This window comes from Necator americanus, chromosome I, assembly GCF_031761385.1.
Source record: "Necator americanus strain Aroian chromosome I, whole genome shotgun sequence".
Lineage (NCBI taxonomy): Eukaryota > Metazoa > Nematoda > Chromadorea > Rhabditida > Ancylostomatidae > Necator > Necator americanus.
Window position 1 is genome coordinate 33,252,171 of NC_087371.1, and position 427,130 is coordinate 33,679,300.

Genomic DNA, 427,130 nt, shown 5'->3' on the forward strand with positions numbered 1-427,130 from the left:
AAGCATATTCAATGTTCTTACATTGGGCCGCGTGGCGCAATGGATAACGCGTCTGCCTACGGAGCAGAAGATTGCAGGTTCGAATCCTGCCGTGGTCGAGAACTTTTCGCTCCTCGCCTTTTTCGTCTGCCAATCACCGCTGGTGTGCCATGACATGTACTAGTTAAGCAAGCATATTCAATGTTCTTACATTGGGCCGCGTGGCGCAATGGATAACGCGTCTGCCTACGGAGCAGAAGATTGCAGGTTCGAATCCTGCCGTGGTCGAGAACTTTTCGCTCCACGCCTTTTGGTCTGCCAATCTCCGCTGGTGTGCCATGACATGTACTAGTTAAGCAAGCATATTCAATGTTCTTACATTGGGCCGCGTGGCGCAATGGATAACGCGTCTGCCTACGGAGCAGAAGATTGCAGGTTCGAATCCTGCCGTGGTCGAGAACTTTTCGCTCCTCGCCTTTTCGTCTGCTAATCACCGTTGGAGTGCCATGACTTTATAAGTAAAAGCATATCCATCCTCACATTAGGCCGCGTGGCGCAATGGATAACGCGTCTGCCTACGGAGCAGAAGATTGCAGGTTCGAATCCTGCCGTGGTCGAGAACTTTTCGCTCCACGCCTTTTGGTCTGCTAATCACCGTTGGAGTGCCACGATATCCATCCACAGTAGGCCGCGTGGCGCAATGGATAACGCGTCTGCCTACGGAGCAGAAGATTGCAGGTTCGAATCCTGCCGTGGTCGAGAACTTTTCGCTCCACGCCTTTTGGTCTGCTAATCACCGTTGGAGTGCCACGATATCCATCCACAGTAGGCCGCGTGGCGCAATGGATAACGAGTCTGCCTACGGAGCAGAAGATTGCAGGTTCGAATCCTGCCGTGGTCGAGAACTTTTCGCTCCACGCCTTTTGGTCTGCCAATCACCGCTGGTGTGCCACGAAATCCAAAATTCCACAGTAGGCCGCGTGGCGCAATGGATAACGCGTCTGCCTACGGAGCAGAAGATTGCAGGTTCGAATCCTGCCGTGGTCGAGAACTTTCGCTCCACGCCTTTTGGTCTGCTAATCACCGTTGGAGTGCCACGATATCCATCCACAGTAGGCCGCGTGGCGCAATGGATAACGCGTCTGCCTACGGAGCAGAAGATTGCAGGTTCGAATCCTGCCGTGGTCGAGAACTTTTCGCTCCACGCCTTTTGGTCTGCTAATCACCGTTGGAGTGCCACGATATCCATCCACAGTAGGCCGCGTGGCGCAATGGATAACGCGTCTGCCTACGGAGCAGAAGATTGCAGGTTCGAATCCTGCCGTGGTCGAGAACTTTTCGCTCCTCGCCTTTTCGTCTGCTAATCACCGTTGGAGTGCCACGATATCCATCCACAGCAGGCCGCGTGGCGCAATGGATAACGCGTCTGCCTACGGAGCAGAAGATTGCAGGTTCGAATCCTGCCGTGGTCGAGAACTTTTCGCTCCTCGCCTTTTCGTCTGCCAATCTCCGCTGGTGTGCCATGATGTCCATCCACAGTAGGCCGCGTGGCGCAATGGATAACGCGTCTGCCTACGGAGCAGAAGATTGCAGGTTCGAATCCTGCCGTGGTCGAGAACTTTTCGCTCCTCGCCTTTTCGTCTGCCAATCTCCGCTGGTGTGCCATGATGTCCATCCACAGTAGGCCGCGTGGCGCAATGGATAACGCGTCTGCCTACGGAGCAGAAGATTGCAGGTTCGAATCCTGCCGTGGTCGAGAACTTTTCGCTCCTCGCCTTTTGGTCTGCTAATCACCGTTGGAGTGCCACGATATCCATCCACAGTAGGCCGCGTGGCGCAATGGATAACGCGTCTGCCTACGGAGCAGAAGATTGCAGGTTCGAATCCTGCCGTGGTCGAGAACTTTTCGCTCCACGCCTTTTGGTCTGCCAATCTCCGCTGGTGTGCCATGACATGTACTAGTTAAGCAAGCATATTCAATGTTCTTACATTGGGCCGCGTGGCGCAATGGATAACGCGTCTGCCTACGGAGCAGAAGATTGCAGGTTCGAATCCTGCCGTGGTCGAGAACTTTTCGCTCCACGCCTTTTGGTCTGCCAATCACCGCTGGTGTGCCATGACATGTACTAGTTAAGCAAGCATATTCAATGTTCTTACATTGGGCCGCGTGGCGCAATGGATAACGCGTCTGCCTACGGAGCAGAAGATTGCAGGTTCGAATCCTGCCGTGGTCGAGAACTTTTCGCTCCACGCCTTTTGGTCTGCTAATCACCGTTGGAGTGCCACGATATCCGGCAGGCCGCGTGGCGCAATGGATAACGCGTCTGCCTACGGAGCAGAAGATTGCAGGTTCGAATCCTGCCGTGGTCGAGAACTTTTCGCTCCTCGCCTTTTCGTCTGCCAATCTCCGCTGGTGTGCCACGATATGCTAGAACATCCACAGTCAATGGCCGCGTGGCGCAATGGATAACGCGTCTGCCTACGGAGCAGAAGATTGCAGGTTCGAATCCTGCCGTGGTCGAGAACTTTTCGCTCCACGCCTTTTGGTCTGCTAATCACCGTTGGAGTGCCACGATATCCATCCACAGTAGCCGCGTGGCGCAATGGATAACGCGTCTGCCTACGGAGCAGAAGATTGCAGGTTCGAATCCTGCCGTGGTCGAGAACTTTTCGCTCCTCGCCTTTTCGTCTGCCAATCACCGCTGGTGTGCCATGACATTATATAAAAATATCCAATGTCCTTACATTGTAGGCCGCGTGGCGCAATGGATAACGCGTCTGCCTACGGAGCAGAAGATTGCAGGTTCGAATCCTGCCGTGGTCGAGAACTTTTCGCTCCACGCCTTTTGGTCTGCTAATCACCGTTGGAGTGCCACGATATCCATCCACAGTAGGCCGCGTGGCGCAATGGATAACGCGTCTGCCTACGGAGCAGAAGATTGCAGGTTCGAATCCTGCCGTGGTCGAGAACTTTTCGCTCCACGCCTTTTGGTCTGCTAATCACCGTTGGAGTGCCACGATATCCATCCACAGTAGGCCGCGTGGCGCAATGGATAACGCGTCTGCCTACGGAGCAGAAGATTGCAGGTTCGAATCCTGCCGTGGTCGAGAACTTTTCGCTCCACGCCTTTTCGTCTGCTAATCACCGTTGGTGTGCCACGATAGTCCATCCACAGTAGGCCGCGTGGCGCAATGGATAACGCGTCTGCCTACGGAGCAGAAGATTGCAGGTTCGAATCCTGCCGTGGTCGAGAACTTTTCGCTCCACGCCTTTTCGTCTGCTAATCACCGTTGGAGTGCCACGATATCCATCCACAGTAGGCCGCGTGGCGCAATGGATAACGCGTCTGCCTACGGAGCAGAAGATTGCAGGTTCGAATCCTGCCGTGGTCGAGAACTTTTCGCTCCACGCCTTTTGGTCTGCTAATCACCGCTGGTGTGCCACGATATCCATCCACAGTAGGCCGCGTGGCGCAATGGATAACGCGTCTGCCTACGGAGCAGAAGATTGCAGGTTCGAATCCTGCCGTGGTCGAGAACTTTTCGCTCCTCGCCTTTTCGTCTGCTAATCACCGTTGGTGTGCCACGATATCCATCCACAGTAGGCCGCGTGGCGCAATGGATAACGCGTCTGCCTACGGAGCAGAAGATTGCAGGTTCGAATCCTGCCGTGGTCGAGAACTTTTCGCTCCTCGCCTTTTCGTCTGCCAATCTCCGCTGGTGTGCCATGACATGTCCAAGTATCCACAGTAGGCCGCGTGGCGCAATGGATAACGCGTCTGCCTACGGAGCAGAAGATTGCAGGTTCGAATCCTGCCGTGGTCGAGAACTTTTCGCTCCTCGCCTTTTCGTCTGCCAATCTCCGCTGGTGTGCCATGATGTCCATCCACAGTAGGCCGCGTGGCGCAATGGATAACGCGTCTGCCTACGGAGCAGAAGATTGCAGGTTCGAATCCTGCCGTGGTCGAGAACTTTTCGCTCCACGCCTTTTGGTCTGCTAATCACCGTTGGAGTGCCACGATATCCATCCACAGTAGGCCGCGTGGCGCAATGGATAACGCGTCTGCCTACGGAGCAGAAGATTGCAGGTTCGAATCCTGCCGTGGTCGAGAACTTTTCGCTCCACGCCTTTTGGTCTGCCAATCTCCGCTGGTGTGCCATGACATGTACTAGTTAAGCAAGCATATTCAATGTTCTTACATTGGGCCGCGTGGCGCAATGGATAACGCGTCTGCCTACGGAGCAGAAGATTGCAGGTTCGAATCCTGCCGTGGTCGAGAACTTTTCGCTCCTCGCCTTTTCGTCTGCCAATCACCGCTGGTGTGCCATGACATGTACTAGTTAAGCAAGCATATTCAATGTTCTTACATTGGGCCGCGTGGCGCAATGGATAACGCGTCTGCCTACGGAGCAGAAGATTGCAGGTTCGAATCCTGCCGTGGTCGAGAACTTTTCGCTCCACGCCTTTTGGTCTGCCAATCTCCGCTGGTGTGCCATGACATGTACTAGTTAAGCAAGCATATTCAATGTTCTTACATTGGGCCGCGTGGCGCAATGGATAACGCGTCTGCCTACGGAGCAGAAGATTGCAGGTTCGAATCCTGCCGTGGTCGAGAACTTTTCGCTCCTCGCCTTTTCGTCTGCTAATCACCGTTGGAGTGCCACGATATCCATCCACAGCAGGCCGCGTGGCGCAATGGATAACGAGTCTGCCTACGGAGCAGAAGATTGCAGGTTCGAATCCTGCCGTGGTCGAGAACTTTTCGCTCCACGCCTTTTGGTCTGCCAATCTCCGCTGGTGTGCCATGACATGTACTAGCTAAGCAAGCATCAATGTTCTTTGGGGCGTGGCCAATGGATAACGCGTCTGCCTACGGAGCATAAGATTAGGTTCGAATCCTGCCGTGGTCGAGAACTTTTCGCTCCCGCCTTTTGGTCTGCTAATCACCGTTGGAGTGCCACGATATCCATCCACAGTAGCCGTGGCGCAATGGATAACGCGTCTGCCTACGGAGCAGAAGATTGCAGGTTCGAATCCTGCCGTGGTCGAGAACTTTTCGCTCCACGCCTTTTGGTCTGCTAATCACCGTTGGAGTGCCACGATATCCATCCACAGTAGGCCGCGTGGCGCAATGGATAACGCGTCTGCCTACGGAGCAGAAGATTGCAGGTTCGAATCCTGCCGTGGTCGAGAACTTTTCGCTCCACGCCTTTTCGTCTGCTAATCACCGTTGGAGTGCCACGGATATCCATCCACAGTAGGCCGCGTGGCGCAATGGATAACGCGTCTGCCTACGGAGCAGAAGATTGCAGGTTCGAATCCTGCCGTGGTCGAGAACTTTTCGCTCCACGCCTTTTGGTCTGCTAATCACCGTTGGAGTGCCACGATATCCATCCACAGTAGGCCGCGTGGCGCAATGGATAACGCGTCTGCCTACGGAGCAGAAGATTGCAGGTTCGAATCCTGCCGTGGTCGAGAACTTTTCGCTCCTCGCCTTTTGGTCTGCTAATCACCGTTGGAGTGCCACGATATCCATCCACAGTAGGCCGCGTGGCGCAATGGATAACGCGTCTGCCTACGGAGCAGAAGATTGCAGGTTCGAATCCTGCCGTGGTCGAGAACTTTTCGCTCCTCGCCTTTTCGTCTGCCAATCTCCGCTGGTGTGCCATGATATCCATCCACAGTAGGCCGCGTGGCGCAATGGATAACGCGTCTGCCTACGGAGCAGAAGATTGCAGGTTCGAATCCTGCCGTGGTCGAGAACTTTTCGCTCCACGCCTTTTGGTCTGCTAATCACCGTTGGAGTGCCACGATATCCATCCACAGTAGGCCGCGTGGCGCAATGGATAACGCGTCTGCCTACGGAGCAGAAGATTGCAGGTTCGAATCCTGCCGTGGTCGAGAACTTTTCGCTCCACGCCTTTTGGTCTGCTAATCACCGTTGGAGTGCCACGATATCCATCCACAGTAGGCCGCGTGGCGCAATGGATAACGCGTCTGCCTACGGAGCAGAAGATTGCAGGTTCGAATCCTGCCGTGGTCGAGAACTTTTCGCTCCACGCCTTTTGGTCTGCTAATCACCGTTGGAGTGCCACGAAATCCATCCACAGTAGGCCGCGTGGCGCAATGGATAACGCGTCTGCCTACGGAGCAGAAGATTGCAGGTTCGAATCCTGCCGTGGTCGAGAACTTTTCGCTCCACGCCTTTTGGTCTGCTAATCACCGTTGGAGTGCCACGATATCCATCCACAGTAGGCCGCGTGGCGCAATGGATAACGCGTCTGCCTACGGAGCAGAAGATTGCAGGTTCGAATCCTGCCGTGGTCGAGAACTTTTCGCTCCACGCCTTTTGGTCTGCTAATCACCGTTGGAGTGCCACGATATCCATCCACAGTAGGCCGCGTGGCGCAATGGATAACGCGTCTGCCTACGGAGCAGAAGATTGCAGGTTCGAATCCTGCCGTGGTCGAGAACTTTTCGCTCCTCGCCTTTTCGTCTGCTAATCTCCGCTGGTGTGCCACGATATCCATCCACAGTAGGCCGCGTGGCGCAATGGATAACGCGTCTGCCTACGGAGCAGAAGATTGCAGGTTCGAATCCTGCCGTGGTCGAGAACTTTTCGCTCCTCGCCTTTTCGTCTGCCAATCTCCGCTGGTGTGCCATGATGTCCATCCACAGTAGGCCGCGTGGCGCAATGGATAACGCGTCTGCCTACGGAGCAGAAGATTGCAGGTTCGAATCCTGCCGTGGTCGAGAACTTTTCGCTCCTCGCCTTTTCGTCTGCTAATCACCGTTGGTGTGCCACGATATCCATCCACAGTAGGCCGCGTGGCGCAATGGATAACGCGTCTGCCTACGGAGCAGAAGATTGCAGGTTCGAATCCTGCCGTGGTCGAGAACTTTTCGCTCCACGCCTTTTGGTCTGCCAATCACCGTTGGTGTGCCACGATATCCATGCACAGTTCACATTGGGCCGCGTGGCGCAATGGATAACGCGTCTGCCTACGGAGCAGAAGATTGCAGGTTCGAATCCTGCCGTGGTCGAGAACTTTTCGCTCCACGCCTTTTCGTCTGCCAATCACCGCTGGTGTGCCATGACATGTACTAGTTAAGCAAGCATATTCAATGTTCTTACATTGGGCCGCGTGGCGCAATGGATAACGCGTCTGCCTACGGAGCAGAAGATTGCAGGTTCGAATCCTGCCGTGGTCGAGAACTTTTCGCTCCACGCCTTTTCGTCTGCCAATCTCCGCTGGTGTGCCATGACATGTACTAGTTAAAGAAACAATTTTCAATTTTCTTACTTTGGGCCGCGTGGCGCAATGGATAACGCGTCTGCCTACGGAGCAGAAGATTGCAGGTTCGAATCCTGCCGTGGTCGAGAACTTTTCGCTCCTCGCCTTTTCGTCTGCTAATCACCGTTGGAGTGCCACGATATCCATCCACAGCAGGCCGCGTGGCGCAATGGATAACGAGTCTGCCTACGGAGCAGAAGATTGCAGGTTCGAATCCTGCCGTGGTCGAGAACTTTTCGCTCCACGCCTTTTGGTCTGCCAATCTCCGCTGGTGTGCCATGACATGTACTAGTTAAGCAAGCATATTCAATGTTCTTACATTGGGCCGCGTGGCGCAATGGATAACGCGTCTGCCTACGGAGCAGAAGATTGCAGGTTCGAATCCTGCCGTGGTCGAGAACTTTTCGCTCCACGCCTTTTTCGTCTGCCAATCACCGCTGGTGTGCCATCATGTACTAGTTAAGCAAGCATATTCAATTTTTTCCAATGATAACCTTTTTTCTTACGAGGCAAAAATTTTGGGTTTGAATTCTGGCGTGGTTGGGAACTTTTCGCTCCCCGCCTTTTGGTCTGCTAATCACCGTTGGAGTGCCACGATATCCATCCACAGTAGGCCGCGTGGCGCAATGGATAACGCGTCTGCCTACGGAGCAGAAGATTGCAGGTTCGAATCCTGCCGTGGTCGAGAACTTTTCGCTCCACGCCTTTTGGTCTGCTAATCACCGTTGGAGTGCCACGATATCCATCCACAGTAGGCCGCGTGGCGCAATGGATAACGCGTCTGCCTACGGAGCAGAAGATTGCAGGTTCGAATCCTGCCGTGGTCGAGAACTTTTCGCTCCACGCCTTTTGGTCTGCTAATCACCGTTGGAGTGCCACGATATCCATCCACAGTAGGCCGCGTGGCGCAATGGATAACGCGTCTGCCTACGGAGCAGAAGATTGCAGGTTCGAATCCTGCCGTGGTCGAGAACTTTTCGCTCCTCGCCTTTTCGTCTGCCAATCTCCGCTGGTGTGCCATGATGTCCATCCACAGTAGGCCGCGTGGCGCAATGGATAACGCGTCTGCCTACGGAGCAGAAGATTGCAGGTTCGAATCCTGCCGTGGTCGAGAACTTTTCGCTCCTCGCCTTTTCGTCTGCTAATCACCGTTGGAGTGCCACGATATCCATCCACAGCAGGCCGCGTGGCGCAATGGATAACGCGTCTGCCTACGGAGCAGAAGATTGCAGGTTCGAATCCTGCCGTGGTCGAGAACTTTTCGCTCCACGCCTTTTTGGTCTGCCAATCTCCGCTGGTGTGCCATGACATGTACTAGTTAAGCAAGCATATTCAATGTTCTTACATTGGGCCGCGTGGCGCAATGGATAACGCGTCTGCCTACGGAGCAGAAGATTGCAGGTTCGAATCCTGCCGTGGTCGAGAACTTTTCGCTCCTCGCCTTTTCGTCTGCCAATCACCGCTGGTGTGCCATGACATGTACTAGTTAAGCAAGCATATCCAATGTTCTTACATTGGGCCGCGTGGCGCAATGGATAACGCGTCTGCCTACGGAGCAGAAGATTGCAGGTTCGAATCCTGCCGTGGTCGAGAACTTTTCGCTCCACGCCTTTTGGTCTGCCAATCTCCGCTGGTGTGCCATGACATGTACTAGTTAAGCAAGCATATTCAATGTTCTTACATTGGGCCGCGTGGCGCAATGGATAACGCGTCTGCCTACGGAGCAGAAGATTGCAGGTTCGAATCCTGCCGTGGTCGAGAACTTTTCGCTCCACGCCTTTTGGTCTGCTAATCACCGTTGGAGTGCCACGATATCCATCCACAGTAGGCCGCGTGGCGCAATGGATAACGCGTCTGCCTACGGAGCAGAAGATTGCAGGTTCGAATCCTGCCGTGGTCGAGAACTTTTCGCTCCACGCCTTTTGGTCTGCTAATCACCGTTGGAGTGCCACGATATGTACTAACATCCATATTCAATGTTTTAGGGCCGCGTGGCGCAATGGATAACGCGTCTGCCTACGGAGCAGAAGATTGCAGGTTCGAATCCTGCCGTGGTCGAGAACTTTTCGCTCCTCGCCTTTTGGTCTGCTAATCACCGCTGGTGTGCCACGATAAAAGCATATCCAATTCCTTACAGTAGGCCGCGTGGCGCAATGGATAACGCGTCTGCCTACGGAGCAGAAGATTGCAGGTTCGAATCCTGCCGTGGTCGAGAACTTTTCGCTCCACGCCTTTTGGTCTGCTAATCACCGTTGGAGTGCCACGAAAATATCCAATGTCCTTACAGTAGGCCGCGTGGCGCAATGGATAACGCGTCTGCCTACGGAGCAGAAGATTGCAGGTTCGAATCCTGCCGTGGTCGAGAACTTTTCGCTCCACGCCTTTTCGTCTGCTAATCACCGTTGGAGTGCCACGATATCCATCCACAGTAGGCCGCGTGGCGCAATGGATAACGCGTCTGCCTACGGAGCAGAAGATTGCAGGTTCGAATCCTGCCGTGGTCGAGAACTTTTCGCTCCACGCCTTTTGGTCTGCTAATCACCGTTGGAGTGCCACGATATCCATCCACAGTAGGCCGCGTGGCGCAATGGATAACGCGTCTGCCTACGGAGCAGAAGATTGCAGGTTCGAATCCTGCCGTGGTCGAGAACTTTTCGCTCCTCGCCTTTTGCCTGCCAATCACCGTTGGTGTGCCACGATATCCATCCACAGTAGGCCGCGTGGCGCAATGGATAACGCGTCTGCCTACGGAGCAGAAGATTGCAGGTTCGAATCCTGCCGTGGTCGAGAACTTTTCGCTCCACGCCTTTTGGTCTGCCAATCACCGCTGGTGTTTGCCATGATATCCATCCACAGTAGGCCGCGTGGCGCAATGGATAACGCGTCTGCCTACGGAGCAGAAGATTGCAGGTTCGAATCCTGCCGTGGTCGAGAACTTTTCGCTCCTCGCCTTTTCGTCTGCTAATCACCGTTGGTGTGCCATGATATCCATCCACAGTAGGCCGCGTGGCGCAATGGATAACGCGTCTGCCTACGGAGCAGAAGATTGCAGGTTCGAATCCTGCCGTGGTCGAGAACTTTTCGCTCCTCGCCTTTTCGTCTGCCAATCTCCGCTGGTGTGCCATGACATGTACTAGTTAAGCAAGCATATTCATGTCTTACATTGGGCCGCGTGGCGCAATGGATAACGCGTCTGCCTACGGAGCAGAAGATTGCAGGTTCGAATCCTGCCGTGGTCGAGAACTTTTCGCTCCTCGCCTTTTCGTCTGCCAATCACCGTTGGTGTGCCACGATATCCATCCACAGTAGGCCGCGTGGCGCAATGGATAACGCGTCTGCCTACGGAGCAGAAGATTGCAGGTTCGAATCCTGCCGTGGTCGAGAACTTTTCGCTCCACGCCTTTTCGTCTGCCAATCACCGCTGGTGTGCCATGATATCCATCCACAGTAGGCCGCGTGGCGCAATGGATAACGCGTCTGCCTACGGAGCAGAAGATTGCAGGTTCGAATCCTGCCGTGGTCGAGAACTTTTCGCTCCTCGCCTTTTCGTCTGCCAATCTCCGCTGGTGTGCCATGATGTCCATCCACAGTAGGCCGCGTGGCGCAATGGATAACGCGTCTGCCTACGGAGCAGAAGATTGCAGGTTCGAATCCTGCCGTGGTCGAGAACTTTTCGCTCCACGCCTTTTGGTCTGCTAATCACCGTTGGAGTGCCACGATATCCATCCACAGTAGGCCGCGTGGCGCAATGGATAACGCGTCTGCCTACGGAGCAGAAGATTGCAGGTTCGAATCCTGCCGTGGTCGAGAACTTTTCGCTCCACGCCTTTTGGTCTGCTAATCACCGTTGGAGTGCCACGATATCCATCCACAGTAGGCCGCGTGGCGCAATGGATAACGCGTCTGCCTACGGAGCAGAAGATTGCAGGTTCGAATCCTGCCGTGGTCGAGAACTTTTCGCTCCACGCCTTTTGGTCTGCTAATCACCGTTGGAGTGCCACGATATCCATCCACAGTAGGCCGCGTGGCGCAATGGATAACGCGTCTGCCTACGGAGCAGAAGATTGCAGGTTCGAATCCTGCCGTGGTCGAGAACTTTTCGCTCCACGCCTTTTGGTCTGCTAATCACCGTTGGAGTGCCACGATATCCATCCACAGTAGGCCGCGTGGCGCAATGGATAACGCGTCTGCCTACGGAGCAGAAGATTGCAGGTTCGAATCCTGCCGTGGTCGAGAACTTTTCGCTCCTCGCCTTTTCGTCTGCTAATCACCGTTGGAGTGCCACGATATCCATCCACAGTAGGCCGCGTGGCGCAATGGATAACGCGTCTGCCTACGGAGCAGAAGATTGCAGGTTCGAATCCTGCCGTGGTCGAGAACTTTTCGCTCCTCGCCTTTTCGTCTGCCAATCTGGGTGCCCATATCCATCCACACCAAAAACGTCGCCTACGGAGCAGATCAGTCGAATCCCCGTGGTCGAGAACTTGCTCCTCGCCTTTTCGTCTGCCAATCTCCGCTGGTGTGCCATGATGTCCATCCACAGTAGGCCGCGTGGCGCAATGGATAACGCGTCTGCCTACGGAGCAGAAGATTGCAGGTTCGAATCCTGCCGTGGTCGAGAACTTTTCGCTCCTCGCCTTTTCGTCTGCCAATCTCCGCTGGTGTGCCATGATGTCCATCCACAGTAGGCCGCGTGGCGCAATGGATAACGCGTCTGCCTACGGAGCAGAAGATTGCAGGTTCGAATCCTGCCGTGGTCGAGAACTTTTCGCTCCACGCCTTTTGGTCTGCTAATCACCGTTGGAGTGCCACGATATCCATCCACAGTAGGCCGCGTGGCGCAATGGATAACGCGTCTGCCTACGGAGCAGAAGATTGCAGGTTCGAATCCTGCCGTGGTCGAGAACTTTTCGCTCCTCGCCTTTTCGTCTGCTAATCACCGTTGGAGTGCCACGATATCCATCCACAGCAGGCCGCGTGGCGCAATGGATAACGCGTCTGCCTACGGAGCAGAAGATTGCAGGTTCGAATCCTGCCGTGGTCGAGAACTTTTCGCTCCTCGCCTTTTCGTCTGCCAATCTCCGCTGGTGTGCCATGATGTCCATCCACAGTAGGCCGCGTGGCGCAATGGATAACGCGTCTGCCTACGGAGCAGAAGATTGCAGGTTCGAATCCTGCCGTGGTCGAGAACTTTTCGCTCCTCGCCTTTTCGTCTGCCAATCTCCGCTGGTGTGCCATGATGTCCATCCACAGTAGGCCGCGTGGCGCAATGGATAACGCGTCTGCCTATGGAGCAGAAGATTGCAGGTTCGAATCCTGCCGTGGTCGAGAACTTTTCGCTCCTCGCCTTTTCGTCTGCCAATCACCGCTGGTGTGCCATGACATGTACTAGTTAAGCAAGCATATTCAATGTTCTTACATTGGGCCGCGTGGCGCAATGGATAACGCGTCTGCCTACGGAGCAGAAGATTGCAGGTTCGAATCCTGCCGTGGTCGAGAACTTTTCGCTCCACGCCTTTTGGTCTGCTAATCACCGTTGGAGTGCCACGATATCCATCCACAGTAGGCCGCGTGGCGCAATGGATAACGCGTCTGCCTACGGAGCAGAAGATTGCAGGTTCGAATCCTGCCGTGGTCGAGAACTTTTCGCTCCACGCCTTTTGGTCTGCTAATCACCGTTGGAGTGCCACGATATCCATCCACAGTAGGCCGCGTGGCGCAATGGATATCGCGTCTGCCTACGGAGCAGAAGATTGCAGGTTCGAATCCTGCCGTGGTCGAGAACTTTTCGCTCCACGCCTTTTGGTCTGCCAATCTCCGCTGGTGTGCCATGACATGTACTAGTTAAGCAAGCATATTCAATGTTCTTACATTGGGCCGCGTGGCGCAATGGATAACGCGTCTGCCTACGGAGCAGAAGATTGCAGGTTCGAATCCTGCCGTGGTCGAGAACTTTTCGCTCCACGCCTTTTGGTCTGCTAATCACCGTTGGAGTGCCACGATATCCATCCACAGTAGGCCGCGTGGCGCAATGGATAACGCGTCTGCCTACGGAGCAGAAGATTGCAGGTTCGAATCCTGCCGTGGTCGAGAACTTTTCGCTCCACGCCTTTTGGTCTGCCAATCTCCGCTGGTGTGCCATGACATGTACTAGTTAAGCAAGCATATTCAATGTTCTTACATTGGGCCGCGTGGCGCAATGGATAACGCGTCTGCCTACGGAGCAGAAGATTGCAGGTTCGAATCCTGCCGTGGTCGAGAACTTTTCGCTCCACGCCTTTTGGTCTGCTAATCACCGTTGGAGTGCCACGATATCCATCCACAGTAGGCCGCGTGGCGCAATGGATAACGCGTCTGCCTACGGAGCAGAAGATTGCAGGTTCGAATCCTGCCGTGGTCGAGAACTTTTCGCTCCTCGCCTTTTCGTCTGCCAATCTCCGCTGGTGTGCCATGATGTCCATCCACAGTAGGCCGCGTGGCGCAATGGATAACGCGTCTGCCTACGGAGCAGAAGATTGCAGGTTCGAATCCTGCCGTGGTCGAGAACTTTTCGCTCCTCGCCTTTTCGTCTGCCAATCTCCGCTGGTGTGCCATGATGTCCATCCACAGTAGGCCGCGTGGCGCAATGGATAACGCGTCTGCCTACGGAGCAGAAGATTGCAGGTTCGAATCCTGCCGTGGTCGAGAACTTTTCGCTCCATGCCTTTTGGTCTGCTAATCACCGTTGGAGTGCCACGATATCCATCCACAGTAGGCCGCGTGGCGCAATGGATAACGCGTCTGCCTACGGAGCAGAAGATTGCAGGTTCGAATCCTGCCGTGGTCGAGAACTTTTCGCTCCACGCCTTTTGGTCTGCCAATCTCCGCTGGTGTGCCATGACATGTACTAGTTAAGCAAGCATATTCAATGTTCTTACATTGGGCCGCGTGGCGCAATGGATAACGCGTCTGCCTACGGAGCAGAAGATTGCAGGTTCGAATCCTGCCGTGGTCGAGAACTTTTCGCTCCATGCCTTTTGGTCTGCTAATCACCGTTGGAGTGCCACGATATCCATCCACAGTAGGCCGCGTGGCGCAATGGATAACGCGTCTGCCTACGGAGCAGAAGATTGCAGGTTCGAATCCTGCCGTGGTCGAGAACTTTTCGCTCCTCGCCTTTTCGTCTGCCAATCTCCGCTGGTGTGCCATGATGTCCATCCACAGTAGGCCGCGTGGCGCAATGGATAACGCGTCTGCCTACGGAGCAGAAGATTGCAGGTTCGAATCCTGCCGTGGTCGAGAACTTTTCGCTCCTCGCCTTTTCGTCTGCCAATCTCCGCTGGTGTGCCATGATGTCCATCCACAGTAGGCCGCGTGGCGCAATGGATAACGCGTCTGCCTATGGAGCAGAAGATTGCAGGTTCGAATCCTGCCGTGGTCGAGAACTTTTCGCTCCTCGCCTTTTCGTCTGCCAATCACCGCTGGTGTGCCATGACATGTACTAGTTAAGCAAGCATATTCAATGTTCTTACATTGGGCCGCGTGGCGCAATGGATAACGCGTCTGCCTACGGAGCAGAAGATTGCAGGTTCGAATCCTGCCGTGGTCGAGAACTTTTCGCTCCACGCCTTTTCGTCTGCCAATCACCGCTGGTGTGCCATGACATGTACTAGTTAAGCAAGCATATTCAATGTTCTTACATTGGGCCGCGTGGCGCAATGGATAACGCGTCTGCCTACGGAGCAGAAGATTGCAGGTTCGAATCCTGCCGTGGTCGAGAACTTTTCGCTCCACGCCTTTTGGTCTGCTAATCACCGTTGGAGTGCCACGATATCCATCCACAGTAGGCCGCGTGGCGCAATGGATAACGCGTCTGCCTACGGAGCAGAAGATTGCAGGTTCGAATCCTGCCGTGGTCGAGAACTTTTCGCTCCACGCCTTTTGGTCTGCTAATCACCGTTGGAGTGCCACGATATCCATCCACAGTAGGCCGCGTGGCGCAATGGATATCGCGTCTGCCTACGGAGCAGAAGATTGCAGGTTCGAATCCTGCCGTGGTCGAGAACTTTTCGCTCCACGCCTTTTGGTCTGCCAATCTCCGCTGGTGTGCCATGACATGTACTAGTTAAGCAAGCATATTCAATGTTCTTACATTGGGCCGCGTGGCGCAATGGATAACGCGTCTGCCTACGGAGCAGAAGATTGCAGGTTCGAATCCTGCCGTGGTCGAGAACTTTTCGCTCCATGCCTTTTGGTCTGCTAATCACCGTTGGAGTGCCACGATATCCATCCACAGTAGGCCGCGTGGCGCAATGGATAACGCGTCTGCCTACGGAGCAGAAGATTGCAGGTTCGAATCCTGCCGTGGTCGAGAACTTTTCGCTCCACGCCTTTTGGTCTGCCAATCTCCGCTGGTGTGCCATGACATGTACTAGTTAAGCAAGCATATTCAATGTTCTTACATTGGGCCGCGTGGCGCAATGGATAACGCGTCTGCCTACGGAGCAGAAGATTGCAGGTTCGAATCCTGCCGTGGTCGAGAACTTTTCGCTCCATGCCTTTTGGTCTGCTAATCACCGTTGGAGTGCCACGATATCCATCCACAGCAGGCCGCGTGGCGCAATGGATAACGCGTCTGCCTACGGAGCAGAAGATTGCAGGTTCGAATCCTGCCGTGGTCGAGAACTTTTCGCTCCATGCCTTTTGGTCTGCTAATCACCGTTGGAGTGCCACGATATCCATCCACAGCAGGCCGCGTGGCGCAATGGATAACGCGTCTGCCTACGGAGCAGAATATTGCAGGTTCGAATCCTGCCGTGGTCGAGAACTTTTCGCTCCTCGCCTTTTCGTCTGCCAATCTCCGCTGGTGTGCCATGATATCCATCCACAGCAGGCCGCGTGGCGCAATGGATAACGAGTCTGCCTACGGAGCAGAAGATTGCAGGTTCGAATCCTGCCGTGGTCGAGAACTTTTCGCTCCTCGCCTTTTCGTCTGCCAATCACCGCTGGTGTGCCATGACATGTACTAGTTAAGCAAGCATATTCAATGTTCTTACATTGGGCCGCGTGGCGCAATGGATAACGCGTCTGCCTACGGAGCAGAAGATTGCAGGTTCGAATCCTGCCGTGGTCGAGAACTTTTCGCTCCTCGCCTTTTCGTCTGTTAATCACCGCTGGTGCTCCATGACATGTACTAGTTAAGCAAGCATATTCAATGTTCTTACATTGGGCCGCGTGACGCAATGGATAAGGCGTCTGCCTACGGAGCAGAAGATTGCAGGTTCGAATCCTGCCGTGGTCGAGAACTCTTCGCTCCACGCCTTTTGGTCTGCTAATCACCCTTGGAGTGCCACGATATTCGGTAGGCCGCGTGGCGCAATGGATAACGCTTCTGCCTACGGAGCAGAAGATTGCAGGTTCGAATCCTGCCGTGGTCGTGAGCTCTTCGCTCCACGCCTTTTGGTCTGTTAATCACCGTTGTTGTGGCATGATATGTGCTAGTTAAAGAAGCATATTCAATGTTCTTGCATAAGAGGTAGGTAGCTTTCACGTGGTGAGTTCCAAGGACCTGTTATTATTTACTTCTTAAATATCACTGCTCTATTTATTGTTAGCCACGCATATATCTGGACTCTGCGAAGCAGGAGGGAAATCAGCGTTCAATGTTTCTGGAGGCTTAATTGGATGAGTGGATGAGTGAATACCTAGAGATTGGAATATTAGTGTCAAAAAACCATCACACTCCGTCAGGAAGGCCCCGAGTAGCTCGTTCAGATTACTTGGCAAAGTTTTCAAAAAAAAATACGATGGTTTTTTGACACTAATACTTCACTCTCTAGGTATTCACTCATCCATTCTCTCCGTTCATGCAAATTTTGGTTGAGGTTCAAGGTTCCATGCTACATGAGCGGTCGAAGATCGGAGGCGCTGACATCTGTCAAGGAGTGTGTAATGAACATGGGACGAGTACATCGTCGTCGTCAACGAAAACCGTTGATGGAGATCTGCAAGCAACTGATTTTCAGCTAAAGCACGTCAGGAAGGCCACGAGTAACCCGTTCAGATTTCTTGGCAAAGTCTTCAAAAGAAAATATGATGGTTTTTTGACACTAGTACTCCACTCTCTAGATATAACTACTGTGCTACATTCTTACAAAATCGGGAGAAATGAAACTATTGCTCAAGCTGTATTACTGGGGAAAGCATATTTTTCAACATGAGGAGCTAACCAGCGCGTAGCCCTCGAACCTGCAGTCTTTCTCTCAGAGTCATTATACACCGCTTAACCTTTCCAAACTACTTTCCTTTCTGTTTGGATTTGTTAGATGAAATGTATTGTTTTATCAGAATTCATTGACAAAAATACACTATTAAGGGTAGGCATCATTTTATTTCTTCCAATGACGTGACCAGCTGTGAAGCAGTCGCAACGGCCTCTCGGCAGTGTACTAGCGATTTTGTTCTCATGTTCCTATCCGTTAACGTCAATATAGTTATGTTACAAGTGTTAAATATCCTTCTTTTCCTGCAGTTGCCACCTTCTGCCGAAGCCAAATATGTGTTTGGTAGGAAAAGGATCTTTCTTGCATAAAATATTCAGTGTTAGAATATTCGTTTTACAGAATGCACTGTTTCCGGTTCCGTAGTCGAAGTGAGAAAAGAACCGTTATCTACGTTTCTTGAAAAATGTAAGAATGCTACGCATCTCAAACTTATTGAGCCTGATATCTTTACTCCTGGTACATTGACGGAGAATCAGGTATAGTAGCCTCTACATCTATCTTTGCAGTACAAGTCCTCTTTGATAAAGGTTCCCTGAGATAAAAAATTGACGTAACGAATAGAGACTTGATGGGTGCTTTCTTCGCTCGCTTTCAAAGGTCTGTAAAAATCTGAAGCAGGGCCATTTTCTATAGATTTCTGCCTAGAAGTTAAAATTGCCTCCTTTCTAGCAATACTTCATTCGTTCTCCTCACAACTATATGAAATGGAAGATTCTATTAGTTTCCCATCGTAGGTTTCTTCCTAAAGGTGTCAGTATTACATTAAGCAAGCATTGAAACATGATTTTACATCAATATTCCTTCGATACCGCTACAATTCTTGATTTTCTGGAGTAGACAAAGTTCTAGTCTTACAATCTATCTTACAGTCTTTCTTCACAGCAGTAAACATGGGATTATGGGCAAACGCGAAGTAACGTGAAGGTCATTAGCATCCTGATTATGATAAGGGTCCTGCTTCAGATCAGATAAACTGCTAGCTACTATCCTTGCAGCTGCATATATGCTTGTACTCAATTTTTGGAGAAGGGATCTGGTGAACATAAGTGTAGCAAAAGTGATATAAAGTGTAAATAGATCACATGTATTAGGATCAAAACAACATGAAGCTCAGTGCAGTTGCATAAGCGGCTGCGCTCGAAGCGGTGCGGCTGAGCGTAGCGATTAAGGCAGTTACACAGGATAAGGACCGATGTTGGCAGCGCTTAGCGCGTTGCAATTCACGACGATCCCATGCTACGAATGCAGTTGTAACGGCCATAAAAAGTTCATAATTTCTCATCCATTTTCTGACAAAACCACTTTGAATTGCGCGGTGTGTTGACGGACCAATAACCTTCCAGCTTATGTCGCTCTCGCACCAATCTTGTACGGTGGAATCCCTCTTTGTGGTTTCTGGCGTCGACGCGATGGGACCTCACTCCGGCACTGGCGCATCAATTTAACGCCTCTGGAGCCGTCTCATTGGTTTCATCAATTCATTTCGGTTTCTGGTGCTGGCTTGGCAGTTCGACGTGGTGGAACACTTTGCACTTCATTTCACGGCTTTTAACGTTGCTGGACTCGTCTCACTTTTTTCTGAAATTTCGTTTTACAAATATACGTATACATTTACATATATTTATATATAACATATTTATAAGAACGGGTGTGGTGCAGTCGGTTGGAGGTTCGTTGTAGCAACATGGTCGAAGGTTCGAAACCGCCCTAATGCAAAGCAAGATTTTCGTCCCTCCGGGGTCAATAAATTGGTACCAGACTTGTCTGGGAGGATAAAAAAACTGACTTGATCATCGCTGACTCTCGAAAATCATTGTGAAGGCCAACACGCGTTTCAAAACCTTAACGATTACGAATTGCAGTAAAAAGCGTTGGCGCATCCTAAGTGAATTGACTCGCCAGTGGCTTTTATATATTTATATATACATACGTGACAGAAAGAACGGGCGGCAGACAGCAACCCCACAAGATGACTGCCGTTTTCATTCCGATCCTTTAGTCCAAATCTTCCGATCTTGTATTCGTCTTCTGTTACCTTTCCTAGTTTTGCATAGAAGTTTCCGACAACGGATTTGTAGAAGGACATCACTTCCTCCAGCTCCTTGTAGAAGACGTCAAATTCGGATTCATCAGCTGCTGATGTTGGTGATTAGCAGCTGATGATAATTATAGGTTTTTGAGACGAAGAGTGGCCGGACGAGGTGGGAGGATCTCGTGCAAATCAACAAGATGGACAATAGATGGGTGCACAAAAAAACTAACACCGTCCATATTTGACGACCTTTCTTTTCGAACCATCCCTCCACGAATGACGAGCGCACCATCTTCCACCTGTCGTATGTCGCTCATCTGCTCTTGTAGAGCAAGTGAGGTCATCGTCAGTGGAGATTGAAATTGCCCACAGCTCGTGCGGAAATCGACCACATACCAACCGAACAAAGTGTCTACTTCACGTCGCAGCATTACCATTCTTTTGAGGTGGTTCTGATCACTATCTCCTTCATACAAAAATACGACTTAGCCACGTGATGGAAAAGAACATTTGCTTTCGGCAGCGATGGAAAGAAGTTGTATACGACGATTGCATGTTTGAGGTCTCCTTGTACGAAGATAATTAGCACAGCGAGGAGGCCCCAAGCGTACACTGCTCAGAAGACTGCGAGTCTGAGCTGTCTCAAAGCCGCATGCGACATACTTGAATGGAATTTATTATGGGAAGGAAAAGGACTTCGTGGGTGGATCCGAATGCATCGCACATCGAGCGGTTAGCAGCAAACATTGGCTGCAGAAAGGCGTTGCAGAAGAATCTTTTGGAATACAGATAAAGGAAGATTTCATGAACAGAAAGAAGGGCAAGTTTAAATAAGTGCCACAGGGACCTCCGCAAGTATAATGTTGCTACAACAGCCTTGTTAAGCGAATACGAGATTCGCGCCTGTTTTCGTCGTGAGATAGAAATTATTACGGAGAGGTTCTACTCGAGTCTTTTCCGTTTGTCATTTGCTGTGACAAGCCCAATCATTTCCACTATTGAAAAGCCACCACGGATTCTCCTTCCCGAAGAACGAGTTGCCATCAAGAGCATGAAACCTGGCACAGCCCCGGACCTGATTTTATATCAGCAGACTTTCTTCGGGCTGGTGGCCATCCGCTTCTTGCAATTCTAGTGGCGCTCATGACGTCTTATCTTCAGAATGAGAGGATCCCAGAGAGTGAAAATATGGCAAACCGCGCTTATCAGTAAGAAAAGTGACCAGATGACTTTCGAAACTACCGTCCGATATGCTTGCTGAGTGTGTTATACAAAGTATTCACTAAGATCATCCTCACGCGCATATCTAGATTCTCGATAAAGCCCACCCTCAAACACAAGCTGGATTCCGTCAAGGGTTCAACTGTTTGGACCATATCGAGACCGTGTCCAGGGCATAGAGGTTTCCCGGGAGTACCGCCTCTCCATTGTTCTAAACTTCGCCAACTATGAGAAAGCCTTCGACAGCGTAGAAACGAATGCAATACTGGCGCTTGTCGATCAAGGTGTGGACGAGTCGTATGTGAGGACATTATCCAATTGCTACGATCAATGCACCATTAGGATACAGTTTTTTCCATCGCCCCCTCACAATACCCATCGAAAAGAGAGTACGATAAGGCGATAGTATGTCGCCGAAGCTGTTTACGACTGCATTGCAACGGATAATGAAATCACTTTCTTAGGAAGAAAGAGGCATACTTGTTCGAAGATTCTTGTCCAACCATCGTTTCGCCGACGACATCCTTCTCTAGTCGAGAAGTACTATGAAGCAGAAACGATGGTCACAGAATTGAACAAAGCAGGGAGAGAACAGGACTGCGAATAAACAGAAAGAAGACACAGTTCATGAAGAACGCTTACTGCGAGGGCGGAGGAGTACAACCTGAAGGCTCCCACTTCGTGGAAACTTCGTCATACATATACCTCGGGCGTTCTTTGAATATGGAAAACGACTTGAAGGAAGAATTGAGTAGAAGAATGAGAGCAGTGTGGGCGGCATTCGCACTCGTCAGGAAAGATACCGACCAACTGACGGACCAAGATCTCATGCCCATCTCTTCGACTCGACAGTTCTTCCTGCGCTCTGTTACGCAGCGGAGACGTGGACACACACCGTAGCCACGTCCTGGAAACTCACTACCCATATAGCCCTTGAGAGATGTCTTCCGAAGTTCAACCGGAGCACCCAACACCTAGCTCCGACTTAAGAGCAATGTCCCGTCTTCGCGGCCTAGCTGAATATATATATATATATATGTATATATATATATATATATATATCGAAAGCAAACCATAGATGGGCAGGCCACATTATGAGAAAAATAAACGTTAAATACACTACAAGAACGTTAGACTAGATCCCACGAGATGCTAAACGTTCTCGAGGGAGACCGCCGACGAGATAAGGGTGATGTGTTCGCTGCACGGATGCACCAGCAAAGAGCTGAGCTGGATACAGCCCAAGGGTCTCGTCAACGTCATTCACGAAACTTGAAAACTTGGATGGCAATGACGAGAAACAAGTGGAAAAGATGCTGGGGCTCTCACGTTCAGCGAAGACGGACCGTCTAATCATCTATGAAAGTAAGTAAATATATGGTATGATGTTAATTGAGTGTACAAAAAGATTTAGAAAGGACATGATCAAACAATGTAGGCAATTGTTTGTAGGTAATCGCTAAATGTGTGCAAATATACACAATTCTTTACACTTCGAGAACACTGTAAGATGTTCACCACCTGGTTTTTACCATTGGTTACGCCATTTTTCGAATCTATGGAAAGATTTCGTACTGCTGTATAGTAGGGTCAAATACTACCCGTTTTGAGACGAAAATAACTAATTTTGAAGAAAATATCAAATGATAGAAACGAAATGACGCAGAGAATGCACAACAAACTGCTATCGAATGATTCCACATTATTTTTTTTTACCAAAGGACATGGTTTCTACACCAACACAACCGGAAACAGTCCGGTACACCTGTTAGTGTTATTAGAGTATAAGAAAGAAACTTATACGAATGTTGTTTCCTCAACATTAAGACAAACAAGATTTTTCAGGTGAACACTATTTTTCAAATCAGTCACATAGATATGTGTATTAAAATTTCACATGCCCCTTATACAGAGCTCATATTCCTTATGAAGAGTTTAACTGGAAAATGTAAAGGTTCTTCCTTTATTATATTGTGGATTGCCAATTAATGAGGAATTAAACACGAAAAATTCAATGAAATTCAGGGCCATTTTTGGACATTACAATGAATAATCTACTGAAGAAAATTGAAGGCGATACATTCATAAGTGGACTTAGGAATCAACCTGATTCTATACGAATACGTGGGAATCGAAGGCTATCAGCCACAGTTCTGAAAAAATTCAAAGGCTTCCGTGATGTGCAACACGAAGGCGGTGGGTGTCCTGTTCTAGCCTTTCCTCTTAAAGGCAGCATACCATGAAATTGACGATGTTGACATCTCTCCACGAAAAAAACAACGATAGAAACGTAGATCACGCGTATGGGTGCAATTACGCTAATTTCTCCCAAATGTCCTGAGAAACGCCGAAAGAGATGGCTTTTCCCTATGACGCATCTAACAACGTGTCAATAAGCGGAAGTAAGCCATAACCGTATCTTGCCGTTGTGAGACCCTAGACCGTTGATTTTGCGGGATGCTGCTTATGAGAGAGTACCAAGCAGTCTATTATAGATGTGTACTCAGAAGCATAGTTTTTAGAATGTGCGATGCCACTTCAAATAGGTCGAAAAATTAATTTTCGTAATTGCACATATCTCTACGGACCCCTCGTGGTTGGTATTGATGTTGAAAAAGTGGAAATACAGGCAGTGCATGACCACTTTGTATACACGGGATGCGTACAAATCATCGATACCCTGCTCACCGACTTGGCAATACTCGAACGCTTTCGGAATTTCACTCCTATAAAGGATTGCGAACAATGTGAACAAACTAACAGTAAGCTTTTCAGCAATTAGAGAGAGTTAACGGAGTATTTTCTTCCAGATATTACGCGCAACCTGCAACTCTGTGTAGAGAACCCTTCAGAAATCCGAGCCACTTTTCCAGGAGTTCGTATTTACCAAAACTATGAACCATGCAAAGGTATTTCACCAAAAAGTCCATTTGAACTGACGTGCAATACGCTCAATCAAGTAAAAACCGGAATTCTCTCACTCTTAAAAAAACGAAGAACAGAAGTTCCATTTTTTCGGTGATGTTGCCTTGAGGAGACGTTGATAGCACTTTCAAATACCTTCCTCCTTCGTTAGACATCACTAGAAAGCAACCAAGAACTAACCGTCTGTTCATCAACAAACAATCTTCAATTTTTTTTTTCTGAGAAGATTAGAAAGGACAGCCGAAATGTTGAAAAAATTCTCCACTCCAACTTGAGGCCTTTAACATCGAGTGCTCACATTTATGAGTTTACCATAAGGACAGGTAGAATAGCAAAACCACCAACGATTGTTGATTATTATTTTCACTTAGAGACACCACATCACAAAGTTTAGGCCATCCCCATCCCCACCCCACAAGCGCACCGTCATCGTTCTCCTAACCGTGAGAAGTTGCATCGTTGGGAAAACGAGATCAAACAAGATTGTTTCACACGTCTTTTTTGGACCACTCTAGGGAACTGAGTGAAAGTCACTTCCACACATCTGAACTCCTTTTTCCTTCTTCAACAAATTATGTTCAGTTCAATTTAATTACTTTATTTCTATTTCTATGATTATCTAATTTCACTACTCTCAAATTACAGACGGCTCTACATCTTAGCTAAGTCTAATGTGATTTATAGAATTATTAACTACATCAACATAGTTTTCTAAATACAGTTCAATCCCTCATGTTTTTGAAGCGATTTTTTCTTTGAAAAAAAAAATGCTCAATAATTTCTAGCCGACCAATGTCGAGGTGGTGCTGTAACAGAAGAATACTTGGAGGAAACAGCTAATTGCACGACAAGGATAGGTGACGTGGTTCTGGCGCAATGGAAAAGTGTGTATTTGCAAGCAGTAGTGCAGCATATTCATCAGAAAAACACAGAACTGAAAAAGTGTACTAGTTACAAATGTAGTTATAATATAACTTTCCAGAGAAGCCGCATAATATAGACGTCCTTTATAAAACAAGAGAAGTTCGGGGTCGTCTGGTCATCTATGGGAACAAAGGACTTGGCGATTTTGACTATTTCAAAAACTTGGAGATAGTTGGTACCCCAAACGTTGAAGGTAGGTTTATTCATGCTGGGAAACCGTAAAAGGAAATTCATGGAAATAAATCTGTTTTTCGGAGTGGAGATAGAATTAGAAGGGAATCATAGAGCGAATTTGTAGCGTATAACTCGAATTTGAGAAGGATACCTGACAAATTGGGAGAGCCTGTGTTAGGTTCCTTCTGCATTATAAACCGCAAATTTTCTTGGTAAAACTTCTCAGCAAAAAGTTTGAAAAAAATTACAATACTTATGTGATGTGGTTCAAGTAAGTGGAAGTGCGTTGTTGACTAATTGGTGTAGTGTGTGGATTAATAAGACAAACAGAGGTGTTCCCCTTCGACCGAAAACTGACAAGATAAGCATGAAAGACGAAGAGCTTCCTTCACAAAGTATATCCAGGATGCTAGCAGGGAAACGATCCCGGTTCTAATCCTGCGGAAGAAGTTTGCCTTGGCACCTGCGGAGGCAAGACCCACGTACAATTCCGTATGCAACCCTCGTAGCTCTGGTGATTTAAACCAAGAAAAACGTCTGAGAAGGAAGCTACGCCGTCAGTTGCAACTAGATCGCGAATATGAATGGACATCGAGAGTGAAGGAGTTTGATAAGGCATGGGAGGATAAGAATCAGAAGAAAGCCTATACCTTATTAAAACTAAAGTACAAAGTGTCTTGCGTTAAAGAACCCGCTCGGAATGCGTCACCACGTTCACTTCAATTCAGAATCGCTTGAAGTTTACGAACGCGTAACTAGACTGTACAATGACTTGCGGGGGCTAATACATGTAAAAAGTCAGTGTTTTTATCCCCCCCCCCCAGGCTAGTCTTGTAGGAAATTTATTAACCCCGTAGGGAAGAAAAAGTTGGTTGGCACTAAGCACTTGCTTTGGAAGGGGTAGCTTCTTGTGCTCATTTGAGTTACATTAGTTGAACTGCGAACGTTGGACGATGACGTAGGTTGCATTGTTGGGGAGACGGGATCATACAAGGCGGTGTTTAATAGGCTTTTTTTCTGGATTACTAAAAAGAGAAGGGGTGTAGTTCAGCATAATCATGCTTATGCTGGTGAGCTACACCTCTACACTTATTCATTCGTAGGAGGTCCCAAAATCATCAATTTCGTGATATGCTACCTTTAACATTTTTGCACCACTTCCTTCTTAACATGGAATTAACAAAAAAAAATCGACGCTTATTTTCATGCACTTCTCTTGACATCGTGATTTATTTGATATCGTTCAGGAAATGCGCCGGCAATGGCTATAACCGGCAATGAAGATCTAACATCACTAAAAATGCCAAAACTCACAGACGTGACACAACACGAAACCGTTGTACGAATCAAAATTGACGACAACAAAAAACTAAATTTGTCTAGGAGAGAAGTGAACAGGTTTATGGCTGCAGCAGGAGGACCAACATATACAGATATTCATCATGGAGAAGAGAAGAGCACGAGTGAGTATGGTCGAAAAGTAGGTCATGTCATTCCAGAACGGCTCAACTCGAATATATCACTTCAGAGCTTCCTCCAAGTACTTCAAATAGCTCCAAGAAGCTTCAACCTATAGTTTTCTTTATTCTCCCTGGTGTAATTCTGCTGCTCATCGTCATAATCGTGATTGCATTAATCATTGTGAAGAAGAGATCTCATTCTGCACTTCCACCGCCACCCTTTCGACTCTCAAATAAATCCAAGACTATACTTGGTGAAATGTGTAAGGCAAGTCGTGGTTGACAATATCCCATGTGCTTTGATTGACTCGCGCAACAGTAAACAACAGTTTTTATAGGAAATTCTAACAAAAAATCCTATGGTGTGGCGTATACAGGATCGGCAATTGATATGGAGATACTCGAAGGATGATCCCAAGCGTTAGTTTACTTACTCGCCCAATAAATTTTCTGCAACTGTAGTAACTTAATTTATACCTCTATAATTTCTTTCCTTTCACATATGTATTACAAAAAATGTCGTTTGCAGGCGAAGTTGTATCTGGATTGGCAAATAAACACTCAAATTTCCTCCAAAATCACAGCGCAGTGCTCGTTCCTGTATGTTTTATATCTATATAATTCAAATTTTCATAAATTTAAATGTATCGCATGCCGATATTAAGGAATCATAAGGCCCAGAAGCGCTTCACCTTTCTTTCTATCGTAGGATACCCATTCTCTTCCTGTCGTAGGGCAGCTTCTATGACATCTGTACCAGTGACTCCACACCACGGCGCTGGACCTGCTGTTCAGGAGCAAATTCCGTCCATGCGTAAGGTAGCTAGTGGAGGTGGCACCCAGAATGCTCAACTTGCCTGCCATTACTCACTCACGGGGTATCTCTCACGTAAGGGAATCTCTTTGTCCTGTCCAGCGGTCAGAAATGATTCAAAGTCAAATTTTGTCACTGGCAACATATATTATGCGCCGGCGACCCCGGCGGCGATGTATTCAAATCTAGAAAATGATTTTCTACAATAATTTCTTTGGGGGTTGTTGAACAAATCTACAGGGATCTACAGATGTCTATTTCAGCGACTTTTCTCTCTAAATTGATCCCCGGGGGCTTCTTCTTCTGGGGATTTCCCCATAAGGAAGTTGATTACGAACATAAATCATTATAAAGTTAATTTTACAATGTCATTTCTTCTTGTTTTAAGTGCTTGTTTTTTGGCACAGTGAATCTTTACTCTGTTTCTTGGTTCAAACAAAGTACAAAATCAGGCCAAGATTCAAGCAAACGTTTGCGCAATCTTTCGATGCACTTTTGAGCCGCCTGAACTCCTTTCCTCCAGGGAAATGACTTAAAATTGTGACATTCCAGAACGCTCGGATCCTAGCAGCGAACGCGAGAATGTTGTATAGTCGCATCCAGTGTATGAGTTCCAATTCTCTTGTGATTATGATTAGCAAAACTAATGACGTATCAGATATAGTCCCTTATCTACCTAGCGAAGTCGGGAAATCGTACGATTTCCAAGGTGAGTTCAAGTTTCAAAGGCAACATATTGCGAAATCAGCTATCTCAGAAGTTAGAATCTCTCTACGAAGAGATACGCCTAAAGATATAGATCACGAGTATCACAAGCGTCCAAATCCTCTTAGCCGTTCTGAAAAACGGCGTTGGATACAATCCTAGCGATCGAATGTTGCTACGAAACTTCTAGTAACGTGCCGCATCTGGCGATGCAGATATACGCACTGCATCTGCCACTAAGCAGATAATCCGTGGGCCACTGACTTTCTGGTCCGCCCGCAGAAGCTGTACGCTGACTTGAAGATGTGGCATGGTACTAGGTGTCTCGTAGGAAAGTTCGACTGCCGAGGTATTTAGATAGATAGATATTTAGAACCCATAAAAAACAATATGAAAATTATGAACGTTATACTAATGAAGAAACGGAGAGGCTATTTAACAGAAAATCAATTTTTTTTTAATTTTTGAAGATGATATGTATTTCAATTTCAGATATGGAGTCCACAATCAGATTCACATTATTGAAAAATAGTGGCGTAGGAGAACGAACAATTGATTACCTGTACAGTGTAGAAAGTCTACAAAAAGGAACTAAATGTGATAAGAAAAATATTCGTGTACTTCTTTATGTATGGTGAGTTTTGAAAAAAAACCTAACCACAGAAACAAATCCTTGACTATTACAGCATTAGTGTTTCGAAGAGCTGCTTGTTGAAACAAATTTCTGCCCTTCTCTAAAATCAAAGAATTTTAGTCAAACTTGACCGCATTTCACTTTCATAACCTTCTAAAAAAAGATGTTGATCGCGGGGCCAGATATGTTAGGATATGTAGAACGGGTGTGAGATGTAAAGATGTGTTATGGCCTAACGCGGCCTATCCGCATCTTCGCCGAGGTAAGTCGACCTTGAACATATTAGCCCTATTCAGTCGTCCGCTAGAGCTCGCACAGAGCCTATCCATCCGTCGCTGTTCCGTTATCTACGAAACTTTACTTCCGATGATCTCCTTATAATGTGACCAAGAAAGTGAAGACGGTTTTCGGCTACTACTTTAAAGGGCGAGGTAACATGTGGATGTTTTTCTCGCGGTATCGGTATAAAGTATCCAAACATCCGTCTAAACAGCTTGCTTCCCATGCGGTCGAGCTTTTCCACGAACGTTCATGACGCTGGCCGAGTCTCTGATCCGTACATCAGGGGATAGGGGGAATTGTGGATGGGAGATTTGCAGCTTGACGTTATTAGCAATAAGAGTCGACCCCAACGAATTCGTTAAGGAATTGAATAAGAAGATAGCCTTAGTGCATCTTTGCTGAATATCTCTCTCATAGCTTAAAAGCATGCAGGCTAAAAAATTGAACTCGTCTACAAACTCAATTGATTATACGATCGCCCTGATTCCTCCTGAGGTTCTCGCTGAGACCCACATCTGCCTCCATCTATCCGGAGTCCAGAGGGCGGAGTCGTAAGCTATAGGCTGCAGCTAAGTTCGATATCACGTCGACGACATTTCAATTTCGCGCTGCTTTAAGCGACTATTACTACTTCCCCGGCGTACTCGAGGTCGACCAAGGGACGTTCAAATGATGCAAGAACCACATCAACAAGACATTGCTCAACTGTTCTTCGAATGATGTCACCGATGGCAAAGTTGAACAAGAAATGTTCCGCGACAGCCCGTTGCCTCACTCCAGCTTCCACTTCAAACGATGAAGTGGATCCAACTGATGTTTGAACGGCAACAATTGTCCTCCTTTCCATGTCCTTTCAATGTCAATTAAGCGAAGGAACTTCCCTGGAATACCATCAGGGCGAAGCATGTTGAAAATACGGCATCGGTGGTAGAATCGAAAGTGGGTTTGAAGTAGGAAAGTTAGAGGTATCACTCCACGAATCTGAGATGGTAGGGAATTCAGGTGGAGTATTCGTATATCTCTTGCTAATTGGCATATAAAAGGACCCAGAAGATGCGGCATGTGCACACGGCTGGCACGCTCCAATCAAATTCTTTGTAGAAAATAGCGCGCCGGAACGCTCGAAGCCGTAGGCAATCAGCTACAGACACACTTTTTAAGCACTTACGTTCCTTATTGTACAGAGTTTATGTCCTGTGCAATCACGCTGTTGTACAACTTCTTGTCGGCTCTCCATGATGACGAACCAAAATTCCTTTACGATGTTATTGTAGTCGTTCCTTGTTCTGATGTGACGGGACATCCTCTGATGCGCGGTTCCTGCACTGCAGCAAGCGGCTAATGGATATATCTTGGAAGCCTTAACAAGGCAGTTTGTTGGGGTTCAGCCGACAGTGTTCGGCAGTTCAGCGTGACAAAACGGATATTTGTTGCCAAAGGTTTAATATTTCCCTCAGGCATTCGACCTCTGATCGTATGGGCTCTGGGGTGGTGTTGGACGATAGCACCACTTCGCAATGTTTTGGGAAAGTTGCGTCGAGTTGAAAACAGCGCAAATTACATAGCTCGTACGGTCCCAAGGTGTATTTTCAGATCCATTGTTGCTTTTAGTAAAAGAAGTGCCACCACATGAAGACAACAATCAGACTTGTATACGCGGCCCATCTCCCAATTTCGAACCTAAAATCTTGGCTGAACGGGAGAAAATCTCCGTAGGACGAAAGTTATCGTTGTCGTCTATGAATATTTTGATTCAAAATGTTTCTCCTACTTTCCAACTACATTTGCTAACAACACACGTGTTATAAGAGTTGAATAGGAAAAGATTTCAGGGGTACGTTACGACTACGCAATGATTTTGAGGAACTGTTGCGAGTGCTACGGTTATTCGCGAAGAAAAGACCAGTGAGCAACAATCATTGACATAGTTTATTTATGTATCTTCTGATTACTATTACGTTTAGCATGATCTCACATTTAAGGTATGCGTAAGCGAACGAAGGAAAGAATTGTTCTCATTATTACACCTTATATACACCTATGTATACGAATTACAACAATCTATAAATGTCGTCGAAGCTTTCCAGCTGCATACAGGTTCACTGTCTATTCAAAATCGACTAGATATACTCAAATAGCGTGAAATACAACGACCATAGCCAGCGGCACTTATGTTTATCCGGGCAACCGCGACGCTTCCGCCGCAATTCACATAACCACAGCGCGTCACGATCGCTACGCAAAATAATTCCTAATTTCGCCATACGCCTATACATTACAGATAATTGCAACGGAGCTCCACTTGATAGTAGCGAAATGCTTTGTGCTATGTCATTCATATTAGAATGGGCTCGTCGATCGTCCTCAGTTCCCGCGGAGTTGACGCAGGTAGATGAACTAATTCGCAGGAGTAGTTGAGAAAAATTATTTGCTTATTTGAACTCGAAGTCATTCCCTTACTTGAGTTGATGTTGTCACGACATGAGGTTTCGTTTCACGATCGAATATTAGGAATTCCAAATCTAACGCTCATACTGCAGAAAAAGTAATCAAAAAATAAAAACAACTTAAAATCGAAGGAAAACGTGCGAAAGCTGTCTATGAATGCTCTACGTAGTATTTCTGATTTATACAGCAAGATTTTTAAATTTTTTTCATTAGTTTTCGAATTTAAGATGTGGTTTGAACTCGCCTTCAAGCTTTTATTCTCCAAAAGGTTTCTTATTCGAACACCTTTAATTACTTTTACCAGTGCAACAAATCAGGTGGTCACTCCGGAACGGATCAGAAACAAACAATAAGAGATGATATGAATAAAAGGAAAGATGAAAATCGATTTCAAACTGTTATAAAAACAAAATTTTCAGAAGCATGCCAATTGGTGTGATCTATACGATCAAATGTCGACCTTTTCAAGAGAACATTCTAACATGCAAGTTACTATACACCTTTATAAATAGCTATATCCTGAAAGTATTCTTTTTTCTCAAGAGTAGAAAGTCATAGTACAAAATAAATGCTGTCAATTGATACTCACTACATTTTTCGATTTTTAAGAATTAACATACTACCTGCTCATATCGATACAAAACGCCAGAAAGAACTACAAGATGAAATAGAACACGCTGGGCCGAGGATTGGAGCAGCTTTTAGTGAACGATCAGAAGTTCCCATTAAAGATAACTTTAGACGGCTTACAAAACAAGAATTAAAACAAAGAAAAGAAACAAATAATCAGAAGGGGGGAAAGAAAAAATCTATTATGGTACGACACTATTAATGAAGGGTTTTTTCTTCAAAAAAGCAACTTTTCTTTAAAAAAAATTTTTTTTTTGAAGGAAGAAGAGTCAGGAACAAATCTGGGGCTGGATACTACTGGTGCTACAGCAACGCAGCGGTGCCGAGCTGCAGGTGATGATCCACAACGAAAAGAAGAAGAAAAGCGTGTTTCAGAGGTGGAAGTTTTCCAAATTCTTGAACTGTCTTCCACATATGTAAATACGGGCAGTGAGGAGAGGAGGAAAAGGAAAGTTACCAGACAGCGTAGAGCTGCGGCGCGGTCCCACGCGCGTGAGCCGCATAGCCGAAATAATTACGTAGTATTAGTTTTATTATAATAATGGCAATAGTGATAACAATATTTCTGGATAGATTTGCAAATGTTTTACATACTCTCCTTTCAAAATCACCTTAAAAGCACCATGTCACGAAATTGACGACGATACGATCTGTGCGGAAAATTACAGAGTTCGCATAGAAGATTACGACTATAAATGTGGGCACACTTAATTAACCTTAACTTCCTGAAAAACAACGTGAGAACCGATTTAATTCCTACGAGGCGCATTATAACACGCCATGTTCATAAACAGGCAGTCCAAAATCCCCTGAGGTCCCTTCAATAACCTATCCAAGTAAAATTAATGAATAGGCTGCTTGGGGACCGAAGCGTGTACAAGAATGGCCCGTTCTAACGTGTCTCGTAGGAAATAAACGGTTCCCACGGTGTTTTTCAAGACAAGTACTGGAAATTGAGCAGGGCCCTGCTCATATCCACAATATACATAGATCCCGAAGATTTGGATTTATGTTTGCCCACAGAAACCCCAATATCGTCAAATTCGCGAAATCTTGGCTTTAAAACTTATCAGTAATCGATAATCAATAATGATAACTGGATAATCAACAATGATAATGGTAAACTTTTTGCAATGGATACCTCTCAGAGCGAATTTATCTGTGAAAAAGCTAATAGTTTCGCAAAATATTTACCATTCGAAAAAATGAAATGAAACGTTCATCATTTCTCGGAAACCAATTTTTTTAAAAAAATAAAATTGAGAATATGAAAGAATGAATGCTTACTGCATTTCAGGTTTCAAAAAACGCAGCTCAAACTGCTGGTAAGAATCCTAAATCCGAAACGAAACCAAACGTCGTCGTTCCGAATACGCCGAAGACGAAATAGACGAAGAATTCCCTGTTTCGCAATATTGATCTTTGCAATTTAGTAATCAGAATATGTGAACAATGTTTAGCAAATAATCTTTAAACAAAATGATGATAAGTCCGCGTAGATTGTCACGAGGAAGTCTGTTTCCTTGGACCGGAGTCCATGATCTAAATGATCATAAATGTTTCTCTAGAGATTCTTGTTACAATTAGAAGCCGTCTAACTAAACACTTATTCATTACATAGAGTACCACGGACATATCCGTCTTTTAAGACAACATTTGTTCATACTACACATCATATCTGGCTGGGAACACATTAAAAGCATCGGGTGATTCCGTAGGTCAAATGCTTGTTCTATTGACGAGAAAGATAGGATCACGAAGAAAAGACCCTGAGCTGACACACGGAAATATGGCACTCATCGATTGATCGGCTAGATCCTTATTTGGTAACATTTTCGAAAAAAAAATTACTTTTCTCGTCTCAACCATGGTTTCATCTAATCCGGCTTCCTGTAAAAAAGTGGAGATTCTCATTGAAATGTTTTTCTTATGAAAAATTCACCGTCAGATTAATGTAATGTTGATGAGGCGCTAGTTACCTCCAAGTTTCCAAGCCCGGAAAACATCAAAAGTTGGAGATAAGCGGGTAGCGTTAAGAAGCTTAACACGTTCTTTTGATAAGTGTCATTTCCGAAAGTGTCGTCTGATGAATGTGATGCTGGAAATTTCCTTATTTTTCTTTATTGTTCCCCTAATCAACTGCCAAAAATATACGTATCCTACGATAGTGCGGAATAGGACTACATTGGAAGTGGCGACATATCCATTTCAGGTAACTACCTAGTTGTTTATGACTTAATTCTCAAAATGTTTTTATGTATCCCTCAATAACAGGGCGAGGGCGCCGGACAATTAGCACAAATGACAACTAGCAGACTTCTAAGAAATATTCGCAGAAGAAAATCAGATCAGAAGCCTATTTGCACTCGTTAGGGCATGACTCATTGAGTGTGAAAACACTTTGTGCGATGATTTCACGTGCATACTTTGTTGTAGTTTCCATAGACAGCAACAAGTTCTGGTCAATGTTCTCCAATGGTATGTATGCCACGAATTTATTCAAAAAATGCTTTAATTTCCCCTTAGAACTTATGGCCGATATTCTTGATTTTAAAGGACTCCAAGGTCATCTCTCGCCAGTAACTGGACATATGGAGTACGGGTGAAAACGACATGAAGCAAGGTGCTTAGTTGCGTAGGTGGCGGCGTTAGAAGCGATGCGAAGGAACGTAGCGGTTAGAATCAAGGTGGGACCATAGCGAACTTCAGCGAAGAATAGTGCTAGCAAAGGTTCTAGCACGATCCTAACCGTTACGCTCAACCGCAACGCTTCGAGCGCAGTCGCTTACGGAACTGCACCGTGCTTCATGTCGTTCTGACCCTACTACACTTCCAACTTTTCATTTTCTCTCGATTTTTTCTTTGTATTGACTGATACAAAATACTTTCAGTATATTTGCGTTCAATGTTCAAGGTTAAAACAACTATATGTAGCGATAGAATATTTCAACGTGATGTACTGTAGTACTACGTGTGTAGTAGTTATAAATAAAGGATTTCGTGCTCCACGGTTAAACAGAAGTCTGGTGCAAAATTAGCGAAGGCATCAACAACAATTTTTGCAGTGAGCCAACGTTAAAATAGCACAACATCCCCTAAGAAATTTTCAAAAGTATGAAAGATTGTAGATTATTCGATCTACTATATTTATTTTCATGGTTTTTTAAACTCAACTGATCTACGAAAATAGCTTTGGAGCTAGCTTTGGACTTGATAGGTATAGTAATGTAACGTGATGTAGAAAAAAAAAGAATTTGAAACATTAGTTTTCGGAAATGTTCTTATAGGTTAATAAAAGTTAAAAGTATAAGAAAAAATTATGCAAAAATATTTATTTCAATAACACGAAGGGAACCGTAACCAATCACTTTCTTTCCAGTCAGGAACCACTTTCGCAACAATACTGCAAACTACTTGGACGACACCAACTACATCATGTGAGGTTCCTGCGTACAACTTTTTCCCACGGGATTCAGATGAGGATAAATGGACTGGCACATGTTTATGTAGGTTATTGATCGTACTGATTTGTTGATGTACAATAACGTTACCAGGTGTTCTTGTACTTTTTTCAGTAGATACGGCACCCACGTCGAATTGCAAATATTGGAGAGTTTCTGTGCTTTTACTGCTTGATAATAACTGGCTTTCGACGCTGTATCTTCAGCAAATTCAATCTTTTATAAGGGGGGTGAGTGGTTCGCTATCGACTTATAGTTGGATTTTTGGAGTGACATTCTAGAAACTGCTAAACTGGTCAGGAAAAGTAAATTAGTTACCTGAATAATCAAAAGTGATTACAACTAAATGAACGACCGAATCACTGAGTATTCATTCACAACTCCGTCATTCGGTCATTCATTTAATTGCATTGATTTGAAGGCAGCGTATCACGAAATTGACGTGGTATAGAAATCCCTGGGAGCCCGTATAGTTCGAAATGTATAATAGATCACGAAACCCAAGGTGACTCTCCTAATCGACGTGAAAAACGACGTGGGAACGTCATTAGTTTCTACGAGGTACGTTAGAACACGTCCCTTTGTACAAGCTCCACGAGCTCCGGTCTCCTCAATAGCCTATTCGGTTCTACCTAAATAGTCTGGTGAGAAGACCTCACCGATCCTCGACCGCTCGCTCGTGGTCGCGGCGCGTATGAAAGGATGGTGCGTTCAAATATACCTCATAGAAAAGAACCCCGTTTTTCACGCCGTTTTTTGTTTTTTCAAACGACGATTAGGAGAATTTGAGCGAAGCCAAGCTGGTTCCAATAATCTATCCGAACTTTACGGATTCCCTGACGTTTCCGTACTACGTCAATTTCGTGAAAAGCTGCTTTTAGAAAGAAAAATTTACTGCATGGACGGCTTGAAATTTATCTGGATTCCATTTCCGCTGCATTGCTCTTTTCAACTTCATTAATAGTTCCTTAAAGTTAGTGAATACAAAACCCTCTCAGAGAACAGTAAGTAAACGGCCCGAAACGGGGAATTTAGACTTCTCAAACATGTTTTTATAGTTTTATTTCAGAATTTCAAATCTGTCCTCTTCTTTTTCGTATATAGATATTCTAACCATAAGTTCTGCAGAGGATAAAGTCAGCAATCGGAATAATCCGGAGCAAACTGAAAATCGAAATGTAGATGCGTCATAAAAACTCTCACAGTTCCTGATCTTCCGGGGGGGGGAGGGGGTTCATATTGTATCAAGAATTTCCTGAAAAAAATAATTGGAAGGATTTTCCACCTACACCTACATAAAATTACCGCTAAAATCCAAGAAATTAAATCAAACTGATTAAAATTAAACTGACTGAAACGTTCACTCTGCATTCATGTTGTGGCGTCACTTACTGTGGAAAGAAAAATCGACCTTGTCCAAACTCCAAACTTTTTTCGGCGTTTCAAAAAAAAGTGGTCAGAAGCTACAAAATGCTTTACTAGCAACAAGACAATATAGTTCTTTATTATAGCAAAGTTTCCACGTTTCATATCTAGTCTTGAAGGAAAATGAATTTCTTTTAAAAAAAAAACTCGAATTATCCGCTTATCTTCACGCCTGTTGCTTATAGGAACAGAGTTTCCGAGGAAAATGTTAAGCATTTTCAAGCCGTTAAATATCACTATTCACATAGATATTTGCAGCGAGTAGCAGAAAAAAAGATTCCTCCCGAGATCGATTTTTTTTTCAATGGTCAGAGAAAATGTCCGGCAGGAAATTCCAGTGTGTCAATCATTTTATGGGATTTTCTGACATTAAACACAACAATCTTATGCGAATTTCTCTTTTATTAATTCTATCAACATAGTTTCAAAGCTCTAATACAAAAAAAAAAACCGAAAAAACCCATTCGCTAGTCTTTTAGTACGTTTTTCCACCGACGTAACTTTTGAAAAGGGCGTAGGATTTTTTAACCAATATTGATTTTCTTCTGGTCTGGGAAATCCAGTTCAGAAATTTCTAACCAGTTTTCAAAGTAGCACTATGACAAAAAAGAACCCAAAAGAACCCAAAATATTATGTGCTCCTGTTCTGATTTATAATAGGTGACCGAGATGCAAAACGCAATTTTTCGGAAGGGCGGGGCAATTTTAACCGATATTGATTTTTTTCTGGTCTAAGAATCAAAATTCACCCAAAGACGCTTACGCCGGCAAAGATACCATTTGTACGTCAAGATAAAATTTCTGATAACTCCATAATGCAACGTCATACTACAACGTTAAGCTGTATGGGAATCAATATGTGGTTTATCGATTGATCGCTCATGGTTTTTATGAATGAGATCTGTATTTGGTCAGACAATCACAAGAATAGTAATTCACTTGAAATCTGAAAGTCAACAAACACTCTCAATCACAGGTGGTACAGAACTGCGATTCTCGAAGCACTTTGCAAATATTCGATCCAGGGAGGATTTTAATGAAAGAAACCTGTGAATCAGAAAAGGTACGATAAAACGTCCTTTTATTGATTAGTCCAATATATAATATTTTACGTGTACATATTAGAGCGTTTAATTTTAAGATGGGCACTGTTCAGCAGAAAAGCTTAATAAATGGTATTTCTACTGGTGACACGTACAGAACAAATGGTTTATCAGCTGGTGATCAACTGGACAAGCTGTTGGATCAGTTGGTAGGCGAAATACATCCAGTAGCTCTAAAGTTTCCTATGTCAAAACCGTGAAAAATAAAATGTCAAGAACGTACAAGAACGCACGCACTCAAGACAATATCATAAAGGCTTTTTCGATAATTAAATTCGAAAAATTTTATCCTGAAATTACAATAATTCATTTTTCTCATCTATCCGTTTTTATCCCTTAGAACTACAATTCAGCTATTTCTTTTTAACACCAATTAATCTTATCATTTGTTTTATTCCTTGATTTCTTGAGACCACACCCTTTTATTGATCTTCGCCTCCTTAGAGGAAAATGTTTCCTACAACCAGTAATAATCATAGAATGCTGATTATGTGGGTGTAGAATATACTTTACTTTAAAAATATGTATAATGGAGAGGAGAACGTACGAAAAGTCACCGAAGCAAGAATCAAAATGTTTCGTTTCGAATATGTTGACAAAATTTTCATCTTTTCATTTTTTTTCGTATTTTTTGTGTCGCTTGCAATCGCCCACGCTTGCTATAAACAGGTGGAATGCCGTCAATATCTGACGTCATTCATAGTACATCCATAAATTTCCTTGCAATATATAATGAAAAATTTTTCAGAAAATAATAATCACTTTAAAAGGATTTTTAAAATTATTAGATCAATAGATTAGAGCTTCTGTAAGGCGGGTCAGTGGTTTTTCACGTTCTACTCCTTTAGATTTCCTTCTGTCTTTTTTCTTTCCGTACGGTCCCGTCCTTCAAAATATAATTTTTTCAGAAAGGATACGAAGAGAGAAAGATAAATTTGCATAGTAAAAATAACCTTTCATGACGCTGAGTTGAACAAATCAGTAAAAGACCTAAAATTATAATTGGAGAGGAAAACTCCAAAATGACTATCAGAAAAATAATGTTGAGATAGGACAACATGTTTTATTTAACACTTAAATGTTAAATAAAATTAAGCCTGTAGATTAATTTTGATTGTTTCAGCATTCTTGTGTTTTGGATAAACCATTAGCGGACGATGAAGCCGGTGTGGCGTTCATTTTCACGGATTTCACCTGTACGGAACTGTGTCGCAGTGAAAATTTGCGCTCTGATGCACAAATCATAACAAATGCTCTCATAAAACAGGGTTTCGTTATGAAATATATGCTTCTCAGTGATGATAAAACCGAATCTGGTAAGTATGGGAATTTCTTAGCGCTATATTACCTAAAAGAAGAAAAAAATCTTTTTTGAATAACAAAAACTTCACTGTGTTAATAAGCAGTATATCATCGGTATCTTACGTAGAAGGTCGCTGCTTGGCTTAGAGGTGATCGCTTAATACTTGCTGACGACTACGGCGGATACGGTACAAGCATAACATATGTAGGTAGATTGTGATAGATTTTATTAAAGGCATCACCTTTAATAAAATCTATCACAATCTACCTACATATGGTATGTTGAGGGGTGCGATTCCGTCCATTTCTTCCTAATTGCCGTAAAAAACGGCCCGGAAGATGCGGCGCCTCACAGGGCTGGTGCGCTCCAATCGAACTCGTTGTAGAAAATAGTGCGGTGGAACGCTCAAAGCCGCATCTTCCAGGCCATTTCCCACGGCAATTAGGAAGAAATGGACCGAATCACCCTTCTCCCCATAATATACAACCCCGTACACGAATACTCCACCGGGAATCCGTACCACTCCAGATTCGTGGGGTGATGCCTTTAAACAGTTGTCCTAGTCCCAGCATCCAATCTTTTTTTTGCGGAGAAAAATTTGAAAATTCGGCCTCCTCGTATTAGGAGAAAGAATAACTAAAACAGTTAGTGCTAGTGTGGGGAACACATTCAATTCGAAAATTTTCAAATCCTACCCCTTTACTTTCCTCTCACTCTATTGGAACCCCCTTATTCCTGGTACAGATGGTATGTGTGACATAACTCTCAAAACTCCTGATCTCGACACGTTTATCTGGATCTTTACGAGATCTTCGGACCTGGATGCTCCTCTCGGACGAGTTTGCCTCGTCAGTAGCGGACATCGCTCACAATATGTAGGTAATATACTACATTCTCACGGATTACTATGAATGCACCGATGTGAAGAATACTTGTGGGAAACCCCCAAAAAAATAAGATTACTGTTTCCAACACAGCAAGGTTTTTATTATTATTCTTCCCCTAACCCCTGCTCTCAAATCTTGCAGGCTGTGCTAATAATCTCTTCTATGCTTGTCATAATATGGTCTCAACGTCCTGCGATGTTAGCGTTTACGGTAATCAAACCGTACAGTTAATCGACATTATGGAAGCGTCAACGACATGTTCGGTTGCTTCGACGAGTTCACCTAATGATAACCTCAGTGCAGTCGGTAAACGTTCATATAACTCTATTAACATTTCCGAACACAACTAGAAGTTTCTAGAAATGATCATCACCATTGGTGTGCCATGTTTCTGTCTTACGATAATTTGCTCCGTGTGTGCAGTGTTCTGCTATAAGAAATCGAAGCACAGCACTCGACAATGGCGAACATTTTGGCAGACACAGTCTGGTTTCCGTAATTCTGAGATGTAACTTATTTTATTTCAAAATTGCCTAACTATAGTCGGGTCAAAACGACATGAATCACGAGTGTAGTTGTGGCGCGTTTACGTACGCGCTCGGGACGGCTCGGTGGAGGAACCAATTGGGACCGAGGTGAGACCGTCGCAAACTACAGCGATGGATGGGGCCAGGAAGGGATGCACCACGCTCATAGCCGCTACGGTCCACCAAAGTGCTTCGAGAGAAGCCGTGTACGCAATTGCGTACATGTTTCATGTCGTTTTAACCCCACTATGGCTGAAGGGCTGAAACAACCGCTCATAACTTGACTTTAGGGTAACCAACCATCCTCAACAATCGCAACTAACGCAATTACCTCATCCAGCGAGTTTGGTGATGGCTAACCACTACATGGACATCAAAGCATTGGCTGAGGCTAACAAGTGTGCATTAGATTTATCTAAACTTATCAGATTTATATGAGTCGGCGTGGGAGTGCCTTCATCTCGGCTGGGATTGGCCCACTGTTACACCAATCGTTCAAAAGACTTTTGAATTCTTCACAAGTTACAGAAAGGACCCGTGGGAAGTCTCACAACAAAATCTGTACATCCACGAAAATGAGATCCTAGGAAACGGTGCATTCGCCGTGGTATTGAAGGGGACATTAAAAGGTTAGTGTACGGTACGTTTTACTACGGTACTGTAGGTGTGGCCTCTTTTGCATACACCTACTATTCGTTCAGGTAAAATTCCATTATTGATGGTCAACCCACGGTTGAATATATGTGCCGAACATATGCAAGATGATGGGCCATGCGATGTACAGTAACTCATTAACTTGGCGTATATGGATGTCATCCATAGTCTATTAACCGTTAAAGATCTTTGCAGACGGCTGTGAAACGGTTGCCATCACATGCAAACGATCAAAATCGGATGGAATTTTTCCAGGAAATAAGTTTTATGAAAAATCTTGGCTATCACACACATATTATAAGGTGAGTGGAGGTGGGCGAAGCGTGTCATCCAGTCACAGACAAGCCATTGTTTTAAAGTCCTCCAAACAGAAACGCGTAGTAAAATCAATTATTCCCTCTGAACAATCGTTCAAATTTTTAGCATGTTGGGTTGTGTGTCCTGCCCACAAAATCCAATGATACTCGTGGAATACTGTGAATATGGCGATCTGTTACATTTCCTACGGAATAATCGTAATCACGTTATTATGGTGAGGAGAGGCTAGTTCTCCAACTTTCTTCATTTGGCACGAATTTCCCAGTATTTTTGCGCAAGTACAGTTTCTCTTGTGAGAAAATTCGTAGCCACAACTGTGGAAGGGTCACCGCATATCTATTGTCACTATGTAATCGAGAAAAGGAGTTCGAGTGGATGTGAAGAAAAATTGACGTTGAAAATTTAGTGCAAAGATGATGTATGCCCAACGGATGCCGACATTTGTCTAAGGATCAAGGACTTAGTTTCGATTGCATGGCAAGTCAGTGATGGAATGGTGTGTTTATTACTGACATTAGAAATATTTTTTTTCTGATAAAGAAGGAAAAATGCAGAATTCATAAGTGTATTATTGCGTTTTTGACAAAACAAGCACGAGTCTTGAGGTGAATTTAAACGTCCAAACCCACGCGACTTTGTGTATTTGCAGAAAATAGTTTCATAGAATACCGTCAATCAATAATACTGATCGATCAACTTTTCAGACGTACTTATCATCGAAAAACTTCATTCATCGCGACGTGGCCGCACGCAATGTACTTCTCACAAAACAGTTAGTGGCTAAGGTTAGAATTTCCACAAAATGAGACGTCTCATTATTGACCGATTGCTGTTTGAATGCCGAATTTTGAGGTTAGCGACTTTGGGCTCGGGCGCTACGCAGATTCTGCCCTATACACAGCCAGAGGCGGTCGTCTACCGTTTAAATCCATGGCCGTGGAAGCACTGAAATTCTATGAGTTCTCCGAGAAAACCGATGTGTGAGTTTCGGATGTAGCTCTGACACGATTGCAGAAATGGAGTCATATAGAAAAATATTCAGATGGGCATTTGGAATACTATTGTTCGAGATATTTTCGCTTGGCGACGTACCGTATCCTACAGTCCAACCAACGGACATGATTTCTTACATCGAACAAGGAAATCGTCCACCGCAACCGGAGAAGTGTCCAAATGAGATGTTAGATATCATAATAGTTCGTTAATTAGTTCAAATTGACTAAGTAAAGATTCTAGATTTGGCCTTATGGAACGCTGTTGGAAAGCAATTCCTGATGATCGACCCATTTTTGCAGAAGTAGGTTCCTCCAACGAAGTAAACAGCTTCCATAATCTCACTGGCTTTCCTTTTTTAAGATTCGAGGGGAACTGACAATCCTACTTAATATCGACGATGAAAGTTATGGATATTTGAGCTTAGACTCACGTCAACTACGGAATATGTTTAATCGGCAGGTGCAGTGAAATTCACTAATTTTTGCAGTAGCTGCGCCGCAGATGCGAAAAAAAAAACCTTCTCCTGCCAATTTTGTTTGAAGTGCCATCGGTGTAACCTTCCCACGACGACTCACTGGCAACGTTAAAGGGCGAGTTTACTTCTTTGCAGATCAGTGAGCTTCATTCCAACCCTATTAAGGACGACAATTCCAAAGAGTTACGAGGAAAGCAAACGACGCAGACCAATGAAAAGAACACATTGGTCGGCAGTGGTAGGTGAGTTGTCTAGATGTCTAATCTGAATGATTCATTTACCTATTGTATACCCGTAGAGCGCACCACAACATAGAAACAAAATCTGATTCAACCGGGATAACACTGTAAGAAATGATAATCTATTAGTGCACATGTTATATTCATCGTTGAGATGTCGAATGCACATAAATATGATCAAAATATTGGAAATTTATGCTTTTCAGGAGCAACTTTCTCACTGTTTCGCCTAGTCAAGATCAGAACATTGGTCCAAACACCGGGGCAATCGTCTCAACGAATTCAAAAACAGCTGGCGTTACCGAATTTGATGATTCTACCACTAAATATCAAGCACAGAAGAATTCCGCAAAGCCAACCTCATTTGCAGCAAAAGAATCAATGACAAATCTACGGGCACAGTCCAGCTCCAACGATGATATAATGTATAAATCAGGAATGAGGAAAAATACCGGTGATGTTTCAATTCTCCTGGAAAATATCGTGAATTTCTCTCTACAAATGCCAGAAGATAAACGGACAGATTGTATACAATCTATGGAACAATGGATGAATAACAGGTTATCCAACGGCTGTTAAGCAAAATGGCTGCTAAGCTATATAAAGTTTGGGGAAGTTTTTGATGCTGCCAGAGAACATTAATAAGTTATTGATAAAAATATTTAAACAAATGCTGTTTGTTACTGTAACAGAGATATAGGCAAAAGCATAACTCCAGGAGCTAAAACACGTTGTGTTTCACTGTTTTCAGAAATTCTCTTAGGTTACATGTCAAAACAGCGGCAACCAAACCACGCCCATAACCCGCTAGAGTTTATTTCCTTCCAAGGGCAGTACAGAAATATAAGTGAATACGGTATGCTTGTTTGGATATAGTTGGCCTGTTTTAGAACAAATATTTGTTCTGAATGTTGTAAGGCTTTCTTTTTCGGAATAATAATGTAATCAAATACTTTGAAATCTTTAACAAAAATACAGCGGAAATCCTTACCTCCACGGACGATTCCTCGTGTATTTTCTTGAGCACCCTCCAGCAAAAAAAAAAAGCGACTTAATACGGTATCATAAATCTGTACGTTAGTCGGTAAGAAGTTAGGTTCGGTAACTGCACGGTTGGTGATTCGGGAAAGCACTAAGGTCTTCCACCGGTCCGGGTCGATAGACTGGAACCAGATAATAGAAACACTGACTTGATACGGCTCGCACTTTTAGATTACTATAGGGCTGCACACACGTTTCTTAATCTCAAACGATGCTGAATTGAAATGGAACGCGGAGGCACATCCCTGCAGGGATTGGTCAACGCCACCCACTTTACCCATCACTTTGTCAGAGAACTGTAGTGAGATGTAACATTAATAAATCTTCATTACTGTACAAAGCACAAAAATTGCACAAAATGATTATTCAAATAACTTATCAACTCCAATCTGACAACAAAAATCTTCCTTCAACTAACAAACTACAAAATTCCGCCTCCTGGTGGCCCAGGTAGCCTTCGGGGATAGGCAGGTTCTACAGTCACAGCTGGATGTGCCCTCCCTTGTTCTACAATAGTCGCTGGGGGACGTCTGCGGGGGAAGGCTGGTTCCACTGATACAGCAGGTAACGGTCCTGGCGTTTGAGTGATTGGTCCACGGATCTAAATTGTCAAGAACAAATAAAAACACCTGAGGGAAGTACTCACGCAAACCTTACCGTTTGAGGAATAACGTTTTGATGTTGTGGACCTGTTGGCATTGTTCCGAATTGCTGCTGAGGAGTCTCCGTAGTAGTCTGTCAAAATTTTGAAGTTCAAATCGGATGAAATTTTAAAGATGGAAAAACAAAATTCTGCATCTGTACTTTACTTTTGAAACGGAACGTACCGGAATTCGTTGTTGTGGCGGGGCCGAGGATGGAGGCTGTCGAAAAAGTCCCCGTCCAGCATGACGCTGACTGTATTTCAACATTCTTAACTTCGCAATGGAAGCATGCGTTGGTCGCACTATACCAGGTGCACGCAATGGCAGCTGCGGTAGCCGAGGGTAACGTTTCGCAGAATTTGTGACCTGTGATCGTACTCTTCCAAGCACCCAACCTCATTTGGCAGATGGGGACACACCTGAGACAATTTTCTTGTTCCTACTTCTATGCACCCAGGCTGCTGGACTCCACTAGGTCTTGTCCCTTGAGCTCGACGCTTCTCATTGGCTAATTTTATTCTCCTAGAGTTGTTTTCGTTGTCAGACAAAATACTACTTTTGATCATATAAAAAACAATGGAATGAGAACATACTTGAACACAGCCTCTCCAAATCCAGGAAACGCTTTCTGGAAATCGGCTAATTCATTCAGACCCTGCGTTTTGCGACGTCGCACAAATCTTGTGAGCATTTTCTGGAAAAAAAAAATGAAAATTTGCTGCCAATTTTTACAATTGCAAATAGCTTTTTTTTCATTAAATAAACCTGGTACCGCCAAGTGACTTCCTCAAGACACAAGGTACAGCTTGAGATGCCACATTTATTAAGATGAACTCAGTTATGAATGTAATCATTGGTTAGATTATTAGAAAACATTTAATGTTGTGATGGTATCATTTAAAAGTTAGAGATGAAAGCAGTGTGCAAGAAATCGGGTAGAGGAACCTATGAACTGCTCAAAAACATCAACTTCAAGCATACCAAGCTAGCGAAGATGATGCACAAAAGAGAAACCGAACCATATCCTCACCTATGCCCCTATACTTCGCTTTTTTCGTCCCTACAGCAAGTTTATCCTATTTCAACACAGCTCAAACGCCCACCTCAATTAGATGCGTGACCTTTTCTGCATCTCCTGCCCGCATGGGATTTGCTTCTTTTAAGGAAGCGATTCGTCGCTGAAGGAGATCTAGTCGAGGAAAAACAACTGACGCAACAGTCTATAAAATTCGTTGCAAAGCTTTCATTAATGTCAACGTTCATCTTTCTCTAACCCTTCAACTGACCTCACAACCCAACTCCCCCAATGCATACAATGCACCATAAAGAGAAGCAAGACTCGCTCGAGAGTCAGTGAAAATCTGACAAAGTAGTGTCGTGATACGAGCACGCACATCCGCCAAATATGTTCTCCTTCAAGTCGAATCAAATCAGTATTATTACAAATGTAAATAAATACTGGTTGAACCCACTTGCAAATCATTGCCAATATCAAAGCGGCAAATTCTCGGACACGAAAATGTCGCTTATCGTCTGGATCTGCACTTATTTCACTACAAACTACACACGAGCACACAGCAGGAATAATATCATGAAGCTAAAAGGGCTTGTTTGGTCCTTATCTGATGACAGCTATAATTTTTCTACTTACACATTTGTCCAAATTGACCTGTACGTTATCGATTAGCGTTTTTAATAACCTCAGTATATTCCGTAACACTGGAAGGTTCCTTTGTACGATGTTACATCGAACACCTGAATAGTAAAGAGATTTATTAATGAATTAGATGTGCACCTGGGTTACCTTCGAATATAATCAGAGCAAATCGCGGCACTAAGGACTGCAGTCCTGGATCGGAGCCCAGAAGGTGAAGGATCTCCTAGAAGAACCAAGCGATAAACTCATAAAGTTCAAAAGAAGTACTGAAAATCCCTTCGAGTTAAAACAATTTGGGCGCAAAAAGCAGCATGATTGACCGGAAAATATATTTGGGAACACCCAGATGAAGAAATAAAAGTAATAAAATTAATATACAGCTGCTTAACACCCTAGAAAAACGTCGTGTGTAAAGTATCATAAATGGCTGCTGGGTGTTAAATCGACAGGAAGAAAACAGCACATACTCGTCTCTTTTCCGGGGAGGGCCCCATAACTGTTTCCACACACTTTCGGAAGAAGACTTGTTGGTCCTGAACAAAAACTTCTCCTCATTATCATATTTAATAAGTGTAATCAGTTCTAACCAATGCAAGCACATGGCTGGTAACTGGACGAGAACTGGATTGTTCCGACTTGTGAATAGCTCTTTGTGCACGAGCTGCATCCTCCTAAAGAGAAAAATTCAGGTTCTTAGATCACAGAGCACGGCGAAACTGGAATAGAGAAGATATTTACAAAACACAAAGCTGGGTAATGGAAAATCCCATAAAGATGGAGGTGGAAGACCTACTATGAACTACAAGTGTTGAGAAAGCGTAACGATGAGCATGAAACGTACCAATATACCGTAAACGCATTGCAAAAACTCAGTACAAAGCCTGTAAAGAGCAAAAAGAAAAAAACTAGCCATAATCGAATCATTTGGCCCAGGAGGATAACTGCTGGTTTCTTGGGTAGAAGCAGAATCAGCAGCAATAACAGGATTCTCAGGCACCCTTGGTTGTTCGCCATCAATAACTAGCCAATGCTCTGAAAACAAGAAGAGATTTGTGTTGTTTCCCAAATATTTCCGAAACTGAAAATATCTTGACGAAAACTCACTTCTTATTCGTCTCTTGAAAGGCATTCTACGAGGCGGCACGTTCATAATCGATCGGAGATCGACCACGAATCGATTGTTAGGATATAAAGACTTGTTCAGCATATCCGAAAGGCGAAATTGCGTATTTGACGGAGCATGCGAAGAAGTGAATGGGAACTAAAAACGAGGACAAACTTCTTTGATATGTGATTGTAAGCAAGCCAGACGATGTTAATAATTCTGGACAGCAATAGAAACACTAAGTAGACGGTGGTGTTACAATGAAATGATGCGATTGAAGAAGGTATAATATAACTATACTAGTTCACTGGGTCTATTTTGTAGGCTGTTAGTTAAAAAAAAGATTGAGTCACTGGCGTATCAATCCACTCAGGATGCGCCAACGCGTTTTACCAGAATTTGTAATTGTTGAGGTTTTGGAACGCCTACACAATGAGTTGCAGAGGTCAGTCGATTATCAAGCCAGTATTTTTACCCTCCCAAACAAGTCTGGTACCAATTTACCGATCCCAGAGGGATGAAAGGCTTGGTTTGCACTATCGCGGTTTCGAACCATCGAGCGTGTGGCTACAACGGGCCTCTAATCTACTACGCAACACTTGCCCCAAGTTTTAAATCGTTAAAGAAAAGAAAATATTTCAAATTCAAATCAAATTCAAATTGGTGATTTACTCACTGAAACCATCGGTTAGGCCTTCAACAAAACACTAAGGAAAATTTGGTTGTTTTCAAGAAAGGGAAAATGAATAAACGGATAGAAAAGAGGAAAAACGAACGAACGAATAGAAAAGAGGAAAAGTGTGCTTTCTCGAATTTCTTAAACTTCTTTAACTAGACAAAAATTGTTCCGAAACATCCAAATCAGTCACAGTAATTTTTTCGTAAAAAAAAAGCACTTTGATAACTTTGGCCGTATTTAAAATCCTTACGACAGACTTCACAAAGTAGATAAGTAAACCACGTCGCCGTCAGTCTCAGTAAAGGAAATAAAAGAGGCAAGACAACCCATGCTCTTTTTTTAAAAAAAAGACAGGAATAGATCGAAACATTCGAAAACTACTGGAAAAAAAGACGAACTAAAAAAAAAGATGCTAAAGCTAACGAATAAATACTTACGATTGTGTTCAGTACATTAACGCTGTTTTCTATATCACGGGACTCCACTTTCGTTCTTCTCCCGTGGCCAGCAATATGTGTGGCCGTCATTACCACATCTCGAACAACTTCCAACGCATGGGACATTATATTGTCTATAGCTAAAGAACGCTTATTTTTGACCCATAAAACCATTAAAACTGTGTCCACACCAAAAACTGAGGAAATCTTGTTAGGGAAAACGAAAACGCAGAACAAAAAGAGGATTCAAGGTTGAAATTCAAGATTGAACCATCCCTTCGCACACCAAGCTAATACTAGTAGATAACGACCATACACACAGTCGAAAGTGAAGCTACGATGGCGGTCGACAACTATTCGAGAGCAATAAGAATAGCAAGAAAAAAAAGGAGAAAAGCAACATTACAATACCATGCTGGTGAGGTTTATGGTACGAGACACGGTTCAGTGTTAATTTCCTATCTTAGCTATGGATAGACAAGCATTCATAAGTCCAATAAATTCAATACGGTTATTCACAAACCTTGCTCTGTGACACCATCACGCCGAATACCCATTCGCATGGCAATAGAACGAGCATATGTGCGATTCCAAGCAGTATGATCCGCTCCCGTAGTGAATTTAGCTTCAATTTTCTAGCAGATATCAATGATTGGTTGTGTAAATAACATAGGACCTTACATGGACGAAGCAACGAAACTTTCGATTCCTCGGCTCCTTGTTGCTTTTTCTCCGGACTAGCCATTTACGATGGATCCGACCAATGAAACTTACTACTCTGTAAAAAAATAATAAGAATACTTCTTTTTTCAAGGATTTACAGCATATATACATATCTCACCAATGATATAAAAGAAGCAAAGAACTAAGGAATGGAACATCACACTCAGATAACAGTTTATGCTCAGTTTTTCTATATTACAACTAGCCAGAATGGAAATGTCCTACACCTTTCAAAATCGAAATTAGAGGCGTGAATCGTCACATATTTAAAAAGTTTCACACTCTACACTCGACATACCGTCTAGCGCGATTGCGCTGAGATCTCGAATATTCGAGCGATTTTTCGAAACGAAACATTCAAGTGTCCGGGCTGTTAGATTTTCCAAGTACTCGAGTATTCGGCATACACGTATCACCAATGCGCTTCAGTATTTCGACAGTACTGCGTAGAAGGCTCTGTTTTTTGCTTAATATTCGAAATTTCAAATACGTCTAGTTAGAAAATGTTTTATGCGCTGTACCTAATCCCTGTTCTGGAAGAAGAGTCTGCTTTTTCTCTGTCAGGATGTCACTATCGGAAACCCGTCATTTCTAAAATACTGCACCAAAAGAGGGCAAATCTACGCTTCCTGGTACGGATTGTCTGGGCTGCGTATACTTCAACAAATGGGTATTATCAATTTTTAAAGAAAAATGCTGAAATACATGCGAGCTACGCAGTAACATGATTCTATGACACAACCGCTTCAGTGGTTTTTTTTTCCTACTAGGAGCAACAAAATCGAAAGTAGCTAATGATCTAAATACAAGCACTTTAGATAACCGTTCAACGGTTCTCGTCTTCCGAAAAGCTTCTAGAAGAACTTCCAGAAAGTGCTCCCACGCTCGGGGAAAACAGCAACTCCATTTTCTGAACTTGTCGCAGTTTTGACAGCGGACTCAAACAATGATTGTTCAGATCTAGGGATCAGGGTGATCACGAATAACTTCCTCAAGTGGTCTCAGTTGTTTTGCGCGTTCATTCGAGGGTCATCTCTGCAAATGCACAGAATTTTTGTCATCAGCGAGTTTTTGAGTGGTCTTTTTTCAGTCATTTCCTTCGAAGCCGTGGACAACTGTTGCTCTCGTGTGATGTGTTTTAGAGATCTCATAGCTCCTCATCGCCTTTCCTGATATGTTTTTTTTTGGCGGAACTTTTTTTTATGGGAGATCTTTGGACTTTATACTTACTGTGGAGCACAGGGCCAAATTTGGCACTGGAAAACAATAAAGCGTTTGATTTCCTATCGAGACGTTGAAGGAAGGTGTGGTACATAGATGCAAAAGGGGTTAAATGTAGTTTGGGGAGGGGAGCACTTAGTAGCGCCCTTATTTCTTGAAGTAACTAATTAAGTCGGTCGGGGCCCTAAGACCTAAGCATTAGTCTTAGAGGATCTATGACATGCAAGTTAAAGTTATTAAGTAAAGAAAGTAAGTTAGAGCGTCGATAAAATGGGCGCCACTGAATGCCTCCACCCCATTTTCCTTTTGCAAAAGTAGATTTAGTAACGTTGAAGGTGGTTAGCACTTTTTCATTTATTATTTGAATCTTTTCTTAACATTTTAGTTATTAATTAACAGGCCAGTTTTATTGTGACCAGAAAGTTTCGAAGTCGTCATTACCTTATTTTCGTGGCAATTCCTTTGATTAGATCGAGAGTTATTATTCCAGAATGCCGAACGTAAACGTTAAATGGGGCAAAGAGAAGTATGAAGTTTCACTTGATTTCAATGAGACACCTCTTGTTTTCAAATCACAGCTCTTCGCTTTAACTGGTGTACCTCCAGATCGTCAAAAAGTGGTGGTAAAGGTATGACTTTCAGTATTTCAAATGTATAGAACCATTTTTTCCTCATTTCTTTCCTGCTCTACGTTCTGTTGTTGTTATTTTTAATCTTTTTCTTGCTGATCTCCTGTAACATCTACGGTCATACAAAAATTGATTCTTCTTGGAGATTATTTTCCACCTTTTGGATGAGGTGCTATTCTTCTACCGTTCACTTTTCCGGACCATACTTTATTTTGTACTGGGAAGGTTTCTACCGAAATTCCTCAACATTTTGTTCTGATTTCCAGTAAGATTGCTTAATCGCTATACTTTTTTGCCCGATTATTTTCGCTTAGGGGAGAACACTTGGAGATGAATCCTGGACGGGGATAACAGTTTCTGAAGGAGCTATGATAATGATGATGGGAAGGTATGCAAAGATTTGGATTCCACCTAAGCATTTCACATTATTCCTGAATGAAATCAATCGTCAATGATTCGTCATTGTTTTCAGTGCTGATGCCGTTCCTGCACCTCCTAAGCCGGAAGACGAGAAGAAAGAGACCGTGCAGAGCGACGAAAAAGTGATAAAACTACCTAGCGGTTTGAAAAATCTAGGAAATACTTGTTATATGAATTCGGTGTTGCAAAGCTTTAAGGTGAACTTTTCATTGTAGAGTCGTTATTGTGAATGACTTTCTCGTGATATTATTCTTCTCCTACGTGTCATCTTTCCTTGTAGACGATCCCGGAAATCAGGGATGGTCTTCAGCGATTAAACCAATCCAACCAGGAGTCTGATGCAAATAAAAAGATGGCCATGGCTGTGAAAAGTGTTTATGAGATGCTTGATAATCCACGTCGAACTCCTGACGAGCCACTGGTGCCTTTTTTCATGTTGCAGGTCAGCATTTTGAAAATTACTGCTGCTATTGCTCGACGGCCATCAGAAAATCCAGACTGTATATTTGTTACTGCCAATTTCTACCTTTTAGTTCCGAACCTCATGTTCAGGCTCTTCACAACATACTTCCTCAGTTCAGCTCAAGGGATGAACACGGTCATTTGGAACAACAAGATGCGAATGAGTGCTTCTCTGAGATTCAACGAATGATGTTAAGCGCCCTGTCTGCTAACAAAGGTTCTTTCCTACAACTTTGCTCCTCTTCTCCTTTTCATTGGCTTCATTGTTCATGTGTTCTCTTCTTTGGTGATATCTCTGATCTAATTAACAAGAATCTCGAAAAAAAAAATCTTTTTTTTTTCTAGAGCTTGTCGGGAAAGATATCCGGGAGTTCTTCCGTGGAAAATACCAGGTTATACAGAAATGTTTGGAATCTGACGAGGAGCCTGTACAGAAGACCACTGAGGAATTTTATCAGGTTCGGTGAGGATATCAATGTTCTGTAGATCTTCGAAAGAGACGTTAGATAAAAATTGATACGTTCGCAGAAAATCAAAAAGAATTGAGAGTGTATAAAATTGCACCAGATATAATTCAAGTTATAAGTCAGGTTGTAAATAGCTTCTATTTTCTGCTCTTTTTTGCGTAACTGTGATTTATTTTTTATTTTATTTTATTATTTATTGTTATTCATTTTTTTTAATTATAGCTTTCCTGCTTCCTGTCAGCAGAAGTTAGATATATCCAAAGTGGAATCAAAGAAAAACTCTCGGGAGAAATTGAGAAGATGAGTACGGCATTAGGTCGGAACGCAAAGTGGGAACGTAATGTTAGTTGTGATTCATCTTTGGTATTTTCTTCTTCTGTTTTCTTAAATGATGCAGTTGATTACTTGATGTCTATTTCATCTCCCTAGGTGCTCATTGATCGACTACCTGCATATGTCTCGGTGCAAATGGTTCGATTTTTCTACAAAGAGTCCAGTCAGGTACTTTTTTTCAACCTTCTTTCCTAATGTAAGTAATGAATGTAATAATGTAATCAGGTGAATGCCAAAATCTTGAAAGACGTCAAGTTTCCGATGATTTTGGACTTGTGTGATATTTGCACACCTGCACTGCAAGAACGATTACGTCCCGCTCGAGACGCCGTCAAGGTGACTCTGGTGCACTCCGTAATTGATTAAAGTTCATCTCGTTGTTAATTTTCCAGAAAGAGGAAGATGCAAAGATTGAACGCATGAGGAAACAGAAGATGGAAGGTACTGATTCTAAGGTGAGGGATTAGGATTTCTGTGTTTTATTTTAATCTTTTTATTGCTGATAAAAATCTCAACTTCAAGTAGTTGGGATGCGATTGAGTTTTTTTTTTTCTCATTCTTCAATTCGATTTTGGTTAGTTTGCATTTTGTTATTGTCAATATCACGCAAAACGCACGTTATATGATATTATCATGCAGTACTAGCAAATTGTGCTTTATAATTCCACACTCTGCAGTCACCCAGTCCATTCAGACTCTTCTATTTGCATTGTTGCTATCAGATCTGATGTTATTCCTGGACTAATTTCTTTTTTTAGTTACACTATATTCTCTTCTTCCCCTTCTTTGTTTGCAATTTATTATTTACCTTCTATTCTTCCACTGAAGATCTGAAAATATTCAGATCCTATTTACTTTGCATTTACATTTGAGTGCTCCTTTATTCAGGCTGTTGAAGACGACGGTAAACCATTACCTTTTTCGTTTCCTGATGATGAGGGTAGCAACAATTCTGGGTTTTATGAACTGAAGGTATGTTGCACGCTACATTTTCGATAGTTTTCGCTTTCTATAGTTAGAATCTTCTTGTCCATAAAGGCAACGGTTTTTTTTTTCTTAATAAATAACGATTTTATTTAAGAAGAACCGTATTACTCATCACGTTATTCAAGTACGGTGTTGTTTTAGGCTGTGATAACCCACAAAGGACGATCGTCAAACTCTGGTCATTACGTTGCATGGGTGCGTTTAGGTGAAGATAAATGGGCAATGTGTGATGATGAACATGTTAGTCCAGTCACATCTGAGCAGGTACTCATTTTCTCAATCTGTCCAATCCTATCCATTTCTCCACTCTTTGAGACTTCTTTTGTTGATTACTTTGTATATCACGGAAATCTCTTTTAAATTTTTCCTGTTATTGAGACTTCTGTGCAGCTAGAACTGCTGTAGACTAGTAATGACGGATCAAAATGATGCGGTTCAAGTACGACACAGATGATCCTGATCTTTGCTGGCCAATAAAGTTTATAAAATGTGCGTACGCCTCACTATACGAAAATGTATGTTGAAAATAGTTCATTTTCATTAATGTCATTTAAATGTCATTAAATATCCTACCATTCTTTTGCAATGTCATTGAATATCCTACTTTCGACAATCTTTTGGTGTATTTTCCATAATCTACAAAAAATACCTTCTAGGATCAGTAGATCTTACGCACACAAAAGTAAGATGAGTATCCTGAAGAAGTCATAGCGCTTTCTTAGGACTGTTATACGTGGAAAACAAGTCTTCTCCTATAGTTACGTTGTTTCCAGGTGCTCAAATTATCTGGAGGCGGAGACTGGCACTGTGCCTACGTTCTACTTTATGGCCCGCGAATTGTTAAAGAATATCCAGCATTAAAAGATGAAAAGGAGAATATAGAAGAGCAGACTAAAGGTATTGAAACCATGCAAACAAATTAACGAATTCACAACTAATTTCATCTGCCTTTCATAATCGACTTGTAATTCTTTTCACCTTAATATGTCACCAGTTACGTGTCAATTTATGTTCTCAAATGTCTGGTTGACTTGTTTTTCATTGAATTCTGGTGTTCCGGTATATGATGATGGTGATGTTTTGAGAACTTAACAATAAATAAATTACTTATTTAAAACTAGACGAAGTGTAATTGCACGATTTATTATTATTTTTAAATAGGAATTCATAGGTATAATGATGTGCACAACAGCATATTCCCTACAATTGTTGGTTGTCATCAAAAATGAAATAACAAATATTTGTAAGGCGGTTAAGCGAAGATGTAAGACCGGTGATGTAAACGGTATGAAAAGGGACGGATGTGCTAGCTTGGAATAGTTTGATCCCATGAAAAGGGTGAGATAAGGATGACAACTTTATTTCGATCAAATAATTTTTACCTAGAATGCAATATAGAGGGACATGTCACAAAGTGATGATGTTTCTAGAACTTCTTGATTGTAATGTGGCGGATAAGCTAGTGTGCAGATGGTGAAGTTGAACATTACGGGTGAATATTACGCAGCTGGTATGCCTACGGTAAGCTCGCCTAATACAGACACGCAACAAATGACAAGGTGATACTAGGTGGACGCATACTGGTACACCGGAGTAATATAAGTGACAATGTTTCCTATTCTAATTTTTGAAAAGAAAAAAATCGAGAGTACGTGTTGTTTGTATCGTTTATGTGGCATGTGCAAATTTCACATAATTGCAGCACAAAACAAAAGAAATATTCGATATTAAATATGTACTAAGCAATACTAAGTGTAAAATATTTGAGTAGGTAATTTTTGCCCATTCTCCTTGGACAAATCAAAGAAGCTCATGTCAAAATGCTTCTGCCAGAGTCGTTGACAAATAAATCCATTTAGAAATTTCGCTTGTACAACACTTCAAAAACGAAAATCTGACTCACGAAACTATGATTTAATATGAATTCTGAACGGTTCACGGACTATTTATTTCCTTACTTTGTGAGACGCTTTCCTTGCCCGCACTTTCCGCGTTTCTCTCAATCGGACTCTCCTCGACAGCGATACGAGACGCATAGGATGGCCTAATTGTCTTTCCTTATCTTCCTGTTCAGGACAAGGGCAATACCCGCCATCAGGCCCTGGCGATGCAGCATCTCCTGGAACACCTTGAATTCCATCTTCACCAGGGATTCCAGGTCGTCCAGGTCGACCTACCAAGCCAATTCCACCGTGCAAACCGGGCAATCCCTGTGATCCGACACTTCCTGGACTTCCTTCTGGACCACGAGGACCAGCGGGTCCAATAGGACCCATTTTACCACGGAGTCGTTTTCCTGGAGCACCGGAAGATCCATACGAACCCGGTGAGCCAGGTATTCCCGGTGGTCCTGGGTCTCCCATCGTGCCAGGTTGCCCGAGTGGCCCCCGTATGCCCCTAGCCCCCACTGGACCCTGTAAACCGCGTTGACCTGGTGATCCAGCGGCGCCTGCTGGACCAGGTGGTCCTTGTGGTCCGTGTGGACACTTGGCGCAACCATTATTGATTCTTGTTTGGTAACTGCTGTAGTTGCCTTTGTTACCATCCTTTCCCGGTTGCCCATCCTTACCATCGTAACCGGGAAGTCCTGGTAACCCCTGAGGTCCTGCTGGACCTGGAGGACAGTTGTTTGGGGCAGTGGTGCAAGAGCACCACAAGTTTGGCAGAAAGATCTGTCGTCTGTTTCGATATTGACGTGGTGCTGTGAACTCCATTTGCTTCCATGCAGTGTTGGCCGCTTCCTGAAAGAATTTGAGCGTTGGATCAGTCCCAAATCTCGAGTTTTCTCCAACATAGAGTATAGTACTATGCAAACAGCCGGCATAAAACGTGCAGTAATTGGACCACGCGACGTGCGCACTTGGTGGAGATATGCACTGAACTTTCCTTACAATATGCGGAAAACAACAAAACACAAAACAACATTTTTTCCCTTCACGTTTCAAAGTTTTTCATCCACGAGTAAAGTCACAATATTAGTAAAGTCCTTTCACATTAGTTCTATTGTTTGTTTTGCTTCAACGATACCTCCATATCTTAATTTGTAAGGATTTACTCTATAAATGCGATAGGGAGCTGGAGCCTCGCCAGGAGAAGGTGGTCTGGCTCATGGTGTGCAGCGCAAGTGACGAAGATCCCTTCGCCGAGCATCCAAAAGTGATGGTTGGTCGCAGCGCTGGCTCAGACTACCGCATGTATGATTTGATTTCTCTCTAATTTTTTTCTGTGTAATTGCACATGATAAACTCTTTTGTATCATAATATGAAGGGAATTTCTACTCGCTGGTTGAAAAGCTTCTCCTAATTATAGCGCATCTCAAAGACTTCACTTTGCAGGGATTGGATTTTTGCATCATTTTCTGCTTAATTCTGCACAATTAGCCTTCTTCTAGGACTGATTCTGGGATTTCATTATGATTTTGATTACAACAAAAAGCTAATCACTCACAATTACACACGAAAATGGCACAGAAATTGAATATATATATATATATATATATCTTAGAGGCATCCTAGTAACAAAACAGACGATAAAACTAACAGAAAAGTTTTCTTATTGGTTTGCTTGAGCTGTAGCAAGATTGGAACCTTATTTACAGCTAACGTTCCAGCGTTAAAGCCTGGAAATCAAAGCCATAAGTGATTTATAATCTCAAGCGCCTCATCACCCCACAGAAAGCATCGAAACAATAAGCATACTTAACGAACAACACAGCGGGTACTGCTTACCCCATTTGTTGGATCTGGTAGGTAACGCAACAGACCACCACGTACCACAACTGTGGGTCACAAGGGTTTCTTATAGGGCCCGGACGGGCCGCATCGTAGATCAAAACCCGCATAGGCCTTGATACGGGATTGTTTGTTTGTGATCGCAATGCACTCATCCTTCCTGTTCATTTTTGAACTTTTGGCGTTTATCCAAAATGCCTCCGGTGTTCTACGTGCTATGATCTCGGACTCGAAGGATTGTATCTTCTATCTCTATTTCGGAGTTTTGAGTTTTATTCTACGGTGTGCTCGGTGCGAGGTGGAGAGTTCAGATTTTGCGGGTCCATCTAGATGCTCCTTTACTGGAATACACAGTGGGCGTCACGTCTCCGGACTGTAATCGTCACCACACGTCCTAAACGTGGTACGATGAATCAGTCCTGATACCATGCAATCACTCTCTTTGTTATCTGGACGAACCATGCAGCTGGCACTTGGGCAGATTATGCGCAACTTCGCACCAGTTGACACTTCAGATTCGCTGGTGCTATTTCCACAACACTCACGTCATTCTGTAGATCCGCTAGCTCCGTACCACTCAGCTCATGTCAGATATGTAAAGTAGACGGAACATCCCCCATGACGTTGGGTCTTTGAGATCTCTGAGTTCTTTGAATTTGTCTATCGGTTGTGTGTTTCCTGTAGGGTGATAAGGCGCTTGAGAGGATAAATCACTGATGGGTTCGATTCTTCAGGCTCTGACGAAGGCGATGACGCCAAAACGTTAGCTCTTAATAAAGAAAGATCAATAGCAATCTTGGCTACAACTTAAACGAACTAATAAGAAAAGCTACGTCTTAGTAAAGGTCATTTTAAGACTACGCAAGCCTACTCACGCAATATTATGAAAAAAAAAAACAGTGAAAGACTGCAAAAAACAAAAAAAAGGAAGTGTGGTGTTTTCTTCTCACTGTAGGAAGAGCTAAGCGCACGTCTTCACCAAGAAGGTGTCACGTCGTATCACAATACGTTTTACATGAACTGTATGCACATGAAAAAATGTGTAAAGTGATTGAGATCCCACCCTGAATTCATTAAGATCGTGTGTAATGATGCTGTAGAAGGTATTAATGTCATGAATAATATAGGTAATACTGGCAGCGCAAATTATTGTGATTACTCCTGCAACGACGGTAACCCAACAAGCGAACAAAGCACTCATTCTAATCTGAAATAATGAGAATTTCCTCAACAATTACAAAGAGACTATTGATTCAGATGAAAATATAAATGGAAAAGAGTATTTCAACGGCTGAATCTACTGAGATTGTGTTCTTAGAGTTTCAGGAAGATTGTTGGCGAGACGATCAGATAAATTTTGATTTAGTTTGCTGTTTATGTCAAGTCTATTGTTTTTTGGAACGCTAACACGAAGAGCAGGGGAATTGTTCTGCCGCAGTCCGCAATTGCAGAAGTGCTATTTATTGACTTGAAAATTGGATTTCTGCAATTGCGGACCACGGCGAAATTAAGAAACATAGCATAGCCAAGTCAAAGCGATCTGAAATCTTGTGCAGTTGCAACGGTAGAGAGGCGGGGGATGTTGCCGGACTGCAGAGATGAGAGAGCAGGCAAAAGTTCCACCCTGATCGCAATTGCTGGTTGTACCCTGCCGCTTCGAGCGCAGAATCTCACGTAATCGCACCACGTTTCATGTCGTTTTTACACGACTATAAATGCGTATGCGCGGACGTGACGCGCACAAAACGAAGGGATAGAGTCTCCGAACGAATCATAAAACCAATGCTTATGAAAGCGAGCTAAAGGAGTGAAGACAATATCTTCTATTCAGACCAGGTTATGAGAGCTATCTTGATTAATATCATACCGACTAACTTTTCCCCCGGCCTTATAGATTGTTACGATATTTGCCGCCAATCAAATGCATTTTAAACGGCAAGCTGGTGTCATCGCCTGAAGCGGTTGCCCGCATATTCGCCAAGGCGCGTCGTCCTTGAACACAGCTCTGCCCAACCTTCCCGATCTACAACAATAGGTCGCACAGAATCCATACATTCGTCACTGCTCCATATCCTGCTGGGCATGATGTCTCACGTGAACGGCCCATTGAAACCGAGTCCCCCGGTACTTGAGGTCGACAATGTCCGGGAGTTCAGCATGACGAAACGGAAAGTTGTTACCAATGATTCCAAGCTTTCTCTAGGTATTTGACCTACTCGGATTGGGCTTTGGCGGTGTGTTGGGTGACAGCATCTTTTAGCAATATTTGGGTAATTTTCGCCAGAAAAAAAACTGTGAAAGTTATACAGATCGTATACTCACACGTACCACAGAACTTCTCAGCTTTTTAAAATCTCAATTATGTGGTACGGGAATTTTGAAGAAAAAAAGGGACTTGAGAACTTTACCATATCAGCAGAAACAGCTAAACTCATTTTTTATTAGTTGAAGAAGGAAAAAAGAAGAAAAGTGAAGAAGAAATCGTTTTAATATAAATTCAGTAAATAAATATACTTGGGATGTGGGTGGATGAAACTCCTTTTCCGTACATTGCGCTCACATTTTATATAGATGGGCGGAGATTAGGCAGGGAACTTTTTATTTCTAAAGCATATTCAGATGATAACTCTGCTGGGCGGGTTGTAGCTGGCGATTACACTTCACCTATGAAGGTGAGTAAATTTAGCCTTATACGTCGTTTTGTTTGTCTCCGTTCACCACTATCCGAACTGGTTAGTCGTGATCAGCGATTTTATATCCTGAGACATCGTTGTTGTACATAACGATGCCAACAAGATGGGATTTCTTAAGGCAGCCGTCTGTCGCGGAAACGTTAACGATTTATTAAATTGGATTTATGAAAATTGATGTAAACAGGATTTGAGGAGAAGAGCTGGATGTGCTTGTAGCTCACAAACTTTTCGTAGTTCGCTTGATTTTTAAAAGAGGAGAACAGGGGGGCACCTGAGGTAAGTCTCATCTTGATCCATTGTCGATCCAGGACAGGGAATAATTAATCAGTATTTTCAACAGTCAATTAAATTTAATCTCTGATGGTGAATGGAAATTCTCTTTGGAAACATCTTGAATGAAAGTAAACTGTTTTGGAAAAAAAGCTATGTTAGTCAATTATTTGGCTCACACATCAATAAAAAAATGTTTCTACCAAGACCAAAAAGCCTTTCTAAGAATATGTACCATGAAGTGTATATTTCTGGTACACCATTGGTGCATGCAAATAAATAAATAGGTTAACAATATATGACCAGTCTGTGATTGGAATTGTGGATCAATTGGAGTAAGGTAATTTGAAAGAGAACTTCCGGAAGAAGCGTAGCAGGGTTTTCGAGGTAATGAATAAGAGATAAAAACGAGAGATAAAAACTAGAAACAAAAAGATGCAGTTAGACCGGAGATAAAATAATTTTTTTCGTTTTGATTCCTCTATTAATTTCATTACTGTTTCTAATAAGTGACACAGAAGAAGAAAAAAGAGAAACAAAATTAACTTCCACGGAGGTTGACGGAGAAGAACCGGAGAAGGATTTTAGAACGAAAAGCAGAACGTCAGCACAGTCGGAGCATTGTGACCGAAAAATCGGAACATAAGAATGCGGTAAATCTATATTTTATTGTTTTTGAGCCTTCGAAAAGGCCTAATTGGAGCAACCATCTGGAGATTCTGTGAATGTAGTGAAATAGAGAAATTATAAAAATATATGAAATAAAATATAATGCGTAAAATAAACAAATAAAATATAAAATAATAATAATATGAAGTAAGTAATAATAAATAAATTGTATTAGTTATAATTGAATAATAATAATAATATAAAATAATAATGATACAAATAAATATAAAATATTAATAAAACCATGATCTCATTGTAAGTAAGAGAAAAGTGGACAGCGATCATTCCCGCTACACTAGTAGCTAAATCACAGCCGAATTCCATTGGAACCGGAGCCATTGTGGACATGCAGCTACAGGGACTGTAGTGTTAAGGTAACAGATCATTGCTTTTACTCCTTTGAGGATTGTCTGCATTGCGAGAATTGATCCTCGTCGCTTGTAGAACTGTAGAGATTGACTTAAATTTAGAAAAATGCAAGCCAAGAATAGTCTCTAAAAATAGAGAAGTTCAAAAAGAAAGTTCGAAACTATTGATACCGCAACCAGGAACTGAATGAACAGTGGAATCAGTGGATTCTAAAAGAACAAAGATATCCATAAATGAGGATCAGATTTTTATGAGGCTATTCACAACCAATGCGTACATCAATCATTTTACGAGTGAAGATATCCTTCTCATTTTTTTTTGCTAAGGGATTTTTTTTTATTTTATGACATAGCAAATGATATCAATTAAAGCTTATGATGCAGCCTAATGCTTCTCGTCAGTTCCATTTCAGATCGTCATAACTCGTCCTGTTCTTATGTGGATCATTACGATGTGGACGATCCATTTGATGTTTTGTTCATTTCCAAGCAATGCTGCAGAACAGTTTTTCATCTAACAAACTTTTGGAAAAGTTTGAAACTATGTGAAAATGCTCTTTCGTCACAGATACATATAGATTTGAAGCACTTTTTCAAATGAAAGCACCGCCGAAAAATGTTGACGCAGCTTCTACGGGTTGAGCTAATGCAAGAAATTGACAGTAATTCGACGAAATATTTGCGAAAACTTCCGCAGTTCTCGTATCACAGCTATGTTAGTCAATACAATACATAGATTCAGAGCTGTTACATCGGACCACACAAAATTTTATTCGAAATTGCTGAACACTAAAAGATAAACGAGAAAGAAACTGAATTCAGAAGCTATGTAGCAACATATGTATTTATAATTTCATTGTTCCTGCCACCATTTGACTTTCAATTTCACAATGATTTTTTCCACGAAGAAAACGGAAATAGCCTAAATGTTTCACTGCTACACATTTCAGAAACGTTTTCTATCAATAATAAATATTTAACTTTAAAATAAAAAAAATAAGCTTACCACCATTCTCACCCCAATCCACATTATAAGAATTAGCCAGTAGCCAATAATCTGTACCATTCTCTGTACCCCAACCAATCACTTTTGCTACATGTAGAGCTACTGCTCCACCGGCTTTGTGCTGAAAATAATCTTTTTAAAATTAGTACAGTATCTTGCTTTTCATCGATTAAAAAATTCTTATAATCCAGATAGAAGAGAAAAAACCTTATAAATTCCTTTTTTGTAGTGAATAAAATCCTCATGAACAGTGAATTGGGCAACAACTGGACCTTTCTTCAGGATCTCGTATCTGATAAGCTTCTCGTTCTTTGGTAAAAAATACGATGTGTCACCTAAATTTTACGATTGTAAGAGATAGAATCTGCCGGCGAAATCATAGCCGAAAATCTGTGCATCACAACATATGTAAGTTTTTTTTCTTAGATCCTAAAAGAAAATGGCAGCGAGCTGTGCGCACAGCGTCCGAACTCGTTCCGGTCAGCTTTTACAGCATCTAGAAGAATCAGTTCTAGAAGAATTGCCATAATTACCCAGATTTTCCATGAAATGGCAAAGTTATAGTCGAAGGAGGGACCAAGATGCACAGAGGGATTTGCTGCCGAAGTTTTGTCACCGGGTTTCATGTAAGCTGATGAAGCAATGGAATGGCACAAGAAAAAATTATGACAGATCCTAACTATTTTCTGTTCGCGTTTACACTCCCAAAAAAAGAGTTACAGTTAATGATCTTTCAATATTTTCAAAAAATAAAGCGATGATCGTAAATAAATACATCTTTTTTTCAGAATCAAAGAGGCGGGCGTAGCGCAATCTGTGAGAAGTTCCGCTTCACCTGAAGAATGATCGATCGAAAGTTCGATTCCGCCTCAGTGTCAACCGAGCCTTTCACTCTCCGAGGTCGATAAAGTGGTACCAGACTTGTCTGGGAGGATAAAAGCACTGGCTTGATAAATCGGCTGCACCGCGCAAGTCATTGTATAGGCCGGACACAAACCTCAAACGATTCTGAAGTGAACGCGGTGGCGCATCCTAAGCGGGTAGAACAACGCCAGGTGCTAAATCCTTCTATCCCTTTATTTTGTCGAATTCTTAGTCGCAGTCGTTTTAATCCGACCTTACTTCTCCTGTCACCATCTACCACGTACAACCATGTGCACGCAGTGTTTGTCGAGCACGCAATGCGTAGGCGGATGTGTTTCTTTTCGAATCGAAACGAAGGCGAAACGACAAAACGAATGCTGTGCGAATGAGCTTACACGTGGCACGTGCACAAATACATGGGCTGAGGCAAAGTGAGACGTAAAGTGAGAGTGTCCAGCAGATGACGGATGCGAATGAGTTACAGCGGACGCGTCGCGGTCTCGCGACTGGACATAAGTGTGGATGTTGCATCCTTATTTACATATGTCTCCTCCCAATAATAGCAAATTTTGCTTTCAATGTATGACATACATAAGAACTTTGAATGCTATCTTACCGTAAATTTTATCTTTCTCGTAGGGAACCAGATACTTAAGCTGACACATCTTTCGACATTTTGGAACGTTAAAAGTATAGTTTCCTTCGACACATGGTCCATAGTAGGTTTGATTTTGATGCTGACCACATGGATAAAACGGATACGGTTTGCACACATTCTTAAATAAATGTATGATTTAAAAAGCCGATTACTTAGGATAAATAAATCCAACAATTTCTGACCTTCTCCCTATATCGTCCGCCAGTGCATGCACCTACTCGTTCTACGTAGCGGAACGCTTGTATCGGAGAACCTCCAACGCATCTACATGCAGAGGAAAAATTAAAGAGGGAAGTGAATTTTTTAATGATATCCGCTTGACTTACCCGACTCCGCATCGAATTCCACAACAAGCAAAAATATCTGCATCGGATACCAGTATCTTAAAAAAAACTAGGAGATTTGTTAATGTTAGTTCTTACGGGGTTACTGTATATGGTGAACCTTTCTAGTGCCATTCGATTGTATGCAAATTCGATCTGACATCACTTCCGCTGATGCTACTGCCCAATCTGATCCTTAAGGAAAATCGTTGACAGATTTTCCATAGAAGAGGTTCACAGGAGCTTTTTTTTTTGAAATAATTTCTAGAGGAGAGGATTTAAACCATGTGTATTCTCTTCTAACTAATGGATGGAATTGCTAGCAAAAACGATTTTTATATGACACACCACAGTCAGATTGGTCACGGATGTAGCCTATTGAAGTGCATTCTGGCCATTTTTCCCGAGCATCAAAACTGAAATTCGGGAATGGAAAGTTTCTAATACATGTGAAACATCTGAAGCACGCCTAAAAATTTTTTACGTGGGTACCAAAAGATTATTTCATTTGCTAAAACTGTGCTAAAAAAATCGCATCAATATTTTTAAAACTACCTGTCAGGAAGCTCCTCATCAAAATCCTCAATTTTCAATATTTCTTCTTTTTTTGGTTTGGCCATATACTTTAAATTCATTAAACGATGTTTTAGAGTTCTTTCAGAATTTGGCGTATATTCTGCCTGAAAATGTTAAAATTTCATTAGAATCCTTTACTTTTTTCTCAAGAAACAAATAAAATTCGGTTGAAGAATATCTTCTGTGTACTTATCGAAGGCTTGAGTTACCTTGAAAAATGTTTGGTGTTCATTGACATAATCCACAAGAACTTGACCTGTAAGCCGTTGGGCAAAATCCGGTATTTGTTCGTCCAGAAGTTCCTCTTAAATTCCAGATTGAAAAAGATCAGGGAAGAAGTAGTAGCAAATTTTGAATTTCCTTGATATCCATGTTATTAGACAATAAGCAGAATTTTTAATCGAATCTTCATCAAATTTTAAATTTTTGAACTTCTGATTCACAGTTAGGTAAATCGCCTGCTGAAACATAGCTTATTTAATATATTTTAATATTTAATATATTTTAATATTAATAATACGGCAAAATATATCTAAAAATATATTTTGCCCGCATTTACTCTGTTGAACTTTACTATGATGTCTCGGAAGCTTCTACGGAAATGGTTTTTTTTTGAGTTTTTTTCTATAAATGTTTGGCAAACAACTATGAAATCCGATTTTGGATTTGCCGCGATTTATCACCTCATTTTTGCTTATTTTTGGCATAAAATGAGCCTTTTTCAAGAAGTTCTTCCTCTTTTGCGATACTGATCTCTTTGATTTGACCTAAATCTCCTATATTCATATTATTGTTTTCATTATACATCCACGTTTTTTTTATTTATAATTATTGTATAGGGAAGTTTGAAGAGCAATGAAGCGTTTACGCCTCAAATATGTATTTTCCTGAGACGATATCAGGATGTGAATTGGCACCACTTGCTAGAAAGGTTTTTTTTGCGGTATTTCTAGAAAAATTCTCCCTCAACCGTCATCAGCCGTTTTCCCTGCAATCAACTCTATAACATCACTACAAACAAAACCACTAATGGTTTCGGATTGACCCATCATGTCAAAGTGCTTATCTTTATGGCTAAGAAATAAGGAAGAACCTACCGATTGTTTGCTGTTTCTCAGCAAATGCGAAGACTACTAACACGGCAAAAATTAACATCTGAAGAGTTCCAAGTGGTGTAGAACTAAAAAAAAACTCGAAGAAATGATTGCTTCAATTTTCTGAAAAGTTAGCAACGGATCCTTTTATTTGCTAATGAATCCCATGTAAGAAGAAAGATTTTTCTGAAAATTATTGTAGTGAAAGAATCACAGCTAACAGACAAATACATAGTCAAGGCTTATTTTACTACCACTGTAGCCCGGAGCAACATTTTTAGTTAAAATTCAGCGGGTTTTTAAGATTTTTTTTTAGCTGCTTTTAATCAATAAATTAATTTATTTCCTTAAAACACGGTTTCAAGAAGTTAGAAGACCGGCAGGAAAAATCGAAAATTGATATTGCAAACAGGATTCTGAAAAAAAATTAAAATCTGAGAAAAAAAAACAAAAATAGTAGATAGAGTTGAACGATTATATCGTTCAGTTCTATCTACATACTCTTTTTATTTCCATAAATAAATTCATAAATTTCTTAGTGAGCCTTTCAACTCTTATCAGTATTTAACTTGCTTATTGTTGATGTGTTTATTTAAATTATTCATTTATTAACTAGCAGTATTTCTCTATTGAGACAGCAGTAGGAGATTTTCCACAAGTAAATGAAATTATTGTGAAAAGCAGCAAATAGAAATTAATATGTAGTTGTTCCTACCCAAATAGATGAAAGAGTAAATCAAAAAATCGGTCATTTTAATAGGAAACATTTGCGGGTTCTCAGCAATTGTGGAGACTTTAAAAAAGGGAAATGAAAATTTGAAAAGAAAACTGAATGGATCTGAAAGAAGTGTAGAAGTAGAAGAGAAAAAGTGTTACAGAAGTGATAGCCTTGATTTTCGGAGTAGTTCACAAGAATTTCAGGCTTTTACACATTTGTACGGCCTAATAAAGACGAAATTTCAGGATAGGGCGAGTAAAAGGCACAGAAATAGGAATGTTCGAAAATGTAAAAAAAAAATATTGCGGTGAGTTACAGAACAATTGTTCGTATTATGTCCTAGTACTATCGCACTATCGCAAAACTGTCATCATCTCGTGTACGCATATCAGTGAAACGTCCTGTACAAAATGGGGCATTCCATTGTCAAAAAGGAACGAACGATATAGTCGGAAAACCACATAAGTGGTAATAAACAAGTAAAATAAGCAAGAAGGGAGCGTTGAAGAGTATAACAAAGGAACAGTACCAGGACTTCTACAAAAATTCATAGTTTATAATCTTTTCTTCACGGAATTATTTCTGTAATTCTTTTCTGGTTCGATATCTAGATTTTACATTAAAAAATTTTGTCCGTTCGCTTTAGTTTAATGTAATATTTTATCGTCGAAATAAGAGAAAAATGATTAAATAAGCATCATTGTCCTTAGACGTAAAATAGATGCATCTCCTACAGTCATTTATATATTCGATAGTATTCCTTAATTTCAATTTTACTCAAATTCTAATGGAAGTGTTAGAAGGGTAGATCACAATTACCTGTTAATTTATTTCGTTGCCCTCCGGTCACTGGATCCGGTCACTGGACAGACGTTTCAAGGTGTCATCTCTCCTTATTTATTTAACAAACTTTATGATCTTGCTTCTCTTTGTTCCCCTTCGTTTTTCTTCAGTTTTATTCTCCTTGTCAATTGTTACGAACTGTTGACCTAGTTTAGCATTTTCTTCTGATAGCTGAGTACAGCAATGTATTGTCTTCTCTCTAGTAAGATATGTAAGCCTCCTGGTATTGTCGTGTAAATCACTCCATAAGTGGAAACACAGGAAAGGTAGTACTTGACCACTAGGGTAACCCAATAAAACGAAACTGCGGTGGAAAAAAGGATATAATGTTCTTAACGACTTAAAGAATTAAAGATCTGGTAACTCCAGTGGGCGAGAGTAGATAAGGAAATGGGTTCATCGAAGGATGTTCAAAAAACGGCCCGGAAGATGCGGCACGTGCAAAAGGCTGGCGCGCTCCAATCGAACTCGCTGTAGAAAATAAACCTGTCAGTCACTACGATAATTACTGACGATAATGAGTTTGAATAAAAAAGATTATTTAAGAAAGGCAGCATTTAAACCGCTATCATGAAAATTTCCGTAGGCAAGACAATTGTTAGGAACCGACCGAGGCTATGGTTAGAGTCCTCCGCAACGCACTAGAAGGAATCTTGCGTGTAGTAAGGAATTTGTAATGAATTTTCCCTTTATTTTCTTCTAAACTATTCTGCTCAGTTCCCTCAGAAACACATCTGTCTCATTTGTAACGTAACCATACAAATGCATTTAATTGAATGTAATTCGGACATCTACTCGAAATCGTCTACAACACCTCCCTTCCACAAAGGGAACACCTCCATACGGCCGCTTCGAGCGTCAGTGAACCGATACAGGTGATAGCAACGTACAAGGTCGGACAGTTGCCGGAACTGAAATCAATAATCGATTTCCAATCGAGGTATATTCGTGGTGGGAGCCTTACTGATTGCAATTTGTTGCTGCCAATTTCTACGTGCCACCATTGTGAACCATTGTCTTCATCTAATCGTCGTACAGGGAAATGAAACACCTAAAGATTTTGAAGGGAGAGTGATAGTGTTCGCAACCTGCAAAAGTTCCACAACCTCAGATAATGACTTGCTTGCGGGTGTACACGTCATAGTCGGGTCAAAACGACATGAAACACGGACATTTGCACAAGCGGCTGCGCTCAAAGCGGAGCGGTGGAGCGTAGCGGTTGGGATCGTGTAAGGATCCATGCTACCGCCACACACCTCTGCTGTTCGTCGTGGTCCCACCTCGATTCCAACCGCTGTCTCCACCGCACCGCTTCCGAATGCGGCCGCTTGCGCAACAGTCCGTGTTTCATGTCGTTTTGACCCAACTATAACGTGTTCTTGCTTGTTTGGGAGATAACAGGTAGAACGTTACAGGTGCACATCAGGCTTCCACTCCAGTCTCCAACCATTGGATAACTAGTAGGAACGTGTTGGAACATGTAAGCCTCATCATAACTCCACGGCTTACACGTTCTAACATGTTCCTACTTGTTTGAGAAATAACAGGTAGGAGCGTTATAAGTATACGTCAGGCTTCCACTCACGTTTCAATCATTGGATGCCTGATGACTTCCCGGCAAACTCACATGTTCCAACATGTTCTTACTTGTTATCCAATGGTGGAGGCCGGAGTGAAAGCCTGATGTACACCTGTAACGTACTTACCTGTTATCTTCCAAACAAGTAAGAACATGTTAGAACACGCAAGCCTGCAACCAGTCATCATATCTGGTCTCGGAATTTTCGTAAGATGCGCTTGTAATTTCAGGTTTTTCCAAACTGTAAGAAAAACTACATTCCTTCCATACATACTTACCTCATTTTTCGTACTTCTGTGGACGAGATAGAGAGGAATTGATGGACGTACTTCTTTGCAAGACTCATTCTTGTAGTAGAGCGCAAAATCGTCCGGTTTCACGGCAGCAGCGGCCTGGAGAAGTGTAGTGTTTCTGGATAAAAGGATGAAGGAGGAAGTCTCTGGCGCTAATCAATCCGCTCGGTATGCGCCACCACGTTCACTTCAATTCGGAATCGTTAGAGGTTTGCGAAGGTGTAGATGGCCTATACAGTGACTTGTAGAGGCTAGCGGCTTAGTGAGCACTAGAGCGGATTCGAACCTCCGATCGATCGTGCAGAAAACCTTTTTCCGAACGCGCTACTCTCCGTACTTCCTATACGGTTCGTAGATTATGGAGAAGAGGGTGATTACGTCCATTTCTTCCTAATTGCCGTAAAAAAACGGCCCGGAAGATGCGGCGTGTGCACAAAGCTGGCGCGCTCCAACCGAACTCGTTGTAGAAAGTAGCGCGCCGGAACGCCCGAAGCCGTATCTTCCGAGCCGTTTTTTTTACTGCAATTAGGAAGGAATGGACGGAATCACCCTTCTCCATAATCTATATATACAAATACTCCACCTGAAATCCGTACCACCTCAGATTCGTGGGGTGATGCCTTTAAAGGCAGCATACCACGAATCTGATGTGGAATTCAGCGGGAAACCGCGGAAAAAGCTGGAGATGGCGTTGTAGCTTACAGGATCTGGAACGTTTCGAAAATCTCCGCCTTCTCGCAGTTGAAAAAGGCGTGGAACACCCCCTATGTGCTCGTGAGAGCACCGGAAAGTGTAAAAAGATGCGCGCTCTGAAGTACTTCTGAACTGAAGAAGTAGGAATTAAAACTGTTCCCACGCCTTGTTTTGCGACAATTAGCGAAAGGCGAGCGGAACCACCCTGGATCCCGCAATCTAGAACCCCTAGAAAAAAATATAAAAAAAATCTAGAACTAGGTTTTCCCGCGGTTCCTCTCATAAAGTCAGATTCGGCGTATGCTGCATTTGAACGATACTCACCTCTTCACTTGTTCGAACACCTATGAAATGTTCTTCGATACGTGCATCAGGATTTAAATTGGACTGTAAAGAAGTGAAAGTCGATCGATCTTAGAGGCAAAAAAAAAACGAAATGCAGCGTACCTCAGAATCGACCCTTGGAAGTGGAGGGAGTACTGATGAAACACTACTGTCGCGGACGTATACGGGGTCACTGATTTCGGAATCCTGGAATGAACATTTTTCAGGAATGAGCAGATGATTTGAGAGCATTCTTAAAAATTAAATGGCCAAATTCGTCGGAGAAACAACCACAGGAAGACCAACGGAATGATAATGCACAATAACAAAGCTCTAATATGATTATAGTACAGAGCGTTGCTATTAAAATCGGGAAGTTCTATAAACATTACAAATTACATTCTCTGCTTTAACAAAGAGTTATGTACGGCGTTACAAGTTACTTATAAATTGCCATTCGACTCGATTTGATGTCGTTAGTGCCATCGCGTTCTTCTTTTGTTCTTTTTTACTGTCGTGGAACTTGAGAGCAGGAGGCAGTAGGATTAAGAAATGAGAATGATTGAATGGGAAGCGGATATCGACGATTGCAACCAAAACCAATTGTGGTAGTCATTTAAAGGCATCACCCCACGAAACTGGGATGGTGCGGATTTCAGGTGGAGAGTTCTTATACGGGTTCGTAGATTATGGAGAGGAGGGTGATTTCGTCCATTTCTTCCTAGTTGCCGTAAAAAATGGCCCGGAAGATGCGGCGTGCGCATACGGCTGGCGCGCTCCAATCGAACTCGTTGTAGAAAATGGCGCGCCGGAACGCTCGAAGTCGTACCTTCCGGACCGTTTTTTACGGAAATTAGAAAGAAATAGACGGAATCACACTTCTCTCCATAATCTACGACTCCGTATAGGCATAACACACCTGAAACCCGCACCATCCCAGATTCATGGGGTGATGAATTTAAGACCGTTTTCGTCTAACATTCTACAAGACGACTGCTGCAGCTAAGATCTTTTCCATGAAATTAATCACTCAAAAATAAATACAAAAAACTCACTGGAAATGACCATTGGGTTGGCTCACTGGGATAATGGCGATGACCAGCAAGGACAGATTCCTATAAGTATGTAATTTCGGGCTAATTTCAATTCACTCACTTATGCCACTGTGCCATCATCACAACATTTCCCAACTACCCATTAAAAAAAAACTCACATAATCAGTAGAACCGCTCAAACTTTCTATTAAACTACTGCCATTTGTGCAACTTTCTGAGCTGAACGAAGAAGGATTGAGTTATGTCGTCCATTCTTTTCGTATACGTATCAATTGCCGACTTACCTTCTATACGCAGTTCCCTCATAAAAGTTTTCTTTTGCCGCAAGCATTTTGCTACCTGCCTGTGTTCACTACGAGAATATGAATAAACCTCACTACATCTGTTTTCATCTAAATTGTTTACATATGCTACAGTATCGTTATCGCCGTGTACTGTAGCAGTTCGAAAATTTTGGCGATCTCGAAAATTTGAAAAAGAAGAAATCTACTTCCTCATTTTTCTTATTACAACGAGATCATTTTCTCGGGAACAGTTCCAAGCGGAGATAAACGTGAAACTTATGCCTTTTTTTCGCTTATCGCAACTTGCAGCCAACTCAGGATGATAGTATCTTATCAGCACATTGTTACATCCACTTTCTCCCAAAATTACGCTCTCATCTCCATATTTACGAGTTTCAACTGTTTTACGATCTTCACACAATTAAGGAAGTCAGAACACAAACAAGTTCTTCCAGATTTTGAGGATCTCGCCTCCAGTTTTGCACTTTTTCTAAAACGTCAAATGGGACAGAGACACAACCATTATCAAAAATTTATTGAATTTGAATTTTTTATACTTTATTTTATGTTTTAATTTAGTTTTATTAAATTAATTGAGCGCTCACATGTATTCAAAAATTTATATGTAGAACTACTGGTTTTGTGTCAATTCTGGTTGAAAGTAAAATATTTTAGTTCATACTTTATTCTCGGAAAGTTTTTTTTTCTCCGATACAATGGCTAACAATGTATTGTCTTGTTAGCACGTTATAGCATGTGCTCAAGGTGCGACTTGGACGTAACTCCGCTTTTGTCGTCGGGGCGCTATACGTATTCAGAGACATTTATTATATTACTTGGGCTTACTGAGAAATATGCGCTAACTTAGAGCATCGCACGGGACTTCTAAAATCTAACTTTGTAGAGCTCTGATTTGTTCCATTCTTTTTTGGTAATTCGACTTTCATCTTTTAAACATTGATACGGAGAAAGCGCTTTTTCGTTAGTCCAGAAAATTCTCTTGATTCCAGATAATCTCGGCCAAGTTCCTAGTTTTCTGTGATTGTGCATGGTTAACTTCGACAGATTTTGGGATTTTACTTTAGTTTCGGCCATAGAAAACGCTAATAATCCACAGCCACACCAAAAAAAAAGAAGTAAAATAAATGGAAAAAAAGACAACAAAGGTAAATCAGAAATTAAATCTACAAGATAAGGTTTTAGAGGCATTCTAGGAGCAAATAAACGATAAAACCAATGAAAAAGATATTTTTGATACTATCTAAGCCTAATCATGCGTTAGTTTACGAAAAAAAATGATAAAAGACTACAAAAGCAGAACGAAATGTGGTCCGGGGAGCTTTACGCGTACTGTAGATTGGGTTCTGCCTTCACAAAGGAGACTTACCATCTTTGAGAACCTTCTGGCAAATCATGGCAGGAGTATAGCGTGATCTTTTGTGTCCGTAGTTCCTCCATCTAAGAGCCAAATTTCCAATTTTATTACTGGATAATTTATGCAGAAAGTTGAGAATGAGAAGTTTGCAGTGCGCTTATGAACATATTCTGCACAAATTCATTTGAAAAAAATGTATGGAGCCATGTCGTCAATATCTTATATATTATACTTATACTTATTTACTTTGTTTATTGCTTATATACTTTGTTTTGGTACCTAAACAATTGGATTTGATAATTTTATTCACGAGAATAATGTGATAGTTATGAATTAAAGATGAAACGCGTCGCCATCGTTGGTGCCGGGCCAAGCGGTTTGCCATCAGCAAGGTGAGCGTTAGTTTACAATTGTACAAATATGTACAAAAAGAAAAAAGAATGAATTTTAAATGAAATAATGCTCACAGACATGCGTTGCTGTACGGTTTTGAACCTGTCGTTTTTGAAATGACCGACAAAGTAGGTGGTTTATGGAACTACAAGCCACAAGATAGCGAAGGTGAGGAAAACATGGATTGATGATCGGTTCAGAAGCCGAGACACCAACCTTATTGATGGTTTCATGCACTTCAGAAGCATCCGTGATGAAATCCACCGTAATCAATTCGTCTAAAGAGATGAGCGCATACAGCGATTTTCCACCTAAGCCTCATTTTGCCAACTACATGCACAATCAGAAACTTCTCGAGGTTTGCTTCTTTTTGTACATAGTTATAAAAGTCTGAGGTTAGCCGTCATCTTCCACTTATGGAAATAATAAACTTCTGGAATGCCGGATGAAGTGTAGTTAATCACAATACCACTATTGCGCTACCAACTACTCACTACTGATATTCTATTACTCCTTTTTCTTTTCTTTTCTTCGAACAACGCACCTTTTAGGGATAAATTCCCCTCTTCACGCTCATTTCTCAGCCTTTACTTCAAAGGATATACGAACACCTTCTGGGCTCTAGTTGCTTAGGGATTATTACAAACACAAAAGCGTATGCTTTATTTTTCCCTGAAATCAATCAATATGTTACGTCTCATTGCAAATGCTCGGACATCGAGATGCAAGCGAGATATTCTTCTTTTATTTTTTCTCAATTTCAGTATTTCCAAGACTATGCGGAACACTATAAACTCTCCAAACATGTCAAATTCAACCACAAAGTCACTAGTATCAAAAAAGCTCCAGAATACGTTACTAGAGGAAAATGGCTACTGGAATACAACGACAGGTCGTATATAATTTTCCGGATTGTTGAACTAAAACTAGAATCGCAAGGTGATCCTGTAATATTCTAGCACCGGTGCAAATCAGACTGATACTTTCGATGCAGTATTACTTTGCATTGGACACCATAAAGTTCCACATTGGCCAGAAAAATGGCCAGGCCAGGACAATTTCAAGGGAAGGATTCTGCATTCACATGACTACAAGGAACCAAATGGTTGGTGCCTATTTATCATTTAACCGATAGGTGCAATGTTCTGGATAAAATTCCAGGATACGAGGATAAACGAGTAGTCGCTGTTGGTATTGGGAACTCTGGAGCTGATATTGCTGTGGAACTGAGCCGAGTAGCCGAACAGGTATGTAGATTCTCGTCAGATATCCCTAGAGGACCATGTACTACCTCAGTAGAGGAGTCAGCAGATGTTTTCGTCCAGGTCTATCTATCTACACGACGAGGAGCATGGGTAGTGAATCGTATACATACACGTGGTTTACCGTTGGACATTTGCATGGTAAGTTGAGTATATGTGCGAACGCCTCTATGCTCGAATATACTGCCATCCTTCTGTCGTAATAAGCATGGAGTTCTGATATGATTTTTTGGGAGGAATTGCTAATTTCTCATACTTTTCCTTCTAAAGGCAACATACCATGAATCTGACTTGGTGAAGGAGTCCGCGTGGAAAACTACAAATGGGGTTATAAGTTGCGGAATCCGGGGTGGATCCGCTCATCTCTCCCTGATCGTCGCAAAAGACGACGTGGGAACCACTTTGGTCACTACGAGGTACATTAGAACGCTCCTGTGTGCACACGTTCGGTCCCCTCAGCAGCTTATGTATTGATTGTACTTGAATAGGGTGGTGAGAAGACATCACTCATCTTCGACCGATCGCACTTGGATGCGCACAAGGTCCCACTGTTGCAACTAAAGTTAAGCTTAAAAACGTTGTCTTCCACACCGTTTCTTACGACGACCAGCGAGATATGAGCGGAACCACCCTTTATATCGCAATCTACAACTGTAACTGTGGATTCTCCTGCGGATTTCTTCGACATGTTAGATTCGTGGTGTGCTGCCTTTAATAAATCCCCGTGATTATGTACAGTATAGTCGGCTGCATGGCTGCATTGCATGGAGCGGGTGTAGTGTAGCGGTTAAAGGTTCCGCTTCCTGCACGATCGATAGGAGCTGGTGCCAGCAAGGGTTTCAGCACCTTCCTAGCTGCAAAAGAAAGAAGCGCCTCGAAAGAAGGCCCAATTGCGTACGTGCTTCATGCCGTTTTGAGAATACTATAACCTTAGGAGACGGAAAAAGGCAATTCGAAGAAAAACACTGCATCACAAATCCAAAAATAGAATTACAAATAGATAAAGAAGATGGGGCGGGTGTAGTGCAGCGGTTAGAGGTTCCGCTTCCTGCACGATCGATCGGAGGTTCGAACCCGCCTTAGTGCTCACCAAGCCTTTCATCCCTCCGGGGTCGATAAATTGGTACCAGACTTGTCTGGGAGGATAAAAACACTGACTTGACACATCGGCTAGCCGCAAGTCATTGTATAGGCCAGATACACGTTCGTAAACCTCAAACGATTCTGAATTGAAGTGAACGTGGGGGCGCATCCCAAGCGAATTGATTAACGCCAGAAACTTTACTTTTATCCTTCATAGTCGGCTGCGCTCGAACCGCTGCGGTAGAGTGGTTGGAAACGAGGTGGAAGCTATCTTCACTCGGACTGCAACAGTAAGTGGAGTTGATGAGGATCCGACCTCGATTCCAACAGCTCCGTCCACCTCACCGCCCCGAGCGCACGCGCTAACGTGTCTGCACTGAGCTTCGGGTCGTTTTGGCCCGACTATTTATAACCCCTCAATAGTTGTAGCCAATAACTCATTATGGAAATCCCTGTAGATCTACTAGCTTAATTTTGTTTATTGTTTATTTGCAGGCTAGACGTTTCATTCACAGCATTGTGTTCTCCATTCCACAATCGATTCGTGAATGGTACGCCCAAAGAATGATCAACAACCGTTTTGACCATGTCGCTTACGGTCTTCAACCAAAACACAATGTGTTTGGGTTGGTTCATTAGTACCATTAAAGTGTTTGGAAATTATAGAATAAATTCATCATCCTAGAGCTCATGCAACGCAAAATGATGAACTGCCGTATCGTATCGCTAGCGGAACTATTGCGGTGAAACCGAACATCGATCGATTTACTGAGAAGGATGTCCACTTTACGGATGGGTCCAAAGCGGAAGATATCGATTATGTAAAATTTGTGTCCTGTTTTCCTCCTTTTTTTCAGCAATTAACGTTTTTTCGTAGGTTGTTTTGTCGACGGGATACGACATCACATTCCCAATGGTCGAGGATGGGCAGCTCATCAAAGTAGGTGTAAATAGGAGTGAGAATCATTATCATTTAGTAAAGCCTATTTGGAAGAAATACTAGAACCGAAGGTTCTCTTCGATCCAGTTCATGTCTTTACAAAATTCAATTTGAATCTTGTGCTAGTACTAACCGCTTGGACTCTCAAATTTCAGAGATTGATTACTCTGTTGTTTTCTCCATTTCCACACTTCTTGCGTTTTTATGATGGCTTATTTGTTAATGACGTTTCGAAACGCTGTCAGTTCATTAAGTTTCGGTAACTAATTATTTTCCTAGGTCAACAAAAATCAAGTGGAGCTCTACAAATACATGTTCCCTCTTGACCAACCTCACAACACTTTCGCTGTCATAGGACTGATACAGGTTCACGTTTACTCAGGATAGTTATTTTTCTGTTTGATGTTAGGTGCACGAATAGAAATCGTGACCAAATAAGCAAGAAGTAGAATTTTTGTTTCACTTCTACTTAGACTTCTACTTCTATTATAGGAACTCTTCATACGCCCGAGAAAAGGCGATGTTTTGACAGCAATCACGTAAATTTCTCCTATTTTCCCACTCGTCTTTTCAGCCTCTTGGCTCGATTATGCCGGTAGCAGAAATGCAAGCACGTGTCTTCTTTTCTGTGCTCTCTGGTGAATCAGTACTACCCAGTCCATCCGAAATGAGGAAAGATGTTGTCAACAAACGAGATAAAATGAGAAAACAATACGTAGACAGTCGTAGGCATACGTTACAGGTAAGGACAGTGCGAGAGAAGGTGCTGTGCAATTCTTGTACAATTTTTCAGATCTAAAAAAGAATAAGCCAAGCGTTCTTATCAGATGCTCTGATAAGAACCCTCGGCACATCTTTTTGGAACGCCATTGAGCGTAATAATAAATAAATAAATAAGAACTATTCATTTGCTGTTGAAGTGGATGGCAACTTGCATATATTTAAGGTTGACTACATACCATTTATGGATGAGTTGGCTGGGATTATTGGGTGTCAACCACGATTCTTTCCTTTATTCTTCCAAGATACTTCGCTTGCAATAGCTACAGTTTTTGGTCCTTGTGCTCCCTACGTTTACAGAATCACTGGACCGCATCACTGGGAAGGTATGTTCAACTAAATTTTGAAAACTATGTCCTCATAGCCGGCTGCCCATGGCTGGATGATTTGCAGTTACTCATCCCAACTAATTTGTTTAAATGTAATGCCTGGGCTAAGACTTACATCCAGACGTTAGACGTGTTTTGCGTAATTCGCATCATTTTCCAACCTAATCTAGTGCGATCGAACCTTAGGATTTTATAGAGTTATTTCCTGGATAGGGGGTTTCCTGGATATTCTTGGATAAAAAAAGCACTTGTTCATATACAAATCCATCACATGTTCTTCTCGAATTCCTACCATTAAAACAGATTTTTGTTCGGATGAAACATACCGTCTCTTCTTCAGGTGCTCGCGATGCCATTCTTAATTTGCCTGAACGTGTGAAATGCGGTGAGTGCCCATCGTATCAAATGCAACCATGGAAAGAGCGTGGGATCTCATGGCCGCTTATTATTCTTGGCATGCTCGTAATGATTTTGCCGAGGATATTTTCGTTATGATTTTTGAATTGGAGAATAAATGATTTAATAAATGTTTTATTCACATTTTATTCATTTATATTACTTATGCTATCTGCTGCTTATGCTGTATTGGTTATGTACCTGTTGCGATAAGCAACAGTCCGGCTCATAATTTTGTTTAAACTACCGCTTTGTATGCAAAGCGTCAGGTTTTAGCCGTTTTTACCGTCTTGATTCTCGATCTAACTACACTGATACATCGTGGACATCCTTGCAGAGCCTTGCTAAAACTGACACTTATCACTACGATGGACGTGGTAGGACTTTGTTCTATTCTAAAGCTTGACGCTGAGGTCTGAGCAGGATTTGTAGAATAACTCTATGGATCACTCTTGCACAGTGATTGTATTGTTGAAACACTTTCCTCGGTTATAAGGTAAGAACAAGTGAATTTCTCTCTCTTAAATTCACCGCGTAGACGCGAAAGTGAGAACAGCGGGTAACAATTAAAGGCATCACTCGACGAATCTGGAGTGGCACGGATTTCTGGTGGAGTATTCGTATACGGGATCGTAGATTATTGGGAAAAGGGTGATTCCGTCCATTTCTTCCTAAGTGCCGTATGAAACGGTCAGGAAGATACGGCTTGGAGCTCCGGCGCACTATTTTCCACAAGGAGTTCGATTGGAGCGCACCAGCCTTGTGCACGCGCGCATCTTCCAGGCCGTTTTTACGGCAATTAGGAAGAAGTGGACGGAATCACACAACGGAAACGGTTGCGAGCGAGGTATGACCATTGCTAGCTCTGACTGTCACATTAATGTTGCGGACACTGAGGAATTTTTGCTTGTTGCATTCAGGCTTAGATGAATTGAAGGATTCCCCTCGATCGTATGTGCTAGATCTCCGGACATGTAAGAGGGCGTGTAGAAGAAAGGCAGGAAAAGCAGGACAATAATAATTCAGCTACATCAGAAATAATCTCTATCAATGCAGCTGTTCGTTCGTCGTTTTGAATCTGACAGTAGAGACATGAACAGAAAGTGGGATGTGTTTTACACTACTTCGGTGACGTACTCTTTAAAAGGGAGTAAATTCTAATCACAAGTTCTTAATGATAAAAGAAACAATTATGTGCGTGAAAGGTCCTAAGCAGTATCAGCAGCGCTTAGGCTTCAGGCTGGAATCACCACTTGATTGTTCTTTTTTCTTTATTTCTCATGCGTTTCGTAGTGGCTAAACAAGAACAAAGGAAAGAAAGAATGGAAATCAATACGAACATAAAGAAATCAACAAAACGAGACCAACAAGTAACCAAAAAGCAACACAGTGCAGTCTCTTTCGTGCATATTGTGAACCAAGTGGTTTATTTTAGACTTTGAGGTGCACCAAGCTGGCAAGGCTCAGTAGTATTGTGCACAGATATAGTATGGTCAAAAAGATGAAGAATGGTGCAGTTGCGTAAGTTGTTGCGCTGGAAGCGGTGCGGTGGAGCGTAGCGGTTAGAATCTACAGTGACCTTTGCTGATACCATTTCTCGTTGTATTTCGTGATGGTCCCACCTCGACTCTAACCGCTCTCTCCACCGCGTCGCTTCGAGCGCACCCGTTTACGCAAATGCACATTGCTTCATGTCATTTTGACTTTACTATGCATGGAAGTGGCACAGTCAGTTCAAAAAAAAAGGCCAGCTATGAAAGATTATTTTGTTGGCAATTGTAGGATCACAATCTAGAGAGGAATATCCTCATAATAAAATGGTTGAATTAACCTGTTGAAAAGTCTCGAGATAGTGTAAAATCGGCCCTGTGTAATCAGAGTAAGTGATAAAGATGAGAAAAACAAGATCTTTGTTCCTTCACCAAGCCAGTTTAATGGTATGCCGCCTTTAAGATTATCAAAAAAATAAATAAATAAACAGATGCAACAGTTGGGTAATCCCAGCAAAGTCCTTCTTCAATAGTCTTCTATCATTTTTTGGGGGGTGGGCGTCGAAAAGTATGGATAGCCAGGAACAAAATAATCAGATGGACCAATTTTGAAAGACTGAAGCAATTTTGATTTCGACCAACGTCCAGGAACTCATTCTCAAGCTTACACATTTGAAAATGGCGCCAGAGCGGGAACATAGTATTGAACAGTGGTTCTGCGCGCGCTCTCATGAGTGCAAGGGATCACTACTTTTGCAGTTGTTCCTCCTGAAATCTCCAGGTATTTCCAGTTCTCCCGGGAATTCTTTTCTTTAGTTGTCTTGTTGAACTGTGCATGTTTCACTCTCTTTCCACGAAGTATTGGTGAAGAAGAGTTGTTGTTGTTTGTTTGTTGTCTTGTTTGTAATCGATCTCTTTAGTTTCGTTAATCTCTTTGGCTCTTTTGCTTATCCTCGAAGATCCACATATCTGTGAATATTTCCAATGATTTCTTCCCCCTCAGAATGGCAGAAGAAAATTGCGATGAACAGCAGTATTTGAATCAAATCCGCCAAATTATGAGTAATGGAAAACCTCGCACTGATCGGACCGGGACAGGGACTCTCTCTATTTTTGGAATGCAGTCGCGTTATAGTCTTCGAAATGGTAAGTTCAGGATTCGCTACTAATCTTCTTTTTTTTTGCAAGTGCCTCCTATGATAAAACGATCATCTAATGTTAGACGAGCTACCGTCGAGCGCATATAGTCATGTCATAATAGTCATATGATTGGAAAACACTTCCAAAATGATTGTGTCAGGTTTTGAATTTATTATTTTTAAATTTTCAAGTTTAGAGATAGATCGAACATGTTAATGGGATGTCAGCTGCTTGATTCACACCTTTCTTAATACACATTTCATCAGCAAAACTAGTTTTTCTTCTGTTCTTCTTCCTTTTTAATGTGATCTTGGGCGTGTTTTTAAAGCTATGCTATATTTTCGTTTGTTCTTATCAATCTCAGTTACTTTTATCGAGTAAAAACTCTCAAATACAATTAAAAGATGCGCTTTCTTTTTTCCAGCTTAAGGATGTAAGCGTTCACTGTATCTAAAGCTAAAGGATTTGGTTCAAGTTATTGCTGTAGCTGATATTCGCATCCTTTCGCGTCAGTTGTGACTAAAACTTTTAAGATTTAAAAAGAAACATTTTATTAATGCGTAGATGACGAATAGTCAAATTGCAGCCTTTTGATTTTAGGTGTTGTCCCGCTACTCACTACGAAAAGAGTGTATTGGAAGGGGATCGTTGAAGAGTTGTTATGGTTCATAAAGGCTGATACAGATAGCAATCATCTTTCAGCGAAAAATGTCAAGGTAAGATATCCATTTTTCAAATATCACGGCTCTTACAGTAGTTCTAGTTTTGCAGTGTCAGATATAAACTCAATTATGTTCTCGTATTTCTTTAAAATGGAGTCCGTAGCCTTTAATTAGTGCTGCGTGAGTGTTGCTGGAGAAACCATTTGCCTATGCGTCTTTTTGTATGGAAATCAAAGATGTTTTGTTTCAGATTTGGGATGCAAATGGCTCTCGAGAGTTCCTTGACTCGCTTGGGTTCACAGATAGAGCGCAAGGTGACCTCGGCCCTGTATACGGTTTTCAGGTTAGTCATTGATTATGCCAATTATTGTTTCTTTTCTGATGAAATTTAACGGATTCCAGTGGCGTCATTTTGGAGCCGAATACAAAGGCGCAAACGCAAACTATGAAGGTCAAGGTGTCGATCAACTAGCTGATGTCATCCACCAAATCCGCACAAATCCAGATAGCCGCCGGATTATTCTTAGTGCATGGAACCCCAGTGGTGAGTACCAGCCCTTTTATCTTTTCCCAAGATTTTGCTGCTAACTAAAAATTACAGATTTGAAACTAATGGCTCTTCCACCATGTCATACTCTGTGCCAGTTTTTCGTCCAGGATGGTGAACTGAGTTGCCAGCTTTATCAACGAAGCGGCGATATGGTACTGCATGCATTAAATTGGCGTTTCCTTTGCATTCCTTTTTTGATTAGGCGCTTTTCAAACCAAGCTATAGTCTCTCATACAGTAGGGTCAAAACGACACGAACCACGGTGCAATTGCACAAGCGGCTGCGCAGGAAGCAGGGCGGTGGAGCGTAGCGGTTAGCATCGAGTAGGAACCTTCTCTAGCATCATTCATCGCTGCAGTTTGCGATAATCCCACTACGATTCCAAACACCGTCTAAACTGCCTCGCTGCGAGCACAACAACTTACTCTACTGAACCTTATGTGTTCATATTTAAATCTACATAAACGCCTCAGGCTAACATGGAACTAAGGATACAATTATATTCCTACCTCGAAGGAATAACACTCGTATATATACTGAAATTGTTTAGATTTCCAAAACGTTTTCTAGAGTGAAGATTGAATAACTATAGTTGTTAAAATCATTATGATGACTCTCCTCTATAATTTCAATGGAGCCTTTTTTTAGAAGTTGGTCTCATTATTACTCGTTGCAGGGACTGGGTGTGCCTTTCAACATTGCTAGTTACGGCCTGTTCACCCATATGATTGCTCATGTTTGTGGCCTAAAGGTTAGTTTAAAATATGTATTTGAAATATCGTGATGTGAAATTTTTATTGTCTGATGGGATGTTTTTACTTCCTTATCGACAGTTCAGCAAGTAGTTTTCTCGTGTAACAGTCATTTTATTGTATTGTTATTGTAGTAGCCCATTTGAAATGTACTGTTGATTCAGGCTGGAGATCTTGTCCATACTCTTGGTGATGCTCATATTTATGTCAATCACGTGGATGCGCTCAAAATACAGGTGTTCAGCATTGAAAGTTATTTAAGGAATTCACCTGGCTTTATCAGTTTGAACAATGTGTTTGTTTCACAGCTTTTTTTAAAGCATTTTTTTCAGTTGGATCGCACTCCTACTGCTTTTCCTACTATAGAGTTTGGCGAAGGAATTCATACGATTGACGACTTCACTGCTGAAAAGATCATATTGAAAAACTACAGTCCACAACCCACTATCAAGATGGAAATGGCTGTCTGACTTTCGTGTTCTATTCTTCTGTTCTTTTTTGTATAGTTTCCTTTACATCCATCTACACTTTATTTTTCATTCCTTTAACTATTGTACGGGTATCATTATGGGTTGAAAATGGATCGGGAGTCTCTCGGATACTAATACCAACTTGTGCTGATTCCTTTAGTGCGGATTGTTCTTGAATGTTGCTATTTTGATATAGCGTAATGAGATGGTTGGTCAGAATCAGATAACTCGTTCATATGTTGTTAGATGTCATCATTTTCCCTTTTACTCTCCTCTTTCTTAGAGAGGGGAAAAGGTGCTGAATTACAGAGATTCAGTCAAGTTAATATATTCATGTTTCACTCGGCTCGTTAGATGATCTTTGTCTACTGCCTTCTTCACGTTGTTTAGCGAAATCGGAGAGATATAGTATTGTTTTATTCCTTCTTTAGATAGTAGAACAATTCTATAAGTAATTGTTGAAATGATCTTAGACAGTTAATTGTGAAGTATGAGTGGGAATAGATATAAAACTCTCATACATTCGGTCGTACTCGTGGTAATTTATCGAATGACAGGTGGCCAGTGCTGGGTTTTAAAAACTATTGTGTCGTCAGCTTGTGCGTTGATGGAATTGATTAGGAATTAACCCGTATGGGAGATGTGCTGACGTTCCAGTTTCTCCAGCAGTATAGTAGAGTCAAAACGACATAAAGCACGGTGAAATCGCGTAAGCGATTGCGCTGGAAGCGGCACGGTGGAGCGCAGCGGTTGACATCCAGTGAAGACCCTGCTTTATTGCTGTGGTTCGTGATGGTTCCACCTCGATTCCCACCGTGCCGTTTCTGCGCGATTGCACCGTGCTTCATATCGTTTTGACCTGACTATACAAAAGTGATCGCAATTGAATAAGTGATAGTAAGTGTTTGAAAGTAACAAACATGACAAAGTAACAGACAAAAGATGCGATAAAATTGTAAGAGACCGCCTGATGTCCTTTTCTTGTACTACCGATAGCTAGTGAAAATGGATGTGTGCAAAGAGGGTACCGGCGGAATTTCGAGCCTGGTCCGGTCATTCCTCATCAGAACGATTAGCGAGAGTGTGTACGTACATATTTCCTTGTAACTGAGCACTTCCTTGCGTCTCTGTGACTAGAAGAACATCTAAGACGGTTGTCTGCGCCTTCATGAACGACTGGAGCGTGACCTCGTCGATGTATGTTCGCGTATCCGCCGGCATATCTACTGAGGACGTTATGTCTCGGAGACATTTGCGGAGAATCCACCGGCACTCTCTTTACCGTTCTCCACTAAGGACAGAGTTCTTATGGGAGTTTATTGAGTGTATCTTGTTCGATTGGGGCAGAATAGAGGACAGTGTGTTCGGAAGAGAGGCGCACGTAGTGTTGTCGAGGAGTCGTGGTCAGCAAGGGAAGTATGTGAGTAAAAAAGGGCGGCAACATTAGAATATTGTTTGTTGCACAAGTAAAACAAGGACTGACAGTTCATCCTAGCGATATGTTCGTAAGTGATCATGCTGAATACCTTGATGAAATCGAGCGGTCTTCTACTGGTTGTGTGGCTTGGATTGACAACTAATACAGTAAGGAATTCATATTAGAATAACTTTTTATGCATGCTTTGGTTTTCCCCAACTATCCGGAAAAAAAAGGTTGCTGTTGACGTTGCCCGAGCGATTCTGCATCCACGAACATTCGAGGATTCACTATGTATTTATGTGGTGGCTATATTTGTTGGTGGATGGATCACCTTGTTAACCTTCGTTTTTTCTTATTGGTTGGTGAGTTCAGTAATGAATTCTTTTTATTTACAGAGGACCTCATTTTTTTTGTATCAGTTGCAAAGCAGTGGTTCATAAGTTGCTACAAGATTGCATTAATTCAAAATTTTGCTGGAATTTTCAGTACTTCCGAGCTCCAGTTCCACAGTATACGTATCAACTCGTAACAGGAGGATGCGTTCCGGTAACGCCTGATATTTACGTGGGTGTTTTTCATCGCTCCAATCATAGGCAAAAGCATGTAGCCGTATCGTAAACCCTTGGACTATTTTTGCATTTTTTTTTATGTTTCTAGTATATTTCAAGTATTCGCTGGAATTTCTGGCCTTTCGCAATGAACTTCATGAACACCCCAATAATGTGCTCGTCCCTGAAGAATCTCGCAAACCTTGACTTGCTACCTGATTCCTGTTGCACTTCACATTGATTGAAACGTTTTCAGTCTGGATCGGAAGGTGTGGATCGTGCAGGTGTAGACGTCTCACCACGCGATCATCGCGGCGGCGGCGAATCAGTTGAAGTTCATCCAAACTGTGAGCCGTTCGTGTACGCTGAACAAGCAACGCAGCAAGTGTCTTTGGGGGAGACGCCCACGCAGGAAGATTATGAGATGTAGCCTCGTATTTATTTCTGTCACATTCCTGACTAATGAGTATTCCGAAAAAAAGTGTTTCTTCACACTTGTCTAGTTCTTCCATACACACGCATAATAAACAATAGACTCATCATATGGTATGAGCTTGAAGACAGAGACTGTCATCAATTATTGTGTGGACCAGGATGTACAACATGAGGATGAAATTAGATATAGTCGGATCAAAACGACATGAAACACGGTGCGGTTACGTAAGCGGCCGGGCTCGAAACGCTGTGGTGGAACGTAGCAGTTAGGATCAAGGAGGGACACATGCTAGCAATGCTCGTGGCTGCAGTTCACGATGGTCGCACGTCAATTCCACCCGCCATCTCCACTGCGTCGCTTCCAGCGCAGCTGCTTACGCGAATACACCGTGTTTATGTCATTTTGAACCTTATATATCTCATCCATGACAAAAAGTTGACTTCAAGCAAGTAACTCCTGTGCTAACTACTCACTACGGAATCCTAAGCAGAATTTTTGGTGCAGTGATCACTTGTCACGCTCGAAAATCTCTCATATTCACCATCATATGCAAACTGGTAGATGAAAAATTAGAAATTTATTTGAATTCAAGGAGAATTGGCCGTCTTCTGACCGTATTCCTGTCTTCATCTTCAGCACCACTTTGTGCAGTAGACACAATCTGTTGAGGCAATTCATCTCCGGACCTATGGTTCTGCCATATTTGTAATTTTTAAAGACATTTCACCACGAAATTGACCTTGTTGAGATCACTCGTTTTTTTTTTTTGAGATGAGATCACAATCTGACTGGGTCATGGATCTCACAAGAGATTTGTAGCTCAGAAGTAGGAGCTTATACAGAAATCCAACGTGTGGAACGGCTTTATCGTAACGGACACTTCTACGAAGCACCTGAAAACTTCTAACGTCTGCTAGAGTGGAGACACGCATCGCATCTGAGGGTAAGCGGACAACCACTCAGCAGGCGACGAAGTCTCTCCCGTTCGAGAGTGGGAGCGGCGCGTATCTTGCTCTCGCAGACGTGAGATGTTCTCAGGTGCCTCGTAGGGGCATCCGGTGCTATAAGACTATTTTCCAGGCCATTTTCCTGTATAATAAGAGGTAGTTGAGCATGGTCTCGCTCATACCCGTAATCTACTCTCCTGAACCTATCCATAAAAAGATTTCAGCACCCTCAGTTTCGTGCTACGCTGCTTTTAAGACATTGACCAACAGTTACCTCATAAAAGCTCTTTTTCTCTTGTTTTACCTTCGCTTGAAAAAAATGAATCCAACTTTGCAATACACAAAATTTACGATATTTATTTAGGTTAATTATATAACTAAATAAAATATACTTAAGATTAAAAAAATCCGTAAAAAAATTCAATAACTTCAAATTCAACACTATGCCTCTTCGTTGAAAAAGGCGATATAATGCGGAAATAGCGAAATTTATACCTTATTCACGCTTAAAATGTCATAGAAATGAAAAAGAGAAAGGAATACAGGGACATAGATAACTGAAAAGATAGGAAAGAAAAGAAAGAACATCAAAAGTAGACTTTTCTTTTGATTTTAGTTCGATATAACTAGTGAAATTTAATAAGTTAATGCATTATTTATAAATAGTCGAATCATACTAAAAATATCATAGGCGACATCTCGCGATCGATATAACGATTCTTCTTCTTCTTTTTTCGGACTTCCTTGCAACTGCTGACTTCATAGTCCCTCTGATTCACGCCAATTCCTCTCCATGGGGCGCGTTTTATGTGCGCGAAGTTGATCGCCGCCAGTGCTCACAGTAAACCTTTAATTATTACTACATATTACAACAGTAGCACTATTTTTGAAAGAATTTGGAACAAAGGGTTACCTTGATACCACAGGCATAAATGCCGTTCTTCGAACGACCATGGGTGAGTTGACGACAGCGGCGCGGAATTCCCTAAATATCGATCGGTCAACATTCATCGGTCCCTGAGTGAAAGCGAAGTGTTTAGATAAAACTATTGCTATTGTTCGGATCAAAACCGCCTGAAGCTCGGCGAATTTGCGTATGTGGCACGGTGAAGCTGGAGGTTGTTATCGAATTGGGACCCTTGTCAGTTCCAACCATCTCCGCCGTCCCAGTCACTCGCAATCGCCCGCTCAGCAGTGCCACTTGGAGTGTCCACCGAGCCCCGATATCGTTTTGATCAGATCACGGATCATCCATTTTTTTGTGATGGTTTGTACTGTAGTACTTGGCGCTCACCTGTTTGTTACTCTTACTGGTGTCGCATACAATGGCTCATCGGCCTGTTCGAACATACTTTTCGGACGAATTTTCTTCTCAACACGTGGACTTCGTGATGGCGCGCAATGGCGACGATCTTGTGGTGGACTACGATCCACAAAAATCCGGCTCGCACGGAACAGCATGTCAGCATTCTGAAAGTGAACCACTGGCCAACACCAGTAGACAGAGAGGAGCCTGTTGAACTGTTTCCTGACCTCAACTTTGACAGGTTTTGTGATATCGGGCCGCTGAACTGTTCTTAGCAGACGCGTGGATTGTGGCGAAACGTTCACCGCCAATCGAATTGGCGCCAACGGTGAACGAGGAGGCTGAAAAAGAAGAGAATAAATTCCCCCCGTGGAATTTAGAATTTCTCCCGATCTCTCTTCCTTACCTGCCCAGCCATACCCATTTTTCGATGTACTGGTGGAGGTGTGATTTGCATGAAGGAGGCGGTATCGATCATCGAGTCACGACAAGGACTTGAATGTGCATGTGTAAATTATTTTCGATGTACGTTAGTATTAAAACTATGCACCTCTTCTCCTGTGTACACTCAAACATACTACGAGGTCGTTGTTGTTGCTGTTTACGCCATGCACGTGCTACTCTGTCGGATCGGAGGCTGGTGGTGGAAGCGATAGTGGTGGCCTAAGAAGTGTAAGTGGTCAGGTGGGGAACCGCTGTACCTACTTCGTATGGGTGATCCACGAATTTCTATTCGTGTGAGGACCCAAATCGTGCAATAACTTACCACTATCGGTATCGTTGGTGTCTGCAGAGGTATTTCGTTTATCGGTTGAGGCGGTGCCTCCTTTTGTTCGATTGATAATTTCCGGTATGTAGAGTAGGGCATAGTTCGGGGACTGAAATTTCTCCAACTCATATTAGGCGTTTCCGGTAAATTTAAAAACTTTTCTTTTGATTTTAAAGGATGGTCGAGGACATTGGAACTGTTTGTTATTCTGCTAAAATGTTATTTCTATGCTTCAATGTACTCTACCCACTATAACCCGTAAATTCACAACTTCTCTCTCTTTTTTTTGCGTAAACATATTTTCAAAACATAAGCAGGGGGGTTCGATGTCAAGCAAAAGACAAGTCCTGAAAAAATGTGAGAGGCGGATCGTTTTGTAAAATTAGATCTGTCCCAGCATTTTGTTCCCCTTTTTCGCATTATTTGCAAGTTTCCCAGTGGCTGCCAGAGATATACGAGCAATAACGGATCAAAAATTAAACAATTAGTCCAGTATTTGTTTTTTTTTCTGAGGATGGAAAAATAGGATGTAAGGCGGAGACCGGATCAGCCATCCTCCCCATCGTTTTTTTCTCAACATGTGGTCATCAAGGCTGAAATTTTCCCATTGAGATACACCTATTTTACGGGGAGCTGCCGGACTAGTCTATTGAGGCATTACTTTTTTTCTTCTTGCTTTTTCTCTATGCGCTCTTGAGACTCTTTTTTTACACCTACCTCGCTTCGTTACTATAAACGCTACTGCATCCGGAATCACAGCTGACCGATGAACGATGACTGATGGAAGGTGACGAACATCGAGTTGATGGAATAGTCTGAAAAATCACATGGTAGGAGTAAGCACGATGATATGAACAAAGCAATCTGTGGAAGGATTTAATCTTCGGCTATTAGCGATAATAGTATTTTTTTCGACCGTCCCCCGTACCTAGGTGCATAATCCTGGATTTGGAATGCAAATGGCGATTTGCATCTTGATCAGATAGGAAAGTGCATATCGTCATAAATTAGGCGGCAGTAGGACGATGCAGTGAAATCGGGATCTCTTCGGGCCGCTTCTCCCATAATATTCACGAATGTGGAAAAATAGCGGGCCTAATTGATAGGGTGTAGAGAAACAGAGCAGATGAGGGAAAGGTGAAAATATGTCGAAAATGTTGGTGGAAACCGGCTTGCGCACAGCTAGCATTCAGGATTTCGTGAGCGAAATTTTAGGTGAAGAGGAAGGTAATGGATAGATAATGACGATAGATAATGACTTGTGCGCTCTCAGAAAAATGCGAACAACCAAGATTTTTCTTTTGGTATTGTTCCTTAGTTCCCAGGCTACAAAAAGATGAGTGGAAGAATTAAGAGCGAAGTATTTGACGTTGATCAATCTCTTTGGGATGCTCGTATACATCTAACTACACTATGCAGCTCAGAATCCTAGTCTGAGGTTTACTAAGGCTCATCCAGCTATACAATGCCTGCTGGGACCACCCGATTCATTAAGTTCGTGTTTTTTTCCTCTCAGACAATCGTGGCACCATGTTATTACAACCCCGGAATGAGATAAAATACTTTGTTGGCTCTAGGGCACAATTTTCAAAAAAAAAAATCAACCCTGGATTCGTAGCCAAGCCTCTTACCGACTGAGTCACACCAAACACATATGTAGAAGATTGTACGCTCTAGTATGGCATATATCCTTATTTTATGAGGACAAACAAATCATTTCTTCGGACATGTCACGTCATGCAGACTAAGAGCTCAGAATCCTTGATAGGTCTCGAATTTCTGGATTTATCGGCAGAATTTTGCGCTTTCACCAAGATCTATTCGAACTTAAAGCTTTTCTCTAACGATCTCTTCAAGTCGCGGTTCATGACGGTCTCCTTAAGTAGCTTTTCATCTAATTTCTTCTCCTTCTGGATTCTATAAAGAAACAATAAATCCTCATTGTAAGCTTTCCTAATTCAGCCTATCGAAGATTTCACATATTCTATCTTATCGTGCCTGACATAACTCACCTACAAAAATGAGGACTTAAAATATTCGTTTTATGTTTCTGTTTCTTTCGATTCACTATAAAGAAAAAAAGAATAGATTTTTTTCCTTTCATAATATTTTAGTGTGAATTTCTGAAGCAGCTAACTAAATTAATATGAGAAATATTCACATATTAATGTGATCAAGTACTGCCAGGATTCTAAGATGCAAAATCGAAAAATCTTGAGGGTTGATGGATCGTTTCGTAGGCTGTAACCTACTATACTACGGAATTATTTAAATTTTCCAAAATCACTGAGTATAGTGGAGTAGCCTCTGAACATAGTCTGAATGTAATATATCGTAAATCAGGAGCGAGGTAGAATCAAACTCGCCCAGCTCATTTATTAAAATTGTTCATCTATGGACGACATGAGTTCCGAAAAGAAAAGAGCTCTGCGCCACAGTGATTCAGTCAGTCGTCTTTTAAAAGTGGCTGGTGTTTGAGATCCAAGTCATTAGTTTTTTTTTTGTTTTTTTTTAGGATGGAAAATACATTTTTCTTGTTCACGACTTCATTGAGATGTCAGGGATTTGTCCTTGGTGAGTCATTCTGAAGGGAACCTCATGAAACGACATCGTTAAATGCATCGTTAAATAGCGCGGAAAGTCATAAGTTAGCTACGTAACGATGCTTTACCGAAGTCAAGGATAACGATGAACCGAACGCGATACCTGTCCCAATGAGCTCACTCCGCTGTCAACACTTTGTAATGAGGACCGATCCGTTATGGCAGTAGTTCTTTTGATTCTCGCTTGAACATCAGCACATCCGGGAATTGTCGGCAAACGTCCGCGCATTTCCTGAACACGTTACGTTGCCATGCCGATCGTAATATGATGGATAAACTCTCACCTGCATTAGTTTCATGTGCTTCGATCGCAAAGCGTCCAACTGCATCATCCCCTGACGACATGCTTCTATCCGGGCACGAATCTTCACGTCGCCGTCAACGGTCAGCTTGTCACCAATTGCGTCGTCGATGGCAACGATAACGCCACGATGCTGTTGATCATCGATGTCATGGCGGAAGTCCAGCGACATGTCTGTGTAATCGCGAGGTGGCGGTTCCGGAGGCGGCGGACTAGCGCCATCCGGCGCCGCACTCGCCACACTCATATGAAAAACTGAAAGGACGCATTGAGTGAATGGAAGGACGCAGCGAATTTATAGAATAAGTGGACGAGAAGAAGCAAGGGTGTAAAGAGGAAATCTCGCGAAAATTATAATGGAAGTGAGTACAATGATCCTAAAAAAGTGAAGAAAAGAATTGACATATTTTAGAATAAGAATGAGGATGAAAAAAGGAGAAGGATATTGTTGGGCATGGAACAACAGAAAAAATATCAATTGAACGTCCTTATCCCGCCTAGTGAGAGTTCGAAAGTGTGAAAACGGAATTACTACGGGCAGTTTTGAACCCATGACTGTGTAGACGCTGTAAGAACTTTTTTTTTAAACTTTCATCACTGTTGTACTTCCACCTCAACTTTTCAATAACATGCAAATACTTATGTTTAATTCTTAATTTTACACCTTCCCTAATTAATACACTTCAACTTTTGAAAAGTATGAGTAAAAAGTTAGAGTTACAGTGAAAATTACAAAATTATGTATGAGCATCTTTATGAATTTCACTCAAACGGGGAATAAGTATTGTTAGATTGCTTTTGAGTGAGGTTTTTTTTTGGAAATATGCCAAATAATAATTGTAATAGTAAGAGGTTCACAGTTGACCTTAAAAGGATCAAGTCACTGAAATTTATGAATAGCATATTTTCAAAAATATGACTATTTTTGTAGTTGGTAGCTGAACAGCTGGTTCTCCCGAAATTCTTATAACCACTAGCGGGTTCAAGGCCGCAAAAATATACAACCAGAATTAAACGTGTAAAGGAGCAATCTCACAAAAATTCCAATGGAAATGAATAGGATGAGCACAAAAGAATGAAGAAAAGAACTGAGATTTGTTAGAACAATAAAAATGAGAAGAGGAAAATAAGATATTGCTGGGAAAGAAGTAGCTGCACAGGCATTTATTCAATGTCATATATTTTTATATATGTGTATTAATTGAAAATCACTTCTTCCACAGATTTGCTACTAACCCTATATGAGACATGAGAACTCGATGGTCTCAGTTCTTGCATTAGAGCGAGGAATTATTAGTCTGGAAGGATTAAGAGTTTGGAATTGTGTTGAATATCCGCCCAAACGGAAGGCGTTTAGCAATCAAGCAGTACTAATTTTATATGAATAGTAATATTATATGATAAAATAGCGAAAAAAAAACACTTTGCGTGAACTAAAATCATGCACTACATCGTTCCTTAAACAAGCACACACTCATAATAAGATGCAGCGCTCAAGTGCTGTGAACTTAGTGCAAATAGTGGACAGCTGATCGTTGAATAGAAACGATTCCAGCGATTGTTGAAGGCGTAGAGGAGGAGCTAATGATCGGGACTCTTGAGCGAAAAAGGACGATAGAAAAACTGATTCATATTCAATATTGTACTTTTTGAATAGTGGATGTCCGTAAAAGATGCTTGTCACTACTTGAGAACTAGTCGACGTTGTTCGTGAAGTTTCGAATGGTCAGCGCTAAATCTCTGAAGTGGAACGGCACCGCCGCCGGCGAACAAATGAACGAACTCAAGTGCATTTTTCGAATTCACTGAAAGATGAGCTCGTAGTTGCTGGTGTTGTTGTTGTCCAACACTAACCGGCTCGACATGATTTGTTCATGAAGGCAGTTTCTATGTTTTTTTTTTCCATGAAGAGCTCTTAGGAAGCCGAGTGGCCATGTCGACACACTGGTCACAACACACAGAAAAGAATAGTACTTGCTATTAAAAGGTGGCTATGTACTTCACATATTTATAGTAAGTAGTCAACAAAGTAGTGTTAGCAAAGAAAAGCATCAAGAAGAATAAAAATGAGAAAAAAACGGAAAGAAAAGTGAAAAAAAGAATGAAGACTACTAAAAAATTTATTAAAATTCAAAAAAATTCGAAATTTACCAAAAAGTGCTTTCTTTCTGTTTTTGAAAATGAAAACAGTCAAAAATAGAAATAGTTTTCTTCTTAGTGTATTTGTGAAAAATAGCCAAGAACTTTGTTATCGTATTTTAGCTCACTCACCACATTGTTTTCAGTTTTTTTATTTCCCTAAATTAGTCTTCAATGAAGTCATTTACGGAATTTGTTATCTACTAGAATTTTTGTATTAAAAGTAAGTGAAAAATCGGAATGAGATCGATTTTCTCACACGGGAATCTTACATGCATAAAATTTCGCTTGTGCTCGCTTACACAACCTTAGTTACTATGAATCGCTCGCTTTTGAGGCTCGTTGATGTCAAAGCGGAGTAAGAGGATTATCTGTAGTTTGTAAGTTGCTAATATAGGAAGTAACAGTGGAAATAAATGGAATTTTTCATTTAAGCTTAGCAAAATTAGTGTTGGTTTCTGTGAAGTTTTTCAATTTGACAATTTGCAGTGATAAAATATTCTTTCACCTACTACAGAAAATCTACCGACAAAAGCGGAAATGGGCGGGGCATGAATTGTATACCAACAATTTTCCGATTTAGAAAATATTGATCTGAAACTGTTGCTGTTCCAAATTATTATAGTACTAAAAAATATTATGTTAGTACAATTGAATCACACCTCTAAGTTGTTTCTATAGTTTAAAATTAGGTCAGAACATTCCCTCGAACATTCTATGGAATTTTCCAGAAACCAGAGCTTAGAGGTTAAGCATAGTGTCTGTGAGAGGTGCAATTATTAACGAGGAGTTGACATTAAGACGAGAATTCGAATAAGACATGCAGTAAACCAGCCAGAGATGTGCGATTTGACCCAATTCTCACAATCGTTCCTAATGGACGAGTTCTACGAAAGTAAATGATTATGCCTAAATGAGTGGAAACATTATCTGGGTCAAATACGAGCGAAAAAAATATCCATAATTGGTCGCAATATTCGAAAATCGCGTCGGATTTCCTGAAAAAGAAGGTTGATGGACGTTGGTTGCATTTCCAAACGCCGGAGCTTTACAGGATTTTATTCATCATGGAGTGTTCTATGCGGTTGTAGAAAATTCTAGAGGATTACAGATTACTTGTTAGTTGAGAATCCCAGTAATGGGCCGAGATAACGTGCATGATATATTTATTTTTTTTATAATTAATTAGTCTGACGAATACGGCCCGGTCCATCTTGCCTGACCCACTACAAATGGACTATGTGATCTAAGAATTTATTCATTAAAAATAGTTCTTTTCCCTTCGTGACCTTATTGGTTTATTGATTTGTTAACGTTATTATTTTCTCAGATTTGTTGTACCATGACGAGTAAAATAGTCGTGGACGCCGATAGTCCTTCCGCCCCAATAAAGTCCCTCCTCTTTCTAAATGTCTTCAGAGCTGGTTATTTATAAAGTAGGAACAGCTACTAGGAAAAAAAAACATCCTCAACAATGGAATACGGATCACGAGATGATTTAATATTGAGAAAGACCTCAAAAATAAACCAATATGATCTACTCAATGACAATTTGAAGTACTGATGAGGAAAATTTAACAAGAGATACCTTAGATCCATATACTTTATGAATTAACGGGAAAACAGCAACGATACCAGTACGATAACGATTGGAGAGAAAGAATGGCTGAAGGATGAAAAGATACATTTTACGGTGTTGCTCAATCCTTCTTAGACAAGTGTGCTACCGAATTTGGTAGAAGAAAAAGGCATAGCTTCGAAAAATTTGCAAGCACCTAGAAAAAAGTAGCAGGAGTTCTTTTCCTTGTATTCATTGAAATGAACTCTGCGTTTCCATCAAAGAATTTAATGGTAATATTAGCACACATATATTCTCATAATTTTAGCAAAAATATAAATTACGAGAATCAAATTTGATTTTTTTTAGTTTAACTTCCAAGTCCGTAATTGCACAATAACTGCAAGAAAAACCTCTTGACCAACGGGTATCACAGAGAGTATGAACGCGCGCGCGCTTAGTTCATCTGTTTATGTTGGACATCTCTCTCTCTATGTCTGGACCCGAAAAAACACGATTTATCGTGTTTGACGTGCACGTTAATCAGCTCAGCTATTTTTATGTCGAGACGAATGCACAAACAATTCCGAATTACCGTAATCCGTATACGTGCTGTGCTGAACGTCTCCGCGGATGTTCATCTCTTGGATCGGATATGGAGCGCAAAAATGGAACTAAGACAACTCAGATATTCCTTCATTATTCGAAATAAATTGATTTACACGTAAATACAGTATGTTAAAACGCAACCAACAAAAGATTACAATCTACGCACGTAGTGAATGATTTCGATTCAATGCACAACAATTCACTACTACGCTTATCTACGTGAACGAGCACAATGAAAAAGAGGAAGGTTAAAAGAGTATTGCGGGGGAAAAAAAGAGACAAGCTTTTTTTTTTGTTTAGCTGCGCTATGCGAATGCTGAGTGACCGAAGACACACCGAGGCCGTCGAGGTCGTCAGTGGTAGACGGTCGCGAGTTGTTTGTATAGACGGTCAGCTGCAACTGCCGTGAAAGCACCGCTACTTACGCTTCACTAAAGTAAATAACCGACTACTATTACATAGAACAATTTGGACAAATTTTATGGAATTCGGAACATTTAGGTATTATTCTGTGAACAATGTCCTGCGTTTCCATTAGTGATGCTTTTTGCTCACCAATTCCAGACAAAAAACGTAGGAAGGGCATCCGAAATTATCCGAAGACATCTTGTTGTCCGGAATTCTGTAGTTTCTGTTTCTCTTCCAGTGATTGGTCCTGTAACGCAGGGCTGAATGAATATATACGCGAGCTGCTAGGTAGGAAAACTTAGTGGACATCAAAAATCCAACTGAGGAATTTTGGAAAACTCAAAAATATAATCAGGTCAATATGACCTGAAGCCTGTTACAACTGCTCAAGCAGTCGAGCTTGAGGTGGGACCCTCATTAGTTTCATTCGTTCCGCAGAGATGAAAAAAGATCCCACCCTTATAGCACCACTTCCATCGCAACCGCTTACGTGATAGCACCTTCAGGCCGTCTTGACCCGACTGTCACCGACAGGAGCACAACAACTAATCCATGGGTTACTGAGCCAACTTGTCCGCGTTGTTTTGGTCAACACAGGGAAGATTAAATTCAGTTTGGATCCTTCGGCTGAAAAATCCATGTGAACCTGATCAGCAGAACCGAATTAGATAAAGTTTCTCGCTGTTCATTATGATTTTTCGGAAAATTCATTTGAACCTCTACAGTATATTCCTTCTGTAAAGGCGAGGAGAATCGCAAAAAGATGCTACGTCTGAAATCTCAAGGACAACACGTACAGATTATTGGGATCACATGAACAGATGGAAACTGTCAATTATTGAGAGCACCTGTTATGGCTACTGACTTGTTATTAATCGTCTAACCTTACGGAATTGTGAAAAGACTCGGCCGAAGGAACACAGATGAAACATGGAAAATCGGAGCAGATAATTCATAAGCGAGCACAATTCCCAGTTCAATTCTTAGGAGAAACCCCTGCCCAAACTCTGTTTATTCGTTTATTTGTGGTGTTAATCACAACATGTCCACTCGTTCTGTGTCTTCGTAGGCGGTGCGTACGTGCACAGTCACATACAAACTCGTACACACCGAGTTTTTTCATCGCTAGTGAGAATTTTTCTCAGATTCTATGACCAGCTTCAACAATAGTAAAGTTATGTTTATACTCTATGAAGTGATCTACACTGGTGTCTTTACAACAAAATAAGTTCTCAAATGAAATGTGGACTTAATCGCATTACTGAGTTCAAATGCAGGATTTCAGCACACATTCACTCACGTACTGTAGCTACACAAAGTCGTGCTATATTGTGAAACCAATCTTATACTCATCATTAATATAGTCGCCGACAAATGCGTTCAGCCAGGCGTACGCGACGCATCTGGCGCAACTCACCTTCTTCCCCTGCTAACTGCACACTCTGACTCCCCTCTGCTCTGTTCAACAGGGCGCTTTCACTAGAATACTTTCAGTGATGGCAACAATAAGTTCAGCATATGCAGAAAGCGATAAAATCCGAAGCGACGCTACAGTATTCCATTGTTGTCCATAGAATTGACAATACAGTATAGAAATCTCTGATGTATCAATCCACTTGGGATACGCTAACGCATCTTTACTGCAATTATGAATAGTTAAGGTTTTAGAACGCGTATTGCCCTATACAATTTTTTACTTGCTGGGGACAGCCGATGTGTTAATTCGGTGTTTTTATTCTCCACATAGGTCTGGTAGCAATTTATCGACCCCGGAGGGATGAAGCGCTTGGTTGGCGCTGAGAGGATTCGAACTATCGATCGTGTAATAAAAACCGGACCTCTTACCGAATGCGCTACACCTATACAATATAGTTGGACAAAAATGTTGCTATAGTCCAACGCGATGCTGTATCAATGACGATCATTTCGAAGAACTTCTGACAAAGTTTACGCCAATTTTTTGATGAGGTTCAGAGATTGTAGGGGTATATGAACGCTTAGGAAAACATTGTACTGTACTACTAGTGATGTTACCATAGAATAAGTCCAACAGGGCGTAAATGAGTAACATGAGAACGACCCTAAGAGGCGACTGTGACCATCAACGATGAACGATTTCTAAGAAACTCATTGAAAACTTGGAAAAACTACTTTTCACGAGGTTTTAACTTATAAGAGCAGATAAAAAGCGGTCAACAGGAAAAATGCATTGATATTCATATATAAATAGAGCGAAAAAATGCTAAAGACACTAATTTTTTTTGTTGAGAAAAAAAAAGAGGCTAGCAGTCCGTCTCTTGCTCCTGTGACTTTTATTCTCATGTTATTTTATCGAGGAAAAAAACACTAGAAAATTCGTCTATCAACAGCTATGATAGTAAATAGACAGCAAGGAATGCGACAGTAATAATCTTCATAGTGAAGTGACCGGCCGAATATGGCGCCGATGGCTCGGCGTTTTCTCAGCTGTGCGGCTAGTGTGTCGACGAAATAGTATTGTAATAGACGAGGCATTGGACATGAGAACAACGAGAGAGTATTTGGAAAATGAAATCACTGGACATGACAGCGGGAATCCGCCTTGATCGTATCTCTAGATCGAGATGTGAAATTCCTAAAATCAAGAGTGAGCGATGATGATTTCGACGGAAATCGCGAGACATACACGTACTTGCATATTCCAAGGGATTCATCCATATTTTCAGTAGCAGCGCAAACTGATGAACAGCTTTTTTTTGCGCTTTTTTCCCTTTTTATTCGGATACTAATCGCTAGAATCGCTTCCACCCTCTTCCATCAAAATAAAGTATCATGTGCCCCTTAGAGTAATGGGTATGGATTTATTGGGCTGAAACGCTCATGCTACAAAAGAATCACTGAGTGTTTAGTAGCATTTTGTTATTAAGGTATTGTAAGAACGATAATACGTATTTAGTTCTACCCTAAATAATTAATTTCTCATAAAATTAATTACTTTCTTGGGGCCGGTGTAGCGCAGTCTGTTAGAGGTTCCACTGTCTACACGATCGATCGGAGGTTCGAATCCGCCCTAGTGCTCACCAAGCCTTTCATCCCTCCGGGGTCCATAAATTGGTAGCAGACTTGTCTGGGAGGATAAAAACACTGACTTGACACATCGGCTAGCCCTCGTAAGTCACCTTATAGGTCAGTTACACGATCGTAAACCTCAAACGATTCTGAATTGATGTGAACGTGGTGGCGCATCCCAAGCGGATTGATTAACTCCAGACACTTTATCCTTTAATTAATTTCTCTAGTTGAGGCCCAATTTAAGAAAAATGCTACTTCATAGGTTCAGAACAAGGACCACAGAAGGAGCCATGGAGACCGAAGAAAGCATCGCATGCAAATATCCAGCATAACCGAAGAAAAATATTCTCTTCGTTTCAGTAGTTCCGTGTAAGAAGAAAGAACGGCTCCACAGCGGTGAAGGAAAAAAGTGCACCACCGTGAAATTAATGGAGTGGAGTCATTCTCTTAATGGGCCGAAGAAAGCTGCGTTTGCGGAAAAGGCAATGAACTCATCCAGTGTAAAATGGAGAGCAGAACAAAAGTGAATACCATTCTCGTGAATGGCTTCGCCGACCTCTCGTGGTGACGATTCATAATCCATAGCAGTTTAGCGACTGAATCATGGGAGAAGACTGCAAATTATCTTAAAAGTTTGAAAATTTATTCGTATATCTGAGAGTTGTGGTCAGCATATGTTGGTCACATAGATATGTAAAATCCTTACAAGAAAGCTGTTAACGGAATCCTTGAGCAAAAAAAGTAAGCAAATGTTTCTTTGTTGTATTCAGTAACTCTTCACTGCTCAGGTAAAGTGTACTTGGGACTAGAGCGCTAATTTCTGGGAGTAAATAACTAGGTTAGTCGGAGCCCTGAAACTTAAACAGTAGTCTTAGGGAGTTTATGGCATGTAGGCTAAGGTTACTAAGAGAAGAAGGATCATAGAGCCTCCAGAAAAAACAGAAATATGAGCGGGATTGAGTAACCCCTCAACTGTACATTTTCCCCTACACTGTTTTTTCCCTGTACCACTCTTTTTGCAGGTGTTTATTTGTGTTATTTTTTCTTTGTGTACTCCTTTCTTACACACATGGATAACTATGTAAAAAAAACAAACATATAAATAAATGAACAAATAAATAAATATCGCTAAGTTTCCGATCGTCCGCAACCTACTAATATCCACTATCAGCACTTCCCGGTACAAAAGTAGCTAGAAGGGATCAGTTCGATTTGTTCAAATGTTTCGAGTTTCGAGGAGCCCGAGTCTCTTTCCGGAGTTGTTTCACATGCTGAGATCGAATATGGCATCCAGTCCGCACAGAAATCCAACTGTTAAATGGTTTTCAAAGAAAAAACGCGAAAACAAAATGAAAAATAGCGAAAACTGCTTCTCACAGTCAATCTAAACTTTTTCAGAAGGAAAACTCTCACGAGTTCACATCACGGATGCCAGACATGTTGTAAAACTTAAATCTCGACAGGAGTTTTCGTAAAAAGAAAGAATTCCACATCTTCGACGTTTTGTGGAAGTGATGACACTAGAACCTCTTGTAGGAGTTGTAGTACTTGATTTCAGTCAAGTTTCAAGCAAAAAGTGTAATATAGTCGAGAAAAGGGACCCTTGCTAGCGCTATTCATCGCCACAGTACGACGGTCCTATCCTGGATCAGCCTTGGTCCTTACTGCTACGCTCTACTGCAACGCTTCAAGCGCAGTCGCTTACACAACGCAGCACCGAGCTTCAGGTCCCCTTGACCCGACTATACATAAAATCGATCATTGTTCGAGACCACCCAAAGAAGGAAGAAACCCGAAGAATCTTCTAACGGTTCCATGTCTTCCTCACCTTGCTTGGTTCCTTTTTTATCATTCGCTGTAGCCATGTTGGAGATTGTTGGCCCTATCCTAGGTGAGATGCTTTCGTTTAGGTTTAATTGCACATTTATATGGTAGGGGTGTATGGAGAATGAACAGTGTAGCGACCTACGCGATGATACAGTTTAACTACTCATATTTGTGCTACGGATGATCTTCGAGTGCCCGTGGGAATTTGCCTTGGGCGGGCGAATCGACAAATAAGCTGCTTGTACTATAAAAAATGGTAATTTCACAGGACAGATAAGGAATGTGTGATGCGATGCTCCATTTCTCTTATTTTCTTGTCACGTTCACGAAAGTTTGAACTTCTGTGCTCTATTCTTCAATTGTCGATAACCGGGAAACCTACCGTAGACATGCGCATAGCGTCGCAAGGCAGCATAGGACGAAAATGAAAATGTTAGAATTTCTCCATGAAAAATAAATTAGGAATTCAGAGGACGAGTGTTAGCGTGATCATACTCAATTCTTCTTCCTAATAAAAAAACGGTGTGGAAAGCGGCTTTAGCGATCGAATTCTCCTACGAGGCATCTAGAAACAAATCATATCTATTAGCGGGCGGGAAACAGCGTCAACGGTCGGTTGCGTGGTCGTACTTGCGTATATGCTGGCGGCCGCACATGTGGCACGCTACTAGGTGCCTCGTAGAGAAATTCGGCCGCTATGGCTGTTTTCCACACCATTTATCAAGATCATATGACTGATGTGTAGTTGGTAGGGACAGGGAAGGGGCATTCAACGGCGCTCTTAATTCCTAAGGCTCTATCATCGTTTTTTCTCTTAGTAACTTTACCCTATATGTCACAGATTCTCTAAGACTAATGCTTGGATTTAGGGTGCCGACTGACTTAGATATTCACATCTAGAAATAGGAGCCGGATAATACTGAAGATTTAAAGGCATCACCCCACGAATCTGGGGTGGTGCGGGTTTCAGGTGGGTAATGCTTATACGGAGTAGTAGATTATAAGGAGGAGAGTCATTCCGTCCATTACTCTCTATCTGCCGTAAAAAAACGGCCCGGAAGATGCGGCTTCGAGGGTTCCGGGGCGCTATTTTCCACAACGAGTTCGATTGGGGCGCGCAAGCCATGTGCACGCGCCTCCTCTTCTGGGGCGTTTTTTACGGCAATTAGGAAGAAATGGACCAAATCACTCTCCTTCCAATGATCTATGACCGTATAGGCATAATCCATCTGAAAACCCCAGATTCGTGCGGAGATGCTTCTGGGGGTGATCTCGGAGATCCTAACATCATGAACTTCATGCTATGCTGTCGTTAACATATGAAAAGTTCGACTTTCAATCAACTCTGGCATAGTAAAATGTCGTGTTTATTAAAAGGGATAGTAAGATGTTGGATTGATGAATTAAAAGAAGGCATGGAGATTATCTGTTTAGTTATGGAGAGGTTTGATCGTTTAATTTGTGACTCGAATCGCTCTTTTCAGGCTTTGAAGAGGGCGATTTCGCCGAAACGTTAGCCAATAAACTTATTTAACAGCCTCGTGTACAGTTCATTAAAGATCAATGTCATTAACATCGTAGCATTCCCAATGCTATCAATCTGCCCTATTGATATCCACACAAGTGGCAGCAAAAATGGTAGCGGAGTTTTGGCAGTGTATTTCGAGGTGTCTGTGTATCACTTCTCACATAATCGCACTATTTTTTTCCCCGATCAATTGTCGATGCTGAAATTTTACCGACGACCAGCCAGTTTTTGTTGATCCTTTCAACTATTTATTAACTGAATCTTTCTTTCCCATTGACGGTAGAACTGATCGTTGTTCGCTTCGAAATCAACCATTTACGGAGAAAGAGAGACTGGGATCGCTGCACTGAACGTTTGAAGTGACACTTGGGTCACTGCATCATAGGGGTCTTTTAGATCTTTGTAGATCGCAGCTTGGCATTCGGCACAATTGTTCGGACAATGAAACTCAAACAGAAGAAAATTTCCAAGAAAGTAGTTCAAACGTTCTCTTGTCTTGAAAACTCGGTATATTCTGTCCATAATTTGTAATAGTGTGCCTGCCAGCCACACCACATCTGGTGGAACATTACTTAAGACTATTTTCAATGTGGATGGGTTCTGTTCTCGCTACCTTGAACGATTATCGAAACACTGACCCAGGGTAGTTTGGCACTTGACGGGATAAACATAGCATTGCTCCAATCACCCCCTATTTAGGCCTCTGAAGAGGGCGAAAAAGCCGAAACGACAGGCAAATAAAGAGCTCCATCTAAAAACCTCGCAGGCACACTATTACAAAGTATTCCCAAGAAAGAACTTACCTCAAATCAAATCTCTGAGTTCTCTTCTGGAAAATAGCTATGAGTTAAGAAGAATTAACAATGTAAGATTGAGGTAATTCTTCAAAGAATTCATTAACACCAATTCAAGCACTGTAGATCAACAAAGATTGCAAACCACGAGCACATTGTGATAATAATGATATCTGGCCTGTTGTCGCCGTATTTTGCTGCGACATACCGCGCTCTAATTTCATCTTGAACGCTCCTATCGCATTTTTGAACGTGTTTGGATGAGGAGGTTTGTTCTCCGTGTTTGTTGGACTTCTATCCTTCTACTGGATATTATCCACAAAGAGACAGTGAGTGAAATTTCTCCTAGTTTGCTCCCAGTTTTATTTCTTAGTATGTGACACTCATTAGTTCACTAGAATCGTTCCCATTTTCCATATTTTGGTTTCATTGGAATGTTTTAGCTCGGTTCGTTGAAGTTTCAAAGATCGTTACTGTGTGGGCACATTATGTCTGTAAATAACTTCATTTAGATTTGAAGTGTTTTCCAATCCTGGATAATGGCATCCATAGATGTCAGCGAAATTCTTCGTGCTTCAACGACATCGTTGGAGGTGAACATCTTAAACTACACTTTCATTGCTTCTATTTTCTATATCCTTCTTTTTGATTTGTTTCTTATTCCCTACTCTTTACTTATTTATCCTTATTTTCTGAAGTATTATACGTCTACTAAAGAAAAAAGCTCTGTGTTCGGTAATATTCCCTGTAGCCTTTCTTGTAGCCATCGCCAAAACGTTCACGTCCATCTGATCCTGAACCACAACAGCGTCCCAATGTAAACACAGCCACTGCTAATCCAGAGGACATCCTCGCCGCTTTGGAACAAGATTCCTCTCAAGCAGTACCAGTAGATGAAACACACATTAAGAAACTTACTTCTCAGGTATGGTTGGTTTTATAGTCTCACTTTTCTTACCACATAGTGATTTTTTAATCTTCGCCCCTTCGATTTATCAAAGAAGTTTCTCTTTCGTTTAAAAAGTGGAATTAAGAACAGAACTTAAGAGAGGCATGGGCGAGCTTTGCTAGGGCTTTTTTCTTTTGCTGGAAAAACCATCATAGTGGCCAGCGAATAGTTTCTATAAGTCTTTTTGATGAGGGACCATCACTCAATTCTTGAGAGGTAAAGTAGCTTGGTAGAGCTTCTTAGAAATCGCATTTTTTGAGTTCTCCTTTCTGTATTTTATATAGTGATAATCTACTTAGGTCTATGTGGTTTATTAGTATTGCTTTTTTGATTTTTCTCATCTTAGTTGGAAAAGAAAGCCCTAAAAAACCGGGAAATGCGCACGAAGCACTCTGACGACCCCAAAAAGTTTATGGATTCGGAGATCGAGTTGGACACAGCGGTCCAGGTAACGTTCGATTATAATTTACCGTCCTTCTTACCTAGATGACAGGAAAGGTTTTTCTTTCCTTAGGAAATGCACGTACTTGCCACTCAACCAGATTTGTATGGTTGTTTTGTGGAAGCTGGCGGACCTTCGCTTATGCTCTCGCTATTGGCTCATGAGAATTCGGACATTCTCGGTGCCACTGTTAATTTGCTTCAAGTTTGTTCTCTGTTGTCGAATTTCTCTGCTTAGATGCGAAGGATGTTAATGAATGATGTGAATGCCCATTCAGGAACTGACTGATGTTGACATCTTGAATGAAGGAGAAGAAGGTGCTGCTCAACTTATTGAGAGCTTAGCTTCTGGAAGAATCGTGGAGTCATTCTTGACAGCTTTTGAAAAGTTGGATGAGAAGGTGAAAGATGATGCAGATGCTATCCATAATGCACTGAGCGTCGTTGAAAATGTAAGTGTATTCTTGTTTCTTTTGATGTGACTAAAGACTTACAGAAACTATTCGCTGGCCAATATGATGGTTTTTCCAGCAAAAGAAAAAAGCCCTAGCAAAGCTCGCCCATGCCTCTCCACTTCTGTTCTTAATTCCACCTTTTAAACGAAAGAGTTCAGGATGTTAGGGAATAAAGAATATTCTAAATATGTAAGAAATGCCAAGGTTCTCGGTGTGGTATAGGCCAAAAAGAGGGATTGAGTCAGTCTTTGGCCAAATCTACTCTGTTTATTTCATCCATTCTACTACTTAACAATACTGCCGACGTTTTTCTCACTTTGAATGAGGTATCATTATGTAATTCGGCGAGATTCAATTTTTTCATTTTCTAGATGATCGACTTCCGACCGGAAACCGCGGAAGACTGCGTAAGCCAGAATTTGTTCTTGTGGCTTCTGCGGAGGGCTTGTCAAAAGGTTGGTGGTAATTGTTAAATGTTTTTTGCTAATATGCTGGGAAAAAATTGGTTTTTAACACTTAACTCTGAAGAAATCCTCTGATAGGACTTCTTCTAAAAGACATTGTCGTGGTAGTATCGGCTTTTGAACTATGACCCTTCATCTATCACTAAGACCAGTCCACATAATTGTGCAAAAGTCAAATAGCTCTTTTAATTACAGTAGTTTAGGGTCAGTTTGATGCTAACAAGATGTACGCCAGTGAGTTGGTGGCGCTTTTGTTGCAAATGTCTGAATCAGCTAAACGGAAGCTGACAGAGAAGGTTGACGGCATCGATATGTTGCTCAGGGTGAGTTAATGGTTACTTTGATCACGGATTATTACATTCTTACTTTTGAAGAATAAAGAAAGGTATGGTGGATTTGGTGATTGTAGGCATTAGCTGCATACAAAAGACATGATCCTGAAAGCATGGATGAACGAGAACACATGGAGAACCTTTTCGATGCTTTATGCGCAGCTCTTATGCTGCCTGCCAATCGAGGAAAGTTTCTGGATGGCGAGGGATTGCAACTGATGAATCTGATGCTCAGAGAGAGGAAGCAGTCGAGGGAGAGCGCTCTGAAGGTACATTTACATGCACTCGCCCTTGTACATTTACATGTACTTGCCAACATGCTTTGCTAGTCGTTTTTTGAACTCTGTCGTTACTTAGTCGTTGTTCAAGGTACTTGATCACGCTACGACTGGTCCCGAAGGGAAGGATAATTGCAACAAATTTGTGGAAATTTTAGTTTAGTGTGATAGCAGTTTTTCATTATTGTTTCGGACTTCTTTTTTCTCATTATAAGACTTTTATTTTATTAGTCAAAACGTTTTGCTTTTAGGCCTTAGAACTCTATTCCCACTGTATATGCGCACTCCATCTAAGGTGAAGAGAAAAGACACCACGCCGGATGAACACGAAGAACATGTTTGTGCGGTGAGTACTACATTTCGGAAAAAAACCAGAAAAGAGTATTTTTGTCTTTCATTTCTCTACTGTGGGTATTGTAAACCTCATTTCTAAAATTTCTTTTACATTGCTTTGTTCCGCCTTCGTTTTCAATATTGACGACCGAAGGTGTGTGTCTTTCCAACAATTTATTCTTCAACAAACCTCAGTTAGAACGCAACTATGGAAGCTAAGAACGTTAAAGCTGGACGATAAGCATGATAATTTGACGTAATAGTTCTAACGAGGTACAAATGTCCTCTAGAAAACTTGAAGTGAACAATTCTGTGGGTTGCCATACCAGTCTTTCCTGAAGTTAGCTAAATGCTGTTGTGTTTGGTGAATTGAGAGGAAAATTCCTTCTAACCCCACTCTATGCGCATTTCAGATCCTTGCTTCTTTGTTTCGTTCCTGTGGTGATGAAGCTCGACAGCGTATGATGAGCAAATTTGTTGAACACGAACATGAAAAAATTGATCGAGCCATAGAATTATTTATAAAATATAGGTATGTTGATGCGGATAGCTTAGGTTGTCGGGCAGTACAATAATAGATTCTTTGTTTTTAGAGAGAAATTGGCCAAATTCGAGGCAAAACGAGCTCGCAGAGAAGACAGTTCAGTAGACGAAGATGTGGATAGGTACGTTAGGGTTCATTTTCTTTGAGCACTTCTTCTGTACTGGTTTTTGCTGGAATATCGGGAAAAGGAAATGGCAGAGAAATCTTTCTATATTCTGGCACTGTATTTCATTTAGTTGTGATCTCGTTAAGTTATTTTTTTTAACAGGGATTATCTTGATCGCCTGGATGCTGGCTTGTATACTCTGCAGAATCTTTCACTAATTTTGGCGGATGTGTGCGCTCATACCAGTTCAGCTCGACATCGCGCGTCTAAATTGTTTTCAATGAAAATGAAACAGGAGAAGGTCTCAAAAGTACTATTGCCAGTAGGTTTTTACTCTAATTTTAATTTTATCTATCATTTTATCTGTCAGTTATTATTAAGATACACCCCTTTATTTCAGCTCCTAACTGAGTATCAAGCCAACGTTGGCGACGGAGGTGATGAGGAGAGGAGAAGAATAGATCTGTTAATAGCAAGATTGACGAAGTCTGACAGAGAAAAAGACAAGGAATAAGTGTGACTTATTACAGTTCCGCTTAGTCTTTGATCTACTTACTTTACTTTTGCTAAGCTATATATATATATTATGGTTCGTAAAGCTACGGTTGTCATTTTCATTTTTCCTTTTTGACACTTTTTCATGTATGTTTGTGTCAGATGTTTGTTAAGGAATCTCTTTCTTGTTCTTTGCACAGTGCATACTTTTCTTGTATCGAATTCATGTTGGTGTTGTTGCGGATTTTAGAAGTGTTATTGCTAAAGTTTGTATTTATACGTTTTCACTGGTCAATATTCTATGTGCTGGCGCTTATAGACGCGGAGGTATTTTCGAACGAAAGAGAGAGGAAAAAACAGGGTTGAAAATGCTACTTGTGTTAGCGGATCTTTCGAGAGAGTGCAAAGAAGGAATAGGAGCTATGTTCTTTGAATGATTAAACCATTCATAACGGCTGCTGAAGACTTGTTTTTCTAATCAGATCGCTGACAGATGGCTGATAACAGTTTTTACATTCTACGTTTGATGTATGCGTTTAGTCCTTCAGACTAAAGTATATATGATATTCCTAAGAATCGAACAAATTATGAAAAAGTCGAAATAATGGTTCGTGCCCTCAGATGTAGGGAGAACGATTGACAGCTACATTATGCCTAATTTGTACAGGATTTATATTTTTTCAGAGGTTTCAGTGTTTCTGCTGTGTTCTTCTAGTAGATGGAGCAAGACGAAGAAAGGTGAACTTCACAAACCGCTCTTTTTTCCCAAGTTCGATCGATAGCATTATGATATTTGATGAAGACTGGGAGTATCATTGATGCGTACTGCTCGATATGTCGGCTTAAAGACGTTTTCGTAGTTTTTTTTTTCGCAAAATAAACTCAACTCTAAACGTTTGGTTGGCCGCGCAAATCGTGACTGACATTCGCAATTGGACGAGATCACAGAACGACGTTGGTGATACGCTCTTGGTCCACGTTGCCGCTTCCCTTTTCGGTATCCTACTTGAGGCGAGCGCAGCTTTAGTTTTCGAGTACGAATCCTGTGCTACTGACTCTTATGAACCTTCCCGCCCAGCTATTAGCTTTCATAATTACGGAGTCATGAGTGCGCTGTTCTTAGCTGTTGTTTTTACTTTATTTCAAATTATTTTTCGTTGAAGCCCAAAGCTAAACTGAACCCTTGCCTCTCACTTCATTGTCTTTTTTCTATGTTTACATTTAGTTCTGTATAGTCTTTTTCATATAGTTCCTCAAACTTTGCATTGCATGATGATCAGAGCTGTAAAATGGCAGCAGTTCTTTTTTGCTCGAATCTTTTGAATATCACACACTTTCCCAATTTCTCCAAATCTCATCGTCAAATGTGTTGATTGTGGTACAGTAGTTGACAGACGTCTTCTACGAATTTTAATAACTTCATGACTACTCTCTCTTCCTTTTTTCTTTATCCAATGCACAAATGTATGAGATGTTGTGGTTACTGGTGCATTTAGTACCTTTGAGATTGTCATGAAGAATCAAAACTAAGATTGCGGTTAATATACAAGTGAACGGTGAAATTGTTGGTAACATTGCGAAGGAAGTAAGGCAGAGTATGGTTATCATTATTGGCTCGTTCAAAATTCTCCGTCCCACTTTCAGTAATTTTCATGTGTGGCTTGTGTTAATTCATCCTAATCGCATGACATTTAAGAGAAATGAAATAAAAAAGCGCGGAATTGTCAGTAAAGTCAGAATAGAGGTGTTTGAATGAGAATCTTAAAATTGCCTTCTTGCCAATCTCTCACAGCGCACTGCAGAAAATGGATTAATGAATTATGAAAATAATAATCATTCAGTAGTACTTTTAACACACAACCTGCGGATGAGAACAGTTTCGATCCATCATCTAGCTGCAGCTCAACGTCTTCGTCAAATGCACAGGCACCATACGCCAAATTACAACCTCTACAGTATCTGGTGCCAACAATAGGTGAGCATTCTTGGGGAAACGGTAAGTAATTTTAGGGATATTTTCATATTTGTTTATGTTGTAGTAAGGGCTCTTTCTACAAGTTTATTTGTAACTTTAACGTGCTGTAGAAAATTTTGTTATCGAGAACGAAGGCTGACTAACCAAATCCACACCTTGCCAGCTACTTCAGTCATTGTAGATGCAAATCCATACTTTCTCCTGTGTCATTCTTGACAGATTTATTATTGTCCCAACTTTACAGTTCACATACGTGAACATGAATTTCATGAACAACTGGAGTTTGAGCCCTGTTTCATATTTCTTTTCTATGTTTCCAGAAATGTCCATGCTTTTATCTTGGACTATCTTTTATAATGGGGCACTCAACAAGCTCAATTTCCAGAATTGCGCAATGACACCTTCATTTGCGGACGAGGCATGCCCGGAGAAGTAGACTTTGACTTTAGCACTTTACGAGAGAAACACCGAATATACAATATTATCAGCAAGCAACATTTTCGTTTGAATAGGGTTAGTGTACTTTAAAGAAGCGTTGGTAAGGTAGATGTTTGATAGTGTATCATGAAGAAGTGGTAATGACAAGGTAAACTTAGAGATGTGGAATCGGGAAATTGACGATGTCGAGAACAGATAGACGTGTAATTCACGAGTATGAGCGTGATTTCGCTCTTCTCCTCTTACTAATTCGGAAAAAGGTGTGTCAAATATGCTCCTTTGATCTCTTTTCCCCAGCTACGGAACTTACTACGCGGTAAAACGCGGACAATTCCAATGTTATCCAACGTCAGAGATCCAGGTAGTACTCAAATGAACAACAGAAATTACCAACTTGCAGAATTGCCGACGCGCTGCGGATCGCTCGCATTGTGCGTGATTGCGCGCATACTCATTCTAATACTGTGAGATCCCAACATCGTCAATTTCGTGATAAGCTACTTTTAATTCATTCGCTTCATTTGGAGAAGTATACTTTTGCTCATTATCATTCTAGACCCACAGATATTCCCTGATTTGGCTTTTTGAAACCGTAACGATATATTGTCGGTTTAGGTTGACGGATCCACAGTCTTAACTGATCTTTCATTCAATGGCACATTCGTAAACGAGAAGCTGGTAGGGAAATCCTTTACGCGACCGCTGGAGAATGGAGATGTAATAAGCTGTGGGCGATCTGATATTCACAGTAAGTTTCATACAACGATAAACAGAATTTTGTGCATTTGCTGAGTATGGACTGGATTGGGTGTGGATTTAGCATATAAAAATTATAACAATTTCCCTTTTAGTGTTTTTGTATGAGGAACGTGGACGAGAGATCTATCCCGCTGCGTTGTCCGAAAGGTACATTATGACTGACACCTCGCTAGGTAAAGGAGGCTATGGAGTGGTTAGTGTTTCTAAAGCGGAAAAGTATGACATGTGACTTATGGGTTTTCCCTCCTAGGTTCTCCTGGCAAAACTGCGACAGAATTGTCAGGTACAGGTGGCAGTGAAAATCCTCGATACTACGCAACTGTCTCGTCGGTTTAGCCGTGCTCTCTCTAAGGCAAAAGACGTGGAAAAGGAGGTGGCTATAATGCTGCAAATTAACCATGTGAGCTTATATGTCGTTTATTCTAACCTTCTTTTCATTGGAGGTGTTGTGGCTTGATTTGTTGTACATTCTTTAATTTTTGTTGTTAATTGCCGTTACTAAATACTTTTCATTAATAATTCACATTGAATCCCTATTGATATACACCATCCTTGTACTCGTTTGATGGGCGATGTTTTTTCTGAACTCGTACCTTTTTGTAGCCTAACTGCGTAAAGTTCATGGATTGGATTGAAACTGAGCATAAGGCGTACATTGTTATGGAGATGGTCGGCGGAGGTGAGCTCTTCGACAGGATTGTAGATCCAAAATGGAATGGAATGGTACGTTTCCACCTGCTTGTTTCTAATGTTAGAACGGTATTATAGTGGCCACTCTTTTCATAACGTCTTGAAGGCTGGAAACGCTTGCAGTGAAGTTTTTTGAAGCACCTCATTTGCACCATACATTAATTACTCTAATCTTTACCTGTAGTAGTACTAGCAGTACTCACCCAAGCGCATTTCACACAATTTTGTGATGCTAGAATAAATAAATGAAAAGTTACTCAATTTCGGTGTCATAAAGTTCGAACGCGAAAACCAATTTGTGCCGTGAGGGGGAATTTTTATGAGCTAAAAGGAAATGGAACCGATAAACACCTAAATAACATTATAAGCTCTGCGAATTCGACCGGGAACATAAATGAAGCAATAAAGAAAATGAAAGGAAATAATGAACCTAGTACTGGTATATATAGTGTAGTACTATATGTGATCCCAACTCATCATTCGCCTTGTGCAGTGTTTTGAGTGAGCCGTTGATCCGTCATCCTGCGGCTAGATTTGTTGCTAATACAGCGAAACGATTTAGTTTTGGAGAAGTAACGAGATCCTACTAAATTTCTTTTCTTTTCGTTTTGCTCGAATTGGCTGTTCTGATCCAAATTCTACATTATCTAGAAAGGAGTTTACGATCAGATTGGTATCTTTCCTCTTTGTTTGTCCAGCCAACTCTTAGACACTTCGTTCATACACGGTTTTTGTAATTTTACTTACTTGATTTCCTTTACATCGTTGTAGTTTCCAGGGTTTCGGCGAAGATCTATGCAAATTTTATGGCTGCCAGCTGCTAAGCGCGTTGGAGGTATGTTTCTTTCATTCACCTGAGTCAAACCTACTACAGAAGGATAAATGACAGAGCAATGGCGTTAATCAGTTGCTTGGAATGCATCAACGCGTTCAGCGTTAGCTCAGAATCGTTTGGGATTTATAAACGCGTGTGCTCCCAAGCGGCCAATGCAATGACTTGCCAATGGGGGGGGGGGGGGGGGGGGGGGGGGGGGCAGCCAATGTATCAAGTCGGTATTCTCATCCCCCAGACAGCTGTGGTACTATTTTGTCGTCTTCGGAAGGAAGCACGTATGCAATTGCGTACGTGCCTTCTCTCGAGGCGCTTCGGTGGAGCGCAGCGGTAGTAGCATGGTGAAACCCTTAATGGGACCGCTAATCGCTGCAGTTTGCGACGGTCCCACCTCGGTTCCAACTGCTGCCTCCACCGCGCTGTTTCATGCGCGTAGGAAATGCACCGCAACTACACTCGTGATCCATATCGTTTTGTACTTATGTAAAATTAGAAAAAAAAATTTCAAGCTATGTAATCATTGAGTTCAGGACTATGTAATACTGCACGACGGTTCGCTGCTTTGCTTTTGTTGATGCTTTATATATACTTAACATATGCGTTATATATTGTACGCATACATATCTAGCGTGGTCATTTAACAGAACTTCGAATAGGTTTTGTTGAGGATTATAGTTTTTGTTGACAGATGTATAGTTGGGTCAAAACGACGTGAATCAAGAGTGTAGTTGTGGTACATTTGCGTACGCGCTCCAAACGGCGCGTTGGAGGCAGCAGTTGGAACCGAGGAGCGACCGTCGTGCGAGCTCCAGCGATGGCTGGTGCCAGCAAGGGTTTCAGCTCCTTCCTAGCTGCGAAGGAAAGAAGCGCCTCGAAAGAAGGCGCAATTGCTTACGTGCTTCATGCCGTTTTGAGAATACTATAACCTTAGGAAACGGAAAAAGGCAATTCGAAGAAAAACACTGCATCACAAATCCAAAAATAGAATTACAAATAGATAAAGAAGATGGGGCGGGTGTAGTGCAGCGGTTAGAGGTTTCGCTTCCTGCACGATCGATCGGAGGTTCGAACCCACCCTAGTGCTCACCAAGCCTTTCATCCCTCCGGGGTCGATAAATTGGTACCAGACTTGTCTGGGAGGATAAAAACACTGACTTTACACATCGGCTAGCCCTCGCATGTCATTGTTTAGGCCAGTTACACGATCGCGAACCTCAAGCAATTCTGAATTGAAATGGACGTGGTGGCGCATTCCGAGCAGATTGATTAACGCCATACACTTTATCCTTTATCCTTTAAAGAAGATGGAGGTATCAGCTAAAAAGCAAATGTTTGAGAAGTAATAAGGAACTAAAGGGCCAGAACCAGATAAGTCATGAGTTTTTACTTTATTTACTGGATATCTGCGCACTTTCTCGATGCTTCTTTCTAAGCTCCTATTCTCCAGCATAAGGGATAAGCTGATTCAGACCTCTTCATGCTTTTTTTTTTGCAGCACCTTCATGGACTTGGTATAACACATCGGGACATCAAGCCGGAAAACATTTTATGTATGACCAAGGATGACTATACTGTCGTGAAAGTGAGGTTTGCATGTCGTATAACTTTAACTACACTTTAGTTTCATTTCTTTCTCAATAAGTGTTACATGCGGATTGTTTTATTCCTTAATATTTCCTTTGTTTATTCCTTGATATTATCGAGCTATGTGCACGTTGCACTTTTCAGCTGGCTGATTTTGGGCTTGCTAAAGAAGGCGGTGGATCTACGATGAAATCCTTTTGTGGGACCCCGGCCTACATGGCGCCAGAATTGATTGATAATGAGAAGTTAGCGTACACTCCGAGAGTAGACATGTGAGTTTTTTCATCTCGAATTTAGTTCCATAGTAGCGTTTGGATGAGTGAGAAGCATATGTGCGATAGTCGAAGCCGGTGCTCCGACACCCTTCACTCTTGGACGATTGGCGAAAGGATACCCTTCTGGACGGTTGGCAAAAAGACCCTCCTCACTTTTGGACGGTTGGAGAAGGGAATCACATCACTTCAGCTGCACCCCATGTGTAAGATCCCCTTCACCTGAAGAGAGTCCGGCTCCTCCCTATCGCACCTATTTTGAGAAGAACCCCAACTGATTTATTGATTTGAACAAGATCGAGTATTCAGGTGGAGCTTGGGTGTAGTGCTGTTTACTGGGATATGCGGCTACCCTCCGTTCAGTGATGACTATCCAGACATGGATTTACATTCGCAGATTAGAAAAGGTGCTCAGAAATTTTGATTTTATTGTTTTTTTTTGAAGGTTTCTCACATTAGGTTTTAGCTTTTCTGAGATTCCTGATATTCAGGTCGCCTCATATTCCATAACCAGTGGAAATACGTAACTCTTGAAACTCAAGACGTAATAAAAAGGATGTTGAAAGTTGATGTAAGTCCTACTTATGAAATGAGTTTATTGCGGTAGATTCTTCTCATGATCTTGGATTATTGACTTAGCCCTACTTCATTGACTAAGCTAACATTCTGAACATAATCTCATGGTTTTGCTAAACATTCAACCTCTTTTGAGGTGGATATGCTTCCGAAAGTTTGAAATAGCGTTTAGCTTGTTTTCTGAGACTAGTAGTGCTTGATTAATACATACATGTACATAAAATTTCAAGCACTAAATAAAAGTTGCTGAACCTGTAGCTGTGTTGAGAGAGAACTTGCACTCTTTCAGCGAAAGGTAGTAGTGTCTAATAGGATATCTAGAGAAATGAACCAATAAGCAACTTTGGAGAAATCAATACTAAGCTTTGGATATTATTTAGCTGCGTATTCTCTCTTTCTCTTTCTTTCCCTCTTTCTTCTCTCTTCTTCCCTTGCGGGTATTTCTATACTCATGAAAAAAGGAAATATTGAGTTTAAGCTATATAGTATAGCAGTTTATGGTCATCCCAACTGTTTTGTGGCATCACTAAAGGCTTTTACTACTTGTCACCATGATCGAACACACATCAGCTGAGAAGGCAATAGAAGAGCGGAAAAAATCCGCGTATCTTGCGCAAGGATGATCGGATATGAAGTGTTGATGTGTTGCTAACGGAAGTTCCATTTAATTTGAAAAGCGGACGCTACAAACGTAACTTTTCTGGAGCTAGAGAAATGCTACGGCGCATCTTCTACAGTACAGACACATAATCCTGTATAAATTTGAGCGAATACATTTCAGCCTACTTTGCGACTTTCTGCATGTGATGCTCTGAAGAAGTCATGGTTACACAATTCTGTAGAGGTGTCTAAAGCCAAGGTGTTAGTGGAGAAATACCTCCAAACTAAGGTATATTTTTTCATTTTTTTTTTCGTTTTAATTTTCCTTTTTTCTGGTAGTTAACTGAGCTATTTTTTTATTGATATGCGAACGAACTATTTTTGGAAATTCTTATTTCAAATCACATGATTTGTCAGAAATTGAGCGAATTTTGAGTATTTAGTGATCCACTAGTCAGATGCGATAAAGTTTTGGCTAAAAAAAATAAGACCAGTATTTTGACAATATTTCACTGTGGTCACGTTCATCTTCAGCTTATGATAGGTGATCACATGAAATCGCTTCAGAGAGAAGGTTCTTCATGCTCTAGAAAACCAACATAGTCTTCAATGAAATATTCTCCTCATCCACTCCCGACGTGCCTACAACTTTTCATCAATCAAAGAAAATTCTGAAATTTAAAACTACAGTAACTATCGCCTTGAGATTTGGTGTATTACTCTTTTCATATACCATAATTTCTGAAATGAGAGCTGATTTGCTATCTGTGGCAACTCACTATTTTTGATTCATTCTAGCTATTTTTGTTGAAGGTACTGTGCACATCTAAACCTACGCCCACGCAACAAGCATATAGTTTGTAGATGAGTGGTTGTTTTTTTTACTTAACGAATACTTTCAGAGAGCTTTGGAATGCGTTCCCATTCTTGGACAATGAGAAGTCATCTTGTTTTCTTGTTGTTTTCTTGGTTATTCAGAGCCGGAAATGGTGCTAGACGTGCTAGACCACATTTGTCCTTGTTATAATCATAAGACGCTCGCTCATTAAATGAGCCTTTTTGTTTTTCTAGTGTTTTTCGAATTTCTTCTTTCTATTGTTCCTGGGATTTTCCCTTTGATCCGGGTTTTTATCTGCCCATTCTAACCACTTTATCAGTGATCTCTTTAAAATCAATACTAGAATTCATCTCTGACATGATTTCTACCTCGGTGAATCCAATTCTATATTGTTATCTTCAAAGTAAGCTGATTTCTCATCAGGTTGGTATTTCATACCAAGTTAATCTTTAGCTAGTTAGCGAGCTTCCGTGGTTGTGGACTTGTGAGAATTCTGAAGTAAGATTTACGAAAGATAAGTTGTAGTCCAACATTCAAGGAAGAAATTATTCCAGAATACAGTATAATTTCATTATTATACTTACTATACGTTATATGAGCACTTTTGCAAACGTTTCTGTCCTGTATACTACAGTGTGGGACGCGCAACCACGGGACCACCAGAAAACTTCACCTGCTGTATGTACACTCTGAACATGAAGTTGTCAATATGCCTGCTCTTATTCTTTTTTTATTCAAACCTACGGTAACGAAAATGTCACTTTCAGAGTATCACTTTAATAATTTGCATTATTAGTAAATTTTCTTCTCAAAGATATTCCATAAGAAACAGACATACCAGACATGTTTTTTGTTACTTGTAATTGCGTTAAATGCATTATTTTTCATCTCTTTACATCTCTGTATCGGTAAACATTAGTTTTCATAGTAGGTGCACTTTACGTTTTGCTACAGTATTGTATTCAAAGCTAAACACGAAGGGTATCATCAAATACAATCCGAATCCTGACTAAAGTTGCAATGGAGTCTATAGGTCGTGTGGCATTTCTGGTTTTTTGGTCCACTGGTTACCAGCGGTGCAGGATTGCAGATTCGTCTTATTGAAAGGTAAGATCTTTTTAAATTGATATGATTTCTTAACTTCGCAGTTTGCAATGAAGTCGACGTCTTTTTTCTGGTTATCTGAGATGTATGCAGCACAAGTAGCAGTCAGCATAGTGTAGATCGTTCGTTCGTCAGATTCAAGAGGCAGTAGTGAAACATACAGTTACTTTTGAGTGAAAAGTGTCATATCCGTTGAACATCTCTTTGCCAAGAACTGAAACCTATACAAACAAATAATACAATAATAATACAAACATGATGGAACACATACTCGACACCGAATGTGTATAGTCGGGTCAAAACGACGTAGAGCAGGGTGCACTTGCGTAAGCTGTTGCGCTCGAAGCGAGGCGGTGGAGAAAGCAAATGGAATTGAGGTGGAAACATCGCGAACTGCAGCAATGAACGGTGGTAGCAGTGTTCCTTACTCGATCCTTAGCGCTATGCTTCACAGCATCGCCTCGTGCGCAATCGCGTGCGCAACTACACTGTGCTTCATGGCGTTTTGGCCCGACTACATAGCTGGGAGGCCGCCATGGGTCTGCGCAATGAATGTCCTTTTTCTGCTTAGTAAATCATCCTAGTTCTCACTACGCTACTCCAATCCAAAGCGTGTCGCGCCAACCTGGTCTAGTACAAGCTGCACTGGCTACACCTGTGACACTACACAAGAATAGAGCTCGGTCAAAACGATCTGAAGTTGCGTAGGCGGCGGGATGAAGACAACGATTGTGATCGGAATGGGAGCCGGGCCAGTTTCGCTCATTTCTGCAGTTCGAGTCGTTCGTAACCACGCAGCTTCAAACGCACCTGCTTGCGTAGCTGCACTGAGCTTCGAGTTGTTTTGACCCGATTATATTAATGTGTATGGTGCAAATGTAGAAAACGAATTATTCTTATTGTTGATTCGTGAGCTATTGTTTTTTTTTCTAAAGCTTCTATTTGCACTTATTGTTATTCGTTTTTATTTGCTTAAAATAACATTATAATTAGGATCATGTATAAAAATACTCTGCGATATCCTAAATAAATGTATTTTTACCCACCTTTGTCCTTTATTTGGTGTAGAATGCGTACTTTCGTAATGTACTGTTGGTGATGAATTGAAATTTGCTAACGATTGTATTCATCATTGTGTTTGCTCCGGCTAAGCAACGAAAATGTAGCGATATTTTGAGATTCAGGAGCAAACATTGCCTAATACATCGGAGTAAGCTCGGCTCTTATGGCCGTTTGAATCGTTTTTCTGTATTGTCGCTAGCTTTATAGTGGTTCCAGAATGGTGGCAGGTAAAAGAGGACGACCAAGAAAGATTGTGGTGGCTGAAGGTGATCCGGCCAAAGAGCCGCAACCTGCAATTATTGTGAAGACTGAGCCACGTGATGGACTAGGTGGGTGGACTTAATATATGCTTTTCAGTGTGACTTACTGTCTAATCTAAGGTCCGAGTAGCAGCCAAGCACAGCCTGCTACGTATGTTCCCGCTCCCGGAGAAATTGTTTCTGGATACGACGAGGAGCCGGAGGAGGTTTGCTACTGCCTTTAGAAATTTTTTTTTCCTTTTTTTTTCTCTTGTGGAATCATTCAACACTTTTTATAAGAGTTAAGATCATTAAGATGATGAAATAAACGGTTTTAAGCTTAGGCACCAGGGTGCTAAGGAAGTAATTGATCGCTCAGCTCTCAATCCTTCCATTCCTGCGCGCTTCGAAGGGCTCATTGACATAATATTGCGTATAGAAATTTGTTTCCACCGCTAATATGATTAGTGAGGTATAAATACGCATTTATGTTGGAATTGTACAATGAGATCTAAAAACCTTGATTCATTTTGGCGCATCGTTTGCGCAGTTAAAGGATTAGATTTCCGAATGTTCACTGTTTACTACGAATCTTTGTCGTAAGGGTCCAAGTTCGAAAGTAGAGTTAAAGCGAGCGTCCCGTCGATTGGTTAGCTGCAGATTTATAGAAAAAAAGAGGCCCCATTCGTCCTCCTCTCTTCCCTTCTTTTCCTTCTCATTTCTCTCGTTTCCTTTCGCTCTCTATCTCTATCCCCATCTCCTCTTACGACACTTTTACGCAAACCCATTCGCTTAAGACAAACTTTTCATGTTAGAAAAATCTCATAGTACGCTTGACCCTGGTTTCAGATTACTTTAGATTCTATATTTTCATCAGTTTTTTGGAACTTCTAAGTTATTAGTTATTCGTTTTCAAGGTTAATTTCTTAGGTGCTTTCTTATATTTTAAAGGAAACTTTTTGTGACTGCCGCTGAGTTTCAAAGATGTATAGATAAAGTGAGGTGTTGTTTCCGTGAAACAGCTGCCGAAGCACCTTTTTGATGCTTTTTTTTAAATACAATACTTCACCTTTTTATTTGTGCGTGATCTGACATACGTCTGCGGTGATCATATATTTTTGTAGATCCTAGTACTGTTCTTTGTGTGTTTATTGGATGGAATACAGAATATTTGAAGAATTACACATTTATGTTTAGGAAGATGGAAGTAGCGAAATTATTGTTGATGTGGTGGATGAGGGCACAACGGTTTATCAAACAGCCCGAGAAATATTTGAGCCGAGTCCAATTGAAAGGGTGGGTGGGTTTTTCATGACTTTTATGTCTTAGTTCATTTCACCTTTTTTCCCCGTCCAGCTCTCTCGCTTGTTTTGAGATTTTTTGAATTAACAATTGTTTAATCAGTGAGTAGGGGCGGGTGTGGCGCAGTCGGTTAGAGGTCCGTTGTAGCCACACGGTCGAGGGTTCGATTTCACTCCAGTGCTCACCAAGCCCTTCATCCCTCCGGGGTCGATAAATTGGCACAAGACTTGTCTGAGAGGATAAAAACACTGACTTGATCATCGGCTGGCCCCCGCAAGTCATTGCATAGGCCAACACGCGTTCCAAAACCTCAACGATTACGAATCCCAGTAAAACGCGTTGGCGCATCCCAAGTGGATTGATACGCCAGTGACTTTATCCTTCATCCTTAATCAGTGAGTTATTGTAATGTGGTTCTAGAGGCTACGTGAGAACCGCATTTTCAATGAGGGAGATTGGTCTAGCGCAGAATTGAAGTCGCTATACGATGGAATTACGACGTGAGATTGTTATGCTCTTCCACAAATTTAGTAAATAATCGATGAAAGTATAAATGTCTTCCCTTCTAAGATACGGGACCACTGAGGAGGCTCTGGAGGTGATACAGGAAAATTTCTGCCCCACAAGAAATTTAGATCAAGTCATGTAAGTGGATTATTGCCACTGGCTTCTTTGATGCTCCTGAGATTGTGGATTTTAGGGCCAAGGTGGAGGAGATACGCGCGTTAAATGCCGAGCACAAAGAGGATCGCTTGGCGATGCAGGTTGAACAGTGGGTAAATACTGGTTATCGAGATGTCACCGCTGTGCCTCAATACGTAATTCTTCCTGTGAGTTTGATATTAGCCGAAATAAGTAATTTAAAGGCAGCGAGGGCATCATGAAATTTACGATGTTCGGATCTATCATGGATAATATGGAATTCAAGGTTACGAGCAAAAGCATTTCCGCGCTCAATTCTCTCTTTACGACTGGCGTTCGCGGTGCCTTAAAGGATCGTTGAAGTTTTCCGCGGCGTTTTTGAGAACAATTAGGGGAAATTTAGCGTAAACGTGCCCATGCTCATAATCTACACCTCAAACCCTCCACTTTGTGATATGGCTGCCGCTAATGTTTAGTTTGATGTTGTCAAAATTTTCAAGGAAGTCAGCAATTGGGAAGCAGCTATACAGCGTGTGAATCGACAAATACGGTCGCACAGTGACTATCCGGTGCGTGCAGCTATTGAGGTGAGCTCTCTACTGCAAGAATCGCACTCAACTGCGTAATTACTCTGCTTGTACTTCGCTGTCGGCTGCGGTATTCTCTGTTTCTGTCTTATTTTGCAGCGACATATTCTCCCCGTTTTGTTCCGAGAATGGATATAACTTAGTCTTACTTGTTAGTTAGTTCTGGAAAATATAAGTTTGCTTTTTTTTAACCAACATAGTTTATAGGTGTGACGCCTTATCATGTACGATTGGCTACAGGAATTTCAAGAAAAACATGTTATGCATTTAAAAATACGTGTAGTATCCGCGACAAAGTACATCGAATTTGAGGGGACTGATTTGGAGCTTTTTAATTTTGACCGACCACCGTCTGAAGGAAACCTAAATTAATTCAATCTAGAGTGGTTTTATTTTTTTTTTAATTGCATCGGTCGCTTACTTTATTGCCAAGGTGATCCACATAATAAACGGCATCTCTTTTACGTGAATAAGTTCCAACAGCCTTCGGCGAATTTGGGTCCATCACATCACTGAAGTAAATCAGGCAGTCTGTATGTTTTGGCGTATACTAAGAGGTCTTTCTCGTTACTTTGGTGTTACTTTTCACAGTTGAAAGGGATCTTGAGTATAAAAAGGTACCCACTATTTTGCGAGCACAATGATACTGTCTTCGAATCCAACGATGTTGCAAGTCTTGTCGTCAAGTGCCGCTGACAACGGTTTTCTTTCGAAACTAGAAAATATATCAAATACGAAATAAATTTTGCTACTATGTTTTTCTTTAAAGTTTGATATTCACTAACTAGTCGAAGTCCGCATGTAGCAAGAAAAAATTGTGTTGGCATTTTTGTATGGTTGTGTGGTAACTAGCAAAAGTCGCACATGGATTATCTTCATTAAATTCGCCAAAGACTATTTCCTTTCCATGAACGCTGAAGAAAAATTCTAGCAGTGATTTTGTAGTATTTCAGTGGCACAACTTAAGCAATAAATTGTATTGACGGTAGATGTGAAAAAAGATTTTCTTGTAGTTTTTGTACAGGAAATTGATTTTGATTTTGAGCGGGCCGATTGCAAAAATAGATCCGTTTACTATTAACACCTATTAAGGGTGAACCCGTCATCACCAGTGTTTGTTGTCACCACCAACAACGGGAAAGTACAGCGGCAACCTAAAATGTGAAAACAGTATTGGTGCTAAAAGGGAAGGTGGTAATTTTTTTTTGGTCCGAGCTATATGAAGCAGAATGGAATCAGAAGCGTCCCATTATCGCATTGTTTACCATTTGAGGCGAAGATCACTATTTTAGTACCAGAATTAGTGGGATGCAGTGGTAGTTCTTGTCGTAATTGAGAATATTCTCCTCACGCTTGGAATTATTTTCGACAGAAAAGCGCTGCTTTCGTTACACAAAAACTAATACATACTATCCTCAAGGTAAACTTATGTCTTCTACGTCAAACACCTTAAGATTAATATAGGACCGAGTGTTGTGAAGATCTTTCTGAGAATGGATTTAGTTATTTCCATAGCAACCAAAACCATGGCGAATGACATTATTTTACTGAGACAAGTGATTCGACGCGTTCATTACTGAAAGTGCTAAAATCCAAGGGAAGTGTGTTGAAGGCGAACTCTTTCTAATAAATATCCTCATTTTTTACTTGATTCTTCTAGATATTAAGTAATTTTGCATAAAATATATAGCTGAAGAATTAGATTTAATTCCGCTTTCTACTACACAACCCTGAGGGCGTGTGTAGTGTAGCGGTTAGAGGTTCTGCTTCCTGCACGATCGATTGGTGGTTCGAATCCGCCCTAGTGCTCACAAAGCCTTTCATCCCTCCGGGGTCGATAAAATGGTACCAGGCCTGTCTGGGAGGATAAAAACACTGACTTGACACATCGGCTAGCCACGGCAAGTCATTGTACGGGCCAGTTACACGTTCGTAAAACCTCAAGCGATTCTGAATTGAACGTGAGGGCGCATCCGAAGCGGATTAATTAACGCCAGAAACTTCATCCTTTATCCTTTATTACACAACCCGTACATTAGCACTTATGGTGACGTCTCTACCGCCTTCTTACGCTTTACATGATCGCAACCATTCACATACTGGCTCAATACGCTTAACAATGATGACAAAGATTTGGAGCTACCAAACCATGTTTAAAATCTATCTATTCAAAATCTTAACTCTTCAGAATGAGATTAAACTTCAGATTAAATTCACTAACTATATTGCTATTGGCTTATATTTGATGTCACTGCCGACGTTGTCTACGTCAATGTAGTATCGATGACCCTCGCGATATTTGGCAGGAGTAATTCTCTGGAATTGACTTCAATTCTTTTAATTTTGTTCTGACGACAATTTCTGTAAACTTACCGGAAATTTACTATAATCTGGTGGGTCTACTGCACAGTTTGCTAGGTGCAACAGCAGTAAAAAGAAGACTTTCATACAACGAGGTTCAATTAAATGAACTTTACCGTGGATTCGATTTTGTTTGAGGAATGATAAACATGATACACGAACTCTCAGTATCTTGATAGAGCTTCCGTAGAACAAACAAACAGGCAGTCAAGCATGAAGGTATTCTTTTTACTGCTCTTGCACCTAGTAAACTATGCAGTAGACCCACCAGATTATAGTAAATTTCCGGTAGCTTAACAGAAGTTGTCGTCGGAATAATATTGTAGTCAAAGAAGAAATTACTAAATAGCGAACGCCTCCAAAAATTTCAAATTAAAAATGTTAGGAACACCAATACTCTATCGCACATTAATAGACACATCGTGACCTTATTTTTTTTTTACAGATACGTCGTTAAATGGGAAAATTTACGAAAGCGGTGCTTTGATTTTGAGAAGGTAAACCTATAAAATGAATCGAATGTCTTGAAGAGAGCTGTATACGTGGAACAATTGTGTAGGATTGAGGGAGGACCTTTACTAGCACCACTCATGTTGCAATTCGCAAAGGTCCCACCTCGATTCTAGCCGTGTTCTCCTCCACACGGCATCGAGCTTCCGCTTAAGCAACTACACCGGGCTTCATGCCGTTTTGACCCTAGTGTAGATAGAAGGAACTACCACCTCCGTGCAGTTTAATTCTTTAGATGGGACTCATTCGATTAAAAAAATTCCAGATTTGATTATCTCTAGACCAAAATTTGGAATCGTCTAATTAAAGCTTCTCATGTTTCCGTTGTCCATTTTCATTTTTGTTAAAGGCGTCACCCCACGAATCTGAAGTGGTACGGATTTCAGGTAGAGTATTCGCATACGGGATCGTAGATTATAGAGAGAAGGGTGATTCCATCCATTTCTTCCTAATTGCCGTAAAAAAACGGCCCGGAAGATACAGCTTCAGGCGTTCTGGCGCACTTTCCATAAGGAGTTCGATTGGAGCGCGCCAGCCATGTGCACACGCCGCATCTTCCGGACCTTTTTTTAACGGCAATTAGGAAGAAATGGACGGAATCACCCCTCTCCATAATCTACTATCCCGTATAAGAATACTCCACCTGAAATCCGTACCAGATTCGTGGGGTGATGCCTTTAACGACATTACTTTTACATTTCTGCTATTATCTAAGTTCATTTGCTCACTATTTTATCCCTAACATTGATTGTGACTCATATTTGTTTGTTTTCAATGGCAATTGTCTGTACATTGAAAGCTGTGCATTCATTTCCTTGTATTTGATCCAAATATATTTTGTAACACAATAGGTATGAATTTATTTTATCTGACGGTTGTCACCTTTCTCTTTAAAGTTCTGGAAACTATGTTCTATTTGCAATATTAACGACAAAATATCTGATCCGCCTCTGAATAGTCTACTGGGATTCATCCAGTTTCATTGAAAATAATTTTCAATTAGAATAGATGAAACCAAACTATGTTTTAACCATGCATTTATGAGTTTTATTCATTTTCAAAAACAAAACATAATCGGTGATGATTTTTTTCTGTCCGAGTGGTCGCAACGCACGCACTTTACTTTCTTGTGTCATATTCCATTATTCCCTCTATCATGACTCAATCGAATGTACATCGCAGTCGTCTGAGTATAGACAGTCATCGTGGTTATGCCAATATGTTGTTATTCTGTCTCCTGATCTTAGAATGTGAACTGGTATTACTACAGCAAAATGGTATTAGCAAACTTATTTTAGGCAGCACTAGAAACTCAGCCTAAAGATGCTGAGAGTCCGACGCTATACAAGGTAAGTTATCTTTTTCTCTTCTCCTTTATTTTCTTTTCCTCTCTGAATACACGATTTTGATTTTATTTAATTGCTTTATTTACTGTCACTCACAATAGGACTATAGAACTGTAGGTGACAGACTATCGTACGGGTCGTGGTTACGGTAAGGAACAGCCGGTGAGTTGGCAGCGTCTGGGTACGTTCTTCGCTGCAGTTGTTCGGCATGCACGACCATTGCCGCCGCTGAATCCACTCGGTACGTATTTTTTTTAAATAGTGGCTGAATCTCAGTGTGGGACCTACGATCAGTACTTCTATTACTTTTTTTCTTCTAAATTAAGAGTGTGCAATTGCATTAAAAGTCGTTGATGATGTCGAAGAGGAAGTTGTTCGAACACTTACCGATGAGCATAAGGCAGTTATACGTGGTTGGCTGGCGAACATACAAATGCGTCATCTACGCGATTTTGCACCAGATACACCATATTCAACTACTAATGCGGTTGCGGTAGGCGGCTCCGACTGTTAATGTCTATTTATATGTGAAACTCGTAGCTAATCCTTCAAATTTTACTGTTATGAATATCATAACAGAAAGAGACTTAATTAATTATTTTTTGATTGCTATTTTTGCTTAGGTTCTACTTGATCCACTTCGTACACGCTTGTGGAATATTCCTCGAGATGCATCCGCACTTCCAGAAGTCATAGACGAGGAGCAGTTATCTCAGGAAACAAATTGACTCCATTGAGTAAACGACCAAGTATTTATCTTGATCTTCATCCCTGTTTTTTTTTTTAAATCCCTGTGAGATTTTCGAAAGAAATTACTAGTTTCATGTTTGCCATTTTGAAGATATCTTTCTGCAGAAATTATCTCCTTCAGGTTATGATGTTAAACTACTCAATTTATGGTGTATAAATACTTTTAAGTGACGAACGAACTTGTTTATTCTGTTCTTGTATTATTATGGGCTGAGGAGGCCGCGCTAAATCTACTCGTGAAAAGATCTCTGAATGAAATCTGGTGTTTGCTGATTCTTATCCCTTCATGGATCCGTTTATGTTCTATCTGTGTTTTCTTTCGAGGTTTACAATGTTTTAAAAGATTCTTACCCCTTTCTCACCCCCACGGGTCTGTTTGTGTTCTATCCGTGTTTTCTTTGAAGATGGAAAATCTTTCAAAAAAATCTATCATCAAGTGTAGGAGCAGTCCCGAACATTCTCATTAGATTGTCTCCTCTGCTGCGTTTTATCCACCATGTGTTGAGATGATCCACGGAGAATGGTAATGCTAGCCTTTTTATTGGATATGCTAGATGTGGTTACCGCATAGAGTGTAGAAATGATCAACTTTGCATAGAACAGTTTATTCACTTGTGAAAAAGAAGCTAAGATAGCTCGCACAAGAAAAAGACTAGACTCGTTTCTTTCTTGGGATGAAATGTCCGGAGCTGTGTATCTCCTGCGTTACGCTGATCCTCTCTCCGATTGATTTGAAACGCACCAAGTAGCATTATTTTTTCTCTGTTTCTTGTAAGAGTTGAGTTTTAGTGATTTCTCCCGCTTGACACCAATGTTATCGTATTGTATCAATGTCGGTGTAAATGCGAGGCGGGTGTAGCGCAGTCGAAAAGAAGTCCCGACGTGCCTGCGCGATCGATCGGAGGTTCGAATCAGGCTTTGTGCCCAGCAAGCCCTTTATCCCCTCGGGGTCAATAATTTGGTACCAGACGATTGTCTGGGTGGATAAAAACACTGACTTGGCACATCGGCTAGCCCCCTAAAGTCAAAGTGTGCTAGGCTAGACACGCGTTCGTTAACCTCTGATGATTCTGAATTGAAGTGAGCGCGTGGGCGGATCCCATTCGGATTGATTAGCACCAGATACTTCACCCTTTTGTACTTTCAAGTGTGGTTCAGGTGTAGTCCTATTACGTTCGTGGTTGCAGTACTGCGATCAAGCAGATTGATATCGAATCCAATGTGGTCATTATGACTTCATTCCTGACATTTCTTGGAATTTCCTCTACCTGAGTCCCCAAATTTTTAACCGTGGAAAGGCTTTCACGCATATTAAAGCTAAAATGGTGGAAGGAAAAGAGAAAAAACATTCAACTAAAATAAGTAGGAATTTTTCACTGAAAAATTAGGTGAAAAGAATCTGACAATGGAGTGGTGATTCTTTTGCACCAGCTAAGAAGCGAGACATGTCCGGTTTCTGATCTTTGACTTTGAATCCGCAACCGCGTAACATGAAGGCCACTTTTGCAATTTAGTTTTCGAGTTTATTGGACAACAATACTGAAATGTACGAGTGACTATGTTTTTGAAAGTTTTTGTATTCGTTTTTTTCTCGAAGAGTCAATTTTTTCTACTTTTCGAAATGTTCGAGTTTTTGAATGGCGATCTTTCGAACTATTAGGTTGTGTCATAAATTCCGTTCTATTTCTGATACAAGGGTTTCTCATGGGTGGAGGCGAACAGTTGATTGTGATGTATTGAACTTCTCTTCCTTGAGGAATTTCCACTCGCTTGGATAACTTAACTAGCATGTGAAACTTTTCTAGCCAATTAGCCGACATCATTCCAAATATTATTTTACTCTTGACAGTCACTTTAATATTCTCATATTTTTTTTATTTTATTGCTTCCGAACTGCTTTATTGGAACCACAATTGAGGAATTAAATGAACATCCGAGAATTAATACACATTTTTGAATGTTCCAACACAGAATACTTCGAATTTAGAACCGCTCATTTCCTTTTTTTTAATCTTTCTCTTCAGTGTAGGATATTTTTCCTGAAATTACTGATATTTTTAGATAGTTAAGCTCTCCAATTCTACCTATTTTTCTATGTAAAGTCTTACTTTCTCTTTTTTAACAGTATTGATGAAATATGCCGTATCTCTTGTAACTGAATATGTGCCAATCATTTTTTCCGACGATGGATTGAGAACGTCGCTGTAATTAATTTCTTTTCTTTTTTAGATTTATAGTCGGATTTTTTCTTCAAATAATAAAAAAATAAGGACGAAGAAGAAGTTTGAGAACGATGAGGATGCTACAAAAACGAATAGCTTTACTCACTATTTAATTAAGATTGGCGTATTGTTACCCATTTTGAATAATTCACAACTACGCTTTTCAATCACATCCTCGAAAGGTTTCCTTTCAAAGCTGAACAGTTGTCATATCGTATTGTATCTAGCTTAAAATAATATGTCAAAAATTATGGTTACAGACTAGGAAAAGGAGGAATGCAACAAGTAGTATTCGTATTTGCATTTCTGAATGTCGCCGACGATATGAGCAAATGTCGCACAGTCACTGTTCTCCTTAAATTCGGCGAATAAAGGTTCACGTCCTTGAAGACTGAAATAAATAACGAACTAACTATGCGACAACAGTTATCTCTGAACAACAGCAGAAAAATTCCATTATTTTTTATCGTTAAGAGGTTAGTGGGGTTTGGAAGTAAAATAAGCTTTGAGGGATTCACAAAAAAATTGTCGTAAATAGCATTAGATTGCATCGGACCATTCTGTAACTATACTCATGTTAAAGCGCCATAATTTCTCCCTAAAAATTGCCATATATCATTTCGCTGAAGTGTAAGTAACATACTTTTTTGTGTCCTTGTTCATGTCAACCTTTGTGACAACAAAACACAATTTGTAGGAATCGGTCTTTTTTTTGCTTCAATTCAATTCGATTTTTAGATCGGCTCAAAGAAGGGGAATTTTTTCAACGCTGAATTCGTATGCTGGGTGAAAGATGGAGAAGAGCCATAGCTAACGTTGGCAAATACTTTGAATAAAATATGTTGTACCAATTACTCTGAAGCAATAGTCCACAAGTCACCGATAGAAAATGTCATATTCGTGGAAAGGATCTGATGAAGCAGATGAAGCGTCTACTTTCTTATTTACTCCTTTTTAGCGCCGAAACTGAAGGGAAAAACCTGCTGCTTTAAAACTTTAAAGATCAGATTGCCGATGAACAAAAAGATTGTTCTTACTATTATTATTATTTTTATTTACGGGGCGGATGTAGTGTAGTGGTTAGAGGTCCGGCTTCGTGCACGTTTGATCGGAGGTTCGATTCCGCCCTAGTGCTCACCAAGCCTTTCATTCCTCCGGAGTCGATAAATTTGTACCATAGTTGTCTGTGAGGGTAAAAACCCTGACTTGACCCGTAGGGTAGCCCCCGCAGGTCATTGTATAGGGCAGCTACACGTTCTTGAACTTCGAACGATTCAGAATTGAAGTGAACGGGAGCGCATCCCAAGCGGATTGATTAAGGCGAGACACTTTATCTTTTATCCGTCATTTTCATTTACTGTTGTTGCCAGCAAAGGCAAATAGTCAACAATTCCACCAGCCCTATCGCATAGTTCGACCGTGTGATGCGAACCGAGAAGAAGATACAGTAGTGATAGTGATACTTGTGCTTATTTACTCTTATTACTTGTACCATATCAGATTTTTGATAATAATTCAAAAACCTAACTCATTTCTTTTTAAAAATGTGTGGAGGTTGGTGTTGTTATGCGTGCGCCTCTGGCAACCCTTTGGTGTCCATCGTTGAAGAGTAGAATTTTAAAGGATTTGATCCGGAATTCTGGTTAATGGAAGCGATATTATTACCGCAGGTTAGGGCGGAGAATCGGCAAAAAATGTTTTAAATCATGGCTTAGTCATTAAATACACTTTTCTCGCTTGTGCACGCTCTCCTACAGTATACACTACAGTATTAATCGCTTCATTTGGATAACGAATCTCTTCGTTGACTCATCAACTCTTTACACGAGACTTTTGCTTGGAAGACTTTGCTTGGTACTGCAGACTTTCGCTTTCATGGCTGCTTTAAGCTGATCATTTCGTTCTGCGAACTTTTTGAGGTCTATTTAGGATTTGTTCTAGTGAAATTTTCCTTAATCCTTGCCAATTTCTATCTCTGTAGAAGTAAAATCACTAGAGAGGCAGAGAGAGGCATAGACAGAGATGGGCAGCCATTTGACGGATAAACTAACTGTACAGCGATCGGTTTAAATATTGGTTTACTGCCGATATTGTCCACTTCGAAATAATATCGATGTCCATGGCGTAAATAAGCGGGAATCGTTCTCTAAAAATCTCATAAATCGATATACATCTTTTTTCTTCGTCATAATTTGATTAAATAATTACCAACCATAGCCAAAAGTTTTGACTTTGGAATTCGGTGCACTTGTTTAGATATATTAGGGAAAAGCAGAAGCAGAACTAACACCAAGTGCTGCATCTCAGATGAATGAACCTATCCAGAAAACGGTTACTTAAATACGATACTAAAAATGACATCATTATCTCACATATGCTTTCTATGCTCATTTTTGTTCTTCCATTTGTAGACGCGCAGTCGGTGGTGCAGTGTTCCCCCTAGAAGTCAAGCATTCTACCCAGTTTCTCGATTTTTTTTGGAAAATGTCAAGTCCTGGAAAAACCATTGAAGGAAATACAATGATACACGTATGTAGATAGTGTACAAATCCGTTGCGCTACGTTACGTTTTTCTGTATCGGATACGGTTACAGTCGTAAATTGATGCTATTAGTTTAACCAAGTTCTACTATAATCATCTTCCTAAAAAATTGAATTCAAATTGTTATTATTTTATTATCAAATTCTCATCATTTTGCATTTAATTATAATTATTTTATTTAAATTTTAAATTTAAATAAATTTCAAAATTTTCGAAATCTCATTCGTAAGCGTAACTTATCGAATTTGATGTGTACAGAAGTCCAAGTCTTTAAAATTCTCACCTAATCTCCCACTGTATATTGTGTGAACTTCATGAATAATAAGAAAATTATAATAATAATAGTAATAATAATAATAATATTTACTTTTTGAGATGATCTGCGCCTGTGATCAACACTCCATTGGTAATCGATCAATTTCCGCCCTTCATACCCGAATCTGACCTTGGTATCAATGCGTTCTTTTTTAATGTTCTGGTTATATATTTTTTTCTTTCTCCAGTAAATATAAGCGTACTCTTCGAACAGTACAAGTTGCTCTAACACTCCTAACAATGATATTTCTGGAGAGTGATTTATAAGCCTCTTGCCGCGTTTGTGTCTCGTTCTGAGTTTTTTGAAACAGTTTTTTTCTTTTGAAATAATTGGTCTCTTTAATTGAGTCTTTTTGGCAGAGATTTTATTTTTTTTTTAGATTTTTTCGTATCATGTAGCTGTTAGAATTCACTTTACAATTAAAAATCTGATTTTTTTACTTTTTTCTTTGAACCCTCTAAATAAGTGTGAAAACATTTTTTTGGGCGTCGAATTTCTTCTAAACATGTTCTGACTAAGAGAAGTGTGTTTTCCTTTTTCTTTTTTTGGTACATTGTTGTCGCATGTGGATAAATAAGCAAATAAATGAATAAATTAATTAATTAATAAAGATACAAATAAATAAACGCTTTCAAAACACCTGACAACATAGACTGCTTTGCGAAAACTCACTTAACTGGTTTGCTACTGGTTGTGTTTATATCATTTTGCTATTTTTTCCTTTTTTCACATGTGGTTACTTTTGTTTTTATATTTTTTTTTTATTTGGAAGTGAGTTTGGTATGTAGGAAGATCCGCTACGACTGCCCGATCAATCGTTCAATCGCTTTGAGCCAACGAGGCCTTTCATCCCTCCAAGATCGATAACTTGGTAACAGTCTTGTGAGGGACGGTTAAATCTCTGATGTGGTATGTCGGGTAACTTTCACAGGTCTGATAAGGACAGTGTAGGCGTCTATGAACCCCAGAAGATTGTGAACTGATGTCGGATCCACTGGTACATCCAAAAAGACTGATCAGCGTCAACCACGCTGTCCTTTTCCCTTTATTGTTTATTTGTTTATTTTTGCCCCTTAATCATTTCTTCCTAAAAATCACTCAATACTAACTACAGTTAGGCAGTGCTAAGGGTTCTTCCAGGATCTAGACGTGCTGGATACATAGTTTCAGTTATTAGGTTGATTGCATGAGTAATGACTTTTTTTTAAATTGAACTTTAGCACAGAAAAAAGAGTTCGGCGGTTTGTAACACGTTGTTTGAAAGAGCATTTCCTTTTCTACAAGACTGAGTTATTGATGTTTTTTTTTTTATCCTGATCCAATCAATTTTTTTGTTCATTTTCAGATCAATACAATAGATCTGATCCTCATTACTCTTCAGTATTTGTGGTAAGGACTTGGTAATATGCGGTCCTTTTAGTGTACGAACAATTTCTACAGGTTGAGGAGGTAGTAGAGAGGATAAAGTGCTCATGGGAGGGGAAAGCGCTGAAGCACGTTAACGTTGCTCGTGAGGATCGGTAGCAAAAAAAAATATAAAAGCTGAATTTGTTTGCGGTTTAACTAACGGTATTTGCGGTTTATTTAAAGCTATTTGCGTATTTTCATCATTTCAAGTTTAATTTGCTTTAATTCGTCAACCGCCTGATGCATTGTTTACATACATATGTTGTGAAGAAATTCACAATCCACAATAAATACCAGTACAAATTTTGGCAATAAAAGCAAATCAATAATAATCCACAATCGTAACCATTTCATCTTCCATTCCATTCAAGAATAGGAATGTTCGCCCGTGTTTTAGTGTAACATTGAGTTCGGATTTTTATGTACACGTCGTAATTTTGTCTTCACTCCTTAACTCATTAGCGACAGTGCGCTTTTTTACGTAGATCGTGCCAATCGACTTTATAGTATATTACATTTTATTTTATAGTGCAGTGTAGTGTAGCGGTTAGGGGTTCCGTCTCCTGTACGATCGATCAGAGGTACGAATAAGTTTGTCATCTCTCCGGGGTCGATAAATTGGTACCAGACGTGTCTAGGAGTAAAAAAACACTGACTTGACACATCGGCTAGCCTCCACAAGTCAGTGTGTGGGCCAGTTGCACGTTCTTGAACTTCAAACGACTCTGAATTGAAGTGAACGTGGTGGAGGGTCCTAAGCGGATTGATTAACGCCAGAAAATTTAACTCAAGTTTTATACGAGCTATATTCGAGAAAAGAAATAATAATAAACAGTCATAAACCCATTAAGTACTAAAAACGTTAAAAAAAATTAGGAAACCATGAAAAACAATCGCTAAAAAGTGTGCAAGTGTCTCCGGTGTACCGCACTGTCCTACGTGATCAAAAAAAAAAAGAAAGAAAGAAAAAAAAGCGCAGCTTACGCTGTCCTCAAGCGGTAAAATCGACTCCAAAATTAGTTTGATTATAGTTTCCAAGACACGATTAATGCTATTACGACTTTTTTGTACGAGGTGAACCTTCCACACATGCATGGTTCCAGCTTGTGGATCTTCTTTCCTTCTCCTTCTTAAGAAATTGGAATAGCAGTTGAAGATCTTTTCGTTTCCGTAGGTGTAGATCGAGGAACTAGTTATATCTTAAGGGTGTAACTATGGTGGTAACGATTAATTATGCATCGAATCGTTTATTTCCATATACAAACAAAGCAGAAGAACAACAGGTTACACAGGAAAGAGGCGGAACCCGTTTTGGTTTGTTACAGCGTAATATCCGCGGTCACATATTCTTCCCCTAAATGTGTACCCTATCCAACGAAGAATTTTTTTCTTAGCAGGTAAAGTTCGACGACGTTACATCGATTTAACACCTAGAGATTGTACTACAGGACAAAAGGTGTCATGAGAACGGGTCTAGGATGCGAAACGGCTGTGCCGGAGCGATTTCGTCGCACCATAACAGACTGATGATGGTATATGTTGCTAGAAATCAGTATTCTTCCCAGAAAACATATATTTTTCCACAGAAGAAGTATATAGAGGAGTGTTCTAAGTTCAACGGGTGTTCACATAAGCGCAACAAAAAAATTTGAGCTATTGATGATAGTAACCAAATACAGACCTACTGAAAAACAGGAACCCATCAAAAAATTCCCTACATTTGAAACTCATGATTATGTATGTGGACAGAAAGAAACAAAAACGGTTTTGTGGTCGCTTGGACCAAATAAAAACAAAAACAAATTCGGTTATTCACATCGTTTCATGACCATTTTGAATAGTTTTGACCAATATGGATTTTGAAAGTTGAGCTACGTTCACAGTACGTTTCAAATCCTTCTTGGAGCGGAGCTGGTGTGAAGAAAAAATAAGAAATTTCAAGAATAGTGCAGTATGTATGTAGATGTGAAGCCGGCACAGACATAATTTGCATGGAATTAGGACTTTGAAGAGATTAAGCCTATTTACCTATTCAAACGGTCAGAAAAGAAGTAAGGGAGAGGTTCCGCGTATGTGAACGTTTTCATCTTACCTTGTTCTTAAGGAAATCCCTATTTTTTCAGTTTGTTAACACGTGACTACGTGCTGAAGTACATCACAAATACAGAAAAATCTCTTGAACACGCCTTCGTTTCTACACAGAAAATTCCAGAAACAAGTTGGTCTTACGAAATTTTTCCTTCCAACCAGCTTTCATTTCATTACAGCTTCAAAATCGTAGAATAAGTGTTCTGAACTCAAAATGGTAACTGGAAGCTGTAGTGAACATAGAATGCTGCGCAATTGCTCCACCATATATGAAACACAGCTGCTTACTCGACCCCGTGTATCCGCTCGGCTTGCAACACAACCGTCCCTTTGTTGAAGCTATTAAGATCATCCGCAATTGTTCGTCAACGAGGAACCGGTTCTTGCTTGATTCCCTTGACGGCTTAGAAAATCGTAGGAGAACAGCATAGTTATCAGTGGAGAGATTTTTCAAGCGTTACACGCTGCGCTACAAGGAGCCTCTTTATAGGAGCGTTTACGTAATCCCTAAACAACGTTGAAGAAACTAGCTCTACGTTAGTCCTGAGAAATTGGACGTATCTAAGCTCAGCTGTTTCGTCATTGGAAAATTCGAAATGAAATGAAAAAGCGAGAGAGAGAGAGAGACAATATCAATGAACGAAATAGCTGTGATTTCCGTAGAAAACATACGGTAGATGCTACTAGCTGCTGTACTACAAGCACAATGGCACATTCTTAAAATAACCCCTAACACAATGATGAGATCTAGTGTACAAGCCGGACAGCTGCAGCGGCCGCAGCAGCAGCGACGGCAGCGCGCCGTCTCGGTTCATTTATAGTTTCTTCGATCACTTGATCGAGAATCACCTGCAATCACATATGTTACTAATTTGATACGATGTTTAAGACAGGAGAAGTAGATTCTTCTTTGAATAGATGGATTTTACCTTTATACCCATCCATGTTTCTTTGCCAATTGGAATGAGCCAATGCGGTTTGATTTGGAATGCAAACCAAGCTGAAAAGGTTTTTTTTTTCCAGATGAACGAATGTATCAGAATTCAAAACGAACAGAACATTTCTATTTCAGTTTCTATTATTATGTTATTACTTTATCTTACTATTTCTATCGCAAGATCCAGAGGTCGGAAGCAGGAAATAGTTGGAGTGAGAAAAAATCCAAAATGCTAAAAATCTCTTCGAGAAAATTTATGTGGAAGTGGTAGTGGACTGATACAAAGGAACGTGAAAAGGTAGGAGAGTCAGCCAGAAGAAATGGACGTGAAACGGACAGAGTCTAAGCCTCAAAGAGTCAGATCCATCGCGAGAGTAATTTCTTTTCGCGTGGACTCTCTTAGGATATTATTCGGTAGCATAGACGGGTCAAAACGATATGAAACCCGATGCAGCAGCATGTAAAATCTTTACAAGAAAGCTGTTAACGGAATCCTTGAGCAAAAAAAGTAAGTACAGGTTTCTTTGTTGTATTCAGCAACTCTTCACTGCTCAGGTAATGTGTATTTGGGACTAGAGCGCTAATTTCTGGAAGTAAATAAGTAGCTTAGTCGGAGCATTGAAACCTAAAGGCATCACCCCACGAATCTGAGGTGGTACAGATTTCAGGTGGAGTACTCGTGTACGGGATAGTAGATTATGGAAAGGGGTGTGACTCCGTCCATTTCTTCCTAATTGCCGTAAAAAATGGCCCGGAAGATGCGGTGCGTGCACAAGGCTGGCGCGCTCCAATCGAACCTCTTGTAGAAAATAGTGCGCCGGAACGCCCGAAGCCGTATCTTCCGGCAATTAGGAAGAAATGGACGGAATCACCTCCCTCTCCATAGTCTCCCATCTTGTATACGAATACTCCACCTGAAATCTGCACCACCTCATATTCGTGGAGTGATGCCTTCAATTTTGTTTTGACCCGACTCACCCAACGTATTTCTCATATAAATTTTTAAATTTTTGCAGGATAATTAATGAAAACATCTTGAGTTAAAAGTGAGGTTCGCATATAGACAATTTGGATGGTGTAAATATTTCGCTGGAATTTCAAATTTGTTTTCTAAAATTAAACCAACAATTTCTTAGCAGCTATTCTTAGAGTATTTGCTGTCGGCGTGAAAGGTGTTGTATTGAGATGACTTTATTGCCGCTGAATGGGGTACTGTGACTCCTATCCGCAGAGCACCACAAGTGCCTGGGAACTTCTTATCTTGTTTTTCACAGTTTTCATTCCTTTTTGTATAATAAAGGAAAAATGAGATTATTCAGTTTTCACAAAATCCTTTCCCAGCTTCCAATTCTATCTGGATCGTTTATTTTGCTATTAGGGTGCCGCCAAGATTTTAGTTTGGAAGGATTGAATTGGTATATCTCTATTGGCATTTTCTGGTGTATTTGAGGATGAATAGTAGTCGTGGTCCCTTTTTTTGTAGTCATAGGCATAGCAAAATCCCAAAATTCGTCGTAGAAGGCCGCCTTCTAAGCACAACTACCCGGAAATTGTGGCAGAAATCCAGTTAGTAGTCTTTGGAGGAATACCCCGGCATTAGAAATTAGAACGAAAGGATTTTCTTCGTATTTTGACTATGATGCCAATCATACATTATTACACAAGAAAGTGGGAGGAGAATCAGATCCGTATGCTTTTAGATGTTAGAGGCACTTCAAGAGCAAATCAAACGGAAAAAGCAATAGAAAAGGACCATGCTGAGACTTCTCGATTCTATTCATGCACTCTTATGAGAGAAGAATGAAGAGACATGAAAAACAAGCCGAAACGGGCTGTGTAGAACTTGTCGCGGCGCTCCTTGGAGAGAGGTCAGCGCACGTTTTCACCGAGGATTACGCGATTTAAATCATGAACAGAGAAAAAAAAAAGATACAACATGATAGTTATACATGGAATGTGCTTGGAAAAAAGGCGAACGCATTGCATGCATTGGGAATGAGTGAGCAGAAAAGAAGTCATCGTCTCGTTTCGCTTGTTTCGCGAAAATTTCATTCACAAACCCCTGAAGAGAGAGAGAGAGAGAGAGAGAGAGAGAAAAAAAAAAGAAAACTTACTGGACATATCTGGTGGAAGTTCCAATACGTACACATATTTTGTTGGCGTATTCTTTTTTATCCAATCGGTTGCACCACCGGTTGCCGTTCCTGTAAAATTGTTGCGGGAAACATCTTTCGAACAGAGAAGAAAAAAAAAAGATGACCTTGATAGGCTGTATTACCACTTCTTGACCCGTTATCCTTCGAAAGTGTAATTTGACGGAAAGAAACTGTTCTGTCTTCTCACCTACCTAACATATCCGCTGCGGTTCCGATACGGTACTTGGTTTCTCGATAAGAGTACACCTTATCAGCGGCTTTTGCTGCAAGACGTTCCTAAATGTCCATTCGTTGCTGTTCATCCGAGATAGATAACGAAATTTTAGCATTGTGAGTGTATCCACAAAAGTAGGAAGACTTACAAGTTCTCTAAAATCTTCCGGATAAGTACGTTTATGATGATTATAGGGGAGAATCCATAGTTGTCCATGAGTATGCATAGAAACCAACGCATGCAATCGTCCGTAGATCTCACGTGACAGTACAAAGTCACGTACTGCTCTGAAAATTTTCCGTTTAGCAGATGATTGGAAGGTTGGAAAGACGTAAATTCTCAAATCAAACACAGATGTCGGCGAAGATTTGCGAAAAAAGAAATTTGAATAAGTTCATAGCTGGACGTTGCTGGACGTTATTGGCATTAAAAAAATGTTTACGAAGCCTTGAAAAAGAAAAAAAGCACTGTTTCGTCTCATGTGCTCAGAAATCTCGGGGGAATTCCCTTCAGCCGAGAGATTTTGGTTTTCCGATTGATTTGCGCTTTGAACCGCATCGTCCCCAGCTGATATAAAACAGGGATTTGACCTGAACTCTGTTCCCTAATCTTCTTATGATAATTATAATTATTATTCATGTTTTATATTATTAATATTTAATGTTCAATGTTATCAATATTATAATAATTATTATTATATTAATAATATTAATCAGAGACAGAAGAACCGTATCGTGTTTGCGTTCTATGTGTTTTCAAGAGTATCGAATGGTTTTTTGTGGGATACTTGTGGATATATTCCGCATAACAAAAACTGGATCAAGGTGAAGATGTTCGTGATGCTGAGGATGCAGGCAAGGAATGGCGACTAATTTTTTGTTATATACGACAATATTCTATGCCGCAATGTTTATGAAAACGAAAGAAAAAAGTGCTTATTTGATGCATAATGTTTCTTTGATGAATTTATTATCACCGTGTGTTGTTCAATCTCTTCATACATTTTGTTTTTTGTATTTTGTAGCGCACCGTAATACTAATACATGCTATAGTTCTGTCAAGGTTCCGCCCGAATTTGATTTATTCTCATCCTCTCCCTTTTTTCTCATCCTTCTCTCATGGCCTAAGTTCTTAAAATTCTCCATCTTGTTTAAATAAGAAAAATACACCTACGTTCGATGAGAAAAGTTATTTTAAAGTTATTTATCGAAATAAAATACGTTCTCTGTATAAACGTAAGTATAATTGGAATGTAATTGTAATTTTTAGATTTAATTGTAATGTAATTTCGGGTCTAAGTACAGAATTTCAAGAATAACTCAGGAAGCCACTATAACAATTCAGATTAGCAGTATGCTGTATTAAACAACTTTAATATCATCCAAGGAGTACTGTATTCTACAATGTCATTACAGTAACTGTGCAGAGTGGATTCACGACACAAGATTGATAGGAATTTCGCCACCTCAGATAACTTAGTAATAATTCGAGACCAACCTCGGAAAAAATGTTTTTAGAGAATTTAGAAAATTGCCATTCACGTATACGCGGCAGTCGAACAACAACAATTTTTGGCAGGCGAAAAAAAGCAGAGAAAAAGGAAAAATGGCCATATGATCCTTGATCTACGAGTTATACGAGCCTTGTGAGCAGAGTTTAAGCGAAAAAATTTTCTTTTCAGATCCTAAAGCTCTTAACAGGTAGCATTGAGCAGAAGTAGCCCCGAGAAAATGTTTAGGAATGTTCTCGATCAAAAAGTTAGGCTAATTATTTTTCGTTGGCAAGACATTCAGGTTTTCGGCCGCTGACGAATCCGGTTTCTTGACTTTTATGGAAGTTTCCAAAAAAAAAAGACCTGTGAACTGTCACAAGGTTCAGCAGAGAAGATTCTTTGTCATCAATAAATAGACCATTCCCATACTTGCAAATGGAAAGAGAAAACAGGTATCCTTCAACGTTTGTAATCGAATCTAGGAGAACAGTGATAATTTGCAACTTTTCGGCGCTTTTTTCGATAAATTCGACAAAAATACGCGTCGAATAGCGAGCGCTTTCAAGCGGTAATCATTCAGTGAGAAGCTCTGATGATGTCTTGATCCTGTTGAGAGAACAATAAGGAAAAACAAAAGAAGCACAAACGTTGAACGATAAATTTTCATGTCATTTGTAGAATTACAGTAGGAATATTGCAAAATAGGCAAATATTTGCTGAGATAGAGCATTACCATACCTCGATTCCGGTTCGCTAAACGGAAAAGGTCCTTGAAATTCGTCTGAACATGGATTATTGAAAGGATAGTTTAGTTGAGAAAATCTGAAAAATTGTTGATTTCATTTTTTTTTCTTTTCACTGCAGAATTTCACTGCATATATTCAATGGGGATTTCTTATCTGTTACAGATAATGACTTACCCTAAATCATAGTTCCTATTCAAATCCACTCCTTCACAACAGATATTCTTCACTAAAGCTGTCCAACCAGAACAATTCGTTGGCGCACGATTTTTACGCCATTGACGAATCTGTAAGCGGTTAAAGTTAATTCTTTGAAGAGGAAGAAAAAAAAAAACAATCTTATCCGCATACACCTAAATCCCTCAATTGTGCTATTGTTATGGCGTTACTCGATTGAAGTCGGCGTTTTTTTTTGTTTTACGATACGCGTCGTACGTCGTTCCGCTTTTCTGCCATGCCATATATAATGAGAGCGAGTTCTCGAGGTTTGTTTTTCCCCCCGCCACAGATACTTCGAAATACGCCACCGACAGTATCGAGATAATCTGTGAGAAAACAGCACACAAAAAGATTTCTCCTTGTTTTGTTGTTGTTCTGTTTGACCAACGGTCATGGTCAAAACTGTAAACTGGAACCGTCGTAGTTGAGTCAACAAACAAACACACGTAGAGGAACGTATGAATGCAACCAACACCGACTCTCATAGAATTAGATAAAATCAAAAGGGAATAGAACAATACGAATACGCCACCTTTATTTATTTATTTACTTGTTTTTATTTTCATTGATATTTTCCATATTTTCCGTGCACGAAATTAATCCTCAACTAATCTAATGATTAAATATTTGTATAAGAAAAAAGTAATTGTTGAGTTTTATTGGTAAAAATCAATCAAAAATGACCCATCGCTGCACTCTAATGATCAGATCAGCTAGAAAATCAATGATAGGTCAACGATCACGAACGGCGGTAGTTGTGTAATTGCACAATACTTATCAACACTGCAAAATAACACAAAATCTAGTAAACGGGGATCGTCTCGAAGATTCCCTACACAAATGTAACGCGGAGAACCCGTTTTAAGCACGAATTGAAGATTAATTTCCTAACTACGCTTTGTTAAGAGATGAAAAGAAAAATGAACGGATGATTCTCAACAACTTACCACAGATTTCTTTGAGGTACGTGAAAATATGAAACCATCTGGATTAAGCACAGGAAAAATGTAAATATCCAATAAGTCGAGATATGAGGTGACCTTTTCATCAACGCCATAGTTATGAACAAGCTGAAATCATCTAAATTTCTTATGATTGTGGTGTAAAGCCTAAACTCTATATGTGTTCTCTTAAATAAGGTGTAAATAGGGAAATGGTCACTACACAATGGAATATTTAAGTAACATAAGCGATAAAGTATTGTATAGCCGTCATCGAGGGGGAGAGGGCTAAAATACTCCACTTCCCAATCACAACATGGTCCAAAACGCAAAAATATACCAGAAAGCTAAAAAGATGAAGTAAAAAAAAGATAATTAGTTCTAAATGAATGGTTATGAGGCATAAAAACAATGATAGCTTCCTTTTAATTTTGGTAGGTTTTTCCTCTTAACTTTACACGGAAACAGGCAGTTATTTTGGCGTAATTTACTGCTCGGTTCTGAACTTGAAATGTAATGAAATCAAAGAAGAAAATTTTTCATAGCATGTATAAAACTAATTGCTAGGGAAACAACGCTAGATAGACGTGGTGCAATGTTTTTTTTCAAGCAGAGTTAGGTTAAAGGCATCACCCCATGAATCTGAGGTGGTGCAGATTTCAGGTGGAGTATTCGTATACAGGATGGGAGACTACGGAGAGGGGGGTGATTCCGTCCATTTCTTCCTGATTGCCGTAAAAAACGGCCCGGAAGATACGGCTTCATTCGTTTTGGCGCACCATTTTGTACAAGAGGTTCGATTGGAGCGCGCCAGTCTTGTGCGGCGCCGCATTTTCCGGGCCGTTTTTTACGGCGATTAGCAGGAAATGGACGTAATCACCTCCCTCTCCGTAGTCTCCCATCCCGTATACGAATACTCCACCTGAAATCTGCACCACCTCAGATTCGTGGGGTGATGCCTTTAAGAAAATCGATTTTCTGGGATCTATCGAGAGAACGATTGCGCGGGAGGGAAAACCGAAGAAAAAAAATGGGGTTTACTTTCATTAACTCGAAAATAAAGCAGAAAGCGCGAGTTTCTGAGATGATACATCCGCGGGGAAGAAAGTTGGCCGGGGCACGAATATGTACCTACCTAGCTATGCATGTAATAATTTTAAAGGATTTCGCTACACAACCTCATCTTTGATTGCACGAGCCATAGCTAATCGATAAATCAGCGATTTACCACACTTAACAGGATAGAGAGAGATTAGAGATCTTCGAATTAAGGAAAAGAAACAGCAACAGGAAACAAGAAAAATTAGGAACTGGTAGGAATATTTCAAAAAAAAACTGTAAAATATGTATCTAAAGTCAAGGCGCAGCACATACCTCTTCGATAAAATAGACTGCAACGTGAAATGCTGGCCATTCACGTGCATGATTACCACCATCAAGCCATACGGCTGGTTTCGTGTAATTTGTACGATGACCAATCTGAAATGTTGCCGATTTAAAGGATTATTGTCACCGTTCTCCGGAGTCTAGCCGAGCCAAATTTATGGGTGAAAGAGAGAAGAAAAATTATTATTTCCTCGGCAAGAAATCTATATGTTTTTCCTGTCAAAAAAAATCTTTCCTTGATTGATCAAAAGAAGAGCTGCTATCGGAAAAAATCCACCAAAACAATCGATTTAGGTGAATGCAAGATCTGTGTAACTCGGAAAAAAAAGTGCGCTTTTGCGGCCACAAAGCACGACGCACTAGGGTTGATTTCACGATTGATCCGCTTGATCAGTGATCATCGCTGTGAGATCAGGAAAAATGATTAATTAGATGAAGAGTAATTAGGGGAGGCGAAGAGAAAAAGTGTAAACTATGTACACCTTCGGAACATATTGTTAGCAAGGTCGCATCACGAAAATGCGCATCGACATGAACCAGTTTTTGCAAGTTTAATCAGAAGGATCCGTCTGCCTTTTAAGCTTTACAACCTTTTCGATACATTTTTTGTTGTTTGGGGAAAGAAACATTACACAAACGATAGATACCGACACATAACGAAGAAAAAAATATCTGGACAACTCCATAAGTAAAAGTTCGGATGTTGGAAGAAGAAAATTCACACGAAACTTCCTCATTTCATATCTTGAGCAAAGTGAAGAACTATGCACTGATTTGCGACGATTCCCGCCTACAATCATTTTACACCAATCACAATCGAGTTGTATTTAGGTCCCATCGTGAACAGCGAACACTGACGAAACCAGGGAATATTGCCTATGAATGTGCATATCAGGCGCATTATATGCACCGGAGGGATCAGTGCACCCGACGAAACAACTCTTTACACTCGCTGAATTCATGGGGCGAAACCTTGTGATGTAGATACGATTAATGCGTAAGGTCGTGATCTACCGGTAAAATTTGAGCGGGAATCCATTTCTCACGGGTTTCAATTCGCCAATCTTAATTGTGTGAAATTTTCCCTCATTGGATAAACCAATACAGCGGATGCTGCTGATGCTTTTTCCTGGAATCTTGGATTCGGAACCACTATCGTCAATTTTTTCTGATAGTTGCAGTGTGAATGACTTTTAGGCAGTGATTCTCATTGGCCGAGACGTGTTCTTGATCGATAGAGTTTCGACAAGGTTCTAGAATGACTCTAATTTCCTTCCAAAATTGAACAAATCTCTTAGCGCTGGCAGATTTTCTGCGGATTTCTCCGTCTTCGTTGACGAAACATAACGTCGAGAGGTTTCCCGTAACTTTTCGCATTGTCTTTAAGATTGAACTTCTAGTATACATTTCAAGTTTTTGTATAATAGTAATTAAAACTGGACACTACGATTTGTTACGAAGCACTTCGACTGGACATACTTTTTGCATTAGGAGCGCACATAAGGATGAAAGCAATAGTTCGCGGTTAGGAACAAATAGAACATTGAAATGTGTAATCTATTTTATAAAGCATAAAGGTTAAAGTCTCTGGCGTTAACCAATCCGCTAGGGATGCGCCACCACGTTCACATCAATTCAGAATCGTTTGAAGTTCGCGAGCGTGTAACTGGCCTATCCAATGACTTGCGAGGGCTAGCCGACGGGTCAGGTCAGTGTTTTATCCTCCCAGACAAGTCTGGTACCAATTTGTCGAAACCGGAGGGATGAAAGGCTTGGTGAGCACTGGTGCGGATTCGATCTCTGGTCCTCTGGTCGATCGTACAGGCAGGGGAATCTCTAACCGACTGTACTACACCCGCCCATGTTGGAGATAATGACAGAGAAAATGAGCCGGTCAATGTAAAATCTTCGCCCACAGATCCGGCGTGGTTCAGTCCTCTATTACTAGGTCTGAACCACACCGGATCGCATTGATTTGGTCGAATAAATCATCCTGATTTGCCGCCCAGGGCCTACTTCTTGATGATAGCGTAACACTCGAAAAAAATCCAAACTACAAATCGCACAAAGCACGAGAATGCTGCGAATCAGTCCTATCCAGAAGCACTTTTAACAATTTCAAGTTTTAACAGAAACAGTAGCTGTTTGAAATAGAGTAATATTTTCACCACAGTTAGGATACGAGTCGACATAGCTTGATGCTTGCGAGTATAAACACCTACGAGGTGTCGCTAGCGATAATAATGCAGGTAACTAGTTTACTTCGTTTGTTTTAGGAGAAGTTTCATTTAAGAGGACTACAACATAGTTTATTATTCCCTCATGATTCTATAGTATAGTCAAAAATAAACAAATAAATAAGTGAGCTACAACAAGAAAGGGAAATACCACTGCTTTCAATAGTTGGCTTCATTCTCTTCGCCCAAATTATGACACGTTTAAGAGACCGCCAATCATGCTGACGGCTACGATGGATTTACCTCGGCAAAGTACGCGGCAGCTTTCACGGATCATTAATGAGAAAAAGAAAAGAAAACTCGGAAGACGAATAGGAATTTGGTGGAAAAAGTTGAGCTAGAGCATGGCTAGAAGAGATCACCAGCAGTGTAAGGAAGAGAATTGTAAAAAAAAGCTTGAATGAATGCACGAATTTAAACGAGCAAGGAAATTTCAGAATATCCAGCGTTCACATACTCGTAATAGCAAGGGCAATCGATCGATCAACAGTCAATCTTTGACTCAACTCACTTTAAGATCAACAAAACATTTCTAGTGATGTGAAGATGATCATTGACGGAAACTTCAGCTGAATTCAATTTCCTCACCCTGCGTAAGTCATACAGAAGCATTCAGCTAGACAAAAACCCGATTACCTTCAAGCCCAACAGGGGACGGTGCTCGCGACTGAAACCGATCAGACGTAAGCTTGTGAGATCCGGATTCATTCTGGCCACACCTCGAATATAGTTCTCGAATTCTGGGAAGTCATTATAACGTGTGAGATCAAAAAAAGGTGTTTTTCCAGCGGACGTCAGCGGGAACCTGCAATATAATTCAATCATTGCGGACGAGGATCATTATTCCCCTCCGAATATCAGGAATCGACAGCAAACGAGAAACCTACGCGACAACAAGTACAGCTAGCAGTCGTCGCATGTCGAGTGATCCATTCGAAGCGTTGGCCTTCGTGGGCGTGCGGCAATGGGCGTGGCGTTCACACGGCGATCATCGAGAACCGTCGACACGACGACGTGTTTTATGTGCCGTTAATCGCACTTAACACATTAGGATCATCGGGATTTTTTTTGGTATTAAGGAGTGGGGCGGGTGTGGTGTAGCGGTTAGATGTTCCGTTTCCTGCACGATCGACAGGAGGTTCGAATCCGCCCTAGTGCTCACCAAGCTGTTCGTCCCTCCGGGGTCGATAAATTGGTACCGGACTAGTCTGGGAAGATAAAAACACTGACGTGACACATCGGCTAGCCCCCGCAAATTATTTTATGGGTCCGTTATCGGTTCGTAAACCTCAAATGATTCTGAATTGAAGTGAACATGGTGGCGCATCCTGAACGGAATGATTAACGCCAGAAACTTTATCGTTTACCCTTTATTAAGAAGGAGTATTGGTATGTTTTTAACGCTAGATCTAACACTATATTTAATATAGTCGTGCACCTAAACAAAAAGAAAAAAAAAGAAGGCACCGAAAAGTCGTACAAAGTCCTAAAAAAACACACAGAAGTGTCGTGGTTCTCTGCAATAACTTGTGCTTTGAACTTTGACGGGATTCGACTTTGAGAAATTGACTTGACCTTTGAGAAAAAAGAAACAAATTTTGTTCTGTCTGCTTCAGATTTTATTTTGAACACGAAGACTAAACTGATAAACACATGGTTTATGACAATAACAGAGAATCTGCATTTTTCCCTTGCTCACCGATAGAAATCATAGCCTCCTCACAACGTGGTTCGTGTAGAAACAATTTTTGCAAGGTTTTTTTCTTGACTTTTATGGCTGTGGACTGAGCAATGGAATGGTTTTGACCCAAATGTGCGAATATCACTTTAGCCGATCTTTGGTGAAATTTCCGCGTGGACATTTAAAAGAAAATATGTTATGTGTTATGCTATGTTTTGCAATAGCACTCAATCATTGCAACAGATATTCGGAGTCACAAGCGCCACACTCTGAACTTTTTCTTTTTCTGGAGCTAGCGTATGTTTTTTCAATGGCAAAGCACAAATCCAAGAGCATGGATCATTGTTGTTCACGTGAAGAGTAGCAAACAATTTCAGAGCACATATGTTAAAGTAGGGCGGGTGTGGCGGAGTCGGTTAGAGGTCCGCTGTAGCCACACGGTCGAGGGGTCGAAACCGCCCTAGTGCAAACCAAGCCCCTCCTCCCTCCGGGGTCGATAAGTTGGTACCAGATTTGTCTGAGAGGATAAAAACACTGACTTGATCATCGGCTTATCCCCACAAGTCATTGTATAGGCCAACACGCGTTTCTCAACTCAACTTCGTTCCTCAAAAATACCTGAACGATTACGAATACTAGTAAAGCGCGTTGTTGGATCCTATGTGGATTGATACACCACTGACTTTGACTTTTATGTATGTAAAATTACGAGAGTAGGGTTTCTGACGTAGCCGATCAGCACTTCGTTCTATCCCGTCTTATGAGCAATGCTAAAGCTGAGAAGACTTTAACTTAGTGATTTTTTTTATTTTTCTCAGTTCATATGCCGCTAGGTGCCTAAGCTCTCTTGATTGGATGAGACCTTACACTTCCTTACAATGTCTCTTACTTCAGGTGTCCAACAAGAAAGAAGGTGAGTAACTGGAGAATTTCTCACATTAGAATAAGGACGATAAACCCTCTGAGTTTCCTTTTCAAAATTTTGCTTAGAAAATCAAGTGAAACAAATTCCAAGACGAATTCTTTTTTCCTTGGTCATTGTGAATACTCAAAATGCCATATTTTTATTACTTATTTGTGTACTTATTTCTTTTTTGTTTTATCTTAAGTGCTAAGTTAATATTTATTTAAAAATTTAGTGAAGATTGCATGGACTTAGAGTCACAGTAATTCACAAAATTGCTTTAATTTTATTTACTTTAAGCATATACAGTCTTCAAGGAAAATACTTCTAAAACATTACGGATAACAATAACTGCTATTAGCCGCACTACCGTTACTTGATTATAAATTTCATTTATATAACAGTTTCCACATTGATTATGTCAAATATGAAACAATTATCTAATTGTAATAGTTCTCTGTACTTGTTCTTATACAAATCTAAGGGAGGTGAAGAAAAATAGTAGAAGATGGTTCTCCAAGAAGATGTTCATGTTCCAGTTCAATGATTCCTTTGTAACGTAAACTCGAGTGGTTTATTTGAATTTTACAAAAAAACTTGTCCACTTTAGACATGTACCTCTCCCCTCCTTTGCGATGGGCACTTAGCGTTTTTGAACGATTTGAAGTGGTTTTTTTTTCGATATGAAGAAGACTTGTTTTTATGCTAGGTATTGGGGTTGGAGGCTATCTATGTGTGCAGAATTTATTATAATATTTATTATATTATATTTATTATATTATATTTATTTAAGTTTATTGTCATGCAATCTCGACAACACCACAAAACAACTTTGTGAGAAAAAAAAGAAAAATCAAAGCAAAAGCTCGAGAAGAAGAAAAGTGCTAAACTTTTGTCCAACAATGTATTTATATGAACCATGGAACCACTTTGTGATTTGTCTACCACAAAAGTGTTGGATATGAACTGTGTTTTATTTTCAGCTACGCTTCAGATTCCCGATGAATTCGGAAGAGTCGGGCTTCTTTCCACCCTTACATTCTATTAGTTCTCTATGCTTGTTCTCATACAAATGTTCTTACAGGAAACGTTCCTCTGCTGTGCTTTGCAATCCAGTAGCAGTCACCTCCACGCCACGATAAAGCTAAAACCGTTGCGGTAAACTGTTGCCAACTTTGTTTCGAATTATTGATGCCACTTTTCTTCTTTTAGATGGTATGCTTTTCGAACTGCTGTTAAAATGAGCTGTTTAATTGTGTTTAGTAGTGGAAATTTCGTCACCAACAATACCTCGACCAGTGAAAATAGAAGAGGATAATACAGGTATCTATCAGAGAAGGAAGAGCTTTCTCAAGCAGGTGACCATTCTTCACCTTGTATAAGTAAATGAAAACATTGAGAATAGTTTATACAAACTGAGTTGTGGGAATTTTTGTGGCTGATATTCTACCTTGGTCCCCTCCAAAGAGGAGCAGCAGGCATCAGTGGGTAGGACCCGAGGCCAACTGCCCGGATCTGGAGGGGCCTGCGCTGGGCTAGCCACTACATGGCGATCTAACTCCTCCGTACCCTGGTGGGTCCATGGTCCTATCTTCCTGCCCCGATTCACCCTCGAGGGTCTCGGAGCTGCCTATTGATCCCACCCCCAACCTTGATCTCCTGTGGATATCTTGCGTGATTATATATGCGGTTTTATCCTTATAACGACAATACATGGCGAAACATAAATACACGACATTGACGACATTGACTATTCTTTTCGAATGCAGTAATCAACGGGGTAACACATAATTCAGTGCGTGGCCTATGCCATTTGGTGAACCTACATTCCTTGATGGTAATAACCTTCCATAGATACTGATGGAGTTTGTGATGAAAACTTGATTAACATATTTTTTTTCAGTTCAACGCTATTCATTATGTCTCTTTCTCCTATCCGTTAGATATTTGAACGAATTTTCCAGAAATCACCTTGCAGGTAGGATGTAATAAACAAGGAAATAGTGGAGAACTTCTTAGATCTGTACAGATATTTGTTTTTTGAATACTCGAAACAGGGCTCCAACTACCATTTCTACCATTGTACTCCTATAATATTTTGGGAAGATCTTTATCTCTCTACCTCTATCTCTTAAGCTTTCTAATTGTACCAATAGAGCCATGGCGAGCAAAAATGAAACCATTGCGCTCTCCCCTCCTCGTCGAAAACCCATTCGGACGAATCGCAGGCTAGGCGGGGCGGTTGCGCATCGCAACAGAAGCCGTCGTAAGAAACAGCGTTCCGCGGTAGTCCGTTTACACTGATACGAGGAGAGATGAACGGAATCAACCGGAACCTCTTTCCCACAATCTAAGACACTAGGCATTACCCGCCTGAAACCCGTACTACCCCAGATTCGTGTACTGATGCCTTTAATTTCGCGCACTTCATCACATGATTTTCTCCCTGGATGCCAGCAGTTGTACATACAAACCTACCTGATAAGCTGGTAGTTAGCTTATTGCTTCTTGGCTTCGCCGAGTGTATGTATGGAATCTTACTTCGAAGTAGATCTGGTTGAAACTTCTAGATATTTCTGCCCTAGCAGCACTACTCTTTTGTATGAACTTATCTTAGACTTCATAAAAGGTTCTAAACTTCTCGTGAACTTGTTAAGAAATTGTGTTCCCTGCTTTTCACAGGATTTCTGTTTTGGTAATTTTTGAACAGTGTTTTCAAGGCTGTAGGAAAGCATCTGTCACTTAAGATGTTTTTGCACATTGCTTGTTTTACGATAGATAACATCTTTTTGCTTCAGTGGAATGCGACGTATTGATATATCAGTCGCTTCTGACGTACCACACCCATCAAAATATCGGTCGTTCTTACAGCACCACATTTCATGACATGAGTCAAGTATTATCGTAGTGAATAACCGGTTATTTTTTGAAGTTCCCAAAAGAATAAGCTTCTGAAATAGAGTTTGCGGGATGCAAGGATGTCATGAGTCAGTCTTGGCTCAGCAGAAACAGAAAGTCCATCCCCTGAATCCACCCGCTTCTCTGGGCAATCACAATCACGCTCGATACATAAGGGTATCCATCTGTGTTTGTATCCTTCTCTGTCTGCATCGGAAGAAGTTTCTGGAAGGTCTTATCACAAAGGATAAAAGTGGGGTACCCAATGATTCCAATTCATATCGTACCGCATGACCTCGAGGAGAGGACCCGCCCACACAAATGAAATCGAAAAAATCGAGCGTCCTCCTCTGCTACTTCTGAGATTAAAGGGGAGTGCTGTACTACGAGTTGCTCTTGTAAGGAGCCACGGTCACCGCTATCATTTACGTCGCTCAGCTGCAAAAGGTTGAGACGAGCTTTGGTTCATTTCCTTCACGATGAAGCAAGACAGGTATAGTTAGTTAGTGTAGTTAGACCCATCAAAAAATCGAAGCGCTAAGCTGGGACACATTACTCTATTCTTCTATTCTGACATACCCCTTCTGATTACCACTTATTTCGCCCTCCTAGGGCTTTTCTGGCTGTGAAAACTTTCACTACATTCAATGGCACTGATCGAACAATCGCCAACTTCCTCTACAGGCACCCTCTCCGTTTATGAGAGGAGGGCATCGCTGACCTACACATTAGGTGGAAAACTGACCTGATTAACAATGGCGATTATATGGTTGATTAATTTCTACTGTATGCCGTTCAAAAAGATTGAAAAAATCACAATACTGACATGACTTTCTTATCAGACTAATATAATACGACAGTGGTAACGGAAATATGGTAGGAGCATTACTTTCTAAAAGGAGTTAAAGAGGGATTTTTTTTTCTTACTAGCACATCCAGGATCTTACTCGCGAATTGTTCCAGCCATCTCCGCTTATCCGCTTCCGAGCGATGAAAAGGCTATTCGACGGGAAATAATGAAGAATTGGCCTGTGCAAGCGGCATATTTCACATACAAGGACTCCAGACTTTATGATGGCGGAATTTATGTTGTGAGATGTTCATCGTCGTCAATTTTTTCTTCATAAAAAGTAGTTCAAATAGTCCAATGAAGATCGGCTATACAATCATTAAGCGAACAAAACGTGAGAAAATTAGTTGCTGTCTAGCTGTGAAAGAGAAAATTCTCTATAGGAAGTTGTGAAAAGCTAATTTTGGAAAAGAGCGGCTGTACGATAGCCTCGTCTTCGTGTAGGCTGGGATTTGTTTATTTTCTTGAAATATTTAAGCAAAAAGCTGGAAAAAGAACTGGTGGACACGCAGTGAAAATCATTGGATGGGGAAAGGAGAAAGGAGTAAAGTACTGGCTCATAGCTAATTCGTGGAACGTCCTGTGAGGAGAAGAAGGTCAGTTTTTTTCTGCTGAAACATTGGATGATGATTCATCTATTGAAAGCATTTGAAATAGCTAATGAGGACTTTTCACTCTCTATGTTTGTGCTCCTAATCCGTGAGTTATTGTTTGCTTCTCAGGTTACTTCCGTATGATTCGAGGCATCAACAAATGCAGTTTGGAGGAGATGGTCTATGCGGGCATGATGAAAGTGGGCTGAAAAACGACGTTCAAAAAACGAACACATTGAGAGCAATCGGTCCTTTAAAATCAATAAATCAACTGGCATCTTCTAAGCTATCCAACTATCATTCCATTCCATTCCGGTACGACAAGGCAAAACTATATCGCCGAGGATTTTCACAACTGCATTGCAATAGATAACGAAATCACTTTTGTGGGAAGGCATACGTGTTGATGGAAGGTTTCTTTGCAATCTTCGTTCTGCGTACGACATCGATCTCCTTTCGAGCCGTACCAACGAAGCAGATACGATTCTCAAAGAAATGAACGAAGCAGGAAAGAGAATATTACTGCGGATAAACATAAAGAAAACAAATAATGAAGAACGCCTATTGCGAGGATGGAGGAATACAACTTAAAGGCTCCCAAATCGTCTCAACTTTGTCATACGTATATCTCGGGTGTTCCAATCAAACTTGATTTTATATCTATGTTCCTCTCAAACTTCCACGAGAATAAAAGCACTGACCTGACCCATCGGCCAGTCCTTCCAAGTCATTTTGTATGCCTGTTACACGTTCGAAAACCTCAAACAATTCTGAATTGAAGTGAACGTGGGGGTGCATCCTATGCGGAATGACTAACACCAGAAACCTTGTCCTTTTTACTCTTTTATAATTTCAGGTATTTCCACAACAATGTATACTTGCTGCCGACGATAGTAGTACAGAGAACAACCGTTTTCTTTAACCCGCAAAGTTAATTTTTGTACCTTTTGTAGGTAGGCGTAATAACTGCTTTCTCTTCCTCTCTCTCCTCAGATCAAAGTAATCATCTCAAGGGAAAAAAATTTCCTTATCTGTTTAGCATAAAGACCAACTTTTCTATCGAAAAAATTTTCCTGAAATTTGTGACCTCGGCTGATTGACTGCAGATCTACTAACGATGGCGAATGCTATCTTTTGTTTAAAAAAACACAGATGTCAATTGATGAAACGTTGATAACAAGTGAGAGCAGACGTACTTCTCCAATTGCTTCAGCTTGTCCTTTCAGCCAGCTGAACGTAGGAATCCTTTCAAACTTTAGTCTATAACTAGATTTCAAACTATTCGATTTGGTTTTAGTGTGCGCTCTTATTTGATCCCGTCATTCGCTCAGCTTTTCAAAGGCATTGAACAAAAACACAACGAATAAAAGCAAAATAAGATATTGGATGTCAATTATCTAGATTATTAATAAAACACTTCTATTGGAAAATATGCGTAATTAAGAAGTTTTGGTGACTATAGTACTCTCTTTCTGAGATTTTTCGAGACATCCGGCGACTTCAGAATTCTGAACCTCGACTTTCACGTTTTTACTTCAGCTCAATTCCATGCAGACGCGAACCGAGAGAGGAAATGTGAGAAACCAGGGATTCTCTGCAAATGTCAGGTTTCTATTCTGATGTCAGAGACTGAGCTAACGTACCTTTCGAAAGCGGCACTGTTTTCCGTCTTTTCCAACAATTTGCAATAGCGGCAGAGTACGGGGAACAGTCGTTTTTTCATCTAAGACGTTCGTTTTTCTACGTTCGCACGTACGTGACACTACTCCCTCAGTCTCGTCTATTGAAACTAACGTGATAACATCCAAAGAAAATAACTCTTTTTTTATTTTTCTAACATAATATCTTGTCTTATTCTTACTTCTCATATTTGAAATAAATGGAATATTTGTGGAATTTCTGACTCCGACTGATTAAAAACAATACTGCAGATCCATAAACGTGACGACTGTTATCTTTTGTCTGAAAAAAGTGTACGTCAAATGATGAAACATTGATAAGAAATAAAGGCATTCGTTAAATACCTTCCTTGTATGCTTAAGATTATGCACAGTTGCGCCAAAGCGAGTAGAAACCTCTTTAATTCTCTCCAATCAAGTTCCACTCTAATCATCAGCGCATGTGAATTCGTCTTCTCATCATCTTTGGAGCTAAATGAGAATCAGTAACCATCTACTTAATTCTATTTTGAATCCTTAAATTACTTTAAAATTTGTTGATGCAGGATATTAATAACTATGCTTATAACCCTCGCCCTATTCGCTTTCACAGTGGCTCTCGCTAATGAAGGAGAAAATGGTCAGTGTTTCGGCCTTCTTTACTCAATGCATACACGACGCAAGCATTAATGCTGAAGAGGTGGAATTAAACGAAATACTGGATTACAGTGGATCCGGCAACGTTGACAGGTCATGCTCTCGCTGATTATCTCAGAAAGCACCAAACATTTTTCAAGGTACGGATATCGAACTACTTTTGTACAGATTAATTTCTAGCGATTTTGACGTTCCAGTTATTGAATGAGGGCAGTTTCCTGGCGCTTTAGGTGAAAGAATCGCCAGAAGCCGACTTGCGTATGAAGTTTGTAATGGATTCAAGGTTTATGACTATTCCCAGTGATAAAGACCGGAAAGAAGTTGAACTGGATGAAGAGCCACCTGAGAGGTAATTTCTTTTGTGAGCATAAAAACTCGGATCGTACATCAAAACACTCTTTCTTAGCATGTTTTCGAAGCCCTCAACAAAAATTTGGGATTGTGGTGCTGGATCAGGAAGCGCAGCACACTCACACAACGTATTAGAAAGAACAAATTGGGGACAGCTGTATGTGAAAAAGAACACATAAAAATGGATGACAAGAGCAATCACCTGCGATCGAGCCAGAGAGTTTGATCCATACCACTGAGCAGCAGCAATGGTTATGCTTGTTCGAAGCTCAGAGATAAAGGATAAAGGATAAAGTCACTGGCGTATCAATCCACTTGGGATGCGCCAACGCGTTTTACTGGAATTCGTAATCGATGAGGTTTTGGAACGCGTGTTGGCCTATACAATGACTTGCGGGGGCCAGCCGATGATCAAGTCAGTGTTTTTATCCTCTCAGACAAGTCTGGTACCAATTTATCGACCCCGAAGGGATGAAATACTTGGTTTGCACTAGGGCGGTTTCGAACCCTCGACCGTGTGGCTACAACGGACCTCTAACCGACTGCACCACACCCGCCCGTGCTCAGAGATAACAGAATAAAAATCCCGGCAGATACCGTGTACGTGCATCCCATCCTATGTGAGCATTTTGATTCAGATTTGACGCAAGAGACAAATGGCCAGATTGCGTATCAATTGGCACCATCCGGGACCAGTCATTTTGCGGTATTCTTATTATTTCGCAAAACTTTGGGCCATGTACATTCGAAAGTAGTCCCATTTAGGTTCCTGCTGGGCTGTTTCAGCCGCCGAAGTAATGAGTGATCGTCTATGTATACAGTCTGGTGGCAGAATAAAGGTTATTCCATGTTGCATTCTTTTTCTCAGGAATTATTGAGAAATCCTTAAATTAAGTATATTTTAGCTAGAGCTTTCCGACACAGATATTCTCGCGTGCTGCGGATTCCAGTGTGGATCTGGGTAAGATGAGACAATGATTAATGACTAAAAACTTTATTAATGACTAAAAAGACTTGAAAAATCTCCTTTTCTTAAGAACTGCTCGAGTACGTGGTGTGTTTAGTTCGTGGAAAATAAATTGGGTTATGTTTGCTGTCAATTCTTAGGTGTGAAGGAGGTTACCCTCTTCAAGCGTGGCGTTACGTTATGGAGAAAGGAGTTTGCACTGGAGGGAGATATAGACAGAAGGTGATGGTTCTGAACATTTTTTTGTTCACTATTCTATTGTCTTATGAGGATCAAATGCTCTAAATAGTTGATTTTCGACCAGAACATGCTGAATCGGATAGAGGAAATGTCGCAAAAAAAACAAGGGGTATAGGCCATTTCAACGCAGGTTGCTTTGTGTGAAATGTTGTTTGGAGGTCACCGAGTTCAGCGAGTAGATCAGAGAACGTGGCGGAAATCAAATGTTACTTTCTTATACTTTTAGAGAGTGACTATTGCATTCTACGTCTTATGCATTAAGGGTGTTTGTAAGCCATACTCTTTCCATCCATGTGGGTTCAAACCTGGTCAGACATATTACGGCGATTGCCCAAGAAAGACCTGGGAAACACCAAAATGTGATAAGTTTTGTAGACGCGGATATGTGACGCCTTATGAGAAGGACAAATATTACGGTAAGCTTAGACTTATTATGAAAATAAAATACAAAATATTAGGCTGATAATAATATTTTCGAAAGGTTTTTTTTTGAAGAGTCCAGATGTTTTGGTTCTTCATCGATACCTAAGATGTTTCATGCGATGATTGCGATAGAACATTCTCAACATCAACAACACAAGTTTCTCTGCTAGACGTATATTTAGGCAGGTACTTCCTCAGCCCTGAGAACGATGTCAATTTCACAAAAGCAGCTTCGACTTATAATCTTCAATAAACGGCCCACATCAGTGGAGACGACCGCAGCAGGAAAGAGATCTGGGTGAAGTCAATTAACAAACATCGGCGCCTTCAGACACTAAAAGCGGTTATTAAAACGTGTTTATTCGGTGAATACCTCTTACCTTTACCTCGATACATCCGAGTATCCATCTGTGTTTGTCTCCTTCTCTACCTGCATCGAAGGAAGTTTCTGGAAGGCCTGATCACAAGGGATAAAAGTGAGGTACCCACCGAGCGTCCGCAGGTTAAAGGGAAGTGCTGTACTACGAGTTGCTCTTGCAAGGAGCCACGGTCACCGCTGTCATTTACGTACTCTATTCCTCTATTCTGACATACCCCTTCTGATTACCACTTATTTCGCCCTCTTAGGTTTTTCTGGTTGTGAAAACTTTCACCACGTTCAATGGCTCTGATCGGACAATCGCCAACTTCTTCGACATACAGCCTCTCCGTTTATGAGAGAAGGGGATCGCTGATCTACACATTAGGTGGAGAACTGACCTGACTAACAATGGCGATTATATGGTTGATTAATTTCTACTGTATGCCGTTCAAAAAAATTCAAACATAATCGCAATACTGACAAGACTTTCTTATCAGTCTAATATAATACGACAGTTGTAAGGGAAATGTGGTAGGAGCAGTCCACATCCAGGACTTTACTCGCACATTGTTTCAGCCATCTCGGCATATGTGCTTCCGAACGATGAAAAGGTTATTCGAAGGGAAATAATGAAGAATGGGCCTGTGCAAGCAGCATATTTCACATACGAAGACTTCAAACTTTATGATGGTGGAATTTATGTTGTGAGATCTTCATCGTCGTCAATTTTTTTTCATGAAAAGTAGTTCAAATAGTACAATGATGACCAGGTATAAAATCACTGAACGATTATAACCTGAAAAATTTGTTGTTGTTTAGCTGTAAAAGAGAGAATAGGAAGCTGCGAAAAGCTAATTTTGGAAAAGAGCGGCTGTACGGTAGTCTCATCTTCGTATAAGCTAGCATATGTTTACTTTCTCGAAATATTTAAGCAAAAAGCCGGAAAAAGAACTGGTGGACACGCAGTGAAAATCATTGGATGGGGAGAGGAGAAAGGAGTAAAGTACTGGCTCATAGCTAATTCGTGGAACGTCCTGTGGGGAGAAGAAGGTCAGTTTTTTTTCTGCTGAAACACTGGATCATGATTCATCTGTTAAAACCATTTGCAGTAACTAGCCAGTGAGGACTACCGTTTTTTTTTATTTTCTATTTTTGCACTCTTAATCTCTAAGTTATTGTTTGCTTCTCAGGTTACTTCCGTATGATTCGAGGCACCAACAACTGCAGTTTGGAGGAGATGATCTATGCGGGCATGATGAAAGTGGACTGAAAAACGACGTTCAAAAAACGAACACATTGAGAGCAATCGATCATTTAAAATCAATAAATCAATTGGCATCTGCTATGCTATCCGACTATCGTTCCATTCCTACCTCACGAAATTGAAAAACTGAGAGTCGAGAAGAATATCCAAACAGAGACAACTATGCTGAACCGTGATGTGTTGGCGGAAGGCATTCCTCACTCGTTAACCGTCAACGAAGTTCCGAAAATCACAAAGAACAACATAAGACATCAAAGTTATAATTTTAGCTGGAAAAAACAGAAATTCTTGTTGAACTGAAAGTCAAGAGATGAGGGCAGCACCGAAGAAGTTTCTTGCAGATTTTATGAAACTTACTTACTTAGATACTTAGATGGCCCGTCTTCACTGAAGGTGTGGGTCGCAGCATCTTCCACTCGTTTCTCTCCCTCGCCATTGTCATCGAAAATGTTCTCAAGTTTCGTGAGCGAACTTGACAAGGATCCTTGAGACGTATCCAGTTGAGCTCTCAGTTAGTCCATCCGTGTAGCGAACACATCACCCTGTCTCATCCTCTGGGTCGCGAAGACGGGATATTGATCTTAAGTCGGAGCTGCGAAGCACGGATATGTAGATCTTGTATGCACCGGCCAAACCTCAGAAGACATCTCTCAAGGGCTCTGTGGGTATTGAATAGTTTTCTGGACGTAGTAGCGGTGTCTCCGCTACGTAGAACGGTGCTAGAAGAACTGTCGAGTCAGGCAGATGGGCACGGAGATCTTGGTCCGTCAGTTGGTCCCTGGCTTCCCCATGCGTGCGAATGCTGCCCACGCTGCTCTCGTCATTCTATTCGGTTCTTCCTTCAGCTTGTTTTCCATATTCATGGAACGTCCGAGATATACGTACGACAAAGTTTCCACGATTTGGGAGCCTTCAAGTTGTATTCCTTCATCGCCGCAATAGGCGTTCTTCATGGTCTCTGTTTCCTTTCTGTTTATTCGCAGTCCTATTCTCTTTCCTGCTTCGTCCAGTTCCTTGACCATCGTATCTGCTTCATTGGTACTGCTCGAAACGAGAGCGATGTCGTCAGCAAAACGAAGGTTGGAAAGGAATCTTCCATCAACACGTATGTCCTTTCTTCCCACAAAAGTGATTTCGTTATCCATTGCAGTACAGTCGTGAACATCTTCGACGATATAGTATCGCCTTTGTAGTATATAGTTATAGTATCGCACCCCCTTTCCAATGGATATGGTGAGGGGGCGGTAGAAAAGTTGTGTCGTGGTGGTGCATTGATCATAGCAATTGGCTGATGTCCTCATATACGACGCGTCCACACCTTGATCGATCAGCGCTGACAGTACTGCATTCGTTTCTATGCTGTTGAAGGCTTTCTCACGGTCGACGAAGGTTAGAAAAAAGGGCAGGCGGCATTTATGGCAAATCTCTATGATCCTCAACACGGTCTGGATGTGGTCAAAGTAGCCGAAACCCTGACGGAATTCAGCTTGCTCTTGAGACTGGGCTTCATTCAGCATCCTAAATATGCGTCCTAGTTAGAATTGCAGCTCAAAAATTGTTTTTATAAAATCTGCACCTGCAAGAAAACCGTTTTTTGTGGGATGTTCTTGTCTTTTAATTTTGAAGCTCAAAAGAATTGTCTGTTTTTTGCAGTTGAAATTACAAATTACGAGGCGGACGTGGTGCAGTCGGTTAGAGGTCCGTTGTGACTACACGGACGATGGTTCAAAACCGCCCTAGTGTGGTCGACAAATTGGCACCAGACCTGTCTGGAGGATAAAAGCACTGACGTGATTATCGGCTGCCCCCTGCAAATCATTGTATAGACTAAAACGCGTTCCAAAATTCCAACGATTAGGTATTGCAGTAAAAACGTGTTGGCGCATCCCGAGTGAAGTGATATGCTAGTGACTTTATCTTTTAACCTTTAAAATTACAAATTCATTGCGGTACATTATCAATTGTGATTTTTGTAATTTCGCAGATACCTAGGTCTGTTAACAAATGAACTGTTCCTTTCAACACATCACTGAAGGGAACGGTTCCCGTCCTACGAAATATTTCGATTTTCCCCTAATATTCTCAGCTGGGGTCAGTCTTGACATTGTAAGAATGAAATCTTTTCATGTGATTTTACCACAAACTTATTTTTGCGAGTACAATGGTAGAAGTGGTAGTTGGAGCCCTGTTTCGAGTATTCGAAAAACGCATATCTGTACAGATTTACGAATTTCTCCACTGTTTCCTTGTTTATTGCATTCTAACAGCAAGGCGATCTCTGGAAAATTCGTTTAAATATCAAGCGGATAGGAGGAAGAGAAGTAATGAATAGCGTTGAATTGAAAAAAAAAATTGTGTTAATCAAGTTTTCATCACGAACTCCATCAGCATCCATGGAAGGTTATTATCATCAATGAATGTAAGCCCAGCAAATAGCACAGGTCACACACTTAACTATGTGTTACCCCGCTGATTACTCCGTTCGAAAAGAATATAATAACTACAGAGAAGAATGTAATTGCAGAGCAATAATCTTCAAGATAGTTTTTTTTTTTTATCTTGGAAAGAAAAATTCCTATAATGAATGAGGACTTTGCCTACTTATGCAGCTGGTGATCTCTTACATTTGATTAACTTAGTGTCTTCGGTCATTTCCACAATACTGTATACTTACTGCCGACGATAGTAGTGTAGGCAATAACTGTTTTTTTTTTAAACGCAAATTTCAATTTTCTACGTTTGTAGGTAGGCGTAATAACTGCTTTCTCTTCCTTTCTCTTCAGATCAAACTAATCATCTCAAAGGAAAAAATATTTTCCTTATCTGTTTACCATAAAGACCAACTTTTCTATCGAAAAAATTTTCCTGAAATTTGTGACCTCGGCTGATTGACTGCAGATCTACTAACGATGGCGAATGCTATCGTTGGTTTTCAAAAAAACATAGACGTCAATTGATGAAACGTTGATAACAAGTGAGAGCAGACGTATTTCTCAAATTGCTTCAGCTTCTCCTTTCAGCCAGATGAACGTAGGAATTCTTTCAAACTTTGGTCCATAACTAGATTTCAAACTCTTCGATTGGTTTTTGTGTGCGCTATTATTTGAACCAGTCATTCGCCCAGCTTTTCAGAAGAACAAAAACACAACGAATAAAAGCAAAATAAGACATTGGATGTCGATTATCTAGATAATAAAACCACGTTCAATGGCACTGATCGGACAATCGCCAACTTCTTCGACATACAGCCTCTCCGTTTATGAGAGAAGGGGATCGCTGATCTACACATTAGGTGGAGGACTGACCTGACTAACAATGGCGATTATATGGTTGATTAATTTCTACTGTATGCCGTTCAAAAAAATTCAAACATAATCGCAATACTGACAAGACTTTCTTATCAGTCTAATATAATACGACAGTTGTAAGGGAAATGTGGTAGGAGCAGTCCACATCCAGGACTTTACTCGCACATTGTTTCAGCCATCTCGGCATATGTGCTTCCGAACGATGAAAAGGCTATTCGAAGGGAAATAATGAAGAATGGGCCTGTGCAAGCAGCATATTTCACATACGAAGACTTCAAACTTTATGATGGTGGAATTTATGTTGTGAGATCTTCATCGTCGTCAATTTTTTTCATGAAAAGCACTTCAAATAGTCCAATGAAGATCAGGTATAAAATCACTGAACGATTCTAACTTGAAAAATTAGTTGCTGTTCAGCTGTAAAAGAGAGAAATCTCAATAGGAAGTTACGAAAAGCTATACTTGGAAAAGAGCGGCTGTACGGTAGTCTCGTCTTCGTATAGGCTAGTATATGTTTATTTTCTTGAAATATCTAAGCAAAAAGCCGGAAGTGGAACTGGTGGACACGCAGTGAAAATCATTGGATGGGGAGAGGATAAAGGAGTGAAGTACTGGCTCAATGCTAATTCGTGGAACGTCAACTGGGCAGCGCAAGGTCAGTTCTTCTTTTCTTTGCTGAAACATTCAATCATTATTTTCCCATAAAAACTCATATGGAGTAGCTAACGGATGAAGGCCACCAATTCTTCTGTTCTCGCTCCCTATCCCCAAATTATTGGTCGTTCTTCAGGTTACTTCCGTATGATTCGGGGCATCAACAATTGCAGTTTGGAGGAGATGGTCTATGCTGGCATGATGAAAGTTGACTGAAATGACGTTACAAACTGAGTGCAGCTGCTTCTTCAAAATCAATGAACACATTTTTTTCTCATTTTCTAAACTATCTAACTATATGGCCTGTTTGCCTGATCCCATCCACCCTCTAATTGAAAAATTGAGCGTCAAATAGAGGAAACTAATGATAAGTACCTTGAAGTTTAGAACTTGTTGTCCCCTTCATTATCCTTTATGACTTTTTTCTATTCACCAAGTTGTGACAGTCATCAATAGCCGTCTTGTGTGGAGTGACGTATGTCAACTGATTTGTTTATCACAATACTATTATCTCCCTCTCCCTGAATATAAGTGATGAGAATTTCAAAAACGCCATTTATCGTTCTTCCATTTGTCCATAAACAGGACTGTGCAGATTTTTCCTGCTTAAGAATATCCAACATTCTGTTATTCAAAGTAAGCATAGGCTAGAAAGTTGTATTGTATTTCAAGAAGCTCAACTCATGCAGTGTCTGATAGCATGATTTTGGGATGGCATTTTCCCAGCTTGTTTACTAATGTGCTTTTCAGTTACGTCTTCTGAATAAAGAAAAGATATCAAATTCTAGTGTTCATGACGCTGATAATTTTTTCATTACTTGTCTTAACAGCAGCAGCTAAAGAACAGAAGTCTGTGGGTCCACGTAAGTTTCTTTCTCTTTTTTTCGTTTCAAAAGGATAAAATTAAAATTGTCCATGAGAAATGTATCACGCAGTGCTTGTGCTGGAGCTACGTTTCGTTGTTGAAGTATGTTAAGTACAACATTACATCCAGTATTCCACAACGACGGCTTGTATTTCTAAAGCGAAGGAAAATCTAGGAACAGGAACTATTTGTGGGGAAATGCTACTTGCCTACATTGAATGACTCAAAATTTTCTACATAAGAGACATCATCTACAAAATTTCTGCTCTCGATTCTTCTGTGATTTCCATGAAGTCTTGTAATCACATCTCCACTGGTTCACAGACAATGTACTTGTTCAAGCACATGGTGGGTGATTACTTTTCTGAGCCTCTTCAGAGGCAAAGAAAACGCGAAATTTTTCACCACAGGGGAGATCACAAACATCAGCTGCAAATCATTGACAATTACTTGGTTGATACTACGAGATGTTTGAGGAAGCAAACCTTACAACTTTAAATTTTACTTAAGAAGAACTGAAGAGCTTAAACTTTTCTTTTTTCTCTTCCTTTTTTGACCAAAATATGTCAGTTTTTGGAGTCTTTGCATTAAGAAACAACTAATTTTGGTGAATCGTTATCAATTGCACGAAAGCAATTTCCTATTGTAGAGGCCGATGTCTGAAAAAAAAAAACTCCCTGAACCGATGCTAAGACTGCTAAAAAAAATGCCGAAAGAATTTCAGGTCGGAATAGTTTTGTACTCTTTCCATTTCCAAATTCTTTGGTGTTATTTGAAATGATAACAAGATTAAGTTTACCAAAAGTCACAAACGCTACACAGCGAGGATTTCTGCGATGGTAGTCTCATTTTATAAAGGAAAAACAGCTTTTTAAATTAGCAAGCGAACAAACATAGTGCTAATATAGAATCAAAGTACAGGAGTCTCCAAGTCCTCTCTTCTTGAGACCTCATCAGGAATTTGGAAATGAATAACAAGAATTTATGTGTTCTTGTTATGTCAACGAGGTTTTGCTGGAACGTTATTATTGGCCTAACTTCGTCCCCATCAAAATCTGGGAGCGGTTCGAGGTCTTTGAGGCTATGCATATTTCATCAAACTTCTCCTCCCTCCTTGCCAAGTCTCGATGTTGTTCGAAGTACACCCAAAAGAAAAACAAACTGACCAGTCTCACCGACTAGCGTGACTGGCGTACCAGCGTGTTCTTACTGGCTGTCATCTAAGGCGAATTGGATCTATGCATTATGTAGTATCTTTATGTACTGGTGTTTCGATAGTTTTAAGGAGATGCATATGGGACAATCTCATAGTCCACAAAGTGTTACGGAGAGCAAAAAGTCTGTCGTAATTGATAAGGACTCATTTGTGTTATTCATGGATGGATTCCTGATGAATATTCGGAATACTTTAAAGGCCCTTTTGGCGGATACTTCTTTATCGTGACCTAATATCGTACACTTTATTTCAAACACATTTCCATAATGTTTCTCATTTTTGTGCCGCTCTATTGGTTTCATCTTGTTTCCACCCCTTTCACCACAGAAATGCTCTTTGATTCCCAGCCTCAGCATCCTTCCAGTTTCTCCCATATAATTGGCGTTGCATGTCAGGGATCCTATCCAATAGATTACTCCGATATTCGTACATACTCCAGCTTTACCGAATGGACAAACAACGCAAAACTCACACCAAATTGCCTATCGCAGAGTCTATTGCAAGTCAAGTCAAGTGCAAGTGTCGCTTGATGCTGTTGTTCGGGATGTCCGCTAATACAACATCATCTTGCAACTGTGCTCGCAAAAAAACCCGATTTATAGCAGCAGTTAAGGAGTCAGAGAAGAAAGGGATGAACAAGGGAATTCTTATTTCTCGTGGAGTCCTCGCTGTTTCATTTGTAGTTAGAGATTGGGGGTGACGATTTGTGTAATTGTGGAGCACGATGACACCATTAGGACGCCACAAGAAAGGGAAGCATCATGGAAATGAGTTTTGAAATAGAGTTCGGTATTATAAAGAATTACACAAAAAATATCTGCCAAGAAGGCATCTGAAGTATTGTGGATTTCCGTCAGGAATCCACCCATAAATAACAGAACTGAGTGCTCATCAATTACTAATGAGTAGATCCGCTCGTAACACTTTTTGAGCTAAAAAATTGTCCCACATCCTGTTCCTTAACCCTACCTAAAATCCAGCATTTATTCGAAGCATGTGATATCGGGAAGGTCGTGATCGTCGGAGAGATACTAGACTGCCCGTTTACGAGTCTCCCTTCGATTGTCAGTGATAACGAAGTTGGCTTGAAAGCTTCCGTAGACAGACACTAGAGGTCCACTACTCCTCTGAAGCCTCGGAGATCTTCTGCAGGTGCAGCTAATAGGCCTCCGAGCTGCATCCAGGTTAAACGAAAGAAAATAGCGATGTCGGGACTGGTATCTAACTGGGGATGAGGGTGATAGATGTAAATACGGATTCCAAATACTTCTGGACATTTACTGAGCGGTCGATGGTGCACTTGTACCAGGCATGCGATGATGAGTGCCTTGAAAGAACGGTCTTGATGCAGCCTTTTAAATCCAGATCTGGTAAAAAAGCATGGCTGTTTTCTAGGCAGTGTTCTAAGGTTTGACTGTTGACAAATTGGACACGGCCGAGGTGGGCGCAGGGATCTAGTGAAGTAAAATCTAGTAAAAGTTGGCAGCAGCTCTTCTTGTTCTTCTTTTTCGTTACGATGTGTCTCCATGATCGTCGGCTCTAAGTATCGTCCGCTCTCCTGATCGCTAGTTGTTGTGTCTTGGGGATAGTTGTTCTATCCACGATGTGGAGTGGTGATGGAAGACAGTTGATTAACTGATTTACATTCTACAACGACATCCTTATACAGCTCCAGCAATATATAGAACCCGGCCACATGATTTACAATAATCACATCAATAACCTGTATTGATAACAATCACACACCATCACTAAATGTGCTTATCTCAAATGTTTGTGCCTTTTTTTTCTTATGTCATTGCAAATCCATAAGGATTGTGTTACAATTGCAATTACAAGGTAACACTGATCATGCACGACTGTACTAAAAAGAAAAAGGCCCAATCCCAGGCAGCAAACAAACAATAAAGCCTACAAGAAAGCGTTATCCTAGAACTGCACAACAGTAATAATGCGAAAAAATGTTACAAAACGATTGTAAAAAGGGAAAAAAGGCACTGAATAGCTTGTGGTCATCACTGCCTACCGATTAGTCTCCTCGACCAAACCGAACAAGCAAACGCTGCCACCGAACCAGCAAACGCCGTTACAACCGCCGACACAACACATTCAGACTGTTTCGACTGTTCGTGTAGTAGTTTACACCTTACCGTGTAAGAAAACAACGCGCAACTACAAACATTTAAGCGAGGAAACAACACAATAGTATCGTAGGATCAGAACTGGTTTGCAATGGTATCACCTCGACTCCAACCGCTACCGAAACTGCAGTTTCGTAAGGCGCGCCGCTTCGAGCGCAGCGGATTACGCAAGCGCACCATGCTTCGTGTAGTTTTGACCTTACTATATATGCAGAGAACCAAAGCTCCTGTTCTGACACCGGAAACACGTCTGAGTATCTTTGGCAGATTCTCTCAACTTAACTCACTCTCTCTCCCTCGTAGTGCTTAACTAGAAACAGTGACTTAATGTACAACATCATTATCTAATTATATTTTTTTTAGAAAAGGCTGGAAAGCTCAGAGGTTCAGCCCTCTTCGAATATCTAAAGAAGCATCAAACAATGTTCCAGGTGGGTGAGACTCAAAATTACCTCTCTCAAACCCAAACCCCTTTTTTGGGACAAACATCGTTTGAAGCAACAGCTCATGCAGGAAATTTTTTTTTTCAAAACTCAGGTAGAAGACAACCCAAAAACAAAAGAACGTATGAAGTACTTGATGGATCCGAAATACTTGGTGCCTGCCGACAAGAGAAGTGGAGTAGGCGCCGAACTCGATGAAAGCAGAACAAACATCGAACTCGATGAAGAACCTCCGGATAGGTAATTTTCTGTACAATTTTTTTGTACAACTTTGTTATTTTTTTTTAGCATGTGAGTTGTTGTGAGCATGAAGGTTCAGTTTTTTCGAAATGTACTCAAATTCCCGAAACGATGTATTCGTGATAAAATGCCATTGCAGCACAAAAATTTGTTCACTAAGAACAGGCTGTACGAGCCTCGGATAGTTAATTCAATCCAATTCAAGGGATTTCCTTTTTTTCTCAATATACATCATTGTTTTCTTTCAATAATGCGAGGTCAACAACTGGCATTCCTGAAGCAGTGTGGTGTCATTTCTTTGTATTATGCATTTTACTTTTCACAATAATAATAATAATAATAATAATAATAATAATAATAATAATAATAAGAAGAAGAAGAATAATAAGAATAAGAATATCAGTAACAATAATAGTAACAATAATAGTTATGATATTAATGATACTAATAATAATTCAATAATGCTCCTTTCTGCATAGCTGCCACGAACCTATCGTACGAACCCGAAATTGTAGCTCGCAGAGTTTTGAAGGCGTTTTGGATAAACGCTAAAAGTCCAAAAATGAATAGAAAGGAAGAATACATTGCCGTGACCAACGAGCTGGCTCTGTATCAAGACTTTCGCTGGTTTTGATCTGCGGAGTCATATACGAGTCGCATCCTAATTAGTATTAGCGGGTTAGCGGGGTGATTTTATCACGCGGATTTCCGCTAATATCACGGCAATACGGCTACCTGGGTAACCATAACGTTTTGGACTCTTTTGGTTTCGATTTTGGATGTAGCATCTTAGGGGATGATGACTTGTTCTGGATGAGGCATCGGAGAGGGTATATCACAAATGATCTGACTTTCCAGGCTCTGACGAAGGCGACGACGCCGAAACGTTGGCCGTAATAAAGTTTGTTGACAATCTTGGCTGTGGCTAAGTTGGACTACCGACAAGTAATAATTCAATACTTCAATAATTCTTGACAGCAAAATTTGTGAAGAAGATTACTCGAAAGTACAGCGCAACGATGCGCGGAAAACCCTTTGTCTCCACTGTGAAAGTCCTTGGAATTACTCAATGATGCACACTGCACTGCTGTCCACATGTTTTTTAATAGCAATTTCTACCACAAACACGATTTGTTTGTCAGTGACTTGAGATTTAGTAACTGCATTTCCATTTCCGTCAAATTACTAAATATATATGCTTATCTACATTTATAATATATAAGCTATATCAATCTATATTCATTTAAAATTAATCTCCCGAATTATCCAATTGCACGTATGCATGTGTAGCGTTATGTTCGAGGAACATAATGCTAGCACAAAAAAAAAATTAGTCTAAAACTCAATTCGAAGTTGATGTTTCGAGATTTTCAAAACCTAGTGGAAATGCGGCTAAACTATTGATTTAGGTTTGATGCAAGACAAAAATGGCCTGAATGCTTTACTATTGGATACATCCGAGATCAGTCAAATTGTGGTACGACTTCTGTTAATTCTACTTTTACTCAACAAAGCTTTTATTTGTCAGCTATACGAAAAAAAAAACCAAAACGAAGGTTACACAAGTCCTGAAGTAAAGTTATGCTTGATTTACTTTGATAATTATCGTTAATATTCCGAAGCTCTGGAAGTCTGAGGACGTGGGATTTTCCTTTTTACTGTGAGATCGATCAGTACTCATACAACGGCGAACGGCATAATTGGAGTCGCGTCAAAACGGTCCGACGTTTGACGTAGTCGTTGACTGCGCTGGAACCGCTGAATTCAGCGATTGGGATCGAGATGGTACCCGTAGTACTCTCCTCTGCCGTAGCAAGTGGAGATAGCAACGGTTTCACCCAGACCTGGCTCCACTGCGCAGTTACGATCGCAGCCGACAACGCAACTATATCAGGGTTTAGGGTTTTTTTTTGGCCTTACTATAGTTCTGCTAGAGGGTAGTGCCGGTTCAATTCCAGAGCTACTACTTCTCTTGAAGAGTCTTTCTGGCCCACTCTATCGAGGAAGTCCCATGTGGGACTCGTCGGTCTAAAGCTTAAAAATAACTCCGCTCTGTCAGAGAGATTGTGTACTAGTCACCCGTCTACATATCCGTTTTATTTGAACAATGAATACATGTGAAACTGGTCATTCACTTCAGAACACTGATATACTCGTATACTTATCTACACCGTTAAAGGTAACCTATCACGATTTTGAGGAAATGCGGAACTCACAGAGAAAGCATGGAGCTCAGGTGGTACAGATTCGAGCGTAGAGCTCGGAGCTCAGCGAGGTCACGCTTATCTTTCCTTGATTGTCCTGAAAAAAGGAAGGGGCGTGAAAGACGGTAAGGGAAATAAGAAGGAGGAGGTGTGTTTTAACATAACTCATTGGAACTGAAGCTGTTCCCATGTCATTGTTTATAACGATTAGGGAAAGAGGAATGGAATTACGCTAGGCTCCGCAACGTACTCCGCCCCTTCCCTGTGGTTCCCGCACCACGTCAAAATCGTGATATGCTGACTTTAACCGGAATATCTAAACGCATGTATATTGTGATCCATGGCGCGTATATACTGCATATAATAAAGTATTGGAGGAGAGAACCCAGCTACACTTTTTGTCCTAAGATATTATTAATTATCTCTTTTGAAAAAAATACTACAATGCTCATTTAACTTTATATTGTAATGTTTCAAATAGCTAAGACTGATCGACAAAGTCAAGTCAGTGCAGTGAAGGATTCGAAAAATCTATTGCCAACCAAAAACAGCTATCTTCACTTTAATCGTCCCAACAACGTCGATTTTGATCTTGAAGACCATACGTGTTCTGAACGATCCTTGATTTCTCATAAGGATCAGCTTCAGTAACTAGTCGTAGCGAATCCAACTATACGTCGAAAAACATGAGAGCACAATTCTGTAGCAAACCGTACCAATGTGAATAAATATACGCACCAAAATAAATCTTTGTTATCCTCTGGAGAATTTCATGATCTGAGGATCAATGATTTTCGCGCCATTGCAAAGTTGCTGTTGTTTCATTATCAGTGAATGTGCTACGATGCTATACTTACCTACTATCCATGATTTCGCTCTGTGTTCGAACAATAAACAATCATTCAACGTGAGGATCCTAACAGCAAGCCCCATCAGCAGATAAACAAGACATTCTCATCAAAGCTGCAATGTTCCGTTTACCGTTGAAGGGAAAAAAGAGATATTCAAGGGTTTACGTAAGGTAGAGGTATGTCTTTGGTTCTTCTTTATATATGCCAAATTTTATACCAGTTTATGGTTATTTTTATTTGTTAACTGCACTATAAACAAGAATCTCGGTCTTCAGGTTCATGTTGGGCAGTCTCAGCCGCAGAAACAATGAGCGATCGATTGTGTATACAATCAAAAGGCAGAGTAAAGGTGAATATGTGTAGGTTGGATCGTTTGTGAACATTTAAAAATGAAATTCTTCATTCTATATTTCCAGCGTCATCTTTCCGATACAGATCTTCTTTCGTGTTGTACATCGTGTGGGACGGGGTGAGATTTTGATTTTTTTTTTAAATTACTCTTCTTGTTTTATGTTTTGCTGTTTTGCTGATTTCTATCGATATCAATAATCTTTTGGGTCCTCCTTCGTCTCTTTCCCCAATCCCAATTTTTACTTCAACTGTGAAACTAGTACTAAGACGGTAAAGAAGATACTAAATATCTAGACCCGTACAAAACCTAATTTTATGGGCATAAGCCCATCATTGGAGGCAAATAAATAATTTTCAAAGAGAGCAACCAGGAATCCATGAGGATTACTAAGGATTTGAACAAGATAAGAGATGTAGAAGGCGAGCATGAACTGATCTTACCTAAAAATCCTACTTAATTCCTAATCCTAGCTTAATTTGATTGAGGTCATACGACAAATTAACCTGGTGTTTGCGTTTAAAAGCATTATGACACCACAGCTTACCCTTTTGATACTTTACGTGCATCTTTCTCCTTATTTTATACTTTTTTAGTTTTCTTATACTAGTTAAACCTAAAATAAAGAACTAACGAAGATCTCAGAAAATGTTGTTTTTATGGTGCTGCTTTTAAAAAAAGCGTTACGCTAATTAGGGAGAATTTGAGCAATGTTGGAAAGAAGAATATAAGTAGAAATTCCACATATTTGATTTTACAGACCCTTTCCATATAGTCTGCTCAATTTAGTTAGGATTTAGTTTTGAGAAAATCTACGACATATCTTTATTCTTGTTCAATCTAACGAGAAGTGCCGTTTTGAATTTTTCCAGTTGTGAAGGAGGCTTTCCGCTTGAAGCGTGGAGATATGTAATCATCAACGGGATCTGCACTGGAGGACGATATAGACAGAAGGTAAGAAAAACACCACGTGGTGGTGAATTCTCCAAAATTAATATTGAAAAACAAATTGGCCTAAGTGATTCGCTTCTTATTTTTTCAAAATCAATAGGCAGCAAGTATCAAATTTCCTCATCAAATCCTTCTCCTGCTCTTCTCCAGGAGAGCGCACCGCACACTTTTTTTTTTGAAAGGTTGAGGAGTGCGATTTGCTTTCATTCTTATAAGCCTATTTCTATCATAGATATCTTCTTTCAAAAATTTTATTCCATACTGAATCTTCCTGTTGGTGATTTAAACATAATTGTGACGCCACTTCCAATTAGAAAATAATTTTTCGTCTTTTTTTTTAAGAATGAATGATAGAGGAGGTGATGTCCCTGACTTCGCTACTTCAGGGAAATTCAAAGTCAGTCGGAAGGAGTAGGGTTAAGATGTATAGTGTGTGAAAACGTGCATTCTAGAATTCTCCTATACCCCAAACACTCTCTAAAGGGGAGAGCAAATCGAAATCTAACGCGTCATGTCTTTGTAGTATATCAACCACCCTGTTGGTGCATCGCTTTGACTCCTCCTTGAAAGAGGAGCAGGTCTGCAGAATTTCGCCCCGTTTTACCAGTCGTCAGAGATCACTAGTGAATTCGACTATTCGAGTCTTCGATTTCCTCACAATGTCCAAGTCTTGCGAATATTCGATTTCACGAATTTTTCATAATTCTCAAATTAGTGAAGTACAGTTGCTTCTAAATTCTCCACTTCTTTTTTAATGTTCGAATAAACATTCAAATGTTATTCGACTAGGCAAAAAGCGTCTCGTGGAAGTGCAGTGACTTTTAGTATTTTATGTGCAATGACCTCAAAAGTTGTTTATTGAAAGCCGCCGACCTTTTGAAAAGAATTTTACAATTTCTTTTTCCCATGAAAAATAGCATCGAACGTGTGTGGAATCCTCACTCGGAAGACGTTAGAAAGAAGGATAAAATGTAGCGTTGGTTGTCCGCTTAGGATGCGCCAATGCATTCGACCTCGATTCGGAATCGCTTGTCTGGTCTGTACAATGAGTTGCAAGCGTGAAAGATGTAATAAGTGAATGAAGTGGAAGTCCTTCTTCTTCTAGTCAGGATCTGTACCAATTTAATGAGCCCGGCGGTGTGAAAGTCTTGGTTATCTGGGACGGTTTCGAACCATCGACTGTGAAGCCGAGCGGAACACCCTTCCACTGCTGTTTCCCCGCCTCCGGCCCACTGAAGCCTTTCACCATTTTGAAACATAGAAATTTATAATAAAAATATTGGGAAAACTTTTCTTTTTCAATGTTCCGACTCGATGAAAATGAGTTTCTTTTTTCTCTTCTTTCCAGTGGTACTGAATCGATAAGCCTAGACCGATGACCAATGTTTCATTTATTTATTCTTATACATTTACGGTACCACGGAACTGCTACCAAGATACGGATTATTGTTAGTTAATGATAGGTTGGCGTTTATTATTAAACCATTAATTTTCAGGGTGTTTGCAAACCTTACACTTTCCATCCATGTGATTACCATGAGAATCAAACGTATTATGGCGACTGTCCTGAACATATTTGGCAAACACCAAAATGCGAGAAGAGCTGTCAACGCGGATACCCTGTTCCTTTCAAGAAGGATAAGTACTATGGTAAAGCTTTCTTGTTGTAAAGTAAAGTTTATGCTTTCTTTACATAAAATAATATGAGTACAAATTTCACTTCGTATCTATCATAATCTCGAAGGACATACGGTAAGAAACTGCGGAAGAGCTGTTTAGAGTGACGAAGAGGTGATCTTGAACCATTCTATATCTGTATTTTTCTAAAAATTTTGAGGTAGGAAAAAAGAAATTAATGCTGAAAAACAACCAAATTCGAGAACAGTCGATTTGTCGAGTTTTCTATAAAAATTTTGTTCTAGAATTGTCTGAAAAAGCCTGCTTCATTAGCATGAGACAATTTTGAAGAAAAGCTAAGAAAATCCTTAAAATCATACATAAATTTTCTTAATGTTTACACTTATAAGAAGCAGCACTAACAAATCCTCTAGAACAACTTGCTTTTATTTTCTTAGCTGAACTCAAATATAAAACGATAGAAGGATAGATATACTGACGATAGAAGGAACCGTTTAGGATGATAGTGTGAAAATGAAGTAAAAATTACTTAGCCACAAGCTATGACTATAGCGTACGAAAGTTTCAAGATTATGGTGTAATATGAATTATTGATATGTTCATGCTTTCATCACAGTCATATTTCTATCATTTTTCTTCTGCATCTACATTGCTCTATGATATCTATGTTATCCACTACGTTTTTTTCAGATCAGCTTAATTTTAGATCTAAGTTTTAATCACGACCTCCGCACATTTTGAACCTTCCTGAATGGGATATGCTTAAGATGGAAAACAGGAGGTTTGGGACGGGTAATAAGGTCTGAGAACGTTTTTCGAGGGAGATTATCAAAAATGTTATTTTGTGTCCAAGGTGGTGGACTTTTTTGAACGATCTGATTGATAGGTGTAGCGCAGAGTAGTAGGAGAAAGGCAGGACCGAGCTCAATTCTCAATGTATCCGTGCTACAATTGCATTACTCTTTCACTCTTCATTGGCGAATTCTAGCCCTGCAGTAGATCATGTGTTTTACGATCGATAAAAGATAAAAGATAAAGGATAAAGTGTCCGGCATTGATCAGACCGCTTAGGATGCACCACCGCGCTGGTTTCGATTCACGATCGAAATTTTTGTTTTACAATCGATATTAATTGTAAGTCATTTTTATTTCCAGGACTCTCCGTATATGACGTTCCAAGTGATGAAAAATCCATTCGAAGGGAGATTATGAAATTCGGACCAGTTCAAGCCAGTTACTTTGTTTTTGAGGATTTCCAGTACTACAAAAATGGAATATATGAGGCAAGGAAAATTCATTGTTAGATGCGGGGCTTTCTGCTTGTCAGCGCACGTTTGACGAGAGAGTGTACGGACAAAAAAGGATGCTGACGACGGAAAGAAAGCGAGACTGTGCGGGCTAATGAGTGAACATCAATCTAATAGTTTAGAACTCAACAAAAAAGAGTGAGCCAGAATAAAAATTACAGAAAGCTCCTGTGGACCATAAGCTAGTCAGATTTCGAAATTATTGATTGTTGTCAAATATATGTTATATTATTAATTATTATTACTAATATGTATTATATTAAAGGCATCACCCCACAAATCTGTGGTGGTATGGATTTCCGAGGGCTAAAGACTACAGGAGGTCATAGATTGCAGGAGCAGGTGGGACAACGCTCATTTCTTCGTAATTGCCATAAGAAACGGCCCGGAAGATGCGGCGCGCGTGCAAGGGTGGCGCGCTCCAATAGAACTTCAAGCGTTCCGAGGAGTTGTTTTCTACGACGAGTTCTACTGGAGCGCACCACCCTTGTTTACACTCCTCGTCTTTCGGGCCGTTTTCTACGGAAATTAGGAAGAAATGAGCATTATCTCACCTGTTTCTACAATCTACGACCCCGTATAGTCTTTAGCCATCGGAAATCGATACCATACATGACTCCGTGGGGTGATGCCATTAATTGTTTATTGTGCAGGCATTCTCTCGTTGTACTAGTGCAGACATCCTTCTAGAGGAAAAAATAATTTTATAGCTCGAAAAAAAGCTAAATCAAACGGTATTTATATAAATCGTACAGCCTGAATGAGTAGGATTGGTTGTAAGGATCGATCTGCCTATTATTGATTAGCTGCCATATCTTTTCATTCAAGATTGCTCACGGCAGACTGTGGTTCTGTTTTGAGTGGTTAAAATTCCTTCTTTTTTCATAAGGGAAATTTTCATGAACTTTATGCCATTGCAGCATACGGAGGGGGACTTTGTTGGAGGTCACTCTATAAAGATTATAGGATGGGGTGTGGAGAACGGCACAAACTACTGGCTAATTGCTAACTCCTGGAATACTGACTGGGGAGAGAACGGTAAATTAAATTTCTGCAAGCAAAAATTAACGCACCCAATCACTAGATTTATTTCGTGACTGCTTTCAGGCTATTTCCGCATGGTTCGGGGTAAAAACGATTGTCTGTTGGAGTCAATGGTTTATGCAGGATTGATGATGGTTTAGGCGAAAGTTTAGAACGATACAGTTTTCTTGCTCAAGCGTGTAAAGAATAATATACTAATGCGGATCAATAAATAATTTCTATGTCGTATTTGTTGTATTTTTTCAGTATCAACGTCAACCACACCGTCTTGGTATTTTTCATTGTTCTTTACAACGATATCTTGATCTTATCTGATCTCATATTTAATCCACTACACACACGCCATCGCCGTATTTCACCAAAAACTGTCTCCTTCACGCAAATTCTGTCAGAGAGTCCAGCCTATGCAGTAACCTTACGCGGTCAAACAATGTAATAGATCAACATTTTATTACCGCAAAAGAAAAGTCTGGTACCAATCTATCGACCCGCAAGGACCAAAAATTTGCTTCGCTACAACGATGTTTTGAAAAATCGACCAGATCTGCAATCACAGAATAGTCACTCACGGAATAAATCAAAAGCTGCCGCAGAGTGCAAAGCAGCGCGGGCGCGCTGTTGGGCGGCCCTGCGGTTTTGATGGTTATTGAGCGAATTGCTGTCAATAGTCAATAACCACCATAACCACAGAGCCACTGCGCGCCCGGTCGTCCATGAAATCTGCGAGCAGCCTAAGCTACTCACATCTAATGTCCACATTAAAGTTGTAGTGTGCCTCAACCATCCTAAAATCGAAAACATAGTTAGTAACAAGTTATGTCCAAACGATACCGAATATAAGCAACCCAGAGAAATGCCATCATGGGAACCGTCGTGGTCACAATAAAGTATAAAAGGAAAAAGTGTCTGACGTTAATCAATCCGCTTGTGAAGCTCCACCATGTTCACTTCGATACAGAATCGCATGAGGTTCACGATCGCATAAATGGAGTATGCAATGACTTGCGGGAGCAAGCCGATGTGTGAAGTCAGTGTTTTTGTCCTCCCAGACAAGTCTGGAAATAATTTATAGACCACGAAGGGATGAAAGGCATAGAGAGCACAAGGGTGGACTCGAACCCTATGTCAATAATGGGGGCAGAGGAACCTCTAACCGCTACACAACACCCGCCCCGTGATCCGAAGTGGGAAAATAAGATTAAGATAAGAAGTCATATGGATCACCCTGGCGTCACATCATATGGCGGCTGTGTAGGAGAGGTCCCGGTATTTTTGATTGCATTTACCCGTCGGTTCACAATCGTGGATATTCTGCCCTGGAGTACTTGATCAAGTCGATTCCCGCCACGAGGACCACGGTGGCCCGAGTACGCCGGAGCCCGGGGGTGGTAGGAACCACCACGTTGGCTGTGCAGGTGAGGTCTTGGTATTTCTGGTTGGACTTACGCGGCGATCCACAGTTATGGACGTGCTGCCCTCCTTGATCACCTTGATCACCTTGACTCCCGTTGATCTTCGAACTGGTCGAGCGGGCGCCAGTAATTCTTCCATTTGTCCCGATCGCGTGCCAGAGTAGCCCAGTGGTTCCTCCTTTCGCGTGGGACACGAAGAGCATCATATTTTTCTTTCAAGGACTTCGTGAAGAAATCTGACCATCGGGTCGGCGGTCTTCCTGTAGTGCGCTTAATATCGCGGGGAACCCAGTCACTCACGGCTCTGGTCCAACGGTTGTCATTAAAGCGCATCACGTGTCCGGCCCACCTTATTTTACTTTCCTTGGCAAACGCGGCGGCGTCTCTAATCTTCGATCGCTGACGTAGGAGAGAACTTCGAATCCCGTCCCTCACTTGCGTGAAACGGGATACTCCTAGCATCACTCTCTCAATTGCGCGTTCAATGACGCTCACCGCGTTTTCTTCCTGCTTGCGAAATGCCCAGGTTTCCGAAGCATAGGTCAAAGCAGGAAGTACGGTGGTGTTGAAGAGGTGAGCACGGAGCCGGGTGTTCCTGGTCTTCTTCACTACATCCTCGATGCTCTTGTACGCTCCCCAAGCCGCTCGTCTCCTCCTGCCCAGCTCGGGGGTCAGGTCGTTCATCATATTCAGTTCCCGACCCAGATAAACGTAGCTGGTGCACTCGGATATGTTCGTTCCGTTGAGCGTGAATGGGGCATCCGAGACCCATCCGTTCCGCATGAACATCGTCTTCTGTAGATTCAGCTGAAGACCGATGCATCCACATGTTTCGTCGAATTCGGTCAGCATTCGTTCCGCTTGGCTGATGCTAGGTGTTACCAGTACGATGTCATCAGCAAAGCGCAAATGGTGTTGCTGCCGACCATCAACCTTCACTCCCATGTCGTCCCATTCCAACTTTCGCATTGCGTTCTCGAGGGTGGCTGTGAATATTTTGGGTGAAATTGTATCACCCTGTCGGACCCCCCTCTTCACGTCAATGATGATGTTCTTGTAGAATGGCGAAATTCCGGTCGTGAAGTTACTGTACAACTCTCGAAGTACCTTTATATATTGAGTAGGGACGCCTTGGTTGTCCAAGGCTTCCACGACCGCTTCCGTCTCAACCGAGTCGAAAGCCTTCTTTAAGTCGATGAAGGTGAGACAGAGCGGCATCTTGTACTCTCGTGATATCTCGATGAGTTTCGAAACAGTGTGAATGTGGTCAATCGTGCTGAATCCTTTTCGAAACCCTGCTTGCTCGCATGGCTGTCCTTCATCCAAGACTTTTTCAATCCTATTAAGGATTACTCTTGTAAAGAGCTTGTAGATGACGGACGACGATGTAGACGCTCTATCTGCCCAATTAACTAACCCCTAAGTTTACTGTTGGGCCTTATAGCCGTCGTTGGAAGAGATAACCGCACGTTAGGATCACGTGGCTATCCTGCCACTGCTGGGTATCTGTTGTGAGATGACCTGTTATTGAAAAATGGGAGAGAATCCATATTTCCATTAGAACTTTCAAATTATGTTACTATATTACATTGGTGTCGAAGGAGTGTTTGAGCTGAAGTTTGAATATTCTCGAAGTCTAGAACTGAGGCGATGGGATTCTCTCGCCTTTATTTGAAAATGCTGATTTTACAGAAAATTTTGTTGCCATTAATTTCTGATTAATTATTATTAGTTGATCAGTGAAGGTGAGAGAAAAGAACACAAAAAAGTCTGAAGCTCTGCTTTAGCCGTGATGTAATGTAATAAAGGGCGTGGTATATAATAAAGGGATTGCTCTGTCACGTGTGTTTGTTGTGGTGTGTGTGTGTCTCGGAATTCCAAAAAGAGGGGGTCGACAGGTCCACCAGCGTCATATTGGTGCGCCGACTCCAGAGAGCTATAGAATGGTTTGCGACGGGTCCACCGACATCGAATTGGTGCGAAATAACTCCATGTGAATGTAGCAGAAGGTGAATGAGACGTTGCAACCGTTTAATAGCCCTGCCCACTGCGCGCGTTGCTTTTCACCTCTATGACCTCTCTGTGCGTCCGTTTCGCTGCACGTTTGCCTCAGCTTGGGCACTTTCCTTCTTCAGAAATTGAAACACGAGTGAAATCGGCTCTTAAACAGCAGCCAGCTGTTTACATAATCTGGCGAGAAACGTTATCTTTATCAGTACGGTGATATCGTTCATGTCATTTTATGTTAAACATCACTCTGTGATAGCTGTTGAGGAAAACAGGAAGAAAATCTACAATTCGAGTAATATTTTCAAATTGTGTCTATATTATACTGGTATCGGAGGTGTGTTTGAAGCCTTGAAAAAATGAAACATTTGAAGTTTGATTGATCTCCAAATGTTTTATTGATGATGTCTGATTTAGAAAGAAAACTATGAAATCTTGATTTTATACAAAAGAGAAGAAAGTGTTGTTAGAAAGACACCAATCTAATTCCACGGAAAATGCCTCTACTTTTAATTTTCATTGATCGGTGAAGGCGGGCCAAGCGGACAAAGTCTGAAGTCCGGCTAATGATAGTCGTTAATTGCACCGCTCGTCTCCTTACACCGTCGTAATCGCTACAGTAGCCTGATTGCTCCTCTTGTGCTACGTCTTTCTGAACGCTCCGCCCACGCCACCGTCCCCACCCATTTCACATCTCTTGAGCGTTCCCATCACTTGACATCTGCATTTTTTTCCGGACAAAAATAACAGTCCCCATTGTTGATGAATCCACCTGGTTTTGAAAAAACAACCATTTTATCTAATATTCTAAACTTTTTAACTTTTTTGCAGGTTTATCAGCCGGAGTCAGCGTTGTTTTTTTGCGCTGGAAATGTAGCGAATAGTCATGTTTTATCTATTGAAATGTCATCAGATGATTTTTGATGAGAAAGAATAGGCGTGCACTTGTTACGTACGTGCAAAGGTAGGAAAATGAACATCTTGGCTGAGGAAACGACACTTTCCTGTACTAATTTCGTCAGCAGTAAGTATGCAGTATCACAGATTGTGCAAGAAGAAAGAAAACGGTACCAAAAAAAACTAACTAACTTCGCTAACTCAGCCTAACATTATGAGACATATCATATCAGAAATTCATTGAAAATATGTGAGAAGTCTCTGGATCCACTCTTTTTTTTTGATTCCGGCAGATATATTTTGTCTTTGTACAAATTTGAGGCCCATATTGTTGTCGTGACAGTTGAGTTTCGAAGTCATGAGCAGTCGCCTGGATGTCTCGAAGAATCTTCGGATGTTTAAAGTTAATCGTCAGAACTCTTTAATGCGTGTATTTTCTACTACGAATATTTCTGCATTCCGGTCATATATATTCAATATTTTATTTTACTCATAAACAAGCGTAATTTCTACATTTTCGTTCAACATCTTCAAAAAAGCTGAGCCAACCACATTCGTATTACAATAACAGCGTGTTTAAAAACCAAATATTTTAACTTCTCGATAGTCAAATTTAAGCAACAGCCAAGATTGTCTACAAACTTTATTAAATGGTAACGTTTCGGCGTTGTCGCGAGAGCCTGGAAAGTAAAAACATTTGCAATATATCCTCTCAAATGCCTCATCTAGAACAAGTCATCATCCGCTAAGATATTACACCCGGAAACAAAACCAAAAAAGCCCAAATCGTTGTGCCTACCTCAGCAGCCGCGTTGTCGTAATATTCGCGTGGTGCAATCGCTCCGCTAGTACTAATTAGGGCGCGACCCGCATATGACCCCGTAGATCAAATCCCGCAAAGGTCTCGATACAGAGCCAGCTCGTTGGTCACGGCTATGCATTCTTCCTTTCTTTTTATTTTTTGGACTTTTAGCGTTTATCCAAAACGCCACCAAAGTTCTGCGAGCTACATTTTCGGGTTCGTACGATAGGATCGTGGCAGCTATGCAGAAAGGAGCATTTTCATGACAATGTCTGCGGTGAGCTCCGAGGGGAGTTGCTTCAGCTCTTTTGGTTTCGATTTTGGATGTACCATCATAGGAATGATTATTTGTTCTATATGAGGCAATTGAGAGGATATATTACAAACGTTCTTACTTTCCAGGCTCAGACGAAGGCAACGCCGAAACGTTAGCCGTAACAAAGTTTGTTAACGATTTTGGCTGTTGCTTAAATTTGACCATCGGAAAGTTGCAACCTCTACGCCAAGATTCAAGGAAGGTCGAACTTTCGCACTTCCAAATATTTTGATCAAATTAAAATTACTCCAATCACATTTCTGCACTTTTTCTATCTTTCAAAAGCAGAAACGACTCGTTGATCCGACATCTGATCTGATCTGATCCGAACATCAAACTCCTTGTTTAATTCGTTTTTTTTTCTTTTTTCGTGTCCTTATATATTTTGAATGTACACACATAATAAATTAGAATGTTTCGAATCACGTCAGCTATGAATGAGCCGATCTGACTACCAGAAACATTTCTCGCACTTATGACAGAGTTTATTCGCGGTGGAAACAGAATTAGCAGGACAAAAAAACCATTCCCCACGGTTTCGTGTTTTTTCTATACCATCATAATTCCGGCAGTGATCATATCTTCGATTTCGCAGTTGTTCTCACCGCGGACCATTCGGAAGAATCCTAAAAATAGCAGGCTAAAACCGCAACATCAAACTTATTAATCGGAGAAAAGCCACTTATGAAACTCAAGAACATTCACAAAATTGTGCGTAATACTATTTTCCTTCAGTTACACAATTATCTACGTTTTGAATGTTTCAATTTAGTTCATTTCCTACTCACCGGATTCTCCCCAGTCCTTGCTCCAAGAATTCGCAATCAGCCAATAATCTGTTCCATTATCTTTTCCCCAACCGATAATCTTGACTGCATGACCACCGGTTTGTATACCTTCTTTGTGCTGAAAGACATACAGAATGTTATTTTCAAGGAGAATTAGTCAATAGAATATGGAATCTTTGTAGGAAATAATTAGCAGGTAGCTATGCATTAATCAGAAATGTTAGAACATGCAGAAGATTCCATTTTGATATTTTGTTTCGTTATTAAGTTATTTTGCGTTATTAATCACTATTGGCTTAACTGCAAGTAGATAGGTTCGAAGAGAGTAGACAAAGAGTGATTCTTATAACCTTGTAGATTCCTCTCTTGTATAGTTTGAAATCTTCATAGACATCGAAAGCAGCTTGAACTGGCCCATTTTTCATGATATCCAAGCGAATTTCCTTCTCGTTGTTCGGCAGCCAATATGATTTTTTAGCTGAATTAGTGACATTTTAATGGAGAAAAAAAATTGCAAAGCTATTACTTTGGTAACATATAGAGACTCCTATGACTCCTATTCAGTAAATGATTATATAAAGAATATAACATAACATATGTCATATTCTTTATATAATCATTTACTGAATAGGAACATAACATATGTCATATTCTTTATATAATCATTTACTGAATAGGAGTCATAGGAGTCTCTCTTTTTGTCCGGCATAGTCGACGCCAAGTTTTTCAACCGGGCGAACGGGACGGGTCCCAACAATCATTCTACGCTTCACAAAAACCTCCTCTCTTTTCGAAGTGCAGCAATCAAATTCGCATCGCGGCCGTCCGAATGAAAAATGTTGGCGCCGACTCTATTTTCTTTTCTCTTCTCACTTCACTGTAGCAGAAATTGGGATGTGCGTTAGAGGTCCCCTCGAGTTCGAGTTCAACACAATAAGTGCGGCTGCGTAGAAGTTTTTACAAAGGAGAATCAGCCTATGTATGATGTGATGCGAATTGAAGATTCCTACTTAATCTTGCTCTTTAGAATTTAATTTATTATCTTAACGGTTTTCCTACCGTAAAATTTGTCCTTTTTGTACGGTTTGATATATCCACGTTGACAGAACTTTTCGCATCTCGGTGTTGGCCAACTTCCTTTCGGACATACACCATAATATACTTGATTTTTATGATTACCACATGGATGAAACGAATAGGGTTTACATACACCCTTAAAACACATTACAAAATTCCTATTTCCTTCAAGGTTTCCGAATCCATTCGATCTACACATCTTCTCACCTTAGCTCTATAATCTCCACCCGTGCACACACCATATTTCCCAACCCATTTCCATGCTTGGAATGGCCATCCTCCGGAACACCTGTAAAATACAAAATTAAATTTTGTAGATTTGGGTCAAAGTTGTTCACGCTGAATTTGTGAAAATAGTCATACCCGGCGCCACAAAATTCTCCACAGCATGCTAGAATATCCGTATCGGACACGTGAAGCTAAACAAAAGTGTTAATTGTATTTATGCGAATCACACCCTCTCAGTATGGTTTTCACTCCGTTCGTCTCCATATTACGAGTTTAAATCCTGGTCATCCGATAGAGTTTCACCTTCTCTATCAAAGACCAAATGCAATGCACGCCACGCAGACCGCGTTGCAGGCGGGCGCGACGACATTAGTGCGGCGACGCAGTAGGTGAAAACTATGATAAGAAGTATGAAAACGCTAAGTAAGTGCCTCTCAAAGGATACACAGTTTTGAAAATGATAATATAGTTGCTGAAAACCTTTATTTTTCCGTTAGATTGAACACAAAGTCGATCTGATATGACTGATGCAGCCGAGACAGCCCAGCATGATCCTGGAACTATGACTTGTCTGTCCGCACTAGTGAAAACTGTTGGAAAAAAAAACTACCGCAACGTGACTGATCACGAACGTGGCCAATTATTTCTCTACAGTAGGGCCAAGCATCACGAGCATCGAATCTGAATTTCTCAGTTATTTGTGGTGATTTTCGTTATTACCCTCATAGCACATTATAAGTTTAGAATCAGAACCAATGTATTTAAATCCTTAAACTTTTTCGGATTCTCGTACATTTGTTTTTCATGACACTACCATGTTATTTAAAAGATATACTGTGACATTTTCTTAATATAACTGAATTTTGTTGGAAAATGTTAGTTTGCAATCATTCCGAGTTCGTGTCCGAGTTAAAACTACCAACATTACATAATGTTTACACTATAAAACACTATAAAATAAGAATATAAAAATGTATAATACGGGTGACGGTTATGGCAATGCTGTAAATTCTTCATTCAAAATTTCGTCATCTGATCACATTTCGACAATATTTCACCAGATTTTGCACGGGGGAGATCTCTTTTAATCCGCAGAGGGAAATTCAGCCCCAGGTCGCAGTGTGCCTGCATCGTGTTCTGAGATAAAATTTCAATTAGTGTTCCCGAAGAGCAATGGAGTTTCATTACACCTTCATATATAAGACTATATTATGTCACTCCCAAGTCCTGTTTGCGCAGTAGGGAATTTTCGGACATTGTCCAGGTAAAATCTAAGAGAAAAAATATTTTAATTTTTTTTCACATTCCAAACTCAGAGGGAGCTGCACGAATAAAATTCACAATATCCTATCGTTTCCAACGGCACAGCCTCTGGCCATATATTTTATAAAATTTAAACTATCTTTCAAAAAATTCTATGGAAATAACTTCTCCGGAGGTTCTTTATCGAGTTGTATTTTGGTTCGATCCTCTTCCTTGGGTTTAACCATGAAATGTTTCGGCAACAAATATTTCATGCGAACATTGACCTCTTCTGATTCTTCTACCTGAACGTTGCCTTTAAATTTTCGTGATTTTTTCAGAAATTAAAGAATCTTGAGGTTTTTATATTAGAAGTACCCACTTCGAACAACGATTGATGTGTTCGCACGTATTCAGCAAGTGCATGACCAGTCAGTGCTTTGGATTCCTCTCTAACCGCATCTTCTGCGAGAAATTAGGGTTCAAATGAAGTGTGTTTAGTGAGCTGGTAAAAAATTGAACTTACCGACGATTTTTTCATCAGCTGCTAAAATAGCAACGAATAGGGTTAGGAAGAGAAGCATCTGCAATAGAGAGATCTTTTCTCCTTAAGGTATAACTCGAGAAAGTAACTGAGACCTTTCAGAAACGTATGAGTTGTGTTTATTATCATTTCACAATAAATCAATCAGTTTCACCATAAAAATTACCTGTAGATCAAAAAAGTGCTTTGGTAAAAGATTCTTAACTTTCCCTGGACAACAGCAAATCACTCGTAGCAAAACAATAAGATGGATGTGAGCCTAGAATGTGAAGTTCCTACTTGCAGATAACAAAACAAGAACCATAGTTATTTCACTTTAAGACGCTTATTTCCAATGACATATTCGCCCTTATCATGAGCTAATGAAATTGTCATAGAGGCATCCAGTAGATAACGTAAGACACATTGTTGGAGGAAAAAAAAACATAAGGGGGAAATGCGATTGATTGCAGGAAATTGTGGCTTTTAGCTAGTTACAAGAAATAAGAATAATCCTTTGAATAGAATATAATCTGTTTTCGAGTGTATCCGTCTTCCGTGACTCTATCTTCAATGATGGAATGTTTTTCGAAATCGTTCGTTGAAATTCAGTAAATTCCTATTAGACTGCTGGATCGGCCAACAACTAAAAGCTTCTAATTTCTAGTGTCTATTTTTGTTAACTAGATTGAAACAGACGGTCATTAACAAAACTCTGGTGTCGCATAGCTATAATTCAGTTGCACGAAATTGCTATAATTTTTTTTAGTCTTGGTTAAGTTATCGACAAGTCCGGCTTATTCAGAAAAATTGAAGAGAACACCTGCTTGGGCTTGTTGGTCTTTTTTTTCAAGAAAATTTTATGGAAACTTCATTAGTAGAATAGGTAAGTCTAGCTCAGCACAGTATTCAGCAAATATTCGACTGTCCTTAAATCTTCGAGGTACGTAGCTTTATCTGATTTGCTTCAGCTGTTGTAGCCAGGATTGCTATTGATCCTTATCATCTCTTTATTAACAACTAACGTCTTAATGTTATTGCTTTTAGGCGTCGGATCCTTTTAAAGTCATTCTCTTAGCGGCTGCTCCCCTCAGACTCCTCAACCCTAGAGATTACGGTATTCAGAACTGCTTGCATATTCACTGAGCATATCAGTTTGTGGCTTATCCAAACTCTTACACAGCAGTGAGGAGTCAGACGTTAGAACAAATTATTTTGCTTTTTCTTTACAAAAAAAGGAGATACATTTAGTGAACATTGGTTTTTGTTTTAATCCAAATCTCTCAAGTCCGCCGATCTGCATGTGACTGATCCTGAAGAGCACTGTTGATAACCTAATGCCGTATTATGGCAAATTGCTGATTATAAAGACACCCTGACGCTTACTGAGTGCACTTAAAGGATAAAAGGATAAAGTCACTGGCGTATCAATCCACATGGGATGCGCGAACGCGTTTTTTTACTGGAATTCCTAATCGTTGAGGTTTTGGAACGCGTGTTGGCCTTTACAATGATTTGCGGGTGCCAGCTGATGATCAAGTCAATGTGTTTTATCCTCCCAGACAAGTCTGGTACCAATTTATCGACCTCGGGGGGATGAAAGGCTTGGTGAGCACTAGGGCGGATTCGAACCTCCGATCGAGTGCACTTATAACTGCAAAATAGGTAAAAAAAAAAAACTCTAGAGCACTTCTAGATTATTTTTCAGTTTTCCTGATCATAATGGGGTGACAACGACATTGCAAAGCTGATTGATTCAGAGAGAACCACAGAATCCAAACCGACATATAATTAAAATCGTTAACTTTCTTGACTTAATCGGCGGGCGATGTCATCGTCTGACGCGATTACCGGCATCTTCGCCGAAGTGTGCTGTCCTTGAACGCAGCTCTGCCCAACCTTCTCGATCTTCTGCGAGAGCTTGCACAGAATCAATCCATTCGTCGTTATTCCATATTCTACGAAACCTTACGTCTTGCCTGAACTGCCTATCCACGCCAAGTGTCCTCAAGTCCTCTTTCACCAACTTAGTCCAGAACTTCCGTTTTCGGGCAGGAGGCTTCTTCCAGCTCGAACCCGACAGACTCCTCAGAACTCGTTGAACAAGGCGATCTGCAGGTCTCCTCAATATATGACCAAAGAAGCGAAAACGATTTACTTCAGCCACTTTTATGGTGGTGCAAGATGTTGGTATCTTCCACGTGTCATCCGCCGGTATATCACATCAATTTCTGCGTAAAAGGGTCCTAGGCCAAAAGTAGCCAAATGGCCGTCTAAGCAGCTTTCGTTCCTTGCATTCAAGCCCCTCCGTAACCGTTGATAGTGCTGCCCAAGTCTCCGATCCGTACATCATAATGGGGCGAATTGCGGATAGGTAGACTCGCAGCTTGACTTCGTTGGTGATGGGGGCCGACCACAGGCATTTCGTTAAGGAGTTGAATGCAGAAATGACCTTGGCGCATCTTTGCTGAATATCTTTCTCGTAGTTGCCGTTGTTCTTCAGCGCACAGAACAGGTAACAGAACTCATCGACGAGTTCTATCGGTTGTTCACTTTGATTCCCGTTCGAAGTCTCGAAGAGATACACACCTGCTTGCGTTTATCAGGGCGTAGACGTAGTCCATAGGATGCAGCCAGCTTCGATGCAAGGTTGACGACATGTTGAAGTTTCGTACTGCTTTCCGCGAATATAACAACATCGTCAGCGTACTCGAGATCGGTCAAGGGGGGTCCTGTCGGTGCTATGACGGTGTCGGCAGGACACTGCTGTTCTTCACATAATGTCTATAGGGAAATTGGACAGGAAGGGTCCTGGCACTGCACCTTGTCCTGGCACTGCCCCCTCCAGTTACCACTTCAAACGGTGTTGTACATCCGGCTGGTGTTCGAGCTGCAGCAGTTGTTCGCTGACTCATGTCATCAAGCAAGCGAACGAACCTTCTTGAGAAGAGGGCCTCGATGAAAAGAGTCGAACGCGGCTTCAAAGTCCAAAAACGTAATTGCATTGGTTTCGAATACAGCTGCCAGATTTCGATCACTCTCCTGACCATGAACACCTGGTCAATCGTAGATCGGTCAGGGCGAAAGCCAGCTTGCTCTTCGCGCATTGTTTCTTCGCGATGTTTAATGAGTCGGTCCAGGATGATGCGCTCCAGTACCTTGTACATAACACACAGCAAAGAGATTCCTCGATAATTCCTAGTATCCATCTCGTACAGCAACGTTCTACTACGAAATCCTAGAGGCATCTTCTGTAATTCAGAGCGTTCAGTTTCAAAAATTTCTAATCTCCTTGAAACCATCACGATTTTTTTTGTTAGAAATTCTTGCTAACAAAAAAAATCTATCTATCTAATCTATCTATCTTTATTGATTTATTTTTTTCTATTTTTTTCATTTCTCTAGTGTTCTTTTCGTTTCCTGGCATTGATTTTTTCTTTTGGCCAGAATTCATCGGGCTGTGTGTCGATGTCTGCGGAAAATAAACAATTGTTCTTTTTTGTTAGTTTCGCACACCCTAATTGACCCGCAATGATTTATGTGAAGAAATTGAAAATATATGTAGAGCATCAGAGAATCATTCGTAATATTCTGCTGTTTCCGAAAAAAAAAGAACGGTAGTACTGTTTTGAGTATGTTCTGGATTTTGAATAGAGCAGGCACGAACTTTCAATTCAAAAATGGCGGCTGATGCTTGTTTTCTTCCTGTTTTTTTTTTCTTTTTTCTTTGTTACAAACCAATTCTCCGTGATTGAAGGTTTTCAAAAACGAGCTGATTTTTGTTTTGGTTCCCTGAAAATCAGGTCTATTACCCCTCAAAAATTTGGTGTTAAAGCTTTTGTCTTCACTCACGACTCCCATTTTAAAGGATAAATGGTAAAGTGTCTGGTGTTAGTCATTCCGCTTGGGATGCACCGACGCGTTCGCTTCAATGCAGAATCGTTTGAGGTTTACGAACACGTAAATAGCCTACACAATGACTTCTAGGGGCTAGCCGATGTATTATATTCATGTTTGTTTTATTTATATTGTTATATGTTTATTTATCATGGATCAAAAACATCAACCGATGTTTTTATCCTCCCAGGCAAGTCAGGTGCCAATTTATCGACCTCGAGGAGCTGAAAAGCTTGGTTGGCAATAGGGCGGTTTCGAATCACCGATCGATCGTGCTGTGGCTGCTGAACCTCTTACCGCCTGAGCTACGCATACAGATCAACATTTCTATAGTGATATTAAAACTTCTGTTATAAATGTCTCTTCTCGTGTATACATAAGTAATGAAAGATCTTTCATATAATTATAATCCTCTGAATTTATAAATGTAATATATTTTTTATTTTGGGGATGTATTTATGACCTCTTACGGACTGTGCTACACCCGCCTCGTACCAGAATATGCGAAAATGTTATTGTCATGCGTAGTTTTGCACTTTTTTGTACTAACTTCTGGGATAGATTTTTTTCTGACGTTCTCTCTATAACTAGAATTTAGGGTACAGCCCTCTGGAACACCCTGTGGCGAATTCTTCTCAGCCTCTGGTAGTAAAGATTAAAATGTTTCTACAGCAAATTCTGGACGTTGACGAGAAGAACCAACTGGTTTCCGTAAATGCTTGGCTCAGCTATGTACGTTCATCTTTCGTATACATTCCTGATTCATTTTTGAAATTTTTATTCTTTTTTCGATTCCTTTCGTTTCGTTGAATTTCGATTAATTTCTTTACAATCTTTAGGAATTTTTTCATTCGAATCATTCCTCCAACTTGCATTCTAATCAAAAAGTTCTTTAGACATGGCAAGATTACAATCTTATTTGGGACCCAACCAAATACGAAGGAATCCAAGATATTCGATTTCCTGGCTCAGCTGATCACATTTGGAGGCCAGACATTCTGCTTTACAACAGGTAGCGAGGCCCATGTGCTGATAGAGCTGCCCAGATTATGGAATTATAAGAAATTTCAGTGCTGCAGAGGATTTTGACTCGACTTTTTAAAGTAACCTATTGGTTTATTCGACCGGCGATGTTAATTGGATACCGCCCGGTGTCCTGAAGTTTGTCTGCAAATTGGATGTGACATGGTTCGATAGCTGTACCTTGGTGTAACGTTGTTAAAATTGAGATCCGCGTTACGTTTTCAGATTTCCCTTCGATGATCAAATTTGTTATTTAAAATTTGGATCGTGGACATTTCACGGATATGCGCTTGACCTGCAGATAGACACAGATAACACAAACTCAAGTTAGTACGTCATGAATTTTTCTCTCAATTTTTAGTGCTATTAACTCAAAATTTGGTTCTTCCCAGTTACACCTTAGCTAAATGAATCCATCGCTGCGTGCTATCGTGTTTCCAAGTAATATACGTGTCTACGTATGATAAGGTCAAAACGACATTAAGGGCCTCACTACACGAATCTGGATTGGTGTGGATTTTCGATGGCCAAAGACTATATGGGGTCGTAAACTGCAGAAACGGATGGGATCCCTCTCATTTCTTCCTAATCGCCGTAAAAAAACGGCTTGGAAAATGCGGAAACAAACTTCCAGCGCTGCGGGATGCTGTTTTCTACGAAAAGTTCTGTTGTTCATTTACTTGAGGAAATAAGAATGAGAGAATAAATCAGGATTTCGGGAGAATGAAAAAGGGAGTCCAGGTCTGAGAGCAGGGTGGAACTGATGCTATCCGTTGGAATTTGTTTCTTGAATCCACGTTTATCTTTGCACCACTTGCTGAATGGATCAAATTGTTATTCGATAACACTTATGTCGCTGTTTCCTCACAGTCCTGAGTGAAGCGATAATTGGCGTTGCAATTTTACCGCTTTACTAAGGAAATTTAGTAGAGGCGAACTATGTAGTAAATCAATATATTATAATACTTCAACATAGGGATCTTTGTCTGTATACTGTTTTTCATGTTCAATTTTTCAATTTTAGTGTAGTATCGATGCAGCCAAGCGGGACAGCAGGGCAGCTCAGAAAATGTCGATTAATTTATTGATTTTAAGGAATCAATTGCATTCAGTGTGCATCGTCCTTTTCAGTCTATTTTCATCATGCCCCCGTAGACCATTTCCTCAATACTGCAGTTGTTGATACCTCGAATCATACGGAAGTAACCTGAACAGCAAACATCAATCTGACGATTGATTGAAAACAGAAAAAATGGTGGTCTTCATTTTCTACCTACTTGAAATGGATTTTGTGAACGAATTATGGTCAAATTTTTTCCATTAAGAAAAAGAAAATTGACCTTTCTCTCCCCAGACGAAGTTCCACGAATTAGCGATCAGCCAGTACTTTACTCCTTTCTCCTCTCCCCACCCAATGATTTTCACTGCGTGTGCACCCGTTTCTTGGCCAGCTGTTTGCTAGAATAAATATTTTACAGAAGTAAAGAAATGCTATTTTGTTGTTAAATGATGAATTAACGACGAATTCCGTCAAGTCCGACTCATTTAACGATCCGATAGCTAACCCTTATTTTCTGCGTACCAATGTAAATATAAATACCAATATAATATAAATGACGAGCCAAGAACAATATCATTAACATTAAAAGCATCACCCCACAATATGAGGTGGTGCAGATTTCAGGTGGATTATTCGTATACGGGATGGGAGACTATGGACAGGGGGTGATTCCGTCCATTTCTTCCTAATTGCCGTAAAAAACGGCTAGTTGCCGTAAAAAAAAATACGGCTTCAGGCGTTCTGGCGCACTATTTTCTACAAGGAGTTCGACTGGAGCGCGCTAGCCTTGCGCGGCGCCGCATATTCCGGGCCGTTTTTTACGGCAATTAAGAAGTAATGGACGGAATCAAACCCCTCTCCATAGTCTCCCATCCCGTATACGAATACTCCACCTGAAATCCGTACCACCTCAGATTCGTGGGGTGATGCCTTTAAATAAACAGTGTCGTGGAGAATTTTGACTTTTTGAGTTACTATTACTTTTAAAGAATATTTTTTCGGTGACGATGAAAATCTCACAACATAAATTCCACCATCATAAAATCCGAAGTCCTCGTATGTGTAAAAGACTGCTTGCACAGGCCCGTACTTCATGATTTCCTTTCGAATAGTCTTCTCATCATTTGCAACGACATATGCAGAGGTGGCTGGAATAATTTCTGAGTGAGCTCCTAGACGTGGTAGTTAGAAAAAAGATCAATCCATTCTAAATATTCCCACCTCTTTGTTAGAAGCAAAAACTCTCATCTCATTTCGCTTACCACTGTGATATTATATTTTATCATAATAGGTCACAACCTACCGTAATATTTGTCCTCTTCGTATGGTTTAACATATCCGCGATTGCAAAAATCCGTACATTTTGGTGTTGCCCAAAGTCGACCTGGGCAATCGCCATAATATGTCTGGTTAGGTTTGAAGCCACATGGATGGAAAGGGTATGGCTTACAAACACCCTTAACACATATGATGTTAAATTAACTATTTTAAGTCCTTATTCTCTCGTAGTGGTGGTTCACATTTCAAGGAGAGCAAAGAGTTTGTGAGCCCTCTCGCTTGGTGCTGCCACACATTCGCGCAGGACATTCGCTGATGGAATCGCCCGTTCTTGTGGTTAGGTTGGTCACCCATTCTGACTAACTCTGACAGCCAATGTTCTATTTCTGCGTTCTGAGCATAGCAAAAGGGTCTCGTGTAAAGATTTCTTATTCTAATAAGAGGATGACCTATGAACTCGCCGCTGAGATGTGCAGGATTGGCCAACTTCGGTGTTAAAGTTTCGCAGAAATTCTAGTAGGTTCTGTTCTTTCCAGCTTTCATTTATGCTACACTTATGGGTGTGCTCAAATAAATAATCTTCATATGTGAATAAAACTTGCCAAACATCACCTTTTGTCTGTATTTCCCTCCAGTGCAAACTCCGTGCGTCACCATAAAGTTCCACGATTCAAAAGACCAACCTCCGTTACATCTAAGAATTTGCACCACTAGCAGACATCGTTTTTTATTTTATTTATCGTTATTTATTTACGATTAAATACAGCTCGTGGTGTCATTAGAAGCAGTGGAAATTTTTTTGATGTTTTTTAATAGACGGAATTGTCTCATCTTACCCAAGTCCACACAGGGGCCTTGGGCAACATGCAAGAATATCGGTCTCGGAAATTTCTACCTAAAATGTGCTCACGTTAAGCATTTCACAGTAATTTCTGAGAAAAGAGAACTAGTATGAGAGAAGAACCTTTATTCTGCCACCAGACTGTATACATAGACGATCACTCATTGCTTCGGCGGCAGAAACAGCCCAGCAGGAACCTAAATGGGACTACTTTCGACTGTGCATGGCGCTAAGTCTTGCGAAATAATAAGAATAGCCTCTGACCACAACTTGACTGGTCCCGGATGGTACCAATTGAGAAGCATTCTGGCCATTCATCTCTTGCGTCAAATCTGAATCAAAATGCTCACATAGGATGGGATGCACGTACACGGTATCTGCCAAAATTTTTATCCTGTTATATTTGAGCTTCGAGCAAGACATTGCCATTGCTGTTTGTATAGATCAAAATCCCTGGCTCGATCGCCATCGATTCGTTGAGAGTTGTGGCATAGAAAGATCCGGGATTTTTTTATGCTTATGAAGGAAATCCCTCCACAACGGTTTACCGGTTTACCGCCTCACAGTGGCGTGGAGGTGACTCTGGTCGTCGAACTGCGATGCACAGCGGAGGTTCGTCCTCCGGCAGGGTCTCCCAAGCTGAGAAAGAGTTCGACACATCCGACATTCCGACTTCTCGGAATCGGTAGCCAAACTAAGAGTAAACCACTGCTATGATTCATCACCGTCTTGACAAAATGTCGCAAAGTGGCTCCCTGATCCATATAGGTTTTTGCCACTCCAGCATATTCACTGCCTCAATACCCTGCACACTGGGCCCTGCCATCTCAGACGTCGGACGGTATGGCGACAGGTGAGAGACGATCAAATCTCAAGTTGCTCAGAACGTCATTGATTCTGGACCAAGGCGACACACGCACGACTCGTCATGGAGACTGTCTCAGACTGTGTACTTACAACGCGAGAAGAGTGTCCACAGACGCTGACCTGCATGCCCTTCTCAGAGCTGCAGAGCGTATCAAATTTCACGTGATTGCTCCGCAGAAGACCAAGTGCAGCAGGGGCGACGTACGACAGATGAATGGCGGTACACTCGTCATTCGTGGAGAGAAGGTTCCGTCGCGTAATGTAGGCGATGTTGGTTTTGTTATGCACCTATCTGTCGTCCATCTTGTCAATACTCACAAGATCTTGTCACCTGGTCTGGCCACTTTTCGCCTCCGCCCTCTGCGCCAAAAATCCATCAGTATCATCAACTGCTATTCACCAACATCAGCAGCTGATGATTCCGAATTGGACGCGTTTTACCATGAGCTAGAGGAAGTAATTCGCAAAGAAAAGTCCTTCCACGAATTTGTTGTCGGAGACTTCAACGCAAAACTAGGAAAGGTCACAGAAGAGGAACACAGGATCGGAAGATTTGGAATAGGGGATCTGAATGAAAATGGCAATCGTCTCGCCGGGCTGTTGTCTGCTGGCTTCTTTCATGGGAACTCTCTTTTCATGAAAAAAGATCATCGTCGGTGGACATGGGAATCACCCAATGGCGCGACTCTTGCCGAGATTGACCACATACTCACCAACCGGAGGTGGTGTCTACTTGATGTCTCAGTAGTACCATCTTTTTTTAGTGGTTCTGATCACCAACTCCTTCGTGCGAAAATACGACTTAGCCACACGATAGAAAAGAACATCTGCTATCAGCAACGAAGGAGAGAAAAAGTCGTTTACTACTGCGTACTCGAGGACTGCTTGTCCCAAGGTGACTGGCACATCGAGGAGGACCCAACCGTAGACTACGAGATGCTGCTCAGAGGATTACGAGCCTGTGCTGAACGTGCCTCGAAGTTGCGCACGACAAACTTGGATCGAATTTCGAGGACCACCAAGAAATTGTTGGAAAGAAGAAGGGCTTTGAGGCTTGATCCGAATGCATCGCACATTGAGCGGTTAGTAGCAAACACCAGCTGCCGAAAAGCGTTGCAGGAGGATCTTTTGAAATACAGGCAGAAGAAGATTCTGGAAGCAGTACAAAGAACAAAGAAGAACGAGCCTAAAGAAGTGCCACAGGGATCTCCGCGAATATAATATTCCGTTAGCAGCCTTGCTGAACGAAGACGGGACTCGCACGTCTTCTCGTCATGAGATGGAAATCATTACGGAGAGGTTCTACTCGAACCTTTTCCGTTCATCAACTCCTGTGTCAAATCCGATCATCCCCAATGGTGAAGCTCCACCACGGATTCTCCCTTTCGAAGTACGAGTCGCTATCAAGAGCATGAAACCTGGCACAGCTCCCGTACCTGATTTCATATCAGCAGATTTTCTTCGGGCTGGGGGTCATCCACTGCATGTAATCTTAGCAGCACACATGGCATCCTTCCTTCAGAAAGAAAGGATCCTAGACCAAGAACTGGAAGAACTCGCGTACCGTTCTTATTCATAAGAAAGGTGACTGAGAGGACCTTTGGAACTACCGTCCGATATGCTTGCTGAGCGTGTTATTCAAAGTACTTGCCAAGATCATACTCACGCGCATATCTAGGACGCTCGATGAAACCCAGCCTCAAGAACAAGCCGAATTCCGTCAGGTGTTCAGCTGCTTGGATCACACTCAGTCCGTGTCGAGGGTCATAGAGGTTTTCCGGGAATGCCGCCTGCACCTTGTTGTAACCTTCGTCGACTATGAGAAAGCCTTCGACAGCGTAGAAACGAATGCAATACTGTCAACGCTGGTTGATCGAGGTGTGGACGCTTCATGAGGACATTCGCCAATGGCTACGATCGATGTACCACGAAGATACAGCTTTTCCGCCGCTCCCTCACCATACTCATTGAAAGGGGGTACGACAAGGCGATAATATATCGCCGAAGCTGTCCACGGCTGCATTGCAATCACAATTCATGAAGAACGCCTACTGCGAGGGCGGAGGAGTACAAGTGGAAGCTCCCAAATCGTGGAAACTTCATCGTACGTATACCTCGGACGTTCTATGAACATGGAAAACGACTTGAAGGAAGAACTGAAAAGAAGAATGAGAGCAACATGGGCAGCATTCGCAGCCGGCAGGGAAGCTACGGATCAACTGACGGAGCAGGATCTTTGTGTCCACCTTTTCAAGTCGACAGTTCTTCCAGCGCTCTGTTACGCAGCGGAGACGTGGGCAAACAACGCTGCCACGTCTAGGAAGCTAATTACTACCCATAGAGCCCTTGACGGATGCCTTTTGAAGTTTAACCGACGCACACAACACCTAGCTAGTCTTCGCACACCGCCAACGAGATGGCGTGACGTGTTCGCCAACCGGATGGACCAGCTGAGAGCTCAGCTGGATACGGCTCAAGGATCTCGTCAACGTCACTAACAAAACTTGAGAACATCTTAAATGACAATGGCCAGGGAACGAAACGAGAGGAAGAGATGCTGGCGGCCGCACGACCAGTGAAGACGGGCCACCTAAGTATCTAAGTAAGTTATGAAAAAAAAATCACTTCTCAGGTGGTTCTTCATCAACCTTAACCTCTTTCCGGTATTTGCTATCGGGAACAGTCGCAAATTTCTTATCCATCAGAAACTTCATACGCATTGCGGTCTCTGGCGATTCTTTGACCTAGAATGCTAGATTACTGCGTATAACCCAATAATTGGAACGTTAGCACATCTTTATGAATGAATCTATGCAAAACGAGCCTCATATCGCTACCTTGAAGAATGTTTGGTGCTTTCTGAGATAATCAGCGAGAGCATGACCTGTCAGCTTTGATGAATCCACTGTAATTCTATATTACGTTCAATTCCACAGCATCAACGTTAAAGGCAGCGTATCACGAAATGCGTAGTGCTTTAACTAAACGCAATCAGGCGTTCCAATGTACGTATTGGAAACGTACGAGCTATATAACCCGCACTGTTATATGGAAAAAAAGTCCCATACATTGCAAAAAGGTGCTGTCGTCCAGCACATCGCCAAAGCTCATAACCTGAAAGGTCAACTGCCTGAAGGGAGCATGGAATCTTTAGAACAACCATTCGTTTCGTCTGCCGAACACTAGCGAATGAACTCCAAGAAGCCGTCCTGTCTAGGCTTCTGCGATATGTCTGTGTGCCTTTTGCTGCACTGCAGGAAACACGCATGAGAGATCGCCCCGTCGTCATCATCGAAAATCACACCATATACTGCGGCGATGCTGATGAGAACAAGGTAGATGGCTGCGCGATAGTTGTGCGGAACGATTACAAGAACCTGGTGGAAGAATTCGGTTCAACATCGTCTAGATGCGCCTTTCTACGACTGCGGGATCGCAGAGGACGTAAACTCTGGATCTTAAGTGCTCACGCGCCCACGGAAACCGCTGAGGACAACAGTAAGGACGCCTTCTATGATGAACTCAGAGCGTTGATGTCTAAAATGCCAAGCCAGCAGATGATCATTGTCGGAATCGGCGCAAATGCGAAGATGGGACTCAAACGACAATCTGATGTGCTAAGAAAATAGTATCATCGAGCGGAGCGCACGTCGGACAAAGGTGACCGTTTGGTCGACTTGCGCGGACAGACGGGCCTCATCATCTCTTCCACGTTTAAGAGGAATCATCGACGCCATCAGCTCACGTGGCAGGGGTCAACCCTTTTAACGCCTGAAGAGCAGCACAAGCGGAAGATGAGGACTCTTAAGCTTCAGCCCGACTACGTTCTAACGAGGAGCATTCTTCAATCAGATATCCGAAAATCTAGAGCTGTTTGGGACGTCGCGTTCGACTCTGACTACCGTCCAGTTCTTCTTTGCTTCAAGATGTGATTCCACAAGAGAAACCGCGGAAATCCTCCCCAACCGAAAATCGACATGGCAGGTCTGAAAGACGAAGAATGCAGAACAAAATTCCGCCAACGTGTCTATTCATGTTGGAGTACCGACCAGGAAGAAATTTATCGATGCGGATTCTTTCACAACGTGCATCCAGGACGCTGCAAGGGAAATGCTCCCGGTTCTATTGCCACGGAAGAAGTTTGCCCTTGCATCTGCGGAAACAAAATCCACGTACAATCCTGTATGTGTCGCGCGCAGCGCTGGTAACTTCAACCAGAAAGAGCGTTTTAGAAGGAAGCTGCGTCGTCAACTGCAACAAGACGCGATAACGAGTGGACGTCAAGAGCGATGGAGTTTGAGAAGGCGTGGGAGGACAGAAACCCTCGGAAAGCCTATGCTTTACTAAAACAGTAAAGCGGCAAAATGAAAAGGCCATTTCTGCATTCAACTCCTTTACGAAATGCCTCTGTTTAACCCCCATCGCCAGCGAAGTCAAACTGCGAGTCTCCACAATTCGCCCCTTCATGATGTACGGATCGGAGTCTTGGGCAGCGCCATCTACGGTGATGGAGAGGCTTAATTGCACGAAAGTGGCTACAGAAAGTCGTCTTCACTTCTTTGGTCAAATAATAAGGAGACCGGCAGATCGTCTTGTTCAAAGAGTTCTGAGGAGTTTGTTGGGTTCGAGCTGGAAGAAGCCAATTGGCCAAAAACGGAAGTTCTGGACTGAGGTGGTGAAAGAGGACTTAAAGGCACTCGGCGTGGATATGCAGTTCAGTTTTGCAGAATATGGAAGGGATTGATTCTGTGCAAGCTCTCACAGAAGATCGAGAAGGTTGGGCAGAGCTGTGTTCAAGGACGGCACACCTCGGCGAAGATGCGGGTAATCGCGTCAGGCGATGACATCAGCCCGCCGATTAGGTCAAGTAAGTCACGTAGTGCGAAAACCTCAAGGAAAATACTGGGAAAATAGAATAGAGTTCATGTTGTATATTACGGATATGAGTGTGATCCCGGTAAATTTCCCTTAATCGTTGTACAAATATGGCGTGAGAACCGTCTTAATTCCTACAAGGTACACTAGAGCACATCCCCTTTGTATACGCCTCGGTCTTCCCTCAACAACCTTTTCATTGGTTTTACTTGAACAGTCTGCCACCTTGATTGAACCCTGCTGATCTTCGATTGTGCTGGCTTGTAGACACGGCGCGTTCCAACTTACCTCGTAGCCCTTTCTTAGGCGGATTGGCGGGAATTGAGTGGGTCCCGTGTTAGTATTCGTAATCTGTACCCTGAAGTTTATGTTTTCCGTAAGGTTTCAACACAACGTCAATTTTGGGATACGCTGACTTTAATGCTTGCTTCATGTATGCGTCAAATGAACAATGCCGAAACACTGACCATTTTCTCCTCCGTTAGCGAGAACCACTGCAAAAGCGAACAGAGTGAGGGCTATCAGCATCGTGAATTATATTTCTGCATCAGCGAATATTACAGCACTACTATCTTACAATTCACAAAAGACCTAAGTGGTTTGCGTTCAGTCCTAAGGACGATAAGTAGACAATTCCACATGTATTGGTCATTAGAGTGATAATTGAAGAGCAAAGATTTCAGAGATTTTATCTCGGTTTGGCAGGCACCAATATGCATAAACTAGAGCATACAAGGGAAGTAAATGCCGGAATTTGTTATCAAGCTCTCATTCTCATTTGACATATGCATTTTTTCCGGACAAAAGATAACAGTCGCCATTGCTGATGAATTCACGTGATTTAAAAAAAAGAATAGCCATTTTATCTAATCTAATATTCTGAACTTCTTAACTTTATTGCAGGTTTATAAGCCCGAATCAGCGTTGCTTCTTTTTTGCACTGGAAATGTAGCGAATAGTCATGTTTTATCTATTGAGATGTCATCAGATGATTTTTGATGAGAGAGAAAGGGCGTGCACTTTTTGCGTGCGTGCAGAAGTAGAAAAATGAAGATCTCAGCTGAGAAACATTAGGAGACATACTCATTTTTTGTTTCCACCACACATATTTTGTCTTTGTACAAATTTGAGGCCCATATTGTTGTCGTGACAGTTGAGTTTCGAAGTCATGAGCAGTCGCCTGGATGTCTCGAAGAATCATCGGATGTTCAAAGTTGGTCGTCAGAACTCTTCAGTGCGTGTATTCTCTACTACGAATGTTTCTGTATTCTGGTCATATATATTCAATATTTTATATTATTCATAAACAAGTGTAATTTCTACATTTTCGTTCAACATATTCAAAAAAGCAGAGCCAACAACATACGTATTATAATACAATAATAGCGTGTTTAAAAACCAAATATTTTAACTTATCGATAGTCAAATTTAAGCAACAGCCAAGATTGTCTGCAAACTTTATTAACTAGTAACGTTTCGGCGTTGTCGCGAGGGCCTGGAAAGTAAAAACATTTGCAATATATCCTCTCAAATGCCTCATCTAGAAGAAGTCATCATCCGCTAAGATATTACAACCGGAAACAAAACCAAAAGAGCCCAAATCGTTGTGCCTACCTCAGCAGCCGCGTTGTCGTAATATTCGCGTGGTGCAATCGCTCCGCTAGTACTAATTAGGGCGCCACCCGCATATCACCCCGTAGATCAAATCCTGCAAAGGTCTCGATACAGAGCCAGCTCGTTGGTCACGGCTATACATTCTTCCTTTCTATTCATTTTTGGACTTTTAGCGTTTATCCAAAACGCCACCAAAGTTCTGCGAGCTACAATTTCGGGTTCGTACGATAGGATTGTGGCAGCTATGCTGAAAGGAGCATTTTCATGACATTGTCTGCGGTGAGCTCCGAGGGGAGTTGCTGCAGCTCTTTGTTTCATCCCATTTAGGCGTTCTTTAATGTGAACACAAAAGGATTGCCCTGTTTCGCCGATGTATTGGTCCCCACATCTTTTGCACGAAATTAGATAGACTACGTCAAAGACCATGCAGTCGCTTTCCTTCCCGACTGGAAGCTCGAAACAATTGTCCAGCTCGTCCTGAGTGAGGTACTTTTTCACCACACATATTTTGTTTTTATTCAAATTTAAGCCCCATAATGTTATCGTGACAGTTGAGTTTCGGAGTTATGAGCAGTGGCCTGTATGTCTTGAAGAATCTGCGGATGTTCAAAGTTAATCGTCAGAACTCTTTAGTGCGTGTATTTTCTACTACGAATGTTTCTGTATTCCGGTCATATATATTCAATATTTTATTTTACTCATAAACAAGCGTAATTTCTACATTTTCGTTCAACATCTTTGAGAAACCCGAGCGAACTGCGAACTATTGCAATAACATCTTGTATAAAAAACAAATATTTTAACCAGATTTAAATTGTCCTTGTATTTTTCAAATATGCACACAAAATAAATTTGAATGTTTCGGATCATGTCCGCTGTGAATGATGAGCAGATTAGATTACTAGAAACATTCCTCACACTTATCGCAGAGTTTATTCGCGGTGGAAACAGAATTAGCAGGAGAAAGACCATTCCCCCGGTTTCGTGTTTCTTCTATACTATCATGATTCCGGCAGTGATCATATCCTCGATTTCGCAGTCGTTCTCACCGCGGACCATTCGGAAGAATCCTAAAAATAGCAGGCTAAAACCGCAACATCAAACTTATCAATTGGCGAAAAGCCAATTATGAAACTCAAGAACATTCACAAAATTGTGCGTAATACTATTTTTCTTCAGTTACACAATGATCTATGTTATGAATGTTTCAATTTAGTTCATTTCCTACTCACCGGATTCTCCCCAGTCTTTGCTCCAAGAATTCGCAATCAGCCAATAATCTGTTCCATTCTCTTTTCCCCAACCGATAATCTTGACTGCATGACCACCGGTTTGAATACCTTCTTTGTGCTGAAAGACGTTCAAAATGTTATTTTCAAGAAGGACTATTCGATAGACTATGGAATCTCTATAGGAAATATAATAGTCTCTGTAGAGACAGTTTACGATGGATTAATGAGAAATTTTAGAACATGCAGAAGATTCTATTTTGTTATTTTGTTTTTTTTATTAAGTTATTTTGCGTTATTAATCAATATTGGCCTAACTGCAAGCAGATAGGTTCGAAGAGAGTACGCAAAGAGTGATTCTTATGACCTTATAGATTCCTCTCTTGTAAAGTTTGAAGTCCTCGTAGACATCGAAAGCAGCTTGAACTGGGCCATTTTTCATTATATCCAAGCGAATTTCCTTCTCGTCGTTCGGGAGCCAATATGATTTTTTAGCTGAATTAGTGACATTTTAATGGAAAAGAAAATGCAAAGCTATTGCTTTGGTAGTGATACGCCTTATACAATCACTTACTAAATATTTTGTCCGGCATAGTCGACGCCAAGTTTTTCAACCGAGTGAACGTAACGCGTCCGAACAATCATTCTACGCTTCCCAAAAACCTCCTCTCTTTTCGATGTGCAGCAATAAAATCCGCATCGCGGCCGTCCGAATGAAAAATGTTGGCGCCGACCCGACTCTATTTTCTTTTCTCTTCTCACTTCACAGTAACAGAAACTGGGATGTGCGGTACGAGTTCCCTGTTCAATACAGTAAGTGCGGCTGCGTAGAAGTTTTTACGAAGGAGAATCAAGCCGCGTATGACGTGATGTGAATTGAAGATTACTTACTCTTACGTTTTAGAATATATTTTTCCATATTTACTATCTTAACGGCTTTCCTACCGTAAAATTTGTCCTTTTTGTACGGTTTGGTGTAACCACGTCGACAGAACTGTTCGCATCTTGGTGTTGGCCAACTTCCTTTCGGACATTCACCATAATATACTTGATTTTTATGATTACCACATGGATGAAACGAATAGGGTTTACATACACCCTTAAAACACATTACAAAATTCCTATTTCCTTCAAGGTTTCCGAATCCATTCGATCTACACATCTTCTCACCTTAGCTCTATAATCTCCACCCGTGCACACACCATATTTCCCAACCCATTTCCATGCTTGGAATGGCCATCCTCCGGAACACCTGTAAAATACAAAATTAAATTTTGTAGATTTGGGTCAAAGTTGTTCATGCTGAATTTGTGAAAATAGTCATACCCGGCGCCACAAAATTCTCCACAGCATGCTAGAATATCCGTATCGGACACGTGAAGCTAAACAAAAGTGTTAATTGTATTTATGCGAATCACACCCTCTCAGTATGGTTTTCACTCCGTTCGTCTCCATATTACGAGTTTAAATCTTTGTCAACCGACACAGTTTGACTTTCTCTATCAACGACCAGAAGCAAACGTCAGGGGGACCGCGTTGCAGGCGCGCGCGACGACATTAGTTCGGCGACGCAGTAGGCAAAAACTATGATAAGAAGTATGAAAACGTTACGTAAGTGCCTCTCATAGGATACATGCTTTTGAAAATGGTAATATAGTTTTTACTTGATTTCCCTGAGCTGTAGCCAAGATTGGCATTGATCTTCTTAGCAATTGGCAACAGTGGCATCGAGTAGCCAGGAGAAGACATGGTCTGCAAATCTGGCTCATAAAGTGGCTATATCGAATGGGTACCCAACTGGAGATGGTACTACCCGATAAGCACGACATTCCTCTCGAAGATCCAACGTAGTGGATGGCCCAGAAAAGATCCCTTTCTGTCTTCCTTATATATCTGATAATCTGAGCAGAGCAGTACAGAGCTGTCTGCAAAGAACGGCTTAGGGAATGACGTGAGGGTTGTGCAAATACCTCCAGCGAACCTCAAGGATCAGCTGGTACGTAATTGTGCATATGATGGACTTTGCACAACTCCCAGCTGCGTGGTTTGCCGGTGTGGAAGAGAGGATGATTGCATGTTATCAGGAGTAGTATGTCGTATCACGTGCAGGTTGTGCGGTGACGATTATTTGGGGGAAACAGGACGTCCACTGTGTTTTAAGGTAAAAGAGTACTTAGATGCACTCGCATAATCTAAAATCTTCACCCCACTCGGAGCACACCGTAGAATATCTCATCCAAACTCCGAAGTAGAGATAAAATTAGTATACGATCCTAAGAGTCTGAGATCACAACACGCAGAACACTAGAGGCATTTTGGATCGCCACCGAAAATGAACAAGGAGGATGAGTGCGTTGCTATCACGATCGAGCTATATCCATATCAAGACCTATTCGTGTTTTGATCTACGGGGCGGGCCGTGAGGTCACTATATAAAACCCTTGTGACCCATAGTTGTGGTACGTGGTGGTCTGTTGCGTCACCAAGTCTAGCTAATGAGGTAAGCACTAGCCAATGTGTAGCTGTTTGAGGTTGCCTACCGTTTGGATGCTTTCTGTAGGGTGAAGAGTCACTAATGGCTTTGATTTCCTCCAGGCTCTGACGAAGGCGATAACGTCGAAACGTTAGATGTTGTTTAATAAAGAAGATCAACATCAATCTTGGCTACAGCTCAAGAAAATCATTTGAAAACTACCTTTGAACATGCCAAGATTCAAAGACAGTCGAACATGGGCAATACTCAGAGAGGTAATGTAGTTGTTGAAAACCTTTATTTTTCCGTTAGACTGAACACAAAGTCGATCTGACATGGTTGATGCAGCAGAGACAGCCCAGCAGGATCCTGGAACTGTTATTTGTCTGTCCGCACTACTGAAAACTGTTGGAAAAAAACCTACCGCAACGTGACTGATCACGAACGTGGCCAATTATTTCTCTACAGTAGGGCCAGGCATCACGAGCATCGAATCTGAATTTCTCAGTTATTTGTGGTGATTTTCACCATTACCCTCATACAACATTATAAGTTTAGATTCAAAACCAATGTATTTATATCCTTAAACTTTTTGTGATTCTCGTTCTCGTTTTTCATGATTTTAACTGAATTTTGTTGGAAAATGTTAGTTTGCAATCATTCCGAGTTCGTGTACTAACATTACCAACCTTACATAATCTTTACACCATAAAATGTATAATACGGGTGACGGTTATGACAATGCTGTAAAATTTTCATTCAAAATTTCGTCATCTGATCACATTTCGACAACATTTCATCTGATTTTGCACAGGGAGATCTCTTTTAATTCGCAGAGAAAAATTCAGCCCCAGGTCGCAGTGTGCTACGTGTATCGTGTTCTGAGATAAAATTTCAATTACGAAGAACAATGAAGGTCCATTACATCTTTATATATAAGGCTATATACAAAGATAGTAAGTAAGAGGTAGTTAATTAAGTCAAGGCTATATAATTTCACTTCTAAGTTGAATCGCAAGTCCTGTTTGCGCAGTAGGGAATTTTCGGACATTGTCCAGATGAAATTTAAGAGAAAAAATATTTCAATTTTTTCAACACTCCAAACTCAGAGGGAGCTGCACGAATAAAATTCACAATATCCTATCGTTTCCAACGGCACAGCCTCTGGCCATATATTTTGTAAAACTTAAACTATCTCCCAAAAAATTCTATGGAAATAACTTCTCCGGAGGTTCTTTATCGAGTTGTATTTTGGTTCGATCCTCTTCCTTGGGTTTAACCATGAAATGTTTCGGCAACAAATATTTCATGCGATCATTGACCTCTTCTGATTCTTCTACCTGAACGTTGCCATTACATTTTCGTGATTTTTTCAGAAATTAAAGAATCTTGAGGTTTTTATATTAGAAGTACACACTTCGAACAACGATTGATGTGTTCGCATGTATTCAGCAAGTGCATGACCAGTCAGTGCTTTGGATTCCTCTTTAACCGCATCTTCTGTAAGAAATTAGGGTTCAAATGAAGTGTGTTTAGTGAGCTGGGAAAAAATTGAACTTACCGACGATTTTTTCATCAGCTGCTAAAATAGCAACGAATAGGGTTAGGAAGAGAAGCATCTGCAATAGAGAGATCTTTTTTTCCTTGAGGTATAACTCGAGAAAGTAACTGAGACCTTTCAGTAACGTATGAGTTGTGTTTATTATCATTTCACAATAAATCAGTTTCACCACAAAAATTACCTGTGGATCAAAGAAGTGCTTTGGTGAAAGAGTCTTAATTTTCCACTGGATTACAGCAGATCACTCGTAGCAAAACAATAAGAACAATGGATGTGAGAACGTAAAATTCCTACTTGCAGATAACAAAACAAGAACCATAGTTATTTCACATTAAGACGCTTATTTCTAATGACATATTCGCCCTTATCATGAGCTAATGAAATTGTCATAGAGGCATCCAGTAGATAACGTAAGACACATTGCTGGAGGAAAAAAACGTATGGGGAAAATGTGATTGGTAGCAGAAAATTGTGACTTTTAGCAAAAGCTAGTTACAAGAAATAAGAATAATCCTTTGAATAGAATATAATCTGTTTTCGAGTGTATCCGTCCTCCGTGACTCTATCTTCAATGATGGAATATTTTTCGAAATCGTTAGTTGAAATTCAGTAAATTCCTATAAGGCTGCTGGATCGGCCAACAACTAAAAGCTTCTAATTTCTAGTGTCTATTTTTGTTAACTAGATTGAATCAGACGGTCGTTAACAAAACTCTGGTGTCGCATAGCTATAATTCAGTTGCACGAAATTGCTATAATTTTTTTTAGTCTTGGTTTAGTTATCGACAAGTCCGGCTTATTCAGAAAAACTGAACTGCAACTGCTTGGGTTTGTTGGTCTTTTTTTTTCAAGAAAGTTTTATGGAAACTTCATTAGTAGAAAAGTTTTAATGTTATTGCTTTTAGGCGTCGGACCTTTTTAAAGTCATTCCTTTAGCGGCTGATCCCCTCAAACCCCTCAACCCTACATTATATTCAGAACGGTATTCAGAACTGCTTGCATATTCACTGAGCATATCAGTTTGTGGTTTACTCTTACACAGCAGTGATGAGTCAGACGGTAGAACAAATCATTTTGCTCCTCCTTTACAAAAAGGACAAACGATAAAGGATAATGTGCCTAACGTTAATCAATCCGCTTGGGATGCGCCACCGCGTTCACTTCAATTCAGAATCGTTTGAGGTTTACGAACGTGTAACTGGCCTATGCAGTGAGTTGAGAGCGCTAGCCGATGTGTCAGAGTCAATGCTTTTATCCTCCCAGTCAAGTCTGGTGCCAATTTATCGAGCCCGGAGGGATGAAATGTTTGGTGAGCACTAGGAAGGATTCGAACTTCCGATCGATTGTGCAGAAGATAGCGGAACCTCTAACCGCTACACTACATCCGCCCTTACAAAAAAGGACATAAAATTGGTGAACATTTTTGTTTCATTTCAAATCTCACAAGTCAGCCGATCTGCAAGTGACTGATCCTAAACAGCATTGTTAATAAGCCAAAGCCATATTGTGGTAAATTGCGGTTTATAAAGACACACTGACGCTTACTGAGTGCACTTATAACTGGAAAAAACTGAAGAGCACCTCTAGATTAGTTTTCAAATTTCGTGATCATAATGGGGTGACAACGACATTGCAAAGCTGATTGATTTAGAGAGAACCGCAGAATCCAAACCGACATATAGTATTATTTTCATTTTCATTGTTTTCAAATCTGACCTAAAATAAGTTCGTAGTTGAAATTTGAAGCTCCTATATAACTTCCGAGTAACATCCTGGTTAATAGATAATTACCGTCAAACTGCCATCGCCCAGCTTTATTTCATTCCCTTCTTTGGTTCTGCAATACTATCAAAATTATTGAGATTCACTGTCTATTGTGTCTTCTTTTTCTCATTAAAGTTGTGGTCTTTTTTCTCTTAAACATTTTATGATTGTGTAGCCCTTATTTGTATTCATTCTTAAATTTGGTTCTTTTTTTCAGTGACCATGTGACCCTTCACGAAGGCAGTTGTTTCGTGTCTGTTCATAATGAGCGGTTATCAGCAACTAAAACTGTCATATGAGGTTACTGAACAAAGAGTTACGTATTGATCCGGCAGATTTGATGAAATTTTAATACTTTCGTAAAAACTTCGTAACTTCAACACTAAGAACATTTATGCAACTCTTAAACTAATGTTTTGATAGTTAAATAAGCATGATATCAATTTATGTTGTGTGTGGTATGATTCTGAGTGCTCGGATTCTGATAAAACGCAAAAAGCAATACTTTCATGCCTATTTGAAGGCATCACCCCACAAATCTGGAGTGGTACGGGTTTCAGATGGGTTATGTCTATTCGGGCTCGTAGATTGTGGGAAGAGGGTGATTCCGTCAATTTCTCCCTAATTGCCGTTAAAAAAAAACGGCGTGGAAGATGTGGCTTCGAGCATTTCGGTACCCTATTTCCTACAACGAGTTCTATTGGAGCGCGCCAACCTTCTGCACAAGCCGCGCCTTCCGGGCCGATTTTTTTTGCGGTAATTAGGAAGAAATGGACGCAATCACCTTCTCCCTCACAATCTGCGACCTTGCAGGCATCGCCTGTACTCCCGTTGTTCATCGAATTGCCCGAGCGGGCACCAATAATAATTCCATTCTCCCGATCGCGCTTAACTGTTGCTCAGTGGCATCTCTTCTCGCGAAGAACTCGAAGAGCGTCGTACTTTTCTTTGAAGAACTTCGTGAAGAGCTTCGGCGGTCTTCCTGCGATACGTTTGATGTCGCGTGGTATCCGTCGCCCACGGCTCTGGTCCAACGGTTGTCGTTGAAACGCATCACGTGTCCGGCCCAAATAGTTTTGCTTTCCTTGGCATATGCGGCACCATCTCTGATCTTCGATCGGTGACGTAGGAATGAACTTCGAATCCCTTCCTTCGCGGGCGTAAAGCGGGTTACTCCTAGCATCATCGTTTCAACTCCGCGTTCTATGACGCTGATCGCATTTTCCTCCTGCTTGAGAAATGCCCAGGTCTCCGAAGCATAGGTCAAAGCAGGAAGTACGGTGGTGTTGAAGAGGCGAGCACGGAGCCAGGTGTTCGTGGTCTTCTTTACTGCATTCTCGATGCTCTTGTACGCTCCCCAAGCCGCTCGTCTCCTCCTGCCCAGCTCGGGGATTAGGTTGTTCATCATGTTCAATTCCCGACACAGATGAAAGTAGCTGGTGCATTCGGATAATTTCGTTCCGTTGAGAGTAAATGGGACATCCGACACCCATTTGTTGTGCATGAGCATCGTCTTTCGCAGATTCAGCTGAAGAGCGATTTTTTTACACGTTTCATCAAATTCGGCCAGCATCCGTTCCGCCTGATTGATGCTTAATTTTATTAGAAAGATGTCATCAGCGAAACGAAGTTGTTGTAAATGCCGGCCGTCAACTTTGACTCCCATGTCATTCCATTTCAATCCTCGCATCGCGCTCTCGAGAGTGGCACATAATATTTTGGGTGAAATTGTATCACCCTGGCTAACCCCTCTCTTCACTTCGATTATGACATTATTGTAGAACGGGGAAATTTTGGTCGAAAAGTTGCTACACAACTAACGAAGTACCTCTGTGTGTGGCTTCCATGACCGCTTCCGTCTCAACTGAGTCGAAGACTCTCTTCAAGTCGATGAAAGTGAGACACAGCGGCATCTTGTACTCTCGCGATACTTCTATTAGTTTTGAAAGCGTGTATGCGTGGTCAATCGTACTGAACCCTTTTTGAAACCCTGCTTGCTCGCATGGCTGTTCTTCATCTAATGTTCTTTCTATCCTGTTTAGGATTACTCTTGTGAAGAGCTTGTAGATGACAGAAAGTAAGCAGATTGGATGATAGTTGCCGATGTCTTGTGGGTTTCCCTTCTTATAGAACAGCACGGCCTTGCTGGTTTTCTATTGCTTAGAAACCTTGCATTCTGACAGATTACGAGTGAAGAGCCTCGCCAGTGTGTTGATGAGCGCTGGCGGTAGGTACTTCGGATGTTCAGGCTTGATTCTGTGGAGACCTGGTGAAGTACGATCCTTCACCGACTTGATGGCGTGTCAAACTTCGGAAGGGAGGACCTTTGGAATGACATGTCCATCTTCCCTTAGATGGTGAGAGGCGTTGAAGAGATCCGAGTAGAATCCATGATCCGAGTAGAATCCGTGACTGACCTTTTTCATGCTCCTTCTCGATGCTGTAGTTGTTCTATCTGGGGTCCGGAGAGCATTGTTGTTGTTTTACGATTGGCGAAGTTCCGACGGGCATAATGAATGCTCTGTCCCGCCTCTGCAGCTTCAGCCAACACTTCTGCTCTTCTCTTTCTGAGGTCTTCCTTTATCGCCTCTCTGCAAAGAATTGCGAGGTCGGACATGAGTTCTCGGTTGCCTGCAGCTCCACGCAGACGTATCAGCTCTAGAGTTTTCGGAGACAGGCGTCTCTTGGTGGATTTGAAACTCTTCGCCTTTCTCGTACAGATGATGTTAAGATGTTCTACAAGCCGTTCATATTCGTCGTCGATGTTGTCCATGACGGTACCTTCCCAAAAGCCGACAAGCGAAGCGAAGAGCTCCCAGTCGAGGATAGTTCTAGGAGTTTGTTCAGTGAACTTTGCGGCTTTTTCTCCTCTCCGTGTGAAAGAAAATCTTCCTCGATGAAGGCGATGGTCCGATCCCGTATAAAACTTTGGTACACCAGCGACATCCGTCAGGCAAAACCTTTTACTGACGATGATGTAGTTAATTTCATTACGACACCCTCCATCGGGTGACTCCCATGCCCAGCGTATGGCCGCGTCCGATGCATGCGTTCGGGCGTTATAAGTAAAGGTCGTCATCCTAGTCCTTTTCCGTTTCGGTAGCCTACACGACTCCTGCAATTCCGCCTTTCCTAACGCTACCGTACCAGGCTTTCCTCCAGAATCAGGAGAATCTTTTCTATTACTGTGTTTTGCATAAAAATTCAAAACGGGCAAGTTGCAAGTTTCTAGTCCCATGAGTTTTGGAAAAGCGTTGCGCTCTCCCGGAGTAGACATATGGAGCTTTTTTGTTGGAGGCGACTCCAAACTGCCTCCCTTGAACCTCACAGTCACTTGATTGCAGGCTTTTGACCGGACCGACATGCGGGATACGGTAGTATTATGAGCCGATCCTGGCACAGCAGAAACAAGGAGTCCATCTCCTGAATCCTGGGCAGGTGCAAGGTCGCTTTTGGTCCGCGATTGGTCCCCTATCCGCCACCCAGGAATGCGCCACGTAGCCTCGCCACTGATCGGCTGTGATCCTTCTAGTAAGGGAAATCAGTGTATCGCACGCATAACTCAATTGAAACCCGTACTATCCCAGATCTTGAGATGATGAATTAAGAGAATCCTCAATTGAGTTCACTCGTCCGTTGATATAGTTGCATATTTTCAGCTTATTCAAGAATTAGATTTATGCAAATCTTTTTATTTCGTTTATAGGAAATAGGATAAGCGAACATTTCGTCAAGAGAATTTTACACATCCATCATTCCTGCATTGACCATCTCTTCCAGTTTGCAATTATTTTTTCCTCGAACCATACGGAAAAACCCTAAATTACACAAAAGATACTTCTTGAAAGATAGTTATAAAAGAAAAGAAGATTTTTTTTATGGGAAGAAAGTAGTGAAAGGAATCAAAAATACAACTAGAAGAGTGGAAAAACAAAGTAGAAGCAAGATGCATCACAAGGAGACTACGTAACTTTCTTCCGATTACTCAAGGATTTTTTGAAAAATCTTTTTGGTTGTTGCTTGTTTACTGATGCATCTCATTTCACGAATCAGCAGCCCGATATGTTCAATAGAATTTTTCTTCTGCAACCTTTGAAGAAAGCATTTTTGTTTCTTTTTTTTGTGAAACTTGTTGGAATCTTAAAGCACCCATTACCCTCACGCGCATGCTTTATCAACTGAGGTTTTCGTCCTGATTAATTTATTTGGAAAAATCTGTGAATACAAGATTCTTCGCTTACAAAATCTATGTCAAATAAATCCTTTACTTACCATTCTCACCCCAGTCTTTGCTCCAGGAGTTGGCAATGAGCCAGTAGGCTGTACCATTATCTACTCCCCATCCGATGATTTTAACGGAATGTCCGCCACTTCTTTCTCCAGCTTTGTGCTAAAAATATTTATCGCCCACAAAACGAAAGACATAGAAAGATTAGATCCAGACAAGAGAGTTCACTTGAGATTTGTGAATCAATTGCATTCTTCTAGAGTCACATCTCAAATTACATTTGATCTTCGGATAGAACGCGTGAAAAAAACGAAAAAATAAAAACGGAAAAAGACTAAAAAATCTTACGGAGCGAAATCGAAGAGGGGCTTAGTGTTCTATAAGAAACTTAAAAATACTGGTAAAAACAGAAGAACAAACATTCTCTAAGAGGCAAAGATTTGCAAAACTTTTCTGACACCCTGTTGGACGCTTTATGTGGTGCCTGAGCACAGATTAGGTCGCCCTTCTTTAGGGTCCCGCTCTTACTTGCAGTCGTGCTTCCCACACGGGGTGAAGTGCTGTTGTTTCGACTACAATCGATCCGTGCGGCTTGTGGACAATAAAGAAGGGTAAGATCGACGCTACTATGTGTACCTTCATGAGGTGCGGAGCCTCAATTGACATCATATGGAACCGCATGGCGTGACGAAGAAAACGATTACTCTTGTTACTGTATTATGCTTTGGCTGTCTTGTATATAATGGTACTATGTTATGCGTATACCGGTCTGGATGTCCGATTTAAGCTGGAATACAGACTTTTTTGTGGTGTTCTCTTTCCTCGCCTTCACTGGTCTATTAATCAAAATTAATCAAAAATTAATGGTAGTGACATTTTCTGTAAAATCAGAATTTTTTTTCTAGCAACTTTTTCTTCTTTCTTTTTTACTATAAATAATGGAGAAAGATTTCATAGTTTTCTTTTTTAACGCAACAGTTCTACATTTTGAAAATATTCAAACTAACTTTATTTATGGTGGGGAAAATAGAATAACACAATCCACATAAAACAAAAACACGAAATTCGTTTCTAAATAACTAGATGAGAGTTTAATTAGCTACGGCAAATGGAGAGACTCATTTCAAGAGATTTACTTTGGTATCGTTGTAAATTTCTTCTGGTATAATTTTCGCTGACTATCTCATTATTTTCTCGTTTTTTATTACCTTTTCTTCCTTTTACCGTACGTTTTTGTTATTCCACATTCGCAAGTGCCACCACTGCTCTTCTTCTGGTCACGGTACAATTCATCCGCCCATGCATTTATTCACGCGCGTGATATAGGGAAGATAAAACGACATAAAGCCCGATGCATTTGCTTAACTGACTGCGCTCGAAGCGGCGCGGTGGAGATAGCGGTTGGAATCGAGGTGGGACCATCGCGAACTGCAGCAATAAACGATAGTAGCAGGGGGCCTCACTCGATCCTAACCGCTGCGCTCCACCGCATCGCTTCAAGCGCAACCACGTACGCAATTGCCTTCATTTCGTTCTGACCATGACAGCTTTCAAACCCCCTAACTTGGACCTCTGAGAACATGACCTCATAAAAACAGCTGTGAGTTAGTGTCGTACCTCGTAAATTCCTCCATCGTATAGTTTGAAGTCCTTGTAGGTTTCATAAGATCCTTGAACTGGCCCATTTGTCATTATTTCTTTCCTAATAAGTTTTTCGTCATTCGGAAGCATGTAGGCATCCTTTGCTGGAATATTTTAAAAAATAACCGTGATTTTTGATAAGTAGGGGAAAAGTGACGAACTGTTTTCTAATGTGCATCGTTCCTACCGTAAACCTTATCCTTTTGATACTGTTTAACGTAACCACGTTGACAGGAGTGTCTACACTGCGGTGTTTCATAAGATATTTTTGGACATGGACCGTAGAACTTCTGATCTTTATGAACACCACACGGGTGGAAAGCATAAGGTTTGCAAACACCCTAAATACATTATTGTATGGATAGGTGGCTAAAATAAAGGAGAAAGGATAAAGTTTCTGACATTAATCAGATCGTTTGAGATGCGCCCCCACGGGGTGCGTATCGTTAGGTACCCGCACCCTCCGCGACAACCTATCCTTCGGGGAAACGACTGGCAGCGGGATTCATTAATTGCGCTGCGTTTGTCTTGTGCCCCGCCCTTCGCATCGTCCATCTTCTGCCCTCATGATCTAATGAGATGCGAAACATGCCTCGTAGGAGCACGCTATCTCTGGTTTTGCTTCTGTGTGGAGTAGCGATCATCTTACGTATAGAAATCCATCGAACGATTGCACACGAAATACCAGAAATAGAAAATAATAGTGTTTTATTTGTGTAAAACAAACAAATCGAAACTTCTACGAACTATTGCAGTACCTTACGTGCATTAAACACATACAAATACACATACAGAAGATATAGATATATATTTGTATTTATACAGATATATCTATATATCTATATCTGTATGAATATGAATATGAATATGAATATGTATGAATATAAATATATGTATACCTACATCTTCCATATAGTTTTTTTTTTTCGATAAGCTTTATCTTCTGGGTTTCATTTATGTTTTCTGATGTTGTTTTATCTTTGTTCAAATTCTCTACGTTTTTGCTTCATTTTTAGTACTTTCGTTTTCTATGTTTTTTTTTTGTACTTTCTACGTTACTACGTTATTGCCTTTTTGTTCTTCGAACCTTGCTAGAAGTCAACTCTATCATGTTATTGCAATACAAACTCTGCACATGGCCTCAGTGACGTGGTGATAGATGGGCGTAGCTTAGTGATCACAACCAGTCTAAAATATGTTTGCTCTGGACTTCTACCGGCAGCCACTTCTGCAGGCACTTATTCGGCTGCTGCGGGTACCTAACGACCGCCCCCACGTTCACTTCAATTCAGAATCGTCTTAGGTTTACGAACGTGTAACGGTGGCTAGCGGATGTGTAAAGTCAGTGTTTTTATCCTCCCAGACACGTCTGTTACCAATTTATCGACTCTGGAAGAATGAAAGCTTTGGTGAGCACCAGGGCGGATTCGAACCTTTAATCGACCGTGCAGGAAGCGGAACCTCTATCCGCTACACTAAACCTGTGGCTAAAATAGTATAAAACAATATAAAACAACTTTACCTTGCTTCCATAATGCCCTCCAGTGCAAATTCCATTTCTCATTATATATTTCCATGCTCTCATCGCGTAGCCACCACGACATCTGGCAGCATGAGAAATATTGGTTTCATTTATGTTTCAGTGTAATATAGGTGTAGAGATGGTTAAACAAAACGGTATATGAACATAACCGTCGAGAAAAAAAATTGAGAACACAACCTACAGTTGGATCGCTTCGAAAGAAGAGAAAGGACGCGGATGCGCGCCTTTTTCATAACTCGCCTCAATTTCTTCTTTATTATAAGATCTATGCATGAATAGATTCGTGAGTGCGAGTTCTACCGATTGAATGTAATTAAAACTTTCAAGACCTATCAAGGAAACACTTTTTGAAAAAATTACCTGCGGGTGCACATTAACAAGGCTGATTCTGAGATAATTGCGCCCCCAAGGATATGTGATTCTGGAGGTGAACATATTTTTCGGAAGGTGAAATGATGGTAACATATTCGTAATCTACATAATATTGCGAGCAATTTGATACCTCTCACAGCTATAATTCCATGACAATAGAGATTTTCTAAAATTGACTAAAGCGACATGTTTCAACTCTAGGAGCGACCAACATTACCAGCTTAAAAATTATTTTCTCACAAAATCTGCAGGGAACTATTTGTTGTAGAATGACCTTGTCTTTTGATTTTCCAGCTCAACAGAATTTCGTGTTTCTTGGAGCTAAAGTTATAATTCCAGAATTTTGCATTTCTTACTTTGATTTCTGTCAATTCGTAAATCGCCAACAAATTAAGTTTGCTATCTGCCGGCACAATACAATAGAGCAGTCTTTGTCCTGTGATTGGTTCCGATTTTTTCTATGATGTGTCTCAGCTGCGGTCAGTTTTGAACCTGCCAAGCCTGCAAATGTACAGAACTTTTCATGGCTTTTACAGAAAGCTTATTTTTTCGATTTATTGAAAGCTTCTTCAAATATCGAGTGGATATGTTTAATCAGAAGAAAGAGATCTATTGGATGACGTTGATTTTGAAAAATTCTGTAATTTTCAAATTTTCATAACAAGCTACTTCAGCCTCTATGGAAAGTTATTGTCATCTAGGCACACCGACCAACCAGACACCAGATACCTTAGGGCACACGTCGAGCTACGGCTGTTTTACCGCATTGATTACTACATTTGAAAACAATGGAATAACTACGGAGAAGAGTGTTCTTTTAACAAAACGAGATTTTTCGAGATAGTATGCTTTATTCTTGGAAATTGTAGAAAACTCTTTGCAAACGCTTGAAATTGAAGATTCTGCTAATGGAACTGGGGTTCTGTCTTATTAAGCTCCCGATCCGTAACTGAATTTTGAATCCTCACTTTGATAGTTCTATTCAGATTTATGCTTCAGTGATTCTTCATTTTTCTTCGTCATTCGTTTTCTCCATTCCAGTCATCGTAGAAAGATTTGTTTAAACATAATTATTTCTTTGACTTTACATCAATTTCGAAGAGCGAAGAATGCAGGTAAAACCAAAAAAAAATAAAGTGAATAAGAAAGGAAGAAAACGGACAACTCTGAAGAATATCGCTCTGCAGGTGTAAGATTCTTCTCTGTACTTATTCTATTCTTTTCAAATGTAAATGCAATTCAATCAAAGCGGTAACACAGCCGTAGCTCCATGTCTGTCCTAAGGTATCTCCTAGGTCGGTGGGCCTAGATGACAATAACTTTCCATAGAGACTGAAGTAGTTTGTGATGAAAATTGAAAAGATACAGACTTTTTTGAAATCAACGTCATCTAGTAGATCCCTCCTGATTAAAAATATCCACTCGATATTTGGGAAAACTTCCAATAAATCGCAAAAAATAAGCCTTCTGTAAAAAGCATGAGAAGTTCTATATCTTTGCAAGTTCAAAACTGACCGCAGCTGAGACATATTATAGAAAAAATCGGAACAAATCACAGGACAAAAACTGCTTTCTACTGTGTTGTGCCGGCAGATGGCAAATCTAATTTGTTGGCGATTTACGAACTGCCAGAAATCAGAGTAAGAAATGCAAAATACTGAAATTAGCTGCAAAAAATACAAAATCCTGTTGAGCTGGAAAATTCAAAGACAAGGTCTTTCTACAACAAATAGTTTCCTGCAGATTTTGTGAGAAGATAATTTTTAAGTTGGTAATGTTGGTCGCTCCTGGAGTTGAAACATGTCGCTTTAGTCAATTTTAGAAAATCTCCATTGTCGTGGAATTATAGCTGTAAAAGCTATCGAATTGCTCGCAGTATTATGTAGATTACGAATATGTTACCATCATTTCACTTTCCGAAAAATATGTTCACCTCCGGAATCATAAATCCTTGCGGCGCAATTATCTCGGAATCAGCCTTGTTAATATGTACCTCCAGGTAATTTTTTTTCAAAAATTGTTTCCTTGATAGGTCTTAAAAGTTTTAATTACATTCAATCAGTAGAGCTTGCGCTCACGAATCTGTTGATGTATAGATCTTATAACGAAGATCGAATCCGCGTCTTTTTCGTCTTCTTTCGAAGAACTACTGATCCTACTGTACTGAAAGGAGCTGTAAAATTCTTACCCATAACCGCAAAATTTCCCACAACACGAGAGAATTTCAGTGTCGGAGAGATGTACCTAAGGTAAAGAAACTTTTCTGGCAGTATTTTTTGAAATTGGATTATTAACTACTTTTGTCTTCGAGGTAATATTGAAATATTCAACACCAAAACGACGATGAGAACGCCAGATGAAAGTGGATTTTCGTAACAAGCTGAATTGTCCCACGCTTTAAGCTCTTTGCACATTAGTTCCATTAGTGAAATTTTACAATACGAACTAGCTAACATCTAGGGAAGTATAGAAGTTTAGGAAGCTAGATTTTGAAATTATATATGTATGTATATGTATAGCATGGTCAAAAGGACGTGAAGCACGGTATAGTTGCGTAAGCTGCTGCGCTCGAAGCGACGGGGTGGAGATAGCGGTTGGAATCGAGATGGGCCTATCGTGAACTATAGCGAGGAATGATTTTAGCATGGATCCTCGATAGATTATAACCGCCACACACTACTGTACCTCTTCGAACGCAACCACTTACGCATCTTCTCGGCGCTTCATGTCGTTTTGACCCTACTATGTGTACAATAAACATTAAAGTATGTGTAAACACACATTACACGCAGAGTTCCGTAAAGATCAATTAGATCAGATATTCTTTCCCAGTGAAAATCCCTCATTTCTTGACCCTGACCTTTCTCTTAACAATACTGCTCAGATGGCCGGGTAATATTTGAATTCTATGAGAAATGTTCTCGAAAGTTCTCGAAAACCTTAATTCTTCCTCCTGATTGTACGCACGCTCTGTCTGTCATTACTTCTGCAGCAGAAACCGCCCAACAAGAACCTGGAAATATGGCTTAGACTAGTAAAATCTAGTTAAAAAAATCTTTAACCACACTCATAAAATACAAAGGCTAGAAACTATTCAGCCTCAAAAATTTTGATTCTCTCACCGCATTTCGTCTGGTCGCGTATATCGCCTATTAGATGCGCACATTGAGGCCATTTATCACGAGCATCAAACCTTAAATATTATGAAAAAATCTTAATCTAGTGCTATGATATCTTCATAAACGTCCCCTCTAGAAAAAGTCCTTTAGAAATCATTTGTTTTTTCTTGGACAACTTTTTACGGATATGTAAGAAATAGTCCCAGCAAACACCTTTCGCATACCTGTCGGGAATCTCTTCATTCTCATCAAGCTTTATCGCTTTCCGATACATTCCATCGGGTATCTTCAGATATTCCTCATCCATCACTTCATGATCTTTATCCTCAGAATCTTTCACCTAAAGAAGGAAAGTAGTAGGAGTCTTTAAAAAATAGACATAGATCAAAACAGGAATGGTACATACTTGGAATAACGTCTGATGTCTGCGCAAATATTCGACAAGATCCTTGCCGCTGAGTTTTTCTGCTTCCTCGATTGGAAGTTCAGCTGCAATCGGTGCGGATAAGGGTGAGTAGTTGGGTTGTATGGACACCACTAACTGACTTACCACTAAGGTCTAATTTAGCTGAAGATGTAACAATTAAGGCAAGAATTAGCAGCATTGTAAATGAATGAAGGTGTTGCCCGTATATTTTCAAAGGAGAAAACCCAACACAGCTTTTTTCTTCAGGGTTTCTTAACCTAAAAATTGGTACTCCAGAGTTTTGTTGAAGCTTTCTTTTGCTGTCTGAGGATCAAGAATAAGCAAGATAAAGTGGAATTTTTCCCAGCTGTGAGTATGCAGGATACTATCCAGGGCAGAACAATGTAGAAGCCGCAAAGCACATTGTTGAATGTCTTGTGACCTCAAAAGGAACGCTAAAAAAAATTAATAGATAAGGCTATCGCAATAACGATCGCCGACGGTTTAAGTACCATCAAAAATTGTAGGCCTATGTATATGCATTGTGAATCAGTAGTGATTAAGGGTCAGTAAGATATTAAAAAGAATTACATTTGAAAGTTCAACTCTTTTATTTACTTTTCCGAAATGTTCACCTACCCTTTTGTGGATTTTTTTTCTACAAAACACTTATTTGGGAAACGATTCTGATGATTTTAATGACGATCGGTTCTATTTTTCATCACCACAGGAATTCATTTCTTGAAAATGAATATTTTGAAAATTACCTAATCATCAAATACTGTTAGCTTCAGTAGTTGTTAGAAACAACTACATCGCAACGTTGTTTCCTGTTTTAACGTTTTTCCTCGCATTGCTGATATACCGCGAAAAATCTTCGTATCAGGCTCCTCACTACTGTCGCATAGTTGCCTCGTGCTTTTCACAACGAAGAACTGTAACATAAGGAACGTGAGTTCGAAAAATGCGTTTTTTTTTCCTCTTCGTCGTCGACACAGTCCTTCGTGCGTTCCTTGACAGAAAAATTGGTCATGCATTAAATTTTGTCTGGAATTGGGATATGTGAATTTGAGTGACCCATTAGATTCTGTGCACATTGTTAGATCTGACAGATCGTAAATAATTTATTGATAGGAGGACCTAAAGAAAGATTTCACGTGGTTTTTCAGAGAAGAAGCTCTGCTTTACAAAACAACCATATCGTTGTTTCCTCTCACTTTTTGGTCTTTTTGGAATTCAGATGGAACAAAGTTAAAATTTTTCTACTTTTCCTCGATTTTTCCAATCTAATTTTTGAGAGAACCAGACCGTCCGGAAAAGAGAAATTTTGTATGTTAAAGTTTTCTTAGTCCCTCTATCCGGATATATGAGTGATTTTTTCGAAAAAGTGTCGCGTTTTTCTAAGATGGGAAAACTTGCTAAAATTTTTTACAATTCTTGCTCGCTCCTTGAGAAGTGTGTGATTCTGAATGAAATTCATTAATTCGGAGTAACTTAGTGCCAATCATATCATCTTCCAGTATTTTGTAGCTGAGACTTCCTCCGTCAGATACTATATTGAACGATTTTTGAGGCTTCTACTTTTCTCAAATGTTTCATGGGAAAATGATAAGAACAATTACACCATTTCCATCTAAATTTTTAAAGAAAAACAAGGAGATTGTAAAAATAATGGTATGATTGTTTTGTAAGGAAACCCTTTTCTCTGAAAAATCACCTTGAACATTTTTCTTGGTATTCTTATCAAAAAGCTATTGGCGATCTTCCATACCTAACAATGAGCACAGATTCTGAGCTTCCTTGGTCTAGATTCCTATTAAGTGCACCTCTTTCTTTTCTTTTAAAAGTTGCTTCACGTCTCTACCTCTTTTGTAGTCGGGGTTTCAAACCTACGTCACCCATTGTCATATTGTCGAAACAAAATGTTAATTTTTTTCTGTCTTTTTCGTCATTCTTCTGTAACTCGACCTATGCACCTGACCGTTCTCTTTTTTCGTAATATTGTGTCCTTTGATCAGTATTTGGAGGTAATGGACTTCAGAATAAAAATAGAGTAGGATAAAAGCAAAAGTATTTTAATACCAATATTTTAACAACAATTCAGCAAATTTGCTCCTTCTACTACTTGGTATTTCTTCGCTTCTGTCAGCTGCCCATTTTCACATTTTCTCATTTGTTCCTCGGCTAGTTTTCGATTTTACTTTTTTGGAACAGACGAAATTTTCTATATAATGAATTGGCAGCAAGAGAGAGCTGTCGCAGCAACGTTGAGAAAGAAGAATGGGGAGGTGGTTTGATTTTGAGGGGGTGGTGTCCAATCACCACGTATGACCTTGCTTCTACGTCTCAGTGTACGTTTTCTGAAGTTATAGACTGGCATGCAATCAAACACGTAGTCATGTTTTCTGATGAATATCTCTTATCTTCGTCTTTTTCCACTGATTACCAAAATAGAACAGAACGTTGCCTGTTAGCAAATAAAAAGGATAAAGTCACTGGCGTATCAATCCACTCGGGATGCGCCAACACGTTTTACTGGAATTCATAATCGTTGAGGTTTTGGAACGCGTATTGGCCTTTACAATGACTTGCGGGGGCCAGCCGATGATCAAGTCAGTGTTTTTTTATGTGTTAGCAAATACAAAGTGGGAAATCGTTACTGATGGTGAAAGGAAATTTATACCTCTGCAGTGTTGTGTTTATCTATTTTAAAATGGCAGTCGCAATTAACATTTTAGAAAAACCTTTTTCATAGTTGTCTGAGACTTGGTTACACGTCAGCTACATATCAAATGCTGCGTAATTATCGTTTAAAAAGACTAACTTTTCTATCTAATGAGAGATAGAATTCCTGGATAGACTTGGAAAACTTTTTCTTCAAATACGATCTTTTAAAGAAAAATTACAGCTCAAACTTGTATAGGAAAGTAGCTGTATTTAGTGCCCCCTATAGCATCATCAAAAATCCTACTATGTCTAATCTCGTTGCTTCCCATTCAGGTTTTGAACGGTGGAGTAAGGAAAACTGAATACTGCAGGTTTCAGCCAAATATCATCCACAATAAAAATTACTACTTATATCAATTGTTATTATAAATATTTTATTGAAACAAAACATAAGATGACTGCAGAAAAGATCAAAAAGAAGAGACAATGTAATGACAATGTAATAACTTCTGCTGACAGACAACAAGAGCTTGAATTCCTCGTCGATGTTATCCGTTGCAGAATCTTCCCAAAAGCCAGCTAGCATAGCGAAGAGATCCCAATTAATGCTAGTTCTGGGAATTCGCTCTCTGAACTTGGCGGTTTTCTCTTCTCTCCTTGTGAAGAAAAATCTTCCTCGGAGGAGGCAGTGGTCCTATCTCGTGAAGAACATTGGCACAACAGCGATATCCATCAGGCAGAACCTTTCGCTGACAACGATGTTGTCTATTTCGTTACGGTACCCTCCACTGAGTGACTCCCACGTCCCACGTAGAGAGGAGGGCTTCCGGAATTGCGAGTTCCATGGTTGGATGGTCTCAGTCATCATGATGAGCTCGAAAAGCCTCTCCCCCTGTTAATTCCTTATTAGGCCGTGAGTCTTGATGTGAAGTTCCTCAGGTGTTCTTCTCGGGCTAATTTTGGGGTTGAAATCACCAATTATGACCTTGCAGAAGGCATGGTCTTCTTGGTAGATCTTCTCCAAGTCCATCTAGAAAGCTTCGACTTTTTCTTTTTTTGTAGTTTGTTGTTGTATGTAGCAACGAAGATAGTCTAAGCTAATGTCGGACCACATGTTCTCATAAGACGCCAGCAGGCGTGCGATTCGGGTCGTAAGTTGTTCGAAAAGGTCGATGTTCTTTGACATACTCGTGTTGACGAGGACTTCAACTCAACCAACTACTTTAATGTTGCATTTTTCTAAGAACAGTTCTTCTCCACTTTCATATACGGCGTTGAGAGGGTGGCGTCGTCTCGTCTCGGTCAGTCCGATGACATCGTACTTAATCTTCTTGGTTTGCATCATCAGATCTTCGGTGGTCGCTTCCGATGCAAGCGTACGTGCGTTTTGGGTACAGATCGTCATCTTAGTCCTTTTCCGTTTTGGTAACATAGATGACTCCTGCAACGCCGTCTTTCTTGACTCTACCTTATCAGGCTTTCCCCAAAAATCAGGAGACCCTTTTCTATTACTATGACCTGCGTAAAATTTTAAAACCCATGAGCAGATTGCAAGTCTCCAGTCCTATGAGTTTTTGGAAGAACGTTGCGTTCTCCCGGAGTGGACATGTGGAGCTTTTTTGTTGTTTTGACTCCAAACTGCCTCCCTTGCACCTCCCAGTCACTGGATTGTAGGCTTTTGGCCGGAACGACATGCGGGATACGGTAGCATTATGAGCCGATCCTGGCACTGCAGAAACAGGGAGTCCATCCCCTGAATCCAACCGCATCTCTGGGCAAGCGCAAGGTCGAATTTGGTTCGCGATTAGCCCCCTATCCGCCACCCGGGAACGCGCCACGTAGCTTCGCGACTGACCAGCTGTGATCCTTCTAGTAAGGGAGATACTTGGATAGAAATAGATATTAAGACAAATTAATAAATGATTGGCACGAACTAATCAAGCTGATAGAAGTGCAAAAGCTTGATTTAGCATGAATGTTTGCCTAGGAATTCATTTCTACTGCTTTAGAAGGAGCACAGAAGCAAGATTGTTAATGGTACTTTTTTCGGTTAACTTTTCAGCCTAGTCACTCTGTTCAAACCAAGAAAGTCAAAGATACATGCAACCTAACTTCCTAAGCAAGCAAACGAATATTAAAAACTTCATCGATGAACCGAATCATATCCAACAAACGGGCAATCTCGAATTTATAATAGTGATGCTGAACATCAGAGGAGCACTCTTCGGAGAGAAATTTGGAATCTCAGTCGGCTTGCCTTTGTAGAGCAACGGCAGCAGTGCTAGAAGAACGGACGGGCAGTATTCAGCTAAGGTCTTCAGGATGCTCAATCGTTTGAAATGATGGGTAAAGGAGTAGAAAAGAAGCAGAATTGGTTCACAGACTCACACGACACCATTGCTACTGAGATCGTTTACTTTCTTCGTCATCACACTGGATCAAAATAGAAAACAACAATGTTGTCGACCAAGGTTGCATCCCTCTCATTTTCACTCTTCCACCCCACCAATAAGGGCGGATGAATTCCGAGTTTAATTGGAAAAAAGTTCATTGATAAGGCAGCTACCCAGACTGGTTCATTCCACTATTGTCTCTGCTAGATAATAATCTTTTTGCACGTCAGAGAATTTCTTTGATAAAACCACAATTAAACAATCTCAGCGCTGTAAACACGTGCAAAACTACTCGTTCATTTCTCTTCACTTTCCCTCCAAAACCTAACATTCAAGAGAAGCGTAAGTGCTAGTTTTATCACACCATTTTTTTAAATGTATTGTATGTATATGTTGCGAATTTTTCCTGAATCATTTGCATATAGCATTCTCTGAATTCAATTTACCACGGAAAAAAGTTCACAGTATGTGAGAAGATATCGAAAGTCCTTATTATTCCGAATGTTCCTCTTGAGATTCGCTATTTCTAGGCGATATCCTTTCAAAAAAATCAATGCCAAAAATCGAAAAAAGATGATTTATTTTGAATGTGAAACACACATAGAACATTTAGATGATAACCATCATTACCCTATTGCTTATCGCTTCTACAGTGAAGTCACTAACAGTAGGTAAGACATTCTTTTCATAAAAACTTTCAAAAAATTGTCGACTTTTGGAAAATCGGTGAACATTAAGAGGAGTACTTGGCCCGACCAGTGCCGGAATATGCCACAAAACTGACAGGACAAGCCTACGTTGACTACGTTAATCAGCATCAATCATTCTACAAGGTATGGATGGAGTTCAAAGCTTTTCTTATGTGAAACATGATAGTACGGATGACTTCTGTGAAGTATTTGTGATTCGTATTTTTCTTTAAAAAAAACACATTTAAAGGTTACTAAAGACTTACTGCAGGCTGAATATTCCCCGCTGGTTGAACAGTATGCCAAAGCTGTGATGAGATCTGAGTTTATGACGATGCCGAACCAAAATTATGTGGTGAAGGACGTAGATCTAAACATCAATCTTCCAGAAACGTAAATGCAATGAAAACTAAAAATTTTGCGCAGACGTGCGATAGAATTGGGAGAATTATTGCATCCTTCGAATTTCAGTTTCGACGCAAGGGAAAAATGGCCAAACTGCACATCAATAAGGACAATTCGCGATCAGTCCAATTGTGGTACGTTGATAAATCATGTTGAGCAGGCAGAGATACTAATGATCTGAGTGACCACACGGCAACTCCTCGCGCAGGAAACATGCTAGTGAGAGGGAAAGAACTCGACTTGCAGTGGACGCGACGCTGTCGCACGTGTCAAAATAAGTACACACGTCAGTACGAACGAGTATGAAAGCAAAATTTCCACAGCTATTTCGTCGCTAGTTTTATCTCTCAAACATTAGCATTTTACTAAAGGACTTTTCTTAAATATTCTTACGATTGGCGTTTAGATACGTGTGCGATCTCAATCTTCAATTTAACGTGATTGTTAGATTCCTTACTCCATACTTGTCGTTGGAGTAGATGATATGTATGTGAAGTTATCTGCGTAAATCGAAACCTGTAACCTCTTCCTCCTTACGCGATCTGATGATCAGAAATGGATTCTGCTTAATTGACTTTTCTTAAATATTGGTGGGATTGGCGTTTAGATACGTGTCCAATCTCAATCTCAAGTTCGACTCAGGAATGGATTCTTCTTAATAGTGCCCCCCCCCCCCCCGTTTCAGACTGTTTTTCTGTTTTTAAACTCTATAATGTGAACTAATCACCTCAGCTCCACATGCCTGAGTAGTATTGAATATTTAAACACAGTTCGCGAGTTTTTTCAGGATCATGTTGGGCAGTCTCAGCGGCGTCGGTAATGTCAGATCGTTTATGCATACAGTCGAACGGCACAATACAGGTTCCTAATATTTCAGACGTATTTCTGCAGATTTTCAGGACGTTCAGCAGAACAGTTATTTATAATCCATATTTTAAGTCATGGGCTTCTGATACGGATATTCTATCATGTTGCTGGAATTGTGGAATGGGGTAATAAAAACATTGGACTAAAACTCCATCCTATATGAACAATTTTTTATGTAGATGCGATGGAGGTAGACCGTTTGCGGCGTTCTTTTTCGCGATAGACAATGGTGTATGCACTGGAGGACCTTTCAGAGAGCCAGTACGTTTATAAGTTCACGAAATTATCGAGCTGAACGAACATAGACTAAATGTGACCTTACGACAATTTTTTTTTCTAAAGAACGTGTGCAAACCATACGCTTTCTATCCATGCGGTCGCCACCAAAACCAGAAATACTTCGGACCTTGTCCAAAAGAGCTTTGGCCCACTCCAAAATGTCGGAAAATGTGTCAACTAAAATATAATGTGGCCTACAAAGACGATAAAATTTACGGTGAGTTAAAGAAGCTGTAGCAGAACTAGAAGCGTGTTCGAGTGACACATAGGTTGTCAACTGCACAAATAAATGTAAATCTATTACTGTCTACGTAGATCAACAACTGCACATTCTGGCTTCTGTTGTTTGGAGAAGGATGAACAAGAATAAGCTCTAATCTCAGAACATAGGAGAGGTTTCTTTATGTTTGTTTATGTTTAGGTTTCTTTAAGGTGAAAGGTTTACTTAATTTACTCACATGCACCACTATTTCACCAAACTGGACATTCTCCTGAACAAGATATGGTGTATCGACGAATAGTTGGGTAACGTCATGACTTACATGAATGACTTAAACGCCAAGAGCATGTTGATGTGTCTTAATGGGAATTATCCGCATATTCTCCGAAGTGAGACGTCTTTGAACACATGTGAGCCCCGCTCGACTCTTCAGTGAAACTCGCATAGGATCCCTCCATCTTTCTCTATTTCATAATCTAGGAATCATTGAGCCTCACATGAACTTCCTGCCTCTGCCAAGTTCCTTCAGGAAGATCTTCCTCCAAAACTTCGTTTAAACTTTCTTCTACGTCTAGATGGCCCTTTAAAGTTTAGCTCTGGCGGCATCCTCAAGAGTATCGAGACACAACGACCTGATGTTCTCCTCAATATCTGACCGTAGTAGCAAAGACGGGTTTTTGTGATCACTTTAGAAACTTGACAAGATGTTGGTGTTTTCCTGGCGCTATCCGCCGATACAACACTTCTAAATACAGTTCTTCATTACGTGACATCACCGGCCAAACGTAGCCAAACATCAGACTAAGCATACTCTATCCCCTCCCCTTAGGGAATAAGAGATCCGTAGTCTCGTAGCTTACTTCGTTGGGAAGGAGAGTCAAAAATAGGATTTTCGTTGAAGCGTCGAATGCAGAACTGGACTCAGCGCATCTTTACTGAATACCTCTCTCGCAACTGCCGTCATTTTTTAACATGCAGCCCACATAAAAGAATTCTTCCGCAAGTTCAGTTGATTCTTCGTTCAGCTTGATTCCTGTTGGAGGTCCTTCATCCTTTGATAGTTCCTGCTATGTAGCAAGTGGCGTCTGCAGATATGGTAGCAGTTTGGAGGGAGCGGGTTGTCTTACTCGAACTAAACGCCAACGCAATAGTGAATCGCAGTTCAGCATCATGAAATGGATTTTTCATATCAAAAACTTAATTTCAAAAACAAAGTCGTACTTTTCAATCACCGAAGACTGTGTTTCGTATGCTTCCGATCCTTACATCTTGATGGAACGAATTGCAGATAGGTGGACTCGCATCATAATTTCGTTGGCGATGGTGCTCGACCACCGCTTCATCAATGAGTTAAATGCTGAAATAGCTTAGGCGAATCTTTGCTGAATACAGCCCAAATAACAGAACTCCTCCAAAAGTTGAATTGGTTGTACGTTCGCCTTAATTCCTCACGGAGATCTCTCGTCCTCTGACGTACGGAGCCGGTTGTCAGAGTTTACCTGACAGCATCTTGCAGTTCAGCGTATGAAAGGATGTTTGTTGCCAAAAACTTCGTGTTCATCTCAGGAGTTTGACATATGAGAGTGTAGTCTCTGTACTGGAGAACAGCACTTTTTTTTTGCAATGCTTGCGGAACATGAGCCGTATAACAGTGTAAACTATGTAGCTCACACACGCCTCCAGAGCGTATACTCAGACGCATGACTTTAGTTGGAGCGGGGCCACCACTAGCAGGCAAGAAGCACCCTTAAATGCGCGGTAGTTCATAAGACGTTTATATAAGACGTTTATATATATATATATATATATATATAATGTGTATATATAAGCGCTCTCCAAAGCACAGATCTGAATTTTCTCTTCGAGTTACCAATTCTAGGGAATGATGCATACAGTCTCCCTAACAATGAGACACGAATCATGCAAGAAATCTTCACAAATGGACCTGTTGTGGGAATATTCAGCGTGTTTGCTGACTTCGCAATTTATAAGAATGGAGTATATGTGGTTTGTATTTGTAACAAAACAAAATTTATAAGAAAACATTTTTGTTACCTCCTGTTCAAATCCTAGAAAGCTATAGGAAATCTGTATGAAATGCAGATTTGTTTTTGTTATTCCTTCCTACCCGTCATTTTAAAACTTAGTAAAATGCTACAGTGCTATAAAATTCAAAATAGATCGAACAGTCATAATTTTAGAGTAATGGAATTCAGCCGAATGGGGCTCATGCAGTCAAAATTATTGGTTGGGGTGTGCAGGATGGACTAAAATATTGGTTGATTGCTAATTCCTGGAACAATGACTGGGGAGACGAAGGTATGTGCAACTGTCCCCTTTCCAATGGTTAACATTCTGTAACTAAAACTCAATTTAAAAAACAAACCCCGAATTTAGGCTATGTCCGGTTCCTTCGTGGAGATAACCACTGTGGAATTGAATCAAGGGTGGTGACAGGAACTATGAAAGTGTAAAACAATAATTAGTCTTTTCCTAACGATTTCAAATAAAATCTTTGCCACTAATCAACTGTTCACGTATCTCAATCATTCACAATGGTTCCTCTAGCAAACGTGATTACATTTAGTATAGGCAGAGTCACTGAAAACAGATAGAAATCAGATTTCTAATCCATGGCCCATATGTGTAACCATAAGTAGCGAACTTGAAAACACTGACACCGAATTTGTGGCCATAAATCATACTACATGATCTGATGCCTATCTTTAAAGGCATCACCCCACGAATCTGAGGTGGTGCAGATTTCAGGTGGAGTATTCGTATACGGGATGGGAGACTACGAAGAGGGAGGTGATTCCGTCCATTTCTTCCTAATTGCCGTAAAAAACGGCCCGGAAGATGCGGCACCGCACAAGGCTGGCGCGCTCCAGTCGAACTCCCTGTAGAAAATGGTGCGCCAGAACGCCTGAAGCCGTAGCCTTCCTGCCCGTTTTTTATGGGAATTAGGAAGAGGTGGACGGAATCACTCCCCTCTCCATAATGTACTATGCCGTATACAAATACTCCACCTGAAATCCGTACCACCCCAGATTCGTGGTATGCTGCCTTTAACACTGCACTCTTTTTCTTGCCTGTTAATTTCCCCTCAATGTGAAAGTCTTGCGATTCAAAGTAGGTGTTATTTGTACTATAAATCTCGACATTATCTCATTGCAGTTCTCTTATTTCTACATAACAGTTTCCTATTCTCACTTGTGCATAGAATGATGAGTGTTCGATAAGTATGATGGAATATCATGCAAAATCTCACCTAAAATTCCCTTACTATTAAAATTTCGTAAGTATTATTACTCACAACTCTATTTCAGTACTTTATTCTTCCGGAAACCACAGGAAATAACCGGTCTTTTTTTCAGTACGATAATACTTTAACTATCTCCTAAAATGTGGTGCTGTAAAAACGACCAATACATTCATGGCTCTGGCACGTTAACGACAACTGCTATATTGTTGACACTTCGCATTCCATTAAAAGAGAAGGATGTTATCTATCACAAAACAAATAATGTGCAAAAACATCTCAAATGACAGAAGTCTTCCTACAGCCTTGTAAAAAAAAACTGCTCAAAAATTACCAAAACAGAAATCCTGTGAGAGCCATGGAACACAATTTCTATGTACGTGAGATATGTAGAACCATTTATGATGTCTGAGATATGTTGAGCTTAGTTGAGTGGTAATAGCGGGAGAATCACAGAGCATGTTAGAAAATCTTCAAATGAATTTAACCTTGTTCAAAAAAAAGTGTATTACTCTTCTAAAACAATGCTAAAGCAATGAACTCATAGAACTTTGAACTTTGAATTTGAACAGATATGCAGCCTTGGCGAGGAATCCAAGCAAGCTGCATAGACTTCGCAAAATTCTTTCTGACAACTTATAACGGAACTGTTACAGTTTTCCCACTAAAAAAATAAATGGTTACTCTCTATCTGATCTTCAAAAGTCGTCTCCATTATGTTTTATATCAAACTGCTTGCCGTCCATTTATCCAAGCTTCAAAAATCGATAAACAATATAAGTATAGCCCTTTTACTGACGGATCAGCGAACTACAAGACGTCAGCGTTCACAATCGGCTTCTGTTTGCTATTTTATTTCTGGAACAATTTCTGCAACTCCTGAGCAATAGATGGTTTCAAGTTCAAATTCAACAGTTCGGATGTTTTTGAAGTTCAATCCAGTAGGATCACACTAATCATACTGGTGATGTTGTGAGGTTTATTTACTCAAGCAATGCAGTAGTATATATCAGAGGACAGAACGACTTTCTTGCTGCTGTGGTTATCGCCCATTTTTAGCACCCTGCTGGATCAAAATCACCCGGTTATACGTTCCTAAACCTCAATCAATCCTGAATTAAAGAGGACATAGTAGCGCAATGCAGGCGGACTGATAAAGGCCAGTCACCTTATCCTTTATGCTCAGTAGTGGTGCCGATCATTTAAAGGCATCACCCCACGAATCTGAGGTGGTGCAGATTTCAGGTGGAGTATTCGTATGCGGGATGGGAGACTATGGAGAGGAGGGTGATTCCGTCCATTTCTTCCTAATTGGCGTAAAAGACGGCCCGGAAGATGCGGCGCCGCACAAGGCTGGCGCGCTCCAGTCGAACTCCTTGCAGAAAATAGTGCGCCAGTACGCCTGAAGCCGTATCTTCCGGGCCGTTTTTTACGGCAATTAGGAAGAAATGAACGGAATCACCCCCTTCTCCGTAGTCTCCCATCCCGTATACGAATACTCCACCTAAAATCCGTACCACCTCAGATTCGTGGGGTGATGCCTTTAAGGAGCCGTCTGCGGAGAGAAATTTGGAATTCCAGTCGTCTCGCGCATGGAGAGCAACCGCAGCAACGCTAGCTGAACGGAGACAACGGATAGCCATTCAAAACGCGAAATCATTCGAAATAATGAGTAGAATGGTAGAAATAGAATCAATTTTTGTGTGAAGACTGACATGCCACGTAAATCCACCTGGTAAATGATGACAAAAAGGGACAAGGAATCCAAACAAGACAGCAAGTCATTCCTGGTACAATCGAAGTTGCAGCTGTATATATTAGAGGAAAGAACGACTTCCTTGCTGCTCCGGTGATTATTGCCCATCTTTGGCGCCCTGCTGGATCAAAATCGATAAACATCAGTGTTATCAACCGACGCTGCGTCCCCTCAGATATCCATTTGTCCACCTCACCAGTGAGGGAGAATAAACACCGACGACTTTGGCGGGAAAAAAGTCATCGATGAGGTGCCTATCCAGATTCGATCATTCTGTTATTATCTTTGCTAGATAATAATCTGTTTGCACATCAGAGAATTTTCTTGATAAAACCACCACAAATGAAAAATCAGTGCGCTATAAAACAAGTGGAAACCTATTCGTTCATTTTTCTTCACAACCCCTTCAGAACCCAACATTAAAGAGAAGTGTAAGTGCTAGCCTTACATACCTTTCTTTACGAGTACGTTCAGAATTTTTCCTGAATCTTTTGCATGTAGTCCTCACTCAATTCAATTTGCTACTTAAAAAAGTTCACAATTTGTGACAAAAAATCGTTAATTCTTTATTATTTTGCTTCTGCTTCTAGAGCTCCGCTATTTCTGGACGATATCCTTTTAACTATAATCAATACCTAAAATAGAAAAAAAGAAGATATAATTTGAATGTGAACCATACACAAAATATTTAGATGTTGACGTTCGTTGTGCTGTTAGTTGTCGCTGGTGCAGTGAAGTCACTAACAGTGGGTAAGACGTTCTTATCGCGTAAATTTCAAAAAATCGTCCACTTTTGAATAATCGGTGAACATTAAGAGGAGTATCTCGCCAAAGCAGTGCCGGAATATGCCACAAAACTGACAGGACAGGCCTACGTTGACTACATTAATCAGCATCAATCCTTCTACAGGGTATGGATGAAGTACCAAATCTTCTGTTGTGTAAAGCATAGGAGATCATCTGTATTCTTCCTAAAAAATTCAAAATTTAAAAAAGTTTTGCAGGCTGAATATTCACCACTGGCTGAACAGTATGCCAAAACTGTGATGAGTTCCGAGTTTGTGACGAAACCGAACCAAAATTATGTGGTGAAGGACGTAGATTTAAACATCGAACTCCCAGAAACGTAAATGCGATGAAAACTAAAAATTTTGCGCAGACGTGCGATAGAATTAGGAGAATTATTGCATCCTTCGAATTTCAGCTTCGACGCAAGGGAGAAATGGCCAAACTGCAGATCAATAAGGACAATTCGCGATCAGTCCAATTGTGGTACGTTGATAAATCATGTTGACCAGGCAGAGATACTAATGATCTGAGTGACCACACGGCAACTCCTCGCACAGAACGCATGCTAGCGGGAGGGATGCGTCGCGGTCGAACGTCTCAAAATAAGTACACACGTTAGCACGCACGAATATGAAAGCAAACCTTTTGTTTTGTTTTCTTTTTGTGTTTTGTGCTTTTTTTTTCGCAGCAATTTTGTCGCTAGTTTTGTCTTTCAGTTATCAGCATTAAATTAAGGGATTTTTCTTAAGTATTGTTAGGATCGGTATATAAAAATTCCGAGATCTCAATCTCGAATTTCGCATGATCGTTAGATTCCTCACCTTATGCTTGTCGGCGATATTTATGTGAAGTCATCTACGTACATGGAAATCTGCTCGGGTCTTGAACCCACCATGATGATTTTTCCGGATTTTTAGAGACGTTGTCACCACTGAATGCCATTTCTTACACGCAATTCCTCCTTACTCGATCTACTCAAATTTAAAATGGATACCTAGGCAGTAAATATTAAAACACAGTTCGCGAATTTTTTCAGGATCATGTTGGGCAGTATCATCGGCGTCGGTAATGTCAGATCGTTTATGCATACAGTCGAACGGCACAATACAGGTTCCTAATATTTCAGACGTATTTCTGCAGATTTTCAGGACGTTCAGCAGAACTGTTATTTATAATCCAAATTTTAGTCATGGGTTTCTGCAACGGATATTCTATCATGTTGCAAGAACTGTGGACGGGGGTAATAAACACTTTGAACTGAATTTTTATTCCATATGAAAACTTTTTTCTATCTAGATGTTATGGAGGTAGTGCGTTTTCGGCGTTCGTTTTCGCGCAAACGGAAGGTGTATGCACTGGAGGACCCTACAGAGAGCCAGTAGGTTTGTAGCAATCTCTTTACAAACCTATCAATCTCAACGAACACGAAACGACTGAACCCTGTGACCTCACAACGATTTTTTTTCAAAGAACGTGTGCAAACCATACGCCTTCTATCCATGTGGTCAGCACCGAAACCAGAACAATTTCGGACCTTGTCCAGAGGGGAAATGGCCCACTCCAAAATGTCGGAGAATGTGTCAACTGAAGTATAATGTGATCTACGAAGACGATAAAATTTACGGTGAGTTGAAGAAGCTATCCGGACACTAGAAACGTGTTCGAGTAACAAATAAGTCGTCAACCAAACAAAAAAAAAAGGTAAAAAGAAAATATAAAGCTATCTCCGCCTACGTAGATCAACAAAACCTTCCTAACCACCATATTCGTCCCGATTTCTGTTATTTGGAAAATGATGAAAAGGAAAGAGCTCAAATCTCAGAACACAGGAGAGGATTCTTTATAACGATGAAAGACATACCTCATGCTTTACTGACAGTATTCATTTTTTTCTTTAATTTACTTGAATGCACCAAACTCGTGACATTCTTCAAAACAGCATGTGGTATGTTGATGAATATTTCGGAAAATCCATGATTTAGTTGATCGACTTAGACGCCGGACGGATGTTGTTGTGGCTGAACTCGGCTTATCCGCAACGTCACCGAGGTGCCTCGCCATCAAATATATTTGAGCCCAACCTGTTTGATCCTGCGGCAAAACTCGCATAGGATCTCTCCATATGTTGGTGACCCTCTTCTGCGAAGCGTTACGTCTCACTTGAACCAGCTTACTGATACCATGTTTCCCACAAATATATTTGATATTTGAGAAAACGTGGCATCAGCAGGCTGTTCCTTCCTTCACCACTACGTCCAGAACTTTCCAGAACGTCTAGGTGGCGTTTTCCAGTTTAGGTCCGGGAGCATCCTCAAAAATACTTGACGCGGCGATTGGTTCAAGTGCTCTTCAAGTGAAACGACTCATTATAATGTGATCATAGATGCAAAGACGGTTTTCTGCGACTACTTTAGAGGGCTAAGCAAGATCTTGATGTTTTCCTCAAGTTATCTGCTGTAGCACCATATTCACTTCTAAATAAAGTTTTTCATTATGGGATCCCACCGGCCAAACGTAGCCAAGCACCAGTTCAAGCATATTCCGTCCCCCCCCCTCATTTTTTAGGAAGTCAAAGTTCTCCACCACCATCGACGGTGCTGCATATCGTTCCGATCCTTACATCTTGATGGAGCGAATTGCAGATAGGTAGACTCGAAGCTTACTTCGTTGGCAAGGAGGTCAAAAATAGGATTTTCGTTGAAGTGTTGAATGCAGAACTGGACTCAGCGCATCTTTCCTGCATACCTCTTTCGAAGCTGTCCTCATTTTTCAATATGCAGCCCACATAAAAGAACTCCTCCACAAGTTCAGTTGGTTGTTCGTTCACCTTGATTCCTGTCGGAGGTTCCTCGTCCTCCGATATTTCCTGCAATGCAGCAAACGGTGCGTGCAGATATCGCAGCTGTCTGGACAGAGCGGGTTGTCCTACTCGAACTAAACCCCAACCCAATAACGACTCGCAGTTCAGCGTTATGAAATGAATATTTCTTTTTCAAAGACTCAATTTCTCCCCAGGATTTTGAACTATGAGAGTATAGGCTCTGCACTAGAGGACAGCACTTTTTTTTGCAATGCTTGGGGGACATGGGCCGTATAACAGTGTAAGTAATGTACCTCGCACGCTACTAAGGCCTATAGTCAGACTCATCATAGCGTTTAGTTCGAGCAGAGCCACCACCTAGAGATAACAACCACATTTAATTACGTGGCTGCAAGGAAAGTAAATAAATAAATAAATATGTGACAATATCACAAATATATCAATTCTAGGGAAGGCTACTTACCACATACCTAACACTGAGACACAAATCATGCAAGAAATTTTCACAAATGGACCTGTAGTGGGATCATTCAGCGTGTATGGTGACTTCGAGCACTACAAGGAAGGAGTATATGTGGTTTGGTCTTTAACATAACATAAAGTTGTAAGAAAACTTTTTTAATTGGTCTAAAATTTAAAATAAAACTAAAATACTATATAACTTCAAATGCAACTTCGATCGAGCCTTCATAATTTCAGAGCAATGGAGTTCAGCCGAAAGGCATTCATTCGGTCAAAATTATTGGTTGGGGAGTGCATAATGGTCTAAAATATTGGTTGATTGCTAATTCTTGGAACATTGACTGGGGAGACGAAGGTATGTGCTGCGGTTTGTTAAAATTCAGCAATTAAAACTCGTAAATTAGTAAAATTTAGGATATGTGCGTTTCCTTCGTGGAGTTAACCACTGTGGAATCGAAACATCAGTCGTGACAGGACTTATGAGAGTGCGAAACAATAACTAGTCTTTTCCCCTCAATTTCAAATAAAGTCTTCGCCACCTTGTAATTGTTCACGTATCTCTTTGCGGTCGCAATGCCCTAGTGGATAAAGGATAAAGGATAAGGTTTCTGGCATTAATCAATCCGCTTGGGATGCGCCCGCACGTTCACTTCAATTCAGAATCGTTTGAGGTTTACGAACGTGTAACTGGCCCATACAATCACTTGCGGTGGCTAGACGATTTGTCAAGTCAGTGTTTTTATCCTCCCAGACAAGTCTGGTACCAATTTATCGACCCCGATGGGATGAAAGGCTTGGTGAGCACTGGGGCGGATTCGAACTTCCGATCGATCGTGCAGGCAACGGAACCTCTAACCGCTACACTGCACCTGGTGCAGTTTTCTATTCTCCATTTTCCATAAAATGATGAGTGTTCGATAAGTGAGATGGTATATCATGCAAAATCTCTGCAAGAATTTCCTCCGTATTAAAATTTCGGAACTATTATTATTTACAGCTCTGTTTCAAAAGCTTATTATTCAGGGAATTTCAAAAAAATAGCCCGCCTTTCCAAACAGTTGTCACTAATATTTCACTCATCTCATGAAATGTGGTGCTGTAAATAAGACAAATATTGTGTGTTCCCTTAGAAACAACTGATATGTCGATATGTCGCATTCCATTGAAGGAAAAGGATGTTATCTATCATAAAACAAACAACGTTCAAAAACATCTCAGCTGTCAGATGTCTTCCTAAAGCTATAGCTTACAGAAAAACATTGTTCAAAACTGACTAAAGGACAAATTGTGTAGAAGCCACGGAGCACAAATTTTCAAGTGTGCACGAAATGTCCAGAACCCTATAAGGACTAAAAACCGAAAAAAAACGAAAACCCAACGAGTTAGTAACAGTATTGATAGGTTTTTTTTCTTCTTATAGCTTTTCCTTCTCTTTTCGTGTAATTATAATAACAAATAATTCAAATTAATGCATAATTGCACAATTCAAATTATCTCCCAGACCTAGAAATGGGAAAATCCGTTCAGATATTGGACGGGTTTCGTAAATTTTAGGTTGTGGATGACATGTTATATTATAGACGGATACAATTTTACAAACACAAATTTTCTTCAAATTTATTATAATTCTGTCGGGAGGTCTCTTCTGTTTAAATAGTTTGATTTTGATATCTTCACAGTACCTTCCGCGTTATTGTGTATGAACACAGATTCCGCTACAAACACGACTATGAAGAAGTCTTATTCATGTGAATTAAAGGAAAAAAAGTAGAGATTCAATTCTTGGAAGCTTAAATCGCAGAAGACTCTCTTGGCAGTGAAACAAACGAAATAAAAATAACAAAAACGAAGTTCTTCTCAGGACTAACCGTGCACAATTAAGCGAGGATTTAGACAAAGAAACCACCAAGAAGAAACAAGGAGAAAAAGCAGCTCCGAACACTTTTGTGCACGCCACTCACGCCACAATGATTAACTATACGGATCGGAACTACACGTGTGACACTTCGTTCTTCCTTCATTGCCTTTATTGCCGCACGTATCCACGTATCGCATTAGGCTCATAAGCAAGAAAAATTTTGTTGCAAACAGTCAAGCAAGTATGGTGTGAGGACTTCTCGTATGTCGGTTTTATTCATATTTCACGTAATCATCAGTTATATGCCCAGCATACTGTAGAGCAGAAGACAGTTAAGCTATCAAATTGGGCAGATAAGGGGAAAGAACGGAATTCCTTCCTGGATTGTAGACAGCTCTCAAAACAATGAGTTGAGTGGTAATGGTGGTATAGTTAGAGAGCCGTGAAATCTTTAAAAGATAGTCGCCTTTCTTAACAAAAAGGTATTATGCTTCTACAGACCTCGTAGAACTGATGTCTGTGGTGTGAATACTATAGACTGGACACATAAGGCAGAGACGAAAGAAATTACTGAGACACTTTTCCAACTAAAGCACGTAATCTTTTCAATGCATTGTTACAGTAGCATTGTCACAGGTACTGTGGTTCTCAGTATGCGGAGGATTTATGCTCTGTTTTCCGTTGTCCTCTTCAGTTCCCTGGGAACCAACTGAGAACTCACTTTCATTGTGAAACCGTACCATGTTTCTACCTGCAGGGTCTGTCTTGTACAAATTTTCTTCCACAGATGCTTCATGTCCACCATTCACAAGATAAACTTTTGAGGGATATATTAAAGGATAAATAATAAACTTTTAAAGTTTTCGGCGTTAATCAATCCGCTTGGGTTGCGTCCCCACGTTCACTTCAATTTAGAATCGTTTTGAGGTTTATGAACGTGTAACTGGCCCATACAATCACTTGCGGTGGCTAGGCGATGTGTCAAGTCAGTGTTTTTATCCTCCCAGACAAGTCTGGTACCAATTTATCGACCCCGGAGGGATAAAAGGCTTGGTGGGCACTAGGGCGGACTCGAACCTCCAATTAATCGTGCAGGAAGCGGAACCTCTAACCGCTACACTGCACCAGCCCTGGGGATGTGTTATACACGAAAAAGGTGGTGCCCCTTCCACTGATATATCAGCGAACGACTATACCTCAGAGTTTAATCAGCTTCTGTTCGCTAATTTATTTCTGAGTCCAGCACACTTGTGGAAGAGATGGTTCTAAGTAATTTAACAGTTCAGAAGGTTCTAGAATTCAATTCACTAGGATCACACTAAGCACATTTGTCATATTATGAGGGCATGTGCAGTGAAACGGTTAGAGGTTCCGCTTCCTACATGATCGATCGGAGGTTTGAATCCGCCCTAATGCTCACCAAGCATTTCATCCCGATAAAAAACTGACTTGGCACATCGGCTAGCCACCTCAAGTCATTGTTTGGGCCAGTTAAACGTTCGTAAACCTCAAAACGATTCTGAACTGAAGTGAACGTGGTGGCGGGCCCCAAGCGAATTGATTAACGCCAGACACTTCATCCTTTATTCACTTTAACTTCCCAAACAAGCTTTTAAAACCTTCATCGATCAACCGAATCAGATCCAACAAACGGACAATCTCGAAATCATAATAGTGATGTCGAATACCTACGGATCCTTCTGCGGAGAGAAATTTGGAATGTCAGTAGGCTTGCATATGGAAAACAACGAACAACGCTGACAGAACCGACTCGACGAGCAGTATTCAGTTAGGCATTCAGTATTCAGGATGCCTAATCGTTTGAAATAATGAGTAAGGTAGTAGAAAAGAAATAGAATCGGCTCTGCGTGAAAACTGACACAAATATCCACTCTTCCACTCCACCGGCAGAAGGGATCAACTTCGACGTTAGATGAAAAAATTCATCGATGAGGTGCCTACCCAGATTCGATCATTCCGTTATTATCTTTGCTAGATAATAATCTGTTTGCATATCAGGGAATTTATTTGATAAAACCATAAATAAAAAACCAGTGCGTTAAGCCAAACGTTTAAAACTACTCGTTCATTCCTCTTCACGACCTCCTCGAAACTCAACACTTACGAGAATTATAAATGCTGGCTTTACCATAGTTTCCTTGTGAATATGTTCGGAAATTTTTTTTAGAATCTTCTGTATGTAGCCTTCTCTCAATTCAATTTACTACAGGAAAAAGTTCACAATATGTGACAAAATATCATTAAGTCCTCATTATTTCACATTCGCTTCTTGAGTTCCGCTATATCTGGATGATAACTTTTCACAAAAATCAATACCAAAAATTGAAAAAAGAAAATATGGTTTGAATCTGAACCATATAAAAAACATTTAGATGTTGACGTTCGTTGTGCTGTTACTTGTCGCTGGTGCAGTGAAGTCACTAACAGTGAGTAAGACGTTCTTTTCGCGTAAATTTCAAAAAATCGTCCACTTTTGAAAAATCGATGGACATTAAGAGGAGTACTTGGCCCAACCAGTGCCCAACCAATTACACGTGTGACACTTCGTTCTTCAGAGACTTATTTAATCGCTGCACGTATCTAAGTCAGCACTGGGCTCAGAAGTAAGAGAAATCTTGCAGTAAACAATTAAGTATGGTGTGAACACTTCTCATAAATCGTTTTTATTCATATTTCACGAAATCATCAGTTATATGCCCAGCATACTGTAGAGCAGAAGACAGTTAAGCTGTCAAATTGGTCGGGTAAGGTGAAAAAGAAACGGATTTTCGTATTGGATAGTTTTTAGCTCACAAAGTAATGAATTAAGTGGAAATAGTCGGAGAGGATGTTGCGAAATCTTTTAAAGGTTTTTGCCATTTTCAAAAAAAAGACTATCACTCTTCTAGAACCCTCGTAGAACTGATGAGTGCAGTGTGGATACGGTAGACTGGACATTGCAAAAATAGGACAGTTTGAAGCGGACCTCGAATACAATGAGTTTTGCACTCAATGCGAGCCAATCTCTACCTCAAACTAATTTCATTTCTTACCGAGCCTACAGAGTAGATGCGTCTCTGTTTTGAAAAATAAGGCAGAATGAAGCTATACACATGTGAAAATATATGAAGATACAGTTGTACATATACACATATGGCGGGGACGAAAGAAGTTACTGAGGGACTTTTCCAACTAAAGCACGTAATCTTTTCAACACAATAGCATTGTCACAGGTGCAGTGGTCTTCAGTATACGGAGGATGAATGCGAGCGGCTCCAAAAATCAACAACGAGTTGTCGTCGCACTCCTTTACGTCGACGTGATTGGTTCTCAGCCAAGACAGAAGACGTTCGCGACTAAATCCCAGTTTTTCTTCCAACAAATTATGCATTCATCTATTCTACCAGCTCTAATATTTTCAATACGATATAATAAAGGGTTTCGATCAAACCTAAATGAGTACTATAAATCTCTAACTAATGACTGAGCCTGAAATGGATTCGAATTAGACTGTTGAGGTATTGTCAAACCTTTGTTTGAGCTCGTCGACATCAAAATCGTCTACTTTCCTCATCCCAAACATGTGGGCCATCATGTCCGAGAGCTCAACACTGTGCTGCTGACAGTACGGCGATGATTCTTCCAACAATTGAACAGATGTGTACCCTTCGCGCGGAATCCAAGAAAGCTGCCAGGGCTCTGCAAAATCCTTTCTGACAAATTAAAACAGAAATTTTAAAGTTTTCTCACTAAAAAATAAATGACTACTCTCTATCTGAACTCGAACATTCGTCTCCACTATCTTTTATATCAAACTTTTTGCCGTCTGTTTATTGGCTTCAAAAAGCGATAAACAGTTTATGTAGTGGGACGCTTTTGACACAGTTACAAGGTTGACTAGAAAAGAAGATCTGCAGGAGTCCTCAAGTTTCTGATTGCATTGAAGCACTAAGAAAATTGTTCCTGTCAACAGTTCAGTCCTTCAATTCGTGAACCTCTGACGACGACGATTTATTGGTACTATCATTTGGGATACTTGAACATCAAGTGTCGAAAATCCAAAATAGAAAGCATGAGGAACAATGAGACTTCAATTATGTTTGTATATTAGATTTATTGGCAAAACTGTAGCGTCATGTAGTTTATACGTTCATTTTTCCTCCCCAGTTCCTCGAAAATCAACTGAGAACTCACTTTCATTATGAAACTGCAGTACCACTATGCTTCCAGTTACAGGGTCTACCGTGTACAAATTGCCTTCCACAGATCGTTCACGTCCACCATTCACAAGCTGAACTTTTACGGGATGTGCTATCCATGAAAAAGGTGGTGCCCCTTCCATTGATCGATCAACGAACGAAAAGACGTCAGCTTTTATAATCAGCCTCTGCTTGCTATTTTATTTCCGAGTCGAGTACGCCTGAGCAATGGATGGTTCCAAGAAATTCAACAGTTTAGATTTTGAAATTCAATTGAAAGAGAAGCATAAAATGGAGAAAGCATTAATCCACAAAACACATTGATCATATCATGAGGTTTATTTACAGACACAATGCCCAACCAATATCGAAAAGATTAACAACGTTTCGGCAAGATTATGTACAGAAAGAAAAAATCCAAAAATAAGTGAATGACTCCGAGTTATTTGAACTTATTTACTTGATAACGGGTGTGCTTTAACATGCGCTCCAATAAAAAAAATTAGTGAGCCATACGATTCTCTTGTTGGATTTGTTGGATTAGCGCCAAGTCTTCCGGTGATGGCTCATAGATACGACCAAGAATGACCTGAGATCAATGGTTTCGAAATGGAAATGCATTCTGTCCAGAATTACAGTGCTTAATGTATGCAACAGTACCAATCGAAAAAAATGCATCTTTAGCATGTCTCACCTTATCTTTGAACAACTTGGCCAACAGCAGATAGTTGGCAAACATTAACAGAACTAAGGTGACAATATGTTGCCAGTCAGTTGTCAATACGAGCATCCAAAACTGGGCCACTATTAGAGCCCCTTCGAATATGCACATTCCATTGATAAGGGTGCACGGTCGTCCGCAAAACATCTGGAATCCCTCTAATTTCATTAAAACTACAGAAAACAGAGACTTGTGCAAGAATATGGTTGGTGTTCACAGTTAATGTAGTGTAAAAGGAATTTACGAGTAGCATATAAAAGAGCGACACATACATAGAATTTGTCATGTTCCGGACATCCAGGTTCTGCTGCTACTGTCTTCAACGACGGCGATCCGCGTGCCCTAAAACAGCGTCCGTCGGGCATTTGGACTGCCTCTCCTTCAGTATAGAGGCACTGCGCAACCCAAGGTGAAGGTGCCCAACTAAAACACCAAAAAAGTAAAAATAGATCCAAATGAGGTCCTTTCACCAGTTTTAAATCATTTCTATAGCGGCAATGCGCTTTAACTTCAAAAAAAAGGAACGAGAACACTTCACTTAAGGTTTTAGTTCTGTTTCGTTCTGTATGTGTGCAGGTATGTACTCTTATGTACGTTAGATAACTCACTTCGCCTGGCCAGTTTGACCAACCTTAGGTCCTTCGATTTGATCCCATGTTCCCAGGTGAACAGCACTTCTGAAATGATGATGTGCCATCATTTATTTTTAAAAAAAAGGACAATATACGTATCAAAAAAACTTCCAGAAACAATAATACAAAGTCCAGTCGTATTGAATACATCTATTCACGACTCAACGGTCCCACTCAACTTTTACCCTTGCTCCAGCAAGGGTCCGCAAAAATTGGTCACTGGGTCTTATGAAAGGCCCTGTAGTAATATCAAGGTTTCAACTACGGTGCCCCCTCTCCAGTGCAGCCTGGACAGCGCGCCGTACAATGTGTTGGATTCGACTGGGGTTGTCTCTCTCCATAGAGCGCACTGGAAGTGAGAGCGTGTGGCTTTCTCAGCCAGTCTTTCGATGCTAGCACCACTATCTATTCTGCCAACGTTGCCTACTTCAAATTCTACTTCTCAAAACTTCAAAGACTGTGCACCTTATTTCTCTCGCAAAGTCAAAAGCAAATGCATATACAGCATGATCTAAAACTCCACGAATCCTTGAACTGCTACTTAAATCTTACTGGTCTCCCTTTGACAGGCTACTTTACAAGCAGTTTTAACTTTTATTTAGACCACAAATTTTTAGTTCTGTCGCAAATGAGCCCTTTATCATACTTGTTTTGCTCGAAATCGTCTCAACTTCCATAAAGATTACCTGTGCAGTAAATCCAAGTAATTCAATGGCATCAGGTAGGTGATGTACAAAGAGAATGCTGTAAACGCAACAACAATGCATAATTCCGATTCCCAGGCTTCATCCACAAGTACTTTTTGGGGTACTCCCAAAGACGTTTTGTACTGGAATGAGTATTGGCCGAAGTAAATAAGTTTAACATCCACAAAAACATATTTCTTAGTTTTTAAATATTTCATGGTTTTAAGATTCGTATTTTTCTCCTTCTGGGAATTTCTTCAAAAAAAAAGACAGATGAATAAAACAAATAAGCACGATGTTTTACTTTAGTTCACGCCGAAGTTTCGAAAGGAAATCTTTCTCATGAAAAGTTAATTTATTTATTTATTATTTTAGGGATTATTAACGAAAAATCAAATACCAGACAAATATAGTGTACAAAAAGGCCTTGAAACAAACCGGAACAAAGACGCAAGGAAGGAAAATAGATAAAAACGCTGTCGACACTCCAGCGAAAAGACTACGTTTCAGCCTCAAATACATATCCTCAAGCAACAACGATACTTCCTCACGAATTTGCACTGAAACATAAAGAATTCACTGTGGTATACGATGAACAGAAGAAAGTTTTAAAGGTAGAAGAGAGAGAGAAATTGCATGGGAAGTACAATATATGAGAACTGGAAGTAGTTGAGTCAGTAAAGTCAGTCTGCTGTGTTATTCATTCCATATAGAGAAAAAAAAAACACACTGTCCTTCTAAATGACATGAACGGTTCAGAAGATCAAGACAAGATTGAGGATGCACTCAGGAAAAAAATTCGAAACGGACAACATGTCGAAGAAAAGGATAGCAAATTTCATATTCACAGAACTTGAAAAGTTGCATATACGGAACGAAATGCATGTATATTTTGCATCTCAATAAACTTACTTTCGAACCATAAAAAATTAAGCCATTAATGGTCGCAAAAACATAAAGATACCTGGATTTGAACTACACATATGAAGCACAGAATCAAGGTCAAGCTGTGCTGGCGGCGGCTCAATAGACCGGTCAACAAGCTGGAATTTGGCACTTTAAACATATAACTGAATTAGTTCGAATGTTCACAAAACGAAGTTATGATTACCTAATTTGTTGATTGTTTAAATTTAAGTGTGTTATCATAAATACCTGTGCAATGTCGATTTCATTATTCCACCATTCAGTGAACGCCTTCCTGAACCTTCTCCATTTTCCCACTAACTCACTGTAGAAAACCACAACGTACAGAATCACTCTAAAGATATACCACTACAACAACTACCTCTCGATTCAATAAATGAATGAACTCACGGATGGAAAAAATACATCACCGAATTGAACGGAAAGTCATGACAAATTCTAGAAAAGCTGAAAAGGAAACCTGTGGTGAGTCAATCTGTGCAAAATTTGCAAGGAAAACAGAAACGGAAAAGTTCACCTAAACAAAAAACTAGTAATAATGAGCGTCATTAGAGGCGTCTTTACAATAGCATATTCTATCACAGTAAGAGTCGACTGAACGAAAGTGGATTTGTCAATAGCAATCGTTGCAACAAGCTCAGTAATCTAGAAAGACAAATTGCTATTTTCTGTATACGATGGATACAAATGACAAATGACAAATGTATCATATTAAAAGCACCGCTATCGAACGTACAGGTGCAACTCTGACATAAATCGTAAAAAAACTTTGATGGCAAGGCTGTTTCTTTAAAGGCTGCATACCACGAACCGCTTTAGTTCCTACGATGTACGTTAGAACGCTCATCTATGCACACATTCCAGTCCCCTCAGCAGCCCATTTGGGTTTTACTAATCAAGATCTTAAATTAATCCTAGAGCTCTTGTACTTATATGCGGTCGTGCACAAGGGTGGCACGGTGCAACTGAAATCGTCCTGAAAAATCACGTCTTCGATCGCGTTTCTTACGATCCCTCACCGCGACGATAAAGAACGGACGAGCGGAACAACCCCGGATCCCGCAATCTGCAACCCCATCTCTAGTTTTTTTTTTCCGCGGACAACCTCACCGCGTCAGATTCGTGGTATGTTACCTTTAAGCAACAGTTTCCAGTATTGTGATAGCCAAGCGTGACCAAATCCTCTGCATATCTTCACTTATAAACGATCTGAAGATCTCGCAAACAATCCAGGACAGTATATATTTCTGAGGCAATAGTGATGGGAAACCAAGGCTCCCTAAGACTTCAACTGGAACAAGAATATTAAATGTCAGTGCAGCACTTACGGTCTTCCAAAAGCACTTCGTAACGCGCCAGCCAAGCAAAAGACCCACACAAGACAAGAAATATGGATTGATCAAGTGGAACTTCTGAAAGTGCTTCGTAACAGATAGAAGGTCCGTAAAATGAAAATAGAGTACAACAGATATGCCACTTAATACGTAAATGGATGTCTCATTGCGAACTAATCCCACTTAGAGAACGAACAAATGAGAATTTAATAACTAACCATAGAATAGTGCCAGTATGATTTCGGCAACCACCACAGTGTCTTGTAGATGTTGAGGTATTGTAGAAATAACGCCAAAACCGAATAGAGAAACAATGTGCACTCGAAAAATAGTTCACCCTGAGTGAATTGCATGTCTGGCCAGATAGGATGCACAGATACTGTAACGCCAGTTATTGAGGCCGAGCTTTCGTCGGCCGTCGATGAACTGCTGCAAAATAGTGTTATTTCTACTAGATTAACGAATTATGTGATAACAGAAATGTGTAATAGTCGTTAAAGAGTTCGTTCAAGAATGTATAGTAGGGTCAAAACAACAAAATGCGCTGTGCAATTGCGTACGCGGTTGCGCTGTGTGGCGGAGCGTAGCGGTTAGAATCTAGGGAGACTCTCACTCACACCGTTCTTCGCAGTAATCCGCGATGGTCCCTTCGCAATCGATCGTGATGCTTCATGTTGTTTTGAAACTACATTTAGAAGATCTATTGCGAAACCCAGTTACGTGGCAAATCCATATTTTCATATTTTCAGAAGAAAAGTTGCACTTCATGTTTCTTTTAAATTTAATCAATTAAAAAATCAATCTAGTTGTGAAACAAATCTAAAGAATACGAACGTGTGCAATAAAGAGAAAGTTATTCTCCATTATAAACGACATTTCCATTATAAGGTCATGAAACATAAGTGTTCCATATCGTAGAAAGAGCACGTACAATAGAGAAAGTTTGGAGTTTGTCAAGTTCTGTATTATAATATGAATCAGTTGAATCGACCAAAACGATAGCAATGACCACCACTCAGAAAACAGCGCGTTGGACACACTACACATTTCCACCAAACATCTTTAGACTGTAGTATGTGGTTGTTACTCTCAGTAACGTGTAAAGATCATATCACATTTGTCAAGATCAATACCTTCACAAGTATTCCGCCTACTATTTACTATTTGACCATGTTCTATACCTATACTATTTGACCTACAGATTTAGCAGCCGATTCTAATGTTCCATAATGTTTGTTTCCCTCCAACAATATTTGCTGGTAAGATATATTCAAAGGGCGGGTGTTGTGTAGCGGCTAGAGGTTCCGCTTCCTGCATGATCGATCGGAGGTTCGAATCCGCATTAGTGCTCACCGAGCCTTCCATCCCTCCGGAGTCGATAAATAGGTGTCAGTTTTGTCTGGGAGGATAAAAACACTGACTTGACACATAGGCTAGCCACCGCAAGTCATTGTATAGGCCAATTACACGTTCGTAAACCCCAAACGATTCTGAGTTGAAGTGAACGTGGCGGCGGATCCCAAGCGGATTGATTAACGCCAGAAACTTTATCCTCTAAAATATTCTCAAGGCAATAAGATTTAATTACTTACCCAGCCGCAGGCTGCGGACCAACAAGTTGCACAGGTGGACTAGGGTTCACATGTTTTCTTTGTCGAGGTGGTGGCATAATACGAACCCTTAACGAAGGATGAGCGGGACCGGTTTTCTAACAAGCAAATTTCCAGTTTTCCAGTTCTTTTATTCCATTTAGGTTTGTCAACTGCATGACCAAGCTTTTCCAAATTTTACACTTTATTATTTAGCACACATTACAGTAATCCATCACATGCGGATAGAACCAGTGTTTTCTTTACTGCACGAGAACAAAACAATAACAGTTTTATTCAAACAATAAATCAACATTTCACTGTGGAGGTGGAGCACCCCTTCCAAAACCAGCGCGGTAGGGCATAGCCGATCCTGGTCCAGCTTCAGTGACTTTCTCGGCAATTCTATAAGCTTCGCGATCTCCTTCTTTACCGGGAGCTGAAAATTGCTGCGATTTTGCACACATGAGTGACACCGTGGAGAATATTTACATAAATACATGAATTCTCATACATGATGTAATAATTCCATCGATATTTTGCTCAAGTTACCTGATTCATCGAAAAGAAATATCCAGTAGGTGGAAGGTTTTTATTGTTTTTATTGTTACGAATGAAATAATGGGGAGCAGTTGCAGAAGGTCAAACAAAATGTTCTACGGAGACCGAAAATGAGTTCACTACTAACACTATTGCAATGCCAGGTAGCGAATTATTCGTCAGGACCTTAAGACGTACTTAAACAGTGCAATATTACTTTATGATTTTCATAGACGCATTAAACGAATCATCGTTATGGTCTCAGGTTTGCGAGATGAAGCTTCGCAACTCACTTTAAACGCAAGCAGGTAACATAAAACCACGAAACTAATGTTTGGGTGTGTGCCCAAATAAAGAGATCTGGGATGTAGATTAGGAGTATGAGGGTAACATCGCTCAATTTCCCTTAGTCGTTCTGAAAAACAGCGTGTTAAATGTCCTTTGTTTCTACGAGGTACGTGGAGACGCGCCGCATCAAACGAGTAGTCGAAAGTCAGTGAGGTCTCCTCGGCGGTCTATTCAAAGAAAACCAATGAATAGACGGCCGAGAGAACCGGGGCGTGTACAAAAAAGAGCGCTCTAACGTGCCTCGTAGGAACTAAGGAAGATCCCTACGTATTTCACAGGGCGATTAGAGTGAATTGAGCTCATACCCATAATCTACTATTGATGAATTGTTAAGAATTTTAATAACTTTGAAATGTCTATAAGTGTAGAAAGCTGTAGTTATTGACTTAATCTACAGAAAAAACAATTAACGGCAATTCCCCAGAAATCACTGAATAATTAGTCTGCCAATGATAAATAAATGAGGAGAAGCCTGAACTTCAAAAGTAAACCCAAAATTCATTTATTTAAAAAACAACTACCTTGGAATTATGCAGGCGCGAACCTACGACGAAAAACTTTTCTCGTTTATTAGAGATTTCACACAGATGTATTGAACTGAGCTCAAAATTTGTTTCTTGCAGATCTCCATTAGATATATACAAAGAGAAGGTCACGAAGACAGAAAACACATAGATAAACAGAACCTCTGCTAAAGTGAACAAAATTACAACATTGCTAAGTACGGTACTGTCGTGAGAATAAAGTACTCTGTGATTTCATGACTTCAAGCTTGTGAAAAGTGTTGAGTTCGATATTCATGTAGCATGCGCTGTATGTAATGCGCAAATCTTTGTGTCGAAATGAATTAACATTACAACATTACCAAAAATGCTTCACACAATGATGTGAATAAAACGTGTCCAGGGCGTCAACTGCATCCAAATCTTTACCTCACCCCAGTCTTAAAACTTTTAACCGAAACAATTTCGATCAAATGAAGACCATATGAAGCAAATTCAATTTGGGAAAAGGGGAAATAAAAGAAGATGATCCTACCAATTACTTGGATCACCTATAATGATTACTATCTTCCCTTGTTTCATCAATGGTAACGAAACCCTCTGAAAGAGTAGAGAACCTAACCTCGCCTCTTTTTATTAGAATTTTTTTTTGTAGTAAAGTAAAAGTAGTTTCGAAGCAAGCGACATCACAATATGTTCAGTAGTTCGAGTAACATTCATTCATTCATTTCATCAGCGAAGAAACTGCCCACTTGAGTGTTCTTTCTCGTCATCACATACGAATTTCGAGGCTTTCGACATAGGCTTTCGACATATTTCTACGTCGTAATCCAATCCAGTCCTGTCGAAAAATCTCGAGTTTTCCTATCCCAATCTACCCATAAACAGTTGTATTGCACAGTGATCACATTTATAAAAGATCCTCTCGTATCTCTTGTAAAGTTAATAAAAGTCACGAGAAAACGAAGACTTTGGTAAAGGACCAAAGCGCAAATAATTTTGAATCTCACTCATTCTAGAGAGTTTGCACAAATAAATGAACGAGTGCGCTTTGCTTTGTTTCCAGGTGGAACTCGAAATGACACTGTTTTGAACTCCAACAAACCAACACAGAAAGACAATTTTTGCAGATTAAAATAATAATGATGAAGAAACGGGAAATGAAAGCAATAGAGAAACAATGTAAAGCATGATCTCTAGGATCACTTACCTGGACGGGGAATGCGTTCGATTGCAGCAGCGCGAACCTCTCTTGGTTTACTCTTCACTGTAGAAGGAACGATCTCAGCAGGTAGGTTCAGAACCTCCCTCAAATGAGCAATACCCTCATCGGTCAAGTACCAGTAGTAGTGTCGCCAAGCGAATTGCTCTTTGACAAGTTCACGAGAAGCAAGACTCTGAACATAACAAAAAACACTCAGGTCAGTTCTCTAGAATAAGAAAAAACAATAAAGTACAACTTTAAAAAAGTGACTGATGTGTTAGAAGCTACATGAAACGGGAATGCTTGTCAAAATATAGTAAAGAAAGCAGATACTTACTTTCAATGCCTTGATCACCTCAAGATTGGTAACACCAGGAATATTAGGGTGCTGTTTAAGGTTGAAATCCTTCTTAGCGACTGCGACTCCCTCGTTGAAGAGGTATTCGTATATTGCCTTTCTGTTCTTGCTAGGAATCAGCATCCTGACCGCAAGTTCTAGGAAAAAAACAGTTATTTCAAATTCGAATGTAGGAAGCAGAATAGATAAGAAAATAGCCAACAACAGATCATTTGAGAGAGTTGTTTGGAGAGCATCCAATGACCACATCATGAAGAAAAACGACACGACTTCAAAAACAAAATTTAGGATGGAACCTATGGAATTGGAAAGTCGCAAAATCCCGACAGAAATGGAGCTACCGTATTCAATCAAACTGCGTGGAACTCCTCACCGAAGACACATGAGTTTTCAAATCCTAAGTCAAAAACGACACTTTTAGGCATTTCCTGTTCAGAAGACGATTACTTTGTTAGACATTACAACTAAACGATGAGTCGCGAACACTATCCACTCGACCACGAATAGTGCTTAGATTCCTCAGGGTTCCTTCAGGTATTTGGAAATAATCTCACTGTTTCGTTATCAACTTGAATTTAGTGTATCTTGCCTTTGCTTAACTTAGTTTCTGAGTAAGGAGAATACACATATACACATTTATGAGCTGGGTTTTAGGAAGAAATCCATCAGGGCTTGGGTTTTTCACGGGTCCTGCACAGAAAGTCCCCATCAGACTGCGTAGCAGCCCCTAATTGTGCGGGAGCAAATATATCTATTTTTGTCTCTTCCTCCTAAAAATTTTGACCATCTGGATTTTAGTTTGTGTAAGTAATCTTTCAAATAACTTATGTAGTGAAGTTTGCGTATGAAGTCCGTTGTGGTTGTTTTCTCTTCCTAACGGGTGGATGGGTTCTAACCTCCCGCGACCCTTGCAGCTTCACGGCCGTTGGATGTTGAGCTTTTCCCTTACTTCTTCGCTAGATTCTCGCTTATTTACTATCATGTTAATTTCTACCGCAGTTTTATTGGGTATACCAATTACAGTGATATCGAACAGGGGCGCTACCAACCATGAAGTTGGAGACCTGCATCTACTCTGGATACAAAATCTACCCTGGACACGGAAAACGTGTTGTCCGTCCCGATGGAAAGGTACATCATTCTAACAATTGGTTTACTTTTTGTTCTTCGTTTTTTTTTCTATATTTTTGGGGATCCTGCTTTCCCTTTTATACACCATGAAATGTTGTGCCTCTACTTCGATTTTTGTTGTCTATCATTCATGAACACTTCGTACTTTTGGGAGCATTTATTTCTTAGGTCCTAATAATAAGTAGAATTAGAAAACTAGTGGGATAGATGGGAAGCGTTATGTGTAGGATGTTATACGGTCATTTGACGCAAAATATTCATTCAAAGCAGAAAAGTATATTGCGAGTCGTACGCGTGCGTAGTCGTTGTCGTTCGAAACCTGCTTAAAGGCATCACTCCACGAATCTGAGGTGGTACAGATTTCAGGTGGAGTATTCTTATACGGGATAGTAGATTATGGAGAGGGAGGTGATTCCATCCATCTCTGCCCAATTGCCATAAAAAACGGTCCGGAAGATGCGGCGCGTGCACAAGGTTGGCGCGCTCCATTCGAACTCCTTGTAGAAAATAGCGCGCCGGATCGCTCGAAGCCGTATCCGTAGCCGCAGCCCACCCTTCTCTCCATAATCTACGATCCTGTATACGAATACTCCGCCTGAAATCCGTATTACCTCGGATTCGTGGGGTGATGCCTTTAAAGCAACCAAGCCTTTCACTCCTCAGGGGTCGATAAATCGATACAACTTTCTGGGAGAATATGAACACTGTCTTGATTTATTGGCATGTCCCGCGAGTGATTGTATAGGGAACGAGCGTCTATAAATCTCCAACGGTTCCGAATAGAAGTCGAACGTGTTGGCGCATCATCGGTGGATTGGTTACCGTCAGACACTTTCTTTACAGGGTGAAAGATGAATGCGACCACGATATTGTTATAGTCACCCCAAAAAACCGTTTTGTTTATCAGCTTTTTCGCAAGAACTACTCAACTTTTTGCATTGCAAGTCTCTGAGAGGACTAGAAATTCAAGGCTAGTAGAATACCTAATTGTTGAAAATTTCTGGGTACTCTTTCCAATTAAATGTCGCAGAATACTTGTGGTTGTAACAAAGATCAGATTCATATTCCAAATATTATGCAATATGACCTATTTTCGCTTTTCTCATGCAAATTCGCGTGTTACTCTTTTGACTTTTGTTATAAATTTGTGCACAGCGATCCTAATGATAATGATAATGCTGAACTTTTCTATGTATGTTTCTCTGTTTTAATAGTGACACTATTCTGTTCCTCTCATAAATACCACCATAAGGGCGTTTATATCAACCTCTTTATGCTGTTCCGTGCATATGCCTTTTCAAAAACATGAAAATGGAACACCAGCAGTGCATTTTTCACCTAGAAGCAAGTTTTCTAATGTGAAGATACTCTAGATATAGGCTACGTCAATAGATACCATTTGACTCCTGTTTCCTTGTAAGCTTTTTCCTCTATTTGCAGCTTTCGGAATTTAAATAGAGTGTATTGTCAGTTTTGCATCGAAAATTGGAAATCAGTAGCCCTAAAGCATTTGAGATATATTCCTATACTGCTGAAGCATGTACTTTTCAATGCAGATGCGATAGGTAGGAGCCGGACCCTCCTCGAGTGAAGCGGGCCTAGCTCATGAGGTGCAGCTCAAGTAATGAGGATCCGTTAGCCAACCGTCCAAAAGTGAAAGAGTCCCTTCGAAAACCGTGCAAAAGTGAAGAAGGTCGGAGCACAGGCTCTTGCTATTTATGCTCTTCAATAGCTGCCCATGCAATGTCATTCTACTCTCCAGAAATCGTGGGCTGCGTCTCTTTATTGCTGGGAATTTTGAAGTGTTTTTCTAATTTATATTTACGTTGTAAATTGGGGTTTCCAACATCTTTGCAGTTGGCGAATAATTGGGTTCGATATATATTCGGATATAGCCCCTTTTTAAATTCAGTTTTTACTTTGATTTTTCGTCATACATACTCTTATTGATTTCATCAATTCACATAAGGATAAGGATAAAGTGTCTGGCGTTAATAGAAACACTTTATCCTTTATCCTTATCCTTTTGTGAATTGAATTGTGAACGTTAGCCCCACGTTCACTTCAATTCAGAATCATTTGAGGTTTACGAATGTGTAACTGGCGTGTACAACTTGCGGTGGCTAGCCGATGTTTCAAGTCAGTGTTTTTATCCTCCCAGACAAGTCGGGTACCAATTTATCGACCCCGAAGGGATTAAAGGCTTGGTGAGCATTGCGCGGATTCGAATCTCCGATCGATCCTGCAGGAAGCGGAACCTCTAACCGCTACACTACACCCACCAGTTCACATAAAATTGTAACAATTCCTGAAAAATTCCTAGCTGTACTAATGCTTCGAATATCCGAATATCGTCAATTTCATGATATGATACCATTAGAACGCCCTAGGCGAACTGAAATTTTTCATCACTTAGGATCTATGAATTGAGCCTAAAAAAATGTCTGCTCAAACGAATGTGAATTGAAGTCGAATGCACATTTTGAGCACTGTTAATCAGTACCATACACTTTATCCTTCTTCATCGAATGTTTGGAGAACAGACTTTCTAGATAATCTACGTTTTGTGTTTACAGGTCCAAATTTTCCTCTCTGCAAAAACTTTTCGGTCCACCAAGCTAAAGCGCAGTCCCAGGGATATTCGCTGGACCGTTCTCTATCGTATAAAGCACAAGAAGGTTATGTTTTCTTAGTGTTTCATTTGAAAAAGTAGTTGCTTTTAGTTGCATTTTTCTCTTTGTGTCAGCGAAGGACTCGCTCAGTTGCGTCCACCACCTCTCATTGATGGCATATGCTGCAGCTGTGCTAATTCAACTGTTTTTGTAGGGATCTCATGGACAAGAGCATATCCAAAAGAAGAAGGTTAAGAAAGTTGCCACAACTCTTAACCGTGCAGTAGCAGGAATGTCTCTTGAAGCAATTCTCGCCAAACGTAACCAGACTTCCGATTTCCGACGCCAACAACGTGAGCAGGCAGCTAAAGCCGCCAAGGAAGCCAACAAGGCAGCCAGAGCAGCCAAGGCCGCTTTGAATAAGGTCAGCGGAATTTGAAGGTTCTAGAGAAATTTATTATAAAAGTTTGCCAGATTTACTTCCTAATTCATAATTTCACTTCCTATTTGTATTTGCGCATTATTAGAGCTCGATTCGCTACGATAGCGCATTGAGTGTCGAAAATGCGCTACATTATCTGGCTTGCTTATTCCCATATTGCGCTGCAGTTCAGACTTGTGAGTTTTTCACATTTTGAACTGCTATGAGCTTGTGGTCGAAGTAATCCCACAGAAAATTGATACTTCTGTTTGTTTATGTTTGTTTCTTTGAACTAATAATCAGCCACTATCAACCTTTGAACTAAAAATCAACCACCACTAAAAATCACTAATGTTAAGGAGAAGAAGCCCGTCCCACAGAAGATGAAGCCACCAAAGCCAGTGAAGGCCGCCGCTCCCCGAGTCGGAGGAAAGCGTTAAATTTGGATGACATGAATTGTTTGTTGTTGCAAATAAATCTTGTTATCGTTTTAGGGTATCGGGATGTGTAGGGGGTTTATCCTGTCATGGTTATTGTTGTGTAGGAAGGCGTTTCATATTGTTTATGTTATATGAAGCTAATCTATGCTTCAATATCGAACTGCAATGAGGACAGAGATATCATACTACGACCATATATAGTGCAGAATACATCCTGGATGACTAGCTAATGTTTTTTTTTATTCGGAATCCCACCCAATGAGGTTTTCTTAATTCTTTGAATTGTCTGTGTATGTTCTAAACTCTAGATGCTGATTTTACTTAAAGTATTTTGCTTGCAAAGTGTTATAATGCTTCTTTCTTGAACGAGTAGCTCATTTATTCTGTTGTTTTGGTATGTGAAATACGGAAGGTATGTGCCAGAGTTAACCAGAGGATGAGACGAAGTGCTGTTTTCACCTAGGATGAACAGAGGAAACATTACGTTCCTCATATAGTAAGACGATCTGGCTGCTTCTTTTGTGTGAACAAAACGTTCTCAAGCAACTAAACGGAATTCAATTTGATTGGACGCTCTTCGAAAGATTTGCAATGTGCGCTCATGATCGATGCGTGTGCTCACTCTCCCCGTTGAATCTCCATCTCCATTCGCATTGTAGATTTTGTGCTGATTTCAAAAAAGATTTCCTAGACTAGTTTTTCGTTCAGTTTATCAACTGCTATATTTGTTTTACTCTGCTATTGCTACTGCTTTTTTCTCCTAGAAATCTGCACAATAATTCACAACACATGTACAAATATATATATATATATATATATATATATATATATATAGCATCCGCATACACGAATATTCAGTTGCGAGTTTTACGTGCCTTTCAATCAGATTTCATACTTCCTTCTTCATTGATTTTTTTTAATTAAAAGATAAGAAGTAAAAAAATGATAATTGAGGACGCGACAGAGCCGTCTCAGTGATGCACACTAGAATTGTAAATTCCGAATAATTTGCGGCTTGAGTGAGGGGACTTAATTTCGTCACGTAACTTTGCGCATAGTGGGGTCAACAAAATGAAGTGAAGCACGGTGCAGTTGCGTAAGCGCGTTCGTTAGAAGCGGAGCGATGAAGAGCGGTTAGGATTGTGATATAATCCTCGCTAACACCACCCATCGTTGCAGTTCGCGATGGTCCCATCGTCGACCGCTGTTTTCCACCGCTCTGCTTCGAGCGCAACCGCTTACGGAACAACCGCAAATCGAAGTCTGGGCATTATGCTATTTAAAAGCGTTAGACTGTTTGATCCTAGACTATCATTCTTCCCTAGGATTATTTCATTCTTCCCTCATTTATTTCCTCATCTGTGCACGAAGTATTTTGCATCATCATCCCTTTCTTAAAATTGCTTGAATCCAGGATAATGGAAGGCAAGTCAATCCTAAGTGGTCTACTTCTGGGATGGTTCTTTGTTGTGTGGTGCTGTACCTGTCTGATTGATGTGAGCGTACCGATCACTTCGGTTCCGTCGTATCGACTAAGGGATTCAATACAATCATCAATATTCTACTGCCCCTTCACGCTCGACGTGGAGAGTCACTGGCGGAACGGTCCGAAGGAAGAAGTCATAAGTGCGTCTCCTGAGACATTTTGTATGCTATTTTTTTCGTACGTTTTATTTTTACAGTTAAAGGAGGGCCAGGGACGATGTTTCTGTTTCGTGAAAAGATAGTTGCTGTGTTCGAGAATGCAAAGTTTGATTTGCTGAATTTCTAGATGAGCCGCCTGAAGAAATAGTAATCTTTCCAGAGAGACAGGTGCTGTCATACAGTGGTTTCTTGGACAAGTCCGGTTGGATCACTTGTTCTTCGATGTTTTATCGTTTGAATATGTTTGGGTTTGTTTTCTTTCTGAATCTATTATTGAAGGAAACCAGGAAAGTTTTACTTTAGCTTACCCTGCTTTGTGTTTCCGTCGTGAGTGTGCTTGTCCAGATACTTGTATTAGAACCGTTCATGAAAGTGAAACACGCACCTGCGGGTTACGTGCAAGAAATGGAGCGTAGAGAAACAGAGTATGCCAATAGTATGATGAGGTTAGTTGCTGATTGTGATCATTCTTTTAAGAAAAAAACAAGATGATGTAAAAATGGCACTGGTTAATTTCTGCTTCTATTTTCTCAATTTTCTATTTTTCTATTTTTACTTCTACTTCTCTATTTTTCATTTTGGATCGAATGGTTGCACCAAATTATTTTGGTTTGAGGGGAAAACGGCCAATGAGACTGTTCAGACTCTTCATCCTTCTTATCGTTAAAGGGTAAAGGGTAAAATCTCTAGCGTTAATAAATCCGCTAGGGATGCGCCTCCACGTTCACTTCTATTCAAAATCGTTTGAGGTTCACGAGCATGTAACTGGCCTATACACGACAATGAATTGCGGGGCTAGACGATGTGTCAAGTCAGTGCTTTTATCCCCCAGACAAGTCTTCTACCAATTTATGGACCCAGGAAGGATGAAAGGCTTGGTGAGCTCTAGGGCAGATCCAAACTTCCGATCGATTGTGCAAGCAGTGGAACCTCTAACCGACTGTGGTACACCCGCCCATATCGTTACGGAAGAAAAAGCGGATTTCTCTGTTGACTACGAAGGACTTTGCCTACCAAATGTCTTTACCTAAATATTAAGTTTTGTTGAAGACAGCGTATCACGAATTGACGTAGTACGAAAACCTTAGGGAAAATGTGGAGTTCGGGTTGTAGATTACGGAAATGAACGTGACTCCGCTCAAGTTCCACTAATCGTCGTAAAAAATGATGGAGAAGATGGGGTCCTTTCCTACGAAATCACTTGCAAATCGCTACCCTTGTGCACGCGCTGTGTCCAGGAGCGAGCGGTCGAAGATCAATTAGTTCTCTTCACCAGTGCATTCAATAAAACCAATGGGCTACTAATGAGACTGGAAAATTAATGAGGAGGCGTTATAACGCGTGCCTCGTACGAAATAAGGCGGTTCCCCAATAAGGCGTTTCACGACGATTAGTGAAGTTGAGCGGAGCCACATTCACGTTTTCGTGATCGAAAACCTAGTCTCTACGTTTTCTTGGGTTTCCATACAATGGTAGCTGTCGCTGTCTTTAAATACATCCAAATGTGAAATTACACAATTTACAAGAGTTTTTTTTTTCGTCGAATCCCAGTCCACTCATTTTCACGTGTATTGTAGGTGTCCTCTAAGGTAGTTGCCTGACGTGGGTTAGCAATAAAACGTTGCTCATTTTGATTCTCTGTCATACTTTTTCGACAAAACTCCTGATATAGCAAAATAGTAGTGTTGGATATTGAAACGTTGAGCTGTGATGTTCAAAGCATCGCAGTTTTGGCTTACTTGACTTAATTGGCGGGCGACTGCCCGCATCCTGGCCAAGGTATGTCGTCTATCGCAGTCATAATAATCAATCGCATCTATGATAATGTTTTGTTTGTTTTTTAGAGAAGCATTCAAACTAAATCTAACTCTTTATGCAGAACTTAGTGAATTGCTTTCTTTATACTACGGGGGTAAGCCACATGTGCAAAAAATTTTGTAAGCAGTTATAAGGAATGATTAAATGAGTTAGCTTAGTACATCCTAAGACGGGCGATTCAACGCTCTTCTCCTCTTGTTACCAAGCAATACAACAACATTATCATAGATACGATTGTCGGAGTCGGTGCTCCGACCCTCTTCACTTTTGGACGGTCGGCGAAGGAATCCTCATAACGTGAGCTGCAGCCCACGAGTTAGACCCTTTCACCTGAGGAGGGTCCGGCTCCTCCCTATCGCACCTATGAACATCATTGCATTCAACTCTTTACAAAACATTTGTTTTAGAATGAAGTGAACATTTTCAGAGTTTACATTAGTTTCATTTATATTTTGTGGGTCATGCCTGGCGATGGGAAACAACCGCATCGAATACGACCCCACCCACTTTTCTTCTTGTTCTATTCCGGGAATTGTCGCAGCGACGTAGGAGGAGGAATACTTCCTACGTAGGTATTCCTCCTCCTACGTCGCTACGGCAGTTCTCGGTTGCCGCCAATTCAATAGATTGGAAATTTCGTGTGTTTCGAAAAACCAAAATCGAAAATTAGCCCAGAAACAAATGGCGAAAGAGAAAATCGGTAGGTGACAGAAGCGAAGAAACGCCAAGTAGTAGGAAGGAGCAACTGAAATGTTTTTGAAATATTGGTATTGGAACATTTAACTTTTTTCTTCTTTTTAATTTAAAATCGATGAAATGTCTTTTCTCTTGTCACGAACGAAGTTATTCGCTATCTTCCAGACAATAATGTGTACATATTCTGAATTTTTGGCCATTATATTCCATAAAATCCACTTTTAAACTGATATAAACTATTTATAATCAAATTTTCTATCTTTTAGGAGTTGTTTTAAGTTTCTATCTCTTTTGCAAAAATTTGGTTCTGTGGGGTGTTGAACATGAATGGTCCCAATGTCACGATGTCAACACGTTATACATCTTCAAAACAAAGTGTTGATTGTTCCATGTTACTGTCGTACGCCTTAAACCTAATATAATACTTTGTAGTGCATGGAATTACCTAATATTATTAAATATGATATTTTATAATGTATGTAATTATCTTATTCCACGTAATATTTTGTCCTCTCTGTACGACCCCCGATGGAAAAAATATCACACGCTTGACTCTGACCGAGGAATCAGTTTGGGTCCGAAATCCCTAGTTTTGTATCTGAATGGTGCTGTTGGTCTGATTTCAGACGCTGAAAGTGCTCCATCAGCAAATTATCTTCTCCACCTTTCTCATTGTATTGGTTTTGTACCAGCTGATGGCGGTAATCATAAACTAACGGACTAACTTGTTTTTAACGCTCCCAGTTTTCACTTTTCATAACCAAATTCCGGTTGACCGTTTAGATAACTATGTTTACAAACATAGAGGATCCCGCTATCTACCAAAATTAATGCAGTCACGTGGGTGCTCCTTATCTGAACTTAATCTATTCTGTCACATGGAAAATTCCACTATCTTTTCGGTTCTTGTGGTTTATACAGCGAAGCAAATAATTCCATGGCCTCCGCACGCGGTTTAACAATGGGAATACGAGACATTTTTCTGACGATGGTAGTTTCACAAGGTTATTTTATAGTTCCCGCAAATTTCTTTATTGGCACGACTCTGCCGAGGAGCGTCGATCCGAAAGTGCAACTACCTTTTTTGGGTATAATGACTGTAGCGAGATATCATTTATTTAGCTGGATTGACATGTTGATTAGACTTACGAAGTTATCTCCGCTTAAGATGGTAATACACGATAATAAACCTAAGTGCACAGGTACTCTGTGATACTAAAAACTGACACCTCAAAATGGTGTGTCAATCTTCGATATCATGTATGAATTGTAAATTTTTTTTCCTCATGGTTAAAAGATTTTATCATTATTCTTTTAAGATGAGGTTTCTGAAGTATATCAATATGCTGTTTTTCCTCTAGTAGCAAGGATTGGAACACACGTAAAATGGAATGCTTTCTCAGGATAAGATCAACTGTTCCTCAGGCACAAGCGCGCTGTTGTTTGGTAGAGCTGCTTCTCTTAGAGATAAATCAACATGTATCATTCGAATTGTGGAAAGTAAACTAATTGGACTGCAACTGCACTAAGGTACCAATGCGCGAAAAAATATCGACTTCGAGTATAAGAAGGAGAAAAGGGGAAATACTAAGAGCAAATGATGTTTCTTTTTTTGACAAAAAATCATATGTGAATCATAATCATATGTGACATTCACCGGATTGAGGAGTGTGTGATTGTGAGCGTCTTTTTCAAGGTGAAAAATATGCAATATGAATGGAAGTGTTTTCAAAGTATTATACATCACTCGATAGAGAATATATTACTCTACAACATAGAGGTACTCACGTTGTGTTTTTGCTTCTTCTTTTTTTTTCTCTTTGTTTCTGTTTTTTCTTTGCATGTAGTAAATATAGAGGGTGAAACAGAGCTTCGCTACCTGTGTTTTGCATCTAACTGAGATAATAAGACTGGTGAAGGTGTTTTTATGAGATCTGAGCGGTGCATAGAGGTAATCGAATGAGGGATTAAAGTTCTACAAAGAGCAAAAAAATTCAGAAAAAGAAAAAAAGGTGAAGAAATTTTGAGGATTTTATGAATAAATATATTTTAAAAAAATTGTATAAAAAGATAAGTAAAAAAAAAAGTAAGGTAGAAGTAAAGTGAAAATAAATGAATATATATGCTTATTTTGTATAGAAGTTTTACAAATTATTTTAAGAACTTTAAACTAAATTTTAAAAAAATATTGTTCTATTCGTGCTTTGTTTACTTGAAAAGTTTAAACAAATCCATGGAAATAATCGGAAAAGCCAAAAAGGTTCGTCGAAAAGCTGTTGAGTGATAGATGGAAGTTGTTGGAAGCGATGGGAAGAATAACAACATATAGCGCATCGTTGATTAGTTTGTAGTACCTCTTTTTTTTGTTATAAAAGGGAGGGGAAAAACGAATCTCCTTGTAACTCACCATAATTGGTCGACCGTTGTTTGACCCGTCTTTTTTTTTTCAAAATTCTATTTTCAAGGTACGAATAAAAAAGAAGGGCGGAATTTTTAAAGTGTTGCTCTTTCTCTCTACACAGTATCAATATCAGCTTCAGCGGTCTTATCGTCTTAAATAAATGCACAAACAAAACAAAACAAAAAAATGGTGTCGAAAATACTTCTCCCTGGCTGATACACCATTTTAGTAACTTTAAAAAAATGAGAGTCGACAAGATTAAAATACAAAACACGACTTTTCTATCGCATTTTTCACATTGTAAAAATACGACTTATTTCTCAATCTTATACTTTGCTTTCTTGCCATCTCATAGCCACGCATGTGCACGATATTGCTGTAAACAAGCTTATTGATTGTATGCAATATTCTAATATTCAATATTATCAAACATTATTAACTTAACTATTATTATCAACATATCTTATTTAACAAAACAGCGACAACCTTTTAATCCAGTTAATTATTTCCCACGTGTCATTTTCCATAATTATTTCCCTCGTGTCACTTTCCATATCTCTATCTTGTTACGGAAACGGAAGTATAGCTCCGCTCAACTTCCCCTAAAGGCATCACCCCACGAATCTGAGGTGGTATGAATTTCAGGTGGCCAATGCCTATGCGGGATCGTAGATTACGGGAAAGAGATTCCGTCCATTTCTAGCCAATTGCCGTAAAAAACGCCCAGGAAGATGCGGCTTCGAGCGTTTCAAGGCGCCTTTCGATTTTCTACAACGAGTTCGATTGGAGCGCGCCAGTTTTGTGCCCTGACCGCATCTTTTGGGCCGTTTTTTACGGCAAATTCTACGACCTCGTATAGGCATTGCCCACCTGAAATCCGTACCACCCCAGATTCGTGGAGTGATGCCTTTAATCGTCGTAGAAAACAGCATGAGACCAGCATTTGATTCTACGAGGTGCAGGATAACACATCCCCTTACACACGTTCCGGGCTTCACAGGAGCCTATTCATTGGTTTCATTCGAATAATTAATTTAGTTTGCATTTCGAGCCTCGTCGATGAATCTACTTTTTCCCTTAAACTAATTCCATATAGGAGCACCTCTGAAGTACTGATGTACGATGCCGAACCCCCCACACATGCCATCCGTCTATAGTAGCACTCCCCTGTTGTGATTTTCTTGTAGTTTTAAAAAGGTTCCACATCCATTCATTCAACGTTCATTATTTTTGGATGTTGGGAGGTGCATCAAACATTGGGATATATGTGTACGGTTTCTGATTATTTTAAGAAATTTGTGGTTATGTTTATTTATTATATGGGCAGACCATCCGTGACTTATGTTTTTATTATTCATCCTACTTTCGATTTATTTATTGAGTAATCAATCTCTGGGTATCACCAATACCAATACCTAACTCTCAGTTCGACTGTGCAGCAGACGAGGGTCTCATTTCGCACTTTGCGCAAAGTTTTCCACAACTGCAGCTGCATTGGTCATGGGTTGGAATGGTGTCGATTTCATGCATCAAGTGATTTTGTACTTCAGGGTGGATGAGATTCAACAAGGTTCCTTCCTTGTTGAATCTCATCCAAAATTATGACGGTGAATCCCGGGTCCCTTTTATGAGACGCTCTATTCTACAGTCCTTTGATGATTAAAGCTTGCGCGTCGGGGTTCCGGGAGCACAGGAGCCGCGGAGCGTGGGGTAATCGTTTTTGTTTTATTACCGTTTCGGAATACTGATATCAATTTAATGGGTGTTATATGCTCTCAAAAGACGTTATTCTCTAGACTTTGACCCGTACAGTCATCGCTGGAATTTGCGTAATGCGCTGAGGACATTGACCTGTGTAAAGATTGCATCAATCGCTGAAGTGAAACCGAATAAATTCAGCTTTTTTTTCTCTTTTTTGTTGGGATTTCCGCACAGTTTTAAGAGTGATTTAGCAACCATTTTTTTTTTCGTATGGGTCAAAAAAAATCCGAATCTTAGTTGTCAGATAAACAGAAGGTTTGCTTTAACGGATCAAGTAGCTCGAGACGATTTTCTCATCTGTAATTAAATTTTCAAGCAGCTTGTATTTGATAGTTTCTTGTTATAGAGGCTGGAATTATTAGCTTGATTTACATTCATTTCTGCCCAAGAAGTCTTTTTTCCAAAATTTTGATTTTTCTAAGATGGAGATGGTGACACATTGCATCGCTAGAATTCATGAAGGCTTCCTGAAAATCTAAAATCCTCTCAACTTCCTCGAGGATAGATAATGTATATTCTTATTTAGTAGTTATTTAGTAATAATTTCATTTCCCATGTTAAAAAGTAAGATTTTGATGGGGAACCTACCAGAAGAGACATCGTCGTTATTTCTTGCACAATGTATTCCCGCTTTAGGTTGAATGTCAATAAAATGGATTTGAAGAGTATAAACACAAACAAAAGAAAACGGTTTACTCAGTACACATTGTCGTCACTATGAGTAATAAAATTTCGAAAGGTGAAGAGCCGTGTTATAAGTCGAGTCCCAAAAAGAAAATCGGCCTGATAGGTATTTATAGAGTTTAAACGCATCACTCCACGAATCTGAGGAAGTACGGATTTCAGGTAGAGTATTCGGATACGAGATGGGAGACTCTGGAGAGGGGGAGGGGGTGATTCCGTCCATTTCTTCCTGATTGCCGTAAAAAACGGCCCCGAAGATGCGGCGCCGCACAAGGCTGGCGCGCTCCAGTTGAACTCCTTGCAGAAAATAGTGCGCCAGTACGCCTGAAGCCGTATCTTCCGGGCCGTTTTTTACGGCAATTAGGAAGAAATGAACGGAATCACCCCCCTCTCCGTAGTCTCCCATCCCGTATACGAATACTCCACCTAAAATCCGTACCACCTCAGATTCGTGGGGTGATGCCTTTAAATGCCCTTTTAATGCCTTGGTCAATGGTACTACCCGAACGAACTGGACTAGAGAGGTTTTAACTTGGTCAATGCGATATTTTTCATATCTCTTTATTAGGAAAAGGAGTCACATGGACTTTAGATACTTTGATGGGAATATGTAATAGAGGTAGAGAAAATAATAATAGAAAATAATAATAAATATAATGTATGCATAACGTTTGAAGAAACTAATAGACATAATATTAGCACAGTAATAATTCATATAGATGATAGCAGACATAATGGATGTATAATACTTGAGAGAAATAGGATGGCTTTATCATAGAGTTCGTAGTTTATAAACGTAGGTAGAACCCAGTTGTTATCGACTCTTGAAGCGTGGTTTCTGGAATATGTAGGTCTCAACGATATTATTCACCGTAAAGTTGTTTACTTAGTCCTTATATGAAGAGGCCTCAACATCACCGCTTCTTTTTTCTTAGTCTCGTTCCTGTCGTAGTACAACTTTCTCCTGAAGATTTCTACATTTTCATTGGATCTGGCTAATTTCGGCAGCACAACATTTTACAATATCCTGAATCAATCTTCTACAATCATTGGTATAGGTTCTATTCTGAATTTGAATCTGCTATCAGCGCTTCGTAAACATTCTTGATTCTATGAATAGAATTGTTTTTCGATAGATTATCTCAAACGCCCTGTTTTGCCCGGCTCTATTGTTCTTGGAAAGAAAGTAAAATGGCTCCAGAATTGAAAGATTTGGTGTCACTCGATTGCAAAATTATCTCTGATAGGCGAATGGTTGAAAAATGTAGATGCTGTTGAAAACTAGAATGGAAATTGGTTGTATAGTTCCTTTACTCGGTACTATTGACTGATAACTTTTTAATTTCTTGTGCTTGATGTTATGAGTTGGATAGTTTTGCTGGCTAATTTTTACTTCATACGGGGAGTTTTGCTTGATTCTGTCCCATATTTTAGGAAATTTGTTGTCGAAAAACTTTTGATGCTTGCTTATGTCGTTGTCAGGAATACAGAAAAAGAAAACAACCCAGTGAGGTACGTGAGTTACGAGAATCATTCACTGCATGTCTATAATGTACTGCTTATAGTTCTCCACCGCTCAGCAAATCAAAAAGACCCGGACTTTTTGACTGGTCACTACGGGTCACGGACGCTTCTGTGTTTGCGATATGGTTCATAATCGTTTGGTCGGTGACGTCAGTCACAACAATGGCGAACCAGCGGTTTGAAACGGTGAGCTATCATAATCTGTGTTTCTTTGAGAGCAACGAGCTAATAAGTGAACATCTTATAATATAACAAATTATTTTGCTATGTTATGACACGTGTTTGAAAAACCAGTTTTTTTTTGTCACATTATCTCGGAAAATGTCCAGTTAATTTTATCTCAGAAGTGTTTGGATGCTTTCAATCGATTAAGTGTTGGTGATAGATAGAGTCAACTTAGCTTACTGGTTAAGGGCATCACCTCACAAATCTGGGGTGGTGCGGGTTTCAGGTGGGTTATGCCTATACGAGGTCGTAGATTATGGAGAGGAGGGTGATTCCGTCCATTTTTCCTAATTGCCGTAAAAAAAACGGCCCGAAGAAGACGACGCGTGCACAAGACTGGCGCGAACTCGTAGAAAATAGCGCCCCGGAACGCTCGAAGCCGGATCCTCCAACCTCAATAGAGATATCCTAAGAGGGAATTAAGGTTCAGAGTGGTGAAAGAAATTAGGAAGACTATTGTACAATATGCGGCATAAGGCAAGATTTCCTAGATGTTTTTCCCTTACCCTGAAACTGACGTATTTCTTGTTTTACTACTTTTCATTGTGTTCCCCTTCGGTAGTCTTTAAAAAAAAATATTTTTGATTGAGAAATATACCGTTTTTTAATTTTGCAGCGGATTACCTACTGGGGTGGCATGAATTTTAGTTTTACATTAGGCGGAAAATCTCATAAAAAGTTTTTTTTGCATCTTAGATAAGTTAGGTATTTTGAGTGGATGTGATGGAAAATTTGTTATTTCGTTGTTTTTCTTTCGGCAAAGGCTCGGAACGTTTTTCAACATTTCTATACCTAACGGGTCTATATATTGTGAAGTCGTCAACGCCCTTCCCTACTGCACATTAGAAGTGTTGGGCTATTCATGTGCATGGGTCATCAAATACTGTTCATCTCTATTGTTTTGAATTATTGTCGATTCTATTCCGCTCTTGGAAAGTTTCAAAAACAATTTTTGAAATTTATGCTCATTAAATTGATTTTCCTTTTCATTATGAACACTTTTTGGTACTATAAACGACCAACAATCGGTAAAATGTTGTGAAAAACTCTAAAAATGAGTTTTAAAACTATTTTTTGCTGTTTTTTCTTGTTTTTTTTCGTGATTGAGAAAAATATTGGAAAGAATGATGAAATAATTTTTGATTAGGATAAGAGAGGAAAAGCAAAGCCAGAAAGAGCCAAAAAAAAAATCAAATCCACATCAAATTTGTCGGAAAATTAACTATTAATCAAATTACTAAGTCAGTAGTAGATTCAGATCAGTCAGTGTACTGTTCTTGAAGGTAGCAGAGAAAGCTCGTTAATGTGATTTCTTCTCAAAAAAAAAATGAAGACTGCAAATAAAAGATGGGGAGAACTTGCATTAAAGTAAAAGTTCCTGTTTTATAGAAGAGTAGAATCGTTGACTGTGGAATAAATTTAAAAGCATCACCCCACGAATCTGAGGTGGTGCAGATTTCAGGCGGAGTATTCGTATACGGGATGGGAGACTACGGAGAGGGGGATGATTCCGTCCATTTCTCCCTAATTGCCGTAAAAAACGGGTAAACGAAGATGCGGCTTCATTCGTTTTGGCGCACCATTTTGTACAAGAGGTTCGATTGGAGCGCGCCAGTCTTGCGCGGCGCCGCATCTTCCGGGCCGTTTTTTACGGCAATTAGAAAGAAATGGACGGAATCACCTCCCTCTTCGTAGTCTCCCATCCCGTATACGAATACTCCATCTGAAATCTGCACCACCTCGGATTCGTGGGGTGATGCCTTTAAGTTTTATTTTCACTGGTAGAATATAATAATGACAGTAATTTTCTCGAAGGTTACTGTCATCAGCGGTTTATCTACTTTTTTTAGAGGAAATTTTGTTAGTTAGTGTTGTTTGCTTCAGAAAGATAAGAATGTCAGGAATGTCCCAGATCACGTGAAAATCATGCGAGATTCTCCTCGTTGTGAATAATGAGTTCGTTATCTGTGGGTTTTTATTTGGCAATGATTTCGTCCTTTGCTTGTTTGACCCTAGCTGTTTATTACATTGAATTACCTCTTGTCATCTTGTTGTATTCGTTGAGAGTTTTATCAGTTAACCAATTGCCCATTGCTTTCACATCTGCGGAGAACTTTCAGACCTGCACACGATGCGTTTTCTGAAATCTGAAAATCCACAATTCCACGTGAAGAACAAAAAAAAAAATAGACAAAGCCGTAGGTCATTCGACCCGTTGCATATTATCATAGGTTGAGAGCGAACTCCAAAATTAATCCTGCCGAATTTGTGATAGTAATTCTGTTGACAAAAGATGTGAACAATTTCCCTTCTGCGAGAATGCTGAACGGAAATGCTGATAACAGTGATACGTCTGTTCAACGTCAATGATCGTTTTTTCTTGGAATTAGAAGTTTTTCGTGGAATTAGAATTTTTTTTCTTGGAAATAGAGTGGAAGCACTTGTAGACAGCATTCTTCCTGCTTGTTCTAGTTACCTTTGATGAATCCATCCTCATCCTACCGTGGACATATATGAGCAGGAAGGATACGGTATGTTTTTGATCCTCGTGTGTCACCAATCGTTTAGCCAAAAATATTTCCAAGAAAAATTTCTGGAACATCTAGAAGAAGAAAGTTGAACAATCATCCGTATTGTTTTTACTTTTCAAAGATTCTTAATGATTAAAAAGTTCATTTTTTGATATCAGTACCATTTTAAACTTTTCCTGCTCCAGCAAAATCCAATGTTTCAAAAGTTGGAGTTGAATGAAATACTTCTAAATGCAATTACGGAAGTGTTTGAAAAATCCACGCCAGAAGAACAATGATGTTCTTCTGTGCAAACGAGCGGGCGAGCCTGCGAGCTATGCAATTCTAATTAAGTTAAGTTAAAGTCTTAAAGTTAAGTTAAAGTCTTAAAGTAAAGTTAAAGTGTCTGTCTTCTATTTCTTACTGCTTAACTTGATAAGTTCGCGTCCTTATAAGCTTTGATCTTATCCTTTTCATTAGACTTTTTAGTTAGTTTTTTACTTGACTGAGCAAAAGAAGTACTAGTAAAAGTAAAGTGCAAGGAATTACTGAAATAGTACTTCAATGAGTATTATTCCAATGGTACATTGTCAGTTTTCTGAAGAATTGTGCTCAAACACTTCGTCTACTATTAATTAGTTCATAAATATTCCTCTGAATTGGTCGGATTTAATTTGTTTGCGAACACGGAAACTGGTGAGTAGCAACTTGCGGAGCAAAAGGTAGAATAACATTAAATGATGATTATGTTCGCTGTATGGTGACGGATTTCTTTTGTCTTGTTGAGACAAAAGAAAATTTTAAAAAAATCCTACTGAGAAAATTACTTCTGACATTTTTTACTAGATTGATTTGTTCTGGATTCTGTTTTGATTAAGGTAAAAATTGTTTTGGATAGAAATGGAAAAATCCTCAATCTACAATCCTCAATCTGATAACGTAAATGTAGAAACGTATGCTGTGGATTTTCTATGTTTCTCAAGTAATCTGCTTGCTAAAATAACTAATAACCCCTCTTCTTTCTATCAGGTGAATTTCTAAAAATCACAGCTTCATGTTGAGACCGTAGCTGATACGATCATAATCTCTTACGCAAAGTTTGAAACTAGCGGCAGAATGTGGTTTGTGACGATAACCCAAAGTTGTGCATTGTTTTACTGTGCTTTGTAGCGTACACTGAAAACTGCTATGATGTTTGTGCCTCGAGCGAAGGCTCCTGTGACTTAGAGTGGAATTTTAGTAAGACGACGAAATTTGATTGATTAATGGATTAGAATACATCTTAAAGGCATCAGCCCACGAATCTTGGGTGGTACGGGCTTTCAAGCGTGTAATACCTATACAGGGTTGTAGATTGTGGGGAGGAGAGTGATTTCGTTAATCTCTCCCTGTATCGGTGTAAACGAATGTGACGACTGCAGAACGCTTTTTCTTACGACGTCCTCTCTTGCAGCGCGCCACCCTCCCGCCTGTGATTCGTCCGAATGGACAGCGAATCGCAGGCAGGGCAGAGCGCAAACGTTGCGTATTGCAACAGAAGCCATCGTAAGAACAGCGTTCCGGTCGCCCGTTTACATTGATGCAGGAAGAGATGAACGGAATCACCCTCTTCCCCACAACTTACGACCCCGTTTAAGCATTACTCGCCTGAAACCCGTACCACCCCAGATTCGTGGAGTGGTCCTTTAAGGTGCCTCATAACCAAAGCTAGATATTTGAAGAAATAAGACTGAGTGTAACTTATACAAAGATGATCTAGTTTTAATAAATTTTCCTCCTCTTCCGGTACACTTTCTTCTGCCCACATTTATGTATGTATGATCGCAGTGAAATTTGCACGGAAATCAATTGATATCAGTAGGAAGTTCCTCAAGTGAATGTTCCCTCTTATATGTCTTAGAAGTTGACATTTTCGAAGAGTAGAGCCGCGAAGAGAGAACAACGAATTCACAACTTTACAGTTTCTGATATTTTTCAATGTATATGAAAAAAGCTAAAGGTTTATTTTCATCCCTACTCCTCATCCTCACTTTTTGGCACGCGACAACTGAAAAAAAAATCGTAAATAAATTTAGTACACCGAACAAAAGACATTATTTACCGTCCAATCCTTAATATGATGATTTCTACGTTATATACTTGTTCTCTTATTCACAGCAAAACCAAAATAAAGTGATTCTTTGATCTTTTCGCCTTAATTACTTCCCCATTTGGCTACAAATAATGGGATTTGCGTCATCACCACGGAAACTTTTTCGTATCACTAACGCTGCTGTCGTAGGGTGCTGGCGTTTATGCTTTAATGAATAGATAAACGACCGTATCCGGTGCAAAGACGGACAGTTTTTTTTAGCGATTGCTGATCTTTGAAAACAAGATGGTAGTTGTAACTATCATTACGATTATTTGTTTCTCTGGATGCATTTCTTTTTTGAACTATTTTCCAGCTAAGTGGTAAGAACGAAGAGTTGCTGAGAGAGAAGAGTAATTGTCTATTGCGGTGAACTGTCCCACTAACGACTTTTTTCGGTTTTATGAGGTGATAACCAGTAAAATTTGGGCGTTGCCTATGTTTGGACTAGGATTTAATGGTTGAAAGCTATGATTAAATGATTTAACGCTTTGGTCGTAGCCAGACTAATAAGTCAGAAGTTTGCCAAGAGTTTTTTTTCAATTTTAGTTCGAGACATATGAAATTTTGCTAACGTTGAGTTCTCCTCTGCCTGTTATGGAATTTTGATTATTTTCGTTCCACTGATCGGCTGTAATCTGAGTTTATATGTAGAAAACCGTCAGTAATTTTTATGGAATCTTTTTGTCAACGTTACTTGCATCTATGTTTCTATCAGAAAGCCCTGACCATACAGAAACAGACTAGGCTCTAGTGAAATTCTAGAAATGCAGTAGCTTCTTGTGCGTCTGCAAAGAGCGCCGTTTATGTTACTTTCATTCCATAGAGTCAGGTATTTCTCCGTTCAGGAGTTAAATTTCTGTCTATGCAAGGAAAATTCTTATTATTGTAATATTTATGAAAAAAATATAATGATTCCTCTTTAGGATTGGAATCTTTATCCCCTGGTAGTTCTAAGTTTTCTTCTTCTCCTATGCTTGTTTTTTTTTTCTTCGAGAATTCACAAATACGATGAGGGAGTGTTAAATTCGGAGTTGAAGGCAGCATTCTACGAAATTGAGAGTGTTAGAATCTCTTCAAAATTAGATAGCTTTGTGGTGTAGTTCACAGCATTGTAAACCGCCTTTTTAAGTCATATCCACCTACGAGGCACCTAGCAACGTGCCGCGTATGCGAAAGGGCCGTTTCTTACGTTTTCCATGGTAGTTAGGGTATTTGAGCGTGATCGCGACCACAGTCGTGGATTACATCTTTATTCCTATTTATTCTTGGAAAGATTCCTACACACATTCACTTTGGTGATCTGCTGGTTTTAAGTGAAATTTGGGTAAATTATGTATTTTCGTTGTGCGCATCGTTCATATAACCCATTAGAAGTGTTCTTCTGTGCTGAACGCAGTCATTTTTTAGCAGATAGATCTGTAACGTGCCATATCTTGTTTTATTTCGAGCAAAAACTCCAGTATCACTAATTCCTCCTACGAGGCACCTAGCAACGCGCCGCGTCTACCAGCTGCAGCGAAAGAGGTAGATAAAGCGAACGTGTTGATCACCATTTAAACAGCTATCAAATAACTTGCAGAATTACAATTTTCACAAATTCCTTCAGATAATCGGTGTTGACATAGAAAAACATGATTCCGACGAAGACTCTGATGAGGAGGAGACTGCGAAGAAGAAGAAGAGGAAAGAGAGGAATGTGGAAAAGACTTCCTCGAAAAAGTCGGATACGGATCCGAACCATTCCCAGATGCTGATGCGACGTCTACTTCTCTTGCTTAGTGCTTGTATGTTCACCTCCACAGCTCTAATATCATTTGGTGTCACCACATTTAAACTGATGCATCCAATCTATTCGTCTATGATCTGTATAGAGGTGAGCTTCTTCTTCTTAGGCGAGGCATAGCAGATACTGTAGTGATGTAGCTATTTATTCTTTCAGGGTATGATTGTACTCGTACGGAGTATCTATGTGGGTTATCGGATTGCCTGGTGGCAGATGGTACCGCAGGCAAAAACTCGGCAAAGTGAAGCCTTCCAAAGGCGAATATATATGTCGAAAAGGATTACTGATGTGATTCTACACTCGCTTACCAGCGTTATGTACACTTTGTACTTGGTGAGTTTTGGATGGTGGGATTTTCTCCTTTTAAAGGATTTCCCATTGAGATTTTCATAATTTCTGTGGATCTTCCCATTTTCCGCTGATCAGACAGCGAATTCGCTATAATATACTGTTTGACAACCTAACACTATGGGCAGTCATTTTTTCTTACTAAACTGTGAACACGTTGCATTACAGTATGATTCATTTCAAAAAAGCGAGAATGGAAATCTTAAATAAGAGATGACCATAGTTGTTAGTGTTTCAATAGATCAATGAACGTGGGCCTATGAACCAAAGGAAGAGTTCAACTTCTGAATGTTATTAACGTTGATATAAAAAAAGAGTGTGCAAGCATTTGGGATTTTCTGTGAGAAAGGTATGATTACAATCCACAGTTTCGCAAATATTCTTTGATCTTAAGTGTTTTTAATCTTTAGAGTTTGGAATTTTTCATAAAATATCAATTAATTTGCAAACAGTGTCTGCTTCCGAGATCGTTAACTTTTTTTTTCAAAAGAAGAACATGTTATCGCTATTCTTGCCCTTTAAAATCCAATATTATAGAAATAAACAAGTTCAAAAGAATTTGTATTGATTTGTCTTCTGATGTTCTATCTTTGTTTTGCATGATATGAAAGCACGTACAGCTGTAGAAAGAATCTGTTGTTGTGGTGTTTGACACCATTTCGGTTGTCTAGTCACCATTATAAACTAATAACGGATTAAAATTAAGACTGAAGCACAGTATTGATTGAACATCAGTGATCAATTCGTATGTTTTGAACAACGAGGTTACACCGTAATTACGTAGTAATGAGTTTTTAATTTTATTTTTTTCAATCGGTTAGCCTGTTTGAACTATAGATATCTATTTAGCTTGATATTTTCGCTCTTCAAATTTGCCCCCGCAAGCGAAAAATTCTGCAAACGCAGAATATTAGCATTATTATTATTTTTCATCTGTGCTTCGTGAGAAGTCCCCTGTGACATAATTTAGTGAGACCGATCTGTCAGGCTGACAGTTATCAATGATAGAAATAACGTAGGCTTACCCTTTTTCTTCGAAAGTTCTCTTCCTCTCGAAAAGGAAGAAATTAGAAGTTATATTTTGTTTTTTTTTTTCTTACAAGATTTTATTCTCTACAGTGCAGTTATTCATTGATGTATAGATTACGGGAGTGATAATAAATGGGAAACTGATCCCGCTGGCGTTCGTCGCTCGTCTATCGCACAATCTTCATCGTACCCTATACAACATATTCGACCATCTTAATGGACTAGAGACGTCGAAATTTCTGGATTAGAGACGTAAGAGTACTGTAAGCTGTTCTTTGTGTCTTCTGTCACCTAGTGGAAACTTATGCTAACCATTGATATGTGGCTTACCTCTGTTCTTTCCTCACACTTATTAAATTAATATTGCATATTAATTTTATGTGATACTATAGGTGCTCAATTATGATTACTTTCACATTCCGATCTCATTTTCAATTTTATACGTTAGAATTCTGATTTTCGTATTCGTGGTTTATGTATAACGAACAAAGAAATTGTAATAAGTTTATTACTAAGTAAAGATGAAACGACACAATATTATGCTCATTGAAAGATCATCAAAAGGATATTTGATGACGTGATTAATCAAAAAAAAGTGGAACACACTAACAAAAAGTCACAAAACACATCCACCAAATATTGGCTACTGGCAGTTTATGAGGGGAAAAAAATGAGGTACTGCCTTGTGAGTACCCACACTCACAACGCTGAAAAATTCTAGTAAAAACCCGCAATTGACATTTAATTAATGAAACAAAAGTTCACTCAATAAAACAATAGACACCTAATTCTGTCACAATATTGCCTGCTATGGTTGACACAAATACACATTCGGATGGTTTAAACATCAGTATGGCCTTGCTCTCAATCTCTGACAAGAAGTATCCGTGTCTGTAATTTTCTAACAGGCACAACAGACGATGAGGATCGACGACGTTTATCGTTGTCTACGAGGTAGAGCTTGCGCCGATTGCAGCTGCGAGAATATCATCGAGAATGTATCGTCGTGCTGGACGACGATGACGTCGATGCTTCAGAATCGGTGACGCCTCACGGACTGTGGCAGCTGGTTGAAGCCACATTGGTATGCGAATTTGACGTGATGTGCCAGGTAGAAGGAATCGATGTGAACGTCGTGGTGCTGCCATAATAAGACTTCTTTTTACGGTTGTCGTGCAACAGCGAGTACATTTGGAAACATCAGTGTAGGTGGCGCATTTAGCACCACAACCACAGTCAGCGAACGAGAACAGCGGCATGGCGAGCATGAGGCAGAGAGCGAGGATACGCATCTGAAATGAAAACATGATTGAGAGTGTGGTTTAGAATACATTTGGAGATTTATCGTTGAGAGAAGATACCATTCTAATGCATTAACGACTTAGAAGCAATTTTCCGAAATGAACAAATCAGGGGATAATTTGGGAATTTTAAGATTTCTTAAATATCAAGATATGTAAAATAAAGTCAGGTGTTTTCGTATTTTAAATTGCATTGCACCAGCTTATAGTACAGTAATTGACCAAAGTGGACTGAAATACGAAAACTCTTGACTTTATTTTGCATATCTTGACATTTACGAAATTTTAAACTTCCCAGATTATCCCCTGGAAGGAAGCCGAAGATTAATAAACAGAAAAACGTACATTCTCAATTACTTTACCAAATGTTCAAGGGAAAGAAGATTTTTAGTAAGGAGCGTATCAGATGAGCAGTGCTAGGAACAGACAAGGGAATACAACAACAATTTTCGTTTATCAGTAGGACATATTATTAGTTCGTTCTATTGCTGCATTTCTAAGACTATTGCAAGAGTACGACAGACAAGAAATGGAAATAATAGTCTGTTTTTACAACAAACACGTGAAAAGCTTTCGCAGTAAAGGTGCCGACAGCTGTGTTTGAACAAAACTACAGAAGAAAGATGTTCTTATGTGCTCTGGGGTGGTTGGATGTGATTGTTTGTTAATAAATGATTAGGGGGATAGAATTTTTAGCTTAGAGGAAACATAGCTTGGGATATCGGTTCAATGTAATCATGTAGAAGATTCAATCGAAAGCAAAAACAATATTTATTGCACAGAAAACAAGAAGAATGCAGAAAATCACAAAAACTTCTACTAGAAGAGCTTCTGTGATTTTTTTTTTTTTTTGAGGCGGTGATATAGGCGTTCTCACTTAACTTCGCTCCACCTACAACATCCACTTATCAGAAGTGAGAGTATTTAGATGGAAGAGATTGTTCAAGGAGCTTAACTACGGTATTACTTCCCTAAGTAAGCGGCTAGCACACGTTAACACGTTCTGCGCCTTAATACCACCCTAAAAATCCGTTATTTTGATCTGCAAAATTTCATAAACCGCCTTTTGTGAAAGACATTCAGAAGCGAATGTGGACGAGATTGTATCAGTATAACAAGTTCTAGTGATTGTTATGGTCAAATAGGTTGCTTTCGGATTTCTGATTAGAGACGTGTGGTCGGTACGGTGGATAAAAATAATTTTTGTCGCCTTATAATCATCAAAATGTAGCTGTTGTGCAGGAACGACCATTTGAACAGAACAAATCTGACTTCTTTTTTACGTTCCTAAGTTCTCTTATGCTTGAAATGAGGAGTTTGGTTACGGTATTCTGCACGTAGCAAACAATAAAAGTACGATTACAGTATTAATTAGTTGCTCGTTCACCGGAAGAAGTGTAACACTTCCATTAATTTATTTAAGAGAATAAAAAGAACTTTCGCAGATGTGAGAGAGCAACAAGGCAATATAATACACAGGTCAGGTCAACAAAGAAAAAAAAAACTAGGCGACTTTTTACGATTTTTTTTCTCTTCGATGGACTAATCCTAATTAATTCTAGAGGTCGTTTGGCCAAATCACTAGAAGCGGACCTGTCAACTGCAACCACATTTATTTATTCTATAAATAAATGTAAATAACGTCACAAAAACCACTTTATACAAACTGTTTGAAAGCTGTGAAATGTTTTAATCCTATTATTATTAGTTGTTTCTTACATTGTATTGTATTGATGTATTGCATCAAAAATCTTAATTATCGTAGTAAAATTGAACAAAAAACGTAGTGTAAATCTAAAAAACGCAACAAATGTTTACAGATTAGGAACCAATGTGTCCGTGATCACGTGAACAAACGATAAATTCTGTTTCTTGGAATTCATCGGTCCTTTCTTCGATAAATAATAGTTTTCTTTGCGGATTAAATTTAGTGTATTATGGTTGTATAGTTTTATGTACAGATGTAGTTTTGAATGCAGAGTATACTGTCTAATCTATTTCGATGATAACAATTAATCGCTACCGTACCTAGTGCACGGATAATAGGTAATGTCCTTTAAAAAAATCATTCTTTTTTTTTTATTTTCTTCTTCGATTTTATTAATGATGCAAAGCCATTTAACATTTGAAGTTTAACTGTGAAAAAAAAAGAGAAACTGGAGAAAGAGAGGTGAATCAGTCAACAAGAAGAAAGATGCGGTTACAAAATTAACGTAGAAGGCTAGATATGTATTTTCGATAGGGTTAACTCAGGCACGTAGTTATTTTCCGCTTATACCCATCTGAGGTAAGCTTATTTTATCACCGAAACATGGAATGGGAAAGAAGACGTTTCCTTTTTTCTTTCCCTGAAAATTTTTGAAATTCCATGAAATTCCCTTAGAAATGATAATAAAATCCATATAGTCACCTGCAGCCTTAAATCCTGAAGTGAGTTAGAAGTTGTGGCTCACTCAGATCAGCGAAGATTAGCGAATTAATCCCTTTCCTATATTTTCTTTTGTATGATTTGGTGCTTAGGCGTTAAAATGGGCGGAGCTAGTATTCGTTTATTTAAAGGTCTTTTTTCTTTAAAAAAAAAGTAGGTTACACGGATTACTACGATACAGTATACATTTTTTTAGAAAAATAGAATAAAATAAATAAGATCTAGTGACGTGAAATGAAATTTCTTCAATGTCGTTGAAATTCGCTGATGTATACGCAGGTCAGATCAACTAAGAGTACAATTTTATAGCACTCGTCAGGATTCATGATACATTCACGTGAGATATGCACGTGTACAGCTACTATGCTCACGTGAACAGAGAAGTGTTCTACACTTGTCCAACTAGCTAAAAACTGATCACTTTATCTCATTCACCAAAGGATTCCCTTGCTATGTCGTTACTTTTAGGAGATTTGTGCTGGGTAAAAGAGTCTCACTCCAGATAAGAAGTTTTTTTTTTCCAAACATACTACTGCAGATAAGCTTTGACATATAAATTTCTTTAAATGAATATTCATTAAAAGGGCAAGTATAGCGCAGTGTTTGCAGAGGTTTCAACCGTGACTACACAACGGTGAACGGATCGAATTCGCCTGAAGCCATCAAATCGTTTCATAGTCTCAAGGTAGCTGAACTGGTAATTGGACTTTTTTGAATAGATAATTCATATATTGGAACGACTTCAATAAAAATAAAATTTAAAAAAAATAAAATTAAATAAAATAAAAATTTATCCATCGATTATTCAAGTAATTCAAAAGTGATCAAGTAATTCCATAGTCCTATGCTCACACTAAACTCGATTACGTTTCAAAGTTGAAGCCAATCGCTCGTTGACGAATTCTTAAAAGATTAAACAATACCAAACACTTTATCTTTCATCTCCTATGCTTTCTGGAATCATTTCTGGAATGAGATGAAACAAATACGTTATTATCAGCGTCAGCATCTAACGCTTTGAGGTTAGCTAGCTACATATATGCGTAAAGGTTAGGAATGTTGTTGTCTTGAATCAAAGAATCAGTCGACTAACAAAGTGTGATGACTCTTTGTACTCTCCTAAGTACAACACTTTTTAAGATTCCTAAGCGGCTGAAATATGCTAGGAATGGAAGCTTAGTGACTCATAACTCTGTGCAAAAAATATTCCTTTAAAGGCGATAAGGTTTTAGGGGAGATCAGTTAAAATTGCTTCTTGAATGATTTCATATGATCCGCATGAGAACGTTTTTATGAGCTATATTATCTGTGATGTCTTATTTCATAAGAAAATACTAAGAAAAAAAAATCGACGACAAAAAGGTTTCTTGAGCGTCAAGAGGTTTTACCTGCCGCTAGAAGCTGGCGATTTCTATATATGATATTCTGGAAATGCTTACATAGCTGTTAATTTCTGAAGTAGAGGTTCGAATGAATACTGCGAATGATCTCGAATGATGAATAGTCGAATGAATGAATTCCGATGATTGCTTTTTTTTTTGTTATTTGCGCGACAAAAGTACTTGTATTGTAGATGACGATGCAAATGTTCTGCTCTTTCCTCGAAAATGTACTTGTGATCCTCTGTCAAATCTAACTCGAAATAAGTTATTTACATTTGATCACTAAAGAATACCTTGTAGTTTTTAATGGGGAAGATATTGTGGGTGTTTTTCATGACGGAGTCACCATAGATTTCCCACTGTTAAATTTGCAGCTATTTCTAGAAACATTTCCTTTTTTTTTTGCATTTTTTGCATTTTTTGCAGCATCATATTTGAATAGTGGGAGTTACATGATGTGTTAGTGATTGCATCCTTGTAAATAATACAAATAAGCCGCTGTAAATCATGTTGAATCCGCTTAGATTGTTGCTTAAACAACAGAAATAAGAGAAAGATGTTTACACGAAGAGCAAAAAAAAAAAACAGAGGATTTGCCGATTTATAGCGGAAAAAAAAATTCCTCATGATTAGTCTGAGCACTTCTACTTCCATAGACTCGTCCATAACAGTATTTAGCTGGATGTTTTGTTGAAAGATGGGATTGTAAATAGGTTATTTTCTATCATTTAGTATTTAACCTCAAATAAGAGATGGTGACTACACACTATGTATTACTGTAGTTCTCCTGGACTCACTTTATAGGTAAATTTTTTAAGTGATGGTGTAAAAACATGGAATATTCGTGTCATAGCTTGGCGATCACTTGTGAAGTACTGGTTGAAAAAGATTTTGCTGCAGCAAGACACTGTTATTCGCAGAATTCTGAGTTTTACAAAGGTTACAGATTAACTTCGGATCGGTACGGGAATATTGAGGGAAATCTTTACTTTAGAGCGCTGCTTGGAAGTAGCAGGGTTAGAAATTTCTGGATTTCAACCTCTCAAAAATGAGCGCGTAAACAGAAGTTATAGAAACTCTCGAAGAAGAAAAATTTCTTTTGCAAAAGATTAAAACAAAGTGGATATTCAATAACTAAAAATGATAACATATTTGAAGTAGAAGCAGTGTCGAGGAAATTTCGGAAGGAGTAGGAGAACTGCAAAACTGTTTTCGACAACAGTCTTGCACAAACCGATAGAACCGCTTGCGAAATGCTCCATGAAATTATCAGCACGCCGCGAGAAGGGGCGGAACAAAAAGGAAAATTATGACGGCGGCGGAAAGCTGCTTACAGCAGCCAGTATGTATATCCGTTGCTGCTGTTGAGTGCTATCTATGGAAAAGTGGAGATATTTCTAGTTGAAAGGAATGTTTAGAGAAATTTCAAAATCCCTGAAGCAATGGGTGGACTCACGGGGGCACTTCTCAGGGTATCATAATGAAAACAACGTAATTCATTCATTCATTCATTCATTCATATATACACCAATGGTGCACCAAAGAAAAGAAGAAGAGAAGAAAACATATTTGATTGAGTTGGAATGTTTTGCAGAGAATCGAGAAATAATTCATTATAGTGGAACTTGGTGCTGTCGTTTTTTTTGTAGCCGAAAAAAATTTCTTCCTCTCTCACATCCACAAAGATCTCTAGGACGAAAATTTTCCCAAAAAAACACAACTGTATCTTTATCTTGACGCTAGCAGCAAGTGTCAAATGGTTCGGCTAAGTTCCTAAGTAAGCTTACTATTTTTTGGAGGGAGTCGGTCAATGGTCTGGTTACTAAGTAAGGTTACTTTTTTTTTGAGGGGGGGGGGGGGGTGAGGGGGTGTTGATTTTCAAAAATCCCCATTTCTTAAGCATCTATTGGGATCCGTTTAATCGCTGCTACGTATGTACGTAACGTAAAAGCATTCAGTAACTTTATCTTGCTCAACTATAGGAAGAACCGGTAATAATAGTCGCGTTGACAAAGGTTTTCCTCTATTAATGCGATAAGAGAGTGCGTCAATGCCAAACATCAGTTATAACGGTAGAAGCTGAGTCTAACTACGATACTGTAACTGCTGGAGAACTAATATTTCAACTTCGTTTTTTTAAATTTTGAATATGTAGTTTCGGCCTTGAATTCTATAGAGAGCCATTTCAAATCCAAGGTAGCTACAGTAGTTTGCAGAGCCTTCTATGTACTTCGCTAATGATTCAGGTAGTAAAGAGATTTCTGTTCGTTTCAGTTCCGAGTTGAAACAAATCTAGAACGTTTAGCATGAAAAAATATGAATCCGCCGTAATTTTAGGCATTAGCTAAGGATCCAAACTTCAGTTAAACATTGTTCCATACGCATGGATTTCACAGGCGAGACAGCATCATCCACAAACTCGAGCTAACCATCAGGAATCAGAAAACTCTATGAAATTTTTAGGAACACAACATTTTTGTTTGTTTCATTACCACAGCTGTTATTTTACATGTCTGCAAGCTTGAGCACTGGGTTGAACTAGGTCAACATATTCGACGACTAGATTCGAATGTTCGAATGTCTGCTATTCGAGATTACTATTTTGGTAAAACTCATAATTTCGTACTTCGCTACTTCATTATTCAGACTAACCAACTCCTTTGTTTGCCGAATGTCATTGATGCAACCGTTTGAAGTTGAATATGGGACCCTACATCCTTCATTGTTACACTCAATGCAACCCTACATCCTAATAAGTTTAAAAATGCAAAAAATAAGTAAGCTTTACTTTCCTCCACATTTCAAAATGAGATCGAGTTCAATCTGTGTAAATAAATTTGTCTATTTCCTTCTTTAGATAACCAGGACTTTATAAATCCTGGGTCCTGGTTATCTAAACAAGGAAAGAAAGCTAAAATTAACCAAATACTTATTCTCAATCGGCACAAGGGAAGCTTGTCCGGATTCTGACAATTTTGTGCTAAATCCGAATTGAAGCTTAAGAACGATGACGTAGCGTACAGTATGATGTTCATGGTCGGCTTAGGTCTGTCAGATATATCTTAACTTATCTGAGCTTATCTCTTCGGAAATGGAACAGTTTTGATGGTTAATACAAAGATCAGGAAGGTATTATTTTGTGATCCCTACGATTCTTATTAAGTATGAGAGGGTCTCGAAAACGTTTTTTTTTTTTTTTTGAGGATCCGGACTGTAGGTTATAAGGAAACGAACCGACTAAAACAGCTCTATAACGTAACTCGTTTTGCAACAAATCTAGAAAATTATCGGGGAATTCGCCCAAAGGGTTCGGAGAACGAAAAATGTATAAGGTACACTCATGTTTGCTCTAATTTCATTACTTTTATAGGTCGATCAATTACTTTAAAGGCATAACTCCACGAATCTGAGGTGGTACGGATTTCAGGTGGAGTATTCGTATACGGGATGGGAGACTATGGAGAAGGGGGGGGGGGGTGATTCCGTCCATTTCTTCCTAATTGCCGTAAAAAACGGCCCGAAAGACACGGCTTCAGGCGTTTTGGCGCGCCATTTTCTACAGGGAGTTCGACTGGAGCGCACCAGCCTTGTGCGGCGCCGCATCTTCCGGACCGTTTTTTTTTTGCGGCAATTACGAAGAAATGGACGGAATCACCCCCTTCTCCTTAGTCTCCCATCCCGTATACGAATACTCCACCTGAAATCCGTACCACCTTAGATTCGTGGAGTTATGCCTTTAAAGTTTGCTCAACATTTGATACGGTTTAGCGACTTCTTTAACGAGGAATCCTGCCTAGTTTTCTCTAGAAAAAATTATTTCTAGTTTTTAAAATGTATCACAATTGATCCTCCTGTGAGTTTAATTCGATTGGAGTTCAATTCTTTTCAGCAAGCACTACGGAACCTCTCTCTTCACGTTTACGATACAGTTCAACGAAATTCAAAAGATTCGGTCTAAAGACGCTACTCTATACAATATATAATCTAATGTGGAACGATACAAACCTAACCGACAAGGCTTACACAAGGCTTACACATCCATGCAAAGGTGAAATGATTTACAAGAGTGGATCTGGGCTAAGGTAACTCAGAGTTTGGATAGAAAGACATGTATGTATGTCTTCCATAGAACACTCCTGTCACAATCAGTTTTTTTTTTTCTTACCATTTTTTAGGAAGTTTCCTGACTACCATGGTTTAGGGTAAGGGTAGTCATAAACCAAGTGATCGGCCCTAACTTTGAAACCTTAAGCTTCCTTCTTCCCTAAGCAAATATCTAGGTGTTTTTTTTGTTTTGTTGGTCATTGTTCATCCGAAAGAAGCCACGGGATTCACATGTCAGTTACTCACGTGTGATCCATGCTGTTTGCTCCCAAGGTTGCACTTGAAGCATGATGAGGTCTACATGATAATGATAAAGGATAAAGTTTCTAGCGTTAGTCAATCCGCTTGGGATGCGCCCCACGTTCACTTCAATTCAGAATCGTTTGAGGTTTACGAACGTGTAAATGGCCCATACAATGACTTGCGGGGACTGGCCGATGTTTCAGGTCAGTGTTTTTATCCTCCCAGACAAGTCTGGTACCAATTTATCGGCCTCGGAGGGATGAAATGCTTGGTGAGCTCTAGGACGGATTCGAACCTCCGGTCGATCGTGCAGGAAGCGAAACCTCTAACCGCTACACTACACCTGCCGTAACTGATGAAGGAGTGGAGTCTTCTTTTTTAAACTCATGATGTTTCATCGCTGAAACCACATTTCTATTTTTTCTGAGCGTTCAAGATCCATAATTTGGAGAAAAGAGCTATTTGGTGTAACGTTACGGTTGAGCAACACCGTGCGCTGTAAAAAAGGGAGTATACCTAGGAAAAACATAATCCAGAATAATCCTGTCCAGAAGAAAAACGATCCCATGCAGGGCAGGTGTCGCTTTGATCGGTGCGTAACAGAAGTAAACAGCAGCCCCTTGACGACGTATGCATTCTAATGTAGACGTGAAACAAGAAGTTCACGAAATACTTCCCCTTACCGGAATTCTTCTACGAATAGATATAAATATACAAATATTTTTTCCCGCCTGCAACTTTTCTGAAATTTCTTCATCATAATCCTGATAGATTTAACAACTACGGCGGAGTTTTTTATCCAGACAAATCTTTTTCCTGAGAATATGGAGACGACGAGATTAATTGCTCCAAGAATTGTACAGTTTAGTATATCATTGCGCAAGGGATTAGAATAAGAAGAATAAGAACTAGCACAAAAATGGTTAAGAAGGCAAAACTCAGCAAGATTAAAAAGATTTCTTGGATTGTTTCGCTGAGCGCCTCTCTATTCTCTTCCTCATCTTCTTACGAATTTTCTGGATGTACGAAATATAGAGAAGCAACTATTTCCATCTGCTCCAAGTAACCAATTCTTCGCCTTTTTGACAGCTTTTTAGCTGTGATAAAGGAAAGAAATGGCAATAAGCTGTAAGGGATTATAAAGAATTTTTTCTCATACATTAAAAAGCCTCACTAAAGGATAAGGATGGAAAAGCTAGTTCTTCATCGGATCTTAACAAAAATTGTTTACTGGTTCACTGGAAAATATCCACTGAAATACGGATTAAGCTACATCACGTTCTTAAGCATAATCAGAATAAGGCGACTAGGAAACTGTACATGCTGATCTTGACAGCATGAAAAAAGCAAAGAAAAGAGGATACCGTGTCTGGAACCTACATTACATTTTTCGTATGATGTTCAGACAATTCGCACTCGGGGATAAATATGTTTGACCAGGCAGACGCGACGCGTCTGCCACGGGAAAGCTCATTCTCTGCTCAACACACCCTCTCTGCTCTTTCTGTCTTTGTGTGTGTGTGTGTGTGTGTGTGTGTGTGTGTGTGTGTGTGTGTGTGTGTGTGTGTGTGTGTGTGTGTGTGTGTGTGTGTGTGTGTGTGTGTGTGTGTGTGTGTGTGTGTGTGTGTGTGTGTGTGTGTGTGTGTGTGTGTGTGTGTGTGTGTGTGTGTGTGTGTGTGTGTGTGTGTGTGTGTGTGTGTGTGTGTGTGATCGAGTGACTTTTGATTGGAAAGTACATTGCGCCCACTTCGTATCACACGAGCGTCAATTATTTTTTCATCTTCTAAACCTCTACTATATTTTTTAGTATATTTTTAGGAATGGTGTAGCATAGTCGGCAGCAGAGTTCCGCTCTAACAGTAAGTTCGATGGTACGAAACCGACTTAGTGCTCACCAAGCCTTTCATCCCATCGAGGTCGATAAATTGTTGCCAGACATGTCTGGGAGGATAAAAACACTCGGGACATCGGCTAGCCCCCGCACGTCATTGTATAGGCTTCACAGGCGTTCGTTCAAATCTCAAACTATTCCGAGTTGAAGTGACGTATCCCAAGCGGATTGATTAACGCCAGACACTTTATCCTTTTTATTTTGAACGAAATCTGATTGTAGAGAGGAGAGAGCAATGGATATTAGTTCCTGAATTGATGAGGACTCTCATGCAGCGAAGCAACGCCAACAATTTAGCTCTGCGCATAGGTGCGATAGGGAGGAGCCGGGCTCTCCTCAGAGGCAGGAGGTCTGGCTCATGGGGTGCAGCTCAAGTGATGAGGATCCCTTCTCGAACCATCTAAAAGTGAAGAAGATCATTTCAGTAACCGTCCAAAAGTAAAGTAGGTCGAAACAGCGGTTCCGACTATCATATAATCATATAATCATATATGACTCTGCTTTATTACGTTCTAAGTTTTTTCAAGACATCAAATTTGAACAAAATAGGCAGGCAAACAGTTTAGACTTTTCAAAAACTTTTCACGTTTTCAAGAGGAGATCGTATGCATTACAGTTGAGGTAATTATAACGTGAACTGCTAATTCCTCAAAGCAACAGTAACAGCAGAGTCTATACATTGATCGCGACGACGTTGCGACAATTTGCATACATATAACGTCATAAGCGCTACAGTAGTCAAATGACCATGACGGATATTTACGGCATAAACGCTTAAGAGGTTAAAATTGAAAAGAAGACATTCAATTAGCATAATAGACGGGATGTGAAAACATCATACAGGAAGCTATCGTAATCCAGTCATCCTTAAGCCGGAAATGTGAACTTATACATGCGATCTATGAATAATTCGCATAATATGTTCTATATGCATTGATTAAAACTCGGAAAAAGGTGTTTACCAATACTTGTGTAGGAGTACGGCGACGAGAATTTAGTCCTCCTATTTTACGGCAAAAAAAAACACTGAATTCTATTCAGTTATAGGTGATGATGTGATATTAAAGGCTAAACAGTTCTAGTGTTGTCCAAAAGTCCACTTATTTTACGCTGTACGATCCGCCTCCCTTCCTCTTCCTCCTCATCCTCCTCCTTCTCCGCCTCCTCCTCCTTCTCCTCCTCCCCGCTTGAAAATATGACATGTCTCCTCCCCGCTTCAAAAATATGACATGTATTAATCATCTCAGCTCATCCAGAATAATTCGGGAGTCATACAGCCTGCAGTTGTAAATCTGAAGCACGTGCAAATCCAATCCCTAACACGAAGTATTTAAAGACATCACCCCACGAATCTGAGGTGGTACGGATTTCAGGTGGAGTATTCATATACGGGAGCATAGATTATGGAGAGGGGAGTGATTCCGTCTATTTCTTCCTAATTGCCGTAAAAAACGGGCCGAAAGATGCGGCACGTGCACAAGGCTGGCGCGCTCCAATCGAACTCGTTGTAAAAGATAGCACGTCAGAACGCCCGAAGCCGTATCGTCCGGGCAGTTTTTTTACGGCGATTAGGAAGAAATGGACGGAATCACCCCCTCTCCATAATCTACGATCCCGTATACGAATACTCCACCTGAAATCCGTACCACCTCAGCAGATTCATGGGGTGATGCCTTTAATCTTTCACTTTTTCACTATCGTTACATTACTGTCAGCAATAATGTTCACACAAGTTGACCTACGTGTAAGAAGAACTGATTTCTTCTTTAATGGAAGAAAGTGGACGTGAAAAACTTTCAATTTCTCTATCATATACTTCCAAATCATTCCTGCAGAAGTTAAGCTGAAAATCTTAGTATGACGGAAGCAGAATTTTCTTCTGATCATTCTGTTTTTTCCCCCAGAAGAACAACGATTCTCCGTGATTTCTTTTAATCTGATCTATGACGTTAACATGATCCGAGCACAGATACCTAATAAGAATAAGCTAATACCTTATTAAAATAGTATACGTATTTAAATCCCCGACAGACCGCAATGTTCAGTTCCTTGTCAAGCAAACAACTATACGCACCCATTTATACCTTATACCAATGATTTTCCACAGAGAACAGTTTTTGCAGAAAAAAACCGTTGTTTTTCCTGTGATTTGTGAACTTTTTCTCAATAAACACCCGCTTAAGTAAATGCAATTGATCACGATTTCAATTCGTGTACCTTTTGCACCGTTATTCCCGAAGAGTACGGTATTTGACAATCATCTAAGTTTTTCATTAAAACAGTTGAAGCCAATTGCTGCTGATCTAAGCGATTTGAATTCGGCCGGGATCAAAGATGAAGTGAAGATGGTTAAGTGGGATTTAAAGACATAAATCTACGCAAATATTAATCTCATGTCATTGTAAGAAGATCAGCCTAAGGAGCTTTTGGTTATAAGGGACCAGTTCGAGCTGCCGGAAAACTCGACAGCTCGCACTGGTAATACTTTTTTTCAAATACAAAATCATAATAGAAAGCAATGGTGCTTAAAAAATACTTGAATACCAAGCCATAGAAGAGTCTTTCCATGGATTACCTTAGAATTCTACAAATTACCTTGGGGAGTACGAAAGTTCCTAAGCATAAGTAAAAATTGTGATCAACGTAAGTAAAAAAAAGCACATAAATTCCAACGTTTCGATCGTCTATTTACCATAAATAGGTAATAATAATAATAATAACAATAATAATAATAATAATAATAATAATAATAATAATAATAATAATAATAATAATAATAATAATAATAATAATAATAATAATAATCCATACCACAATCATACCATAAATACCATTTATTTACCATAATTTACCATATCATACTTCCCGAAATATCGATATTTGCAATCAAATATCCTCAAATTTTTGTCGCATTCTGCGAAATGGTGTAGGTTTGCGCGTGTACTATTTTTTTTTAGCAGAACCAAAATTGTTAATGATCTTTATTCTCGCTAACGTTTCGCCTTCTTCAGAGCCTGGAAAAATCAAGGAAAAGTGTAATTTACTCCCTCAAACACCTCGTTATCCCACAGGATATGACTTAGCAAACAGATTATTCAAAGGCAACGTCAGAAAAACAGATCACCATAGCGCTCACCTTGATAGCCAAAAAATCGTGATGTTAGCGGACCACCACTTGTTAGAGTTAGAAATTACTACAATTACTACGCAGACCCTTTAGGTGATAATATACTTAGAAAATTATATTTGTGAAAATTATGTGAAGAAAACAAAAAAAAAGTGTCAGAGAGAACTAAAAAAAAAATGCAAAGGAAGAGGAAAAATAAGACATAAGATAACTGCTCGGCGCTTTTTTTGCACAACCCCTACGTATCTGGGTGTGGGCGTGGTTACAGTGCACAGAACTCCTACACGTATTTGACTGGACCCAATCGGTGAGCTGATACTAGTTTCTAACGCAATTCTTTGCATTACTCCAACGTATGGGGTTTGGTTCAGCGCAGTCGGTGCGAGGTTCGGCTGCGGGTTCACGGCCGATGGGCCGAAACCTTCCTAGAGCCACGAATCCCTCTGGAGTCGGGAAACTTCTACCAGTCTTGTCTGCAACGATAGAGGAAAAACACACCGAAGTGACACATCGGTTGGCCTCTGCAAGCCATCGCGTAAGCTGGACATGCGTTCATAAACCTCAAAGGATTCTGAATTGAAGTCGAATCGCGTAAGTCCATTCCCGAGGGAATTGATCAGCGCTGTGCACTCTATCCTTTATCCGCACGGTGTCCTGTCTCGGAATACGCCAAAGCTTTCGAGCCCGTTTGGATTCTGGAGGTATTATGAGCAGCTTATACCATGACTTATGAGGAGCAGCCCATATATCAGGACTGTATTGTCATTCTTCTCGGACAAGTACGATTTTATGGACATCGGAGAGAATGAATGCGAGCGTAACGCAGTGGTAAGAAATCACCACGTCGTACCTGCGCGATCATCTGGGCTCGACATCGTCCAGGACCATCCAAAATTTTCATCTTTTCAAGGTCAATGAGGTCGATGAGGCAGGCTTTGTTCATGGATGAGGGAATTTGAGTTGAAACTTGAGTCCCGGTTGATCCACCAAGTCGTTGTGTAGACCGCTCTTGCGTCAGCGAAACGTCCACGACTCCAAACTGAAGTTGAAAGGTATTCGCTCATCGCAAAAGGTTTGGTTAGAGCGAATCAATCAATCAATTGATTAGCTAATCTTTCTCCGTCATGCGAAGAATTTAGAACTACGGTCAGCCTCGACAGCACAGATGGGTGTGGACGCTATAACTATAAACGGGTCAATGCGACATGAACCACGGTGTATTTGCGTACGCACTCGAAACCGCACATTAGAGGCAGCAGTTCGAACCGAGATGGGACCATTGCAAACTGCAGCGATAGGAGGTGCCAGAAAGGGTTCCAGTGCGCTCCTAACCGCTACGCTCCACCGCGCCGCCTCAAGAGAAGCCGCGTACGCAATTGCACCGCGTTTCATGTCGTTTTAACCATACTATACAATGTTCACAACAACGAAGCAGAATCCCTTTCTCAGGACACTCACAGGCGTTGAATACAAACTGTAACTGATAGTGATCGATTGAGAAGTTTGCCTTCTTCGGTTATTCGGCGGCAAAAATTCCCTGCAACAACGCCAAAATTCGAGAATGTTTACTTTTCTCGGGTCATAACGGGTCATATCTACTGTCAGGTGAATGTGATCTGTACAGCTCATTACGTCTTAACTGGTAGTTCAGGACCGGGAAACGATAACACACCGCATAAGAAAACGTCCTAAGCGTAAGATTAAGGTAAGCGCGTGTAGAAGATAAGCGAAACAAAGATAACTGCACTGAAAGGGCGTTGCCATAAGATTATGTGGGAAGTTTAAAGTTTTATGTTCTTCTCCTAGAGTTCGCCGACTCATATCACGATCAAATAATTGAAATGGAATGTTATTACGTAATAAGCACACACCCATGCAACACCTCACCTCATGACAACTCGTCCAAAGAGCCAAAAAGTCAAAGAATCATGTGCATGATGATTGTTGAACTCTCGTAGAATTTGTGCGCGCTAACCAACGTCCATGTGGTGACGCCAATTCTCTACAGAATTCAGCACATCATCCTTTTTTGAGTGGGAGGACGGCTAATGCTCCATGGTTCGGATGGTTCTTGTTTACTCATGAATAGGAGATGGGGAATTTTTATGTCAACTTCCGGAGAAGATAATCACCTTTCTACTGCCCCCGCCAAACAACACGCAGATAACAACGATTGTAAACTTTTGCAGGAATTTGATGTAATCTGTGAGTTAGGTTTGGTGGTCGCGGAAGAAGCTGGGGGGATCAGTAAGAAGAACATTACAACTGCAAACTATTTGACAGAATTGACTAGGTAAAGGATAAAGGGTAAAGTGTCTGGCGTTAATCAGTACGCTTGGGATGCGCTCCCACGTTCACTTCAATTCAGGATCGTTTGAGGTTTAAGATGTGTAACTGGCTTACACTGTGACGTGAGGGGGCTAGCCGATGTGTCAAGTCAGTTGTAGGTAATCAAACTCAAGCAATTTTTGTCTGTCCTTCATAACCGACTACTTGAGTAAAGCTATACGGGCTAGTCTGGTGAAATGCGGTCCCGAGGACCAAGTGAGAATTGTGGAAATACCTCTAACAAATCTCAAAAAGCAACTAGTTCGAAATAGAATGTACAATCACTTTTGTCTTACTCCAGACTGTGTAATATCCCCATTCGGAAAGGAAGGGGACTGCATGTTCTCTGGTGTAGTCTATGTAATTTCGTGCAAAACATGTGGGGACCAATACATCGGCGAAACAGGGTGACCCCTTTGTGTTCGCATGAAAGAACATCTAAATGGGATGAAACAATCGAATGTAGCAACTCCTCTCGGAGCTCACCGCAGACAATGTCATCAAAATGTTCCTTTCTGCATAGCTGTCACGATCCTATCGTACGAACCTGAAATTATAGCTCGCAGAAGTTTAGAAGTGTTTTGGATAAATGCAAGAGGTGCAAAAATGAATAGAAAGGAAGAGTGCTTAGCCGTGACCAACGAGTTGGCTCTGTATCAGAATCTTTGCGGGTTTGATCTACAGGGTCATATGCGGGTCGCATCCTAATTAGTATTAGCGGAGCGACTGCACCACGCGGATATCCGCTAACATCACGGCAACTGAGGTAGGCACAACGAATTAGCCTCTTTTGGTTTTTGTTTCCGGGTGGTGTATCCTAAGGGACGATGACTTGTTCTGATACAAACGTTAGCCGTAATAAAGTTTGTTAACAATCTTGGCTGCTGCTTAAATTTGACTATCGACAAGTTGCAATCTCTATGCCAAGATTTAAGAAAGGTCGAACTTTCGAACTTCTATCAAGTCAGTGTTTTTATCCTCCCAGGCAAGTCTTGTACGAATTTTCATCCATCCACTCTAGTGCTTGGTGAGCACTAGAGTGGATTCGAACCTCCGATAGATCGTGCAGGAAACGGAACCTCTAACCGCTACACTACACACGCCCCATATAACTAACTAACTAAATTAATTATTAATTAATTATTTTGTTTATTTAACAGAACAGGTTTTGATTAATTATTTCTCGGCTCATTATGCACTGCAAATCCAAGAATAACCATCATATAGCTAGTCTAGGCCAAGTTCATAGCTAGACATATGTAGTGAGACATGACGGAACTTCAGATATTCATAAATAGTTCGATGGGGTCACTATGGTACCGAAATACTAGTGCATCGATGAAGACCACGATCTCTGAAAAATATCTCGAAATGCAGAAAAAATGAATTTCCGTTGAGTTGTTAGCGTAAACTTACCGGAAATCCGAATCGGCTGATATCCGTATATTTTACTGAGGGAGCTTTGTCGAATATCCGGAACGAATTATCATTTAGTCTATCACGTTTGCGATGCTTACCAACAACTGATTCAATGTTTATCTCAGCTCTTAAACATATTTCTGGGAAATTTTCAAATGTTGGATGAAAATTAGTGCAGCTAAATTATTATTAATTTACCTTAAGCACATACTTTGAAGAGTAGAGGCGAAACAACTCGAGTGATCTTACTCCTCTTTATTATTTTCTAATTTCATTTCAAATAATCTCCAGAAAATTTTGAGTTTGATTTCTAACAGCTATCCTAAGATTAAAAGCTTAACGTGCCACATTTTGGCCGCCATTTTTTCAGACATTTTTAGACATTTGGCCATTTTTTTTAGAAAAGTCTCTCTTTGGAAACGAAAATGCGAAGAAACTTCTATTTTTATCGCTCGTAAGAACTATTTTACAGGAGAATTACGTTAGAATGGAACTAATAACAGGTCGAAATCTTCATTTTCAATTCAGTTAACCATCGCGGACTATTATGTCATGTTTCAGTTTTTTTTATACATTATTTCAAAAATCACTGTAAAAAGTGGTTAATTTATTGCTGTGGCATGATCCATCCATATAGCTAATTCGAAATTTCTTGTTCCATCACAAATCCCTCACAAACGGCTGCAGCGGAGCCGTCTGGCTTCACGTCATCATTCATGGATTCACATTGGTGGTGGTCACAATTAAATAAACATTTTGCTAGCGTCTACACTTAAACGCATCAGTTGATCCTTGAGGACTTTGGTAAAAATTCAGCGATGAGCTAACATTCCAAGCTGTTTTGGAGAGTCAAGGTGGTTTCATAAAACATTATTGGATCTTTTTTTACGTCATTCCTAAAAAAGTTAAATTTAGACGTAACGTTATTGGATTACTGCAGCTTTTCGTGACGTGATATCCATATAAGCACATCTCGCCCATCCTGAAATTTGATATGTAGACGAAAAATGGATCGCTCGCGTCATTGAGAATGTGTAGGCGAGAAGTGGTTCGCGGCATTTCATTGTTTGTCTTGAAAGCTCAATCTGATAATGCCTGTCGGTGACATTTCTGAGACGCAATGAGTAGATTATTTCGTGATGGAAGAAGGAAGGGAATCTCTCCAAAATGTCATTGATGTCCTGAAAAAAGAACGGGACAAGAAATACGCATTAAGCTATCAGCATTAGCTTGAAGTCTTTTGTCGCTCTGTTTATTTCTGCAGATATTTAAACTAAAAATAGAACATCGAGAAAAACGTAAAACTGTGAAGAAACAAATGAAGGAAAAAGATGTGGGAATAAAAATCCGGAATTAAAAAAAATTCAATTAAACCATTTTCTGGCAGCAAACGTAGCAAGAAGCAACGGAAGAAGTTATAGCAATAAATGAGTAGGTGAAAAGAAAAAATAAAATTATTGGCTACCTTCAGCTTAATCCAGGAAATCAGTTCTTAGAAACATGGTCTAAACACTCGAGATTTTCGGATGTAACCAGTAGAAATATTCCAGGAAACATTGAGCCTTTCTTATACCCCGACGTTGGAATACTACGTATCTTCAGTTAATTCTCTTGGGAGAGGATGAGTTCAATAAGGATCATCTCAAAAATTTTTCGTTATAACCTAATTAAGATGGAATGTGATCTCTGCGGCCACAATAACTGCATTCCACTTTTTTCCTTAAAGAAGATCAAATGGGGAAATTGTTGCCACTTATTTAGCATTTCAAACTCAACTGACCAGAGGAGTCAGGAGAATTCCCATAAATAAGTTCTTTTTCGTAAAAGGTAGAGTTATTTAGTTACTTACTGTGCAAAGAGCACAGAAAATGCGCTTTAAAAAAAACCGCACAAATTTAATAATCGGAGAGAAAAAAAGGTGAACAGAGTCAACAGTTAGCCCGATGAAGGAATTCACTAAACAAATGGGATGATAAAATAAAAATATTGTGAAGCCGTGCGAAACAAGCGAATTTCAGTGTAAAACAGATATTTACCAAATACTTTAGGAGAAATACTTTACTCTAGGGGCGATTGTTGCTGCCTAGTTCCACTGTCCTCATTTCATTACACAATCTACGTAAATAATTGTATCCTCGGGTGAACTGCTACCTCCATAAATGAAGACTCAGTGCTTCCTGTTGTAATTCAGCTAAAAAGAAAAAAAGCAACAAAAATTTGGGTTCATTTAATATTGAGAACTGAGGGGAACTGAGAGCGAATTTCATTCAAAAAAGGTGGAAAATATTAATTCTACTCGAATTTTTGTCTGCGATGATCCAGAAATTTCTGTATAGATACAGCTGGACATTATTAAATCACACCGATTCATTCTTCCAGAGAATAAGAGAAATTTTGTCTCAGACACTGTTTTTTTTTCTGGAAGACCTTTGGAAATTTGCAGAAACTTCGCGAATAGAACTAAGCATCTCGCATAAAATATGTTGCAATTAAGCACTTATCGACGGTAACTATGCTTATCGATAGTGAAATTTCGCTTTCGAGGTTTTGTTCGATCATAAATTATGAGATTAGCCGTCAAAAATTTCAAAGTATTGCTTCTTCACAAAATCATATCCTTATTCAATTTCTATCACTTTTTGCTATTTTACTGTTGATTTTGCTTTTTTTGTGCTTGCTGCTTCTGCTTCTCTGCTTTTTTTTTAAATTTTAGTGTGGAAACACGATTATTCCGTTTAATCATTCGTTGATATTCCCTCCATCCAATTTCTAATGAAAATTCTGTATCCGTTAATCCTTAGTCTATCGGTAACATAGAATACAATATGGAAGAAGAATGATCTGGCTATACTTGCGCTACAGGGGCCACAGTGGCTGCGATATCACCGTAAAAGGTCCAAGAAATATAAATGTTTCGTTGAAACTTTCAAAAAAGTAAACAGATAAGATTTTTCGGTGAAACCGTGGAAAAGAGTGAAGTACAGATTGCGTGGGGTGAGCGAACTGATATGGGATGGTAATAAAACGGGCGTTTAAGTCAGGTCCATCAAGGCACCATCAGATACGAGTTGGGATGAGCTGCTTGTTCGAAAACAACGAAAAAATTAGTTATCAAAAATGTACCGATCCTAATCATCGAATTTGAAAGTGGTTGTGTCATAATAGACGCTTTAACGCTCGGAAATAAAAATAGAGAGACATATACTCCAGATTCTTTCTAGATTCCTCTGAAGGATAAAAAGTATAAAGTATCTGGCGTTAATCAATCCGCTTGGGATGCGCCACCACGTTCACTTCAATTCGGAATCGTTTGAGCTTCACGAGCATGTAACTGGCCGATACAATGACTTGCGGGGCTAACCGATGTCCCAAGTCAGTGTTTTTATCCTCCCAGACAAGTCTGGTACCAATTTTTCGAACCCGGAGGTATGAAGGGCTTCGTGAGCACTAGGGCGGATTCGAGCCTTCGATGGATCGTGCAGGAAGCGGAACATCTAACCGCTACACTACACCTGCCCCTAAATTCCTCTAAGCCGCCTATTTTGATTTCCGAAATATGCGGATAGTTGACGACCTATTTATTTAGCTAGTTTAGCTTCCCTTGTACTCATTACTTTACAGTCGGGTCAAAACGATCAGAAGCATGATAGAATTGCGCGTGGTCGTACTTAAAGTGACGCATGGGACCCTTACTGATTTCTGCTGGCCAATTGGAACTAGGAGGGATTCGAGCACAACCACTGAAGCCCTTGCAGTGCACAAGTTGTATTGACCTGACTGTTCTTGATTTTAAGAATCTGGTATTCAATCCCAACTAAATCGCTCAAAAGCAGCATAGCACGAAACTGACGATATTAGGGTCTCCAGGAAAGATAGATAGTCACAATAATAGTAATGTCGAAGCAACTAGAAGCATGATGTGGTCGCGTGAGCAGTTCCAAGGATTGATGAAACAAGATATAGTAAGATCAAAACGGCATGAAGCAAGGTGCAGCTGCGTAAGCGGTTGCGCGCAAAACACTGCGGATGAGCATAGCGGTTAGGATCAAGTGAGGACCCCTGCCACCACCGTTCGTTGCTACACTTCGCGGTGGTCCCATTTCGATTCCAACCGTTTCCTCCATCGCGCTGCTTCGAGCGCAGTCGCTTACGCAACTGCCTACACACATCCGTATAGATCCTCTCACGAAGAAGTTCCTAACAGATTACTAGTTGCTATCCTCAAACTCTTCTTATGTTTCACTCCAAACGGCGTTGGAGCAATGCTCAAAAGGTCATGACGTAAATGAACTGAAATTTTGCATATTTCCTAGAAATCAACTTGCCGTTGCTACATGCTGCAATGTGCCTCTTCGACCCGCAATGACTACAACTCACAAATCGTTATTAATTTTTGAAGTGGTATACAGAGGCAACCTCCTCGAACTACTATATAATAAAAATATTGTTTATATTTTTCCCTGTCCCTCACTTTTTTTCACAGCTTACTTCTCGCCAAAAAGAAGAGGATGCGCGAATCGAAAGAATACTTTGTTTTTGTAAAATATACCGCTTGTACTAGATTCTCAATTTCTAGTTGAGATTAAAATAGGATATTAAGGAGTTTTTCAATCATTCTTAATTGTCTGCACTTTTGCTAATTTAACAATTTCATTATCAAAACTCATCCAAATGCCGTACAGATGTGCTGAAGAACATCTGTAAAAAATCAAGAACATAGATAAGGATGTAGAAGACTACAAGCTTATACTTCTCAGCAATTGACACATTTCTCTCTAGTTATTGCATCCTATCCACAATTTACTTCTGATTTAGCACGGACCATAGAACCAACCGTTTGTTGAAGCAAAGTCAAAACATCCTTTCTCCTGCTGTACAAGTACAATTATCCCAGTGAAGTAATAATGTGTCACAAATGTCATATAACATCTTCGTGTTAAGTTTTCTATTATTGTTTAAACACATGTTAATTCACACTAGCACTCAAAAAAAAAATCCAAAAAACATTAACAATTAAACACAAGACTAACAATATTAACAAGAGAGCAAAAGATGGATAGATCATTCTCTGAGTGCGTAATGAAATATCAGATGTATATAGTGTGCAAATGCGGCCTTGCGACTTGATCCTAATGACGTCATCACAGCCGCTTGCCAAAGGAGGTATCTCGGATACGCTAACAGCCTTCCCAAACTAACTAATATTAGAATTTTGAATACAGCTAGCTTTGGATTGACAATCAAATTAATATGAAAGAGTTGTGGATTGAAATGCTTGCACTATTAAATCAACGCAACAATGAATGAAGTGAATTACTTTCTTAAATAAACAAAAATAGATCTAATTTTGGACAAAGTGGACTAACAATAAATGACGCCGCAAAGAATCATTGAGCTTTGTGACAATTCCCATGCAAACTTCCTTTCTCATGGCATTAGATTCAACACAGTCACTGTTACAATATCAATTGGGCTATACTTGATGATTAGATTCAGGAAACTTTGTGAAGATATGATAATTACGCCTCTGTGGGTGGTGGTGTCGATAAAGCATTGTCTAATATTTCGTCCTCTTTCGCAACTGCCTTCTGAAGTAGAAATTCGAACAGAAATAAAACGAAACCGTTAAAAACTTCATCACCTGCACAGTATATGAGACAAGAAAAAAAAAGAAAAAAAAAGTCCATGAAATGCCAAGAAAAATGTTTACGAATTGACTCACCATCTGATCGACCTCGGAATAATTTGGAGGTTTCGACGCAGTTACATTTGGCTCAACATCTGTTGTCGAAGTTACCATCGCTTCTTCGGATCCATTTTTAGGAAGTGACTCTGATGGTGGTGGATCATCATACCGCGGGGACTAGAATATGCATTTGACAACTTTCGTAACTTTTAAGCAATAGTACAACCAAAGCAAACAATTACGCTGCTCTATTTACCATGTAGATATGAAATAGGATGTTTACAGTAATTCCTTTCTATCCTATATTCCACAAAAAAAGAACTACTGTTATACGACTGTTGAAAAAGTCGTTAACTGTTATTTCAATGCAAGAAAAAGAAATCTAGCGAAAGAATGTGTAAACCCTCTTACAGAAAGACTGCTCCACCCACAAAATGCTAATCTTTCAGAGGAACTAGCTGCCAGATTCAATACACACTGGTCTATCATACAAAGCACTAATCTTTCAGAGAAACTGTTTACTAGGCCCAAGACAGTCAGCTTCTCTTTTTAAAATTCTAGGAGATAAACACAAATTCTTACCTCTCTTTCTCTTGTTCTAGGCCGTTCGCGATCCTCACGCTCCCGTCGACCTTTGTCGGCCCTCTCTGATCTGTCTCGATCCCGTCTTCGGTCGCTGTCTCTATCCCTGTCTCTGTCTCGGTCTCGGTCCCTATCTCTGTCCCTACGGTCCCTATCTCTGTCGTCCCTCTCACTTCTCCGTCTATCACGCCCTTCCCACCGATTTCCTCCTCGATCCTCTGAATCTCCCCATCGGCTCCTTCGTTTATCTCCTCTACTGTCATCGCGGCGTCGGTCTCTCTCCTGATCTCTATCCCCCCTTCCATCTCGACCATCATTATTCCACTGTCCACGAGGACCATCTCTGTGGCCACCACGATCATTTCTGTCATTCCATGGTCTTCTTCCATCTCTGTCTGGATCGTGCCTGTCATCAACCATTCCTCTAGTTACTGTAACATTAGCACTAGGCGCATCTCTGTTATTAAACGGTCGATCCCCTTGAAATCCTCCTCTTCCTCCGAATCCGCCTCCACGACCACCTCTGAATCCACCACCGCCTGGCCCTCCAAATCCTCCTCTCATTGGCGGTGAGTTGAAATTTGGTGGTGGGACACCAGGCGGTCCTGATCCTCCAGAGGGTACTGGCGGACATGGTCTGGGCACTCCAGAAACTCCTGGTATCGGCGGCTGCATTGACGTAGGCGGCGGCATTGACGTAGGTGGTGGCATAGATGTAGGAGGTGGCATAGTTCCTGGCGGATGCACAGGTGGGGGCATCATCATACCACCAGGACCTCCAGGAGGAACACCAAACATCTGAAAGGCAGGTTGTTTACAAGAGGAAATAAAGAGACTAAGAAAAGTCAAGCTGTCTTCACCTGTCCTGGTATTCCTGGTGGCATTCCCGATGGGATACTTGAAGGCATAGGTAATCGCATACCGAAGTTTGGTGGAGGAACCATCTGTGGGGGTGGTCCCATAAACGGACCGTGTCCTCCGTGTGGAGCACCTGAATAGTTCAATAGAGTCCTTAACCCAAGATTCTCAAGATTGCAATGCTATGGGCAGGAATGCTATGCTTGATAACTTTTAAAACAGCTTTCTTACCCATAAATGGAGGAAATGGAGAAGGTGGTGGAACTGCTTGTGGTAGTGGAGGCAGCACCGCCGGTGAATCCGGCACAAGGGATTTTATTGGTGACGCGTGCATGGAATTGGACTGCGGAGAGTTCGGTGACGAGGTATCCGTCTTTGATGCGGCAGCATTTGTTGTTGAAGCTATGGTTGTAGTTCCAGCGTCATTCACCAAGGCTTCAAAAAGTATAATGTTATATTCTGTATCGAAGTTTCCACTGCAAATTTCTCTAACTTCTTCTCTCAGGTGGGAGTGATTCGACATCCAGATAAGACCCTTCACAAAATCGCTCCATATCCTTAGGGAGCAGATCCCATGGGATTAGCGAAAGTCCTCGCTCGCTATCCCAGTACTTGGCTAACTCGTTCTCTTTCATTCCCGTACCTTTCGCCCAATCCACCTAAATAATAATAGCCAAAATTATGTGACAGAAGTTAGATTTGTGAGGAATTCTTATAAGTACCTTCACGTTCTTCCTCTGAATTTGCATGTCCCTTGCTAACCGCTGCATCACATCATAAGCAGCCTTTCTTGAGCTCATGGTAACGTAAGCACAGGCTCTTGAGCTGATGAGATTCACTCGCATAACATCGCCAGCACTAGCAACTGCTGCCTGAAAACGTAAAATTTATACAAATATTATTCACGTCTCGGATATGTTAAATGTCAAAAGGTAGTTCCGTTATAAATTTACAAACCCGGATATCAGAATCACTACAATTCACGGGAAGACGACCAAACCAGAGGGTTTTAGAAGCAACTGAAAAAGTAAACACTAAGTAAAAAGTGAGAAAAAAGTCTAGAACGCAATAACATAACAATTTTGCTCTTTTATACGCCGTTGTTATAATGAAATACTGTACCCTTATGCGGAGAGCAAATCAGATATTGGATTAAATAGCGCAAAAAGTTGACTCACTTGTAACAAATCCTTCTTGAACAGCAGGCAACCCTAATTTACGTCGTTCTCTGTCCACTTTCTCTGGCTTGCGCTCTTTGGATTTGCTCCTTCGCCGCTTATGATCTCCACGATCTCTCGACCGACTCCTTTTGCGGTCTTTCTTCCTCGTATCTTTGTCACTCTTATAAAAGTATCACAATGAATCAAGCCTTATAACGACTTAAGCGCCTCTATTTTACCTCGTTGTCATCAGTCATCATGGGTACAGGAGCAGCTGGAAGTGTGCTCAGAAGCTGCGCCGGAGCAGCTCCTAACAAACCTAGACCAGATGGTGGAGGAACGCCGCTAATCGTACCACTTCCTCCAACAGAAGCTAGTTGTTGCAGGATCTCCTGAGTTCAAACATATATTATGAACCCAATAATAACACTTAATTACTGTGACTACCTGCTGTTTAGCCAACTGAGCAGGATCAATCCCTCCAGGAAGTGAAACAGGGGTTGGTCTAGCACTAGCGAATGACAAACTGGGCAAGCTGCCAATTTTCGACACCTAGGAGAATTAGAATACAACATCCAAAGAAAAAATAAAGGAAAATGTCGGAAGCACAGTAAAATCAATTCCAAGCAAGGAGGTATGGGAGAATCTACATCTTGCTGAAGTGTTTGAATCATGACTGATTTGGAGCTTGATTATTTAAGGAAAGAGTAGGTTAGAGCGACCAAAAGACCCTCCCCATCGTAAAAATTGTTATTTTAATCAGAACAAATGCAAGACTCATAACTCAAGAAGTACCCAAGACACACAAAAACAAAAAAAAAGAATGTCAAACACAAAAAAGCCGCCAAATGACACTAGATGAACTAACCAATGAATTATTGGCCAATAAGTTAAGAAGAGCCTGATTGGGCTGAGTAGAATTTGCTGGATTGAGAGCAGTTAGATGGGCAAGATTGAGTGACTGAAGACCCGCAAGACCTTGCAGGTTAGGCAGACTTTGGACTCCTGGCAAAGTAGCAAGGTTAGGCAGTCCGGCCTGGAACAGGCTAACGTCCAGTCGCTAAAAATCGTACTTCGATATCTTTACGGGTAGCAGCGGAATCAATCACAGCAAAAATAAAGTAATGCATGCATTATAGTTACAAAACACCAATACAACTTACAGGAAGACCTTGTGGCAGTGCAATTCCACCCGGAAGACCCTTTGGGAGACTAATTCCCTGCAGTGCTGCTGCAGATGTTACTGGTGGTTGAAGACTAGTTACTGTGCCACCAGGAAAGACGGAAGATGATGACGTCATTGGAACGGTCGTGCTTCCTGATGCTCCGGATGTAGCTGATAAAGAACGTTGCTGGGCTTGTGCAGCTATCTGAAAAGTAACGAAAGTCTTTCGTAAACTACAAGGAAAACCAAAGTGCGTTATTTAAACAAACTAAAAATTAGCTCCCAGCTTCACCAGTAATACCAAAAAAGAATACTTCCTAAAGCCCTATCAAATCACCTGATTTAGAGCAACTATCCGTTCAGCATGCATGTGTTTGAAAGCCGCAATCACATTCGGATCTTCTATTAAATTCCTAGCGATACTGAAAAATAAACAATGATATTGTATTGCATTAGTCAGCTATAGAAAAAGCAGGATGGTCAACATGAACTACGGCAATGCTATTGAACACTGTCAAACAGGTAATGCTCTAAATTCCCAATCGCTGAAATTATGAAGATATGTAGCTAAATTTTGGACAACCTTAGAAGGTCTTCTTGACACACTTCTGTGACTTTTTCTGATCTTTTTGTCTTTTTACTCTCGTCTCCATCGTCTTCTTCGTCACTGTAGTCAAACTGGCTCGACAACAGATCCTGAAATGAGCAACCAGAAGTTCTACTGACGATACCGTTTGCTGGGTTCTTTAAAAGCTCCAATTCTGCATCGCTACATGATTAAATGTAAAAGTAAGCATGTAGTAAACGATAATCAGTACAATTAAAAAATAAAACAATTAAAAAACTAAAAAATGAAACAATAGTGAATTTGTTTGGACAGATTAGAAAACTGATGTTCACACACCTTGATCTCCGGTTTGTCTCCTACTGATCGTATTCTAGCATCCAGCGCACGAGAAATTAACTAAAAACAATCTAAGCTAGAGCATGAAAACTTGGGGATAGATACAAAATTGAATTAGAAGCACTTACACCATGAGCCTTCCTTAACAGCACTATATCGTTCTTGAAAGCACCGCTAAAGTCGAAATTTGCATCTATCATCATTTCGAGAAGCTTGCGTTCGCTTAGTCCACCTAAACTAACAATCGAACTTAGTATGAACTGTAAAAATATGAGGACAGAAAAGATCTGGCTCTGGAAAATGGTGTGCAAAAAGTATTATGACGCACATGGAGGAATTTCATCAGATGGTTCATTGTCAGGATCGTTAACAACAGTTACAGGTGGTACAGGAGCTTCAATAGTGGGTGCAGCAGCAGCCAAGAGATGAGCAGGGGGCGGCATGGGAGGAGTGGTAGAAGGTGCCTAAATCTAAGCATTTGCTACATAAATAGAGTAGAAACGAAACTAAACTGCAGACTTGTCGAATATTCCCATAAAATTTCAATTTAAATAGAGAGATTTGTACAAATAAACCAAAGGAAAACGACTCACCGGCTGATCGTAATCTTGATGTGGTGGCGATTCCGGAGCAGAGCTCCTATGATGTTTCTTTCTCTCCTTTTCTTTTGCTCGTCCGTACGCACCTCCATATCTCGACATATCTGCATCATCTCCTTTGACAAGACGTTCCACTCTCTCGATATCCGTATCTTAAAATTTTCACTATTTCGAAGAATAAACTCATAGATTCATAGAAAACATGCAGTTTAGGCAATGCCAAAAAATTTAACCACTGTTTTACTCTAGGGAAAAAAGAAAATACCTATTCCCATGTCGCGACACTGTTGTTTGAAAGGGGCGAGCTGTTCCTCACTAAAAACACCATTAGCTCCCCAGAGGTTCAAAGTTCGAACCACACGAGGCTAAAAACACAAGCATCAACTGTATAGAAACAATAATCTCCTAATGAGGAAGGAACGATTACAAGCAGCGATAATATGACCAGAACATTATAGTAATAACTCACCTGTTCGGATACAGGACAGGTAAGAAGATCAGACAGCGTCTTGGAGAAGTTTTTAAGGAATCGTGCCGCATACACATCCCTTTCTTTCAATTGATGTTTGGATGTACGAATGATGCTGTCAATCACGTAAAGACATGGGATTTTATATTCGATTTTGCACTGAAACGAAGAAGAAATGGTTAGAAGATGATTTTTCTAGGAGAAAAAATGTCCCAGAAGCTGTTAACGAAGATGTTTTTCTCTGCTTCTCGCATTATAATACTCAGTTTCCAAGGTAAAAAGGACCTTCCAGAAGACTGCTTCAACTTCTCAAACTCCTTGATGATTGTGTTCACATTCATGCACAAATTCTAACAAAGCATTGAAACAGAAAAGTGTACTATGAATGGGAACAACAATAAACACCAAAAACTTGCAGCTGAGCGAATTTACTTTGGTAGAACTTGAATGGGAAATTTCTTTAGACTAACTCGCTTCTGAGTTCCCACCACTTGAAGCCGATATGCTTGAATAATATTTAGGAATTTTACATTTATAAGGATTTAGAATAATCCGCTTGGAATGATTCAATGAATGTTAAACGAAAGTCTAATGTGTGAAAATGCATACCTTTGCTAAAAATTTCTCCACACTGAATACAACATGTTTATAGTATCCTTTCGCTTTTAACGCTGCCTTAGATATATCTTGAATCTTCTTCTTGCTCAAAGGAGGTTTTGATTCGTAGACAGATGTTAGCTGCAAATCATCATATGAAATAGAGAAACGTATTCTTAGCTGTTCGGTACATAAGAGTTATCTGTTTTGAAGAATACACTCCTCAATTCTCGAAGACCGATCAATGAATGAAATGATCAAATTGTGAAAAAGGAAGCAACACTTGGTAATAGAAGAAGAACAAACTAAATTGAAAAACCCAACTCACCTCTGCATTAAAAGCTTTCACCACTTCAGTATCCATTTGGAAATTATTAATAGAGTACTGAAGTAGAGAATTGAGAATAAGGTTCCACCACCTGCAATTATAATTCTCAAGCAACTACAGATCGACCGAAAGGAAGAGATGATTGTCGGCGGAATGATATCCAAGAAGAAGAAAACAGAGGGAAATCCAGGTCACAGGTATAACTTTTGAAATCAAGAACAAACAAAAGAAAAACTATGGAAACCACGAACGCATTCGTCCAGCTTGGCTGAGTGCCGAGCGATAGGAATTCGAGATGAAGGAGTTCGTTGAATTGAGAGACGGCCTGACGAAAAAGCCTGGTCCTACGACGATTCGTACATGCGGTTGCTCTCGTTGATGAGGTAGGCAAGTCAGCTCATCTTATGTTTTGACATCGTTCTGTAGTTGTCTGACAAATGGGTAGATCTTCAGCGAAACTTTCGCCGAAATCTTCCCATATTTCTTTTCGGGTTCCGGATCGAAATCACCCGATTCTCGCCTTGACGTCGACGCATTTCTTAGTTCTCCGTCTAGAGCGCTGAATTTGGCTACTTTTTTTCTCTGAAAATGGGGAGTTCTTGTAAAACAGACGATGTGGAAAGCCATCATCTACTTCAGATGGTTCCCTTTTTTAAGGTACGGGCAAAACATTACTTTATTCATGTTTTCATATTTTATTTTATTCATTTTATTTAAAACAAAAACATACATTAAACAAACGACATTTTTGGTCAACATTTTTATCCTAAACAATTTCATCTTAGTGAAGTGGCAGCCTTAGTAAATTTTGGTTGCTGAAGCTATGTGCAATACCTAATGGTCAGCTGAGATTTTTCTTGGTTTTTGTTGACGGTTATTTACGGTTAGTCCTTCAGATCTCAATAATCCGCGTAGAAATTGAATTTTAGAGGGAATTTTTCGTTTAGTTCATGATTCCATTTAGTCCATGAGGTGTTGTTTCCTTATTGGTCAACTTGTTGAAGACCGTGCTCCATTTCTTTTCTAAGTACCTTTGACCACTGATCACTAATCTCCGTGTAGGAGATCAAATCCCAATATTTCAAATAAGTTCTAGAAAAGTCGATTATTTGCTTATACTGGCGAGTGATTCCATCATCACAGTAGATCTTTCTAGAATTGCTTAAATCTATACAAAAACGGTTCTCTACAGTCATTGGAAGACAATACTCCGAGGATTTGAAGCTGGTACATTTAACCGGAGGTCTTCCCAATAATTATTTTGACAAATAAGCATTGTATTTCTGGACGGGATAGCCGCTTTGTCATGTCTAAACTGTATGTGTGAGGCTAACAGGCTGTAGTCATAATACAGGTTATCAGAATTGTTTGTTATTTAATAAATTTATTTGCTTAATAGTTTGAATTTTTGAATTACCTGCTGTTCGTCTTCTGACACTCGTAAAGTTTCCTTATATAGGTGTGTCCACAATTATTGGTTTACGAGTGCATCCAAGAACAACTGCAAGAACACTTCACACAGCGGTTTTGTTATACCACTTGCTTGGTTGCTTTCTTCGTGTGTGTCTGCAATGACCCAGTACCTTGCACCCATTCCACAACGATCCAAACCTTCAGGTATCGAAGGCCGGCATTTTGCAGGATGTAATACGACCATTAGGACGTGTGTGGCACAGTCATTTAGAGGCCCGTTGTAGCCACACGGTCGAGGGTTCGAAACCGCCCTAGTACAAACCAAGCCTTTCATCCCTCCGGGGTCGATAAATTGGTACCAGACTTGTCTGGGAGGATAAAAACACTGACTTGATCATTGGCTGGTCCCCGCAAGTCATTGTATAGACCAACACGCGTTCCAAAAACCGAATTACAGTAAAACGCGTTGGCGCATCCCAAGTGGATTCATACGCCAGTGACCTTATCCTCATCCTTTTATTACGACCATTTACGTGACCAAAAACCTGGTGAAAGCGTTAGTAACACGTATAGTTTTTCAAGCCATTTCTAAATATGTACAGTCAGGCGAAAACGACGTTCATGCAGCGTTGCGATCGAAGTAGGACAATCGCTGTCACTACAGTCCGAGTGTAGTTAGCAATGACCCCACTTCGATCACAACTGCGGCTCCAGCGCGACCGCTTACGCGGCTGCAGCGAGCTACAGATCGCCTTGACCCGACTAAAACTATGGTCTCTGTCTCGAAAGGAACCAGTTTGCGGATCTGCCACTATGTCTTTTTTGAGCACCCAGCAACTGCAATGGCTGTGTCAAAATTTCCTAACCAGGCAGGCAGAAGTTCATTCGGATTTCGTTAAGCAAAGGTCTCATCCCATATCATGTGCACTTGTATTGAATATATGTGGAGGAATTTAGAGACGCTGACTGCATGTGTTTAGTATAGTCGGGTCAATACGACATGAAACACGAGTGTAGTTGCGGTGCGTTTGCGTACGCGCTCGAAATGGCGCGGTGAAGGCAGCAGCTGGAACCAAGTTGGGACCGTCGCAAACTGCAGCGATGGGGGATGTCAGCAAGAATTTCACCATGCTCCTAGCCGGTACGCTCCACCGAAGCGCCTCGAAAGAAGCCGCGTACGCAATTGCGTACGTGTTTCATGTCGTTTTGACCCTACTATAATTGTATAAGAAAGTATAGTAGACTCAAAACGACATGAAGGAAGGTGCGTTTGCGTAAATGGTTGCGCGCAAAACATTGTGGATGAGCGTAGCGGTTAGGATCAAGTGAGGATCCCTGCTACCACAGTTCAATGCTACAGTCTGCGGTTAGCCTACCTCGATTCCAACCGCTACCTCCAGCCCGCCGCATCGAGCGCGGCCGCTTGCGCAAGTGCTCCGCGTTTCTGTTTGTATTGACTCGACTATAAACAATATTGTGTCAAATCATTTAGATTTCGGAGGAACAAAGTATCTCTCGCGTTTCGCTCTCTTCGCATGAATTGCTTAGTAAGAAGTCTAGTTACTGGTTAATTTAGTTACTCATCGCTAAAATAAGTAAATAAGCAATATGTATTTTATTTTGTTTTATTCAGGAACGTTATGGATTTTATGCTTCCCAGATTTCTTCCGTTCTTCTTCTATCCTCTTTCTGAAATTATAGGCTGATCTAAACCTTACATATTTGTCTTCATCGTTAACGTTTTTCAATGGTTCTGTTTACCTTTTACATGGATACGTAATGAGGTTGTGTTCACAGTGCTGGTCATGTTTTATTCACCAAAATTCCAGCACTACACACTTTTTGTTACTATGTCACAGTTTATTCGATCAGTCATTTCCCTAGCCGCAGGAATAGTCATGAACTTTCAATGTATTTAGCTATCGCTATCATGGATCGCAAGGTCATTCGCCCGTTGCATATGTGTTATTTTAGTTTTGAGTAATTGATGTGAACTAAATATGGGACTTCCAGAATGAATCAACCAGCCGGTGCTTTGGCTGTTAGCCCATTTCCTGCACCGCCCGACTACGCTCAACACTACACCACAGAACGGATCAGTCAGGGTGCTGTATTACCGCCACCACCTGTACAAACCGTATTCACTGTATTCGGAGAAGAATATCGTTTAGAGGATGATATAATTAGGTGAGTTCACTCATATGTAAGGAGACAGTCGGTCTGCGGTCTTTGTACGCTATGAGATAACTAGTTCGAATTGTTTCCATCCTTTTCTTTTCGGAAAAGTTGGCAGATCAAGCTTCTATCATTAGTGATGACTGCGAGTAACACAGTAATGCCGTTCGATTTCTGCTAGTTATCACGCATTGCATCATTTCTGATAAAATCTTACGTTCAACTTCTCTTTTTTTCCACACGGTTTCTTAGTAAGACATGTAATCAGGAAATGCAGTGAATGACTCTGCAGCGGGAATTCAATCACCGTTACTTACGTAGGGAAAAAATGATCACACCATTGCGAATGTCTTTGTTAAGATTGTCATTTTCTGTGAAATAGAGTTGCATCCGATCTTGTTCGACTCTTCTTCCCCACTCGATGTCGTCTGCACGACGGCGCTATGCTCTCAATTTCGCTGAATGAAGGATAGGGACTTGTTCGTTCCTCCTGGGTGCTTCCTCATATTTCTTAAAATGGGATGACGCGACAAACTATAAAAATGATCTGAGAAAGAGTTAAGATGAGAAAGAGTTCAATGAAATGTTCTTGCTGTTTGCTTTGAAGCTCACACCATTCTTCTTTCTTCCGCAGTTGTAAAGAAAGTCTTGTTTTGATTTTTGCATTCTCTTTCTTCTTCTTTTTTATAGCAGCGCTTGTAATCGAACCTTGAACTCAGTCTCTGCTTGAGTGTTGGGAGAGCTGCTGCACAAAAAAAAAAAAAAAAGAATTCATTGAGGAAGCTAGCATTGTAATTAGATCAGCGATTATGTCTGCAATGAGCAAAACAATGCTGGAAGAATAGGTGGTATAGTAGTTCTTTTGTGCTGCAATGATTCAGTTCTCACTTCTAATAGATGATAAGTCTTCTTCAATAATTTGTCTGGAAAGGAACAACTCGAAGAAGCTACTACTCAATTACATAGAAAATCATCAGAGTAAGGGGGGTCACCACTTCTTGAGCAAGGACCTCAAGAAGCAACATGAAATACAGTACACTTAACATGGTGTACAAGATCGAAACACAAGTTGCACAGACCAACAATAATCGCAATGTTGAGACGCGGAAGTTTATGAGTAATATCACACTTTGAGGGACAACCAGTCTTTTACGTACCTGGACCTCTTTGTTTTTGAAAACACACCTATCGTTCTTATTTAAACGGTAGTCATATTAAATTGTTACTCCACCTCAACGTCGTATAAACGTAGAATGTTATAGACTGGGATTCTGATTTCCTGAGTAGTTTCTTTTTCGAAAATATTTCTATTGATAATGTTTGTAGATCCCTTGCATCACAGAACATCAAACAATTGTATCCGACGAAATATGACTGGAAGACGGAGATGAAAAAACTAAACAGGTTTGTCCTCTGTACTTACATGTGGTTGGTTCTCAAATGGAAGTGTCAACGTTGATACTTTTACACCTCTTTGCAATAGCTTATTCTATGTTGGTAAATAGTTTCTAGTCGGGTGACGTACCCCTTCGTCAGAGTGCAATCCACTTTTCATTTTGTTTGTCCTTATCTCTTTTTTTTTGCTTTCGGTTTCGAGTTCACGTTCTAATTTTTGATCCTCGATATGTCGATATTTGACTTTTATTTATTTTTCCCGCAGCTTTCTCATCAACATTTCAAAGATCGAACTCCAGCTCTGAACTTACGCTGTAGATTCCACACAACGTCAAAACTCTGATATCTTGTCTTCGATGCAGCTATTTGAATATGTTGGAATAATTCGATCTTTTTGAGTACCTTGTGTAGACACTTGTATTTTTATCTATGCGTCCTTTTCTTCTGTTAAGTACCTTTCCTTCTGCTTTTGAAATGTCTTTTTACTTTAGAAGCGTAGTGGTTGCTTTCCTTGATCTTCTCGATATTCTTGTGCGATGTCCGGATCATCCAGAACGGAACGAGAAAATCAATGACATTCAGACCATATTCATCAATATGCACCATCTGATCAACGAATATCGACCTCTGCAGGTTAGAAATATCAATAACGAACGTAAATATATAAATGTTTCCCCATTTTTAATCGAAACTATTCGTTGAGATGCTTGAAGTATATGTTTAGTTCTGATCTTACCATTGCCTAAAGAGAGTTCTGTTGCATATGTTCATAAACAATTTTTCATCCACCTATTTCACTGTTATAACTTCCATTCTTTTTCAATTTTATTTTATTTTATTTTACATTCTAATGACTTTTTATCACTGGAAAATCGACCTCTTTAGACTATGAGATGTGCAATTTCTATTTGTTTCGACTGCTTAATCTGGTTATTACACGTTTTAGGCGCGAGATACTCTGAGAATGATGCAAAGTCAACAGTTGAAGGAGTTGAAGAAGACAGTGAAGAGATTCAAGTATGTTTTCGCTGCTTGCATTTGTTTTATTTATTTTTACTTTTCTTCTACTTTAATCATGCGTTAATGCATCTTCAGTTATTGCTTCCACTTGAACTTATTCCATCCATTTCATGGATTGAGATTCAGTTACTTTCCATATTACTTCAGTCTATTTTGCGTGAAAGCTTTTCATTTCCTGGTTGTACTTAACATTGGCATGCTAGGGTGGTGCTGTTTTATCCCCAAAGCCAAGCCCTTTAGCTGAAAGCTGAGATGATTAGTCCTATGTTGGGTGTAGAGTACTTCAATCATCCACACGGCAAAACTATTGATACTCAGGTTCAAAAAGTTGGGCAGGATTCCTAGTTGTGTCTACTAAATTATAATGTTTTTAAACTTAATCGTGGAATTATTGTATCCAGTAAAGTGTTGCCATTGTCAACATATTTGTAGTAGGGTCAAAACGACAGGAGGCGTGGTGTAGTTACGTAAGCGCCTGCGCCCGAACCGGACGGCGGACCTAGTGGTTTGTGTCGAAATGGGACCCTTGCTGGCACCATTCTTTGCTCCACTTCGAGATGGTGCCGCGTCGATTCATCTGCGCCGCTTCGAGCGCAGGGGCTTGCGAAACTGCACCGTGCTTCATGTCATTTTGACTCGACTATGTTTTTCTTTATATCTTTTCTTCTATGTTTGATAAAATAGCAGTATTTCTCTGCAATAGTAATAGTATTAGTAACAGTATATGAGTAATGCTGCAGTTAACTCTTCTTTATTCATATACTTTTCTTGCGGAATTAGAAATAACTCAATATTTTGGTTGGAAAACTATCTGGACTTGGTTGTCTACTGTGAGCAGTTCCTTTTTGCACCTCTCTGTACTTATTTTTTGTACGAAAATTTATGGAATTGTGATGTATACAGAAAAAAAAGAAATTTACGTGCTCCAATGTTTCTAAAATTTCGGGTTCCTCTGTTAGAAAATCTAAGAATATATTGCGAGGTAAAAGTCAATTATTTTCTGTCTAGTTTAGTAATTTTACTTCCAGAAAATCACTCATGAAATGTTGCAATTTGTTATTGTTTAAACATTCTTTTAGAAATTGTCTCGAATTGTAGAGTGATTTAAAAATATCTGTTTCATCAAATTTGATTGTTTTATCAAAATAAATGACTCCGAGAACAGTACACTCCCTGAGCTTTCTTCCTAGCAAAAATTATCTGATTGGATCACTGGGTGAATGCTCTGCTGGAATGTTTTCACGTTATTGTTCTGCAGATTGTATGCAATACTCTGCTGTATTTTATATTTTCATGAATTATTATTTATTGGAACGATGAAAATTCCTATAAAATCCGTTTTGAAAAAAAAAAACCATTCCTGCCTCGTTGTTACTAGCAAATAACTTTGTTGTGTATCTGCACTTTCAAGTATCATTGTGCAGAAGAAGTGCTATGAGATGTCATAAATTGGTTAATAACTGTTTTTTTTTTTCTCTTGCAGAGGACATCTGACGGCAGGCAAAGCAGCATTGCGCGAAGAACTTTCATTATCCGACCTCAAACTCACACCAGTTCCGCGTCCTTCGCCATTGACGGGAATAGATATTGATTCGGATGAAGAGAATATGCCAACACTTGTCAAGATGGAGGTGAGTGTCAGTGGTTTTGTTCAGTATTTTAATGCAAAATTCTCTTCTGTAGGGCTTCTTACCAGCGATTGCATTTCTTCTAAGTTCTTGATATATTTCTTGAGCAGTATTTTTAATTCTTAAAAGTTTTCAAGTAGTTTTCAGTCTGTTTTATCGATAAAAATTAGTAGATCTACATATTTTGTTACTATCTGTTTATTACTGTTCAACTCATCTAGCAGCCTTTAAAAACATGCACTTCTAGCGCAAGAGGTTTATTAGCTGTTTTTTTTTTCAAGTTGTGCTCTCTTTCTTTCTTTCAAATTCATAACTGCACCACAAAATTGGCATGAACACGTCCTCGGACGAATCGAACGAATCCTCTCCGTATAGTTTAAGAAAAAACTGTTGACATTTCCTACAATGAGATATACGATGGTCGATTTTCCGCGCCTTTGGCTAAAAGGATGACTCATGTATTTGCTTCTTATTGTTTTTGGACTCGTTTGCCTACATATTATCCCCGTTGGAGATAGCGTCTTTCTACTGCAACAGGATGCATTATTCCTTTTCGAGGAAAAATTCGAAGATTCGAAGGTGAATTTTTGGAGTGCGTGGAACATAAAACTTTAATAAGGTACTCTTTGTGGACCGTTCTCTTTTTGAACTAGTTCTGCTATATTTTTAGTGTGCGGATGGTAATTTGAAAAGATTCCTAATACCAGTTTCGATCATTAATGGGTCATGGTTTCCGTTCTATAACGATGGGGGTTTTTTTTTTAACGCTCTGGAAACATAACCTTGAAAGGTCAGTAATGAAGAGTACCGTCTCGACAGTACCGAGTACGAAAATGTGTTCATTTTGTTTTAACCTTGAACTGTGAGTTCGTATCATTTTGTTTGCAGGTTATTTTTGTTCATTTTCTAGAAATAGGTAACTTTGGCTTTTAGTGATCAGTTAAGGCTGATTTTTCATTCAGCGTTTTCATATGTAGAAGGTAGAGCAGAGCATCAGGACTGATTCACCAGGGACGTTCAGACTCATTATTATCTTCTTAAATCTATAGGTTCAGCGCACTAGAGTCTGGCATCCACAACTGGATTCATGTCCGGAACTTCTCTGTATCTACGCAATACATTTCTATGGGTTGAGCATACATGCCATGTTATTATCTCTTTTTTTCCAAAAAGCAAATACCATCAGTCAGCAGCAAACACAAATTTAGAAGTTACTGTTAGATAAGTGCGGTTTTCAGCATGAAATCACAACAGCTAATTGGGTTTTGTTTCTTTTCCTCTTCATTTAACCGTTGTGTAAGACGAGTGTCACTTCTATAAGCTCCTCTGCACTTCACCGATGATAATCTAGCAATTTGTTATTTTTTCCCCCTTTCCGCAGTCGTCCTTGTACGCGCAAAAGCATTTTCGGCGGGGAATCCTGTACAGCTGGGCCATTCATCACTCCTTTTATATGTCTAGTCCATAATTCTAGGGCCGTTCTGGCTCTGTTTTGCGTACTACGCAGTGGTCGCTATTCCGTTGTGGTTGGTTTTGAGTACATGGGGTTTCTACTACGTTTTCTGTTGATTCAGCTATGAGAGTTATGTTCTTGTTTTACAGGTCTTTATTTTTCCTACGGATAGTAGATTCTTTAAAGATTAAAGTGTTTCTATAACCTATTCTGTACTTATGATTAACTGCTTTACAGTTTGGATGTATCACATACAGGTTGCTTCCCTACACATCTTTGTAAGTTTGCTGGAATAACTGTTGCATTGATTCTCCTTTTTTTTCTCTGGTAATAAGTCCGAAACTACACTTCTTTTGAAATTTCGTGAAGAATCGTGTCAAAGATGAGCAAAATATGCTTCTATTATCTGGTTCTTCTATAATACAATTTTCATGATGATTGATGTAGCTTGTATATGATTGAATCTAGAAGATATTCTACTTTTTTGAATTAATTTTTTTCTAAAAAGTATCTTTTCTCTCATTTCAAAATTAAAACTCGAGGCTCTTCCCTCTCAAGATTTTTTCGATGTATCTTCAGTAATGGTGTGAGGGGGAAGTATTTGAACAAAGAATCTATCTGATTTCTCTTTCCGAAGTAGATAATTCGCGATACTAAGTGTCTTTATTTCAGTCGTCTGATATGGAAGAAACTACAGCTGCAATGTCATCGATGAAACTGGGACCGAGACCTTCTCGAAGCGAGCTTAAACAGCGTCGGAATGCAGATGCCCGCCTTCTCACTGACTATTGAACGAGTGGCAACACTTGTAGAAAAATTGTTTGTTCGCAGTCAAATCGTAGCGGGTTGATTAATTGCGGTTCTTTCGTTATCCCTCCATCATCGTTCAATCGTTTTTACCTTTGTCGTCTTGTTTTTTTCCTAACTTTTCGGTCAAAACAGCTACAAAAGGTTCTTATTTGGAATTTCTATCTCTTGCAGAAGTTTCCGGAATAATAGGGCTTAAAATCATCTGGAAATCTCCTTCTTAGCTTCAAATCTTATTTGTTTCTAAACTACTAGGAAGAATGACTCTCCCTGGTAGTTCTCTCAACCAGGAACCTTTCCTGGGTTCAAGACTGTTGCTCGGTTTATGTTGACAATCATATCATCATGTTAGCTGCCAGTACTTCTACTATTCTTGCAGGCATTAAGAAATGACCTAAACATCTCACTTAGCTAATTGAATATAAAGGTGGGGTTAGAAGGTTTGTCAGATTGTTTTTTTTTTCTTAATTTTTTGTTATTTCTGCTGTGTCAGATTAGGGAAACTATCCGTAAGAAAATGATTGAAAACTATCGTTTGTTGACTAGGGTGAGAGATTTAAAGGTTCACGAACTCATAACCATGGCAGTGCAAAAATCCTGGATTGTGATCGATGTTTCCTTTGTAAATTACGAGCTAGGAAAAGTCACCGAGATCAGTTGCGCCGCAAGTCTGTGTAATGTTGCTTTTCAAGTAGAAAGAATTATTTTTCTACCGCTTCATACAGTTCGATACGCTGCGCTCTAGCAGTCAAGACTGCGTGAACTTTTTTTCTATCGCCCTTCTTTACTGGTTGATCGATAACAACGGAACAATTTTCGCCTACTGCGAAATATTGTGTCTGCATAGAGGCCGTTTGCCTTTAATTCGGTCTATGTAAAATTATTTTTGTAGCGATTATTGTTGTTAATCATTTTTCATTCATTCCGTAGTATCTCTTCTCAAACTTTGTGATGAATTGGGTTAGCTTGTAGTGGCTTGAATTATGGTCTATTGATTGAAATGATATTTTCTCAAATTTTTTTGGACGAAGAACTCTGGTTCGCGAATCTGGTAACATTGATAATCGCTGAGAGGTCATAGAATTCTGGAACAAAAGTGTATTTCGTCATTTATATTTGGTGCTCTTTTGATCATTTTCTCTTTGGTTGTCTCCAAATACTGGTTTTCCTACACGCGGTGCTATTGCAATTTGGTATTTCCTATAATTACTACCTTCTTTTCTAAATTTGCGTTCTCATAGACTGACATTTCTTAAAGGTGGTTTTGGTTCAGCATGATGCAGGGGTGATGAGAGTATGGGAGTCAGCTGTCTAGTTTTTAAAACTTAGCAGACGACTCAGCACTGTACTTTGAACACCTTTTTTTTCGAGGTTGTGATCAAGACCACAATACAGTAGAGTTCGTTCCTACATTTCTTTCTATCGATGTTTGAATCTATGTTGGTGCCTCAAAGGGCAGGGCCGTATCATCACAACGAGAAGTGCAGATCGGTTGAAGTGACAAAAAAGTGATTCTGCGGCGGCGCGGCTACTATAAATTAATCTCTTTTTTTGCACTTGTTTTTCGTCCTCTATTTCCCAGAACGATAACCACATACTTTTGCCTCGCATAACTCAAATGCACAGTTTTTTTTTTTTTTTTTGAAGTCAGTGCAACATCGGCTGATTCGATCATAGGTCTTACCAGCTGTTGATTGTTTTGATAGCCGATCTTTGCTCTGATAAACTGCTGGGTCAGTTGTTTTTCAAATGGTACATTGAATGTTTACGAAAAAGTGCTATTTCTGCGGCAATGATATGTGTTAGAGAAGTGTTAATATCAGATGTTTGCGCGTTTCCCCCGTGTGATATGTAAGATGGTTCAATCGATAATGTTGTTGTAGTCTTACAGGTGACCACCTGCATGACATATCATCGTTGGTTCGTACTTTACTTCATAAATACATTTCTATACTTCTGTGTATTGTTGTTAATGGTATATAGCGTGTATCACATTATCACCTCATGTTTATCTTGCTAATTTCTTATAACAACATTTATTGACTGGTTTCTCATTCTTTCTATTTACATTTCCAGACTTCTCACCATCCATACTAGCCTAGCGATTCTCTTAAACACATTTAATATACTGACGGAGACTACTGAAAGACAATAATTAAAATAAGGTAAACTGTTCTCTTCAAACTTTCAAATAAAAATTAGTTTCTTCAGTTAGACTTTCAGTGAACATATCCGCAATGTCGCTGGATGCGAGTAGTCGTCGTTTGATGAAAGAACTACAACAACTCTCTACTGAACCGCCAACAGGCATTGTAGTTAACAAGGATGCGGCTAGTTCTGATTTAAAGTGAGTTTCATTCACCTGTCTTTCTTTTTTTTTCCAGATTTCTTGCTGGTTTTTTTTTTTGTATTTTTCTAGAGTTTTGTTTTCTCTATGGAATTCCTGTTTTTTACTAGTAACTTTCAAGCACTAACTATTGGTATGCTATGTCGTCAATTAACTCGAATAGCTTCCGACTTTTTTTTCTGAGTAGTCGATGCGGGATGATCCATGAGATGCTCTTGATTTTAGCATAGAGTCATAGTTCATCCTGATTACATCTCATCTTCGTTCACATTTGGGCTGCAGTAGTCCCTAAGCCCCAATTTAAGCGCTTCTGCTAGATTGCGGCATTGAAAAAAATCTGGTTTAAATGCACATGATGTTTTTTTAAAATTAGTGTAACGAATGCCAACTTTGATTACCAGTAGGTGGATTAAGGTTGTAAATCGTGAATAAAATGGAATCATACTGCTACTTATCAATAAAGTTAAGATAGAATGTATCTCTATCACTTCCATTTTCCCACAATGAAATTGTCACATTGTTGGATCTTTTATCTTTATACTTAAGTTGAATTATAATTGAATTGTTGACACTCATCGATTGTCTCTTAAAACCCAGCCAAGTGATTCTGCCTCCTTTTTGTTTTCGTTTTTGCTTTTTTTCACCTTGTGCAAGGTTTTTTAATCCTTTGACTACCTTCGTGTCAAGAGGTAACGCTGCGATTTATCTCTGGTTACACCTTGTGGCGAATATGTTAAGAGCAGCCCATCCGTGGTTGTGAAATCTCATTAAACTATCTGTTGCGTATTCGCATAGCTTGAGATATTCCTATTCAACATCTACACTAATTTGCTAATTTGGTCTCCTGGACAATTTCGCATTTAATGACCAATCTAAATGAGTTTGGAACGTTCTTTCCGTATCTGTGCCCTGTATCGTTTATTTTTCTTTTTTTGTCCTATCTCTCTCCACTTCTAAACTTTCATGGTGCTTTTGATGGATCCATTTGAAACCAGTCTTTAATTAAATCACCATTTGCAGTGATTATTTCTTTTATCGCTTGAAAAGTAACAAATGTCGTTCTTGTGCTCTGTATCTAAAGCTGTATGTCCTGATCTACTGCACACTGTCATCTCCTATGATGTTTATATGTGTCTTATTCCATTCTATCCTCTTTTTTTGGTCTGACTAGAGTGTTAACGCGTCACTGCTCTTGAAGACATCGCAAATATATTCGGGTTAGCGAAATATTATAGTCTAGTATTAGTCTGTTCTCCATTAGAGAGAGTCTCTCCTATTGGTACTTTCACCAGCCGTTACATAGTTACGTAAAACCTTCTGGGCTTCAGAGGGAATCTTTTAGTAGGGATAACCTTCAGTTTTCGAAAAATTACCGAGCAGAATTTAACTGAAGCATTTGCAGGCAGTGGCGAGTGGATGTAATAGGCGCAGCAGGTACATTGTACGAAGGAGAAAAGTTTTCACTGCAGTTTCGGTTTACTCAACAGTACCCGTTCAATTCGCCTGAGGTATGTCTACTCTCTAAATTTTCTAAATAAATAATAAGTAATAATAACAATAACAAATTTGGTAACAATTTTATTATTGTTATTCTTTAATTTCTTCTAGTTACTTTTACTTTTCTTCGTGGTTGACGTTTTTCACTCTGTGCTTGATGTCTGTCGCATTCCTGCGGAGATGACATTTTGCAGGTAATGTTCGTTGGTGAGAATATACCTGTGCATCCACACGTTTATTCAAACGGTCATATTTGCCTTTCGATCCTTTCGGAGGACTGGACTCCTGCTTTGAGCGTACAAGCCGTGTGTCTCTCCATTCTTTCGATGTTGTCATCTGCTCGAGAAAAGGTGCTTTGCAATGGAAACGTTTCTTTACTTTCTCCAGTACTGGTCTTATTTTGATGAAATTCTAGATACGTCTTGAATCATGTGCCTCAAATTTTTGTAAATAATAGTCACATGTTGCAGAAGCGGCCGCCTGATAATGCTCTTTATGTTCGAACATGCAATAAAAATCCCAGTAAAACTCGATGGTGGTTCCACGGTAGGTTATTTTCGATTTATTTCCGAGTTTACTGCTATTTATATTTGTCATCAACTTTGAGAGAGAAAAACAGTTAATCAAACTTTTTCCGAAGGCTAACGTTACCGAATTCAACCGAATCAACACTTGCCGTCATTTTGACCTTTTTGTTTCTGAGAGTTTCTTAGTTTTGTTCTCCCATAACTTCATCTATTCAGACTGACAAGAAGTTATTTCATATAATTGTACTTAAATCCTTGTTGAAAGTTACAGTACACTTCACTGTAATCTTTTCCTCATGGACGAAAAATTGATTTTATGCTTGTGACATGTTCTATGTTGTGCAGTTGTGTGAGGGTAGTCGGTTTTGGTTGCTAATTATTCGCAAATTCTCCTATATAACTGGTTTTGAGTTAGTGCTTTAAAATTACCCATATTTGATGTATCTGATCTTATCTTTGTATTTTTGAAACAGTTCTCTGTTTTGAATGTACTGATGATTACATTCTTTGTGAAATGATTCAGCTTGTCAGTGATTAATTGTGACAGAGAATAGAATTGAAATATATTGTTAGTCACAGGCGATGACAAATTGTTTATTTTCAGATGATACTGTTTAATAGTGATATAGCTTATGTAATACTTGCGGCAATGCTTATATTGTTTACGAATGTCTTGCCTCCTACAACGAACATCAAGGTTTGCTTACATTCGCTATACATTTTCAGTTTATCATTTGTTTGATTATGTCATCCGATTTTTCTCAGTTTAATAGCTTTTTACGTTTTAATTTCTTATTCAAATTGCTCGCGCTCCTTGAAACGTGATTTATAGTTTGAATTTATACCTGTGAATCTGTGAGGAATATCTAGGAGGCTGAGCACTTTCCCTTGGGTTCGAAGTTCGTGAAGAGAATAGATGTAGAGTATGGCAAAAGGGTTACCCATTGAAGTTTCACAACATTAACGTTTTTTTCGAGGATTGGACAAACTATCCTTTGCACGGACTTCGTTCTACCATAACTCGTATTGTTCCAACATGAACTTTAAACTTTAAACACTAAGAAGTTTAACTTTAAACACAAATGCTATGGTCGGGTTCAAGCGACATTACGATGCGGTTGCGTAAGCAGTTCTCGTAGTGGCGTGGCGGAGCGTAGCGGTTAGGATCTACGGGGATCTTTAGTGACATCATTCTCACTGTAGTTCGCGACCATCTCGCCTCGATCACAACCGCTAACCCCCGACCCCTAAACTCTCCACCGCGCCTCTCGGAACGCAGCCGATTACGCAACTGCGCCAAGTTTCATGTCGTTTTGATCCGACTGTAACATCCACACCCTTTCGAGCAATGTCGCTTTGCTGGTTACCATATCAAAATTTCATCCTATTTCTGGGAACCAACTTTCATTAGTTTGATAAAACTACGTTGTTTGTAAAATTTCCCATTATTGGCAAGCGTCAGATTTAATGTTGTGTTATTTTTAAAAAAATGTGACGATCTGTAAGAGAAAGACCCGGACAAAAAACCCAAAGACCTATGATTATTCTATTATCAACGTGTCTATATGTTCACCTAATTTTCTTATGTTTATGATGGAAGTAGAATTAAATTTCCCACAAACACTTACTGTAAAACATGCATTTCTTCCTGACACCTCTCCAGATTTCCGGAAGTTGCCATTTTTTCTTTTCATTTGCTAGTCCATATACCTCTAGAACTGTTAATGATATGGATTGCCCAGATTACAATTGAATGCAGATGTTTTACTGCTTTCTTTTTGGTTTTTTTCGCAACTTTGATAAGGTTATTTTACGGTGAATTTATTTAGGCATGTGATTTTATGGATATAGTGCGCAACAACACCATCTCCTTATCAAATGTACCAAGGAATCGATGACGTTCCGTTTACGATCCATGTGTATTCCCACTACCCTGTGTTATCGTGACCGTGCAGCCACACTTTTTCATTTCAACTCGCCACGTCCATTTGAAACCAATCTTCTGTTTTTATCTTAAGAGAAGTTTTGGGTATAGTTTTAATTTCAAACTATTGAACTGTGTGCTCCAAAACAACAAATAACTTCGCTGGTCTGGTACGCTTCGAAAAGAAGTTGTACTTCTTTAATATTTTCTTCATATTTTTTTTCCTGCCGTAGTTTATCCCAATTATTGCTCATTTATGTGACTCAGTCAACCATGTTTCTGCTGCTTCTGGTCCTTGTTCTTCACCTTGCGCCGCTATCTTTGACGAATATGGGTAATATGCCGATTTCTTTCTGATATTTCTCTTGCTTAGTTACATGGTGAGCTGTGTCTGTTGAAATGTAGAAAACTAGTTCAACGCAGGAAAGTGTGACTCAGTCAAAGTCTTTGGCTGGGATGGGCACACATTTCTTGATTATATACTACTTGTAAGTCGTATACGACCCCCCAAATGTGATTATTTGTGTCGATCTGCGTGAATATGTAGTTATGTTAGGGATTTTTTTTGTGTTCGTGTACATAATGCGCCTTTTTCATGGTGTGCACTGATAATTTAATTCTATAAAGTTTACTACTGATCTTTTAAGTCCGTTGAGATGCAGGGTTCGTGGTTAAAAAAACACGAGAGATTCTTTTGCCGTAACCCACAATCTTTGCTATGTAAAAACACACGAAAGCGCTGTGTTCTGAATGGTCCTAGATAACTTGATTTGCAAACGACGCTAAGATATCCACAAGACTTTCAACTTTTAAATTAACACTCATGAGACATTACGGTTTCTCCGGAAATTTCGTTGCCAACAATTTCTCCTAACTTGCATATTTGCACTCGTAATGATGTGCAAACATTTCTAATATTGGATTGTTCCATAAATTTTACTCCAACGCAATCAACTTGGTCAATTTACAGTCGTCTCAGCAACTAGAACAAGGAAATCAGCTATCGACCCGATCGATGGACGAAACTCCTTGAAGGCAACACCCCACGAATCTGAGGTGGTACGGATTTCAGGTGGAGTATTCTTATACGGGATAGTAGATTATGGAGAGGAGGGTGATTCCGTCCATTTCTTCCTAATCGCCGTAAAAAAACGGGCCGGAAGATGCGGCGGGTGCACAAGGATGGCGCGCTCCAATCGAACTTCTTGTAGAGAATAGCGCGCCAAAACGCCCGAATCCGTATCTTCCGGGTTATTTTTTTACGGCAATTAGGAAGAAATCGACGGAATCATCTCCTGTGTTTTGCTATAGTGTGCCTACGAGGTTTTTAGATGGAACCTTTATTTGCCTGACGTTTCGGCTTTTTCGCCGTCTTCAGAGGCCTAAATAGAGGATGACTGGAACAATGCTACGTTTATCCCGTCAAGTGCCACACCACCCTGGGTCAGTGTTTCGATAATCGTTCAGGGTAGTGAAAACAGAAACCTATCTACATTGAAAATGGTCTTACGTTTTGCTCCACCGGATGTGGTGCGGCTGGTTGCACGCACTTGTCACTCAGTGTACCAGCGAATGAGTGTTACTGCGTGTAGATCACCAGCGACGACATAGATTATTTGATCTACACACAGAATATCAGGCGGTTATAGGTCACAGAGCGGTACAAGTGGCAAGAACTCATTCGTTATGGACAAGCATTCATTCTTATTATTCATTGAAGGGTTTCTTTTAAGAATAAAAAACGCCTCCAACGTCTTCCTTGCCGATATTTCTGTTTCGTGAGCCAGTATAACGCATTTCACATCGTAATCGTTTCCGTTGTGGGCCTCATGTCTGTGCCTTCCTAGTGGTGTTATCAAGCTTTTTCGTCGTTTTCCGGCCATGTGTTCATTAATCCTCACTCCAAGATTCCTACCGGTCTCCCCAACGTAAGTTGCATTGCATATCAAGCACTCAATCTCATATATTACCCCTATTTTTGCGCAGTCGCCTGTTTTTCCGTAAGGACAAATAACACATCTTTCACAGATGCAGTATCTATCATATAGTCTGTTTCTAACAAGCTGGCTTTTGATGTTTGCATTTGGGATATTTACCAAGATCACGTCATTTTGTAATTGTGCTTGGATAATGCTGCGCTGAACAGCGGCACTGACATTGTCAGAGATAAAAGGAAGACAAAGAGAAATTTTGTTTTCGCGCGGAATATTGCTATTTACAGTGCGGGTTCTTCGGTAATGCGGACGTACTGTATGGCCATTGGCACATGCGATTTTCAAGGCTAGTCTTCGTGATTCGTGTCGTTCTTGGTTGCCAGTGCATACTTCACTAGCGGTTTTGAACATATTACGAATCACTGCGCGTTTTACTGCAGTCGGATGTGCAGATTTGGCGTGCAATATGATGTTCTTGCAACTTTCTTTGCGATACCATTTTACTCTAATAATGCCGTTTGAAGTACTTATTTGTGTGTTGAGGTACGGAAGCCATCCTTCTTTGGGGTTTCTCGTGTGAGTCTTATATATTGCGATTGTTGGTTGAGTATTCGGAAACACTCGTCCATTTCGGACTGTGTTGATGTTATGATGCAACAGTCGTCAATATATCTGCAATACATTATTGGTCTACGCGAAAGTACTGGTTCTTCGATTCTGCTCATGAAGCAGATCGCCAGTACTGGTGCTAATCGTTGACCCATTGCTAGCCCTCTCAGTTGCGCGAAATAATTTCCTGACCACCTGAAGATATTACAATTCAGGCATTCCTTGATAAGCGTTATTATGCGAGATTTACTTAGTCCATATGTTTCCAAGTTGTTACCATACAAATCTATCATCTCAGAGAGAGCTTGCAGCGCCTCACTGTTTTTTACATTCGTGTAGAGTGAGGTTACATCAAAGGACTCTATTACGCAGTTGCCCTCAACTCTCGCATTGCGTAATCGCTCAAGGAAATGGTGCGTGTTCGACAAATGAGATGGTATTTTAGGCAAAATTTGACTCACGATTTTATTAAGGAACCACGAAATGCGATCCGTTGGTCCTCCCACACAACTTATTATTGGTCGGATTTTGAATGTGGCCGCTGATGTTGAGTTGACCTCATCGGGTTTCAGCTTATGCGTTTTGATGAGGCTGTAGAACACAGGGCAGGTCGGTTTGTCAAGCTTTAGGCGGCTAACAAATCGTTCGTCAAGGCCAGCAGATTTTCCCATAGTCATCCATACATGATTCAAGCGTTTGCACTGCACAAGGAATTCTTTCTCTGTTACACGGCGATAGATCGTTTCATCTTGCAAGTGAAGATTTGTTATTTCCCGATCAAGAGCCTGTGACATGACTACGAATTCCCCACCCTTATCGCTTACTGAAAGGCGTATGTCCCCTCTTGTAGTCATTTCGCGGATTTCCTTCAAACCCTGCCATTGCTCGCGCGTAAGATTGTTAAGGGTGAGTCGTCTATGATGGTTATAAGCGGACAACACCCCAGATAATAGAATTCTAAATTTTGTGTCTGTTTCGCGAGCTGGTTCGGGTTCTTTATAAAAGTTGCGCGGAAATGGTGTTGGGGGTAACGCTCTTCTGCTTATAGGTGCAGTGTGCTGATGGTTACTTTCATTCCTAGTTCTGATTCGAAGCTGGTCCCGAAGCTTGTGGAGGCCTACTGTGACTTTACGGAATGTTGACCCATCGATTCGATGTGAAATTGAAAATGATGGTCCAAGGCTCAGAAAGTCAACACATTATCGGACAAATGAATGTTGTCGAGTACCGTTACTCTTGCCCCTTGATTATTAACAGCATTTGGAGCTGTTGTGTCAATTGCTCGGTGGAGTCTACGTGGACTACTTCCATTGTTGGAATGGTTTCCACTCTCCATACCCAAAAGTCTATCGTACTTTACGCGCAGGGTCGAGCTGACGCTAGACCGAATAGAATCGCAGATCGCTCTAGATCCACTTTCAATCCTCCTCCATACTTGTTCAGGTAGAAGACGACGACAGGCCTGTTCTTTCGAAATACATTTCAACAATGATGAGTACAATACATGCTGTTTTTCCTTAATTACAATTCCTAAGATGGATCGATAAATATTACAGATCTTAGGATGATTCTCAGGAAGATTGCACGCAGTACCTATTTTCTTATTTGAAATGAACTTAGGAATCAGCCCATTCGTCTTGCATCGCTGGAGAAAAATCACGGATTGACGTGTGGTCACCACTTTCTGGCGTAGCGATAATGCTTCGCGTACGAGAAAGAACATATTCGGCGGTACTTCATGTAGTAGTTCGAAGATAGATACTGCATCTGTGAAAGATGTGTTATTTGTCCTTACGGAAAAACAGGCGACTGCGCAAAAATAGGGGTAATATATGAGATTGAGTGCTTGATATGCAATGCAACTTACGTTGGGGAGACCGGTAGGAATCTTGGAGTGAGGATTAATGAACACATGGCCGGAAAACGACGAAAAAGCTTGATAACACCACTAGGAAGGCACAGACATGAGGCCCACAACGGAAACGATTACGATGTGAAATGCGTTATACTGGCTCACGAAACAGAAATATCGGCAAGGAAGACGTTGGAGGCGTTTTTTATTCTTAAAAGAAACCCTTCAATGAATAATAAGAATGAATGCTTGTCCATAACGAATGAGTTCTTGCCACTTGTACCGCTCTGTGACCTATAACCGCCTGATATTCTGTGTGTAGATCAAATAATCTATGTCGTCGCTGGTGATCTACACGCAGTAACACTCATTCGCTGGTACACTGAGTGACAAGTGCGTGCAACCAGCCGCACCACATCCGGTGGAGCAAAACGTAAGACCATTTTCAATGTAGATAGGTTTCTGTTTTCACTACCCTGAACGATTATCGAAACACTGACCCAGGGTGGTGTGGCACTTGACGGGATAAACGTAGCATTGTTCCAGTCATCCTCTATTTAGGTCTCTGAAGACGGCGAAAAAGCCGAAACGTCAGGCAAATAAAGGTTCCATCTAAAAACCTCGTAGGCACACTATAGCAAAACACAGACAGAATATGCCGAGGTTTCAAGACAAAAGAACATTCGAACTACTACATGAAGTACCGCCGAATATGTTCTTTCTCGTACGCGAAGCATTATCGCTACGCCAGAAAGTGGTGACCACACGTCAATCCGTGATTTTTCTCCAGCGATGCAAGACGAATGGGCTGATTCCTAAGTTCATTTCAAATAAGAAAATAGGTACTGCGTGCAATCTTCCTGAGAATCATCCTAAGATCTGTAATATTTATCGATCCATCTTAGGAATTGTAATTAAGGAAAAACAGCATGTATTGTACTCATCATTGTTGAAATGTATTTCGAAAGAACAGGCCTGTCGTCGTCTTCTACCTGAACAAGTATGGAGGAGGATTGAAAGTGGATCTAGAGCGATCTGCGATTCTATTCGGTCTAGCGTCAGCTCGACCCTGCGCGTAAAGTACGATAGACTTTTGGGTATGGAGAGTGGAAACCATTCCAACAATGGAAGTAGTCCACGTAGACTCCACCGAGCAATTGACACAACAGCTCCAAATGCTGTTAATAATCAAGGGGCAAGAGTAACGGTACTCGACAACATTCATTTGTCCGATAATGTGTTGACTTTCTGAGCCTTGGACCATCATTTTCAATTTCACATCGAATCGATGGGTCAACATTCCGTAAAGTCACAGTAGGCCTCCACAAGCTTCGGGACCAGCTTCGAATCAGAACTAGGAATGAAAGTAACCATCAGCACACTGCACCTATAAGCAGAAGAGCGTTACCCCCAACACCATTTCCGCGCAACTTTTATAAAGAACCCGAACCAGCTCGCGAAACAGACACAAAATTTAGAATTCTATTATCTGGGGTGTTGTCCGCTTATAACCATCATAGACGACTCACCCTTAACAATCTTACGCGCGAGCAATGGCAGGGTTTGAAGGAAATCCGCGAAATGACTACAAGAGGGGACATACGCCTTTCAGTAAGCGATAAGGGTGGGGAATTCGTAGTCATGTCACAGGCTCTTGATCGGGAAATAACAAATCTTCACTTGCAAGATGAAACGATCTATCGCCGTGTAACAGAGAAAGAATTCCTTGTGCAGTGCAAACGCTTGAATCATGTATGGATGACTATGGGAAAATCTGCTGGCCTTGACGAACGATTTGTTAGCCGCCTAAAGCTTGACAAACCGACCTGCCCTGTGTTCTACAGCCTCATCAAAACGCATAAGCTGAAACCCGATGAGGTCAACTCAACATCAGCGGCCACATTCAAAATCCGACCAATAATAAGTTGTGTGGGAGGACCAACGGATCGCATTTCGTGGTTCCTTAATAAAATCGTGAGTCAAATTTTGCCTAAAATACCATCTCATTTGTCGAACACGCACCATTTCCTTGAGCGATTACGCAATGCGAGAGTTGAGGGCAACTGCGTAATAGAGTCCTTTGATGTAACCTCACTCTACACGAATGTAAAAAACAGTGAGGCGCTGCAAGCTCTCTCTGAGATGATAGATTTGTATGGTAACAACTTGGAAACATATGGACTAAGTAAATCTCGCATAATAACGCTTATCAAGGAATGCCTGAATTGTAATATCTTCAGGTGGTCAGGAAATTATTTCGCGCAACTGAGAGGGCTAGCAATGGGTCAACGATTAGCACCAGTACTGGCGATCTGCTTCATGAGCAGAATCGAAGAACCAGTACTTTCGCGTAGACCAATAATGTATTGCAGATATATTGACGACTGTTGCATCATAACATCAACACAGTCCGAAATGGACGAGTGTTTCCGAATACTCAACCAACAATCGCAATATATAAGACTCACACGAGAAACCCCAAAGAAGGATGGCTTCCGTACCTCAACACACAAATAAGTACTTCAAACGGCATTATTAGAGTAAAATGGTATCGCAAAGAAAGTTGCAAGAACATCATATTGCACGCCAAATCTGCACATCCGACTGCAGTAAAACGCGCAGTGATTCGTAATATGTTCAAAACCGCTAGTGAAGTATGCACTGGCAACCAAGAACGACACGAATCACGAAGACTAGCCTTGAAAATCGCATGTGCCAATGGCCATACAGTACGTCCGCATTACCGAAGAACCCGCACTGTAAATAGCAATATTCCGCGCGAAAACAAAATTTCTCTTTGTCTTCCTTTTATCTCTGACAATGTCAGTGCCGCTGTTCAGCGCAGCATTATCCAAGCACAATTACAAAATGACGTGATCTTGGTAAATATCCCAAATGCAAACATCAAAAGCCAGCTTGTTAGAAACAGACTATATGATAGATACTGCATCTGTGAAAGATGTGTTATTTGTCCTTACGGAAAAACAGGCGACTGCGCAAAAATAGGGGTAATATATGAGATTGAGTGCTTGATATGCAATGCAACTTACGTTGGGGAGACCGGTAGGAATCTTGGAGTGAGGATTAATGAACACATGGCCGGAAAACGACGAAAAAGCTTGATAACACCACTAGGAAGGCACAGACATGAGGCCCACAACGGAAACGATTACGATGTGAAATGCGTTATACTGGCTCACGAAACAGAAATATCGGCAAGGAAGACGTTGGAGGCGTTTTTTATTCTTAAAAGAAACCCTTCAATGAATAATAAGAATGAATGCTTGTCCATAACGAATGAGTTCTTGCCACTTGTACCGCTCTGTGACCTATAACCGCCTGATATTCTGTGTGTAGATCAAATAATCTATGTCGTCGCTGGTGATCTACACGCAGTAACACTCATTCGCTGGTACACTGAGTGACAAGTGCGTGCAACCAGCCGCACCACATCCGGTGGAGCAAAACGTAAGACCATTTTCAATGTAGATAGGTTTCTGTTTTCACTACCCTGAACGATTATCGAAACACTGACCCAGGGTGGTGTGGCACTTGACGGGATAAACGTAGCATTGTTCCAGTCATCCTCTATTTAGGCCTCTGAAGACGGCGAAAAAGCCGAAACGTCAGGCAAATAAAGGTTCCATCTAAAAACCTCGTAGGCACACTATAGCAAAACACAGACAGAATATGCCGAGGTTTCAAGACAAAAGAACATTCGAACTACTACATGAAGTACCGCCGAATATGTTCTTTCTCGTACGGAATCATCTCCGTCTCCATAATCTTCAATCCCGTATACGAATACTTCACCTGAAATTCGTACCACCACAGATTCGTGGAGTGATGCCTTTAACAATCATGGTGACCGCATTGTAATTAAAATATATTTGTAGGAAAAAGTCAAAATAAAAAAGTAGGAAAGCAGTTAAGAGACAATATAATTGTACGAAAAATAAGTAAAAAGGGTGGTGAGGGGCAAAGTTCTCAGTGATTAGTGGTATGTGGTTTCTTGGAAATTCGTCGATAACACCAATTTCAGCTAATGAACTATTTAATTATAATTATCGCCAACATACGCTCTATTACAATATGAGTTTCTTCTCAGTAACACAATTTTTGGTGTATTTTTATTTCAATTAATTTATTTGCTTACTTATATGAAAAAATAAGTGAACTGGTAGATAAATAAACATGAATAAGTAAACAAATAAAGCAGCAAACTAAATCGTAGTTGCAATTCTATAATGGGAACAAGAAAATGACGAACAATTACCAAATTTGTATGGCAAATCAGATTCCAACGACTTCAATTTTCAAGCAGCGCTGTTTTTGAAACCATTAGGGCCTATTAGTTATTGTTTTTATCACACATTTTTTAAATCACGTCATATATGGCATGTTGGTTTGAATTTCGTATCATACACGAGCTAGGGAAACGTCTATTCCACTCAGTTACGTTTCTTCCCACAAAAAGCCCGGATGGGCACAGTTTTCATGTGCGATCATGAGAGGAGATAGTATACGCAATAGTGTAACATTGTGTAAAAATGAAATCCCTACTCTGCTCTCTCTTCCTCTTTCTTGAATTTTGCACACATGAAATCCATAAATTTCTGGATACTCCCTTATGCAGCTTATAGTTCTCAAATATGCAAATAACAGGAATTCTTCGGAACAATTCTTTTATTTTTCAAATATTTGCCAAATTATTACGTTCCTTCTGTGAAATAATGGAATATTCAATTACTTTACTCACCAAGACTATACAAATAAAACGTTGGTAGATTTGTTTCAATAGTTTTCATCAATCAATTTCAATTTTCGGAATTAAAAATGAACATGGGATGAGGGCACAAGATTTTTTTCGTTATTTACATTAATTCAGACAAGCAAGCAAAAAAAAATCAGCTTTAAGCGTAGATCAAATCAACGACCTTCACTGTTCTTACTCTGTTTCGGCTTATCACTACTACAGCCGCTGGTCGCACGAGAATTGTTCCCGGATGATTTTCTGCTTCACTTTCACGGCAGTGCGGCGCGATTTCTTCTGGTGAAGGCTTTTCGGCTTCGTTTTGAACGTTTTCGAACTGCTGCTGAGTAAAAAGAAATTCTTAAACACGAGGGTGTGGTTGAGTTCATCTCTTCGAATTCACATCAACTTTTTTCTTATCGCATAGACATTCACCCTAGTTTTTATTTTTGAGAATGGGGCGTGTAGCTGTAATTGGAGAAGGTGTTATCGGTACATCCACGGCTTTAGCTCTCAAAAGAATTCGACCAAATATAGAGGTGAGTCTCGTTGTTTTCTCTCTTTAGTTCTCGAACTTCAGCGACGAGTGGAGCTAGTAAGGGCCCCCTTCAGTCCCACCTCCGCTCCGCTTAGAATGTAAACGCTTACATAACTGCACCGAACTTCCGGTCATTTTGACCTGACCATACCGAATTTGCTATATTTACTTTTTTTATTTTTACTGTATTCACTATATTTGAATTACACAGCTCTAGATCAGTCAAATAGATGGACACATCTCACTCAAGAGAGATTACTAAATTCAGATAACCATTTTCCACGACCGACCATTCGAGAAAATATGTTCAGCCATGCCGGCAGGACTCTTCAGATTTGATAATATTAATGACAGGTGAGCACGATTCGTATAGGAACTGCTCGATCGTGAAATATACCGGTTTTTCTCTGCGACTTTGTATCGACTCCTTATGGAAACTGGGAAACGTAATCGCCGTCGAATGCAATGAACATACGATGGGGTTGACCTGACGCGTAGTCGTCAGGATATCAGCGCCGTCCTTACCATTGGTGCATCGCATCAGCCCGGATAGATAGGTTCATCGGGGACTGGGAAGAAATGTATTAGTTGGAGGGAGGGCGGGGGCACTCAGTGGCGCCCTTATTTCTCGACGCTCTAACTTACTTTTTTCCCTTAGCAACCTTATCTTACAATTAACAGCGTAGAAGAGGTTTGAGAAGTAGAAAAACTGTATTTCCTGGATTACATGTCTAAGATTTTCTAAAACTAATACTTATGTCGTAGGGCCCGATTATTTACCTCGAGATAATCCAAATATTCACCTCGAGAAGTAAGGGCACCACTGCCCCCTCCTCCCAAAACTACATTTAGAGGCATCACCCCACGAATCTGAGGTGGTACGGATTTCAAGTGGAGTATTCGTATACGGGATCGTAGATTATGGCGAGGGGGGTGATTCCGTCCATTTCCTCCTAATTACCGTTAAAAACGGCCCGGAAGATACGGCTTCGAGCGCTCCGGTGTGCTTTTTTCTACAAGGAGTTCGATTGGAGCGCGCCAGCCCTGTGCACGCGCCGCATTTTAACTCGGCGACTGTACACGCAGAGACCACCTACCATAGCCAAAGATTCTAGCAGCTTGCGTTACCCTTGCGAAAAATTACGTCATTTTTTCTAGCTTCCAAAGACAATTCGTATTATATTTCCATACTTTCACTTCAAAATCACAAAGATGTAAGATCACAGTTGAATAAATAATACTAGAATATCGAGTATTCAGACAGCGTTATATTCGTTTTAGAGCTGATGCTAAGGTAACCTTCGATTGGTACGCTGATCTGTGTCGACGCCTCGCAGGCACCGTTACCGGTGTCAAACTTCTATCTGGTCATATACAGTCGGATTCGAAAGAAGCGTTGGAAGGACAGGTATGATGATGACGGGGATTTGGCTCAAATAACATTTTATGCAGCGAACAATTGCGATTCATCAAAGACGTAAAGCTCAATAATTTAATAAAAATAATTAATAATAAAAATTATAACCAATTAATGATAATAATTTGATTCAACAATTTTTACTTTAGAAAAAAGCGTATGGAGATATCGTTTATAATTTCCGCTACATGAGCGACAAAGAGCGAGAAAGTTTGTTCGTAGAGCCATCGAAGTAAGATCTTCAGTTCTTATTCGTTTAATGAAGACCGTCTGGAATTTCACAAAAAAATTGAATAGAATTTGATTTCGTGTTCTCATAAGTCACTTTTAGATATGCCATTCATTTTTCCTCCTATGCAGCTGAAGGGAATCAATATGTACCTTTTCTAAAGAAACAATTGGTTGACCAAGGAGTTGTTTTCAAGCAACGAGCAATTAACAGCGTAGAAGAGGTTTGAGAAGTAGAAAAACTGTATTTCCTGGATAATTTTCAAAATTGGCCGATTATTTACGTTAATGACATTGAATAAGCAGAGATCGTCAAAAATTATAGTAGTCGAGTCTAAAGGAAATGAGGAACGGTGCAGTTGCGTAAGCGTAGCGGTTAGGATCGAGTAAGGAGCTTTGCTACTGTCATCCTTCTGCACAGTTTGCGATGGTCCCACCACGATTACAACCACGGTCTTCATCGCGCCGCTTTGAGCGCAGCCGCTTACGCAACTGCGCCTTGCTCCATGTCGTTTTGGCTCTGCTATACGTTGCGTTCGTACTACTGTAATCAAAATATATCAAAACTTTTCAAATAAAGGGAAAACGGTACATTATTCTTCAAAATTTACTTCATCTCCTTCGAAATACTCCCTTTCGGTCCTTCAGCAGCGATAAACTTATACCGACACTTCTTTCCATCTTCAAAAGATTTGTTATACTCGATTTCCGGGGTTTCCTTGAGCGCTATCCTCGCCGCCACCTTTTCTCCTCATTCGAGTCAAAACGGAATGAGTTTTTGAGTTTCGGTAAGAGAAAGAGGTAAGATGAAGCCAAGTCAGGTGAATAATGGGGCCGCGGAACGATGTGAATGGGATTTTTGCGGAAAAAAAATCGTGAACAGCCAAAGCCGTGTGACGTGGAGCATTGAAGAACGAAGTTTTGGAGACAATACGTCAGCAAGCGTAACCATGAAATGTGACGCAGATGTCAGTAAAGGTTGTGACAACATAAGGGAAAAGATATGCATTTGGATAAATCCGGGATTTCCTGACTGAAAAGTCCTGCTACCTGTTGATCACAGGAGTATTTCGAGATTTTTTCATGTTAGGACTTCTCTTTGCCATCAGAAGGCAGGCAGGCATTCCATGACTATCATCAGAAGTGATGCTCTATTGCGTGATTAGCGCTTTAAAGGCATCACCCCACAAATCTGAGGTGGAACGGATTTCAGGTGGAGTATTCGTATACACGATCGTAGATTATGGACAGAAAGGTGATTCCGTCCATTTTTTCCTAATTGTCGTAAAAAAAACGGCCCGAAAGATACGGCGCGTGCACAAGGCTAGCGCGCTCCAATCGAACATGTTGTAGAAAATAGCGCGCCATAACGCTCGAAGCCGTCTCTTCCGGGCTGTTTTTTGCGGCAAATAGAAGAAAAGAAAGAAGAAATGGGCGGAATCATCCTTCTCTCCATGATCTACGATCCCGTATACGAATGCGCCACCTGAAATCCGTACCACCTCAGATTCGTGGGGTGATGTCTTTAAGAAGTAGAGATTATTTCTTCACAATCGATAATGAATCAAAACAAATGGGAGCCGTTGTAGAGCCTAAGCAGTGATAACGTATAATGTGCCTTTTTGTTATCTTACTTACTTCCTATACCTAGCGATCTACTTCCTTACAGCTTGCTGATGACGGTTATGATATCGTCATCAATTGTGCGGGATTAAATGCCGGAAAACTTGCTGGCGATGATACTAGTGTATATCCGATACGTGGAGTTGTATTTGAGGTGCGTTTTCTAAGAAATACTGTGGATTCTTTTAATATTAACGAAAGCGAAATGAGAATGTTGAGAACACGGCTCATTTAGGTTCACGCGCCATGGCATAAACATTTCAACTATCGAGATTTTTGTACATTCACTATTCCTAAGTACGTGGGGTTTCACAAAGTGTGGTAGGTGGTCTTAGAGAGGAGAGGACTATTTTGACGATGGTTTTGTTGAAAATTGAAACCACGTCTCTTCTTTGAATCTATTGTTTCATTACTTTTCGCGATAAATTTGGTCTAGCTTCTTACGCTTCATCGGAAATGTTATATAAGCGAATGATGAAAAATCGACTAAATAGGAATGAATAGATATACTTACTTATTAAGATACTTAGAAACTTAGATGGCTCGTCTTCACTGGACGTGTGGGCCCAGCATCTCTTCCACTCGTTTCGTTCCCTCGCCATTGTCATCCAAGATGTTCTCAAGTTTCGTGAGTGACGTTGGCGAGGTCTTGAACCGTATCCAGCTGAGCTCTCAGCTGGTCCGCAGCGAACAGATCACCCCATCTCGCCTGCGGTCTCCCTCGAGGGCGTTTAGCATCTGCTGGGATCCACTCTAGCGTTTAGTCCATCTATCCTCGATTCTTCTCATAATTCTCTTCTCATGGCTGGCCATGTATGCTTTCGATGTATATATTCCGCTGGGTCGCAAAGACGGGACATTGCTCGTAAGTCGGACGTCCTGAGATTTGATCGCCTCACGTCGGTCGCCATACCGTCCGACGCCTGAGACGGCAGGGCGCAATGTGCCGGGTGCGTTGAAAATGCTGGATTGGCAAGAAGACTTTTCCCCGAACTAAGCAGCCCCGCCATGGCGAACTTAGCATTAAGCACAGGTCGTCGCCAAACATATGTGGAGCAGGGAGCCGCCTTGCGACATTTTACTAAGACGGTGGTGAATCCTAGCAGTGGTTTACTCTTAGGCAGTCTTTCGATTCCATGAAGTCGGGTGTGTCGAATTCCTTCTCAGCATGGGAGACCGTGACGGAGGACGAACCGAGGTTCTGGTTCGACCACCAGAGTCACTTCCGTGCCACCATGAGGCGGTAATCCGTTGCGGAGGATAAATGGATCTAATTGCGACAAATAAATAATTGATAAATCTATCCAGGACTTGTTAAGAACGCTCTCCTTTTTGATCATGTCCTTGATTCCTCCCCTAGTCTACCACACAAATTTTTGTACACGTCAATATTATTATAAGTAACGTGGTTCTTCCAGAAATAATAGTGTTGTAGTTGGATCAGTGAAGCAAGTGAACCGTTCTGACATGAGAGTAACGGAAGAAGACAGAAATGACATTTGGCGACGTTACGAGGAGCTACATCCAGCTATGAAGGTGGTTTTAAGTTGCTCTCGTTGTAAGAACTCTTTGCAAAAACTTTTTCTAAAGTACAAATAAAAATAAATGCATGTGATGTATTCATAGAAATGAAAAAGTAGGAGCAAAACTTTGAATTGTCTGATCACGTTAGTTTTCATCGATGCTGCTGAAATAAGAAATCTATTTAACATTGCTCAAGTGTATATGTTTTATTTGTTAGATTAGTTTATAAGGACTATATCAGATTTACTTTCCTACAAACCGACACGCAACCTCGGTTTTGTTCTACCGTTGCGCAGGAGTGTTAATTAGCGCGGTTGTGTTCTATAAGATAAAGACTAAAGGATAAAAGATAAACTCACTGGCTTATCAATCCGCTCAGTATGCGCCAACGGGTTTTACTGCAATTCGTAATCGTTGAGGCTTTAGAATTGACCCATACGATGTCTTGCGGTTGCCGGTTAAGTCAGTGTTTTTATCCATCCAGACAGGCCTGGTACCAATTTATCGACCCCGGAGGAATGAAAGGTTTGCTTGGCACTGAGGCGGTTTCAAACCATCAACTGTATGACTACAACGGACCTCTAACCGACTGCGCCACACCCACACAAATAAAGATTAAGGTGTACTATAAAGGAGGAATGCATGCGGATTCATAAACTTGAGCTTGAACAATTCTTGGCCTATTCCTTACTACATTACGACTATCCAGCACTAAGCTACAACTTACGCGTAGTCACTCTCATTGCATCTCGCTGGCGACGGCTGCAATGCGGCGACAAAAGCACGAAAATTTTGGCGAATTCATCCATTCATGAGCTAAATCTACTTAAACGTTCAGGATGCTAGGATACTAGGTGAATGGTGTCATCTACGACCTGCACGTGAAAGCATACGTGTGGAGAGTGTTGCGAAGCGAAAGCAGAGCGGAGCGACATATACGGTAGGTTTTTTTTCCGTTGACAGAAATAGTTCCGTTTTTCTTTGACACTATCTCATCCGCTTTAGGTTGTTCACAATTATGGCCATGGGGGTCATGGATTCACTGTCGGTTGGGGAACAGCTGTTCGAGCTGCCACTTTGGTAGATATAGCTCTTGGAAGATCGAGACTTTAGATCCCGTTAGGAATTGTTGGCTTCTCTCTTGATTTCTTTCTGGCAGTCATTATACTCCTTATTTCCAATTACATAAAGATTCATATGCGAACAAGATTAGACAAACAATTGTTTTCTTGGATGAGATGCTAGAACGCTGGAGAACCAAAAACAGAAGCAATTACTTTGTTGTAGCATCCATCTTGTTTTTCGTTAGAAAGGAACGATTTGTAATACTCAATGAGAACCTTTTTTCATACTTTCTTGGCAAACGTCTCTAATCTCTTCTTCTGTGCACTTCCGTAAGAATAGTGTCTTCTCCAGCATGCAAAATATTGTCAGTTACCTTGCATGACTTTTCTTTTTGACTGCTGACGTCCCCGTCAGAAACGCTTACCTCCGCAGTTCCACGAAAAGAGCTTAATCGCAAAAAAGCAGAATGTTGAGCCATTTGACCCCGGAAACGCTACGCACCATTTTGTGTGAGCTTCTTCAGCTGTTCACTCGAACTGTTGCGACCAATAAAAAAAACTAACGTCTTGCATTTTTAGGTAAGATTTCCGTGATAAGAGAATGATCACATGCTGCTAATGCTGCTGCTAATGTGGGTCGTCGGGAAAAAGAAACCTCAAATAGATTGAACATGAGGTCGGGTGAGCTTTCCTAGGCTTCGTCCGTTTTCGGCTACTACCTAATGCAATCTGTTCATATCCTTTTGTAACGATCTGCAGAAAAGACGTCCCCGTCCACAGTATCGTCTTGTTCCAGCGGATTTCGCAGTGCACAGAAAGACAATTGTGGTCTTCTACAAACCATTTTTCTCATTTTATCAGGACTATTTTTTTTTTGTTTTTCAACGAATCTTCATTGAATAGTACTTTGCACAACTTTATCTGGTTTTTTTTTTGAAGCAATATCTGGTTGCTCAAGAGTAACTGTGCATAGCCAGCACAGTTAATAAGAGTTTCGCCTGTGACTTCCCGGTAGATTTTTTGAAACCGCACTAGGTTAGACTAGCCCTTCACTCCTCTGTGAACGATAAATTTTTATTGGAATTGTTCGAGTGGAAATATTGACTGGATATATCGGCTACCCCACGAAATTCATTGTATGAGCGAAACATGCGCTCATAAACTCGATAAACGATTCTGAATGGAAGCCGAACGCATGGGCAGATCCGATAAAGGAGTGATTAATGCTGTGTAATTTATCCTATATCTGATATCTCGTTGAGTCTGAGGTTTTTTTTCTGAACAAATCACAAGAGAATATCGGAATTAATAAATTACTCGCTTGAAATTATCATAATAAATTGTCCCTCTTCACTATTTACAATGCAATGTGTATGAATTTACATTGTTTTTCACTAAGCAATCTTTTAATGAGTTTATTGTGTATTTCGAAAATTCAAACTTGTGCATATTTTTTTTTCGGTTTTCATGGATCATTGGAATTATTTTCCCTTTTTCTTAATTAATGCATCGAGTGGGACATTTCCACCATTCGCACATCGTGAGCACACACAAGTTTTTCGTCCGCCTCTATTTTCACAGTAACCAGTGCCACAGTTCTGAAATGAAGCGTATTAGGTGTCCTCAGTTCATTTATCGCGGCGCTGCATCGAGCATTTCCTGGCCGATGCACCATTTAAAGAAATAGGTACATCTGGTGCAATAAATATTAGGATGTTCCTGCCACGCGGTTTATTCACACGATCGCCACGCGGTTGAATGCGGATTTATTCGCACGAATAGTCGATCATAGGATGAATACCGTACAAATCTCATTGAGAATATTGTTTTTAACTTGCTTAAACCCCCGAATCAAATTGTAATCGAAATTCAAATCTTTCGCAGGCTTCATGATGTTTCCCCCCGTCCTCGCAGTGTTTTTGTTGCATTATCGCATCAAATCGCGCATGAGAACATTCTTCTGCGTCTTTCCTCTGCGTTAAGGAAATGCTCGCGCAGCGACAACACGATTTTTTTCGTCTCAGGTCAGTAGATTTGTTCACGGATCCCTTGCTACAGTGTTTTCTTGTGTGATATGAACGCAAGTATGCGTTAATTCACGCACTGCGCAACTCAGTCACTCGTCCGACATTGCATGCGATGAACTGGGACACGCTGCGCTCCACATTGACAAAGTGTAGTCGAGAAGAGTTGGGATGAGCGGAGCAACGCAGTTATCCGCCGCGGAATGACTTTTCTGCATCCGTATTCAACTCAGAATCTCATTCCTATGATTAGTAACGTAGTTAGTAACGCAAAGATGTCTTAGCTTTTTTTTACCTTCGAAATGGAAAAACAGAACAGAATAGATTTTAGTAGATTCAAGGTCTGAGTGAAATCTCACCTGTAAGCTACATGAAGCAATGCAAGCTGCTCTGGCAGCCTTACTAAGAACAGGTACATCCATTCTGGCACATGTGGTAAGGTAAACTTGTGGAGAGATAAATCCGAAAAGTGCGAACAGTGCAAGGCAAAGAAGCAGACCGTTCATAGTTCTCAAAAATTCACTATTTTTAATTTGAAAGGATTTAATGTAGAAGTTTAAAGGCATCACCACACGAATCTGGGGTGGTGCGGGTTTCAGATGGGTTATGCCTACACGGGGTAGTAGATTATGGGGAGGAGGGTGATTTCGTCACTTTCTTCCTCGTTGCCGTAAAAAACGACCCGTAAGATGCGGCTTCGAGCGTTTCGGGGCGCTATTTTCTACAACGAGTTCGATTGGAGCGCGCCAGCCTTGCGCACGCGCCGCATCTTCCGGGCCGTTTTTTTTTAACGGAAATTAGGAAGAAGTGGACGGAATCAACCTACTCCACCTCTCAAAATCTACGACCCGTGTACGCATAACCCACCTGAAACCCACACCACCTCAGATTCGTGGGGTGATGCTTTTAAGTTGGCTTCAACCAACATTAAAACCGAAGTGTTAGAAGGATACTGTCATCATACGAGGAAGACCATTATCTATTTGAAAACTTCAATTCAAATCAGATTGTGAGAATGAAGAGAATGAAAAATGGCTGTTCTGAACAGTTCTGGGGTTACAGCCAACAGAAACAGCTTTTATAGCGGCTATGTTTCTATAAATTGAAGCTGGTTTGCTAATTAAACTGTAAAAATGATACACGCCTGCCCATACATGTTTCGGGGAAAGGATTTAATGTGGAATTGGAATTCGCAAAAGACAATTTCAATCCTTGAATCATCAGAGTGCTGCTGAAAATTCCGCACTTGAACCAGAAACATTTTTGTGTTAGTCAACTAAAGAAAATCTAGTGTTTTCAGATAACAAAGTGAAGAAAAGAAAAATATATTTGAGACAGTCAGCTTTCAAAAATGTAATAATTCTTGTTGACTAGAAGTGTTCTTTGTAATTGCACTTTAGAATACTTTAAAAAATTTCATCACTCATCTTGTCCTTGGTGTTTATATTTCTGAATGTTTTATTTCGTACAGAGCTATGTAATGTTCGATTTCTTCTTTGCTTAAAACATGAATAGAATAATAGTTCTCGATAGTAGCAATAAAAAACATAAAATACGTTTAATTTAAAAAAAAAAACATAACGGAACTTCATCCAGACATTTCACTTCCCAAAACTGAAAGAAAATAGTCATACATTACTCTATTCGTATATCGTATCCGTGATAATCGTAAACCTGCTTGCTGGTTCTCGGTGTTATATCGATTAGGTAGATCAGCTAGGGAGCAATGGACATATTAAACCACTATATTCGAAAACTCTAGGGGAAGATTTTTTCCATTTAATTCAATTTGGTTTGGTTTAAATTCAAATCTTAATTTTTTAAATTGATTAAATCTAAACTACTGTAGATTCCATTATTTTCATGGCCATAAACTACCACATCCCGTGTGGCTACAATTTAGAAATCTAGCCGCATTGTTTTCTGTCGATATCGATCACTCTATAGTCGCTTTGTGGTGACTGTTTGCAGATAAACTTGATGCCCACCACATACTGTGGATCACTGTTTCTTTTATTTTAATTATCTTTGGAAAGTTGTTCGCACAGAGTAATGCTCTAAGTGAATGAAACTAATAAAAATGAATTTAATGCGTATTTTGATGGGAAAAATGGTTGATTGATAGACATTTGCCTTTCTGTTCGATGGAAAAATGTCCCTGAAATATTTTAGACCGTAAAAGCTCTAAAGAAATTTCTACCTGAATTTTTTTTTGGATCTTGCACCCGATGTGCGTAGAAACTGACTTGTTGGTCGTTATACTTGGTTAACCTTATTTCTTTCCAGTGGATGCGTTTTATCAAGACCAATATTTTATTTCGAAATCAGCTCTGTAATAATCTCTCTTGTCTTTTGTATCCATTTTATTACGAGTTGCTAATCCAGCAATCGTTTACTGTAGAATTCACTTCATATCCGCAAAAAAAAAACTGGCTTTTTATTAGTGCTCATTTACTGCAAATTTTCTATCTGCAACCAGCTCGTTTTTTTCTAATCTCTGCCCGAGAGGAATTTTAATGATTCACTGCGAAATCGCTCGTCTAAGTTTAAAATGATGTCATTATAGGTTTGTTACTCAGAGAAAAGAAAAAAAAATACGACTGGTCTAATGATGGAGAACAGACGCGTCTGATCACCATGTGGTATATCGTCAAAAAAATTTATGGTTTAAAAATGCGAAGAAAATGGAATACTAAGATTTTTTCGATTTTTCGCTTCCATTTGCGAGGGATTCGTTCCCCCCCCCCCCATAAAGCTTTGAACATTTTGCATGTGTTTATATGAACGTATCTATATGCATGCTGAAAGAGAAGAAACTTTGGAAAATATTTTAAAAAACGCCAAAAAAAGTTTAAAAAAAAGTAAGTGAAAAAAAAATTGGAGTAAGTGACGCGGCGAGTGAACCTCCTGTAGTGACCTCTCTTTATTGATTCTATCCCATTAAGCTGAAATCATTATTGCTTAAATTTGCTGCATTTATCAAGATTAGGAGCTGATGTCTCAGTCTGCCTATTGTTCGTAAGCTGCATGGGAATTGCTTTCGGAGAAAAAAGCTATCATTGTATCATCTTACATTTTCAAATACACGTGAGAGGAGTTTTCTTAGGATTATTAAAATTCTTCACAAGCAAAGATGTAAAAAAGCAGATAGGAATCTTGCAACAAACGACTGCAAATGAGAACAGCATCTGAAACAACCTAGAATGGTTCATTGGCAGGTGGCAGGAGGACTGTCGAATCCAGGATGTTAGCTTTATCTAGGTTAGTCTTAGATCTGGGGCCGCGTATACGAGTCTCATTGCTACCTGCACGTGGTGGCCGAATAATCTGAAAGGTCAACTGCCTGAACGGACCCTGAATGGAATCTTTGGCGACAACTATTCGTTTCGTCTCGCTGAACTCTATCAAGTCAACTCCAACAAACCGCTTTGTCTACGCTTCTGCGATATCTCTGTATGCTGTTTGGTGCATTGCAAGAAACACGCATGAGAGATTGGTCCGTTCTCCGCATAGGGATCACACCATATTCTGCAGCGATAACAATGAAAAGAAAATAGGTGGCTGCGTGATACCTGTGAAAAACGATTACAACAATCTTGTGGAGGGATTTGACTCAACATCGTCTAGAAGGGCCTTCATATGTTCTCTGCGGGATCGCAGAGAACGTAAACTTTGAATCGTAAGTGGTCAGGCTCCTACGGGAACCGCTGAGGAAAACAGTAAGGACGCCTTGTATGATGAACTCAATGCGTTGATGTCTAAAATACCCAGTAGGTGGTCATTATCGGAATCGACGCAAATGCGAAGACGGATCTCTAACAACAATCTGGTATGCTAGAAAAATGATATTATCCAGCGGAGCGTCGGACGGTAATCGTCTGATCGATTCTTGTGAACAGGTAGGCCACATCATCCCTTCCACGTATAAATCACCGACGTCATCAGCTCACGTGGGAGGGTTAAACCTTTTAAACGTCTGAAGAGTAGCGCAAGCGGTAGATGAGGATCCTCAAAGTTCAGTCGACTATGTTCTGACTGCAAACATTATTCAGTCGAACACCCGAATATCTAGAGCTATTTGGGATACTGTTGTCGACTCTGACCACTGTCCAGTTCTTCTCTGCTTCGAAATACGGTACTACAAGAGAAACCGAGGAATTCTTCTCCAGCCGAAAACCGACATGGCAGCTCTGAAAGAAAAAGAATGCGGAGTAAATTTCCAGCAACGATTGTCTATTCATAGTTGAGTACGAACCGGGAAGAAGGTTTTCGATGCAGATTCCCTTACAAAGTTTGCCTTTGCGCCTGCAGAAAGAAAACCTTGTAAAATTCTGTATGCGCTGTCCGTATCACTCTCGAGGAAAAGCAAGCCAAGAAAAAAGAATCGAAAGCGGCTACAGAAAATCGTCTTCGCTTCTCTGGTCATATATTAAGGAGGCCAGCAGACCGAAGTCAGCCAGGCAAAGCGTGCTGCAAAAAGACCGCGAGTAAGAATGGACGGTGAGAGGACAAGAACGCGCAGAAACTCTATGCTTTACTGAAATAATATAGCCGCAAAATGAAAAGATTTTCTCCAGTCCTCAACACTGCAAATGGAGTGGCCGTCGGTGAGGCGATCCCTCTAAGTTAGAGGTACCACGTCAAAACCTCGCTGAACCAGCTAGCGGCGTCAGCTTCTTAACACGAGCACGTTCATAGACCGACATACGAGCCACCGACCGACTCGGAGGTTTCGGTCTGTATTCAGAGGATGAAAAATGGAAAATCAGGTGAAGACGAGGGATTAGCGCAAAAACGCTGAAATATCTTCCCCCGTCATGGATTCGTGAGATGACAGAGATCATCCGTTCAATATGGATAGACGAAAGGATACCTGTTTCGCGGAGGCAGGCTATCATAATTCCCCTCCACAAGAAGTTACCACGGAGTTATCATGGAGCTTAGGAGTTATCGAAGAATCTCTTTGCAGCGTGTTATGTACAAGGTTTTGGATTATCCTGGACCGTCTTATTAAACATCGCGAAGAAACAACGCGCATCAGGCAAAGTGGTTTCTTCCTGCCAGATTTACGATTGACCAAGTATTTGAAGCGGCTTTCGACTCTCTTCATCGAGATCGTGTTCGCTGAGCCGACAGAGTACCAGGAAAGTTCTCTTACTTGCTTGATGGTATGAATCAACAAAGAACTGCTGCAGCTCGGACACCGATTTGGATGCACAGCACCGTTTGTTGTGGCAACCGGAGCAAGACAAGGAGTAGTGCCAGGACCCTTGCTGTCTAATTTCTCCATCGAAGACATTATGCTAGGAACAGTTGATCAGCGCCCTGCCGACATCGTCATAGCACCATCAGGCCCCTTGACTGATCTCGGGTTTGCTGACGATGTTGTTTTTTTCGCCGAAAGCATTACGAAAGTTCAACATGGACTACGTCTACGTCCTGATAAATGCAAGCAGATGTGGATCTCTTTGGGGCCTCGAACGGGAGCGGTGGACGGATAACCGATAGAACTCGTCGATGAATTCTGAGTGGAAGCTGAAGAACAATGGCAGCTACGAGAAGGGTGTTCAGCAATGATGCGCTGGAGCCATTTCTGCATTTAACTCCTTGATTAAATGAATGTAGTCGACTCTCAAAACCAACGAAGTGAAGCTGCGAGTCCGTCTATCTGCAATACGCCCCATCATGACGTACGGGTCGGAGACTTGGGCAGCACCATCAACGGTTATGGAGAAGCTTGATTGCACGGAACGAAAGCTGGTTAAAAAACGGCTACAGAAAATCGTCTTGGTTTCGTTGGTCATATATTTAGGAGACCAGATCGCCTTGTTCAACGAATTCTAAGTGGTTTCTCGGGTTTGAGCTGGAAGGGGCCACCTGGCTAAAAGCGGAAGTTCTGGGCTGTGGTGGTGAAAGAGGTTCTGAGGACACTCAGCGTGGGTAGGCAATTCAGCTGGGACGTAAGGTTTCGCAGAATATAGAATAACGACGATGGATTGATTCTGTGCAAGCTCGAGATCGAGAAGGTTGGGCAGGGCTGTGTTCAAGTAAAGCCCACCTCTGCGAAAATGGGGGTAATCGCGTCAGGTGATGACATCAAGAATGCCGATTAAGTCAAGTCAAGTGTTAGTTCTGGTGGTACACGGTAAAATTCACAACTATAATATCTGAAAGTGTTACTCCCATTTGCAGCTATGTGCTGCAAAATTCCTACCTACGCCTAGTTTTTTCTTCATCTTTGCCTGTGAAGAATTTTGATAATCGTAGGAAAACTAATAAATAATCGTAGGAAAAGGAAAAAGAGTGGGGTAAATCTTGATCTAAATCCTAATCTCTAAATCTTGATCAACACATCCAATTAAAAGAATATTTGTTTTGGCATAATCGGATAGAATCAATAAAGAAAGTTCACTATGAAAGGTTCTTTTAATGCGTTATTCAATCTGGTTTCTTTTCTCGTTTTTTTTTTTAATAGTTTCCAAAGTTTCTTCTTTTTCAGCATGCATTTAGATACGATCATATACCTACATTCAAAATATTCATAGCTTTGCGAGGGGAAGGAATTCATCGAAAAAAAAAACGAAGAAACCTCAGTATTTCATTTCTTTTGGATTGTTAAACCACAGATTCTTTTCACGATATAGCACGTGGTGACCAGACCAGCCTCTTCTTTTACAGTAGACCAATCATGCTTTTTTTCTCTTCTCTGAATAACAAACTTGTAATCATATTATTCTAAACCTACACGACCGATTTCGTAGTGAATCATCAAAATTCCTTTCGGGGAGAGGTGAGAAAAAAAAAGAACTGGTTGCAGATAGAAATTTTGCAGTAAATGAGCACTAATAAAAACGAGTTTTTTTACGGATACGAAGTGAATTCTACAGTAAACGATTGCTGGATTAGCAATTCGTAATAAAACGAATACCAAATACTACTGAAATTTCTACAGAGCTGATTTCGAAATAAAATGTTGGTGCTGAAAAATTTCATAGAAACCTTTTTCAACGATAGAAATTCGTAAAACTAACCTGTATACTACATGAAGTAATGCAAGCTGCTCTGGCAGCCTTGTCAAGAATTGGCACATCCATTCTGGCACATGTGGAAAGATAGAGTTGTGGAGAGATAAATCCGAAAAGAGCGAATAGTGCGAGGCAAAGAAGAAGCTGGTTCATAAATTTCTAAAATTATTCTTTTTTCTAGATTCAAAACGAGCATGTGCAGAAACTTTTTTTTAGATTCAAAACGAACATATGCAGAAACTTCAGATGGCTTTAACTAATATTACAACCAAAATGTCAAAGGAATATCGTAGCACGCATGCCTTCAAAATGCGCTGGCCACTTTTTATAGCGCATTTATTAGGCATGGCGTGAACTTGTGACCGAGCTGGGCAAATAATCCCGTAACTGAACAAACTCGAAATCTGCTCGTCCACCACGATATCATCGCCATGTTGTCCTTCAAAAACACACTGATCGTTGGTTTTATCTCATGTTTTCTAACGCTACAAGCCGACTAATGACACATATGACTCAGTTTAGTGTCCGAATAGAGATCATCGAGGAGTACGTTGTACAAACTATGGTCACAGATGTTCTTATATTGTTCTCTTGCCTGGAACTCCTCGATTTTCATTTTCCCATAGGTGAGCTATGTTTGATAAAATTTCCCTAAAGTATTCATACGATAAAGTAGCTAAAGATCGATGTTTTCCTTTCTTTGAGTCTTTTACAATTTATTTTTAGGGGAAGCACTTCATTGTTTTACAAAATTTTCTTAATCAATGAATTTTAATTCCTGGGCGCTCAGAATTTCATAGTGAAGCTCTAATTTTGTTGACTTATAAAAAAGGAAATCAAAAGGAGATGAGTAGCCAGACAAGTCGAGATCAGTCGTTCTATTTTTAAGCAATTTTGAATTAAATTAAATTTTATTTTATTTTCAATTATTTCTACTCGTCTACTTTCTAATCTCACTTTGATTTTTGAAGGACAACATGGCGATGACATGGTGTGGAGGAACAGATTTCTAGTTTGTTCAGTTACGGGATTATTTGGCCAGTTCCGTCACAAATTCCCCATACCTAATAAGTCGTTCTATAAAATGTCGTCGGAGCATATTGAGAGCATTCGCACTACGATATTCCATTTAATATTTCTCTTGTAATATCAATTAAAACAATCCGAAATTTCCACACTTACTCGTTTTAATTTTAAAAAAAATGGGATTTCAGAAAATTATGAACCAGCTTCTTCTTTGCTTCGCACTATTCGCTATTTTCGGATTCATCTCTCCACAATTCTACCTTTCCACATGTGCCAGAATGGATGTGCCGATTCTTGACAAAGCTGCCAGAGCAGCTTGCATTACTTCATGTAGCATACAGGTTAGTTATACGATTATATTGATTGATTATATTGATTTGATGTATAGAAATCTTCATAAACTCACTCACAACTCTTAAATGTCGGTGGGCGGTCGTTAATTCTACAGGTTTCTAAGAATTTCCTTCAAAATTCCTTAAATACTAGGACTTCTTTTTTTTGCCTCCAGTCAAGACCTTCTAAAACCTTTCAATGTATAGTTCGCTCGTTCGAACTGATAAGGAAACGTAAGTTCAATGGGAATTTTGAAGGGGAATTCTTATCAGCGAGGATTTTTCTTTGTTATGGATGATCTGTTCCTTCTCATAGATTCGTATCCCTCAACGATTGAATAATTCTCAAGAGCCGTCTTCAGTAATAAAATAATAATAAATAATAAAAGACAGAGAATAACTTCAAAACATAGATTTATTATATTATATTTATATGTTATTATATTTATAGACATGTGATTTTGGTCTCCTAGCAATTATAAATAAATATTAGAACATTTATTATATATCGTTCATCATCATTAGACGTTAGTTTAGTATAACAGTAGTTTAGTCTGCGTCCCGATTCGTATTTCACACACGTGTTGCATTCCGTACAGGAGCACCTTATCAAATGATTTTGTGGTATAGGAGCATAGGAATTCTTATCCATAAACATATGAGGTTACGGAGCAAAATCAGCTTTCTTTACATCTCCTATTGAGGTTTTTTTTTGAAAAAATCTCTTCTGGAGTAAAAAAAAAGAGTTAAATTCTGTCAGCAGAAAGAGCAACTCATTCTTTTTCATCTTCTAGTAAACTATTTATTGATTAGATAATCCGAGCAGTAGACAAAATCCAGCGAACTCCAAAAAGAAATCTTTTATAAACAAGTTTTTTTAAAAAGTTAGCTTGACAAGCGCAATGGTAAAGCGGAATTAGAATCTGAGTTGATTCAGGTTTTCGAGACCATTTTTAATATTTTTATTGTGGAATCACAAAAATATTATGTCTAGGGTATAGCGTTCTCTCAGATTTCTCATTCTCTCGATTATCCAAGCAGCCCAGCATCCATAAAAAGCGAAACTATATAGAGGATAAATGTTCATTCTTCTTTAACCGTACTTTTTCAGAATTGTGGCACTGGTTACTGTGAAAATAGAGGAGGACGTAAAACATGTGTATGTTCACGATGTGCGAATGGTGGAAATGTCCCGCTCGAGGATTTAATTAAAAGAGGGAAATAATTGTGTATAAACGTTGTTCTTCTAACTTCGATGTTATCTTAAACTCAGCATTTTATTCGTGAGTCCCCGAAATGATAAATTGTAGAAAGTTAGCGAAATTTCGGGATTTCGAAGAAAGTATGATAGGTGCAGCTTTTCTTCTGCAGTCCACGAGCTCAACACATCCACTAAACACTTCCTCTGCTTGGCATTCTTTTTTCATGGATTCTGATATACAGTCCTTCCTTAATCAAACGCTTATTGCAGTCATTCAGAAGCATAAGTACGGGCACGGCGACAATTGCTGCCGAACGCGTTCATCCGGACCGACGCGACGCATACGTCGGCAAACGTGTGATCTGGTGAAAGTGCGCTTTCCCCTTTCCCCACTCCACGTCTCCTCCTTCTCCTCCGCTCTGATACACTTGATGATCAATGGTGAAATTTTTCTTTTCCACTTGTGAGCTACCCGCAGCACCCGCCGCGCCTCTTTGGCGGACGTGCGGCGTCGGCCTGGTGGGACCATGTTTTCTGTCAACTGCACTTGAGTAGTCGTATGGCTAAAACCATATATACCATGATCTTGCCGTCTTTAATCGCACAACTTCAAATTCCAGAAAAAAGCCGCTTCTCTTGGACCCTTAGAGAGAAGTTAAGGAAAAACCTTTGGAGAAGAGCTTAAAAAAAACTTGGAGAAGAGTTAATGTGGTGAAAAGCAGAAAGGTTAGGAACTTTAAAACAAAAACAAAAAACTAAAACAACAACAAAAAAAAACTTTTCAAAACAAAATTTCGCTAAAACCCTTGACAGCGGTTAACGAAAAAGATGTGAAGCCATTTCAGGTAAGGATAGGATACTAATGAACACAGATGAACTTGATTGATATTTTTCTTAGGATTTCCTTTTCCACGTTTCATCCATTTCTAAATTGATAGAAAGATGGATGTATTGTACATAAAATTCTTTCCGTAGATTTTTTTTATCAAGTAACATACTTTTGAGGAAATGAATAGTATGCATCAGATTTTAATCGAAAACCTGTCAGTTAATGACGTCATTTACCACCACCGATGTCCCGAATTCGACCATATGATAAGATTGCATAAATCAATTGCTACTGCTAAGCACGGCACGCTTATGTTTACATTATATCTATTATTTCTACCTTCAGCATTCTCTCTACAGTGCTACAATTTTATTGATCATCAATACGGTGGTGAAATAGAGCATGGAAAAAGAGTAAGAGATTTTTTTTTTTGTTAGCACATATTCACAGAGAGTATGAGTTAAGAGAATCTGTTAAAGCGGAATATTTCCCTCTAAACTACGGAAGCTTTTTTCTTGAGGTACTTAGGACAGGCTTGAGAAGAAAATTTAAGTTTTTTTTTTCTCGCAAGGTTGTAGAATTGCAGTTGTCTTAGTAAATCTACGAAGTTTTAGCTGCTATAGCGTCTTATTAAAGATTCATTTTATTTGCTAATGATCTAGATTCTTCATTTAAAAATCCTTGAAAATTCAAAAATTCAAGAATTATAGAGCATTTGACTGTGATCAGTTACCGTTAAGAATTTCTGTTATAATGTTCAAAATTTTACACATGTCCTCTTTAGAAAAAATGAAAAAAAGTATGAAATACAATAGAATATAATAGAACGGATCAATAAGACCCTAGTTTAAAACCAAAAGATCCTTTTTCCCTACATAACAACTATGTACGTGGGACCTTTCGCAGGCAACTAGCCTGCGAAAGGTTCGATTCGATTCAAACTTAACTTTTTCATTTATTTGAATTTAACTCACCATTGTCATTGCCGTGGCGAGTGTGGCGCAGTCGGTTAGAGGTCCGTTGTGGCCACACGGTCGAGGGTTCGAAAAAGCCCTAGTGCAAACCAAGCCTTTCATCCCTCCGGGGTCGATAAGCTGGTACCAGATTTGTCTGGGAGGATAAAAACACTGACTTGATCATCGGCTGGCCCCCGCAACTCAGTGCATAGGCCTATACGCGTTCCAAAACTTCAATCACGAATTCCAGTAAAACCCGTTAGCGCTTCCCAAGTGGATTGATACGCCAGTGACTATTTCCTTTTATTGTCATTGTCATCGTTTCCCCGGTGGATTCTTGCCATTCTATAAGACATTGGCTAGCTATGAATATCATCGCTGTTTTTAGTGCTAGGGGTAGGTGTAGTGTAGTGGCTAGAGGTTCCGCTTCCTGCACTATCGATCGGAGGTTCAAAACCGCCTAGAAACTGCTCACCAAGCTTTCCATCCCTCCGGGTTCGATAAATTGGTACCAGACGTGTCTGGAAGGATAAAAGCACTGACTTGACCCATCGGCCAGCCCTCGCAAGTCATTGTACGGGCCAGTTACACGTTCGTAAACCTCAAACGATTCTGAATTGAAGTGAACGTGGGGGCGCATCCCAAGCGGATTGATCAACACCAGAAACTTTATCCTTTTTTATTCTTTATCTGATGACCTGATTATTAGAACACATCTATTCTTGTTCATAAATGAAAATATCGGGTGTCAATGGTTGGAGGGAATTCGAAATAACCACGAGACAATTTCAGGAAGCTGTCGAATGCACAAATCCTGAATACTGCCTGGATTTGTTCAAAGAGGGAGACGATGAGAACATATACTCAGCACTGTGTGCCAATAACTCCGATCCTGAAAACACTTGTATGGTGCGTTGAACAATTTCGATAAAGGATCTTTCCCGAAAAAAATTCCTTTTTCATTGATTCTTCACATAGAGAACCTCTTTATGAGCATGTTTTCAGAGTAATTCCTGCACAAATTCTCATGGTAACGGGTTTTCAACGAAAAAATGTTGTTGTAACACTGCATTGTGTAATTTATCATCGTTCCAAAGATATTCTGTCTCGATTCTTGTAAATTTTGCTATTTTTATGGTTTTTGTTTTGTAAAGGATTTTAATAACTAATATCTCTGAATTTCTCGTCTTACTGAATTCAACTTGTGGAATTTCTGAGGATCATTCCATTAGTACGGGTCCTAGGTTCGTTCCGAAATTTGATTTGATTCATTTGTTCATGAGTTCTATTCTTCCCTTTCCTCGCGTTTCAAGAAATGTGTTCTTTGTATGTTTTCCTACGTTCATTGTTGAATATTTGCAACATTTGCCGCCAGCATCAAACTTTCGTGACTGTTTTTATTTCTCCTACATGATTGCTACTAAAGTGACAATTTTAATGCTGAGTTTTTTCCCATAGAAAAGTAATGGAAAGAAAATTTAAACCTTTTTTAAAGTTAAGTTTCAATTCTAGATATTAGCAGTTATTGGCAATTTCATTATCGTCAGATATACACGAAATAAATAAATCCTTTCTATGTCCGAAAGCCTCCATTTAATCTCAGGAAACAAGTCAACAATGGAGTTCTTCTGCAACGAAGTTTGAGCTTATACCCACGTAGTTCAGGATGTGACATAGCCAAATGAGCATTTAACGTGCTTGAAATATTTTGAATAAACCAATGAAATGATCAATGGGACCCTGTGTAAAGTTTATCTTCCGTGTGATCGTGTAACGATGAGTTACAGTTGCAATGAGACGCGTCAAATTCAGCTACCGTATCGGCAATGACAATAAATGTGTATGATAAGGACCGTAGCATGAAAAGAAGAAGATTTCAGGAATGTTTTTTCTTGAGGAGAATAATAAATGTGCAAAACATTGTTTATTTTGCTCCTGTCACATTAAATTTGTAATAGCATCATCGACTGCAGCAGTAGGCACACAGCTACATCACTTGTAAGACGATTACTTCCTGCAACGACTACATACGCACGTTTTTCGTCCTCGAACATTTCTACAAGTACCAGTGCCACAATTCTAAATCACATGGAATCACAATCAACGTACGGGCAGTCGTTAAAATGTCTTGAACGCTTAGGCTTCGAATTTCTACCTGAAATTTACAGGATGAAATACACATGCCAGCAGCGATTTTAGCTAGAAAAGGGCCTGCATCCATACGGGCGCAGGTGGTATAGTAGGTATTGCCTGCGCTGCCAGAAAAGCTTATCAGGAGCAGAAGTATTACGAACTGATGCATATTAGCCTGAAAAGGAGCTAAACAGAGGAATATGCATGTTTTCTTCCATGACAAGAGAACGATAACAAATAATGTTTCCATTAAAAGTTCTAAACTGTATGGAGACTGAATATGGAGACTGCTTAAGCTAAAAACGTGTACATGCTACCGTGTACTACTAATGTCGGAGCTTATGAAAAAGAGCCAAAAGTGAAATTGTGAACAGTACGGTTTTCACGGCTTTTATGGAGATTGAAACGTATTCATTTTTTCTTAGTTTTACATCTAAAATTGATCTTGTCTGACGCAGCCGCTTAAATTTCACATGGCATTAAAATTGTTTACATCGGTAACTCTACCATCATTTAATCTTCTTTTGATTACCAAACATTAAATATGGGTAAAAAGGATCGGAATCATCGGTGAAATTGTTCCCATATTGATCAGTTCTCGTGAATTCGTCAGCGAATTGGAAACGTCCCTTTAATTACAGGAACAACAATGATTTAAGAATTTTTAAAAAATTCAAAATAGGATTTAAACTGCGTCGAGAATGAAATTCAGAAATTCAGAAAAAATGGAAAAAAATGGTCCCGTCGAAAATGAATATCAGCACTCTCTTTCGGATTTTTTCTTTGAAAAACTAAAGGCACTAACTGGTTCGTATGTGTTTTCTTCACTACTCCGGAAAGCCTTGAGAGAGTTCTTGCAGAGGTAATGAGAGCGTGATGATCTGCTCAAAAACTCATGCTGCGTCCCAATGCGTTTCCTACGGATCTGCTGCTATCGCGATTTGGCGACCATTGCTGAAGCTCTCATTAAAGGATGAAGTGTCCGGCGTGGATAAATCCGTTTGGGACCAGCCACCAGGTTCACTTCAATCCAGAATCGTTTGGGGTTTACGAACGTGTGTAACTTGCCTATACAATGACTTGCGGGGGCTAGGCGATGTGTCAAGTCAGTGTTTTTATCCTCCCAGGCAAGTCTTGTCTATCGAATCTATCGACCCTGGGGGGATGAAAGGCCAGGTGAGCACAAGGACGGATTCGAACCTCCGATCGACCGTGCAGGAAGCGAAACCTCTAACCGCTACACTACACACTCGCCCGAAATTCTCATTAGCTCTGCAAAAACTCTTTCGAGGTATTCTAGTGTAGTCAAGAGAAGATAACCGAATCAGTCAGTACCCTTGGTTTTCCATTAAAATTCCAAAAGAGAGTTCTCGATTTCTTTTTCGTCGCTTGATTGATCCAATTCCTTAATATTACGGAACTATTATTGTACTGTAAAATTATAATATTTAAAAAAAAACTAAAAAAAACAACTAAAAACTAAAAACTAGAAACTGCACTGTGCGATACCTCTGACTCCACAGCAGCAATTCACCATCACTCTTTTTCGGTTGAAAAATGATTTTATGCACAATTGATCCAAGCCGCTCGTGTCAGAGTTATTGATTTCCACTTCATTTGATTAAAAACATGTTTCCAATTCAATAACGAAATCACCGGAACTGATATGAAAACAATTCTACCCACGCTTTCGACCCTTATTCCAATATTTGATGTTTGTTAATCAAAAGATTCAATAGCGGTAGATTTACCGATGCTAACAATTTCAATGCTGTTTGCAATTGGAGCTGCCACATCAGAAAAGATCAATTTCATATAAAGAAATCTCACTATAATTCACACTTCAAGTTCTATAAAAGACCCGAGAACCATGCTGTACACGAATTCGCTTTTTGGCTATTTCTCATATTTATGAATTCGCTTTTTGGCTCTTTTTCATAAGCTCCCACATTAGTCTAGGTATATTCACGTGTTTAGTTCAAGCATTCAGTCTCCATACAGTCTAGAACTTTTAATGAAGGCATTATTTGCTATCGTTCTCTTGTCATGAAAGAAAACAGGCATATTCTTTTATTTAGCTGCTTTTCAGCTTAATATGCATCAGCTCGTAATACTTCTGCTCCTGATAAGCTTTTCTGGCAGCGCAGGCAATACCTACTATACCACCTGCGCCCGTATGGATGCAGGCCCTCTTCTAGCTAAAATAGCTGCTGGCCTGTGTATTTCATCCTGTAGATTTCAGGTAGAAATTCGAAGCCTATGCGTTCAAGACATTTTAACGACTGCCCGTACGTTGATTGTGATTCCATATGATTTAGAATTGTGGCACTGGTACTTGCATGTATGTACGAGGACGAAAAACGTGCGTATGTAGTCGTTGCAGGAAGTAATCGTCTTACAAGCGATGTAGCTGTGTGCCTACTGCTGCAGTCGATGATGATATTACAAATTTAATGTGACACAAAGAAAATAAACAATATTTCGCATCCTTGTTATTTTCCCTTAGTTTAATCCAGTTTAAACGAACATTTTGTTGGAAATGGTGTGCTTTGCGAAATGTTAATATCAGATCTTTATTTTTATGATGATTCCCTACAATGAGGTGGGCATGGCGCAGTCGGGAAGAGCTTGACGCTGCCAATGCACGATCGATCGATGGTTCAAAAGCGGCCTAGTACCAACCAAGTTTTCGCCTTCCGGAATCGATGATTAGATGGTGAATCTTGATGATGGTTCACTCTTAGTTAGGCTTCCGACTCCGAGAATTCGGAATGTCGAAGGTCTCGTACTCCTTCTCAGCGACGTACGCTGTGCATGTTCGACGTCCGTAATCACCTCCACGCTACTGTAAGGCGGTGAACCGTTGTGGAGGAATGATTTATAAGTTGTTCAGAATTTCCTCTTCTATGACAAGTCAAAAGCGAGCGATGGCGGCTTACGGTATCTTACCTCACTCCCCGTCGTTTTTTTTCAAAAAATGTTTATGCATGATATTGTATCTCAGCCTCAGTTGAAGGGACGAAATTTCTTCTTCAGCAAAGTGATAGCGAAGGCGAGGATTAAAAACTCTTCTTAGGTAGTTTTTTTCGACATCAGTACTAGATATAAGTAGCCACTAACCTACATGTCTTTGAAAAATATGTGCTTGTTTAGGAAAACCATCATTGAATTTCAAGAAACAATTACCTATTGAAGATTTTTTGCAATTTCTGAAGTTTGAGGTAACATCAAGTTAGAGATGTAACAAAGTCCAGTTGACACAAATCACATACTGGTATCTGTGTTGATTATTCTGAAAAAAACCGATGGAATGTTGAGCAAGGAAACACTTTGTGAGGTTTATCCAACGAGTAACTGTATCGCGTAAGTACTTGCACTGAGGCGCGTCAAAATAGCGTATCGACAGTGACAATAAATGTGTATGATAAGGACCGTAGCACGAAGAGGAGAAGGTTCCAGGCATGTTTTTTTTTCTTTTGTCGATAAAAGGATAAGGGATGAGGTTTCTGGCATTAATCAATCCGCTTGGGATGCGCCATCACGTTCAATTCAATTCAGAATCGTTTGAGGTTTACGAGTGTGTAACTGGCCTATACAATGACTTGCGGTGGCTAGGCGATGTGTCAAGTCAGTGTTTTTATCCTCCCAGACAAATCTGGTACAAATTTATCCGGACCGCGAAGAGATGAAAGGCTTGGTGAGCATTAGGGCGGACTCGAACCTCCGATCGATCGTGCAGGAAGCAGAATCTCCAACCGTTACACCACACCCGCCCGTTTGTAGATTTTATAGTGTATGTAGATAATTATCTTAAAAATAAGTGTATAATCTTAAAATTTTGCAGAACGTAGAACTTTCGATAAGATGTTGGTTTAAACTGGAACAGATTGGAGGAGAATAATAAATGTGCCAAACATTGTTTTTTTTTCCTCGTGTCACACAACATTTGAATTGTCATCTTCAATTGGAGCAGCAAGCACAGCTACTGCATTTATAGGACGACAACTTCCTGCAACAACTACAAACGCGCCTTTTTCATCCTCGAACATATTAAGTTGTTCGGATATAAGCGAACTTTCGAACTCTCAAACTTTCAAACATCACAAAATTTTTTATAACAAGTCTTTATTCCAAACAATATTCTCCACAACTATCAACAACGCTTCGCCATCGATCATGCAGGTTGTGGATGACGTCCTCAAAGATTTTGCTTGGCTGTGAGTCGAAGTATGATGCGACCTTAGATCACACTTCGTCGATATTGTTGAACTTTTTCTCCGAGATGCATCGATCGAAATAGATGGTAGTCCGAAGGAGCAAAGTTCGGACTATACGGCGGATGCGGCAAAACTTTCCAGCCCAACTCTTCGATTTTTTTTTCGATTTTTACGGACAGCTTTATTTTCATCACTCAACTTATGAGGAACCCATTTGCCGCACCGATTTGTCTTCCTGATTGTATGTAAATGCTCGTCAATTGTCGAATTCGAACATCCGAACTCTAGGGCAAGTTTTCTTGTAGTTTGTGTCGGATCAGACTCGAATTCAAAAAAATCAGTAATTCGTCGCCTACCACTTGAGGACGACGTCGGTGTTCTTCGTCTTCTAAGCTCTCATTTCCATTTTCAAAGCGTTGAAACCATTTGTATCATTGACTTTGCGAAATCACATCTTCAATAAAATAAAAATAAATAAGTAAATAAGTAAGTAAATTTTTGTTTTTATGAAATAAAAAATTTTTATGAAATAGAAAAAATATTACAGAAATCAAAAATAAACAAAAAAGAAAGTAAAATATACAGGAAAACGCCAGGAACAAAATGGAAAACTGTCCAAATTGCTGTTCGAAATTAGTAAAGTTTCGAAAGTCTCGTTTATGTCCGAACAACCTAATATTTACAAATCCCAGTGCTACATCTCTAAATGCAATTAGACCCAACATACAAGTAATCATTAAAATCCCCTGAACACATAGGCTACGAATTTCTAATCGAACTTTTGAATATCCGTAATCAGTGTCAGAAGAGATTGAGTGATCGATTACTTGCTGAAAATTTCCTTATAACCAAATGTTGGATCAAACCAAATGTTTCCAACTTATATGTGCACATATACATCGATACACTTCTAATCCTTGCAATGAGCTATTTGTGGCATCTATTTTATATCATATATCTTTGTTTTACATAGTTTTTATAGTACCAATTATTAATATTCATTGGGGTACTATTAATTATTATTATTATTATTATTATTATTATTATTATTATTATTATTATTATTTTATTGATATTTAGTAACTCATATCATTACGCTTAATTTATTTGTTAAGCGTTCAATTTATTCTTTTGATTATTTTTATTTTATTGACTCTTTTATAATCGGATATAATGAGGTGGGGGGAGGGGGATCATTTTCAAAAGCGTTTTTTTCTTTTTTTCCCCCAACTACTACACCACTAACCCGGCCTAATTCTGTTGTATCAATTTGTTCTCCATTGTAGTAAACTTTGTCATCTATATTCATCTTTCTACAAAAAATATACTCTACCTTTCGTTTAAAATGGATTTACGAATACCTGTGGTCATGATGGTGTTTAGTTTGCTAGTAAAAATTTTACATTGCCGTTGTTAACTATTATCCAATATGTAAAAAACAACTCTGGATCAAACCAGATGTTGTATTCAAGAATCACCAGTGTCCATTACGGTATTGGTTCATTGGGGTCACAAGTGTAAATCGTAGAGCCCGAAAAGAATGGTTTTTAATTGTTGATCCATCGGAATCTATCACAGTACTCGAAAATACGCTGCATGATAAGATTTTTATATTTCCTTTCTAAAAATTACAGGTTTTCTCAGTAGCTTATTAGCTGGTCTAGCTTAGATAGGTTGCTGAGAGAACCTCATTGATTCTCTTCCGCTCGCTCGAGGACGCGGCGCGTGTGTGGCGCCTTGGGAGGAGAGTAGCTGCTTCGTGAGAAAAATCATAGTGAAAATCCGTTTCCAATTTTCACAACGGCTAGGATGAGTTGTGTGTGGTCTCGGAATCGTTATCTACACCCCTTAGTCCTATCTTCTTCTGGAGAACATCATCGACATGGTGTCTTTAATTTTCGAAATATCAGAGTGTTTTGAATTTCAAGCATGGGTGGTACCTCGATCCGATTACATTTTATAAATAACTCAGTTCCCGTAGGCTATGGGTCTCAAGACAACATTTTGTGAAACTAATTCAAAATATTGGACAAACTATCGTCTCTTTTTAATTTTATTTGTTATCACCCCTATCTGCTGTCTCCTGTATTAAAGTACAAGATAGAATCAAAACATCCTTTCATGTATAGATAAGATTGAGGGAATTTAATGACCGAATAAAGAAATTTTCAAAGGAATTCGTTCAACAGTAATTCTTATTCGTGGAAAAGATAAAACGACAAAAACAAGTGAGGTTTTTCTAAATTTCCAAAGGAATTCGTTCAACAGTAATTCTTATCGTTGGAAAAGATAAAATGACAAAAACAAACAAAGTGAGGTTTTTCTAAATTATTTACTTGTGCTCGAACTGTGAACCTTTCAAAATCTTTCCCAAAAATATTTCTATCCCAATAATCCCAAAAAAAAAATCGCAGAACTCGAAAAAAAAGCACAAAATCCCGATATCCAAAAACATTTTTTTTTCTGTCGACAATTTTCTGCAGAACCCTAATTCACAGAAAACTGTTTCACCATGAAACGAATCAAGTGCATCTCGACCCATTCTTAGTGGATTAACGGATTAAGTGTGAAATGTTACAGAGACACTTTCAAAATTTGAAAAAAAATGGCTTTTTACAATGTAGAGTTGATTAAGGTTGTTTTCAATTGCATATGCCACGACTATGCAGCTTTCATAATCCTGAGCCTGGGAAAAAAATCTCAGGAGAAGGCGTGGAAAGCACAACACTTAAAAGCAGCATACCACGATTCTGAGGTGGTGCGGATTTCAGGTGGAGTATCCGCACACGTTGTTGTTAAATGTTGTTTTCTACGAACGCCATCTATTGCAGCGCTCCACCCCTTGCGCCGCCTCCGCCCTGCGATTCGTCGAAAATCAATTCGGACTGCCCCGATTGGCAGTAAGGGACGCTACGCGTGCAGGGGTGGCGCGCTGCAACAGAAGGCATCGTGAAAAACAGCATTCAGGTGCCGGCTGCTTGCAGTGATTCAGGTAGAGATGAGCTTTCTACAATGTAGAGTTGATTAAGGTTGTTTTCAATTGCATATGCCATGACTATGCAGCTTTCATAATCCTGAGCCACGCCGGTCTCCATAATCTACGACCACGTATACGGACTATACTCCACCTGAAATCCAACCGAGATTCGTGGTATGCTGCCTTTAAGCTGTGAATGTGTTTTTAACATTCCAACCGTTCCAACTGATTTGCTGATTCTTCTTCCACATCGAAATAGTCCTTCACAAATCACCATTCTGCTAAGAGAATGGGAATAAGAAAACTTGCTATTTTTATGAGGAGTGGCTGCGGCTTCAGTTTGCACTTTCAGAACCAATAAATCAGTTTAGAGGACCTCACTTGGATTCTCCAGATAAGAGTTATCGCCGAGCAATAAATGTCTTCCATATGTCAACAAGTTTTTTTTTTATCATTTCCGTGCATAATTGGAGGTTTTGGCTTCACTTTGGACTTTAGTAAATCAAATGATATATTCTGATGATAGTCTATAGGACGATCAAAATACGATACGCATAAGCATACGCATACGATATGTGCACGCATTTTTTTGATACTTTGACTGGACTATGTCTTCTCAGCAAAGGTAATAATATTAATAACAATATATGAGGCATATATATATATATATATATATATATATATATATATATATATATATATATATATATATATATATATATATATATATATATATATAGGGGCGGGTGTAGTGTAGCGGTCAGAGGTTCCGCTTCCTGCACAATCGATCGGAGGTTCGAATCCGCCCTAGTGCTCACCAAGCCTTTCATTCCTCCGAGGTCGATAAATTGGTACCAGACTTGTCTGGGAGGATAAAAGCACTGACTTGACACATCGGCTAGCCACCGCAAGTCATTGTATAGGCCAGATACACGTTCGTAAACCTCAAACGATTCTGAATTGAAGTGAACGTGGGGGCGCATCCCAAGCGGATTGATTAACGCCAGACACTTTATCCTTTTACACACTTTATCCTTTATATGAGGCATGCTGCAGCTAATTCTTCATTATTCAAATACTTTTCTAGATAAGGGAATACTAGAATAATTAAAAATAACTTAAAGGCATCACCCCGTGATTCTGAGGTGGTACGGGTTTCAGGCGGGTAATGCCTAAGCGGAGTCGTAGATTACGGCGAAGAAGGGGTGATTCCCTTTCATCTCTTCTTGTATCAGTGTAAACGAAAGACCGGAACGATGTTTCTTACGGAAGCACTGGTGTTGCAATGCGCAACCGCTGCGTCCCGCCCCGCCTACAATTCGTCCGTATGGGTTTTCGACTTGAAACCACTGGCACCCCAGATTCGTGGGTTGATGCCTTTGATATGAAAAACTTTTCGAATTATTCATTTGGAACATCAAATCAATTCAATTCTATCAAATCTGTCCCAGGATGAGTAGAAATATTTTGATAAAATCTTACTATTATTTATTATTACTAAAGTTTTCGAGACCCTTTGTAAACCACCACAGTCTGCACTTTATTTCAGCGCTAAAGGAGAAAAAATTCTTACTTTCTGCTGGGCACGTATTGTATTTATTTTTTTTTATGACGTAATAAAAAGACGCTATTATCTGTCTTCATTTCCTTGAAAATGATTATTGAATATAATCTATTGTACCTGTGCGCTGAAGAAATTTTATGATAGAATAAAAACCTCGTTTTGGAACTCGCTTCTTGAAATATGGAATGTACTTTTCGGTGAAACTAAAAAAAAAACCGACAAAATTTCATCAACTATCCGATGTCCAGACTTTAGTGATTTGGAGGATACAGAACTATAGTACAAAAACTAATACAAAAACTAAAACTAACAGTATCGCCGAGATATCAAGATAGAGCGTACATTTCGACTGCGATGCAACATTGAACGGTAGAATAGTTTGATGGAGGAGACGGTAAAAATCATTCCTCGGTCGTCGATATGCGAGAAACAGGGAATATATGGAATATGGGCCTGGAAGGCAATTAGCCAGTACCTCTCTTCACAGCTTATGAAACCAGGTGGAATTTGATTTTTATGAAGATTCTGAAACCAGATCATGATTATTGTAGCCGGTAGACCATGTCTACCAGCATTTACAGATTTTACCAGATTTTTTTTTTCTCGCATTTTCGCTGCATTTCGTCTACCATGGCTGCGGAATGCGACAAAATTTTCTCTAAGGAGCAATGCGTCATGAAATTGATAGAAGTATGGAAACCCTAAGGAAAACGTAGTGTTCGGTTCTTAAGTCTTTAGTTTACGGAAACGAGTGCGAATCCGCTCATTTTCCCCTAATCGTTGTAAAAAAAACGCAATGGAAGACGAGATTCTTTCCTACGAAATCAGCTGCAACACTTGTGGATGCGCCGCGTTCACGAGTGAGAGCGGCAGAGGATTAATTATGTCGCCTTTCCAACCTATTAAAGTGAAACCAATGAATAGACCGTTAAGGAGAGCGTAGCGTGTCAAGAGTGCGCTGTCTAACGCACTCTTGTACACCCGTAGGAACTAAACGGGTTCCCACGCTATTTTTTTTTACGACGTTTTGTTAAAGGCATCACCTCACGAATCTGAGGTGTCACGGATTTCAGATAGAGTATTCGTATACGGGATCGTAGATTATGGAGAGATGGGTGATTCCGTCCATTTCTTCCTAACCGCCGTGAGAAACGGCCCGAAAGATACGGCTTCGAGCTTTCCGGCGCGCTATTTTCTACAACGACTTCGATTGGAGCGCGCCAGCCTTGCGCAAGCGCCACATCTTCCAAACCGTTCTTTACGGCGGTTAGGAAGAAATGGACGGAATCACCCATTTCTCCATAATCCACGATCCCGTATACGAATACTCGACCTGAAATTCGTACCATCTCAGAATCGTGGGGTGATGGCTTTAACTACACGTTATTTTCTTCAAAAAAAAAGTTTCACAGCTTTTTTAGTCATAATTCTAACCTGTTTTGTAAGAATCTTGAGGTTTCAGCAAGAATCTTTGATACAAACACGATATACTAAGTACAAGTCCATTTTTGTAGTCGGGTTAGTCATTTTAGTCAGGTTGAGAAATAACCGAAATGGTACCGCTATGCAAGTGTTACCGCTCCTGACAACCACTGTTTTTGCAGATTGATAACAATCCAACTAAGATTTTTCAGCACAGTACACACACAAAGAGCCGCAGAACCCGAAATATCTTTTTGCATCGGAGGTGATAAGCAAGGACAACTAAATTTTTTGCACACTTGCTATTGCTTATCAAAAAGATGACGCTTTAAATAAAAGGAGGACATTTTGTTGGGAACATTCATTGTAGTACGCCTTTTACCACACAATGTTCGTCTTTGTGCTGGTAAGTTAACGTGCTCCATCGTAACAATCTGTCTGATTCATTTGTTTGAAGGTACTCGTAATCGTCGCCGGTGCTTCTGCAGATTCACCATTAGGTTCGTTTTTCATACCCATTGCTTAATAAACACTTGAGACAAAGCCCTCTTAGAACGTAGCTGTGCGCAAAGAAGATTATTACAAAAAAAAGTTAGAAATACTTCCCGTATCCCATGATGCGGATAGAATCATCAAAAATGCCAAACTTAGTTCGTCGTGCATTCTGCAGTTACTTTATATTTCCAAAAGAATCAAGAACACAAATATATGAACGTACAGAATGCATTAAAATAAAAAAAGGTCGTGGCAGAGGTCCTTCGTGACTTTGGGTTACAAAGCCACTCGTAATGACGGTTCCTTAGATGTATTGGGACACTCTGGAAGCACCCAAGGCGCGGAAAGCTACGACAGTAGGGCTAGACGCCGGAAAATCAAGATAGAGACGGTACGGATCCGTCATCCATTGTTACCCCCATGACTTTTTTCTCCCTGGAGTCTTCAGGCCTTTCATCGACCAATCAACGATTTCTGCGCACGTACAATTCCCTTTTAGAAATGCAAGTTTAGATTTGCGCTGATGTTTCAGATCTAACTTTCTAAAGTTAAATTAGGTTAAACTGGATTAAGAGCTAACTGGGACGGGTGTAGTGCAGTCGGTAGGATGTTCCGCGGGCTGCACGATCGATCGGGGGTTCGAATCCGCCCTAGTGGTCACCAAGCTTTTCATCCCTCCGGGTTCTATAAATTCGCACCAGACTTGTCTGGTAGGAAAAAAAACACTAACTTGATGTTTCGGCTAGCCCTTCAAGTCACTACATGGGCCAATTATACGTCCGTAAACCTCAAACGATTGTGAATTGAGGTGAGCGTGGTGGCGGATCCGAAGCGTATCCTTTATCATTTATCCTTTAAGAGCTAAGTGGGAAGAACTGTGGTTCTGCGATATTGTCCTTAACAAGTTTTTCGCGAACCTTCATAGTTTACTGCCGCTACGACGAATGGCAACGTAAAATGAAGCGAAAATCCAATCCAAAACCGCGTTGAAGACATGAAAAACAGAAATCACTGAGAATTCATTTATGTTACAGTGCAATTTGTTATTTCTGTAATTTAGCTCGGTCTGTGTGTTCAAATCCACCGAGAGGGGATGATAAAATACGCAAAGCCTTCCTAGAGGGACATAACAAAATCAGACAGGAGCTTGCCACTGGAGGTATAGATGATGACATGGGCACTCTACCGGGATCGACAAGCTTGTTTATGTTGGTATGTTAGGAGTTTATTTTTCCCTCGTTCACTCACTTCATTCACTCATTCTTCCTCCTCTATCTATGTCCTTTCAAGTAATGGTTAACGTAGCCGTATGAGCGCGTAGGAAATGCGCCATAGGATGTAAACTATCTGAAAATTTCGTCTGATTTGTGAGTTTCCAAACACTTAGAGTGGGACGGACGTTGGTGTTATGGTGCGTGGTAACAACTACTTCATTCAGTGGTGTGACACCCACTAGCCTAAAATTTTGTGTCTACGGTCGATAAATCGCACCATCCTTCTCTGGAAATCACTTGCTACACCGATTGTATTCCGAACGGCATTTCCCAGGCTGCATACATGCTCAAAAACCTCTATGACTATGAATTTGAAATTGTATGTGTTAGCACGTCTTCAAAGAAATTGATAAACGCTACATTCTCTACACTCTCAGCGTCGGTGATGCTAGATATTCTAGTCGTACAACTGCGAACTGGAAGTACCAGCTCTAAGAGCTTCCAGCGCATGTGAATCTGAGAGCAACACGCCAGGTGTCATAGAGGGAAAATCTGTTAACTATGGAATGTGAGCTGTTTCATGTTTCTTCAATGTTAACCAGATGAAACAACGGTGATATTCAGAGCACGTGGTCACAATGCCGCTCCTTCTGATGATGAAGCTGTAGTCGACATAGAAAAATTGTTGGAGAAATGGAAGGAGACGCGTTACAATGTCAATTTCGACAAAACTACCGTTATCTACGAGAGCGAAGATGCTGCACCGTTTGCAAGAGTGGGTTTTTTTCAATACTTGAAGAAGAATTTTAAAACTAGAGTTAAATTTTTTGACTGGATTTCACAACCGTCGAATAGAAAAAAAGACCTTTTTTCCGTAAATCTTCTCTGGAGGTTTCTTCTTCACTTGAAATACAAATGACCTTTTTTTTGCTACGAACTACTCTATTACACTAAATGTAGTGGTGAGTAAATTCCGTCAAATATTTAAAAGAAGTTTTTCATCCTCCTGAATAGAACAAAAATTTAAAAAAAGGTTTAAAAAACAAAGATCAACTACTTTCTCGTCTCTCCGTATAATATCGTGATTTGTGTACCCAGTAGAGGTGTTCGACACTACGTAAAACTTAAAAAAATCTTCAATGCTTTTTCTCCTTCAGATAAGTTTGCTCTCCACTGTTCTCATTTTCGCTGAAAAATTCTTTGACAGAAGGTGAGAATTGTTGGTATGATTAACAATAACACATCCGAATGTTATTTAGATTGTTTACAACAAGTCGATTTCGCTGGGATGTGCGGTAACTCATTGTGGACCGAAAAGAACTGCATATGCTTGCGCATACAGTGCCAGGTAAAAAAGAAATAAAAACAACTGGATAATTAAAAATAAAGATAATAAAACAAAATAAAATAATATATTACCATGAACATTACCAGAACACATTACATGAAAACATTTTATTTAAAAGATTCTATTTTTTTATTCTATGATTCCTCTAGTTTCCTCTCCTCTTTCTTCGTCGAAATTGAAATTTTAGTCTTTATCCCGAAAATGATAGAAAATTCTGAGGAGTTAGCACGGGGATTCTAAAAATAATATCTAGCCAATGAATATTGTTTACTTTACTGGTATTCCCTACTATTTAGCCCAGTCTTTGGAAAACCGCTTTACTGGCCCTCAACGAAAGGTGCCGGGTGTACGAAACACACTGAATGTAGAAAGGCAATACCTGGTAAAGATATCACGTGCGATGCTACTCTAAACCTCTGTTTTACGAGTTCGTTGGATATAAATGGTAAGTTAATCGGTGCCGTCCTTACTGTGAGTGTTTTTTTAGTTCAAATTATTGATTACGTTTTTCATAGCCAAAAAAAATTATATTGTTTTCCATTAGGGATTTCAGCAAACATCTTAACACCCACATCTCAACAAAACCCAGGAGTAGATCAATACTTGAATCTACAATTGCACAATCCTTAGTCACTCGATCACTTTCAGATATTGATTCAACAGCAGGAAATTCACTAAATGTTGCTGAAACGAAACCAGATGGTCCTAGTGGTGTGTTGAGCAGAGCGATGCGTCAGACGGTAGTCGATACGCATGAAGGAGACAGGTAAATCTTCGCACTACTGCTCAGTTGCAGGAGGGCAAAAAAGGACGATGCCAGAAAATTTAAATGCAGCATACCACGAATTCGGGATTTCAGGTGAAGTATCTGTATACGAGGTCGTGAACTATGGAGACTGGGATGGTTCCGCTCATCTCTCCCTAAATCACTGCACGCAGCCGGCCCCTGAATGCTGTTTTGTACGATTCCTTCTGTTGCAGCGCGATGGCGTCGTACAAAACAGTGTTCTGGAGGCGACTGTTTGCAGCGATGCAGGGAGAGATGAGCGGAACTATCTCCGTCTCCGTAATCTACGACCCGTATACGGATACTACACCTGAAATCCGCACCACCCGAGATTCGTGGTATGCTGCCTTTAATCACGATCAACTTCAATTGAATCGGAAACGCGATTGATTTCCGTGATTGACAGAACTCAATTGTCTGCGACTTAATAATGACTAAAAATAATTTATTTTGTGCACGTAGCTCACTTTTGCACAAAGTCCGTAACGGAAAACAAAGTTTCAGTTATTTAACTATCTAAGCAAAGAGTGCAATCAAAAGAAGTTTTTCAAATTTAAAAAATAAACACACGTGAATTTGACGTTTTCAGATCGCCGCTTGCTCAGGGGACCGACAGAAATTGAAAACCAGAAATGCCGAACCTTGACTGAAAACTTTAACATGTTTCTAAGTTTTCGATTACATCTCTCATGATTCAGTAAAGAATTGCAAAAGAATTCTGGAGCTGCTGTTCTAGAACACGTTTTATTCACAACCTCACAGTATTTGTCATTTCGTAAGAAAATCTCTTCACTTCGAGAGAAGCTAATGTATGAAAATGCTTGAGAAGAGCCGATAACTACTGCGTTAAACGGGGTTTGGAAAAGAATACAAAAAGTACGAATATACTAGCAATAAACACAAACTAATTTGACTAGTAAGGACGGGTGTAGCGCAGTTGGTTAGAGGTTCTGCTGCCTGCACGATCGATCGGAGGTTTGAATCCGCCATAATGCTTATCAATCTTCATCCCTAAGGGGTCGACAAATTGGTACCAGACTTCTCTGGGAGAATAAAATACTGACTTTACACGTCGGCTAGCCACCGTCACACGTTCGTGAGCCTCACACGATTCTGAATTGAAGTGAACGTGAGGGCGGGTCCCAAGCAGACTGATTAACGCCAGAACCTTTATCCTACTTTTAACTTTCTGTGTATATTGAAGGAGTGTTTGAAGCTGAAGTTTGAATGTTTTCCAAATGTAGAACTGACGCGTTTGAAAAAAAAACTGAGATTTTCCGCTCAAATATAGAAAAAAAGAGGAGTCGCTGTTGAAAAACATAATTCTAATTCTACAGAAAACACTGCATAAAAATAAGAATCACAAGAAGTCTGAAGTCTAGCTGTAGCCGATCGTCACAGTGGTGATCTACTAGATGTTTTGAATCTCCTCTTTTATGACAACTTAAGAGCGATCGACGGTGTCTTACCTCACTCAAAGTAAGTTTTTCAATGTACCTCAACCACAGTTATGCGGTTTCTTCAGAAAAGTGAGGGTGAAGGCAGGAGTTGAAAACCTTTCTCAAATTATTGCTTCGACAGCAATACTGCAAAATTAGTAGCAAAAATATGTGCAAATCACATATTAGTATCTGTTTCGATTATTCTGAATAAACCGATGGAATGTTGGACAACGAAACACTTTGTAAGGTTTATCGTACGTTTAACAGTACGCAATGTGTTCAAATCCGAGACTACAAAAGTATCGACGCTATGAGATAAAAAAAAACCAATGCAATGGAGTATTTGCTGAATTTGCTTGCAATTATTTGTTTGCTTGAAAACGGTCACAATTATACCTTAGGCATAGGCAGAACTTGGTTTCAAAATGTGATGATTATTCATTCAACCATTACCTGAAGCATTTATCTACTTCCATGATTTCGGATTCTTCCCTATTCTTCTTGGGAAAAACCGTTGAATGGTTGAAAGTCGAGAGGTTGGTGGAGATTCCATGGTATGAACAAGAACAAAGATAGAGATCAATGTTTAAATTTCTTTCTTTTTCTTTTTTCTTCTTCGTTCTCCTTTTCTTCTCTCTCACAGATTAATCTCATTAAGTGAACTTTTTAGTTTGTTGAGCCGCGTGTACAAGTCTGATTGCGTGTATAAGCTTGCTCGTTGTAACTCTGCTTCTACTGAACTGGAATTCGAGTAAGGGTAATCGGGTAAGTAATCAATAAGCATTGGCTTCACGTCCGTACAGTATATGTAATTTGCGCGAGTTATACGGCAAAGCTACCCAGATATTATAAAAAGGGGCTATCGCCGAGCACGGGCGGTAGCGCAGTCACTTAGGTTCGGCTGTCTGACTGGACGATCGATCTTTATTTAATAATTGGTCTTGCCAACCAATCTTTTCATTGCTATAGTCGATAAGTTAGTACCAGACTTACCTAAGAGTCTAAGAGGGTAAAAACACTCATATGACGCTTTGCCTGCACCCTCCTCCCCCAGGTCATTGAAAGGCAGTACATGAAAATCGAACGATTTCGAGTTGACGTCGAACGCGTAAGCGCGTCAAAAACCTAGACAAGCCACAAAATTGTTCGCATACATATCGATCACGGTATCGTACGCAAGAATCTCACTACGATTAAAGCCGAAAATCAAAATTGATAATCATGACTGTACCGAATGGTGGGTGGATCAATTAAACATTTGGACAAAAAAGGAATCGAATAGGTGAATATTTGAAAAGAGTTGAATGAACTCGTGCGGTCACGAATAAGGTAAGATATGCTGGGAACGAGTGCAATCAATCATAAATAGGAGGTCAAATTCTAGTGTAGTCGATCATGCAAAAAGAGTGTTTTGGATGGTTGTTTGTTTCTTTACTGTTGATTCGTTTTGTTTGTTTGATTTGTTTTACACAGAGGAAATGTATTAGACATTTCTCTCGCTAGATACTAATACACAAACGCAACTCCTGAACCAGTTAACCTGAGAAATAATAGTTCACAAATGTCACTAAGGTAACATTACAAGTTGGGCGTCTGTTGAGTAAAAGGGAAAAAGATAACGGAGCAGAGAAAAGAAGGGAGACAATTCAAACATAGAACGAAGTTAATGCGCGATCTGGAACTTACTGACACCGCTAATTTCCAGAAATGAGCGAAATTTCGAATATATAAATGTAAACACCATTCCTCTTCCGCGTTCCTGTCACTCAATAAAGTTCCGCATGCCTCAGTTTCTCCAACACTCAACACAGAAACGGAATTATTTCGATATTGTTGAGTTTGTTATTTCCTAAGCAAGAGATATAACCTTTATTTTCATTATTATTACTTATTATTACTTTTATAATTATTGTTATTGTTATTGTTATTCGGTGAGTCAGTGTTGATTTTTTCAACGAATAAAACATGTGATTTACATTTCTTTGATCAGAAACGCATTCTTAGAAAAGATACAAAATTAGAAAATCTGTTCAAAAACCGGCTAAGCCGATCGTTCTCGCTGGCCTTTCATTAAAAAAAAGTGAGGATAAGCATGTCATAGCATATATAACCTAGATCCATCGCTGGGTGACTGGCCCGCAGTTACATATAGTTAGCGAATTTATGACGGAATAATGCATGTAGCACCAGCGTAGCTGCTGACTTTCAGCCCTGTAACAAAGCTGAGCAATGCTTCAGCAGAATTCATCTACAATAAACCGTCCGAACGAAACACAATGTAATTCAGCATGGATTTCTGATCAGGTGACCAAAGCACTTCAGCGCCTTAGAAAAGAATCCTAAAAATACAATAAAAAACAAATATATAGATAAATAAATAAATAAATAAATAAATAAATAAATAAATAAGAATCCTAAAAGGAAGTTCGCAATTTCTTTCTCGACGCGATAGATCCAATTTTTTAATATTACAGACCTCTTGTACTGTAATATTTGTGGTACTTAACAGAAACGGTGTTGTGCGATACATCCAGCAAATTTCCACTAATTTTCATTCGAAAACTGGGCTGGAAACTTTTAGGCACATCTGATTCAAGTCTTTCGTGAGAACGTTACTTCTACGTCCACGAATAAAAGCATATATCAAATTCGGTGGTGAAAATTTGAAATCTGATCAATACGAAAACAACTGCGACTGTTCTTTCGATACATTTTTTTCTATGTCGGATGAATGTGAATTAAAAGTGGATTCAATCAAGGTGGATTTAGCAATTTTAATAACTAGAATGCTGTTCACAGTTTGAGCACCAACGTCCACAGAGATCGATTTGAAATGAGAGAATTTACCAGAATCCACGTTCGAAACTGCATTAAAACCCTGTAGGCAACAGGGCTCTTTGTGGTAAGCTCCGGCATTAGTCTAGGTATATTCACGTGTTTAATTCAAACATTCAGTCTCCATACAGTCTAGAACTTTTAATGAAAGCATTATTTGTTATCGTTCTGTTGTCATTGAAGAAAGCATGCATACTCCTCTATTTAGCTGCTTTTCAGGCAAATATGCATCAGTTCGTAATACTTCTGCTCCTGATAAGCTTTGCAGGCAGCGTAAACAGCGCCTACTACACCACATGCGCCCGTATGGATGCAGGCCCTTTTCTAGCTAAAATCGCTGCTGGCATGTGTATTAATTCGTGTAAATATCAGGTAGAAATTTCATTCAATTCCGTTCAAGCGTTTTAACGATTACTTGTATGTTGTTTCCAGTTGCATTTCATTTAGAGATGTGGCACTGGGACCTGTAGATATGTTCGAGGACGAAAAACGTGCGTTTGTAGTCGTTGCAGGAAGTAATCGTCCTATAAATGGAGTAACTGTGCTCGCTGCTCCAATTGAAGATGACAATTCAAATGTTATGTGACACGAGAAAATAAAAAATTATTTTGCAAATTTATTATTCTCCTCCAATCTGTTCCAGTTTTGACCAGCATCTTACCAAAAGAAGTGCTATGCTCTGCTTAATCTTAAAATTAGATCCTTATTCTTAAGGAAATTATCTACAGACGAAAGGAAAAGAGGCCTGAAATCTTCTCCTCCAAAAGAAAATATACTGTAAAGAAGAAAAAAAGAAAACATACCTGAAATCTGCTTTATTACAACTGCCGATACAGTATTTTGACGCACCCCAGCGGAAATCCTTACGCGATGCAGTTACCCGTACGATAAACCATGAATCAAAAAAAAAATCAAAAATAAAAATTAAATCTTTATTTATATGATCATAGAGATAGAGAAAGAAAAGAAAACATCCTCCTCATGCTCCTTATAATGCAAATTTATTGTCACTACCGATGCAGTGTTAAACGTACGATAAACCTTACAAAGTGTTTCGTTTTCCAACATTCCATCGGTTTATTCAGAATAATCGAAACAGATACTAATATGTGATTTGCACATATTTTTGCTACTAGTTTTGCAGTATTGCTGTCGAAGCAATAATTTGAGAAAGAAATAATTTAATTTTCAACTCCTGCTTTCACCCTCACTTTTCTGAAGAAACCGCATAACTGTGGTTGAGGTACATTGAAAAACTTACGTTGAGTGAGGTAAGACACCGGCAATCGCTCTTAAGTTGTCATAAAAGAGGAGATTCAAAACATCTAGTAGATCACCACCGTGACGATCGGCTAAAGCTGGACTTCAGACTTTTTGTGATTCTTATTTTTATGCAGTGTTTTCTGTAGAATTAGAATTATGTTTTTCAACAGCGACTCCTTTTTTTTTCTATATTTGAGCGGAAAATCTCAGTTTTTTTTTTCAAACGCGTCAGTTCTACATTTGGAAAACATTCAAACTTCAGCTTCAAACACTCCTTCAATATACACAGAAAGTTAAAAGTAGGATAAAGGTTTTTGGATCCGGGGTTTGAGGGTTATCTTAAAGAATATTATCCACTTTTGACAATTCAGCTCAAATCGGGGAGAAAAAATACAATTTGAGAAGATTTTAGCTTTTTTAAAAATTAAAATTAGGCTAAGCCTCCATAAAGATTTTTTTCGTTTCAGGACCATCCTGATGGCTCTGGATCCGGGGTTTGAGGCTTATCTTAAAGAATACAATTTGAGAAGATTTTGGCCATTTTATTTTTAAAGAGGCCAAAATCTTCTCAAATTGTATTTTTTCTCCCCGATTTGAGCCGAATTGTCAAAAGTGGATAATATTCTTTAAGAAAACCCTCAAGCCCCGGATCCAAAAACCTTTATCCTACTTTTAACTTTCTGTGTATATTGAAGGAGTGTTTGAAGCTGAAGTCTGAATGTTTTCCAAATGTAGAACTGACGCGTTTGAAAAAAAAACTGAGATTTTCCGCTCAAATATAGAAAAAAAGAGGAGTCGCTGTTGAAAAACATAATTCTAATTCTACAGAAAACACTGCATAAAAATAAGAATCACAAAAAGTCTGAAGTCCAGCTTTAGCCGATCGTCACGGTGGTGATCTACTAGATGTTTTGAATCTCCTCTTTTATGACAACTTAAGAGCGATTGCCGGTGTCTTACCTCACTCAACGTAAGTTTTTCAATGTACCTCAACCACAGTTATGCGGTTTCTTCAGAAAAGTGAGGGTGAAAGCAGGAGTTGAAAATTAAATTATTTCTTTCTCAAATTATTGCTTCGACAGCAATACTGCAAAACTAGTAGCAAAAATATGTGCAAATCACATATTAGTATCTGTTTCGATTATTCTGAATAAACCGATGGAATGTTGGAAAACGAAACACTTTGTAAGGTTTATCGTACGTTTAACACTGCATCGGTAGTGACAATAAATTTGCATTATAAGGAGCATGAGGAGGATGTTTTCTTTTCTTTCTCTATCTCTATGATCATATAAATAAAGATTTAATTTTTATTTTTGATTTTTTTTTTGATTCATGGTTTATCGTACGGGTAACTGCATCGCGTAAGGATTTCCGCTGGGGTGCGTCAAAATACTGTATCGGCAGTTGTAATAAAGCAGATTTCAGGTATGTTTTCTTTTTTTCTTCTTTACAGTATATTTTCTTTTGGAGGAGAAGATTTCAGGCCTCTTTTCCTTTCGTCTGTAGATAATTTCCTTAAGAATAAGGATCTAATTTTAAGATTAAGCAGAGCATAGCACTTCTTTTGGTAAGATGCTGGTCAAAACTGGAACAGATTGGAGGAGAATAATAAATTTGCAAAATAATTTTTTATTTTCTCGTGTCACATAACATTTGAATTGTCATCTTCAATTGGAGCAGCGAGCACAGTTACTCCATTTATAGGACGATTACTTCCTGCAACGACTACAAACGCACGTTTTTCGTCCTCGAACATATCTACAGGTCCCAGTGCCACATCTCTAAATGAAATGCAACTGGAAACAACATACAAGTAATCGTTAAAACGCTTGAACGGAATTGAATGAAATTTCTACCTGATATTTACACGAATTAATACACATGCCAGCAGCGATTTTAGCTAGAAAAGGGCCTGCATCCATACGGGCGCATGTGGTGTAGTAGGCGCTGTTTACGCTGCCTGCAAAGCTTATCAGGAGCAGAAGTATTACGAACTGATGCATATTTGCCTGAAAAGCAGCTAAATAGAGGAGTATGCATGCTTTCTTCAATGACAACAGAACGATAACAAATAATGCTTTCATTAAAAGTTCTAGACTGTATGGAGACTGAATGTTTGAATTAAACACGTGAATATACCTAGACTAATGCCGGAGCTTACCACAAAGAGCCCTGTTGCCTACAGGGTTTTAATGCAGTTTCGAACGTGGATTCTGGTAAATTCTCTCATTTCAAATCGATCTCTGTGGACGTTGGTGCTCAAACTGTGAACAGCATTCTAGTTATTAAAATTGCTAAATCCACCTTGATTGAATCCACTTTTAATTCACATTCATCCGACATAGAAAAAAATGTATCGAAAGAACAGTCGCAGTTGTTTTCGTATTGATCAGATTTCAAATTTTCACCACCGAATTTGATATATGCTTTTATTCGTGGACGTAGAAGTAACGTTCTCACGAAAGACTTGAATCAGATGTGCCTAAAAGTTTCCAGCCCAGTTTTCGAATGAAAATTAGTGGAAATTTGCTGGATGTATCGCACAACACCGTTTCTGTTAAGTACCACAAATATTACAGTACAAGAGGTCTGTAATATTAAAAAATTGGATCTATCGCGTCGAGAAAGAAATTGCGAACTTCCTTTTAGGATTCTTATTTATTTATTTATTTATTTATTTATTTATTTATTTATCTATATATTTGTTTTTTATTGTATTTTTAGGATTCTTTTCTAAGGCGCTGAAGTGCTTTGGTCACCTGATCAGAAATCCATGCTGAATTACATTGTGTTTCGTTCGGACGGTTTATTGTAGATGAATTCTGCTGAAGCATTGCTCAGCTTTGTTACAGGGCTGAAAGTCAGCAGCTACGCTGGTGCTACATGCATTATTCCGTCATAAATTCGCTAACTATATGTAACTGCGGGCCAGTCACCCAGCGATGGATCTAGGTTATATATGCTATGACATGCTTATCCTCACTTTTTTTTAATGAAAGGCCAGCGAGAACGATCGGCTTAGCCGGTTTTTGAACAGATTTTCTAATTTTGTATCTTTTCTAAGAATGCGTTTCTGATCAAAGAAATGTAAATCACATGTTTTATTCGTTGAAAAAATCAACACTGACTCACCGAATAACAATAACAATAACAATAATTATAAAAGTAATAATAAGTAATAATAATGAAAATAAAGGTTATATCTCTTGCTTAGGAAATAACAAACTCAACAATATCGAAATAATTCCGTTTCTGTGTTGAGTGTTGGAGAAACTGAGGCATGCGGAACTTTATTGAGTGACAGGAACGCGGAAGAGGAATGGTGTTTACATTTATATATTCGAAATTTCGCTCATTTCTGGAAATTAGCGGTGTCAGTAAGTTCCAGATCGCGCATTAACTTCGTTCTATGTTTGAATTGTCTCCCTTCTTTTCTCTGCTCCGTTATCTTTTTCCCTTCTACTCAACAGACGCCCAACTTGTAATGTTACCTTAGTGACAATGGTGAACTTTATTTCTCAGGTTAACTGGTTCAGGAGTTGCGTTTGTGTATTAGTATCTAGAGAGAGAAATGTCTAATACATTTCCTTAGTTTAAAACAAATCAAACAAACAAAACGAATCAACAGTAAAGGAACAAACAACCATCCAAAACACTCTTTTTGCATGATCGACTACACTAGAATTTGACCTCCTATTTATGATTGATTGCACTCGTTCCCAGCATATCTTACCTTATTCGTGACCGCACGAGTTCATTCAACTCTTTTCAAATATTCACCTATTCGATTCTTTTTTTTGTCCAAATGTTTAATTGATCCACCCACCATTCGGTACAGTCATGATTATCAATTTTGCTTTTCGGCTTTAATCGTAGTAAGATTCTTGCGTACGACACCGGGATCCATATGTATGCGAACAATTTTGTGGCTTGTCTAGGTTTTTGACGCGCTTACGCGTTCGACATCAGCTCGAAATCGTTTGATTTTCATGTACGGCCTTTCAATGACTTGGGGGGTGCAGGCAAAGCGTCGTATGAGTGTTTTTACCCTCTCAGGCTCTTAGGTAAGTCTGGTACTAACTTATCGACTATAGCGATGAAAAGATTGGTTAGCAAGACCAATTATTAAATAAAGATCGATCGTCCAGTCAGACAGCCGAACCTAAGTGACTGCGCTACCGCCCGTGCTCGGCGATAGCCCCTTTTTATAATATCTGGGTAGCTTTGCCGTATAACTCGAGCAAATTACATATACTGTACGGACGTGAAGCCAATGCTTATTGATTACTTACCCGATTGTATTCAGTAGAAGCAGAGTAACAACGAGCAAGCTTATACACGCAATCAGACTTGTACACGCGGCTCAACAAACTAAAAAGTTCACTTAATGGGATTAATCTGTGAGAGAGAAGAAAAGGAGAACGAAGAAGAAAAAAGAAAAAGAAAGAAATTTAAACATTGATCTCTATCTTTGTTCTTGTTCATACTATAGAATCTCCACCAACCACTCGACTTTCAACCATTCAACGGTTTTTCCCAAGAAGAATAGGGAAGAATCCGAAATCATGGAAGTAGATAAATGCTTCAGGTAATGGTTGAATGAATAATCATCACATTTTGAAACCAAGTTCTGCCTATGCCTAGGGTATAGTTGTGACGGTTTTCAAGCAAGCAAATAATTGCAAGCAAATTCAGCAAATACTCCATCGCATTGGTTTTTTTCATCTCATAGCGTCGATACTTTTGTAGTCTCGGATTTGAACACATTGTGTGCTTAGTTGCCTCCAGCAGATGCCGGTAATCCGAATGAAGGTTGAAGAACAACAAAATTAACGACACTTTTACCCTGCAGAATGCGCTGATTCGTTGACTCGAGGTTCAATAACTACTCACACGCAGTCATGTATCTAAATTTTGGAGGGGTATGAAATACTTGACTTGACTTAATCTTAATGAACTGCCTTTCCACGTCGAGTGTCCTCAGGTCCTCTTTCACCTCAGTCCAGAACTTCCGTTTTCGGCCAGGTGGCTTCTTTCAGCTCGAACCCGACAAACTCCTCAGAACTCGTTGAACAAGGCGATATGCCGGTCTCCTTAATATATGACCAAAGAAACGAAGGCGATTTACTTTAGCCGCTTTCGATAGCGGTGCAAGATGTTGATATCTTCCATGTGTCATCCGCAGGTATACCACATCAATTTCTGCGTGAAGATCTTCATCGTGGCATACCCCGGGCCAAAAGTAGCAAGTAGCCGTCTAAGCAGCTTTCGTTCCGTGCAATCAAGCGTGCAATCAAGCTTCTCCCTAACCCAGCTCAGGTAGCAGAACTCATTGACGAGTTCTATCGGTTGTTCGTCCACCCTGATTCCCGTTCGAGGTCTCGAAGAGATCAACATCTGCTTGTATTTATCAGGACGTAGACGTAGTCCATAAGCTGCAGCCAGCTTCGATACAAGGTTAACAGCATGTTGATGTTTCGTACTGCTTTCCGCGAATATAACAACATCGTCGGCATACTCGAGAACAGTCAAGGGGCTCCCTGATGGTGCAAAGAAGATGTCGGCAGGACACTGATCGGCTGCTCTTCGCATAATGCCGTCGATGGCGAAATTGAACAGGAAGGGTCCTGCCACAGCCCCCTTTCTTACTCCACTGGTGTTCGAATAAAGTGAATCGTCTTCGCTTCTTTAGTCATATATTAAGGAGACCGGCATATCGCCTTGTTCAACGAGTTCTGAGGAGTTTGTCGGGTTCGAGCTGAAAGAAGCCACCTGGCCGAAAACGGAAGTTCTGGACTGAGGTGAAAGAGGACCTGAGGACACTCGACGTGGAAAGGCAGTTCATTAAGATTAAGTCAAGTCAAGTATTTCATACCCCTCCAAAATTTAGATACATGACTGCGTGTGAGTAGTTATTGAACCTCGAGTCAACGAATCAGCGCATTCTGCAGGGTAAAAGTGTCGTTAATTTTGTTGTTCTTCAACCTTCATTCGGATTACCGGCATCTGCTGGAGGCAACTAAGCACACAATGTGTTCAAATCCGAGACTACAAAAGTATCGACGCTATGAGATGAAAAAAACCAATGCGAGGGAGTATTTGCTGAATTTGCTTGCAATTATTTGCTTGCTTGAAAACGGTCACAACTATACCCTAGGCATAGGCAGAACTTGGTTTCAAAATGTGATGATTATTCATTCAACCATTACCTGAAGCATTTATCTACTTCCATGATTTCGGATTCTTCCCTATTCTTCTTGGGAAAAACCGTTGAATGGTTGAAAGTCGAGAGGTTGGTGGAGATTCCATAGTATGAACAAGAACAAAGATAGAGATCAATGTTTAAATTTCTTTCTTTTTCTTTTTTCTTCTTCGTTCTCCTTTTCTTCTCTCTCACAGATTAATCCCATTAAGTGAACTTTTTAGTTTGTTGAGCCGCGTGTACAAGTCTGATTGCGTGTATAAGCTTGCTCGTTGTAACTCTGCTTCTACTGAACTGGAATTCGAGTAAGGGTAATCGGGTAAGTAATCAATAAGCACTGGCTTCACGTTCGTACAGTATATGTAATTTGCACAAGTTATACGGTAAAAGTTACCCAGATATTATAAAAAGGGGCTATCGCCGAGCACGGGCGGTAGCGCAGTCACTTAGGTTCGGCTGTCTGACTGGACGATCGATCTTTATTTAATAATTGGTCTTGCCAACCAATCCTTTCATTGCTATAGTCGATAAGTTAGTACCAGACTTACCTAAGAGTCTAAGAGGGTAAAAACACTCATATGACGCTTTGCCTGCACCTCCCAAGTCATTGAAAGGCTGTACATGAAATGGAATTATTTCGATTTTGTTGGGTTTGTTATTTTCTAAGCAAGAGTTATAACCTTTATTATCATTATTTTCATTATTATTGCTATTATTGTTGTTATAATTATTGTTATTATTAATGTTATTCGGCGATTCAGTGTTGCTTTTTTTCAACGAATAAAACAGGTGATTTACATTTCTTTGTTCAGAAAAGCATTCTTAGAAAAGATCCAAAACTAGAAAATCAGTTCAATCAACCGGCTGAGCCGATCGCTTTCGCTGGCCTATTCATTAAAAAAAAGTGAGGATAAGCATGTCATAGCATATCTAACCTAAATCCATCACTGGGTGACTGGCCCGCAGTTACATATAGTTGGCGAATTTATGACGGAATACTGCATGTAGCACTAGCGTAGCTGCTCACTTTCAGCCCTGTAACAAAGCTGAGCAATGGTCCAGCAGAATTCATCTACAACAGACCGTCCATAGGAAACACAATGTGATGCAGCATGGATTTCTGATCAGATCACCAAAGCACCTCAGCACCTTCGAGAAGAACTCTTTCGAGAAGTTCTATAGCAGGGAAGAAAACACAATTGAACTAGTACTTTTGGTGTTTCATTGAAATCCTAAAAGGAAGTTCGTAATTTCTTTCTACACCCGATAGATCCAATTTTTTAATGTTACAAACCTCTTGTACTGTAATATTTGTAATATTTGATAGAAACGGCGTTGCGCGTTACATCCAGGTTCGCCGTGGCAAATTTCCACTAATTTTCATTTGAAGACTGATTTTACGCACATTTGATTCAAGTCATTCGTGAGAATGTCACTTCTACGTCCACGAATAAAAGCATATATCAAATTTGCCGGCGATAATTCGAGATCTGATCAATATGGAAACAAATGCAGCTATGCTTTCGATGCATTTTTTGTTTTATGTCGGACAAATGTAAATTAAAAGTGGATTCAATGAAGGTGGATTTAACAATTTTAATAACTACAATGCTTTTCACAGTTTGAGCACCAACGTCCACAGAGATCGATTTGAAATGAGAAAATTTACAAAATTCCACGTTCTAAACTGCATAAAAGCCGAGTAAGACATAGTGTTAAAGTATTCGCTTTTGGCTCATTGTGGTATGCTCCGACATTAGTCGAGGCATATTCATGTCTTTACTTCAAGCATTCAGTCTGCATACAGTGTAGAACGTTTAATGAAAGCATTATTAGTCATCGTTCTCTTGTCATGGAAAAAAAAAACATTCATATTCTTTTATTTAGCTTTTTTTTCAGACTAATATGCATCAATTCGTAATACTTCGACTGATGGAACTGCATCCTGAAGCTCTAAAGAACTGGACGGTGGACAGAGTCGAAAGCGGCTCCCGAAAGCTCCCAGATTCTTTGATATCCGACTGAGGGATGTACCCCGACAGAGTGGAGTCGAGCTGAAGTTTGAGCATGCAGCGTGCCTCGGCGAATCTGCGCGCATTTGGGTTAGACGGTAATATAAGCCCACCGATTAAATCAAGTAATTCAAGACGCTCGTAATCATTTGTTCTATATCTTTTTTTAGAATGGTCTAAAGTACATGCACTAGTGTGTACAAAAGAGGAATCCTGCTATCCTTGAGTGTTTTTCAGTTATCATCGATGTATCAGCAATATAGAAATGGCTGAGATTTTTGTAAGACTATTTCATTTTTATCGTAGATGCAGGTGCAAGTAATATACCAAGTATGGGTCAAATTGACAGAAATACAATAATATAGTAATTTGACATTTAGGAAATTCCTTAAAACGAGGCACTAATCAACTTTTTTGGCGAAAAAGGAAATAAAACGGTTTGTGTGTAGCATATCTGATATAGTGTGAATTTGAATGCTGATGAATACACTTCTAAAAGTGCGTTATCTCCGTGTGCTTTTAAAAGAAAGCATGGAAAGAAATGGTTACCATTTCCGCGGAGAGCAGATCTAATTCACAGTACTACCTAGCAGTAGCCCACGGATCTTTCTCCCTAGAGGGATCACAGCCGGTTAGTCGCGAGGCTACGTGGCGCATCCCCAAGTGGCGGATAGGGAGCTAATCGCGGACCAAAAGCGACCTTGTGCTTGCCCAGAGTCGCGTGTGGATTCAAGGGATGGACTCCCTGTTTCTGCTGAGCCAGGACTGACTCATGACATCTTTGCATCCCGCACGTCGGTCCGCCCAAAAGTCTGCAATCAAGTGACTGGGAGGTGCAAGGGAAGCGGTTCGGAGTCGCCTCCAACAAATAAGTTCCACATGTCCTCTTCAGGAGAATGGAAGTTCTTCCAAAAACTCATGGGACTAGAGGTTTGCAACCTGCCCATGGGTTTAAAACTTTTCTGCATGTCACAGTAATAGAAAAGAGTCTCCTGATTCCGGAAGAAAACCTGGTACGGTAGCGGAAGGACGGGGTGCAGGAGTCATATAGGCTACCGAAAGAAAAGGGCTAGGATGACGATCTGTACTTATAAAGCACGTACGCTTGCATCGGAATGGGTCTAGGATCGAAGATCGAATCCCAGCAATCTCACCCAAAATATTAACAGTCATCCTCGAGAGCACAATGCGAAAGTTGGAACGGGACGACTTAGTAGTGAAGGTTGATGGTCGGCAGCTACACCATTTGCGCTTTGCTCATGACATCATACTGATAACCCCTAGTATCAGTGAAGTGGAACGAATGTTGACCGAATTCGACGAAACATGTGGATGCATCGGTCTTCGGCTGAATTTGGAAAAGGCAGTGTTCATGTGTAACGGATGGGTCTCGGATGCCCCATTCACGCTCAACAGAACGAACATATCCGAATGCACCAGATATGTTTATCTGGGTCGGGAATTGAACGTGATGAAAGTCCTGACCCCCGAGCTGGGCAGGAGGAGACGAGCGGCTTGGGGAGCGTATAAGAGCATCGAGGATGTAGTGAAAAAAACCAGGAACACACGGCTTCGTGCTCTCCTCTTCAACACCACCATACTTCCTGCTTTGACCTATGCTTCTGAAAGGAAACATGGGCATTTTGCAAGCAGGAAGAAAACGTGGAAAGCGTCATTGAACGCAATTGAGAGAGTGATGCTAGGAGTGTCCCGTTTCACGCAAGTGAGGGACGGGATCCGAAGTTCTCTCCTACGCCAGCGATCAAAGATTAGAACCTCGTCGCGTTTGCCAAGGAAAGTAAAATAAAGTGGGCCAGACACGTGATGCGCTTTACCGACAACCGTTGGAGCAGAACCGTGAGCGACTGGGTCTCCGCGATATTGAGCGCACTACAGGAAGACCGCCGATCCGATGGTCAGATTTCTTTACGAAGCTCTTCAAAGAGAATTATGTTGCTCTTCCCGGGCCACACGAAAGGAGGAACCAAAGAGCAACTCTGGCACGCGATCGGGACAAATGGAGGAAATATCATAGCATCAGCTGCAACTGCACGGTTGATAGTTCGAGATCGCTCTAGAGTCGACCAAGTTTTTCGCTTCTACACGGAGTCGATAAATAGGTACCAGACTTCTCTAGGAGGATAAAACACTGGTTTGATAGATTGCTTAGCTTGCGAGACTCATTTGTGTAGCCTAGACATGCGTTGGTGAACCTCAACGGATTCTGAAGTGACGTGAACGCGGTGGGGCAACCAAAGCATTTATGATGTAATAAAAGCATCCTTTTGGAGTTTTCTTCTCAAAGTATTGAATATACTTATCCGCGAAACTAAAAAGTGACGGGATTTCACCTATTATCCGATGTCCTGGGCAGGTGCAGCGCAGTCAGTAAGACGTTCTGCTGCATACACTATCGATCGATGGTTCGATACCTTTCTGGCGCCAACCAGGCCTTCGATCCCCTCGAGGTCGATAAATTAGTACCAGACTTGTCTGGTAGGATAAAAACACTGACTGGACACATCGGCCAGCCCTGTAACTCATTTATACGCTTGTTACACGTTAGTAAAGCTGAAACGCTACTGAAGTTAAGTGAGCGCTGTGGCGCATCTCAAGCAAATTGTTTAATGCCAAACACTTTATCCTTCGGACTTTATCATTTATCCGACCTCCACACTTACACAGTTAAAGATTACAGTACTATGATACAAAGTTCATAATTACTTCAGTTAACTAAAGGATTTCAATGTTCACCTTGCCATGCTGCTAGATCCTCACGCACTTCCACCGCACGTGTCACGCGTAACGACGGGATATTGAGGTAGACTGCACAATCAGATTGCGAGGCAGAATTCGAATGAGTGACGACGACAAAACATTCAACAGCACTGTAATGATAAGTGAGAAGCTAGAAAGACATGCAACATGGCCTGTTGCAACTATCCTGTTTCTTTACTTAAAACCTGTTGAACTGCGTGGAACTCAATTCTTAAGATGACTAACAAGGCTGCTTATGAATGTGGTAGCCCGTAGTCAATATTTAATTGATCTTCTCAGCCTTTTGCTTTTAGCTGTAAATCTACCAAGTCGGGCTTAGAATTGCGAAAAAACTCTGCTCTGGGGGTTAACCATTGTGATTGCATCGCATTAGAGGTTAACGATTGTGATTGCGGATATCATGTCGGTACTACGACCTTCTTCCTATGTAGAGACGTGAAAAAATTACAATTTCAATTGTAATTGTTTTACATAGACTGATAACAATTTTTGCATGCGGAAGAAAATACCAACTTTTTGAATATTTTAACATGAGTTGTGGACATTCTCTGTAATTTGGTTGTTGAATACCGTGTGAACCTCATTGTGTTCCTCTCGAGTTACTCGACTTAATCGGCGGGTAGACAGTCTAACGCAGCCATCCGCAACTTCGCCGCAAGTGTCTTTTTAGGCATATCCAGGATCCTCGAGCTCGATTTTCAGCTAGGGATCGAATGAATTCTATTCGTCAGTCGCTATTCCTTAAACCACGGGGCTTTACCTCTCGACTGTACTCCCTGTTAGCACCAAATGTCCTCAGCCCTTCATTTACATCCTCTCCTCAAAACATGCTTTTACTACCAGGGCGCCTGTTCCATTTAAAGTCTGGGAGCATGCTCACGACAACATAGACAAGACGATCAGACGCTCCCCTCATAATGAGACCGAGGAAGCAAAGACGGTTTTCTGTGACATCTTCTGGAGACCGGCCAAGATGTTGATGTTTTCCACGTATTCGCTGGTACAGCATCTTCATCTTCTGAGTAAAGTTTTTCGTTATGCTAGTCCATCGGCTTGAAGTTGCCTAACAGTCCTCTAAACAGCATTCTCTTCAAGCAGTCAAGCTTTTCCATCACCGTCGTCGGCGCTGCCCAAGTCTCCCACTCCGTAAATCATGATAGGGGATTGTGGATAGGTAGAGTCGCAGCCTGACTTTGTTGGCGATGGGGGACGACCACTAGGAATTGGCGAAAGAGCAGAATCCCAAACTCGCTTCAGCGTATTTCTGCTGAATATCTCTCTCGAGCTGCGATCTTTTGTCGGCATACGACCTAAATAACGAAAACTCATCTGCGAGTCCAATAGGTTTCCCTTCCACCCTGGTTCCCGTTGAGGAGGCCCACATCTGCTTTCATTTATCAGAACGGAGTCCGTAAGCTGCAGCTAATTTGGATGCAAGATTAAGAACACGTTGTTACTTCCCGCTGCTGAAAGCGAATATTAGTTCATCATCGTCGTACTCAAGATAAACTAAGGTACGCACAGCCGATGCTAAAACAGCATCGACGGCGAAATTGGTCACAAAGGGTCACGCGGCGGCCTTTTGTCTCACTTCGCCTTGAACGGTGTAGTACATCCACCTGGTGTTCGAACCGCATCAGTTGTTCTTCTATGCTTGCCGTTGATGGAGTTTACGAATTTTCCTAAAACTTCATCGGCGTAAATCGCGTTCAAAAGACGGCATTGATGGAGAGAGTCGAAAGCGGTTTCAAAGTACAGAAAAGCTGACTGCAAAGGCTTCAAATACGTTGTTACAATTCATACACCCTTCGCAGAATTAGCAACTGCTCAGTCGTCGATTGACAACTGCTAAAGCATGTTCGTCCCAGATGGCTTCTTCGGGTTGTTTAATTAGCCGATCCATAATGATCCGCTCCAGAACCTTGTATATTACACGCAGTAGTAATATTCCTGGGCATTCTCAGGCATGACTCTGACCTGTTTCATAAACATCTTGAAGCATGAGCAGAGATTCACACTTATTCAAACACCTTCATAGTAGAAGTCCATTGGGTTGAAAAGTCCACTGGGTTGAAAAAGCCCCGATCTCATACTTTTAAGCAATCGGCTTGACGCTCACTCTTTTTACGGAACCATAATAATCTATTAGGGTGTTCGGAAAGTATCTGCCAAAATACGGCAAAATTTCAAAACAACACAACTTTTTGACATTTTATTATTCGACGAAATAATCTCCATCAACATCGACAACCTTCTGCGACGTCTCACAAGGTCACGGATTCCTTTGGCATCGAACGCCGGCGACTTGGAAGCGAAGAAAGCACGAAGGTCATTCTCGAGATGGTCACGATCATCGTATCGCTTCTCTTCCAAGCGATGCTGTAACAAGCGGAAGAAGTGGTAGTCGCTCGGGGCCAGGTTCGGGCTGTACGGTGGGTGCAGTAGAACTTCCCATCCAAGCTCCAGAATTTTCTGGGAAGTCTTCTTCGCGATGTGAGGTCGCTCGTTATCGTGCAGCAGGCGAACGTTGTCGAGCTTCGGGTGCTCCTTGCGGATCTTGTCGGCCAGTCTTTGCAGTAGACCTCTGCAGTAACTGTCCTGTTTTCCAGTTCAAAACGGCAGATTCCATGAGCTCCCCACCAGACTTTACTTCGGCATGACCTGCTTCTCATGTATTTCAATTTTCACGAAAGGATCCGGCATTTCATCGCTAGCGCACCACGCACGATTGTGGATGTGGTTGACGTAAAGGACCCATTTTTCATCTTTTCATTCAGTGACAATGGTGTCCAGCCAGCCGAATCGGCGGCTTCTGGAGAGCAGCTGATTGTAGACGTTCAGGCGTCTTTGGCGGTTGCCGTCGCTCAGTGCATGTGGGAGCCACTGGCCGAGCTTTTTCAGCATTCCGAGAGATCGCAGTCCATCGCTCACGGTGAACAGCGAACAGCCAAGACTGGCAGCAAAATACCGCACACCTTCATATGGATGCTGCTCCGCCAGATTCTTCAGTTCGTCGAACGATATTTTTCGGCAGATACTTTCCGAACACCCTAATACTGAGAGCCTCCACAGTATTTCTATCTTTGACCTCTATACCAGTGGTTTTTTTTGCATCGTGATGATAAGCGGGAAAAATTAATTTTTTTTACAGTTCTTATCGCTTGTCAAAGACATCGCGCTCAAAATAAAAGAAGGACATCTTGTAGAGAACATCTCCATTGTAGTACGTGCACAATGTTCATCTTTTTGTTGGTAAGTTAAAGTGCTCTATCGTAACGATCTGACCAGTTCATTTGTTTGAAGGGACTCATAAGTATCGCTGGTGCTGCTGCAAATCCACTAACAGGTTTGTTTTTGTACCCATTCATCAGTAAACTCTAGAGAAGAGAACCTTATTTAAAACAAGTTTCACGTGGAGTAAGAAATTACTACAAAAATACTTCCTATATCCTATGCTGAGGATTGAGTTATTAAGAACTACAAACTTGGTCTGTTCTTCATTCTGCAGCTATTTTATGTACTCTAATTGAACTAACAAATGTATGAAAGAACAGAAAACAGAAAAAAAAACCAAGAGTATCATCATATCATATCGCAAAGATTTTTCCCAACTTTCTGTTATGAAATAAGTCAGAATAATGGTTCCATAAATGTATTCAATATTGATATACACTATGGTTGTACAGGAGGCGCAGAAAGCAACAGCAGTAGGGCTAGATGCCAGAAAGTCAAGATAGGGACGGCACGGATCCGTCGTCCATTGTTACGCCCATGACTTTGCTCTCCTAGATGACTTCAGGCCTTTAAACACTGTTGTGGATGTGCGCACGTGCTAGCTACATTGCAATTGTTCAAGCGCTTTTCCTCTGCTTCCTCTTTATGGTAGATGTCAACATTGTACGTATACATAAGAAAATCATGTTATATAATAACGCGCTTAGTCCGTGTGTGTGTATGTGCGTGTTTGTCTGTGTGTCACGAAAATAATCCATAATGATGCAAAACTCTGCACTGGTGAGGTGCCGAACCATCTCCATGTACCTGTTAGGGAAGCACTCTACCTCTTCACCTTTGTCCGAAACCATACAGGAATTTCTGTTGTCTTTGATAAGGCAAGTTTGTTTCTCTCATATGTTAGTGAGGGTAAATAATCTTTTATGTGAATGTATACTTCCAAATTTGCAAACTATCATCCCGTACAGAAACGGGTGTATTCTGTCACGTGTGTGCGTCTGTGTATATGTGTGTCTCAGTTACGAAATCCCAAAAAGAGAGGGAGACGGATACCATGGCGTCGGTTTTGTGCGCTGGAGCCGCAACGCGGTAAAATTGGGTGAGACAGGTCCTACGGCGTCGAATTCGTGCCAGATGAAGTCAGATAACTGTAAAATGGGGTGGGACCGGTCCCACGGGGTCGGAATGGTGCTGCTAACATCCCTTCTTCAAAAAAAGGAAACGCACATAGGAACGGCTGCTTAAATCCAATATATAGCCAACAGTTTACGCGATCTGACGTAGAACGTTATTTACATCACTACAATAGCGGTATTCACGTCTTCATGTTAGCACATCATTCTTTGCTAATAGCCGAGACCGGAGAAAACTCAAACTACGTCAAATAATGTTTCCAAATTGTGATGGATTGAGAGAAACATATTCTCCAAATATAGGACTGAGCGTTTAGGGAAAATCTTTCATCTATGCTTAAATTTTCGGGTTAAAAGAAACTGAAGGAGGAGTTGATAGAAAAACGCAACTCTAATTTTTCAAAAAAAAAATGTCGCTACTGTAATTTCTCATTGATCGATGAAGGCGAGCGAAGCGAACACAAAAAAAAGCCTGAAGTCCGGCTTTAGTCAAACTTTCAGGCTAGTTATAGATATCCAACAAAGTAAAAAGAGATCTAAGAACACAGGACTCAAAGAAAAAGTGGATAGTGCGCACACATCGACCAATCAACGATTTCTGTGCACGTACAAATACCCTTTAAAAATACAGGCTTAGGTTAGCCCTGATGTTTCAGATCTAACTTGTTAAACTTAAATTAGCTTAAACTGGATTAAGAGCTAACTGGGACGGGTGTAGTGCAGTCGGTAGGATGTTCCGCGGTCTGCACGATCGATCGGGGGTTCGAATCCGCCCTAGTGGTCACCAAGCTTTTCATCCCTCCGGGTTCTATAAACTCGTACCAGATTTGTCTGGGAGGAAAAAAACACTGACTTGATGTTTCGGCTAGCCCCTTCAATTCGCTACATGGGCCAATTACACGTTCGTAAACCTCAAACGATTCTGAATTAAGGTGAGTGTGGTGGTGCATCCGGAGCGTATCCTTTATTTTTTTATCCTTTAAGAGCTAAGTGGGAAGAACTGTGGTTCTGCGATATTGTCCTTAACAAGTTTTTCGCGAATCTTCATAGTTTACTGCCGCTACGACGAATGGCAACGTAAAATGAAGCGAAAATCCAATCCAAAACCGCGTTGAAGACATGAAAAACAGAAATTACTGAGAATTCATTCATGTTACAGTGCAATTTGGTATTTCTGTAATTTAGCTCGGTCTGTGTGTGCAAATCCACCGAGAGGGGATGATAAAATACGCAAAGCCTTCTTTGAGGGACATAACAAAATCAGACAGGAGCTTGCCACTGGACTTATGGACGATGACGGTGGCGCTCTAACGGGATCGACAAGCTTGTTTATGTTGGTATGTCAGGAGTTCATTTTTCCCTCGTTCACTCACTTCATTCACTCATTCTTCCTCCTCTATCCATGTCCTTTCAAGTAATGGTTAACGTAGCCGTAAAAGCGTGTAAGAAATGCGCCATAAGTAGTAAACTATTTGAAAATTTCCTCTGATTTGTGAGTTTCCAAAAACTTAGAGCGTGACGGATGTTGGCGTTATGGTGCGTGGTCACAACTACTTCATTCAGTGGTTTGACACCGAGCCTAAAATTTTGTGTACACGGTGTATTTTGTGTACATTTTGTGTAAATTTTGTGTATGTTTCGTGTAAATTACTTGCTACACCGATTGTATTCCGCACGGCATTTCCCAGGCTGCATACATGCTCAGAAACCTCTATGACTATGAATTTGAAATTGTATGTGTTAGCACATCTTCAAAGAAATTGATAAGCGCTACATTCTCTACAATTGTCAGTGTCGGTGATGCTAGATATTCTAGTCGTACAACTGCGAATTGGAAATACAGGCTCTAGTAGCTTCTAGCGCATGTGAATCTGAGAGCAACACGCCAGGTGACGTAGAGGGAAAATCTGTTAACTATGGAATGTGAGCTGTTTAACGCTTCTTCAATGTTAACCAGATGAAACAACGGTGATATTCAGAGCACGTGGTAACATTGCCGCTCCTTCTGATGATCAAGCTGTAGACGACATAAAAGAAATATTGGAGAAATGGAAGGAGACGCGTTACAATGTCAATTTCGACAAAACTACCGTTATCTACGAGAGCGAAGATGCTGCACCGTTTGCAAGAGTAGGCTTTATTTATAAAGAATATATTCTTTTTTTATTATTTTTTGTCATTTTTATTCTTTGTACTTATAAAGCATTTTATGAGTAGAGTTTAATTTTCTGAATGGATTTCACAGTCGTCACTTAAGGAAGAAAATTATGACCTCACATCCTAAAATTTTCTCAAGATGTCTTTTGTTCAGTAGAAATACGAAAAAAATACGTTTTTTTTTTCAGTACGAGATACTTCATCACACTGAAAGTAGTGAAGAGATAACTCTGTAAATTACTCAAAAGAAGGATAACACTGTTAATATTTTTTAATTGAATAAAAAAATTTCTAAGAAAAATATTAAGAAAACAAAGATCAATTACTTTCTTGTCGTTTATAATATCGTTATTTTTGTACCCGCAGAGGTGTTCGACATTGCGTAAAACTTACAGAAATCTTTAAAGCTTCTTCCTCTAAATATAAATCTATAGAAATCTGCATTGTACTATTTCCAATGTCGCCGAAAAATCTTTGACAAAAGTTGAGAATTGTTGGTATCACTAACCATTACACATCTGAATATTATTTAGATTGTTTACAACAAATCGATTTCGCTGGGATGTGCGGTATTTCAGTGTGGCCCGAAAAGAACTGCATATGCTTGCGCATACAGTGCCAGGTAAAAAAGGAATAAAAACAACTGGATAATTAAAAATAGAAGCTAACGTGGAAATGCTTATTATTAAAGGTTCTGCACTTTCCATTCTATGTTTTCCATTGTTTCCTCTCCTCTTTCGTCGTCGAAAGTGGAATTTTTGTCTTTGTGCCGAAATTTATAGAAAGTTTTGTAGTGTCAGCACAAGAATTCAGAGAATAATTTTCAAACAATAAGCAAATAAATAACAATAGTTGTTATCTCTTTGGTATTTTTCACTATTTAGCCCAGTCTTTGGAAAACCGCTTTACTGGCCCTCAACGAAAGGTGCCGGGTGTACGAAAGACACTGAATGTAGAAAGGCAATACCTGGTAAAAGTACCACGTGCGATACTAATCTAAACCTCTGTTTTGCGAATTTGTTGACATTAGATGGTGAGTTAACAGTGTCGTTCTTATTTTTGTTTTTTCTTCAGTCCGGAGTAATGATACATTTCTTCGTCGCTCAAATTAAGCCCTGCACTTCTTCTTTTAGCATTTGAGCAGCATCTTAAAAAGCTACAGTAGCTAGGAGATGGTCAATGTTTGAATCTACGGTAAGGCATTCCGCGGATATTCAACCACTTTCAGATGACACTTCGACAACAGCAACAACTGAAAGCGAAACCACCGTAGAATCTACTTCAGCAGAAACGTCGACTGCAGCTCAGACTTCGCAATCCACTGCTGCAACTGAGACTTCGCAATCCACTGCTGCAGCTCAGACTTCGCCATCCACTGCTGCAGCTCAGACTTCGCAATCCACTGCTGCAGCTCAGACTTCGCCATCCACTGCTGCAGCTCAGACTTCGCAATCCACGGCTACAGCTGCTGTCACGACACCGGCTGGTGCCAGTGGTGTGATGACCGAGGAGTTGCGACAGATGGTAGTCGATACGCACAACACAGACAGGTAAATCTTCGCAATTTTTCTATGTTGACAAAAAATGAAAAAAGAAAAACGGTGCCAAAGAAAAATAAAACACAACTAGATTATTTCGGAAATGCGATAGGTTTCTGCGTTTGAACTGTCCGCGAAGTGATAGTGATAGGTGATTACGGTATTTTGTGCACACAGCTAACTTCCGCAAAAAGATCGGAAGAAAACAACGGTCTTTGAAGAGAATTTCAGGTTGACTTTAGCTTTCAAAATTGAATTAGATAGTCCTTCTATTTAACGGATGTTTTCTTTAAAAAAATTCCTTCAAATTTAAACACACGTGAATCTGACGTTTGTAGATCGTTGGTTGCTCAGGGGGCCGTCAGAAATGGAAAACCAGGAAATGCGAACCTTGGACCAGCTATCGATATGTTACGGATGGTGAGCGATAAGTACTATCATCATAGATAGGAATCACAGGAGTCCCCTTATTCGCGGACGTATTGTGCGCACGTCAAGAGCATCTGTAGAATATTTAAAAAAATTATTTTAGCACGTCTGCATTGTAATGTGAATCATTAGTGAAAATCAAATGCATAGACTGGATTTCAACCCAAATGTTGTTCCTGTGCCGTTTCTAACGATTCCATGCGTGCGTGAACAAGTTCGTAAATTCATAGCATCCCAATCATGTGGTGGTGTGGACCCTCACACCCACCGCCCACAGTCAGGAATCGGTTTGTCACCTCGTGAATATGATGAGCACATTGAGGGAGAAAATTAGAAAGGCAGAGCCAATCCGTGAGGTACAAACCATCCACGTACTCCGAAGTACCTCGCATTGTTTATGAAACCGTTAGCAACTGGATGTTAATTCTTAAAATTTCTCCAGTACGACATTCTAATTTTTTTCAAACTGGAATTACAGAGATACGACACAGCGCTGGAAACAGAAGCACAAGCCTACGCTAACACTTGTGCTCTCACAAAATCTGATGTATCCACTCGCCCAGATTCCGGTGAAAATACTCATGTTATTCAGTCATCGACAGTTACAGTATCCGACGCATTGACAAAAGTGAGTTGGCGTCGTTTTTTTTCTTGTCGTCTCTTGTAAAGAAATAATTCATTCTTTGTAAAAAAAATTTAGTCAATGCAAACATGGTGGAACCAAATTTTAAGCAATGGCGTGAATGCCAAACTGCGGTACACAGCGACTCTAGATGCAAAGTCTAATGCTCCTCTTGGATTCACTCAGGTTAGCTGTTTGTTTTGTGAAGAGACAGTTCAGTTTTATTTACTACAATATGTCAATTTACAATGTGATTCGTCAATGGTTCGTAAAAGAACCACTAATCTGATGAGCAGATGTGGAACAGCAATTAATTTTTCGGAGAGGTACCAAGTCAGTCAAACCTACCATAGCAGATCAAGAGGATTTTTTTAGTTTCCAGAGAGGGTTCAAATAGTCTCCGGAACCACTGAAATTTGAGCAGAAGACTCGATTGAATAGGTACTTAAGGTCACAGTCTCTTAGTGATGAGTACATAAGGTAGACAGTGTCAGTCTTCTGCACTTGTTACCTGTGCAATTAACGTAAGCTCGTAATCTAATTGTCGTCACAAATTGACATTTGTCCTTCATATTTACGGGAATGTAATGATAATGGTGGAAATCCATTTCTCGGAGGTATTTTTTACAAGTAGAAGTAAATTATGAATTGTGAGTAATAGTGGCAATTTTACAATGAAATAGAAAGCTATAAAAGTGCACATCTGAGAAACATCTACATTCAGAAATTTTGCTGTATTACAGATGGCTTGGGCCGCCACGTACAAGGTTGGATGTGGTGTTAGTCGTTGTTCCTCTTCCACCTTCGTAGTGTGCCGCTACAATCCTCGGTAACGAACTTTTTTTGGAATTTGAAAAGAGATCATCAGCACTAGAAGACGACAGTATATGTAGTCGTGATAACAAGTTTCTGATTTGAATACTTTCAGTGGAAATATTATCGGTCAGTACATCTACAATGTTGGCGCTAACTGCCGAACATGTATGACCTCATGTACGGAAGCGCTTTGTGCAACACCGGCGTAGTAGAAGTGCACGACGACTGAAATCTTCAACTTGGTTATTAGTTTTTGATTACACTAGTCATGAACTAGTAAAGTATTGCAAAAGAAACCTTGGACGGATATCACAGGCTAAATTTTTTTTATAATCAACAGATTTTACAATAAGACAATAGGTTAGGGAATGACGTTATCCTGATTAAGACTTTACCTCTTATAAGATTATGTTAGTGAAGTCGAGAAGGTTGTAAATTGCGAACCACACCATACGCTCGCAGCTTAAAGAGAAATTTTGAAGAATGCAATGGATTTACCAGCTAGCGATTCACGTATTCGTGCACACTAGATATGCTATTTCTTCAGTTTCTTAGAATGTTAGTGTTTCCTGAAGGGAAAAGCAGTTAAGCACATTGCTACACCAGGATATTCGGGTTTTTCTTCCCAAATATGCGTGGTTCTTGTACATGATTACCGTTACCATTACCGTTACTATTGCAGCCGACCTATGCGTCTAAAGATTTGTTTTCGTGTGCTAGAGCATCTGTGTTCGTGAACCAAGAACACAAGACTCAAAAAAAAAGTGGACAGTGCGCACACATCGACCTATCAACGGTTTCTTTGCACGAACAAATCCCTTTTAAGGAAACATGGATAGAATATTATAGGTTATAACAAGAACTCCAGTGGACTAACGCTAATGTTCAGGGCTTCTGTTGTACTCGCTCGGCGTACCTTCAGTGGCGAATAAAAATTTAATGCAGAAGCACTTTTTGTATATTTCTGCCACAGAATTATACTTACTTTTGCTGCACGAAGACACTCGTGATTCGATTCTTGCCAGTGCAAAGTTTTTCATCTTTCAGAAACACGAATACATATACACACCAACGTAGGTAGGTTAAAGGCATCACCCCACGAATCTGAGGTGGTACGGATTTTAGGTGGAATATTCGTATACGGGATCATAGATTATAGAGAGGTCGGTGAGTCCGTCCATTTCTTCCTAATTGCAACTCTACGAGTTCGATTGGAGCGCGCCAGCCGTGGGCACGCGCAGTGTCTTCTGGGCCGTTTTTTACGGCAATATGGAAGAAGCTGACGGAATCACCCTTCTCTTCACAATCTACGATCCCGCATACGAATACTCCATCTGAAATCACCAGTACCACCTCAGATTCGTGGGGTGATGCCCTCAATGAATAATAAATTTTAAAACAAATAGAATCCACCAGGAAACTGCTCAGATTAATTGTGGTCGCTAATTCTAGTTCAGACCGAAGTGTTTATGGTTACAAGGTCAACATAAACATAGTAAATTGGTATTTAAGAGATGCGTTTTCAGTTTTTCGATATCTCTTGGTGTGCCCGTAAATCCTTCAGTCTTACACATTTCCTGATTTTCTAGTTTTGAATCTTTACGAAGAATTCTTTGCTGAAGAAAGAAATGCATGTTTTATTCGTTGAAAGATGATAATACGGGAAGATTTTTGTTCAAAATCGTTCTTTTCGATCTCGTTCACACCTTGAACGTTCCTCCAGTCGCGCTTAGTTCAATATCGCAAAGGTTTGTTCCACGGAGCATGCGGAAGAAGCCTAAATTTTGGAAAGAAATTAAATACTTATGCATTCTAGAAACATACGAAAGTTTTACGAAGATCACATTGGAAGATGTTGATGTTTTAGGTTAAACCAGCACGCATCTTTATGATTACCCTATCCTTTTTGTTTAATGTGCTTTATAGTTATGCATTCTAGATGAATACATCAAACAGTTTAAAATTCGTACGCTTTAAGCTTTGATTTAAAATTTTGAATTAATACAATAATGTAGACGAAGCAACTCGACCGTGAAATTTTCATTGTTCGGGTCGGGAATATTCTGTGAGTCGATTTCTTCTTTTCCTTCCCACCTCGACAAATTCAGTTGAGCGCAATCAATTATCAGTTATCGATAGCTCAACTTTCTCCAGTTACTTAATTACGGCTGCAGTCACAAAAATCGATGCTTTTCGCCTATCCGTATAGTAATATCAATACATCTCATAAGGAACGTTACCATTCTCTCCCCAATCAGTGTTCCACGAGTTTGCAATCAACCAATACTTGACTCCATTTTCTTCACCCCAGCCAATAATTTTGACTGCATGTGCGCCTGTCGCCCTACCGAGACCAGTCTAAAGAAAACGTTATTCTTTTCTGACGGGAAAAAGACCTACTTAGCCTCAATGTTTAACTGAACCTCATTAAACCTGCTAGAAGCTTATACTTAAATGATATGTTGAGAAGGTCTGACCATGTAAATTCCATTCTTGTAATAAGCGAAATCTTCGTAAACTGTATACGTGGCTACCAATGGTCCGTTATTGAAAATCTCTCGCTTAATTTTTTCCTCTCCCGTCAAGACGATGGTTTTGCTGCCTGAATTGAGTCCAGTTAAAATCAGAGAATTTACAACATTATCGAAATGGCTCTTGAATATCCTTGAGAAAATCTTATCCTCCATCGCTTTTTTTAAACAAAGATTGATCATTATTTCCAGTGATCAACCAAACGAATCAGTGGGTTAAGGGCATCACCCCACGAATCTGAGGTGGTGCAGATTTCAGGTGGAGTATTCGTATACGGGATGGGAGACTTCGAAGAGGACGGTGATTCCGTCCATTTCCTCCTAATTGCCGTAAAAAACGGCGCGAAAGATACGGCTTCATTCGTTTTGGCGCACCATTTTGTACAAGAGGTTCGATTGGAGCGTGCCAGTCTTGTGCGGCGCCACATCTTCCCGGCCGTTTTTTTTTACGGCAATTAGGAAGAAATGGACGAAATCACCTCCCTCTCCGTAGTCTCCCATCCCGTATACGAATACTCCACCTGAAATCAGCACCACCTCAGATTCGTGGGGTGATGCCTTTAAGACCAAAATGCCCCATTCTCGTTTTCGAAATGTCCATAGAGATAGAATTTATAGAAAGAAGGGATAGAAATAAGAATAATCCCTTCTCTTAGCAAAAAATGTTTTCCGTTCGTCTGAACGAGATAATTGGTAAAAATGGACCTCCTAGATTTTACTCTGCGGGATCGATATGATAGCAGCGAAGGGCAGAAAAGTGGTTGCGGGAGTGTTGCAGGCAAAAGAGGGAATTCATACAAGTAAGTTAGGTAAATTAGGTAAGTTTTTGAGGAACGAGAATGGATAAGGACTGCAACTGCCAAACTCTATCGAGTGAACTCCAACAAACCACCTTGTCTAGGCTTCCGCGATATCTCTGCGTGCCGTTTAGTGCAGTGCAAAAAACAAGCATGAAAGATCGGTCCGTCATCAGCATAGGAAATTACATTATATATATATATGCCGATGAGAAGAAAGTAGGTAGCTGCGCGACAGCTCTGAGGAACGATTACAACAACCCGATGAAGGAATTTGGCTTAACGTCGTCTAGATGCGCCTTAGTAGGACTGCGATATCGCAGAGGACTCTTGTAAACTGACGGGCTCATCACCGCTTCGCGTTTAAGTGGAATCATCGACCCCATCAGCTCACGTAGCAGGGCTTAGCTCTTCACCAGAACAACACCTGAAGAGCAGCGCATGTAGAAGATGAGTACTCTTAAACTTCAGCGCGACTACGTTCTGAAGAGGAACATTCGTCAGTCAGATATCCGAAAATCCAGAGCTGTTTGGGATGTCGCGTTCGACTCTGACCACCGCCCAGTTATTTCAACTTCAAGATACGGTCCTTTAAGAGAAATCGAGGAATTCTCCAACCAAAAACCAACATGGCAGCTCCGAAAGACGAAGAATTCAGAACGAATTTCCAGCAACGTGTGTCTATTCATGATGGAGTGCGGAACGGGAAGAAGCTTTACGATGCGCATTCCTTCTCAAAGTGCTTCTAGGACGATGCAGGGGAAATGCTCCCGGTTCTATTGGTTCTATTGCCACGGAAGAAGTTTGCCTTTGCGCCTGTGGAAACAAAACCCACGCATAATTCTTTATGCGCCGAAAGGCAACTGCAACAAGACCGCGATAACGAGTAGACGTCGAGAGCGAACGAGTTCGAAAAGGAGTGGGAGGACAAGAACCCGCGGGCAGCCTATGTTTTATCAAAACAGTATAGCGGCAAAATGATAAGATGTTCTCCAGTCCTCAGCACTGCTAGTGGAAAGGCTATCGGTGAAATAACCCCTCTAATTTGGCGAAACCACTCCAATACCTTGCTGGATCGGCAAGCGCCGTTCCTGAAGTCGAGCACGTGATATACCAATATATGCGACGAGGTAGCAGCGATCGAGTCGGAGGTTCTGGTATGTATCCAAAAAATGAAGGATGGAAAATCTGATGGAGACGACGGGATTAGCGCAGAAATGCTGAAATATATTCTTCCGTCTGGGATCTGTGAGATGATAGAGGTCATCCGTTCAACATGGGTAGACGAAAGGATACCTGACTCGTGGAGACACGCTATCATAGTTCCTCTCGTTATCCGTCACGGATCTTAGGAATTATCGAGTAATCTGCTTATTGTGTGTTATGTACAAGGTGTTGGAGTGCATTATCCTGGACCGACTCATCAAACAGAAACAACGCGCGACGAGCAAGCTGGCTTTCGTCGTGGCCGATCTACAATTGAACAGCTGTTCGTCTTTAGGAGAGTGATCGAAATCTGACAGCGGTACTCGAAGCCAATGTAATTAACCTTCCTGGACTTTGAGCCCGCTTTCGACTTTCCTCATCGAGGCCGTCTTCTCAGCTCGCATCGTACCGATGGAGTACCAAGAAGTTTCGTTCGCTTGATTGATCACGTGAATCTACGAACTGCTGCAGTTCGAACTCCAGCCGGATATACAGCACCGTGTGAGGTGGTAACTGGAGTAAGACAAAGGGCAGTGCAAGGACCCTCTCTGTCTAATTTCCCCATTGCGACAATGTACGAAGAACAGTCGATCACTGTCCATCGTCATAGTACCACCAGGGTGCCCGTCCTGATAAATGCAAGCAGATGTGGATCTCTTCGAGAACACGAACGGGAACGGAGGACAGAGGACAGTAAAGATGCGCTGGAGCCATTTCTGCATTAAACTCCTTAACGAAATTACTGTGATTGACCCTCACCACAAACGAAGTAAAGCTGCGAGTCTACTTATCTGCAATTCGGTGCACGTATAGCAGGCTTTGGCAGCATCATTTACGGTGATGGAGAGACTTAATTGCACGGAAAAGAAGCTGCTCAGATGACGGCTTGGCTACTTTTAGCCTAGGATATGCCACAATGAATATCTTTAAGTGGAAAATGATGTTGTTTAGCGGCTGATGACGCGTGGAAGATATCAACATCTTGCACTGTCATCGGAAATGGGTTAGAAAATCGTCTCCGCTTCGTTGGTCATATATTTGGGAGACTAGCAGATCGCCTTGTTCAGCGAATTCTAAGTAGTTTGTCGAATTTGAGCTGGAAGGGACCACCAGGCCAAGTTGTGGACTGTGGTACTGAAAGAGGACCTGAGGACACTCGGCCTGGATAGGCAGTTCAGGCGAGACGTAAGGTTTAGGAGGAAATGGAGTAGCGACGAATGAATTAGTCTCGTGCAAACTCTCGCAAAAGATCGAGAAGTTTGGGCGGAGCTATGTTCAAGTACGGCACACCTCGGCTTAGATGCGAGTAGTCGCTTCGGACGATGACATCAAACCGCCGATTAAGCCAAGTCAAGTAAGTCATCTTTGAATTTGTAAGCAGATACCGATTTACGGCAATGTATTCACTAGAGGATATTAATCTTAGGAAAGTCAGAAGAAGTGTTAAGAGAACCTGTCAAGGGTTTAGTTCACAAGCATCACCAGCGCAGTTCTACTTTCCAAAGTCAGAGAGATTATTTTAACACGTGTGAAATGCTTACTTACCGAAGATCCTGTCATTGTTGTACGGAACAGTATAGTCGGATTGACATGCCTTTTCGCATGTTGGCGTAGGCCACATACCATCTGGACATGGTCCATAATATGGTAGATGAGCATGATGGCCGCATGGAAAGAAAGGATAGGGTTTGCAAACACCCTGAGAATACTTTTTGCACTTTCTAACATTCTTCATCCAACTCACTAAGAGTTCTCTAAGAAAATTATTTTCAGACCTTCGTTCCATATGGTCCTCCGCTGCAAACACCTTTCCGAATTGCATAGTTGAAAGCTTGACGTGGCACACCTGAGGTACACCTGAACTAGGGTACTCTCTTGAAACGAAAACAATTTTTTCTCATATCCCTTCTTACCCGCTACCGCAACGTTGTCCACAGCATGATAAGATATCCGTTTCGGAAACATACACCTTAAACGAAGATGTAGGATTATTTTGTGAATATTCTCGATAGATGAACGCAATCGAGCACTAACCTGCTTTGTTCCATTTGATTGTATGCAGATCCTGTCGCTCATCACCTCTGCTGAGGATACTGCCCAACATCCTCCTGTAAACGGATTACTCTTTACGGTACTTTAGTTGAGACCGCTTTATCCTTAGATTCGTTTGTATATCTAAGAAACAAACAACACCGAACAATTTGAACAAATTAATGGAAGAATCAGAGTAAATTGTCACGATTACACGAATTAGTAACTGTGCACTTACTAGATTTTGTGTTAAAAATGCTCCATTTGACCGCCACGGATTCACACAAAATTATTTTCTCACCACGCCGCCTTTGCGGGTAGACGTTCCGTAGCAGAACATGTCCGAACGAATAAAAGCTGGTTCACCGAGCATATTTCTCGCCGACAAAAGTAGTGTCTAGGTAGCTTGATGTTTTTCCTTCTATTCAATTGTTTATAGTCATAAAACTATTGTGGTGCAGAAAAGATAATTTCATATACGATTCTAATCTTAATCAACCCAATTTACTCTATCACTTCGACTGTTAGAGAAAGCTAAATTTTGGTGTTCATTTATATTCTACTATTTATTATTCGATTATTTCCATTTTTTGCAGTTATAAATAAATCCTGTACGGAGATGAGTTGAAAGGAAGACGAAACGATCTTCTACAACTGAATATTATAGGCCAAAGGATAAGAAGAGGAGCAGCGTACCCTGATTTTACGAAAAGAAATATATTGTCTTTCTCGACTCGGCTACTTGATCACAAGGCCAAGATCCGTACTCCCCCTTTACTTTGATTCTTGGGCAAGTTATTTCTTTTCTTCTGCACTAATTGTGTGACAATTACTGTAAACTCAGTAAATTTTCTAATTCAAAGTTGAAAATGTTTCAGTACCACAGGCGGACTGATCACGGATTAATCCTATTGAAGGACATTCTGGCCATTTTTCACGAGCGTCGAAACTGAAATTTGATTTGAGAAGACGAAATTAATGGCTGCTGTAGTCGAAATTGTACAATGAAATTTTGCTTTTATTTCTTCTGGTTTTTTTTTTCAAACTCCGACGTTTTCTTTGCTAACATACCTTTCAGGTAAAGAAACAGCGAGATCTATATCCTCCTGCTGGTCCATTTCTTCCATCATGACTTCCGCATCAACCATGAAACTCAAATCCATAATTCTAGATTTCATGCGTTCTTGAGCATCTGGTGAATATTTGGCCTGAAAATTTCTTATGTACATTCAACTGCTGCTGTGCAGTTTCAAGACGGTGGTTTCGGGGCGTCTGCAGCAGCACCCGTTCTTCCTCTGCAGGACATTCCATCTCTTTGGCCCACACAATTTAAAGGCAAATCATCCAATTGGATCAACCAGTTCGGTACCAACCGTCGGGCGTGAGCGACGACGGGAGTGCAGGTGCTTTCCTACTGTGATTTCCTCAGGGCATCTTGAATATGAGAGCCGGCAAGAAGTCTTTGTGTTTCGCTTCTACTTCGTCATTCCTTTACATGCGCCCCAATTTGAATTGCATTTTCGCACTTCGATCTTTGAATTTGTATCGTACTCGAAATTAACCATTTAGGCGCTTGTTGGACTTGCACTTTAGGAACGGAATCCTTTGCACCATATATCTATTTATGGGTGCGGGCACATTAGGTGGCTGGCTTAGCGCAGGTTTTTCCAGGACAGTGCAGTCGTGTTCGGGTCGGGTCACACTCCGATGACCGTCGCTCCTTCTCAGAGCAAATGTTATTCACATCAGTTTCTTCCAGTTTAGGTGTTAAGAACGTGGTTACCATGTCACGATATCAAGCACTAGTCATAGTAGCTGTTTGAGCAGCCTTATTTTCAAAAAAGAGTGTGCTCTAGTGACATCTCCGCCCCAAAGTCCACACACAACAATGAAACGTTGTGGATGCTATTCCATACATAACCCTATGTTATGTACTTTATGTTTCAAAAAAAAATACAATTGAAGAAACTGTGTTTTCTATTCAACTCAAATCTTGCGTGAATTTTTGGGATACCCCATACATACATGAAAATTTACGATAGCCCACCTTGTAAAATGAGTGGTGCGAATTGATGTAGTCAACAAGGGCCTGTCCTGTGAGTCTTCTAGCATATGCAGGTGCTGGTGGAGCAAGAAACTCACCTTAAGATTAACGTTGATATCCTCTCTAACATTTATTCTATCGTGCCATTAAGCAAGGATAGAAAGACTACTAACCTATGCCTGTCGGCTCAACCAGCGAAACAGAAATCAGAAGTGCAGCGAGAGTTAACATCTGAAAGGGCACTAAATTAATATAAATAGTTAAAAATGGCCGGAAGCTCGCGAATGCTATTTTTGGAAAGCGGCATGCAAAATGGGGTTTATTTTGAAGAGACACACTAAAAATCGAGGATTTTTCATATCGCAGTTTCCTCCACAGAACTACCTATCTTCATGATCATGATCCTGCTATATAATAACGGGCTTAGTCTGTCACGTGTGTGTATGTCTGTGTGTGAAAGAAAATTCTAAAAAGGAGTAGACCCATGGGGTCGAAATGGTGCGCCGACGCCAGATAGCTATAAAATCAGGTGAGACGGGTGCCTCAGCGTGGAAGAGGTGTGCCGTGGCGCAGTAGTGCCGCGCAATAATTTCGTGTGTCCCCTGTTGTGTTTGGACCTCTACGACTCCTTCGTGTGTCTATTTCCTTCCACGTTTGCCTCAGGTTGGTAACATGCCTTCATCAGAAAGTGAAAATACGCATGTGAAGGCTGCTTGAATAGTAGCAAACCTCTTTACATGTTCTGATATGGAACCTACTTGTATCAGTACGATGATGCTCCTTATGTCATTTTACGTTAAAATATCACTCTGTGATAACTGTTGGGGAAAATAGAAGGAAATCACATATATACATCATCGGGAGGAAAACCTACACTTTGAGTTGAAGGATAAAAGGATAAAACTTCTGGCGTTAATCAATCCGCTTGGGATGCGCCCCCACGTTCAGTTCAATTTAGAATCGTTTGAGGTTCACGAACGTGTAACTGGCCTCTACAATGACTTGCGGTGGCTAGCCGATGTGTGAAGTCAATGTTTTTATCCTCCCAGACAAGTCTGGTACCAATTTATCGACCCCGGAGGGATGAAAGGCTTGGCGAGCACTAGGGCGGACTCGAACCTTCGATCGATCGCGCAGGAAGCTGAACCTCTAACCGTTACACCACATCCGCCCACACTTTGAATAATACTTTCTAGTTGTGTCTACACTATATTGGTATCGAAGAAGTGTTCAAAGTAGAAGTATGAATATTCTCCAAATGTAGAACTGACGCGTTTGGGAAGAAAACTATGGAATTTTTCGCAGTTATTTATAATAAAGAAGATGGAGAAGACGTTGTTAGGAAAACACACAAATCTGATTCCAGAGAAAATCCCACTAGTAATAATTTTCATCAGTCAGTGAAAGCACGCGAGCGTACGCTACAGAAAGTCTGAAATCCGGCTTTATGCTTCTCACACTTGCGAATATTTAAAGAGATACTTCGAGGAATACGCGCTCTACCAAGATTTTTCACTATCAACGTTCTGATAGTTCTGGGACATGAAAATGTACTGTTCATGCTAGGAGTACCGCTCCAATCTATCATAAAAGCTGGGCTTGAAGGTTGGTCTTCAAACATAACCACGATGGCACAGCGCCTGAATTATATAAGCGCTATATCAGTACTCTGGCCTCCAAGCAGTCTAGTTTCGTCTACTTTACTAAAGAACAATTTTTGTTTGCATGAAGGAAAATGTAATCCATCAACATGGACATCAACCAAATTCTCACTTAAAGTTAGCTCTTTGAGTTTCCTCGATGTAATCCTGAGAATCTCAATAAACCACGTTCTCTCGCATATTAATTCGTTATTCTATCAGTACGTTAATCTATGCTGTGCTTCTATCGCTCTCTCAGAGTTCAAGCGACTCCGAACCGTCTGCACCCGCATCCAGGTCAAATATCTTTTGACAGCGGTTTCGGCAAACGGCAATTTTTCATTCTTCAAGAATGGCTGTTTATGATCTTCTGAAAATTTCATGCAGTAGAGCTCTCACAGTGACTGAGAAACAAAAAATACCGTAAATTTAAACTAGTCTCTAAACGAATAAGTAAGCGATTAAGTTCTAGAAATTATTATAAGAGTCATATTATTTTAGAACAACATCTCAACGTCTAACGAGAAACAGATTGCACAATCAGAGACGTAAGAAGACGGCAGATCGACAAGTTCTAGAGTGCGGTGTTTACGTGTTGCTTATCTACAAACCGACAGAGCCTCTTATATGCAGTATCCAGGGACGTTTTGTGTGTTTTTTTTTGGGTGTATAAAAAACTAGGACGTTTGATCTCCGTGTAATTTGGAATAGAGGGAAAGCTCAAAATTGTCAAGATAAGAATGTGACTGTTTAGATAGTACGATTTTTGGAGAGCTGGAGAGCTTTATCCGTCACGAGAACTCAATCTTCTCAGTTTTTTTTTAAGAGAAGCTGACGATGTCAAGATAAGCGAAGTCAGATTTTGGGTGAATCACGCTCCGTATCAGAGTACAATTTTTAAAAATTTTTTTTTGTGTAGAAGATTTCAAGTGAGCAAAGAATACTGCCATAATACTGTTTTTTTGCTGAGAGTCTAGAAATGTTGACATATTGGTAAAAACAATTGAGATACTGAAGAAAATGTGTACTATGATTTTTTGAATTTGAATTTTTGAATTTTGAGACATCGTAGTTCAATCTTAGTTGTTTATTTCTAGTCTAATTTTCTATACTCACTGCAACAAATCGTAAACTAGACTTTTTTCAGCTTTTTTTGTTTTGATTCGGACGTTCGGATTGTCTTCTTTTTTTCTCTTTCTTTGGTGCACCAATGGTCTATGTGAATAAATAAACAAACAATTAAATGAAAAGAACCAATGAAATTCTGTGCCGTTTTAAACGTTTGTAGCGAAATTCTTTGTTCTTCAATGACAGCGGTAACAAAACAGTTATAGCTCACTGAGACAAACTCTGAGAAGAAGAACAACAAAACTCTATAAGGGTCAGTGTTTGATAATGTTGCATGACTTTGGTCAGAGATTCTCCTGAGGTTATACTTCTACCGTACGAAGGCGATACTTTAGCTGCTTCACGTATGAAGAGATTTCCAGCATAACTACGGACGTAAAACACCGTATTTCCATAATTTGCTATTTATCTCAAAGACACAATTATTCTCATAAAAGGATAAAGGATAAAGTTTCTGGCGTTGATCAATCCGCCTGGGATGCGCCCCCCCCCACGTTCACTTCAATTCAGAATCGTTTTAGGTTTATAAAAGTGTAACTGGCGTGGTGAGCACTACTTAGCTACTACTTTAGCTAGCAAAGGACCTGCATCCACGGGCATACGGGCGCAGGTGGTGTAGTAGGTGCTGCTTACGCTGCCCGCAAAGCTTATCAGGAGCAGAAGTATTACGAACTGATGCATATTTGCCTGAAAAGCAGCTAAATAGAGGAGTATGCATGCTTTCTTCAATGACAACAGAACGATAACAAATAATGCTTCCATTAAAAGTTCTAAACTGTATGGAGACTGAATGCTTGTACTAAACACGTGAATATACCTAGACTAATGCCGGAGCTTACCACAAAGAGCCCTGTTGCTTACACGGCTTTAATGCAGTTTAGAACGTGGATTTTGGTAAATTCTCTCATTTTTAATCGATCTCTGTGGACGTTGCTGTTCAAATTGTGAAGAGCATTGTAGTTATTAAAATTGTTAAATCCACCTTTATTGATTCCACTTTTAATTCACATTCATCCGACATGGAAAAAAAATGCATCGAAAGCATGGTCGCAGTTGTTTTCCTATTGATCAGATTTCACCAACGAATTTGATATATGCTTTTATTCGTGGACGTAGAAGTAACGTTCTCACGAAAGACTTGATTCAGATGTGCCTAAAATCAGTTTTCGAATGAAAATTAGTGGAAATTTGCTGGATTTATCGCATAGCACCGTTTCTGTTAAAGAATAAAGAATAAAGTGTCTGGCGCTAATCAATCCGCTTGGGATGCGCCCCACGTTCACTTCAATTCAGAATCGTTTGAGGTTTACGAACGTGTATCTGGCCTATACAATGACTTGCGGTGGCTAGCCGATGTGTCAAGTCAGTGCTTTTATCCTACCAGACAAGTCTGGTACCAATTTATCGATCCCAGAGGGATGAAAGGCTTGGTGAGCATTAGGGCGGATTCGAACCTCCGATCGATAGTGCAGGAAGCGGAACCTCTAACCGCTACACTACACCAGCCCTTTTCAATTATTCTCATAGTCTTTCATTTTTACTGACCATGAAGTAATTGTGAGAGAGGAGGGTTTTTCTGACATTCTTCCCTTCCTTCCTCTTCTCGTTTCTTTTTAGCATTCTCTTTGAGGTGCAGTGTTTGTTCCTCACGAATGCTTGCACACGTTGGTACTTCCTGTTGTGTCCCCCTTTAAAGGCATCACCCCACGAATCTGGGGTGGTGGGGTTTCAGGTGGGTTATACCTATACGGAGTCGTAGATTATGGAGAGAAGGGTGATTGCGTCTATTTCTTCCTAATTACCGTAGAAAACGGCGCGGAAGATACGGCTTCGAGCCTTCCGACGCGCTACTTTTCAACAAGTTCGATTGGAGCGCACCAGCCTTGTGCACGCGCCGCATCATCCGAGCCGTTTTTTACGGCATTTAGGAAGAAATGGACGAAATCACTCTCCTTTCCATAATCTACGACCCCGTAAATAGGAGCTCTCCACCTGAAGTCCATCCCAGATTCGTGACGTGATGCCTTTAACAAAACTCTGTCCAACCTTCTTGATCTTCTTCGAGAGCCTGCACAAAATCAATCCATTCGTCGCCATTAATCACGGAAATATTATAACAATGGAAATGAATGAGACTAAGATAAAGTGAAACAGAAAAAAAAAGAAGTCGTTTCAACGTTTGAAAAATATCTTGCACAATTCCTGCGCAAGAATCCATTTGGATATTCTGAACGAAAATTCTTTTTGTTCTCGAAGTGACTCAACAATCTGTTGCACATCCTAAATTCTACCCGAATACATCCACTGGTAGAACTTTCATCACATGTTTTTCTTATTGGGAGTAGAAAAAAGTTTCAAAGGTTTTTTCCACAACTTTAAATTCAGAGAATTAAGCATGTGTAATGAATGAAATGTATTTTGCCCATGTTCGACTGTCTTTGAATCTCGGCATGTTGAAACGTAGTTTTAACTGATTTCCTTGAGCTGTAGGGTGATGAGGCGCTTGAGGGGCTAGGTCACTAATGGTTTTGAGTTTTCCAGGCTCTGACGAGGGCGATATCGCCGAAACGTTAGCCGCTGTTTAATAAAGATCGATACAAATCTTGGCTACAGCTCAAGGAAATCAGTTAAAACTACGAAATGTATTTTATTATATTATTGTCCTTCATTAGCTACGACTATTCTCCTTGTTTCAGGCAGCATACGCCCTCCGTGTTGAAAAATTCCTTGTCTTTTGAGGCGATCCAAGAATCGACCCAATTTTTGACTTCTTCGTAAGAAGTGAAGTGCTGCTCGGCTAGGCCACAACTCATCGGCTGGAACAACTGGATTTGGGAGGAGCAATTTCTGATGAATACGGCGGATGGAGTAGGAAAACCCGTGGAAGGGCCTCCAAAGTTTTCTTAACGATTTTTGCAACACCTGACCGAGTGCTGTCGTGCTGAAAGATCACTTTATCATGTCTTTTGGCATATTGGGGACGTTTGAACTTTAATGTCCGGCTGTTCAGCTGCATCAATTGTTGTTGGTATCGTTCTCCGCTGATGGTTTGTTAAAGGCAGCATATCACGAATCTGAGGTGATGCGGATTTCAGATGGAGTATCTGTACACGGGGTCTTAGGTTATGGAGAGGAGGGTGATTCCGTCAATTTCTCCCTGCATCACTACAAACAGCCGCCTCCAGAATGCTGTTCTGTACGACACCATTTATTGCAAAGCTCCACCCCCTGCGCCACTTCCGCCCTGCGATTCGTCGAAAATCAATTCGGACTGCCCCGATAGGCAGTAAGGGGCGTTACACGTGCAAGGGTGGCGTGCTGCAATAGAAGGCATTCTACGAAGCAGCATCCAGTGACCGGCTGCTTGCAGTGATTCAGGAAGAGGTGAGCGGAACCACGACAGTCTCCATAATCTACGACCCCGTATACGGATACTCCTGAACTGAAATCCGTACCACCCCAGATTCATGGTATGCTGCCTTTAAGCTGGCTCATGGCAGATCGCTAATAGGTGATTTCACCAGATGTACTCCCTCCGTGTTCTTTATCGCTAGTGTCAAATTTGTCATTTTTGCAAGGTCAGAACCAGTACTCGCATGTTTTCATTAATGGAGTATCCTCCCATATGCTTCACACACCAATCCATGTTCATTAGCTGTACTTCTCTTCAAGTTGAAACGAAAAAGGAGCGATTCCAATAAATTGTGTTTTGTTGGCACGAAGGTTGAAATGGTTAGAGCGGAAAGAAAATGCTATTGTTCATAGTTCAACGAAATGGCGTATACTGATTTTTAGAGGGGAATGATGACGCTTTAACATAAATATAGTTATAAGATGGTTTGATGCGATTTAATACTATTTACTCCATCTTTTGTGAATCCCTCAAAACTTATTTGCACCTCAATATCTGATATCATGGATGTAGCAAACACAAAGACAAAGAATCCAAATTTTTTTATTCAAAAATGATATACATTTGGAGAAATTGAACCCATTAAAAAAATCGCTTCATCCCCATCTTCTTGAGTTGAGTTTACACGGCCATTGTAACGGCTGCCACGCTATGTTCAATGTCGCAATGATTAACTCCACGTAAAATACGGAAGTAGCCTGGAAAAAATCTGAGTTTGCCTTGAAAACATTTCTACACAACAAAATGTTGATTGGCCGTCCCAAGAGAATCTTCGCGAGTTCTGAAATCACTTGGAATTCCTGGTAGAATGTTAGTCCTTGGAATTCCTGGTAGAATGTTAGTCATAGCAACTTTGGTGAACATACGTAATCATACTGAACATAACATAACAACGAGCGTATCCGACGTAATATTCTCTTCAAATGTAATGATTTGCATTGAATTATATTGGATTTGTATTAAAGCAATTAACCTCTCTCATTTCAACTAATTATTCAATCTCCGTAGGTTTCATTTCATACTCTAAAACTTAACATTACAGCTTACATCACCTTGCAGTGCACCTCTATGTGAAATCGCTTGTCTTGGATGTGCGGCATAACATTATTCCAAGTAGCGAATTGCCCCATCAAAGCTTTTTTGATCTTTCTATGACGTCATCGATTCAACCTATCAGTATTTAAAAGGTGAGAATGGCTCTATGAAAGCTACACATTTTGTTCAAACGAAAACTAACGAAACTTACCATATTGAAACTTATGATCAAACCTCATGAAATTGCAGCTTTTTTTTGAGGTGGTCAACATTTCTTTTTTTTTTGCAATTTGATCCATTTCTCAACAAATTCAAAAATACCGTTCTCTCCCCAATATGTGCTCCATGAGTTTGCGATCAACCAATAATCTGTTCCGTTTTCCGTACCCCAGCCAATAATTTTGACAGCGTGTATACCAGTTGGCCAGAAGACTTTATTCTAAATTGTTTGAGAAATGACTCTTCTTTACTAAAAATATAAACAAATAAAAGGAAAAATAAGAGCTAACTTTGTAAATTCCTTCTTTGTAGAATGAAAAGTCTGCGTGTACTTCAAATGAAGCCGCCACTGGTCCATTGGTCATAATCTCCCTTTTGATAATCGTCTCGTTATTTGGTAGACGATAAGATCTTTCGGCTGGAAACGGTAACTGTTAAAAAATTTCAATAGATATAATGGATTAATTAATTACAGTTCAAAACAATATTTTCACACATGTGCTTTAATAGCTAATAGAAAACTGCTATTTACTTATGAAAAATGACAGCAACTCATATCAATCATAAGTGAACTCATGCTCTACTTCTCAACCTAACCTGCTAACTAAGAGTTATTGCTTACGTGTTCCTCACGATGCTATGAGGAAACTATCACTTAAAGGCATCACCCCACCAATCTGAGGTGGTGCGGATTTCAGGTGGAGTATTCGTATATGGGATCGTAGATTATGGAGAGAAGGGTGGTTCCGTCCATTCCTTCCTGGTTGCCGTAAAAAAGGGCGCGGACGATACGGCTTCGAGCGATCCAGCGAGATATTTTCTACGTGTTCAAGCGCGCCAGCCTCGTGCACGCGCCGCATCTTCTGGACCGTTTTTACGACAATAAGGAAGAAATGAACGGAAACACCCCCCCTCCCCATAATCTACTATCCCGTATACGAATATTCCACCTGAAATCCGTACCACCTCAGATTCGTGGGGTGCTTGGTGAGCATTAGGGCAGATTCAAACCTCCGATCGATCGTGTAGACACCTTTTACCGACTGTTCTGCACTCGTCCCGAAAATTAAAAAAACTGAGAGAATTGAAAAAGCTATATGATTCCTTATGAGCTATATGATATGAGAGCTATATGATATGTGATTCAACAAACAATTTTAACCTGTATAATATCGCCAAATAGATCATAATAATGATAAAGTTGCGATAACATACCATGTATTTTATCTTTCTCATAAGGAACGGGATATTTAAGCTGACACGTCTTTCGACATCTTGGAGTGCCCCATAATTTCTTAGGGCATGGTCCATAAACTGTTTGATTTTCGTATTGTCCGCATGGATAGAAAGGATACGGTTTGCAAACACCCTCAAAACTATGTTTTTTTCCGTTCTTGAACTACATAACATAGCGAAAATCTTCAGACCTTCATCCGGTAGGTTCCTCCGGTGCAAACACCCGTACTAATTGCGTATTCAAAAGCTTTATGCTTCCATCCTCCATTGCACCTATTGTAATAATATATCCTAATCGTTGAAGCGTGTTTTTCTAAATTATCTTACCCATTTCCGCATTCGTTTCCACAACATGTGAGGACATCAGTGTCAGAAATATGCGCCTTAAAAAGTCCCTATGGAGCACAAGTTCGCATGTGATTTCAAGATAGAGCTAACCTTTTTTGTACCATTCGATCGTATGCAGAGTCTGTCGCTCATCACTTCTGCCGCTGTCACTGCCCAACATGATCCTTAAGAATAACGACATGTGAACAATTTGATGGAAGAAAGCATTTTAACAGTGAAATGCGAATATCCAACATACTGAAATGCAGACAAACAAGCGCGCGAAAAATTGGTGAAGAACATGAACAAAAATAAAATGACTTGCAATGTTACTGCTTTGCCATTGCGCAGCACATTTTTCCTTTTCTTCAAAAAAAAAAACTCTGCCCCTTATAATTTCATGGATCCGCTCCCACTGCGAAGGATACACGAGGTTATTTTTTTCAAGAGATGGAAGTATGAGGTTTAGCGGAGATACAGAAAGATCGGGCCCGGAGTCGAAAGTTATCACTGCTCTCACAATAATCTCTCTGTAACATCTTGCCGTTATGCCAAGCTATCTCCAAATGCTCTCAAAATTTTCAGACATGAAAACATGCCACAACACCATGCACGAGCATTGAAAATCCATAGGTGAAGGACAGTGCTGCACCGTCGCCTACCGTCATCCTATTTAGTTACAAAGTGGAAGTTTCAGAACATTTCCTACCTTATTAAATTTCCCTCTTTGAGATTTGATATCTTTGAGATCGTTGAGAGGATAGCGAAATGGCCCCAGCTATTTTCCGAAAGGAAAAGAATGCAAAATGACGTAACCTGAGGTTATACTTAGAAAATATTCAAATGCTCAAACTTCCCAAGATTGGTGTTGATCTTCGTTTATAGATAATCTTGCGGCGTAATCGCCTTCATAAAGATAGCTAAACTCAAACACCAACACATCAGCCAGTGCTCACCTCATTTCCTAGATCTGGTTACGCAACAGACCACCACGTACCACATCTACGAGTCACAAGAGTTTTTATATAGGGACCTCACGGCCCGTCCGTAGATCAAAACCCGCATAGGTCTTGATATAGGGATAACTCGTTTGTGATAGCAATGCAATCATCCTTCTTGTTCATTTTTGGACTTTTGGCGGTGGTCCGAAGTGCCTCTGGTGTTTTGCGTGCTGTGATCTCGGACCAGTACGATAGTATACTAACTTCTGCACTCTAGTAACCGTACCGGCTCTGCATAACTCCCAGCTGCATGGTTTGCCGTCGTGAGGCGTGATTGACCGAGAGGCGTGATTGTAAGGTATCAGGAATAGTGCATCGTGTCACGTGCGGGATGTGCGGGACGATTATATAGGGGAAACGGGACGTTCACTGTGTACTAAAGTCAAGGAGCATCTAGGTGGACTCGCAAAATATAAACTCTCCACTCTACTCGGACCACACCGCAGAATGTGTCATTAAAACTCCGAAGTAGGAGCAGAAGTTAGTATACCATCGTACGGGTCCGAGATCACAGCACGCAGAACACTAGGGGCATTTTGGATCATCGCCAAAAGTCCAAAAATGAACACGAAGGATGAGTGGATTGCGATAGCAAGCAGACTATCCCATATCAAGCCTTATGCGGGTTTTGATCTACGATGTGGGCCGTGAGGCCCTATAAAAAACCGTTGTGACTCATAGTTATGGTACGTCGTGGTCTGTTGCGTAACCAGATCTAGTAAATGAGGTGAACACTGGCCGATGTGTTGGTGTTTGAGTTTGCCTATCGTTTGAATGCTTTCTATAGGGTGATGTGGCGCTTGAAAGGGCTTTGATTTTTTCCATTTTTTGCCTCTGAGAATGGCGATGACGTCGAAACGCTAGGTGTTATTTAAAGGCATCACCACACGAATCTCAGATGGTACAGATTTCAGATAAAGTATTCGCGTACGGCATCGTAGATTATGGAGAGAGGAGTGATCCCGTCCATTTCTTTCTAACTGCCGCAAAAAACGGCTCGGAAGTTACGGCTTTGGGCGTTCCGGCGCGCTATTTTCTACAAGGAGTTCGATTGAAGCGCGCCAGCCAGCCTTATGCACGCGCCGCATCTTAGGGACCGGCTTTTACGGCAGTAAGGAAGAAATGGACGCAATCACCCCCCTCTCCGTAATCTACTATCCCGTATAAAGATACTCCACCTGAAATCCGCACCACCCCGGATTCGTGGTATGCTGCCCTTAAGGTTGCCGGGTTGACAATCTGAGGCATTGCACGTCAGATCTGAAACAAAGAGGTGAAGGCATGGGAAGGTATCGACGATAATGTGATCCAAAACCTTGTCAACAGTATGCATTATAGGTTGTTTAATGTGATAATAAATAATGGTGGCAAAATTGGCTATTGAAGTTCAATAAAAATTTATTTGTTTCCTAGTAGACATACTTTCGAAACAAATTTTTTCAAAAAAGTCCCATTCTCGTCTGAGAAGAAAATTTTTCTCCGAAAACAAGTAGTTAACCGTTTTCGACCACGAAGAATCTGATGAAACTATTTTGGTTCAGCGGGAATGAGCGAGAGTCGTGAAATGGTCAAATTCAGAGTGGATACATACTTTTGAAACGCTCTAGGATTGGTTGTCATTCACACGATTACAGTTTGCTTTCTCATTGAGCTTTCCGCGAGTTTGTCTGAAGATGTACACATCTATACTATGATGATCAATCCCTCATTAATTCATAATCTCGGAAATTTTACAGTACCGCATTTCGACTGGTCACGAATAAAGCCGATCGAATCACACTGAGGCCATTTGTCACGAGCGTCGAATCTGAAGTCTTAAGAAATTAACTTAACGGATGAAAAAAATCTAAAATGGAAGAAAAGATAGAATATGCGAAAAAACGTGTACTGTTCTCTGTTTTCTTCCTCCTTACTTTTTTTTTGCTGAAATCACCAATTTAACGTTACCGCTCTGGTATTTTTTCGTCACTGAGATCCAAGTCCTCTTCCGTTACGGTTTCATCCGCGTGGGAAAGATACTTCAGGTCCATAATTCGAGACATCGTAAATTCTTCGGCATCCGGTGAAAACTTGGCCTAAACACGTCGCATCCGTGTGGTTTTATGTTTTACTATTTCGACAAAGTGAAATGAACATCTATTTAATAAATATGCCATAAATGAGAAAATTACGTAAAGAGTAAAGATCATGGCGACGTCGTGATTTGTAGTGAAATTGAATAAAAGTCTTCTCTTCAAAAAATTGAGTCATCATCTCTCCAACGCCTGTTTTTCGAAATTTCTGGTCTGTTTCTTTTCTTCGAGCTCCGTCATTTTTTTCCCATAATGCCCAGCGTCCATGCTCGTTTTTTTATTTCACATACAGCGCACTGACGCTCAACTTCTACTTTATTATATATAATATACAATATAATATATAATATCTGAAATAGTATTTATATTATATTATAACATATTATTTTCATTATTTCTACCTGCAAAATTTTCTTTCCTCTCAGAACCAGTTTAATGGCGGTCTTCCATTGTGTGTATGGCACCAGACGTCACTAATCAATTTCTACTACAGTCACTATTTTAATATTTTTGAAAAAACACTTTTTTAGATAACGTGGAAAATTCGTGATGGACGAAGTCACACCTTGTAGAGCGATTGATGCGAATTGACGTAGTCAACAATGGCTTGTCCTCTGAGCTGTCTAGCATGATCCGATATTGGGTGAGTAAGGAAGTCACCTTAAGTACGTCAATACATTCCATAATATATATTTTTTATTATTATTCAAACTGATGCAGATTCTTACCTATGCTTAATGGCTTTACCGCTAACACGGTCACTAATAATGCGAGTAGTATTCTCATTTGAAGTCAGCGAAGAAAATGAGCACAGCCGATAATCCTAGACCGAAGTGTGGAAGTTCACTGAGTTTTGGAGGGTGAGCAAAGAATTGATCAAAAGATCGAGCAGAAGCATTGAATTTCACAGTTCTCATTAGAATTTTACTCTACATTTCTAAGCAATCAATGACTTAATACCTCATCGAGGAAAAGTAATGGCAAATGAAAATTTGCAAAAATATGTTAGAAAAAAAAACTTCTCAGCAAAAACCTAAGCCTAGTAATTGTGACAGCGTTTTGGGAAGAATATCTTTCTTCTGTAAAAAAAAAGAACGCATTGCACACACATGTTAGGTGCTGCCAAAGACAGTAGACTTAGCATAGAGTCACATGTTCTGGACTTAGCATAGAATCACATGTGCTTCTTAATTTTTTTTTAGTCGGCGACACATCTGTAAGGACGCACGTAGGAATGCATACCATACCTTCTTATTCTGTCAAGATAAGAATCCCAGGAGAAGAAGCGATAATCATAAGATTATTCGGACGAAAGCTTCACATATCTGAAGGTTTTTTTTATTTCGCAAGCGTCTAATCTTCTCAAATGTCTTAACAAATGATGAATTGTCGAGCGGCACGAAATGTAGTCCTTATGAACTAAGAATTGCAATCATACATAACGTGAAAGCTTTAATCCGAAGTCATTAGTCTTTTCTTTGAAGAAGTAGTCAAGTTATTCCATTATTTATCAGTTTTTTTTTCATTTTGTTTATTTTATTCTACTTTATTTCATTTTATCTTATAATTTTCTATTATTTTATTCATCTAATATTTCTTAGTTAGAGTTAGTTTTGAGAGAACATATAGAACGTCAAAAGAAACAAACTCGGGTAGTGAATTTGTTGAGAAGAGAATTTGTAAGTTCTTTTATTTGTAGCAGAAAATAATGTATTTCTTATCGTTCTCCATAGAACTCCTAGCAATTTAGACAATGTAGTGAAGACGTTTGAATCAGTGTCGAAAAAAGAAACTCCTAGGAAAGAGTATTCATTGTTCATAAGGGGAATTTCTTTACGGTCATATATTACAAGGTCAAGGTAAGCTTTTTCCTTGGCTTCAAAGCAGATGAATGGCAGATGCCAAGTTTTTTTTTTCTGGATACCTTTGTGTTCAAAACACATCCAGAACTATCAGAGAGCACGTAACAGGATGATAAAATCATTAGTGCTCAATCGAACCTTTTGCGCTCAAGACAACTGGTTTCCTATTTATTTATTTATTTATTTATTTATTTATTTGCTTATTTTTTTATTCTTTGCCTGGCTATCCATGTGTTTACGGATGGATTGTGCAACGAACAAATAGCAGATATAGAAAGAAGAATGTAAGTAGAAGAATAGTTACGAGTACATACATAGGTTAGTGAATATAAGCGATTTACTGTAGAGTTCGGCGGGCAAGTCTTGTGCCATGTGAAGCGCGACTGTAACATTTTTAGGACCCAAAACTTTGCTTGGAAATGTACGATATTTAAGACACACCTTCGTTCATCTTAAAGTCATCACCCCAGGAATCTGGGGTGGTGCGGGTTTTAGGTGGGTTATGCCTATATGGAGTCGTAGGTTATGGAGAGAAGGGTGATTCCGTCCAAAAGACGGCCCGGAAGATACAGCCTCAAGCGTTCCGGAGCGCTATTTTCTACAATAAGTTCGATTGGAGTGAGCCAGCCTTGTACAAGCACCGCATCTTCCAAGCCGTTTTCTACGGCGATTAGGAAGAAATGGACGGAATCCTCCTCCTCTCCATAATCTACGCCCCTCGTATAGAAACTCTGCACCTGAAATCCGTACAACCTCAGATTCGTGGGGTGATGTCTTTAAGCGTTTCATTAGGACACTGCAGTAGATAAAAAAGGTGTGTGTCTCAGCTAAAAAAAAGTACACATTTGAGCTGTTGGTGAGTTCTGTGCATTACACAAACCACTGTAGATACGGGCAGATATTATAAATTACGAAAATTCCCCGTGTGAACATCTTTTTGGGTTCTTTTTAATGTTTTTATTCAGCGCAGGTCATTTACAATCTATCCAATCACCCACCAACAAAATTTGCTAGATTTGTTCTACTCCAGGCGCTTGTGAGCGTACTTGAGTGCTTATTTGTTAATTTAATCGTGACATCCAAGTCACTTATTAGTGAATGAATGCTCCAAAATCACAAAAAGACCAATGGGTGCTTATTTGTCTATCTATAGCTTATGAAAGAGACTTGACAGTTCTCGTGAACCAAGACAAAATCCGATAAGAACTCGTCAACGCCCAGGCAGAATAAGGCACTTGCAAGGGGAACGAAGGAATGGGAACGTACGTAGAGTCAGACATCATTTCTTAAGCTCTAACCCCATTTTATCCACTCAGTACTCTAACTGAACCAATATCACCCGAACAGGACTTTGGGACATGGCACAATAATTCTTTCATCTTCCACGCCCCCATATATGTATTGCGCTTCCCCTCCACGCTTACGTAATTGTCAAATTGGGGAGAAAAAATTATTCCTGTTAGCTGATGAGACGTGTAGACCGTACCGATCAGTATGAACAATAAAATCAATGTGAATCAATGAATCGTGATCGTGTGAAATTCCCGTTGTCCTAATTATGTTGATTCATTTCTCATTCTTGAATAGACACAGATTAACGTTTCTTGTCTTAAGAAAAAATTTCCAGGTGACCACACTAAAGATCAAAGTTACTCTGAACGTGCACAAAAAGTAATCTCTTAAATTCAACGTGTAGAAAAGAAATTTTTAAGAAAATCAGTTTGTTATTCTTGCTTAATTTCTCAACAAACAGTGTACATAATGAATGAGGAATGAAGGACAGGATTGTAGTAAATCATCATATAAATAGTAGCAGATCCTCTATCGACGACACTACTCTCTGTACTCCTGCCACGATCTCCTGAAACACAATTTTATCAATATGTGCAAAATTTTGAACAGTTGACAACAATTTGGATATTGTACCACTCCGTCCGTCTACAGAAGTCTACAAAAGTGTCTTTCTTCAAAAGTATTTTAGAAAATCTTAGGGTACTCAGACTACAGTTTAACTCACAAGAAAGTTTGTCCTCTTAAAGGCATCACTCCACGAATCTGAGGTGGTACGGATTTCAGGTGGAGTGTTCGTATACGGGATGGGAGACTATGAAGAGGGGGGTGGTTCCGTCCATTTCTCCCTAATTGCTGTAAAAAACGGCCCGGAAGATACGGCTTCGGCCTTTCCTTTCCGGGGCGCTATTTTCTACAACGAGTTCGACTGGAGCGCACCAGTCTTGTGCGGCGCCGCATCTTCCAGGCCGTTTTTTTACGGCAATTAGGAAGAAATGGAAGGAACCACCCCCCTCTCCATAGTCTCCCATCCTGTATACAAATACTCCACCTGAAATCTACACCACCTCAGATTCGTGGGGTGATGCCTTTAAGGATGACTAAACATTAAATTCCACTTTTAATTTCACGATTTCCCAACCCATTGTTAAATACTATGTATGCTATTTAGTTCATTTAGAAATTTCTTGTTTGGTCTCAGAAATTTTGAAATTTGGAGATGAGCTGAGAAACGATATTTACATCTCTTCTGCAGCCATCCTATTAAGCATTTCTACCAAAAAGAGAATGAAAAAAAAATGCCTCCAATTTCTTCTTCCCATAGTTTCTTCTAATTTTTGTCTTTATTCACGCATAGTAAAACAATAACAAAACAATAACCAGCAATTCTAAAGCAATTTGAAAAGTAAGTAAAAACGTACAAGAATAGCTCTTTGCTGGGTACTTTGTCCGCCTGTGGCCGCGTGTCGTTCACATAAAAAACAGAATTCTGATCCGGACTGAAAAACGCAATCCACCAACCGAATGTTGAGGTGAGTGCTGTCATCAAAACTGTGTTGCATATCTTAGACGCTATATAAATATCCATTGCTTCGTCATATTTAGAAATCAGGACAGCCTGAATATGTAAACTATTATCTTTGTGCACCTGTATCTATGGAAAAGTGCAATTAATCGTTTTGTTCTGAGCGAATGCGACGCGTTTAAAGGCATCACCCCTGGAATCTGAGGTGGTACGGATCTTAGGTGAAGTATTCGTATACGGGATCGTAGATTATGGAGAGAGGGGTGATTTCGCCCATTTCTTCCTAATTGCCGTCAAAAATGGCCCGGAAGATACGGCTTGGAGAGTTCCGGCGCGCTATTTTCTGCAACGAGTTCGATTGGAGCGCGCCAGCCTTGTGCACGTCCAGAGTGCTTGCTTGTTTGCTTGCTTGTTCACTCGCTGTAACCTCAGTCTCAGCCGTGCCAGTATCGTACTTGCCAGATTGAAGGTGCTATTTAGTTTTTACCAGGCTGATGCATTCCGAGACTGGATCAAACCTTCGGGTGGCGCTTGCGCTTGCTGGTTACTGCCCAAACGCTCGTTAATTCGTGCGCCCAGTGCCGGTCCTGTTTCTGTATTGAGCACTGTAGCTGAAAGAAAAAGATAAGTGGCGGGTGTGGCTCAGTTCGGTTAGAGGTCCGTTGTAGCCACAGCTCGCATTGGTGCAATACCAAGCCTTTCATCCTTTCATCCTGGTAATCGAATTAGTAATGTAATGCTAATAAATTGCTGCCGGAACTCTGGGAGGATAAAAACACTGATTTGATCATCAGCTGGCCCCCGCAAGTCATTCTATAAGCCAACACGCGTTCCAAAACCTCAGCGATTACGAATCGCTGTAAAATGAGTTGTCGCATCCCAAGTGGATACGCCAATGACTTTGTATTCTATCCTTTGACTGAAAAAAAATATCGGCAACAACCTCTGAAGACGGGGAAAAAGACGAAACGTTAGGCAAATAAAGGGTTCCATCTAAAAACCTCGCAGACACACTATCACAAAACATAGACAGAATATGCCGAGGTGTTTCAAGAGAAGAGAACATTCGAACTAACCGCAACAACGTTGACACTCACTGCTGGGTTTTTCTGATTCTTCCCTAACGCCTCTTTGGTTAGATCACCACTTTGAGTGATCCAACTTCGGCGCTTACTGCTTACTGCCGAAATACTTCTTAACTCGAAACCCTAGTTCTGGTGCTGGAATCGGTTCCCTAATACACTTGATTCTGGATATGATTTCAGTTTCAGTGTAGTCTCCTGTTTCCTCCTATGGACAAATAACGCGTTCATTAGATAAGCAATGCTTGTTATGCAACCTGGTGCGAACCGGCTGCTTTTTGATGTTATCATTAGGTATATGGGCCCTCATCATTTTGTAGTTGAGCTCGTATCAAACAACACCGGATTTCAGCACTAATTTCCTCAGAAATGGGAAGAAAACGAAAATGCCATCGTGTTACTTTCTTATTTATTTATTTATTTATTTATCACGCTCAAAGGCGTGCCCAGAGTAAGAGGCAAGGAATGAATACAAATAAACAATGGAAAATCCAGCAGTGAGAAAAGAGTAGAATGAGAATAAGCAAGGATAAGTCGCGCGAACAGTAAAGCAAGGGACGATCTAGTAATTTCAAAAAGCACATAAACTCGACAGGGTGTGAATTGAGACTCTTGGGAAATAAGAAAGTATAGGTAGAATTCTATAAAAATTAGTGGCTTCCAATCACATCAGCCAGCAAGATGCCCTCATAACAGAATTAATAGGTACAACACCGGCAGTTCGGCAAGCGAGTATACTGACTAATAGGTTCATGATTGTTAAAGTTGGACATGCATATTGCATTCTTATGCATCCCGGACATCTTCGACTCGTATGATATACATTATTTCCTGCCTGATCATCATCAATCGTAGTGATTTTTCAGTTCTTGGTCACCTGAGCACAATTCGAAAGCAGTTCTAAACATGTTGCGCACAACAGCACATTTTAGTCATCTTGGGTGAGTAGAAATGGTGCGTGTGAGGTCACTGCAGGGTATCTCAGTTAAAAAACGGTGAAATTGAAAGTTTGGCCCATTCGGCGAATCTGAGCACACTTCGAGGTCAGTTCTTTAACAAACTTCAGCTAAAATCAGGGAGAGATAAGATATTCGGGAATAGAATTTAGAAAAGTAGACCGGCACTTTCAGGCCGTAAGTGGCGAAACGTCAAGCCAGAAAGCATAATAAAATTTCCACTATGAGGCACAGTATATCTCAATTCTATTGTACACAAAAAAAAAACGCCCAGATTCACAAACAAGGGATTCCCTCGTGTCGTAGTTTTTTCTCTAGTGAATTATAACGAAAATCTGTTGTGCAATAAGGACAAGTTTCAAATTCCGTTCATCACTCATTCAATTAATTGTTCAGCAAAGATTGTGCGGAACTTCAAAGTACAGTCGTTGTCGTTCAGAAACTTGCCGAAGATGTCAAAAAAAATCTATCTACGTGTGGAAAAAAGTTCGAAGAATGCAATACCCGTATAGGGCACAGCACCTCCGTTTCAGTACATGATAGCTCGTCATGTTTTGAAGCGGATATTCTAACACACATACACGTAACGCTTTCTTCGCTCATTTTTTTTTCTTACGCATCTCTGGATTGTTCCGTCAAACGTGAGTATTCGTTCGCTGACGGAGACAATCAACCCGTCGCATTTCCGCACCGTATCACAACTATCGTCTCTATATGTGAATGCGTTTTCGAAGATTTTCCATTCACTTACGTTTTTCTTCCACATTCCTTTCGCAATTATCGCATTTGAAATATTAAGCATAAGTTGCTGATCATCACCAAATATCATGAACTGCGAGATATTCTAAAACTAGTGAAGGATTACAACAAACGCATGAATTTTCAAGACATTTTTGCGAAATTGTTACAGTAGAAAAAAAATCCAACAAGCCTTACCTTTCTTCTAGCAAGTTGATATGCAACGTTTGCAGTGGTAGTGACATTGGTGGAAACGTTCATCCACGTGAAATCTGTTCCCCGAACGTGAATACAGAGAAAGTTGGAGTGATTGCTGCAAAAAGATAACGAGATCCACGGCCGGCCAACACTTATGCTTGCCACCGAGCGACTGCGCTCTCTCTACGTTTTACGTTTTACGTTTTACGTACTCTATTGAAAGCATCACCCACGAATCTGACGTGATATGGATTCCCGATGGTCAAAGCCTAGTCGGGATCGTAGATTGCAGAAACGAGTTGAATCCTGCTTATTTCTTCCTAATCGCAGTAAAAAAATGGCCCGGAAGATGCGGCTCCGAGCGTTCCGGGGCGTTATTTTCTACAACGAGGTCGATTGGAGCGCGCCAGCCTTGTGCACGCGCCGCATCTTCCGGGCCGTTTCTTTTTAGTGGCAATTAGGAAGAAATGGACGGGATCACTCCCTTCGCCACAATCTACGACCCCGTATAGGCGTAACCCACCCGTACCACCGCAGATTCTATGGTGATGCTTTTAATTCTCTGGATTAAATTTATGCCCTGCTCTAAAGTAAAGTATAGCGCAGTGTCGGATGAACCTGCGTGACCATTGGCGGCTAGGTTTGGAAATAAGCAAAGAGTCGAAAAGAAGAATTTGGAAGTAATGGGCTAATGCTGAGAGCTACGAATATTATTAAATATGAATATTCTTACGTTTTCAGAGCATCAACGATCTTACTTCCATTTCTATTCATTTCCTCAGAGAATTGAAGAATTTCACGAATTTCTGTAATGTAGCTTTCGAAATATCTTGGATTTTGCCCATAAATGAAATTTAGCAGCAAATATTCATCGTTGTTATTTGAGTACCTGAAATACGGTTTTTGCTAATTTCACTCATTCACTCTGGATGGAACTCTTTAATGTACTATTCAACTTATATTACTCCACCCAAATTGTTTTGATTTTTTGAGGAGAGGGTGGAGGAGCTCTAGAGATTTTAGACCTTGATCACGGATAGAATATTCATTAGGTAGGAAAACGGTTCTAGGCGCTGGAAATCAATGTTAGTTGTTGTCGCAACGGTTTGTTTCCCTCCCCATTGACAAACGCGTGCGCATACGCATGCAGTCCCCGTTTGGAACGGAACTAGGGCGGAGCTTGTTCATGATGAACACTCGACGGATGAAGTGTGAAGGAATACGGAATTTATGTCAGCTCCCCTCGTTATCCACGTTGCCGTAACGCGATGAGTAAAAGGAGCGCTGGGAAAAAGTGAGTGTAATATCGATGGCAATGCCATTGTGAACCATCTGAAACTAACCAACTGGCTAGCGATTGAAAGAAACGTCGACGACGAAATTTCTCCATGTAAATTAATGGTTTACTTTCGGCTCAAAGATTACAGAAAATAGGTCGAGCTCTTCTATAAGCTTACCATTAGCCACACTCCGGTTTTCCAGTTGTTCCAGTACTTTAAAGGCATCGCTCCACGAATCTGAGGTGGCACGGATTTCAGGTGGAGTATTCGCATACGGGATCGTAGATTAAAGAGAGGGGGGTGATTCCGTCCATTTCTTCCCAATTGCCGTAAAAACGACCCGGAAGATACGGCTTCGAGCGTTCTGGCGCGCTGTTTTCCACAACGGGTTCGACTGGAGCGCGCCAGCCTTGTGCATGCGCCGCATCCAAGTCACCCCTTGAATTTTTTGAATCCGGATCTCATACGTAGGATATTCGGAATCATATTGCCAGAAGTTTACGTTGATGGCCGAAAGAAGTGCGGAATTCACATCCTGGTCCATCCTGGATCCTGGCACTCACAGCGGTTCTTTCATGAGATGAATATTCTAACCGTGATCAGTGTAATACCTTAAAGACCACCGTTGGAAAAAAATTTGGATGAGATACCTAAATTGAATAGTATGTCTTTTCTATGCTCGTTAAGATGATTTTCATTTGTCTAAAAAAAACTGAGAAAAAGATCGCACCTAGCAGGATCAACGTAAGTACAACATGATCCTGGAAATGATACCAGTGTTTCGTTTGTTCCGTTCTGTAAAAAAAACCTCGTCTGTAAAAAAAAAGACTGTAAATTAATCATTATGGTGGTAGACTACATGGTAAATTATTAGAAACCGACAACAACACACATTAATCAGCTACTAATTTACATTGTGATTGCGATTAGCAAAAAAAAAACTTCTGAAAGGTTGAAAGTTAGTTACAGAAGAAAAGTGCTGCCCACAAACCCTATTACAAAATCGAAAAGGAAAAATGAGAACAAGCGCGTAAGGTTGAGCCATGCGGATGAGTTATATTCAGATCAAATGTGGTGAAGCTTGGTGCACTTGTGTAAGCGGCTCCGCATAGGGTGACGCGTGGAGCGTAGAGGTGCGGTGGAGGAGTCAGCCTAATACCATTCGTCGTTGGAGTGAACTAACAGTGGTTCGAGAGCGTCGTACACGCAACTGCATTGACTTTCAAGTTGTTTTGACCTCTGCCTTTCGTTTATCATATATATATATATATATATATATATATATATATAAAGTCGGATCAGAACGAAATGAATCATGAGTGTAGTTGTGTACGCGCTCGAAACGGCACGGTGGACGCAACAGTTGGAACCGAGGAGGGACCGTCGCAAACTGCAGCCATGGGTGGTGCCAGCAAGGGTTCCAGTGCGCTCCTAACCGCTACGTCCCACCGCAACGTCTCAAGAGAGGGTGCGTACGTGCTTCATGTCGTTTTATATCTTATATATATATATTTATATCTATCTATATGTATTTTTATGTCGTCGTTGCTTTATACTATATATGCTCACGTGTACTATTACGAACGTGATAAGACTTAAAGGCATCACCCCACGAATCTGAAGTGGTACGAATTTCAGGTGGAGTATTCGTATACAAGGTCGTAGATTATGGAGAGATGGGTGATCCAGTCCGATGCTTGCTAATTGGGGTACAAAACGGCCCGGAAGATGTGGCGCGTGAACACGGCAAGCGCGCTCTTATCGAACCCATTTCCAAGAAATAGCGAAGCGAGCGCTCGAAGCCGTATCTTCCGGGCCGTTTTTTCACAGCAATTAGGAAGAAATGGACGGAATCACCTCTCCATAATCTACGATCCCGTATAAGAATACCAAGCCTGAAATCCGTACCACCTCAGATTCGTGAGGTGATGCCTCTAATTTGCTCAATTATTGCTTCTCGTGTCATATAACAATGTCTGTCCGTCGATGATTCATGATGTAACTTGAGCTGACGCTGTGTGGCGGCCAGATTTGTAGTTCTTAGACTCGCAGCTGCAAAAAAAAATTATTTATTTGGAGAAAGATGTTTGCAGGCCAGTCGACTGTTTCTTTGTGTTAGCAGTATATAATGGTCTACTCCGCCCTCAATGTACCGTTTAAATAGACGTAGAAGGTTCATTGTACCATCTCTCTTGTTCTTCACTTCTAAATGTTGTTGTTTCCTTTGCTTGCTCTCCTTTGGTTTCCATGTATCCCTTGCCATTAATGATGTTACTGTTACATGGTTTAATTATGCAAGTTTGAGGGAGTGAATAAAGTTGTAAAATGTGTCCTGCTGGGCACAACAAACGAGACTGTCAACTACATAAGTCCAACACAAGTATCCAATGCAAGTAATCAACACATGCACAATGCGCTAGGTGCAATTGAACAAAGTGAATAGTTGTAAACGTGAATAGTTGTTTACTCCCAACTCAATGTCTGTTACATTCCCGCAAGAAACCGTAAATGGAATAGGGACTATCGTTTTGGCCGAAGACGTGACCAGCACGAATTCATTACACATTGCGGGATTCTTTTTCCATGCAATCCTCCGGCGAGGTAATGCTCCAGTTGAACACAGGTTATTGATGTTTTACTTTGCAGCAGTAGCGGCGCGTGTAATAGCAGGTGCAAAAATAATGCCAAATTTTTGTTCAGGCCTTTTCTGTCTTTACGGAGAAAGTATTTATGCATTTGCATTTGGATGTCTTAAATTCCCGCTCATTTTTTTTCCGAAATGACTCGATCTCTCTCCGAGGTAACTAATGAAGTTGAAAACAAACTTGCAAAGCACTCAAATTAAGAAATAAATTTTAATAGTCAAATAACATTAGAGAGATGCGAATAGCCCAATTATAGTTTTCCGTTTTCTTCTTGTGCCAACTAGGTTTTAGTGAAACTTTATTAATGGTCTGATGTAGCTATAAGCTATAAGATTTATCTGCATCTGCAGTTTCGTGACATTATCCAGACATCAGTATTTAAAGACATCATCCCACGAATCTGGAATGGTTCGGGTTTTAGGTGGGTTATGCATACACGTGGTCATAGATTATGGGGAGGACGGTGACTCCGTCCATTTCTTCCTAAGTACCATAAAAAACAGACCGGAAAATGCGGCACGCGTACAAGGCTGGCGCGCTCCAATCGAACTCGTTGTAGGAAATAGCGCCTCGAAGCACTCGAAGCCAACGGTCAGTTTGCTTTCCTTTCTGAGTTTTTGCGTGATATATTTAGAACGATGCAGAGGATTGGCAAAGGAAGAGTAGAAGTTTGATGGGATAAACGCCTCTAACCATTTTCAGGACTTTGATGAAGATGAGGTTCTAGGGACGAAAGGGGACTAGCAAAGCATCGCCACAACCTCACTGACACAACAAGAAAACGTAAGCCCAGTTTTTTTTTTATTTTCAATCCTTCTTCATATTACTTTCAACTATTTGGAATGCAACCAACATTCACTGATAACAAAATTCAACTATACTAAAGGAGCGCCTACCTGTGCTAGAACGTAGGTTTCTTGCAAACGTGGGAAAATATGATTAAAATAATCCAGATACTTCTCTACGTGTATTCTGACATGTTCTTCAAAAGGTAAATAGTGTTTTCTATTTAGCGTTCTCGCAATCCCGTATCCAGTTATAAGATGGAACATCTGAAAAAAGACATAGGGCTGAAAAGAAATAATTCCATTATTAACGTATTCCTATCTAACTAAAATGTACCTGATTTCCGAACCGACCATAATTCAAACGAAAGCCAACGAATTTTTTAGCACCAACTTCCGATTTAGGTGAATTCCAGTAGTAAGCCCGAGTAATTAGAAGCGCGATTTGTGCAACTAGCATACATACGAACACATACTTCACGAACTCGTTCATGTGAAGCAACTACGATTCCTTTGAACAACTATTATAAGCCTGGAACAAAAAAGTCTTCACAGAAAGAAATACTGTATTTCAAACGTATAAATTTAAAATCCTTAAATGAATATATTTTGTCAGTTACGTAAGTGTAATGTATGTGAAGACATTCTCACATATTTTTGGCAATGCTCCGACCCTCTTTTTTTACAAAGATCAGATGCTTTAGATTCAGAGTTTAATGATCACATTTTCAGCTTCGCGCTTTCCGTTGAATATTTTTCCAGATGGAAATTGCTGGAGAAGTTGGAAGAGGTGATGATGCTATATTAGGACTAAACTTTGGATTAAAAAATTTTGAATTTCTGAACTCTCAGATTTTCACGGGTAGTCTCTGATGTTTTGTCTTTTCTTGATGTAGGATCACTGCTTAACAGCAGAGAAGGGAGGCCCATAATCAGTCAAACATGAAGTCGGATCAGTTCCCCACAATACTCTTGAGCTGTTATGGCTTGACTCATACTCAGAGGCTCAAAATACGCAGCGTCTTCAAAATTCGTGCAACGAACATTATCTTAAATAAGTTAGTTCACCAGGGGCTGGTGTAGTGTAGCGGTCAGAGGTTCTGCTGTCTGCACGATCGATCAGGGGTCGAATCCGCCCCAGTGCTCAGCAAGGCCTTCATCCTTCCGGGATCGATAAATTGGTACCAGACATGTCTCGGAGGATAAAAACACTGACTTAACACATCAGTGTATGTCAGTGTTTTTATCCTCCCAAACGGATCCGGGTACCAACTTGTTGATATTCCGGAATGATGAATAGAATGGTTGGCCAAGGAATGCTTGATCTACCCGATTGGAACCGCTGAGCGTGTGAGTGTAGCGGAACCTCCCGTCACTACGCTTCACCAACGTGCAGTACAACTTAGCAGACAAAAGTCTGGATAATGGACTAAAAACATTTTGTTTTAATATTTGTTCTATTGTTTAGGACTCAGAAAGTGTTGTGTCGTAAGGATAAAGGATAAAGTTTCTGGCGTTGATCAATCCGCTTGGGATGCGCCCCCACGATTTCAATTCAAAATCGTTTGAGGTTCACGAACACGTAACTCGCTCATGCAACGACTTGCGGGCTGTTAGCCGATGTGTCACGTCAGTGTTTTTATCCTCCCGGACAAGTCTGGTACCAATTTATCGACCCCGAAGGGAAGAAAGGCTTGGTGAGCACTAGTGTGGACTCGAACCTCCGATCGATCGTGCAGGAAACGGAACCTCTAACCGCTACCCTATACCCTCCCAGCCTTTCGGCTAAGATCAAAGTTTAGTTTCTGTTGTGTCGTACTTCAACAAATTTGTACTGCACCATCATGGCACACCATCCATGAAAATGAAACTAAACAGATTAAATCTTTTTTTTTTTGAAAAAAAATACAACAGAAAAAAGTGAAAGTTATCCATTTAAGATTAAGAGACGGGGCAACAGATAATTATTAGTAAAGGTGAATGAGATTTTCAATACACATTTTTTCTTTGTGACAAAATTGGGTAAAGTTTAAGTTGTGCGTTTCAGAGAATAAAAAGCTCCACAGCTTTCAAGTAGTGATAGAGGATGAAAAAGAGCTTACGTAGGAACCAATTATTTCGATTTCATTTTGAAATGACACAACTGTATGCGTCTCGACGTGGATTACAAAAAGTGCAACAGTATGTGGTGCATCTAAATCCACATATCCATTTCCTCGTAATAGAACGATGAAAACAACATCGGTGTACTTATTCATGGCTGTTTCCAACAAATATTTATGTTTTTGATTTTCGCATCTGACATGGAGGAGTTCT

At 40.5% G+C, this 427,130-nt stretch overlaps 78 protein-coding genes across 120 annotated transcripts; 33 read left to right on the forward strand and 45 right to left on the reverse strand.

The window, feature by feature from the left end:
- Positions 1-821: 821 nt before the first annotated feature.
- RB195_007623 (uncharacterized protein) lies at positions 822-1,343 on the forward strand (the record flags this gene model as incomplete). Its single annotated transcript, XM_064181350.1, has 1 exon — positions 822-1,343. One exon carries the CDS (start codon positions 822-824, stop codon positions 1,341-1,343), a length of 522 nt encoding a protein of 173 aa, XP_064038145.1.
- A 208-nt stretch (positions 1,344-1,551) lies between these two features.
- RB195_007624 (uncharacterized protein) lies at positions 1,552-1,929 on the reverse strand (the record flags this gene model as incomplete). The annotated part of the gene is made up of 1 exon (XM_064181351.1): positions 1,552-1,929. One exon carries the CDS (start codon positions 1,927-1,929, stop codon positions 1,552-1,554), a length of 378 nt encoding a protein of 125 aa, XP_064038146.1.
- A 1,615-nt stretch (positions 1,930-3,544) lies between these two features.
- Positions 3,545-3,865, reverse strand: RB195_007625 (uncharacterized protein; the record flags this gene model as incomplete). Its single annotated transcript, XM_064181352.1, has 1 exon — positions 3,545-3,865. One exon carries the CDS (start codon positions 3,863-3,865, stop codon positions 3,545-3,547), a length of 321 nt encoding a protein of 106 aa, XP_064038147.1.
- On the reverse strand, positions 3,763-4,140 carry RB195_007626 (uncharacterized protein; the record flags this gene model as incomplete). The annotated part of the gene is made up of 1 exon (XM_064181353.1): positions 3,763-4,140. One exon carries the CDS (start codon positions 4,138-4,140, stop codon positions 3,763-3,765), a length of 378 nt encoding a protein of 125 aa, XP_064038148.1.
- RB195_007627 (uncharacterized protein) lies at positions 3,977-4,786 on the reverse strand (the record flags this gene model as incomplete). The annotated part of the gene is made up of 1 exon (XM_064181354.1): positions 3,977-4,786. The coding sequence occupies one exon, from the start codon at positions 4,784-4,786 to the stop codon at positions 3,977-3,979; it is 810 nt and encodes a 269-aa protein (XP_064038149.1).
- Positions 4,787-5,343: 557 nt separating this feature from the next.
- Positions 5,344-5,658, reverse strand: RB195_007628 (uncharacterized protein; the record flags this gene model as incomplete). Its single annotated transcript, XM_064181355.1, has 1 exon — positions 5,344-5,658. The coding sequence occupies one exon, from the start codon at positions 5,656-5,658 to the stop codon at positions 5,344-5,346; it is 315 nt and encodes a 104-aa protein (XP_064038150.1).
- A 679-nt stretch (positions 5,659-6,337) lies between these two features.
- RB195_007629 (uncharacterized protein) lies at positions 6,338-6,652 on the reverse strand (the record flags this gene model as incomplete). Of its 2 annotated transcripts, none has more annotated exons than XM_064181356.1 (1): positions 6,338-6,652. In XM_064181356.1, the coding sequence occupies one exon, from the start codon at positions 6,650-6,652 to the stop codon at positions 6,338-6,340; it is 315 nt and encodes a 104-aa protein (XP_064038151.1). The 2 variants fall into 2 exon arrangements, with proteins under 2 accessions (XP_064038151.1, XP_064038152.1); XM_064181357.1 differs by having other exon boundaries at positions 6,338-6,643.
- Positions 6,653-8,202: 1,550 nt separating this feature from the next.
- RB195_007630 (uncharacterized protein) lies at positions 8,203-8,586 on the reverse strand (the record flags this gene model as incomplete). The annotated part of the gene is made up of 1 exon (XM_064181358.1): positions 8,203-8,586. The coding sequence occupies one exon, from the start codon at positions 8,584-8,586 to the stop codon at positions 8,203-8,205; it is 384 nt and encodes a 127-aa protein (XP_064038153.1).
- A 1,223-nt stretch (positions 8,587-9,809) lies between these two features.
- RB195_007631 (uncharacterized protein) lies at positions 9,810-10,400 on the reverse strand (the record flags this gene model as incomplete). The annotated part of the gene is made up of 1 exon (XM_064181361.1): positions 9,810-10,400. One exon carries the CDS (start codon positions 10,398-10,400, stop codon positions 9,810-9,812), a length of 591 nt encoding a protein of 196 aa, XP_064038154.1.
- A 72-nt stretch (positions 10,401-10,472) lies between these two features.
- Positions 10,473-10,859, reverse strand: RB195_007632 (uncharacterized protein; the record flags this gene model as incomplete). Of its 2 annotated transcripts, none has more annotated exons than XM_064181362.1 (1): positions 10,473-10,859. In XM_064181362.1, the coding sequence occupies one exon, from the start codon at positions 10,857-10,859 to the stop codon at positions 10,473-10,475; it is 387 nt and encodes a 128-aa protein (XP_064038155.1). The 2 variants fall into 2 exon arrangements, with proteins under 2 accessions (XP_064038155.1, XP_064038156.1); XM_064181363.1 differs by having other exon boundaries at positions 10,473-10,850.
- A 537-nt stretch (positions 10,860-11,396) lies between these two features.
- Positions 11,397-11,954, reverse strand: RB195_007633 (uncharacterized protein; the record flags this gene model as incomplete). Of its 2 annotated transcripts, none has more annotated exons than XM_064181364.1 (1): positions 11,397-11,954. In XM_064181364.1, one exon carries the CDS (start codon positions 11,952-11,954, stop codon positions 11,397-11,399), a length of 558 nt encoding a protein of 185 aa, XP_064038157.1. The 2 variants fall into 2 exon arrangements, with proteins under 2 accessions (XP_064038157.1, XP_064038158.1); XM_064181365.1 differs by having other exon boundaries at positions 11,397-11,945.
- Positions 11,955-12,065: 111 nt separating this feature from the next.
- On the reverse strand, positions 12,066-12,380 carry RB195_007634 (uncharacterized protein; the record flags this gene model as incomplete). Of its 2 annotated transcripts, none has more annotated exons than XM_064181366.1 (1): positions 12,066-12,380. In XM_064181366.1, the coding sequence occupies one exon, from the start codon at positions 12,378-12,380 to the stop codon at positions 12,066-12,068; it is 315 nt and encodes a 104-aa protein (XP_064038159.1). The 2 variants fall into 2 exon arrangements, with proteins under 2 accessions (XP_064038159.1, XP_064038160.1); XM_064181367.1 differs by having other exon boundaries at positions 12,066-12,371.
- Positions 12,381-13,253: 873 nt separating this feature from the next.
- On the reverse strand, positions 13,254-13,736 carry RB195_007635 (uncharacterized protein; the record flags this gene model as incomplete). 2 transcript variants are annotated; one of them, XM_064181368.1, is made up of 1 exon in its annotated part: positions 13,254-13,736. In XM_064181368.1, one exon carries the CDS (start codon positions 13,734-13,736, stop codon positions 13,254-13,256), a length of 483 nt encoding a protein of 160 aa, XP_064038161.1. The 2 variants fall into 2 exon arrangements, with proteins under 2 accessions (XP_064038161.1, XP_064038162.1); XM_064181369.1 differs by having other exon boundaries at positions 13,254-13,727.
- A 39-nt stretch (positions 13,737-13,775) lies between these two features.
- RB195_007636 (uncharacterized protein) lies at positions 13,776-14,153 on the reverse strand (the record flags this gene model as incomplete). Its single annotated transcript, XM_064181370.1, has 1 exon — positions 13,776-14,153. The coding sequence occupies one exon, from the start codon at positions 14,151-14,153 to the stop codon at positions 13,776-13,778; it is 378 nt and encodes a 125-aa protein (XP_064038163.1).
- A 131-nt stretch (positions 14,154-14,284) lies between these two features.
- RB195_007637 (uncharacterized protein) lies at positions 14,285-14,623 on the forward strand (the record flags this gene model as incomplete). Its single annotated transcript, XM_064181371.1, has 1 exon — positions 14,285-14,623. The coding sequence occupies one exon, from the start codon at positions 14,285-14,287 to the stop codon at positions 14,621-14,623; it is 339 nt and encodes a 112-aa protein (XP_064038164.1).
- Positions 14,624-15,950: 1,327 nt separating this feature from the next.
- Positions 15,951-16,283, forward strand: RB195_007638 (uncharacterized protein; the record flags this gene model as incomplete). The annotated part of the gene is made up of 1 exon (XM_064181372.1): positions 15,951-16,283. One exon carries the CDS (start codon positions 15,951-15,953, stop codon positions 16,281-16,283), a length of 333 nt encoding a protein of 110 aa, XP_064038165.1.
- A 1,436-nt stretch (positions 16,284-17,719) lies between these two features.
- On the forward strand, positions 17,720-33,176 carry RB195_007639 (uncharacterized protein; the record flags this gene model as incomplete). Of its 4 annotated transcripts, none has more annotated exons than XM_064181373.1 (21): positions 17,720-17,819; positions 17,877-18,013; positions 22,636-22,744; positions 22,816-22,986; positions 23,313-23,552; positions 23,601-23,699; positions 24,501-24,599; positions 24,698-24,832; positions 26,061-26,276; positions 26,342-26,541; positions 26,612-26,693; positions 26,803-26,873; positions 27,640-27,796; positions 28,285-28,426; positions 30,541-30,613; positions 30,691-30,805; positions 30,990-31,096; positions 31,576-31,640; positions 31,766-31,973; positions 32,047-32,163; positions 33,084-33,176. In XM_064181373.1, the coding sequence occupies 21 exons, from the start codon at positions 17,720-17,722 to the stop codon at positions 33,174-33,176; spliced, it is 2,736 nt and encodes a 911-aa protein (XP_064038166.1). The 4 variants fall into 4 exon arrangements, with proteins under 4 accessions (XP_064038166.1, XP_064038167.1, XP_064038168.1 ...); XM_064181374.1 differs by having other exon boundaries at positions 17,750-17,819; XM_064181376.1 differs by having other exon boundaries at positions 17,750-17,819; positions 23,313-23,537.
- A 1,267-nt stretch (positions 33,177-34,443) lies between these two features.
- Positions 34,444-43,753, forward strand: RB195_007640 (uncharacterized protein; the record flags this gene model as incomplete). Of its 2 annotated transcripts, XM_064181377.1 has the most annotated exons (21): positions 34,444-34,473; positions 35,166-35,292; positions 35,362-35,477; positions 37,649-37,735; positions 37,829-37,924; positions 38,899-39,091; positions 40,107-40,271; positions 40,623-40,710; positions 40,783-40,890; positions 41,021-41,121; positions 41,194-41,275; positions 41,332-41,448; positions 41,570-41,678; positions 41,871-41,960; positions 42,169-42,249; positions 42,317-42,444; positions 42,507-42,644; positions 42,701-42,761; positions 42,821-42,919; positions 43,071-43,177; positions 43,381-43,753. In XM_064181377.1, 21 exons carry the CDS (start codon positions 34,444-34,446, stop codon positions 43,751-43,753), a joined length of 2,496 nt encoding a protein of 831 aa, XP_064038170.1. The 2 variants fall into 2 exon arrangements, with proteins under 2 accessions (XP_064038170.1, XP_013293329.2); XM_013437875.2 differs by lacking the exons at positions 34,444-34,473; positions 35,166-35,292; positions 35,362-35,477; positions 40,623-40,710 and adding exons at positions 39,823-39,957; positions 40,326-40,473 and having other exon boundaries at positions 37,709-37,735; positions 41,194-41,270; positions 41,342-41,448.
- Positions 43,754-44,636: 883 nt separating this feature from the next.
- Positions 44,637-49,482, reverse strand: RB195_007641 (uncharacterized protein; the record flags this gene model as incomplete). Of its 2 annotated transcripts, none has more annotated exons than XM_064181380.1 (17): positions 44,637-44,816; positions 44,873-44,950; positions 45,043-45,225; positions 45,279-45,381; positions 45,453-45,553; positions 45,963-46,079; positions 46,146-46,272; positions 46,332-46,456; positions 46,511-46,614; positions 46,664-46,739; positions 46,984-47,049; positions 47,104-47,187; positions 47,427-47,548; positions 47,621-47,777; positions 48,738-48,877; positions 49,261-49,362; positions 49,419-49,482. In XM_064181380.1, 17 exons carry the CDS (start codon positions 49,480-49,482, stop codon positions 44,637-44,639), a joined length of 1,929 nt encoding a protein of 642 aa, XP_064038171.1. The 2 variants fall into 2 exon arrangements, with proteins under 2 accessions (XP_064038171.1, XP_064038172.1); XM_064181379.1 differs by having other exon boundaries at positions 47,358-47,548.
- Positions 49,483-51,172: 1,690 nt separating this feature from the next.
- Positions 51,173-54,902, forward strand: RB195_007642 (uncharacterized protein; the record flags this gene model as incomplete). The annotated part of the gene is made up of 13 exons (XM_064181381.1): positions 51,173-51,310; positions 51,625-51,698; positions 51,783-51,927; positions 52,011-52,172; positions 52,283-52,409; positions 52,538-52,650; positions 52,882-53,001; positions 53,089-53,160; positions 53,218-53,328; positions 53,385-53,447; positions 53,881-53,964; positions 54,121-54,243; positions 54,753-54,902. The coding sequence occupies 13 exons, from the start codon at positions 51,173-51,175 to the stop codon at positions 54,900-54,902; spliced, it is 1,482 nt and encodes a 493-aa protein (XP_064038173.1).
- A 1,023-nt stretch (positions 54,903-55,925) lies between these two features.
- RB195_007643 (uncharacterized protein) lies at positions 55,926-66,293 on the reverse strand (the record flags this gene model as incomplete). Of its 3 annotated transcripts, XM_064181382.1 has the most annotated exons (12): positions 55,926-56,720; positions 57,568-57,599; positions 62,718-62,838; positions 62,925-63,052; positions 64,198-64,357; positions 64,422-64,503; positions 64,566-64,621; positions 64,684-64,757; positions 64,911-64,978; positions 65,118-65,242; positions 65,348-65,442; positions 66,236-66,293. In XM_064181382.1, the coding sequence occupies 12 exons, from the start codon at positions 66,291-66,293 to the stop codon at positions 55,926-55,928; spliced, it is 1,794 nt and encodes a 597-aa protein (XP_064038174.1). The 3 variants fall into 3 exon arrangements, with proteins under 3 accessions (XP_064038174.1, XP_013293324.2, XP_064038175.1); XM_064181383.1 differs by lacking the exons at positions 55,926-56,720; positions 57,568-57,599 and adding an exon at positions 62,557-62,633; XM_013437870.2 differs by lacking the exons at positions 57,568-57,599; positions 62,718-62,838; positions 62,925-63,052; ... (6 more) ...; positions 65,348-65,442; positions 66,236-66,293 and having other exon boundaries at positions 55,926-56,693.
- A 2,291-nt stretch (positions 66,294-68,584) lies between these two features.
- RB195_007644 (uncharacterized protein) lies at positions 68,585-72,068 on the reverse strand (the record flags this gene model as incomplete). Of its 2 annotated transcripts, XM_064181384.1 has the most annotated exons (10): positions 68,585-68,704; positions 68,758-68,844; positions 69,050-69,159; positions 69,500-69,613; positions 69,665-69,764; positions 70,683-70,745; positions 70,806-70,889; positions 71,738-71,797; positions 71,896-71,956; positions 72,022-72,068. In XM_064181384.1, the coding sequence occupies 10 exons, from the start codon at positions 72,066-72,068 to the stop codon at positions 68,585-68,587; spliced, it is 846 nt and encodes a 281-aa protein (XP_064038176.1). The 2 variants fall into 2 exon arrangements, with proteins under 2 accessions (XP_064038176.1, XP_064038177.1); XM_064181385.1 differs by lacking the exons at positions 69,050-69,159; positions 69,500-69,613 and having other exon boundaries at positions 69,651-69,764.
- Positions 72,069-73,735: 1,667 nt separating this feature from the next.
- On the forward strand, positions 73,736-78,678 carry RB195_007645 (uncharacterized protein; the record flags this gene model as incomplete). Its single annotated transcript, XM_013437868.2, has 14 exons — positions 73,736-73,788; positions 73,866-73,957; positions 74,032-74,147; positions 74,554-74,681; positions 74,749-74,894; positions 74,951-75,036; positions 75,115-75,192; positions 76,630-76,760; positions 76,820-76,955; positions 77,012-77,074; positions 77,354-77,440; positions 77,649-77,816; positions 78,021-78,180; positions 78,524-78,678. The coding sequence occupies 14 exons, from the start codon at positions 73,736-73,738 to the stop codon at positions 78,676-78,678; spliced, it is 1,599 nt and encodes a 532-aa protein (XP_013293322.2).
- Positions 78,679-81,073: 2,395 nt separating this feature from the next.
- RB195_007646 (uncharacterized protein) lies at positions 81,074-83,643 on the forward strand (the record flags this gene model as incomplete). Its single annotated transcript, XM_013437867.2, has 8 exons — positions 81,074-81,215; positions 81,810-81,925; positions 82,122-82,214; positions 82,274-82,415; positions 82,473-82,573; positions 83,098-83,172; positions 83,338-83,409; positions 83,506-83,643. 8 exons carry the CDS (start codon positions 81,074-81,076, stop codon positions 83,641-83,643), a joined length of 879 nt encoding a protein of 292 aa, XP_013293321.2.
- Positions 83,644-85,173: 1,530 nt separating this feature from the next.
- RB195_007647 (uncharacterized protein) lies at positions 85,174-86,041 on the forward strand (the record flags this gene model as incomplete). Its single annotated transcript, XM_064181386.1, has 4 exons — positions 85,174-85,227; positions 85,297-85,425; positions 85,550-85,627; positions 85,868-86,041. The coding sequence occupies 4 exons, from the start codon at positions 85,174-85,176 to the stop codon at positions 86,039-86,041; spliced, it is 435 nt and encodes a 144-aa protein (XP_064038178.1).
- Positions 86,042-87,753: 1,712 nt separating this feature from the next.
- RB195_007648 (uncharacterized protein) lies at positions 87,754-92,220 on the reverse strand (the record flags this gene model as incomplete). 2 transcript variants are annotated; one of them, XM_064181387.1, is made up of 10 exons in its annotated part: positions 87,754-87,841; positions 87,908-87,979; positions 88,289-88,464; positions 88,528-88,641; positions 88,707-88,794; positions 88,851-88,963; positions 89,067-89,178; positions 89,787-89,884; positions 91,776-91,904; positions 91,957-92,220. In XM_064181387.1, 10 exons carry the CDS (start codon positions 92,218-92,220, stop codon positions 87,754-87,756), a joined length of 1,254 nt encoding a protein of 417 aa, XP_064038179.1. The 2 variants fall into 2 exon arrangements, with proteins under 2 accessions (XP_064038179.1, XP_064038180.1); XM_064181388.1 differs by lacking the exon at positions 87,754-87,841 and having other exon boundaries at positions 87,904-87,979.
- Positions 92,221-104,426: 12,206 nt separating this feature from the next.
- RB195_007649 (uncharacterized protein) lies at positions 104,427-108,303 on the forward strand (the record flags this gene model as incomplete). Of its 3 annotated transcripts, XM_064181389.1 has the most annotated exons (14): positions 104,427-104,480; positions 104,651-104,812; positions 105,183-105,284; positions 105,351-105,482; positions 105,556-105,729; positions 106,104-106,187; positions 106,400-106,519; positions 106,606-106,797; positions 106,898-106,919; positions 107,058-107,152; positions 107,553-107,671; positions 107,733-107,804; positions 107,952-108,111; positions 108,190-108,303. In XM_064181389.1, 14 exons carry the CDS (start codon positions 104,427-104,429, stop codon positions 108,301-108,303), a joined length of 1,602 nt encoding a protein of 533 aa, XP_064038181.1. The 3 variants fall into 3 exon arrangements, with proteins under 3 accessions (XP_064038181.1, XP_064038182.1, XP_064038183.1); XM_064181390.1 differs by lacking the exons at positions 107,058-107,152; positions 107,553-107,671; positions 107,733-107,804; positions 107,952-108,111; positions 108,190-108,303 and having other exon boundaries at positions 106,898-106,969; XM_064181391.1 differs by lacking the exons at positions 104,427-104,480; positions 104,651-104,812; positions 105,183-105,284; ... (4 more) ...; positions 106,606-106,797; positions 106,898-106,919 and having other exon boundaries at positions 107,084-107,152.
- Positions 108,304-109,002: 699 nt separating this feature from the next.
- On the forward strand, positions 109,003-116,948 carry RB195_007650 (uncharacterized protein; the record flags this gene model as incomplete). Its single annotated transcript, XM_064181392.1, has 14 exons — positions 109,003-109,022; positions 110,126-110,259; positions 110,645-110,772; positions 111,313-111,445; positions 111,549-111,649; positions 111,707-111,856; positions 112,060-112,179; positions 112,925-112,981; positions 114,474-114,560; positions 114,707-114,834; positions 115,144-115,241; positions 115,326-115,405; positions 116,192-116,299; positions 116,913-116,948. 14 exons carry the CDS (start codon positions 109,003-109,005, stop codon positions 116,946-116,948), a joined length of 1,380 nt encoding a protein of 459 aa, XP_064038184.1.
- Positions 116,949-117,205: 257 nt separating this feature from the next.
- RB195_007651 (uncharacterized protein) lies at positions 117,206-126,729 on the forward strand (the record flags this gene model as incomplete). Of its 5 annotated transcripts, XM_064181394.1 has the most annotated exons (14): positions 117,206-117,271; positions 117,882-117,955; positions 118,537-118,656; positions 119,231-119,343; positions 119,395-119,480; positions 120,451-120,549; positions 120,976-121,055; positions 121,126-121,200; positions 121,256-121,385; positions 121,698-121,784; positions 125,954-126,004; positions 126,119-126,242; positions 126,328-126,494; positions 126,625-126,729. In XM_064181394.1, 14 exons carry the CDS (start codon positions 117,206-117,208, stop codon positions 126,727-126,729), a joined length of 1,377 nt encoding a protein of 458 aa, XP_064038185.1. The 5 variants fall into 5 exon arrangements, with proteins under 5 accessions (XP_064038185.1, XP_064038186.1, XP_064038187.1 ...); XM_064181397.1 differs by lacking the exons at positions 117,206-117,271; positions 117,882-117,955; positions 118,537-118,656 and having other exon boundaries at positions 119,232-119,343; XM_064181396.1 differs by lacking the exons at positions 117,206-117,271; positions 117,882-117,955; positions 118,537-118,656; ... (2 more) ...; positions 126,328-126,494; positions 126,625-126,729 and having other exon boundaries at positions 119,232-119,343; positions 121,698-121,823.
- On the reverse strand, positions 122,052-124,232 carry RB195_007652 (uncharacterized protein; the record flags this gene model as incomplete). The annotated part of the gene is made up of 6 exons (XM_064181399.1): positions 122,052-122,147; positions 122,206-122,296; positions 122,410-122,499; positions 122,570-122,698; positions 124,006-124,100; positions 124,158-124,232. 6 exons carry the CDS (start codon positions 124,230-124,232, stop codon positions 122,052-122,054), a joined length of 576 nt encoding a protein of 191 aa, XP_064038189.1.
- Positions 126,730-128,691: 1,962 nt separating the features above from the next.
- Positions 128,692-131,188, reverse strand: RB195_007653 (uncharacterized protein; the record flags this gene model as incomplete). Its single annotated transcript, XM_064181400.1, has 6 exons — positions 128,692-128,790; positions 128,860-128,953; positions 129,080-129,169; positions 129,236-129,364; positions 131,025-131,119; positions 131,186-131,188. 6 exons carry the CDS (start codon positions 131,186-131,188, stop codon positions 128,692-128,694), a joined length of 510 nt encoding a protein of 169 aa, XP_064038191.1.
- A 4,885-nt stretch (positions 131,189-136,073) lies between these two features.
- Positions 136,074-146,570, reverse strand: RB195_007654 (uncharacterized protein; the record flags this gene model as incomplete). The annotated part of the gene is made up of 11 exons (XM_064181401.1): positions 136,074-136,175; positions 136,256-136,326; positions 138,378-138,467; positions 138,611-138,695; positions 138,782-138,920; positions 140,864-140,947; positions 141,046-141,155; positions 142,035-142,157; positions 143,403-143,507; positions 146,288-146,456; positions 146,539-146,570. The coding sequence occupies 11 exons, from the start codon at positions 146,568-146,570 to the stop codon at positions 136,074-136,076; spliced, it is 1,110 nt and encodes a 369-aa protein (XP_064038192.1).
- Positions 146,571-151,206: 4,636 nt separating this feature from the next.
- RB195_007655 (uncharacterized protein) lies at positions 151,207-152,151 on the forward strand (the record flags this gene model as incomplete). The annotated part of the gene is made up of 3 exons (XM_064181402.1): positions 151,207-151,311; positions 151,538-151,627; positions 152,098-152,151. 3 exons carry the CDS (start codon positions 151,207-151,209, stop codon positions 152,149-152,151), a joined length of 249 nt encoding a protein of 82 aa, XP_064038193.1.
- A 1,974-nt stretch (positions 152,152-154,125) lies between these two features.
- Positions 154,126-158,504, forward strand: RB195_007656 (uncharacterized protein; the record flags this gene model as incomplete). 2 transcript variants are annotated; one of them, XM_064181403.1, is made up of 12 exons in its annotated part: positions 154,126-154,184; positions 154,802-154,875; positions 154,965-155,032; positions 155,123-155,241; positions 155,882-155,949; positions 156,009-156,082; positions 156,149-156,204; positions 156,351-156,432; positions 156,713-156,866; positions 157,811-157,938; positions 158,167-158,284; positions 158,425-158,504. In XM_064181403.1, 12 exons carry the CDS (start codon positions 154,126-154,128, stop codon positions 158,502-158,504), a joined length of 1,080 nt encoding a protein of 359 aa, XP_064038194.1. The 2 variants fall into 2 exon arrangements, with proteins under 2 accessions (XP_064038194.1, XP_013297560.2); XM_013442106.2 differs by lacking the exon at positions 154,126-154,184 and having other exon boundaries at positions 154,815-154,875.
- A 761-nt stretch (positions 158,505-159,265) lies between these two features.
- Positions 159,266-160,015, reverse strand: RB195_007657 (uncharacterized protein; the record flags this gene model as incomplete). Its single annotated transcript, XM_064181404.1, has 1 exon — positions 159,266-160,015. One exon carries the CDS (start codon positions 160,013-160,015, stop codon positions 159,266-159,268), a length of 750 nt encoding a protein of 249 aa, XP_064038195.1.
- Positions 160,016-161,705: 1,690 nt separating this feature from the next.
- RB195_007658 (uncharacterized protein) lies at positions 161,706-175,849 on the forward strand (the record flags this gene model as incomplete). 3 transcript variants are annotated; one of them, XM_064181406.1, is made up of 14 exons in its annotated part: positions 161,706-161,790; positions 161,982-162,109; positions 162,344-162,461; positions 163,249-163,323; positions 167,046-167,113; positions 167,220-167,365; positions 168,775-168,842; positions 170,696-170,769; positions 170,837-170,889; positions 171,642-171,723; positions 173,217-173,370; positions 174,514-174,641; positions 175,586-175,703; positions 175,773-175,849. In XM_064181406.1, the coding sequence occupies 14 exons, from the start codon at positions 161,706-161,708 to the stop codon at positions 175,847-175,849; spliced, it is 1,374 nt and encodes a 457-aa protein (XP_064038196.1). The 3 variants fall into 3 exon arrangements, with proteins under 3 accessions (XP_064038196.1, XP_064038197.1, XP_013297558.2); XM_013442104.2 differs by lacking the exons at positions 161,706-161,790; positions 161,982-162,109; positions 162,344-162,461 and having other exon boundaries at positions 163,254-163,323; XM_064181405.1 differs by lacking the exons at positions 163,249-163,323; positions 167,046-167,113; positions 167,220-167,365; ... (6 more) ...; positions 175,586-175,703; positions 175,773-175,849 and adding an exon at positions 162,597-162,676.
- Positions 175,850-176,485: 636 nt separating this feature from the next.
- On the reverse strand, positions 176,486-188,862 carry RB195_007659 (uncharacterized protein; the record flags this gene model as incomplete). Of its 2 annotated transcripts, XM_064181407.1 has the most annotated exons (14): positions 176,626-176,764; positions 177,207-178,460; positions 181,223-181,293; positions 181,699-181,769; positions 181,932-182,049; positions 182,282-182,409; positions 182,991-183,144; positions 183,216-183,297; positions 183,372-183,427; positions 184,861-184,943; positions 185,005-185,062; positions 185,189-185,281; positions 187,591-187,785; positions 187,854-188,249. In XM_064181407.1, the coding sequence occupies 14 exons, from the start codon at positions 188,247-188,249 to the stop codon at positions 176,626-176,628; spliced, it is 2,898 nt and encodes a 965-aa protein (XP_064038199.1). The 2 variants fall into 2 exon arrangements, with proteins under 2 accessions (XP_064038198.1, XP_064038199.1); XM_064181408.1 differs by lacking the exons at positions 176,626-176,764; positions 177,207-178,460; positions 181,223-181,293; ... (8 more) ...; positions 185,189-185,281; positions 187,854-188,249 and adding exons at positions 176,486-176,494; positions 180,825-180,870; positions 184,665-184,783; positions 188,854-188,862.
- Positions 188,863-189,558: 696 nt separating this feature from the next.
- RB195_007660 (uncharacterized protein) lies at positions 189,559-190,000 on the forward strand (the record flags this gene model as incomplete). Its single annotated transcript, XM_064181409.1, has 3 exons — positions 189,559-189,630; positions 189,795-189,910; positions 189,970-190,000. The coding sequence occupies 3 exons, from the start codon at positions 189,559-189,561 to the stop codon at positions 189,998-190,000; spliced, it is 219 nt and encodes a 72-aa protein (XP_064038200.1).
- Positions 190,001-191,048: 1,048 nt separating this feature from the next.
- On the reverse strand, positions 191,049-193,767 carry RB195_007661 (uncharacterized protein; the record flags this gene model as incomplete). Its single annotated transcript, XM_064181411.1, has 9 exons — positions 191,049-191,128; positions 191,262-191,379; positions 192,002-192,129; positions 192,285-192,438; positions 192,872-192,953; positions 193,096-193,154; positions 193,224-193,297; positions 193,365-193,432; positions 193,649-193,767. 9 exons carry the CDS (start codon positions 193,765-193,767, stop codon positions 191,049-191,051), a joined length of 882 nt encoding a protein of 293 aa, XP_064038201.1.
- A 176-nt stretch (positions 193,768-193,943) lies between these two features.
- RB195_007662 (uncharacterized protein) lies at positions 193,944-195,188 on the forward strand (the record flags this gene model as incomplete). Its single annotated transcript, XM_064181412.1, has 1 exon — positions 193,944-195,188. The coding sequence occupies one exon, from the start codon at positions 193,944-193,946 to the stop codon at positions 195,186-195,188; it is 1,245 nt and encodes a 414-aa protein (XP_064038202.1).
- A 58-nt stretch (positions 195,189-195,246) lies between these two features.
- Positions 195,247-195,862, forward strand: RB195_007663 (uncharacterized protein; the record flags this gene model as incomplete). The annotated part of the gene is made up of 2 exons (XM_064181413.1): positions 195,247-195,527; positions 195,646-195,862. The coding sequence occupies 2 exons, from the start codon at positions 195,247-195,249 to the stop codon at positions 195,860-195,862; spliced, it is 498 nt and encodes a 165-aa protein (XP_064038203.1).
- Positions 195,863-196,099: 237 nt separating this feature from the next.
- On the forward strand, positions 196,100-196,465 carry RB195_007664 (uncharacterized protein; the record flags this gene model as incomplete). Its single annotated transcript, XM_064181414.1, has 1 exon — positions 196,100-196,465. The coding sequence occupies one exon, from the start codon at positions 196,100-196,102 to the stop codon at positions 196,463-196,465; it is 366 nt and encodes a 121-aa protein (XP_064038204.1).
- Positions 196,359-199,370, reverse strand: RB195_007665 (uncharacterized protein; the record flags this gene model as incomplete). 2 transcript variants are annotated; one of them, XM_064181415.1, is made up of 4 exons in its annotated part: positions 196,359-196,470; positions 196,593-196,711; positions 196,805-196,872; positions 199,310-199,370. In XM_064181415.1, the coding sequence occupies 4 exons, from the start codon at positions 199,368-199,370 to the stop codon at positions 196,359-196,361; spliced, it is 360 nt and encodes a 119-aa protein (XP_064038205.1). The 2 variants fall into 2 exon arrangements, with proteins under 2 accessions (XP_064038205.1, XP_064038206.1); XM_064181416.1 differs by lacking the exon at positions 196,359-196,470 and having other exon boundaries at positions 196,589-196,711.
- Positions 199,371-201,449: 2,079 nt separating this feature from the next.
- On the reverse strand, positions 201,450-208,299 carry RB195_007666 (uncharacterized protein; the record flags this gene model as incomplete). Of its 2 annotated transcripts, XM_064181418.1 has the most annotated exons (13): positions 201,450-201,526; positions 201,689-201,806; positions 202,053-202,180; positions 202,631-202,784; positions 202,856-202,937; positions 203,012-203,067; positions 204,454-204,527; positions 204,583-204,653; positions 205,380-205,498; positions 205,576-205,658; positions 205,720-205,777; positions 205,901-205,945; positions 208,267-208,299. In XM_064181418.1, the coding sequence occupies 13 exons, from the start codon at positions 208,297-208,299 to the stop codon at positions 201,450-201,452; spliced, it is 1,098 nt and encodes a 365-aa protein (XP_064038207.1). The 2 variants fall into 2 exon arrangements, with proteins under 2 accessions (XP_064038207.1, XP_064038208.1); XM_064181417.1 differs by lacking the exons at positions 205,901-205,945; positions 208,267-208,299.
- Positions 208,300-208,317: 18 nt separating this feature from the next.
- RB195_007667 (uncharacterized protein) lies at positions 208,318-209,172 on the reverse strand (the record flags this gene model as incomplete). Its single annotated transcript, XM_064181419.1, has 1 exon — positions 208,318-209,172. The coding sequence occupies one exon, from the start codon at positions 209,170-209,172 to the stop codon at positions 208,318-208,320; it is 855 nt and encodes a 284-aa protein (XP_064038209.1).
- Positions 209,173-209,904: 732 nt separating this feature from the next.
- RB195_007668 (uncharacterized protein) lies at positions 209,905-210,846 on the reverse strand (the record flags this gene model as incomplete). Its single annotated transcript, XM_064181420.1, has 1 exon — positions 209,905-210,846. One exon carries the CDS (start codon positions 210,844-210,846, stop codon positions 209,905-209,907), a length of 942 nt encoding a protein of 313 aa, XP_064038210.1.
- A 377-nt stretch (positions 210,847-211,223) lies between these two features.
- On the reverse strand, positions 211,224-218,990 carry RB195_007669 (uncharacterized protein; the record flags this gene model as incomplete). The annotated part of the gene is made up of 11 exons (XM_064181421.1): positions 211,224-211,300; positions 211,755-211,872; positions 213,328-213,455; positions 213,539-213,692; positions 214,874-214,955; positions 217,455-217,510; positions 218,206-218,279; positions 218,389-218,459; positions 218,610-218,725; positions 218,792-218,874; positions 218,936-218,990. 11 exons carry the CDS (start codon positions 218,988-218,990, stop codon positions 211,224-211,226), a joined length of 1,014 nt encoding a protein of 337 aa, XP_064038211.1.
- Positions 218,991-222,768: 3,778 nt separating this feature from the next.
- On the forward strand, positions 222,769-228,785 carry RB195_007670 (uncharacterized protein; the record flags this gene model as incomplete). 2 transcript variants are annotated; one of them, XM_064181423.1, is made up of 13 exons in its annotated part: positions 222,769-222,834; positions 224,188-224,193; positions 224,465-224,522; positions 224,590-224,684; positions 224,812-224,933; positions 225,012-225,079; positions 225,733-225,806; positions 225,885-225,937; positions 225,992-226,073; positions 226,155-226,308; positions 228,191-228,318; positions 228,513-228,630; positions 228,709-228,785. In XM_064181423.1, 13 exons carry the CDS (start codon positions 222,769-222,771, stop codon positions 228,783-228,785), a joined length of 1,101 nt encoding a protein of 366 aa, XP_064038212.1. The 2 variants fall into 2 exon arrangements, with proteins under 2 accessions (XP_064038212.1, XP_064038213.1); XM_064181422.1 differs by lacking the exons at positions 222,769-222,834; positions 224,188-224,193.
- A 3,236-nt stretch (positions 228,786-232,021) lies between these two features.
- On the forward strand, positions 232,022-235,904 carry RB195_007671 (uncharacterized protein; the record flags this gene model as incomplete). Its single annotated transcript, XM_064181424.1, has 11 exons — positions 232,022-232,079; positions 232,146-232,240; positions 232,334-232,455; positions 232,534-232,601; positions 233,155-233,228; positions 233,306-233,358; positions 233,415-233,496; positions 233,589-233,742; positions 235,389-235,516; positions 235,639-235,756; positions 235,816-235,904. The coding sequence occupies 11 exons, from the start codon at positions 232,022-232,024 to the stop codon at positions 235,902-235,904; spliced, it is 1,041 nt and encodes a 346-aa protein (XP_064038214.1).
- A 4,527-nt stretch (positions 235,905-240,431) lies between these two features.
- Positions 240,432-241,601, reverse strand: RB195_007672 (uncharacterized protein; the record flags this gene model as incomplete). Of its 2 annotated transcripts, none has more annotated exons than XM_013445636.2 (3): positions 240,432-240,615; positions 240,790-240,958; positions 241,454-241,601. In XM_013445636.2, the coding sequence occupies 3 exons, from the start codon at positions 241,599-241,601 to the stop codon at positions 240,432-240,434; spliced, it is 501 nt and encodes a 166-aa protein (XP_013301090.2). The 2 variants fall into 2 exon arrangements, with proteins under 2 accessions (XP_013301090.2, XP_064038215.1); XM_064181425.1 differs by having other exon boundaries at positions 240,590-240,710.
- Positions 241,602-241,960: 359 nt separating this feature from the next.
- On the reverse strand, positions 241,961-250,423 carry RB195_007673 (uncharacterized protein; the record flags this gene model as incomplete). 3 transcript variants are annotated; one of them, XM_064181427.1, is made up of 17 exons in its annotated part: positions 241,961-242,047; positions 242,153-242,326; positions 242,452-242,602; positions 242,788-242,856; positions 243,498-243,640; positions 243,936-244,057; positions 244,462-244,540; positions 244,653-244,758; positions 244,815-244,871; positions 244,942-245,069; positions 245,753-245,836; positions 245,977-246,187; positions 247,351-247,437; positions 247,669-247,786; positions 249,949-250,005; positions 250,063-250,135; positions 250,280-250,423. In XM_064181427.1, 17 exons carry the CDS (start codon positions 250,421-250,423, stop codon positions 241,961-241,963), a joined length of 1,890 nt encoding a protein of 629 aa, XP_064038216.1. The 3 variants fall into 3 exon arrangements, with proteins under 3 accessions (XP_064038216.1, XP_064038217.1, XP_013301092.1); XM_064181426.1 differs by lacking the exons at positions 247,669-247,786; positions 249,949-250,005; positions 250,063-250,135; positions 250,280-250,423 and having other exon boundaries at positions 247,351-247,427; XM_013445638.2 differs by lacking the exons at positions 241,961-242,047; positions 242,153-242,326; positions 242,452-242,602; ... (8 more) ...; positions 245,977-246,187; positions 247,351-247,437 and having other exon boundaries at positions 247,665-247,786; positions 249,949-250,135.
- A 927-nt stretch (positions 250,424-251,350) lies between these two features.
- On the forward strand, positions 251,351-254,904 carry RB195_007674 (uncharacterized protein; the record flags this gene model as incomplete). The annotated part of the gene is made up of 4 exons (XM_013445639.2): positions 251,351-251,431; positions 254,008-254,109; positions 254,258-254,467; positions 254,824-254,904. The coding sequence occupies 4 exons, from the start codon at positions 251,351-251,353 to the stop codon at positions 254,902-254,904; spliced, it is 474 nt and encodes a 157-aa protein (XP_013301093.1).
- A 1,418-nt stretch (positions 254,905-256,322) lies between these two features.
- On the forward strand, positions 256,323-273,709 carry RB195_007675 (uncharacterized protein; the record flags this gene model as incomplete). Its single annotated transcript, XM_064181428.1, has 9 exons — positions 256,323-256,530; positions 256,587-256,653; positions 256,709-256,796; positions 256,852-256,994; positions 265,343-265,420; positions 265,474-265,618; positions 271,908-272,174; positions 272,241-272,417; positions 273,575-273,709. The coding sequence occupies 9 exons, from the start codon at positions 256,323-256,325 to the stop codon at positions 273,707-273,709; spliced, it is 1,308 nt and encodes a 435-aa protein (XP_064038218.1).
- Positions 273,710-274,408: 699 nt separating this feature from the next.
- Positions 274,409-274,753, reverse strand: RB195_007676 (uncharacterized protein; the record flags this gene model as incomplete). Its single annotated transcript, XM_064181429.1, has 1 exon — positions 274,409-274,753. The coding sequence occupies one exon, from the start codon at positions 274,751-274,753 to the stop codon at positions 274,409-274,411; it is 345 nt and encodes a 114-aa protein (XP_064038219.1).
- An 11,125-nt stretch (positions 274,754-285,878) lies between these two features.
- Positions 285,879-291,893, reverse strand: RB195_007677 (uncharacterized protein; the record flags this gene model as incomplete). 2 transcript variants are annotated; one of them, XM_064181430.1, is made up of 5 exons in its annotated part: positions 285,879-285,996; positions 288,359-288,477; positions 288,788-288,976; positions 291,682-291,811; positions 291,883-291,893. In XM_064181430.1, 5 exons carry the CDS (start codon positions 291,891-291,893, stop codon positions 285,879-285,881), a joined length of 567 nt encoding a protein of 188 aa, XP_064038220.1. The 2 variants fall into 2 exon arrangements, with proteins under 2 accessions (XP_064038220.1, XP_064038221.1); XM_064181431.1 differs by lacking the exons at positions 291,682-291,811; positions 291,883-291,893 and adding an exon at positions 289,149-289,217 and having other exon boundaries at positions 288,238-288,362.
- Positions 291,894-297,203: 5,310 nt separating this feature from the next.
- Positions 297,204-304,068, reverse strand: RB195_007678 (uncharacterized protein; the record flags this gene model as incomplete). Of its 2 annotated transcripts, none has more annotated exons than XM_064181433.1 (23): positions 297,204-297,272; positions 297,407-297,547; positions 297,953-298,750; positions 298,813-298,943; positions 299,042-299,245; positions 299,304-299,469; positions 299,533-299,682; positions 299,768-299,829; positions 299,989-300,151; positions 300,210-300,362; positions 300,418-300,522; positions 300,839-301,006; positions 301,134-301,340; positions 301,473-301,557; positions 301,719-301,831; positions 302,040-302,099; positions 302,168-302,271; positions 302,368-302,503; positions 302,633-302,790; positions 302,904-303,003; positions 303,108-303,266; positions 303,717-303,845; positions 304,033-304,068. In XM_064181433.1, the coding sequence occupies 23 exons, from the start codon at positions 304,066-304,068 to the stop codon at positions 297,204-297,206; spliced, it is 3,597 nt and encodes a 1,198-aa protein (XP_064038222.1). The 2 variants fall into 2 exon arrangements, with proteins under 2 accessions (XP_064038222.1, XP_064038223.1); XM_064181432.1 differs by having other exon boundaries at positions 300,839-301,030.
- A 324-nt stretch (positions 304,069-304,392) lies between these two features.
- Positions 304,393-313,908, forward strand: RB195_007679 (uncharacterized protein; the record flags this gene model as incomplete). 2 transcript variants are annotated; one of them, XM_064181434.1, is made up of 7 exons in its annotated part: positions 304,393-304,415; positions 307,459-307,632; positions 308,947-309,024; positions 309,507-309,648; positions 309,962-310,032; positions 311,519-311,666; positions 313,789-313,908. In XM_064181434.1, the coding sequence occupies 7 exons, from the start codon at positions 304,393-304,395 to the stop codon at positions 313,906-313,908; spliced, it is 756 nt and encodes a 251-aa protein (XP_064038224.1). The 2 variants fall into 2 exon arrangements, with proteins under 2 accessions (XP_064038224.1, XP_013301098.1); XM_013445644.2 differs by lacking the exon at positions 304,393-304,415 and having other exon boundaries at positions 307,460-307,632.
- A 2,252-nt stretch (positions 313,909-316,160) lies between these two features.
- On the forward strand, positions 316,161-318,912 carry RB195_007680 (uncharacterized protein; the record flags this gene model as incomplete). Of its 2 annotated transcripts, none has more annotated exons than XM_064181435.1 (5): positions 316,161-316,270; positions 317,673-317,778; positions 317,962-318,117; positions 318,238-318,313; positions 318,899-318,912. In XM_064181435.1, 5 exons carry the CDS (start codon positions 316,161-316,163, stop codon positions 318,910-318,912), a joined length of 462 nt encoding a protein of 153 aa, XP_064038225.1. The 2 variants fall into 2 exon arrangements, with proteins under 2 accessions (XP_064038225.1, XP_064038226.1); XM_064181436.1 differs by having other exon boundaries at positions 316,191-316,270.
- Positions 318,913-321,861: 2,949 nt separating this feature from the next.
- Positions 321,862-322,563, reverse strand: RB195_007681 (uncharacterized protein; the record flags this gene model as incomplete). The annotated part of the gene is made up of 1 exon (XM_064181438.1): positions 321,862-322,563. The coding sequence occupies one exon, from the start codon at positions 322,561-322,563 to the stop codon at positions 321,862-321,864; it is 702 nt and encodes a 233-aa protein (XP_064038227.1).
- Positions 322,564-322,679: 116 nt separating this feature from the next.
- On the reverse strand, positions 322,680-323,615 carry RB195_007682 (uncharacterized protein; the record flags this gene model as incomplete). 2 transcript variants are annotated; one of them, XM_064181439.1, is made up of 1 exon in its annotated part: positions 322,680-323,615. In XM_064181439.1, one exon carries the CDS (start codon positions 323,613-323,615, stop codon positions 322,680-322,682), a length of 936 nt encoding a protein of 311 aa, XP_064038228.1. The 2 variants fall into 2 exon arrangements, with proteins under 2 accessions (XP_064038228.1, XP_064038229.1); XM_064181440.1 differs by having other exon boundaries at positions 322,680-323,555.
- Positions 323,616-323,944: 329 nt separating this feature from the next.
- On the reverse strand, positions 323,945-324,484 carry RB195_007683 (uncharacterized protein; the record flags this gene model as incomplete). Its single annotated transcript, XM_064181441.1, has 1 exon — positions 323,945-324,484. The coding sequence occupies one exon, from the start codon at positions 324,482-324,484 to the stop codon at positions 323,945-323,947; it is 540 nt and encodes a 179-aa protein (XP_064038230.1).
- A 1,710-nt stretch (positions 324,485-326,194) lies between these two features.
- RB195_007684 (uncharacterized protein) lies at positions 326,195-327,130 on the forward strand (the record flags this gene model as incomplete). Of its 2 annotated transcripts, none has more annotated exons than XM_064181442.1 (1): positions 326,195-327,130. In XM_064181442.1, the coding sequence occupies one exon, from the start codon at positions 326,195-326,197 to the stop codon at positions 327,128-327,130; it is 936 nt and encodes a 311-aa protein (XP_064038231.1). The 2 variants fall into 2 exon arrangements, with proteins under 2 accessions (XP_064038231.1, XP_064038232.1); XM_064181443.1 differs by having other exon boundaries at positions 326,255-327,130.
- Positions 327,131-329,821: 2,691 nt separating this feature from the next.
- Positions 329,822-335,809, forward strand: RB195_007685 (uncharacterized protein; the record flags this gene model as incomplete). Its single annotated transcript, XM_013445646.2, has 10 exons — positions 329,822-329,905; positions 330,173-330,258; positions 331,186-331,312; positions 331,471-331,553; positions 331,653-331,773; positions 333,219-333,326; positions 333,408-333,469; positions 334,591-334,708; positions 335,535-335,636; positions 335,702-335,809. The coding sequence occupies 10 exons, from the start codon at positions 329,822-329,824 to the stop codon at positions 335,807-335,809; spliced, it is 999 nt and encodes a 332-aa protein (XP_013301100.2).
- A 1,432-nt stretch (positions 335,810-337,241) lies between these two features.
- RB195_007686 (uncharacterized protein) lies at positions 337,242-338,290 on the reverse strand (the record flags this gene model as incomplete). Its single annotated transcript, XM_064181444.1, has 2 exons — positions 337,242-337,358; positions 338,144-338,290. 2 exons carry the CDS (start codon positions 338,288-338,290, stop codon positions 337,242-337,244), a joined length of 264 nt encoding a protein of 87 aa, XP_064038233.1.
- Positions 338,291-341,626: 3,336 nt separating this feature from the next.
- Positions 341,627-343,285, forward strand: RB195_007687 (uncharacterized protein; the record flags this gene model as incomplete). The annotated part of the gene is made up of 2 exons (XM_064181445.1): positions 341,627-341,683; positions 342,980-343,285. The coding sequence occupies 2 exons, from the start codon at positions 341,627-341,629 to the stop codon at positions 343,283-343,285; spliced, it is 363 nt and encodes a 120-aa protein (XP_064038234.1).
- Positions 343,286-346,029: 2,744 nt separating this feature from the next.
- On the forward strand, positions 346,030-350,305 carry RB195_007688 (uncharacterized protein; the record flags this gene model as incomplete). 2 transcript variants are annotated; one of them, XM_064181446.1, is made up of 6 exons in its annotated part: positions 346,118-346,176; positions 347,279-347,326; positions 347,647-347,723; positions 348,543-348,610; positions 349,946-350,062; positions 350,159-350,305. In XM_064181446.1, the coding sequence occupies 6 exons, from the start codon at positions 346,118-346,120 to the stop codon at positions 350,303-350,305; spliced, it is 516 nt and encodes a 171-aa protein (XP_064038235.1). The 2 variants fall into 2 exon arrangements, with proteins under 2 accessions (XP_013301102.2, XP_064038235.1); XM_013445648.2 differs by lacking the exons at positions 347,279-347,326; positions 347,647-347,723 and having other exon boundaries at positions 346,030-346,176; positions 348,374-348,610.
- An 855-nt stretch (positions 350,306-351,160) lies between these two features.
- RB195_007689 (uncharacterized protein) lies at positions 351,161-351,455 on the reverse strand (the record flags this gene model as incomplete). Its single annotated transcript, XM_064181447.1, has 2 exons — positions 351,161-351,232; positions 351,309-351,455. The coding sequence occupies 2 exons, from the start codon at positions 351,453-351,455 to the stop codon at positions 351,161-351,163; spliced, it is 219 nt and encodes a 72-aa protein (XP_064038236.1).
- A 1,926-nt stretch (positions 351,456-353,381) lies between these two features.
- RB195_007690 (uncharacterized protein) lies at positions 353,382-353,676 on the forward strand (the record flags this gene model as incomplete). The annotated part of the gene is made up of 2 exons (XM_064181448.1): positions 353,382-353,528; positions 353,605-353,676. 2 exons carry the CDS (start codon positions 353,382-353,384, stop codon positions 353,674-353,676), a joined length of 219 nt encoding a protein of 72 aa, XP_064038237.1.
- An 8,178-nt stretch (positions 353,677-361,854) lies between these two features.
- RB195_007691 (uncharacterized protein) lies at positions 361,855-365,933 on the forward strand (the record flags this gene model as incomplete). The annotated part of the gene is made up of 9 exons (XM_064181450.1): positions 361,855-361,872; positions 361,924-361,966; positions 363,022-363,173; positions 363,637-363,743; positions 363,800-363,950; positions 364,435-364,523; positions 364,820-364,968; positions 365,172-365,289; positions 365,900-365,933. The coding sequence occupies 9 exons, from the start codon at positions 361,855-361,857 to the stop codon at positions 365,931-365,933; spliced, it is 861 nt and encodes a 286-aa protein (XP_064038238.1).
- A 1,337-nt stretch (positions 365,934-367,270) lies between these two features.
- RB195_007692 (uncharacterized protein) lies at positions 367,271-370,173 on the forward strand (the record flags this gene model as incomplete). Of its 2 annotated transcripts, XM_064181452.1 has the most annotated exons (3): positions 367,271-367,306; positions 369,916-369,959; positions 370,035-370,173. In XM_064181452.1, 3 exons carry the CDS (start codon positions 367,271-367,273, stop codon positions 370,171-370,173), a joined length of 219 nt encoding a protein of 72 aa, XP_064038239.1. The 2 variants fall into 2 exon arrangements, with proteins under 2 accessions (XP_064038239.1, XP_064038240.1); XM_064181451.1 differs by lacking the exon at positions 367,271-367,306 and having other exon boundaries at positions 369,813-369,959; positions 370,035-370,106.
- Positions 370,174-372,495: 2,322 nt separating this feature from the next.
- RB195_007693 (uncharacterized protein) lies at positions 372,496-376,445 on the reverse strand (the record flags this gene model as incomplete). Of its 2 annotated transcripts, XM_064181454.1 has the most annotated exons (4): positions 372,496-372,634; positions 372,710-372,753; positions 375,146-375,224; positions 376,084-376,445. In XM_064181454.1, 4 exons carry the CDS (start codon positions 376,443-376,445, stop codon positions 372,496-372,498), a joined length of 624 nt encoding a protein of 207 aa, XP_064038241.1. The 2 variants fall into 2 exon arrangements, with proteins under 2 accessions (XP_064038241.1, XP_064038243.1); XM_064181453.1 differs by lacking the exons at positions 372,496-372,634; positions 372,710-372,753; positions 375,146-375,224 and having other exon boundaries at positions 376,029-376,445.
- RB195_007694 (uncharacterized protein) lies at positions 372,563-372,856 on the reverse strand (the record flags this gene model as incomplete). The annotated part of the gene is made up of 2 exons (XM_064181455.1): positions 372,563-372,634; positions 372,710-372,856. 2 exons carry the CDS (start codon positions 372,854-372,856, stop codon positions 372,563-372,565), a joined length of 219 nt encoding a protein of 72 aa, XP_064038242.1.
- Positions 376,446-380,253: 3,808 nt separating the features above from the next.
- Positions 380,254-391,983, forward strand: RB195_007695 (uncharacterized protein; the record flags this gene model as incomplete). Of its 3 annotated transcripts, none has more annotated exons than XM_064181456.1 (13): positions 380,254-380,790; positions 384,639-384,777; positions 387,398-387,549; positions 388,029-388,135; positions 388,192-388,342; positions 388,903-388,991; positions 389,254-389,402; positions 389,598-389,919; positions 390,246-390,327; positions 390,815-390,964; positions 391,037-391,144; positions 391,702-391,787; positions 391,887-391,983. In XM_064181456.1, 13 exons carry the CDS (start codon positions 380,254-380,256, stop codon positions 391,981-391,983), a joined length of 2,169 nt encoding a protein of 722 aa, XP_064038244.1. The 3 variants fall into 3 exon arrangements, with proteins under 3 accessions (XP_064038244.1, XP_064038245.1, XP_064038248.1); XM_064181458.1 differs by lacking the exons at positions 380,254-380,790; positions 384,639-384,777 and adding exons at positions 385,080-385,097; positions 385,149-385,191; XM_064181457.1 differs by lacking the exons at positions 384,639-384,777; positions 387,398-387,549; positions 388,029-388,135; ... (7 more) ...; positions 391,702-391,787; positions 391,887-391,983 and having other exon boundaries at positions 380,254-380,874.
- RB195_007696 (uncharacterized protein) lies at positions 381,811-382,860 on the reverse strand (the record flags this gene model as incomplete). Its single annotated transcript, XM_064181459.1, has 2 exons — positions 381,811-381,975; positions 382,726-382,860. 2 exons carry the CDS (start codon positions 382,858-382,860, stop codon positions 381,811-381,813), a joined length of 300 nt encoding a protein of 99 aa, XP_064038246.1.
- On the reverse strand, positions 382,944-384,548 carry RB195_007697 (uncharacterized protein; the record flags this gene model as incomplete). The annotated part of the gene is made up of 3 exons (XM_064181460.1): positions 382,944-383,155; positions 384,047-384,429; positions 384,496-384,548. The coding sequence occupies 3 exons, from the start codon at positions 384,546-384,548 to the stop codon at positions 382,944-382,946; spliced, it is 648 nt and encodes a 215-aa protein (XP_064038247.1).
- A 1,491-nt stretch (positions 391,984-393,474) lies between the features above and the next one.
- Positions 393,475-400,614, reverse strand: RB195_007698 (uncharacterized protein; the record flags this gene model as incomplete). The annotated part of the gene is made up of 11 exons (XM_013445652.2): positions 393,475-393,551; positions 394,015-394,132; positions 394,252-394,376; positions 397,854-398,007; positions 398,084-398,165; positions 398,222-398,277; positions 398,343-398,416; positions 399,221-399,288; positions 399,411-399,547; positions 400,387-400,481; positions 400,557-400,614. 11 exons carry the CDS (start codon positions 400,612-400,614, stop codon positions 393,475-393,477), a joined length of 1,044 nt encoding a protein of 347 aa, XP_013301106.2.
- A 6,570-nt stretch (positions 400,615-407,184) lies between these two features.
- Positions 407,185-413,239, reverse strand: RB195_007699 (uncharacterized protein; the record flags this gene model as incomplete). The annotated part of the gene is made up of 11 exons (XM_064181461.1): positions 407,185-407,261; positions 407,920-408,037; positions 408,108-408,235; positions 409,033-409,186; positions 409,245-409,326; positions 409,381-409,436; positions 409,492-409,565; positions 412,121-412,188; positions 412,329-412,456; positions 413,019-413,113; positions 413,182-413,239. 11 exons carry the CDS (start codon positions 413,237-413,239, stop codon positions 407,185-407,187), a joined length of 1,038 nt encoding a protein of 345 aa, XP_064038249.1.
- A 2,909-nt stretch (positions 413,240-416,148) lies between these two features.
- Positions 416,149-425,307, reverse strand: RB195_007700 (uncharacterized protein; the record flags this gene model as incomplete). 2 transcript variants are annotated; one of them, XM_064181462.1, is made up of 8 exons in its annotated part: positions 416,149-416,176; positions 417,027-417,223; positions 419,920-420,012; positions 420,105-420,219; positions 420,838-420,993; positions 422,115-422,179; positions 424,926-425,081; positions 425,152-425,307. In XM_064181462.1, the coding sequence occupies 8 exons, from the start codon at positions 425,305-425,307 to the stop codon at positions 416,149-416,151; spliced, it is 966 nt and encodes a 321-aa protein (XP_064038250.1). The 2 variants fall into 2 exon arrangements, with proteins under 2 accessions (XP_064038250.1, XP_064038251.1); XM_064181463.1 differs by lacking the exons at positions 420,838-420,993; positions 422,115-422,179; positions 424,926-425,081; positions 425,152-425,307 and having other exon boundaries at positions 420,105-420,167.
- Between the last annotated feature and the right edge of the window lie 1,823 nt (positions 425,308-427,130).